The 536,445-nt window shown below is 42.2% G+C and overlaps 25 protein-coding genes and 2 long non-coding RNA genes across 66 annotated transcripts; 13 read left to right on the forward strand and 14 right to left on the reverse strand.

Annotated features, from left to right (window-relative positions):
• Positions 1–1,511: 1,511 nt before the first annotated feature.
• On the reverse strand, positions 1,512–7,428 carry LOC144902027 (uncharacterized). The gene is made up of 3 exons (XR_013630259.1): positions 6,974–7,428; positions 2,225–2,351; positions 1,512–1,780 (listed from the first exon to the last, which is right to left on the reverse strand). It is a non-coding gene; the product is annotated as an uncharacterized LOC144902027 (long non-coding RNA).
• On the forward strand, positions 2,265–16,981 carry lrig3 (leucine-rich repeats and immunoglobulin-like domains 3). Its single transcript, XM_058078447.2, has 19 exons — positions 2,265–2,699; positions 6,679–6,750; positions 6,865–6,939; positions 11,249–11,383; positions 11,470–11,613; positions 11,695–11,838; positions 11,927–12,070; positions 12,672–12,815; positions 13,577–13,657; positions 13,737–13,808; positions 13,924–13,995; positions 14,158–14,321; positions 14,579–14,914; positions 14,998–15,279; positions 15,356–15,832; positions 15,917–16,075; positions 16,160–16,297; positions 16,377–16,631; positions 16,708–16,981. Exons 1-19 carry the CDS (start codon positions 2,485–2,487, stop codon positions 16,944–16,946), a joined length of 3,348 nt encoding a protein of 1,115 aa, XP_057934430.2. The 5' UTR covers positions 2,265–2,484; the 3' UTR covers positions 16,947–16,981.
• A 15,002-nt stretch (positions 16,982–31,983) lies between these two features.
• atp23 (ATP23 metallopeptidase and ATP synthase assembly factor homolog) lies at positions 31,984–34,071 on the reverse strand. Of its 2 annotated transcripts, none has more exons than XM_058078738.2 (6): positions 33,819–34,071; positions 33,567–33,612; positions 33,210–33,291; positions 32,999–33,136; positions 32,476–32,559; positions 31,984–32,398 (listed from the first exon to the last, which is right to left on the reverse strand). In XM_058078738.2, the coding sequence occupies exons 1-6, from the start codon at positions 33,961–33,963 to the stop codon at positions 32,195–32,197; spliced, it is 699 nt and encodes a 232-aa protein (XP_057934721.2). In that variant the 5' UTR covers positions 33,964–34,071; the 3' UTR covers positions 31,984–32,194. The 2 variants fall into 2 exon arrangements, with proteins under 2 accessions (XP_057934721.2, XP_057934722.2); XM_058078739.2 differs by having other exon boundaries at positions 33,810–33,955.
• Positions 34,072–34,295: 224 nt separating this feature from the next.
• On the forward strand, positions 34,296–39,031 carry rpap3 (RNA polymerase II associated protein 3). Its single transcript, XM_058078734.2, has 17 exons — positions 34,296–34,450; positions 34,605–34,766; positions 34,843–35,004; positions 35,078–35,188; positions 35,254–35,381; positions 35,531–35,652; positions 35,712–35,782; positions 35,848–35,970; positions 36,045–36,172; positions 36,242–36,363; positions 36,459–36,529; positions 37,362–37,448; positions 37,523–37,686; positions 37,754–37,913; positions 37,993–38,090; positions 38,151–38,251; positions 38,817–39,031. The coding sequence occupies exons 2-17, from the start codon at positions 34,614–34,616 to the stop codon at positions 38,900–38,902; spliced, it is 1,887 nt and encodes a 628-aa protein (XP_057934717.2). The 5' UTR covers positions 34,296–34,450; positions 34,605–34,613; the 3' UTR covers positions 38,903–39,031.
• Positions 39,032–39,129: 98 nt separating this feature from the next.
• mapk12b (mitogen-activated protein kinase 12b) lies at positions 39,130–43,907 on the reverse strand. The gene is made up of 12 exons (XM_058078737.2): positions 43,389–43,907; positions 42,651–42,780; positions 42,516–42,574; positions 42,328–42,439; positions 42,217–42,246; positions 41,899–41,946; positions 41,712–41,826; positions 41,561–41,632; positions 41,365–41,444; positions 39,592–39,670; positions 39,352–39,525; positions 39,130–39,278 (listed from the first exon to the last, which is right to left on the reverse strand). The coding sequence occupies exons 1-12, from the start codon at positions 43,505–43,507 to the stop codon at positions 39,214–39,216; spliced, it is 1,083 nt and encodes a 360-aa protein (XP_057934720.1). The 5' UTR covers positions 43,508–43,907; the 3' UTR covers positions 39,130–39,213.
• An 879-nt stretch (positions 43,908–44,786) lies between these two features.
• mapk11 (mitogen-activated protein kinase 11) lies at positions 44,787–54,560 on the reverse strand. The gene is made up of 12 exons (XM_058078736.2): positions 54,371–54,560; positions 52,394–52,523; positions 52,259–52,317; positions 52,049–52,160; positions 50,699–50,728; positions 50,504–50,551; positions 49,310–49,424; positions 49,168–49,239; positions 48,850–48,929; positions 48,698–48,776; positions 48,442–48,615; positions 44,787–45,728 (listed from the first exon to the last, which is right to left on the reverse strand). Exons 1-12 carry the CDS (start codon positions 54,481–54,483, stop codon positions 45,655–45,657), a joined length of 1,086 nt encoding a protein of 361 aa, XP_057934719.1. The 5' UTR covers positions 54,484–54,560; the 3' UTR covers positions 44,787–45,654.
• Positions 54,561–55,644: 1,084 nt separating this feature from the next.
• On the forward strand, positions 55,645–62,574 carry LOC131132785 (FYVE, RhoGEF and PH domain-containing protein 4-like). 6 transcript variants are annotated; one of them, XM_058078731.2, is made up of 16 exons: positions 55,645–55,880; positions 57,039–57,131; positions 57,189–57,699; positions 57,765–58,110; positions 58,173–58,318; positions 59,166–59,322; positions 59,391–59,529; positions 59,593–59,651; positions 59,728–59,871; positions 60,467–60,639; positions 60,704–60,734; positions 60,806–60,889; positions 60,954–61,079; positions 61,156–61,296; positions 62,031–62,156; positions 62,228–62,574. In XM_058078731.2, the coding sequence occupies exons 1-16, from the start codon at positions 55,763–55,765 to the stop codon at positions 62,474–62,476; spliced, it is 2,643 nt and encodes an 880-aa protein (XP_057934714.2). In that variant the 5' UTR covers positions 55,645–55,762; the 3' UTR covers positions 62,477–62,574. The 6 variants fall into 6 exon arrangements, 4 of the variants coding, with proteins under 4 accessions (XP_057934714.2, XP_078654599.1, XP_057934715.2 ...); XM_058078732.2 differs by having other exon boundaries at positions 55,646–55,880; positions 61,156–61,290; positions 62,228–62,573; XM_058078733.2 differs by lacking the exon at positions 55,645–55,880 and adding an exon at positions 56,436–56,571.
• Positions 62,487–68,026, reverse strand: LOC131132788 (DENN domain-containing protein 11-like). The gene is made up of 9 exons (XM_058078735.2): positions 67,331–68,026; positions 66,695–66,794; positions 65,539–65,697; positions 64,798–64,954; positions 64,590–64,728; positions 64,384–64,515; positions 64,159–64,309; positions 64,020–64,088; positions 62,487–63,436 (listed from the first exon to the last, which is right to left on the reverse strand). Exons 1-9 carry the CDS (start codon positions 67,689–67,691, stop codon positions 63,241–63,243), a joined length of 1,464 nt encoding a protein of 487 aa, XP_057934718.2. The 5' UTR covers positions 67,692–68,026; the 3' UTR covers positions 62,487–63,240.
• A 165-nt stretch (positions 68,027–68,191) lies between these two features.
• On the forward strand, positions 68,192–70,552 carry arl1 (ADP-ribosylation factor-like 1). The gene is made up of 6 exons (XM_058078740.2): positions 68,192–68,354; positions 68,822–68,959; positions 69,045–69,126; positions 69,325–69,436; positions 69,516–69,694; positions 69,770–70,552. Exons 1-6 carry the CDS (start codon positions 68,351–68,353, stop codon positions 69,798–69,800), a joined length of 546 nt encoding a protein of 181 aa, XP_057934723.2. The 5' UTR covers positions 68,192–68,350; the 3' UTR covers positions 69,801–70,552.
• utp20 (UTP20 small subunit processome component) lies at positions 70,411–88,246 on the reverse strand. Its single transcript, XM_058078730.2, has 59 exons — positions 88,028–88,246; positions 87,730–87,810; positions 87,579–87,645; positions 87,366–87,498; positions 87,048–87,236; positions 86,503–86,584; positions 86,287–86,424; positions 86,050–86,205; positions 85,757–85,909; positions 85,545–85,679; positions 85,388–85,465; positions 85,143–85,321; positions 84,918–85,073; positions 84,675–84,763; positions 83,964–84,069; positions 83,718–83,868; positions 83,581–83,643; positions 83,329–83,496; positions 83,187–83,263; positions 83,022–83,101; positions 82,692–82,956; positions 82,446–82,613; positions 81,779–81,869; positions 81,614–81,699; positions 81,262–81,387; positions 81,018–81,184; positions 80,083–80,291; positions 79,829–79,972; positions 79,682–79,761; positions 79,371–79,603; positions 79,081–79,225; positions 78,902–78,989; positions 78,685–78,828; positions 78,562–78,615; positions 78,329–78,481; positions 78,077–78,232; positions 77,768–77,908; positions 77,553–77,690; positions 77,346–77,485; positions 77,191–77,273; positions 76,654–77,119; positions 76,428–76,584; positions 76,268–76,366; positions 76,022–76,189; positions 75,781–75,947; positions 75,566–75,713; positions 75,376–75,492; positions 75,139–75,309; positions 74,899–75,030; positions 73,376–73,486; positions 73,149–73,298; positions 72,895–73,077; positions 72,690–72,821; positions 72,479–72,611; positions 72,218–72,402; positions 71,824–72,150; positions 71,615–71,741; positions 70,948–71,093; positions 70,411–70,871 (listed from the first exon to the last, which is right to left on the reverse strand). The coding sequence occupies exons 1-59, from the start codon at positions 88,076–88,078 to the stop codon at positions 70,716–70,718; spliced, it is 8,418 nt and encodes a 2,805-aa protein (XP_057934713.2). The 5' UTR covers positions 88,079–88,246; the 3' UTR covers positions 70,411–70,715.
• Positions 88,247–88,648: 402 nt separating this feature from the next.
• Positions 88,649–92,936, forward strand: slc5a8 (solute carrier family 5 member 8). 2 transcript variants are annotated; one of them, XM_058077356.2, is made up of 17 exons: positions 88,649–89,081; positions 89,134–89,253; positions 89,328–89,393; positions 89,467–89,518; positions 90,156–90,223; positions 90,285–90,323; positions 90,391–90,506; positions 90,942–91,082; positions 91,157–91,286; positions 91,346–91,434; positions 91,514–91,623; positions 91,685–91,752; positions 91,813–91,899; positions 91,959–92,176; positions 92,258–92,358; positions 92,432–92,505; positions 92,575–92,936. In XM_058077356.2, the coding sequence occupies exons 1-17, from the start codon at positions 88,854–88,856 to the stop codon at positions 92,698–92,700; spliced, it is 1,833 nt and encodes a 610-aa protein (XP_057933339.2). In that variant the 5' UTR covers positions 88,649–88,853; the 3' UTR covers positions 92,701–92,936. The 2 variants fall into 2 exon arrangements, with proteins under 2 accessions (XP_057933339.2, XP_078654624.1); XM_078798498.1 differs by lacking the exon at positions 90,942–91,082.
• lyrm5a (LYR motif containing 5a) lies at positions 92,817–93,880 on the reverse strand. Of its 2 annotated transcripts, XM_058077359.2 has the most exons (4): positions 93,727–93,880; positions 93,458–93,523; positions 93,160–93,368; positions 92,817–93,090 (listed from the first exon to the last, which is right to left on the reverse strand). In XM_058077359.2, exons 2-4 carry the CDS (start codon positions 93,500–93,502, stop codon positions 93,066–93,068), a joined length of 279 nt encoding a protein of 92 aa, XP_057933342.2. In that variant the 5' UTR covers positions 93,503–93,523; positions 93,727–93,880; the 3' UTR covers positions 92,817–93,065. The 2 variants fall into 2 exon arrangements, with proteins under 2 accessions (XP_057933342.2, XP_078654628.1); XM_078798502.1 differs by having other exon boundaries at positions 92,822–93,368.
• A 337-nt stretch (positions 93,881–94,217) lies between these two features.
• Positions 94,218–100,561, forward strand: dnai7 (dynein axonemal intermediate chain 7). The gene is made up of 17 exons (XM_058077354.2): positions 94,218–94,526; positions 94,664–94,678; positions 94,845–94,917; positions 94,987–95,075; positions 95,151–95,255; positions 96,363–96,500; positions 96,566–96,700; positions 97,336–97,439; positions 97,512–97,664; positions 97,738–97,885; positions 97,951–98,038; positions 98,102–98,265; positions 98,323–98,482; positions 98,933–99,147; positions 99,214–99,372; positions 99,967–100,080; positions 100,273–100,561. The coding sequence occupies exons 1-17, from the start codon at positions 94,458–94,460 to the stop codon at positions 100,546–100,548; spliced, it is 2,205 nt and encodes a 734-aa protein (XP_057933337.2). The 5' UTR covers positions 94,218–94,457; the 3' UTR covers positions 100,549–100,561.
• Positions 100,562–100,574: 13 nt separating this feature from the next.
• On the reverse strand, positions 100,575–121,389 carry lrmp (lymphoid-restricted membrane protein). 2 transcript variants are annotated; one of them, XM_078798494.1, is made up of 40 exons: positions 120,961–121,389; positions 118,437–119,122; positions 117,904–118,008; positions 117,515–117,695; positions 117,378–117,436; positions 117,226–117,301; positions 116,330–116,488; positions 116,141–116,258; positions 115,983–116,033; positions 115,832–115,909; positions 115,668–115,724; positions 115,498–115,557; positions 114,684–114,748; positions 114,507–114,600; positions 114,293–114,439; positions 114,105–114,206; positions 113,492–113,643; positions 112,612–112,723; positions 111,952–112,210; positions 111,171–111,223; positions 110,330–110,429; positions 109,981–110,122; positions 109,617–109,677; positions 108,501–108,547; positions 108,330–108,418; positions 108,072–108,229; positions 107,544–107,628; positions 107,413–107,467; positions 107,064–107,091; positions 106,835–106,975; positions 105,002–105,136; positions 104,780–104,927; positions 104,671–104,714; positions 104,521–104,586; positions 103,309–103,367; positions 103,028–103,126; positions 102,052–102,177; positions 101,732–101,758; positions 101,356–101,510; positions 100,575–101,285 (listed from the first exon to the last, which is right to left on the reverse strand). In XM_078798494.1, the coding sequence occupies exons 2-40, from the start codon at positions 119,089–119,091 to the stop codon at positions 101,143–101,145; spliced, it is 4,491 nt and encodes a 1,496-aa protein (XP_078654620.1). In that variant the 5' UTR covers positions 119,092–119,122; positions 120,961–121,389; the 3' UTR covers positions 100,575–101,142. The 2 variants fall into 2 exon arrangements, with proteins under 2 accessions (XP_078654620.1, XP_057933328.2); XM_058077345.2 differs by having other exon boundaries at positions 104,521–104,589; positions 120,961–121,388.
• Positions 121,206–128,692, forward strand: bcat1 (branched chain amino-acid transaminase 1, cytosolic). The gene is made up of 10 exons (XM_058077358.2): positions 121,206–121,216; positions 122,482–122,746; positions 122,815–122,925; positions 123,500–123,619; positions 123,687–123,847; positions 123,911–124,053; positions 124,128–124,213; positions 124,645–124,785; positions 124,917–124,991; positions 127,447–128,692. Exons 1-10 carry the CDS (start codon positions 121,206–121,208, stop codon positions 127,483–127,485), a joined length of 1,152 nt encoding a protein of 383 aa, XP_057933341.2. The 3' UTR covers positions 127,486–128,692.
• Positions 128,693–132,712: 4,020 nt separating this feature from the next.
• Positions 132,713–309,931, forward strand: sox5 (SRY-box transcription factor 5). Of its 13 annotated transcripts, none has more exons than XM_078798527.1 (18): positions 132,713–132,868; positions 133,998–134,170; positions 139,822–140,035; positions 161,408–161,466; positions 245,647–245,845; positions 251,000–251,222; positions 270,832–270,918; positions 275,495–275,667; positions 276,470–276,538; positions 285,654–285,780; positions 287,848–287,933; positions 292,527–292,691; positions 297,463–297,664; positions 301,724–301,899; positions 304,159–304,261; positions 304,584–304,757; positions 306,106–306,322; positions 307,352–309,931. In XM_078798527.1, exons 5-18 carry the CDS (start codon positions 245,648–245,650, stop codon positions 307,650–307,652), a joined length of 2,301 nt encoding a protein of 766 aa, XP_078654653.1. In that variant the 5' UTR covers positions 132,713–132,868; positions 133,998–134,170; positions 139,822–140,035; positions 161,408–161,466; position 245,647; the 3' UTR covers positions 307,653–309,931. The 13 variants fall into 13 exon arrangements, with proteins under 13 accessions (XP_078654653.1, XP_078654647.1, XP_078654652.1 ...); XM_078798521.1 differs by having other exon boundaries at positions 161,408–161,462; XM_078798526.1 differs by having other exon boundaries at positions 139,827–140,035; positions 161,408–161,462.
• Positions 309,932–341,820: 31,889 nt separating this feature from the next.
• On the reverse strand, positions 341,821–349,704 carry etnk1 (ethanolamine kinase 1). The gene is made up of 8 exons (XM_058078295.2): positions 349,422–349,704; positions 348,079–348,338; positions 347,858–347,998; positions 347,287–347,429; positions 344,785–344,868; positions 344,551–344,711; positions 343,584–343,657; positions 341,821–343,503 (listed from the first exon to the last, which is right to left on the reverse strand). The coding sequence occupies exons 1-8, from the start codon at positions 349,566–349,568 to the stop codon at positions 343,431–343,433; spliced, it is 1,083 nt and encodes a 360-aa protein (XP_057934278.2). The 5' UTR covers positions 349,569–349,704; the 3' UTR covers positions 341,821–343,430.
• A 760-nt stretch (positions 349,705–350,464) lies between these two features.
• On the reverse strand, positions 350,465–354,279 carry pyroxd1 (pyridine nucleotide-disulphide oxidoreductase domain 1). Its single transcript, XM_058077713.2, has 13 exons — positions 353,996–354,279; positions 353,826–353,906; positions 353,592–353,711; positions 353,246–353,374; positions 352,844–352,917; positions 352,564–352,760; positions 352,393–352,490; positions 352,197–352,299; positions 352,022–352,131; positions 351,711–351,833; positions 351,464–351,601; positions 351,263–351,352; positions 350,465–351,186 (listed from the first exon to the last, which is right to left on the reverse strand). Exons 1-13 carry the CDS (start codon positions 354,071–354,073, stop codon positions 351,028–351,030), a joined length of 1,500 nt encoding a protein of 499 aa, XP_057933696.2. The 5' UTR covers positions 354,074–354,279; the 3' UTR covers positions 350,465–351,027.
• A 1,264-nt stretch (positions 354,280–355,543) lies between these two features.
• Positions 355,544–357,092, reverse strand: iapp (islet amyloid polypeptide). Its single transcript, XM_058077974.2, has 4 exons — positions 357,048–357,092; positions 356,216–356,311; positions 355,785–355,928; positions 355,544–355,721 (listed from the first exon to the last, which is right to left on the reverse strand). Exons 2-4 carry the CDS (start codon positions 356,293–356,295, stop codon positions 355,544–355,546), a joined length of 402 nt encoding a protein of 133 aa, XP_057933957.2. The 5' UTR covers positions 356,296–356,311; positions 357,048–357,092.
• Positions 357,093–358,837: 1,745 nt separating this feature from the next.
• Positions 358,838–366,645, reverse strand: slco1e1 (solute carrier organic anion transporter family, member 1E1). Its single transcript, XM_058078459.2, has 15 exons — positions 366,476–366,645; positions 366,037–366,188; positions 365,825–365,966; positions 365,583–365,715; positions 365,285–365,403; positions 364,291–364,437; positions 364,119–364,217; positions 363,827–364,057; positions 362,395–362,559; positions 361,872–362,067; positions 361,634–361,799; positions 361,249–361,433; positions 360,875–360,939; positions 360,689–360,806; positions 358,838–359,581 (listed from the first exon to the last, which is right to left on the reverse strand). The coding sequence occupies exons 2-15, from the start codon at positions 366,139–366,141 to the stop codon at positions 359,185–359,187; spliced, it is 2,268 nt and encodes a 755-aa protein (XP_057934442.2). The 5' UTR covers positions 366,142–366,188; positions 366,476–366,645; the 3' UTR covers positions 358,838–359,184.
• Positions 366,646–369,202: 2,557 nt separating this feature from the next.
• slco1d1 (solute carrier organic anion transporter family, member 1D1) lies at positions 369,203–378,654 on the reverse strand. Its single transcript, XM_058078421.2, has 15 exons — positions 378,492–378,654; positions 378,287–378,360; positions 377,492–377,633; positions 377,273–377,405; positions 377,070–377,191; positions 376,859–377,005; positions 375,231–375,329; positions 374,765–375,016; positions 374,115–374,279; positions 372,922–373,117; positions 372,673–372,838; positions 371,809–371,993; positions 371,662–371,726; positions 371,480–371,597; positions 369,203–369,537 (listed from the first exon to the last, which is right to left on the reverse strand). Exons 2-15 carry the CDS (start codon positions 378,335–378,337, stop codon positions 369,327–369,329), a joined length of 2,052 nt encoding a protein of 683 aa, XP_057934404.2. The 5' UTR covers positions 378,338–378,360; positions 378,492–378,654; the 3' UTR covers positions 369,203–369,326.
• Positions 378,655–379,567: 913 nt separating this feature from the next.
• On the forward strand, positions 379,568–380,307 carry LOC144898140 (uncharacterized). Its single transcript, XR_013627041.1, has 3 exons — positions 379,568–379,599; positions 379,720–379,783; positions 379,848–380,307. It is a non-coding gene; the product is annotated as an uncharacterized LOC144898140 (long non-coding RNA).
• An 869-nt stretch (positions 380,308–381,176) lies between these two features.
• Positions 381,177–414,590, forward strand: LOC131132006 (proton myo-inositol cotransporter-like). 5 transcript variants are annotated; one of them, XM_058077134.2, is made up of 12 exons: positions 381,177–381,219; positions 383,489–383,566; positions 383,642–384,194; positions 389,866–390,025; positions 391,970–392,178; positions 404,910–405,018; positions 410,626–410,789; positions 410,876–410,996; positions 411,451–411,576; positions 411,663–411,781; positions 412,022–412,174; positions 412,953–414,590. In XM_058077134.2, exons 3-12 carry the CDS (start codon positions 383,669–383,671, stop codon positions 413,177–413,179), a joined length of 1,914 nt encoding a protein of 637 aa, XP_057933117.1. In that variant the 5' UTR covers positions 381,177–381,219; positions 383,489–383,566; positions 383,642–383,668; the 3' UTR covers positions 413,180–414,590. The 5 variants fall into 5 exon arrangements, with proteins under 5 accessions (XP_057933117.1, XP_057933118.1, XP_078654709.1 ...); XM_058077135.2 differs by having other exon boundaries at positions 381,180–381,219; positions 383,639–384,194; XM_078798575.1 differs by having other exon boundaries at positions 381,188–381,219; positions 383,489–383,540.
• Positions 414,591–414,601: 11 nt separating this feature from the next.
• redic1 (regulator of DNA class I crossover intermediates 1) lies at positions 414,602–418,721 on the reverse strand. Of its 2 annotated transcripts, XM_078798586.1 has the most exons (16): positions 418,170–418,721; positions 417,619–417,677; positions 417,502–417,541; positions 417,284–417,428; positions 416,970–417,099; positions 416,726–416,780; positions 416,538–416,652; positions 416,392–416,477; positions 416,229–416,320; positions 416,004–416,149; positions 415,878–415,947; positions 415,779–415,812; positions 415,560–415,587; positions 415,409–415,488; positions 414,885–415,344; positions 414,602–414,810 (listed from the first exon to the last, which is right to left on the reverse strand). In XM_078798586.1, exons 2-16 carry the CDS (start codon positions 417,639–417,641, stop codon positions 414,689–414,691), a joined length of 1,626 nt encoding a protein of 541 aa, XP_078654712.1. In that variant the 5' UTR covers positions 417,642–417,677; positions 418,170–418,721; the 3' UTR covers positions 414,602–414,688. The 2 variants fall into 2 exon arrangements, with proteins under 2 accessions (XP_078654712.1, XP_057933122.2); XM_058077139.2 differs by having other exon boundaries at positions 416,392–416,652.
• abcd2 (ATP-binding cassette, sub-family D (ALD), member 2) lies at positions 418,106–427,345 on the forward strand. The gene is made up of 10 exons (XM_058077129.2): positions 418,106–419,184; positions 419,295–419,475; positions 419,546–419,667; positions 421,199–421,361; positions 421,544–421,638; positions 422,595–422,740; positions 423,405–423,550; positions 423,782–423,866; positions 425,208–425,333; positions 425,400–427,345. Exons 1-10 carry the CDS (start codon positions 418,267–418,269, stop codon positions 425,602–425,604), a joined length of 2,187 nt encoding a protein of 728 aa, XP_057933112.2. The 5' UTR covers positions 418,106–418,266; the 3' UTR covers positions 425,605–427,345.
• A 2,568-nt stretch (positions 427,346–429,913) lies between these two features.
• Positions 429,914–455,289, forward strand: LOC131132004 (kinesin-like protein KIF21A). 11 transcript variants are annotated; one of them, XM_078798555.1, is made up of 37 exons: positions 429,915–430,263; positions 437,677–437,899; positions 438,071–438,253; positions 438,425–438,574; positions 438,680–438,811; positions 438,885–439,049; positions 440,535–440,650; positions 440,725–440,920; positions 440,984–441,173; positions 441,347–441,410; positions 441,490–441,693; positions 442,055–442,093; positions 443,399–443,438; positions 445,126–445,237; positions 445,308–445,496; positions 445,560–445,759; positions 445,904–446,011; positions 448,489–448,557; positions 448,671–448,816; positions 448,909–449,053; positions 449,123–449,317; positions 449,382–449,483; positions 449,564–449,729; positions 449,956–449,976; positions 450,203–450,260; positions 450,353–450,407; positions 450,488–450,681; positions 450,750–450,875; positions 450,995–451,027; positions 452,131–452,267; positions 452,332–452,416; positions 452,496–452,585; positions 452,659–452,817; positions 452,886–453,003; positions 453,071–453,241; positions 453,306–453,505; positions 453,570–455,289. In XM_078798555.1, the coding sequence occupies exons 1-37, from the start codon at positions 430,220–430,222 to the stop codon at positions 453,625–453,627; spliced, it is 4,683 nt and encodes a 1,560-aa protein (XP_078654681.1). In that variant the 5' UTR covers positions 429,915–430,219; the 3' UTR covers positions 453,628–455,289. The 11 variants fall into 11 exon arrangements, with proteins under 11 accessions (XP_078654670.1, XP_078654681.1, XP_057933109.2 ...); XM_058077127.2 differs by having other exon boundaries at positions 429,916–430,263; positions 450,744–450,875; XM_078798558.1 differs by having other exon boundaries at positions 429,916–430,263; positions 453,309–453,505.
• A 5,303-nt stretch (positions 455,290–460,592) lies between these two features.
• Positions 460,593–526,082, forward strand: LOC131131891 (copine-8). Of its 4 annotated transcripts, XM_058076900.2 has the most exons (20): positions 460,593–460,798; positions 480,551–480,591; positions 482,033–482,079; positions 482,549–482,652; positions 486,308–486,347; positions 490,017–490,093; positions 502,180–502,243; positions 502,320–502,423; positions 502,665–502,769; positions 504,800–504,841; positions 507,027–507,102; positions 508,189–508,242; positions 508,319–508,380; positions 516,232–516,278; positions 517,639–517,820; positions 517,892–518,019; positions 519,952–520,054; positions 520,846–520,903; positions 521,005–521,078; positions 524,047–526,082. In XM_058076900.2, exons 1-20 carry the CDS (start codon positions 460,701–460,703, stop codon positions 524,233–524,235), a joined length of 1,695 nt encoding a protein of 564 aa, XP_057932883.1. In that variant the 5' UTR covers positions 460,593–460,700; the 3' UTR covers positions 524,236–526,082. The 4 variants fall into 4 exon arrangements, with proteins under 4 accessions (XP_057932883.1, XP_057932885.2, XP_057932887.1 ...); XM_058076901.2 differs by lacking the exons at positions 460,593–460,798; positions 480,551–480,591; positions 482,033–482,079; positions 490,017–490,093 and having other exon boundaries at positions 482,623–482,652; XM_058076902.2 differs by lacking the exons at positions 516,232–516,278; positions 517,639–517,820; positions 517,892–518,019; ... (2 more) ...; positions 521,005–521,078; positions 524,047–526,082 and adding an exon at positions 509,915–510,192.
• The last annotated feature ends 10,363 nt before the right edge of the window (positions 526,083–536,445 follow it).

Raw genomic sequence — 536,445 nt, forward strand, 5'->3', positions numbered from 1 at the left:
CCAACAACCATACATGTTTGACAGCCCATTTTCTTTCTGGCACAATCAATGCATTGATACGTTCTGTTAAAATAAGTTCTGATAGTAACTGGAGCATGGTAATGTGTTTGTTTCTGCATACACTTCCCATTTGCCCACAGTCTCACACATCCAAGCAGCTGTTAGAAAGGCAATAAACCATTCACAAGACCCAGCCCCCCCACCCATCCATGACACAATAGAGCTGCTTATCACCCATCACTTATATTGTCACATCAAAAAAAAGGCAACATCACACGTAAACAGGTCAGTCTGTCGAGGTGTAAGAATGATATGGATTGCAACTAATGTATATTGTAAAGTCGTATAAAGCCATTATGGACGTGGAAACAAGATGGGGGAAGCACTTTTTTTCCACATTCAGGGCAGCATTCAAAACAAGTGAAGGAAGCAGGAGAAGGGGCTTTGATCCATTACGTGCATTAAAGATGCTAGAACTAATTGAATATAGGTCAGTGTATGGTAAGCTATCAGAACAAAAAATCAATATCACATAGCTTAGACCAAGCAAATTAGTGTCATATCTTATTCATAGTGAATTGGTTTCATTTTTTATAATATAATATAAGTGGCAATAAAAAAGAGCGGTGGGATGAAGTTGGTCCCCGGGGTCACACTTTTAACACCTCCGTGCTAAGAGGTTTAATATATTTCAATAATGTTAGCGTGATATCTTGTTCAAACAGCCGATATTTACATGTTTTCCTAATTGTAATTCCTAATCCTCCTCTATAATATTCCCTGGGGTGCCAATAAAAATTGAGCTGTTTGCATTTTAAGCACCTCTTAGCTATACGGCGCCGTATATTGACTTTGGTGTCACCGAGATAAGATAGAAATATCACAGTGCTGATGTTCCCTTAGCCCGTTTACAAGTTTTAGTATTCATCGGAAGCCTTGAAGACTCCATGTTGGAATTAATACTGACCTCCTCCTCTGCGACACCCGGTGTGACTCAATTCAAGTTTTAATCAGTTACCATCATGGTTTGTCACACTTGCATCTGCATGTCAACAGAGTAATGAGGTTGTGTCCTCCCTGTGAAGAGGAAGTGCCCGCAACTGAGTGAATATTTGACCTTGCCTTAACAGGAAACTGTTGGACGCCTGGCCTGAGGGGGACTTCATTTCTACCCAGGCATGAATATCCTATGAAGGGGCCTTTTAATGTGGAAATGAAACACAGCAAACAGCTTTTTAAATGGTAAATGATTCCTAGTCAATTCTTTCAACTTCTGAATATCAATTAAGGCTTCTGTTATGGACTGTACCTTTAAGGTGTAAAAGGTTGGCATTCAGCAATGAACAATGTGGCCCTAAAAGTACAATTCACATGCAGTAATGAACATATTTAAATGTTCCTTATCGGATGTCTTTCAATGTTGGAATGGAGTGGTTATTCATGATGATAACAAAGTCATGCAGAAGTCCAATTTAACTCAATTTGTTTTATATTTCAACTGCTTCCCAAGATTCCACGTCACCATCAGAAGGTATAATAGCATTGATCGATCTATAACATTTTATTGAATTATTTTTCCTTTTTAGTTCTTAAAAAATTTACTAACTTTTTTTATTTACTGAATTCCAATGTGGGCTGCACGGCGATCTAGTGGTTAGCACGCAGACCTCACAGCTAGGAGACCAGGGTTCAATTCCACCCTCTGCCATCTCTTTGTGGAGTTTGCATGTTCTCCCCGTGCATGCGTGGGTTTTCTCCAGGTACTCCGGTTTCCTCCCACCTTCCAAAAAAACATGCTAGGTTAATTGGCGCCTCCAAATTGTCCATAGGTATGAATGTGAGTGTGAATGATTGTTTGTCTATATGTGCCCTGTGAGTGGCTGGTAACCAGTCCAGGGTCTACCTATCTATTATTTTTATACGCCATACATAGTCAATCCACCATGGTAATGGTTTAATTTCATTTGAACATCACATAATCAATTCATAGCTCCACATGTCCAAAAAGGAGTAGGAAGAAGCTATGATAGAATTTTTTTTTGTATTTTGGTTTTTGATGCCATGTGATAATGTGATAATCTATTGAAATTAAATATTACAAAATACAAGCTATTACATACTAATAACACATGTAGTAGAACGGCCCTGCGCATTGCTAGACGAACAGGTATGAACTTCATCACCCATAAACCACTGCGGCTGCTTGGCCCCGCCCCCTGCATACCTCTGGTGAGCTTTCATGCGACTTTGTCGGACTCCTCCACAGTCCTACATCAGCCGAGTGGGTAGCTCACAAAAACTTTCCCCGTAGGAATGGCCACCGCTTTTCTTTCACTTTTTACGACTGTGACCTACAAAACAACACGGAAGTGGATTTAAAAGAAGCAACGTGGTCTACTTATATTTACATTTTTGGACTTTTCTCACTTTTTCGGGGTTGCTTTGTCGAAACCCCCCCCAAAACTTCAGGGGTTCTCTCTCGTGATGGGGGTGGAAAGGAAAATGTATTCCCCCACGCAGCCCCGCACTTTTGTGAACTTTGTTGTGTTTTTTCTTGTGTTTTTGAGATTAATTTGTGGGGTTTGGTCGAACACAAGGACGTGTCCGGCTCCGTGCGTTTGTTTGGGGGATCTAGTGGACTGTAGTCGACTGAAAAAGGGACAAATTCCCAACTCTTTCCCGGAATGGGTTGTTCAGCTGTAAGTACACCATCTATTACAACAATCCACTTCTCTACTTGATATCTTTCATTCTTTTAACAATTTAACAACAGTAGTGGATGTTGAGTTTGGCGCTGAGATGAGCCACATTCCACTTGCAAACCACATGAGGAGCATACTATTGCAACGCCTCCAAAAGCTTCCGAACCTCTCATTAATCTATTTCAATGTTTAACAGGGATTTATTTATGCCTCTCAAAGCAGTGGGGAACCTGATACATTTTTACAGAGCAAAAGATTAAACCGATATTGATGTTAATAACAAGGCATTACCCCTCTCTTCAATGCATGCATGCGTATGCTTTCACTGTGTATATGTCAACCATTGGAATATAAATCAGAATTGTCATGTTTATCATTAGACCACTTGGAAGTATGTTGCAGCCACAATAGCAACTGTTAAAAATGTATAATTGGGTTTATAATTTTTGGAATTGGGTTACATTTAATTCAGCCTTTTCATTTTCCTAAGTTGAAAATAGTTTGCCAGAGAAAACAATGACCTCCCAAAGAAAATGGGGGGGGGGGAGTTAGTGGGGGTAGGAGCATTCTACAAGGGGGTAAAAATTCTTTTCACTCCAGCATGCTAATTTATGAGTGGCTCTCCAGCACATCTTAAACCCCTTAAACCGGCGAGGCCCTTTGTTTTCCAGCACCCCATTATTTCTGCTGAATTAGCAACACCAGAGCCAGCCATGGCACTGATTAAGGAAGAGCATGTAGGATTAGTTCCAAGGGAATGGGGGGGGGGGTGTGGGAACACAGTCAAGATGCTTTATTCCCTTTATAGGGTTTAATACAGTATTAAACAGCGAGTGGTGACATGCACCATCATCCTTTTATCTGCTTGTGTGTTTCTTACCCTCATTCAGAGTAGTGGCACACTGGCACTCATCACGTACGTGCTACTTCTCATATCATTTTTCTCAAACCGTATGAATATATCTCATTTCAAGGCAGGAAGATAAAACACAACTCGTGTTGTTAAATTATATGTGGCTAAAATAATAATTTACTTCTTGATCTACCAAGGAGAAAATTGATGGAGTAATTGCTATTTATTTTAGGGGAAAATATATAACATTCTATACAAAGTGTGTTTTTGATTATATTTTTACATGATTAAATGATTCAACCCTTTGGAGTGACGGTGTTGGCTTACCCTCCCTTCTTTGATTGATGCTAAGCTTTTTTTTCCACTAACAGGAAGGTCATGTTGTTTTGCTCTCAAGTGAATATTATTCATTCATTTTCTACCGCTTATGCTCACGCTGGAGCCTATCCCAGCTGTCTTCGGGCGAGAGGCGGGATACACCCTGAACTGGTCGCCAGCCAATCACAGGGCACATATAGACAAACAACCATTCACACTCACATTCATACCTATGGACAATTTGGAGTCACCAGTTAACCTAGCATGTTTTTGGAATGTGGGAGGAAACCGGAGTAGCCAAAGAAAACCCACACATGCAGAGGAAGAACATGCAAACTCCACACAGAGATGGCCGAGGATGGAATTGAACTCGGGTCTTCTAGCTGTGAGGCCTGTGCGCTAACCAGGTCAAAATGGCAAAGCGTTTCAGCCTTTCGTTCACACGAATCCTCGAAACTGTTTACAGAGTGGGGAAATTTGAAAACGCTGGCTTGTTGTTACAGTGTAGACAAGCCAAACCGCTGTTTAATGAAAACGATGACGTCTCCGACCCGTCATCGTAACATGACCGGAAGTGAGCTTCACAACAAACTTGTACTTCCCTTTGTCGTGGACAGGGCCTAAAACTACTGATTTAGGTTTTATTCTGCCTCTTAGAATAAGGTTTTCAATTTTTGTACAACCCGCCCCGTTTCATTCCAAAAACATTAATGACAGCGCTTTCAACAGAGACGTAACTCCTTCATTCACCTGTCAGCTCCTGGTGAACACTGTCACCATCATGCATGCCGTGGTCTGTATACACAGCCTTGTGTTATCTTGCTGCACCCCCGGCCTGCTTTTTGAAGGAAGTGGACGTGTTGGGAGCGACTCAGGGTTTATCTAGGTGCGATGATAATGCGCCTTTCCCATATAGCCTCCAGCGCTGGACCTAAAACAACAACGATGCACAGCTGCATGCTTGGAAAAAGTACAGGGAGGAGGGGTTGTTCAATAAAAGACAAAACCAGGCCGCCAGAAGTTTCAACAAGGGTGTTACGTATGTTTGAAAGTCTAGCCTTGCCTTTCCCAGCTTTGAGTACATTACCAGGCTCTTCCCCTCCTCCATGAGCCGCTTGATGTATTCCAGATGAGGGAGGTAGCAGAGGGGAGGAGGGGTTAGGTGTAAAAAAAAAAAAGGGGGGGGGGGTGAGGTGAGGGGGCTGGCACCAGGGCATTGATCATGCGCAGCAGTGTCAATAACGCCACGGCTTTACAGTGCATGAGGCCCCACTTGGTAGACGCCGGTTTTCAGGCGCCTCTTCAAAACAAGGCCACAAAAAAACAAGACTCCCTCTGAGTTAGGCTTCAGACCGGTTGCAACAAAATCAAAATCTAACGAAGAATTAAAGGAGTCTGATTTTTTTTCACATGAATACTTAATACGTAATGACACGACTCGCCTAGAAGAGGTTTCCTTACAGATACAATACTTCTACATCTAGATTTGATTGTGTCGACCTATTTTATCCGGCCAGAACCTGGCTGTAACCCGAAACATGAGACTTGAGTGCCGGGCCAGCCAGTACTAAAACCTTCAGCTCACGGTTCCAAAATCCATCGCCAAGTTTGGGCTTCCTTTCAGCACCAGAAAGAAAAGTCGTCCCTGAGTAACGTATCAGTTTGTTGGTTTTGGCTTCAATGTGCCAGCGCAGGCCTGGAGATGAGGCGAGCTGGAGTGTGCTTTCTCTCTTGTGTCAGGAAGACAGACGGAAAAGCTTGAGCAGGATTTGGATTTTTCACTGCTTTTAGGCTTTAATGTTGGAACAGTTGATTTCTGGCTGCTTTTAGGAATAAGTTCTCTGATAACTTATTTAAATGCATGTGAATGCTAAAACAAATACCCACCAAACTATATGGGGGCAAAATATTTTAAAAGGACCTCCTATTCTTCTTGCTAATAATTATTTTGCTTTTTCTTATGTTCATGAAGTCCTTTATGAACCGTGGTGATACCACGGTACAGGTATCAACAACTGTTGATACCTGTAGGTATCAACAGTTGTTTTAGGGTCTTTCTTTACAGAGCTCACAGTGTTTCTGCCATCAACTGCTGATGTTTCCCTTGGTGGAGCTGTTGGATGTTGCAACTTAGTACATCTGTGTTTTCTTTTTTTCCAAGCCATTCCAAATGGTTGTACTGGCTATGACCAATGTTTCTGCAACGGTTATGATAGATTTTCCATCTTCTGTCAGATTCACAATTGCTTGCTTTTCATTCACAGATAGATCTCAGGTTTTCATGTTGTTTTCACCTCTGAATGCTACCCCACCCCAACTCAGCGTAGACTATGGTGTCCAAACTATGGGTGGGGTTCTGAAAAATCAAAGCATGCCACCCAAGTAGACATAATGACATTTTTTTTATATTTAAAGGGAAAAAAACAGCCCGCACCTGCACCTTGTTTGCTCATACTTTTTGAATGTGCTTTAAATGGCCCTCGTGCCGCACTTTGGACACCCCTAGTCTACACATTCAGTGCTATTTTTTAATACTTGTGTTCCAATACTTTTGCTCACATGAAAAAGTTGATGTTTCAAACAAAAGGTGATGTAAATACCTGGAAATATGAGATGAAATGCTGTTTTCTTGTCTCATATTAATCTTTTGATGCCAAACCCATAGTTTTTCAGTTTGCAGTAAATATAAAGGAATTGGAGGGCTGTATCTCCACTGTGTGCACAGCTAATGTACAACATCTATGGAATATAACCCCTAGTGTATACTTTCCCTTATTTTTTTTTCCTTCTCTTCCCCCTTCCCAGGGATCTGAGCCATAACAAATTGCAGGTGCTCGACAGCACTTTGTTTTCTAAACTACAACATCTAAAAGAAATGTAAGTATGCCTGCTGCTCAGAGCTTCCTAGAATAAACAGAAAAACTTCTGTCACTGTCTTAGTGATGCATGCCAAATTGTATTTTTAACTGTCTCCTTTTTTTCCCCTCAAAGAAAACTGAACCACAATGAACTGGAAGCCATACCTGATTTGGGAGCGTACGCGTCAAACATCACAACATTGATTTTGTAAGTACAGCAATGAGTGAATGTAATCTGGTACCTGAGTTGTCATTGTCGCTTACTGTGGAGTTTCCCTTTTGGCGGAGGTTGGTTCCCAGACTGGGCAGTCACAGACATGGCAGTCAGCCCCAGACAGGTCACATGGTCAGAGACAAATGGCAATGGACCGGTTTTCCTGCATGCTGGCGTATTTTTAACGCGCAGAGAGAGACGATCTGAGTTGTGCCACATGACAGAAATACAGATTTGGTAGTCTTTCATAGGAATCAGCAATGGTGGAATCTTTTTCCACTCAGTAATATCACAAAGCCGTACGTGCTTTCTCGACAACAACAACAGTGGATATTATTGTGTGAAACCAAAACAAGCTTAGCTGCTTTATTTGGCACGATGCACCAAACCGATCGACGTGAAGTTATTTGGGAAGAATGTATCTGTCTCTTGGCTTTGCTCGATGGGGCGTATTCCTCATCAAGTCCCGACACGAAGCTCCCAAGGCGGCCGTGGGGTGTTCACTTGTCAATTTGTTGTTACATTTATGACACACCAGTCACCTCCAGCTATGAGTTTTTACTCAATGCAAAAGACGGACAGCATGGACTGAATGTCAGACATTTTTGAGGTGAAGCACGAGCAGATGTGCTTTGTGAGACTGTCTTTTTTGTTTTGAAGCAAAGGAAACGTTTCCTAAGAGCATTTGATGACAAATTACCAGATAAAACTATAAACAGTGGTTTGAAAAATGTGTTTGCCTTATGTCACCCTTGAGATCATCAAACAAATGTAAATATTAGTCGATGATAACACAGTTTTTAAATGAAACGTTTAATTATTATTACAAAAAAACAACCTCTATGGACCTGACTAAAAAAGCGATTGACTCCCTGTTAAAACATAACTGAGATTAATTGAGATCCATTTGACTGGAAAAAGTTATAAAGCCATTTCTAAAGCATTGGGACCCGAGCAAACCACAATGAGATTGATTATCCTCAACATGGAACAGTTGTGAACTTGTGAAATTACCCGAAGAGCACAGCGAAGACTGATCCAAGAGGTCACAAAAGACCCCACGACAATATCCAACGAACCGGGGGCACAAAATGTGACTGCCTGAAGTGGCAGTGCCACTTCAAATCTTTGGTGGTTCAGTTTTCAAGATTGCCTGCACAACCTGCGGTATATTATTTGATGTTTTTGGTGAAATGAAAATAGAAAGGAGTCCTGTTTATCAGCTGTGTGTGTTTGAAAACAACACTCTTGACCTTGAAAGTTGCTTATTCCGCATGCAAATGAGCTCGCATTGTGAATCCAGAGTGTCAGCATCTGGTGGAGGCAGGGCTATACAGTAATTCATTTCAAATGTGTTGAAAGCAAAATGAAGTGCAAGAGCAGCCATGAAGCAAAAAAAAAATCACTGCCGTTCTCACTGCCTGTGTTGCGTGACACCCTCTTCTTCGGATTTTTTTCCTGCCTCTTTCTCCAGTGGAACATTTTTCCAGAATTTCTCTCCCTTCTTCAATTTCTCTGAGCTGGGAGGGTAGTAAAGGGGGGAAAAAGACCTCAGGATATCAAATACCACCTATTCAAACAGCCAGTCAGACATTGCGGCAGCTCTCGTCGACATCCTTGACCTTGCAGCTTCAAGTAAAAACAAACGGCAATAACCCTGCAGCTGGTAGTAATTGAGTCATGATCATCTTAATTAATTGAACAATTTCCTTGGAATTTACGGAGGGGGTCTACCCCAGCGCCACTAAATCCCCAAGCCTGTGTTCCAACAAATGACCTGTAGATTCCAGGTCTGATTAGGAGTTCAGGAAGGTCATGCCTCATCACAGGAAATAGTAGTCACATACAACAGTCCTGTTAAGACATATGTACAGTGGGATTTCACTCACTTGAGGTGTGACTGCTAATCAAAGTTGGATCTAAACCCATCTCCATTACAGTTAAAGTTCTGTTAATGATGGGAAAATCATATATTTTTCAAAGCAAAACTCCAAAAAGCGTAAAAGTGCTCATCCGCTGGAGATACGCAGAGAGACAGCAAACGAAGCCCTGGTTTTCATTACAGGCGCCACAGCAGCGAAAGCAAGTCGTCAGATGACTCCTCAAAACTCAGTTCTCCTTCCAATAGGAAATACCAAACACACACACACTCCACAAGCACCACCACATATTCTGCATGCGCACACACAATCATAGACCTAGCAATAGCAACCTCACGTTTCAAGAGTTCCTGAATACAACTACTAACATGCTTGATGGCGGTCAAAGCGCCATAGTCTATGTGGTAGTAAGATATCGTAACTTTTATTGACATATATTATCACATGTGGCTGTAATGTTAGACCTTGAAAAAAAATCACAAAGAAGTGATGGTGCTGTTACTGGCTTGTACAATTGTAGTATTACAGAAGAACAGGCGCCACGGACTGGCTGTCGTGGTCGTCAATGGGTGAAATCCAAACTGAAACTAACCATCACGAGGTTGACATAAGGACACACTTCTGTATATTTTTATTGTAAGTCTTATGTTTTCATATGATATTGTAGTGACTTTTTCTGAAGCACCTTTTGAAAATAATAATAACACGGAATGTGTTGTTTGACATAGACAGTGGTTCCCAGCTGTGTTTTAACTTTATTGGCCCATCGGGTTCTCTAAGAAGATAAGAACTGACAAAGGAGTTAAATGTTCCATTCCATGTGTCCTGCTTTGGTTTTCTGGGTCAAAAACTCCCCTGTTTGAGTCATGAAGGACGCAGATAACCCCAGGACAAACTGGAAAGACTGGTCCTCCCTAGGCTCCTTCTCTCAGCGGCCAGTCAAGGGAACATGAAAACTGAGAGACAGGTGGTGTGCAGCCCTTTTGTTTAGGAGCCGGGGGCTGTGGTGTGTGCAAAGCCCTTTGCAAATCTCCCAACAAAAGGAGCTGCCTGTGCAATTTTATTGGTGATAATGATCCCTTTTTGAAAAAAAAAAGTGTGCCAGGCTACTCTTAAGGAATCTTAACTGCTCTGTGTTACAGACAAACGCCATTGTATCTTATAGTCAGGTCTTACACAAGCACTCCCACATGTTGCCAAGCTTGTCTTCACTTGGCTCTATGCTCTAGTTCAGAGAGACATGCTCCGGTGGGTTTTATTCCACCGTCGCCCCGCAGTCCAGCCAAACTCTCCGGGCTGCCATCCATCCCAGCTCCTCATTTGCCTGCTCAATCTTCCCCTCTGTGTGTTTATATCATACCATTACCAAAAGGTGTTCCATATGGAGAGGGTTTCTTCAGTTGGAAACACAAACACCACACAAGGAAAATGTGAATATAAAATACAAGATTAAGATCAGATGGCTGATTTGCATGCCAACCTATTGTGGCAGCTGACTGGCTCCTTACATGAGGATAAGCAGATTTTGCAGGGTTGAAAGTTCGTAATATTATGACTTCTTGCTCCCCATTCCTCAACAAAAAATGATATGGAGCCGACTTCGTCTCCTTCCACTGTAGTCCAATGAAAGTGTGCCAAAAAGTGTTTCAGACAGTTTCAATGTACAGGCACAGTATGTGAACTTAAAGTATGTGCAGGATTACGACCTTTCCCAAGTTAATGTAAACACGGCCTGCCCTGTAGGTCATTTGGTTGAAAAATTTCCAACAATTAAATATTAACGACACCTCATCCCAAATTAAATCAACATTATAAAACTGTCCTCACTTCTTTTTTTTGCTTTGGGGAGAAAAAAAACTCTTTTGGTCAGTAAGGTGTATCAAGTGGAAGGGGGCTGCAATGAATACTGAAAACGAGGCCTGTAGTCTGGTGCATCGGAGGGAATTCCTGCCTCCCCCTCGTTTCGCTCGCTGTGCCGCCGAGTGCAATGCACAAAGAGGGCACTGTTGACAGCCTCTGTTTATAACTAAGCAGTCCCTGCACTGCAATTTAGGAGGCGTGCAGCACAGGAAATTGCTGGCCTCTGCCAAGGCATGCTTTCACTGAGGGAATGGTATTCATCAGCCAAGTAATTGGCAGGTTACTTTGTTTTTAAATACCTTGTTGGTAATTACCTTATAAACAAAATAACACATTGCTAAACAGAAAGCTTGTTTGGGGCTGTTGCATTGATCGCATTGGGTAATTGGGCAAAAGTGTCACACTGGGTGGTAAACTTTGCATTACCTGTGACGGCTTGTCATTTTTGCTAATTGAGGAACTCCACTGTTTGCGTACATGGGAATGCGAGACAGGTGCACGGCACCAAGTCAAATACACATTATTTCTGTCATTTGTTGGAGTGGCGGTGTCTGTATTTTCAGAGCAAACAACAAGTTCTCCAGAATCACCATTGAGCAGCTGAGACCGTTCCTCGCCCTGGAAACGCTTGACCTCAGCAACAACAACATTGTGGAAATAAAGGCCAACTCCTTCCCTGCGCTGCCTCTCAAGAACCTGTGAGTCTTTGCGCATAGACATCAAACCTACACCATATAATAGAGGTTCTCTGTATAATCTCTGCAATCAAATTTGCCTCCCTTAGATTCCTTAACAACAATCGCATCTCATCGCTGGAGTCAGGCTGTTTAACAAATCTATCCAGCAGCCTTCAGGTTCTCCGACTCAATCGCAACCGTCTCTCATCACTACCGGCCAAAATCTTCCAACTGTCCAACCTGCAACACCTGTGAGTATCTGTTTTACATGATTACACAAATGTCCCACAGATGACCGTGGCTTTGATGGCATGTTACGGTGTGTGTTTCAGGGAGCTAAGCCGCAATCGAGTGCGCAGGGTGGAAGGCTTGACGTTCCACGGTTTGCATGCTCTTCGCTCTCTGAAGATGCAGAGGAACGGCCTAAGTCGCTTGATGGATGGAGCCTTCTGGGGCCTCAGTAATATGGAAGTCCTGTAAGAGCTTTTTCCTCCAATCTTTTTTTGAGTTGTTCTTTCAATCTGTTCCAAGTGTCAAGAACCAGAGTTTTGTGTGGTCCTGCAGGCAGCTGGATTACAACAACCTGACGGAGGTGAGTAAGGGCTGGCTGTACGGCCTGCTGACTCTGCAGCAGCTCCACCTCGGCCACAATGCCATCAGCAGGATCCGACCCGACGCCTGGGAGTTCTGCCAGAAACTCAGCGAGCTGTGAGTCGGGCCCCCTCATTTTCCCTCCCTCCTCCTGTTGTTCCCTCCTCACTTTCCATTCACTCTCTGAACTCCCAACACTTCTCCGTGTCGCCCTCTTCTCCTCTCTGGCACCCCAGCCTGCCCTTCCTCACACTGTAGCTCCGCCTGACGCCAAGAATCACACATACACACACGCACAAAAGAATAACAGCACTTTTTGCTCTACCGTCTTGTCACTGTTTTCCAAACTATGAGGAAACACTCTCACATTGGATTGCTCTAGATTACGTTCCCTTTGTTGAGGCTGTTTGGGTTTTTTTTTCTTGTACACCAAGAGGTGGTTGTTTTTATCTTCCTTCCTCTCTTTTCACTCACTGTTATCACAAAGTGGCAAGTAAACAAGCTGCGAGTCGGCTGGGAACATGCCCAGCTATCTGATTTACTCTATTTTTGTCGCTGTTGCCAACTTTGATGAAAGCAAATTGCATTCATTTAAGGCACTGTTGGTGTATTACGCCCTAATTGGCCAACCACATGTAAAGAGCTATTAAGGGCTCATTTGGAACTGTGTGGACACATCCACTGTCCTCATGTTATTGTCCTATTTTTCCCCCTGCAGCAACCTCTCCTCCAACCATTTGTCCCGACTAGAAGAATCCAGTTTTGTTGGACTCAGCCTGCTGGATGAGCTTCACATCGGGAATAACCGTGTTAGCTTCATTGCTGACGGAGCATTTCGAGGTCTTTCCAGCCTGCAGACACTGTGAGTTCAAGTTTAGTATTCAATAAAAATGATATTAGAAACTAAGCAAACAACATTATGCTCAGATGCCCAATGCAGTGAATGTATAAGCAATATCCACAGGACAACAAAGCTCTGAGTAAAGCTCTTACACAACAGATTTATCTCTCCCATGACCACAAAAATGCATGTTTGAAAGTTTAGAAGCTTCATTTGATTGGTGCTCTTGCTAACGTAGCATCCAATGTATGAACAAGTTTTTAAAGTCCCGTCCTCCCCCCACATTGCCTCCCTCCCCCCAACATCAATTCTCCGCCTGAGTGGAAATATCCTGCCTGATTTGTTTTGAGGATGTGAACTAGATTACCGTGTTGAGGTCTCTCCATACACATAAAAAAAGCCTCCAAGAGGCGCAACCCCAACCTCAACACACACCCCTCTGGAGCCCACATGCATCCCCCCATCCCCCCCACTACCGCAGCTTTTCTCACACAAGGACTGCTTAACATTGGCCATTTTAACTGGAACCAAATGTGAGCTGTCGCTGCTGAGGTCGCCATGGGGCAGGTGTGCAGCTAGGTGGACACGCATTGCTGCAGGGCTTCAAAGGCACCACCCCCACCCCCACACACTAACATCCAATCTTGACCACTGAGTGGAAACTCATGCAACTGATGGTTATTGACTGTTCTTTCACAGACAAAAATCTGCCTTCTCTTCATTTACTGACTTCCTTGTGTAGATTTTTTAAATGTTTTTACAATGTGGTCTTTTCCTTAAAGGGATCTTCAAAATAATGAAATATCCTGGACCATAGAGGACATGAATGGGCCCTTTTCAGCGTTGGACAAACTGAAGAAACTGTGAGTTTTGGGATCAATCCACCATGACTGTTCAACTTAATGCGCAAAAAAATCATGACCTTGCTTTTTTTTTACACAGATTTCTACAGGGAAACCAAATTCGCTCCGTTACCAAGAAGTCCTTCACTGGTCTGGATGCACTGCAGCACCTGTGAGTCACTTATAGTTGTCGTTTCCTATGTAATAAGATGCGATCAATGTGCAATTGAGTTTGAGACAGTGTTTATAGTTTTATTGACTGCATCACTTCTTCTTATTCTCCACAGAGATTTGAGCAACAATGCGATCATGTCCATCCAAGCAAACGCTTTCTCCCAGATAAAGAACCTACAAGAGCTGTAAGTGGGATTTCAAGTTAATGGTGCCTTTGTATGCATCTCCATTTAGATCCCACTCCCGCCTTTATTTAGACTTCTTTAAATAAACTAATTAAATCATAGGAAACCAACTATGTTTTTTCTTACTAATGAAATATTTCTGGTTTCTCGCCCCCCTGGCAGGCGTCTGAACACCTCCAGCTTGTTGTGCGACTGCCAGCTCAAGTGGCTTCCAGTCTGGGTGGCAGAACAAACCTTCCTCCCCTCCATCAATGCCAGCTGCGCCCACCCGCAGATGCTGAAGAGCAGGAGCGTGTTCGCCGTTGGCCCTGAGGAGTTTGTGTGTGGTGAGCGATGCGTTTACACTGGAGAACGACTATGCCCACATGCCGTCATGCCTCAAAAACAGCCATTTATGCAGCCCATTTATGAACTGACCCAGAATGCTCAATATTTCCCCCCGATTCCCAAATGAGCCAATGAAGGCAACCTGATGGAAATGTACTAGCTTTACCACAGTCCCCCCCTTGAGCCACATTTAGTTTCATATTCACTCTGAAGTGTTTTAGTGTGGCAAATTAAATCCTTATTGTTTCTCCCACAGATGATTTCCCAAAGCCTCAAATCACCATTCAGCCGGAGACCCAGTCGGCCCTCAAAGGATCTAACGTGACATTTGTGTGCTCGGCGGCGAGCTCTAGCGACTCACCTATGACGTTTGCTTGGAAGAAAGACAATGAGGTGCTTAACGATGCAGAGATCCACAACCAGGCCCACTTGCGGGTACAAGGAGGCGCCGGTGGAGAGACAGAGGTGACGGAGTATACAACCACTCTGCAGCTGCGTAACGTGCAGTTCTCCAGTGAGGGAAAATACCAGTGCGTCATCTCCAACCACTTTGGATCTTCTTACTCCACCAAGGCCAGGCTCACTGTTAACAGTAAGTTTTTGAAAAATCGGTATGCCTGAGCCAATCCAAAGAATGTTCTACACCTATAATCTTATTGTAATGTTTGTTTCCAGTGCTGCCTTCCTTCACCAAGATGCCCACGGACTTGAGTATCCGTGCCGGAGCAACAGCCAGGCTAGAGTGCGCCGCTGTGGGTCACCCGTCTCCACAAATTGCCTGGCAGAAGGACGGCGGGACAGACTTCCCTGCCGCACGTGAACGCCGAATGCATGTGATGCCTGAGGACGACGTGTTCTTCATTGTGGACGTCAAGACAGAGGACATTGGTGTTTACAGCTGCACTGCTCAGAACATCGCCGGGGCCATCTCTGCTAATGCTACGCTCACTGTTCTCGGTGAGAGTGGAAGCACAGACAAGGATGTTGGTGTTTTGAAATGGCAGTACCATCCTCACATCCTTTTTTTTGACAGAAACACCCACATTCCTGCGTCCTCTCATGGACCGCACAGTCGCCAAGGGAGAGACCGCCGTCCTGCAGTGCATAGCCGGTGGCAGCCCGGCTCCAAGGCTGAACTGGACCAAAGACGACAGCCCATTGATGGTGACCGAGCGCCACTTCTTTGCCGCCGCTAATCAGCTGCTCATTATCGTGGATGCGGCAGAGGCAGATGCCGGGAAGTACACCTGCGAGATGTCCAACGCCTTAGGCACCGAAAGGGGAAACATCAGGCTGTCCGTCATACCGAACCCCAACTGCGACTCCGGGTCGCAAGGAGCAGTCGGGGTTGGGATCATTGGTGGAGCTGGCTCAGAGGACGATGGCTGGACCACTGTGGGCATTGTCATTATTGCGGTGGTGTGCTGCGTAGTGGGTACCTCACTAGTGTGGGTGGTGATTATCTACCACACCCGAAGACGCAATGAGGACTGCAGCGTCACCAACACAGGTTAGTAATTGAGAAAGGAGAGTCCATGTAAAGCAATCACACATACTTTACATGTTAGCTAAGCTTGATATTCCTGTTTAACAGATGAGACGAACCTGCCTGCGGACATCCCAAGCTACCTCTCCTCCCAAGGCACACTTGCAGACCGCCAGGATGGCTACATCCCATCTGAGAGCGGAAGCAGCCACCAGTACATGGCGTCATCCATTAGCGGCTTCTACCTGCAGCCGAAAGACATGAATGGTACAAAACACAGTCGCCTTTTTTGTTTGAAGTAGAAGTCGGCTGACGTGTTCCTGACATGAATTTCTTCTGGAATCTGTGTAGGATTTTGTCAGCTGGATACCGGAAGCGAGGGCGAGATGGAGGCATCTCTTGACCCTCTGCTCTGCCATTATCAAGGTCCAATAAGTACACTGCTTCGCCGAGACCTGTACCCCACTGAGCTCTCGGAAGTCTACACAGGTCTGGTTGTGTTTTTTTTTTATTCTCTATCAATTATTTGATTCTTTACTGTGTAACATCTAACATTTCTTGTCAACAGGGTGTTCCATTGACCCAAGACCCGCTTACACAGACACCTACAGTAGTAGCCTGACCAGGTCTAAAAGAAGGGATTATGTCCTCTCAGAGCCTTTTGATCTTTCTTCATCCACCATCCTGATGCAGCTTCCCAATGCCAGTCTCCATCTTGGGCCCTCCCACCAGCAGACTGGCCGCCGCCCATCCATAGAGGAGGCAGAGGCTGCCAATTACGGCCAACCTCATGAGTGTCTCCCTCCTTGTAACAACTTCATGGGTATGTCTTTTAACTCCAAAACAAGACTTGGAGTCGTCCATACTTAGATTTAACCTTTTCACTTTTTTCAACATAGGAACATTTGGGAAGTCCCGCTGGAGGCCTCAGCAAGATTTGTCCCCAGGATACGGCCCTCTTCCAGCGATGCACAATGGAAATGGTCTCCACGAGAACCCTCACACTGCTCCTGATGCAGACTCGGATCACAAGGAGGACAGCTGCAGCAAGGACTCTGAATCAGAGCAAAGCCACAGCATTTACGAACTGCCATTTGACAGCAGCAGGACGGAATCTCAGAGCGGAACGAGCTCTTAGCAACTTTTTGTTGCTGACCAAATCTTTCTTTTTTTTTTTTTTAAAGAATTCTACCTCACTGAGTCGACACTTTTGGAACAAAGGACTCCTGAAATGTGCAACAAGTGAATGTAAAGGATTGGACAAAAAAGTACATCATCTATGTATGAATGGCTGTGTTTTAAGGGAACAGCTTCAGTTAAATAAAATAGATGAATATACACCTTTTTTATATAGAAATATAAATTTTATATTTTGTAAATTGTATATAAACAGAGTATGTTATTTTTGCTTAACTTCTGACATGTATGGGAATTTTCAGCAGCCCTGCCAATTCAGTTATTCAAATGTTTTGTGCTTTGAATGAAGCAATGATTTGCACATAAGTAAACATAATAAAAACACCTGAATGTGTGCTGCTACATTCACTGGAGAGTATTTTATAGTGTTGTTTTATAGTGGCGTTGGCTGCTTTTTTTCAGACCACCAAGAAAATTGGAGGTGTGTCAGATTTGCATATATGGGATTGCATACTTTCTGAGCTGAGTTGCCTCAAAAGCATATAAAAGTAATGCATTTGTAGTTTTTCTTGCTGTAAATGAGAGGAAAGTTAGCTCAACCAATGCCATTTTGATGTTTTTTAATCCTATTAAGTAATTAAAATTAAGTGGTTATGTAGTTGAATTAAATTAAATGCAAAAAATAAAATACTTGATTTCATACAGGAAGCAATACTATGCACTTTGTGGAATAATCACTTTTCTTACTTATAATCATAGTATTATTAGTATATATTATTATAATTATATATTATATAATAATGTATTATATATAATTATATATATTATTATATAATAATAGATAATATATAATAATATAATATATATTAATATATATAATTATATATATAATACTAATTATATATAAACTATATATAATAATTATATAAAACATTATATATAATAATATATCATATATTAATTTTCAACTAAATTCTTAATCAAAATGAATAATAATAATTTTCTGGGTTCTGAGCAAGACTTAAAAGTACTCGTATCTCTTTAGTGTTAAATGCACCAATGAGAACAGTATGGCGCAGTATACCTTAGTATGAGTTCCACTATGTTTGGTTAATGACTCATCTCCTCGCCTGCCTCCCACCCTCATCTACCAGCCACCCTCTCGCTCTGTGGTTTGTTTTTTCAGGCCTCCCTCTTCTTCAGCGGCAGGAAAAAAGGTGTGCTTGTGCACCGCGGGCTGGCTGTTGAAACTTGCAGTTGGAGAAAAAAAAATGGCGGATTGAATGATTGCACCATCCAGCATATATTAAAAGAGCTTTCCAGTCTTGACTTTCTCTCTAAAGAAAAAAAAAATCATAAAATTGAGTTTGAGTCTTCTTGTGTCTGTGTTTGGATTGCCACTGTCACCCAGCCTGAATGGACATGTGTACAAGATCTGCTGTCGCATGCCTCATTAAGCGTCCCTCCTCATAGTTTGTTTAAGTACACCTGGATGTGCTGGCTTGTATGCCTTTACCCCACTGTAAAGGAATGAGGGACTTTTGTTGGAAGTCTTGCCAGTGCTAGGCTACGATTAAGACAAGATGGTGGAGAAGCATGCACCCCAGCACCTGGGAAACATCTGCTGGCGGAGGAACAGTCAAGGAACGACCCACTTTTGGTCAACAAACCAACCAACTGAGCGTAAAGTTGTTTCAGGTTGGAAGAATCCACTTCTACAAATATGAAATAGTGTCCACACCAGATTTTTTACGATTTTATCTGTCGCCTTTTGTATAGTCTGGATGATTTTGACAATACCTCCTCTGAAAGGGAGGTTTTTAAAGGAGACTCTTGCTCTCTCTCTGCGCATTCTAAAGAGAGTAAAACAGCTAAAACAACAGCTGGCATGTGGAAGCTAACAATGACAGGACACAGCTATTTTGAGTATAATATATGAATAAATACGAACTGACAATCAAATTATCTGAAAGATATCACAATCAACATTTCTCGATGCACATGTCTCATCCAGCTGGTCTGGGGCGCCTTTTCCTGTTTAGTTTGAGTAGGTTACAAAAAATGTTTTTAAACGTGACCAAAAATCTGCCAAAGCTTGAATGTGCGGGAATCCACTGTATACACGTACGTGATGGGAAGCAAATGTTGCAGTTTATTGAGAATACATGACTGCCTTTGTTCTGTCACAACTAATGTTACGGTTAGGAGGGTGGATGTTATTCCCCTGCAAACACTCTCTATTTCAAAAAGGCCCTGAAACTGTGTGCCTCCGGAATGGGAGGCAGGGCAGGAAAAACAGGGGAAAATTGCAGAATAAGTCCCCCTCTTTGATTGTGATTGCTAGAGAAATGAGACAGGAAGTTGACCAATGACTGGCAGATGAGTGAGACAAGTCCTGGTCACAGATCAGCGGGCAATTTGCATATTGTGAGTTCACAGTGTCCACCCGATCAGTTCAGTTCTGCTCCTGAGGCGATCCAATGCGCTCATGGCCAGACGCTGAATTGTTTTGCAGCTAATTTGTCTTTATTATTGCCAGATGTGGTGACATACAGACAGATGTTTATTATATCAAATAGCTACAGGCGGCTTACAGAAATGATTAGCTCTCAGTGTAGACGCTCAGGAAATCTGCTTAGGGACTGGTGTCTTGACTTTTATGATCTTTCAGCTTGTTACAACATACTATGCAAAGCTTGCTTGGTCCTAAAAGACGAGGTGGCCCCAAGCTGTCGGAATGCAAGGTCACGCTCACTTGGAGTCTGAAGTGATGACAGATAAATCCACTAAGATTTGTGTTATGTCCACTCATGGTTTTTGCTCATCCCAGTATCATGGTTTAGGTTTTCCGTTGCAAGAGACAAACCATTTGAACTATTCAGAGGTTATCGCTAACCATGTGGGATCACATAAATAGCCTTCAATTGATGGTACAAACACCAGCTGGGTTTCGGTTGGAAGCCTGCACGAGTCCCACGGTCTTAAACTATGTTCATACAAGTTGTCATCGGAGGGACTCCAATGCTCCAGAAAACCCCATTGGACCATCTCTTTTTCAGTCCCCACTCTTTGTATGATTAAAAGCGCATACGAGGATTTTGCATCTTGCAGATGTTGCCATAAATCACCAGCTGGCCTGGCCTCTGCAACTGGCTGCCTGACAAATGTTCCATGATAATTCCAACCCCCACCCCATCCTTCCAGCAGAGAAGAAAAAAAAACAGACGAGAAAGAAAAGAAAAAGGCAGCTTGTAACTCTTTTAGAACTATTGTAAAGTCTCAGCCATGTCAGCACAGGTGGAGAGCTGGAGAACCATAAAACCAGACTTTCTCTTTTCGAATAACGTCTCTGTCTGCCTCCACTGTGACTAATGGCACACAAATCTGAGGGGCTAAATCACTGGATGGTAGTAACCGACACCCCAACGCCAGTAAAAGAAGAAAACATAATGGCCAAAACAGAGTCCAGGCTGTGAATCATACTCTAGAGGGCACTGCTATGGAATGATGCACTATATTTGTTTCAGACATGCTCAACAAGTTTCATGAAGGAACTCTATTCCACTTGCATTAGAGATAAATAAGTTAGAATAAGTGGCGATATTAACTAAGACTAAGTAAATCAAAAACATTGAGGACATACATATACATATACATATACATATACATATACATATACATATACATATACATATACATATACATATACATATACATATACATATACATATACATATACATATACATATACATATACAGTCGAGATGATGTAATCTTCCATATTTCTCCACTTCCTTGACGTCTTATGACAACAAGTGCTTTGGCTTCCTCCAGTGCTCCATTTAACCTAATGTAGATTTTACTGTTGTCCCTCCAAGTGTCTTGAATTTTCCCCTGCATCCTTTATCCACATGCTTTCTTGGCGATGTCAGTGTTGTGTGCCTCAGTGATTGTGGGTGAACTTTATAATGACAGGTGTGGCTTTGTTATTCCTCACAGACATTGGAACGCATGTGTCGATGTTGCTGACATCCACATCCGCCCATTTGATTTCATAAAGTCGGCTATCTGTTGCTCTATTGATCTTCTTCCACTTCTCAGTTAACACCTGTGTGTAATGTGGAGCCCAGGTACAATCACATTGTTCGGAACTTTTGAACCTGATGTTCATTTTTATGCGTTGTGTTATCAAATATATTGTATTTATTCATATATGGCGGCACGAGTGGTTAGCGCACAGGCCTCACACCTAGGAGAACCGATTTCAATCCCACCCTCGGCCATCTCTGTGTGGAGTTTGCATGTTCTCCCCGTGCATGCGTGGGTTTTCTCCGGGTACTCCGGATTCCTCCCACATTCCAAAAACATGCTAGGGTAATTGGCGACTCCAAATTGTCCATAGGTATAAATGTGAGTGTGAATGGTTGTTTGTCTATATGTGCCCTGTGATTGGCTGGCGACCAGTTCAGGGTGTACCCCGCCTCTCGCCCGAAGACAGCTGGGATAGGCTCCAGCACCCCTAAGGCCATCGTGAGGATAAGCGGTAGAAAACAAATGAATGAATATTCATATATTGCTATATCTATGTACAATTACAATTCAAATCTTTTTCTTATAGTATTTTCTTTTGAGGATTTATTTTTACAGGGGCCGGGGGATAGTGTGTATTTTGGTGAGAAGCCTTGAAGTGATGAGATGGTAGATTTATGAGCAAGACACTGACAACAAAAACGCCAGAGACTGTGCAGCTTGCATGCACCTGGTACAATTTCCCAGTCTTTGTTTAACTTCTGCAGCTGTACTCTTCAAGCTTTCCTTCATTTTCTTTCAAATACTTTGAAATACTGGGGAATGGTATTTATGCAATGCTGACATAGTTGAAATGCCAAACCAACAAACCACTTGTTTTCCCAGATGTTGTCCTCCCAGAATATAAATGACTTTAAAGATGATGGGTGCAGAGATATGTACTGAACTCATTCAAATGCTTGGAAGGTCCCATTGGTAGCTTCAACATCTTTGTGAAATAAAAGTAACATGTCCATGTTAAGTTACCAAATATCAGGTAAACGTGTGTGTGTTTTAGCAAACATTTGGCGGAGTTTCGGAGGGGTATAGGCTGGATGGGGGTTTTCTTTGTGTGTTTTTTTATGAGCAACTAAGGGAGACAAATGGGAGGGAAGGTGACTTTGCAGGTTTAGCTTGCACTCCAGGTGGTTTCCGCTCATCCTGTCAACACCGTCTTACACTTGGGGCTCCTTACATTCCATTTGTGTAGTATGCAAAGAGCTCAATGACAAAGTGGATGGTGTTGATGTTGACAGCCTTTAATTATCAACATTCATTTCTTTCACCTTCATTGCACAAATACAGTCATCGCCGAAGATCTTCGATCAGCCATCGATCAGTATCGGCTGATTTCCATGAAATACAACATGATCACCTGTGGTTAGTACTATTGCAGCCTGCAGGGATCTCTGTGTGCATGTAGTGTCTTGCTCTAACTAACGTCTTGGCGTGCCAGGACAAAAACAATCATGTCTGCCGTGTGGAACTTAACTGCCAACACATCCCACGAACCTATCTTGCAGCGGTACCACGATAAAAAGCTTAATACGGCCCTTGGAGAACAAAGACGTGATACAGTATGGTGAGTTTTTAAGGCTGATGGTGCGATCATCAGTCAAACTGACGCCAACACTCGCCTTTATGTATGTGACAATCAAAAGGCTATACAAAATAAATGAATTCATTGGACAAAATGACTCGCCATTCTCTGCGATGGAAGACACCATGTTCGCCGATTGCTCTCTAACTTCTCTGGAAGTCCTGCTAAAGCTCCACCAATTCACTCTCACATCCAAAGTCTCATCCTCTCTCGTTAGATTCATCTGGTCTCTTGCAAACAATAAAAATGTAGAGAAAAATTTATTATTATTGTTATTAATATCATCATAAATGTCACCAATCATTATAACACCAGAGTAACAGCAGTTCCTTGTTAGTCACAATCCCAGCTGTCCAAATAAAGCCATCGGGCCACCCCTCAATCATCAGTCTGCACCTGACCTTTAACCTTTCAAAGACTCAACCTTTGGCTAGTGGGTCAAACACTGGAGTGGAGTGCGTGCTTGACCCCCCAAGACGCACAATTCAGGGCTTCAGACAATGAACACAGTGGCCCCTAATATAAAATTGTGTAGCTAACTAGCTAGCTAGCTAGCGTCTCCAAAGCAACAGAAGAAATGAGTCAGGCAAAATGTGTAAACAAAGATGGCAAATTCGATTGAAACATGAGTACTAGCATTGATAGGCTTAGACTGTGACAAAGTGTTTTTGCCTATTTTTGCCTACATTTTGCCTATTTGACATTTGAATATTTTTAATTCTCACAGGGAATAAGGGACAAAGAGTGTTTCTTGTCACCAGGCGTGCTCAGTATACCCGGTCTCATATGCACAAATCAATTTACTCGCGATGTCACATATTTTCGTCACAAAATGCCACCATTTAGTCGCAGTCTGGAGCCCTGCAATTCTGTTTTTGCATTAAAAATGCCCTTGAATAAATAACAATAACCCCGGTTATTGAGATGCCACACTTTGCAAACTGTAGTAGCACATGTTGACAGATCCTTTTATTTTCTTCCCTCCATCTCCCTTCCACCGCCTACTAAACGGCACTCTCAAAAGGCGTGAGCGATGCCGACGGTGGGAATGATGGGCGCCTTGTGTTGACAACGAGCAAACAAACACTAAAGGTTTTTAATTTCAGGCCAAGTCGCCTGTCGACAGCTCAAACAAATGAAAGCAAAAGAAAGAATGGGGGGTGGGAAAGGAGAGGAGAAAGACTAACATGACACGGTGCTAATCAAGCCTCTTTCTTAAAGCAAAAAAAAAAAGAAAAAGCCTTTTGTTGCTGCTTGAGAGCTCTTTGTCGAGGCTCAAATCTGATAATAGGGTGTGAGTGTTTTCAGAAGTGAGGATACGGACAAAAAATCCACTTGTTTCAACTTTGAATCCAGTTATAGCAACTTAAGCTTGAAATTACCTTTACTATTTCAATCATAAAATAGCTATGTTCCGTTTGTGGGCTTCTCATTTCCACAAGCTAGAGCGCACTACTTGGATACAACCAGCAGAGGCACTCTCAATGAGTTTGCCGTCGAAAGACATCCTCAACATGACATCACCTGTGAAAACTGTGACATTATTCTGCTTGATACGTCACTGACAGAACATTTTCATACACGCCGTTTTGTGCAAATGTAACCACATGATGTTCCTTAATGTAACTTGTGAAGCATGCCCAAAAGAAATACTCCATACTATACCATAGTGGGTCCCATGTTGAGACCAGATGACAACCCCTGTTCTATGTACTATTCCAAAAAAAAAAAACACTTGACTACCACTGCAAATAGATAATATCAGCAAAGCATACTGGATATCAAACCAGAGCATAACGGCTGTCAGTCTAAAACTGCTGAGAAACACAAATCTAATCCCTTTCACATATCTTGTGTTAAATGGGCCCACCCAGAAGAGCAGTGCCAGCCATTTATCCTACTTCCTCAACTTTTATGCCGCTTACTGAAAAAGTACCACACGCTCAGCCAACTCTGCATGAGAAAATGGAACCATCTTCTTGCAAAAAAAAAAAAAAATCCAAAGATTTCTCCCAAGTTTTCCACAAAGGATGCCAGCAGCCGCCTTGTGGTGGCTCCATCAGCGTCTAGTGTAACGTCTTGGTAGAGTTTGTGAAACATAAACAAGTCCGTAGGGCTCCTTTTGGAGACATTTGAATGCTCTTGTTTGTTGAAAATCAATAAATAATGTTTTGAAGCTATGCACTATTTTAAGCCTTGAAGCACAATATATTTTACTGCAACATGTGGGCCTCCGGAGAGAAAATAGGACTGATTTATGGCTCTCATATGGTATGTGTGTGCGGGCTTTGAAGGGGACGCTTCAAGAGTTTAAATGAGCACGAGGCACGAAGTGTGAATACAATTGTTTTAAAGTTAAGGTATAGATGGGAAAGAGCGGAGGAGGGAAGCGGGAAGGAGGAGGAAAAGGCCTGCCGTGGTTGTGTCTATCCCAGCCTGAATTACTATCATTATTGTAATGACTCTGTAATGTTTTCTTTCCTGGCCTAGTAATTGTTACCAAGCCTGCTGTTCAGATGTGCAGGTGGACAAATTGCTGGCGAGTATTACTTTCCACAATAGAAAGAGAAACAATCGTTTCCATCATTTAGGTGGAAAACAAGACTTTACTCGACTACAATGTCGATAGCCTCAGCTAGTAATCACCATATTGACCCAATATACTTATATATAATTATATATATATATATATTATTAAGTACATAAACCAACCAGAAAAATACAGAATACATAAAGTATTCACAGCGCTTCACTTTTCAACATTTTGTTCTATTACAGCTTTATTCCAAAATTGGTATACTTTTTTTAAAACTCAAAATTCTATGAACAAAAACCCATAACGACAAAATGAAAGACATTTTTGAAGGTTTGCAAAGTATTCACAGCCTCTGCTACACCTTTGGCAGCCATTAGAGCCTCAAGCCTTTTTGAATGATGCCACAAGCTTGGAACACCTGTATCTTCAGGGGACTGAATTTATAACAGGTGGACTCCAATGAAGCTATTGAAACAACTTAAGGAAGATCGGTGGAAACAGGACCAACCTGAGCTTCACAGCAAAGGCTGTGAATACTTCTGCACATCTATCCATCCATTTTCTATACTGCTTATACTCACTAGGGTCGCGGGGGTATGCTGGAGCCTATCCCAGCTGACTTTGGGCGAGAGGCGGGGTACACTCTGGATTGGGCGCCAGCCAATCACAGGGCACAAATAGACGAACAACCATTCACACTCACATTCATACCTATGGACAATTTGGAGTCGCCAATTAACCTAGCATGTTTTTGGAATGTGGGAGGAAACCGGAGTACCCAGAGAAAACCCACATATGCACGGGGAGAACATGCAAACTCCACACAGAGATGGGGTGGAATTGAACTCGGGTCTCCTAGCTGTGAGGCCTGCACGCTAACCCCCCTTTATAAAACAGTATCATTAAAACATACAATGACTAATAAATATGGATGAGTGGACATTTGTACCATGAACCTACCGCCTATTACCATATGTGGCAAACTGTCCATGACTCTTAAAACCAACCAGATGTTACTTTTATGTCTGTCAAGTGTGCCCATGACATTTCATAACAACCAGCAGAATGGATGCAAATTTGCATAGTGATTATTATTGGGATATATGCAAGTAAAGTGACACATTTTACACTGAATTAGAAATAAACTTCCTGCATGCTCATCTTTGTCTTTTCATGAGATTCCCACCATGCCCTTCTTTCAAAAAGAAAACGCCCAGAACTTGTTGCTCTCAGCAGTTTTTCAGAAGTAGGAGGAGAAAATGGCAATGGTCCCACAAGACACATCAGTGGGAGAAAACCATACAGTCAAATTTATGGCCACAGCTGCTCACTCAGGACTTGCGTAGAAGGCTGATTTTTTTTTTTACCATTCTTTTAAAGCGCCAAGTCTCTACGTAGTAGACCAGCAAACTGTCTGCTATTTGTTAACGCAGCGGCCAAGGGGTTTAAGTGCATTTTTGCTGCAAACGACATGTGAACATAATCCATGCTCAAATTCAAAGTCAGAGTGAATCAAAACAATACAGTATTTAGTCATGTGTAGTTCCTATGTATAAAACCATTCTACTGAACATGATGCACCATAAGTATACAATTTAAAGAATGTCCCCAAAACTGGTTGTGCTGAGAAGATGCTGCATGATGCATTACATATTTAAAGTGTTTCCAGAGATGACTTCTTTAAGGTCCCTCCAGGCAAATGTACATCAAAAAGAGAATTCCGCTACTTTGAACGTGTGGCAATTACTAGCAGCACAACATATGTGGCACACACCACATCCACCATAAAGCCATGGCTGGGGTGATCATGTGACACCCAGAAAACAGTAAAGGACTGTACTTGACTGTATGCACAACACAACTTCATTTAACACCGTCAATGCGGTCAAAATACACAGCACACACACGGTGTCTATATAAAGTTGACACACTTCTGTCAATTTTATGTGGAAATAACTGGATTAAAATGACAAAAAATGTCTTTATAGACAAATAAAATAATGTATTTTGCACATAAGCCCTACACATTAATGGTTTATAGCAGTTGATTGGCTCCAGACCCGACTGCATTAAATTAATTTCCACTATATAAACGGAATATTTTCAGAGTTAGATCATAGGAAACTTGTTTAGGACTTTCTAAATATGGTTATGATCATTAATAGAGCCATATAAACATGAAATAACACCCCTATAGTCACCTTCTATTATTTATTGTTTACACCACATTGCAACTCTTAGTGAGCCAAACAATCAGCCTTGAATTCACTTCCTCTTAAAACCAAAAACTTACCACTTCCACACGGGATGGGAGAAGAATAGAAGCATGTTCGTTAGTTTGAAGGAAGAGCTGCTGCTTATTTCTTCGCTAATGAAGTACTAGACTTCGCCAATATTGGTATATTGCATATAGATCAAGAAGGTGTAATTATGACATTTTCTAAAGCCTTTCTCTGTATTCACATGGATTTGATTCTAATCGTTGGTTTTCAGGGGCCAGGTTTGGCTTATTATCTCCTGGCCTTCACCCGCCTCATCAAACCATACAGCAGACATTACATTACAAGTACGTGACTCACAGCAAAACCACAGCATTCCCAGTACTTGTGAGGATGCAAAGAGTTTAGCAAGAGTTTACAGTACAGCAAGGCAAGGCTTGAACGTGCCTTGGAAGCTGTTTCCATCCACCACTCTCTCTGTGAGCATACATCGGCATTTTCCACTTGTAGTGGTGCAAAAACGTGATATTCAGCGAGAAAGTAAGAGAAGGAAATCAATTAGTCAGTTAAAGGGATTTTTATTATTATTATTTAGGTCTCAAATGTGTTCAAATCAGATTCACACAGTCAGTCTTTGTGTCGAATTAATTCAAAGGCTGTTTTTTTTTTCAAAAAGCATTACAGTGACCTCTAGTGGCCACTTGTACTCATTGGATTCAAAGTGAAGCAATTTGCATGAGGATTGAATTGGCTAACTACCAGGTTCAAAAGGCATCACTGCTCGGTGCAGACGTCCCTTTGGTTGGTGTTCAGGTAGAGCTCAGTCACACAACCATGACAAATCTGGCAGATTGCTTGGACACTAATCTAGACTAGCAAACACAGGAGACCAGATGAGGGGTTGAACTGAATTGACTCACCCCTTCAGGCAAGCTCTTTCTCCTCCCCCTCGGTGAGCTGGAAGTCCCACAGGCTGCCAGTTTGGGCCACCACATCTCACAAAATGGGGCAAAGGAAAATGAAGTTTGGCGCCCTTGAAATGACAAAGAAAAAAAACAGAGGAAGGTGACTTTACTGTAGGACAGTAGGACCCATATGAAACTATGTCTCGGCCCACTTCACACCTAAAGGACAGGGCATGATTCCATGCACACGCACGCACATATACGACTTTAAACAAACATATGAGTGACAAAGTTAGTTGGCAAACGCTCCTGGGGCTTATTAATGAGCCATGTGTAGCCTCTGCTCTTACCTCTGGACAATACCCAGCAGTTGTTATGCTAATCACATAGTCTTAATTAACACCATGCATATTATTAGCAAGAGGGGAGACTGAAATGCCAAATGTGCAAATGTCAAAAACAATCGACACCAGCATATGTCATTAATAAATCCATAAAATCACAAGATTTCCAGGAAAAATATTGCCAAGCCTGACAGACTGTGCAAGAAGTACAGTGGTTAGCGTCAATATGTTCCAGAAGGCCTGACTCTGACCAAATCTGTTTTTCCCATAAGAAATAACACATTTTATGGTTTTAATATGTGGAAAACAATTCGAAATCCAAACTTGCAACTTTCTTTCGGTTCACTCTGGGTTATTTTGCAATTTTGGAAATACGGACCATTATTTTATAAAAAAAAAAAAAACAATATACATTTAGACGTCCAGCAGTTTTTGAACATTTATGATGTTTCGTTTCACAGTATTACAGCGAGCATCAACGTGTCCCACTTGTTCTACGGTCTACTTGTTCTAGCCGTGTGCTAACTTTCTCCCACGCTGCAGGGATACTACTATACTGTATTTGTACAGTTTTTCTTTCACCTCACATTTTGTCCTACATTCTTACACTGTGAGGGAATGTATAAAGGTTTGGTGACGTTGTTGACTGCGAATGTAAAGGTGCATACACTGTATCGGTCAGGTGCACAACTGGAGTTAATTCATGCTAGCACAATGCCTATAACCACACACATCAAACAGCTAATTTATAATCTTTCTGGAATATATTAAAAAAAAACTTCCATGCGCACACTGGTGGAAGATTTTGTTCTTTTAATTCGATGTTGTTCCAGTCTCAGTTTTACTAAATAAATAATATAAACAACAGCTAAACAATTGCTAATGCTAGCTATTCTGAGTAGCTAACAAAGCACATTCTTAGCCAAACTTTTTATTCCAGCATAACTTAAAGTCATTCGTTTGAACGGCGATAAATATTGTTTTACCGTTTCGTCGTCATTTTAGACAGACATCTGCAGATGGTACACGGACTTCTGACGTCCCGTTCCCTCGTTTTGACAGGAGTCAGTCGCTATTACACTGATTTTACCGCCATCTTGTGACCCTAGGTAGTATTACTTCTTTTTCGTTGTCTTCCTTTCAACGGCTGTTGGCAAAAATCGTGTGTCATTGCTGTGGTGCTCCAGGTCAATGACCTCTTGTAAGGCACATTTTGCAGGTTAACGTTACATAAATAAATGAACATTTTTACATTTTACTTCCTTGTTTCAGTGTGCATTCATCCCCCCCCTAATTCCACACACACATAAGTAATGTTTAAAAGATGGTCTTTGCCAACTTTAAACACCTTCTTAATTAATCCTCAACTGGCACTCATAATTACTTGATTTGCATGCCCAGCCCCCCCACAGCGGCCTCACACAGATCTCCCCTGCTGGGGAAGTTAATTGTCAGCTTAGACGGCTGATTTGGGCATGCAAATCAATCCGCCTCTGGAGAATTAGTGCGGTGAATTATAATGATCTCAACTTTTTTTCCCACCATTAGTGTTGTCTGTTAGCAGTCTAATGAATTATATCACTTTGCCTAATAATTACAGGTCTACAGTAGTTTAAAAAAGCAATGTGTATATACTTAGAGGTCTTAGATTTGAGCCTTGTGGGACACCACATGCTGTCATAGGCATGCATGAAAAGAGATATTATTGAGATATATACGGTACTTATATATTCATCCATGTCACATTCCTAGCTAAATAATTGAACACGTTTCACACGACTACCCCACTGAGACCAGACACCCGTATCCTCACACCGTTAAATGTACTAGTAGCTTAATATGATGAATTCATTAGTGCTCTTGGCTTATACTGTGTCAGTGACTTTCATCAGTGATGCCCGTGCATTCTAATTAGATCACAATGGGTGTTGCCTGCTTAATAGCACTATAAAAATAAGTACCCGGGACAATGAGACTGTGGTTATTTTGATAACATTATTACAATAAATTATATAAGGATGCACGATAATTATCGGCTCGATAGAGGAACCAATAAATCCGAGCCCTGATAAACTATAATATTGGATACGAGACTACCCGTACGGTTGTGTGTTACTGTGCTCAGATGGGCAAATCAAGCGCTCCTTTTATGTGATGTACTGCACACCTCCCCTGAGATCACTTGTAAACAATCAAGACATTGATCGTGTGGGACTTCTTTATCCTATCAGCCGGTGTTTTGAAGGCCTAGAAATACGTCAGTGTTGCTAAAGAAGGGGCCACAAAGCTAGCCACACCGCATGACCAGCTTAGTGGTTCTATCATCGACAAAAGTCAGTTTTTACCAGGGTGTCAGCATTTACTAAACACTTCACAACAGGGGGTGTTCAAAGTGCAGCCTTGCACACTGCTTTAGCAATATACTTATCATTTTTTTTTGTTTTTAGACGGCCACAGCATATAGTATTTATGAAAGGAGCGGGTCTAAATTTTGTTATGTGCACAGTGACCAAGAAAAATACATAGTGTCACATAAGGTACACCAATCCATCAAAATCTCCTTATTAACAAACCAAGAACATCCATGTAAAGCTTTACATGCTAAGTCTTATTTGGATTGTTTTGTTTGCAGATGCACTCATGGCTGAAGAGGTTAACTCGGAGGAATAGTGGTCGTTGACTGGTATGTATCATCATCAGTAAGAGGAACAGCGTTCACAAAAAGAAGAGTGCAAGTCGTGGTGAAAAAGTGCCATCCAGAGGACCACACAGGTACTACAATAATAGGGCTGATTAAGTATTTGTTTAAATGAACATTGTTTGAATACAATAAATAGAATTAAATATAACATGTTAATCCAATTTATTAGCCTGCATTTGATTCCATAGTAATTCTGTTGTTTTGCATGATTTGTTTAGTCAACTTGTGTCAGGCAAATCCAAATAATTTTCCTTTTGTTTTCGGATGTTCTTTTTATTTTCTTGAGCTTGTTGTCATTTTCTCTCATAAGCTTTTAAAACCTATTCATTTTGCATTTTAGATAAGGGGGCCTATTTCTACAGCGCGTGACATTGTGATTAGGATGCAGTGTGTGTTGTCATTGAGATAGTGCTAAGCGGAAGACGATGATCATGGGGGATTATGGAGCTAATTCCTTCATAACTTTCCCCAGCTCATTAGTCTCTGTGAAAGGATACGAGATTCTTTAAACGCTACTGTCCAGTACAGATGTCAGCAATGACATGTTATGGATGTGAACACAGTTGGCGGCCATGTTGACCGACAACTTTTTGCGTTCATTTGCAAACTTCTTTAAAAGGGTCAGCGATGTCTAATGTGCCCTAGAATTGACTTTGAAGAAGTGATACTGTTTAGAGGGATTTAATTCAATGTTTTAATTTAATCAGCGGTATTTACAGGAAATAGAACGGACAAAAAGGACAACTTAAAAAAAAACTCTTCTGGTATTTGACTTTCAAAACAATTACTACTTACGTATGATCCATTTGTACAGAATTAATGTCCAAAATGTGTCCCAAGGACATATCACATCCTGACAGTGGAGGACTTGTGACGCTAAAGGTTTGCATAGTATCGATTTCTGTTGTCATAATCTCTGTTGGCAAACTTAGCGTCCTTCTTGGTGTGTGGGATCCGTCCGAAGGGGGCGTGGTCATTGAAACACGTATGGAAGACCTCGTCAACTATTTTCTCAGCCTCCTCTTGGCTAATTTTCCTCACGGCCAGGATGGAGCGAAGGGCACGGCTTCGGACGCACTCCTGACCGACAACCAAACAGGAAGAGTTAAGGGGAGTAGGCCGAAAGAGGTGGAGTGAAAGCGCTGCAAAAAAGGTACCTGATGATGCTGCTTCATGCCAAAGTGGAATCTCGACATTTCATTGGAGAAGGAGCAATCTCCACTGAGGTTAGCTGCCCGGATCTAGGACAAGGACAACAAATCAATTATGATACTCAAACCACATATAAAGACGGAAGTTTCTTCCAAGCGAAATATCGGAGTCTTTTGTACTTCAGGTATAGACAGAGCTTTTTTTCTTCCTGTCACTCACACACCTATAAAAAAAAGTGTCTCCAAAGTTGGAAATACTGATGTCCTTTGCGATATCGCAGTTCGATTATCGTTTATTCGGTATATTGCATTTTTTTCTGATATTAATTAATTACTATTTCATGGTACACTATTGTCTATTAGTCAAAAGTTCTTGAAATGCAAGTGATAGTCACTAGGCGGCAGTAGTGCCATTCATTCAATTGTTTTAATTTAAAAATAAATTATAGTTTTACGCTAACCAGGACCAGGTGGTTCCACTGAATAATAAATGGATGTGGGCTGCACACGATCATATCATAAATCACACCTCAGAACACGCTAGATGTCTGAAATTGTTGAACCAGTCCACGTGAGCCCGGCAGTGGTCAAAAGCGTGGATGAGCTCGTGCGTGACCACTCGGTTCATGTGGGACTGCTTGTGGATGTTGTTCTGACACAAAACAATCTGGAAAAAAACAAACAAAATGAACTCTCAACAATATTAATATGGTCAACTGATCAGTAGGTTTTCTCCTTACTTGGGACGTCGCCGCATCAAATCCTCCACTGACTGTCCCATCACAGTCCTCGCAGGAAAAATGGCGGTCTGGACGCACTTTACTGTGTCATATAGAGAAGGCAAGGAGAGAAAAGATCACTTTAGCTTTTGGAGTAAAGCAAACGCAATGAATTATATGTGTTAAGAGATATTGGATGTGACCATGATAATATCATGGGGGCATTTGTTCTATGTGTAATGTTCCCCGTGCCGCACTTTGGACACCCCTGCCATACGTCATCGCTTTTCTACCCAAAATCTCACCTGCTATTTTCAAAAGTAAGTAAACAATTGCTTGTTACATGTAGTCAACAAATATAAATATACTCATACATACCATCCAGAATTCTTCATGGCACTGAGGAGGAGTTTGGCATATGGACCTAAGTGAAGCACATCACTGATTAGAGCCTGAGTATCTGGCTATATACAGCTAGCTAGCAAGCTAACGATATATTCTATATGAAAGGCAGGACACAACATTTTAATTGTATTTCTTTGTGTTAAATTGGCAGTGGTTCGTTACTGATGTAAGTAATTCTCGCGTTATACAGCACTTGAAGTAATAAAGAGTGACAACCTTACTTACTGGTTTCCACCGCTAACTTTAACATGAGCTGACACTTATGGTACCAAGTGTAAAAACGTGGTACGGATCTCTTATTTAAATCCCCAGGATTCCTCTCCGGAAATAAGTCATATCCATAATCTTCGTCTTGTTTCGTCTGGCCCATTATTGAAGGGTTGAATGTACGCAAGTATTGGCATGAATGTTATCTCCCCGGCTAGCTAGCATTGGCTAACTGGAGAGGTCATCGTGGTTCCGTACGTCACGTGATAGCGGTGAGATCGAAGGTAAAACAAATAACGGAATAAATAATAATAAACTGTATTTAATGTGTCATTTTCATCAACATTTATGTAATTAATAATATTTATACAACTTATATTCAACAAATTTGCGGTTTTTGCATGACCATTTTTCATTTCAATGACCAGAAGCAACAGAAGGGGCGGTGATGAGATGAGATTCCACTGTTAAAGCGCAAGAAGAAGTAATTTTATGCGCATGTTCAGTAGCGCAAAGCCTACCGGGACACTGCTGTCATGGCTCCGAAACAACAACAACAACAATAACAAGACGAGCACATGAAATAGCTACTATTTACTGTACTGTAAATTAATTACAGCTACATCGTCATCTGGACAAAGACATAAGAGGTAATGTATAAAGTTGTAGTTCATTCTATTAATGTCGTATTTCGCCTTTTTCATGTTAGCGGTTTGGCTGGACGCATGAAGCGTGATTCTCTGGGTGGGGGGGCTTCCATACAAAAGTGTCCATTACTTGCCATCTCCTACCACAAAATCGCAGGGCGAAGTCATGGCTGGAGGAAACAAAGCCGTTGACTTGCAAATCCAGATGCGTCAGAATGCAGAAGACCTGCAAAGCTTCATGAAGGACCTGGAGACGTGGGAGACGGAAATGAAGACCAAAGATGAGCAGCTGAGCACATGGGCGCTGGGGGGTGACCAGGTTCGTTGTTGTTGTAGAGCTGCACATTCAGGTGATCATCCTTTGAACAGCAGGAGCATTTTCTCTTGTTTTGTAGTCCAAACTCCCCCCTGTGCGTAATAAGGACTACAAAGCAAAAATGAGGGTGAAGAAGAAGATGAAGATGGCAAATGGGGACTCTAAGGCAGAAGAGACGACAACCAATGTGGTATCGAGGATAAAATTGCACGATTATAAGTCATGGGACAAGTTTGATGTGGTAATTAATTGATGAGTTAGAAGAGTATTCTTGTGTAGAGGTAGTGATGTAATAGTTGTACCTTGCATGACAGGACAAGGCTCTAGCAGAGGTGGACAAGGAGGAAAGTCCCACAGAGGCAACTGAATCAGACGCAGAAGAAGCTGCAGTTGATCAGGAGAGAGCTTTAGCAGAAAAGGAAAAGGTAATCGTCTAAGATGTCATACAATACAACTGGAATATTAATAAACACAAGGACTTTATTGTTAGGGTAACGCGCTTTTCAAAGAGGGGAAATACGACGACGCCATTGAATGTTACACCAGAGGGATGAGTGCCGATCCTTACAATCCAGTTCTTCCTACAAACCGAGCCACCAGCTTCTTCAGACTCAAAAAGTGAGCAATAAAAGTCCCATGTTATGGTATTTAAAATGTCTTGGTGTACAGTAGCCTTGATTCTACTGTTGGAACATCATTTAAAAAAATCACCTTTGCATCTTAACATTTCCCTGCTTGCTAACCTGTTTTATTCTGGATTTCATCAGGTACGCTGTGGCCGAGTCGGACTGCAACCTGGCCATCGTTTTGGACAGCAACTACTTTAAAGCATACGCACGGAGAGGAGCAGCCCGCTTTGCACTGAAGAACTATGACGGAGCATTAGAAGGTGTGTAGGCAACTACTGTCTTTTGAAAAATGGCTGGGATTGAATGACTTTCTGTACAGATTATGAGATGGTCCTCAAGATAGATCCTGGTAACTTGGAAGCCCAAAACGAAGTGAAGAAAATCAAAAAGGTGAGTGTTTGTGATAAATGTTTTACATGAAATAAAAGCATATCTCACCGGTTTTCCTTTTTCAGAGTCTTGAATGTCAAGAGCCAGTTGCAGAAAATCTTCAAGAAGATCCCACGTTGGACCAGGAGCAGCAACAACTGATGGAGGAGCAGCAGAGACGACAGGAAGCAGTTGTCCAAAAAGACAGAGTAAGATTTCCTCACTGAAACCCTCCACACACCTTGACACGGTGACCTACATGATGCAGTATGGCGTCTCCTAGGGTAATGCTTATTTCAAAGAGGGCAAGTATGACGCAGCTGTCGAGTGCTACAGCAGAGGCATGGAGGTGGACAGCATGAATGTGCTGCTGCCCGCCAACAGAGCCATGGCCTTCCTCAAGTTGGGGAAGTAAGAACAATTGCGCTTGTACTGTTTATTAATGATGTCAAACCACATTAACACTATATCGTATGGCAGGTTTAAGGAGGCTGAAGAAGACTGCACCAAAGCTATCTCTTTAGACGGCACATACTCCAAGGCCTTGGCTCGCCGAGCCACGGCACGAGTGGCGTTAGGGAAGCTGGAGGAGGCCAAGAAAGGTGTGCACAACACTGCCGTCTAACAGCAACACATTACCTTCATTATGTAGGAGTTGAATTAGCAAAATAGTAACGATAGATGCGTGAAAATGCAGATTTTCAGGAGGTGTTGAAGCTGGAACCAGGAAACAAGCAGGCCCTGAATGAGCTTCAGAAACTCCAAATTGTGAGTTTAAAATTCCATCTTTTAATTTATGCGATTTTAGAACAATTGCATGAGTTTGAATGTGTTGTGGCTGCACGGCGGTCGTGTGGTTAGCGCGCAGACCTCACAGCTAGGAGACCTGGGTTCAATTCCAGCCTTGGCCATCTCTGTGTGGAGTTTGCATGTTCTCCCCGTGCATGCGTGGGTTTTCTCCGGGTACTCCTGTTTCCTCCCCACATTCCAAAAACATGCTAGGTTAATTGGCAACTCCAAATTGTCCATAGGTATGAATGTGAGTGTGAATGGTTGTTTGTCTATATGTGTCCTGTGATTGGCTGGCCACCAGTCCAGGGTGTACCCTGCCTCTGGCCCGAAGACAGCCGGGATAGGCTCCAGCACCCCCGCGACCCTTGTGAGGATAAGCGGTTGAAAATGAATGAATGAATGTGTTGTTCCATTTAATTTGTGTAGTCTAGTTTTCAATGTGGGATGGCTTCAGGGAGGCACAGCGGCCCAAAAAAAAAGAACAAAAAAATTTTTTTAGGTTAACTTATGCACCAATGTTGTAGTAACAGGACTGCAAATGTAGCAACAGTTGAGTCGCCACATTTTAAAGTCGATGGATTTTGCATGATACTTCAGACGCAGCTACTGTCATCTTGAGGAGGTAATAAAAACAGAGGTAGCCTACAGCCGCAGCTGTTAATGCCAATGTATTTTTTTTAGCTATTGTAGGGGACTATAGGAGATTCGGCAGCTAACTGAAGGGCGTTAATTGGAGCCATTAAATGTTGTACACACCTCTGCATGATTACTCATGCACTAATATCATTGTTCTTGTGTGTGTTGTCAGGATAGTGTTCCCAGCGGCATCCTTCAAACCGCAGGCCACAGGAGAACAGTGCAACCCATCGACAAAGCGGCCCATCTGCGCTCCACTGTGAGTCACCCATCTTTAAATGTTCTCTTTACGTCTTTTACGCATTTTTACACGTCGGTCACAATTGTGCTCAGAAACCCTTGAGGAGGATGGACATAGAGGAGGTCAGTGGGAAGGTGGAGGTACCAGAACTGCAGTCAAGCGGGCAGCAGGAGGTGGCGAGGGACCCCGTAGGCGGCTCCTCATTGTCCAGTGCAAAGATGATCAAAATCCAGGAGATATCAGACACCCCCAACTCGTTAGTTGAACTATCTTCATGTTATTGTCCTGCTTTAGTTTAATTATGCTCTCTGTTTTATCCTTAGAGTTCCTTCAAGCACACAAATCAAAGAGGAAACCGATCATCCTCCCGAGTTGTTCCAGAAACCGCCTGTCCTGCCTCCCCCACCCAGCCGAAGTTTCCAGTTAGAAGCCGACCTCCGCACAATTGGAAACCACCCGGAAGTGGTTTACAGATACTTAAAGGTGGGAGGAGCTTGTTACTTCACTATAATGTCATTCCAACTGCTAGCTTCTAAGCTATTCTTAACTGTCTTGCATGTAGCAAATCAAGCCAGAGGCGTACGCACACATTTTCCAGAGCTCCCTTGAGCCAAAAATCCTCAGTCAGATCCTACAAACGCTGCGTGATTTCTACATCCTGTGAGTTTCTGCATATTTTACAAGCAATTACTCAACAGTAACATCTTCCATCTTGCACAGGAATGAAGCTGCAGGTGTCACAATGGACATTCTTAAGAATCTATCAAGCGTGAGGCGCTTTGACACGGCTATCATGTTCATGTCTTCTTCAGAGAAGAAAGGTGGGACATATTAAATTCTTTTTACAGTAAATCTGGAATAGCACAAATGGAAAATGTTGTCAATTGACTTATGAGACAGCGCCCTCTGCTGGATTCATAGCCGCAGACTATAAAAGAACTACAGCAGGGGTCCCCAACCTTTTTTGCACCACGGACCGGTGTGATTTGGGTCTTTTTGTCACGGATCAACAATGTGTGGCAGACAAATACAGCATAGATATAATATATATAACATAGATATAAAAAAACTAGATGTACCGCTGCTCCAATGGATTTCTATGATGACATCCTATCCAGTTGTATTATTCTATCTATAGAGAGTAGACAGGGATTTTGGTGTGTCAAGGGACACAGGCCAAAGTTAATTTGGCCAGAATGCGGTCGTTAATCAATTATTTATTATTTCTGTGTGGCCCGTTAGCAAATGCCGGTCCTCGGCCCGGCGGTTGGGGACCCCTGAACTACAGTATACAGTGAATGCCAAACTCAAATTACTCTATTTGTTTTTCGCCATTAGTGTTATTAATGCATGGATTTCGCCCCTCACACACACACACACACACAGTGCTCAAAGAAGTATTCGACTTCCTGCATCAAGCAGACCTGGATGGATCAGCCATTAAAGCCCTGCAGAAGAAGTACAGCATGTGACTTGTGTATTATTCCGATTTGGGTGGGTTCAAGGAAGCCAAGGCAAAGCCATTGTCACCCGAGGGAGATATTGAACACCCCTGGTTGCTGCATTGAATCAATCATTAAATAAAAATGTATTTTATAATGCTTTGCTGACTGTTTTTGCATCATTTTCTTTGCTAATGTCAAAATACACCTCATCATGAGATACACTATTCACTGGAATGATGTCACTCTTCCCATTATTATACAAATAACATTTATTCCAAAATAAGCATTCTACACATTAAAAAAAATTGTAGCATGTGCAAATCTGTGTTCTTGTGTACTTAAAGCGACGTCTCTCTGGAGTCCTTGGGCGGTCTGAAGGTCAATATCTCAGTGACCGTGTGCCCTGTATCAATACAAACATCACGTTTTGGATTCATACATACGTACACACATACATTGTTACTCATATTTCTTACTTTTCCACTGGTCCAGCGTCAGGTCAGTGTTGTCCATAGTTTGGTCGTACGGTTGCGCCTCGGTTTCCTCCTCTGTGTCCCGGAATTCGCTGAAGAAAGGCAGGTCGAGGGCCTCAGAGGCGCTCACCCTCTCCTCCGGGTCCAGGAGGAGCATCTTCTCCAGCACGCACACCGCTGCAAAACAGATATAACAGTGGCTAATGCTGCGGTGACAATGGAGAAACATTGCTATTTACTTACCGTTGGTGCTAGCCTTAGAGAAAATTGAGTGCAAATCTTTTTTGGCCACTTTTGGCAAACCTCTGAGGTAGTTTTTGGCCTATTAAGAGAGACAGTGGACTCAGTACTGTATGATTATTAATGGCTATATAGTGTATATACAGTGAAGAAAATAAGTATTTGAACACCCTGCTATTTTGCTATTTCTCCCACTTAGAAATCATGGAGGGGTCTGAAATTTTCATCGTAGGTGCATGTCCACTGTGAGAGAGATAAACTAAAAAGAAAAATCCAGAAATCACAATGCATGATTTTTTAACAATTTATTTGTGTGATACAGCTGCAAATAAGTATTTGAACACCTGAGAAAATGAATGTTAATATTTGGTACAGTAGCCTTTGTTTGCTATTACAGAGGTCAAACGTTTCCTGTAGTTTTTCACCAGGTTTGCACACACTGCAGGAGGGATCTTGGCCCACTCCTCCACACAGATCTTCTCTAGATCAGTCAGGTTTCTGGGCTGTCGCTGAGAAACACGGAGTTTGAGCTCCCTCCAAAGATTTTCGATTGGGTTCAGGTCTGGAGACTGGCTGGGCCATGCTAGAACCTTGATATGCTTCTTACGGAGCCACTCCTTGGTTTTCCTGGCTGTGTGCTTCGGGTCGTTGTCGTGTTGGAAGACCCAGCCACGACCCATCTTCAATGCTCTGACAGAGGGAAGGAGGTTGTTCCCCAAAATCTCACAATACACGGCCCCAGTCATCCTCTCTTTAATGCAGTGCACTCGTCCTGTCCCATGTGCAGAAAAACACCCCCAAAGCATGATGCTACCACCCCCATGCTTCACAGTAGGGATGGTGTTCTTCGGATTGTACTCTTCATTCTTCTTCCTCCAAACACGCTTATTGGAATTATGACCAAAAAGTTCTATTTTGGTCTCATCTGACCATAAAACTTTCTCCCATGACTCCTCTGTATCATCCAAATGGTCATATGCAAACTTAAGACGGGCCTTGACATGTGCTGGTTTAAGCAGGGGAACCTTTCGTGCCATGCATGATTTCACATCATGACGTCTTAGTGTATTACCTACAGTAACCTTGGAAACGGTGGTCCCAGCTCTTTTCAGGTCATTGACCAAGTCCTGTCGTGTAGTTCTGGGCTGATTCCTCACCTTTCTTAGAATCATTGAGACCCCACGAGGTGATATCTTGCATGGGGCTCCACTCCGATTGAGATTGACCGTCATGTTTAGCTTCTTCCATTTTCTAATGATAGCTCCAACAGTGGACCTTTTTTCACCAAGCTGCTTGGTAATTGCTCCGTAGCCCTTTCCAGCCTTGTGGAGGTGTACAATTTTGTCTCTGGTGTCTTTGGACAGCTCTTTGGTCTTCGCCATGTTACAAGTTAAAGTCTTACTGATTGTATGGGGTGGACAGGTGTCTTTATGCAGCTAACGACCTCAAACAGGTGCATCTGATTCAGGATGATACATGGAGTGCAGGTGGACTTCTAATGGGCAGACTAACAGGTCTTTCAGGGTCAGAATTCTAGATGATACACAGGTGTTCAAATACTTATTTGCAGCTGTATCACACAAATAAATTGTTAAAAAATCATGCATTGTGATTTCTGGATTTTTCTTTTTAGTTTATCTCTCTCACAGTGGACATGCACCTACGATGAAAATTTCAGACCCCTCCATGATTTCTAAGTGGGAGAAATAGCAAAATAGCAGGGTGTTCAAATACTTATTTTCTTCACTGTATGTATTTTCTATTCCTATAACACACATCTTGGCTTTGTAGCTTCACCACAAAGTCAGCAGCAGGCGTTCCTGTGATCTTCATGATTTCTCGTAGCTGGTCCAGGTCTGGCAGCGGCTATATGTCAAGGCTTTTTCATGCAATACACACAGAGAGAGAAACAGCTACTTCCTGTTGAAAAGGAAGATGACTCTTAAGTTTCATGTTGCATGTTGAAGGATACGGTCGTTGCCCTTGAACAGCGGCTTCCCCAGCAGCATCTCTGCCATGATACAGCCAGCAGACCAAATATCCACTAACAAAAGAAACATCATATTAATAAACTAAGCATACAATTGATTCCAACCCATACGAGTGAAGAAAGGGCTACCGACCTGTTTGCGTGTAGTGCATCCAGTTGAGAATGACCTCTGGGGCTCGGTACCAGCGGGTCACAACGTAACCCGTCATCTCTGCATCAGCTTGCCTTGCCAGGCCAAAGTCTAGAATCTGAAGTAGTCACAATCATTTCACACTCAGTCCTTGTTTGGGGAAATTCAAGGTTAAGCTGCCGTGCTGTACCTTTAACTCACAGTCTGGGTTGATGGCGAGATTTCCTGGTTTCAGATCCTGTCATAATGCATACAAGATGTGAGTATGTTATCAATTAGTATAATATAATCAGAGTATAGTATAGTATGGCATAGCATAGTACTTCTTTCGATTAGTAGCCAATTGTAATAAATGATTGCATATGCTTTAGTCTGCTATAGTATAGCATTGTATGAAATACCATCACACACTAATTCCACGGGGTTGGAATTAATGGATTTCAGGAGAAAAAAAGAGTTATAGCCCCACCCCCAAAGCGCCTAATCTGCAAGGTTAAAGGTTACGCACCCTGTGGATGATCCCTGCTGAGTGGATATACTGACGAGAAATGAGAAAAACACATGAAATACATTCAATGACACTTTAAAACAATAACATAATGGATGTTCAGGTGTTCACCTTGAGACCTTTCATCATCTGGTAGACAAGGAACTGAACTCGGTCCTCTGAGAGCCTCTCCAACTTCATGAGCTTGCCCAGGTCGGTACCCATGAAAGGCATGACCAGGTAGCTGCGGGCCAAAGGACGTATCAGTGGGTGCAAAGACTCCTTCTACTACTTCAAGGTAACACCATATTGGAGCTTACAAATCTCTGAGGCGGTCCAGTGAAATTTCGGCCGTGAAAACATCCAGAAGTCCTATCACCTGCTCAGGGGAAAAAAGAAAGAACATCCAAAAAGTGGCTTGATACATGAACGTGATTTTAACGAAGTTCTCTCACATTTTCATGCTTCATGTGTTTGAGGAGTCGCAGCTCTCTGTAGGCTCTTTTGGCAAAAAGTTTAGACTGGAAGGGTCGGTGAAGCTTTTTGATGGCCACCTGTGACCCTGTACGACGATCCCATGCTGAACTGAAATGGACAAAATACAAGAAAACTGTAGACAAATCAAATCATGAGAGGAAATCCCATTATGAATGGAGCTGTGGTTAATGATATTAATTAAACCTTTAGCCACCCTGCTGATGAGTGAAAATGTCAGCTGTGGAAACACAAAAAAGGGCCGGTTGTGTTCACTCAAAGAGTGGATAGAAATTCTTTGACTTTTAACAACAATGAGGCTGGGGGGGGGGGTGGGGGTTCTTTGTTTGCCCTCATTCACGCCACACAGTGCAAAGAGGGGCAACCAGCTGGGCTTGGCAGAATATCTATGAATATTCAAGAAATTTGGTGCAAAACAGGGAAAAAATCATTAATAGGTCAGGTTTTTTATTTTTGCACTGTTAAATCATGTTTTCATTTAGATTGTCAGTCAAAATTAATCAATTATATCCTGAAGAGATGGATAAAATCTGACATGGGTGTCCAAAGTGCCATTATACCAAAAAAATACAGCCAAAATGGGAAAAAATGTAGCAAAAAAATTACAAAACCAATAATAGCACAAAGCTTTGCCTTTTTACACAAGATTAAGATGAACATAAATCATTTCATTCAAGTGTATGTCAGTTTAAACTCACCAAACAGTCCCATAAGCTCCAGTCCCAACCTGCCTCAGGTCTCGGTAGCGTTCCGGAACTTCCCACACGGTCCTGTTTACCTCCTGCCGATAAAATCCAGTCCTGGAGCGCAGAGCCATTCCCTAAAGGTTTGAGGTCAGGATACCCTGGTGCAGTCCGTTCGGGGCGCTCATGAGAAAAAGATCCACACGTTTAAATCCAAAACACCCCAAGAGGCACAGTCTGTCCTGCAGAAGGAAGTTTGAGGAGCCAAATCCCCCAGTGGGTCCAGTAGAGCCCTTGTGTGTCTTGAAGCGGTGCACCCCCAACACACACACGCTCACACACTGGTCTATTGTGGTTCTTGGTCGCCCTGGGCAGTCTATGGGTGTGTCTGTAATGTGGGAGAAGCATCTGCCCACTCAGGTCATTGCCCCACTATTCTCCCCTGCATGTCATGAGTCACTTTTTCCTCATCTAACCACAGCCAACAGCTTCATTCATTCATTCATTCATTCATTTTCTACCGCTTATCCTCATTACTTCTTCTAATAGTAATCTCTAGCGTAGCGCAGTGCAGTACAGTATTAAATAGAATAATGATAGTACAGTGTGGTATAGTCAAGTATGGCACAGCATGGTACATAATAACACAGATTACCGTAGTGTAGTGCAGGGGAATGAAAGAAGCAGGGCATAGTGTACTGTAGAGTAATACAGTGTAAGTATAGCATAGTATCAGTATCAGTGTATTGTAGTGTAATGTAGTGTCAGATAACAGATAACAATACAACAATAGAACAGTCTGACTCACTGTGTCATTTTACAAAGAACACTAAGTCATTACACAGCAACTTAACACTCAAAGTGTAGACCTGAGAAGTATGTAACAATAAGAGTTATTCATTCATTTTCTACCGCTTATCCTCACAAGGGTCATGGGGGTGCTGGAGCCTATCCCAGCTGTCTTCAAGCGAGACACCCTGGACTGGTCGCCAGCCAATCACAGGGCACATATAGACAAACAACCATTCACACTCACATTCATACCTAAGGACAATTTGGAGTCGCCAATTAACCTAGCATGTTTTTGGAATGTGGGAGGAAACCGGAGTACCCGGAGAAAATATATATAATTTTTTTAAGATATTCTGTAATGCATTGTGTCTGAGGAAGACATTCATTTGTGCCTGCCAGGGTGCTGCAATGACATCAGCCTTCCTCTGGTGGAGAGAGGCGGTATTGCCACACATAAATCCATTTTCTATGCCACTTGCCACTCCAATGAAATGTTGTCCTCAGATGAAATGCTATGGAAAACTGTTTTTTTATATATATATAAAACTTGTATTGGTACATGTTTGTATATTATTAGTACTATCATCTTTTTACACGCTTTTTATGATGTGGTGGCAATTGAACACTGCAAAAAAAAGAAGCTTTGAGTCCACCAACATTTTAAAGCAGGTTGGGAGAACAGGTCACATTATGTGGTCAGTAAATGTATCGTATCATGATAATGATGACATGATGATGTAGTACAATTCCAAATGGTCTGAAAACCTGAACAATTTGGTCATAAAGTGTTTATAAGATGAAAAGCCACACTCCACACAATATAAAAGTACATTTCAATGAGAGGTGAACACCATTAATCCAGACAACATAACATACTTTATGTACATTCTATACCTCTACATTCACTGGACTGTTGCAACTCACCCTGAAAGTACAGCATTCATATATGACATCGCATTCATCGGACGTGGCGCCTTTGTGGTACAAAGTGATGCTAAAATCAGTCACTTCATGGGCAGTAAAACATTTCCATCAAGAAATCATAGGACACACTGTAAACACAGGCCTGCAGTATTTTATACATTGGTAATTAAAAGCACACTTGGTGTTGACGACTGTGTAAACTAGAAATGACTTAAATCACTGATTTATGATAATGATTCTTGGCAAATATCCTCTCCCTAACCTGCAGGCTAGTTTCTTAATACGCCGTGTTGATATAATACACTCATGCAGTAGCAGTTAGTAGGAAGCGGGCATTGACACAAGTCTTTAAACACAAACAAAAGTGTTGCAATAACGAGGAAGCAGATGGTGTTTTTTTGTTCTCGCTTTGGAAATCCTAGCGTGCGTGGTGTCTGTAAACCATGTCTGTAAACACTTCAGTGGCTCTTGCTTGCAAAGGGTTTGGGATGTCTGTTGCTCATCTTTCGGGCGAACCGCTTGTCTTGTTAGCGCCTAAGTGCGCTGACTCTTTGAGATGGTAGCCTCACTGCTCCACCTGAAGGCTGTCAGTCTTTCCGACGGATGCTTTGAAGCCGTTTACTTCCGTGAACACCAACTCTGCACAAGTGGAAAAAGCAAGAGTTTTTTTGGGGTTTTTTTTTTGTTTTTTTTTTGTCCCATCCAGCCATTGGGGCAGATAGTATTGTTGATCTAAATGCCCTTACATGCTAAACAGATTTGCTCTGTGTCAGGAAAGGTGTTGGCTACAACTTCCCTGTACCATGAAATTTTATTTGCCGTTATTTGATGCTTTTGTTATGCGCATTTGGAGCAACCGGACCGGAGCAAGAAGAACAGAAAGGTGGGGTGGGGTGGGGGGGGAGGGGGCAGTAGAGAGAGAGACAAAAACAGCAGCAACAAGAATTCCCATAACAACAACAGTGACAAACAGAACAGTTAAATGTCAATGATGGCTAAGGGTCACACTGGAGATGATATCAGTGAAATGAAACAGTCCAACTTACCAGTAGCAATAGTAACAATGAAGACATGAACCGTGATAGTAAACACAATTACAGCCATACAGTTACAGTTATTAAAATCTCACTGCTTGACATCATTATTACTGTAATAATAGCATACCAATATCATATAAACATCAGGGATAAGATGGTAGATTGTGTAGAGAAGCACCCATGTGCTGTGAGTGTCCATATGGAGGTGTGTACTTCTGTGTATATATTCATATATGTGTGCGTAAGCGTGCTTGTGTATGTGAATGCGAGTGTGTGAATGTGTAATTGTCACTGAGAATGACAAAAGGAGAGAGACTGCCTTCTACCACCCAGCAAACCCCGCCCCGCGCAGCCATCTCTGGCCCCCACCGCCAGAGATCCTCCGGCCCCGTGGGTGTGGGCAAAGCCAGGGCCGACTCCTCAAGACCTGCCCCCGAAGCAACTCCCCGAAGAGACCAGCAAGAGGCCATGGAGGAGCAATCCCAACCGGCAACAGGGCGCCAGCAGGCCGGAGGAGAGCCGCACCCCTGAGACCAGCGGGAGACCATACCCCACTAGGGCAGAAGGGCATCGAAGGCCACACACATGTGGGCACAGGGGCGCCCCCGCCAACCGGAAGGGAGCCCGCCCATGGCCGGCTCCCTTCACACACGCGCACACCCCATCCACTCAATACGCACACACGCAAGCACACACTGTGGACGTCCCCGGGTGGGGCGTCCGGGGCATCACAGGGCGGGGAAAAAGCAAGAGTTTTAACACACAGCCCTTATTGACAGTGATGGGTGGTGAGGTTGATGGCTGGTTCATGATTCATGCACTGGAAGGATAATAAGGTTCTAAGTAAAGCTTCAAAATGCAAAAAGAAGAAACAGGAATGTTTCCAAGAGCCTTGTGGGAATGCTGTTCCAGGTGGTGAAGACTTTAGGAACCTCCCTTCCCATCCACCCCCAAATAGATTTAGATCAGGGGACCAAAATTGTGATGTTATTCCTGCATCTGCCAGTCATTACCACACAGACAAGAACCTTCAGCTATGAGGGATGGCTATGCGCAACACCTCCGTATAGCTACCTACCGTTTGACGCCCCTGGACAAACTGAAGCTCCATTGTTCTATTGACGGAAAAAGCACCTAATTTCCCATTTTCTACCGCTTATCCTCATGAGGGTCTTGGGGGTGCGGCGGGATACACCCTGGACTGGTGGAATTTCACTCACATTCATACCTATGGACAATTTGGAGTTGCCAATTAACCTAGCATGTTTTTGGAATGTGGGAGAAAACCAGAGTACTCGGAGAAAACCCACGCATGCACGGGGAGAACATTCATTACTTCTTCTAATAGTAATCTCTAGCGTAGCGCAGTGGAGTGCAGTACAGTATTAAATACAATAATTAAAATGAATGAATTACAGTACAGTGTAGTATAGTCAAGTATGGCACAGCATGGTACATAATAACACAGATTACCATAGTGTAGTGCAGGGGAATGAATGAAGCAGGGCATAGTGTACTGTAAAGTAATACAGTGTAAGTATAGCATAGTATCAGTATCAGTGTATTGTAGTGTCATGTAGTGTCAGATAACCAATAACAATACAACAATAGAACAGTCTGACTCACTGTGTCATTTTACAAAGAACACTAAAGTCATCACACAGCAACTTAACACTCAAAGTGTAGACCTGAGAAGTATGTAACAATAAGACTCATTCATTCATTTTCTACCAGTTATCGCTTAATATGCAAACTCCACACAGAGATGGCGGAGGGTGGAATTGAACTTGGGTCTCCTAGCTGTGAGGCCTGTGTGCTAACCACTTGTTCACCATGCAGCCTTCTTTGAGATCTGACCTTCCCCCACCCTCCCCCCTTTGAAGGAGTTTCAAATTACTGTCTTACCAACTGTTCAAATTCAGTAGCAATGGTGTTTCAAGGAGAGAAAGCTTTTTTGCCTTTGCCATCAAGAAATCATGACAGAAAACCACATTTTAGCCAACATTTTGTCTTTTAACGACTGTGGTCAGTTGTGATCAGCTGATGAACAACCTATTTCCCTGTGCAATAAATTGCTTAAAAGCTCCACTTCAAAACTCAAAGATGTAACTTCTTGCATTTTTTCAACCGATCTTAAAATTGTGATCATTCATGTTTCTCTCAATGAACCGCATCTCTCCTCAGTGTCTGCAGCACTCGTGTTTCCCTGGACCATGACGCTTCTACCGCCACCATGCTTGGTTTAGTGGCAAGACCCAAATATCTTCCCAGCTATCACTACACAGACGTTTCAGTAGATGCTGTATTGTACTCACCTTTCCATTCTTCTAGAGTGCGGTCTTTACTCTCAAGTGTCTGATCATAAGGCGGCGCCTCCGGTTCATCGTCCGGGTCATGGTACTGGGAGAAATAAGGGTGGGAGAGAGCCTCCTTGGCTGAGATTCTCCCATCACAGTCCAGAACCAGCATACGCTTAAGCAGATCTACAGCTATTAAAGAGCAGCAGATGGGACATAAGTGATAATGCACATGGGAAAAAGGTGAAAAAGGCTCCTGTGAAGGAGCACTGACCTAGTGGATTGGCTCCCCTGAAGATCTTCTCCAGATCTTGCTGGGGCATAAAAGGCAGAGACTGGATGTACTTCTGTGCCTGCAGCATAAGGTGACGTTCAGGAACATGTTTTAAAAAAACACACACAATGCTTCCACAAGTGCTTCCTCACATGCTCGGAGCAGATCTTCTTCAAGAGGTCAGGCGTCGGCGTTCCCACCATCTCCATGATTCTCTTCAGCTGGTCTATATCTTTGAAAAGGCGGATTCATGGAAAAAAAGACTACTGAGGGAGCAGTTCATCAAATTGCCTTTGATACCTGACACCAAAAACAACAAGCAGGTTCATTCAAGCCTTTTGTGGTGGCCTATCATTCATTCCCTAACTTGTCTCTGCTTGGAAGGCTCCAGATTGTCATGCAAATCCAAAACTTGAAGAGATAATGGTGGGTGGATAAAAGAAAGATTGCCAAGGGCTGATAAAGGATACAGTCAGTGCCGGGAAAAAGGACTTTTCCCTTCAGCAGCTCTCCCATAATGCATCCCACCGACCAAATATCAACTGTAAGATCAAGCCTGGACATGAATCACTCATTCATGATAATAATACCCTTTCTAAAATGCTCTCTCACCATTCTGATTGTAATGCATCCAGTTTAGCATGATTTCCGGCGCTCGATACCAGCGAGTCGCCACGTACCCTGTCATCTCGTCGTCTGTTTGCCTCGCCAAGCCAAAGTCAAGGATCTGTTGGAGGAAGCAGACGTACTGGAAGTGCTAACACAGCAAGTGGTGGTTTTGAGTCAGGGGTGTTCCTTGTTTAATTGGCCACAAATGGCCCTCTGGGCTACACTTTTTTCCTCAATATTTTGATTTTATTCTTTGAATTTCATAACTTTTTCCCAACCTAAATATTAACTTTATTCTTTTGGGTTTTTTGTCATAATATTAACATTTTTAAATAAATTATTTCTTGAATATTTTCTCTAATATTTCAACTTCTCATCATATTATTCATTTTTAAAGTCTTATTTTTTTCATATTTCAACTTTGTTTGTGGGCGGCACGGCGGTCTAGTGGTTAGCGTGCAGACCTCACAGCTAGGAGACCAGGGTTCAATTCCACCCTCAGGCATCTCTGTGTGGAGTTTGCATGTTCTCCCCGTGCATGCGTGGGTTTTCTCCGGGTACTCCGGTTTCCTCCCACATTCCAAAAACATGCTAGGTTAATTGGCCACTCCAAATTGTCCATAGGTATGAATGTGAGTGTGAATGGTTGTTTGTCTATATGTGCCCTGTGATTGGCTGGCGACCAGTCCAGGGTGTACCCCGCCTCTCGCCCGAAGACAGCTGGGATAAGCTCCAGCACCCCCGCGACCCTCGTGAGGAAAAAGCGGTAGAAAATGAATGAATGAATGAACTTTGTTTGTCTCCTCATAACATCACAACTCGTTTTTCCTGATCACATTCTGACTTTATTGTCGTAATATTTAAATGTTATTATCTGAAAATTTATTTTGTTTTGAATATTTAAAAAAACAGCATGCTCCCCAGGCTACACTTTTTTCTATTTTATTATATATTATATTTTGGCTTCATTCTTTAATTTTTCTTTCATATTTTCACATTATACTTGAAAAAATTAAATGTTTTTCTCCTCATAATATTACAACTTTTTTCTCTTTCTGCTAACACTTTATATTCTCTGAAAATTACATCTTTTTTACCTTATTTTTTCCCATTTTCTTCTTGTTGAATTCTATTTTTCGAATGTGGCAATGGACCCCTACCCACACGACGGACACCCCTTTAAGTGTTTGGACTTACCCTCAGCTCACAATCTTCATTAACAGCCACATTGCTCGGTTTAAGGTCCTGGAAAGGACGATAAATATCAACCATGTGACAGCGTACTGATGCATTATGGCTACTTGTACTGTACTGTATATGTTGAATTACACACATGATATGGGGAAAAATTGATAGACAACGTGACAGGAAGTGCAAAGTTGATACACTCACTCTGTGAATCAATCCAGCTGAATGGATGTACTGTTGCACCGCCAGCCAATAGCCATGCAGGAGGGGCGAGTGGTGGGGAGGGTAGGAGATAAATAAGGAGACAGGGGTCATTAGTGCAGCTCTTCGTGCAAGCCACCGCCACTAGGGAGGCTGCTTTTTTAGTTTCCGTGGTAACAGGCGAGACTGAACAGCTGGTCCTCCACACTTTGTTAGCATGCAATCCCGGACACGAATCCATTGAACAAGAATATGACTGCAATGCTAGCACAGATATTTGAGTAAATTAAATGATAGCAATCGAGGTCAGAAGTTTTACAAGTGGGAGGGGCTGGAATGCTTCTAGGTAGACGAGGCAGCTTGAGAAAAATCAAGAAAAACATTGTTTTTGTTCCAAACTTGTTAGAAATTAATTAATTTCTAGTCCCATATTAGAAACAAAGAACAGAACGAGCCATACAATGATCCACCCATCTCTGGGTGAACCACTGTATCACACGTTAAAATCCCCCTGTTCAAAACTGAATCCTCCATCCTCAATAAAGTACTATTTTAATTTGTCATAATAATAACATTCAATTAATAATTAAATTTGTGATCATGAAAGAAAAATAAAATAAATGTCTAAAATAGTTCTTAATAATCCTTGATTTCTTCAGAAAACAAACATCATAATGACATTATAATGACTAATTTACTAATATGAATAATTATTTATTTTGTCAAAAACAGAAATGATGCATGAAAAAAGTATCCAAATTTATATTCATGCTAATTTGTGACGCTAATTAAATAAATTTAAAATAAAAAAATAACATGGAATTTGTAAATAAGCAATAATTAATTATAAATAATCCATGATTTAATTTACAGACACTCTTTTATATTATTTTGACTAAATTTGAATAAAAAAGATGATTAATCTTTTTTATTATATTAAAATAATATATAATAATATATAATAATATGAATAAAAAATGTTTATATAATAATAATATAATGTAATAACAGGTATGATATAAACTAAGTCCAAAATAGTTTTCAAATGTATTCAGTAAATTACTATTAATAAAATAATTTATGATAGCAGTATTATTATCACATTATTCTTTAATACCAACTAAACGATCATTTTTTTAAAATTGTTATTTAGTCAAAATGATTGGTGTGCATCTGATAATTAGCCTGAAGGCTGTTTTTACACTCCTTGGCCACGCTGCATTAAAATACAGTATGAGATGAACCCTCTATCGTGTATGTGAGGTGTTCTATATACTGTATCTATTTATTTTTCCAATCCAAACTGAGCAGTGTGTCTTTTAGCATCCAGTATCTCAGCATATAGAAACCCACCTTGAGGCCACGGAGTAGCTGATAAATTAAAAACTGAACATGTTCGTCTGACAGCCTTTGGAATTTGACAATGTTATTGAGGTCTGCACCCATCAGGTTGGTCACCAGGTAGCTGGGTCAAAACAAAAAAGCAACAGGTATAACCCACACCATAAACTCATACATGCTGTATATACTGTAATGATGCGCAATGGACATGTGAGGATTTACAGTTCATTGAATTCTTCAAGTGCCGCAGCAGGTGTGAAGACATCCAGCAGCCCTATTACCTAAGGAGACAGAGCACTTGAATCAATAAAAAGAGATGCTGAGCTCATCCTATCATTTCTCATTAGATGCACTCACGTTCTCGTGTTTCATGTGCTTGAGGAGCCTGAGTTCCCGGTACGAACGCCGACTGTGGATGAGCGACTGAAAAGGCCTGGAGAGCTTCTTCACGGCCACCTTCTGTCGCAAGACCACGTCGTAGGCCGAACTGGAGAGAGAGAGAGAGCGGCAGAAATACAGTAAATGATGCGGACCTTATGTGATCTGGCATGCTCCAGTAAAGCCTCGCATGGATGACTGCATCTTCCCTAGCCTCCCGTCACCTGCTGCCACTCCAGATGCCCCCAGTCAGATTTCAGCCAATCTCAGACACGAAGCAGACCTCACACATGCCATGCTGGCATTTTTCCTTCCTGATTTATTATTATTTTTGCATGTTTGTCACACTCAAATGTTTCAGATAATTAAACTAATTTAAATATTAGTCAATGACAACTTTTTATTATTAAGGGAGAAACCAAAACCAAACCGATATGACCCAGTGTGATAAAGTGATTCATTGAGATCTACCAGCCAGGAAAACGTTATAAAGCCATTTCTAAAGCTTTGGGACTCCGGCAAACCACCGTGAGAGTCATTATCCACCAATGAGGAATGTATGAAACAGTGGTGAAATTGAATGAATAACTGAAATTACCCAAGAGGTCACAAAAGACCCCACAACAACATTGAAAGAACTGCAGGCCTCACTTGCCTCGGTTGAGGTCAGTGTTCATGACTCCACCATAACAAAGACCGTGGGCCAAGATGAAAACAACCTTAAAGCCTGTCTCGATTTTACCAGAAAAGTCATCGGGGTAGAATATGGTGGTAGTAGTGTGACGGTCTGAGTTTGTTTTGCCGCTTCAGGACCTGGCAGAGTTCTAAGACCAGTTGTGTTGTCATTGACTTATATTTCAATTAGTTTGCTGAGCTGAAACGTTTAAATGTGACAAAAATTTCCCTCCACTGTATGTTGCATTTACACACCATTGGTTGCAGGTATGGTGTACTAAGGGTCAATACACAGTGCATCTGGAAAGTATTCAGCGGAATCCATGCATCGCTACCATGTAGGATAATATGAGCCGAGTCTGCAGTCTCAGGAGGGTTTCCCATTCAGCAAAATGATCCACACACACACATGTCATTCTCTGACACCCCATCCCCCTATCGCATTAGAAATTCAAAGCAGCTTTGTGTTGGAATGTCTTTTGTGGATTTATATAATTTAAGACCGGTGACTTGGGACGGGAGGACCCGTTTAAACCCCCAAATGATGTTGTGATTGCAAACAAAGCATGAGGTGCACCTGCATGGTCTTGTTTGCACTGGGCTGTATGGAAGACCACACTTTGGTGACAAACACAAAACTCACCAAAACAACATATTAAACTAATAACTATCACAGAGATACACTGTTAATACTCCAAACTATTGTGTTTCACAATAGTTTGCCAGAAAGTGTGATTCAGAGCCGTTTCACCACAAAGAGGAAGTGAAGCAATAACTATCACTTCCCTGCTCAGGATTTGGATATAAATACGCTTGCTTTGCACAAGCTAATCTATTGTCAGCATTTAGGAAAAGGCACCAAAGCCACCAGCAGTTGCAATATCATCATAATAAATAATAATATCTGTTTATAGAATCCTACAGAGATCAACCACAGAACCCATTCTGTCTTTGCTATGATAGCTTAATTGATGTTGTCGGGGATGGGTATCGCCATAGCAACCGTTAGATCTCCACTGGCACTCAAGGGTTTTTGATGCAAAAAAACCCAAAAAGGAAATGTTGTGAGACATTTGCATGGTGAGTAATGTGTAGGCTAACTTTGAGGGATTTCGATGAAATGATTTCATTCCAATGAATTGACTTGTGTCATTTGATTCATTCTGATGACACAATTAACCAACCAACATGCATGCAAGCAGCTATGGGATGCAGCCTCGCCCCATCACACACACACACACACACAGACAGACACACACACACACGAACAAACACACTCACCACACCGAACCGTAGGCTCCGGACCCCACCGGCGTAAGGTTCTGGTATCGTTCCGGAACCTCCCACACCGTCTTATTTAGCTCCTGGCGGTAAAAACCAGGTCTGGCTGACATATCTGATGGATGACAAGGAGGGGGGAATGGAGAGTAGTAATGGGAAGATGGGACCGGGAGTGCCGGGTACTGCCTCCGCCGAGCTGCTGTGCTGCTACACCGGCAACTGACAGCCTGTCTCCCCGCCTCCTCCTCCCTTTGTGTGTCAGACCGACTGCATCACAAACACGCCATCTTCTGGTGGAAACAGCCCAAAGTGGATATGGGAAACTCCTACATATTACATAGAACACTTTTAAAGATAATAATTAATAAAAACACACAAGGTCATACTATTAAAAATGTTGTAAAGATTGTTGTCGACATATTTTAAAACTACAATTAATTCTATTTTAGAGCTATGTTATTAATATGAAATTAATTAATCAGTCATGATGTGCTATACATATCACTATATTGACAGTTGCTATGGTACCCATTATGTAATTGTATGGTCATATCACCTCGTACTTCGGTACGTGGATTTTTTTTTTCCTATATTAGGAAAGCAGGAGGTGAACAAATGTAACAGTTGCTGATTGTAAAAGTACCAGATGGAGGGGTAGGATTTAATAAGCTTTGCTTCTTCCTACTCCTTTTGGACATGTGGAACTGTGAACTGATTATGTGATCCGCTCAATTGTAATCTGATGCATGTTCAAATGAAATTAAACCATTACCATTACCATTATTAATTAGATTAATAATTTACTTTGTTGCCTTCAACACAAACCTTAAAATGTGGGTGATTCATTAAGAAACCTAATATCATAATATTCACATATAAGATACAGACATTATACAAAAATATGAAATAATAATAAATACATAAATAAAATTATAAAAAATAAATTGTGTGATTTTCTATATTTTTATATTTTTTAAAAACTTATTTACGTTACTTTTTAGTTTTTTATGGCTTATTTTTAGTTTCTAAAATGACATTACATTACAATAACAATAGTTATCGAATTCATTTTTGTGTTCTGGCTGTAGTTTTAAGGGGTGCAAACATTCACTTTGACTTTAATGTCATCAAGGTTAAAAAGGTCCATTCAAAGCAACTATTCCGTACGCCACCTTGTGGCGTATTGTAAGAACAGCAGGTAATCAACGAAAGCAAATTGAGCCCCACGACTCCCCGTAATTAACTTCAGCAGCTCCGACACTCACGTGAGCACACAAACTCACTCACTTCTCCTCCTCCTCCTCCTCCTGTTGTTACTGCTGCTGAAACGTTGGACTCTCACCCTTCATTTTATCGACATACTTCGAGGTAAAAAAGTGACTTTTGTTCACCATGTTCGACTTGAAGAAGAGGAATAGTTTGACGCTGAACAGCGGTCGTGACGCGGAGGAGTTCAGGCGTGTGGCGGTCAGGCGGAAAGTGAAAGGCGATGCACCGGATTGTCACACGGGTGAGTTTGCACCTGATATGATAACAACACGGCATTTTGAAGCCGAACTAACAAATAATGTGAATATAAACCCAAAAAAACAAGCGGAAGTTTGTTATTTTGGGTTAATTTGAGGCCAATTAACCACACGAGGCAGGGATTTTTAATGATGTGTTATTAAATCACGAGCTGTTTCCCATCAATGACATAATGGCGCGAATGTATTGGAACTGTGCCAACTAATGTTTGGATTACTCAATTCAAATCCCTTTCGCCTGATTCAGCCTGGACTTTGCTTTTGCTACTTGTTTGGCAATCACACACACACACACGCACATACAAAGGCGCACTGTTCTTCTGTTGAAGGGATGTTTTTAAGCCGTCACTAAAGTATAACTCTTGCTCCAGTAGCACTGATAGAATGGAGTCAACAGTGCCAAGCATCACTTGGAACTATACTTTCTCATGAATGTCATGAGTACTTTTGCAGGAAAAAGCAATTTGAATGTACAAACGGCAACATCAATGTCAGACATGCACTATGATGTCCAACCCCCAAACGTTGGTGGCCCTTACATGTTAAACAACGTATGCAAGCCACACAGAAGTGAGAAAGCAGAAGTGTGACACACTGCCAGAGTGATAAAGACTTTAGCCTGCTCCTCCACATGACCCACAGATCAACTTTAGGTTTTGTCAAGTTAGCGAAAAGGTAAGAAATTAAGCTGTTGCATAATTGGGAAGGATTTGAGGTAGGTCGCCAACTCATATTGTTGGCTGCAATAAGATGAGATGGTTTCCTCAGGGTTAGAATTATTTACAAAATGGCACATTTGCAAATTAGTAATGTATTCCTATCACATAAAAAAATTCTGAGGCCTATTGTGTATAAATTATTTATTTATTTTTTGCAATTGTTTTTAATTTCTTATGTTTTAATATTTATATTTTAGTATTTTTCAAATATGAAAAATAATTTTACTGCATTTAAATGGCATTTCAAGGGATCAAAGTTCACCATGTACCGATTTCAAAGCAACTGCCTTTTATTCAGATTTTTTTAAAATGCAATTTTCTAGCATTTTGCTGACTTTATGCACTTCTCGATCAACTCCAATGATCAATATATTGTTAAATGACTGCTTCCTTGTGATATGAAATACATAATATATATTTCAGTGGTGAGCGGTGGCGTTTACAGCTGTGGGGGTTCAACCTCCAAACATGAAGACCAACAAAGTCCAACGAAGAGAACCCCCTCCAAGCCCCAAGGTGAGCTCAAGTGTCTGTTTGTGTTTGTTGTTGTGACATGCAATGGTTGCCTTGCAGTACCCCCCAAGCCGGCTCACCTCCAGAGTCCAATGAGGAGCACACCACCCTCTTCTTCCAAGCAATCGCCTCAGCATTTTAATGACAAGAGTCCAGTCCCAGCTTGCTGCCACACATCCCCGAGTCCAAACAAAACAGGGGCAGGCTGTTTCCTCTCTGGATCACATTTAAGCCCCATCAGGCTCTCCCCTTCCCAGAAGATCCCCAAGTTTGTCAGCAGCCCTTCATTGGGGTCCCCAAGTCCTGGTAAGAGGGGCATCCAGAACTGTAGCCCCTTGAGGGAGGGCGGTCACAGCCCCGCTAAGTTGTCCCCAAGAAAACGTAGCCCTCTATCGGGAATATTACGGACTCCCAGCCCTGTTCAGAGCAAGGTGGGGAGCTACAGCCCTGCTCGGAACTCTAAATCCTGGCTGGGTTTACACAGGATTCCAAGCGGGAAGATGGAGTGTCAGGAGAAGAGGGCGGGGAAGTCTTTGAGCGTGCCAGACCTCATTGTGTACATGGACGAAAGGTTAGCGCGTTACTTCACTTTGATGTGGCTTTGCGTGAAAATGACTCGGCACTTGCTTTTTGCAGAACTCCATTGAAAAAAGGGGAATGTTCTCCTCAGCCCGCTATCACCATCGAAGCTCCAGAAGACTGCAGACTCAATCGCACCATGGAGGATGTCACTTCTAATCGCTCAATCAGCAGCAACGAGCACCAAGGGAATTGTGTCCTACTTGGGGACGAAAAAGCCTCCAAGATCCGTGTCGGATCCAAGTATAAATGTGGATGGACTGAGGGTGAAAAACGTGGGGAGGAGAAGAAGAAAAAGGCACCAAAGGAGGAGGAGAAGATGGAGCAAAAGTTGTTCAAGATAGCCAGTGAGCTCCTGCACACAGAGAGGGCCTACGTGGCTCGGCTACACCTGCTGGACCAGGTTAGTGTGTCTGGGGGAGGGGGGGTTGATTTGGTAGAAGATCTAATGGACTCCTCCTGCAGGTGTTCTGTCTGCGCCTCACAGAAGAGGCCGGGCGTGGCTCCTTTCCGGCGGATGTTGTCCGGAATATCTTCTCCAACATTTCATCCATCTACTCCTTCCACAGCCAGTTTCTGCTGCCTGACCTGGAAGACTGCATCGGTCACTGGTGGGTCATCATACCTAGACCCAGGGTGTCCACGTACTGAACAACAAAGGGCTACTTTGCAAGAAAAAAATGCATTTCAGCTTTGTAATGCGAATAAAATGTTATTTTTAGAGATTATTTAAACGTTACTTTTACAAGTTACTTGTAGTTGTGACTTTATTCCCAGAATATTTTGACTTTGTCTGAATATTTATACTTTTTACTTTTTCTAACTTTATTCTTTGTTTTAATTTGTATTTTTCAATAACGCCTTGACTTTAATATTTTATTTATCTATGCTACTAAAATGACAATTCATCGTAATTATTAGTTTATTCTCCTAAAATTGCGACCTTTTGCCATTTTTTTTCTCTTAATATTTTGATATTCTTGAAAAATTCTCCTGCATTTGCTTATTTTTTGTTTTATTTTTTAATCCACCCCTGACCTAGCCAGAGAACTGGACTTAAAGACCAGATTTACATGACGCAGGCTTTTTACATTCGAAAAAATCTGAAAAACACAGGCTGTTTGCCTTTTGTCTCCTCAAGCGAGCTTTTCTTCCTGTCACTCTCTCACCCCAGTGACTTGGACCAGCTTGATTGTGTCTCAAAGGCATTACTATCAGATTTGACAGAAAAAAATGGCACCAGCACCAGACTGGACACTGTGCTCCTTCAGCAGTTCCAGAGTGGATTTTTTTAAATGAAAGTTAAACTACGGGAAAATATGCAATAGAAACAGTTAAAAGGTTGGCAGCGTCTGTTTTTTTTTGTACTTTTGTCTTGGAAAAATCTTTTTTGAGGTTGTCTTGTATGCCTTTTTTACCTCATCTTTCCTGGTTGGGGTCGTCCTCTTAACCATACAGGTGTGAGCGGCCAGGTTTGGGAAATGTTCTCCTGCAGCACGCCCCCTTCCTGAGGATGTACGCCGACTACGTCCGGAACTTCGACCAAGCAATGGAGCTGATAAGAACATGGATGGAGCGCTCCTCAGCCTTCAGGAACATCATCCATGACATCCAGGTAGGCTCCACAAGTGTCACTCTTCTGTCAGGACCGAGGGAGAGAGTGATTTATGTGTGTTCTTTTAGAGTCTGGAGGCCTGTGGCAGCTTGACTCTCCAGCATCACATGCTAGAACCGGTCCAGAGGATTCCTCGCTATGAGATGCTGCTCAGGGATTATGTCAAGAAAGTGCCCACCACAAACCCAGACTACGAATTTGCACAAAGTAAGACTTTCTCAAGATCTTCCTCATAAATAACATTTTAACGTCGCTTTTTTCCCTCCACAGAATCCTTGGAGACAATCTCCATGGCTGCCAACCACTCCAACAGCGCTATCCACAAAGCTGTACGTCACGTCAATGTGCATCTGTTACCACACTTTAGTTCTGATGAAAAAACCTACAGTATTCCTATGAAAACAGGAGAACATCAAGCGGCTACTGGAGATCTACGAGATGCTTGGAGAGGAGGAAGTGGTGAACCCGACCAACGAGTTTCTAAGGGAAGGTCGCCTGCTCAAACTCGCCGCCAGGAACACGTCCGCCATGGAGCGCCACCTCTTTCTGGTCGGATGACAATGATCGAAGCTGACAAATATTTATTTAAATTCCTATACAAATTCCTTGTACTCATTCTAACAGAATAGAATTCAACTACATTTCCATATAGTGGCGCTTCTTCATGTCACATTTAATTCACTTCAACCATAACATTCATTTTATTTAATAGAATTTAAATATTTTTTGAATAATTTCTAAATTAATTATATTAGAAAATGTAAGAATTTTTTAAATGTTAGAATTTAATTAACTATCCACAATTAAAATTATTGACTAATTCACATTTTTATTAACTGTATTTATCATGTTAAACAGAATGAAATGAAATATTTTTCTGTTCACTCAAAATTGTCACAGTTAACATTTCATTGCTAGTTTATTTTCCTATATTTTATGATTCTAACAAAATACAATTATATGAATACCTATAAATATGAATACCTATAAATATAAGAAATTATACAAATACAATTTAATAAATCATTTTCCCATAATATTTTTGTTATTAATTATCCAATCATATCATTGAATAAAATGTAATTAAATGAGTTGTCATTAGATTTCCAGTCATTCATGGATGTTTTTTTTTCTTTCTGCACAGTTCAACAACTTTCTGCTGTGCTGCACGCCAAGGTTCAGCCTCGTCGGGCAGCGTTTTACGGTGCGGTGCAGAGTAGGAGTGGACGGCCTGCAGGTGCAGCAAACCACCAATGAGGACCACCTTTACACCTTCCAAGTGTCGGGAAAGGAGAAGACACTGGAGCTGCAGGCCAGGTGTAGTGTGTTGAATCTGGAGTGGTTTTTGTGTTCATGTGTATGATGTGTTTGTTGTCTGTAGCTCCGAACAAGACCGAGATGAGTGGATAAAGGTACTTTGTGGCATTTTTGTGTCATGTTACCTGAAAAGATGTATGTGTATCACGCGACTCGTCTCCTCCAGGTGATTCAGGATGCCATTGATGTGTTCCAGAAGAAATATGAGACCTTCAAGTTGGCCTCGAAGGAGCTCCAGGCGGAGGACCCGGTAAGTTGGACCGTACCAGTGAGAGATGACAGGCGGGCAGCATCCCTGACTCTTCTCATTCTAGACGGAAGAGCTTGGCCACCGTGCACCCCGCTGGATCCGCGACAACGAGGTGACAGTGTGCATGAAGTGCCAGGAACCCTTCAATGCTCTCACCCGGCGACGACATCACTGCCGGGCGTGCGGCTGTGTGAGCGTTTAAATGTTAAAAACAAAATCCCCCAAAAAACAGACCCCTGTCGACTCACCAGAGCGTCTGTCTCCAGGTGGTGTGCTGGAAGTGTTCTGACAACAAGGCGGCGCTGGCGTACGACGGTAATAAGCTGAACAAGGTGTGTAAATCCTGCTACTCCATCTTGACTGGACAAAGAGGAGAGAGCATCAAGAAACAACCAGCAGAGGTAAATGTACAGTACTGCTTCACTTAATGCTCCAATTGCTGCTTCTCTTGCTGCCAAGTTGTGGAATGACCAGGTGGCCAAAGAGCCACTTTCCACTTTCTCATGCACTTTGTTGCAAATTGTTAAATTGTTATATACAGTCTAGCACAAGTGTTTGTCCCCTTTTTGTCAAACTTCACTGTTTCAGATATCAAACAAATTTGAAATATTAGTAAATGGCAACACAACTTTTTATTAAGGGAGAAAGAAAATCCCTCAAATTATGAAGCCATTTCTAAAGCTTTGGGTCTCCAGCAAACCACAGTGAGAGCCATTATCTACAAATGGCTAAAACATGGAACAATGGTGACGGCCAACCAAAATTGCCCACAAGAGCGCAGCAACGACTAACCCAAGAGGTCGCAAAAGACCCCACAACAACATCCAAAGAACTGCAGGCCTCATTTGCTGCATGCTGGAAAAGCCTCTAATGTGGCTGAATGACAACAATTCTGCAAAGATGAGTGGGCCAGAAGAGACTCATTGCAAGTTAACAGAAACGATTGATTGCAGTTGTTGCTGCTAAGTGTGGCCCAACCACGTACTACTTGAAGTGTGACAAACATGCAAAAAAAATAACACTATTGCAGTGTCGTCTGTAATTAACACCCCTTCCTCATTATGAATGCTAATTATGGCATTAAGTGTATTCCACACTGCAGTACCTGAGAGTCCAGTAGGGTACATTGTGTCCTTCTCAGTTCCCCAGCAACTGCTTGATGAGCGGCTTCCTGCAATACGGAGACAATCCCAAAACGTGGCAGCGGGTGTGGTGTGCCATCACCAACACTGAACACCCCCTCCTCTCTTTGTGTGCTGCTTCACAGGTAACATCAACAACACCGCTTTCGAATGTCCACCCTGTCACGACTTCCATTACCACTCATCTTTTCTCCAGGATGGGAAGCCCCTCTTCAGTATTCCTCTGCTGGGCTGCACTGTGGAAGATCCCCCTCAGGACCTCCAGGGACACTTTTGTGTAAGACAATCCAAAAGCAGCCACATGTTCACCTGCGAGGATGTGGATTTTAAACAGCGATGGATCGCCGCTCTCAAAGCAGCCACCGCCGGCAGTTACGGCTTCGACGACTGCACCAGCGAATCCAGCGGGGAGGAATTTGTTCTTAATGGCAGTAAGGAAAGCTAAGCATTTACAAGTAGGCATTCAAATTGACTTTATTTCTGAAATGGTTTACAGCAAAATAAATAAAAGTGTTTTAACATGAGTCTACTACGACTAGAGCCCTGTACAGTTGATTGAAGGTGGAGAATAGGCTTTAGGGGATCAGAATTGCCTTAGAAAACACATTCATTTGATCCCACGTCATCACTGATATAAACGTACAGCCATTGAGTATCTACACACGGTTAAAGCTGAAAGAAAAATGGATAGGCATGGTTCATGTTGGGCAACACATCTCTCAGCTGACTCCCTGCAGGCATGTTCTTGTCTTGCTACCATACTGATAGAGGTCAAACGTACTCGTACTCTGAAGTAGCGGCTCAGCTGGCAGCGTGCAAATAAGCCTGTTGAGAATATTTCAATTTGGTCTCAGCTCCGGCTAAAAAAATATTTAAAATACAAATGAGGTTAAAAAGAACAGTGGTTCACCTGCCATGATTCACATTTCCCACATAAAAAAGACATGAATTTGTACATAAATGCTTAAATAGGACATTGCACTTGAAGGATATGAACAAGGCAAAGACCAGGACGCTACTGTTACTGGTTTGTGTTACAATGCAGCCTCCGGTCTCCATGGTGGGGCGTATTTCCCGGAACAGTCACACGATGCTCGGCTTGGCTTGAAGATCAGATCAAAGGCAGCACAAAGAACAAAAATCTGATGCCACAGATGATCCATAGGGCTTGAGATAGTCAATGGGAAATCAATATGGGGAATCGATATCTCAGCTGCAGCAGAGCTGATCGGACACCAGCAAGTTGTCAAAGCTGTAGATCTCCAGCAGGTGGAGCAGGAAGAGCCTGTCACCGTGAGGGTCCAGGCCCATGGCTCTCACATTCTCCTGGGTCAGCGTGGGGTCGGGACTCCCCGCCACCTCGCTCAGGGTTTGGAAAATCCTGTTGTTCTGCTCCAAGAAAAACCTAAACATATATAAGCATTAGGTCGGTCATAGAAGTCCTTTAAACATCCCAACAATATTTCTGACATTTTAACCCTTTAAAAAGGTATATTTATAGGATGCATGTTTGCTTATATGCTCATTAGGCCTGAAGATGGTTCAATTCTTCAAAATTCAAGATTCTTTAATTTAGTTGGATTTCAACCCATCAAATCCAGTGTTTTTCTTAGTTTCCATAATATAATAAATGTGTATATAATAGGCAGCACGGCGGTCGAGTGGTTAGCCATTTAATGAACGTTTTTTTCCAAACTGTCCTTTCATCGACATTTATATTATAGCCGAACATATCGCTAAAAGATAAAGAGTTAAGATAACCTTTTGTTTGTTCGATTTTCCTGTTTATGGTGCTTTTATGGTACTTTTTTTAAATCCCCCCCCCCCCCCAAGCGGCAGTGTAGATTTGAATTGCTGTACAAAATGTAGCATTATTTTTTTAGCACGATAGTATAATTGTATATGATTGTATAGTATACAATAATATAAAGCCAATTCAACCAAAACGTCTCTAACATCTCAAAAGGGTTAAATGGTTGTGTACTTACAGAATAAACAAATCCTCTTCACTGGACACACAGTCGCCATTCTCCTCCTGAGAGTACAGCAGCAGCTTCCTGCATGCATGCAAATAATACAACTGTTGAGTCCGTTTTTCCTTAAATTCCTTGGTGTATCTGAACGCACCTCTGCTCGGTAAGCTTGCGATATTTCTCCCTGTCGGCACTGCTGATGCGGAGCAAAGGCTTCAGGCCATCTCTGTGGGTCTTGACGTTCTGATTGTCCACATAGACGTCGTACAGATCCCTCTTTTCCTCAAAGATCTTCTCTGTTGTACCTAAACGTAACACACGCATGTTATATCCTGTCTTTACCAAGAGGATAGAGGATATCGTCTGGCGCATCCCTCACATGCAACATAGGAGAGTTCGTTCTCCAGCGCGCTGATGTCAGCGACGTTGACGTAGAAGAAAGGCCTGAACTCTGGCACGGCCACGCCCACCCCTGGGATGGAGATGTTTGCCAGGCAGCAGCAGCAGTACACTAAAATAGGACAGAAGGAATAAAACGTGAGTATCTTTGTTTGGTTAGTTTCACCTACAACCTTCTCACCCCACCTCTGTAGCAGACCACACCCACGGGCGGAGGCGAGAAGATGAGGATTCGCCTCCGGAGGAGAGCTAGCTTCCAGAGCACCATGATCTGCTCTCCGAAGAAGCGGATGAACTGGGACATGCAGCCTGCCGGGTGTGTGATCTGGTACAGAAACAACAAGCTGTACACCGACTACTCTATTTTGAGGTGACATCCCAATAATGTTTTTACCTTCATTTCTGGGTGCATGCTATGGTTGATGGCAGCCCCCCAAGCGTTGACAGGGCAGGTAGTAACAGCTTCATCACCGCTAGAGGGCAGCAGCGCCCTCTTGTCCTCGTAGAAGGCCTCCAGTGGGGAGTAATGTCCCGGGGACTGAAGCTGCAGTCTGGGTCAGAGCAGCACAGCACAACCAGCAAAAAAAATGACACATTTGACATGGGGTAAAGTTGACCTTTCACCTTCAGCATCATCCTGTAGACTGCATGCATGAATTAGCATTAAATCTGCTGACCTCACTCACGCATACGAACATAAAATATACACTAAGGCAGTTTTCAAGCTAATAAAGAGTGTGGAAGTTGAGGGTCAATAGCAGCTTGGGTTTCAATGACATGCACGTTTTAAGCTGATCGGGTCGTTTAAGCGCTGGCACACACTGCAGGCGTTTGTCAGGCAAAATAAAAAGCAAGAAAGGAGGAAGGTTGACCTCGGCAATGCAACCCAACCACGAGATGCCAAATATCTTGTGACTACACAGCCAGCTCTTTGTGCAAGAAGCAGGAGGGGAGCTACATGATGAGTAACGAGCTGGAGAATGGGAGCATTTGGGATGGCATCATCATTCAAAACGTAGCACATCTTATGGGAAAACTGACGTATAGTGGTGTCCAAGCTGCGGCCTGGGGGCCATTTGTGGCCCGTGCCACATTCCAAAAATACACTTTAACAAGGATATGTGCACCTCCTTACCTGACCTGGTGCTCCAGGAAGCTCATGTAGCGGTAAAGCAACGTGTACGAAGGAGACAAGATCCCCACCGACTTCATCCTGGCGCCGCGCTCCGCCATGCTCTCCACGGCCATGTTGGCGAAGCAGGCCAGGCCAAAGTAGCAGCCTTTGCGGAAGTAGCTGGGGTCGGGATTGGAAGGGGTGGGGAGGGACAAGAGGGAGGCGGATAAAGCCATGAATCATGGAAGCGACGGCATGGACAGATGGCTGAGCTCTTTATTTATTTATTTATTTATCTTCTTTATTTATTTCAATACAAGCCACACATTCTGTCAGGGGGAATACGGATGGTATTTTCCTGTTCAATTCCAATCATGTGCAATTCATCTAAAAGTCAAATTCATATCAGAAACTCCATTCATTTGTCAAGTTCATCACCCTCGTTTTAAATAATAAGATGCAGATATTCCTCCCTTAGAAAATGAAATAAAACATAAAATAAAGCAAAATTAAATAGGTTTAATTTAAAGTAATATAAAGTTAATCACCCACTTAGTTATGTAGAAGAAATATGGAGTGACTCATTCTGATTAATTTAATTTAATTTAATTTAATTTAATTTAATTTAATTTAATTTAATTTAATTTAATTTAATTTAATTTAATTTACTTATATGAAGTTTATGGTGGAAGGACAATGCAGATATTCTTTTGCTTAAAATATGAAACTGAAATGCAAAAATATAAAATAAATTTTAAATATATTGAAAAAATAATATATAAAAATATAGAAATAATAGAACTTTTTCTAAAATAAAATAAAAATAAAATTCACCCACCACTTAGATGTAGTTTGTGGTAGAACATATATGCAGATATTCATTTGCTCATAAAATAAAATAATAAATAAAATTCTGAAACCCCTTATTTTTATAAAATAAAATACAAATAAAATATAAAAAATACAATAAAATGCTGAATCTCCTCTTTATGCAATAAATCAAATTACATCAAATAAGAAAAAAATAAAATAAAATATGAACTCCCCCCAGCTCTATTAAATCTGTAGTAAATGGACAAATATGGAGATATTTCTCACATTATTAAAACATACAATAATAATAAAAACTCAACTTAATGGTAATAGAAATCACATCAAGTCAATCACATCCACTTACATGAAGTCTGTAGTGACTCTATGGGACCCGCTGGCGATAGCTTTGAATTCCACCCCTTCCAGATCCATATCTTTGGGGAGGCACCACTCCAGCATGTTGCCTGTCACCACACACACATAAGAGAGATCATATTAACAGAAAAGCATGGAAACACATTCTAGTAAATGAATGAAGGCTGGCTCTCTCCCTTAAATGTTATGTTGTGCAGCAGCTGAGCAAATATGGTCTGATAAGGGCAGGAATTCAAGGGAGGTGTTGGGAGTTTCAAGAGCAGCAAAAATGCAGAAATGGTGGCATCAAATGTCAGTGCAATGTGACACTTTTGCTTAAGATGTCCAATAATGGACATCCCCCCTAGTTGAGCTCATCTTCATATTCCTAAATAAGTGAAGCAACCTCATATAACGCTCCTTGCTACGCCCAATGCGCGTGTGCACAACCATAAAGTGTCCCTGCGGTCCTTTTGCAGAAGCTTCTGTTTTATTCATCACTGAGCTCACTGGCACATTTAACAAACCTTACAATATAGCACATAGCACAAAAATTGAAGTTATGTCGATTTATTTTATCAGCTAAAGACCACACCTGTTCATTCTGATTTCGTCACGATTTATAGTTTCATATTTGATGTCCCACCTGTTCTGGTGTTGAATGTAACCACGAAGACTGATACAATTTGGTCCTTCTCCTCCCATGTCACCATCCTGTCCTCCAGCGGGATGTCCCTCGGTCCTGAATCCGAGTGATGCACCACCTTGTCCGGATGCGGCGTTTCATCCGTGCCCGCCTGGGTGATGGAGGTCACGGGTGGGGCGCCGCAGCCGTCTGCGTTGAAGGCAGACCTGTTTGAAGAGAGACCCCCCGCACCGCTGCTCCACCCATGCCCCGGTGTTGACGGGCTCGATAGTCGCTCGTGTTCTTCCGCACTACCGGCTTTCTCAGCGGACGGAACCTCCTCCCAGTCCAGCAAAGGTGCTCGGTCCGACCGCTCCACCATCCCGTCTGCGGTCCCGCCTCGACAGTCTCACCGCGGATTGTAACCGATGTCTCAGCTGATAGGGACCAGACCCATCCGCGGATGATCGCGCCTCAAGGCAGCTCCAGCATTGTGAAGTTGCTCCGAATCGTTTAAAAAGGTTTCATCTTGTTGCAAAACTGCAGCCGTAGCTCAAGGATGCGTGGAATATTCCGTCCAGGGAGATCATAAATTTGATGCTGTTGCGAGGAGGCAACTCCTTCGTCCAACGTGAGCTGCATTCACAACAATTTCACATATTCCGTCAAATTTCCCCGCCGACATAAATGCTAGCGAACGTTTGAGAACGTTGTCTTATTGAATGCGCACTGCAAACACACATTCGCAAACCAATTCACCTTCTTCCAATCAGCCGCACATTCCGTACAAATTTGTTATCATTGAGGAGTATTCCCCTGTTGGAAATAAATACACTCGTGATTACATTAAAATTATATGGGATTATTTACCTTTTTAGTTATTTGTATTAATCAGGTACTACTTTAATCAATGTTAATGTGTTGAATGTTGCGAAATAAAATTCACTACTGTTTGTGACGTCATCGAACGACACGTCACCACACGGAAGAAGGATTCGGTCCAACCTCCTCCTGCGATACAAACGCCGTGGTCTGATCAAAATGGGTGAGTACTTTCTAAATCCACAATCTAAGCATATAAATGAACATATAGGCTTAAATTAGTATTAGAAACGCGTAAGTACTTTGTTTTTGCTTGTTATCTGACATATGGCGTAAGCACTGTGGCTCAGCTAGCAAGCAAGCTAACGTCACGTTAGCTATTTGCATAGAGTTTGTTTGTTTTGGTGTGGATAGTCGTGGAAATATTACAACCCATCCAGTCTTGTGACGATTAAATCTGCTCGAGCATTAAGCATAACATTACCAAGCGTGTGACAACATGTGGCTTTTAACTCCATCATGCCTGACTACGGTTGCTAAGCTAACAGCTAACCTGTCGAGGAAGCTAGAATCAAAGCTCTCGTGTGTTTATGAACCCGTATAGTTCTCAAATAATGCTACTTTTGCGTCGGATTCAATTACATAATCTTAGCTGATGAATGCAGCCCAAACGCTTGTGTTTATTTCCAGGTGGTTTCTTCTCCAGTATCTTCTCGGGCTTGTTTGGTACCAGGGAGATGAGAATTTTGATCCTGGGTTTGGACGGCGCAGGGAAAACAACCATTTTGTATCGGCTGCAGGTTGGAGAGGTTGTCACCACAATTCCCAGTAAGTGATTGATTAGATGTAGCCGTCACCTACCACATTGTGAGCTTTGTGGCACTTAACAGATTTTTTCTGGTTGTCTTTGCAGCAATCGGCTTCAACGTCGAAACTGTTACATGTAAGAATCTGAAGTTCCAGGTTTGGGATCTGGGAGGACAGACAAGTATCAGGTACAGATGAAAACCATATTCGGTAAGCGGTGGCGGTTCTAGCTATAGGTCCCCAAGGGAATGCCCAGGTTGGCATTTTCTCCAGAGGAAAAAACAAACCACCAAGCTCCTCACCCTAACTTGATATAGTGGTGCTGCGTTATTCAGGCCAGAGCCACCATTGTAGGTCAAGGCAACGTCTCTTTTGTCTCCTCACAGACCCTACTGGCGGTGTTACTACTCCAACACAGACGCGGTCATCTACGTAGTTGACAGCAGTGACCGCGACCGAATGGGCATCTCAAAGTCTGAGCTTGTGGCCATGTTGGAGGTGAGTGGCAATTATCCATGGAGTATCTCATGGGGGGGGGGCAGTATTCTCATAGTCAACACTTGTTTTTATATCCCAGGAGGAGGAGCTGAAGAAGGCCATCCTGGTGGTGTTCGCAAACAAACAAGACATGGACCAGGCCATGACGCCCGCCGAGGTGGCCAACGCTTTGGGTCTTTCGGCGCTCAAAGACAGGAAGTGGCAGATCTTCAAGACATCCGCCACCAAGGGCACAGGCCTGGATGAAGCAATGGAGTGGTACGCTTTGTACAATACCATATAAAAATAATTCATATGAGCCTGTGTGTTTACATTGCTTTTGTTCCTTCACAGGCTGGTGGATTCGCTCAAGAGTCGGCAGTAAAATATAAAAAAAAGACCCACCTGTTTTGTAAATACTCCTGAACTTTGACCCTTCTGTATGAAGCCTTGTGACTGACCTCTCCTCAGGTCTACTCTGGCCAAACCTTGGACTGAAAAGGCCTCATTTATCATGTCTGTGTGACAAATTCGGAGAACAATGCTAGACAGATTACAAGTGAATCTCTCTACATTTAGTTAAGATTAAATAAATTCATGAACTTGCCTTTTTTCACTTAATCATTCAGAAGGGTCAAGTTAGTTGCGCCTAAAAAAAACCCCCAAAAAATCCAAAACCCCCTGCAAAGTTTGTTGCGGCCCTGAAATGTGCAAGAAATGCCATGAAGTTCCACTAGGAGGCAGTGTTCTACCGTAAATATAATTGTATTCAACACTATAATGTCAGAGGCCATCAAGTGGTTCCCAAACTTTTTCTGCAGCGCTCCACCCCCCCCCCCCCGGACCGAAAGAGTTAATAAAGAAACGTGCTCATGGTATCTCCTCACCCCCCCAGAAAACCACTGTGTTAATGCAACCTGTGCTGTTTTTTCTACAATGAATTTGCATACTTTCCCCACCCACTTTAGTGTTCTTAGTAGTCCAATCTGTTTTTCCATTGAGTGCAGCTTTGTCACAGTAGTGAATGTACAGAACACTAACTGTATGCTCAAAGGTTTTATGGTTGCATATTTATATCTGCTTGTACAGTGATGATTATTCACAGTAAAGACCTGATGTAACATTTGTGTACAGACACTTTTTAGTTGGGATTCGTGATTTTTTAAAAAGTTATACATTATAATACAAAGAAAACATTTACAAAAGGAAAATCTTCATCAGCTGACATAATTAAGCCACAAGTCTTTCATTTAGCAGTGTTGAGAGACTTGGGGTATAAACATGGCCGCCTAATATGGACTCACTGCACCATGGCCAGGTCTTTGAGAGCGTGACTGCGGTGCTTCTTCGCTTTGTATCCAGGCCGAAGGAACTCAATTTTCCTCTTTCTGGCCTCTATTTTATTTTGGTGCTTCTTCAGTTTCTTCTTTGCGGCGATCTCGGGGTTAGCCACGGCCTGAAAGAGAGAACCGATGTTAGATAGCAACGTTGATGGGAAAAAAATGACATGGTCGCTAAACTAATGTTCATACCTGCAGGGCTCGATGTCGCTTACGTGCAGCCCGTCTTAATGAAAACTGCTTCTGGACTGCTGAGAAGGCGAGAGAGAACTTCTCCAGTCCTACTTGTTTCTTTAAGAGCTCGATGAGTTCCTGAGCCAGGTTCTTCAGTGTGGGGTCTAAGGAGGACAAAGGAGGCTTTAATTCATGGAATACGGTAATAAATCCTGCTGTTTCGTGGTTGAATACATCCTATTGTTGCATATTTTATTACAGATATTTGCCCTAAATTGAGCATTTAAGCATAAAAATTGCAAAATGAAGTAAAAAATTCTAAAGACTTTGACCTTTTCTGTGTTGGTAATATTCGGTAAGACACACAAGCACCAGGTTTGAATAATCTCACATAAAAACACAGGCTGCCAAACCCACAGCAGCCACTTTCTCTGCTCCCCAGGGAACACATTTCCATCAATACATACGTCTACTACTTTGGATACCAAGTACAAAGATGACTATAGTGGTTTTAGTTCTAATAATGTTAAAAACCATATTTAGAAGGTCATAAGCAGGTTTTAATTAAGATAATACCATTCATAATTAAGGAAATTTGCATCACGGAAATTCACTTGTGGGTCTTGAACCAATCAACCCATGAGAACCGATGGACTACTGTATGACTGTATGACGTGATGGTTACCTTGGTCTGCATAGGTGCTGTCCAGTTCTCTGTAAAGAGGCGGGATGATTGTTGTCAAGTAGGGGCCGATCCGCTCCTTCCCCAGGTCCATGGATATCGCTCCCAGGAATTTAAACACGCAGGTTCTCTGTGGATGACATCCATCAGGATACCAAGATGATACCTTCTGCACCCTTCCAGAGGTGCTTCTACGTCTAAGCTTTTTGTACCTTGAGGGGAACTTTTGGAGTATTTGCCGCCTCTCTCTTGGTCATCAGCGACAGCTTCTTCATGAGCCAAAGCAGCGATGGAGGTTTGTTGTCTTTGTCGGCTTCGTCTTCTTCCTCCTCCTCATTTTTATCCTCTTGGTCCTCCACATCTTCATCCTCTTTCTCTTCTTCCATTTCCTCCTCAAGGGTAGCTATATTGGACTCCGGGGAAAGGAGGTAGATGACCTTGCCCACGAAAAGGAGGTTCTTGACTACCTGCTCTCCAGACGCCGTGTCCAAGAATTTGGACTGCAACTGATAACAGAACGATAACGCCAACTCTCTCATCTGCGGGACAACATGAAGAAATATTATTTTTTTGGCATAAAAAGGTTGGCTGAGGCTAATCTCACACCTTCTTGTCCAAATTGGTGGTGATGAAAGCGATGGCCACGAGTGAAAGCGAATCCCCGCCCCCGTCTTCTTTCCACAATGCCACCAGTTCGTCCGCTTGCCGGGCTGCGAAGAGCTGCCCGAAGAGCTGCGAGGCGGTCAGCCATACCCAGCAGTGAGGGTGGCGCAGGTGGGCTTCGATGTGACCTAAAAAGACAGCAGTGGAGTCACACGACGAGTGGACGTGTTAGGTGTCGTTTCTGGACAGGAAGTGGCGCTTTACCCCAAATATGGGTGAGTGTGTCACAAGGCTCGGTGAGCTCCAGCAGACCGCAGTGTTTGATGAGTTTGGTGATGAGAGTGAGGTAACTGAACAGCAGCCTGTCTGCTCCTTTCTCGTCCGTCTCCTCCTCAATCTTGACAACAACAAAAAAATCAATCAATGGTTCCTGTTTGAAAAGACAAACAGGAAATAAAATGAAAGGCAGCCTCACATCTTCATATTTGTCAGGGTTGAGCTCCTTCTCCAGGAGAGGCAGGAGTTCTCCAAGGCGCTTCGCAAAATTCTCCCCCTCCACCTCCACAAACAGACCACACAGCTGAGTACCCAGACGCTGCAGATTCACCTGCAAACAAAAAAAACAACCTCAGTTCCCCGTAAACACACTAGGAAGCTCCAAAATAAAAGCATGTATTTACCTTCTCTGCTTTCAGCCAGGTGCATATGAAGGAGAACAGGTAGTTCTGCGTGTCAGCGTCCACCTTAGACAGGAAGGTCTTGATGGCCAGGGCGGCCATTTTTTTACAGCGTGCAGAGTCGTCATTGACAATAACCAGCGCCAGTGGAGCGAAGAAGAGGTCGGTGTACTGCAGTAGTATTTTCTGGGAAGAGAACACAAAGTGTTAGTTAGCGTTTGTTCTCAAGTGTCAGGATGATGGACAAGAGGAGATACCTGAGGGAATGATTGGAAGACGAAGGCGAGCATCTCCAACGCAGACTCCCTGCCCGTGTCATGCTCATAGGTCAGCTGACTCACAATAAAGTCCATGTGTTCCTGCAACCTCTTCCCCAGAGGATAGTCCAGCAGGTACTTGAGATAGATCTAAATACACAAAGACCTGGTTTTAGAGAGCTGGAGAAGAGCTGGTGGCCATCTTACATTATCATTTTCAAACACACCCGTCTGCAATGGACTCGGATCATGGAGTTGCTTCCGTTGACTGACAGCTTGGCCACTTTCTTCATCAACTCCTGCATCTCGGGAACAATGAGCTTCCTGGACAGAATGGCCTGCGACACAAGTGATTTGTATTTATCAAACTGAAAGGGAATTTTTTAACAAGAAAAAAAACACACTGACATTTAACTCCTATGGAACTGTACTACAAGATGGCAGCTTCATCTACCTCTGCATGTGCTATAAAATGTTCGTCGCATTGCTATTGGCTATGACACTTGCTGTACTGTTTACAATGGGGCTCAGCAGTAACAGAGCGGGCTACTCCAACATTGGTTCTGTAACTACTTAGTTCAGGGGTCTCAAACACGCAGCCGATGGGCCAAATGTGGCCCACAGGATACTAGTTTGAGGCCCCCGCCTTGATATGAAAGTTTAATGTCAGTGCGGCCCGCGCAAGTTTGATATGGATGCTGTATGGTATCATGTACCCAGAAAAAATGATTACGTTTGATTAATGTTCATGTTAAAGGTTAAATAACTGTTAATAGTTATCCTCCCTATCCGTGTGGAAGTGGTAAGTTTTGGGCTATTTAAGTTTAAAGGAAATAACTTGAAGGCTACCGTTTAGGTCGCTAGCTCTCTAGTTTGCGAGTTAGCATGTGTCTCAAGACCCTGCAGTTGCGCAATATGTTGTAATTAAAAAGAGTATAAATGTGACTATAGTCGTGTTTTGTCATGTCTACAGGGCTCTAATAATGCTTTGTTCATTTTAATCTGAAAAAAAGAATGTCTACCCACCAACTATATGTGGTTTCTTAAGTTTTTATTTGCTGTTTTATTATTATTATATTTATTTATTACTGATTGATTGATTTTCTTTATTCCTGATTTGTTTATTTATTTTTCATCTTATTTTGTGTAGAAAAATAAAAAGTAAGATATTTGAGAACAGTGGAATGTTTTATCACAGCTTTTATTGTAGAAAATTGGAACCAAAGCGAAGTTTTTAAATTTTTTTTGTTTTTAATAAATGCATTTTTTTTTTTTTGGAAAACCTGATGCGGCCCAGTCTCACCCAGACCGTAGCTCCAGTGGCCCCCAACTAAATTGCGTTTGTGACCCCTGACTTGGTTAATACCAAAACAACCACGTGTTCAAAGACAGCTATGGTTTCCTTTCCGCTTTCTCATGACCTCCAAGTCATTATTAAAGTCAGTCGTTTACATTAGCACCATATTTTCCACCATATGCTAACACAAGGTTATTCAGCTACACAAAAAATAAACATGAACAGAAAATGTGTCTGGTGTTTATGTAACATAAACAGTTTTTTTCATTTCTAAGTCGCTCTGGAGTATAAGTCGCAGGAACAGCCAACCTCTGAAAAAAAGTGCGACTTAGTCTGGAAAATACGGTATTTTGCAAATTTTGTTTCTTTCTAAAAAACATCCTGTCCTTTTTGTGGTTTGGGCTACAATTACAGCATTTATGTTATTATTATTGTTTTGAGTTGTGAGCGTACCAGCAGGAGGCCAAAGGCGGTGGCCTGCCGTGATTGGTCATAGATGTCCTCCTCGGCGTATCCCAGCAGCACCTGCAGCTGGGTCTGTGATATCTTGCTGCTGTTCACATTTTTCACCAATATGGTGATTGTCTGAAAAATGGAAATGGAAATTTAATTGCCTGATTGAAGACTTGTGTGTATGTTGAATTTTCCCAATGAACCCTGCACTCCTTTTACTAGAATTTGGTAAGCTCCTACCTTGAAGCAGTTCTGGACCAGGAGATAGTTCTCCCCACGGGCGGCTCCAGCCTTGGAGTAATCCTTCAGCAAGACAAAAAGCTGCGTGGTCAGCTGGCTGCTATTTTTGTTCACAGCCGGGAGAGGGAACTTCAGCAGCCATGTAAACGCCACCATGGCCTCCGTGATCACCTGACAGGAGGATGACAAAGAGGAGTAAGGACGATGATGCTCGTCCATAATCTGTGACGGTCCCACCTTGACGTGCATGGAGTCGAGGCACTCGAGCAGCAGCGACACAAAAGGGTCCAACATCTGAAGAGCCGACTTCTCAGATGATGTCACTTTGGCTTTCTTCAGGCTCATATGTAGCAGCTGAACAACATCGGAGATATTTGCTTGAAGGTCACATAAATTAACGATTTATGAAGTGATAGTGGATGCCTACCTTAAGACCTGCATCCACCAGGATATGCATGTTGGTCCGTCTGCTAACCGGAGCTTTATTGCCCCCTCTCTTTGGCGTTGGTGCAAGGAGCAGGCAGCTGGGAGGGGGTAGTCGAGGGTCTGGGGGAGGTTGAGCTGATGTTTTCTCCCTACAAACACATATGAAGTGTAACAAAATGGAGGACACCAAGACTTAAATGGCCTGTCAACGCGTACCGGTCCTTCTTAGTGAGCAGAGGCAGGCTCTGGCTGATCAGGCCATGGCTCAGCAGCAGGACATCCTGGGAGGTCATGCCGGTGTTGAGGAGCAGACCCGGAATGATGCGCCGCAGAACAGCGGCAACCCGGTGACACACCTTCAGGCTGGAGGAGTTCTCCAGGATCTGTAGCGAGGAGTTGTGTATGAACAAACACATTTGCTTCCGTCTGGTGAGAGCGCACAGTTAGCTCCACCCACCTCCTTCAGTGGCAGAATAAGTTCGGTGATGCTCTCCTTGCTGCAGAACTGGGCTAGAAGCTGGTAGGAGTCCATGCTCTTGCTGTGCCGTGCTTCCATCAGCTTGGAGACGATGCCTTTCACCTCCTTTTCCTCGGCGATGACGCCAAACAGCTCGTTGTTGAAGATCTACGTAAGAATCAAACAATAAATATAAAATGGGATGGGTCTTCAATGTGGAAGTGGAATGATGAGGCAGGTTCTTACATCAATGAGCATTTTCATACACGGGTCGAGGTCGCCGCTTTTCAGGGTTGGACTGAGCACCGTAAGCAGGTGGTACACAGTAAATGTCAGAACATGGACCTGGAGGACAGAAGATACTTAATGCACCTTGTGTGTGTTGGGGTGATCCACTTTGTTGTACCTGATAGCCTTTGACGAGGATGCCCTGCATCTCTTTAAGAAGATAGTGCAGGTAGCGGCAGCCTAGCGTCTCCATGATCTTTATCAGAGTCCCACGGGCAACATCACGGATCTCCTGGAATCGGTTCCTCAGAAGCACACACACCTTGATCAAGATCCTGGAGAGCACACATGAAAAGAACTGATCCGACACTAGAGGATGCATTTCAAGCTAACAAGTTGCGTACCCGGGAAGGTTAGCCTCCATGATGTGTGGCGGCAGAGTCTGCATCACTTTGACCATGGCGAAGGCTATCGGTATGCGCACCACTTCCTCCTCTTTCACATCCTTCGACTTCACTGCTTTGTGTTCATCGTCACGCTTGACCTTCGCTGTGAGACATTTATGAAGGCGGGGCAATACGCTGCCATTGACGCTCTCGTAGATGGTGCTGATGAGCACCTCCAGGTCCTCTTTGCTCTGCGGCAGCCCGTAGGAAACCGGCGCATGCTTGGAAGCTGATGAACGCTTTTTTTTTGCAGTTTCTTTAGAGATGACCTGCTCTCCTCCGTCAATGGTTTCCATGCCGACTGCAGAGGAAGCTTTCGGAGGGAGCTCACTGTCGATGTCCATGGCTTCCTCGTTATCGCTTGGCGCCGATTCGTCGGCTGCAGCTTCCTCTTCCTTCTCGACATCCAGTGCATTGCTTGTGGCTTCACCAACACAAGCATTGTGAACATTTAGTGTCTTTTGTACTCCTTAGGCATAAAATGATGAATCTCACCATCTCTGGCTTTGGCAGCCTCCATCTCTTTGCTGAGGGTCTCGTGGTCAAAGTGGAACGCGTCAAGGACGGTGACCAGCAAACTGGAGGTGACGATTAAAAAAAAAAATGAGTACATGAAAGAAACGATAGGAGTTAGTTGGGCCTTCTCCTACCTGACAGCCAGCTTCTGCTCAACCTGCGACGTCTGCAGGATGTGAATGAAATTCTTCAGACAGCTGAGGTACTTGGACCAAGTCAGCCGGCGACACACAGCGCCCACCACCTCCACTGACGCCGACGTCATGTTCTCGTGCTGCCAAACAGGAAACCGTCATATAGGAAGTGCGATGAATACATAATGAGGTGAAACCTCAAGGCACCTTCAGCATCTTCTCATCCAGCAGAGCCGTCATGGCGAACGGCATGATGTAAAACTGGAGTGACCGTGGCGAGATCCCCACCGTGCCCTCGTTTAGCTGCTTGGCCAACTTCCTTAGAGCGCGACCTCGACGATGGATCTGACAGACAAATATATATATATTTTTACTTTTAACCTGACGATGGAGGTGGCGATATGAAAAAGGAGTCACTCTACCTGGATGTGCTTCATGTGCTCAAAGAAGTCCGACTCTGGGTCGTTGTAGTCGGTGAGCTGCACCAGGTCTCGGAACTCCTTCTTTGAGGGGAAGTTCTTCACCAGGCAGGCGAGTACGCTGGTGTATTCATGCTGTATGCTCTGACGCAGAGAAGGGCACATAATTCGACATTTGCGACTAGTTTAGTGTATTTTATTAAAATGAACTGTAATACAAATAAGCATGTCAGCAGGTGAAAGTAGTATTAATACTAGTATTACCATTGTTATATTTATCATTGACTTCCTGATGTATCTGGCTATTATTACCTCCGTCTTGCTACGTAGCCCCTTGTGTACGGCGTCCAAGATGGTGTGCTGGACAACGTCCCTGAAGATCTGCTCTCCGGCGTCAACTTCTGCCAGCTGTCTTATTATTGCTGACAGACACAAGGTGGCGTTGTCTCCCAGAGACATATCACCAATCTGGAAGAATATAAAAACACGTAGTTTTACATTTCATAAAAAGGAAGTGGGGGAAAAAAAACAACAACCAACAATTCAGTGCTCATCTGTCTAGACCTCATAAGTGTGGAAGCAGTTGTGTATGACTGTGCCGATGTAGTCCAGGTCCAGCGTCTTCATTTCTCTCACGTGCTTGATGGCATCCTGGAAAGCTGTCAGGCGCACGTCGAAGTAAACCTCGTCCAAGTGGCGACTGTCGAAGGCGTTGAGCTGTAGAGTCGCAGTTACAATGTTAAATATGAGAGAAATAAATCCTACATTTTTTATGTATAGTAAGTGTCTAGTCTTACTTTTGTGGCCATGTCAGTGATGTATTTAAGCGAAGGGTCCAGGTCTGACAGAGTCTGAAAGTCAGATGGAGGATTATGACTAAAACATCAGCAACAGACGTTCCAGTGTCCCTGTGTGCGTACCTGGAAGACGCTGGTGAGCGCCTGCCTGGGCAGCTTGTTGTGAATGACGGAGAAGAGTTTGCTGAGCTGCTGCAGGAAGGCGGAGGGCTGCACACACTGCTGCAGCAGGTTCTGAACGGTGGCCAGGATGTCGAGTTCTGTCTCCTGAAATCAACAAAGTAAAGTCATTAAGGGCATATTAAACAAAAAGTACCGTATGTAATGCTGAATCCCTTACTTGAGGGTTGTTGCCTTTCTGCAGATGAGGCAGTAAGAGCCTGATGAGGGTTGAACTCTGCTCCTTATCACTAACAAACCGGCTGACCCTGGTAGATATTTACCAGATATTTACCAAAAAACCAATCAGACTTTGATTGCATAAAAAAAACGGTGATGGACAAAGCAATATGAACTCACTTGGAGAGGATGTTGAGTTCCTTCGACACCTGCGGGCGGAACTTTTTCTTCTTGAGCCTGTCGCTGTTGCGGACCACTCCACTGAGGTACTGCAACAGGGTGGAGATGTGAGGCAGAAGCAGTCTGGAGCCTTGAGTGAATGAGTCTGAAAGAGATGTTTGTGCGTGTTAAAAGGTGCCGTAATAGTACAATAATATATTCACAGAGACTGCAAGATTCCTGTTAAATATAAGACAACTGACCATAGAATGAAGCTTCTTTTACAAGACACACTTTTAGGACACACACACCTGCTGCAAGGCCGCCCTCTGCAGGCTGTGGGAACACACAGCCGTTGATGCTAATCTTTGTTACCATGTCCGTTGCGACAAAGTCCTCTGTGGTTGCGAGGGACTCTGCTATGTCCATAACCACGGCAATGGTGGCTGGGGAAACGTTCTTGGCAGAGAGGAGGCCAAAGACGTTCAGGAGGACGTCACATTCAGGGTGGTCTGGGCGCTGCTTGGCCAAAAGAGGGAAGTACCTAAGACACATGGACAAAAGAGGAATTAGTTAGTATATTTAGGCTATACTGAACAATAGGAAGGTGACGGAAAGAGACCTGGCATTTTTGCACCACACATGGATGAGCTTCAGCAGTGGAGTGGGCGAGTAGGTGCTCTCTGTTCTGAGGCGACTCAACTGTAGAAATAAAACTCATGAGTAACCAAGACCATCAACCTTGAAACATGAGCAATTAGACATGCACCTGAGGCCAGACAACGGCCATGAAGATGCCATCCAGCTGATCGGGGACAAATTTGAAGGTGTCAAAGTTGTCAAAAAAATCCTGGATCTTCAGGATGCCGAGTTGCCTCAGGTTTTTCAGAGGACTGATGCAACCGGGCCGCACCTATGGGACAAAACTCAGGAACTCAGCACTCATTTCACGGCTTGGAACTAGCGGGTCACAACAATCAAAACAAAGAAACCAAAAACATAACATCATCGTCCATCTTGTACCTGTTCCCTCCTCTCCAGGATGGTGGACACGGAGGCAGTGACACACAGTAGGATTTGGAGCAATTTGGGCAGGTAGGTTTCGATGAGGTGGCCCAGTTTCTGGATGACGACGTCGATGATGTTCATCAGGCTGTGCTGACGGCCCAGCGGCAGCACAGCACTTATGTCAGTCACGTCCACCGCTCTCTCTACTGCAGACGAACAGGAACCTGAAGAAGAAACAAGCGGACGGGAATTATATTCAATTTATACACAAACTTCACGATGACATTTCTATAGTTATTCAACAAATACGGATTCTTTTTCTTATCATTAGTCACCATATTTCAATAGGACATATTATTGTATCATTGCTATCCTTTATGGAAGCAATGAGCTTCATTTCTTGTCCCCAATTCATTGTTAGAATTTAGCTCCATTTTATGTTAGAGATGATTATATACAATTACCAGCTTAACTATTACTATTATCCTAACTTAAAATTAGCATTCATTCATTTCTACCACTTATTCTCACGAGGGTTACGGGGGTGCTGGAGCCACATATAGACAACCATTCACACTCACATTCATACCTATGGACAATTTAATTGGAATTGCCAATTAACCAAGCATGTTTTTGGAATGTTGGAGGAAACCGGAGTACCCGGCGAAAACCCACACATGCACAGGGAGAACATGCAAACTCCACACAGAGATGGCCGAGGGTGGAATTGGACTGGGGTCTCCTGGCTGGGAGGTCTGCGCGCTAACCACATCATCCGCCGTGCAGCCCTAAAATTAGCATTTTAGGCGAAATTGCCCAAAGTTTGAGGCTCTTTGAGCGGACTGCTGTGAGTGACAGGAAGAAAAGATCTGACCTACTTGATTTACATGTGCGTTTTGCATGTACAAAATCTAAATATACCACAACTTGTCAGTTGCCAGTTTCCCTACCCTGGCCATGATGGCAGACGGGCTCCAGAAGCAGGTTGATAAACATTCCCAGCTCCTCCGTCTGGCAACTGGCCAGGAAGCGCAGGATGATGGAGGAGCGTGTGGCGGCGCTGGCCTTCCCCTGGAAGCGACTCCCGCCTTTGCTGCGCAGACGACCAAAGAGGATCCTGCGGGAAGAAACAAAAAGGATGATGAAAAGGCGGGCTAACACACACCCATACATGTAACACACACACAATAATACCTCATGAGTAACGGAATGAGTCCATCTCTGTGTGAAGCATCAACAACTCCAGTTTCCTCTGAGATGTTAAAATGGACAATTTCTTCTTTGAAGTGCTTGTCGTCGAGCAGCCTCTGCAGATTCTCTCTGAAAACACACAACGACATTATCAAACTATACTAGACGTAGTTTTACAGGATGCTCCAACTGAACAATTTGAAAGACAAACCTCCTGGGACATTTAAAGATTTGGTAAAGTGATAGCTAAATAACCACTGGAACCCCGGGCCAGCATTCCTTGAGCTTCCCATCCAAGATGCTTACAAAGGGCCCATTGATAAGAAAAAAAAAACAAACGAGATTGATAACTTACTTGTATGGGACTATGCTTGGGTCTTTGTACGTGAGAACACACTCTAGAGCCACTCGCTGAATTTGCTGATCCTGATGGCAGAGAAGCTGAGAGCAGAAACAGGCAAGACGACCTTAGTTAGAAACATTCAAACATGATAGACACATGATCATTTTTGGACATTACTTGGTTATAGAGTTCTCGCAGGCTGCTCTCCATGTAGAGTGAGCAAGGGTTGGTGAATTTGGAAAAAACAGTGAGGTGGGCGATCAGCTGTCTGGAAGTGGAAAGGTAACACCATTACAATTGACCAACACTTTTTGGTAACATGACATATCTCCTGTGATGGGATGAAAACAAATAAATAAATCTGATACAGATATCAACTGATAATTATCAATACCGATAATCGGACCGATAAACCGGACACCCCCCAATTACTATTATTACTACTTTTACTTCCACCAATGGGGTTATGTTTTGCCGGTGTATCTGTTTGTTTGTGTTCAAAATAACTTTTTTTGAATGGGTTTAGAAGAAATGTCCAGGAATTGTATGAATTTTTAGGATTCTTTAATATTGTGAGAGAGGACCATTTTGACCATTGTGTGTTTAACTCCAAAAAAATGGTCAGAGCACTTGAAAAAAAAATACAGGACAAATTTCCAATGGTTCTACAAAAATATCTAAGGCTGATCCAGATGATGGAATAATTCAGAACACCATGATCCATAATATGTCCGATTTGTTTTATCGTTAAAAGCTACGGTAGATGCAGATGAAAATGTGATTTTTTTTTTAATATAGATAATATATAGCCATTTATTCATCATAATTGTCTTCCAAGTCTTACTTTGCGGCCGCTCTCCGTGGTGGCGCTTTCCTCTGCTGTTTGCCCTCTTCCTCTTTATTTTCTTCCCCTTCTTCCGCCTGCTGTTCCTCTTCCTCCAAGGCAGGGTCCCTCTTTTTTCTCAGGTCTTGAGTGGGTGCCACCAGCAGGTCGGCAGGGTAAAACTCATTCCTGGAAACACCACCACCTCAGAGTCAAGAGTCATGGTCTTGTGCTTAATAAAAAAAAAGTGTCATCATAAAAGCTTACCGGATGAACCTAAGCAGCAGAGGGCTCAGCTCCCGGCTGCGGGGTTCCACCCTGTCCGGGAACTGGGCCATGGCGCGCCACATCAAGCTCCGGAAGTTGGGGAAGTCCGTCCTGTCATTGGCATTCGAGGCCAACTTGAGCTGCTCCAGGAACAGCACCCCCACATCACCGCTTTCGATGACGTCACAACCCGGCTCACCCTGGATGTCCATGGCTTCATCGTTGCTTTCATCGTCATCATCACTACTCCCCTGTAGTTCTTTTTCTACAACACAGAAAGGAGGGGTGTTGGTTTCCTCATGGAGTCCATGTGGAATCCATAATCCATACCGGCTAATCCTGCCACATTCACCAGATGTTCATGGTACACCATCCAGAAGTCTTTGTTGTCCATGCTTCTCGCGTGGCTCCTGCACAAACCATCATCATCAACCTTCTACGCTACTTTTTAAAGATAAACCCCTAATTTTAAAACATATAGATAGTCATGCTAACCCAAGAAGTTCAATGACAGGATCCCATAGTGGCCTGAAGTTGATGAAGAGCATTGCTAGGAGGTAACGCAGCGGCACCTGGAAGGGGCAAAGAGAAGATCAACACTTGCTGCACATTGGTGGATATAATCCATCATTCCTACCTGCTGGAAGGTTCCGCGTGGTCCCTGCGGCAGGCTGCTCTGCACCAGGTCGTGCCGCAGCTTCCGCAAGTGCAGCAGCTTCTCTCGGTAGTCCTGAACCGAGGCTGGCACCAGCTCCGCTTGCAGGCACGAGGCGAACACCAGCTGCACATTCATATTCTCATCAGGCTGACAGAGAAGGACGAAAAAAAGCAGAGGAATCTGTAAATCTGTCAAAACTCTTGCTAAAAACTGTAAGCGTGAGTGTGGCACCTCTTCCAGAGCAGGAAGCTGTGGCTCGAATTGTGAAAAGAGCCTCAGGGTTAGCAGGCGTATCTGAAAGAGACAACCATATTCATCAAATAGAGGATTTTTAAAAATCACACAGTCATTCTGGTAAGCTACAGCACCTTTGATATGTTGGAGGACAGGTTGCCGTGCAGGATCTGGTAAATATCCAGCAGTGCATCATGGGAAAGGTGCTGCGAAGCACCACTGAGGGAGAGGCGGGTGTAATACAGGTCTCCTAGCAGCAAGGATGACAGCTCTGATGGGAACTTCCTGCACACACAAACAACAATATGGAGTTTATGCTGGTTATTGAAGGACTGAAATGTTGTATAATTAATTGCAATATTGTAATGCAATATTCTAACCGTAGGATGCAGGTGATTTTGTTGACAGGGACCAGAGATAGCAGCTGGTCGGAGCTATCCAAAGTGAGGAGGCAGCTGAGAGCTTGTGTGGCCACAAACAGACCAGCTAGAATCACAGAAACAGTAAACGTTTAGAGCAGGGGAAGGGAACCTAGGGCTGGGGAGCCAGATGTGGCACATTTCTTAACATTTGCTGACATTTTAAAGTAAAACCCGGGTGATTGAGAGGTCAAGAAGTAAAAATTTCCTCCTTTTAATCAAACTGTCAGCTAGCTAATTCTGCAGAGCAAACCCTTATGCTGAAGAAGATGCCAAAAATAAAGAAAAATAGAGTACATTGTCAGATTTTATTTAGTTTTGGATAGCTTAAATGTAATTAAAAATCATTCATTCAGAGAATTATCATAAGATTGTTGGTTTTGCTTATAAAAATTACAAAAATGGTAATTGTTAAAAAAAAAGATACATGGAAATACATTTTCAAATATGTGGCTTTTATGGCTCCTTAGCCAAAAAGGTTCCCGGACCCTGGTTTAGAGAAACAGATGTAAACAGTCTTGTAGAAAGTAGATATCGTAACTGATAGGAATACTGTAATAAACAACCAAAACTAACTAGGCTTTCTATGCTATCTGTCGTCTCCTCCTGTTTGCCCAAACATTACACATTCCAACTGTTAAACTTTAGACAAAAGAACTATAAAACAAATACCTTTTTCCAATTTTTCCTGCTCGATTTCACACAAGAGGTGGTTTAAAAAGGAAGTGACGGCCGGGAAGACATTAGCTGCAACAAGAGGCCTGCAAAACAAAAAAAACATGGAGTAATCAAATCAAAACAGAGAGGGGTATCTAAAAGGATTAACTCATGTGTGATGACAACCACACAACACTTATTGCTAAACAGACAAGCGATGTGAGTCCTCACATCAAGAGCAACACATGTATATGTTACCTGAGGTGCGGCAGCAGCACCAGTGCACTCCACGGTAGCGATAGATCCGTGATAGGCCCGTTCCGCTCCTCGGGAAGCGCAATGAGCGACAGAACCATCTCTGGCACTGCAGGCTGCTCGAGCACGCCTTTGCCCGCCTCCTTGTGAATGAACACGCTGCCACAGTGTGAGAAATACCAAATTAATTGATTATGCTCACTTCTGCAGAGGATTTGTGACACTTACCCGGTGGTCTGTCCTGTGAAGAGAAGCGGGTATGTCTCAAAGGCCATTGAGCCATCTGTAGGGGGCGGGGCTTTGGCCAGGATGAGGCTGACTAGGACCTCCAGGGCACGATGGCGTGACAGGGGGTCGCCGCAGGCAAACAAGCCAGTGGTGAAGTGCAGGAGAGTGGGCAAGAACAGCTGGAGGTGCAGAGAACGGGGAATGTTAGGGGGTGACAACAGAGACAAAGGGTGTTGATGACTCACCTGCTCAAACTCTTTCATAGTGAACATCTCCTTGGTGAACTCCAGGATCAGATCCTCTCCCAATGTGCTTCCAAACACCTCAAGAATCGAGACATCAGGACATAAGATGGAAACACACCACATCATTATGTCTAAAATCTAATGTGATTCAATGTACTTTGTGGATTATCTCCTGGATGAGAGCCCTGGGGAGGATGATGTTCTCCCCAAGGAGCAAGGACGAGACAATTTGGAGAAGCAGCCGTGAACAGGGAGCTTGGAGTGCCGTACTCTGAATCAGATGCAACACGGTCTAAAAGACAGAAGAAAACACTGGCTGACAATGTGGACTTTGAAATATGTTTTTTGGACACCGTGTTCTCCTTGTACCTGGCAGACGTCCTCCGGCTTAGTGATCTTTGCTCCATCTTTGTGAGACACTAAGGTGTGGAGGATAAACAGCAGCCTTTGGAGCTGCTCTCCTGCCGATCCAGCTTCTTCTCCCTTGGCCTCCATGACAGCATGGACCTCTGCCACACTGGCCTGTGGATTAAAAGACATTTTTAGACAATTCTCTTCTGGAATGGTGACGTCATACAACAATAGGGCTAAAAATAACCATCAATGAAACATTAACCTGTCCTAGATTAATCTGAAGATAACATTAAACTTGCTTGTCATACCTGTAGCGACTCCCAAAAAACCAAGAAGTGCTCTTTCTCTACATAACCGGCTGCAGCCTGGGCTGTTTGATCCAAAGCATCTCGCGCCAGGTCCCACGGCAAAGGCACTCCCGTGCTGGTTGTGGGTCCGAGCTTCCGCAAAGCAGTGGGTAGAGCCTTGGAGGGTAAACGTGTGTCAGTATGACAGGATAGAACAGGAGGAGGACAGGATATATCATCAACACGGTAGGATCTCACAGTTGCAGCACAGGAGTGAAACATGTGCCGGACTCCTTTGCACATCTCAAACAACAGCTGGCCGGCTCCCTCGGCCTTGTCGGGGTGCTGCCACAGGTCGGAGAAGACGTGAGTGAGGAGGGCATCGAGATTTGGAACCTACAGGACACAAGGAAACTTAATACTTAATAAAAGATTAGGAATGTTTGGAGGCTAGCTGGATTGCATGTCACCCACCTTTCTCATCAGATATGTGAAGCTCTCTGCTGCAAACTTGCGGATATGCTCCTTCTTGTGCTCCAATAGTGTGCTGTACAAGCTGAAAGGGGGGAACAACGTGGCCACTTAATAATGAATTTACACTTTTTGCTCTTACATAAATGTACAATTTATAAAATAGAGGTATATAAAAAATTTATATTAAAATATAATTAAAAATAGAGGTAATAAAGTATAATTACTTATATTTATCTCCACTTCCAAAAAAGCAATTTAAAATATTTTTTTGGTTGTTATGTCCTTTGAGCCATGATTACCTTTTTAAAAAATTCCTTTTGCTTTTTGAAAATAGCTCAATAATTCATAACAACATTGCCGTTGATTATGACGACTATTGTTTTGGCAGCAATGAGCCTTTATTTATTAAAATGCTCATTATTTTTTAAATCCAGGTCAAAAGTAATATTGTCGCAATAAAAAGAAATCAAATGAACTGAATGTATACCTGACAATTATGAACAGTGAATAGATTCGGCAAACTATATGCAATCAAGTGGTTTCACCTGTATATGTTGACCATGTCTTTCACCATGAGCCGCCACAGGTACTTGTACAGGTAGGAGAGGCAAGTGAAAGCCCACTCCAGCACCTCTGTGTCCTTAGTGTCCAGCATTGATGTAATCAATGTGAAGAAGTCCGGGAAGTGAGGGTAGAAGTCGGTCTGCAGGTCTCTGGCCAGCTGCACCACAAGGCTGGAAATGAAGTATAAAAAGGGAGTGAGATTTGCCTCAGTTATGTAAGTAAAAACAAAACACAAACGCAAATTTAATATGCTGCAATCACATGCAGCATACACACAAATGTAAATAAAGGACACTTACTCGAGCAGAGGTTCATAGGCAAGACTGCACTTGACAGCCAAGTGTGTTTGCAGACTTTCCACTATAAACTTCTGGTGGAAAACCAATAAGTTGAATGACTGGCTCATGTTGGAGACCTCCTTCAAAAACGTAGCTGGAGAACAAACACATTATCCATGATGACTACTGACAAAAACAATCATACCAAGAGCAGAGTTACAGGTTTATACATACTGAAATTTTCCGTCAAGTTGAGGTCTCTCCATTTTTTCAGCCCTTCAAAGAAATAGGTTTCTACTTCCTGTGTGTGTAGAAAAGAAATACACTAATTAGACTGGGGGAAATCCGATTTAACTGTGTGTAATGTGGTTTTGTCGGGACTTGCCTCTGCGTATGATCCGGTTCTGTCGATGCGGTGGATGACATCGATGTTGACATTGGAGAGTCTTTCAGCAAAAGTGAGAAACTGCAAGAAATCCAGTGGTTTGGAATGTTAGCATACACATACCGAAGCTAGTTGTGTTGTGCTAGCTTGCGGCAATGCACGTGACACTTTAAACAGACAACATTAGCCTGAATAGTATTATATAATGTAAAAAGACACTTTAAAATGTGTTTAGCTACACTTTAAGAGAGTGTTATACTTTAGCTTAACAATGCTCAATGTGCTCTCGGACTCTTACCCTGTAAGTGTTCTCAGATTTGTGATAGGAAGACTTGGATTTGATCTTCATCTTTGCCTCGCTGCGTGTATCCAATAAAATTATATTCCAAAGTCACCCACGATTAAAAAATATTCATTCAGCCCTTAAATTAGTTTGTAAAACTCAAAACGTGTGTATTCACATGCCTGCAGCACGGGGCAGCCATGAAGGACAAAGCATCATGGGAAAAAACATCCGCGTGGTCCTGTGCTGCATTTACCGAGCAAGATGATTCCCTCGAATTTACTTCCGTCTTTGTTTGAGCGTAACCTGACTTTGCTTCCGGTTTCGTTTCGGCAGACGCTTTGTAGAATTCGAGTTCTCGTTTGACACATGATAGTCAAAAGTCACTCATTATACTTTAATAACTTATACAAAATGTGTATAATATGAAATAGTTCTATATATTTCTAACAATTTGAAGCAGAATAGGACTGTGAGCAAGAAAAGTGTGTTTTAGCTTGCACTGTTACTAATGAATCTGTTTTAATAAAGGTGCTACAGTAAAAATCTTTGAAGGGGGGGAAGTACAACATTTGAAGGACATGCAGGCCTAATCAAGAAACAAACATTTTCAGCACATTTGATTCATACTTGAACCACAGTTCAGTGATCTGTGTGGACTGATGATAGCTTGACCATTCATCATGTACCTGCCTGGAATGTCCACCTCCCCCTTCCTTTATCACAACACATAAAAGGTTTCAGTCCTGGTTTTGCACAGTGTTCCAGGACAAAACACATGGGGCAGTTTGCTTAAACGTCTGACTAACTTTTCCGTTTTTGATTTGACCTTTCTGTGAGAATGACCCCTGTGGTTGTTGGCTCTTTTGCAGCTGCAGACTATGTGGTGTTCGCTTGCATGCTGGCTGTGTCCGCTGCCATCGGAGTCTATTACGCGTGGACAGACAGGGGCACAAGGAGCTCAGAAGATTTCTTGACAGGAGGACGGAGGCTCACCGCTCTTCCCGTCTCCCTGTCACTGACCGCCAGCTTCATGTCAGCCATCACAGTGCTCTCCAATCCGACAGAGGTATGAAACATATTAAAACTATTATTACAATGCATAATTCATTTTTCTATAGGTGTACCGCTATGGAGGCAGTATTGCACTTTACTGTCTCTCTTATGTCATAACTATGGTGGTGACATCTGAGGTGTTCCTTCCAGTCTTCTACAGGTTGGCGGTCACCAGCACTTATGAAGTAAGCATTTTCAATGATGTTGTGATATAGTTTAAAATGTAGAAGCTCACGTAGTTGTGTATGCGTCTGTCAAGTATTTGGAACTACGTTTTAACAGAGCGACCCGCCTACTCGGAACATTTCTCTTCATTGTGCAGACTGTAAGAAACCATACAAACACATAAAGTAAATGTATGTACATGAAATACATACGATTCTTTGTCTTTGTTGTAGATTCTGTACACTGGAATAGTCATCTACACACCAGCCCTTGCTTTAAACCAAGGTAAGGTGTCGTCACCCCTACTTGAAGGTTCTCGAATGCTTTGCTCAGTGAAGCATCCACTCTCTGCCTCTGTGATGGAAAATTTTATATTTCACAGGTATAACATAGGTTACACATTGTGTGAATTACTTTACGGCCTTTTGTAGAGCTTCAACGTTTGCATCCGAGCACATCCTGCTGTTCCTTCAAGGATGGTGGCACAGCAGGAGGCTATCTGTAACCTGGGGTTAGGGGCAGTGTCGGAGGAGGTCATTCTTTGATCAAAGCTCTACCTTCACGGGACAGGGGACATCAAGAGGTCCCACCAAATGGTTGACCCTAGGAGGTTATCTCACATGGGTGTGACAAACCGTGCCAGAGGAATGGGTGTGTAGGCTAACCCCCCTACATGAGGGCGGCATCGGGGGAGTGACATGAATGTCTCTTTTCTCTTGTAATGTAATTCATTTGCATGCTATGGAGTATAAAAGTTCCCACCAAGAGGCCACTCTTTGTCAGACACCTACAGACTGCCACGCATGATGTATGTTTCTGTCTGACCTCTTTTGCAAAAGAAATAAACTGCGCAACTCTGTCTTTATTTCAGGCATTCTCTTTTAGTAAGGTAAATTTTTTCCACAACAGCCTCCCATTACAGTGACTGGTATGGACCTTTGGAGTGCGGTGATTTCCACTGGCGTTGTCTGCACCTTTTACTGTACAATGGTATGGAAAATATCAGCTTCTTCAAAATGACAGCAGATAAACCGTACCTTACTTGTTACAGGGTGGTCTCAAAGCAGTTGTTTGGACAGATGTGTTCCAGGTGTGTAACTACTCATACAACATAATAATATTTGTGGGCTGAAATCCAAATGAAGTGTACCCCTCAGGTTGGCGTCATGCTTGCAGGCTTCCTGTCAGTCATCATCAGGTCTGTCATCCTCCAAGGTGGAGTTGGCCCCATCCTTTCAGACTCTCAACATGGAGGGAGGCTCAACTTTTGGGAGTGAGTGCATTAACACAATATCATGCAGTAAAGGCATGAAGAACCTTTCAGTCATTGTCATGAGAAAGAGCTATTTTGCCTTAAAAATAAAAAATACATTATTTTAAATAATGATATTTCTTCTAAAACTGAGCAAATGTTGATTTTTTAATACAGCTATAGTTTTAGAGCTCAACCTAAAGGCCTCAACAGAATAGCCTTGTCATTACCAATTATGGCCACTAGATGCCACTAAACAACCCGACAGCCTGATGCGTTAACATATACACTCTTTTTGTCATTACATTTTAAAATCTTGTTTATTTTTCTCTACTTTAATCAATACATTGTAAATGAAAACCAAGCTAATGCTAACCTAATATACTTGTAAGTATAACATCTAAGATCCAGATGACTACCTGTTATGTCTGTTATGTGATGTGTATGTTTCAGCAGCTTTGACCCAAACCCACTAAGACGACACACTTTCTGGACAATAACCTTTGGCGGTACATTTGTCTGGGTCAGCCTCTACAGTATAAACCAGGCTCAGGTTCAGCGGTACATCTCCTGCAAGAGCATCGTTCATGCTAGACTGTCAGTTTCATTTTTACTGAGCTGACTGGCCATATTTGGAGGTTATTTAATGGTTTATGTCTCCTACTTAACAGATCTTTGTTCATCAACCTGATAGGCATGTGGTGCATCTTGCTGTCGTCCGTATTGGCAGGAATGTGCCTCTATTCAGTGTACAAGAACTGCGACCCATGGACGTCCGGGATGGTGTCTGCCCCAGATCAGGTTCAGTCAAGTTGGAAATGTGTAAAATCTGTTCATACCTAATATCAGTCTCTTTCTAGTTGATGCCATATTTGGTGATGGACATCTTGGGAGACTATCCGGGCCTTCCTGGATTGTTTGTTGCAGCAGCTTACAGCGGATCACTAAGGTCCATCACTTTGTGTGAAAAACAAATATTTAAGTAGCATGAATGGTTTTATAACCTGTAAACATTATGTCCAATGCAGCACAGTGTCTTCCAGCATCAATGCATTAGCTGCAGTGACTGTCGAGGACCTGATTATACCACACATGCAGATGTCTGAGAGGCACCTGTCCTGGACCTCCAAAGTCCTGAGTACGTTTTGAATGTATGCATGTGCAAAATGATTATGCTTCTGACAATGTTTTTTTTGCAGGCTTTTTGTATGGTGCTGTATGCATTGGAATGGCAGGGGTGGCTTCGCTCATGGGTGGAATATTGCAGGTAGTGCTTTACAGTATAATGTGTTCTACTTCAATATTGAGTGACTGTCTCCATCTATAGGCCACCATCAGCATATTTGGCATCATTGGAGGTCCTTTACTTGGACTCTTCTCTTTGGGCATCCTCTGTCCGTTTGCCAACTCTAAAGTGAGTAATAACTTATTGAAGTTTTTCCCCCTATTTTATAGTATTCATATGTCTTTCAGGGAGCTTTGTTTGGTCTGGTGGCAGGCCTTGTTGTGTCTCTGTGGGTGGGCATCGGCGCCCAGATATACCCTCCATCTTCTGAAATGAGCCGACCACTGTCGCTCACCACTGAGGGCTGTAACGTCAGCACTCTGGAGAGCTTCAACTGGACCTCCACTGCTCTGCTGACAAACACCAGCCCCATCACGGCCTCTCCAGTGCAGCTCAGTGATGACAAGTTAATGAATCCCACCACAGAACAGCCTTGAATTGAAGTCAATTTTAACGGCATATTGTATTTTCTTCCCCTTTTTGCAAGGAATCTGCTGGATAGCTGGTACTCTCTGTCCTACCTTTACTTCAGCACCATTGGAACCATAACAACCATCATTTTGGGCCTACTTGTCAGCCTTTTCACTGGTACGACTACTTGTTTTTTTGTTGATATTTTCATCTTAAAAAATAACATCAAGTTAATGCTATTTCATCCCAGGAGGTTGGAAGCACAAAGTGGAACCAAGGCTGATCTTCATGAAGAGAGACACTGCTCTCTTCTTTATACTGAAGGTATTCAAGACAGAATCTTGCTATAACGCCCTGGTCATAATTTCTCACGATACGCTTTTTCCGCTTAAGCATGTGGCAAGAAGTGGCAATCTTGACCTGATACAAGACAAAGAGAAGAACCATGGCACCATAAATCCCACATTCTGTGACGCTGAGCTGGACTTAACGAAATGCAACATGCCTGCATCTGTTTGATGTTTTATGTTTTGTGGCACTGTTGCTATCCTCTGTGGTTGTGAAGGGTGACCCATTGCACAACCACATTACAGATAATGAGGACAAAGTTACAGTTGCTGGATTAATCAGACGATTATGACCATAACATCCACTGTTTACAACTATTTAATCAACATTTCTGTAGTTTTATTTTTCTTGTACAATTATACATACTAGAACATACTTACAAATGTACAGACTAAACTTACATACATTAACATGTCACACACCCTATTCACACAAAAGGGGTGGAAACAATTCCCTTGTACATTATATAACATTACCTCTGTGGCAAATCAAGATTCTCATGGAGAACCTATGGTTGGATGGCTGTTTTGTTCTTACTAGAAATTACAATGTGCAATTACACTGAAAAAAACACTGTTGAATGAACGTGAAATATGAATAATTATTGCAACTGTGTTGTGTGTGAATTACTTCTCCGGTTCATAGTACCTCTTCTTCATGGCTCTGTATTTCTTGAGGAAGTAGAGAGCCTCCAGTTCCTTGATAACAAACTCCCCGCGCCCCACAAGTTTTCTGATCTGTTCCGGGTCCGTCACATCTTTATTCTTCATGAAGGCTGATTTTAGGCGCTGTCGGAAAAAGGCTGATCCTTCAGGGTAGTCCCGACCGAGATACAGCAACTTTTGACACATAAAATGCAACGTAAACACCACTTCCGGTGCATAAACACAGAAGTAAACACAGAATGACGCTAATAGTTAGCACTTACGTTTTTGTATAGCCTAATAACTTCACTTTTTAGTGGGTTGGCCATGTGAGAGAAGTTGTGATAACCCTGAAACGAAAAGAAAGCGTAAGCGAGAGGACATTGATGTATAAGCACTTCTAGTAAAGAGAAGAATGCGTGTGGGCAAGACAAAAGAGCACAGAGGTTTAGCCGTAGCTAAACAGTAGCGTCATATTAAAAAGCGGTTTTACAACACGTGCATCTAAACTGGTCAAATAAAGTGTTGCAAACAATGTTGAAAATAAACATACCGACGTCAATGTGTCGGTCTTAAAAGTGGATATATATTGAAATATATATAACAATCAAGGTGAGATATCAACTTCACATATGCCCTTAGTGGTAGTGTCTGTCCAAGCAGCTTGCCGTACATCCTTTCTTGTGTCGTAAACGAACAAACGCTGACGTAAACTTCTTCTTGCGTTTGTGGTTACAAACGCGGTAAAACATGGGATGGCTTATTTATTTTAAAACAATACGTGAAGTTAACAGGAGGTGATATTAAAATGCAGATGATACTGAAAATCAGAATATTTGAAATTTTGTTTTGTCGCAAAATTTAATCATACGGTGCCTTTTAAACACCCAAACTCAAATTAAAATAATATTATTAAGGTATCTTATATGTCTCTTTGTTTATGTTATTAATTAAATATTATAGTCCAAATATGAAGCACATTTTGGTATATATTTTACTGCGTTGTTATACTTAGCATTACGGTAACCATTTCCGCGTGGTGGTAACCATGGAGATCAGCCACTGTATGCCGGAGTGTCGAGTTTGGTAGGCGGTATTTCTTATTATCAGGACGCTAACGAAGACGAATAACTCATTTTTGTTTGAATTTAAGCATATTGTGACTAAAGAAGGTAAATAATTAAAAGGTGGGCGGGGTTTGAATGAAAAGCAAAAACAGACTTAACTAGCAAAGCATGGCTAACTAGCAAAAACTAAGTAATCTGTCTTTTAAAAACATGTCTCATGTTTGACTATTCTACATTGTGCACCCAATGCATACAGTTCATAGAGAAGTTTTCCCAGCTCATCATGGTGAGTTTAATTATTCATGCATGTTTGCTGTTTAAATTAGGACAACTCATATTCTAATACTGTCTTTTTCTATCTGGGATTGCATGTTTTTGATTCCCTCTATAAATCTTCTGTTATCTTCTGTGACTGAATGAAAGGGTCCAAAGAAAAAGGTATGAGCAAATTGACAACTTTCTATTTTCATTGTTAGTGTTGTGTCTATTTTCATTTATCTTCATTTCTTCATCTTCTGCAGTATGAGGAAAAAGGCAGTGAACGCATCCTCTCAGTGTTATTCTCTTTAGGGATACACACTAAACCTATTATTTTTATTTTAAGAAACCCAAGTTGACCAAAGCGGAAAAGGCGAAGTTGAAACAACTGGAGGAGGAGAGAAGGCTCAGAGAGGAAGGTAATAGAATTGTAGCAATAGAATCAAATGAAAATGTCATCCTTATTCTCACTTACTTCTGCTTCACAGAGGAGGCCCGTATTCAAGCAGAGAGGGAAGAACAGGAACGATTAGAAAGACAAAGAAAGCAGGAGATCTTAGATAGGCTTGAGGCCATGGTACCCAAATTATGTCAATATATGCCATCCTAAATCATTTCAATATTTGATAATTGTGTGTTGTTTTGCTGGCAGGACTTAGAACGCAGAGCTGGTGAGCTGGAAGAACTTCGCTCCGTACTGGAAAAGAACCACACAGCTGTGATTCAACATAAAAATGACGTTGCAGCCAAGTCTAAGGTGTGTGTTTCAGATCATCAAACACATTTAGTCAATAGCAACACACCTGAACACACAATGTTATAATTGATGGATGAAAAAAGTGATTTCCACCTCAAACTAATACCTGGTTGGGCCACCTTTATCAGCAACAACTGCAATCAAGAGTTTCAGTTTGAGTCTCTGACCTACTCATCTTTGCAGAATTGTTGTAATTCAGTCACATTGGGGGGGGTTTTCCAGCATGAAGTGCCTTTTTAAGGTCATGCCTCAGCATTTTGATTCAGGTCAGGACTTTGACTAGGCCACTCCAAAGTCTTCCTGTTGTATTTCTTCAAGCATTCAGAGGTGGACTTGCTGGTGTGTTTTGGATCATTGAACCCAAGTTCAGCTTGAGTTCACCAACAGATGGCCGGACAGTCTCCTTCAGGAGAATTCTTGCTTCCATTTATCACAGCAAGTCGTCCAGGTCGTGAAGAACGACAACATCACACTACCACCACCATATTTTATTGTTGGTGTGATGGTCTTTTTCTGAAATGTGGCTTAATTTTACACCAGGTGTAAAATTGGTATACAGGTGTGCTTTTGTCTCGTCAGAAAAATTGAGACAAGCCTCAATGTTCTTTTGACTTGCTGCTTGTCCTGCTGCAGAACCCAAGTTGGTTTCAGCTTGAAGTCACAAACAGATGGCCCGGACATTCTTCTTCAGGATTGTTTAGTAGAATTCATGGAATTTTTCAGGTCCTGAAGCAGCAAAACAGCCCGAGACCATCACACTACCACCACCATATTCTACTGTTGGTATGAGATTATTTTTCTGGAATATAATAGTTCAGCAGTCGTTTTCGCCTTGGAACTCCAAGGCAGGTCGTTTTTGCCCAGCGTCTTTCTTATGGTGGAGTCATGAACACTGACCTTAAATGAGGCAAGTGAGCCTGCAGTTCTTTGGATGCTGTTGTGGAATCTTTTGTGACCTCTTAGATGGGTTGTTGCTGGACTCCTTTGTGTTTAGCTGTGTTGTTATTGACTCATACTTAAATTTATTTGATAATATGAAACATTTAAATGTGACAAACATGCAAAACCCCACGTGGATTCCAGTGTGTGTCTTTTGTGTCTCTCCAGTGGGAGAAATACATGCAATGTAGCGACATACCAGACCCGGCAGTGCAGCAGGATATCAACACTTTTATCAGCTTGTGGAGAGACAACCCAAACTGCAACATCCCCTCTGTGCTGCAACAATGTAATGTCGCCCTACAGGTCTGTCCATCTGCACCTCAATGTTTATTTAGGAGGTTAGCCTTACTGACTCCTATCCCTGCCAGTTGATCGAGGAGCTGGAGGAGCTGCTCAGAAAGGCTGTAAGCCTCAAAGAATTTCTGATGTACCAGGAGTCACTCCTGCATCTGCAGGAAATGGTCTACAGCAAAATTGTCGACATGACCGCAGAGATCCTGAAGGTGCACTCATACAGTATACTGTACTGATGCAGTCAACTTCTTTAGTTGAATGCATCTTTAGTTGAATGCATCATATCACCTCGTACTTCGGTACAAGGTACATTATTAAAAAACAAAACAAAAAAAACCTTGAACTGTATTATGGAAAGCAGGAAGTGAACAAATGAAACAGTTGAATGCATCTTTAGTTGAATGCATCATATCACCTCATACTTTGGTGCAAGGTACATTATTAAAAAAAAACAAAAAAACAACTTAAATTGTATTATGGAAAGCAGGAAGTGAACAAATGAAAGAGTTACTGATTGTAAAAGTAAACTGTATTATGGAAAGCAGGAAGTGAACAAATCTAACAGTTACCGATTGTAAAAGTACCAGATGGAGGAGTAGGATTTAATAAGCTTTGCTTCTTCCTACTCCTTTTGGACATGTGGAACTGGGAACTGATTATGTGATGCATTCAATTGTAATCTGATGCATGTTCAAATGAAATAAAACCATTACCGTTACCATTTAGGTAGACAGAATGTAATTACCCATATATATGTTTATTTAATAAATGATACATACCATTAATAATAAAACTGAATGTCTGATAGTGCATGTGTTATGTGCGTCTCCTCTGTCATCCAAAGGGGGCCAGTGCCAACATCGACACAGAAACAGGCAACATGCAAGCTGTGATAAAAGATGGCAACCTGACAATGTGTCTCTGGGCTAACCTCATGAGGAATCACAGGTAATACAATATCTTTTCATAATAATCCATAGGTGCAAATTGCTTTTTGGGGGTTCTCTCGTGGTCTTTCAGGTTTAAATGTTTGAACTTTGAGGAGGTTGGAATGGGATTTGAGCTGACCAAGCAGCTGGCGGCTAGCAACATCACCGTGCGGATACTTCACACACGCTACGATCACTTGTCCACCCTGTCCAGGATGACCCACATGACCCTACCCTCTTTTAAGTCTGTCCAGTCTCCATTTAGCGCACTGAGAGGTGTTTATGATATTTAATACAGACTTCATTGTGGTACGCAGGTCTCCTACCACAGTCCAGGAGGTTCCACCCGAGCAGGAGGAGGCCATGGAGGACCAGGAGGAGGTGCTGGAGGAGGATGCGGATGCTCAACAGCAGGAAACTGTGGAGGATGAGGAGACACCGGCCCAGGAGTCTGAAACAGCTAAGGTAAGAAAACAAAGATTCCTTCCTGAGCTTTCCTGGTCCATCGTCTGTATGTGCCTCTACTGCAGAATTCCGAAAGCTACATGTCAAGAAGCAGCAACCCACATCCAGACGATGGAGATAGTATGATCCAAACACAAATAGAGAAACTTGCAGGTAAGATTGACACATTTCTCATCCAAGAACCGTCACTTCTCCTCACCATCTTCTACTTTCCAGCTGACCCGATTCCTTCTCCCCTGGATGAAAGCACCGAGGACGCCAATGGAGATCGTCATGTGGTGGACTTAATCCAGTACACACCTCTGGGTGGAGTCTTCTACTATGAATTGTTCCAACTGCCACCGCAGGCTCATCTGGTCAAGGGCTGGGAGATCCAAATGGTGAATTCATACACATTTGTTTCATGTAGCAATACCACATCACATGTGTTTTATTAGCATTCAGACACGGGCCTGGAAACGTTTGAATACACGATTGAAAAGCCCAGTCCTACAGAAGAAGAAGATGCTACCTCACCTCTTGTCGGACTGTCTGTGACGCTCCCGGATACTGTTATCTTCTTGGAAACCCCTCAAGTGGGGCGCTGGGCTGCAGCAGGTAGCAAATGACACATTTTCAAATAATTTGGTGCAATTAACCCTGAAGAGAGCCTTTAAGGTTGTCTCTAATGACACAAAATGGCCCCCAAAACCGCTTTTAAAATATTATGTATTAATATATTTTTCCAGTAGCCAACACCAGCAGCGACACACACACATATCACCTCAGACCCTTGCAGAAAACAGTCTAACAGTCATGTGACATTTTGCTGCATGCTTTGAATGGGAAAACACATCACCATCTGGTGGACAAATATAGAAATAACAATAATGTGAAGCTATCTTAATCTAAAAGATTAGTTTTAGCATTAGTTGATGGCATTTTCAGTGTTTTTTTTATTAAGAACAAATGTGTTGGTTTTTGTGTAGCTTTGTCATTTTGGGCAAAGTTTTAAAGTAAAATCATCTGCCACAAAAGTCCAAATAATACTGAGCCTTTCTCCCTCAGAGAAGCAATGGAGGACAGACGGTATCAGCGACTTCTCTCACAATGAGGAGGAGGCAAAGATCTCCTTCAAGATGGAGTCCTTCTACCCTTTTGTGCTGATGCAGCAAACCTACGCTAACTTTCCCTTCCAGAGCTGGGAGCTGCGGCCACTGGGTCAAGACACGGCTCTCTTCACCATCAACGGGGCGCTCATGGACGTCAACATCACCATCAAGGTGGGAGGGGAGTGGAGAAGATAAAATGGAAGGTCAGTCGTAGCTATTCATGTGTGTGATGTCCAGGGGAATCAATGCATGCTGCAGTCCGAGCGAGTGGTCGGCCTCGCCAGCCTCTTTGAGCAGTGGATGAGTGGACCTGACCTGCAACAGGCCATGCTCAAGGCGGGGATTAACGTGTTTGTGAACGAGCACACAGACAAGTTTGTTAATACGTGCGATAAGGTTTGCATCTCCAACACTGCAGTGCTAAGGTTTATCCCCGAACAAAAACATCAACAGTCCACAATTTTATGGGAGGTTTACTTGAAAACAGGGAGACAGAATAGGAAGGAAAAAACATAAAAACATGACATAAAGTAAATAAATTTATTTGATTGAGTTAAATAAGTGACAAGATTCCCGAAATGTCTAAAGGGCTTTCCAACAAGACTATGGCTTGGGGGCCATTTGCAGCCCGTGGCTTGTTTATTATTGGCCCATGGAATAAAATGAAACACTAAAAAACAGGAGGCAGCACGATGTTGAGTGGTTAGCGCATAGGCCACACAGCTAGGAGACCCGAGTTCGATTGTTTTTTATATAGTTTTCTTGGCTCATTCATTTAATAAAAAACAAACGTCTATAAATGGCCCCCGGGCCACACTTTGATCACCCCCGCCTTAATCAAATATCAATTAATTGACTGCATCCTTTATCTAATGGATTTACTAAAGCTGACACTAATTCTGGACTTGTGTCTTTTGTAAAGGGATAAACTTGTAAAATGAGCAGAGGATGAACTATTTATTTCATGACTATATCAAATACGCCCTGCAGGATCCGCGTACAGAGCACATAGCCTATGAACAGATGTCCCTATTTGCCTCCGTCTGCGCCTTCTCGTGGAGCAAGTGGAATGCCCAATGTGGTGCCGAGCACGTCATCATGAAGGTGCTTTTAACACTTTCCTCTCATCTCCATTGTGGTGCGATAAGGGCTTTCATTAGATGTTATCAGTTACAAGAGGGGTTGATGTTTGTGCTGTAAACACAGTAAGCAACTTTGACATTTACACAGAGGCCACACAAAAACGAGGAAGGAAATTATATCACGTAACACTGAAGTAACCTACTTCAATCTCAGGGGTGTGAGTACCAGGGTCCGGACCGGGTCCCTGATGACTTGTGGAGCCTCTACCTCCTGGGCACGCAGAGATTTCAGAAGCTGGAGATAACAGAGGCCAGCGAAGTGTTTTCCACCGACCACCATCCCGACAGCGAGTTTCACTCCACTTTCATCCACATGCTGAAAGACAACGTGAGCACTGAAGGGTTAAGTCGAAGCAGAGAGTCCAGCTTTCTCTTTGTGGACACCGTGCAGAGTATGCTTTGTGCCACCAGACCGCTCACATTTTGTTAAAGCCAAATAAAGTACACCCTTTATCATAGAATCAACTCCTTTATTTATGCAACGCATATTATTGGCAACATATAAAAGTGTATGAAGTTGTGACAACCACAGCAAAAAACAAAAAAAAATAACAACCTTTGGTGCTAAGACAATAATAAAATCAAATTCACATATCACCCACTCCAAAAGTAAGTTATAAATACACATTTAAAAACATAAAATATTTTATTACCAGTGTTTATCTGCTTAAAAAGTTATAAAAAGGACATAGGTTAAGAAGCCGTTGTGTGGCACATAAGGTTGAGTGGATGCACTAAAATCCGACAATGCTCTGAAGTCGTTTTAAGGACGGTGGTTCTAAGAAGCGGGTAAATACTGAGTGAAAACTGCATTATATTGTGAAGGATGCCGAGCAACCATCAAATGTCCTCCACAAACGTGATGGACAAAATCCTCCATTTGGGTCAACCAGGCCCAGAAGCCCGACTGATACCATTTAGATATCTTCAGGCACCACCAACAGTCTTTTCTCCGTGTGGCACGGACAAATCTACGCAGAAGGCTGACAGTCATAGCACCATCCACTCCCCGATCCAAAAGGGGTTAGACTGGGGGCTGTCCGTTATGCTGCAGGCCAGTGTAAGGCCACAGAAGCTGCTGGATGGTCATCCAGGAGTCCCCGGTGGCCACAGGGGCTGCATCTACTGCTGGCTGCATCACCAGACTGGCCAACAACGCCAGGAGACCTAGTGATGAGGAAATGATGATGCAGTACCATCAACTGGCGAGCCTTACAACTATCAAAAAGGAGCTAACCTGCGAGCACCAGCACCATCGCCAACCAAAGCCAGAGCCCCCTGCCGCCCCGCGCCACTGCGGCCGCTGTCGCCACCCGGGAGGAAGTCAAAGTATGAGACAGGGACTGGGACAGGCCTGGGTCAGAAGATGCCGGGCTGGAGGAACAGCTTGGACTGTATGGAAACAAAGTCAAGCAGAGAAATAAATACACGGCACAGTTCCGTGCTAATTGGGATGATGGATTGAGACAGTGAGCGCTTGCTTGAATGACAAACAATTAGACATAAAGACACATGGAGTCATCAGCATAACCAACAGGCAGCAGAATGAAGCCTTCTTGGAAATGCCACACAGATGTTTGCATGCATTGCAGTCCACTTCCCTATGCACTTACAGCATGACAAAGAGCTCATCCTGACTCCTGAAGGATGTGGAAGGAAAGGGAACATTCAGAAAATATTAATTTGCAAGGGACAGAAAATCATCAGATGTTAGTGAATGTCAGAAAACCCATACAAAGAAATCCATGCATAAGCTGAAGATGGCGTCGTATGATCAACTCCAACAAAGTAAGCAGAAAAAGCTCAGTGAAGCCCTGAACGCATCACAGACGTTGCATCACGTTGAAAGAAGTCATGTCTTACGCCATTTCTATCTGACAAACTCAATGATAAACTGGTGCGGCCAGAGATGTGCGTATGGAGATGGACTAACGTCTTGAGCGGCAGAATGAGGGAGGTGAGTTTGCTGCCCAGCTCACTGAGACTGGACCTCCTCCTCTCTGCCACCGGCTCCTCCTGTTCGTCCACCGACTGGGCGTCAGAGTTGTTGCGCGTCGTCCTGTGGGCACGTGTGGGGGTCAGGGCATTGACACAAACGACACGGATTGATGTACAAAGCATTGCTAGATTGCAAATTAATGCGGACAAATTAGTGTGGACACATGCATGTACGTTTACCAAGCAGACACGTTTTATGTCCCTCACGATCGCAAACATTTTCTCATTCTATCATTGCAGTATAGTATATAGTGTTTCTTATGACAAAAACATGCAACACAGGACTTCTGGTCACGCTTACTGTGCGGCTGAATGCATGAAAGATAGCTGCATCACTATTTTACAGTCTAAGCTCATGCCTAAAGGTCCCATATTATATTATACATATACATAAGTTTCTGTTATAGTCCTTGCAATTGTTGTTGCTGCTGTTTGGATCTTTATACCCCTTTAGTCCCTGCACTCCCCTGTTTTTTCTTCTTTTCCATCCCCTCCTGCTCCGGCCGCTCCAAATTTGTAGAACAACAAAACATCAAATAATACTCTGTATAACAGGGAAGATGTAGCTTACACTTTTTCCTGGCAGAGCAAATCTGTTTAGCATGTAAGGGCATTTATATCACTAATACTATCTGACCCAATGGCTGGACAGGACCAAAAAAAAAAAAAAAAAAAAAAATGTGTAGCAAAGAATACTATTTTACAAAGCGAAGGACGATTTAACACCCGAAGGAAGTAGATGCCATTTGCCATGAAAACATAACTCTTCTCTCTAAAGTAAAGAGCGAGTTAAATGATTTTTATGATGCCATGATGATGTCGCATAAAAGGAGACCTTTTCAATCCTAATTTATGCAGCCATCTTTTTCATAACAGCCCACGGTGCAACGCTCTCCCCTGGCATTTCTTACCCCTTCATCATGACAGAGGGCTCTTCAGTGTCAACCCAGGCGGCAGAGCTAACAAAGCGTTTAAGTGGGGGGCGTGCCATGTTCTTTCCTGCCACATTCCTGAAAACCACCATTGTCAACAGGGGGGGGGCACAATTAAAAAAACAACCCTTGTTATGGTAGGTAGCAAACCTCTCAAAAGCTACAATAATGGTGCGTTCGACAGAAGCAATTTACAGTGTTCCCTTCACTTGGGAGACATAATGACAGTTCAAGGACCACACGCACACTTGGACACTTACCATGGAGATCTCCTTGTCAGTCTTTCTGCCTCACTGTCTGCACCATCCTGTTGTTTGGTCTATAGAGAGGGAAAGTACATTTTCAGGAGATGGAAGCATTAAACCACCCATTGCACCCATGAGACACATTAAGCCGAAAGAAACAAGTGCTAGTCAGTGAAGGTTCCCTATGATGCAAAATTGACTTTTTACGTCAATTACATTATAGTCACATGGGTCACTGAACATGACAAATTGTATCGTCTTCGTAAGAGGCACTGAGATGGTTGGTTTTGAGGAGGACGTCATTAATAAACGCAGCTCATCAGACTTAAAGCTGCTTTTGGGGCAAGACGCTACCAATACACGATTGTGAAGACTAAATTGTTGAGTCAGGAAATTGTTGAAATACTCCTGCACACTTCTTTACTATCATCTTCACTATCTTTAAAACAGCGGGTTTCAGAATCATTGGTGAATTTATTTATATGATGAATGATTATGATCATGAATTATATATTACACGTGACAAGCTGTGGTAAGATAGGGTGCACTGTGATCTTTATGCTCTCTTGCTGTGCTTTGTGTGCAACAACATGGTATGTCATAATGTGAACACAGAATTATGCACCGAGCAGAAATGCAGCAGCACAGAGCGAACATTATCAACATTATCTGTCCATTTACACACAGCATTAACATTTGTGAACACGGATGAGATGAAATGAAGAATAGAAAATACATGTCTGGCTGTGCAGCGTCGGAGAAAGTCATACACATGGCGTGTTCAAGGACCGCTGAACAAAGCGGCCACAACACCCGAAGAAGACACATACGTGAAAGCATAGCTTTACTTTCACATACAAAATTTGTAAGTCACCGCATCCAAAGCACCCTAATTAGTCACAGCAACACATACAAAGACCAACCCAATTTAGCACATAATATCCTAACAACTGTGAATGCACCACATCATCATCAAACTTATTTGTTCATGTAAAGCACACAGAACAATGAACAACTTCATGCTGTAACCTTTCTTCTGCACTGTACTTAGCTACTACCTGCGCTCTGGCTGTTCACATGAGGTGTTCGAGCACATTATGTAAATCTCAGTGTTTGACGGTAATTTAGTCAAGCAGTTTTAAATGTTTTCAATCTGTGTACCCCACTTTGGGAACAGAGGCTGTATGGGATCTTTAGTAGTAAGCAAAGCAATGCCAGCATCCTCACCATATCATAGTGCATGTTGACTCCACCAGAGCGAGGTATTGCTGCTATGCTAACCCGCCGGGTTGACTGCTGGGATCCAAAAATACAGACAATGTCACAATCACATCCAGAACATACTTTCAAACAATGAGACCATGTGTGATACCTGACCTTGTAGTATTGTGACGTTGACGGCTTCTTGCCACGGAACTCATCTGCAAGGACGCCCTGTCAGCTCACAGCCTTTTTCCATTTTCAAAACGCATGCGGATAAGCCCACCTCTTTCTGTGTGCGAGCCAAACGACCTCTCGTTCTGCATGAGTGTTTCTCGGAGCTCCAACAGCTCTGCGTGCTCCTTGGTGTACACCCTCCTCAGGTTCTCTACGTGCTGAATCATCACCTCCACAGCCTTGCCAATGCGATTCTCCTGGCGATGACAATACACAGATTTGAAAAACAAAACAAAAAAAACCCAGAAACCTTTTAGCAGTTTCCCCATACCTGATGAATGGCTCCAAGCATCTCAGAGCGACTGGACACGCGAGTCATAGACTGGATGAGGATATCCAGGTTCTTCTGGAGCCTGTGGATGATCTCCATTGACTGATTATCATCCTCACATAAAGGAATAAGAGCCTGCAAGAATTAGGGAATGACTGTAATAGCTCCATGTGGCGCTCCCTATGGGGACATTCCCAACATTTTATAACCGTCACACAAATGGCCAATGATTGCTTAAAACGTTTTGGTTGATGGCGGCCATGTTTTTCAACCAATGTTACTCACATTTTACAAACATGTGCTTGTCCGCCCCTCAAAGTATATACCAAGATTCAGCTTAACACCCGTAAGAAATGATTCTCAAGTGGTGGCTCACTTTATAAAGTAATTCATCACCCAATGTCTTTGAATGCACCTGTCCATCTCTACCGCCCGGTCCTCCATGGGGCAGTGTGCCCGGGCCTCTTCTGTCCTGGCCTGGGCGGTCCTATGTCGGTGGTCAGGCCTGGGGTTGCCTGGGGCGGGCCTGGTTCTGCTTCCTGGGGGTGTGTGGGGGGCGGGAGGCGGTGCCTCCGGCCGTGGACGGGCTCCCTTCCGGCCGGCGGGGGCGCCCCTGTGCCCACGGGTGTGTGGCCTTCGATGCCCTTCTGCCCTAGTGGGGTATGGTCTCCCGCTGGTCTCGGGGGTGCGGCTCTCCTCCGGCCTGCTGGCGCCCTGTTGCCGGTTGGGATTGCTCCTCCATGGCCTCTTGCTGGTCTCTTCGGGGAGTTGCTTTGGGGGCGGGTCTTGGGGAGTCGGCCCTGGCTTTGCCCGCACCCACGGGGCCGGAGGATCTCTGGCGGTGGGGGCTTGACCTGGCTGCGCGGGGCGGGGTTTGCTGGGTGGTAGAAGGCAGTCTCTCTCCTTTTGTCATTCTCAGTGACAATTACACATTCACACACTCGCATTCACATACACAACACACCTCCATATGGGCACTCACAGCACATGGGTGCTTCTCTATACAATCTACTATCTTATCCCTGATGTTTATATAGTATTTGTATGCTATTATTACAGTAATAATGTTGTCAAGCAGTGAGATTTTAATTACTGTAACCGTATGGTTCCAATTGTGTTTACTATCATGGGTCATGTCTTCACCGTTACTATTGCTACTGGTAAGTTGGACTGTTTCATTTCACTGATATCATCTCCAGTGTGACCCTTAGCCATCATTGACATTTAACTGTTCTGTTTGTCACTGTTGTTGTTTTGGGAATTCTTGTTGCTGCTGTTTTTGTCTCTCCCTCTACTGCCCCCCCCCGACCCCACCTTTCTCTTCTCTCCTCTTCTTTTCTGTTCTTCTTCTTGCTCCGGTCCAGTCGCTCCAAATGGCATAACAAAAACATCAAATAACGGCAAATAAAATTTCATGGTACAGGGAAGTTGTAGCCAACACCTTTCCTGACACAGAGCAAATCTGTCTAGCATGTAAGGGCATTTAGATCAACAATACTATCTGCCCCAATGGCTGGACGGGACAAAATTAAAAAAAAAAAAAAAAAAAAAAAAAAAAAAATGAATGCACCTGGCATTCTTGTCTGCCAAGGGGTGTGTGGAATGTTCATGGTCGACTGTCAACCAAGGACATCAAATGGGGACTTAACGTTCAGTCCATCCGACACACAGCTGCAGATATCCGCTGGAGAAGAGCACGCCATAGCGACAGCGTCTCACTACTGCGGCTCAAGTTTGAGTTTAAAAATGTGCGCTAATTGGGGTGATGGTGGGCCCCCCAGGAAAACCAGTTGAGAACCACTGCCCTTAAATGAGCTTACACAAACAACACACCTGCAGCAAGCCCTGGCAGCTGGACACCTCCCTGCGAACATTCTCCTCAGCCAGGTCACGTGACCTCTCTTCCAGGCGCAGCCTCTTTTCAAGGGTAAACATGTCACACTTGAAACCCAAAGCTAGACGCTGGAACTTGGTCTGAAAAGAGGACACAGAAATGGTATGATTGCCCATGATACTGTATCACATTACGAAAATATTAAATATTAAAAATGTCAAAACACACCTCAATCTCTTTGTCATTGGGAGAAAGGCTGCAGAGAAGGACAATATTAGTACATGCTACACACGTTTACATGAACAGACATGGATGCGCTTGTCTGGGTTATAGGGCTTACCTAACCCCAAACTTCAATAAGTACATTCTGTAGTTCCAGAGTATGCAAATTTTGACCCAAACCCCTCCCCTCCCACGATGTAAAAAGATGGTGTCCACAGAGGCTGGCAAATGGCATTTTCCCAGTTTTGAGTTCTAACAATGCACTGCATTGGGCTGTCCTCCTCAGTGCAAATGCACACATGCATTCACAAGACTAAGTGCAGGTAAGTGCGTTAATGGAAAGCATTGGTCTCACCTGTTGTTGTCCTCTCTGTATGGGCCACCGTGGTCAGAGATTGTTGAAGCCTCAGCTACACAGTAAAGAGATCATTTCCTGACCAAACATTTTTATCTTGAATGTACAACAACACTTAATATGACACATACATTCCTTTTCAGAGGCTGCAGGTGTCCCGGTTTTGCTCTCCCCCACCTTTTGGGCTTCCTTATTGTCCATGCCACATGACGGCTCCTGCAGGTATGAGTTAAACATCAGTGCCTTCTGATGTGCCTCTCTTTTTGATGTTGTTCCTTCCTCCAAATTGTTCTCCATTGTGTTATATCCTTATTTATTCCCTCTCATGTCCTTCACTGCATTTTTTTTTCATGATGGACTAGTACGGTGTGGATTGAAATCCGCTGGAGTCTAACCTGAAAATGATCTTTCTCTCTTCCACTCAGCATCATCCACACCCATCCACCCACAAAGCTGGAAAGACAGGCTCTCTATTCAAGTTGCAATGTCATGTTGAATGATGAAATCCACCTTGCTCCATCCATCACAATAACCATGCCATGTCAGTATAAAGTTCTTCAAGGTGATGCCGAATTAACTCATTTAGGTCACATTATCTTTTTGTCAACATCAATAAAAAAATTAAAATAAAAAAAAAAGCTAACCAGGGCAGGTCTTACCAGTTGCTTCTTATTCTTCCCATTAGGGGAGAGGGAGTCCTTTTTGCCTTCCAATTGATCAGAGGTCATGCTGACCACGCTGCTCTCCGATTGGCTGGTCTGTGTCAAGCTTGCGTCAGTTAGGGTGGTTGCGCCGACACTGGCGGGCTGCTCTGTCCCTTGACGAAGAGGGGTGTGTGTGTGCGGGGGTGTTAAAACTTGCATGCATGTGTGAAAATCTGTAAACAAACGTCTCTTTTGAGACTTTCTGCATCCTACCTGCCGTGCTGGCCACTTCACTTGGAGCTACCGTGGTACTCTCCTGCATGCTCTCCTCTTCTTCAACCACCACAGGAAGCAGGCTCGTTCTGAAAAACAGTGTTACAGCGTTATCTCTCATATCAGTAATAAGATGCAGAATATCGGGACTGCTCATGGTAAGTTACTTACATGTCCTCCGCTGCTGTCCTCTGTGTCGACTGGTCCAGGATCAGGCTCTAGAAAAGTTACAAAGGCTAAGCAAAAGGACGGATCTCTTGCAACCGACCGTTTACATACCTGTCCCATGACAGAGAAACGCTTTCTGAGCTGCACAGTGTGTGAAAAAGACAGATTTGGAGGATTTCTTATATAAGGTGCAGTTTCATAAAGCGCCCTGCAGCTGTGCGTGTGTGAGGGTGCTAAAAGAGCTCTCTTACACTGGCACAGTGCTAAGTGGTGGAGGTGGACTTCCTGCATACACACTTGTGTGAACATTCGCACGATGGAGCAAGGTGAGTGTGTAGCAATAGGATGTTGTGTAATGGCATACACACAGTACTGTAAATGTCCAAAATAACAAGGTAAGTGGCGAAGGAGCACAGCTTCATTTTTTTTTCAATAACGATACCAGCTAAGGGCTGCACAGTGTAGAGTGGTTAGCATGCAGGCCACACAACTAGAACACACAGGTTCGATTCCCCTCTCTGGAGCGGAGTTTGCATGTTCTCCCTGTGCATGCGTGGGTTTTCTCCAGGTACTCCGGTTTCCTCCCACATTCCAAAAACATGCTAGGTTAATTGGCGACCCCAAATTGTCCATGTGAGTGTGAATGGTTGTTTGTCTATATGTGCCCTGTGATTGGCTGGAGACCAGTCCTGGGTGTACCCCGCCTCTCACCTACAGACAGCTGGGATAGGCTCCCGCATGCCCACGACCCTCGCGAGGATAGATGGATATCGATGGACAGCAAATAATTACCGGCAGCCCTTTGACATCAGCACTGACACCTTGTCCTAGTTATTACCTACAAAAAGAAGTGCTGTGAGGCATGCAAGCGTATTCAAGAGTCTGCCTCACTATTTGAGAAGCACTGACCTAACAATGTAAACCGAGCACTCATTGTACAGGTGTCAGGCATCAGTCAAATGACATCGGTCAACTCAACCCCCCCCCCGTAACACAGCAAGCACACATCCAAACCTGTAGAGTAGGAGAGAGCAATCAGAATAGAGGAAGTGGTGTGCTGTGGAGAATAGACGAAGATGTACCCTTTCAAATTCAAACATTTCCTTTAGTGCCACTGACCTTTGCACAGCTCATGTCCTCTTTCTCCTCCCCCGTGTGGTCCTCTCCAGTCAGCTGGATGCTGCAGACAAGAGGAACGTTAGGAATTTTCAGTTTTTACTCTCCCCTCTTATTTTCTATCCACATTCTGATGAGGAACAGCTTTTGTTTCATTGTCGTTGGACGGACTGATGCTTTGCAAAAGCACTGTTTAGCCTGTGCTTGCCTCCCACACACAGGAAAACAACCTTTGACTAGCAAATGTGGAGCACGTCATAGGGAAATGATGGTATAAACATGATGACTGGTGCTTGAGTGGCAGTGATGAGATTCAATTCAACAATCTTAACTTTAGGAATGATTTTTATTTGATTTTTTACTTCACCTAGCACTGTGTGGAGTAACCTCATCTGGTACATGTGATGCGCCGTTGGCAGGTAGAACAGCTGGATCCTGATCAGGTGAGGTGCTCACATGCTGGGCTGCGTCTTCAGACTGAGACAATGCAGGCTCTTGTGTTTCTGCATCTGGGCACACAATACTGGACTCAAAGACCTTGATTTTTTTATTTTCTACAGAAACGGGGAGAGTACCAAGTGAGTCAGGAAATGACTCATTCTTTGGTTAACTTGTAAAGATGCACGGTGGACTATAAGCACATACAGTAGATGATGATCTGCATAGAGATTGAATAGAGAGCGCAAGAAAGAGAGAGTAGGAGGTGGCGGTCTTACTACAGTTCTCTGAGTGGGATGGATCGGGCAGGGCATCCGCCTCTCGTTGCTTGGGGCTGACAGCTTGTGAGTGGGCGTCTGACGGTGCTGCTGCCTCGTCCTGAAAAACCACAGAAATGCTACATGTTTAGAAAAAAAGGGGGCGGGGGGGTGAAAAGTTGAAATATGCAATGTGCATTAGTCATATAGGAACCTACAAGCTCACTCCAGAATAGGAAACGCTTGAATGAAGCTAGCAGACAGCTTGCTGGGTGAATAACTGCTGTGATGAGCGTCAAGTCACTGTCGCACTGTATGCAAGTGTGTTTCGTACACAAGACTTTCATCAATTTGCATAATTATGATTTGAAAAGATTGTGGCATCTTATTTAGACACTATTAGTAATTTGGGACCAAACCATTTGTTATGCATTGTCTGTGGTATTCCATTTCAGTATCAAAATTTTATATAATATAAATCAGATATGCTTAGTTTCACAATCAATCAATTGGTTATTGTGTGCCCCTACAAAGACATTTTGATTGATGGCGGCAACGTTTTTAAACAATATTTAAACCATATTTCCAGTCCCCTAAAGCTGTGTACCAAATTTGGTGGTAATTCAGCCAAGTGGACGCTTTGTAGAGTGTGAGAAATTTCAAGGTCAAACTTTCAGGGTTTAATAACAGCACCGTTTGTCTGGAAAAATAATAGCACAGGCAACACAGTAGGGTTGCATTTTTTTCCCCAGTGTTCAGCCTTTTGTTTGCACTACTTCAAGAGTAGAAGAGTTAGCTTACGCAGACACAAAGTGTGAAGTATAAGTTTTGTTGCTGAAAATGATATCAGAATGAATTTTACCTGCAAACAATGATGTTTCACCTCTGGCTCTGACTGAGTGCAGGCTGAATCTCCTATGTAACACAGAGAGGGGAAGAAAATAAAATGACAGCATATAAGTAATTGAACATTTGTAGAAGTTCTCCGGCCCTCCAATAAAGCAACCCCGCCTTGTGCCATAAAAGGTCAAACTGTGTATAGTAAACAGAAGTGTCCTGCAGGAGGGGCAGAGGGGTTAAAATCAGACAGCCAAAGTGGCATTAGTGGCCGCATTCGTGCACTTTTTTTTTTTTTTGTCTCCCTGCCTGCCAGCCACTCATGCAGGCGAGGAATGGGGGATTACTGCTCGCTCCATGGCCTCAGATCACTCTTACACCTGGCCATAGAAGGGCCTTGAGGAAGGAAGTCTGACACACACGTTCTCCCCCAAACACACAGCTTTTAGAATCGAACCACCATAGAAGGTAGGGGTCTTCTTGTGTGCGTGGATGGGAACGTAGCGGTGCTTCAAGGCTGGCTGCGTGTCCTTTGACTGTCATGGATTACAGGGGAATAACCCAAGCCCTACACTCACACACACAAAGACACAAAGTTAACTATAGTCACTGGCTGGGGTTTTCAGCCCAATTTCTTACTTACTAGTTGGTTGCATTACAGATAGGATGCTCTAGTAGACATTATGGGTTAAATATAAAACACTTGAAAATATTTCTGAATTTTCTCAAACTCCATATTTTTATGATAAAAAAAAAAAGAGCATTTTTGCTTTGCCACGGTTGACATCTTCTGTGTCCTCCCTCACCTTGAGTTGCGTCCAATGGACACGGAATGGCAGACACAGGAGTGGACGTGTCCCTCACTTCTCCGTCACCCGTGCGGTCCACCACCATCCACTTCTCCTCTCCGTCCTCCTCTTTGCCTCGCTCTGCCACCTTGCCCACTGGCTCATCAGCTTTGCTCTCCTTCGGTTCGTCCTGAGCTTGACAGTTGCTTCCTGCCATTTCGCTTTTCAGGAAATCTTGAAGGGCGTATTCCTCATCCCATTCCAGGTCTTCTCCAGGCTTATTAAGGACATACAAGACAAGATACAGCCCATTACAATGACACATTTTACCAAACATGATCGAAGTAAAATAAAAATAAGCTCATAAATGATGATAAAACCCAAACTAAATGAAATAATGTAGTGTACTGGTTGGTGCAAACACCAGTGCAATTTGAGAGACGAGTGTGTGGGTGTATGGCTGCATCTGAAGTTGTGCACACTTCAGACGCCAACTCATAAGCCATGCCACTGTTCTTTAGTGGAAAATGAACACTACATCAGTAGATAGCAATGATAATATTCTGAACGTGATGCTATCAAGTATTAAAGCAGCCAACAAAATGTGATACGATCCTACACATACACAACAAATTAAAACCTGCTCTCGACATGAATTCAGGTCCATCGCAAACCGACCTCTTCCTCTGGTGCAGGTGTTTGACATGAGGCCTCTCTGCTATCTTGGGTGGTCTTGAGTTGATCTAGCTCCTCACAAAGCTGTCGCTTCTGGTTCTCCTGCTCCTGCACCCTGCATGAATAAAACCACAGGATTATAATGAAGAGACAACACCAGAACCATGTCCAACTGTTCTAAAGTGTCCAAACAAAGTGATAGAAGTCCTAGAAAGCAGTACAGTGGACATACTGTACCCAATCCGCAGGCCCATGCAGTGTCCCATTTTGTTTCCCAGGGTGACCAGCGCCAGTTCTCCAACCGGCCCAGTGTAGCTTGTTACAGCTTTTGATTTCAGATGGCACACTGCGTATTAATCTTGTCACCCAATCTAAACTTCATAGCATACCTCAAATGTACAATCAAGCATTGAGGGATGAGGAATAAGCCCTTCCTAATATAGCACCACCCTGACCCTCTCCCTCTCTCTCTGGGCTGCTACAGAGCCACTGTGACTGTTATATAGCCACGCACACACACACACACACACACACACACCACTTCTGACTTACCGTGTAAAGGTCTTACATCTATATTAAGGACTTTCACTTTTTTGTCTCAAATTGGAAATGTACGTCTCCAGTACATGAGGCATAAGCAAACACACACACACACACACACACACACACAAAGATAACTTATCCAAACACAGTATTACTGTAGTCCAGGATTGGCCTTGGCCCAAACCTATTGAGGCAGGCTCTTAGAGCCGCTTACAGTTAGGAGCACTGACAAGTCCTTCCCCTGTTTAGCGGTGGTCAGTGACGACACAAGAGGCACGACATTTAAGAAAGGCACCGAAGTAACGCTACAATGATCTCTACTTGGAAAGCAAAAAGTTACCTGATGGAAAGGTGCAGGATCTCAGTGCGGGACCTCCTCATATTACTGGCCATTTTGATCAGCTCCTTCTCTATTGAGTCAGTGTACTGAGCAAGCTGGTCCAGGCTGAGGGCCCAGTCTTCCCGTCTTGCGTCCAGCTCGGCCTGCACTGCCTGTATGAAGTCAAGGCCAAAAGGGGGTCAAGTCTCTCACTCAGGTGGAATGCTAAATGCTAACTGTTAGAGAATTTCCATGGTAGTCAGCTGATGAGCAAGCACTGAACTAATGATGTCCATCTCATTTGTGTGTTTACTGCCTTACGTGCCTAATGAATGCAACAAAGCTGGAGGAGGGACGGAAGGGGCGAGCGATAGGATAGTCAGAGTGAGCGAGAAGGGGAGTGCGTTGTGTTCACGCTACGACACACCGAATAAACAGCACAGAGAGTTATATAAGCGATAGTGTGTGGGAAAGAGAGAAATATGAGCGAAAAACATGCAACAGGTGGACAAAAATGCCGAATTTCCATGACAAATTACGCGAAAAGGTGGCCGACACGAGCACACACACACAAGCGGCAAGGTTGCAATAAATAGTCATTATGATAACGCATTGATTGTTGATGATTTCACACCTCAAGACTGGCGTCTGTGTCGCCCTCTGGCTGTGAGTGGCCATCCAGTTGGGCTTTCAGTGAGGACAGAACAGTGCTGCCGTCTTTCCTGAAATCTGTCTTCTGGAAGGGCACAGAAAAGGCAACATGTTGCATGTGTTTATATGGACGTGCCCTGAAGCTCCACACGCTTCATTTCACTTCATTACCAGTCTGCCAAGTAGTTTCTTGAACTCCAATGCCATGTGCTCAGGGCTGGGTCCATTCATCATCAGTAGCACCTCCCTGTCCAGCGTCTCATCCAGTGGCGAGGCAAAGCTCACACTTGTGGATAAATGATCAACCCCATGGACAAACTAGAGGGGAAAAAAACGTGCATTTATAGTGCCCATGTCAAAATGCAAGCACAAGTGAAGTGCTGACCTCCAGTGGCGACTGAGCAAGGGCCAGTTCCGTCTGCAGGGACCCGGAAGAGCTCTGGTTCAACCTGTAGGCTACCGAAAGAGACACTCCTGCACTGCGATGGGAGTCATGCACACAAATGGAAAATGTGAAGATGTTCATAAAACTTCTAAACCACACGATTCTTTGTTCACCTACCCAGCAAGGTCTGGATGAATCATCTGCATCTGGTTCTCCAGTTTGCTCTTGTCCGCCCTCAGCATCTACATTAAAACAAGAAGCAACACAAGAATCCATGGCATGACATTATTCTAGAACAATGACCCACACGCTGGATGTAGACCATTGTAGAACATTTGGGGAACCTGAGCTGAGCATGAGACATTTTCACCGTCAGCCAGCAAAGGCCACCTTGCCAAATACAGATAACTCAACATTAAACTCGCGACAACTACCTATAATTACATTTACATTAGACTGGGTGTATCGTGGCTACTTTTAGCATTCAGCTTTTAACTGATGGCCATTTTTATAAACTTCCCTTGCCATCCATCCCCAAATGTTCTCTATGGGATTTAAATCAGGGGAACACACTGGATGGTCCAAAAAGAGTAATGCTATTCTCCATGAAGAAGTCCTTGGTCAAGCCAGCATCGTCCTGCTGAAGAACCCAGCTACTCAGGATCTACTCAGGATTTTTCCAAAAATGTAGAATGACTGTCTTACTGCATCCAACCTCGGCAACAATGGCACGCTGCGAGATGCCTTGCTTATGCAGCTCCACCATCCCAGCACGTTCAAAAAGAGAAAGCGCCTTAGATATAAGATTATATAAAATAAAAGATCAAGTAGCATTGTGCTTTTAGCTGTTGCCGCATGTTTCACCACTGCTTCAAATGTATGGAAGTACGGTTGTCTTACATTGTACGCATATTTTGTATTAATTTGGTTGGTTGAGCCTTAAAAAAAAGCATTGCGTTTTATTTTATAGATTGTAAGTATGAAGACTGACCTCTGTGAGGGAGGAATATTCTTCCACTGCTGCCTTAAGCTCAGCTATCTGGCTGCTCTTCTGGAAAAGGCAAAAAAAACATGGATGAAAATGAAATGGACAATATTTGGCAGTTCTATTAAAAAAAAAAAACAGCAAAAGTAAGATGTAAATACATGAATGACAATGACCTCTTGTATTCGAACTTCCTTTTCACAGATGACCGCATCAAAAGAGTGAATCTGCACCTGAAGACAAGAATGTCACACCCCATATTACAAATCACTATAATAAAAAAAGAAAAGCAACGGAAATGTACCACAGACAGAAAAATCTGGATGGTCAGTAAAGCTACCTGAAGGTCAGCGTTAATGTCACACAGCTCTGCTATTCTCTTCTGAAGCTCGTCCATCTCCATGGTGACCTTAAAGTTCTAGGGAAGCATCAGAGGGCAGCTGTTTTTAATCATGCCTATGCTCTCATCTGGAGAAGACCGGGATATTTACCTCCTCTTGCAGCGATGCGATATTGGCTATCAGACCCTGGTTTTCTTTCTCCTGTGAAGAACAAACGGTTCACCTCATTTTTATTATCCGTCTCTTTGTTATCGCCTAGTTTCACTGGACAGTATTTGCAAGCGGTGTTGTGGATGAGTCTGTCTGACCACGTGTTTGCTGTGTGCGGAGGCGCGAGCTCTGTCTTCCTCGGTGCAGCTCAGAGTGGCCTTCATTTCTTCCACTTCTTCTTTTAGCATCTTCTCTTCGCTGACCAGCTGCTGGTGACTGTAAAATAAATCCATGGAACAGCAGAAACCTCCCATGCGCTCTTGGACTTGAATGCGAGCGTAGCTTACCCTCTGGCCTGGTCGCGGAGCTCCACATTCTCATCTGCCAGCTTTTGGTTGCTCTCCTCCATGCCCTCCACCACCTGTTTTAGCTTCTTTACCTCCTCCTGGAGCTTTTGGTTGCTCATCTGGAGGTCGGCAACACAGTATACAAGCTCTGATGTTTCACTGTAAAGGCAAACAAATGGTGGAGGGGGAGCTTGTGTGTTTGCGCGCGTGTATGTGTTGAAGCTCTTCACACAAAAATAAACAAGAAAAGCACTTGGAGAGCGTAGGCGTCCACTCAGCCCCCCCATCTTGTGATTTACATCTTAAATATTAGTTTTATCTATGATTTAGATTTCCGGGCCATGAAACCAGTATTCTGTATGTTTTCCCCCCAAATGTGCTGACCATTTTTTGTTGAGTTATATGCAAAAATGTGTATATTGAAGAATTCTTTCAATAAAAAAAAAAAAAAATCCTGGATGCACACGGTGATCCAAATCACCCCCCAAATTAAACTATTCAATTATAGAACAGATTCTATAGTGTGAATTATCTAAAGTGTGTCCATTGTGTCCCGCTGCGGTTCATTCAGGAAAAATATGAATTCCATTAAATTCCTTTAGGAAACTGGCCCACATGGCAGTTTTCCAACAAACACAAATCCAAAATGACAAATGTCTTTCTGAGTATACTGAAATGGGACACAATTTGGACATGTTCACTGTGAGGTGAATGCACTTGTGTTGCCAGCTATTTAGAAAATAATGGCCGTGGGTTGAATTATTTTTAGAGGACCGTAAAATATATACTCATTACCAAATTGTACACCGACTACTCTAATGTATACAGGAGTTTCATTTCTATTGTACTGTCCCTTGAGAGGATATGAGAACATGCTGGTTTCTGAGAGAACTTACAATTCAACTCTTGAGGCATCCCCTCCATAGCCCTCCAAACTTCCAGAGGTCATGTTAAGCAGCATTGACTTCTTGGCTACAATACAAAGAACAGAAAATACACCAATGAGAAATGACATCGTATATACTGGGAGTAGAGCTTAAGCACCCACCAGATAGAGTGTCCTTCAGTTTCATGGAGTCCTGGGTTACACCTTCTGCTGGTTCTTCCCTAGGGTACAACAGAGGAATCAAACAAAAACATACAACCATAACAAGGCAAATGAGCATGATGTTTTTATATCAATGCCTGTTGCTGCGGCATTCTTCAATCCACTCCCTCATTACAGCGTGGTAAGTGTCCAGGTCGATGGAGATATCCTTGCGTTCTGGGTCCAGCATGTTGCAGAGCTCCTCCAGCCCGCTGTCCTCCGAGCTGCGACTGGTGGTGTACCGCAAGTAGTCCACAATGTGAGACACATACACCTTACCTAAACAATAAAGGTGTTTATGTATTATTACAGTATATGGTGGGGAAAAAAAACAAGTCATCACTCTTGGAGTTTGCCCCATTTCCATTTCAAAAGCTGTTTTCTCCACCCAATCCACTATACCATATACCACTACCTTACTCCTCATCAGTGCTGAAGCTTGAGTGACTTGCTCGATTGTTGATGTGCGAGTTTGCGTTGGCGTTACCTCGACGCTGCGTGTCGCACGCATGGAAGATGGTGTCGAGCAGATTCTCCTCACAGATGAGGCTGATTTCTGCCATGTTCTTGCTGTCGGAGACCAGTGTGTTGCCTAGGTGGAAGAGCAGACAGTGAAAGCACATGATGCATATTCCTCCTCCAGGCACAGAAGTACTGTAAACGGTATTGACCTAATAAACACAGACTTGTGAAAGCTGAAAAAAGTCAACCACTTACTTTGAGATTCCAATGTTGTTTATTTTAACAACTTATCAGGGAAAGTCAAATGAAATCAATATAGTTTCATGCTCTACTGAATGAATGAATGAATGAATGAATGAATTAGAAAGCCAAGATGTATTAGATGGATTATATGCACAAACTCATCAGGATGTGATCAGACTTTAAGTATCAGAACTCCTGGAGAAGGAAGGTAAGAAGGCCGTACTTTAGGTCTAAGCTAGCTACTAAATCATCATAAGAATATGTTGACTGCAAGGATCCATCTACAACATCCTTCATGCTTCAGTTTGGGCCTACCTCCATCTTCCAGTGACAGTCTTTTCACAACCAGAGCTGCATAGGGCAGCTCAAACTCTGTCGAGTTCCCCTTGTCTGTGGAGCTGAAGTTGAGGTTGTAGGACACGGTGCTGTTACTTGGGGTGAAGGTACGAGAGAGCAGAGGACTCTTGCTTGACTGCGCGGATTGGGGTTCACCATGTGTGAATGTCAAGTACGGAGAGTCTTTGGACTGGCCTGTGGGAGTGGAGCAGTACCTCTGCCAGGTTTTAAATGGTTTTACATCACTGCCGTCAGCACTTCTCCTCTCGCCAAATGTGCTGGTGATGGTGTATGTGACGTTAGCTGGCGTGGGGGGATTGGATGCTGGGGTGGAAAACGTGGAAGGTGGGATCGAGGGACCCATGTTGCTCTTCTGTGGAGGAGCGGAGCGCGGCATCCCCTCCTCCTCCCGCCGCTCACCCTCGTCTTTGCGGCGGGCGCCCTTCTTTAAGATAGCCTCCAGGTTGTGCCTGAGGCCACACTGGGGGCTGTCGTAGCTGCTGGAGGAGAGCTTTGGAATCTGGAAGGGGGAATATGGCTCTCGCTCACCACGCCACTGAATGGTCTGCAACTTGCGGCAGATGCTGTCCACCGGGTTGTGGCGTCGCGTTGGCTGGGGCGTGTAATAATCCATGCTGGTGATGGCAAGGCTTCCTAGCTGGAGTCTGAGAATGGATGAAGAGGATAAATGTATAAAAATAGTATATGGACACTTTAATATGATGTCAAATCATCTTACATCTACACTTTCATGTCGAATATTAGCCAAATGTGGAAGAACATCAGCATTTGAAGTATCTAATTCATTAATTCGTTGGAGAAAAACAGCTTATTACATACACCATATCCACTTTTTATATGTAAAAGAGCAAAAACACATCAGCATTAGAAAGTAGCCACACCAAGCTAAAAATTGTCATTAGTTCCCGTTATGATAAGAATGCAACGATATGACTAACTGAAGTTTAAAAGTGGCTAAATACCACTCAAAGTGACGTCCATTTTGGTGAGCAGGTGTGCAAATGAGCTAATTAATTCAGCTGACACACTAACGTGAATTAAGTTGCCACTGGATAATAATATAATAACAATAATCATACAATACAACCTCCGACTATAAGTCATCATAAACGCAACTGTCATCTAAAAAGGACATTCGAGGTTAGGAGGCCAAAAAGTAACTTTTTGTTCCTGTTTCACAAAACTCACGACACCAGACCAAATACGTAAACAAGTCTTACTTTTTCCTATGTTAAAAAAATGACATGGCATCCGACTTAGTTGTTAATTTTCGTTACCTTCGCGAGCGTGATTGGAAAATCTAATCGAAGTGTCCACCACACGAGCATGCGCAGTAGGTAGTGAGTGAAGAATGTTAAAACCACGGTAGGCGTCACTAAGAGGCGAGCCAATAGCACCACTCTGCGGTCAAATGCTGGTACTACAACAACTGACAAATACTACTGCAAACTTGAATGATATTTACTTTCGAACGTCCGGCTCTCTTCTCCTTTTGAAGGTTTACTTCTAAACGAATAACTTATTATTGCTTATAAACTAATAAGTTGTTTATTCATTCATTCATTTTCTACCGTTTATCATTCATTCATTTTCTACCTATCCCAGCTGTCTTCGAGCGAGAGGCGGGGTACACCCTGGACTGGTCGCCAGCCAATCACAGGGCACATATAGACAAACAACCATTCACACTCACACCTATGGACAATTTGGAGTCGCCAATTAACCTAGCATGTTTTTGGAATATGGGAGAAACCGGAAGAACATGCAAACTACACAGAGATGGCAGAGGGTGGAATTGAACTCAGGTCTCCCAGCTGTGAGGCCTGCGCGCTAACCACTCAACGGCCATGCAGCCTACTAATAAGTTGTTCATTCATTCATTTTCTACCGCTTATCCTCATGAGGGTCGTGGGGCCTATCCCAACTGTGTTTGGGCGAGAGGCGGGGTACACCCTGGACTGGTCGCCAGCCAATCACAGGGCACATATAGACAAACAACCATTCACACTCACATGTTGCCAATTAACCTAGCATGTTTTTGGAATGTGGGAGGAAACTGGAGTACACGGAGAAAACCCACGCATGCACGGGGAAAACTTGCAAACTCCGCACAGAGATGGCCGAGGGAGGAATTGAACCCTGGTCTCCTAGCTGTGAGGTCTGTGCACTAACCACTCGACCGCCGTGCAGCCCCCTAATAAGTTGTTAAAAGTTGTAAATAGTTGTTATATTTATTTGCATCAATATGCAGAAATATGGTTTCAGGTAGCCCTGAAGTACGAGTAACAGCAACGTGACTCATGAAAACAAGTTTGACGGCAAACAAATACAATATATATTTGCATGACAGTATGTACCTAGTGTGTCCTCACAAATAGTCATTTCTTCTATCTTTCTGACTCTACAGTGTGTCATTATGGAAGCCTCCTCCTCCTCCTCCAAAGCTGAATGCAGTATTCCAAGCTTCAAGGTATTGACCTACCCTCCTTTGATGATCCAGGTGCAGCATTTTCACACCTTGCCTCCGGTTGCTCCACAGAGAAGATATTCCTTTTATTATAATGTCTTTTACATGTCTATGGAGCACAGCAAAAGGCATCGTTCAGTCGTGTTTTACTAGAAAAAGCGTCTCCATTGTGTTCGTCTCCTCTTCCCTTTGCAGTCTACTCAGCAGAATCCACTTTCCCAGCCCACGATAAGTAGCTGGAGCTTTGTTTTCTGACCGGAATGGCTGACCGGTAGACAGCAGGCTCAGGTAGAGAGATTATAAACCGCTCACAAACTCACTCTATGGACTTTTAGCATGTGTCAAGAGCGTATTTTTTTTATTTTCTGTATTTTGCGGTGTACTTTGGTATCTTTGATCCAAATCCCCGACTAGTACACAAGCTGAGTGGTTCTTATCTACTTTCACTGCTCACTCCCACACACTGGAAGACAGACATGTGCGTGCTAGAGTATTTATAGCACCTTAAGCCCAGCCAAACACTGACAGCATCGTCTATGTAAGCGGAAGGATGCAGGTAACAGTGAGGAGGGATTATGGCGCATGTTAAAACACTAGTCTAGCACTGGGCAAATAGACAAGAAAAAATCTTACAAACCACCAGCAGCTGATGTATTCGACCTCATTGGAGGTCATGTACCTATTAAGGTGGCCACACTGTGGTGGTCAATCACCGTTTCCTAATCTGGTATTAAGGTTGGAGGAGACTAGATCAGGTTCCTGGCTAATCTGTGCCTGTTGGAAGGAGTTGTGTGATCCTAAATGAGGTTGTTCTCAACCTTTCTGAGAAATTTGACACATAAGCTGCTGTTGAGAAATTCATTTCTAAAGAAACCATTGAGAGGACCCAATGGACGGATATGATGGTATTTGTTCCAGTCATATATTCAGGTCTAGTGATTGAAACATGTAAAGAATGAGGTGGTGCCAAACCTCCACTCTGAGTGAGTCAGAGCTTTTCTTTCCGCCACTCACTCACACACTCACACACACACACACACACACACACACACACACACACACACACACACAGACACACACACATACACACACAGAGTATACACTGGTTCAAGACTCTTCATCCTTGTATTTAGCAAACATCAACTGCTTGTATTGTTTCTTGAATTGGCTCATCGTTGTGCATTGTTTGAGGTCCTTACTCAATCCATTCCATAGTTTGATTCCACATACTGAAATGCTATGGCTTTTTAACATAGTCCTAGCATATAAGTATTTCAAATTTAGTTCTTCCCTGAGATCATATAAATGATTGAAAATGAATCACAGTTGCATTCAAAGACAACACGCAAGATATACATGTATTTTCTGGAATTTCCTACTCTAAATACATTTTTGACAACCCTTGTTAAAATAAAAAAAAAACATGTCAGGTAATATGGTATTTTATTTCATGTATGGGAAAAACACTTAATGTAAACATGATCACAATAGAACAAGAAATGTGGTGGTTCCCATAATTGTGGGATGTGCTTTTAGATTATTCATACAACAAAAAGTATACAAGAAAACAGGTTTAATCAGTAAATTGATCCTGTGTGTGCACCAGGCAGCAGACCTTATCCTCCAGCTCTCCTCCGCTCCCATAAATGAACAGGACGTTTCCGCATTTGGGACGGTCTTCACCAACCACATGCTGACTATAGAGTGGGACGCCACCCACGGCTGGCGGGCTCCGCTCATCAGGCCTTTTGGCAACCTGTCGCTTCACCCGGGCTGCTCATCGCTGCACTACAGCATTCAGGTAGCCACACGATAAACGATTAACATATGAATGAACTTCACATCTCAATCTGAGCTGGTTCTCCACAGTTGTTTGAGGGTCTGAAGGCTTACCGTGGGGATGACGGTCAAGTGCGTCTCTTTCGGCCGATGCTCAACATGGAGCGGATGATTTATTCGGCAAAGAAAACTTGTCTGCCTGTAAGATGGAAAAGAAAATGGTTGTTCATGTGTGAACGGTCATGGATTGCATTACTGTACACAATAGTACACAAGTACAGGTGGTCTTCAGGTTGCGGATGAGTTCCTAGACTTTAATCTAAGCTGAGTTTTAGTCCTAAATCACACATAATATACAGAGAACATACAAAGGGCATATAAAATATAGCAATAAAAATACTACATACAAATATTAAACACTTAACCCTCCCCTTCTCCTCTCAGACCTCCTGGTAACAGTGCACGGAATCCATGACCCCTTTAGCATTGAACAATCTTCATGATGGTCGGGACAGTTGAGCAGTTTGGACCAAATGAGTGATCGGTTTATGATTCGTTTTCACTTCTGTTTTGATTATCTTTCGTTGGGAGACATAATAACCTCCAATGCAAACCGGGGACCACCGACAACTGTGTCCAAATACCTCCAGTCATTCCTTTGCTTTGCGCCCTGCAGCTCAGTCAGAAAAAGCTTCTCCAAACTGGTCCAAGAAAAATAACTGCTCCTGCCCCAAATTAATATCGTACATAAAGTCTATTTTTTTCCATCTTCGAGGCCTTTGAACCCTCAGAATTACTGGAGTGCATCAGGAAACTTGTGGAAGTGGACCAGGACTGGCTTCCTCAATCAAACTCCATCACTCTATACATCAGACCAACTTATATCAGTACTGAGGTAACGACAATGCATGTTGCCAGTTGTTGTCTTTGCTTAAAACGAATAAAATACCTTTGTTTTACAGCCAACACTGGCCTTAACAAAGCCTACTCGTGCCTTGCTGTATGTGATCTTGTCCAAAGTGCGTTCTTACGCTATGATGGGGTTAGAGGATATGTGCTTGTGGGCAAACACAAAATACGAGCGAACCACAAAAGGAGGGACTGGAGATTGCAAGATGGGATGGTGAGCAGGTACCCTTGACTATTCATTGCCATCGTATTAAAGTCGTGAGTTTTGTTCCTGCAGCAATTATAGCTGGACCCTGTATGCATTGAGCGAGGCGAAAGATTATGGGTGTAATGAAGTGCTGTGGCTTCATGGAGACAACCATCAAATCACTGAGGTCGGAAAGATGAACATCTTCCTCCACTGGATTAATGAGGATGGCGGTAAATCAGGCACAATCCACTTCTTTATGCTACATTCATAGGTTTAAATGTAACATTGTTGTATAAACTTGCAGAGGAGGAGCTTGCCACTCCACCTCTTGATGGTATGATCCTACCTGGAGTCACTCGACAGAGCATCCTGGATCTAACAAGACAATGGGTGACACTTACCTCTATTCAATTCATTGCGAGGTGCAAGCAGATGTGGCTGTAGTCAACCTCTTGATGTTGTTTTGTAACACCATAAGGTGTGTGCAGCGGCATTTGAAGTACTACATTAGCAGACAGTAGTATAAATAAAACTGAATCATGTACTTGTATGTACTTATCGTGATGATTAACCATGATAAACGAGGGCTGACTGTAGCGTGAGTGATCAGCATCCGGTAGTTTTACTTACCTCTACGTGCACTTTAGCTGTTTTGTTGTAAAACTCACACCTGTTCCACTTGCAGTACTGTTGTTTACAATGAAGTCATCAGTCGTATCAATGTTGACCGAGCAGTTTGACACTTCTGGATGTCAAATTCAATTTATTAACAGTCTCTTTCTTTGCTGCTCTTTGCTCTCCTTCCCTTTCCACCCCTAAAGGGTGAGTTTAAAGTGACAGAACGCTGTCTGAACATGCACCAGCTTTGTAGCGCTCTTGAGCAGAAGAGGGTCAAACAGATGTTTGGCTGTGGAACAGCCTGCACGGTATCGCCTGTAGGAAGCATCTACTACCAGGGAGAGGTATAGTGGAACATACACAGTCACCAATTCATCTGCAATATTGGTTGATTTGACAAATGATGTGCAAATGGGTTCACCTATTCTGTATGACAATATAGTATAAATATGTACATTTGTGTATTGTTTTGTAGCACTGGTACTTTCCCAGTCAAGAGAAGAGCTCCCAGCTAACTACTCGTATTACAAAGGAACTCAGAGATATTCAGGTTGGTGTGTGCACACACATACGTATAAACACTCAATAATTGCGTTTTCCCCTCTCAATTAACTTAATGAGATACATTTGTCTTTATTCCTTGTACCCATTGCATGACTTAAAATGCCTTTACAAGCAAATTAATTATCTCCTAACGAATGCTTCTCATGTGGTAACAAAAGCAGTCGGCAAATAAGTCTTTCAACCAGTTTGGTTGCCTTGCTAATTAACAAATACAAATACAGTTGTCCCTCCTTTATTGTGGTCAGTGGATTCCTTATTTAAAAATCAAATATTTTTACAGTTAGAGCACAGGAAACCTGTTTATGACTTTCTAAATACAGTTTATTATTATTATTAGAACACTCCTATCATTCTGTCTTTCCAACACTTTGCGCAACACTAATGTGCAGGCCATGGGATTAGTGCAAGGATGTATATTATATAACAAGCTACTGAATTAACTAGTTAGACTGCAATTTATTTTGCTCCAAACAGTGGGGAAAAAATTACAAAGCAAGAAGACTAAAATGTACCACTTCCACATGGAATGGGAGGATACTTTTTTACCCACTTGCTTATGATAGACGTGTATGACATATCTCGGATTCAGAAAGAATAATGTGGTACACTTTCAGCGGGGTCGTTGAGAGGGCATGGAAGTTTGCCCAACCAGTTCACATGTTTTTGTGGACCTGGGGAAGGCATTCGGCTGTGTTCCTCGAGGAATCCTGGGGTACTGGGCCAAACTGGATCAAACCTTGCATGACCGGTGTCAGATCTTGGTGTTAATCATTGCTGTTAATAAGTTGGACTTGTTTCCAGTTAATGTCAGACCAATTCTGTTCATTACTTGTATGGACAGAATTTGTGGGCCCAGCCAGGGCATTGATGTGATCAGGCTTGGCGGCTTCAGGATTGGATCTCAGTTCCTGCTGGCTTCATTGTGCCGTGATCTTCGGCCCTCGTTTTACATCTGAGTGTGAAGTGGCTGGCATGATAACCAGCACCTCCAAGTCGGACTCTATGGTTCTTGCCACGGAAAGGGTGGAGTACCATCTCCGTGTTGGGGATCAGATCCTAAGTACCTTACACAGATGGGGTTCACAAATGAGGCAAGGATGAAAGACGAGATCGACAAGCGATTTGGTGCAGCAGTCTGTAGCAATGAGGACTCTGCATCGGTCCGTTGTGGTGAAGAGAAAGCTGAGCCAGAGGCAATGCTCTTAATTTAAAGCTCAATCTACAGTCCTACCCTCGCTTATAGTCATGAGCTTTGGTTAGTGACCGAAAAGAGGAACTCGGAGTAGATCTGGCATCTGGTCAGGATGGCTCTCGAGCATCTCCTTGCATGGGGAGGTGATTGGAAAGGAGGCCTTGGGAAAAACCGAGGTTACGTTGGAGAGACTATGTCTATGAACTGGCCCTGGTCAACTGGTCTGGGCTTCCATGCTTAGGCTGCTGCCCCTGCGACCCAACCTCAGATAAGTGAAAGAAGATTATTTTTTGGTTTTGGTTAGAGTCCATTTTCGTTTTGTTAGTATGCACTCTAAGATAGTGGATGTCAAAGTCACATTTCTATAGTATTGTCCCTCTTTGGAAGATATACTGTAATAAAATGTGAGGGTTACGCTAACTTTTGTTATATACTGTATGTAAAATCTCTTCAAGGAGTTAACTAAATCTGTGTTTATTGCAATTATTCTAATCACTGTGAGGCAGGAGATGAGTGCTCCATCCATCATGTGGCAAGTGCATTCTGCTTGTGGCTTCATAGAGAGATAGAGGCCATCCTGTAGTGTGGCTAACTCCTGCATTCTCTCATTAAGCCCGCTGTAATTGCACAAACTCAATTATTGCCTCAGCGTTTTGTGATCTTCAAAGCCGAGATGCTGCAAACAAGTGTTGAGGAAGCTTAATGAACAATAAAATCGACAAGAAACGCACACGCCTTCCCGCAAAGCCTTTAAATCTGTTGACATTTCATTTGGAGGGAAGCGGCAACATTGTGCAACAAACAAACGAGTGGTCCGAGGCTGCGGATGAAAGATGGGTTTACTTAGTCGCCCTTCCTCTTTCAAGTTAATTAGAAATCACATCCTTTTGTTTCCCCTTCGCGTGCGTTTATTTACTTTCTCACTTGGACCATTAGAACACATTTGCAGAATGAGACGCAAATAATTGGATTTGTCTCTGCGGCTGTCATGGATTGGGGAACATTTTTGTCTTTTGATTGTTATTATTCCTTCTCTCTGTTGTGTTGGCTCGGGGGGCTGACTTGGCACATTTGCTCAAGGATGTTTAATTTCATTTTTTCTAATTTGTGTTTTGTTCACAATTAGGAGGCACTGGGTGAAAAGAAGTTTATTGCTTTGTGACAGGAGTTTTTTGTTGTTTTTTTTGTACCCCGCAGGAAGGGAAAACATAACCTTTCAAACCTTTCATGGACTTTTGCTCTCTTGCAGTATGGCCGCACACCCAGTGACTGGACATATCTGGTCTAATGGACGTGAGGAAGATGGAGCAGACACACAATGGCCAGTGTGTGTTACACCTCTTATGCAATCTTTTCAGTTCAAATGCAATGTACTGTACTCGTCAAACAAAGACAAACACACATTCGTCCAGAGTAATTAACAAAAGCAGGCTTCAGTCTCAAGCAATACTGCGTAATAAGTTACAGAACTTCATACTTAAAGGCTGCGTTCACACTTATCAGGTTTAGTTCAGTTAAATCGAACTTCTGTCAATTGGGAAAGCGAGTTGCATGCGGCTATTGAGTCTGCTTTTGTGGCTCTTTCGGTCAATTACACCTTTGGTGCTGAAGCACCAGTGTGAACGCAGCCTTATACTTCAAAGTCATGTTTACGATAAATAACCATACTTCATATACAGTTTTCTGTCATTTATCTTTGCACCTTTATGTATTTTACCCCAAAACAACAGGAACCCTCCCTACCATGAACCCCCCTACACTCTGATGATGTTTTGTCACTTCTCATTAGGACGGCCGTGACATTCACGCAAGGGCACGAGGGAGGTGTAATGAGAGGCAAAGGAGAGAGAGAGAGAGAGAGAAAGATGGCACCCATTCAGCTCCAAAGAGCCATGTTTGGCTCTGAGCAGTACATGTGCCCACCCTTCCTTCCCTCCCTCCCGCTCCTCTCTCCTCCCTGCCGCCGCTGGGGGCTTGATGTGATTTGACAAGCACAACGCTGTCATCTTGAGTTAGTCCAATTTAAAAGTCTAATTAATGAACACGGCACCACTTTGTGTGCTTGTTGTTGTTGCCTTTCTTCCTCTTCTCGGGCCTGTTTGTCTCCTATTTGCCTTCTCTTTTTACCCTCCTCTCCTCACTCTTGCAAGTCTCATTCCGAGGCGGTGTGACTGCAGAGGCCGCCAGTCGCCCTGAGGTGAGATTGGAGTCTCACACCATAGCAGATGATATCAACGGCATTGGGGCCCCCAAATACAATCAAACTGTCTCTTTCCCCAAACTTCACTGCATGCACTATTTTGCTTAACCGGAAACATCAGAGGTTATTTGGAGGTTTTTAGCAGATATTTCTCTTATTGGGCTATGAGGCGATGTTATTGATTATAGTGTAACTATACCATTCATGGGAAAGCAACTAAACCCTAACTAGGGAGGTCAACTGTTGTTGACACTGTACAATAAGGATAATAAAATCTGCCTGTTTAATAAATATTGGGAAAAAACACCATGACGATGTGTGCTGTCTGTATATTATTAAAAACACACATATTCCAAATATTGCTTGTATATGCATAGTTAAAGGACAAACGGTCACCAGTAACCCACATTAACATTACGATCCTAGCATAGTATCTTGAATCCATCCATTTTCTATGCCGCTTATCCTCACTGGGTTTTTTTTTTAACTGGCTCAATGCACATTCCAAAAAAAGAAAAAAACTAAATAATAAACTAGACAAAACAAAAAATTGAAAAAAAAGAAAAATCAGTAAAAATCACCAAGAATAAAGTCAGAGGAAATCGATGTAATTCGATGACAACATTATAGTTTTGTGTTTTTTTGTTAAATGTTGCCATTTTATGAGAACCAAACAAAACTACAAATAAAGTTGATTTTTTTACCAGAATTAAGTCAAAATATTTACAGAAAAAACTCATGTTCAAAGTTGTATTCTAACAAAAAAGAGTTGACAATATGAGGCAAAATATAATATAATTATAATTTTAGTAGCATAGTGCTGAAATATTAAAGAAAAATGTTATTTATTTAAAACTATAACAAAATAAATAAAGTTGTAAGTTCTGGAAATTGGGTCGGGGAAAACGTAATACGTATGAGTTAAGAAGAAAATTTTAAATATTTGAAAAAAAACAGCAAAAATGGGGAAAAAACAAAGAGCAAAGCTCATACGCGTTTTCATCGATATCACAAATCAATGTGGCCGTTGCATCATTTTATTTTTCATAATATTTATTCCAAATGCTGGAAGATTCTGCATGTTCAACAGGCAATGACCAGAGGAGGGCGCTAGTTGCTAACAAACCACAGACCTAAACAGCCTTAAAAAAAAAAAAGAGAGCGGGAACGTGTGTTTAGCTTTGGAGATCTGCCAGTCATGATGGAAACCCAATGCAGAACTAATCTATTTCCATGCATCCATCTTAATCCACCAACACATTGATGGCATCATTTAATCACAAAAATCATCATCCCCACTATCAGCATCATCTTCCTGCTCCCGCCCTTTTCGGCTGCATTAATAAAAAATTAGATTTTTTTTTGTAAATAAGTGCTGGTGATTAAGAAGAGATTAACGCATGCCTTCACACAGACACACAGACAGTGAGACAGACTGTGTGTGATGGGTTTTGTTAACACAAGAGTAACACCGGGCGGCGGTTGTATGCGGCTGACATGACATCAACGTTATCCTCCTGCCGCTCATGTTATCTCTCTTGGCTTTACAGTTTTAGGAGACTTTTTAACAGCGCTGCTGCTTAAGAGCTTAGCGTAAATGGATGGATGGTTAGATGGATGGATGAAGATCAGAGACAGAGACACACACACGCACACACACACACAAACGGGGAGAGATCAGTGTCACTCACACAGCTTCAGCACCAAAGCCTGATTTGCTTTGTGGTAAAAGCTGTTTTATTTCTCATCAATGTTGTAATGGAGAAGCTCTGCTGTCACACAGTCTCATTTGACACACAAGAAGAGCTTTTTATCCTCCACTCACCTCATTTTACACCACCAAGTGCAGTGATGACCATGGTTTCTTTGCAAAAATCATCTTGTCTACTTTGGTTTTTGCATGTCACCACTGTCACGTCAAACCAATAATACATAACAACGCAATTTGGGAAAAAAACATTATTACTCAAACAACAAATCCAGTTAACCCTTCATCTTTGAATATATAGTCCCTCAATACACTGCAACATCACCTGGAGCAGTTCTGTATCAATATTTACTAAATAACATGACAGAAACATACAAAAAGGACAACGTCCAGTGGAAGACCAAACTCTTTCCCATAAAATATACAAATTAACTCATGTATTTGTTCATATAAAGCGCACTCAACGCTGCTCATGTGATGATGCGGTCAAGTGCACTGTGTAACTCTGAACGTCTGCACAGGCTTTCAGACCTCGCCTGGCGAATCAAATATCTCATTAGTTCATTAAACAGCCTGATTGCTAATAGTGTTTAAGTGACATGGGCCAGCACGCTTGATTCTGAAGGCCCTGGGCGGATTAGACTGTTGGGAATAAATTAATACAATTTTATGGAACAAATACTAGAATTGTAGAATCAGTGCTTCGGATAGTGTCTCGGCCTGCAGAGAAGAGTTTGCTAGCCTTGACTGCACACCACTGATGGAGGGCTTGCCATAAAGTTGAAGATGCCTACGATAATAAGTCTAATATTACAATAAAATGTCTGAATGCCCTTTATTTTCGATGTTTGTAAGCATATACGGTGATCTCAGGTGGGTACATGCTGTTATGTACTAATTATTCAGTGATATGTTGAACATTTGTGTACATGTGTATCAAAAAAGAGGAGATGTGAGTTCTGACTAATGCTCTGCAGGCCTGGCAGCTGGCACCGCTCTGTCTCCCTGCAGGTGGGAGTGAGTCACGTACACACACACACACACACACACACACACACATGCGCACACATAGAGTAACCCATTACATGCATGGCAGCACATTGGCTTCTTTTCCCTTCAAACCTCTTCACCACCACGGGCAAGACCAAAGAGCCTTTGTGTATATCTATGGATGGTTAAAACAGTGTCAATAGGTAACACACACATGCTCAAAGATGCTGCTACACAGGAGTCATCCTTTGTTTACAAAAACTTTTCTCACTTTGTGTACTTGTGCAATCAAACTTCGACAAAACATCAACATTACATAACATCCGGCATCAGAATGTTTCCTAACTATTTTATCAACTTTTTTTGAAAACATAAACAACCAGTGAATTGGCGCATACAAGAGAGTTGTATGTGTGTGTGTGTGTGTTTCCTGATGTATAACTTGAAAGTGCATAATTCTTCCCGTGCTCACTGAAACAACATCGCCGTCAGCCGCCTGCCAAGTATGAATGTGGGGTGCAGAGAGGGACATAAATGACCCGATTGTGACAGTGTGCGTATGTTTGCCTTTGCCTCCTCTGTCGTATGAATGTTCATTTATGTGTTCATTGTATGCGCCTGTGTGTGTTGTTACATTTGTGTGAATACTGCATTTATTTATACATATGTACTGTGACTTTGTTGCTCTTTATTCCCCATATAGGAATAAAGACATTTTTTCCTCCTGGCAAAAAAGAACAGTGCACAAAGGGTCCTTTGACAAGCTAGTGTCTATGTGTGTGTGTGCTTCAATTGTGGGGGTGCAGCTCTTGGACCCTCTGAACTCCCTTCTGGTATGACCTGCTGCGAGCGAAACTTGACAATACGTTATGTTTGTAGGTAAAGACAACATTACTTATTACCAGAGTTAAACACTCAATCACCAAATGTTATTTGGATGTAGAAACGGGACCATTTTGTATACATTGGTACTAAATAATGAGATTATTTAGGTTTCTTTTACATTTTATGCATTTTCAAATATGTTATTTCACTCCATTTTGGTACTTTCTAACTTGACGTTGGACTGATATGACAATCCATTGTTATAGCTAAGACTCATTATTTTACATTTATTCTTAAATTTAATCGTATGTTATTGTGTGTGTGTTGATTTTTAAGGTTGTTTAAATGTTTTGATTGTATGAATTGGCTAGTTTGATGCATCTCCTTGAGTCTTATATCATCAATTGTGATTTCAAACTATAATATAGTACAAATATATTTTTTAAAAACAGTAATAAAACCACATTAAATGTATTAACTGACTTCTACCTGTTTTTCCTCTTCTGGTGTAACAGTCAAAAGTTTCCCAGGTACACTTGAGTACAATTTGTTAGTTCCTGACGGGTCCTCGCCATATGACGGGCGTCTTTTGTGTGAGTATTAAAAGTAAATACCTATTTTATCGTATATTTGTGTAGAATCACTGCATTATGTGATGATTTCTGTTTAAAAATAGTAGTTTTTATCAGTTAATATTATGTTCGTCGTAGGTTGGTTGAGATATACTACATTGTACTTCGTATCATCCCCCCTCTTTATAAGTGGTACGGTCCAATTAGTCTTTACCTGTTTTCCAATCGCACTTGACTCCACTCATCAGTTGCTGCGTTGTCAACGTGTTCTTATTACTAATTGGAAAATGAAAGGAAGCGATTTTATATTCATTTGACGTCTTCAACTCTGTACTTCAGTGAGATAGTGGTGTCAAGAACAGATCTTCCCATTAATGTAAGTCGCGTTACATGTGCTATTTTTTATGAAAAAAAATAACCTGAAACTTTTCCCCCAATACTGTGTATTAAAAACTGCTAAATCTGTCAATGTTTGTAACTTTGTTAGCGGCTGTTGTCATGCTAGTCACCTCAAAATTGTAGATGCATGACAGTTTTAGTGCACACAATGTGGGGAGAATGGGAATTTGGTTGCACTTTAAGGTCTCAATACATATGAATGATTAAAAAAAAAAAAGAATCTTAGCATTGTGTTTTATTGTTTCTCTGCCTCCCTTTCTCACGTCACTGTCAACGGTTATTGCCAGGTTGCACTTGTCAGCTGCCATTTTTATTCATCTGCATCAGCACCCATCAAAAGGTGAAGGCGGCACTTTGGTAAATACAATGATTAGGCATGAAAGCGAGCACACAAAGTGACGGGAAGACAAATAATAGGTGGACATTTTCACCGGGGCTCTGAGAGCAACCCTGCACTAACAGTTGCACAAGGGGATTATTTGGGGAAAATTCAAGGGCATTTGTTTCGCAGGGGTGCTGCTGGCCTGTGACTATTCAAGCTAATGTCAGTGTGAAAGCATTAATCTGTCAACAAAACCCTTCTTGTTGGGTCAAAAGGCTTTCAGCATTGCAGCAAAAGACAAAAAAAAAAGCCTTCCATATTTCCTAAATGAGTAAGAAGGCTTTTGAGTGAGACTGAAAAGAGAAAATTGTCCACCCGGCCTTTGGAGAAGCAAGGAAAGTACAGTATAATCTAAAATTGAGGGTGGGCGTAATTTTGCATGAGGGTCTCTGGGCAAACAACACCCTTTTTTGTTGGCATGTCCAACACAGAGTTGCATAGTGGAGCTATTAAGATAAGATAAGATATGACATTTCAGATTTAAAGCAGTGAAAGTACGCTTTATTGGTTTATCTACGACATGGTTTATTCTATAGGATTTTTGTGCAGCATTAGTTCCTCTTTTTAGTTTTGTGCAAAGCTCCTCCAAATTTTCACCCTTCTATATGCAGCACTTCAGGAGTAGAAGAGTTATCTTACACAAACAAACACATACACAGTATCCACTTTTTTTTTTAACAAGACTATAGGTTTCATGTACAAACATACTCTGTTGTGCCCTCAGGAGTCATACTATCAGCACCAGGAAGCCCCGTGTTGGACACTTCCTGTCGGCGCCAGGAACAATGACTTGTCGCGGGCCGTGGTCGCTCACACATGCCATGACCTCACCTCCGCGTCTGAACTGGCAATAAATCATCCACCTTTAAATGCCGCAAGTGATGACAGAATTACAAGGTAATGGCGCCATGGCTTTCAATGGTCACATGCATGATTTTTTTTTTGTTGCTAATATAAGAGCGGTTCATATTATTTACAAAATATTATAAAACACACCGCCATTTTGGCGGACTCAAAGTGAAGAAAGAGAAACAGTCCCACCAATAACATTGTGATGATTATGCATTGTTCCTACGTACATGTATGCATTACTTTCTCACCATGCACAGAATAAGCACGTCGTCTTACACTATATCAGTTCCGGAAGCCAGAATTGCCTCCGCTTGTTCATTGAGCATCTGATATTGGCCACTACAGTAGTTGAACTGGCAGTGATTGGCGCTGACAGATCTATGTATGCAGAGGTTGCCAGATACAAGATGAGCGAGCAACTTCCCTGTTTAGTTTGCCTTGGAATTGGTTATGGAAACCCATCCATCCATCCATCTTATGTGCCGCTTATCTTCACGAGGGTCGCAGGGTATGCTGGAGCCTATCCCAACTAACTTAGAGGCAGAGGCAGGGTAAACCCTGGTCTGGTTGCTAGCCAATTGCAGGGCACTCACATTCATACCTATAAACAATTTGCATGTTTTTGGAATGTGGGAGGAAACCACACGATGCCTGCCCATGCACGCACGTGGAGAACATGCAAGTCAGGTCTTCTTAAAAAAAAAAATTGCACGCCCAAACCAATTTTTTGAGGTGGTTAACAAGAATAGTGCAGTCACTCATTACTTGTTTTGTTTCTACTTTAGTGGGTTTTCAGGGCTTTTTGAGCTATGGTCTTTTAAACTTTTCATCAATGATGAACAGCCTATTTCAGTTTAATGACTGTTTGCAATAAATAGCTTTTTTGACTCACTCCTGTTTCTTCTTTTTGCAATTTGAAGCTCAATTTAGGACCTTGCTATGATCCAACAGTGCACAATGTAATTCGGAGTGTATGTAACAGAAAATCAACAAAAATGAAGGTCATAAATGAAATTACAATTTAAATATTTTTATTTGAGGGGTTTTATATATATATAGTATACTGTGTAATATATACCAGGCTTGAGGGGTGGTGGAATTTTATACTACTGTCAAAGGAAATGTGTCATATTTGCTCCCCTTTGTTGCATGTGCATGTCACTGTATTTGTGTGTGTGTGTGTGTGTGTTTCCGCCATCCCTGTCGGTTTTAGTTATTAGTCACTAGCTCTGTTGAGGCGGCCTCTTTTTTTTTTATTTTGAACAAAATAGTTTTTTTTTTAAGTCATAAATCCATAAGCAGACAGATGTAAGCTGGTGACCAAATACAGACGTATATTAGGCATTCCCCTGGATCCAGCAAGCGGCTTGATGGGACATCAATGCAATCATATCCTATCTCCCAAATCCCTCGGAGCTTTTTGCATTGCACCCCCACCCCCCACCACCACCCTTCCCCACACCCCCCTCCCTTCACCACAGCTGATAGACTGTTAAAATACAGATGCTATTGCTAAGTCGGCCAAGATCATTCTCATGTTCACCATATGCCTTCCCTTTCAATTTGGTTGCACTGCATCTTCTTCAAAGTGCTGATGTTGAGACTTCTTCAGGAAGAATTGTGTGGGAAGCAGTTCTGAATTGGAAAAAGACAAACTGAGTGTGCAAATTTTTTTTTTAATACATCCACATCAAAATACCATTCTTTTGTGCTTAATCTGCCGTGTGTGGGAATGGGAGATTGCTTACATCCTGTCTGTTACCCAAAATGTAAACCTTTTAAAATCATTATAGTCCTATTACTGTAATTGACTTTGACAATAATGCTGCAATAATACCAGATTATAAATTCATCATGATATTCTAAAATAATGCTGGCCAGATGCTGCATAGGAATCTAATCCAAAGCGGACATGTGACAATAGAGGGGGCTTTCATAACTGCTAAATGACATTGAGCAGAGGGATCGGCAAGACTGCAACAATAACTGAAATGGGAATCTCTATGAATCAAAAACAGGAAGTACAAAAATGCGAATCTTTTTTGTGAGAAACAATACTTTTATATCTTTTTCTTGAAATCAAGCAAAACCTCTCCATAGTAGCCACTGAAGGAATATCAACAATAGGAATTTGGCTTGCCTACAAGCACACAAGCGTTGGCTTTCAACAGGAAGCACCGCCTTGACCCCTGCTTCCTTCATTGCTCCTTGTTTATACTCCAACGACTTCCTGCGCACCCCTCTTGTTCCTCAGTCTGGGAATAGCAAGCCAATTCATGGCAATGAAGGTATCATGGCAATGAAAAGTGATGAAAAGTCAAATGAGAGACACGCAGATTATCATGAGATGTAATGTGAAGTTTAGGCCACTAGAGGGACTTTAAGACTGGGCTATGTGATCACCGACTGCCTGGTGAGATTATTGACATGTACTATAGCTAAATCACATATATAAAGTACACTTTAACTCATTTTTAACTAATACATGAAATTAATGTGTTGTACTGACTTTTTCCACTACAGACACATTTACATGGCAATAGTACGGACCTCATTGGCAGTGACACTAATAAAGTAGTTTTTTTTTTATAAGTAGTGTGTTGCTGTAAAAGTTATAAGGTACATTTTGGTATATCGTGCAAAAATTGATGACGCTAAATACAACATCAGCCTTTCGTAATTGCTTTTATTTTTTTATTACTGTAGATATTTGTTTTTCATTATTTCTTCATGATTATATTCTTATACAGATCATAATTTTTCATTTTTCAAAACATTTTGTTTATATTTCACTAAAAAAAAAGTAATACAAGGAAGTAATTGAGGCCTCATTTCTTCATATAAATGGATATTTTGGCCAGGCTCTCAAGCCTCAGGCAGCAGGGGTCTGGGGCACGCTGCCAAATTTGATGAAACTAGCATGACCACAAGGAATACCTGCTGGTTTTGTGTGTTTGTACATGCGCCTTTGCTTTAATTCATTAATGTCGCTGATTGACGGCACTGTCATTCTTTGTACATACATGCCAGAGAAATAAGGGCGAGGTATGCGCCAATGGGTTGGTAAGAAACAGAAAATCGGGGTTGTATTGTGTTTAAAAAAAAATGATCAAATCAAAGAGGAAGTCCTCCACTGATGAACATACAGATAATAACAATAGGACCTTTTCAAGTCATGCTCATTTTATTCCCTAATCTCATCCATAAACCAAACCCACCCAAATCAAGACTTTTGCATGATTCTAATTTGATGCAACTTTCAACAAATGAAGACTTTTAGATGCCCTGTTCTGATGCATTAAAAACCAAATGGAAAAACAAAGATTGGAGCCCGGATAGTTAGAACAAACACCGTGTTGTAGCAGTCCGAAGGAATGTGGAACTTATTTTGGACTGTTACACAAGTTCTACAAGTATGAACAAAGTGTGGAAGTTGGATTTTTCAGATGTGGGGTGATTATTTAATCAGGAATAATGTGTTTTTGTTTTTGTGCCCAAGAGAAATAGTTGTAATTAACACTCCACCAAAGGGATGGCTGTGTGTGTCTGCTGACTTCAATGCGGCCGTGAATGAATAAAACTGTGTGTCAAACTCATGTGATCAGACGCGTCGTTGTTTTACCCCCCCCCACACACACACGCCCCAAACAGACTCTTGTGTGAGCTAACTTTAGAATGAAGACGACGCCAATGACTCCCTTTTGTTTTCCGCCACTTTAACTGAAGGCTAACCGTTGAACTGTGAAAGTGAATTGGACAGGGATCAAGCATATTATATAGTTTTGTCAGCCTTTGAAGCACATCCAGTCTGCCCCCGCACATTCGCTGATTGCCCCTGAGCCCTTTTCCTCCTCTGCTCAGGCACATTGTGGCATTTACAAGGTACAGTGGGCAGCAAAATGCACATTAGAATAAGGAGGAAGCGTACACAGAGAAGAGGGGAGGGACAGTGAGGCAAGGGATGAATCATTTGATTTAGCTGGAGTGAAATTGCTTATGCTCTAAATAAGGTAGTCCACATATACAATGCATTTTGAAATATGGATGTATATACAAGCAGAAGACCTGGAAAACAAAGGGTTTCACCAATTAGAACTATTGCATCACCACATAGCATGGATAAAAGGGCATTCATCACATTCACAGACGCATCTTCTTGTGCCATCTCTTAACACTGCATGACTGTAACTTTGCTGACTTTATGGATTATATTGAGTGGTTTTGTTTAGCCATGCATTTTCTATGCCGCTTATCCTCACTAGGGTACGCTTGAGCCTATCCCAGCTGTCTTTGGGTACACCCTGGACTGGTGGCCAGCCAATCACAGGGCACATATAACAACCATTCACACTCACATTCATACCTATGGACTATTTGAAGTCGCCAATTAACCTAGCATGTTTTTGGAATGTGGGAGGAAACCGGAGTACCTGGAAAACCCACGCATGCACGGGGAGAACATGCACACAGATGCCCAAACGGAGAATCAAACCCAGGTCTTCCGATCTCCTGACTTTGTGGCCAACATGCGAACATTTATTTTTATTGTTCAAGGTTGTGGTTATTATTGAAGGCATGACTTTTTTTTTATAATGTTCACTATTTCAAGTCCATCCATTGTCTATATCACTTGTTCTCATTAGAGTTGCAGGTGAGCTGGAACCTATCCCAGCCAGTTTGCCCAAGACTGGTCGCCATTCAATCATAGAGAACATTCATTAATTTTCTACAGCTTATCCTCACGGGAGTCGTGGGGGTGCTGGAGCCTATCCCAGCTGTCTTCGGGCGAGAGGCGGGGTACACCCTGGACTGGTGGCCAGCCAATCACAGGGCACATATAGACAAACAACCATTCACACTCACATTCATACCTATGGACAATTTGGAGTCTCCAATTAAGCTAGCATGTTTTTGGAATGTGGGAGGAAACCGGAGTACCCGGAGAAAACTAACACGTGGGGAGAACATGCAAACTCCACACAGAGATTCATAGTGAATATATACTGTACTAAATTGTTACTTGTCTGAATGGCTTCCACCTCATTCCCATCCCATATGCAGCCCAGTGTTGCCAATTTGGCCGTTTTCTCACTAAGTCTGGTGACTTTCCAAAACCTCTTGGTGACTTATTATATATCCCAAAAGCGACAAATATGGGGGCTGGTAGTTGGAGACTTAGTGACTGTACTGGTTTTAGGTAGACTAAGTGAGGCACATATTGCTCTGCGGTTGCTTCCGAGAGGTCCGCCCTGCTTTACAGCAGTCACTATCTGCCTGTCCCTGCAACACCACCTCACCTCCAGTAGCTCCAGGCCCTTCTTTTTTTATAAAACATATTGCTACACATATTGTTATTTAATTGTGCAGTAACATGCTTCAGACTTTCTTTTCAGTGAGACTCACTGTGACCCGTGGGTTGCCGACCCACATGCTGTGTTTCTTTAGAAAGGGACATTGCCGTCTTCTGGCTTGGCATGCATATTACACCCTTTCCCTTTGCAAACTTGTATTGTTGTAAACTGTACAGCAACATAAAAAGGATGTTAGGATTCCTGTGGAAAATCCAGATATGCTTACATTAGACGGTGTGCATATTGTTATTGAATAATCTATTTGACGTGATCTCCCTGTGGTGTGTCTACATTGTGTGATTTCTGTCTCATTGTTTTGTGCATGCATGTGTGTGTTATGTGAAGTGAAGGCGAGGGGAGAGAGTGCAGGAAAGCGGTGAAGAGAGAGAGAGGGACCGAGAAGTGACACGAATCAATGCGACCACTCAAAGCACCTTCAACGGTAGAAACGGCCGCCTCGCTCGACCCCTCCCCCACTTCTCGCCCTGATCCCATCCCTGCCTTTGCCTTGGGACACACCTCACAGGAACAAGCATCTCCGCTACCTGCGCAACATCCAGTAAGTCAATACCTCCCATCTTGCATAAAAAGGATGTCTCTAAGGTAGAGTTCAGTAGAGTGCACAGCTGGGCACGGCTCTGTAGCTTTACAGACTACCAGCTCTTCCTGATCCATTCACATTTAAAGGACTGCTGGGGGGATTGGATTGAGGGGTGAGCTGTTTCCACCAATCACCACTCTGCCCACAGGAAAAGGCAACGTGGTGGAGTAGGAAGAGCCGGTCCAATAGAAAGATTTGATTTGTAGTTTCTTCCAACTATCCCTGTAGCCTTCAGCCTATGAACACTTGTACCATGTTTTGATACACTTTATTCTGTTGTGTATGTCTTCTCAATGAAAAATGGAAATAATGTACATTTAATCCTCAGATTCAATAAGACTCATAATATTTCTGACAGGGGTTATCCAAAGCTAAACTGATATTTCGGCTTGTCAAAATATTTAAATCCCATAATTAAAATAGTCAACAGGGAACGGATTCTATTGGTGCTATTGCCTGACTGCAACCAATTGAACCAGACTGGGTCAGTGTTTAAATCATCTTTTTTGCCATTGATTTACAACGGTCACCTCATGTTCGTTCATTCATTCATTTTCTACCGCTTATCCTCACGAGGGTCGTGGGGGTGCTGGAGCCTATCCCGCTGTCTTCGGGCGAGAGGCAGGGTACACCCTGGACTGGTGGCCAGCCAATCACAGGGCACATATAGACAAACAACCATTCACACTCACATTCATACCTATGGACAATTTGGAGTCGCCAATTAACCTAGCATGTTTTTGGAATGTGGGAGGAAACCGGAGTACCCGGAGAAAACCCACGCATGCGCGGGAGAACATGCAAACTCCACACTATAAGGGTGAGGGTGGAATTGAACTCGGGTCTCCTAGCTTGTTGTAGCACGATAATTTATGTTGCAAGCATCTGTACACAATTCCTGAAAATGTCGCTGTTCCGTATTTGAGCCAAATGGTGGTGACACCGGATTCCGACACCTACTATGACTAATAATAATAAGTTTATTTAGTGCTTCCCAAGTTACCCAAAGCACATCACAGTGACATGAACCCATTATTCGCTCTCCAGTCACACACTGGTGGCGGCATTCTACATCTGTAGCCACAGCTGCCCTGGGGAATGCTGACAGATATGTGGCTGCCAATTTGCGCCTCTGGCCTCCCTGACAACCACCAAACATTCATTCACATTCATACACCGGTGTGGGCAACACTGGAGGCAAAGTGGGTGAAGTGTCTTGCCCAGGGACACAACAGTGAAGGGAGCACCAACATTATGGTTTCTGGGTGACCTGTTCTACCTTGTGAACCACTGCCGCCTGAACAGAACTGTCAGCGTGGCTGATATGTTGGTGGTGACCACCATTCGTTGCCCGACGCACATGGACATGGACATTAACGTAAAGGAAGGCGGCTTGTGGATGTTTAATATGTTGAACTGTTGTGGATGATGGCTGAAACTGGGAAGCGTGTGTCATTATCCACAGTTATAGTGGGTTTTTTGACACACTATAAACCTTACATTCCTACATCCACTCCATGATGACATGAGCCACTTTTTTTTAGCAGACTTCAACATCTGCATTGGTAGTAATTCTATATGTGATTAAATTTACTTAAGATTTGTCAGATCAAAACATGGTTCCTGCAAACAAAACAGCAAAAATGGTTAAAAATATAGCAAAAGACACAAAAATGAGAAAATCTAATGAGAAAAACGCAATCTACAAATGTAACAAGATGAACATCCGTAGATGCGCACTCGCTTAAGGGAGTGTGGCACAAAAACCAATAAAGTAACACTAAAAACGCCACAGAAAATGTAGCAGATGTAGTAATACTGAAGTAAATACTGATGAAGTGGAGTGAAATGCAAACTATGTACCTAGCTTGCACTTGGGCCATCTTGAAACACGAGACCTTCACATCAAATATTGTGCTTAAAATAAATATCTATTTAAAAAAATATCTATGTATTGACCAGCCCTAGTTTGCAGTATACATTTACAACTATAACTATAATTTATTGTTCATTTAGGATACAATTTGTAGCGTGACCAAATACTCAGAAGTGCACATAAAGCCACACATGACTTGCTGTGTGCAAGTGTGTGTCCCCAGGTCCGATACACATTTTTAGAGACAGGTAAGAGACAGAAAGTGACACCTGTCAGTCTCTCAAAGATATCCCCCCTCAATTCAACACATATACACATGCCAGGCTCAGCTGACAAATCTAAGTGTCAGAGCTTTAATGGGGTGTTGATCTCGTACAAAGCAACAAAACGGTAAATAAAGTCCCAAACATGTGCTGGAGAATATCCCAGTCTTCTTCTCCTGCCATCTGAAGTTGTAGATGTACTACTACTACTACTACTATTATTCAAAGCATACTGTATATCTTAATTGCAAAAAGAACGTCTTCCCCTTGGAAACAAATAGTTCTCTCCATCATACTCGCTATCTGTTCATCTGTACTGCGTGTGAGCATGGCTGCCAGAAGTAGTGGCGTGTGAATAGGCTTAAGTGATGTCTCTTTTCATGATCTCTCTGCAACACTTTTCATTGAATTACTTTCCAAGGCAGGAATGTTCTGGTTGTTATCTTTACTATCAAAAGGTCAGACGCAAAGCGAGCTGTTTTATCACCACTGATCTATAATATACAGTATAATACGACTGGCTGAGCAATACCTCTGTTGTTCTTCCACACCTGTAACATATAAGTCATTACAGCCCAAAAGTGTGTACAGCTTCAGGGCCATACATAGCTGACTGCCACATTCACTGCTCTAAAAATATAGCTATTGTTGAGTGATTCACTAGAGCCCATTGTTTACTTGACACGAGTTACACAAGGCTTGTAAAAACAGCATGTATACTGGCCTTAACCTTTCCTATGGCATTGAAAACATGTGAATGTACTCATCTTGCAGTACGGCTATCGCGGTGTGACTGTACTGTTCCAAATGTAAAAATGTTGTTTTTAATTTAATACATTTAGTGTTTGGCAAATCATACTTTGACTTGAATGTAAGGCAAGAAGACAAAGACAAGGTTATTCCTTTGGGGAACTTTTTTCCCAGAGGGTCTGAGCGCTGTGGCTGCATTTATTTCCAGGTCAGTTGTGTGTGAGTGACTGGAAAAGACTTTTGGTGCCACCAACTGGTCCTGTAGAAATCTCAAGATGACTTCTTTTTCATACTTATTTCTCATTTGGGTCTATACAGTATTGAGTCATTCAATGCAACACATCTTTCAAAAGTAGTCACTCTCTGTACCAAGTATTTTTGATGATTTTGATTGCTTTTTCAAGAAGGTTGTTGTGGTCTTGGGCTATGTAGACATAGTATACCAAAATATAGATAATGTTTGTTTCTACCTATTTTTGTACTTTGGTAATCAGCAGTAGAACATAGGTAAGTTTCATCAAAATAGCAGTTCTCAACAAAAAGAGAAAAACAGCTTTTTGTGAAAAAGATCAATTTCACTGTCGTACATTTAGCCAACATGTCTAAACAATGATGCCTCAACACAAAAAAGGTTGTTCATTCATTCATTCATTCATTCATTTTCTACCGCTTATCCTCACGAGGGTCGCATGTGTGCTGGGGCCTATCCCAGCTGTCTTCAGGCGAGAGGCGGGGTACACCCTGGACTGGTCGCCAGCCAATCACATGGCACATATAGACAAACAACCATTCACACTCACATTCATACCTATGGACAATTTGGAGTCACCAATTAACCTAGGATGTTTTTGGAATGTGGGTGGAAACCGGAGTCCCTGTAGAAAACCCACGCATGCACGGGGAGAACATGCAAACTCCACACAGAGATGGCCGAGGGTGGAATCAAACTTGCGTCTCCTTGCTGTGTGGCCTGCGTGCTAACCATTCTTTCTCCGTGCAGCACAAAAGGTTGTTTTTGTTTTTATTTGGAAATGAACTATTTACAATTTTCACATTTAGAAATGAACTGTGTGTGCACACGTGCGCATGTGTTAAAATTTCCCTCTTGCACAACACTGAGAGATGTCCTTTCACTTCATGGTTGCCGTGCAGCCTGTAATATTTCAATGGGAGAAATTCACTTCTGTCAGCTTGTGGTCATTTTGTTTTCGGCTTAAACCTTCATCAAACAAGCTCTCGTATATTGTGGAGTTGCATCATCTTCTCTATGTGCCTCTTGTGCAAAAAGATGTGTATATATATATCTTTCGGAGTGAGCGGTCGGGTTGAAAAAAGTACATCTTTGGTAGCGAATTAGTAATATCAATGTTGATAATACTGCGACAAACTGGAGATCTCTTTCAAACTGATGAAATAACAAGGAACGTGGTCGGGGAAGCTGCCAACAAGCCGAAAGCAACAACAAAGTAATTTTTTAAGATTTTTTTATTTATTTTTTGGCAAGTGCCGGTTGCGCAGGACATGTGACGAAATGAAGCCTTTCATTTCAGAAATAAAACATCCAAGCTTGGATGAATTTGGCAAAAACATGCATAATGTCCCCTCAGAAACATATTAAAATGGATTTTGGCTAAATTTCTAAAAGGTATATTTAGCACAAAGACCATCACCAAAAACACTTGAAGCCAGTGATGATGAAATGATGGTGACGGCGACATCAAACTTGTGTAGTTTTTCATAGAAGGAACATATAAACAACACCAAACCCTCACTTATCCACTGACGTCTTCTCTTTAGCAAACACCTTTGTTATATTTGTTGATTATACAGTATCGGCTTCACTAGTTGAAGTAGAACAGTACACTAGTCATCCCTAATGAATAAAATAAGTGGGTATCAGTTTCCAAACTTTCCCCCCCCAGTTCTTTTCTAACAAGCTTCATTCATGGATCAAACGGCAGTGATGATCTTCATTGTGCCAATATGATGAGTTACCTTATTATTGTTATCAAAGTAAAGCCAGCTTCTCTGCTGGCGCTCTCTTGGGACCTCTCCCTGCTCATAGACACGGGGGAAATCTAAACAACGCCCCCTTACTGTATGTACACACTACCCCCTTTTCCTAAGAACACACACACACACACGTCTTGTGCACGTCGTTTCGTTTGTGAAATTAGTCCATTCACTCTGACCCCGTCTTTTCATCAGTACCGGTGATGCATATTTTAGTCCCCTTTTTCCTGCGCTTGTTTTACTAATTGGTGGCTATACTTTGCCCAACACTGATCGTCTTTGATCATTACAGATCATTACGTTTACCTCATTAATCTGATCCTCAATTTCATTTTATTTTTAGCTTCCTTCCTGAAGGGTCCATGCAAAATCGGATTATTAATACATCATATGAGCTAAGAAACAATACAATCCTATTGCGTTGTGTTATTAATATGTCTTGTGGCAAGGCGGACAGCTTTCCAGGATTAATTTGCTATGGATGGTGATCCTTTCCGAGTGGGATTATACACACACAGTATATATGTAGCATCTTTCTTTTGGTAATACAGAGCTGGAATCATGATGGATGATGACTATAGGGGTGCTATAACAAATTGCCTAAAAATTGCAATTAGAAGGCTGTAAACAGGGTTTCTATGCTCCAACTACAAAACTATTCCATTCATGAAGAAGGGATCCTACTTTGCGGAAATTCTCTCATCTCGGTCAGGTCTGGAACTAGCAGATGTAGTAATACTGAAGTAAATACTGATGAAGTGGATTGAAATGCTAAAACTGCAGTTATGGGGATGCGGGTGGGAACAGTTGGCCTCATAAAAGGCCCGCTAAAGGCGGTGTTATAAAACAAGCTGTGGTTGGTTTAGAGTGCAGCCTCCCTTTTGTGAAAACAAGGCATTATGTTTTAATTACGCTCATTTGCAAAAGCTCCCTTCTTTTCTCTGCGCCGTCGCGTTCTTTCAAACATGCACTAAAGATTTTCTAGCAACCTTGTAATTCATCCACATTAAGCTCCACTTTCACTCACTTTGCGCATCACATTGTTTCCTTGTGTTTCAGCCGCTCTTTTCAGTGAACACATCTCCTACAAAGATATCCTCCCTCACAATAGCTTGTTGTCTTTGCTTTGTTGCTGACAGCTTCAACTCCAAATTACGTCTCGTATAGAAAAGATGCCATCCTTCTTTCTTCCTCCTCGCCCTCTTATTCTCTTCGGAACAGATTATATCTCACGTCACTCTGTCTGCAGGCGCCACTCGGCATTGTGAAGCATGCTTCTCTTGTTGTCACGACGAGCTCAGCGCCCTCCTATTATCAAAAAGATAAGTGAACGTTTGTGTTGTGGCAAGACAAGGAAGCTGGGCTGTGATGTAGTGTTATATGTACGCTGTAAAATTGGCCTGTCTGTCACTCAACGAGCCTGTTCTCCAATTGTAAACACAAGCGAGCAACACTGAGTTTATTTGGACCTATTGTGTCAGAAAGCACATGTTTTTTTTCTTTTTAGCTTGTTTTCTCATGTATTTTTTCAGGATTGCTTTTTTTTGGGTTTGTTTTTATGTAAAGATACGATTGAGGGTTGGAAAAAATAACAGTTAACATTTTTTGTATTTTTTCTCCCACTCACCCATCACTACAGTGGTTGAAGTGCATAATATATCCTGCTATGGCTGCTTAACCCCAGTTGACTCCAATTTAGCCAGTACTCACAATTGACATTGTCAAATTTTTGAAGTGTGTACTAATTTTGAGGAACAAGGTGCAATGACTGACTGGCTGGCTGAAGCCGACAATCTGTTCAAGTCTGTCACCAGCTGTCATGCACATTTTATCCCAGCCTGAACCACCACAGCGGTGCATTAAATTTGTATGTTCCATGTATGTATGTAGGATACCTACTTATCTATTTGTCAGTGCCAATGTGGCCGTCCTAGCTAGTATTTTTTCAGCCTGGATTATTCGGGCATGTAAACATCAAAAGTCTGCTTGAGTTTGACACCCCTGGTCCAGCAATTGCACACTTCCTCTTCAAGTGTGTATAAAGCATGTTAACTGCCCTCTGAATGGGAAAATGTGTGATTTACTTAAAACTGACATGATAATGTGCTGTTGAAAGAGGAAATAATGGCACAATTGGGTGCCGTTTAACTCGTCTCTGCCATGTTTTTGTGATTGTGGTCCCTTGTGTGTCGTCTCCTACCTGTATTGAATGTTGGTGGGTATTCCTAGTAGCTGCAGCAGCGTGTGATTGTTGGAAACATGCACGCTTCCCTCTGATCCAAACACCATCGTCACCTATCACGCACTTCCTCCCTCCTCCGTGCGTTCTTCCACTTTTAACATCCTTCTCTTTCTTATGGAAAAGAGCCAATTAGACTTGAGACTGTTTGTTTTAAACAAAATGGCTTTTAATTAGCGCGATCAAAAAGGCTCCTTTCTGCAAGCCCCGGGATCCACTTTGTAGTTCCCCCTCCAGATCGAACGCGGTTTTGATGCCACCTGATAGGACGCCAAGACAGTCGGGGCACTTTTATAATGCACACACACACACACACACACACACACATGCAGAGAGCACCACTTTGTGTCTAACCATCGTCTCTTTTTGTTGTATTGTTATCATGACCCTTCCCTTCTGTTCCACACATCCTCTTAATTCTTCTGGTGTCGCTCCTTTCTTCTCTTTTGTCTCTTCTCTGTCTGATGTGCAGGGTTTTGATGATGCGGGCCCAGCATGTCTCACTGTTGGATCTGAACTAGTGTCTTCCACCTGCTTGTTGCAACTACAGTATATAAGCTTTCAACAAAATCACTGCAAATCTTGCAGAAATTCTTCTGAGCGTGGAAGCTCATATTCATTCAATTTCTGGAGCTTTCTGTCCATAATAGTTGACTCTTTTGTCTGTTTGACTGGACATATTTGTTGTATTATTGGTGTCTTTCTGACAGGGGCTGCAGGGTATAAACATGTGATCCCATCCGCTCAGTGCTGCTCGTCTCACCACCACTCCTAATTGACGTGTGTGTGTGTGATGTTCTGTAGCTGAAATGGACTGACAGCTATCACAGGAGTCAAACAGGACAGGAGGCAAAATGGGTTGATTTTCTTGGACTCACGCCATGGAGGGGCCTTGGTTTTATCGGCTGTGGAAGCCTGATTTATTGCACAAGTTGACCCCCGACACGATTTCACACATGCACAGGACACAAGCCTGCATATGTCTCTGATAAATGGACATGGGCACACGAGGAACAAATAACAGCACAGTATAGTTGATATGTAGCCTTGTGATTCATGTCTTACTGATGCTATGAAGAGATTTCTTGGCTATAACTGCGGCATGATTTCTCAGTGTGTGCACTTTGCGTCAACTTCCATGTAATTAGATTGCATTGATCAAGTGTGAGAGGAGGCAAGTATGTCTGACAATGTATAGTTATGTTACAATAACTATATGGAGCTCCTACTTTTATGGTCGCATGGTTCTAGCAGTGGAATCATGTCATATCAAGTCTACATTCAGCTTGCTGTCTTCCTGTTTTTGTTGCATAGAATAGATGGCAACAGTAATATGTTTAGTTGAATCTGGAAGTCATTAGTGTTTTGTTTTTTTTGTTTGTTTTTTAGTCATACGTATATGTACAGGTGTGTACTGTATGTGTATCCAATCTACTTTGAGTTTACATATACTCACACACACTTCTGGAGGACCACTTTTATTGACAGAAACTTGGAAAGTCAGACACCATAGAGCAGGGGTCTCAAACTCAATTTACCTGGGGGCCACTGGAGCTAGGGTCTGGGCAAGGCTGGGCCACGTCAGGTTTTCCAAAAAAAAAAAAAAGCATTTATTAAAAACAGAAAAATATACTTTTTCAGTGCTTTGGTTACGATTTTCTACAATAAAAGCTCTGATAAAACATTCCACTGTTCTCAAATATTTTAATTTTTATTTTTCTGCACAAAATAAGATGAAAAATAAATGAACAAATAAAGAAAATCAATCAATCAGTAATAAATAAATATAATAATAATAATAAAACGGCAAATAATAAAAACTTAAGAAACCACATATAGTTGGTGGGTAGACAAATTATTTTTTTCAGATTAAAATTAAAGCATTATTAGAGCCCTGTAGACATGACAAAACACGACTATAGTCACATTTATACTTTGAGACACATGCTAACTCGCAAACTAGAGAGCTAGCGACCTAAACGGTAGTTATTTCCTTTAAACTTAAATAGCCCAAAACTTACCACTTCCACATGGATAGAGAGGATAACTATTAACAGTTAGTTAACAGTTGTTTTTCTGGGTACATGATACCATACAGCATCCATATCAAACTTGCGCCAGCCGCACTAACATTAAACTTTCATATCAAGGCGGGGGCCTCAAACTAGTGTCTTGCGGGCCACATTTGGCCCGCGGGCCACATTTGGCCCGCGGGCCGTGTGTTTGAGACACCTGCCATAGAAGGTGGGGGATCGCCTTATCTCACCACCATGACCGGCAAAATAAACCAGTCAAGTTTGCAGTGTTTTTTTTTAGGCCAATCATTTTGGGATTATGGCCATAAACTTATGAAAATGCCAGTCTTTCCTCCTTCCACACATCCTGGATCTTTGGGGACTGTGGAATGTCTGGTATCTATCTATCTATTCCTTGGGAGAGGGTACTGTCTCACTCCACAGGAGCGGAATCATTACTTCCTGTTGTGGGTTCTTATTGTGGTGTACTTCTTTCTCGGTGTAAGGTGTAGTCATAGACACCAGTGTGGCATTGTGTCACAGCCGGTGACATGGCTTCATTAGGCCAGCGGCGTCAATCTGACTTTGATGGCTGTCGATTCAGAGATCAACTTGTAAAAAAAAAAAAAGGCAGGCTTCTCTACACGTCTCAAAATGCATCTTTTTTTAGTCTTGAATTTAACAAGGCAGACATATGTATTTTATGTGATGGGAGTCTTGAGTTTTGATAACACACACAACTGTATACCTGCTCTGTGCTAATTAGCGGAACAAAGCATCTGTTGTTCTTCTAAACACATGCCATCTCTAGCTCTGCACCACGATGATGCAAGGTGACATAATACGTACACACACACCTGTAGTTGTAAGTAAATGCATGCCAAATAGAACTAGACGGCCCCACTCCCATGTGAGCTGACAGCTGCATCAGCGTAACGCTCCTTATTAAAGCGAACAGGACCTTTACTGTGAACACTGTTCGCCTTTAGAGAGAGCGCTCTCAGCAGAGAGGATGGAGATTTCCACTGGGATAGACAGAGCCAGTAGTTATGTGCTTATTACCCCGCCTCCTTTGACACATCAACTTTGTTCTCCCACTGTCTGAGGTGAGGACAGGGGGGGACTAAATAGCAAAAAGAAGGGGACAATAATGTATTTGATGTGAATATTATTGCACAGCGCTCTTGTCTGATGGAAAAATTAGAGGCATTTTGCTCTTGATGGTGTTATTGCGTGCGCATGTTTTTTTTTCTGCTTCAAATGTTCTGTCACTTTCAGTCAAGCTGCTTTACAATACAAGTAACCAGTGTGTGCACACACATGCACAGATAAATCGAGAATTGTGCAGTTTGTGTGTCTAAATAGGGGACAGATCTGATTTTGTTGTCCTGAGAATGGTCGCAATGGGAGGAAAGACGTCTTCCCCTCGGCTAATTATTGAGACGAGCTTTGATTGCCTGTTTGGAAACACTTTTTCCCCAACAGCTGTAATGACAATGATTAGCTGCACCACATGCGCACACACATCTTGTGGTTACAGAAAGGTGTGTTTGCTTTGTACTTGTCATAGTTTTTTAATCACGGTGATGCATTTTTGCTTTTTTCTGATGCACTCAGGTGCTTGAACGCCACCTTTGGACGCAGTAGATGTGGTAAAATATCATTTAAGGCTAATACAATTACAGTTTCTATTTTCTACTGAAACCCACTGGAAAAATAATCCGAAATAAAAGACAACTCTTTTAATCATATCTTTAACATCAATGAAATTGTAAATTGTAATGGGGAAAAAAGATGCATTTCTCTACTACAATAGTTTGATGATCCGATGGGGTCCAGCATTCAACAGCTCCTAACACTTGCGTCAGTCAGGTGTACAGTTGCCCAACTTTTATCTCAGTTGATTAGTTCCAAACCCCATCGTGAAGTGACTTTCCGCAAAGCAGGATTCCTTATTTACTATATAAAACAAATATTTTAGTATTTGGAGTGGGGAAAACCTCTTTATGACCTTCTAATTATGTTTGTTGTACATCAGAGCCCTCTAGACATGACATAACAGCCCTATAGTCACCTTTAAACCCATATTACCAAATATAGACATAAGATTTATAAGGCTGGTAAATTTCCTTGCCTTCATTTTGGGTTATTGAGAAAATTAGAATCAAAAAATAAGTCATGGCAAAACAAGAAGGTGATGCTGAAGAGGATGTCAAGAATCACATTCAATTAAGTTAAAAGTAACCAGAACTGTTCATTTATCCCATTAATTCATTGTTTGCATGCATTTATGTATATTTGAATAATTTTCTGCATTCAAAACTATGATTATAAAACTGTAAAAACATGGTCTGTATTAAATTTTTTGGTTTCCTGGAATGGATGAATTGGATTTACAGTATTTCTAATAGTAATAATATCTTTGGTTAGCGTCCGTTTCGGTTAGAGTGGGACCTTCTTGGAAAACCGTGAGAGTCGAAGTACAACTTGGCGAGGAATGGCTGTAGTACAGAAACTGATGCATTGCGAATTAGCTGTGAATGATACAAATAAAAAAAGGACAAATAACCTGGTTAAATAGAAGTAGAGGCTACATTCATTAAGCTTTTGTAATTGGGAGTTGTAGGTGGTTGTGATTCATTAATGATTCATTGTAAGCCCTCCTCCATCAGGGTTGTTTAAATGTATTGAGTGTCTCTGTCTAATTGTTTGGTCAGTTTGTAAGACTGAATGGAGTTTTTTTTTTTTTTTTTTTTTTAATGGACATGAACCTGGAAGAACTCGATGCTTATTTGTATTGAATGAATATATGAACAATATCAGGAGGTGCAGAAGGCTAGATTCCCCATTAGAGCGAGTGACAGACACACAGAAACAATAAAAGAGATGGCGAGAACAAAGCTGCTTATTCCATACTCCCAGTGAATCACATTTTGGAGCATCCCTATACGTTATCTATTATTGTAAGTCTGAAAAAGATGGGTTGTCTTATATTCGATAAGATTAAAACAAGCAAACCAAGCAGGTGGTGTTAGCAAGTGCTTTTCTTCTTTGCACTCACGCACATCAGTGACCTTGAGAGATGCAGCTGTGACACAGAGACCCACTGGGGGGAAAAAAGCTGGGTAAGTTAACACACAATTGATGCCAATTTAAAAAAAAAGAATAATAAAAAGAGGGATCTACAAAGGATATTCAGGATTTTATCTCTTACATTTGGGTTGATATAATATTTATTTTACAACGTAGTCTTGTAGAGCCACACCACCTGCCATCTGTTACACTTACACTGCATGTTAGACTTTGTAGGGCTAAGAATTGCATTTCATTGCGAGCCTTTAGATCATTCATTCTAACTGTATATACAAGTACACACACACACACAGTCTTTTGAACACCAGCACGTGTTCCACCTGGGATTATAGAGATGTTTGTGAGATCAAATGTTGTCCACCACCCACTGAACCCATCCTCCCTTCCTATTATGTGTACTGCGGGGAATAATCCTCTTGTGGAATTAATCTCCTTTAAATAGCATTTGTTACCATGCTGAGATAGAATTATTGCTCTTGTTCCACTTTGGAATATGATAATGTACTAAATCTACTTGCGTGTGTGTGAATGCCCGTGAGAAAGCTGATTAGAAAAATACAGTATATGCTCTGTTCGACTCCAGACAAAATGCATGGGGTGAAGGTCATTTTATATGGGGCAGATTTTTCCTTTTTGTTGACCACAATAAATGAGACACTATTTTTTATCAAGTAATGCAGAAAAACAACTTTCAAATCAGATTGGACTTTTATTTAAAATGATTCCACAACATTAGCCACGTATACATGGACCCAAATATTTGGTTTATTTGCTCGAACGGAAAGAATTGAACCTTTGTATACACCTCATTCCGAAAAAAAAGTGGCAATCCGAATGAGCATATATTTGGATTCACCGGGGTGGAATATTCCTTTCCCCAATCCGATTGAGGTATCTTGCACCCGCGGAAAGTTGTCAGGGTGCGTTCTTCTTCTATACTTTATTCACAAGTCCAGTTTTTCTTTAAAAAGAAAGTATATATCTATGTAAAACATGTCCAGAGTTTAATTATAAAACATTAGTTCTTTCAGCGCGTGCTCAGATATGATGTAACACGCAGCTTTTAAAAATGGAGGCGATCAATCGGCACTGAACTGCTGCGGAAAGTTTGTTTTTGATCCAAACTAAATTTCAAGACTGGACGAACGGAAAACTCGCAATATGGAGTTATTCCAACAAGTGAAAGAAAGAAGTATAGAACAATGCTTAAATCAATCTTTGCTTAAGGATTTCAATACCAAAAAAGAACACGGCGAACGGCTGCTTCCAGTCAACTTTATTTTTCACACTTCCACCACCAGAGCACAGCACACACACCGATTCCCACACTTCCTGGTTCACAGGTCATGCTCAACCCTCCCCACATAGCTGGCCAAACACATGCCTGCAACAGAAGAACCAACCAGTGATTATTGCAAGCGATAAAAAGATATCTGAATACAACACAATTAAATACATGTATTTGTACGCTTGTGTCTTCGTTGGAATAGGTGTGTATGCTATGTCAGTTGGTTCTTCTGTTGCAGGCATGTGTTTGGCCAGCTATGTGGGGCGGGTTGAGCATGACCTGTGAACCAGGAAGTGCGGGAATCGGTGTGTGTGCTGCGCTCTGGTGGTGGAAGTGTGAAAAATAAAGTTGACTGGAAGCAGCCGTTCGCAGTGTTCTTTTTTGGTATTGAAATCCTTTAGCAAAGATTGAGTTAAGCTGCTTTTGTATCGATTTAAGCAGACCAAATTGGCTGGTAGGAGATGAAAAGGGCATCGTAGTAACCGGATTATCATAATAACCGGGTATCGTACTAACGGAACTAATTATATCATAAAAGACTAGAAATTTGCCGGGAAATGAAAATAGTATCGTAATAAGCAGTAATTCGTTATAACCGATATCGATATAACGAGACTTTACTGTGTCAGATGGACAGATTAAGACTGAATCCCAGTTGTACCCCTAGTTTCTAGGGCTGAAGACCCCTTACTCCTTACCTCTTACCCCTTTAAATAAGGAGAGCACAGAACATGCAAAACCTAGACATAAGGGATAAGATGAGGAGTAAGGGGTATATTTGGGATTCAGCCTTAGTATTGATCATTTGATTGGTTTATCTCCTGTATTGTACATTGTCCAGCCATAACATTTTGACTATTGGGGTCCATGCATGTATGTCCTCCCGAACATCTTCAGACAGTTTACATTTTGAAGAAAGAGTGACAATTTGCCAAATAGGTGCCTCAGAGTGGGAGCGACGAGGAAAAGGAGAGCTATAATTTGTCTGACTGTCAGAGGAAGTAAGGTCTCTCCAGGGTGTGTGACAGTTTAAGTGAATAGAGACATCAGCCATCGTGTGTTTTGTTCTTTTTTTTTTTTCTCTAGACATCGTTTGCTGAGATATCGTTTTCTTTGCTCAGACCTGTCAAAGCCAAGACAGCCCCAAGTGTTTTTATTTTTTATTTTTTACAACCCTCTATGCAGCTTTCTGTGGATGTGACTGCTAAAAGGGAGCTGTGCAACAGGTACAATGGAGCGTTGGTAGTGAATCGCTACACTACAATTTGCCTGTGTTGCAAATAGTAACATTAAGCCACTTTGTTCCTTCCCAGACAGGGCCTTAATAAATATTTTTCTCTTGAATGCATTCAGTACTCCGTAAATGTCTCGTGTTGCGCCCCCTTGGGGTTCTTGTCAGAATGCTTTGGAAGACATACATGTAGTACAGGTACAGAAGTGCTTGTCAGTCTCCTAAAGGTAATTAAACTAAACACTCACTTACAGAGGGTGTTTAGTGGAGTGCATTCAACTGTGGGAGAAATTTCATCTGGTTTGGGTTTTATGGTGTATTTGGCAAATTTTCCCCGCTTTGTGTGCACTGTCTCAGGAGTCCAAGATTTGGCTTCCATAAACAAATACATACAGTCATATGACTCTATGTATTAGCGTTGCACACTGAGGCTTTAACAAAGCAATTTCCTCTAGTTTTCAAATGTTCCCATTGTGACAATAGCCCCTGTTTTACTTCCCTTCTTCCTCCGAATTGTGTTTTGCAATTGTGCTGTTCCCACCAAGTGATCACAGATTAGAAAACCAGGTTGAAAAATAACAAAAGACGTCAGTGTTTGACCCAGCTACCAGCTTGGCTCCTGATCTGACAAGGGGAGTGAAATGTTGAAGATTGGAGTGTCCTAATTTTTTCTCACGACTGTAACTCACGTTTGAGGCGGCCAAAGGATTGTGGTCAAAATACGTTTCGTAGACATGCTAGCATACATGATTTACACTGTATTTTCCGGACGCTTAAATTGTTGTGGAGTAGGAAATGAAGAGGGAAAAAAACATATACATATAAGGACTGTAAACCAATAAAAGTAATTTTAATAAATGATCCTAATAAATGATCCATGTTTTGTGGTCTACTATGGCTTATTATTATTATTATTATTATTATTATTATTATTATTATTATTATTATTATTTTCTTCATCATTTGTAGCATTATGGTCACTGGGCGTCAGTAAAGATCCATTGATGAGACATGACATTACATGACCTTTACACTGCAGCCATGGCATGTCCAGGAAAAAAGTTATCCTCCCAATCCATGTGGAAGTGGTAAGTTTTTACTGGAAAATACAGTAATTATTGGACGAATGGACAGGGTTTTATGGAGAATTGGTTGGTAAGTCCTTGCCCGGCGCCTTAGTTAATCCGATTCACGGGGGTAAAACTTTGGGGTTTAATAATGGCGCCACCATGTGGTGTTTTTCCCAGAAAAACAGTAGCCCAGTCAATGCAATGGGGTTGCATGTTTTACCAAATTTTCACCGTTTTGCTTTCAAGGATTCAGGAGTAGAAGAGTTGGCAAACAAATGCATGCAGTCATGTAAAAAAAGACCCCCAAAGGGGGCAGTACCTGTGCTGTGCAGTAGAGTTTAAAAAAAAAACCATCTGTATCCCACCAGTTAATCTATCCAGTGTGTCCTCATTAGCCTGTCTGTGACTCAGACCACTGGGATGAATCAGCTGTAGAACACAAGGATCCGATCTCAGACGAGTGATCAACCATCCTCCTGAAGCGTTTACCATGAGTAGGCTGATCCCAGATCTGCGCCTGGAGAGGTGCTGGAGGGGTGCGGGGTTGCAAACAGGAAGTGGAAGAGATCAAATGCGCCAATCAGAGTGTGGTGAGGGGAGACTAAACATCATCACTCGACAGGAAGGAAGTAGCTAGAATGACACACTCGTGTGTGTGATTTTTACCGTTTATATCCAACACCCAAATATTTACTTCTGTGCAACTGCCACCCTCTACCACAAAGCTGTTATTCTGCATAAGCATTGTGTATATATTTGAGCCAGTGCGTGTGTACTGTATGCTTTGTGTACATCGAGGGCTTGGGCTGGAGGTCCTGTTGGGACCACCTTGGTGAACAATGACTCTTTTATTCCACGGCCAGCGTTTTACTGGACTCTTTGTCTCACAGCCGACACACAACCAGACAGGAAACACACATAACGCCGCACACGTATAACCTCATGCTAACTGCAGTGGGGGGTTCACTTTTCCCAAAGACTAGACATGTGTGTGCCTATGAATTGTCGGCCTGTTGGGCTCCAACTTTAGGAATGTTTTGGTTACAATCTTTCTTTCGGGAAAGAAAGCAAACTCCTTCAGTGCATCTTCACATGATTGACTTTGTTGTTCGGATAGATGGCGGGATTCACACAACAAAAGTGGTAGATCATTAACTCATTCGCTACCGAAGACATATTAATGGGATTTATTTTATTGGGATGGCTCAAAATGCTTGGTTTCAAAAACTGCTCTTTTGTGATGTCACAAAGGGGCGGACTTCCTTATATGGTTCATAGTTAAGAAGCACTTTGGGCTTGTGACCAATCACAGCATGCCCGGAGGCGGGCCATGGGTAGAATAAATTAAAACAGACCATTTTGACAGGAATCACCAATCAAATGAAATACAACTGGAATAGGCGCAGATTCTGTATGCGGGTTATTGTGTGTAGCTGCAGTTTGAGTACAGACATTGTAGTGATGAATTAGTTGATGTGTGACTGGATCAACATACTATAGCATCATTGTATGCACACACAGTGTTTCAGGTGTCTTCCTTATACTTTGTAAACATCAAATGGTTAAACAGCTTTGGTCCCAGTATTGACCCCTGGGGTACGCCACACGATACATTCAAGCTCATAGATGTATATCCTCCGAGTTTCGCATATTGCCTCCTGTGTGCTAAATATCCTTTAACCCAGTTCAAAGCTAATCCTCTGACTCCATACCTCACTAATTTGTAATTAGGATATTGTGATGAATTGTATTGAAATTGGAAATTATGGTCTTATATTTGTAAATACATTATTTTCATGTAAAATGCTTTTTTATGTTGTTTATGTTATGGCATAGTTGTGCTAATGTGTGCCAAAGTGAAAATTATGCTTGAAATATCTTCCTTTTTTGTTGAGAACTGGTATTTTGCTGAAACTTCTACTTCTACTCAATATTGTTTTCTGGAACCAGTTAGAACGCTTTATTCGACCTTCTTAACACAAAACGTCTGCAATCAGGTCTCGGCAAGTAAACAAAACATAAACGTTTGAACTTGAAGGCCACAGTTATTGTGAACTTCTGTTCCCAGAAACAGATAATGACTATAGGTTTGGCCATCTGCATGTGTCCCAATCTCTCTTCTTCATTAACATTGAGCCCTGAACCACCAGATGTTTCATCACTATCGCAGCATTAGAAGTCAGCTTAATAGGCAGATGTGTGCGTCTCTCTCTCTCACTGATTGTTGTCATGATAGAGAATAGTCTGATTACTGCCTCTGATTAGGCCAATGGGCTGCTAATCCTCGCACGGGGAGACTTCACAAACCAGCGTGCTGACAACAACGTGGGAAAAAACAAGTTATGCAACTCATAGAAATATGTTTATTTTTTAAAAAATGCAGTCGCACAATTGGAAAGGCAGGCACTATTCTAATATGTGCAAGTATAGTAGGTGATGTAGGGAGGTTTACCTGATGCACAGAGTCACAGAGGTCTGATGTCAGGCTTTATAATGAGAGTTTGGTCACTCATCCCAAATGTCATGTTTATCCGATCCCTTTTAAAAACCCTGTGACAATGGAACAGATGGGACTGCCTTTTGTCCTATACACACACACACACACACACACACACACGCACACAATGTCGACTCTCACTGGGAGATGTGAGTTGGGTTTAAGGTTGTGTGATTGTGTTTAGCCAAGCAGAGTGATTGTGCTCTACAGGGGAGCCAGCCTGCTCTCACCACGCCAGACGGACAACACACACACACACACACACACACACACACACACACACACACACAGCCCACTGCCACTCTTGCACAATATTTATTTCTTTTTTTTTAGCTATCCCTTGCTGGTTTTGTTGTTCTAAAAGATTAACTCAGGATAAATGTCTTCATTCTGTTTCAGGAGTCAATATTTTGATATTTGGCTACCTAATAGGAACGCTCAGCTCTGAGTAATTAGTGTGCAGGATTATTGATCACATACACACTTTTTTTTTGTTGCGCTTAGTGTAACTTTTCCTTTTCAATTAGATGATATTCCTCAGCATCACCCCCAGCCAATACTTAAAAAAAACCTGCTACATCATTTTCTGTGTTCTGTATTTCCTGAATGTTATTTACACAACAGCCAACTCCTGCAGTGATTATCCATCATATCATTATTTCATCTATACCAAATTGGATAGCTAAGTAAAAACTTTTTACAAAGATTGTTAGAGACCTGTAGACAAGAAATAATGCCCCATAGTCATCTTTACATCCCTATTATTCATTCTTAACACCACATTGCAACTCTTATGCTGAAGGGACTTCTTTTAGACTTCAATGTATTTATTTATTATTTTATTATAACAAGACAGGGCAAAACGGGCTGCACGGCTGATGAGTGGATTGTGCGCAGGCCTCACAGCCTGGAGACCAGATTTCGATTCCACTCTCGGGCATCTCTGCATGTTCTCTCCGTGCGTTTTGTCCGGGTACTCCGGTTTCCTCCCACATTCCAAAAACATGCTAGGTTAATTGGCGACTCCAAATTGTCCATAGGTATGAATGTGAGTGTGAATGGTTGTTTGTCTATATGTGCCCTGTGATTGGCTGGCGACCAGTATAGGGTGTAAAGACAGCTGGGATAGGCTCCAGCACCCCCGTGACCCTTGTGAGAATAAGCGGTAGAAAATGAATGAAAACAGGGCAAAACCTCCTGAAAGTCAAACACTGAACATGAACATGAACTTGAACTTCATACTGAAATTTTTATCCCATTCTCTTTTCACTGCTCACATGAAAGCACACCATTTTGATTTTGATTTTAGCCTTAGCTCCATTACAAGCTGTTAGTCGGACAGAACAAAAGCAGACAGGCGCCAAACACTAAAAGCTTTTCTTCCTGTGACTCACCCACACACCAGTGACCAGGAGAGACAATGCCACAACCCTTAGACCTGCTTGAAAAATGTGCCTAAAAAGAATTTCTTACCTTATAATCAGGTTATGTTACTTAACGCTAATCCAGAGAAACCACAGTAATTGTGACCTCATGCTCTTGTATTTTGTTATGTACGATGAAATAAAAATCCATCCATTTCTAGTGCAAATCATGAAAATCTGCCTGTGTTCAAGTGCCCTGGACTGATGAAGTTATTTATCTCTTTATGTTGTACTGAAGTGGCCATTGTGTACACACACATTGTGGAGAAGAGGGGCAACCAGCGAGCAGCATAAATCCACCAGTCCACGCTCAATGGCTCCACCAGCAGCGTGCCAACCTCGGCTCAGCATGCACCTGGCGTCCCCTCACACACCACCACCATTATTAATTGCTGATCCATATTTATGTGGCACAAATTTACCATTTACTTATGCATAAAATTGCGGATGGGGCCGGGGCGCTTAGCCAGAGACAACAGCAACCTTTTTAAAGAGTGATAAATGGGATTGTATTTGTGTGTATTTTTATAGACGGAGGTTTTAACAGTTGGTCGTGGCAGGAAGGCAACATCGAGCTGCCAACGAGATCCTATGATGTGGATATGTCCGCTCATTTGTTGTTCTACAATGATGGTCATTAGCTGAACCACCAGAAGATAGAAGAGATATATGACACAAAAAAGTTAAGGCTATTCGGTGACATTTCAGAACGAATTTAAAATGTAGTATAACCTTTACAGTTGAACTTACCAGTGATTGCAGTACTTTTTGCACAACTTGCTGTTCTCTAACAAGGACCTGAACAGTAACATTTACAACAGGTGTATCCATGAATCAAATGCATCCATAAATCACGTTTCGACCATGACACCAAGGCTTCTGTTTTGCTCTGGGTTCACCTGTAAAATTTATATTGCATTTCATCAGAGATGGGCGAAAGTCAGTGTGTTGCAGTTACAAGTCTCAAGGAAGTCAAGTCTTCAACTCCAAGTTTCAAGTCAAGTCTCTTCTATGTGCAAGTGCAAATCTAAGTCAAATCTCAAGTCAATACAAAACAGGTCATGTCAAGTCCGGAGTCATAATCTTGAAAGTTGTTACAGATCACAAGCACATTTGACTCTGTCTAGTATTAAGTCTTTAATATTGTCAAGTCAAATCCAAAGGCATGCTGCAATTTCACCCAACAGCCGATTATCGCTAACGTTTGGTGAGTAGTGCATGTTAAATCAATAGCCTTTCATTTGGATGATGTGTTGGCATACAATCAGGACAATGGTGTGTGTTTCTGTTGCCATGGTGACCGTGAGTCACCTTCTGGACCAGTCAGTCCACCTTCGATGCTAAAACATCACCACACACTGTCTTGTATCTCTTCATTGAGTATACCTGTACCCACTTTTTACCGACTATTTTTCTCCTCTTTCTATCCACCAATTGATTTTACTCCATCATCTGCCTTTCCATTGTATGTTTTGTGTGTTTGCGTATAGGTCACCTTGTTATTGTCAAGCAGGCTTGCTTTCCCGGAGTGTGAAATACAACTGAATTTCTCTCTTGTTTTTCTTTAACAGGATTGTCTCTGATGGGTATCAACAGCACGGCAGAGGCATTTCTCAAGGGACCCTTGTAGGTCAGCTGCTATTTTGGTGCCACAAATACACAAATACGTAATTACACACACACACACACACACACACACAGAGGCTACATGTGTTAAGGTTCATTGCAAATAGTTTTTATGGGATATTGTGGCCCGTTACTCTTTGTCACCCATGTTTCACAAGGTCAAACATAGAGTCCAAATCAGTTGCCATGACTACATAGTCACAATTTAAGCTGTTTACACTATAAGCTTTGTGCCAGTGGGCAGCCAGACAGTGTAATCAGTCCTTATTACCACCCAAAAGTCAAATTACCATAGATAGACTGAAGAAAAAAATTGTCATACATACTGATGTTAAATCAAATCTTAATTAAAACTTCCCATAAACACATCAATGATGTCGTAGTTGCACCCAGGGCCGATATATTATGTAATAGTTTGCTATGCATTTTCTTTTATATGCTGTGTTTGTCATACTTTTGCATTTTAAGGACTGTGAATTTGTACTGTAACTTACTGGGACACAAGGGGCTAGAGGGTACACAGGCTAAACGGTCAGACAGGAAAATGACATATGGCGGTCTGGGAGAGTGGAATTGTTTACTTGGGGGGAAAAAGCCGTCGGCGAGAGAAACCGACAGCTGAGACAAAAGACATGTCTTCAGAAAATAATACATACAAATAAATACAAAATAATATATACAAAATAAATTAATAAAACTAACAAAAAATAAAAAACTATATAGTGAAAATAAATAATTAAATATTTACAGGTTAATAACTACATTATTTTAAATGTAATATTCCGCAGAGAAAAGCTTTCTAGATCTTCCAGAATCTGCACCTATTTCAGCTATATTTTCTTGGATTTCTGTTAATTTATTCCACCCGGGCACGCCCACATAAGGAAGTCACAGGCTGGATGGAGTGGTGACTTTGCACTGTGAAGTCACAGAGAGCCGGTGTTAGGGGAAAAAAAAAATAACTGAAACCAAACTTCTTTCAGGGCTCACTTCCAAATCTGCAAACCTCATTATCTGAAACTTTGACATAGTTTAACACGAGAATACAGCAGTCTAACTGCATTTATAGGTCAGAAAAGTGGAAAAAGGCATAATAGGTCTCCTTTAAACATTGCAATTTGTCAAGTCGGGTGAGAGAGGCCGACAAGCACAGCGACAGTAAACACGAGGTGTGAGTTATGGATGTGTAGTGGGAACATATGGCTCCTGCCAGGCCGGATTTCTGTGGTGAGGGACCTTGAGGACAGAACAGGAGAGGAAAGACCCACATACCATCTGGACAAGGGACAAAGTGGAGGATGGAATTAGTCATGTGAGGGCAAGTACAGCTACGGAACAATGCCACGCCAGTTGAGAATAGTGACCTCACGGAGGAACTCAGACAGGCACATTCTGTAGTGTATAAATTTAGATCAGACAGATAGCCCATCCTGTCCTCATTTCTTAAAAACCATGACATTGGTATGCTTACATTGGCATTGCATTGTCGGACACATGGGTTTCACTCCTCGTCACTGTCCAGGAAACAAGGCCAAAGCCTCAGAATGGAGCCCCTGAGTTTTAATGTCCACTTGATGCGTCAAAAATGAGTGAAACTGGGCTACTTTCATAATGGGGTCATCCTCTCAAGAGCTGGAGTGGTCTGTCCGACTTCTAGGTCAGCATGCAAACTTTGATTGTGTTAGTCACAGTGTAAAAACTACCTGGGGTCCTGAACTTTCAGACCAGTACCACGTCTTATCTGATCAGCCAACACGCTTTGTGTCCATTCACAGCGAGTCTGTCAACGCAGGTTATTCTCAGCTTGTAACAATTCAGACAACCTGGGGGATGTCTAACAAATATGTATGCTGGAACTCGGGCAGGGATCCTATATACATCATATTTGGTGAATAGCTAAGGTTATCTACTTCCTGCACAGAGCCAGCGCAGTCACCATAATAGCATGTCGCCACACGACTACATACAGTATTATGTGTTTCACACGATCACCTTTACATAGGTGTTGAAACTCGCCAACAAAAGCCACCATTTGACCGCAAACTCAACATATTCCGATGATTTCAAAGTATCAAAAACTTGGTCAGAGTGTGCCACCTGCTTGCTTCCCACAATGTGTACTGTGACACAGTGGGTGGCTTGTTTACAGACGCGTGGGCACTGAGGAGCTGATGGCTTAAATAGATACGCCACGCTGATGTAGGATGTGCGCTCTTTTGTTTGTGTTTAAAGAGACAAATGGCCCAAATACACACATGCATTTATAAACATCTGTGTACAGCACCAGTCAGCTCCTAAGTGCTTGGTAACAAAGTTCATCCAAAGGATCCGTTATAAATACAGTGTGAGTAATATGCAGCCAGTAAGCAGTAACAGTAGTGATAGTAAATAGATATTAAGATGATCTGTCTTCCAATATATGCAGTAATAATTGCTTATTCGGTTATAAAGAATCAATAAGCAAATGAAAACATTACTTTACTTACATAAATAATAACATAAGTTCAAACCGACACATTGTATGTACACAAGTAGATATTCATTCATTCATTCATTCATTTTCTACCGCTTTTTCCTTATTATTGATAAAACTAACAAACATTAGAATTCATTGATAAATATATAAGATTACATTTCCATTATTTTTTTACTTCTAAAATACATGATTTCAGTAGAAATGATTAATACATATGGCTGCACAGTGCGTGAGTGATTAGCGTGCAGGCCTCACAGCAAGGAGACCAGAATTCGATTCCACCCTCTGGCATCTCTGCATGTTCTTCCTGTGCATGCGTGGGTTTTCTTCGGGTACTGCGGTTTCCTCCCACATTCCAAAAACATGCTAGGTTAATTGGCGACTCCAAATTGTCCATAGGTATGAATGTGAGTGTGAATGGTTGTTTGTCTATATGTGCCCTGTGATTGGCTGGCCACCAGTCCAGGGTGTACCCCACCTCTCGCCTGAAGACAGCTGGGATAGAAAATGAATGAATGATTAATACATCATAAATGCAGCAAAATAAATCCAAAAATTACAGTATCGTATCTCACCTCTGTCAGAAACACTTTTCTCACATTATTAAAGAAACATAAAAGGGATGCCAGTCTTTCCATTGGTAATCTGACTCCCTTGCAGGAAAAGAGCTATTGTGTGTGGCAAGCAGTCCCGCCCCCTAAACACACACTGTATATACAGTATAGTATCCACATTCATGTTGCACTGCAGTGGGAGCATCATCTGTCACCAAGGGACGACAGATTGTCCTCACGGTGTTCCTTCAGGTCCCTTTGGCGACACTCAATATGCCCACTGACACACATATACAACTCCATGTCGTCAAATGGACCATAATCGCTGTACTGTAGTGTCTGGTCTGTATCTTCTACAGTAAGCACACTGAGCTGTGATATGATTGGAAAATGAACTACATGCACAGATGAAATAGGAAAAAAACACTACCAATCATAAATAACACATCAGTGTGGCTATATGCACGACGTGGTGAGATCAGAACAGCATTGTAGTGGATTTAAGCAGCACATCAATTAAACATCAAGCGCATGCATCCTATGGTAATAATCAAGGGTCTTTTTAGTATCAAAGTGCTGCCCGGGCCTTTAAAGACCATCATCCATTATCAAGCATACAGAGCAAACTGTGTGAACTTCCATCTCTCACTTCTTCAGCACCTTCCTCTTGTTTGCATGTGTAAAAACCTGCAGGCATCCTAACTTGTCTGCTGCTGTTTTTAATTCTGTCCCTCTGTGGAATTGTCTCTCTGAAGAGTAAGACAGCGGAAAAGGAGAAGGAAATAGAACGCAGGTAGTTTCATTCCCCTCCTCCTCTTTCTCCCGGTGCCTGGGTTACGGCCAATTAGGCCTATTAGGAACAACAAAACACAACAAAACCCGGTCGGCGAGCAGGCAGGCAGGTAGTTAACGGTGGGAGGAATTGTTATCTCTCCCACCAACAGGAACAAAGAAGATGCTCTCCAGAGTGCCGGAGCAAGAATTTATACCTCCCGGTGTTCTCATTTCTACAATTAAACTCTTTACTGCAATTTCCAGGTGGTTGGCGGCCCCTGGGGGGGGCTCGCGAAGCACAGCCGAGAACATAATACCTGCAAAACGGCGTGTTATGTAATTAACCAAGTTTGAGACAATTGCTTAGGAGTGCATGCACTTTGCTACACTTAAACAAGACTACTCAGCTGGCGTATTGATTTAATTAATCGCATCCAACAGGGAGGTTATCTTTCTTTCTATATCCGACGTCACTAGATTATAATAATAATAATAATACATTTTATTTAAAAGCGCCTTTCAGGACACCCAAGGTCGCTGTACAGGAGATAAAAACACCAATATAAAATACAAGATAAAAGCCAACAAACAATAAATAAGAGCATACAATAAATCGGGAGAGGGGGGACCATGTGAAGCTGTTAAAGGGAATAGGCAAGTTTAAACAGATGGGTTTTGAGTTTAGATTTGAAAATGGGAAGGGTGGCAGAGTTTCGGAGGTCTGGTGGCAGAGCGTTCCAGAGTTGGGGAGCAGAGCGGCTGATTAAGAGTAGGCGATTAATGGAGCGCAGATGAAAGTAAGCTGACCTGGTGACGTTATTGATGTGGGATTGGAAAGATAGAGTGCTGTCGAGGATGACACCCAGACTCTTGACCTGCGGGGAGGGGGAGACTAAGGAGCTGTCGATGGAGAGAGAGAAGGAGTCAACTTTAGATAGGGTGGATTTGGTGCCAATGAGTAAGAATTCAGTTTTATTGCTGTTAAGTTTCAGAAAGTTGGAGGTGAACCATGATTTTATTTCAGAGAGACAGGAGGTGAGGGAGGGGGGTGGAAGTGTAGAGTTGGGTTTGGAAGAGAGGTAGAGCTGGGTGTCATCTGCGAAGCAGTGAAAATGAATGTCAAATTTACGGAAGATATGGCTGAGGGGGAGAAGGTAGGTTATGAAAAGAAGGGGCCCCAGGACAGAGCCCTGGGGCACACCTGTGGTGACTGGGGAGGGGTCAGAGGAGAAAGATTTAAGCTGAATGAACTGAGTGCGGTCTGTGAGATAAGAATGGAACCAGTGGAGGGGGGTGTGGGTGATGCCAATTTCGGAGAGTCTACTGAGGAGGATGGGGTGTGAGATGGTGTCATTGGCCCAAATGACACCATCCTCAGGTCAAGGAGGATGAGAATGGAAAGTGAACCGGTGTCAGCTGCAATGAGGAGATCATTGGTGATTTTGATTAGTGCAGTTTCGGTGCTGTGACGGGGACGGAAGCCGGACTGGAAGGGTTCATACAGATTGTTAAGGGTGAGATGTGCGTGAAGTTGGGAGGAGACTATTTTTTCAAGAATTTTGGAAATGAAAGGTAAGTTGGAGATAGGGCGGAGGTTATTGAAGTTGTTGGGATCTGAACCAGGTTTTTTCAGCATTGGGGTGACGGCAGCGGTTTTGAAAGCTGGGGGGACAGTACCGGTAGACAGTGAAGAGTGAATAATGGCAGAAATGAGAGGAAGCAGAGAGGAGAGGCAGGATTTGACCAGGATTGTGGGGATGGGGTCCAGCTGGCATGTGGAGGGCTTGGAATTGTGGATGATGTCAGATATTTCAGAGACAGTGGGGAGTTGAAAAGAGGAAAAAGGCTGGCTGTAGAGAAAGGGTTCGGATGTGGGGAGAGGAGGCGGTTGTGAACAGAGGTGCTGGTGAATGGAGTTAATTTTGTCATTGAAGAAAACCATCAGTGAGTTACAGGTTAACGTTTTATTAATTCCTTGTCCGTCGGTCTACCTGTTGGTGGTAACTACATCTGTATCCACAGCTGCCCTGACGTAGTCTGGCGGACACCTGGCTGCCGAATCACGCCTACGGCCTCCATGACCTCCACCAAACTCAGTCAGTAGCCAAATGGACCCAAATATTCCAATTGCGTTCGGTTTATTTGCTCAAACTGAAAGAATTGAACCTTTGTATACACCTCATTCCGAAAGAAAAGTGCCAATCCGAATGAACATATAATCAGATTCACAAGGGTGGAATATTCCTTTCCCCAATCCGATCGAGGTATCTTGTACCTGCTCAAACGGAAACTCGTCAGGGTGCGTTCTTCTTTGTCGTGTTTTTCTTCTTTAGTTGTTTATTGGCAGTTCTCAAGCAGCTTTCGGAATCTAAACCCTTCTATACTTTTACAAGTCCACTTTTTCTTTAAAAAGAAAATATATATCTATATAAAACATGTCCCGAGTTTAATTGTAAAATATTAGCAAGATTGAATTTGATCTTTTCCTGTTTAAATTTATCCTGGGTGCGTTCTTTCAGCGCATGCTCAGATATGACATAACACGCAACTCGAGACCTTCTTCAGTTTTAAAAATGGAGGCGATCAATTGGCACTGGACTGCTGCGGAAAGTTGGTTTTTGATCCAAACTAAATTTCAAGACTGGACGAATGAAAAACTCGCAATACAGAGTTATTCCAACAAGTGAAAGACAAACCCGGGGAAGTCTATCACGTGATGTTGATGTTTACGCTTTACTGAGCATGCACCATTGACTATTCTGTTTGATGATAGTGGCGCATGTAGACCAGACATTGGAATATTCCTTTCCACGTATAATATGTTTTTGGAAAGATTCCATTCGGAAAGAGGAAAAACTCCTCATGTAAACATGGCTAGTGTCAATCTATGTAATCCAGAAGGTCCTACAACTAAAATGTACTCTCAGCGGATCAAAAATTGCATATCCAATTAATTTCTTCTAGACACCCCAAAATATGAACACATAAGTTTTATAGTTTGAGTGTCATCAACAGGGTGCAACAGAGATACTGAAAGACTAGATAAGTAAAACGTATTGGTCAATGCACACACACACACACACACACACACACACACACCTCCTAAGTGACAGCATTAAAAGTAATCTTTGCCACTGGACTCAATTGGTCTCTTGTAGACAGTGTAATAACCTAGCGCAATTTAGCAAGAAGCAATTGTTGAAACAAGTGGTCTGACATGGCCTTGCAGTGTATGCATCCTCTACCTTCTCGTATCTCCAACACATACTCTACTCTACAATCCAGACGGTATAGTGACTTTGCGAGCATCATTGGGTGGCATCATCAAATAAAGACGTCCAGAGCGTGCTGGGGGAAGAGGACAGGGGGGTGGTAAATGAGATGTGACGTCTCATATTAGACTCCTCACTTCCCATTGAGCTGACACGTTCAACAGAGGATCACTTTGTGGTACTTTAATATCTGACGGGACGTGGTTAAATTCATACAATATCAATGCGCCATTTTGTGTCACTGATATGTGAAGTTGGAACACTTATCTCCTTTCTCATCAAAACGTAACATCCTTCTTTTTGTCATTTATTTTCTTTTACTTTTCGAGTATGCGACCTATTTTTTTTTAATTGGAAACAAATGTCTTTCAATTGAGGCTGCTTTTTTCCCCCCAAATTGCGTGCTCAATATCGAAGCTTTGAGGAAAAATTAAGGCTGAGGTGTGAATGTTTCTGTGGAATCCAAATTACACACACATTCATGACATAATACCTGCAAAAACTGTTTACTGTTATCACATAGGTCCTTAAAAATAACATTATGCAGAGTTTCTTGTTAAATTAAAGCGACACAGTTGTAGAATATATTTTTCCTCAAAGACTAGTGTTATTGTTCACGTGAATCATCTCCAAGTGTGTGTTTACCAAAACAAGGGTTTTCTTCACTTTCAATTACACACAGGGAACACCTTTGCCGCTGTGTGTGTTGCATGGGTACGTGCACAGCCACACATTTGTGTAACCTTTGTGTGTGTGAGATTGTATTTATGTACATAGTATGTGTGTCTGTATGCTCCGCAAGGCCCTGGGGTCACAGGCAGCTTGGTGACAGTGCAGATGGGATAACATATGACATGTGAGTGACTGAGTTTGTGTGTGTGTGTGTGTGTGTGTGTGTAGGTCTCGGTCCATCTGGGCTCCCCTCTGATGGGCCAGGACTCCCTCTGCTCTCCGCTTTCTATCAGTGGCCCACAGGGGAGCCAACAGGATGAGGAAGAGAGAGCTTTGCTTACCTTCATCACTTCCACCAACTCTATGACTCTTTCGGGACATGTTCGATTCAATTCTGGTGTATTTCATTCAACATATGCTCAAGGAGGACATTCACTCCAATTCCACATTCTAATTCTAATAGGATCATCAGTGAAAAGTATCCCAGAGAGCTCAGACCTCTGCCAAGGCTTGCCTACTTCCGAATCAATTAGCGAATGGCGTAGTATCTTTGTTGTTAAAATACGATACATTAAAAGTGAGTTTATGAAGAATTTGTTTTGCACTTGGAGAAACCAAATGAAACCAATTTTTTTTAATGTATTTTTGGCACTGACTTAAAGTTTTACTTTTGTAATTATTGGTCATAACAAAAGTAAGACTATTTGTTTTTGTTAGCACTCTAAACAGGCGACAAAAATATACATTCCCATAATGTAAGTATACATAGATATATTTGTTATATTTCAATAAATAGCAATTGATCCTTTGGTTGAATTAAATGACAATGCACACTGTAGCGTAGAATAAACGGGCTTCCTGCCATGTCTTAATTAGCTTGGGCTGTAGCATGTATTTGTGCCAATCTGGGATAGACAATGAAATATATATTTGTGAAGCTAATGTGCTTAGATGCCAGCGTGTTTGACCTATTTTCCCTCCAGCTTGGCAACTAAAGCATAATTAATTTTCACGTGTAGACAATTCATCGTACTCGGTTAAGGTGTTCCGGCAAGGTGATATTGATATTTTAAAAAGCTGCAATTAAAGTACAGAAAAGCCACTCTTTGCTGCCCCCTCCTTGCTTTACCTGCAGTAGGATATCCATGTCATTGGTGTGGTTTTGACTAGAGAAAGTTCATGTATGATTACATGCTGTGTGTACTGTATCCTTTCTGAAGTTTAATTGGGTCATTTTTTGTGTTGAATCCAATTTTTTTTCCCTGGCATCAGCCTCTTGTTGCCGAGCCAAGAGTTTTTTGGATTTTGCCACAGAGGCCAGACACAGAATGTACAGGACACACTGTGCATCTCTGACATTGTGCATTGTGTCCCCCATGAGACGTGCCGCACGCTCTCATTCAGGGGATCCAGCTCCACTGCGATCTCATGTGGCTGGCGAGGGCCGAGTGGCGTTAAGGGGCGGGGGGAAAGGCTGCGGGATTTGGACTCCGAAATGTGGAGGGGTTGGAGTGTGTGTATGTAGTTGGGATGAGAGGCAGACAGCAGGGAGCTGGGCAGTCAGTTTGTTCCTGTTCCATCCGTGGGATTGGCGCCAGAGCTTGGACAGGACTGATGGAGAGGGAGGGAGCAAAGGAGCAGGAGTCCGAGGATTGTGGATTTAGAAGTCAGCCGAAAAAATGGGAATCACAAGTAAAAAGGTCAAAAAGCTTCCAGATGACTTGATGAGGCCTGGATAATGTAACTTAATTAGTAAATTAATTAGTAACTTCAGATCGCACAACTCCGCCAAAGATGAACAAGAGTCTGTATTTGTGTTTGTGTATTGAGGACTGTTACAAAAGTTTTCCTTTCGATTCCTAGTTTGGATGCCAACTTTGCCGACTAAATCGCCTTCCATACCAACAAAAACGAAGCCAGTGAGCACCAGCAAAGAAGAAGTGGCTAAAAAATATGGCTTAATTTCATAAGAGAGCGAACCATCATCATGATTACCGAGTACCTCATCTTTGATGCGCTACATCTGACTTTTTCTAAGCCCGAGGTTCCCAAAGTGGGGAACACATACTCCCACGGGTATGCCAATTGTCATGGGGGTACCTGATTTTAATTATGTAACAGTTAAAATTAAGAAAGATGATATGAAGATATGTTTTATATCTTGGCTGCACTGAGTGGTTAGCGTGCAGGCCAGCTAGGAGACCCGAGTTCAATTCCCACCTTCGGCCAACATGCTCTCACTGTGCATGCGTGGGTTTTCTCCGGGTACTCCGGTTTCCTCCCACATTCCAAAAACATGCTAGGTTAATTGGCGACTCCAAATTGTCCATAGTATGTATGAAGGTGAGTGTGAATGGTTGTTTGTCTTTATGTGCCCTGTGATTGGTTGGCGACCAGTCCAGGGTGTACCCCTCCTCTCGCCCGAAGACAGCTGGGATAGTCTTCAGCACCCCCTGCGACCCTCATGAGGATAAGCGATATGAATGAATGAAAACTTATTTCTACTTATATAAACTTATATTTATAAAACTTACTTAAACTGCAGACAGTTTGTCCTTGGGGGCAAAATGTCTCCTTTAAAGGTTGCCAATCACTGGCCGAAGAGATCCCAAATGCTGGACAGTGCCATTTTTATTCTAGGTTGCACTCTCCCATTGACATTACAGCGAATAGCAAAAATATTTCTATTGATTTATTCTTCTTGGACCATGTGCCACCCCTTTACAAATACTTTTTAGACATGATTGTGTAATCCTGCTAAATAACTAACCAAGGCACAGCAATCAACATGTCATCCTGTACGATTCATGCTTGGCTTGGCAATCTTCTTCCCCTTATCTGCTCTTTCCCAGTCTTTCTATCTACAGTAGCTTTCTCCACTTCCCTTAAGCATAATGTGACTCCCTGTCAGGTATTGCTTGACCTGCCTGGTGATAATGGATGACATTATTTGGAAACGTTTGTGAAAGAGGAAGTGAGGGGTGTACAGGAGGAGGTGATGAATGTGTGTGTGTGTGTACTGGCTAGGGATGGGGGGTGTTGGAGGGAGGGGTTTACAGGGGTGTACATTACCATATCAAAGGCATACTCTGCTTTTCTGTCCTAATGGTAATTACACTGCCCACAATTGGCGCTCACTGCTCCGATCACAACAAGGGGGAGAAAAAAAATCTCAAAATGGAAGGAGGGGTATTGTAGGGAGGTGTGTGCCCGTGTGTATGTGTGTGTGTGTGTGTGTGTGCGGTGCATACTATTGGCTGGGGCTTTCAGGTTATGTTAATATTGCTCATCTATTTAATTAGGTGCTGGCTTTGTTTACATCTTTTGGCCCCCTTCTAGGAAAGACAGACAGTGGGAGAGAGAGAGAGAGAGAGAGAGAGAGAGGAAGAGAGGAGGGAGCGATTGAACGAGTATCAGAAGAGCGCACCAGAGAGAGTGTGGAGGGAAAATAGGAAAGTGATTCCCGGCGCTGGGTGCTGGGATGGCTGCAGTGAGGTGCGACTGCACCTTTTTAAAGCCTTAATGAGGTCCGCTGTGGATGGGCCTTTGATGGGCCTCCTAGCGCCGCCCATCTTGTGCGGCCTGGCCTTTGAGAAGGAGCTGCAGCCAGATTTAACACTGATTGCCACTCGTCTACCTTGGCACGCTGCTACAGATTGACGGTGTCGGCTTTTACAGTACAGTGGACAGGATCACTTTCAGGTGGCTGTTTTATTTCACCCAGTCAGACATACGTAATACTGTTCAGGTAATGTTTTAAGAGACGGGCGAGCTGGACCTCAGCTGACCTTGGACTGGTCACCACCATTCATACTTATAGACAATTTCGGTGTTCCAATTAATGTTATTTGTAAATGCCCAGCGGAGAATCAAATCATCCATCCCCTAATTAAATTTTTAAATCAGATTAATCAGTTTTCACTGTATTTTATGAACAGTAATATAAATGACAGGACTGGCTACACAGTGGTTTATTGGTTAGCGAGCAGGCCTCACAGCAAGGAGACCAGAGTTCAATTCCACCCTCGGCCATCTCTGTGTGTGGAGTTGTGTGAGTGGAGTTATGTGTCCGGTTTCCTCCCACATTCCAAAAACATGCTAGGTTAATTGGCGACTCCAAATTGTCCATAGGTATGAATGTGAGTGTGAATGGTTGTTTGTCTATATGTGCCCTGTGATTGGCTGGCGACAGTCCAGCGTGTACCCCGCCGCTCGCCCAAAGACAGCTGGGATAGGCTCCAGCACCCTCGTGAGGATAAGCAGTAGAAAATGAATGAATATGTGACTGGACATGATTGCCTACATTGAATGTAGAGTATGTTTTAACAGCTCCAAATGACCTGAAAGTTTAAGTCACGCTAAAACATCCTACACACCATAATATCATTTGTCTCTTTGCAACATCCCTTGCATGTGTCTTCCTCTGAAGTCAGCTTTTGGCTGGAATTAGCGGTACCTCTTTTCGCTCACACAATCAGATAATATACTGTACCTCCTCCTCGCTCAGTCCGGGTGCGCAGAGAAATTAGCCTCCCACTTCATCTACTACTTTAGTCTGCCGTGGTATGATTGAATTCTTCCTTCGACAGCGTCCAGTGTGTTCAGACCTCTCCCCGATAATGAACCAGATCTCTTGATCAGCCTGTTCAACCGACTGATGTCCCTTGCTGTCTTTTAGTGTGCTGAATAGAAGATTACTTGAATGAACTTTGGCGTCCAGTGGGCTGAAGTGTCAGTGAATGCACCTCGCAGTATAGCGTGGTGGATAGTGAGGAAGTGGTATTCTGAGGACATGTTTGAAAGTTGGCTGTACTTAATGTATACAGTGTTGGACTTGATGTAAGCAAGGAATAAAGTTCAAAGTTCATCTGTGGGATTACTATACTTGCCTCGGCCCCTGATAACAGGGAGATGAAGCTTGTCATGATGCTAATGTGTTAATTGCACAATATATTGGGCTTTTCCTTGGTGTTTAAGGTCAAATTCTAAGTTGCTGAACTGTCCAACCATGTTTGAAAAATACAGGACTAAAAGACATGAGAAGCAAAAGTTGACGTCATTTCTGAACTCTGTAACTCCTGGTTAATTGTTGCAAAGAGGTGCTTCCATTACAGGTTAGTCATATATTTGTTGTCAGCATGTTTGTAAATATCCATAAAGACGAGATTGCATTTATGCATGCAGTTATCCTTCTTTAAAAAATGCCAAGAGAGCTTTTCAAACAAGCTAGAAAGTACACTTGCCTTGCTATTCAGGTGTGGATGAAGGGCGAGTAGGTCAGTCAAAGTAGACTGAAAGAAGCAAGGATGTGATTTCTTCTCAGGTTGAGGTTAATAAATGATGGAAAATTGACAGAAAAGGTATAGTGGGAGGTAGAGGACTTTGTGTTGCACTGAAAAGTGACTTTCAGGAGTGCGATCGTAGCAGAAGAGCTGTGGATTCATTTCAAGCGGAAAAAGGAGTGAGAAGAAACAGGGTGAAGAGAGGGAACAGCCCACATGCTATCACGCTGTTTTTAATAACGGTGTAGCGGCGACCCGAGGCCTCCACGTCCACGCAACGGCTGTGCAATGTCTGCCCGGCGTCTGTGCCTGCACACAAAAGGGCTCCCGTCCAAAAGTCAAGGCATTCTGCTCTGTCTGTCACCTACAGCGCTGCACAAGACCTGCGCCTGATGAAATGACGCATTTACCACCTGAACTGTACGATACAGCTAGCCATTGGGGTTCATAGAGTACAGCGCCACACCATGCCGTCCTCATTGACCAGACTGACGGTAAACATCATTTTCAGGTGATTGCTTAACGGTGCTGCAACTAGTTGCTGTCCGTGTCTCCTGCCTGATCATCTTGTAATTAAAAACTGATAGAATGAAAGATCTTAAAAAGTGGAAAAAAAATCTTTATTACACCGGGTGGGGAGTTATAAATCAATATAAATACAATTTAGTATTTACAGTAAGCCCTTGTTTATCTGGGTTTATTGGCTCCGGACCCAATCGTAATAAGTGAATTTCTACAAAGTAGGATTCCTTATTTATGAATGAACTTGTTTTACCCAATGTAATTGACATAATTAGCTAAAATAAGCTCATAATAATGTGTGCATATTTGTTGCTATAAATGTGTACTGGAGAGCAATGGTGGGTGGACAGGAAGTGGCGTTCGGGGGTTCAGATTTGAGTTTTATCTTACGCTCGCACAAATAGCCCGTGTTTTTAACGAAATAACGAAAGCATTTAGTGTAGTCGTGCCTCACTACATTGCGGTTCAAATATTGCTCCCTTTCTCGATTACGGTTTTGCAAAAAAATGAATGAATGAATAAATGACTAGTCAAAATGATTGGAAAAACAAATCATATGTCCAGTGACCAGAATACTACGTCTGTCAAGATGAGACATAGATTACATTACCTAAACACTGCATGATGTTAGCTATGCCACCATACGACATGATCGTCAAAGGAAAGTTTTTCTCCTATTGCGTGTGGAAGTGGTAGGTTTTGGGCATCTTACTTTGTTCTTCCTCACTCACTTTAACATTCGTAACATATCGTAAGTTTAGAATACATAAATTGGAGACTAACTAGTTAGCTGAGTAACTGGCGGCGGATGGCCCATGTTCCTACAGTGATCTGTAGCCTGCACAATGTGGTGTAAACAAAGAAAAATAGGATAGGTCATTCATTCATTTTCTACCGCTTATCCTCAAGGATAGGGGGGTGCTGGAGCCTATCCCAGCTGTCTTCGGGCGAGTGGTGGGGTACACCCTGGACTGGTCGCCAGCCAATCACAGGGCACATATAGACAAACAACCATTCACACTCACATTCATACCTATGGACAATTTTGGAGTCGCCAATTAGCCTGTAATGTTTTTGGAATGTGGGATGAAACCGGAGTACCTGGGGAAAAACCACACATGGCAATTGAAGTTGGGACTCCTAGCTGTGAAGCCTGTGCGCTAACCACTTGTCCACCGTGCAGCAATATGATAGGTCGTAATGTAAATATTTAATTTATTAATATTGAATGCTATTTTGCGGAAATTCACATGATGTTCTTTTCCTATTTATGCAAATACAATTAAACAAACTGTTTTTTAAAAAAAGGGTTTTGTGCTTTTTTTTTAGATTAGAATGGAATAAAATAAAGCGCATTAAAAATGTGTACTTAATATACTCAATATTTCATATTAATATATGGATATGAGCACTTCCGCTCGGCTGCATGGTGTGTGTACAGAATGGACATGGACCGAATGTAATATGAGCAAACATTAAAACTATGATGCTTTTTAAATGTCAACTTATAATGTAATTAAACCAAAAGGCTCCATGCATCTGATGAAGAACACGAGAGCCCTGACCTAAAACCCAGTTAAGCATCTTTGAAACTACCAACAGTAGATCCTCACAAATAAGCAGCAATTCACACAGGGACATACACTAAAAAATGTATACATATACATGCATTTACGGGGAATCATAGTACCTTCAGTACAGATACAGTTACAGCGTCACTCTTCATCATATTTGTATCATTGACAGTCCAGTTAATTCAGTGTGGGCTATGCCGATAAATCAAATTTTTACAGTGGTGCATTTTGTGATGTTATTCAGTTTGTTTTCATTCAGTCATTTATTGGGGTATTTTTATGAACAGCAAATAAGGTCCAGTAGGAGGCGTAGTCAGCACAAACTGCTGTCCAATGGCCTGTCACACACACACACACACACACACACACACACTCTTGTCTTCCTCCTCTCTTCACAGTATATCAAGTGCATCATCCTCTCGCACCTCACTTTGCCCTCGAGAACAGCGGCCTGCTCACACTCAACACACACACGCACACACACACACACAGTGCTTAAGCACGACAGCACCCTCATAAGCGAGATAAGGAACTTGTGACACTGAAGTGTCCGGGTCCTGTCACACTGCTACCTCGCCTGGAGCACATGTCCTCGGTCGTGGAGCCTAGCGAGGGAATGGAGGGAGGAGGTAGTGGGAACGACGAGTGGGAGGGGAGAAAAAGGCGACTATAGGAAGGGGGAAAACAAGAAATGTGATAAAGATGCAGAAGATGAAGGCAGGGAGAAGTGGCGCAGATGGAGCCGGAGAGAGAGAGAGAGAGGGGGAAAAAAAAAGGAACGAGAAAGTCATAGAAAGGCAGGCATCCGTGCCAGCCAGTGACTGTTGTTTTTCGGTACATGTTGTCGGCTGGCGCGCCACCAGTAAGCACGAGGCGGATGCAACTGGGAGCGCTTGGTAATTATCGCAATGAACCTCCCTCTGCGCACATGTGCTTTCCACTTAGTAATCTTCACATAAATCCAATGTGGTTAGTTTAGTTGGAACACAGGAAGAGTTAGAATAATAGTGTGCAACCTGTCTCTTCCTCAGCTTCAACTCCTGCCAGCGTGTTTCCTAAACATTCCACTCCGCTGTGTCTTATCGGGGCCTGCTCAGTATCTCCCACTTTTACAACAGGTGTTTGCGGACCTCCTGTAGGGAGGGATGGACTCCTGCAAATCTATGATAACATACTGTTGTCATGTCTCGGCTTGCTCCTGCAATCCAGTAAAGTGACAAAAGTTGCACTAATGATATCTCCACCAGCTAAAATGCACTAAAAATGAATGAACCATTGAATTATGTTGAATATTTCAACATGTATAATAAAGTTTATGGTTTTAAGTGTGCAGTGTGCATGGCTTCAGATCAAATATCTCAAGGGGGGGACGTGACTAAAATGTTTGAGAACCGCTGCTGTACGCCAATTGCACATGGCAGGATATAAGGCCGACATACAATCGGCAAGAAAAAGCCAGAGGGCAAATGTAATGCAATTTTTTATGGTCAAGGCCGCCCGAAGACATATGACACAGCAAGTTTCTCCATCACATGTCTATTTCACCGCCATGCTGAAAGTGACGTTTGTCAACATATTTTATGTAAAATTCGCACCAGCACTTGAAAGAGCATTCAAGATTCTCATTTTCTATTATAGCCCGACCGTATTTGAATATCAAAGTACAGCAGGCCGTGTGCTGCACCCTGAGGTCACTCTGATCGACAAGGTGCCCTCTTGCCCTCTTTAAACGAGGACATTGTTTTCTTGTCTCCTTTGATTGAAACGCTACATCTAAAATGGTTTCTATTTGATGGCTGTTAGACCATTTGATTCGGAGGAGTCTGATTTGATTATCAATCTCATGTCATGTGATCGAGATTGTACCATTCTGACCACATGATAATCACAGCTTTTGCATACATACACTTAACATACATTTTTAAAAGAATACCTTTGTTTTTGTCAAGGAATTGCTCATTTTGATACAAAAGAATTGAGTCTGCGGCCCATCTCTTCCAAATTTACAGTTCTGTAGTCGTCAACATCTTACACTTGACAAGAGCTTTTATATATATTGGATTTTGCAGGACCATCGACTTGTCCCTGAGCTCACCAGAGTATACACACACCATGCAGCCGGGCGGAAGTGCTCGCAAGCGGCGGCGGGAATGTAAACAAAGGCGAAGAAAAAAAAAAAAGCCCAATATTTGACAAGCTGACTATGGACAAAAGCTGACATATTAGATTTGACTATGACTTAGTCAAAGACAGCCCTAGTTTGAATATCATGTTTAGTGTCGTGATGAAACCAATACCTTAGGGCGAGGAACCTCAACATTTTATTCATCCCTACAAGCTCCATGTGGGTTTGTACACTTTGAGACCATATATTTCAGCATCATACATATACAGTAAGGCTGCACGGAAGTCGAGTGATTAGCGCGCAGACCAGGGTTCAATGCCACCCTCAGCCATCTCTGTGTGGAGTTTGCATGTTCTCTCCGTGCATGCGTGGGTTTTCTCCGGGTACTCCGGTTTCCTTCCACATTCCAAAAACATGCTAGGTTAATTGGCGACTCCAAATTGTCCATAGTTATGAATGTGAGTGTGAATGGTTGTTTGTCTATATGTGCCCTGTGATTGGCTGGCGACCAGTCCAGGGTGTACCCTGCCTCTCTCCCGAAGACAGCTGGGATAGGCTCCAGCACCCCCGTGACCCTCATTCATTCATAATGAATGAATGAACATATACAGTATTCATTCATTCATTCATTCATTTTCTACCGCTTATCCTCATGAGGGTCAATGAGGATGGACAATTTGGAGTCTCCAATTAACCTAGCATGTTTTTGGAATATGGGAGGAAACCAGAGTACCCGGAGAAAACATGCCAACCACGTGTGCACCGTGCTGCCCCATGTACACTATTTGTATATACAGTGCATCCGGAAAGTGTTCACAGCGCTTCACTTTTTTTTACATTTTGTCATGTTACAGCCTCATTCCAAACTGAATTAAATTAATCTCTTACCTCAAAATTCTACACAAAATACTTCATTATGACAATGTGAAAAAAGTTTTTTTTGACATGTTTTGAATTTATTAAAAATAGAAAACAAAAAAATCACATTTACATAAGTATTCACAGCCTTTGCCATGAAGCTCAAAATTGAGCTCAGGTGCATCTTTTTTCCACTGATCATCCTTGAGATCTTTCTACAGCTTAATTGGAGTCCACCTGCAGTAAATTCAGTTGATTGGACATGATTTGGAAATATAATAACTGTCTATATAAGGTCCCACAGTTGACTGTGCATGTCAGAGCACAAACACCAAGCATGAAGTCAAAAGAACTGTCTGTAGACCTGCGAGACAGGATTGTCTTGAGGCACAAATCTGGGGAAGGATACAGAAAAATTTCTGCTGCTTTGAAGGTCCCAATGAGCACAGTGGCCTCCATTATTTGTAAATGGAAGACGTTTGGAACCACCAGGACTCCAGCGTTCCTCTGTGGAGAGAGGAGAGCCTTCCAGAAGGACAACCATCTCTGCAGCAATCCACCAATCAGGCCTGTATGGTAGAGTGGCCAGGTGAAAGCCACTCCTTAGTAAAAGGAACATGGCAGCCCATCTGGAATTTGCCAAAAAGCACCTGAATGACTCTCAGACCATGAGAAACAAAATTCTCTGGTCTGATGAGACAAAGATTGAACTCTTTGGTGTGAATGCCAGGCACCATGTTTGGAGGAAACCAGGCACTGCTCATCACCAGGCCAATACCATCCCTACAGTGAAGCATGGTGGTGGCAGCATCATGCTGTGGGGATGTTTTTCAGCAGCAGGAACTGGCAGACTAGTCAGGATAGAAGGAAAAATGAATGCAGCAATATATAGAGATATCCTGGATGAAAACCTGCTCCAGAGCGCTCTTGTCCTGCTGAAAAATGAACCTTCGCCCCAGCCTGAGGTCAACGACCCGAAGCACACAGCCAAGATCTCAAAAGATTGGCTTCAGAACCACTCCGTGAATGTCCTGGAGTGGCCCAGCCAGAGTCCAGACTTGAATCCGATCGAACATCTCTGGAGAGATCTGAAAATGGCTGTGCACAGACGTCTCCCATCCAACCTGATGGAGCTTGAGACTTATTGCAAAGAAGAATGGGCAAAACTGCCTAAAGGTAGGTGTGCTAAACTTGTGGGATCATATTCAAAAAGACTTGAGGCCGTAATTGCTGCCAAAGGTGGATCAACAAAGTATTAAGCAAAGGCTGTGAATACTTATGTAAATGTGATTTTTTTGTTTTCTATTTTTAATAAATTGAAAACATGTCAAAAAAAAGTTTTTTCACATTGTCATAATGGAGTATTTTGTGTAGAATTTTGAGGTAAGAGATTAATTTAATTCAGTTTGGAATGAGGCTGTAACATGACAAAATGTAGAAAAAGTGAGGCGCTGTGAATACTTTCCGGATGCACTGTATATAGCTATATATATGTGTGTATATATAATATCTCTCACTGTAGCTCAAACCAGCCAGTGTCCGGAGACGTCGTTCTTGTGATAAACATGACATGATGCCATGCTGGCCTTTATTGGGGCCTTTATATACACCTCCAAAACCAATCCTTAATTCATGCAGACACCCACCGAGTCTTGCGCAATTTGGTCCACTTTGCACAGAGTCCAACCCATGTGCAATGAACCCTGACAACATGACAACTCCTCATCTTATCTTAACTGCCCTAACACTCTACACAGGTAGAAAAAGTTTCTATTGACTGTCAATATATAGTATATTGAGATAACATAATCTTGCCAAATCCGAAAAATGTCTCTTGTTTGTTCCCGGGCAGCTGCTGGTGAAATTTGACATGTCATGATGATATCTCTCAGTGAACATGCACTATTTTCTCCCATAATTGTGTCCACTCACCCTTTTGTAAGGGCTTGACTTTTTGTAAGTAGCATGTAATCCTTCCGTTGGACTAATACTGTGGTGTGTCACGATGCAGGTCACTGCTGGCTTTCCATCTTGAACATGTCTTCTGAGACAGGCCCTTGTAACCCCCCGCCCCGCCACACCACCACCATCTTCTGTCCGCCCTCCTTCCTTCACCTCCTTAAAGTTGAGCACACAGAGTCTTGTTGTACTTAAAACAAATCACTGCACTCGGTGTGGCTTAATAATGTCATGAATCTTTTAAGCCGCATCGGACAAGTTGATCCATCCTAGTACAAATATGGGAAACTGTTTCTCATTACATGACCAAACTCAAACTGTTGTCTCTAAAGCACATAACTGGGTCAGATATAAAGTACAATATTAAACATTCACAAGCATGTGGGGATTTTTATAACAGTTATTCTGAGTTTTTAGATGCATAAAACGATCTTGTGGAGTCCATATGTCGTAGGTTTCCTCTGACAACGCAAAAGACATGCAATGATGAAGTGTTTTGTGACATTTCTGTGTAAGCTCTGTAAATCAGTTATTCTCAACTCCGACACACAGCTGCGGATACCCGCTGGAGATAGTTAAAGCTACAGAATAAAGTTTTCCTCAAAATTGGGATATACTGTATCAGCCGCTCTCCAGTTATTGCCTGCTCCCAATTAACCCTGTCCTCTTGGAACTGGGAGCAAAGTAAATCTTATTTTTCTCTCTGGATCTCAATCGGCTAATTCATGGAAATCTGTATTTTGTGTATGTGGCATTCAACATCCACATCGATACATCGTTTCCTTACCCTTTTTTATATTGGAGCTCTTCTGTAATATTTGCCACCGCATCCGTTTCGGTCATGGCTGTGGACTTGTATGCTTTAAAAGCTGAAAAGCATTCTGAGGGGTTGAATAGAAGAGATCAGGAGTTCATTGCTTTTGTATTCTAGTGCATAAAGAGCTATTGTAAGAGATACAGCATTGTCTGTTGTGCAGCATCCAGCAGGGGTCAATCTCAATCAGTCTCTTTTGTGAGCAGTCCCTGCACTGATATCCATTTTTCTCCATCCTTTCTGAATTCCAGTAATGTTTCATAAGGCATGACCTCCCTCCGAGTGCTGTGATTTGCCACCTGAACAATGCCAGTTTGGTTAGCGTGAAATGGAGACACCTTTGACTGTAGCAACCTACCAGTAATTGAGGTCCTTTGCCAGTCATGTGTGGGGTCACATTCCCTGCAGTCGGGTGCCGGGAGGCAGGAGCGCCTTGCCATTGAAATCCGGAGAGCCGAATCCTTTGTGGGGGTGCTCTGTTTGGTCGAGGTTGGCACAAAAAGCATACAAGGCCTCTGAGGTTGATAAAAAAGGAAGAGGAGCTCAGTCATTATCTTCCCAAGGACGCCAGAGAAGAGCTTTGGACGGCAAACGTTCCCTTTGCTCAAGTTTTGAACACATGGGAAGTCAGGCAGAAACTTGTGTTGCCCTGAGGCATAAAACCTGAACATATTTATTTTTGTGGATGCTGTCCTTTCAGCTTGTATATTTTTGGTCACAATCCATGCAAAAATAATGCTGTTTTAATTCGATGAGTGCCAAAGCAACAAGTAGCCATATAACTGTAAAAGGAAATGTAAGAGAATAGCAATAGAGCAGAGAAATCTAGTTCAGTTTGTTCGTTTGATTGACAAACTAGACCATTTTTACCTCTCAATGTGCAAAAATCGAAATAAAAGTAATCCAAAAACCTGGGAAAAAAATCCCACTAGATTTTGATAGATAGTTGAAGTAACAGCGTTTGCATGTACCATCACTTCCTAATACGACACTGCAGTATTTCCCCAACATTATGAATTGCCTCAGCCAACAGAATAGTATTTCTTTCCCCACAAAAAGTCTTCTCTTCAAACATTGCTTTGTCACATAAAAAAACAATTAATTAGTAAATGGCTGCTGTTTTGTGGCCTCTCGCCTGAAGACAGCTGGGATAGGCTCCAGCACCCCCGCGACCCTCGTGAGGAAAAGCGGTAGAAAATGAATGAATGAATGAGTCCAAAAATATTGAAAAACAAGTTACATGGAGTCCATACACACTGCATGGAGACATGACAGTGACAAAAAGCATATTATACAGTATAGCAACTGTATTTGTATTGCTTATATGCTTAAAATGCTTAATTTAGGCATTGTATATTACAAATGCAACATTTGCTTTAATGTACATTTTTTTTGAGAGTGAGGGAGTGATGTTGGACCGAGTGAGAGAGAAGGACGACTGTAAATAAGTAAATAAGAGTACTGTATGGGGCCCAACAAAGCAGATGTAAGGTACAGATAAAATGTATGATTGTAAAAACGTGCGGACATGCCCTCTAATCGTGATCTTCTCTTCTTCCTTCTTTTTGCTTCTCGCCGCCTTGTTCAATAATGATCCTCGCTTTCTACAACGACTGGAATCCTTTTGTGCTGTCTGACACGTTTTACGTTTGAAAAGGAACAGAGGGCGTTTTTACAATGGCCTTTTATGCCCTGTGAGAAATATACGAGTCTTTCGGCTCGGCTAATGAAGGCGCTTTCATGTCGCTCCATCACCCTCTCGCCCCACCCCATCCTATGCCACCAGTAGAGATGGACTGTCTGGGGCCCACACAAGGCCCCAGTGTAGCCTGCAACGCCCTGCGCCACCCCAGTATTGATTGAACTGGAATTGGGAAAGAAATATGACCTTTTATAAGTTTCTCCTCACAGTGACAGGGGTGAGGTTTCCTCGGGCTAGACCCTTGCACCCATCATCATTATCAAGGTGACCATTACTCCCCCCACTTGTTTCAAAGCTACTCATTATGGCTACTAAGAGCAGCAGGGTGAGGGCTGAGGAGAGAGAATGATAAGCAGACTTAAACAGGAGAAGAGGAAGCGGCAGATGAGGAATTCTGATGAGGAATTGGATTGGTGAAGGGTGAGGAGAAATAATTATGAAGGCCACTCCACCAAGGGCACATTGTATTGTGTAGGATGTTACTTCAAGTGCACACACACACACACACACACACACACACACATACACACACATGCATGGAGTAAGGACGTGTCAGCTCCTGTCAGCTTTCGGCTGAGGGCAGCAGAAACAAGCGAATGGCTGGCCCCGCTGCCGGGGGTCATGAGATATGAAGTCTTGTGGTGGATTTAATTGTCTCTTTATAATCAGATTAATTAGCAGGCGTATGCTTGCCACACACAACACCTCATGCTTGTTTTTGTTTTAGTCGCCCTTGGTGTGCTCAAGTGTGGCGTATCCATGCACAATACATATTGTGTTACAAGTATGCATACTTTACACCGGGGCTTATGAGTGTGCAGACGGGGCGAGGACAAATATCTCCGCCGACAGCTGAGAAGCAAATTATTCCGAGCGTTTAACATCTAAGGCTGCAGAACACTGTGTAATACAAGAGCCGTGAAAAACAAGAATATGTTTTTTTTTTCTCCCCTCTTTTCTTCAAGAGTACAAGTGGGAGCGGGGTAAATAATTCATTTCCTTGGCTCAGGGCACGTCCTATTGTCACTGCTTAACAAGCACAAGGACAGGCAGCCGGCAGGCCTCTTATTGCTTGTGAGCTGCAGAGGAAGAGGGAGTGAGATGAAGAAGGGGAAGCATGGTAATGTTCCCTTTTGATCCTCCCTTGTTAGCCTGTGGTGAGCTTCCTTCGTGCACAGCTGCCCGAAGAGATGGTCAAATCGTGCCCCGGGCTCTGTCAGATGTGCGTGTGCATGTATTTGTGAGTCAGTAAAAGGAGAGTAAAGACACTTCCTGTCGGTTCATATAATGCAGGCCAGGTGGAGGTGTCTCCTTCGTCCTCTTCATAACATTTTTCGGGGGGTATTTGTGAGTATTTAGAGGGGTGGACTCCAAGGGGACAAGGTCCAGGCTAATGGCAGGAAGTCTTTTAAAGTTTGTAGCTGCCACGTTTCATCTCGGCACAGTGGGGGCCCCTGGCCATAGACCCTTGCTTTTGATCCTCTCTCTCCGCTCTAGTCTTTCTGTTGGCCTCTCACACAGTCTGTCACCACGGCACCGGGTCAGAGGTGCATGTTAACTATCGCATCTCATATTACATACATGGAGAACAATGCAGGTAACACACATTTGCATACTAATGCATGCAGTCACAACATGGTCTTGCTGGAATCAGCAGGAACTCAAATGCAAAATGCAAAACACCAGACACAATGGATTCTCAGCTGGTTCCCTCAAATATACTGCTTACGGTGTTATTGAGATGCCTGCACTGTACCGTGCTCATTATAATTACAATTAATCAGCAGTCACTGTAATTAGTATTTCTCAATTAATCATTCAATGTTGCAGCCCGTTTCAGCCAATAAACTGCAACATTTGATCGATGAGCACACACTGGTGATGACCGGCATGTGTTTGTCCCTGTGTGTGTGTACTCACGGAGCGGTATTAGCCTAATGGTAGTTGCATTCAAACACTTTTATGAGCTTTTCATGTGCCCCTGATGGTCTCCAGCCACTGTTTCCGAGCCGCTCACTTTAGCACCACACGCACGCACACACACACACACACACACACATGCACAGCAGCTTGGTCTCAGTCAAGCACTCACCACCACCACCACCACCACCACCAACACACACACACACACACACACACACAGCCACAGGTCTCTAAGTGAGACAGGGCCCAGGGTAATTTGCTGTAGTGGAGCGGAGTGGCACTAAAAGCCTGCTGGGTAATTGAGAGGCTAGGGGACCGAGTGAAGCCGACTGCCCTCTGTGTTCATGTGTGCGCGTGGAAGTTGCGCTTGTGTGTGTATGTGTGCGCCAGTGAAGGCCCCTGCTCTCTCTCATTATGCCGTGGCTCCTGCCTGCCTGTCATTGTCCGGACGCGGCGCTCGCAGAAAGCCAACGGTAATGCGCAGTGACACGCGGCGTGTGTGTTTGTCTTACTGTGCGTGCATGTGTGTGTAATTGCAATGTGTGACACATCATGTCCTCTGAAAAATAACAATATCCTCACCCTGCCCTCCACCCGCTTTGCAACACATGTGAGCACACACATCATTCCACTAGTGGTTTCATGCTTGAAGTCAGATGGCAAACAGTGACCCAATCTACTCCAACAACTGTACAACGTCCCACATGAAAGGTAGAGCTGACCATGTAAAGTATCATCTGAACTCAATGCTATGTTTAGGGACACCCTTAAAGGTAAAACATAAAAACAGTTACCTTGGAGTAGGGTTTTCAATGCAATATGAATAAAATATAGTAAATAAAATAAGTAAAATACAATAAAAAAATAAAATTATTACAAAATAAAATATAGTAAATAAACATAGAAAACAATATTTGCATATTTATAGTTTGTAGAAATATGGTAAATACAAGTAACTGTACGTTTTATACAAAGGAGGGCACATATATACATATATAGATTATCTTTTACAGACAGGTGAGGTATTGTTTAAGTCACGAAGCCTTGACTGTGTGAATGGAACTGCAGGCGTTTGTTAGAGAATGAGCTCAGATGTCTGATTGGGGTTGTCAATGATGAAGATGGTTTGTCCATCCGATTCATGTCCTTTTTGCTGGTGCAGCACCGCCTAACAAACCACAGCAAAGTACAGGGCGCTGGAAACTACAGTCTGATAGAAGATCTCCAGCAGCTTGCTGCACACATTGAAGGACCTAAGGAAGTAGAATCTGTTCATGCCCTTTTTGTATTGACACATTTGCGCCTCATGTCAACCACCAGCATGGTCCAGTGGTGGTCGAGAAAGCAGCGCAAACAACAAAAACCAAGAGAGCGCAAATGAGCGTGCCTGAAGGTGGAGAAGCGGGGACTATATACCAAAAAAATTGTTGCTGTAGTACAGACATGGGAAACGACTACAGTACATGTCATGTATGAACGTGCAAGTATGTTAAAATACATGACCCATATCAGAACCATGAAGTGTACTACCGTTCCAGTCCAAAGCTAGTTTGTTGTTATTCTTAAGGATTGGTAGTCTGGGACAACCAAAAATAATGACAAAAAGGTGATTTCATCCTGCATGCTGTGCGGCAGAAGAAATACCAGAGCATTCAAGATAAATTCTTGTATCCCTCAGAATAGATCATTTCCGCATTGTCTGCAAGGTTATTCGGCTAACACACTTAAAAAAAAACAGTCTATACTGAGTCCACTGTGTAGAGATGTGGTGTCACTACATCTACATCACAGCTTATTTACTCAGCCATACCCATATGTCCCTTCCACTCCTTTCCTCTCTCTCCTGGTGACAGTGGAGGAGGAGATCAATACAGCGCCTCCATTCCTCAATATCTGTCACTCACAATTTGCTCAGGTAGACCTTTTATAATGCATGCATGAAGAGGCTGCTCAGCCCGGTTGAGGTGCAAGTGCCTGTGACAGCTAACACGTGGCATGCTGTAGTGCACGAGAGCAACCAAAACAATCGTACAGGTATATTGTACTCTTGGAATGCATAAGGTTTGAATTCTGACAATTGGAAATGAATATGAATTATTTCACCCAACCGATGAGACCTCAGTGAACCATGGGGTGGACTTGGGGTAAGCTCTAATCGTGAAGCGAAAATGATGTTTTGCTTACCCACAAAAAGAAGATAATAAATTCATCACAAGATATCCAACTTGTACATCAATGTGTTGTTATATCAGTGAAGTATGTTCTTTCCCTTCCCATTAGCTTTACACCAACGTCTCTTTTAGTCTTTTTCAGGCTCTACCTCTCGCTGTGCTGCTTCTTCCCTCTAATTGATGCTGGCACCAAATCAATAATTTCACTTTTTTTGTCCCTTTGTCTGCTTGCGGTTTTTCGGTCTGACCGCAATGGTGGTGGGAGAAAGAGAAAACGATGAAAATGGACAGTGTGTGCGATGGTCTCTGGATTTTCTGAGGTGTGGCAAATAAGACTGAACTTGAACTGAATTTAAACACGGTAATAGGGTGTATAGATATGCCACCATCTGCTGTAATTGCAACGGAAATGTTAAGGAACATTCTGCCATGTTGGGGTAGACATGTAGACAACTCTTTTCACATCAAATGCAGTTTTAAACCTCTACAAGGCATGTGCAGGAACTACTTGTCTTTATAGTCCTGCCACCCTCAATGAAGGTCTGAAGTGTCTCTATTATCAATACACTGAATGTACATTCTGAAGGTTATTGACATTTACCTCTTGTGTATAAAGTGTCAACTTTGTTCATCAACACCACCTTCATGTTTTGCCATGAGTTTATTTATTGAATTGAATAGTGTTTCCAACCTCAAGTCTCTGCTTTTCTTTCAACCACACCATTAAACAACTCGCCATTGTAAGAACCGAACTCGTACGTAGATTTGCTGTGATAAGATGGAAACAACCCAAAGGATCATTGGATCGATTCAGTGCAATGATGTGTTTGTAGCTTGTAAAACTATAGTGCAACGTACTGAGAAGAGTCTAATAGCATAGTATTATAAATGGAGATATAGTTGTGATAATCCATTGTGTTCCATGGAAAATCTCAAAAGTCATTACTAATACTGCGAGGCATGTGTGCTGAACACAACAAAAGTTAACACCCATAATAATAATAAATAAGGTCAACAAGGCAGGCACAATGGCTCCTGATTAAGATCTAATGTGATTTCACACTACTTGAACTGGGATTTAATTTAGTGCCGCCGGACTTCGAGAAACATCCGCACTGACTTGAAGGCAGAAAAGTGGGGGCAGGAGGAGCAGATGGGGGGGTGCGTGTTGTGATGAAGAGGTCAGACTGGAAGAAGTGGAGGGGTGGGGGGGTTTCGAGAGAGAGTTCTGTCAAGAATTGTATCTGCAAGAGTGGCCGGGCTTGTGTTTATGCTGTTGTACCGTCTGGAAGAATTAGTCATGTCACACTGTGGCGATGAGGAGGCGATGAGAAAGAAAGAGGAAATTGTATTTGTGCGTGTGTGTGTGTGTGTGTGTGTGTGTGTGTGTGTGTGTGTGCTTGTAGACTAAAGCAAATGTAGATGAAGAGAATGAATTGCCCAGCCTTTTTATGTGCCATCAAGTTCATGGCATTGACCTGCACCACACACGCAGACACTCACTTATGTATATACGTACTTGCTAGCCTATACAGTACTCCTCACATAAGACAGATGACAAGCATTGGGAATTCTTTCTTTTATTCCTAGCAAATCAGTAGAAATGTCCTCCCTTGCCACTTCATGTTGTGTAAAAATAGATACATAAATTATGCTGTTTCCTGGTTGAAAGCGGCCTAGCATTTTTGAGCAAAAATGGCTAAATGAAAAAAAATACAAATATAAGGCATTCAGAAGATGCATTCAAAGACTATGTGAATGGTATGTAGTATTCTACATTGGTCCCTAGGTGTCGGTAATGTTACTATAATGTTCAGTGAGACACACAGCTACTGTTAGAGCCTTAATTCACATCTGGCTAAAACACAACTCTGAACCCCAACATCACTTCCTGTCTGTCTGCCCGGCACTCTGCTCCCACATTTTTATCAACATAGTAACATAGTCTTATTCATGTCCTATATGAACTATTCTAGAGTTGGGCAATATGGATTGTGATTGAGGAAGATGTAGTCACCCATGCAATTCCAACTGCATATGGAAGATATTTTGCATGACACTCTTATTTTGAAGGACGGTTATGGCAATGCCTACTATATTGAGTCATACGAGTGCAAAGGTGACGTGATTATTTCATGTTTAACAATGTTAAAGCCCGGATTTGGAAGGTCATAAACAGTTTTTCTATGTTGACTATGAAAATATTCATTGTTTAAATAGGCAATCCTACGTTCGTGGAAGTTATCTTATTACAGTCGGGTCTGGAACCAATTAACAACACACAGAGTATATAGCATGCTACATGTGTCTGCACATTGATTGATCCTGGAGAAAATGGCTTTTGTTTTGTCCCCTGTGCTATGCAACATTACAGAGTAATTACAGAATGTGTGCTTTGTTTAGGGGATGTCTAATTATGTTGTTTGGGTTGCGCAGGACCCTGGGGTGTCACCCTGTGTGTGTGTCAGTAGCTGGCGGGAAGACACTAATTGTTGGGGCTGTGTTAATGGTACAATAGAGGAGGAAGATGCCATGGTTGAGGATAGAGTAGAAAGCAGTGATTCTCGATAATAAATATCTGCTGATATTAGCCAACATCCAAGCCAATCCATCCAATGCATGACACAATTACGTGCACATAATATAACAAAGTTATCTAAAGATAAGAAAGTTTCATGGCTGGGACAATTTGATGATTCTCTTTATACAGTGCATCCGGAAAGTATTCACAGCGCTTCACTTTTTCTACATTTTGTCATGTTACAGCCTCATTCCAAACTGAATTAAATTAATCTCTTACCTCAAAATTCTACACAAAATCCTCCATTATGACAATGTGAAAAAAGGTTTTTTTGACATGTTTTGAATTTATTAAAAATAGAAACCAAAAAAATCACATTTACATAAGTATTCACAGCCTTTGCTTAATACTTTGTTGATCCACCTTTGGCAGCAATTACATCCCACAAGTTTAGCACACCTATCTTTAGGCAGTTTTGCCCATTCTTCTTTGCAATAAGTCTCAAGCTCCATCAGGTTGGATGGGAGACGTCTGTGCACAGCCATTTTCAGATCTCTCCAGAGATGTTCGATCGGATTCAAGTCTGGACTCTGGCTGGGCCACTCCAGGACATTCACGGAGTGGTTCTGAAGCCAATCTTTTGAGATCTTGGCTGTGTGCTAATGTCTACTGTCTATATGGTCAAGGTACATGACCAGTCTACTGAGGTCAAGAGCGCTCTGGAGCAGGTTTTCATCCAGGATATCTCTATATATTGCTGCATTCATTTTTCCTTCTATCCTGACTAGTCTGCCAGTTCCTGCTGCTGAAAAACATCCCCACAGCATGATGCTGCCACCACCATGCTTCACTGTAGGGATGGTATTGGCCTGGTGATGAGCAGTGCCTGGTTTCCTCCAAACATGGCGCCTGGCATTCACACCAAAGAGTTCAATCTTTGTCTCATCAGACCAGAGAATTTTGTTTCTCATGGTCTGAGAGTCATTCAGGTGCTTTTTGGCAAATTCCAGACGGGCTGCCATGTTCCTTTTACTAAGGAGTGGCTTTCATCTGGCCACTCTACCATACAGGCCTGATTGGTGGATTGCTGCAGAGATGGTTGTCCTTCTGGAAGGCTCTCCTCTCTCCACAGAGGAACGCTGGAGCTCTGACAGAGTGACCATCGGGGCCTTGGTCACCTCCCTGACTAAGGCCCTTCTTCCCCGATCGCTCAGTTTAGAAGGCCGGCCAGCTCTAGGAAGAGTCCTGGTGGTTCCAAACGTCTTCCATTTACGAATAATGGAGGCCACTGTGCTCATTGGGACCTTCAAAGCAGCAGACATTTTTCTGTATCCTTCCCCAGATTTGTGCCTCAAGACAATCTTGTCTCGCAGGTCTACAGACAGTTCTTTTGACTTCATGCTTGGTGTTTGTGCTCTGACATGCACAGTCAACTGTGGGACCTTATATAGACAGTTATTATATTTCCAAATCATGTCCAATCAACTGAATTTACTGCAGGTGGACTCCAGTTAAGCTGTAGAAAGATCTCAAGGAGGATCAGTGGAAAAAAGATGCACCTGAGCTCAATTTTGAGCTTCATAGCAAAGGCTGTGAATACTTATGTAAATGTGATTTTTTTGTTTTCTATTTTTAATAAATTCAAAACATGTCAAAAAAAACTTTTTTCACATTGTCATAATGGAGTATTTTGTGTAGAATTTTGAGGTAAGAGATTAAATTAATACAATTTGGAATGAGGCTGTAACATGACAAAATGTAGAAAAAGTGAAGCGCTGTGAATACTTTCCGGATGCACTGTATATCGTGTTATGAAAAAAACAATTCTGGTGTTCTGGACGTTCCTCTATATCAGTGGTCTCAAACACGCGGCCCCCTAGTTTGAGGCCCCCGCCTTGATTTGAAAGTTTAATGTTAGTGCGGCCCGCACAAGTTTGATATGGATGCTGTATGGTATCATGTACCCAGAAAAAAATATTACGTTTGATTAATGTTCATGTTAAAGGTTAAATAACTGTTAATAGTTATCCTCCCTATGCGTGTGGAAGTGGTATTTAAGTGGCTATTTAAGTTTAAAGGAAATAACTTGAAGGCTACCGTTTAGGTCGCTAGCTCACTAGTTTGCGAGTTAGCATGTGTCTCAAGACCCTGCAGTTGCGCAATATGTTGTAAATAAAAAAAGTATACATGTGATTATAGTCGTGTATTGTCATGTCTACAGGGCTCTAATAATGCTTTGTTAATTTTAATCTGAAAAAAAATATTTGTCTACCCACCAACTATATGTGGTTTATGAAGTTTTTATTATTTGCCATTTTATTACTATTATTATATTTATTTATTACTGATTGATTGATTTTCTTTATTCTTGATTTGTTTATTTATTTTTCATCTTATTTTGTGCGGAAAAATAAAAATGAAGATATTTGAAAACAGTGGAATGTTTTATCAGAGCTTTTATTGTAGAAAATCGGAACCAAAGCACTGAAAAAGTTTGTATATTTTTCTGTTTTTAATAAATGCGTTTTGTTTTTTTTTGAAAAACCTGATGCGGCCCAGCCTTGCCCAGACCCTAGCTCCAGTGACCCCCAGGTAAATTGTGTTTGAGACCCCTGCTCTATATAGTCTGATAATATTTAGTGCAAGGTCGCTGATGCAGTACCCAATACCCTTTTTTATGCAGAGCCTTCGAAAACTAGATAATGACAACATGATTTTTATCAAGTGAGTCTGCTTCTGTTTGTCACATGTTGTGCGTGTCTGTTTCAAGGTCTACACAAGGTCTTGTAGCTGCATATCTGGATGTTCTTATTGACATCTATTAGAAATGAGAGCTGCCCATTCTGCCTCACAAAGACTCCATAGAAAAAGGTTTCATTCTTCTTTGTTTATATAATTCTAATTACCGGGTTGATTTAGACTTGGCTAAAAAAAAAAAAAGTAGCGACGGCATAATTCAAAAGGAGCTCTCTGCTTGAATAGCGACTGGCCAGCATTGAGGAAGGGTCAAGGTACTGGGACGTGTCCTTGTCCGTGTAACAAACATTACAGTACCCTGATATCACATATTGGACAATTGCTGAGCACATTTGTTCCAATATGCTGCTGTTCATTATGACATCTGTGGACCCAATGGTGCATTGTCTGTCCAGCATTTATTTAATAGAGTATGTACCAGGGCACTCATATTGTTGTTAACAATATCTGTTATTGAATCCAGCTTCACCCAACACTGTCTAATTAAATAAATGACTGAATACATGCGGCATTATCACTCGCATTGAATAGTGCTTTTTGCCCACAGGAGGTAATTTGAAAGTGTTTATAATGGGGAGTTTTGGACTATACATCATCTTTGTGATACAACACAAAGGTACCGCAATTATATGTGGTACACAATCAGTAATGTAACTGTTGGGGAGTATATACTGCATAATATTTACCATGTTGAAATTAATATATTTTGAAGACCCAAGACAATAATTGATTTATTTTGTACTGCTTATCCTCACGAGGGTCGCGGGGGTGCTGGAGCCTATCCCAGCTGTCTTCGGGCGAGAGGCAGGGTACACCCTGGACTGGTCGCCAGCCAATCACAGGGCACATATAGACAAACAACCATTCACACTCACATTCATACCTATGGACAATTTGGAGTCGCCAATTAACCTAACATGTTTTTGGAATGTGGGAGGAAACCGGAGTACCCGGAGAAAACCCACGCATGCACGGGAAGAACATGCAAACTCCACACAGAGATGGCCGAGGGTGGAATTGAACTCGGGTCTCCTAGCCAAGGCAATAATTCATAAAAATAAATAAAACTTTGTTCGTGGGTTGTGACTGTTTCAACTCATGGTATTTTGTGTAACCCAATGCAATTGACTCGCGACTCATTTAGTTTATCGTGTATATTATGGAAGGGTATTGCAAATGATCCCAAGAGTAATGTCCTTCCATGTATGTTCCCCTCCACTCTTGCCAAACACTTCATTAAGTACCCCTTTACAGTCACAGAATGAAATGTTTAGGGTTATTATTGAGGTCATATGTTGTAATGCATGCATTTAAATTGCCATGTGTTAATAATCTGCCACACGTATGTGTGACCTCAATAATAAGAGTGTTTATTGGTAACCGTAAAGTCAACAGAGTTGGTTAGCTAATGTATTCAAGATGTTTAATTCATTAATTCATGTTCAATGGAAAGAAATCTAGATGGGAATACAAAACGTGTATTTTCAGTGACAAATTGCAGCCAAGGGCTTTGTAGGACTTCAGGAGGTTTGCCACCAGCTGCTTATAATGATCCGCCTTGTTGTTTCCAAGAAAGTCTGATGCAAAAGTCAATTTCTGCTACCATTGGCTTTCAGATAGAAATGGTTGCTTGTAGACATAGTGTACTTTCTGATAAGTCTTATTTTGCATACATTTCCTATTCTGACCCAATAATGTATCTTGGAAACCACAGCCACTCTGCACTTCTGACATACTTTCTCTTTATTAGTGACCTAAACCAAAAAAAATGTCACAAATGTTGTTCCTGAAGCATTTTGCTAGTAGCAGTGTTATTTAATGATGGTATACACATGAAAGAGGTTTTATTTGAATGTTTAAACAATAAAGTAAATTATAGTTAGATATTATTTATATATATATTGGGCTGGTTAACAATAATAATAATAATCCAAATACGCAACCTCTAATTTTACTAAACTAGCAATAAAACAAAAAAAGCAAGGCTTTACTCCCAAAAGAGACTCCAAAACTTAACATTCGCTATTATGAGTGAACAAAGTGCAAATGAATGGCATGACCAGTGCACAAAAGCAGCACTGTGTGTTAGCATCAGAAGCAGACGTGGCAGAACACGATGTGGTGTTTGATCACAAAAGTCTGTTGCGTCGTGCGAGGGAACCGCATTGATTTTGTTATCATGAAGCGCAGAGTGAGCGTCTGTGTGTGTGTTTGTGTGTGTTTTGGAACATGACACTAAAGGTCCATTGAAAACTCTTCTTCAATGAAAAGACATGGGGACATTGAGCGGTGGCAACATAAACACATTTTCTGAGGGAGAAAGCCATTGTGATGATGGGGCTTAATGGAGGCTCAGCTTGGAGCGTTATTCACTGTACTCTGATGGCGAGAAACAAATAAACTTATCCACACACACACACACACACACACACACACCAGTGCAAACTTCCTATAAACAAAACACTCCCTACTCGTTCCATTCACACTTATGTTCGAAGTAGTGGCAGGAGAGTTTGAAAGCTTGAAAACACGTCTCTCTTGTTAAATTCTACAATTCTCTTTTGTTCACGTGCACTTTGAGTCAAGGTAGCAGTTATTACCAACAGTTTTTATCAACAATGGAGTGACCTCAGTCATCTCGCTAAGAGAAAAATACACTTTTTTTTTTACTTTTAAGTGTCCACTTATATCAACTTATACCAACTATTCATTGGAACGTCCAACTTTACTTTGTGTGAACTCATCAAACACAGTTGAAATGCTCCACCTTTATACTTGCTGGGAGCATGGTCTACAAAGAGTGTTGACAGCTATGGCTGTAGACAACCCCCTGATGGTGTTTACATTAACTCCACAAGATGGCAGCAGCTGCATCCAGGAGCATCGTACCGTCTATTATTACATACTACAGTATTAATTGGCCCTGTACCCTAGAAACCCCCCATGAATGATACGGGAAAAGGCCGAAATGATACTGTGTCAAAGCCCAGGGCAGTGATACTGATAAAATATAGAGTTTAACCATGTCCAGTATCAGCCCCCGTAGCTGTCCGCTCTGGTATCGTGCCTGTGAAACAACCAATCAGAGAACAGCACACGAGCGTGAACACACAGTTTACACTGTTTAGATATAATAAACTGAAAATTTTCTGGAAACAAAATGGTCTTTTGATTAAATAGTACATGATAATAAGCTCATGATTAAATAGTATGTGATAATAAGATCATCACATGGTTTGTCTGGTATCAGGCCCAGTATCATGCCCCCGCATGCCAGATACTGACACTTGGGGGCATGATACCGAGCCTGATATCAGACAAACCATGTGATATCCTATAAGTATCGATGAATTGTGTTGTATTGATTGGACCACCGGGAAAGGTCTTCTAAGCATATCCCAAAGGTTAGCATCGGGCTTCAGGTGTGGACTCTGTGGTGTGAAAATGATGTCCCCTGCTCCCTGAACCACTCTGTCACAATTTGAGCCCGATGAATCCTGGCAGTGTCGTCTGGGATTATGCCCGTGCCTTCAGGGAGGAAAACATCCATTGATTGTATAACCATTGATTGTATTCTGAGGTAGTCAGCTGACCTCATAAAGAATGAGGTTTTACTTAAATCCAGGTGGTGACCAATTTTCGTCCAGGTTGTGTAGATAACAGGCTGCTTGCATGTCCTGAATGAGCTGATGTTGGAATGGTTTGGATGGGTTAAGAAACGTAGAACTAATGGCCGACCATCAAAGACATTTTGTGGCACAATTAGTGAATTTTAAAGCCTGTTTCCCCTCTGCCTCTTGGATTCTATTTGCTCCCTTCTGTAGTCCCATGTAAACGAGGGATGAGTGAACAGGCCTCCCTTGGATTAACCGCCGACTGACTCCAAAAGTTGCAGTCAGACTGTGTAAAATCGTAACACATGCTTGCTGCGCACAGTCCTCAACATTTAGCTCTGGAAAGGGAGAGAGCACTGTTGTCCCCAAATTACATCTCCCGATGGCGGCTGCTCCCAAAATCTGATTGGTGTTATTTGTAAATCAGCCTAAATCTCAAGAGAAGCTTCACACAAATGGAACAGGGTTTACTAATCCATTTGTAAGGCAAAATGCAGACAAACAGACAGGGCAAAGCTTGCCAAGTGTTGCAATCACAACTAAAGATGATGAGCCCACTCCCTTCCTCTACACTCTACATCCCTGTGTGTGTGTATGTGTGTGTGTGTGTGTTTGTCCTACATTGCCTTCTTTACAAAACACTGACAACTGAGGGAGAAAATGAATTGGTATCAAGTGGATAATCTACAAAAGTACACCAGGAGCTTTTCCACCTTATGCAAGTCATTCATGCACGGATACCACGCAATCATCTCCTGCGCGAGCCGCCAATAGGAGTTTTGAAAAGGCAGTAATTGTAAGCACGTTGGGGGGGAATAAATTAGAATGATGACAAAATACAGAGATAAATCCAGCTTAAGAGAGAAGGCAAGGTGCGCCGCCTGTTTATTTGATTTCAGCTTTGCTTTGCTCTCCATTCCTGATCCTGATTTTATTTTGTTCTTAGCCAAGTGGAAAAACGGATTTTTGTCAGTGATTTGGCCCTGAAATAGCTTATTGTCTGAGGCAGCCACTGTGCAGGAGCTACGTCAACATCACATGTGTGTGAGAACACGCTCCACTGTTTCCATGGGGAGTAATGGGCGTGGAAGCGTGTTTGAGCTCTGATGGTACAATACGCCACTGTGCATGCTGCTTTTGACTGCTGTTTGTGTGTTGGTCTATTGACTTGTGTCATTTTTCCTCTTGGTATTTATAGATGGATGAGGGAGGGGTATGGAGAATGCAGGGTGGAGCAAGCCACAAAGCCGGTGACTTTTACAAATGTCCTCTTACTTTGGACATTCTTACTATGAATGTGAGTGTGAATGGTTGTTTGTCTAATCCGGTGAATTTTACATATATACTCACTCACCTCAATCCTTAATACCTGTTGGTAATAAGGATCTACAGTATGCTACCTTGACAAATGCCGCCAGTGATTGCGAATGACTCTTTGCAAGTTGACATAACATTGAATTGTTAAAAACTAGCAGAAAGTCCACAGTTCAAACCACTTTACTTTTGGGGGAATTTTGCCCATCATCCACAATCATTATGTTGTACATGTCTATCTTTTTGTATGTTCTAAAGATATAAAAAGAGACACACACCTATTCAACTAACAAAACCCACTTTAAAAACACCTGTTGTGTCAATACAGCCGTACTTGGTCGTGACAGGATGAAGTGAAAAAGTTATCCTCCCATTCTGTGTGGAAGTGGTACATTTTTGCCTTCTAATTTATCCTTCTTCTCCATTCTGTTTGAACCCTAAGTTTAGAACAAATAACTTGGAGGCTAACTAGTTAGCTCGGTAGCCTTTACCACTTTACCCCTCTAAAGTAGGTCCAACAAAAACAAGTTGCGTGCTGTAAAAGGCCAGTGGACAGCACTTTGGACACCACTATTTACACCGTTCTATTAATGCCCTGTTTGAGGATCATTAGTAATGTAGTCAGTGTTGATTGCAGTTGGGTAATGTGGTTTAAGTCTATACTTTAACACCACGGGCAGAAGAATGTTGAAGTTCAATTTAATAGTTAAAAAGTAGGATGTATAAAAATGCACCAAACTAGATAGACAATTAAATGATTGCAATTGCTGTAATTGGGGATGTTAACGAAAAAAAGAAATACAGAAAAATACAAATAAAATAAGTTAATTGGTGCTGGTGACTTTGTGTGTGTGTGTGTGTGTGTGTGTGTGTGGTTTGACAGACCTTTGTCTGAGAATGGCATGAAGAGTGTGTGTGTTGTGTGCTGCAGGCAGGGAAAGTCCCCGTGGAAGGGGGCGCCCCCGATGATGTGTGTTTATTTCATTGTGTGGGGGTTCCCCATTGGCTACTGTGTCATGTAAGGTACCTCACTTGCATCACGTTTTTATGACACCGCTCCACTTGCCATTAAGGTATACTGCCAACATGCGATTGTTCAACTCCCACTGAGTGGATATGATGGGGGGGTGTAAAAATTAGATTGCAGGAACTGATTTGGATGAGAGAGATTAAAAATAGGACGGTAAAAAAATCAATTAAGACAATGAATGAAATGTTCATTGCCGGCTGCTGGGATGCGAACATGCTCATGCATTGATGCGTATCAATAGCACCACATCAAAATGTTATGACGGCCATTACCTACATCTGGCCACGCTATCTGGAACATATGCTGCTCCACCCACGACCCCCCCTTTAAACTCCTATTTATACATCACCATGTGAAATTTTCGAAATTGTTTTTCGGGGGCGCCTCTAGAGAATGGCGAAGCTTATAATAATGACATGGTAATTTTTTACACGTCTTTATGAGGAATGAGAAGATTAATTCTTTCTGACAAGCTGTAATTATTAGTCTTGGTTTCGGCCCAACTGTTTGGGCTAAGATGGCCTGGCGCTAAGCTACACGAACGAGAGAGTGAAACAATCATGAAGAGGCAAACTAAACTGTACACACTCGGCCATAATTGCAAGTATCCTATTGATTTATAATCCTTTTTAGCAACTCTATCCCTCATCTTTAGAATTTCTATTGCCGTACAACCAGAACAAGACATCAGTTCATTCTTTGTCCAATGGTAAGCGGTCTGCTATAGTTAGGAGCTGGTTTTGGCTGCAGGAGCAAGGTGGGTCTGCGAGGACGAGACGAGCCATTAGAAAAGTACAAGGAAAATATATATTAACAATACATGACAATATATTACAACTGCTGTTTAATTCCACTCCATTACCTTGCATTGCTCCTCACTCTACACTGCTACACTGCTCTGCACTATGTGTATGCTACCGACCCCGCTGTCACCCACTGAAGCAAAGAGACTGTATAACAACAATAGGGCTCACTCTGTTCATGCCGTTGTTTGATGAAACAAATACGGCAATAATTGACAGAACGCCTCTTCCTATCTGTGTGGATGTGAGAGATGAGGAAAACAGACATGCGTGACAATATACAGATGCCTGCAAAATTGCATCATTTTTACAATAAAAAAAACACGAGTGAAATTGAGTGATTACTTAATTACTTAATTTCATAGTCGGTCATGAACGAATGGGTCAAAAGAACTAGTTCTTTTTTGTGAACGGAATGAACAAGGTCACCGGCCCTAAAATACCCGTTCAGTCCGTTCAGTTGCAAATGCTTTTTTTTTGATTGGGTGGAAAGTCGGTTCAGCGTTCCTTTTGCAGGGCGGGACTATCTGCATGCTGTCTTATCCTATCGTCACGCTTCGCTCTGTGGGTGGGTGGGGTTACCTGACTGAAAGGCCACAGAGCGTTCACAAAAAAGAGCAAGTTCTTTTGACCCGTTCGTTCATGACCGACACATCACTAGTCATCATGTGTTGTTGGGCTGTTGAGTCGGAACGAACGGGCACATGAGTGAATGGACTAACTCCCTGGACATGGCTGAGCGGGTCTATGCAGGGGAGGGGGGGGGGGGGGTCACAGGCTAACAACCAATTGAATGAAATGAACGGACCTTTTTACTGAATGAACCGAATGAACGTTTTTGCCCACCACTATTATGGTGATCTATTATTATTACTATTATTATTAAGCGACCTGTTTTCTGTCACGCCTCCCCCAGTTAAGTTTTTCAGTCTTCAGGCAAGAACAAGAAACCGGTTGATTTTGAATCATGTCAGGCACAAATAGTAGATATTGTGTATGTTGTAAGGTTAAATGTAAAATTGTAACACATCACCCTACATTTTACAATCTTCAAAAAATCTTGGATTTCTTGATGCTAAAGAAGCCTATTGATTTTGCGTCACGCTATACACAAGACACTTGAGGGGGTTGAGGTCAGATAATCGATAGGGTACATGCTCATGGACTCAGCTCATGATGAAATGTTCCTATCAGTGACTACTTCCCTGCATTATGTTTTAAAAGCCTTTTTGACGGAATGCCATCATTATGAGGACAAGTCCTTTGAAACATTCATTACACGACATGGCAGAGAGCAAGGCGGACTGCAAGCTTGTTGAGCCAATCACTTTGCATCAGAAATGGCAGAAAGACATCTCGGAAGGCTTCCAAAGACTCCATGAAGACAACAAGGTAGATATCTTTTATTTCAAATCAATTCATCGGCTATGATTACGTAGTCTTGGTTCACGTCACTACAAGAGTCTTCTTTTATGTTTTCAGTGGTTGTCCAGCAGGAGGCACTGTGACTTGCGTTTGACTGGCATTAAAGATGTTTTTTTTTATATGTAAAGACCATACCTCTGACCTTTTTTTCACCTATTTTACATAAAAAATTCCAGAAAGCCAATAAAATGAATACAAGTTTGCCAATTATAGTTTTACATGCAGAAAACAATTCGAAATTCATATAAATTCATTTGAATGATTAATGAAGGATAAATGAACATTTAAGGTTGCTTTTACCTACCTTTAGGACGTGATTGTTGATGTGCCTGAAAACAGGAAGGTGGTGGTTGATCTCGCAGTCTTGTACAATATTTTTGACTTGTTGCGTGTGCCTTTAAGAAGGGTGGCCTGGGAATGTGTGATGTCAGCTCGCTGAGTGCAGCAGGTTAGCAGTGTAGAGAGAGTGGCCGACAGCAGCTCCTGTGTGAATGTTCACTCTGCTTGCAGTATTCTATATCGGTCTCTAGGTGTCAGTTATGATACCAGGAAGTACACTGTCACTGCTAACGTGTGAGTTTGTCTTATATCTAAGATGGCTTATTTTTTATTATAATAAGGGTGTTGGTTCATGTCAACAGGGCTCTAATAGTGATTAAAAAGACATATTTAGAATGCCATAAACAGGTTTTTGATGCGCAAACTACTAAAATATTCCACTTATTGCGCTCGGTTCTGGAACTAATTAAACACATTTATATAATCTCGTACTTTGGTTGAAATAAATAAATAAATAAAATAAGTAAATACATAAATAAAAAAAAACTTAAACTATATTAGGAAAGCAGGAAGTGAACAAATGTAACTGATTGATTGTAAAATACTGATACTGATTGTAAAAGTACCAGATGGGGGGTAGGATTTAATAAGCTTACTCCTTTTGGACATGTGGAACTGTGAACTGATTATGTGATGCACTCAATTGTAATCTGATGCATGTTCAAATGAAATGAAACCATTACCATTACCATTACCATAAACTAAGTAACTATGTTAACTAGACCAATACTACCAATACACTTCCTGCTATCAACACTGCGATTCATGGAAGATGCGGCGCCTTACTGCCACCTACAGGATGCTCAGTTTTGCTATTTAGAATAAATTAGCGTGAGTTGATTGTATGCATAGATCAAGTATTACTGCTATACAATACTGTGTTGTAGAAGAAGTGATACGGGTATGATGTGGCTGTATTGTCCCTGCGCTTTCCTTGTTCACTCATGTCATTACAGTTGTTGGCTGACTCATTTAACGACCCACTTCTGATGTGCAAGCAAGTGACCATTTGTTTTTCAACCAAGTGTCACAGCTTGACAGGGAGAGATATTTGCCTCTTTTTGTGCAAAGTACACATTGATCTGCATATGTGCAAATATTGTAACGTCAAGCAACTATTCATGCAGTGCTATTGTGTGGGTTTCTCCCATGAAAGCCTTTTTGTTTATTTGTTGAGCATGTTCATTTTTGTCTTGTGCTGTTAAATGTTTCATCCTTGCAAAGGCATGATGGGACCCCCCGGGGAAGAGGCATCTGCCCGCCACGGCCACACGCTGAATTATACATGACAGCACAGGACAATGTGTGTGTGTGGTGGGGGTATTTGTAGGTGTCACTGAGTGAAGTGTCCACTTTGTTGCGTGACTCCATTTCAGATCTGCGCTCAGCTGTCTTCACTGGTTGGCTGTCTGTTGTGGCCTCGTTATGTTCGCTTGGCTTTCAGCGACGGCTACATACGCCCAAAATATGTCTATTGGAATCATTTTGCACGTTTTCGACAAAGTCTTGATGAGCAGCAGACTGTTGCTTTTGGAGATTTTATGGTTGGTTTAATTCTGCTGTTGCAAGTCGGTAATAAATATGAATATACATGGCAGGCCTGCATGTTTCTGGGTTTGTGTGCGTTTAGTCACATTGACAGCCTTAGTAATATAAAGTTTTGGCCACTTATACTGTATTTAGTTTTAGTTTTTATATGTTATTTGTGTTCCTTTATGAATCATACTTTTGAAAATGCATGATTCTTGACAGGGCCACTTCCTGTATTTTGTATTTACCCCCGCCCCCATTACAAAAATGACTATGATGAGCAGGGGCTCCATCACATCCGGCCCCCTTGTGGGCAGCTGTTGTTACAACATATTTATACACAGTTTGACTGGAACATTGTTGATTGTAGGTAGGTTCACGTGATGTCACAGCAGCAGCTGTACCATTACACCAGTGGGTGAATTCTGCCGTTTTTCTGCTGCTGTCAATCATTGCAGCAACAAGTGCAATGTCAGATTACTCGTCTCCGTTTTTTCTCTCCTGCCTTGGGTTGGCTTGGTGCTCTAGCGATGCACCCCATTGCTCATAGTCATCATTGTTATCTCCAATGCTGTCCTTTCCCTCAGCTTTTGAAGACTTACTTTTATTTTGCGCCCCAAAATACCCCCCGCCCCCAATATATTGAGGGAAGACCCTGTCTGGGTGGCCTTGGAGCCCCAATTTTTACATCTGGACTTTGCCAAAATATGACAAATCAACTGGAGCCAACATTTCCCAACTTCCTAAAGTCATTATTTTGTATGTGTAGCTCATCAAACATCATGGTTTTATGATTTTATTACATTTTGGGAGTTTAGAAAACTTAATTGAGTTTGACCAGGATACCACACAGCTGGAAATACAAATAAATCATCAAAAATACACAAACAAAAAAGTTAAGTTTATAATGACTTAAATTATTGACCTAATGAACTGTGTTATAATTAATAAAACTGCACATACATTCACAACATATACTGTATACATAATTAATACAGTATATAAGTAAGTTATAATTAAAATAAATAAACTTCCAAATACAGTATCTACCTTTTTGGAATTTTAATCATCATAGCAATAATTGGCAGATCAAAATAAACCAAATCTTATATATAGGAAAACAAAGAATATAAAGCATATATTTCACAAGCACTTTCACTAATGCTAACATGATACTCAAAACATAAACACATGTTTTTCTAAAGGTTAAAGAATTTGCCCTCTGAGTGTGCGTTAGTACGTGTGCAGTGTACCTGAGGCCTTGCTACTCTAGCTAATGAAAGCCCCATCTCTTCATGCAAATGAGGCTGCTGTTAACCCCAATCAGAAAGGTCGCTCTGTGCACATCTATCCCACATTCCCCTGAGTGCTGTGCAGACAGGACACAATGGTCCCACACCCACTGGAAGGCCCACATGTAATTACAGGGAGACAGAAAAGAAGAGGGGGAGTCAGGGTCTCAGGTAGGTTTGCTTTTTTTCGTGTAATTGATGTGAAACACAGGGTTGGTTGCATGTTAGGTCAAGTGCAAGTGTTGTCTCCACCAGTAGACACATGCTCACAGGGGTGACAGGTAATTACAAGATGAGAGCAGCTCTGCTGTATGTACAATTGAATGGTCAGGCTTGATGTGCTGTCAAAAGAGCACCAGCCCCCTTGACGACAGCTATCATTAGTACCTATAACCCTTTGGAATTGATGTGTGCCTGTTTACGGTCGCTGTAATGTGGCTACAAGATAGCCATGCAAATACAGCTGGAATAGGTGCAGATTCTGGAAGATCTGGAAAGTTTTCTGTGCAGGTTATTGAGTCCACAACTAAAAAGCTGAAAGGCAGTTTTTATATTTGTTTATCTTTATAGGATAGACACTTGAGAAGAACAATTATTGACACTTGCAATAAAAGTGTTGTACTCATTTTTGTGATATACAATACAGTACATTGAAGTAGTTGGTAACCTCTTTTGCAGCTTCAACTTAGACCTGGAGTCCAAGAATGTGTGTTAGTTTTCATATTTGTTCTTCGCAAAGGTCTTTGTCAAGAATTTAGGTCGGGACCTAGCGGTCCTTGCTTTGTACACTGGTGCACAGTCATGCTGACAGGGCCTTCGTCAGTCTGCTCCCACAAAGCTGGAGGCATAGAATTGTCAACAGAAACATAATTTAAGAAGCCTCAGGGGCAGCCTATCAAATTAGGAATGACAAAAGCTGCTTACTTTATTACCGATGGTACATTTTGTGGTTTTATGGTAAGGAAAACATTTTCCTGCATGTCATATACCTTGTGACTTTAGTTGGAGTTGGACTTTAGTTTCCAGTTCCAGTTCAAGCTCATTCACAGACTGTACTACATTGTAGCGATTCACGTAAAACCAAACCGGTACCGTGTTTTGGTACATGAACGCATCCTTGTGATTTGCTGTTTACATCAACAAGGAAACATATTCAAGAAACAGAAGATGAATCACGTCAATGTTTATTTATATGTTTAAGTATATGAATACAAGTGGTCCCTCTGTTGGCAGCTGAATAAATCTTTGCATGGCCCTGGCAGCCAAATGCTTGGCTGGGAAGAAATGCATGATGAGAAACCGATAAAATAATTTCTTTATTGTAAACTTGTATTGGTAATTTTATTGTAAATGTCATGCCCACCTTTTGAGTGTTAAGTTGCTGTGTGAAGATTTTAGCATTGAGTCAGACGGTTGTATTGAGTGATGACTTCCTGCGATTTTCGATGGGTTGATGAGCTCTTTGTGAGATTTCTCATATCTAATGTTTGGCTGCTGTTTGTTAAAGAGCTACCTGGTCCTGACTCATACTCGCCACAATATGACATTTTATGATTTTATGGTGATCTATTTTTCTTTTTAAATTCAGTGGGTGTTGCTTAAACACCGGTGAAATTATGGTATTTTTCTTAAAATCGATGGTAAAATCTTGCTCTCGTGGACCCAATCGTGTGCATCGTCTGGTCCTGTGAGTTTCGTGTTGTGTGACACCCCTACTAAACGACAATAATCAAAGCTGAACCCTCCGGTGGGAGCATGCTTTAGTTAGCAGTGACCATCAACAAGCAAGACGGAAAACAAACTTAAAATATTGTTGGAACTCGAAAATGCAGCTTGAAGTCATTTGTTTTATTTTAGGTTTTTGAATTTCTTTTTTTATTACAAATTAACTTCCAAGGCATCATCTTTAAAATTGTATTTTCTTCATACCGGGCAAGGTTTATGGTGTCATTATTTCAACTCCTCTGTACTTATGATTGTTTTGCTTGTTAGCAACAATGCAACTGAAGACTGTACATGAATGTCTGTGAAGACTTCTAAGCCACTCATCTTAGACAAGAAATGGAAGCACAATATTTGCTTGCCATCTAAATATATGACCATTTGCAAAGCATTACTGGACAACAGCATATATTCATCCATAAACACACGCAAATGTACCTAATATTGGTACTGTTGAGTACCCATATGGATTCCCAGGTACCATATTGCTTGACATGTGAAGGGCACCCATCCTACAATGCAATACTATACTGTACAATACTACAATAAAAGGCAATGCAGGATTTTCTGTTGACACTATATTTTGATAACAAATTATTATTATTTGAGGCTTCATCATGAAGTATCCATGCTAGAAATCATGGAACTTTTTATCCCAGGTATAACTGTTCCAGGTAACACCGCTCCCCATTGGACCCCAGGCGTAACTTGTGAGTGAGGACGTGCATATCAGCATATTCCCTTTGACAAGCTTGTTAAGCATGTTTTGTGGTTTGTCGAGCTTTAACTTTGTGCATCATTGTATGTGTGTGCAATTAAATATTGAAAAGCACTTGACCATCAAAAGACTACTGCAATCTTTTCCAGAGAGGGAAAAATTATTACCTTAAAATCATCATGTGCTCAAGCCTGTGGGCAATTGAGGTCCCGATCTACTCAGCTGCAAATGTAAGACAATTTTTCTGTTGTTGTGTATAACAATGCCAATCCCTGTTTGCCCCTTGTCTGGCGATAAATCGGTTAAAGCCCCACCAGTAGGGTCTAGTCGATCAATTTTCAAAGATTAGTTTTGCCAAGCCAAATTAGGTTTGCAGATCGGCCAGCCTTTGTGGCACTGATAGCCTCAAGGTGCTTCTGCCCTCTTCACTTGAATGTTTTGAATGTCCTGAAGCATTCTCAGATATTTCTATGTCATTCTGTGAATTCCACAGATCTGCCCATTGTTCATGTTTTCCTCACAAGCAGCGAGCCCATAAGAGACTTGCTAAATGAGACATCTGTTGTGAAACAAAGCCAAGCCTTTATCATAATGGGTGCCCTTTCCCCATAACAGCCGAACACAGAAAAGTATTAAAATGATAATACAATATAGTGTATAAAGCAATCTGGTGTAGCTACAGTGCCCTCCAGAAATATTGAAACAAAGAGGCCGCTTCCTTTATTTTTGCTATACTGTGATCCCTCTTTTATCGTGCTTAATTGGTTCCAGACCCAACCGTGATGAGTCATATCCTTGAAGTAGGATTTCTTATTTATAAATGGAATATTTTCACACTTATAGCATAGAAAACCTGTTTACAACCTTCTGTATATGGTTTTTAACATTATTAGAGTCCTCCATGCATGGACTAACACCCCTATAGTCACCTTTACAATTACAAGAGCATATAAACAGAGTTTTAGTTTTTAATAGTTCTGCCTGTTGTGAAATAATTCAAACATGCAATAAAAGCCTCTTGTTGTCTAGTGACCCCTAGTGACCAGTGTTGAAGACGTTTAATTTCATCATTAGTGTAGAATACTACATTGCATGCATCTAGTTTTAGTTGATTTTGAGCTTAAATATTGATATTTTTTGGACTAAAAACAGGCTGTATTCAATCAGGAAATAGCCTAATTAATTGATTAATATATCTTTGAAAAACTGTGAGAATGAAACTGTGAAATTTGAGCTGCAAAAACTGAAAATCAGACCTGAGAACAATATTTCAACTTTTGCACAATACCCATTTTTCAAGTGAGCAGTCACAGATGTGCCCATTTTTGCCCAGGTGTGTTCTACTGCATTGCTTATTCAATCAGCATCGTGTATTATTGAATATCTATGTGTAGTTTCATGAAGGGTAAAGTGCGTTTTGCTTGTGTAGACTGCATTTAGAGGTGAAAACAACATGAAAATGAAGATTACACACACAGTGGTCATCGCTAGTATGACCATTTGGAATGTTCTGAAGAAGAAAGAAACCACTGATGGACTAAGTCATAGACATCAAACACATAGATGAAAGAAAACATCAGCAGTTGATGTCAGAAACATTGTGAGACCTGTGAAGAAAGCCCCTGAAATAAGTGCAGTGATATCAGCAACAAGTCTTTTTGTTTCCGTGGGTGGAGGCAGGGCCATTAGCATACACACGTGTAACATTATAAATACATTGTAATTTTTTTTCATCATTGTACATTTTTTAAAAGTAATGTTAAAATAGGACGGCCATACTGGAATTTGTTCAAAATAAGTAAGAGATGAGACGTTTCATGGACTGATTCTCTGTACTTTTTGGCACATTATAGCCATTAAAAAAAACCTATACAATGTACCTGCACATGCCCACCATAATAGACACATATGGACATGCAATATCACATAACTTATAAGGGACATCTGATTCCGTGTACTGAATTGATGGTTCTGGCTATGATATGTATAACAAAGATCAAAGCACTTTTGTGTGTGTGCAAGTGTGATAGTGTGTTGATGAGTTCTTCCAGTTAAGCCAACAACAATCCCTGTTTTTGAAAAAGGACAGGGGGAAAAAAAAAACTAGGACACTCTGTTCAACCTAACAGCAAAACAAAACATTTTGCAAATCCCATTAAACCTTGAATAAAGGAGTCATTTTCACTGTTTTGATGTTGTTTTGCAAGACAAGAAATGGGTGCATGGAGACATTAATGGCGCAAGAATTAAAGACAATTCTTACTGTATATGAGTCATATCATAATTGAAAGGCTGAAAACGTACACGGCCATGAGTGTGATCCCAAAATGTTATTGCGCCCCTTGTCTGAATTCAACATCAGGAACAGGATGGCGAGCGGTAAACTACTTCCTGTTGAGCCCAGTACAACAACAGCATTGGGGGGGCATGTTGTGAAGGTGGCCATTGAGAGGGTGGAACCAGGCCCCAGAGCAGCCTGGGTGAGCCAACGTTTCATTATCCCCCTCTCCGTCCCTCTGTGATGGGGAGAAGAAAGCAGACGTGAGAGGAGAAAGAAAGAGAAAGAAGGGACAGAGAAGAGGGAGAGGAGAAGAAAAGAAAGAGGCGTTTGATAGAGCTGTGTGTGGAGACTGAATGAGCCAGTGAAGGGCAGCCATTGTCTTGCCACGACCTCAATTTGGTACTGTACGCTCCTCTTTTTACTGCACTGTCTCCAGCCACAATGCTTCCTTTCTCCTCCGATCTGCTCCCTCTCTCTCTTAAAGAAATAGGGGGATTAGGGCCCACTGAGGGTCTCTGCGTGTCCAGATTGCCAACTAAGTTTCCGTCTTCAGCGAATGACCGCAAGACTCATTCGCTTTACTTGTGCTAAACTAAGCATTTAACAGAGCAAGGCTTTTGAGAGGTGAGAGAGACTCACACGGACAGCTGGACTTCCTGTTTACTCAGGGCATGTTTAAGGAACAGGGGCTGTATTCATGTCTTTTTCTACCTCCACTGCCCTCTTAACTCCTCCCATCCTGGTCTTGCATGTTCTTATTTTCTCTTTCATTACAGCTCACTTTGCCCTTTGCAGACTGAACTTGCTATTTGATAGCTGACTTATTAGGAAGTTAGCTTAAACATCAGTAGGCAACATAGAAGTTTGCTTTTTCTTTCATGCTCGGTTAACAACAAAGCAACTGTGCTCCAAAGCGGACCTCGAAGCCTCACTGAGAGCAAATATACCCCGTCCGTCTCAAGCCCTCCCTGTAGTTTTCTTTGTGCAGTGGGACACCGGGGCACACGTGGCGAAAGATGTGCTAGATTAAAAGAACGGCTTCTGTCGCCGTCGTAGTGGTGCCCATTGTGCAGAGGGACAGATGTACATAGACGAGGCAACACCCACACATGGACACAGTCAGGCTGCATGGATACAAAGTCAAAATGTGTTTTGCATTGCAATGACACTCTTATCTTGTTAGTCATTAGCCGACCGTTGTAAAGTGCTGCTGGAATATATCTCTATAACAGATATAGTGGCCTTAAAAAGTTATAGTGTCTAGGCCAAAATATTAGAGGACACTCATTATGAGATAAACCATTTTGTTCAAGACCCATATTTGGAAAATGAATAACAAATTACATATCACTGAAATAACGGTTCCAATCATAACGGATATCACATTTTGCTGCAGTTGTTTAATTATTCTACCCTAATGATCGCTATTGTCCAGATGTAGAAAGGCTCCTAAGAAATATTGTGCTCGAGTACACATTTGTCCTCATTAGTGCAGTTAAAACGGACTCTAGTCTGTGCACAATCCGGGCCATTCAACCACCGATTCACTTAAGCGGCACTCGTTGATGAGCGGTCAACTCATAGACCCTCCCTTTAAGGTTTGCTCGTGTACTTTCAGTAACTTTCAGTTACACGGGTTTGGTCAAGTGGGAATGCAATCCACCGACCCCATGACGGACCACACAGGCCGACCAAAACCGCCCGAGACATTGGTCTCTGTCCGCCTCCAAGTGTACTCTCGTCCTGAGTGAGGCAATTGTGAACGCCGACAGTACCAAAACACCACAACACCGGATAAAACCGAAAACTGAGTGAAAATCATCAAAAACCAAGAGTTAAATGTACGTCCAGAATAGCATTCAACAAAAGGATTCATTCATTTTCTACCGCTTATCCTCACAAGGGTTGTGGGGGTGCTGGAGCCTATCCCAGCTGTTTTTGGGTGAGAGGCGGGGTACACCCTGGACTGGTCGCCAGCCAATCACAGGGCACATATAGACAAACAACCATTCACACTCACATTCATACCTATGGACAATTTGGAGTGGCTAATTAACCTAGCATGTTTTTGGAATGTGGGAGGAAACCGGAATACTTGGAGAAAAAACAACGCATGCACGGGGAGAACATGCAAACTCCACACAGAGATGGCCGAGGGTGGGATTGAACTCGGGTCTCCTAGCTGTGAGGCCTGCGCGTTAACCACTCGTCCACCGTCTCGCCCAACAAAAATTACATTTTGGTGAGATTTAAGGAGGTTCATTGACATATATGATTTGTTAGATTTTGTCTATAGTAGACAACTTGGGTTACACGATTGGCTGGCGACCAGTCCAGGGTGTACCCGGACTCTCGACCAAAGTGAGCTGGGATAGGCTCCAACATACTCCCTAGTGATGATACGTGGTATAGAAAATGGATGGATAGGTTGAATATGTACGTTTCTTTTGTATTAGCTCAGACTCCGCCAAAAGCAGCTGAAATAAACTTTTAAAGAACACCATTTTCCATTTTATATTTGTTTGAATGCTGTATTTTCTCATGTTATTGTCTTTAGCCTGGGCTTTTATTCATCTGAATACATTCTCCCAATGACAAGTGCTTATTCTCTTCAAATTACAATACCCACCCACAGCTCAGGTATGACTCTCTTAGAATTGAATGTAGATAATTTTGTTGAAATTCACCACGAGGACCTTGGACTAAAACTGAAACGCACAGTGGAATGCAACACTCAAGCATCGCTGTGCTGTGACCCTGTACTGAATACAATGCATAGGGAGCAACCGGCTAATTCAGAATTCATTACAATATATAAGGATGCCATGTTTGTATGGTACACTCCTCACACTCCAGCCTCTCAAGGGAATATACTATAGAAATGGAACCTGGATACGATCCAGTGCACAGACTGTATAGCAGTATAGATTTACTGTCCTCCATGAACAGGTCAACACAAGGGAGTCCACCTCATATGTCCAAATTGTGTCCAAAGTGTCAGTATTTAGTGTGAGCACCATTGTTATCCAGCACCACCTTCATCTCTTGGGCATGGGATTCACCGAGGCTGCAGTGGTTGTTTCTGTAGTCATCTTCCATGATGAAATCGCCGGTGACGGGTATTAGACGCCCGCCTGGTTTGGGGATGACACACTTTTGGTTTGTTGTGTTTTGTATGTATTACATCCCAATCATCATAAATGAATTGGTATGAATGTCAAATCCCGAAACGTATGTTTTTGCATCCCTCTTTTCTATTGCAGTTCATGGCGAATAAACATGTAAATACAGCATCCTTGATGGGGTCCTTTTGTTTGCACGACCTTCCTTTGGCTACATTCTCTGGAATCTAATGAAGATGGAAGATTAAACACCAGCAATGAGCTGTTACTTTTTTTGTCGGGAATTATCAAGTATCATCCATCTCACTTAATCACCATGTTAATATCTCCTCAGACGCCGACAGAGAGCTAGCTGTTTGCCAGCTCAAGGTTAGCATGTTTTTATTTCTATTGACGAGATGAAAGAGGATGGTGCAATCAAGCTGTCGTCCGAATGGGAACAGGCGTGGACAAACCATTATGTTAATTCCATACTTTGAGTTCTTCCATCAAATATGAGGGTTATACAAATATCAAGAAATAATATGCTAAAATAGCAACTTGAAGAGGGAAGCTTTGCATCAAATTGTCTAATAAAGCCTTTTATTAACACAGACCGGCTTTTCTTTTTTGCTTATCAGTTCTTTAGCGTTTTATTTAGTGCTTTCTCTCTTGTTGTTAGTTGTCTTTTTCTCCAATATCTGGCTTAATTATTGCCTTATCTTTAGCCACTGTTGCTATCGTCTCTGTGTCCTGTGGAGATTTTTCCCATTGTCCTTTCCATATGAATTACCAAAGAGTGCCAATACCATAGTGATGACTCTGCATTCGGAGCAGGGAGTTAGCACTACCCAAACACATTTGGTAGATTACACTATTCTCTGCCTATACACTACACAGTTTATATTTAATACAGATTGTGAAATTGCTGGGTATGAATATGCCCAGAGAGTCTGATTCTAACTGAAACCTACACTAACTGAATACTTTTTTCCTATAACAAATCATTTCAATCCAATGAATCAGGCCAAACATTTTAACATAAAACATTTTATAATGATAGTTTCACATGAAGAAAACATGTCAAAATGCATTTAAATATACAGTAAAGTCTCGTTATATCGATATTCTCGGGAGTCGGAAAAAATACCGATATAACCGGACTATCCATATATCCGATCCTGCGCCGAACTGCATTAAAAGTGGGCAATAATGCACTCGACATTGTTCTATAGCAGGGGTGCTCATTAAGTCGATCGCGATCTACCGGTCGATCGCGGAGGTGGTACTGGTCGATCGCGGCGTGACATTAAAAAAATATCATCCTAGCATCAATGCCGTCACTTGATTGATATACAGGGCAGCCATTCAGATGACAACTGAATGTTGCCCTTCGGGGGACCAATCGAATCAAACAACGTCTCTAAGTGCAGCAGAACTTACGATGTCAGCCTATCACCCATCCCCGTTACTTGATTGACATACAGGACAACCAGTCAGATGACAACTGAATTTTGACCTTTAGGTCACCGCTCATGCGTAAACAACAATGCAAAGTGCTAAGCTAGTCGGCGAATTGCGTCAGATTTTAAGCCCTCGCTAAAGTTTATGGTCACTAAAATGAGTGAAGTAGCTGGACCAAGTAAAAAGGCAAAAACATATCACTTCCATACGGAATGGGAGGTGGACTTTTTTTTTCACAATGTCTTTTTCGAAGTGCGTTTGCCTGGCTAACCTGGCTATGAGCAGCTACTGTCCGGACTATGCATCCCTGGCTGATTCAATTCAGTGCAAGTCATCCAAGTAAACTCAGGTAATTACAAAAAATGTTAATAGTTAATTATGTGTGTTTTGCAATATTGGCTCATTTGGTTATGTAAGGTACATCAACATACATTGTACGTACAAATAATCCTCAATACATTTGAAAATAAACAGATGTTTTGCATTTTTGTAGTGGGTAGATCATTTTGACTCGGCCATTTTAAAAGTAGCTCGCATGCTGAAAAAGTGTGAGCACCCCTGTTCTATAGTATAGAACAATGTCGAGCAGCTTAAATCAATCTTTGCTTAAGGATTTCAATACCAAAAAAGAACACGGCGAACGGCTGCTTCCAGTCAACTTTATTTTTCACACTTCCACCACCAGAGCACAGCACACACACCGATTCCCGCATTTCCTGGTTCACAGGTCATGCTCAAGCCGCCCCACATAGCTGGCCAAACACATGCCTGCAACAGAAGAACCAACTGCGTTCGTGGTTTCCCTCGTGTGTATGGATTCTATACAGGCATATGTTTGGCCGGGTATCGTACTAACGGAACTAATTATATCATAAAAGACTAGAAATTTGCCGGGAAATGAAAATAGTATCGTAATAAGTAGTAATTCGTTATAACCGATATCGATATAACGAGACTTTACTGTACATATACATGATGAATGAAAGGGATAAATGAATTTAAGGTTACTTTTACCTTCACTGAAGACATTACTTAATGTGACTGTTTTTAAAGACACAATGTGAGATCAACACGGACACCACTTTTGGATGTGCCATGAGTTATTTCGTGAATTTAATCATGTTTTTCACCTCATTAACCCCAAATTCTGACCTTAGAATATTGTATACTCGTGTTAAAGGATGGCAATGTTTCAGATAATGAGGATTGCTTATTTGGAAGTGAGCCCTCAAAGAAGTTTGGGATGGCTCGAAAGCTCGGTTTCAGTGGGCGCTGCAAAACTGGTCCTTTGTGATGTCACAGTGGACGTCACCCCTTAGGGGCGTGGCTGTCGGCCTAGCTCTACAAGCTCAGGCAGAAGTTATTGGAGCAAGAGAAAAATATTTTCATCTGTCAAAGTCATTTCACACCAGACTGTTTTTGTGAACATGAATGTGAAATATTGCCCAAACTGTCGCAAAAGCCAAAAGCAGCGCGTGGTTGAAAGGTGCATTAATATCGGACATGCTGTGCGTCCATGGAAGTGGAGAGAACCACAATGCTCACTGTCTGGAACACGGTAGTCCCGCAAAAAACATGTAATGACCACATTTCCATGACCGATGTTGTGCCAAATTGTCTGCAGTTAGTAAACGTGGCGCTTCTGACAAAGTGTGTGCGTCATTGAGTGCTCCTTCTTGAGCAGGCGAGGTTAGAGGAGTCATGAGCTTCCAAAAACAATTCATATATCAACTCCTATACCCACTATTCTAGAAAGTGGGGTTCGTTTGTAGTTAGGAAGCACTTTGTGCATGTGACCAATCAGAGTGGAATGAGCGTGCCCAGAGGCGGGTTGTGGGTGTAATAAATTAAAACAGACCGTTTTGGCGGGAAACACAAATCCAAGGATATACAGCTGGAATAGGTGCATATTCTGGAAGATTTAGATCAGGGGTCTCAAACACGCAAATGTGGCCCGCAGGACACTAGTTTGAGGCCCCCGCCTTGATATGAAAGTTTAATGTTAGTGCGGCCCGTGCAAGTTTGATATGGATGCTGTATGGTATCATGTACCCAGAAATAATTATTTCGTTTGATTAATGTTCATGTTAAAGGTTAAATAACTGTTAATAGTTATCCTCCCTATCTGTGTGGAAGTGGTAAGTTTTTGGCTTTTTAAGTTTAAAGGAAATAACTTGGAGGCTACCGTTTAGGTCGCTAGCTCTCTAGTTTGCGAGTTAGAATGTGTCTCAAGACCCTGCAGTTGCGCAATATGTTGTAAATAAAAAGAGTATAAATGTGACTATAGTCGTGTTTTGTCATGTCCACAGGGCTCTAATAATGCTTTAATTTTAATCTGAAAAAAATAATTTGTCTACCCACCAACTATATGTGGTTTCTTAAGTTTTTATTATTTGCCGTTTTATTATTATTATTATATTTATTTATTACTGATTGATTTTCTTTAGTCTTGATTTGTTTATTTATTTTTCATCTTATTTTGTGCGGAAAAATAAAAATTAAGATATTTGAGAACAGTGGAAAGTTTTATCAGAGCTTTTATTGTAGAAAATCAGAACCAAAGCACTGAAAAAGTTTTTTTCTGTTTTTAATAAATGCGTTTTTTTGGAGGGGAAAACCTGATGCCCAGACCCTAGCTCCGGTGGCCCCCAAGTAAAATGAGTTTGAGACGAGACCCCTGATCCAGATGGTTGTCCGAGTGGGTTATCGTGTGTAGACTCAACTCAATACAAAGGGTCGAAAAATGAGCACAGGTCCTTTTTTTAAATGGTATAAAATTTTAAAATGGGGCTTGGATTAAATGAGTTAAGAACACACGCAATATTGTACGCTAACCAGAAAATGTATCCGGAGCAGAATGTTGGCCTGGGTCCCACTGTATTTGATTGGGCTGTAACGGGATTGCACTTCTCGGGTACAACCATCAGAGGCACTGTTGCCGTCTTAAGTAGTTTGTGACCTCCGCAACATGGCTTCACAATAATGTACTCAATACAACACTGCCCGCTTACATGATATCCAAAGCAATTTGACCACAACCCATAGGTGACCCCAAGAAAGAAGAAACGACCCAGCACATGTCAATACATGATTGCTTTCTGACAAAACTAACTGAACACACAAATAGTCAAGTAACATGTCGATAGCCATCTCTTTCGCTCTCTCTGGGAGTCCGGAGAGGCCTGTCCTAATTGAGCTGGCCTCAGGAAGCCCATCATTAGCCCTGCTGCTCTGGTCACACATGGTCACCAGATGTGAGTCCAGCCACAATGGAATGCAGTGCCACTCGCTCTTGTGTCTGTCTGCCTCTCTCTCTGCTAATAAACTGCCTTTTGTTTCTGTGCGGCCATTGTCCTTTTTAGCCCAACCGCCGTCTGACATAAGAGAAGTCATCGGGCTCTGAATGGGAGGCTTTGTAGCAGCACAAAAATAAATGAAAAATAAAGATGGACGCGGGGCTTCTTGAGGATTGCAGTGCACCCTTAGGAATTTTTATGGCTTGTTTTTGCAGTTTCACAAGCCAATATGTAAATGCGGCTTTGTCACCTTCCTATACCTGCATGTATTTTCCCTTGGAAAACAAATCTATTCATATTTTTAAATTGGCTAATTTAATGTGCCCTCGAACCAATTCCAAATATTACATGATTTGTCCTGAGGTAGGATGCCAAATTGATATTTTAAAGTACAGAAAGGTCTTTATCTTGTGTGTGTGTGTGTGTGCGTGTGTGTGCGTGTGTGTGTCGTTTAAACTACAGACACATGGCAAAGCACGATACATTTCGACGGCTGCCCTCATTTGAGACAAATGTAATTATCTCGCCTGGCTGACTTTTTTCTTATTATTGAAAAGTTAAGTCGCTAATCTGTGAAGTTGTTTCTCAGCTGAATTAATTCAATTATCTGGCGGCATGAGTGGATATCAAGGGCTGACGTCTCTGTCTGTGCATTTTATTCAGTGGCTGCACTTGCATAATATTATTCATCGTGTGTGTGTGTGTGCGTGTGTGCTGATATTAGCGTGGATTAATGTGTTTGTGACACTCGCCGCACATATTTGCGTTGTATTTTAGATGCCTGTGCATGTGTGTGTGTGTGTGTGTGTGTGAAAATAAGTGGGAATGGAGGCCATGTTTTTCAACTCCCACTGGATCAAGGCCTTTTTATAATCCACTGAGCCGACATAATTCCACCTCACTTACAATGGATTTGTCTCCGCTTTGTCTCCTCATTATTGTTCTCATTCACATGATAAGCTGCTTCATGATTCCATTAGTGTTCTATCTGCTTCCATAAGCAGCCATATTTCAACTTCCAACTTTGTAACGCCCCGTAATGTTTTATTTTGCTACACTGAAGGACAGTGGACAAGGAGAACTACTCTCTTATTGTTCTACGAACTAAAAAGACGTTTCATTGAATATACAGTAAAACCTTGGTTTTTGTATGCCTCAGTTTTCATATATCTTACCTCCGCTTTGGTTTTCATACAATATTGCACTCGACAAACTAGCCCCCGTACTGTACCTTTCTGTGAAATGATGTGTCCAAACAAAGCACCCAAGGTTGCTCGCTCACTGTCTGCCCTTTAAAAAATAAAAAATAAAAATTTGTGCGCTGCTAAATAACCCGTCATGGGGCCAACAACTTGACAAAGGAGGACACTACTGAATTCTATCTCACCAGGATGTATGGAAGGCCTGCATCAACAATAAGTTCCATGTAGTCCATCCGTCCATCTGTTTTCTATCTCCCTTATCCTCATTAGGGTCATGGAGGGATGCTGGAGCCTATCCTAGCTGACTACGAGCTAAACGCGGGAGTCAACGGTCCTTTTTCAAATCACCTGGCTCTTGTTGGCACATTAATATCACAGCATCAACTCCCCTTTCAAATGAGATGGCCACACAGTAAGGAAATTGGGAAGACCTGGGTTTGATTCCCCGCTTGGCCATCTCTGGTTTTCTCCGGGTACTCCGGTTTCCTCCCACATTCCAAAAACATGCTAGGTTAATTGGCGACTCCAAATTGTCCATAGGTATGAATGTGAGTGTGAATGGTTGTTTGTCTATATGTGCCCTGTGATTGGCTGGTGACCAGTCCAGGGTGTACCCCACCTCTCGCCCAAAGACAGCTGGAATAGGCTCCAGCATACCCCCATGACTCCCCATGATAAGCGGCATAGAAAATGGATGGATAGGTGAAATGAAATGAGAATTCAATAGTATAATCCAATTGCTGGCACTGGCAACTTTCTTTGACCCCATGGCAGGTTATTTAGCAGTTGATGGATCTTTGAGAATGTATAGTGGGAGCTGTAGTATTAGGAGTCCTGTAATAGTCCCATAACAGCAATAAACAGGATTACTAGTAGTAGTTACTGGTAGTAGTACTCAAAATGTATCCCCCCTCCCCACACACACAGACAATATACTTCTTTTTTAGCTGCAGGAGACTTTGTTTCTCCTCTCTCATTTAACCTTATTGATCCATACTGAAGATAGGACACAGCCGTGTATACATGGGAAGACAATGCTTGAAGCTGTTCATAGATTTCTCCCTGCTGCTCTAAGAGGTGTGTAGCAGGCTCCCGGGGTTTTCTCTGTCTATTGTTTAATGGATTATATCGACATGCTTCTCTTGAGTGAAGCCCTACACTCATTCCATCCAAGAGGGGAGCTTATTGTTGTTTACAAGCTCAATGCATTTGTGAGATGACTCAGATTAGATTTGTTCCTCCGCTTTAAATGAACATTTTGGGGGACGTTGCAATGAAAAGTGTATTATTTATTGATCAAATCTCCAACAACGATGTAATGCACTCGCCAAGGTTGGAAGACAGGGTTCCCTGCATGAAAAAGTATGCAAAACTCAAGTATTGTGGTGGCTATTGATCAAGAATGGAACCATGTCACTCTGTACTGGAGCCTAATGCAATTTCGACCCGATTTTGAAGGAGAAGGCTGAAAACAAGATGATCAGCCACAATGAAGCACGATGGTGGAGAATGAAAAGAGACGAGCTGCACGTGTAAAGTGCATTATGTTGTCAAACACAGACAGTGCGAGCCTGTTAAGTTAAACACGGTGAGCCCTGTCAGGTAATTACATCTTCACGCTAATGTCTAATTAGACAGCACCGATGGGAGTCATATGCACTGCTTTAATTAATGCACCCGGTTTCTTGTTCACACGTGTAAACACTGACAAACCCAGCACTTGTTTAGCGTTATCTTCTTCGGTTTTTATGATTTTATGGGTTAAAGATGCTAGAGTGTACCGAGTTCTAACCATTTTAAATGTGCAATAGTGTATAGAAAGGCTGTTGGCCACAATCTAGCCTCCATTCTAGAATTGACACAGTTTAATAGTGCTTTTAGTCAGCAATACTGGGAACACAGGACAAGCAGCATAAAACTGTACTTTTGTCTGTAGCTTTAATGCTAATGAGCTGTCTCATGTCTGTCTAATACTAAAAAATGCTATTTGAAGAAATATACAAATATAAGGCATTCAGAAGTATGTAGAATTCTACACTGGTCAGTAGGTGTCAGTAATGTTACATTGTTGACAATAGCCGTAGGAAGTGTTCAGACAACAATAACAAGGATCTCTCCCAACGTTTGACTCTCCATTATCTTCATTAATTCATTAATTCATTCATTTTCTACCGCTTATGCTGGAGCCTATCCCAGCTGTCGTCGGACGAGAGGCGGGGTACAATCACAGGGCACATATAGACAAACAACCATTCACACTCACATTCATACATATGGATAATTTGGAGTGGCCAATTAACCTAGCATGTTTTTGGAGTGTGGGAGGAAACCGGAGTACCCGGAGAAAACCCACGCATGCACGGGGAGAACTTGCAAACTCCACACAGAGATGCCCGAAGGTGGAATTGAACTCAGGTCGTCTAGCTGTGAGGCCTGTACGCTAACCGCTCGTCCACCATGCAGCCCTCCATTATGATATTTATTTTTTTCCAATATATCTTATATTCGGTTAATCTGTCCACTCTATTGGGTAATACATGTATATAAGTGACTATGGGGGTGCTATTTCATGTCTAGAGGGCTCTAATAATGCCATAAGGTTTTTGATGTTGTCACTATGAAAGTATTCAATTTATAAAGTCACATCTGGAACCAATTAACCGAGATAAACGAAGCATGCCTGTACCCTGTAACGCTGCACTTGCCCAACCTCATTAATGCAATAACATAAGGAGGACACTCAAATTAGCAAATCTAGCATAGCTATATGAGCTCCACTACATTTTAACAGCAACATCATGCCTGACAGATGCTTGGAAGGTAGGGTCCTTTATTTTAAGATGTGTAGCAAAGCCTGAGTTTTGTAACAAACTGTAAAGTATAACAAACTATAAATGGTCATTTATACAAGGGGCGCGCCAGAAGTGGTATCGTTTCCTTGAGGTAGGGGATGAATTTCTCTTAACGGTGGCCACATTTAGAACCCACATTTCAGGGTAAAGTAACACCTCAGCTGTGATGCATACCTTGATATAAATGGTTAAAGACCCACATAGAGATCTGCTTACCCATTGCACAAGTTCCACTAATAGTTGGCCACAGGTCAACATTGTCAGCAGCCTATTCTCTTTGGTGTATTTACAGGAAGCAAACAAAAATATCTGTCATTCTCTGCTGTCTGCTTGTAATGACCCGAACTCAACATAAAGATGTCTGGTACAGTTCCCTTAAATATAAAACTGTGTGCAATCATTGTGTCCTAACCGTACATCAATGGCATGATGAGAACCCAAAACCTCTTCCCTTGGAAGACAGCGTTGGTATGCTTTGTGGTTAACTAGTTAATTATGATATCACTCTATCATCACTGACCATCACTGGGTGGGGGCGGGTCTTCCTGTCAATCATACTCAGCAGAACCAGTTTAATTTGATAGGATGTACACCTAACTGCAGTACCTGTACCTCATGTGACAGCGGAAACTGTTAATGTCACCTGACGTCACCCTCCATTGTGTTTGTGTTTGTCATTTTACACACCGCACTAGTTCACTGTCTTACTGTGAACGTCTGCTGTAATTAAGGCCAACTCGTGCCTTTCAGCAATACAATCTCTGGCCACAAGATTAGGTACACCTGCAGTGCACACACACACGCCAAGCTCATATTGTTAAATGAATAGTAATCATAGAAATTTGAACAATTTTCTTGGTATGGACACGCAGCGTCAGGGAATCTCCTCCATTACACCACAGTGCAAAATCCGTTTGCTAATTAAAGCCATATAAATCAGCACTTGTAATTATGCTAATTAGCCCGATAACTTCCTCTCAGAAGCCTACACAAACAAAGGCGACGGTATCAGATGATGCGGCGCGTTAACGAGCTTGTCAACTTATCTGACACACACTAATTAATCCACGGAATTTGGGAAGGCGGGGTGTTTTTCAAGTTGGTTTGAAAGGTTGCGTGAGGTCCCTTTTAAAGGGTTTTTTTTTCAGTGAGACCATACGGGTGTAGGCTTGGCCCTGTTACCAGTCTCAAGGTATAAAAAGCTTTCATTATTTCGTCCCTGTAGGATGCGAGAAAGTGTAACTAAATAAATAAATAAATACTGTGTTATTTCTTGCTGGGCTTCGATGAAACCCTGCATCCATTTTCCAAACCGCTTATCTTTACTCGGGTCATGGGGGTATGCTGGAGCCTATCCCAGCTGACTATGGGCAAGAGGCGGGGTACACCCTGGACTGGTCGCAAGTCCACTTCCGTCATGTTCTATTATTAATTAGTTCATTCATTCATTCATTCATTCATTTTCTACCGCTTATCCTCACGAGGGTCGCAGGGGTATACCGGAGCCTATCCCAGCTGACTTTGGGCGAAAGGCGGGGTACACCCTGGACTGGTTGCCAGTCCACTTCAGTTATTTTCAATTATTCATTCATTTGTTTTCTCCTGCTTATCCTCACGAGGGTCGTGGGGGTGTGCCAGAGCCTATCCCAGCTGACTTAGGGCAAAAGGCGGGATACACCCTGGACTGGTTGCCAGTCCACTTCCGTCATGTTTTAGTTTCCATCCATTTTCTATACCACTTATCCTCACTAGGGTCACAGAGGTATGTTGGAGCCTATCCCAGCTGACTTTGGGCAAGAGGCGGGGTACACTTTGGACTGGTTGCCAGTCCACTTCCGTCATGTTCTATTATCCATCCATCCATTTTCTATACCACTTATCCTCAGTAGAGTTGTGGAGGTATGCTGGAGACTATCCCAGCTGACTTTGGGCGAGAGGCGGGATACACCCTGGACTGGTTGCCAGTCCACTTCCATCATGTTCTAATATATTATTTAAAAATGACTCCTTTTTTCAATAAAGGTATTTCAAATAACAAATTTTGAAGCTGTAATTATAATGCTGTGGAATATGTACATTATATATATAAATACATGTATATATACAGTCAGAATGTCCTACTGGCCCATGCCTATATGGATGTAATTATTTTTTTTGCAACTCTGCAGAAGACTTTTATCATTGCAATAATAAACTGACCTTCTGAAGGTCATGTTGGGCTATGGCATGTCTTGTTGCTTCTGCAGTAAAAGTGACGGGTGGTGCATTTTCCACTCTTTCCCAGACATCAGCATTATTCCTGAAGGGGAACGTTTTGGGAACCTTCTAGTACCTCTTTGTCCCTGAAGGTCCAATACTTCATCCAACTGTGGATCAAATGAATGTGTGAAAAGACAAACCAATGTTGTGGTCAGCGCATGCATGAGTTCTCATAGTCGTATCCAGTGCCAGTCGACGTACCATCAGAACAAACTTTTGACTGGTACTATATTTATTTCCTACACTTTTGCAACCTGATGTGTGATTGACTAGCGACATTACACAATTAGGCAGCCTCAAAAGAAGAAAGCGACAGGTAGAACGTTTCACCAATCACAGCTAACAGCTAAAAGTGTCGCTCTGTGCATGACTACCACCTGCTGTTTACCTCCATCCCCTCCCTCCTTGTCTTTCTTTCCCTTTAATTTGATCTCAGAAGATGTGGAATCCTCAACTTTTTCCCCAAAGTATACTTTTTTTGGCGAGCACGTCACATGACACCGTGTCTGTTCAGTATGCGGCGCTGAGAGAGCATCATTACAGAGCTTGTATTTGAGTCATTTTGATTTAAGCAGCCAGACAATGGCCTGTTGATTGAAGCAACCAGAAGGCAGACAATAGGGTTCTATGGGACATAATGCGCCACCATTTTTTCTGAGCTCCCCGCTTTCAGAAAAGGGCTCCGGCTCTCCATTGTGCCTCTCATGAAGGGAGGAAAAAAATAAAACGGTGCTTGGGGAGGAGGAATATTTTCCCGTGGTATGTCATTATTTTGCAAATTTCTATTATCTCATCATGTTGTCTTCATTGTAATTGCAGCTAATTAGGAGGCTAGTTAGGAGCCGGGGCTTTGAGGCTGCCTCTGCTGCTGAAAGGAGTCCACCGATTATGGCCCCCGACAAGAGAGGAAGCAGGAGAAAAGGGGAGATTAATGCTGTTACCCAGGAGACACTGGCTTCCATCTGCGGGGAACAATGCAGTTTTGTTTTCTCGGGGATCCTGCTCAGATCAACAGAATGGGCTATAGCTCTGCTCGGCGACAATGCCCGATTCTGTCTTTCCGAGGTTTTGGGCAAAGCCCGCCTGCCTCTCTTAACTCGTCCGTCCCCGCCTCACCTACCCTCAGTTCCTCCCCTCTGTCATTTTTGCCACCTTTCCCTCTGTTCAGCGGGCCCCGACTAAAAAGCTTAGCGGCTGAGTGACTGAGAGCTCCCCTCACACCCCCCCATATTCCGGGTATCGGATGAAAGCGGCAAGATGTATAGCTGGAGTTCCCAGGTTGTGGGAGGTCGTGCCCTTGTCACACACAGAGCTGCAAGGTTTTAGACGGCAATCCCTTGGTGAGCTCCAAAAGCACTTAATGAAATAATATACTCTGTCGCTTTTGGTCTTTCTTCTACCCCCACCACACTGACGAAGGCCCCTTTTTCTAAGTACAGGGCCCCGTGGCCCCCAGACACCTTTTTTTTTTATAGCAATGAGGAGGCAATACAATGAGAGCCGGAGCCCCGTTCGGTACAGTACAAACACACAGAGCTCAAGCCGGGCTCGGAGAAATGAAAGGCCTTTGTCCGCCTTTGTCAGGATACTGAGAAAGCAGGAGAGAGCGAGCGCTTATGGATCAAAAGAGACAAAGGGGAAACAGATAGAGAGGAGGAAGGAGACAGGCGAGCTCGGATCACATGACTCAGAGCATTGTGATCCTGAGTGAGGAGCATCTCTCCATCTGGCCAAAGCCAGAAACGGAGAGAGAGAGAAGAACAGACATGAGAGGAAGTATTGAGTGAGTGCCAGCGACATCTGCTCCCGTGGGCACGGCAACATAACTCCCTCTCCGTCAGCCTCACTCAGTCTCAAAGGTACCGATAGATGCTCTGGACTTCACCTTTTTCACTTTACGGTCATTTGTCGTGGTCGTGGTACGGATATTTTATATTTACGGTTATTTTTTTGTAGGATCGGGTTTCCAAAAAAAATATTTTTTTGCCCATCTATTGTTCCGTGGAATTAAGTGCCTAGACAACTACGTTAACAACTACCATTTCTGTGGTATGCCATGGGTGGGTTGGCCGCCATGTTGGTAAGCGGGTGTGTGTCCTCAGAAATTAATTACTTTCTACATTTATAACACCTGGTAGTTGTAAAGAAACGGGACAGTGGCCAAGACTTGGCATCCATTGTCTTAGGTTATGTTTGTATCGTTGTGAGTTCCCTCCCCCTTTTTCCATTTTATTGATGCTCCTTTCAGTTATTGACACTTTACCCGATAGCTTACTTGAGCATCTTGTTCAGACCTAATTGCCGGAGGAGCCATCTTGTTGACGTAACCCCTGCTACATGCATACCCTGATTAAAAGGAAATAACGGTTGATTTGTGGTGTAGAGTTAGAAAAACATATGGCTGTGATACGGTGCCATACGAGGAAGACTTGATACAGGGTCAGAACACATCCGAACACACCGCACATCTTGTGATAAGGAGCCAAGACAAAGAGTCCGCGTTTAAATAGTAAATATGGAAAAGAAGTCATAGATAAACACCCCATCCCGGTATTACTGTTGTATCTTACAAATGATTTGTGCATCTACTTCTTGGCAAAGGATGGAATAGAATAGAATAAGGCCTTGTGTTCCAGTTGGCAGTTGGAAAAGTTGGAACGGAATAGTTGGGAAGTACCTGCATCTGAAAAACAACAACCAAACTTTAATCAAACAACCTGAGATCCTAACAGATTCTGAGCGAGAGCAGACAAGGTAATCTGTGTTGTTGAGGGACTGCACCTTGCCCCCCCTCACCCCCCCGTCCCCCTGGCGGCATTTATCTTTGTCGCGTTTAATGCGCAGTCAAAGTGGAGAGGGTGAAAATCTTCTCTCTTAATTTCGCATGTCATCTCCCGCCAAAATGCTTCAAAGACGAGGCCCTTGCCAAAGATTTGCCTTCTTTCTTTTCGTCTCCGCCTTTTCTCCATCCCCATGTTGCCATCGCCAGCAAAGGAGCGCGCATTGTCGGCTTGAGAGTTTTACTTTCAGATGTCACTCCAGTTGCATGCATCTGCGACGTGCCTGTGCGTCTGCTCGGAGTGAGTGAGGCGTTCTGATTGAACTGAGGACAGAAAACATCCTTTTGCGGACAATAAGCGAGATAATAAGCGACTTGCAAAAAATACCTGAAAATATGATTTTTGAGACCATATTTTGACTAGAGCAGGGGTGGGCAAACTGCGGCCCAAGAAGCATTTGAATCCGGCCCGTCAGTTGCTTTCTAAGTATTTGAAGTTTTAACATACAAACTGGCAACATGACTTGCAAGTTGGGTGTCTTATTTAGTAAAAAAAACAACAATACTGTAAAATGAAATGACATAGTTTGATGTGGTCTGATGTTTAAAGTGCTGATAGTATAACACTTTTACAGATAGAATTAGACAAATAAGTCAAGGAAAATTATAAGCATAAAATAGTGTGTGTTAAAGATTTGTTCTGGTCCCGTATTTAAGGTGGTCAAAACATGCACCTAGCATTTTGTGAAAATGATTTCATAGTAGACCGAAACGTGGAACAGTGGTCATCCTGCACACGATGGGTTCCATTTCTTGAGACGTCGGGTCGTGAGGTTCAACCAACACAGTATGACCCTACTACCGTAATTTCTGGACTAAAGAGCACACCAGTATGTAAGCAGAACCCACAAAATTTAAAGACAAAAGCAATTTGTGTATCTATGAGCCACAGGTGTAGTGAGCCAGTATTAACACAGTGGGTGTACTTTGGCTAGTTAAATAATACTCTACCAGAAAAGTCATTTCTCCTTCTTCTCCTGAGAACTAAAACCACCAACCACCACCAAGTCGTCTTGACAAGCATCACGATTGAACAGCCTCATAATTTCTTCATCACACATTTTGTCAGCCTCTCTCATTCTCTTTCCTTGTTGATTTTTATTGCCTTGAGGCGAGTTAGCCATTTAGCTTGAAATATCCTCTTCATTCAGCCCAACCAAACCTGTTGGTAATAGTAGACGGTTGACAGTCTGGTTGACAGTCCAATATTCCAAACAAAATAACAGAATTCTACACTTGATCAAACTTATTTAAGCTGTGTCAGAGATTGCTGCGTGAGACTTTAATATGTGATATTAGCTTTCCTTCACTCATCTACGTCCTAACTTCTTGAAGCTGCGCTCCAAGCATCTTGGGAAATGTAGTTTTTAGCCATAAATTAGCCTAATTACTTAAAACACTTAAATACTCCTAAAACTTAAACACGCTCCTTAAACACTGTAAATTACTCTGCTTGACAGTGGTTTAATCAATCTGCTTCATTGATGACCATAATCTCAAAATTGACATGCCACCAAATAGGTTGAATAGGTTATTTTTAGATTCTGCAACCTTGATTTCCCGAAAAGCTAAACATACTTTTAAAAGACACTCCAAAGGGAGAGAGGGGAGCAAAGAGGTAGCGCTTTCTCTTGTATACATTTTTCGAAAATAAGATGATCTTTTTGAGATTTTTCTTTAGGTAAAATATCCACCAAGACAGTATTAGAACTGCTCTTTTTCTACGGTGGAATCATTCTCTGTCTTTTTAAAAACAGAATTTTTTGCACAAGTTTGACTTTGTTTTTGCACAGGCTCCATTGCATCCACACATCCACCTCCACGCCTTTGAGTGAGTGGTACTGAAGGTTTGAGAATGTCTTTTAACTTGACAAGACCAAGCCCTGTTATCTTCTCTTTAGTGACGGTGATTGACTGCAGCTGATAGTTTCTCTTCGGCTGCAGAAAAGAATGTGCCTGACAGCGCTCATTGGATTGAAAAACTGGACAGTACAAAGAACTTTGTGAAGATCCAAGGAGGAGGATTGGAGATTTATACAAGTTGGGAAAGTATTTTGTACATATGTGTTTCCCTCCACTTTCTATCATGAACTTTACAAGGGTGGCCTGGTAAAGACGTGTCATTTGGCTTTATATAGCATGATAACACAAAATGCCATTTTATCTTCTTTACCAGATTTTCGTAAACAGTTTGCTCGCTCTTATCTCCACTCGTCCAATATAGCTGACCGGAGCCTTGGCTTCTCACCCTGACTGACTGATGCACTGGTGATAAGCGGTCACTGTGGAAACGGTCGCGAGCCTCCCACACCAAACAAAACCTTTTCACGTCCATCACTAATAGTCGCACCTTCTGACTGGGCGCCACTATTCAACGCATGAGCGGCCAAAGATACTTTATTGTCAGCACAGGAACAGGAAAATACCAATCTTAAGTAACTTTGGAAATACTGTATTAACTTCACCTTTATTCTAATGACCCATTTTTCCACTTGAGGCTTTTGTATGACTTTCATTATATCAACAGGCAGAGACTGGTATGACTGGATTATAATAAAGAGGGAGGTGTGCCATCCCAGCCAGCTGAGCTTGAGTGTGTTTTTACGCTATTAGCAGGCAGGGGTCAGCAGGGGTGAGGCTGTTCAGCATGTTTAATAGCCCTCGAATGGACTGTGGACGTAGTAATAGACTGATAACAAACACGGGCAGGGTCATGGGTGGAGAGGAAGTCATGGTTAGGATTCAGGGGGAAAACAAAGTAATGATGGATGTTTTGGTGGGTTTTGTGATTTAGATCCCCCCCCATTACTTTGTGAGGTTGGTGACTGAATAACTTATGCATACAAGGCAAACAGTGCTTTGAGCAAATTAAGCATCACCTTATTGCCTTTAAGAACAGAATTCATACATTTTTTTAATGATACATTCAAATGTTTTTATGGAAATATTGTTCTAATTACATGACAAGTGAGGGAAAGTGAGTCCCCCGGTAGGCACACAACATTAGGTAAAAAAAAAAAGGGGAGGGGGGATCAGAACTTCTGGATGTGTTAAATGATGAGATTGTGTGTGTGCGTGTCAGTGGTCTAATGACTGAGCTGTCTGCAGAGAGCGGAACACAGGAGGGAATTAGTCATCATTGCATATCAAAGGTTCAGCCATTAGAGACTCGGGGTAGGGTCTTCCTAATGAGGGTGGGGGGTAACGGTGTGTGTGTGTGTGTGTTTTGTTTGCCTAGGTCACATTCTAATCACAGTTGGACACACATTCACTATGACCTGCTTTTCTATGTGGTGTCACAAAAAAGGTGAGTAGCGTAGATATATTGGTAATACATATATATACAGTATATATATATATTATATATATATATATATATATATATATATATATATATATATATATATATATATATATATATATAAAATCCATGTTAAGAAGCTAGATGGAATTAGATGCTCCGTGTTGCCAGGACCCTCTGGCAGGCCTCGCCATGCCTCTCAGTGTGGCACGGCGTGGGCAGAGGTGCCAGCGAGATCCCGGGGCTTTGTGTGACACACAAGATTAACGCCAGAGTCGGTGCACGCACACGGCGCACAATGCACCTCACACATCTCCTGTCTCCTTCTCCAATTAGAACTCTGTATATGTGCTTTTGCCAGTATTAATGTGTATGTGTGTGTGTCGACCCATTGGCGATGCCCTCTGTGCCATCTGCACCGCCACGCCCCCACCCTCTCTCCAACCTCCCACCCGTCCCACTCATCACAAGGGTGGGCTTAACCATCTGTGTGCCAATGTGTTCCCACAGGGAGGGGAAAGGGGGCGGGCGTAACAACATGCACACGCACAAATACACCTAGAAGTGCACTTCATCTTCCTAAAATAGATGCAAAGATATAAATTTCATCAGAGCCACTGTCATCTCAATATTGACTTCCAGTGATTGTGTTTTTTGTGTACAGACCATAATAATCACATGATAAATATCCGATCTGAAAGGTCGACAACACACCTGTAATGTGGAAGTATAAGCAGACTGTAGTCTGTTAATGGTCTGAGTCCACAAACAAGATTCAAAGGAAAGCCCAGGACTTAAATGGGATGAAAAGTATATGTAAATGTTAACACTAAGGTGGCTTGTGGTCTGGTAATGATGGTGAGTGGGTGTAGGCATCATGCTGCGTAATGTAGGCCGCTGGCTTCTATTATGTTTGGATATTGAGGAAGGTAAGCCTCGACTTACTTGAGATGATCATGTTTTGAAACTTCCTTTTAATCGTCTTTCATTCTGCATTCTTTCTCGTCTAAGATAGTCGGCGTGTATTGTTCCTTATCAGGTCTCCATGATGAAGGAATAAGGTACTCTTGCACCCAGTGTTGGAGATGAGATTAGATTTCTGCGACATAGAAAATGGAAGTGGATTATTTAGTAAGGGAAAAAAAAGACAGAATTGAATTAAAACTAGTGGGTGTTATTGTTAAACGTGGAACAGTGGGAGCTTAAACATATAGGCTCAGTATAGCCCCCAGGCAGTGGATAGCGCCATCTCCTCTTTCTTGTTCTCACCAATAGTCTTAAAAACATATAAACAGTCTTCAAGGACCACAAAGCCTGTGTAGAAAATCAGAAAAAAGAGAATTTTGTCCTCACTCTTTTCCCCATCCTCAGTCCTCGCCCTTCTCCCTCGGAGCAAGTATACAAGGCGTGCAATGGTGGTGGGGGGTGGGGTGCATCAGGGTGCATCAATCCAGAGTTGAGCTTGTGCCTTGACGTGGTGAAACACAAAATGCAAAGATTTTGGTGCATAAATGTGTGCTCTTAAATGCTGCCAAATCTCCCCATTCAGCCTGATGCTGAAAGAGGCAACATCTTGACAGCTTTGAGGTGTGTATGTGTGTGTGTGTGTGTGTGTGTGTGTGTGCGGTAGTGGTGGTGGATAGAAAAACTGAAGTAGAAAAAAATGGCTAAACAAAGCTTGGTAAGTAATGCGCCTCTGTGGTGTAACATTAGGAAGTGTGGTAAATTAGACCATATCGTCTAATGTCTAATGTTCTAATGTTTGGCGTTCCCAGTGACATCACCATGTTACCGCACCATTTGTCGAGAAAAGTGGTCGACCATGTACAGGATGTCGATGACAACACAATAATAAAAATGTAAAATGTAAAAAAAAAAATAGCGAGAGAAAAAAGCTTAGCTAGCTTCACAGCGGACGCGTGGTTAACACGCAGGCCTCACAGCTAGGAGACCCGAGTTCAATTCCACCCTCAGCCATCTCTGTGTGGAGTTTGCATGTTCTCTCCATGCATGCGTGGGTATTCTCCCACATTCCAAAAACATGCTAGGTTAATTGGTGACTCCAAATTGTCCATAGGTATGAATGTGAGTGTGAATGGTTGTTTGTCTATATGTGCCCTGTGATTGGCTGGCCACCAGTCCAGGGTGTACCCCACCTCTCGCCCGAAGACAGCTGGGGTAGGCTCCAGCACCCCCGTGACCCTCATGAAGATAAGCGGTAGAAAATGAATGAATGAACTCTTTACCTTTATAACTGTTGTTATCTTGCACACTAGGGGGACGTTGCAAAGGAGGGAGAGACAAGCTAAAGCTACGTTCGCACTGCACGATTGCACAATTCAGATTTTTTTGTGCTTATTTTTTCATGTCTTCATGTTTCTTCATGAACAGTATTATTCAGATTTTGTTCAAGTGCCTCATTCGTACGTAAATCTAAATCCAACGTGTCTGACTGACTTCAGTCTGAATGGTTAGGTCTCACCATCAATAGGGCTCATTTGTTCATGTCCATTTGTTCATGTCAAGGTGCTGAACTCCCTTCCTGACTGTTTGGAGGCGAGAAACGAGAAAAACAGACGTGCATGCCCTATGGCAATATATTAAGGCTGAGCTATCAACTTCATTTTTATTTATTGTGTGATTAATTAATCGTGACGTTTTGGAGGTTTGGACAGTACTTGAAGCCGATGATTTTTTTACTTTTCACTTTCACTTTTCTTGTGCTTTACAGTTTGTCTCAGAGCGTCTGGAGCCCCCACCTACCTGTATAAACTGAGTCCTGGCATCAAGAGATAGTCACTCTATATCTTAATAACGTTGCTTGACCGCCACTTGGCCTTCAGAGGGGGCACTCGTGTCCCCCCACGATAAAACCACTTCACACAGAACTTGCGCCTCCCTGCGCTATGCCCCGTCCGCTTGCTCTTCCTCTCCTAGGAGGGAAGATATGTGAGCTCATGCTGGGATGGAGATAAGTCCCTGGCACCACAGGCAGTTATGCATATTTCTGGAAGATTGTTGACTGAAGCGAGTTTAAGCTGACTTTCTATTGTGCTGGTGTATAACTGTCAGGTAATGTTCCAGTTGTTCAACTGGTTGGAGCGGCACATAAAAGCGTTCCAGGATAATACTCCCGTAATTAACTTCTAGCAGGCAAAAGAACTGGGACATAACTGTCAGAATCGGTTAAAAGACACCCCATTCTTTGTACTAACTGAAGATAAGTGGACATTTAGCCATGTCAACTCATGTATTCAAGGTCAACCTGGTGTAAACACGCTACGCACCAGCTTTTAGCTACGACCAGTGCTCTCTTATCATGTTGATTTAAGGGAAATAATAGGATCTGGACATGCATGCATCCCATTTGGTGGACTAGTGTGACTTGTGTGTCTTCATGGGTCTTTAAGGTTTGTTTACAGCCAGTCTCCCCATGCCCCTGCTCACAGTCAGCCCCTAATGCACTACAGCTGTTTGGGTCCCCGACACAAGGGCCTCCTATCAACGGTTTCATTGTAATGAACCCAGTGTGTGCATGCTTCTATTTTTTTTCTTTTCCTTTTGTGTGTGTGTGTGTGTGTGTGTCCTTCTGGGTGCCGTTGCGAAGCATCTCTACCTTAACACAAGCAGCTTTGTGGCACCTTTTTGTCTTTATCGCGTCGCCTCCCTCCTTTATTTCCAAGAGGCAACTGATGAACCTTTGAAACACCTAACAAGCTCTCTTTTGTTTCAGTCCAGGTGAAGCAATCGCTTTTGTTGTCAATATTCTCTCATCATAGACACCCCAGCTGCCTGGTTCACATTAAGCAACACATGACTTGTTATGCTCATAATTGCACTGTTTTAACAGATATCTGGGGCAATCTCTATATATATGAAAAAAACTCTGTCATAAGTGCTTGCCGAAAGGCCTTTTTTAGGCCAATCGGATGCATTAGTATGTATAAAATATATTTAAAATATATATACTGACACAAATATAATACATAAATATTTTTATATTCTGTTATTTACCAGCTCAGCTTTAATTAAACAGCGCCGTTGCCACCTGCCAGTGTGCACGTCCACGAAGCACGCAGCCTTGTATGAAATACGGCAGTGTAAAAATTCTGCAAAAAACATCCAGAAATTACAAATATTTAACAGTAATTGTAAAATGTCCGATTTCCAAATGGATTAAAGGCCAAAATGTAAAAAAAAACAATAACTTAATTACCCAAATTACAATAGAAGGAGTCAAATGACCCAAATATGGACACAATAGTGCCCATCCCTCTGCTCAGGTAAACAACCTTTTTGTGTAATGCATAAATTAGTTGATCATTTGTTCCCCAGCTGTCCTACAGAGCCAAGAAGAGATGGCGTTCCCAATCAATCCCATGTTTAGAGTTGGAATTTGATTAAATTATTTGGCGTATTCCTCCCATTGGACCATGAATTAGATTAATGGAATAGAAAACTAATGCCGCTGATTGTTGTTGACACTGTCATGTGGAGTCAAGTGTGGAGTTTATCTGTGCTTGTAATCTAATATTTACGGAATCCCTCCGCTTATTGTATAAGGTGATCATTTGCTGTTGTCTTTTTAGTCACTTAATGGATGTTACATCATGTGCAGTTCCGAGTTATTTTTATAGTCTTTGGTTCTGCCAAACACTTTGAATGCTATTCGCCTACACAATTTGGATTTCTAATGGCTTCTTAATGGTATTATCAATAGGCTATTGGCTGACTTGCTTGTTTCAGATAAAGGATTGTCACCTCGTAATCTGCACCAGCAATCTTAGCTCCAAATAATGTTGTTCCTGAAAGTTTTCAGACACATTCATCACTTTAACCGTATTTGTCATGTGTGTGCAGTTCAGTGACAGGGCTGGTTTTAGATGCCCCCCCTCCCTCATTTCAGTGTGTGTGTGTGTTTAAGTATTACAGAAGTGGCAGTTTGTCAACTCCGCTTTCCTCTCTCTTCAGCGGAACAATGGCTAGATTGGCCGTATGTGTGACACGCAGACCACACACCGCTAATAGTGACTGACAGCACAAAGGGCCCCAAAGCAGCGTGCACTCCCGACACACAACATGTACAGTATGCACACCTGAAGACACAATAGGTGTGACTGCCGAAGGTTGCATTTTGTGTGTTCGGTGTGTGTGTGTTCATGCATGAGAGGGCCGGCATATGTTCTGTTGAAAGTGTTCAGCTGTCTGCTTGTAACCAAATCAAATCCACGTCGCAGAATCAAATGGCTCATTCTGGCTGCATCAAACCAAAGGAAGTAAGGAAGGACTCCAACGCTTTTATTTAGAAGTCATGTTCCTCTGCAGCTATTCATACTATTCATAAACATGGCCATGAAAATGGATGGAGGACGTTGTGTTCAGAATCATGCAGCCACACAATGGCTGGCTAATGGCCACACAATAAGTACATTGAGACGTTGGGAATGATGGAAGGGAAGCGGGGATATTATGGTGCAAAGTGTTTTCAGAAAAACCTGGAAAATGAATGAGTGCATAATACATTTATCCTTGTCTAGTGACTGTGGTGTGGCTTTATGGAGAAGCTACTGCCACCAAGGAGGTTTAAGGTTTAAACCCTGGTGTTAGAAAACTGGTGCAAAATAGGTACTTTGGCTGTAGAAGTATTATCGATGTAACGTACGTGTAGGAGTATGTTGGTAAACCTCACCCCCTGACGCCTTAAGAGTCTCGACTCGAGTGTGGCTGTGCCAAAATACATTGGTAAACCTCACTCCCTGGTGCCTTAACAGTTGCTTTTCCCTCAATGGCGAGCACTTGCTGCGAAACCTGTGGCTGGCTGAACCAGGCAGCTTACAAATAACTGAAAAGTGATTCAGGAGCTAATTAAGATTAAGATATGCCTTTATTCGTCCCTCAGTGGGGAAATTTGTATTTTTTATTTTTTTTTAAATCACTACATTATATATTTTCAAGGGACAATGCTATAGAAATTAAACTTGGATGTACTTTAGAGCTTTAGAGTCAGTCAGTGTAGGGCTTGTGTAGCAGGATGGATATCCCATCAAGCGATGATTGTCATTGGCAACGCGAGTAAGTAGCAAGATAATCAAGCATAGCAGCATGGTCTGGAGCTGCATGAGTGCTGCCAGCACTGGGGAGCCGCGGTTAACCAGGTCATTACCCCCTTCCTTGGGAAACATTCAGAGGTGTTTTGCCATTAATAATAACAATAATACACTCCTGCCCTCAGCGGGAATGACACAAAATAATTAAGAACCACTGTAAAGGAACGCGCACGAGTGACTTTATTTATATTTTAGTCCTTTGTCAGGTGGAAGTTATAAAAGTCAGGGCCTTCGGTTTTGAGAGATGTCCCCTGCAACATCGACACAGATAGCTAATCTTCCGTTTGACGCCCCTGCACAACCCGAAGTTCCATTGAAAATGCACCCCAGATCATGATGGCGCCGCCTCATGTCCCGTTTCTTGATGGACAGTCAGTGGGATCCTCCAGCTCAATTTTTGGGGGTCTACCACTTGACTTTTTTTTTTCTTCCATAACCCTCACAATCTTTGAAGAACTTTTAAATGACAGTCCACTTGCGTCCAACATCAGCAGCTTTGGCACGCTGTGAGAGATCTTGGTTGGGGATCGCAACCATCTGAGTTCAAAGAGAGAAAGCTTTATCGTCTTTGCCATCAAGAGCCTTTTTTCATTTAACCAATTTTATTTTATTAAACTGAAAATATATTTGTATATTTCCCCTCTCTAAGCAACGTGCCACTTTTCAACAAAGCAGCTTGGCTTTCAGACTCGTCATCTGTGGTTGTATCATTTCCTTTCATTTGCACCCTCTAATAGTAGCTTACTCAGCAGAAGATCGAAATCGTTCGGAGAAAGAGACAGGAAGTGAAAGCGTTATTGACCCCACAGATGAACATGCTAAAGGTTTTCTGGGTCAAACAAAGGCTGAACACACATGTAGGTGACGTGACGAGCTAATACATTAAATAGGACTGATCTCCCTGTGATAGCTGCCTGTACGTTGCGTAACATAGAGCTTCGTATCATCCAAGTGTGTCTACATGATTTGTGGCTGTTGGCTTGAGTGCGTGAAAAACCGTGTGTGTGTGAGCGAAAAGTGTGAGAGTCAGTCTTGAGGAAGGGGGCAGCACTGATGCGCCTTTGAGCTCGGCCAGTGATGAGCCCTCTGGTCAAACGGTCCCTCCCTTCTCGCACACACACACACGAGATGAGAACAAGGCTTCTGCTGCTGGCCCTTTAAGAGCTGGATCTCACAGCTTCCAGCCAGGGGAGGAGAATAGGAGGGACAGAGGCAGAGAGAGAGAGAGAGAGAGAGAGAGAGAGAGAGAGAGAGAGAGAGAGAGAGAGCGAGAACGAGAGAGGGTGGGTGTCAGTCTGAAAGTGTGTGAGTAGAGAGAGAGAGGAACACACACATACAGTCATACAGAGAAAGAGAGAGAGAGCGGTGTGTGTATGCGTGTGTGTGTGTGTGTGAGAGAAAGGTTGAAGGATCACTCTTATCCCGTCTTGTTGTGAGGGGGAGACTTCACCTTGTTCAACAGAGCATAGTGGGACTGTTTTATGTTGTTGTTGTCGAGAGAGACGGACCCTTACTCCAGCATGCTCACTGAGCCTGAGCTACCTCAGGAGTGTAACAGGTACGTGCGGACCCCCCCCCCTCACCCCTACCCCCCATACACATACGCACACACACGGATGAGTTAGTTAGCGGACGACGATTGTTGTGACATTGTTTGTGATGGTTGTCAATGCATGTGAAAGGAGTGCTGATATTAGATGAATGTGGGAAGAGATAAGTGTGTTGAAGAACTTGCGTGTGTGAGTGTGTGAGACAGATAAACAGTGTGTGTGTGTGTGTGCGGCAATGCTCATCATCCACTTTCATCACTTTATTAACACCTCGCTCATAAAAAGCTGCACTTTTTTATTTGGAATAAGTAGCCACATTTGAGATTTCCAATCCAACTCGAAGTACTTGAAGCCATCCTTGTAGCTTAGGTTCCTCTTTTACAAAATATCACCGCTTTACTTTTCTTAATCCCGCTTCGTAATCCCATTGTCCAATCTGTATGCTGTTATTTTTTGCGCTCTTCTTTAATATGCTAATGTTTCTCCTCTGATGTCGGCTTCATTTAAAGGTGTGAAACCTGTAACCTGGCATCAGTCGTGTTGTGAGAAGCAGATTATGTTCTCATAGCTGACATAACCCAGCCTTTTCACACACACACACACACATGTTGACTTCCATTGCATTAATAAGTAGCGCTCTGTTTGCCTCATGAAACTAATCTTTTGTTTGGAGATAAACTGGGGAGGAGTTGGAAGGGAGGAGGGGGCGATTTCAGGGGCCCTTGATTAAAAACACATTCAAATATGTGTTTTTCATAATAATCAAATCCGGCAAAGTGATTGAGAGGCAGGAGGAGAGGAGTAGAGGAGTACAACAACAGTAAGGGACGAATTAGGAATGTAAAGGATTACACAGGAAAGCAGAATGTATAGAGATAAATGTGGGGATTACAATGATTTAAGTGGCGAGCACTTAAAACTCTTTGCTTTCCAGTAATGCACTCCATCATTGCAATGCGTGTGTGTGTGTGTGTGTGTGTGTGTGTGTGTGTAAGCAAGGGGGTATCTCTTTCTCTTCTGTGTGTGTGTGTGTGTGTGTGTGTGTGTGGAGCGCCACTCTCTCCTCTGAGTTGTCAGTGCGTGTGCTCTCCATCCTCGTTGGCCGCGATGCTCTCGGTTCCTGCGTCTCTGTAAGTGTCTTCATCTTTTTATCGCACTTCCTCTCCTTTCTCTTATCACCGCTTCTTCTCTTCCTTTTCCACAATCTGATGGAGAGTTCTCTAAGAGGTTCTTAGGTGAGAAAGAACTTATGTAGTATTTTATGTATACGCTCTGTGACTGACTTACCGGTGCCTGAAAACTTTGACTGGAAACCTTCTCCCTTTTTTTTTTATGGCTTTGTGTGTTTGCCTGCCACATTGACAAGGACGTGAGAATTAATGAAGGGGAAAAGGATTCATGTGGCCAAATCGACACTTTCTTCCATGATGGACAGAAGAAAAGATGCGAGGGGAAAGTGACAGAAAAGTGAGAATGGCCTAAATTGTGGAGGGGGAGGACGAGGTGTCACTCTGCTGCTGGTTCAGTGTTCAAGCAGCGGCAGCGGTGATGCTAGGGTTGCTGCAGGGTTTTGTTTTTTTTTTACACCTTTTGCATTTGTCCCCTCTATTTATTGCGGTGTGATTTTTAAGTGGGGATGTCAACACTTTTGAGACTTTTTTTTTTGTGCTATTGTCATGGTTTCTAACCAGTTAAAGTGCCGCTCCCTGTACTTTATTCAGATGAAAGTGATGTGTGTGTGAAGGCCAAAGAGGGAGTAATTGAGTAGCGTGTCCGTGCTCTGCAAACTAATGCACTATTCTGCCCCTTTCTGTCCCGTCCTCCATCACACACACACACACACACATACACACACATACTGGGACTGGAGGCCATTGTCTGGGCCATATTGTGTGTCCCCTGAGAGCCTTGATAACCGTGTCTCCATCCATGGAGGAAAATAGAAAAATACCAGCGGAGGAAACTAAACCCCCACGACCAGCTGAGCGGCTGTGTTTGTTGTGTCTGTATCCAGTCTTGTCACATGACGTGGGGGGTCACATGGTCGGAGTCAAAGGTCATGTGAAGGTATTGCATGGTTAGTGGAGCAGTGCTCACTTTAAATTCATCCATCGGTCCCTTGCAGGATATTTTCCCCAACACACATCATCCACAATAGGAGGCAGTGTTGTTGGGGTTGTGTGGTTCCGCCCAGCTGGCGACAATAAAGTCTCTGTCTGTCCAGGTAGTGCGACAGGGAGGAGGTTGAAAGTTTTGGAGTCGAGCGAGAGCGAGAGAGAAGCTGTGTCATTTGGAGAATGAACTCCCATGCAGGTGTGGTTTACAGCAGGGAACGTAGCAAACGGGTTAGGGGTGGGTGTTTTTTTTTTTTTTTGCGCTGACAACGAGACAAATGTCTCGACTCCTGTATGGATCGCTTCGCAAATAGCCACGGCGGCGCAACAATGGCCCAAAAGTCGCTGCCTCGTTCAATAAACACGGAACGAAAAGGGAACGCACGGGGTAGCCTTCCACCGGATGCACTTTTCCCCTCTTTCTCTCGCTCTCTCTCCGTCTGTCTCCTTTCAAACAAGCGCCCCCTTCCCCTCCTCTCCCCTCACACACACACACACATACACACTCCTCGTCGACACACACACATTGTCTTACTCGCTTCTTCCTCCAGATTTTCCCACGCACCGCCTTCGCTTGTCTAGACTTTAAACTGATGTGACAATGTTGATTTTTCTCTTCATTTTTCTTGTCTTAACATGTGTGTGTGATTAAACAGCAGTGACATTAGGGTGCTGTGTGTGTGTGTGTGTGTGTGTGTGTGTGTGTGTGTTTGTGTATTGCCGCCTTTTGTGGCCACGCTGGACAGGAAACAGCGTTTGGGCTAACAGCGGCCAATTTGGTACCTCTCACAGAGAACCCTTTGTGTGTGTGTGTGTGTGTGTGTGTTGGGTGTGTGAGCATTCTGTGGCCGTTACACACGTTCTTTAAGTGTTCATCGGGGGAAAATCCAGCGTGCATTGCTAAGAGCAGAAAAATGTCACAGTCACAGTTATAAATAGTCAAGACAGATCATATAAGGCACAATCTTTACAATATTTACAAAATTGGTCCATGTTGCCGCCGCCTATAAATAGATATTAGGCAATTTCCCTACAGGGAAAGGAGGATGGAGTGACCGTCTTACAAACAGCTGATTGTGTAAAGAGTGGGCAGTACGGGAAACAACACCATGCCAAGAGAGAAAAGGCGTTACGATACTATGTATTAAAAATTCCCCCCTTGAGGATGTACAGTAAATGTTGCGCTCGGAGGCAAAACGCCCCGGGCTCAAGTATTCCAGAGACCAATTTCAAAGACACACTCAGTATTATATCATTCCCGTTGCACACGCACTTCCTTTAATGGATGTGACGGCATGCTCAAGTCCTAAAGCGAAGCAGTACGTGCATATTGGCTCTACGGCGGAATTCTCCGGAGGAGGCTCCCACGCTCCTTGAAAGGAGTTAACAAGAGCAGTTAGCGCCATCGTTATGTTAGCAGCCAGTGTGCATGGGTAGAGTGTGAGCTTCCTACCTTTCATATTATGTGTGTGTGTCACAGCGCAACTTTTTTTTGTCATGTTTGGAAAGAAGTAAGGAATGACTTTCCCATAACAAATACTAACACAAAAAGTGACCAAATGTAGCCACCATAAGCTGGCGGCGTGTATTTAAACATGCTTGCGTAAGCCTCGCCGCTGCATGCCGTGCCAGCATGAAGCCGGATGAGTTGATTACAGCAAAGCGACCAACCAGGAGGCGGTTAACCGGCGTCCATCGCCATGATTCGTCCGGTTAATGGACGCGCATCCCCGTTCCGATTAGTGACTTAGCAGCGGTGGACATATGTGATATGAGAGCGACTTAGCCGAGGAGCCGCTAATCATCAAAAAGCCAAGGGGGAAGTGGCGCTCTAATCTCAGCTTAACGCTGTCACCGTGTGTGTGTGTGTGTGTGTGTGTGTGTGTGGTTTCTGCATCAGTTTGTGTAACACGGGACAAACAACAGCTTAAGAGTTTTGCATCTTTAGATTTAGTCCACAAATACACACAGCAATGAGGTGTCATTTCAAAATCTTTACAGATGTGCAACAAAGCTCGGTTGTGTGTAAAGTTGTGTAGTTTGTGTAATAGAAGAGACACAGCAGATTACCTGTCACTTAAAAATCTTTATAGACATGCAAGATAGATCACAAGCGTGTGCAAAGTTGTGTAGTTTGCAGTGGTTATAGTTTTTCGTCTATTTGTGGGAAATACAAAGAGGAGTGGGGAGTCTTTACTGATGCCCCCTAAAAGGCCATGAGTGTGTGCACAGTGGTGTGCATTTATGTCATTTCTGCATGAGTTTGTGCTCCAGAACAAATGATGGTTTATAGAGTATGGTAGGATGTGTGTATGTGTGTCTATTTTCTGTATGATGTGTGTATGATACAAATATTTTGCTTTATAATTGGATTTTTGGACATTCGGAGTGTCCAGTATGTGTGTCATTTCTGCATGAGTGTGTGTTTTGCTTTTATTTTAACATTTTCTTAACAGAAGTAACATCAAGACAGCTTTTTAAAGTCCCGAGTGAGTGTGTGTTGAGTTTGTGTAATAAATCAATTTGATTTTTTTCATTGCATCTCTCAAGAGAGGGAAGATAAGGGGTCTCTAATAGGAGTGGGATGTCGTATAAAACCTTCCAGCTATGTGGAGAAGCTTGTGTGTGTTTTTCCTCACACAGGAAACAAGTGACAGATTTTTTCCAATTCAAAAATACACATAAGAGTGAGACGTCATTACAGCTTTGTCCTATGAGGAGTTGTGTGCTTGATTTGACAAGTTCAGCTTTTAGCTTTGCAGAAATGAAGCAAATATTCTCTAATTATGACCTGGACCCAGCTGCCAACTTATCATCTTAAGTAACAAGGAAAAAAAGGTGATAATCCTGGCATCACTCTTGGCTTCCAAGCGTCTTCCTCCAGGTCTCCGGCAGCGTGACAGCCCCTGCCAAAGTTTAAATGAAGTAACCTGCGCACACGCCGTGCCCAATTGTGTAGTAATTCCACTTCAAAGGCGAAAAAGGCGGAGGGAGGGGATTTTATTGCCAGAGAGGAGCTGCAAATGGCCTCCCCTCTGAGGAAGTAGTAGTAAGTTAGGAAGACGAGGAGGGGGGGAGAAGAAGGAGAAAAGGGCCAGAAACAGCACACTCTTGTCTAAAATATCATCACCGTTGCTATTTTTTTTTTTACTGATTCAAAGGTGACCCCGGGTGTGTGTGTATAGAAGGTTATGATTAGGCTGAGGTGTGCACGGGACACAAGGGGACGTGTGTGTGTCCATGTGTGAAACAAAAGACCTCAGTGTGAGCGAGTGAAAGGAGGTAAAGTAAACAGGGAGTGATGAAGACAGACCTGCAGTGTTAGGGCCTGTGTTGTATGTATGCATGCATGTATGCAAGTGTGTGTGTGTGTGTGTGTGTGTGTTAGTTTGCACAGCTGGGCCAGCCACTCCACATTGGCTCTTGTGTGAATGGAAGAACTATGATTTATGTACTCACTCTCTGCTTTGTCACCACAAGTGACATGCACTCTGTCATCACCGTTATCTCCAGTCGATTACACTTTTAATGTCAATCCAGCCTAATGATAGCGGCTTTATCTGCAGCCTTTTGTCATAGACACAACTTGTTGTCGATCATTTATGGCGTGTCTTCTTGCTGAGTAAGGCGAAGCAGATAAAGAAAGCCATTGCGGTGCACAATCCATCGTAATGACTTGCATGGATATGCGCTTTATTGTTGCACAAAAAATCAACAAAGTCGCATTTGCGGGATGAATTACAAAGCAACAGGCGGTGATGCTGTAACACCTGGGCTGTTTCATCCAATCAGGAGACTGAGGAAAGCAGAATGGATGAAGTAAAAGAACACAAAAAAACAAAATAAAAATTGTTTTTGTTGCATTAATTCAAGTTTGCTCGGGCATGACCTCAAGCTGCATTTTTGCACGACTTAATCTCAAGCTCCTTTCTGCCTTAATCTTGTTTTAGTAATGGTTTGATTTAATTTCCAATAAAGAAATGCATGAGTCACCCATTAGACTGTAATGCGGTTACAAGAATTCACTGATTTGAATGAAAAGGTGCACAGCACACATATGATTACTATTACATCCCTCAGACTTGCCGACATGCATCTATTTTTCATACGCGATATGCATTTTGACCCTTAATTACGCTTGTATGCTGTTCTGCAGGTACCTAATTCACCTGTTTGCCTTAATACTGAGCCTGAGTTACGTAGTGTGCTTGAACACCGGAACACAACATTGCATGGGCAGCATGCGGACCACAGTTCGGGGGTGAAGAATTAAAATAAACTCATGATATATTTCAATATTGGTCACCTAAGCTAACTTAGCTTAGCATATATTGATGTATACTGGGTTGGGTTTAGCATCAAAGAGGCCCCTGCATTGTTTACAGTTTTCCTGTATGTGACATACTGCATCATATCTATGGATCTTGCTGGCTAAATAAGTTGTTACCGCAGCGTTGGATTTTGGCCGCAGGTTCCCCTGCAATGTGGTAGCGCCACATGTTTCCTTTTGCAGATTGTTTGACTTTGGCTGTCATAAGGTAAATAAGCAATGAATTAGTAGCAGGGCTGCTCCTCGGAGCAACGCCAGCCGACAGAAATCCAATAGAGGGTAATCAGTTTAGTCGAGGCAAGCAGAGAGAAAGAGAGAGAGGAGGGCTGCGGAAGCCCGAGATATAATGACTAAAATCTCCAAAATGTCCCATACCTGTTGCTGTGTTGAGTGACTTTCTTGCACACTCACCATTGCTCTCCCCTCCATCACCGGGAGATGTTAGCAGCCTATTACCCAGGGTCATAGTCGCAGTGGCTTCAAGGCTGACAAGTGCATCTGAAAGCACTCAGCCGATGCTGAGAACCACATTAAATTCTATTATTGCTGCGTAGTCACTGCATCCCTATTCAGCTGGAGTACAGGGAGGCAAATTTACCTTGTGAGAGACAGAGTTCACCTAATAGATGTGGCTTTATGTCCTTTGCTTCTTTTCAAGGGAACAAAGCCACGGTAACAAATTGACACAGCGGGGGCCCTTGTGTTGCTAGCCATTTTCCTACAGTCCCCCCCCACTATTGTCCAGAGGTTTTCATAAACACACATTATTGTCAGTGTGCATACTGTTCTCTCTTTGCCTCTCTCTATTATTTCCCTCTCTTTCCCTCTCTCTGTGCGTCTATGAAAGCCCATTGTCGAGGCATGGTCATTTCCTCCACAATGCCAGTGCAAGCGGGCTTCATTTGCAGTAATGGCCTCAGTTTTTGGAAATGTGAACGTTGAATGGCCCCTGTCGTAAACACACTGGAAGGACCTGAGAGCATGTTTGAAGAGCTGCGTGCTCACCAACACACTGAAGGGTGTATTGTTCTGCCGCTTGAATGTGCGCAGTCGGCCACAAAGTACCTTAAAGATGCTGTAGTTGTCCGTACTTTACGGGGAGTACAGAGTGGATTTTTCCGTGTATTTTTGGATTCTTTGCTATCTTATGTTATGTTAATTACATATGTGTATCGATCGGCTACAGAGACCTCACTGTGAGGAGTTACAGCACCACCTGTCGCTTTATACTCTGCAAATCTGTGTTCAAAAGTACCTAAATATCATCTAAACATGCGAAGGAATATGGAGGACAATCAACAACAACAATCTGGCATATTTTCTTCATTAAGCTAACTCCTCTTCGCCTGAATCGGTGCACACAAGAGGGTGAACATGTGGCCAAACATCCATCCTTCCTGTGTTGCCTGTGCTGTGATTTCACTGACAAATACGTCACATGTTGGATTGACTTGAAATTTCTCACAACAGCCACCATAACTTCAGTATGTTTAGCCTAATCGCCATGAAATTTGGTATTTGGTTCCCAAATATGGCCGCCGCACACCAAAACGTCCTGGTAGGGTAGCATGTAATTGCCTATTTTGAGCGCAGCCAATAGGGGGCACCACAAATGTAATTTTTTTTTAAAAAAGGAAGTGAAATCGAATTTTTCAAGACAACTGTATATATGATTCAAATCCTAACTCCTCCTTTCTGTCCTTATGTCCCTACCCTCCTTCTCCTTGATTTTTTTTGGTTTCCAGGATGTCTTCCAAGCGACCAGCCTCTCCATATGGGGGGACAGATGGAGATGTAACCATAGCAACCAGCAGACAGCGAGTGGAGGATGAGGAGAACGAGGGGTTGGGTGGCGTGATCCATCTCCCCCTAGCCTCGTACTGCAACAAGGTGTCCCCTCGCTCGCCCCCTTTCCGGAGCTTGGACAGCCCCCCCAGCAACACGGTAAGAAGTTCAGCCTCATCTCCTGCGTAACGGGGGTTCCTAATTGGGGAACATGTTGCCAGTACAGTTTACACAATGTGATTGGGTTTGGAATCTGCAGCTGTCATCATCATGGGCCTCATCTTCTTGCCTTGCCTTCCGCTGGCTCTCAGCCCATTCCCATAAGTGTGTGTGTGTGTGTGTGTGTGTGTGTGTGTGTGAGGGGTGCAAACACAAACACCATAGATCAGCTTATGCTCCCTGTAATCCTGACCTCCAGCTGTAAGAGAAGTAGGTGCTTAGGGCAGTTAATTGATACGTGAGGAACATTGTGTGTCTGAAAAGTATTTTGGACCTCCTGGAGGTTCCCTACACACACACACACTTAGGCCCACCGGCACCCCTAGCCTAGAGCCCATCTGATGCACGATTGCGTGACTCCAAAATTGTGACTCACTTCCAAGTGTGACATTGCGTGGCGCCGCGGAATGTATAGCATGTCTGCAAGTGTCGGCGCTATACCAGTTTAGTGTGTCCCTGAACACAGCACGACCTTTCCCACTCATACTACTCATACTTGTACGCCGTAAAACAATGAAAAGGCACTTAGCAGCTGTAATGGAGAGCTAATTTTGTAATTAGGCAGCTGATTAGCCCTTCCCACTTTGTGGACGTGTGTGATTGCAGGTGCCAACCATAAACCAAAGTCCTAACGTAAACATACATAGTGTTTACAAAACGGAAAAGATGGAAGTGCTCGTGTAACGTTTTCTTTTTTAATATTTCATCTTGAAGAGGCTTTATAGCATAGCGGCAATCCCTTCGCCGCTGACTGTCAGCAACTTTACAGTGAGTGTTGTGCATGTGTGTGGTCGGGCGGGCGGGGGGGGGGGTTCAGTCATTTTCAGGACAATAGCAGTAAAGCGATTGGGGCAAGCGAATGGCGGACGGTTTGACTTGGAAGTGAGGCGACAGGGGGTCCGTAGAGGATGGTAGGGAGGGTGTCTGGGGGCGAGGGAGGGGGGGGGGGTGAGATTACAGCTTTATCTTGTCATTGTAAATTAACACGGCGGCAGGGAAGCGCTTGACTAAACACTGACCCCTCCTGCAGCCTTACCTTGCTGCTGCACACACACACACTTTCACATTGAAACCTCTCCTGTTTATGTATGATAGTTTCTGAATGACTGCAATCTCACTAAGAGGTTTTTTTTTTATTGCTGCGTAAAGTTTCCCCCGCCCGTGTGTGCGGTTGGATGTCTGATAGCAGTTAAGTCAGGAAGGTGCGGCAACACCAAATCACTATTATAGAATAGCTTTTTTATGTTATTCATATTTCTGCTGCAAAGAAATAAATAATTCTTGCAAATGAGGCAAACGTGCTAATGGGCGAGCACTAATTGTTTCGCTAACACAACATAAATCTATAAACATATTTTATCATGCCTGGTTTTCATGTTGATTTTTTTTTTATTATTTATTCATTTTATATGCAGCTGTGTGTGAGCGTTACGTGCATGTGAATTGGACAGATTTAACACTAATTTTTCATGCCAGGCGGCACACTAATGAATCAAAACACGCTCGCCTGTCAACAATCGGCGGTGTTGTTGAAATATACTGGCATGCATTAGCTCCTATTTAACATATAATAAGCATTTTTGTTTAAATACCACCAAAAACAAGCATTTGGACACCTCTGCCTTGGCTTTTTGGTCTTTTCCCATTGAGGGATGTTTACAGATAAATGGAAGAACAAATGTAAAAATCAATTCAAGAAATGCTGCTCATGTTCGCATGTCATTTGTCATTTCCAGTTTTTTGCGTGATTGCCAATTTCCATTTTGGGCCTATACAAAACAAGCTGCGATACACATGTAGCCCCCAGGCTGGACTTTGGACACCCCAAGTCCAAGTGAAGCGCATTAAACAGGATCCTACATAAGTCCAACCAGACGTGACGGAATTTGTTTCTTTTTTCGTTAATATTGACATTAAAGCAAGTTTTCCACAGTATATGCTACTTGAACTTGAGGACCTTCAAGTCAAAAGTGACAGTGTCTGTGTTCAGCCGTGACATGTAAAGGGATTTGCTGCATGTGTGTGTGTGTTTGGCTGCAAGTGTATGCCGTGTAGATTGGCAGCTCTGGCGTGGAGCTAAGTCTTTACCCCCCCCTCCCCGCAGGAGCGATCAGTGACATTCCCGTGTGTGTTTGGATGTATTTTCGTCTAGCAGCTGTTTCCAGCTCTTTCCACTGTCACATTGTCCGTGTCTTGATCCACGACGACGCGCCAAGCATCAAATATTGTTTTTTTTTTCTCCCCCACACTTACACCTTGCAAAGCCCAGGACATGCCAGGCACAGCGAGGGAGAGAGAGAGTGCGTGTTAGGCCAAGGATTCTTCTTTCTTCTTTTGGCAAGAGTTTTGAAACCAAGCAGATGAGCTTAAGACAAAAGTTGTTTAATTCGGTTCCATTGCAGAGGCTGTAAAAGGATAAAGCGAGTGAGGCGCGATTTTTACTTTGTTCCACTCATTTGGAAGAGAATTGACATCTGCAAACTAAAGGCAGAACCGCCCACACTGCCAGGCTGCCACATCCGTAAATGCATGTATGCAGTCTCACACACACACATGTACACACACACACACAGACACACACACACATGCACCTACAGGCTATCTGGGTGTCAAACAAAATGGCACAACTCTGAGGAGAGGGCAGGAATAAATGCATGTTGATGAGGAAACTTTTACAAATCGTGTTAGTGGAGGGGCACAGATGCATCACACCTGACTGACGCCACTTTGTAATAATCCTTAAATGCAAATCAGTGCATGGATTATGATATATGGATTATATACTATAGGGATTGATTGAAAGGACCCTAATTGAAGGAGGCCATACTGCCTGCTAATTCGCTTTGATCGGGAAATGACCTCCATTGTTGGACAAGATGACATCTCCACACTCCACAGACACCCCCCCCCCAAAAAAGGAAAAAAACCTTCATCTTCTACACACCATTTCCCCTCGCTTCTCTCATTCTTGTTTGTTTTCTCTGCGCGACATCTTTCTCGAAAGAAAGCGCGTTTTAAGTAGGCGCTGGATTAGATAAATGGGATGTGACAGGTGTGACCGCTGCCTTCAAGATGCCTCCTTTCCTCCCTCCCGCTCCCTTGCTCTGTCAACTCGCTCCCTCCTCATTTCCTTTAATAACATCAGCTCTCTCTCTCTCTCTCTCCCTCTCTTTTTTTACCCACCTCTTTTTTCCCTCTCCAAGTCGCTTCCCTCCCGCCTCGTTTCATTTGCATGGCGTGCTTGCGATGATGCAACTCGTAATCACGGAGACGCTCATTTTGAAGTGTGAATTACCCTAATCTGACGAACAGGAGGCAAGGAGGCAAGGAGGGGATGCAACAAAGGCAAACAGGGAGGAAGATACTTATATTTTTTAATCTACCGCTAAAAGTTTCTCCATCGGTGACCTTAAATTACTAGAAAATCAAAAGCAGCCATTTGAGTGCCTGCCAAAGTAACAGGCACAGAACATAAAGCCATCAGCCAATCAGGAGCATGGAGTCGTTTCCAGAAAAGCAGCAATAATGGGCCAATTATATGTGTGCACTGCTGAATATCACATATATCTTAGCAATAATAATTAATGGAAATAATATAATTTCAATGCCAATACTGCACTTTTACCCCCTTTTGTTCAATAAAACTGTGGACAAAAAGTTCTAAAAATCCAAATATTGCAATAATTAACGACTTCTACTTGAACAACATCCAGCAGCAACTGACCTGAGCCCGCACTGCCCCCGCAGTCGTGTCATTATACGGTTCCAGCCATGTCATGCTCAGTGCACAATGCATGTGCAGGAATGCTGGCAGAATTAGTGAATTATTGAGCGTGCTGACTTATTCAGAGTGTGAAAACACAAGCGAGCCAGTGAAGTGGAGGAAATGCCAAGTGATAATGGCCGGCTGTACCTCTCATACAGCACCTCCAAGATTGAAAGAAAAAATGTTTCCATTTGATTTGAATAGTTATCTTCCATCCCAATGACTTGGACTATGAGCTCAGTGTCAGGTTCCACTTCCAGGCTGCGGGTTAAACATTGGCCAACGATCCCCACCCAAATACACATTAATGACATCAATAGGGTTGAATTGCCCTCTTGGTTATGTATAACACGTGAATACACACCCACACACACACACACACATAAAAACAGATGTATATGTGCTACAGTTTGTCGCCCTGTGGTGAGATTAGCCAAAGATTAACTCAGTGGACCATTGACCCTTCGTATGCAAAGAGCTAACAGACTGAAAGTTGGATTGACTGGCCTTTAAAGTCAAAGAAAGACATTTCGGAACTGTACAATTTGTACGTTCATTATATATATATATGTGCATATAATGCTGATCCAACTAAGGGCCTTGGTGGAGGTACTGGGATGGAAACTGTCCCTATGCTAGTGTCATTGTTAATTGGGCTGAGACGGCATTAAGTCTATCATCCAAACAAATGCCACCTCGATCGGATTGCCTTTACTCGCCATTCAAGCTGTTTTCCTCGACCTCGCTTTGCCAATTGCGCGTTTGGAAACTTTTTTTTCCCCCCATCTTTATAAATTAATCCAGGCTTCAGTTGAGTGTGTTCGAGGCTGAGTAAACTTGTGCCACAAGCAGTGGGATAATTATTCACGATGACAGCTTGGCATAAAGAACACAGCTTTACCGTTGGCTCCATATATGATATTTTGTAGCTGTCATGCCAGTTGTTCTGTCTTTTGTAATTTTTACATCCATGCCTTGACAAACGTCCAAATCCTGCAGTCTTACAAGACAAAAGTACTGACTGGAACTCGTGCTTGCGAGTTGTGTGTACAGTAGCGTTGGACGTCCCTCAAAGCCGAGCAGTGGAACGCTTTGTAATGTAGTGACGCCGAGAGTTTTTTTTTTTTTTTGGTATGGTGAGCTCGTTCTGTCAAGTACCTCCAAGTCTAGAATTTAGAATAAGCATAAGTGTGCTCTAACTTAAGAAAGCTGGCAGGGGATGAAAGTCATGGCATTGGGCTCAGAGAAAAGGAGAGAATAAAGATAAGCTCCTCCCGACATTCCTTATTTAGGTAAATCTAATGACTCTTTTCCTCCTCTACCTCCAGGAGCTAGATGGCTCTAAGGGCAACTCCCTGAGCCCGTACACCCAGCACAATGCTACCTCACCAGGCAAAGAGGAAGGTGGCGGTGGGGGTCGACCCTGCAGCGAGGGAGGCTCAACTACGGGGACCCTGGGAACGCCGGAGAGACGCAAGGGTAGCCTGGCGGACGTGGTGGACACACTGAAGCAACGCAAGATGGAGGAGCTGATTAAGAATGAGCCTGAAGGTCAGTCATCTTTCTTTTTCTTTCTTTGAGGCTTTCCTCTTTTTTTTCTTCCATCCCACAACCACACCAGGATTTGAATATTTAATACAAGCTGACTTCAGGCTGGGTTGTGTTCATGCGTCAAGGTGATGCCATACGTGACACCCGTCGGCGTAGCATGCCAAAGAGCACAGATGAAGCTGCACTTGCTGCATACGGCTTGTTGTAGTTCCAGCTCTCCATCTTCCTTTAATTGGCATTGTTCACGAGCCACAAAGGAAGCTAACATGCTAAATAGTTGAACCCGGATGTTGCATTCAGCCTAACCACCCTCAATCATCTTGGCGACATCACAGAAAGGGGAGGGACTAACTCCATTGGGTGCAAATAAACATTGCACTGCACTGTCAAAATGTGTGTCCTCAGGAAGTGAATACAGTGGAACCCGGATTCTCCTACGCCACAATTTTTGGAGAGTTTGGTTTTCTATGATAATAATTGCCAAAAATATGTCTTGGTTTACATACACTGTTATTGTGAAGCGTTTAGAGTTAGGACACTATAGACAGATTCCAGCCGGCCTGGGAATCACTTTGTCCTCTTTATGTTTGTAGTTTTTCATACATTTCGGTTGTTCATTCATTTTCTACTGCTTATCCTCACAAGGGTAGCGGGGGGTGCTGGAGCCTATCCCAGCTGCCTTTGGGCGAGAGGCGGGGTACACCCTGGACTGGTCGCCAGTCAATCACAGGGCACATATAGACAAACAACCATTCACACTCACATTCATACCTATGGACAATTTGGAGTCGCCAATTAACCTAGCATGTTTTTGGAATGTGGGAGGAAACTGGAGTACCCGGAGAAAAGCCACGCATGCACGGGGAGAACAATCAAACTCCACACAGAGATGGGCAAGGGTGGAATTGAACCAGGGTCTCCTAGCTGTGAGGTCTGCATGCTAACCACACGACCGCCGTGCAGCCCTCAGTTGTTAATGACAAATAAATGACTAAAACCGAGGTTCCACTGTACGCAGTGTATGTAGTCTATGTAATGAAACCAAAAACACCGCCCCCTTTTGGGCGGAGAACTGCACCAGCCTTGGTAAGAACACATTCCGCTTTGTTTTTGGTCAGCGCATCACACCAAATCAGACTTTACATAGCCTTGCATTGAAATGAAGTCTTGCTTCTGACAGCTGGAATGGCGCAAAGAGTTAAAATTAGCTTTTGGCCAACTCTAATTACCCATTGGCAGATAAACAGGAGTTTAAGTCCACTATGGCGTGCATGTAATAGCGCTAATGTGACAAGAAGATCAACAACAGGTGTCCATCTCCCCGTGATATAAATAAGTTTTATATTGCACTTGTTTTCGAAAACAACTTTGTATACAGCCGAAAGGTTATGGCACAGTAAGAGAGGCTCTACAAGTGTTTACCTCCCATTGTACTCGCTTCTATGTGCCTATAGTTCTCCCGGTGCATCAACAAGCTTTCACTTCAAGCTGCGAAGCGCAAACCGTATTTTTCTCAGCTTTTCAATGCGGTCAAGACTGCTGGTCCTCTCTCGCTGTCTGCTTGTTTTTTTTACACCAGTCGATAATAGAGGCCTGCGAAAGAAAAGAAAAGAGGAAAAGCTGCTGTTTGTCGAGCTGCGCTTGTAATTGAGGTGTGTTTTGGGCTGCTTCGGTGGACCTTGTGAACTGGCAGGGAAAAAAAAAACCCAAAACAAGAATGGATCTTTATGAGTCAGCCAAGGCAGAGAAGGAGAGAGAGATTGAAGGAGAGAGTTAAGAAGAGAGATAAAGCCGTGGTGTCTTCTTAGACCCCATTAGTGGTGCGTTCCAACCCGGAGCATTATCAGCTCTGGGTTCAAATGAAACGTGCCAACAAAAGGGCCCCAGCGCCTCCAGACCTTGCACACATACAAAAAACCGAGCCGGGCAAGAGAGAAAGACAAGGAAAAAGGGAATGAGAGAGAGAGAGAGAGAGAGAGAGAGAGAGAGGCAGTATTGAAGGCGAGATAAAATCCCTCTTCTGTGCCCGACTAGCTATTGTTTGGCTGTGTGGCTCACAAAGACCATTAGCAGCAAACAGCAGGTTGGGATGAAATTTTAATGAAGGCTTTAATCATTATGAAAGGCCTGGAATATTACTGCTCTCTCTCTCTCATACACACACACACACACACACACACACACACTTACTATCGCTTCCAGCTGGATCAATGACACACACACACACATTTAGAGTAGGAGCATTAACACCGAGAGGACACAAAATGGGTCAAAAAACAATAAACATCTTGAAACAGAAAAGGCTGGACTGATAAGGGAGGCTGGCCTGCAGCGAGACATCTCACACACACACAAAGAAAGTTGGAAAGATATAGTTTTGTGTCCGGTGGTGTTCTACTTAAGGTAGATGAATGGAGCTAGTGTGTATACTAGGTCAAAGTGAGTGTACTGTTTAAACCTCTGAGAACATTTAATGCAGCTTCATATGTGTGCATATGACAAGAGCTTGTTTGTGTTTGTGTGTGTTGCGGCTAATAAATGACTAGCCATGTTGTCCCCCATGGCCTGGCCTGATCATGCTCCACTGCTCTCCTGCTCTCGCCATTCATCTTGTGTCTTACTCTACCGACCACCTGCTACCCCTGGAGATAACACACACACACACACACACACACAAACGCCACACAAGAATCCAGGTGCATATACAAGTAGATTCCCAAAGAGCAACAGGATGGAATAATCTAAGGATGCCAGCCGATGTATGCAGTGTACATCTGCTGCTGCTGCTGTATTCATCCGGAGAAGTGAGGGGATGGAAGATGAGCGGCTCGTGCTGGAGTGTGTGCATGCGTCATTATGTGGAATAATGAGGCATCGCAAGAGGTGCAGGGTCGAGAGGAGTGTTGGTGTTAAGACCCATGAGAGATGGCTGCACATAAACAGGCATGGTTTCATTTGGGTCTGACTTCAACCTCTTGTTAGCCCGGGATGGGTGGATGGAGGATGGAGCGCTTCTCATATAGTGGGGTGGGCCCTCCTGGGCCCTCCCCCTCGGGGAGACAGAGGACACTGACTTTCAATATGAGTGCAGACCTGCCAACATGTAGGAATTTGTCGTACTCGGCAAGCAATTACACTCTAGGCTTTACTGCTCTACATTTTGGTGCATTGCGCTGGTTTCACTTTTGGGTTCAGCCTGTACAGTACAGATAAATGAACAGTCCCCCATTGGGGCCATGACAGAAAATAATTGAGAACCACTGGATGAAGGTCGGGCTGGTTTACACACAGGCCTCACAGCTAGGAGACCCGAGTTCAATTCCACCCTCAGCCATTCCAAAGACATGCTAGGTTAATTGGTGAATCCAAATTGTCCATAGGTATGAATGTGAGTGTGAATGGTTGTTTGTCTGTATGTGCCCTGTGATTGGCTGGCAACCAGTCCAGAGTGTACAGCTGGGATAGGCTCCAGCACCCCCTGCGACCCTTGTGAATTAATGAATGAATGGATTAAGGTATGATGTTTTTTTAGACAAAATCCGCTCCAGAAAATGAGCTTGGAGGGTGGCTGGATGGTCATGTAGATGGAAATGTGGGTGAATAAGGATGGGCGGGTTTAGGGGCGGTGTCTTTTATCATGTAGAGGGTCCCTAGGAGGTACCAGAAGACTTCAAGGGAGTCTCATCAGCCTGATATCCCAGCCAAACCCTACCCTGAGATGCTTAGATGAATGGAAGGTCGGCTAACGTGGTTGATAGACAGATTGATGGCAAGCTTGTTATATTGAGGGAGGGTTACGGCCTTCACCTTCCACCAGAGACCCCACATCCACACACTGTATGCTCCACAGCAGGTTTACAGGCATACTGGCAACCTGGAGGTCAAGCACAATGGTGTTTTTATGGCTCAGCGTCGACGCTGCTTCCCACTGCTCCGAGGCACCAGTCTCCATACTGAAAATGCCAAGTCAATGACAGATGTCACACAACACACACACACACACACCACTTCATCTACTTCCAAGGCAGTGCGGGGATCCAAGGGTTTGCTTTTAGAGCGCACTGAGGCATTTTATAGGACAGCACTTAGGCGAGGCCATTGTGCCAGACAAGCACACAGTGGCCGCTGCTCCCTCACGCCTCCGTTCACTCCAGTGGGTGACAATGGGAAGGGCGGATACATTCTGCCAAGAAGAAGCAGAGGGCGAAAGAAAGGGAGGCAAAAAAGGAAAGGAGCTTGATAAGTGGCTGGATAGAGGGAGTCTTTCCTTCATCCGTCCATCAGTCCCCCCGCCCGCTTTTACTTTTCTTAATCCTACATGCTAAACATCAACAATAGGACATACAAGACCCTTTTCTTTTAAGTATAGCTGCCTCTGGGCCAATGGTGGCCTTAAACGCACCTAAAGGACAACAAATGCATACAGTAGCAGGTTAGCAAGCCAAGTGTGAAAGCATCTTCATGTGTAATTAGTCTGAGAGCTCGGTGATCGATGCTTTTATTTGTCATTCCATCCAAGCGACATTGTATCAAAGAGTGCCATTCACATCCATTTTGTCTTATATCCAGTTTAGTTTTCCCTCTCTCTCTTCTTGTGGCATGAGAAACGGGCAACATCAACCTGAAGCCTATTGTGAAGGCGGCTCATTGTTGGAAGCCATGAAAGCCGCATTCAAGTCACTTTTTCTTATTGAATTGTTTGCTTCGCTGTGGCGTTCTCTTCCCCCAGCCTCGCTCCAGACAATTGGTGGGGATGAAACTCCATTCTGCCTTTCTTCCCGGTCCAGATGAGCGATATCGAGGAGATGAATAGTGTGCCAGTGTGTGTGTGTGTGTTGGGAAAAGCAGTGCCCCAGCTTTTGTCCGATACAGGAGCATAAAGGGGCTTAGAGAGAGGAGAGAGGGTCCTGTGGTTTTCCTGATGGTCTGTGTGTGTGTGTGTGTGTGTGTTATCGGCCTCCCGGCGTGGCATTAAGTTAAGGACAAAGGCTTGGGGTTCATGAATCAGCCAAGGCTTCCAAGCTTGGCTATTGTGTCCGAGTCACAGTGTGAGTGTCCTGCTGCATGCTGAGTGTGTGCATGCATGGATTTCTGTGTATGTGTGGCCATATCTGCTGGCCACTCAATATGGCTAACATGCAATTAATGCAAGCCGCCTGTCAAACACATCCCAAAATAATCGACAGGCCCCTATGCCTCCCCCCCATCTCCATTCACTTGCATTCAACTCTTCCAATCAAATCAAAGGAATCCACAATTTACATCTTCTCATAAACTCTCCTCATTTGCACGGCCTGTTGTTGTTTTCCTTCGCCTTTCTCTTACCCCCCCACATTACCATGGGGAGACAGAGGAATGTTTTTCTTCTTTCTTTTTTTTTGGCTGCATAATAGCTTAATGGGTTAAGGTTAATGAGTTTTCTGCACCAACTTTATCCATCACTTGAGCTGCAGAGCTGAAATAATAATTAAAATGTGGACGCATCACACGTATTTAAACTGATTTTAAACATGTTTAACGTGTCCAAGGAATCTGTTTATGAGCACCGCATGTGAGAAAAACTTTTACACCACTTTTGAGTAACAAAAAGACGCTCAAATAATTATTTTGGTCCGAATTTCCATGACATCATGAAAGAAAAACGTCCTTTCTCATGGACATGATACATGTCATGATGGACGTGATGACAAGGCTTCACTACACATCTTAAATTAAAGCTCATCAGTTAGCTATAGACATGGGAGTTATAAGTTTGATGATTTAGATTTTCTTCAGTGACTAGGCTAACCTAGCATGATGTTGTTGTTCTAGTAGGATTTAGTGCCCAGCATACCTGTTTACCGCCTTCCTAAAAAGTTGTTTTAACCTTATTAGACGTGAAACACCCTGTAGTCACCTATAAGACATAAATAAGACTCCTGTTTGTGTTTGTTACTATAAATCTATTCCCTAGTGAAGTGAAGTGGTGGGTGGACAGGAAGTGACGACAATTTGTATGAGGAATTATTGTCCTTGTTATGAGAGAATTCCTGTTGTCATGGTGATCAAGTCTGGTGTTTGTCAGGAACACGCCGTGACCAGTGTAGAATTCTACATAACATTCATAGCGTCTTTGAATGTGTTTGTATTATACAGGGTCAGGCAAAATGATGACCTGACACATTTGTAGGTTAAATAAAGGCAAATAAAGTAAAGAAACAAAAAAGTGTTTTTATTTCCCAAAAGTACATATAATGCCATTTTGTTTCATTACGTTTTAAAAATTAAATCAGTTCTGGCGGTGCGAGGTTGACCGGGTGATTTTTGTTTCAATGCGGATCCAGTAGCTTTGAAGTTGGTAACCCATAACAAGATGGTGTTTGGAGCTGGTACGGGATCATGTCTACCAAGGCTGAAGTGCAAACGTAACGCTCGTTGTGTTGCAGTTACAGATTTGTTTGTTTTGATAAACGTTTCCATAATGAAAGAGCAATGCTCACCAGTCCAATTCATGGCAGCAACTGAAAAAGAAACTAAAAACAATGCATTATTTGTATGTACTTTTCGAGAATAAAAAACACTTGTTTTTACTTTACTTTATTTGCCTTTTATTCAACCTACAAATGTGTCAGATCATTTTTCCTGACCCTGTAGTTCATTTATATGATTGGAAATGCTTAATTTAGGCCAAAAATGTGGATGATTCACTTCAATAGCAATTTTTTGATGTGGATGTTGTGTTGAGAGAGCTTACAGGATACTGACCAACAATAGCGTTTTTATTGCACGCCTCCTTTTTTCTGCATGCAGCCCTCCCTGGCTAAAAGGAATAGTCACGTCCCAATACTTTTGTCGTGTAGCAGTGCAAGTCAGTCATGTACTCCATCTTGGGGTCAGACGTGTCTTCATGCAGTCACTCAGCAGCCCAGTCAGCCGGGCTCGCTGTGTCAGTCTTTGAAGCCACAGGGTCCAGCATGAATTAACCCCTGGCTGGCTGGTCAAGAGGGCGGGGCCTGCAAATGAAGTGCTATGAAGTCCATGTTGTCAGCCTCAAGGGGTCGTGACCCGACCCCAACCCCCCTATCCCACCGCCCCTCCTCTCCCTGAGCCCACAGCGCGGCCCCAGCCTTATTTGAGCCAGATGTTGGGAGACAAGGATCTAAATCTCCCCATCCTCTTCCTCCTCACTTCCTACTGCAGCAGCCACTCATGATGCTCGTTTGGATTGATTGCTGTACTCCTCTTCGCCTTCGCTCCCCTCCTCCCTTCTATGTATACATGCAAATATATATGTCTGTGTTCCCCTCTTTCATCGTCTCCACTCTCTGCCTCCATTCATGCTTCCTCCTCCTCCCTGGCTGGGCTCAGGAGTAGTGAACAGGTGTTGTCTCCTTTTGATTTGGGTGCGTTCGGATTAATGTTGTCAGCTCAGCTGTTAAAACAACTGCCACCGCCAGATGCCAGTCAGTTTGGGGCTGGAGCTGTCACCTACACACACACACACCCACACACACACACACATAGATACCCTACCTCCAACACACACACACACTTGGCACGTTGTAGCACCGGCGGAGCAAATCAGCTGCTGTACGCCAGTCTCGCTTGTAACCCAGGTGTGTTATTGTGTTGCCTTTCCAAAACGTCACAGTCATAGGGTGTGACACCATACCACACCGATCATTAATGTACACTTGAGTTGCTTCTATCACAAAAAAAAAAAACTGAAGGAAAAAGCTTCTTGGCTCCGCTAGCGTGTTTACCTCCATCCTTTGCCCGTTAAACTTTGACACAGCTATGATTCATGCTTGTCTCGCTTTATGCGTGTATGGTTGTCGCAGTTTCTTTGGCGTCCGGACAGTAACCTACACAGCCTTTATTTGTTTATTTGATGATTACGTTTAGAAAACTGCAGGAAATTTAGGAGTAAAACTATGATTAAGAGTAAATCATCAGCCGTTTTGGAAGGGCACACGCTTCCTTACAATGTGTCAATAGTGGAAGTGCTAGAATTTGGAAGGGTGGGGTTTTTCCTCTTATATGTATGTTTTTCATCTATTTGTAAGGATGAACGCTGTTATCCAGAAGCATTAAAATAAATAATAATGAATAAATACTTAAAATTAAGTTAAATCCCCTTTTGTTGTATATAAATATATATGTGTATATGTATATGAAAATTTTAAATAAAAACAAATAATGAATAAAGTATTTAAATGAAACTTAAAAACAAATAATACATGAAGAAAACCAAACTGATAAATACATTAAAAATGTAAACAAATTAAATTAAATATATATATATAATTTTAAAGTAAAAAATCATTTGTAATATAATAATTTACTGTAGTAATATTCAAATTATTTTTCAATTAAACAACAAATTTCTCTATATTTTTTAATAACTTTAAATAAAAACCCATAGCTGAATATGTGGTTTTGTGGCAAACTACTGTTCAGTTTTTGCACCCATTTAAATGAAACTTATAAACAAATAATACATGAAGAAAAACAAAATGATAAATACATAAAAAATGCAAACAAATTAAATTAAATATATATATAATTATAAAGTAAAAAATAATTTTTAATATAATAATTTACTGTAGTAATAGTTACATTATTTTTTAATTAAACAACAAATTTCTCTATATTTTTTAATAACTTTAAACAAAAACCCATGGCTGAATATGTGGTTTTGTGGCAAGCTACTGTTCAGTTTTCACACCCCAAGTCTCTTAAAAAATAAATAAATAAATACATTCATGTTAGATCAATGTTCTCTCTCTCTTCAAATGACCCACCACATTTGTGTGCAAAGCCATCACACGACACAGTCTTGTGATACCGTTTCAAGCAGCCATAGACTCTCACACAGTGGACACTTGTTTGTCAGCTCGCGTCGGTTTGCCTGACACTCTTACACCCTGCGGCACACACAGTCGTTCTTTTTCCACTTTCCCTGAACCACTTTTTTTTTTTTTTTGGTACCTTCGCCCTCCATCCTCCCTTTGGATCACGCCCTCCTTGTCCGTTCTGTTGGTTCGCTTAATTACACTAACAAGGTTATGGCTGAGGTTATCATAGGCCAATGAAGTCTTTGGTATCTGCAGACAGCCAAACGTTGTTAAGACAATTAGCTGCACTCAGAGAGTCATGGCTGTCTTGTCAGGGTTACGGCAGAGATGGAAGAGAAAAGGGGGGTGAAACTCCAGAAGAGCATCAAAGTAGATAAAAATATATTTTAAAAAGGAAAATTCCCAGGGAAAAACTATGGGTCAATGCCGAGCATTCCAACAAGTGCTGTTTGGACTCTTGTTGCCATCAGTCTAATGGTTCTCACATGCCTGTCGCCCTTATCTTGAAGCGGGACAATGTGGGCTTTTTTTCCCCCTCCTAAGACTTTACAAAGCATTCTGTCTCGGGCCGATCGTGGCGCAGATGGGACAAACATTGGCACATTGAAGTGGGGGCGGGAGGTGGAAACAAAAAGATACAGAGAGGGATAGCACAGACATCCAAACAGAGGGAGAAGAGTGTGCTCATACGTCTGTTTACGCTTGTCAACAGCGTCTGCGCAGACAGGAAGAAAGAGGAAAGAGCCTGCCAGTCAAGTAAGAATAGTCTTGAGTCATCACTTTTTACCTGCACGCAGTCCAACGTGCGAGGCAGCATGGCTGCGTCAAGAGCTTCTTACGGTTCTGTCGGCCTCCCATGCCATTGCTTTGACAGGCAGACGAAAAATGTCAGGACTCACTACAGAAAACGCCTGTGTGTGTGTGTGTGTGTGTGTGTGTGTGTGTGCGTGTGTGTGTTAGCGCTGTCGGTCTCTTGTATTGCTAATGCGTGGGTCCGTCCGCGGCTCATACACGGCAGGCCCCCACACACAATGTCTTCTTTTGTTGTCACGTTAAAGTGATGCAATAAAGCTGTGCAGTGACAAGGACGGCCCGCGGGCCACTGACTGCACTGTGACAGGGACGTGTGTGTGTGTGTGTGTGTGTGTGCAGACAAGAGCACTGAAGAGGGGTTATTGCCACAAGACAGATTGCAAGTGTCATTTTCCATTACAGCAGCCTGAGCCACTGTGTACACACACACACACCCACACACACACAAATACACATGCCTCGGCCTACTTTAACAAGATGCTTTTGACAGGAAGAGATGTGCGTGCATTAAAAGTGAGTGCCCTGACGATTAAATTGTCTCCTCGCCCTGACACCAGGTAGAGAAAACACAACTTTCATGTGATTGGTCGCTGAGAAGAATAAGATTTCTGACATTTAAAGCAACAGTATGCAATTTCACCTTTAAGAAAGTCATTTTGATGATACTCTGACTTGAAATTGTTGAATGGGTCACTGATAACAATGAGCTTTATTACATTTAAAGGAACATTATGTAACAATTTTATCATAAAACAACTTAATTTTGATGGTACCCTGGATTGAAAAGTTGTGGAAAAAACACAATTTATACTTGGTCATATGACTAGAATTACAAAATAGCTGAATTAAATATTATATTGAAATATTTTATTGATTGGTCATCGAACCATGAAATGACAGATTCTAAGTCATTTTGATGGGAGATTGAAATGATGGCACACTTTCATATGATTGGCCAATACTACAAAAATAGATGCTTTGCACTTAAAGCAACAATATGTAACAAAAATCTAATAAAGTAACAGATTCAAGCTCATGTTGATGGTGCACTGGCATGAAATGATGGACAAAACACTTTTTAGCATACTATCATGTGATTGATCACTGACAAATATCGCAGTTGTTATATTTAAAGCTACACTATGTAACAATGTTATCATTAAATATTAGCCTCAAGCTCATGTTGATGGTACGCTGGCTTGAAATGATGGACAGAACACTTTTTTTGCATACTTTCATGTGATTGATCACTGACAAATATGGCAGTTGTTACATTTAAAGCTGCACTATGTAACAATTTTGCCATTAAATATCAGCTTCAGTGTACCATTTACATGGTACACTGGCTTGTAATATTAAGAGTCGCATCACTGTCATCACCATGACAACCCTGCATCACATACTTGAGCCAACTGAAACCCGTGCGGACCAGCCAGGACAGCGAGCGTCAATTCCAACACTACATTTTTTTTAAACTTTTTTTTTTTTTCGAGTTGATGCTTTTGCAAACTTCCACACACTCTTTTTGGACATTGGATATTGATTTAATTAAAATGTTTAGCTGTTGACATTGTATTAGCTAGCTAGTGCACTTAATAGCATTTGATAGTGAGGATCTGGCAGTTATTGGTACCCTATTTGACTCTATCTTCATGCAAACCCACAGATTGGTTCCCTTCATAAGGTGCAGCAGCGATTCAGTTCTACTGTGAAAGAGTCCAGAGCCGATTCAAATGTCTTATCGAGGAACCGTTAACGATACAAGAGGTCACAGAGGTCATTGGGAAAATGGAGTGTGTCTGCAAGTGTGTGTGAAAGGAACATTCTCCCTCTTGTTGGAAAAACATACGGCTGAGATAACCATCGCTAAATTCTCCAGCTTGGCTCGAGAAACAAACAAAAAGATAAATAAATAAAATCATGAAGAGAAAATGTTTGCAAAGTTTGTCGCCGACTTTCTCCCGATTGTCGCTCCAGAATTTTTGTGCCCTTCATCGTTCTTTCGCAATGTCGCGCCCTCGTCGCCGCTCCTATTTCTGACTGCCAGTGTGTGTTTGTATGTGTGTGTGCGTGTGTGTGTGTAGATTTCATGCCAGTATGAAAATTGGCTGTGGGTTTGGTTCAAATCAAATTGGACATAAGCACCCACAACACCATCTGTTAGGCAAAGGCAAGCGGAGTGAAGGGCAGAACTCTCTGCATTCGGATAAATGGATTTTTCAATTTATTAAATTGTTGACTGACACCCTCTGAAATGTTCCCCTTATGTGTTCGGCTGCCTATTCTTGGAAGATCACATTCAAGGTATACGTCCGCATTCATCTCGCTCGCTAGAAATAGAGTGCGGTTGTTTTGTCTTGCAGCACCACAATTAGCTTTTGCTATTAAGTAGCTAAATGGGCCCTATTATGCTCATTTTCTGAGTTGTTGTGGACTCCTACAGAGCAGATACACACAATAACCTGCACAGAAAGCTTTCTGGACTCCCTGCGTCCGACCCAAACAGTCGCCCACTCTGCTACTGAGGACTTCCAGATATGTTAGGAGTCCACTGGGCCAGCGCCAGCTGGTGCCAGTTCGCGGGAAAGATTAAATGTGATTGTTGCGTAGTGGCTCGCTGTGGCGGCAAATTAATGTTCACTCGGCATGTTGCCATGTTGCCGTTATTCGGCGCCACTCCATGCCAATCACATAATCTTTGGCATGAACTGGCACCAACCGACGCCGGCCCAGTGGACTCCTAGCATCATTGCCGCAACTTGGCTCGCGCCATTACATTCCAGTGTATTCCAATAGGCGGATTGTTTGTGAAATTCGGTTCCACTTGGTGGACACGTTGTGCCAATTGCTCGATGCAAGGGGTGCGACGAAGATTTTAAACATTTTGACATTTTCTTGCAGGCAAACTCAATTTTTGCCGCCATTACGGGCCACCACGAGCCAGTTGGGAGGCAGTTTGAGCCACTGCACACCACTAGGCACCTTATTGGCAACACTAGGCGCCACAGCAAATTGTATTGGTGCGAACTGGCACCAAATAGCGCCAGCCCAATGGACTCTCAGCACCCCGTTTACTGAGTACTACTTTTTTTCAGTGACTGGATTTGTGGCGCCCTCTAATGGTTGTGCTCAAAATCCATTCATTTTCTGTACCACCTGTCCTCAAACGATGAATGACTTTTGGGCAATTTCTACAACCCATAAACATTTTAGTTGATGGCGGCCATATTTTTCAACCAATCTTTTTTCCAGAATTTTGTGTACCAAGTTTTGTGGTGATTCGGCCAAGCAACCTAAAGTTATTTTGTAGAGCGCATTGAGAAAAGCCATCAGCAGCGCCCCCTTGTGGTGTATTTGTTAGACAAATAATAGCAGAAATGTTACACTTTTATTTTGGTATTTCAGTGTTTCACATGAGTTTCTATGGAGGTCGGATGAGTGCGATTTTCTGCAACTTGGTAATTAAAAATACACATATGATTGTCATGTGCACTGCAGGGCAGGACCATTAATAATGTGTCCTCTGCCAATACACGCTCAAAACTTGATGCTGATCGGGTGCCAAACGCTCACTTTCAGTGTTTGTGCCCCCCCCCCCATGCCTGCCAAGTGGTCTTTATTAATAACTCCAATTGGAGTAGCTTGAATGACAAGTATGGATGATGGGGGGACAGCATGGGACGTTGTGTCTCTCACCAGTGGGAGAGCCTGGGAAGTGAGGTGGAATGTAGGAGACATTTTTAGTGTTTACACAGAGGCCGCTGCCATCTCGGCAACTGTTGCCAAGCGCTCCTTCTCCCCAACAACAAGGCTGGGTAATTGGTGCTGTGAGTCGCTCACCTCGCAAAGGTGAACAAAAAGTGTTTTGATATGTCTTATAGTGGCCTCTCTTTCTTTCTTTCGTTTTTTTTTTTCTTCTCATGCTCCCTCATCCTGGCAAAGCCATTTGGAGCGCCATTAGAGGGAATCAATGAAAACTGTGTCCAGACACATGGAGCAGCTCAACCAAAGATAAATTGATCATCTAAATAACAACATTATTATTAACGCGTTCAAGCCAGACTGGAACGCTCCAGTATAATTGAGATGATGTTTTTTTTAAATACATCTACATAACGTGGAAGATCATGTCTGATTTTTTTTTTTTTCATGAGGCCCAGAATTCCTAGCAAACCTGACAAACGCGGATACTGGAATTTTAAAAGTTGTTTAAAATGGTTAAAAACATAGAACGGGACCTCTAAAGTGACCTTCTTGCCCACTTGGTCCCATCATCATTGAACATTTCATAAATTGTCCTATTTTCATGCAAATGAAAATATGAAAGCACTATCAGATCCGATTTGGACTCAGCAGTGCGGAAGAAAAAGTGGGCCGTGTAGCATTAAACAATCGAGAGAAGGACCTTTGCTAACTCAGTTAAAGGAAAACTACGCTTTGCCCATCTTCCACAATCCTGATGTGAGACATCAACACATACAGTCTTTCTCTTTTTTGTGCGTTCCAAAGATATACAAACAGATAAAAAGCGAACCCTCGTCATTAGTCCCACAAGGGGAAGTTCCAGATTGAGTACAAAAGCACACAAGAGCAGATAAAGCGCATGAAAATGTCTTTCACTTCTATAGCGCTTTTCCACTCACAGCGCTTTGTTTACATTTACTGACTGATGACGCAGCACCAGGAGCAACTGGGGATTCAGTATCTTTCCCAAGGATACGTACACATGATCACGGCAGGACAGAGGATCAAACCCACAACCTTCAGGTTGGGAGACGACCAGTCTACCACCTGACCCAAACCGCCCCCACTATTATCGTTCACTCATTTATTTTGCGTGCGAGGCACAAAGATATGATGATGCAACTCCACAATAGAAGAGAGCATGTTTGGTGCCGTTTGCTTTTAAGGTGAATTAGTGCATTTTACAGAAAACACACAGAAAAGAGAAAGACGTGCGTTCATGTCTCACGCAAGGATTGTGGATGATGGGCCAAATTCTGAGAAAAGGTGCAGTTGTTCTTTAAGATAACCCACTTAAAAAGTTATGTCAGTTAAGATTTAGATCTAATCTAATCGTGACATCGTATGTAAACATAGTCCGTCACATCGGTGCTCAATACTTCAGTGTTCATGGAGGGTGGCGGGCCTAGACAAACGCCGCCACTGCTTGTATAATTGCTTATTCAACGCTGACCTCTGCTCTGTTCGGGAAGGCGGTGAGGGAGGATGAAGAAGGAAGTGGTGGGAGGAACGCGGGGGAAGGAGTATAGCCAGAGCCTCATCTCGGCTGCCAAGGCAAGTCAATGTGGAGCCTGTTTTTTTTTGGGAGGGGGGGTTAGGTTAGGAGGGAGGGAGGGAAGGAGGGAGGGAGGATGGGGTCCAAAGCCAGGGCCCTTTCCTGTGGACCCTCCTCCTCACTTCTTCATCCTCCTCAGAGCCCGGCTGGGTCTGGCGCTGGCACAGAGGCCCCTTTGTTGTGCCCCCGAGAGCCCGGACTCTCTCGTACTCTGCTCCCTTCTTTTTCACTGGCTTTCCTTCCCTCCATCCTTTCCTCCAAATATGAGATAATAGGAAAAATGGAGCTGGCCACTCGTGGTGACTCAGGGCAAAGAAACATCTGAGTGAACAATGGAACGTGTGAAAGAAAAAGCTCACTGCGCCATCCAAAAAAACAGACGGGGGCTCGCACTCGCTAACACACACACACACACACACACACATATAGAGTATGTAGTGTACATTCACAAACTGTCTGGCCGCCTGTATCCGCAGGTTGTTTTGGCTCGGCGGCAGGGCAGCTGCTTGACTCGGTTTGAGCCAGTGAGCCAAAATAAAAGAGTTCCAATTCCAAAGTTACTCGCCCCCTCCCTGCACTGTTCCCAGATTGCAGTCGATATACAGTATCGCCTTCTGATGATGCAACAGGATTCACAGCCACCATTTGATGCCATGCTGGATGTTGAAAGGGGAAGACAGGTATCCTCCCTCAACTCCACCCTGAAAATATGTGGCCCACACCCCTGCGTGGGCACAAAACTCTCCACATGCTTACCTCACCCACTATTTCAACGTCACGTAGAAGAAAAAGGGAGTCATTCCCCGGATTTTCATGGAAAGTGTTGTGTGCCGTCCTTTTGCATGATGTGGTTTCTGGCAACTGTCCTTCATAGTTGCTATGTTTTCATGCAACTGTCAAACTCATTTAATGCAGAAAGTCAAGGAAAAATCATAAAATTCGACTTGAAAAAATTATTAAAATTGAAATAAATTGAACATGGTAACTGTCAAGCTCTTTGACAAAAACAAAATAGAAAAATACATTTTAAAAATGAATAAAATACAATGAAATGAATTGAAGGCAGAAATACATTAAAATTAATAAAATATCAGAAACAGAAATATTGTTGGTAAATGTGGATGATTGTCTTCATGCCCATTTTACAACTACATTTTTTGTTTGAAATCAATGAATTTCTAAAAAAAAGTCTATAATATAATATAATATAATTTTAATAAGAAGGAAACTTGATCAAATTAATATTTATGTTAGCATAAAAAATGGTAACTGTTTTCTATATTTCAATGCTAAAAATAATTATATTAAGGATGAAAAAAGTGAATTAAGTAAAATTAAGTTAAATAAAATAAAATAAATTAAATAAATAAGTTAAATAAAATTAATTTAAATATATGATGTGGTTGCAGTGGTCCTGTCAAGCTCTTACAGTCCAAAGTACATAAATATAAACAAATTGTATCAAATATATCACTGAAAAAGCAAGAAACTAATTCCAACAACAGTTTTTTGCTCTTGATGGTAGCTAAGGTATGTTTTTATGCCCAATTTACACCGAAATGCAATTAATTAAAAAAAAAAAACTAAAAAAATGTAGGAAGTCAAATAATAAAATAAATAGAAGAAAACTGCCAACTCTTTCTGTTGATGGTTGTTATGTTTCCAAGCTCATTTGAATGAATGATTAAATAAAAGTAAATAAAGTAAAAATAATGGAAAATAAAAATGACATTAGTTTGCTTTCTGCCAACAGCTCATTTAATGAGTTGATGATGTCCAGAAAGGAGAAAAATAAATGCACTGGGGAGTTAGCTGTAATATCGAAGCTACGAGTAGAACCTAAACAAGCAAGCGGAGGGGACAAGGAGGTCACAGTTTAAGAGTTGTGGGCACGCCCTCCCTCCAAACACCGCCACCACACATACTGTACATGTACAGTGTGTTTATCGAGGGGGTCAGTGTGGGTTCATTCCCCGCTAGAGTCCACATCATCAATCAACATCTGAGAAGGCTACAGTGTGCCTCCTCTCCTCCTGTCTTCCTGTCGTCTTCCCATTTTGCCATCGTCTGCACAATGAAAGAGCCTCTTGGCTTTTATTAATAGTTAAAGTGGTCCCGGCCTGTCACTTGGGACAATGGCTGCAGCCCTGTTAATAAATAAAAATACTAACTAGAGATGGAGACAAGAGAGGAAGAGCAGCGAGGAGGAGGGGGGGGAGGGAGGCAGATCGGCGATGCTGCCATTTGTTGTTCCCGCTCACTTGTCAAAGCTCTTTGGCTTAAAAGCCTCTGTCATTGTTGAAGGAGGAGAGTGGGAGAGAGAAAGGGAGGAAGAGGGAGCACCGGGGGCTAATAGCACCTGTTGGGGTGATGGTGAGACAGCTGTCAGAGAGGGAGGGAAACCCACTCTTTCTACTCGCCAGCGCTTCTCTTGCTTACCTTCACGCCGCGGCGCTCACGTTTGCCGACTGTAGCGGCAGTGAAAAACCTCAAGGACAGAGCCGCCGTACGGCAAGGCTGCTGGCATTGACATGTAGAATGGAAAAACGCACACAAAAAAAAGTGACGTTTAAGAATTGATCTTTCATTACTGTATGTGCGTGTGCGTGAAAGCGGGTCTATTGAGATCAGCCGAGCGCGAATACTTGACAAAGTTAGAGGGAAGGAGCTGAATCAGGTCTCTGGAGAGAAGTACAGTACAGTATGTAGGACACGCTACATTGCATCTGTGTGTCTCAGCAGAGCTTGTACCGTCATGTGTTTGTGTCAGACTCATGCGAGTTATCTTCCTAAACGGGTCGACGACAAGACGTACATATGTTTGGAAAATTGCAGTTTATGACGTGCATGCGTGGGTTTTCTCCAGGTACTCAAATTCCAAAACATTCATTCATTTTCTACCGCTTATCCTCACGAGGATCACGGGGGTGCTGAAGCCTATCCCAACTGTCTTCGGGCGAGAGGCGGGGTACACCCTGGACTGGTCGACAGCCAATCACAGGGCACATATAGACAAACAACCATTCACACTCACATTCATACCTATGGACAATTTGGAGTCGCTAATTAACCTGGCATGTTTTTGGAATGTGGGAGGAAACCGGAGTACCCGGAGAAAACCCACGCATGCACGGGGAGAACATGCAAACTTCACACAGAGATGGCCGAGGGTGAAACTGAACTCTGGTCTCCTAGCTGTGAGGCCTGCGTGCTAACCACTCGCTCACCGTGCAGCCCCATTCCAAAAACATGCTCGGTTAATTGTCCATAGGTATGAATGTGAGTGTGAATGGTTGTTTGTCTATATGTGCCCTGTGATTGGCTGGCCACCAGTCCAGGGTGTACCCTGCCTCTTACCCAAAGACAGCTGGGATAGGCTCCAGCACCCCCGCATGAATGACTGCTTGATGCAACATACGTATGTATGTCATCTTGGTAACACTTTACAATAAGCTACACGAAATTACAGTAGTTAACTGTAAACACTACTCATCAGTTGTTGAGGTGTCCGTGCAGATGCCTGATTTAAAAAAAACACACAATATTTTTATCTTAACCAGTATTTTCTATTTATTCAAAAGTTTGGACACATGGTACTGTAATGTTTTTGTGGCGACTCGCTCCCCTTTAAAAGTAGTTTTGAAGTGTGTTCGCCGGACATCTCTTCCTCTGCGGACGGCATTAGCGTGTTCATATGTGTGTTAGTGCAGGCAAGCTGTCGCTCACTGGCGAGATTAAGATGTTTTTCCACCTAAATCTGTCTTGTCATTCCAGTTATGAGGTTGGGAGTGGAAAATAATCCAAGCACAAACAAACTTTTTCTCCCAGCGCATCAGCGTGCCGACATCTGTGCAATATATATCTGTATAGGGCACAGGAGTGTGCACGTGTGTTGTGCATTCAAGTGTTTGCATTGGGTTAATCTGGGTGTAAAAAACCTCCTCTCCGTGCTAAGACCTGCCACATCCCGAGTGCAGATGGCACCTGGTAAATAACATCTCTCTACGTCTGACTATATTTAAGATTTGGAAGTGATTTCCAAGTACTCCGCATCACGCTGCAAGACACGCTGCTAGAATTCTATGTGCAGGTGTGCCTAATGAAGTGGACGTGCGTGAGGATGTTTCGGCAAACATGCATGTTTCAATGTGTGTGTGCGTGAAGGCGCTCATGTGAGCAAGGCTCTGTGGAGTGTGTGTTGAAAACAAAGCGGCGGCTGATAATGTGTCCATTGTGGCGGGTGCATTAAGGCCCTCTTTGTCTCAGGGCCCACAGGGCTAATGATTCTCTAGCAGCAGGTGAGAGGCAAAAAGCCTCTCGCACTTCCTCTCCCTCTACGCTCCACTTGTCTCTCGCTTTGTCTTGCGCCGGCTCGCTAACTCTCACCCCCCCCCCCACACACACACTTCTCCTTTTTTTTTGTTCCTCAGATTTCCTCTTGTTCGATTATGAGCATCCCTTGCTACCTTTCTGTGGTCCTCTGTTTCTCGCTCCTGCTGATGCAGCCATTAGCCTGAGCCGCTGCTGCCTTTATTACAGCAAATGGACTTTAAAGCTGCTTTATTGTGATATTGGCCAGCCAACTGAGCCTCTCTCTCTCTCTCTCTCTCTCTGTCTCTCGCTCTCTCTCTCTCCATGTGTCCTTCATCGCCCTGAACAGAAGCTCCCACCATTGAGAGGCTGCTGTCAAAGGACTGGAAGGACAAACTTTTGGCCATGGGCTCAGGGCACATCGGCGAAATTAAAGGTACGTTTATGTCTGCGTAATAACACTGAACATATCGCTACAAAATTCAGAATGAGTCACCAAAGACTGACTTGTTTTGTCCCTGACCTGTTGACATCGCTGATGAGGGCCCTGAGAAGAGCCCATAATGAATAGACAAGGCAAAAGTCCTTTGTTTCAACTTCCTTTTTGATTCAAGAAGAGAATAAAAAGTAACAGCACTACAAAATAGTAATTTGGATCAATAAAATAAAATAAAAAAGTCACCACTTTCCTGATTCATCCATGCATCCATTTTCCAGACTGCTCATCCTCATTAGAGTCGTATGCTGGAGCCTATCCCAGCTGAATTTGAGCAAGAGGCGGGCTACACCCTGTACTGGTCGCCAGCCAATCACAGGGCACATAAATCTAATATACCTAAGGCTTATTTATGTCTTAAATGGCTTACTTTAACTGATTATGTCTACTATATTGGGTAACATGAGTGTAAAGATGACTATAGGTCTGCTATTTCACATCTAGAGTGCTTTAATGATGGTAAAAAAATTGTAGTTAGAAACTATGCTAAAATATTTTGGTTATTAATATTGAATCCTACTTCGAGGGACACAAGGTGCATGGCTCCCTTTATATAAGACATTTCCACCCTTTAAAGGTGTGGAATGGAGGCTGCAGCTACATCATATGTTAATATGTCTTCTTCTATGGATACCTTTTGGAGACATGGCCGAATGAGGACAGGAAACTCACCTTTATGTCCATATGAGGACATAATAAACCTTCCTGTGACCTTATAAAGATAATCAACACCCTCAAATTGCCCATAGAAGACATAAAAGCCCCTCCTGTGCTGACACAAGGGCATAAGATATTTCACCAGTGCCCAAAATATTTCACCAGTGCCCATATAAGGACATACACATTCTTTCCATGGCTATATCAGGTCCAGAAACACCATCTTTTTCACCATATTATTCACCATATAGGACACGAAACACACCCCCTGTGCCCATATAAGGACATAGAAATTCTTCCTTTGACCATATTAGGTCAAGAACTGCTCTGCCGTTGCCTATATTGAAATGAAAGACCGTTCTGAACCCATTTAAGGACACGAAACACCACCTGGGTTTGAAAACAAACGCTTCCATAACAACCGTTTACTCAGGCCCATTGTTAATAACTTATTTCCACCTATCCAACTTTGTTTTCACAACCACAAGAGCAACAGACCATCTCGACCAAAGGGCAGGAAGGGAACAGGAGGATACGCAGGAACTCGAGAAAAAGCTGAAAAACGGAATATTCTCCAGCAGCGGTGCTTCGTTATGAAACCAGACACATAATCAAACGAGCCTTGCCGAGCGCTACGGCCGTTTGCAAGGGGAGGCTTCATTGATCAAACCTCCCTCTTTTTTTTTTTCTTTTTCTCCAGCGTCCTGCTGCGCTGACATTTCTGTCTAGGGGCGTCCTGCTTGGCACCCCACGCACCAGCAGCTGGGGGGCAATATCAGTAGTGCATGTGTCTTTGACAGCGCTGAGAGTGTCTGTACCGAATCTGTGCATGTTTTGTGACTGGACACTTCATTAGGTACCCAACCTGATGAAAACTAAGATAATTGTAGCTTTACTTAGACAATAATGCTCCGTTTAATAGCGGTGCATGGAATAGAAACCAGGTTTTCTACTTAGACTCTATGAATGAAGCGTCATATGATGCTTTGTGAAATAATTTTTGTGGGCTACCCAACTTGTCGGCAAGCAGATTACATCTAGCTTAGCCAATGAGAAAATCAAGTTATACTCAACCACATAGTAAACACTTTAATCTACTTATTGGCAGTAATTGGGTTGTTTCATTCATGTAAATATACATGCTAATAATCCTCCAGACTTCATGTACCTTTCTGCTCCTTCAACTGAATCCATCCTTCCTTCTTCTCAGGCCATCTTGTCCCCGCTCCTTTCTCGTTAACTAACGGAGGGGTGGGGGTGAAGGGGGTCTGCCATTAATTAGCCCCTGAAACACAGTGACAAGTATTGCATTGTTGCAAATTGCTTAATTATGTTGAGACTTTTAGGCAAGCACAGGTTGTAATAATTATTCTGAGGAGCTCTCCGCTCCCTGATCGATTCTTCCATACAGCAGCTGAAGAAACACGTTTGTACAACGATGTGTGTGTGTGTGTATTGCAGTGTGTGGGGTGGCGGACTTTCATAGGAGTTGTAGGAAAAAGTGGGGGGTGGTCTCCATCTCTCCGTCTGCTCTGGTTTACTGATTAAAGCCGAGCATCTGACGACGAGCAGAGAAGAAAGAAAGAGAAGCGTTGTCTTCATCTTCACACACCTTTCCGTGCTGAAAGGAATGCTCTTGCACCTTCGCCGCACACATCCGCAGTGTTTGTGCACAAAAGCGGACGATTTAACTGTGTTTGCATTTGGGCATGTGTGTGTGTGTGTGTGTGATTGACCCCCAAGACAAGAAAGCCTCCTTTGATCCATCGTTTCACCTTTACACCCCCCCCCTTTCCTTTAACTTATCCCCTCTCACTTCACCCCCTTTACCATTTAACACTAGACTCTTTCTTGTCTTGGTCAGCTTGGGCAACACACACACACACACACGCACACACACACACACACACACACACACATGGTTCTCTCTTTCTGACTTGACAAAGGTGGGTCTGTGTGTTAGGACAGCGGCGTGTTTATTTTTCCAGCAGCCAGCGCTCCCAACAGTTGCCCTTATTGTTCATTGTTGGCGGATGGATGGAGTGAGGGAGAAGGTGGCTGAATTGGGGGGGGTTGAGTCTAGGAAATGGGGAGGGGCGGTGGTTGAAGCGCTGGCTACCAACCGGGAGGACAAATGGATGACTCTCACCTTCCCGTTGTGGTCAAAGGCCAGGTCAAGCTCCTTACGCCACGTTCTTCTTGTCAGTGTACCCCATTTTCTCTCCCCATGAGTCCCCGCTTTGCGCGTTTCTCCCGCCTTTTCCTCTCATCCTCATCTGGTTTGACTGGTGCAGGAATGTGGCCCTCATGAAGGTAGCAGCTGAAGAACAATGGAGGATTGTAGTCGCACACACACACACACACACACACACACACGCAATAAAGTCATGTCGACTGGTGGAGCAGACATTAGGACCCACAGTGATTGTGCTTCTCCTTAACTACATCCTGTTGAATGATTTAGGCCTTGTGTGTTTGGTAATTGTGTGTGTGTGTGTGTGTGTGTGTGTGTGTGTGTGTGTGTAATGGAGCTGGTATGTCAGGATCTGAAGGGTCAAGGGTCAGGCCATGCTAAATGTGAGCAGAAGGTTGGTTGACTGCAGGGTAAACACAGACCAGACACACTTTCCTTCTCTCTCTCTCTCTCTCACGCACACACACACACACACACACACACACACACACGGCGTAACAGCCGCTGTTGTTAGCAAGAAATGATTTATTTTCTTTCTTGATTTCTCATTTGCTTAACCTGTTGACTAATGTTTCCTCTTTTGGATATGAATGTAGGAATAAAGACAATGATGAATGTGGTCTAAGCAATCACGCCCGGCCCTTGGAAAATGAGTCCACATCTGGTTTTGCACGCCTTCCGATAAAAAGACCCCAAAAGGGTCATATATTAGACTGACCAACAAGGCATGGATAGTTTTACTCTGCTTTGTTGTTGACCTTTATGATCCTTTTCTGGCCTCCAGTTGAGATGCCATCCATGCATTATATTTGTACTCTCGCAGACTTGTCATGTCCTAGATGCCATAATCCTGCATTTGCACTTGGAAATCCACTTTCAAGAAAACCAACCAATCAAACTAAGTTCTGAAATGTGTCTCCCTTAAACTGTTCCCCCAGTGTTAACTAAGAACCTTTACATTACAATCCTATGGGAGCAGATGCTGATGGAAAGATGCACTTCACTACTGCAGCAGTAGTTCATTAAAACACAGAAATACGCAGTGTGCTTGAATGCCTCATCAGCACGGAGCGCACACTGCTTATTAGGAAGAAGGAAGGAGACGGTTGGGAGATGTTTATGGTTCTGTGTATGTTTTGTGAATAAATAAACCACCCCCGCACACTAATAGTAGTATAATGATTCTCTGGCTGGAATCTGTTTATAGTGTCCCGTTCTTCACAGAGAAAGACTGAGTCACCAACATGTGGATGCTTTGTTTGGGCACGCGGCTAGTTTGTTAGGTGCATGCAGGATTTGTGGCAATAATTACAGTTGGAAACCAAATCCTATGAAAACCAACTGTGCAAAACTGATTACATAATTCAAATATTGCAAACCAATATAGATTTTACAGAAAGCATTCAAATATTTGTAATTTCTGCATGTTTTTTCTTCTGTCTTTGTAACGCTGGTCTGTGTCATTGGTCCGTGCAGTATTGACATTTGAGCTGAAGTGAACCGAACCACACCAGTGTCCACTTGGAAGTAGACCAAGACCCATTTCTGTTTGGTTTACACTTGACCAAACACCGGAGATCATTTTAACCAAACCAAACACGACATTCAACCAAGACCTGCAGTTTTCTTCAAAAAGCATCACCTTTGCGCTTTCTGTGCCTGTAGGTACACCGGACAGCCTGGCGGAGAAAGAGCGCCAACTCATGGGCATGATCGGCCAGCTGAGCAGCCTGAGGGAGCAGCTCCTGGCGGCCCACGAGGAGCAGAAGAAGCTGGCTGCCTCGCAGATGGAGAAGCAGAGGCAGCAGATGGAGCTGGCCAAGCAGCAACAGGATCAGGTACATCCACTCTATATGACACAAACAGGACACGTGAGACCCAATGTCATGCCCCGTGCATTTATTTTGAACGTGCGGTTGTCAAAAACAACACACGTCTCATTAAGTGTGCATACAACCACCGACATGCGCCTTTGGCAGCATCAGCGCAGGGACACAGTGCAGGAATGAGCTTAGGTGGATGTAAGCGGGACACACGCACACTCCTACCCAGCTTCCAGGCGAGACTCTGCCAGGTATTTGCATAGAAAGGGGCTTTCCTGTCTTTGTTGTGGTTTTAGCTCCTGGAAAGCCTGCTCTGCATGCAGTAAATGAGGTACACAAATCACCTGTGAACAACACGATGCCTTGCGGTGCCCTTTGCCGCGTCCCTCAACACACAGCTTGCTCCACCGTGTTCGCCACTAGTGAAGCTACTTCATCATATATTGCAAAGAATGACTATCATGATGTCAAAACTACAAAAAATACAAATGTTACCATCGGAGCCTGTAAATCTAAAATAGCCAATAGTTAGGTTAAAAAAAACCTCATCAAGTCACCTAATTGCGCACTTCCTACTGTGATGTTTCACTTAATGTGTGTCAGTGCCACAGCGCTGACCCTTTGGCTACGAGCTGCGACCAGATGCTCTTTAATATTTTATACCACGGCATCGACCCTCTGTCGTGCAACTGGGGCCTGGGAGACCTGCAGATGTGTTGCATTTCCCACAGGCCCCAAACGTCCGTACGACATAACTCACACACATACTGTATATTATCTAATAGTATTGTGTTGTTTATTTTTGTTTTGTCCTCAGATTGCCCGGCAACAGCAGCAGCTCCTGCAGCAGCAGCACAAAATCAACCTCCTGCAGCAACAAATCCAGGTGAGGCGGCTTTGTGTGCGTGTGTGCATATATGGTCACTGATGTATCTTTCGTGACCTGTTAGTCAGCACAATTGTTTGTGTGTGCAAGCAATTTTCATCTGGATTTTTTTTCTCGGCTTTAAGTCACATTCGTTTTACTTATTTCAACTTTTAGTTGGGGTACCGACTTTTTGTTGACGCGGGATACTCATCAATCATTTTTGTCAAACAAAGCTTGTCTTCTTGTAATAACAGCCACAAGATGATGAAATACCCGACGTCCTCCATTGTTATCTCTTTGTTTACTTTTGTCTTCTGTGTTGGATTCATTGGCCGGGTTACATTGTGTCGGGCTGGTATTGTGACAAAGCAAACATAGCTTTGCACGGTGGAACAATGGTGCGCAGGCCATTGTGGTTTGATAGTGAAGGTCTTCCCGCAGACTATGTACATGGAGATTTTTGTCGTCTGCAATCATTAAAAGTCAGTTTGGGTAGAAACGCGGACTTAAAAATGGAAGTATTGTCCTTTATAGTGCTACACTGGAGCCTCTATGTTGGTCCAGGTGGCTCGGAACTAATAGCCCGGGCCTTTGTAAAAGCAGATGACACTGAATTTTGAGCTGAGAAAGACCCGCTTTGTATCATCGAGACACCCTGTCCAAGACGGAACGCACACACATGCATACACATCCCCTTTTAACCCCCCCGTGAGTTGGCCATACACAGTGTGTGTGATAAGGGAGTGTGTGTATCCAAACAGCTGTGTTTATTTGCATTGTGTGGGTTCAATTATAAATTGTTCCCTTTTTCTTGTGTCTTGCAAGTGCGTTGTTTGTGAAGACGTCTCTGTGTGTTCTGGATTGTCCTGGTTGGTTGTGTATGTGTGCCGCAGCTGTGTATGTGGAGCTATAAACACGTCCGCTCATGATTCACTCCCTCACGACCCCGCCGAGACAAAGCACTCTTTTCCCATGACTTTGCAACCTTTTCCCAAACAAGCGTTACTCCATTGAACGGGGCCCCCGCAACAATAGCCTCTCACAAGCCGGGGGCAGCTGTAGGCATTCGCAGTGAGAGGAGAGGAACCGCGATCAACACGACTCCAATGTCGAACGGGGCGAGCAAAAACGATGCCCCATGATCAAACGCACGCTCGGCATCAAAGAGTTGGTCGAGTAACGCGCTGCTTAATCATTCATGAAGAGATTGTCCGCACAATCCCACAATACAATGGCCTGCCAGAGCGGAGGCCACCAGGTTCACGATGTTGGCGTGTGTGTGTGTGCGTATGATAAGCCCCTTGTGATTGCGTTTCCCTCTAACGAGGCCGAGTTCAGCTGTCCCTTCTTGTGTCTCTCTCTGTTTGTAGTCTGCATGCATCCTTGGCTTTGTTCACCCCTAAACCCCCAAAGGCCCGCAAAGAATGCTTTCAAGCGTCCACTTGGAAGAGGTGATGAAATGAAATGAATGATCAAGCTCATGAAAAAGAGAGCAGAGTGACACACATCTTTGTGAAAGGAGTACAAATTATTCATTGTCCTTGCATTATTTTTCAGAATTAAGCGTACTGCATGCATGTCACCTATGTAGGCCATCGGATATCTGTGTGTAAACACTCATTAGTGTCCTCAAGTCACTGATGGAGTCATTTGTTGCTTTGACTAATTGATTTCACCCAAAATTAGCATCGCTAATGAGCCATTAGACATAGACCGTCAGACAGAGGGTTACAGGAAGTGTCAGTCACTGTCTTTCGAGGCAAAATCAACACTGTACCACCTCGCCGTTCACAGACTTAGGAACGACGCCCAGCTTTGGATAGCGAATGGCGGGTCTCATTTTTAGCATTACTCGAGTGGACTCTTGCTGCTTTACAGACTGTTATGGCTGATGCTACCCCTCAGCAGGACCTCAACGTGTAGTATTACTCCAGAGTAATAGTATTCCAAGATATAAACAATGGTACAACATAGCGCTTTTGTCAGTAGCAGTTTGTACCTTTTTGGCTCTAGTATGCTCCCAAGCTGTAAAAAAGCTGCTAGTGGAAGTTGATGGTCCCTTATATGACTACAATACAATCGACCCCCCCCCCCCCCCCCCATCGTAAGTGAATATAAGAGGAAAGTGATCCTTTGTGCAACACAAAGTCCAAAACGTGCTTCTTTCCGCACCCCCTGCTAGGAGCATCCTTGTTAAGTTCAAATGGGTGAGCGTGCCGCCTTTGCTCTCCCGCTCGTCTCCTCTCGTTAATTAGGCGACTTCTCTCTGAGACTCCCCCCGGTGTCGCCTTGGACAACGGTAGCCGCCGTGCTGGGAAGCGCGACAGGGATGAAAGGAGCTCACCTTCAGAGCATCTAGGGTTTATACGCAGAGGCCAAAGAATAGAAGCCAACAGTATATTGAAACACTGGGATGAGCCGGACACAGAATGTCTCCTGGCCTAATGAATCAAAACCCACTCGACCAAAACACACACTGATGGTTTAGAGCGTCTCTACCTGCTTCGCGCCGTCTTTCATCTCATCAAGGAGCCGCTTTAGAGGCAAGAGCGCAGACGTGGGGGGGAAGAAAAGAGGAAAAATTGGAAAATGAGTAAAGCCACCTGATGCTTTGACTGGTTTAAGAGAGGCCAGACGCGCCGGCGACAGCGGCTAACAAGCTGTCCATTAAGGCTAACCCTGCGTTGCTAACTCAATCACTGGAGCTCACCGTGTAATACCTGGTCTGGTCACAAGCTTTCATTCATTTTCACACATCCCACACACACCAGTGCGCTTGTACTAAAACAGCTAACTTAATCGCCTGGATAATGAGTTCATCTCTCCCATTAAGCTGCTACTGGTGCAATTTGGGTTTTCCCTGTTCAGTGTACCCTCTCCTCATTAGTACATCGCTGGGCACCGTTACCTTAGAGTCCACTAATTACTGTACGGTCCCTCGCCACTTTGCCTTTTGCTGCTTCATTCGATCAGTTTTTCAAAAATATATCCATTAATCGATTATGCTGTTTTGTGGTTGAATATTATTTGTCAATTTTTTTGCTAAATTGAAGCATTTTCAAACATAAAAATTGCTACATTAGCTAAATTGCAAATATATAATCCATTGGTTGATAATATTCATTGGTCATAACAACACGCTACCGCTGCGGCCGTAATCCCCTCAATTCTGAACCCCCGATGTTACTTCCTGTCCCCCACACGTGCAGAACACATTTATTGCAATACATGACCGTAAGACTTATTTGTTTTAAATGGTTTGTTTGATCTAATAATGTTACAATCTGTATTTTGTATTTGTATTTTGATTTATAAATAAGGAGCTTACTTCCTCACTCCTTTCTTAAGATTAGAATAAATAAACTGGAAGCTAACTAGTTAGCGCCCTAGCATGCTATGCCTAAAGCCGCGACCGTCTCTCATGTCCCTGCAGTGATCCCGTAGCCTGCGCATCAGCAATGTGGCATCAAGCTTAACTAATATGTAAAGGGTTGTTATTTCAGGTCTACAGGTCTGTAATATTTTTTTTTTTAATTCACTTATCACGGTCTAATCTGGAACCAATGAGCCACGATAAACGAGGGACGATTGTACATTGGTATTTTTGTCATGAGACCAAAGGCTGCACAGTCAAGAACCGAAGTAAGAACTTGATTAGGCAGTTCTAATGACGTTACATGAGGTGTGTTTGTGTTGAATCTGTAAGTTTTTTTTATTTCAGTCGAAAAGCTTCTAAAATGGACTTTTAAAGAGAGCACTTCCAATGCAGTTTGTCGTATAGGATAGTATAGTCGTCTGGTTCGTGTCTCAACGTGTTTTAACCAAACCGAACATGACGAGACAGGAGACTGGTGACCGTCTGTGGCTCTTGAATATGATTCATGAATTTATACCTTTGTCGCCTGAATTTAGTCAAAACAATGCAGTGTAAAATCCCCGTTTCTCATGGCTCTCGTTCATAGAAAGTTAATACACTGATAGCGGAAGCTCTTTCTCGTTTCAAATTAATTATTGGTTCTCTCCCCTCTTCAGCAAAAGGTCACCCGGGTCTTGCATTAATTGCCGAAACATATGGTCGCCAACAGATTTTAGCTGTGGGACTGGCACTTTAGCGGGGGCTATTTTTTCGCGCACTCAGATGCGGGCCATATTGTGCGGCGCTGCCAGCTATTGTTCAGCGCATTAACTTCACAGAGCTAATTACTCCCCAATAATAACTTTACCTTGGAGTTTTTTTTTGTTTTTTTTTTTTTGCAAAAGCTCGCCGTGTGCCAACCAACCTGTTTCACACCCCATATGTTAATTAGCGGCCACATCTTCATTATGCCGCAGCGGCGCTTTAAGTTCAAGCTGTGCCGCCTGGCGCGTGGTGAACGCAGTCTCGACTCGCTGCCAATTATTCTCAACTCTTTGCTCCCCGCGCCGTGTCGCCTTCTCCCTCTCTTGTTCATTCTGTTCACTCTATCTGCTGCAGAGAACTTCTCCGCCAGGATGATTCTTCTTGTCCTCTGTGGCCCTGTGAAACTTCGCACTTTTTCCTCCATATATTCTTTCTTTTGCAAACATTTAGCACTGATTAGAGATGTTTCTTGCTCTCTCTCTTTCTCGCTCGCTTTCTTTACGGAGTCTGTATCCATCTATTGCAGTTTTGTTTGTTTCAGGGCTTTGGATGTGGAGGAGGGCTTGGCAAGATTAAAAGCTCTTCATTCTCAATGCCGCCCAGAGCCTACAGAAGCGGCGGTGTGATGTTTTGTCTGTGCTGTTGTAAGGTTTTCATGTTCACTTTGGGACTGATGTGAAAGAGAAGCTGAGGAGAGTGTTATTCCCCAAAGTGCCTGCCGTTTTTCAGATGTGCCTACTCTCTTTAGACGTGAGATGTGGAGATTGTCTGATGGATCTGGCCTCGCTTTCTCAACACAAGTGTCTCTTTCCTTCTGTCAACTCTTCTTTCTCGCTTTTTCCAGAGAGTCCTGTCCCTCTCAGCAGCATAAGTCTGAATCCACTTGAAGGTATCGCATTGTGGACATTTGCAGGAATAGTGACTTAAGTGTGAAGAGTTGTAAGAGATGAGACATGAGATTGCGTCTACAAGAACGAGACGAGATTTGAACATTACTTTTTACAAGTACAATGAAAAAATATATGACACTATATCGCAATCTACTAATTTAATTTCCACTGCGTTACACTCTTCAGCACTCTCTGTGTGTATCCTACAGGCCCCGCCTCCACACATTGAGACAATGAGACTCAGTTCATGCTGTTGTTCTATGGAACAAACAGCCATGCGCATGACAATGTATTGAAGCCAGCAAAATTATCATGTTGACTTTCATTTACTGTGTGATTAATTAATTATTGTCCCAGGCCTTTTTAAACGAGAAATTTTGTCATGTTTTAATCTTGTGAAATTCTTATGACCCCCCTTTTATTTATAGTATTTACAGTCATGGAAGCAATTTTCAGACCACCCTTTTTTCTTCAGTTTATTGATCATTTTAATGAGTGATACAATCATTGCGTCATTAAATGCGTCCAGGTAAAGGTACCTTTAGTTCTGCCAGGCATTAAAATGAACAAGAAACTGAAGAAACACGGGTGGTCTAATCATTCCTGATTGCGCTGTTATTAAACCGCAAAGTTGGACCCCCGAAAGTCAGACTGGCTTGAAACTTCTCACATCGCTCAATACTCTCTTATAATTACCCTGCTGTAACTTTCGTCTGTTTAGCCAAATCAATATGAAATTTGGTATACACCTTTTGGAGATTTATTAAATCTGAGCAAAATTGGTTGGAAAACATAGACGCCATCAACTAAAATGGACTGGTGTTAACTAATTGAAAAAGCCACTGACCGTTTGTACAATGATTTTCAAACTTTGACTGATATCTGTATTACACGTATCCGAGCATGTCTTTCAAAGCATTTCACCCCAGTCATGTAAAAAAATTAGGACGCTCCATGAATTTAGTGTGAGAACACAGGAACTTTGACCTCAAACCCATTTTCTGGGCAATTTCCCACAACTTCTCAAAAATATTGCATAAAGTCTCAGTGGATGAGTGTAAGCTGCCATATTGTCTTCCATTTACTTCCTATAGGTGGAAATGAGCATGTGTCCCAATACTTTAGTACATACAGTAGCTAAGTTTAGGGTTTCTCACCTCACCATGACCCATTGCCTTGCATGTGGTGCCACCGAGCAGCCCAGCAGCTGCTCTGTCGACTATTATTACAGCAACATATGGGTTGGAATTATTCTCCTCTCCACTGTTGCTTGATCCTTTTCTCCCATTGTAGAGAATCACATTCATTGTACTCCATCTCTGTAAGGCGATTCATGTCTGCCTATTGTACACAGTCCTTTTTTGAGCACTATTAAAGGATCTTATGTGATATTTTCATTTGCAATGAAAGGAAGTCACACAGATGTCAGTGTGTCTCCTTGTCTCCTATCTCCTATCTCCTCCTCCCTACGGCGCATTACAGTATCCCTAGCCAGCTCCACTCCAGCATATGTCCAATTAGGCCTGAAAGGCAAAGCGGAACTGTTCTGCCTGTGATTCGTCCCCGCGGGGGTCCTGTCCGAGCGCCGCGCTGGAACGCCTCTCGCTTTCTGATCGTGCAAGGCGAGCATGGTTTATGGTTAACCAAAATGCTGCTGTAATTATTGTTTGGTTTTTTTGGGGGGGGGTTTTGAAGGCAACACAAGTCCCCTGAGCCGGGGATAGTTTGATTACAGTGTTGTTGGCATGCCGACACACGGGAGCATACAAGGGGATACACACACACACACACGCAGCATTTACTGTACACACACACACATGCAGGTAAAACTGAGCATTTTACTACTAAACAACCACTTCAAGTGCCCGTATCACTCAAATGTGACTTGATGATACCATGCCGCTCGCCGCATCTTTATGATTGCGCCATTTCAGCATCAATTTTCCACATCAGACAGCTTTTACCTGCCTATTATCCTATTCGGGGGGTGTCACAGGAGGGGAGAGATGGAGGAGAGGAGGGTGAAAGGTCCAATCGCCTCAAAGTGAAATGTGCACTTATGACTTGTTTTTATACAACTTAACAGTCCGTAAGGTTGCAGGATGGGATCTCGCAGAAACATGTAAGCTGCTTAGAAAGTAAAATATGACACGGTGTGTGTGAGTGACGGGGAGAAAAGCTCCGACCTGGGGAGAGGATGTTTCGTGCCACCTGTTGGCTTGCATACATAAATATAATTTTTTCACCGTATATTCTTATATTTTATATATTTTTATGATATTGATTTTGTCTTTTCTTGTCTTGGTGCTTGGGAGACGTAATGGTGTGCAAAAGGTTACCTAATAAGCTGTGTAGGCAAACTGCATTCTTAACTAGTTCTCGAGCGAGTCTTCTGTATGATACTTATAGGTTATCACATGGTTTGTCTGGTATCAGGCCAGGTATCATGCCCCCAAGTGTCAGTATCAGCCCGAGAGCGAAGGTCTGATACTGGGCCTGATACCAGACAAACCATGTGATGATCTTATTATCACATACTATTTAATCAAAAGACCATTTTGTTTCCAGAAAATGTTCAGTTTATTACATTCATTCATTCATTTTCTACCGCTTTTTCCTCACAAGGGTCGCGGGGGTGCTGGAGCCTATCCCAGCTGTCTTCGGGCGAGAGGCGGGGTACACCTGGTCGCCAGCCAATCACAGGGCACATATAGACAAACAACCATTCACACTCACATTCATACCTATGGACAATTTGGAGTCACCAATTAACCTAGCATGTTTTTGGAATGTGGGAGGAAACCGGAGTACCCGGAGAAAACCCACGCATGCACAGGGAGAACACACAGAGACGGCCGAGGGTGGGAATTGAACCCTGGTCTCCTAGCTGTGAGGTCTGCGCGCTAACCACTAGACCGCCGTGCCGCCCAGTTTATTACATGTATTATGTATATCTAAACAGTGTAAACACAACAATTGCTTTTCAACAATAATATTTTATCAACAGTCTTATCTTATCAATGTCTGACAATTAAAGTTCCATTAATCAGGTTTGGGGTTTTTGGTGACTGGAGAAGCACTAGGCGCTAAGCACTAGTGCGCTGTTCTCTGATTGGTTGTTTCACGGGCACGATACCAGACCAGCGCGCTCTGAGTGGACAGCTACGGGGGTTGATACTGGACATGGTTAAACTCTATATTTTATCAGTATCACTGCCCTGGGCTTTGACACAGTATCATTTCGGCCTTTTCCCGTATCATTCATGGGCGGTTTCTAGGGTACAGGGCCAATTAATACTGTAGTATGTGATAAGGTCCAGTATATTCTGCATACAGCTTTGAAATGTGGTGTATATATCCATTCATAACATGCCGCACTACCCGACATCATGAAGTGTCTAATCAGATTGCTCTCCAATTATTATTTGCTATAATGTGCTGTGTTTTATTCATCGCACAACCTTTAAACAAATAACAAAATGGGAAGTAAACATTTTAATCTTATTAATTCCTATTCCGTCTCTATCTGTAAGCAGCTTGTGTCTTTTTTTGTCCTCCCTCTATCACCTTTCTTCCATCTCTCAAACTGTACGTCCGTCCATCATACACGCACAAGCTTTCTTTGTGCGTTGTTTTTGGCAGCGCTCTGTTTTGTGCAACCATCTGTCTCCTATACTTGCTATGCTTTCTCTCTCTCTCTCTCTCTCCTTTTCTGACTCCCCCTCTCTTTTTCGCTCTCTTCCTCTCTTGGCTTCACTGCCAAAGACGCCTGATCGGATCGGAGGAGTTTTTTTTTTTCTTCTTCTCCTTTTAAAATCCTCCGAAACCTTGTGAAGTCATATGGCTCTGTGCCGAAGAGTGCGCCGATATGGTTATGTCTGAATGTGTGTGAGACTGGCTTCAATGGAAGAGCATCGTCTTTTAAATAAAAAGGAGAAGGCCAGCTGCTGAGAACTGTCCACACTCCAGAAAGTGTGTGTGTGGAATATGTGTGCTCCATATGCCACATGATCTATATGAGCCTGAATGCATGCAGAACATGAGAAAGGATGATATTGCATTCTAACATTTATCTCCATTTCTCTCCCCTTTTCCTTCCTCCTCCTCCTCCCTCCGTCATCAGCAGGTCCAGGGCCAACTCCCGCCACTGATGATTCCCGTCTTTCCTCCCGACCAGAGGACCCTGGCGGCCGCGGCGGCCCAGCAGGGCTTCCTCATGCCCCCTGGCTTCAACTACAAACCTGGCTGTAGTGAGTTCCCATCATATACATTTTTCAAGTTAGAAATCCAAATAAATAGTACAAAAAATATAGATATTTATGTATATTTTATTACATATTATGATGACGTCAAATTAAATTAAAACTGAATCAATACATAAATAAATACAGAGAGTTTTCCCACGCATGCCCATATAAAACAGTCTCAATGCACCCCTGTTGTTTACTTATCTGCCTTCTCCTGTTGGCTCCTTCCATTTGTCTTCTATTTTTTGATTTTTAAAAGCAACAGGACTTTTTTTCCTTTTTTTTTTTTGGCTATCACGCTCCGGCTGTGTAGCAATGTGTTGTTTACCACGATAAAGAGAGAGCGATAGAAAGAAGAGAGAGATGGGCACTTGCCAGGGGAATGCTGGGAATAAATGCTCCATGGGGGGTTATAGCAAAGTAGGGAGGGGGGTGGTAATGTGACCTGCCCCAGGTTCTCCTCACATTAACACGGGACGCAGCCAGAATGGGGTTCCAACACAGCCCACACACATAAGCGTGGCAGCCAGGGATGCTTTTTGCCATATAGCAAACACAAAAAAATAAATAGTGACACAAATCGAAGCTTTAGACTTCCCCAGCCTCTTCTAGAATTTCACAGCTTGCCAAACAAGTCAGTTTCATTTTAATTAGCGCCACCCACACCCCTTAGAGCCCACCTAAACACACGGTCAAGTGGTGGGTTTTGTCTTTTTGCAGCCTTGGCCAGTCCCGAGACCCAAACCCAGTAGATGAAAACAGCATGCACTAAGGATTTCTAATAAAAATGTACATTTAGCAATATTTTTGGACTAGAATTCATCATTATCAAGCCCAGTGTTGGAGGGTGCAAGAGCAAGAACATTTACGTGAAGGGATGTCTCGTGTGCGCTAGGTCTGGGACGATAAAAAAAATAAATAAGGATTTAATCACACAATAAATGAAAATGAACTTGCCCATTTTGCTTGCCTCAATACATTGTCATGTGCATACGCGTCTGTTTTCCTTGTCTCCCCCCGCCTCCAAACAGGCACAAAGAGAGTTCACCGTGTCAGCTATACGGTCTCTTCGTCTCTGCGGGTGGAGGCGGGGCCGCTAGCACACAGAGTGCAGAAGAATCTAACATAGTAGAAGTTCAATTAGATATTTTTGTATTTTTACTAAAAGTAATGTGTAAAATTGAGTCTTGTCTGGTGAAATTGTCTTGTGACACCTCTCCAGTGCAGTGAGTGGGCACTTTTTTAGTGTTACTTAATTCCACACACATTCACATGTACTTTGCATTACAATTAAGTACATTAAAGTGGCCCCTACACCCCTCTCCTGCAGAGTAATTACAGCAAAGCCTATCTGCACCTTTTCCACAATCACTATCAAGCCACACTTTTCTCCTACCTTCTCCTATTATTTGCCCTTCTTTGTCCATATCTAGATTAATCGGGGGGGGGGGGGGGCATGTGCACGGGCCACAACATTAGGTACATCCGCACGATGTAATCCATGCAAGTTTTGATTAAACGCTGCCAAGCTCTCAATGTGAGGCAGTGCCGTTTTACATCACTGCAAACTGTAATTCTAATCATAAAATATGAATATGAATACAAATAAAGTACATGAGAAGAGGAAAGATGATGACAATACAGCAGGAGAACAGAAAGGATAAAAAAAAACTAGGAGGCGGGTGCTACAATCGGCAATGGCGGCTCTTAATTACAACACTGGGTGCCTTGCTTTATCAGAATCCCCTCACCTCGTGCTCTTTGTCAGAGGGTATTAGGGAGGAAGACACACAATCAGGCTTTTCATTAAGGCCCCTCCACACAAAGGGCAGCTTTAACAGCTGCGCAGAGCGACTCTTCTTGATGGGAGGGACGTTTAGTGAGGGGGAAAAAAAAGCGGAAAAACAAGATTTTACAGTTGCTTCATGTTCCTGTTAAAATGACATCAAAAGACGCAGATTGTAATGAATACTAAGAGGCTACATTATGTACTTTTGTCATTTTGTTACTGTCATCTTGTATTAGATCATGTTAGGTTGCATTGCACACTAAATGGCCTCGTGTCTACAGGTGACCCATACCCCCTCCAGCTCATCCCCACAACAATGGCTGCCGCTGCAGCTGCCACACCAGGCCTAGGACCCCTTCAGCTCCAGGTAAGAGTTCTAGTGGGACTATTTCAGTACCCTGTGGTACCCCTGTTCAATAGTATACGATACTATGCACTCACAGCTGCCCTGTCACATACACATCACATAAGGCGACATATCTTCACACGCCTCTCACTCTTCACACGCTTGCTGTCGTGAGAGAATATAGGTCAAAGTTCAAGCAGAGTGCGTGTAATACATGTGCACCTGTTAGCCCAAACACGCCCGCCCTTACATATGTTCGGCACTACAGGGAGGAATCGGAAAGCTGTGTGAAATTCTATCAGTGAGAATGTTTCCCAGCGCCATCGCTGATTTCATTATGACTTGAGTGTGTGTGTGTGTGTGTGTGTGTAATGTCCTCAGATCACGGCTTCAATCTCGTCGTCCATATGTTCCACTGTGTTCCGCCGCCGCACTTAAAATCTCAGCTTTGTCCACCAAGCGCTAAAAAACATCTTCCGTCCATTCACACACACACACACACACACACACACATTTTGAGATTAAGGCTTTGTCCGAGATTTGTCCTGCAGGCCGACACACAAGTACTAAAACTCTAAATATGGGAGGATTTCTTTCGGGATCATCCCATGTGATAAGGTGCTTCTTTTGCTTCTGTGGCCTTTAGGTCGCCATAGCAACACTAGTTTGGTTTGATCTATTAGTGCCATGCTCCACCCCTATAAAGTGCAACCACAATAATACATAATGCACCTCATTAGATTGTCTATGGATACATCTACATCGAAAACCCTATAATAGGCCATTATATATTCATTGTAATGTATTTATTATCAGAAGATAATAGCTTCATAACAGCTATACTGCACATCACCATATTGCTGCGATGCATACAATGGACTTTTTAGCACTAATTTAGAAGAATAAAGTTGACTTTGACCGAAGCAGCCATTTTCTCCTTATATAAAACAGTATCTTTGGATATGGTTGTATAGGTGAATAGAAATAACGGCCTTGTTCTCGTCCTCAATTCATGGAAAGCCACAATACCACCGAGAGAAAAGCATCCCTTTGAGTGGTGCGCCGTTCTTAGAAACATGTATTAATCGCCTAATGATTTAAAGCTCTTTCTACGTTGATAGAAGTCACACTCAATGGAGCTTAAGTGCCGAATCCTGCAATGTTTTTCAAGGCAATGGCGTGGACAAGGTTGGTATTTAGCATCTAAATCTGGGGGGGGGGGGGGGGGGGGGGGGGAGTGTGACATTGTGCATTAGACAGTATTAATCTGGCTCCCTGATTGACCTTTGATATTATTGATATTATCCACACAAATGGACATTAGAAGGAAATACAAATGCACTTAGGCAGGGAAGAGAGAGGCACGGATGGAGGGGGGAAAGGTAGAGTTATTTAGCCATCAAAACAGAGAGCAAGAAGAGGAGAATTGTGTGTGTGTGTGTGTGTGTGTGTGTGTGTGGCTTAAAGAGGGTCAATGGCGTGGGTCAGGCATCATATGGAGAGGCAGATGTTGGAACATATTGTCCTGGATTACCGCACTGTACACCGGAGAAATGGACGACAGGCGAACAACAGACAGACAGGCGGGCGGGCAGGCGGGCGGGCAGGCGGGCGGGAGAGGAGATAGTAAAAAAAAAACATCATAGAAAGTCAGGAAATCAATGTATTTGGGAAAAATAGGTTCAGAAATCGACACATGCTCACGGGGCACTTTATTAGGTTACACGGAGAAACCTAATAAGAGATATATTACATATAGATCAGATTATCACATTGCTAATTCTATATTATTATTATTACTGCCAAGCACGGTATGAAAAAAATGGCCGTCTCTCATCAAAAATGAGCATTATGGCGCGTCCGAGTCTTAATTTCTGACCTTATTAAGTCATTCATGGTTGTAAAATGTTTAAAATAGATCCCAGCTTATTTTCTGTTCTGGTCTCAGAGTCCCAACAATCCCACAAGTGGGCAGACAGACAGGAAGTCAGATAGACCGAGCAGCAGACAGTGAGGAATCCATTAAGTTCCATACAATAGTCTCCAGTGTCCATGTCAACAATGGCTGCCTCATTTGAAGCGCCGCTAACAACAAAGGGTGAATGACCTGGTAATCTGACTAAAGAGACTGCAGATTATTGATTGGGGAGCATCACTCTCTCTCTCTCTCTCTCTCTCTCTCTCTCTCTCTCTCTCTCCCTCACTCTCTCTCTCTCACACACACAAGATGATTAGATGTGATGAAAATGTGCACAATACACACATAATAGCACACAGCCTATTCTCACAAGTCACCTTTTGGCCTCCTGTCAATAGACAGGCTTGCCTGCACACACACACACACACACACACACACACACAAACAGATATGTATGCAGATTGGCATTGCATTAGGGGATTAGAGTTCAAACGCGCGACTTAGGAGTGACATTTCAAATTCCTTATTCTCATCCAACAACTATGATTGCATTCCCCCTTATGTGTTGATTTGTGTGTGTGTGTGTGACTGGGCTTGTGCTCCTCCAGTCACCCCAGGGGGCTATGTGCTGTCACTTCCTGTTTGTTGACATGCATGCCGTTGTGGCGACGCTCTGGGCGCACTCCGCGATGTCTCTGCCCTCTGTGGCGAGCATGTGTGTGTTTGTGCACATATGTGTGTGTGTGTGTGATTGCTTCGCCGGCCCATTGAGCAAGCTTTGAGTGACGGGAGCTGGCCTTGTAATGGAACTCAATTCAGCCCACAAATAAAGAGGCCTTTGAAGCACTGGTCCGAATATGGCAGCACACACACACACACACACACACACACACTGCCTGTGGTCCGCTCGCTAGGGGGGGGGCTGGCTGGTGGGAGGAGGGGTGAAGGGTGGGGAGGCTTCACTGAGCCACAGCGCAGCTAATTGAAGCTGATCTGATCTCAGCGAGCTGGACCACCAGAACCCACTCGAATCCCCGCTGGTATGCACATCCGCGGCGGCACTTCCTGTCTGCTGCTTGTTCCTCAATTATACTTCCTCCCCTCTGAGTGTGGCAGATGTTCTAAAGTCCAACGGCATGAATATGGACTGAATATATAAAACATTACAGCCACATTCTTGGAGTGCAGTAGTCCGGTTACTATTTAGGTTCTCTCTTATTTTGGAATGGTTGCAACTTCCTGTCTTTGTTTTTTCTTATAGGATGCACATTGTTTGGTCATGGGAACTTAACCTTAAGTTAGTCAATAGTTCCAAATGGTAGTATATGAACAGAAAATAATTTTACTGTGAGCAATTATAGTTTTATGTGCATAAAACAATGTGAAATAATTATAAAAGACAAACTTCATGTTGATGTGGTTTTTCGGTACATTCTGGCGAGTCGTGTTTCTCACATTCATTATCAAGTTGTTGGCACTGCCAACCTTCTTTGGCCCCATGGCGGCTTATTTAGCAGTCGCACATAATAACTAGTTGGACGAAAATTGAAGCATACGAAAAATGGAACCATATGAATGCCATGATTGATTGGATTTCAGTAGGGGGGAGACGGCAAAATAATGAAGATTCCCGAGAAAAGGGCTGACAGGTATTCCACGCCCAATTACATTTGATACTCATATATCTTTGTCTTCCAAGTGCTCTTATTCTGAAATAAAGTGGAGCGTGTGTTGCGACACATTCAAATATGAGCTGCTGACGTTTATGCATGTGCAGCTGGATTGTCTCATTTCTCTTGTTTGTCAATGAGGAGTGTATTAAGACAGCAGAGGGATCGGGACTTACAGCGGCTGTCAAGGCTGATAGAGAGAGGTGCAAACAGACAGGAAGAAGAGAAGGAGAGAGAGCAGCTCTTCCTTGGCCATTTGCATAAACCAGCCTTTGTTTGACGCCAGTGGACGGCAGCCAAGCCTCGACAGAAGGACGGAAGTTAAACTATAAAAAAGAAGGAAAAAAAACAGCACGGTTGCCTTCCAGACAAAAAGAAACTCCATCAGAAATAAATAATAACAATCATAACTATTAAAAAAAACACTTCAGAAGCGGCACGGCGGTTCTAGCAAGCGGCATCTAGGAGATTTGTATTAGCGGACATGAAAGAGTGTTTAGGAATATTGAAGCGCCTTCCAAGTTGTTGGATTGGCCAAACACTTTTTGGTGTTATTGCAACAACATCGTGCTGGAATTAATTAATGCGCAGAGAATGGCGTGAATCTGTTTTGTTCTCCTCTTAAAGCAACTGTAATTAAGAGTGAAAAATGGCCCGATGGACAGTTTTTTTTATTTTTATTTTCACCTTGAGCAAGACACACGCTCTCTACGGCATGACCTCAATATCCTGAATGTTTTTGCTTTCTCCCACGATGCACCTGGAGGGGACATCGCCATCTCTGGGCCTGCCAGAGTGGCTGTTAGCGCTTCTCCCATGGGGGAGTGAGAGAAGGAGGGGGTGTACAGTAGTGATGTCCCTTTCTAGCTCGCCGTGTCGCACAAACACAAGCTCGGCCACTAATGGCATCTTCTTCTTCTTTCTCCAGCTTTTTAGTTTTTGTTTGTGTGCTCTCCAGTATTCATTTATTCATGTTGCCCCTTCTCCTCCTTTTTCTACCCTCCACGCCCCTCTCTGACACTGCAGCAATTGTATGCAGCTCAGCTGGCTGCCATGCAGGTCTCCCCCGGGGCCAAGCAGCATGGAAGCAGCCTGGCATCCCAAGCCAACCTGGGCACACACTCCCCACCCAGCAACACACACTCGCAGAGCGACAAGGGACGCAACTCCCCGCTACCAAACAAGACCAAGGTAAAAATGAGTCCTTTGTATCGTGTGTACTTGTGTGGGAATACTAGAAAAGCCAGTGGATTTTCTCTAGAAATTACGATACTATTATCAGAGTTGTCCTGTAGGTGGAGATAATGTCCACCAACTTCCATGAATCACGCTTATTAAAAACATTTCAAAAAACTTTTTTTAAAATTGTATATAATTTTTAATCATTTTGAAATTTAGCCATTTCATATTTTTAAAATATTTACTATTTTTGTGATTTTTTTCCCTTTTTTAAATTTAAATTTAATTTCACAATATAATGTAATTGAGTAAAAACTATATAGAGAAGGTGTTATATTGATGTATATGCTAGTTAGTGGACATACCATAATATGATATTAATGTAAGACTCTTAGACAGTCAGTTCTATTCGTGGTAATAGAAGACACCTACGGAAATGTGTAACAATAAATGAACAAGAAGGGCACAGTGTGGAGCACATTCCTCCTCCAAATTTAATTTATAAAAAAAAATCCCACTGGGATTTTTTTGTTGTTTTTGGTGAATGGAACAGCCCCAAAATTCAATTAGTTCTTTTTTTGGCTCGTGCCGCACCCCCACCACCCCCTCAGTTCAGTGAAAATTGGCCAAGTTGCATCCTTGGCTGAGTTGAAGCTGTACAAGAGGATGGTGATTGTATTACAACAAGCACTTGCTGTAAATCATATCAAGAATTACAGACTCAATTATAAGCACAGTTTTGTAATCATTGACAAGGTGGAGGAAATCTGCTGGCTTTGTGTGTGTGTGTGTGTGTGTGTGTGTGACAACACAAAACAGTGCAAATGTTTGTCTAAATGTGCATGGTCTGAGAATGTGTGTCCATTTTTGTTTGGAGTTTGCCTCTCCCCTCCCTTCTTCCCTTATCAAATACCCCCCTCCCCTGATAAAACCTCTGCAAATCAAACAGTGTGGACGTGTATTGCTGTTTGTGCCATTTTCTCGGCTGGCTGGCCAATAGTGGCAGAGGGAATCCGAGTGGAATTCAATGAATATGTGGTCAGCCTTTGGGACCTTGACCAGCCATCCATACACACACACACACACACACACACACACACACACCTGACTACCTAACTGTATCGGACCACTGTGTGTGCTATGACAATTCAGTAGAAAGCACTATATTATGGAAACATCTTCACGTGACAAACCCGCATATGAGAAACTTCCCAAAAAAGTGCAACGGAACAACCCTGCAAGTTGGCACACTGGTGACAAGTGAGATGCCGTAAAAGACCATTAAACCTTGATTTCTATATGCGGTGGTTAAAAAGGAGACTACAGAATCACTCTGATAGCACCATCCCCCCCCCATATTGTGATGTTTTGGATCAGCCTTGGAGCCTGTAAGTCATTCAGTCCCAGCCATTTTGACTGATTTTTCAAGGCACACAGAATATTGTGTTCTTGGGCTGTATACAAGAAAAAGAAAGATTAGACTCTCATCTTTCATCAGGAAAAAAAGTTTGTTTCTACCTTGTTCTGTTCTCTAGTAATCAGCAGTGGAACATAGGTAAATATTAGCAAAATATTAGTTGTCAATAAAAAGAGGCGTTTTGTGAAAAGATACTTTTTAAGCCTAACTTTCATTTTGACCCAAATTTAGCCATATAAATTTTGCTAAAATGTCTAAACAACAATGCCACAACATAAACTACACAAAAATGTGTTGTTTATATGACAATATATATATATTTTTACAAATATAACACCAAATTTGCACTCGTGTGCAAGTTTGCCTTCATTGCACAACATAGGGGATGCCTCCTCACTTCCTAGTTGCTTGTATTTCAATGAGAAAGGTACATGCAGAGCTCTTATAAAATGCACTTCTTCCACCTTGTGGCCGCTTAAAACTATACTAAACACGGCCTCTTCTGTTGTGGTGTTGCATCATCACCTCTTTGCGCCTCTCGTGCAAGAAAACGTAACAAATACGTCTCAGTTTTTTAAACAAATCCTGGATCCAGGCAGTGATCTGGATCACCCCCAAAATTTCATTGGTTCTTCCACATCCTGCAAATTTCATCCAAATCTATTCAGAACTTATAGCGATATCAAGTTAAACAGATAAAAAAACAGATAAAAACATAAAATTTGTGCTGCACTTGGCGGAGGTAATTAAAAACCGAAAATGTTTTGCATCTAATTTCCAGGACCGCCATATTTTTTGTTCAAGTTCACCTGTAGCGCTTTGAGATGACTCCGATTTCCGACTAGCCAGCAGTCTTTGAATGCAGCATAAGAATGGATTTATTGGACTGTTCCTTTGGCCCCCGTGTTGACAAGCAGGGTCACATTCTGACTGTGTGCACATCATCACCAACACAAACATGCTTTTCCATTGCCCCACATGACTTATTACCATATATATGGACTTGGGCTGACCCCAAAGTGCTGTGGCCTGTGGTGGAGGAGCCATAATAACCTCCCCTGCCCAGCAAGAGTGACTGGCTGACGTGCACGGACCCCAGCAGGCCCCATGGAGTCCAAATGGCCAAGTGGCCGCTGTGCTCCCTTCTGTCATCCTCTCTTTTACCGCTCTTCCTCTCTCTCTTTCTCTCTGGGTGAGTGACATGTATATTTCAGAGGTGTGTTTCCCCCTGTGGGCTCTGTCTCAGGTCTCAAGTCATTTAGAGACCCGCTGCCTGCCTGTGCTCACAGCTGTTTGGACTCAGGCGCACATCACTTAAGTGCTTTACCCTCGGGTGAGACAGTGGCGTGCACACGCGCACACACACACACACACACACATATAGGAGTACATATGTTGAAAAGCATCACGCACGAGAACATAAAATCACTGCAGCACACATGCATTGCAAGCCTGGAATTTGGGATGCACAATATGACGTTTCTCTTTTGAACTGAAATTAGTGTAAAATGTAAGGTGATGTCTTAAACAGCCATTTAAAGCAGTGTACCGTAATAGAATTAGATATGATTCATATCCAGTCAACAGGGAGAGAAATTGGCATTAACGCACACACACACATCTTTACAACAGTAATTCCTGTGAAAAGATGCACAACTCGGATGTCATTTTTCTCATCTGCAGCAGGGAACTCGAGCCCACACACACACACACACACACACTGTGTGTCCCTCTGGCTCTCGCTGTCACACTGCATGTTTTCGGTCTTGAAGCTTGCGACTGTTTCATCAGCCAAGAGAGACACAAAAGCAATTGTATTAATTCAACATTCCAAGCCTTTCAGAAGCTTTAGAGGCCTCTCAAACACACACACACACACACACACACACACACAGAAGATTTAGAGCTTGTTGAACAACGTCTTGCTCACACACACACACACACACACACATACACACACACATATGAACAAGTCCAAGCCTCTCAGCTTGACTGTCTAAACTAATTCCTCCACACTGGCATAATACAGGTTGGCCACCTTCCCACCATAGGATTTGTCTTGGCTCAGGGAGGAAATTCCCTCATCCACTGTACAAGAGGCATTATCTATTTATAATAAATATTCAAACGCATTCCCAACCAAAGCCCACCATAATATGGGTCAGGATTGAGAAGATCCCCCTGTTCAGTGTTTTTTCCTCCTCCTCTCTATTCTCTCCTCTTCCTCCTATTGGGGCCATTGTCTCACTGAAGGCATCTTTGGGGGTCTCTGAGACCCCCCTAATGAAGGACAATCCGGTTAGGCCTCAGCGCACGCACACACACACACACACACACACACACACACACACACATTTCCAGAGTGGTGCTCACACACAGGCACATACCCATGCAGGGCTTAATTGGAAAGGCTTAATTGAGCTGTGAGGGGGCTCATAAGGCTTAGTACGACTCAAGGAGTGGGAATCAGTGAAAGTCGTCCTTAATGAGTGGAGATATAGTACACAGACACACACACATCCAGTTGAATCCCACAGTATGGTACATTCGGCCTAAGCAGCAATTACACTAATTACAAGAAAATAAAGAAACGTAATGTCTCCATTCCACGCAGCTATGCCATGTCCACGAGTGTGATGGATTATTTAAAAGCCACATTACAGCAGTCAGTCGTCTGTCCCATTGGGTAGGGGTGTCGTTGCCATGGCAGTAAAAGGGGTTTCGGTGTCTTGTGGTGGTCTACATGCCCAGTCACACAGGGCCTTGTTTACATGTGTAGAGGTTATTGTCGTGTGAAGGAAAGCATTCATTAAGATTGATGAGCGCATTTAAAATATAAAATATATGGCCACCTTTGTAACGTACTGATGGTGTGGGTGACATCGGCCTATGAATACAAGCATGTTAAATGTGATGGATTGGTTGCAGGGGGGAGGTGTGTGATCCTTATTTACACTCTCCCATGGCTTTCATTAGAACAGCAGCACATTGTTGGAGCAGACATCCAATTTCTTGCTCCTCTTGAGTGGAAAATTTGGAGGAAGAGCATTTTTAAGTGCATGTTGTCCGAGACCTGCATGTGCATGTCCACCCGGTTTGAAGGATGGTCTTGTATGTTGCATGTAAATGTCATTGGTTTGCAATATTTCCACGCATTATGAGCTGTTTGGGCAGTGGCATGCACCCAATCATCTGTCTAGCCAGGCTTGCCTTAGATTGCTGTGCATGGGCTCCGTTTTTTTATTCATTTATTTTAGCACGCCTACAATTTTGAGCGGTGTCGCAGCGAGGAGATTTGTCTCCCGCGTCCAAATTCCAACGGTAAAAGTCACAGCGGGCGAAACTGTGCTGTTTTGGTTTTTGCAGGACAGTGAGGGTGCACAGCCACTGAACCTGTCGGCCAAGCCTAAGGCATCCGAGAGCAAGTCACCCAACTCCCCCCCAACTTCCCCACAGGTCCCTGCTGCTGCTGCTGCTGGTGCTGCCAAGATGGGTCCCGTGGGCGCCATGAAGCACAGTGTCGCCCCCTCCAGCATTGGAGGACCTCCGGCCAGAGTCAGCTCAATAGGTAGGTGAACATAAGCCCTCGCTGCACACTTCACTGCATTCATCATATTATAGTCATTAAAAAAATAGGACACTGTGTTGGTGTAAAACGGACAATTTGGCAAAACACATGCCTGTGCTAAACAAATTGTGCTTTTGGGTCTGTTATCAGATCCAAAAGTTCTCACACACCTCAAAGCACACTACGAAAAACCCAAAAAACTTGTTGTTTCGTCGAATCAACGCTAAATGTGGTGCCCGCCTTAAGGAGACTGACAATGTCTGTAAAATCAGAGCAAAATTGTTTAAAAAATGTAACCATCAACCAAAACGTCTTTGCAGAGTGGGGGACTAATTGCAACTAATTGACCATTTGTCTAACTAATATAAAACTGTAGGGTAAAGGTTTTAAAGTCATGTCTGAAGCTTTGGGACTCCAGCAAACCAAATTGAGAGCCATTATCTACAAATGGCAAAAACATGGAACAGTGGTGAAACTTCCTAGGAGTGGTTGGCCAACCAAAATTACCCCAAGAGCGTAGCAATGACTCATCCAAGAGGTCCCCAAGAGGTCATCCAAAAGACCCCACAACAACATCCAAAGAACTGTAGGCCTCACCTGCCTCACTTAAGGTCAGTATTCATGACAAAATGGTGTACATGTTAAGAGTTCCAAAATAAAAACCACTACCGAACAAAAAGAACATGAAGGCTTATCCCAATTTTGCCGGAAAACATCTTGATCATCCCCAAAACCTTTGGGGAAATAATCTGATGAGAAAAAGATGGACACTTTGGAAGGTGTTACCCCCATTACATCTGGTGTAAAAGTAATTCGGCATTTCAGAATCATACCAACAGTAAAATATGGCGGTGGTAGTGTGATGTTTTGCTGCTTCAGGACCCGAAAGACTTGCTGTGATAAATGGAAGCATGAATTCTGCCGTCTCTGTTTTATAGATGCCTTTCTAACAAATGTTCAATTTAAAATAGAAAGCCATCTTAATGTCGGTGTTTTAATAATAGCAACCAAGGCAAAAGTGTGTTAATTATATAAATTAAAGTAGAATTGCTCACTTTCTGACAATATCCATGTTTAAATGGAGCATTCCTAGATGCGCTCTTGGCAATACCAACAAAAATAGCACTTTGCCATTGTTGCGAGTGCCAGTCCCATAATCATCCCCGACCATATGCACACACACATGAAATATGACATAAATGAATCACCATTTTCTGCTCTTAATCCATTTTTCACGCAACACTGATAGTTCAAATATTTCACATATGTAACAAGCTATAATTAGTGTGTTTGTGTTTTTTTCCCCCCCTCCTCCGTGGCATTATTTGCCTGCAGGGCCTGCTTCATTGTTATGTGTTTATTAGTAACTGAAAGAGACAGAGAGAAATGAAGTGGTGCGGAGAGGGGGAGGGTAGAAAGATGGGGATTAACACCCTTCCTTTTTTTTTTTAAGCGATGAAGCAAGGGAATAATAAAGAGAGGAGCGTTATGACAGACAGGAGGTATCACCAATGAGATTAGACAAGGCTCTTACATGAGCCAGGACAGCGCAAACACCCAGCGTTAATGACACAATGACAGCACACACACACACAAAGGCTCGCACACAACACAATCCCTCCTCCCATGCAATAGGCCGTCATTTTTTTCCTCCCTCTGACTTCTTGGCTAATCTCACTGTTTTTCAACAAATCTGAGGATTTAATATCAGATTAGTGGATTTGCGGTCCCAGATGTTTTTTGTTCGGAAAAATGGATTACAGTGTTTAAAGTTTGTGTGTGATCCCCCCACCGCCACCACGCATTTGTATGTGGAGACCGAGCATGCTTTGTGTCCCATCTGTTGCCACTGACGGTCACCAGCGCATTTGTTATTGCGGCTCATGGTCGTATTAGGATTCTTCTTTCAGGTTCAGAGGGGATTGACGGGCCAGACAAATTGGAAAAGAGTTTAGACCAGTTCGTTTTGATGTGCACGTACGCGAGAGGAATGTTTTTTTTTTGGTGCACAAAAGAAAAGTGACAAGATCAGACCTTTCTTCTTAGAATTTAGCAGGATTTTTATGAAAAAGTAGTGCACTCTAGTTAGTAGGAAAACATAACCCTAAACCATAACTGGCAACATTTCCATTATGAAATAAGGGAAATATTCTGGAAAAATTTGGGAAATTCTTCCACTGGAATCTAAAACTGGAGGGTGCCTGGAAATATAAGCAAAATAAGCAAGTTTCACGGTGAAAAAGTGACAGGTGCACCTTAACCTTGGATTATTTTACACACCTAAAGCACCCTAATGCTAACTCCAAACTTAATCTAAGGTTAAGGTCTAATACGGTGGTTTAAGAGCAGCTTGGCTCTGTGGTGCGTTCAAGGACCTCCGAACAGAGTGAGAAATCTCAACGAGTGAGGACAAAAGTGTTAAAAATCTGTGCTGTACATTTTGCTGGTACTCATGTATTTATAAAAGATTATCAACTTAAGGTGAATGGAGTGCATTTTCGAAAAAAGGATGTTTTTTTTCCTTTGATCAAAAATCTGCAAATTTGTGGGGGCACGAATGTGCGGGGAGCTACTGTATCTGAGTTCAACGTACCTTTTGCACGCTCGGTTTCGGAGGACATTGTGAAGCTGTTCTTTTGTGATGTCACGGAGGAACGGGTTTCTTTATAGACGTGGCTGTAGGGCTGTGACATTCGCTCGCTTCTCTGTTTACGAGACAAGCTCAGGCAGAAGTTATTGTAGTTGGTAATTCCCAGCTAGAGAAAAATATTTTCATCTGCCAACGTACTTTGGGAATGGCCGTGCCTGGAGGCGGAATAAATAAAAGCAGAGCGTTTATGTGGGACGCACACAAACAAGGAAATACAGCTGGAATAGGTGTAGATTCTGGAAGATCTAGATTGTTTTTTGTGCGGGTTTATTGTGTGTAACTGCTCTATAGGTCCCCTTTAACAAGAAATCTTGTAATCTTGTAAGATCTTTTGACACCCCTACTGCTTACTATGGTTTTAAATCCTGCTTGAACGTGATTCCAAATAAGGAATCCCAGGTGATGAAGCGATGATGGTGTCAGCATCCTTCCATCCGTCATCTTCCGTCCTAACAGACCCACAGGCATGTGTCTCTCGCCGTCCATCTATCTTCCCCTCTGAAGCCAAATTGAAGGCCTGTCACTGCCTTCATTCTCAAACACTTCTTTGTGTTTGTCACTGTCACGAAACTATCAAGTTGTCGGAGTGCTTTTGTGGTCAAAAATGTTCTGCGCCTGTCGGGAGAGATTTGGAGGGGGAAAAAAAGAAAGAGAGAGAGAGAGAGACGCAGAAGCCTCCACCACTCCCTCTCTATTTGGGTCACATACACTTGTCTGGATGGTCAGCATCACTGTCATTTCACCGTGCGCACACATTGAAGCGCGTAAGAATATCCATCAGACCCTCCCTCTTCGCTCCTCAGATTAAAACTGACTGCCACAGGATTCCATCACCTTCTCCTCCCACCGCCAACCCCCTTTTTTTGGCCCCTCTCACGTCCAGATTTGCCGACTTCAGAGAGAGTTCACGGCTCTGTCATTACCAATCTGAAGCTGGTAATCTGGCCTGAGATGGCATTAGCGGGGCGGCTTAGCACAGATAAAGGCCCCATAAGCCAGCAGTGGCTCTTTGTTAAGAGCTAACGGAAGTGATAGAGCGAGGTGATGGCAGAACACATACATTAGACAACTTTAGTTTCGTGTAAGGGGGGGGGGGGTGACCCGGCAGCTAAAATATTGCGGACAGGTACGAAGGCAGCAGCTAGCTCGCAGCGATGCCGGTTTCAGTCGAGTTCTGACTCACATTTGTGTGTTAGAACGTGCGCACAAAAGTCCCCTCCTCAAGTGTATGCTAATGTGTTTACCTTCCGGTTCAGGGGAAGATTTGAAAAACCAAGCATAACCACACAAATGCCAATGGAATTCCGTTCGCTGAAGAGACACAACGCAGAAAAATGTCATCCTGAACTATATTTTGCTGGTAAATCACTCATATTAATGGCCGGCCTCACTCCCTGTGCACGTCTCAGCAGACTTGCTGTCGTCGTTGTCGTCGGGGGCCTACCTGAACGACCACGAGGCTGTGACCAAAGCTTTCGCCGAGGCCCGCCAGATGAAGGAGCAGCTGAAGAGGGAGCAGCAGGTGCTTGACGCCAAGGTGGCCGCCGTCAGCAACCTCGGGCTCAACAACGGACGCTCAGACAAGGTAAAGAAACAAGATGAGTTGCTGGATAGAATTTACGTAGGACTGGTAGGATATCATACGGTTTCATTGATCACCAATATCTTATCGTTTGAATACTTGCCCATCCCAAGATACAGTGGTATTAATTTGTCCTGAAAAGTCCGAATTAACTGATCAGATGAAAACGTAACATCATTTTAAACTTTACTGAAGACTTTTTGGCAAGCGTGTCGTGGAGCAGAATGGTGAAGGAAAAAAGGAACGCCATCTTCATACAGTTCTCACTTTTTTTTTAATTAAAATTGATTCACATTAAGCTTTCTTTGGCCCCATGGTGGGTTATTTAGCATTCATGCTCAATTTAAAAAAAATTAAAAAGCAATGCATAAGCCTAACGGACAAGTTTGTTACTCGAGAACCTGCACACAATTTTGGCAAAAACCTGAATCATACCAAAACTTTGTTGTTTAAAAACGTATTTTTATTTTTTTTATTTTTTGGGGGGTAGGAGGGGGGTTAATATATACATTTAAAATCTATATTTGAAAACTGTCATTATTAACATTAATTAAAAATATCACATATCAATATTTCAATATTATTAATACTTTAAAATGTAAATAACAAAATAAAATGTAAATTAAAAAAAAACAGGAACAACAAAACAGTAGTCATTTTTTTTTACTTTTGCACAGTAGTTTCACTGGTGTGTGTGTGAGTGCCAGGAAGAAAAGCTCTGACTTGCTTAGAAAGAAGTATTTTTCAAACTTATTTTTTCCCTGAGGAAAAAAAAATACCGTCTTATATTCGGGTCAGTACGGACCACCGGTGTTGCAACATGTTCTCTGAAGCTAAATTGGGCCAGATAAAGTTAAAACATCTCAGAGGTAATGAGTGTGTCTGTGAGGTGCACTGCAGGGCTCTGTGTGCCTGTGTGTGCGTGTGTGTGTGTGTTTGTATGGCGGAGAGGAGCATTCAGGAGATGCTAATGCGGACTGACGGCGTCGGCTCCTCGGCAGCGTGGCTAAATCGTGGTTATTTGTTAAACACATTGGGAGTCGCATGGCTGGTGCAGGAGAACACACACACACACACACACACACACACATATGGAGGCAGAGCAATGGTGCACGAGAAGCTGGATTCTGCATCCTTAACCTTCACTTATTTCTATATGCTAGCTAATGGTGGACGTGCAGGCAATTCCGCATCAAATGCAAATGGATACGATGATCTTTGTAGAAGTTCCTCCGGCCTTTTTGGCTTTCTGCAGCGCGAGTGTGAAGCCGCCCCTGCCTCAACTCAGCACTCGGCGGCTACAACAGAGTCATCTCTGACACTCGGGGAGGATTAGTTTTGTCGCTACTTTGTGTCTCGGCTCCCGTGTCAGCCTGTTCAATCCACTTTTCTCGTGTACGGCGCTGGGGCTTAATGTCAGACTAGGCTGTCATCCACTCTGTCTCACCCCCACCGCCACCATCGCTCTTGCACAAAAGCTGCGTGGCAACATATTTAATCTTAATATCTGAGTGTGTGGAAGACATGATGTGCTTTTCTCTTTCCTGGAATGAGCTGCGATCACTTGTTTGAAATCAAGATAATTCCGCGCCTCTGCTTCTCATTTATTCATAGCGAAAATACGAGCCATCAGTCTCCCTCTCGCTGGCTGTATTTATCTCAAAAATGATGCAGGGGGGATCTGTCAAACAATTAAAGGGTGTTGAGCTAAAAACAGAAAAAGCATGTGATTATCATCCTGCCCTCTCTCCATCCACAGCTTGTCAAGGTCACATGTAAATGGGGGTACTTTTTGGATGCTTGTTTGAGAAGACGGCTCTGTTTTGCTTTCTAATCGTATAATTAAAGTAAAAAAAAAAAACGGTGTGTGTGTGCAGTCAAGTTCCAGCACACATTAGGCATGTAAATGCTCAGTAAATCAGCATTTTATTGGTTGTAATAAACACCCAGGGGGCCGTGCGGCGTGGCCTCGCTCTCCCTCTAATGCGTCGACCCACGGCCTCGGTGAGAACTGCCGCACTCCGCTCTCGCAGGTGGCTGCCGAGTTGGTCCAAAACATGCACGCAGATGCTTTTTGCAGCACTTAATTAGCTTGATTCCAGCCCCACATCATGGCTATGCATCTTTCATAGTGTTTTTATCAAACGGGGGGGCTAAAAATGGATGCATTTGTAAGTGTGCGGCGTGGAGGAAGGTTTCATTCATGCACACACACACACACACACACACACACACTCGCTGACTCAAGCCGTGTTTGTGCAGGACAAGGCTGCCTTGGAGAGTCTGAGTCAACAGCTGAAGCAGCAGGCCGAGGACAAGTTCAGCCACGCCATGCTGGACTTCACCATGAGCGGAGACTCTGACGGTAAACACGCAAACACACACACACATACAAACACACACACAGGATGATGACAAGTGTGTGGTCTGCATATTGTTAAACATACACAGAATACAAATTAATAGACAAGCATTTGTCGCACACTGATTTTTTGTGTGTATTTTTTTCATTTTAGATGTATTTGTATTTATGCTATTGTTAATTCGTTTTTCATTCCCTTCTACTACTCATTTGCGGACGTCCTCACACTTCAATCAATCGCATGTTGCTGCGGCATGTGCGTGACAGCCTGCAAGCGTCCTCGAATGCGAGAAATAAACGTGCCCCTTTTTTTCCTTTTTTTCAGGCTCTCCGAGCGTGTCCGACTCCAGGATATTCCGAGAGTCGCGGGGTCGCGGCAGCAACGAGCCGCACATCAAGAGGCCGATGAACGCCTTCATGGTGTGGGCCAAGGATGAGAGGAGGAAGATTCTCCAGGCTTTCCCCGACATGCACAACTCCAACATCAGCAAGATCCTCGGTAAATACACACAAAGCGTTTGAAATCACTTCTGCCAAACACACACTCCCCTTCCAAGCGGCGGCGTGTAAAGCGGCTGTTAATGAACGGTTGGGGAGAGTGCGCCTCAGACAAATGATGATATAATTCATTATGCATTAAACAAGCAACACGCGGCCGCCTGACATTTCCCCCGGACCGCCGGGATCGGCCCTGACATTTTAAAGAGCTCCTAAGCGTTTTATAACACAGGGAAATCTGGTTTTAATAAGCCACCGCCTCCTCTCTCTCTCTCGTTCTCATTCTGTATCTCTCTCGCCCTCAATTGCTAACAGATCGCAGAACAGACGACGAGAACAGCCAAGTGCTGACAGCTTTTAGCCATTAAACATACAGTAGCCGAGTGCAAATTCAGACCAGATATGAGGCTGCACTGGGGAAAACAAGATTACACCCACTCACACACACACACACACTTGGTTGCAATAGCACAAGCGCATCGACGTGAAACCCTCATTAGTGTGGATGAGTACCTGTCGCCCCCTCATTAACCCCACTTCCCTGAGTGGATCAGACCGACTGACACACATGCTCAATTGAAACCTGCTTGTCACATCTTTATCCCTGCCTGCCATCACTTCCAGCAGTTGTGTTGATAATGATGAATCATTAGCAGCAATGATTAGTGGCTCGTTAATAGACACATCGGGCCTCTAGAAGAGATGGAGATAAATGCTGGCACCTTGCAGGAAGTTTTGTATGAAACGTGCAATCAATAAACATGGCTGACATGCCGCAAACATATGGCACTGTATTGTAGGAAAAGTACTATCTACAGCAAGGGTTTCAAATGCAATTTACCTGGGGGCCACTGGAACTAGGGTCTGGGCGAGGCTGGGCCGCATCAGGTTTTCCAAAAAAAAAAAAAATGCATTTATTAAAAACAGAAAAATGAATAAACTTTGCTTTGGTTCCGATTTTCACATTCTAACTCGCAAACTAGAGAGCTGGCGACCTAAACGGTAGCCTCCAAGTTATTTCTTTTAAACTTAAAAAGCCAAAAACTTACCACTTCCACACGGATAGGGAGGATAACTATTAACAGTTATTTAACCTTTAACATGAACATTAATCAAACGTCATAATTTTTTCTGGGTACATGATACCATACAGCATCCATATCAAGCTTGCGCGGGCCGCACTAACATTAAACTTTCATATCAAGGAGGTGGCCTCAAACTAGTGTCGGGCTGCGTGTTTGAGACCCCTGATCTACAGCGTACGCTTGCAACAATGAACAGCCACCACTTCTCAGGGGATTCACAGATAGCTTTGCTGACATTTTGTCGCTTCTTCTTCCTTCCCAAAGGTTCACGCTGGAAAGCCATGACCAACCTGGAGAAGCAACCGTACTACGAGGAGCAGGCTCGCCTGAGCAAGCAGCACTTGGAAAAGTACCCGGACTACAAGTACAAACCGCGGCCCAAACGCACCTGTCTGGTGGACGGCAAGAAGCTGCGCATCGGAGAGTACAAGGCCATCATGCGGTCTCGGCGCCAGGAAATGAGGCAATACTTCAGTGTGGGGTGAGTCGATGGCAGAAAAATATCATGGAATAATATTACAATATTACAATATTGTTATATTGTAATATAACAATATAAGATTGTTAGTATCTGTTTGGTACACTGTGACTAAATTACTTTTTATATTTTTACGTTTACATTTTTTCATTTTTAATAAATTTTTTATGTTGTCATTTATTTGTATTAGTAATTATATTGTCTTGTAAACTGTAATTCACCAACTTCACCTGTAGGTAGAGCAGTTACACTCCAGACAATGCCCACCAGGATACATTGTGGTTGACTACAACCTTGCATGGTGCATAATTGCATAGTATGATATATTTCACAAAAACTGCGTCTCAGTGTTGTGATGTGTGTGAAAAAGCCTATTTTTAGTCTCAATTTTTCCCCCATTTTTGCTTTTTTTTTTTAATCAACTTTTTCCTTGAATAATCTTTGCAAATTTTCTTTTCATTGTATTATAACTTTATTCCCATACCATAAATGTCCTATTTTCCATTTCTGATGTTTTTTTTATTTTGCAACTGCCTTCTTCTTTTTCTCTCTTTGTAATTATACGGCTTTTGTTCCCATATTTGAACTTTATTTTCATAACATAATATACTTTTTCCTCAACCTAATTTTCCAAAAACTTTATTCTCATAACATCACAACTTTGAAACAAATAACATCTTTTTTCTTTAGTATTACATGAAGCTACTAAAATGATGTTATGTTTTGTCACAATAATACGTCATTATTCCTTTAAAATATATAATAAATATTATGAATATATAATTTTGAGAATATTACTCCTGATTTTTTTTTTTTTATTTAGATTTCTTGTTGAATTAGCGCCCTCTTGTGGCTATCAGTGTGGGGGGGAGATACACTGTATAAGTCGCAGGACCAGCCAAACCATGTCAAAAAGTGTGTACGGTAATGTGTGGCGGGCTGCAAATGGACCCCAGGCCGCACTTTGGACACCCCTGTTCTGGCGTGTGTCCTTCCACAACTAAAGTATTTTTAACCCCCTGTGTGTGACAGGCAGCAGAGTCAGCTCCCCCTGTCGTCGGCGGGCGTCGTCTACCCGGGTGCCCTCTCCATGGCGGGCATGCCGTCGCCCCAGATGCCTTCGGAGCACTCCAGCATGTCGAGCAGTCCCGAGCCCAACGCCAACCATCACCAAACCTCCTCCCACATGGGCGTCCTCAAGGGGGATGAGCCGCGCATCAAGGAGGAGGAGCTACGGCTAGACGACAGCAACGGTGACGTCTACGACGACTTCGACTACGAGGACGAGGAGGCCGACTACGCCAGCGACAACGAGAATCACATCACCCAATAGAGTCAATCACGCTCCCTTTTTATTATCCACGCCCCCCCCCCCTTCCCCCCCTGTGCCGTGGACTCCTAACAGAGCCGCAACCCCTCCTACCAGAGTCCTGATACCAGCATCCCGGCCAATCAGCTGAAGCGTAGGACGGACTGTCACTCACACTGACTGTTACACAATCCGGGAGGAAGACAAGCCAGCCCTGACGCTTGCTGACGAGCATCCAAGTACTACTGCAAGACTTTCACCAATGCGAGTATCTTGTTGCAAAGACTTATATATATATATATTAAAAAAAAGAAACCTTTTAAACCATTTGTAAGCAAAGGAGACGCAACAGTGGACCTGTCAGAGGCCAACAGATGACACTTTAAAGATGGCGGACCTTTTTTCTTAACAAGAGACACTTTTTAAAAGAAAAAAAACAGCTTTTTTTCGTTCTCAATTCTATAATATTCTCACTCAGGTACACGGTGCCAATAAGTGGCTTGTGAATGTGATTTGTTGATTTTTTTTTGTGCTACAAGTTTGAATAATAATAATAATAGGAAAATCATCTTTTTTTTCTTTTTACCCCCCCTTTCACCCCAGTTTGTTGCGAAGCACCTGAATGACGTCACATTTTTTTAAATCAGCAACAACAAAAAATAGATTCTCCCTTGCATGGAGATTTTTTTAAGGGTTTTGAAACAAGTATTTTTCATTTAGTGGAATAACAAAAAGCACTGTGTTGCGAGACAATCCACCTACTTTCATCTCGCTCCGTCCCGCCATGCTGCTCTCATTCCGAGAGCTCAACAGCAGTGCAACATCGCGAGAACCACAACGTGTGTGTGTGTGTGTGTGTGTGTTTGTGTGTGAGGACAAGAAACTAACTGCTGTTTTATCTACTATAGCACACACACACACACACACACACACAGTCCCTTCAGTCACTCCCTGCTGACCTCAGTGGGCCGCCAGTCAGTGTTTCTGTTTGTATTTGAATACTATTTTATTGTTTCTCTAAACTGCCTCTATTCTAATATTATTAACAATAATGATAAGGATGGTCAGCTCGTAAGTTATGTACAGTATAATTTATTTTTCTTCTCTATATCGGCTTTCTATGACCATATGACATTATTTTAGCGTGTAGGTATTAGATCTAAACTTTGTTCCCTTTTTATTTTTTGTCGTTTTGTATTAATCCTGCGGCGAGTGGGGGTGGGTGGAGCTTAACCCTTTTTACGTCCGAAACCCATTTCTAAAAAGCACTCAGACTCTAGTCAGAGAAAAGAAGAACATGCTATTTTTTATTATTATTGTTATTATTATTATTATGAAGTTTATTTGTTATTCTAAATGTATAATGTGAAGATTCCTCTCCTTTTTTTTATGACTTACGGAAGCCCACATGTTTACTAGTGCGGTTGCAGTGGAACATCATTGGCACACACACGCACACACACACACACACACACGCATGCGCACACACACACACCTCAATGAAGAGATTATTCATGACAACCAAACAAGTCCTATGCTGTCTTTTTCTTTCTGTTTTATGACATTTAGATCAATCCTGTACATATAGTTTGTTTTGTGATAGCAGTGATTTTTTTTTTCCAATCATAGGAAAGCAGTGTTTACTCCACCAATGGTGTTCCACCGCATCTTAACTCCATTTTGGAGCCTTTTCTTTTTGCTTTGTTTCAAGCTCCACGGAGCCATGACTTCTCTCCTGACTTGACTTTGCTGTACAGCCAGCTCTGTTATCACACACCATGATGCTGGACAAGAGGGGGCTGTATGTGGGTGTATAGCCCTGCTGGCAAGGTCTGCCCCCCCTTCCCATATCACGACAATGAAGATAATATTATTTAAGACAATCAAAGTCATGAGTGGAGGTCAAAGCAAAGTCTGAATTATTATGACAGCAACAACAAAAAATATCTTACCATCTCAACTTGAAAAATCAAGAAAGATAATTATGTAAATATAACATAGAGCTATAGATTTATATTTTGTTCATAACACAGTGTAATATAAGTTGTATATTTGTTTTTCTCTCTCTTCCTCTGTCTCTTTTATTGATGTTATCCATGCCACAGGAGTCGCAGTACTCTCTCACACACACACACACACACACACAAATGAAGAAAATTATGAAAGAAACAATGAAAAATTGCGGGAAAAAAAGCAAAAAAAAAAAAAACGTGGGCTACCACCACCATCTGTTCTAAGTTCACTTTTTTTCAGTATTACTGCCAGACGAGGCTCTAATAAAGACAGCAATGTGTTCGGTAACACTTGTCTTGGTCCTGCTTGCTTCTTTTCTGCACTCACTTTCCCTTATTGTTATTATTATTATTTATTTTGGAAATATAGCACGGAAACCTACATTCATGTTTGCAGCACTGACGCTTCCAGTCATATTGAAGACAGTTAAGCAGATAGCGTGTCATAATTTGACCTTAAAATGACAGCTTCAGTGTTATTTGGATGGACTACAACAGGGAGGGCATGTCTGCCGTTACCATGCCAATCATGGATCACTGATTTTACACAGTCCTTCACATCGGTGGACCAGCCAAGGCAATGCTAATGTTAGCCCGAGGACCTGTGCCGGTTATACTGTTAATAACATGCACTCAATTGATATTATGTTTTTAGTATTTATATATTGAGTAAAATATATGACAATTTGAAATTGGAGCTGGACTTGTCCTTATTGGTTCTTTAAGAAAACTCACTATAATTATATAAGTGGAAGTCTTGTTGACTTTCAAGTTGTAATTTCAAATAAAATGGTCCTGAAGGAGATTGTTACCACCCCAAGGGGAAACACCAGCAGGGACATAAACAGGAAAACTCCACAAGAGTCCAGTTGTGTCGTTTTAAACATATATATAATTACTCACCTGTAGTGGAGAAGTGTCCAGTTCTATGGTTATCGTCACACTTCTCAATAATACCGGCACCTTTCTCTGGTGGCAAGAAGTCAAAGAAAAAGCAAAACTATCATCATCTTCTAGATGCTCAGTGAGCTGAGGTGTCTTCAGATACTCTGTTTGAAATCAAAGCAGGAAAATCTCAGTTCAAGTTCAAATTGTACCACTTTTGGGAAGTTTGTAGCATCCATGTGGAATGTGTGTGTGTTTAAAAAGCATTTCTTTCCCAAAACGGACACAATGCGAGCAATGAAGGCCCTCGACGGCCAACACTTCAATCATCTACATAACAACATGTTCATAATTAGGCCAGGTCTCCCAATCAGAGGACCAGCTGGGAAGGCGTGCATCCCAATCAAGACCGGTTAGCAACCTGATAACCTCATTAAACACAACAAGGAGGTGCGGTACAGGAGGGAGAGTGCCAGTCATAAAAATGTGTATGATAATACACACTTTGCACTCAGCAAGCACCCTAGGTGAACATGTATGTCATGAATGTAAAGGCCAATATTTAATTGATGCTCACTTTTCAAGGGTTAAAAACACAAAAGCCCACTCATGAAAGTGATGTCCTCATCTGCGTCCATATGCTCGCCAATCAAATCCCACCAGCCGCTCTAACACTGTGCATAAAACACAGTTGAAAGCACTCGGAGGAGATGATTTTGCTAATTACCATAGCTTCACACACACACATACACACACACAAAATGGCCTTTTGATGCAATAAAGAGGCGCGGTGGCTCCTCCAGTAAGTGAAGGACTTAGTTGTTCTCTGGGCGTGATGAATTTTTCAGTGGCAGCCTGGAGGTAAAAACCTGAGAAAAAGGTTTATGTGTGAATAGTTGAGGAGCAAGCGAGCGGATTCAGATTTTCTTTATTGTCGCCGGAGTGCTGGAGGAAGCAGCTCTCACAGATTAAATCTCACACACACACACACTCACACACCCCAAGGTGCACTGTAGGAGTTAGCTCTGTTTAAACCCCAATCATCCACTTGGCGGTTTCCATCACAATAGTTGAAACAAAGCAGAAAACTATCACATTTGCATTTGAATAATCATCATTTAACTTTTTCCCTGTGTATATAGGTCTTGTATAAAAACAATTCCAGGGATGCAATCCAAACTTTGCAACCGGCGCAGTTGAGCGATAACTGTGGGTGTTTGGAGTGAAAACGTTGTCACATTAATGATTTAAAGTCGGTAATAGGATGTGCTGTGACGCTGAGCCGCCAGCTAAGCTGAGTTTAAGGCTGCAGTGATAATGTATTCATGGGGAGGAGGGATTACTACACAGGCAAACGCAGCTCCAGAGCTGAGTGCAGTAGAGCAACCTGGGCCAAAAGGCCTCACATTAGATGGTGTGCACAACCACAGTTCAATGGAGAGCCGTGGTAAAAAGATGCAAAATCACAGTAGTAAAATAAAATACCACTGTGCAGTAATACCAGGGTACATTATTTTTGTTTTTTTACTTTTAAGGTGGTTTCACACATGGGTTGATTTCTCTGGAAACAGTTCCTGTTTTTTTTTTTATATATTTCTGGTGACGGTCCTGGTGGTTAAAATTCCAAGTGTATTTTAATGAGTCACGGATACCATGTGACATTCCTCTCTTCTCTTATTGGTCAACGGTAGGCAGTAAACCGGAAAAAGGTCAGAATGGTGAGTCAAACTTACTAATTAACACCAATTAGCAGTTAATTTGTCTTTAATGATTATTTAAACGATTATACAGAAATATACAGCAGCAAATGGACAAATTACATCCTCCTTCACACAGTGACAAGATGAATGAAGACATGTTAATTGCGTACCGGTAAGTAATCATTTTTCATATATTTACAATCATAACCATCATGCCATTACCTTGTTTTGTTCATTTGTCAGTCAATACCGAGACCACTTCTTCGCCGAGACGCAGAGTGCTTTCATTTTGGCGCAAGAAATCGTTTTTTAATGTCCAAACCGACCATCGTTAAAGTAGCTGTAGCTGTTACTACAATTCCCAAAATGCAGTGGTGCGTTGTCGCTGACCTCTTCTGTGCGCAGACGCTCATCAGCGCCCACGTAGAAAGTTGTAAATTGATGCTTTTATGAAATATGAAGTGATGAAACATTTAGATTTGAAATACTTTGCTATGTATATTTCTAAAAGGAGGTTGAAAAAACACTTCATAAGAGGTATTAGCTGAGTCGTTGTGCCTCAACCCGGAAGTATGGTGGCATTTATGGGCCAAAGGCATGTAGCATTCCATTCCATACGCAATAAGTCTTCGCTTTAATGCTTGCAGTCATAGTATGACATTTGTCAGTAGTGTGCTGTCTTATCAGCTGAGGCGATATGTTTTTTAAAAAAATCATATTTTTACACAGATAATTATTTTGAATTGTACCATACTTCTATTGAGGTAGGGAATCATACAGCATAGGAAGTACAATAATGTGATATGACGTGCGCATTGCAGCGTCATTAAAAGCGGTGACGCATTCATAAAAGTCTCGTAAAAAAAATAATTTCGGCAAAGCTGCAAAAACATCAGTCAAAGCTCATCTCAGATGTGAATCAAGTGAGAAGAGGCCATTAATATTAGGAGGATGGTGCATTAAGGGTCCATAAAATCATCCCGTATCAGAAAATGCCTGCACTCAAACCATAAAACTAAAGTAACGTGACACCAAGACGCGGAATAAAGTAGAAATATGCAAGCATATGCTATCTGTAGGAGATATACAGTAGTTTATTATTTTGGCAGATGGCCAGCCTGTTACTTTATTTTTCATGTTAGTAGTTAAACACAGAGGATTAATGTTTGCATGTCATATTATCACATGACAGATGATGTTCCCTAAGCGGTTAAAGGTCAACCGCCTCAAGATAATAAAGCTGTTTTGTATTAATCGCAGGAAAAGAGGGGGAGAAAAAAAATGACCAAGCAGATATGAGGCGTCAGTAAAGTAATCATCATGACGTGAGACGCCGCGTCACAAAGCGCCATCAGTGTTTGAGCGACAGCCTAATGTGACACACACACACACCACACACGCGGGAGAGCAGGGGTGTGTGAGGGACAGGCGTGGCACACGGCGCAGCAGCGAGGAACCCGCGGGGCTGATCCCAGATCAAGAACGCGGAAGCTGGCTCGACGCCTCTGACACGTCGCCCCGTTCTCGCTGGCGTCGGCTGGCCTACTTTTGCCCCGCTTTGCCTGTCCATCAAATGACATTTTGTTTGGCTCATTTAAGTACACGTTTGTGTATTTCTCTTTCATTCATGAGCCTTTCTCACTGTTCAATAACATTCATCCCAGTGGCTTGGTTTCACCTTTGACCTTTCCCATAATACGTATGGTGAAATTCATATTAATCCCATTAAAATACTTAGAAATTAAATATTTTTACTAGTGTGACCTTTTCTAAATGTGTTTGTTTAATTGGAATATAATTTGAGTCATATAATTGGAAGATATTACTATGGCATCATTATATTTCATTCAAAGTGTCATCACGAACAGTGCAGTCAAATTCAAACTCCCACTTAAGTCACCAAATATGTCTGATAATGCGCTATTTTTGCCAGTTGGAAAAATGATCTCATTATGCATTAATTATGAGTATTAATAGGAAACCAACACTTCTCATACAGTGCTACTACAGCCACAATAATACATCCATTGTTAGTTCAGTATCTCAAAAGTGAGCATTTTAAGTGTATGATGTCGTACGAGTGTGCAGGTGTACTTGGTGGACTAATTTGCTTGACAGAAGCGGTGATGTAACAAGATAAGAGGATGTGATATGATGGCTCGTCAGCTGTCTGTGTGTAGGTGGGCCCATCAACACAACTTTTCACAGCAAACTTGAAAACATGTTGTTGTGCTGTGTGGGCGCTTTAACGTCATACTCTATGAAATCTATATCATTTTTTGGAGAGAGGGAGAGAAAAACCTGTAAAACTGTTCTCCTCTCTCCCCATCAACACCCTAATGCACACATGCAAATATTATGCTAATGCTATGTTAATTGGCGGCGTAGCTGCAAAGCAGCCCTGCTGTTCAAATGACTGGTGAGAAAATAGGTGGGGTCAGTCGCAAGCTGTAAAAGCGGCTCGAACACAAATAAACAAAACCCTCGGGGATTAGCGGAACAAGGGCCAGTGATAAACGGATGAGGAGAGAGACTGGGAATACAACGGGCTCCCAGCGAAAAAGGGGGGAGACAAGGGAATCGGCTCAGGGATATGGAAACATGAAGAGGCAGAGAGGGAGCTGGGCGAGGAGGCTTTAGGAGGCAAGGATTAAAAGGGGACACGGGACGACACACTAAGAAACAGGCCAGAGGTAAAACAAATAGATGACTTTATGAGGAAGAGCAAGGGTAAATAAAAGGATAGAGGAATAACATGCAAATGGCATTAGGATTAGAATAAACAGTAAGGGGACAGAAAGGGGAGGGGCATAAGAATCAATCATTCGTGTGTTCTCACCTTAACCTTACTAAACTGTATCATTTACTGTATTGCCATGGCATTACCTATATGTGTATACAGTGTATGTACTGTGCATAAACTGATAATAAGGACATAGATCTACGGCAACAAGCTCTTCACCAAAAGAAAATGTGCCAGCTAAATGATCGATGAAATAGCTTTTATTTTACAGCACACCGATAAAATGTAGGCAGTAATTGCTCAGGAGAATTTATTAGGAAATTATACAAAATGTCAAGTACTATACTAAGTTCACAGCTTGAGTTTTTTTCTAGCAACCGTTTAGCATGTAGGCCACACAATCAAGACATCCTGAAATCTGGGTTCAATTCCCCGCTTGGGCATCTCTGAGTGAAGCAAGCATTTCCTCCCACATTCCAAAAACATGCTAGGTTAATTGGTGACTCCAAATTCTCCATAGGTATGAATGTGAGTGTGAATGGTTGTTTGTCTATATCTGCCCTGTGATTGGCTGGCGACCAGTCCACGGTGTACCCCGTCTTTCGCACAAAGACGGCTGGGATACGCTCCAGCGTACCCTTATGAGGATAAACGGCATCAAAAATGGATGGATGTATAGATTACTAATTGGTTGCAACAGGACTGTTCAGGTTGTCTTAGAAGATGTTTCACCTCTCATCCAATCAGTTCATTCTCAAAGACTAGCTAGGACAGCTCCAGTTTGAGGGCATGATGCAGGATCCAAGTAATTAGCCGTTATACGTACATACATTTGTTAATCATATGTGACTCGTATCAGATTTTTTTTTCATGTCAGTGTCAACTGTTTTTTTTGTCAAATGTGACTACTTTTTATGTAGATATAAATCTGATATGTATTACATCTTCTGCAATCTGAACAGTCGGGTCACACACATTCGACCCCCACGTCATCGGAGGGCGTGAAACTTAAAAGTTAAAAATACTCACGGATGTGGTCATTTTTATTATTTAAAATTATTTTTCAAAAGTGTTAGGAAAGCAGCTTGCGTCAATGTCTCACCACACCTGGCTCCGACATCCACCCACGTGCTTCTCAGAACGGACATCTCGGCTAGTTCTCCATGAACTGACATAGCCAAAATTCTTGCCCTCTGTCTCCTAAATCTCATACTTGGAATCATTTGAGTGAAAAAAAAATGGACTCCCATTGCACAAAATGCTCCAAATGCACCAAGGATGGTCCCCACATGGCCATTCATGCAACGTTGTGCTTTTGTGCATACACCTTGCGTTTTCTTGGTAATGTGAACAAGTGGACATTATACCGTGCAGTGTGAACGTGGCCTAAGGTAGACGCATTCTGCCCCCCCCCCCCCCCACCCCCGCCCCCCCCCCCCCCAAACAAATCCACACTTTTGGGATGCAAAACGACAGTCATTAAGAAACTTATGCCAACCAACAACAGTCGTGGTTGATATCACCCTTGTTCGTATTCCATTCAGCCTCGTCATGTGTCGACGCCACAGCTACTTGTGGTTTCAGGTGCTTCAATTAGAGCTGTCCTATAGTCTTGAACATGAACCAATAGGATGAGAGGTGAAAGACAAGTTGAATTGTGGTTGATTAAATGCACAGAGAATAAGGGATATCTAATTCTCTGGGCACTTCAGATACGATTCCAGTTTTGCAACCACACTTTTATAACTTGTTTTGTCGTGTGGAATGTTACATAAGGCTTGATAAAATGATGTTACTCAAACAAATAATCATGGACAGCAGGTAGTATGTGGAAAAACGGATGTACTTCATGCATGTGTGGTTATCCACAATGAAGTGTCATAGCACTTCACATAACATAGCAAGGTTTGAGAAGTTAAATTAGGCATTTAAACTGGCCACACACAGGGGATGGCTCATTTTTGTTCTGTCCTGTGCGTTTTTCCCGTGTGATGATACTTCAAATGCCCGATGGGGTTGGTCATATTAAACTTTCGAGGCTCTGTGCCAACACGGGAAACTCGTGCTTGGCAAGTTTTGCACTCACCTGCAACTTTAATGAAAACAATAATGCAACATGCCTAATATCACTCCTATTCCTTGCTACTTAGGACTCCTTATACTTAAAAATGTAATCATGCGTTTGAATGTTTTGGACTTCAGCGCTTCCTGGTTTGTTGCCACAAAAATGTGACTTGGTGTCCTTCAACATGATGTTTGGTCAGGTCAAAATTCCAATGCAAAAGCACTTGATCAGCTTTTTTTTGGTCACAAAGATGAAATTTCACCTTTTCTATGAGGAATTAGATCAAGTGTGTCCAAAATGCGAGCCATTTGTCACTGAAAACACAAAGCTGAGATACAAGCTGTATTTTATTCTTTAAATATAAAAACATATTTTCCTATCTACAGGGATTGGTTTTATGGATTGGTTGCATCCTTTGATTTGTCAGTATGCCGGCCTCGCTGGAAAAAGTTTATCTGTCATAGGTGTATTATGACTCATGGCGGTGTACAAATACAAATGTAAGAGCCTTGAGTGTTGTGAGTTGCATAAATACTTCACTTTGTGATACTTCACGTTCAAAGGATTATAAAGGATACAAATACTGTATGAGCGCAAACCACATACAGTACGAGCTGGTAAAGTCATCTCAAGAGACTCTTGAAGTGTGTTTTCCACTCTCTGGACGGCCCGTGTTGCAAGACATAATTGTTTGGAGTATTGAGAGTTGTGAAACATTAGCGTACCCTAAATAAATAAGGAACCCAGTGGGTTTTCTTGTGAATCTGTCAGGGGTTTTGCAAGCTCCAGGCCTCGAGCGCTTTCTGCTTGGGTTTTGTGCGTGTGGTGTAATGTGTGAGCGCTCAGTGGGCCCTGGCAGGAGCTTTTTTGGAAGCCGTCAGTGTCCGCTCCATGCCAAGCAGCCACAAGATCCACCCCCTCCCCCTCGTCAAAAACGGCCCCCGCTGGAGCCCCGGCGGGTGCCAGCTTCTTAGACAGCCCACTGCTGACCCCTTCAGGCCGGGAAGCTGTCATCCAGCCAAGAAACCGACAAGTCCGGGGGACCTTTTTCCCTTCCCCCACTAAGTCTCAAAGATTGGCCTCGCACTCTGGCCCCCAGACGAAGGGCTTGTAATTTTAATTCCATTGCCTCATCGCTTCTTTTTGCTCCCAAGATTTAAAAGCCCATTTATTTGTCTCTCTTTGCTTTGGACGCTCCTTCGACGCCACAAAGAATTTTCCTGCATGTGCGACACAGGCGCCAAAAGCCACAGCTGACAGCCATGTGTCCTGACAGTTGACTTTGAATCCCACAACTTGCTTTTTGTTTTCTGCTTTATTTTCATTTTCCAGCACCAAAAACTTGCCTGTGGTTGTCAGCACGTGTTTGTCCTCTCATTGCGACCAAATAAGCACCAGCTGGCTCCGTTGTCCTCCTACCCCCAGGCTGGAATTGTTAGGACTTTTGCATTTGGGACACAACTAGGACAATCCAGCTGTCTGTGTATGTATGTACGTTGTATGTATATACATGTATATAAAAAACGGCCAGCCAACGAAAAAGACAGGAAGAGGCATGATAGCCCAGGGATTGTCGATTTAAACTTCCAACAGCTGCTGCATCGCGAGGGTAAGAAGGATTTCCTGGATGGAGGTGTCCTAATGGCGTTAATGTGAATTCATAGACAACCATTAGCGCCCTGCACGAACTCGCAACTCCACTCCTCCTCCTTGCCAGGCCCCATCATAATGGCCTTGGCTGGCTCTGGCCGCTAGTCTGCATGTAGCGGATCTAGCATGGATTTAGCCCGATGTTCCCAGGGATTACACCCTCGGTGAGCTGTGTATTATGAGTAGATTTAGGCCCATAACTCCTGAAGATAAGGAGGGGATTGGAGTGATTGTTTAAACGGCATATGTGTTTATCGTCATGGCCTCAACACGCGTGTGTATATGAGAGCAATTCAGGACAATGCAATCCTCAATGTATTATTTCTTGATGAGATTATACAGAAAAACTTGCTTTTAATGAATTTAAATGGATAGGACTTATGCCAACTCCCCAAAAATCATTTATTAAATGTACAGATAATATTACAAGTGTAAAAATTGTACGTATATTCCCACAGACATTCTGACTTCTAATGTAGAGCTGAGGCAGCCTGGATAGTAATGTGTTCACTTTAGTTTCTAGTTCTGTGGTTGTCATCACATTTTTTTGCTCTTACCACGATTGGTCTTATCGTAATATCTCACTAAATATACCTCAGAGAAAGATTTTTACAGTTAAAAATTATGAGTCTGAACCCACTGTTATGGAGCGAGACGTCGACTGTCCCTCCGTATCCCGGACATAAATGTACAGCTTTTACTGTATGACTTCTGCAGTTGTAGTCAGAGTGCTGCGGGGCTAAGCCGCCCTCTGTTCTTTACATGAGGTTCTTTACAAGGCCCCAGAGAGCCCACTCTGACCGCAAATGAACATGGCCTCATAAACACACGCAGAGCTTGACTTTGACACACAACCCCGGCCAAAAAATGTCAACTTCTGTGGGATAGCTTGACCTCAAATATTGAACTGTGTCCCAGGGATATTGACGCTTGGCCCTTGTTGAAATGCTACTTGAAAAAATACTTGGAAACTAAGGAGAAATCAGATTATTGGCTGAATTGTTGCTAGTTGGATGTGTGTGGATGTCAACGATATTGGGCAGCAACAAATGTAGATAAAAAGAAGTGGCTTTTACTTTACAGGCGTGTGGGCTGGACTATTTAACTAAATGGTTCCAAGGCTAAGGACCTTCTTCTTTCACTATTATTCTTATTTCGTTTACTAGTAGTCATGAATAAAATAAATTAAGTATGACAAAAGCATTGTACTGTTTATAAGTCCAGGCTCTTAATGGTGGATGGTGGGCCAGTACCCATTTTGTGCTTTTAATTTGTAGGAACAGAAGCTGGTCTGTGGGTCCAAAGATGTCGGGGACCACTACTCTATATGACTGAACGTTGCTATATGTTATTTTTAGATATCTGATGGAAAAATGTCAATTGCCCCCAAGGTTTGCACTAAACTGGTTCATATAGGCACAGAATTTTGTGCTTGCTATGATGTGTTGTGATGTATAAGACAATGTTACAGTCATTAATTCAGCTATTTTAGTCCACTTTTGAAGGGAACTGCACTTTGTAGCTCGTGTGTGCTTTACAACATGAAGTCGACATTTTATTAAAAGGCAGATTATGTGTTGACAGAGCACAGCAACACTTCTTAATAGCGGGATATTTCGCTTCCTCCTTTTCTTGCCAATCAATCAGTCTCGCCGTGGAGCCTTTTCCCTTTACTGCACCGTGCCAACTGTCACTTAACAGACAGACAGAAGTACACCGTCTCCAAACTGTTCCGATAAATAAACATCACTGTGCCGGAGGACAGCTTTTTTCTCTCTGTGAGCATGTGAGAAAGTGTCACATTTGTGCAGACAGTGACAGACAGACGTGATGTACCTGTGTCACACATACCTAGGGAGGACACTTATGGATTATGTTTTTTTTACACAAACTTTTCAACTATCATCTTCATCTTAGAAATGTGTGGAATTCAAAAGCTAATGTGCCGTGTGTCCGTTTGATTTCGCTCAGCATGCATACAAATTTTGACCTTAATTGTCAAGTATTATGTTCATATCCAAGCCATGTGTCTCTTTAATGTGACCTGTGAGGTCGTCCAATGTAATTGCATGTGTTCCCTCCACACACAGCTGTAGGGGAGAGACCGAAGACCACACAGGAATAAACAAACCTCAGAAGGGAGGGAAGGAAAGGAAGAAAGGAGGAAGAGACGGATGCGTGTTGACAGTTGCTATGTCCGCAAATCTTTGGGTCATTAGGAAAGCGATACCCCTTCTACCCGTAGCCCTCAGTTGGGATTTAGGGGAGGTTGGAGCAGCACCAGGACGCATCAGGTTGTCAACTTGAACCCCTTTGGGAATGGCAAGAGACGGAAAAAGTAGCCTGGAGTTCCACTGAGATGATTAAACATTACATTCTTGGCACATACATCCTAAAGTGTCTTTTAGAAACAAACTTGGTAATACAATCTGGGGGACAAGCTGTAAGTGTTGTGTGTTAGGACAACTGCTCGTCTTGTGCGAATGTCGGCTGTCGCTGCTCAAGTGGCATTTTTAGTTGTGTGTGTGTAACACGAGCAGTATATCATAACCATTTCAGCAAGCGTTTTTATTGCAGTATGCCTTCTAAAGGGGACAGCACTATAGAAAGTAAGCTTGGATATACGGTAACTAAGTACTGTCAGTACTGTCCCATGAAAAGAAGTCAACAAATACCTGGCAACACAAGTGCCAAGTTTGCCAAGCAAGATCATTGAGTCTTGTGTCATGATCTCGGGCTCCATGAGTGCTGCCAGCACAAAGGAGCTGTGCTTCATTGAGGGAAAACATGAATCCCAACGTGTATGATTCCCTATGGTTAGCATGTTGGCAACACAGTTAGGAGATCGGGAAGGTCTGCGTTCTGGTCATATCTGTGTGGAGTTTGTATGTATGTGTGCCCAGCCTCTCGCCCAAAGTCAGCTGGGATAGGCTCCAGCATAACCCAGTGACCTTGTGAGGATAATCAACCTAGAAGATGGTTGGATGGTAAGTTTGAGCACCATTGTTATCAACTATTGCCTTAATCCTCTTGGGCATGGAAAAGTTTGTTTCTGGAATGTTCTTCCTGTCCTCTATGATGACATCACAGGCAGAGCTGGTGGTTGTTCGATACCTTGCTCCCCTCCAGCTTCCTTCCTTCCACTTCTGGAGGAAACTTGGCCGTGCCATCACCTTCCTCAGCAGGTCACATTTTTAGGATGTGTGTTTGGGCTCTTTGTCATGAGGGAAAACTGCCCAGATCAGGCTCTGCTTCAGTATACCACTGCACATTTTCATTTCCAGAAATGAACCGCCGCTTCCTTGTGCTGGCAGCACTCGTGCAACCCCATACCATTAGAACACTACCACCAAATATTTAGGCACTTATGTTTTGAGTAATTTTGAGTGGATAGTAAATCTATGCTGCTCTACACTGACAATATTTCTTGTAGTATTGCCTTGTGAAGAAAACAAAAATGTTTGCTGCAATGCGAGGGGTGTACTCGTACTGTATAGTAGGATGCAAGGTGTGTGAGCCGCCAGTTTTTGTCTATGAAAGGAAAGAAAACATAAAAAGAATGTGTGTTGGATGTGTCCCTGTTTTTAAACGCTGCTTGTTTCCTACCCTCTGCAAATCTCGGCGGCGCTGGTGCTGACATTTGGGAGCAATTTTGAAGTGCGCCCGCAAAGGTTGTCAAGGGATTAATCTCATCTCACGCTGGGGCGAAGGAAGCAAAAAAAAAAAAGGCTTCCTCCAAGAATTAAACACAATTTACCCATCAAGACAAGTCTTTCAGGATGGGAGACAAGCATAAATAATATCTCCTCGGTCCAGATTTGCTAATTTACAAGCTTAGCATCTCCAAATGTTATTAACGGGAATGACGAGGTTAGCAGAAGGCGCTGTAGGGAATGATTTGTTATCCAGGCGAGCAGCAGCCGGGAAAGAAAGAGCACATGTTGGAGCGCTCAGATAGAAAGAGCGACATACCTGACACCCACTGCCTCACCCCCCCCTCACTCCCCATTCCCGTCTATTCCCACAATGCAACACCCGGGACCGTGCTCACCTCGGGCTGGCAGATCCCGAACTTGGCATCACCCTCGCTAATGTTCTTTTCCCTTCCGTCTCATTCTCATTTTTTTCCCCTCCCCTCCGCTTCTTTCCGCACTCTCCCACTTGCTCTCGAGGCTTCAAACATCAAATGGAACATTTGGGAATCTTGGCAAAGTCAGCTTGTTCAGATATTCAGTCAAAGTGAATGGAGACGTCTATGGCTCTTCCAAAAATGTGTTTGTCACTTCTAAAGATCCATATCGCCGTCTTTGCTCGGTCACTGTCCATGGCGAGACGCCTTCAATCTCCCGCCAAGTCACTCGGAATGTTTTTTTTCCTCTTTTTCCGTGATTAAAACTTTTGTAAATAACAAGTTGCCTCCTGAATTTGGAATGCTGCACCTTTTTTTCTTAGCTGACAAGGCGCTAACACCCTCAATGTGACGCCTTTGTGCATACGTGTGTGTGTGGGCGTGCGTGCATGAATGTGTGTGTTCCCAGGGAGAATATTTTTGATCTGCGCTGGCTGTTTATCTTGCCGGAACAGGAGTCTCCCGTCACTGCAGCCCTTTTCTGATCCTGACAGATGAGTTCAACCTGCAGCCTGCAGCCACCGAGAGGCGAGGGAAGAGATGCAAGGGGGGAGGCGGTTGCTTGGTTGGCGTGCGTTTGTGTGTAAGAGAATGAAACAGATGGATACAGGAAACAGAAATAGTGGGGGGAAAGTAAACCAAAGAAAGACAGAATTGAGAAGAGTGGAGGAGAACAGAGAGGCTGCTTAGCCTCACCTGCCAGTCTGTGTTAGCGGGGATGAGCCAGTTTTCCTGATTCTGGAAGCTTAGTGTCAAAGGTGGGACTGCAGGGCTCTGTCTGACACGTGTGTGTGTGTGTGGGTGTGTGGGTGTCTCTGTGCCCAGTAGGGGTTCCCCTGCATGTTCCCACTCCTGTTCACCTCCTTCTGTTGCCACTCCATGGTGACATGACTTGTATCTCCTCAACAAACTGACGGAAAAGACATCGGAATTATCTGATGATAAAGTACATTTATTATTCATTCATTTTCTACCGCTTATCCTCACAAGGGTCACAGGCGGGGTACACCCTGAATGGTTGCTAGCCAATCACAGGGCACATACAGACAAACAACCATTCACACTCACATTCATACCTATGGACAATTTGGAGTGGCCAATGAAGCTAACATTTTTTGTAGTGTGGGAGGAAACCGGAGTACCCGGAGAAAACCCACGCATGCACGGGCCGAATGTGTAAACTCCACACAGAGATGGCCGAGGGTGGAATTGAACGCTGGTCTCCAAGCTGTGTGGCCTGCGCGCTAACCGTGCATCCAATACATTTATTACGTTTTTGTTCTTTTTTTACATTTTTTTAATACAAATAGTTCTAGATTTTTTTTTCAATTGTTCTTGAGTGTTTAACATTTTTTATGTATTATGTGCTGAGTACACAGGTTCTTCAATATTCAGAGGTTCATGCTGTGTGGAAATGTCACAGGAAAAAAGATGCATCGAAGCAGGGTGTCCAAAGTGTAAACCGGGAGTCATTCTGGGCTGCAGCTGTTTATGTCGGCCCTCGGCACATTATAAAACTACAATACGTATACCAAGAAAACAGATGCATGAGAATATAAGGAGACTAAAGTCATAATATTAAGAGAAAAAAGTTTTAATGATGGAAACAAATCTGGTTTTAGAAGCATGAAGTTGAAATATTACTGAAAAAAGATTTTTCAATATACAGTAGTAATGCAATTTGTTGAAAATTAGCTTGCGGAAAACATTACAATGCTATGGCAATGAAAAATATTATGGAAATAATATATGTAGACCAACATCTACTTGAACAAAATAAACCTCATATTTTAGTTTTTTAATTATAAAAATGTCACGTATTTAAATCATTTGTACTTGTTTGGCACGGTTTTTGAATGCAACCATTGTCAATAAATGGCCTTTCACTTTGTATATACGTAGCTCTTTTCCACCTCCAAGACATCCAAAGTGCTTTGATACTGTTAGCACATTTACTGTTAGCACGTAGGATCAAACCCGCAACCTTCAGGTTTGGCGACGGTCACTCCCAGTCAACAATAAATCGTACAAAAATCCTCTGTTGACAAATTCATGTGGATTACATATCAATTGTTAGCTAAGTATTTTTAATTCAGCAAGAAATAAAAATGTATTACATGTACGATATGTATGCTTGTGTCAGCGTAGGATGTTTTAGCAACATGCGTGTGCGTCTGCAGTAGTGGGGAGGACAAACACTGGGGGGTGGGGTCACCAGGATTTCCACAGGTCTATTGAACTGGCGTAATTGGGAGCGCGACCAACACGACGCACTGTATGTCAAACCAACTGCTATCGGCGCTATCTCCTGTCCACCTAAACATGCACTCTTTCATCTCGCTCCCGCATCCGTTTACATTAGTCATCCTCACCTCCTGAACCTTCCATTCACATGTTGCCTCTGAATGGGATGGAAACTCATTCTTTTCACCGCCAGATATCTTTGCTAAGACTCATCTGAGAATGTGCAAAGGTCGCACCTTTCGCCCCAACTCGCCCTGCAACCAAAATGTGAAAAAAACAGCAGGTCTTTATACAAACTGGATGGGAAATTTCTCCCACACAGCGAGGTAAATGAAAACCTTGACTCAGGCACCTTGCTGTTGTATCCGCGAGACGGTAAATGCGGAATAATTTTATTTTCAAATGGCCCAAATTGTCTGAAAAGCACCCACCACAAGGAGTTTGTTTGCTTATCCGCATGCTGTTATTTGATTACAGCGTCTTAAAAAGTGGTGATACTGCTTTAAGGTCCGTGCAGACTCGACCTTTCATTGAGGTTGTGACGCTTCCTACTGCCTATACTCAGAAATCTCCAAAGCCTCTTTCCTTTATATTTTCACTCAACTATTTACTTTCACTTCATCTGTTGCAAAAACACCATCTTTGTTGTTGTGATGTTTTTCTGCATTTTCTTCTCTTTCTGTTTTTATTTAGGATAAGGCAAAGGGTACTTCATATCCAGTACATGGAGAAATATACAATATTTCATACTATGTAGTCATTCAGTATACATCAATAATGCCTCATGACCTTTTTAAATGCTAGTTGTTGGGAGTCATTTCCTTAATATGTGCCTTTGTCTGCCAGATCTCCTTGTCCCGTCTTGAATATGCGAGTCAGCCAAAACATTGTAAATACATTTTTTAAACATTATAAGAGCCCTCTAGATATATTACACCCTTAGGTTCACCTTTCACTAATGTTGATAATCAACATTATTGACAACTTTTTTTGAGACATACCGCTACCAGATCCCAAGGACGTATTTTTGCGTGTTTTAAAGTTTTTGCATCTTTTAAAGACAGGCACAGGGAGTTGATGATGCAACTGCACAATAGAAGAGATCATGTTTGATGCAGTTTTAGGATGAAAGAACGATGGCAGAAATGCATTTACAAAAGCTTAGCATGCATCACCAAGCAACAACCAGGAAGTGAAGACATTTCTCTGTGTAGCGCATAGGAGATTACTCATTGAGGGGGAATTTTAATGCGTTAATTCATTTTCATGTTAAAAAAATTGTTGTGGCATAAATTTTTTGGGCATTTTGGCAATATATATTTGGCTAATTTAGTGTCAAAATGAAATTTATGCTTTCCACAAAAAGACACACATCGGCCATATGGACGATGCACAAAAATGTATGAAGTTTGTCTTGCAACCAGAAAAAAACATAAGCACTTGTAGAGTTTGTCTGATATGATTATGATTAAGAACCTCTTCAGCCGGTCTACACGTAGTTGCGCAGGCTTAAGATAGTTAAACTAGTTAGGATTAAATCAAGAGTGCTTCTAAATGTACTCTACTATTGATTCTTCGATCATGATCCTGAATAAGAACCCTACCATGAGCCATCATATGGAACCAATGGAACACATGCATTGAAAGCCTCACAGCACTTTAGAAAGGACTTTTAATGAGATGCATAAACTGACTTGAAACTTGCAGGAAAAAATATGGGGAGTGTTTGCAAAGCGAAAGTGGGGGACGAGGATGGAAGCAGCGCAGCTCACCACCAAGCTGACAGCGAGCAGGCTTGACATTTGGCCTCCCGTAATTAGGGAAGTGCCAGATTCCGTCCTGCTAAATCTCCGCTCGGAATCATTATTCTCCACGATGTTGACTCCGCTGCGTCCCACCCGCTTAAGCCCTTCTCAGTGAGCACCCACCCTCTTCCCTCCATCCCACCACCATGACCAGCAACCCCCCCTCCTCTTGTCCGTAAATATTGCAGCCAAAATTACATTACAGTTTTGAGCTTGCCTCCCCCTTAATTGCTTGCCCTCCAAACACAATCTGCTTTGGCAATACATAAGATGCTATGGGAGTTTGCAGCGACAGTGAGTTGGCAGCAAGGGAGCTGTGCGGCGGCGGTCTGGGAGAAAAGGGAAAAAAAAGAGTATGTGTGTGGGGGGGCGGTGGTGTGCGCTAAGATGAGGAGATAAAGTGTGGAGAGGAGGTGATCACACGCAGACAAGCTGGGGAGCAGCAGACAGATGCCACCAGTGCATGGTTGTCATCCATGGAGGGGGGGGGGGGTGACGGAAGCCGGGGAACTCATTTCGAATTAATAACTCAAAATGTACGCACGCATGCATACATGCACACAGAATGGTTTAATTCGAGAGAGCGGTAACCTTTGACCTTACAGCTGATGTTGCAGAGCACACTGATGAACCCAGAAAAAACGTTCTTGTTGCAAATTCCACTTTCTGTCAGTGTATTGGCCAGGTGTCCCAATACTTATGGTTGTATACATTAAGCAACTCATCATCTAAATGCATGATCGTCCACACCTGCCATCCACAAGACGCATTTACATTCTAGCTGAACACAAGGTCACCATGTAATATACATTATGTATACAGTGGAACCCCCACCACGGTTACCGTCTTGGACAATTTCCACCACATATTTTTGGGTTTGCGTGCATTCTCCAGTTAGCATAAAATATTGCATGCATCTTGCCGTGTTATTGATACACTGCGTGAGTCCGACTGTGTTCTTAATGTAAATTTTACCACAAAACGTCCTTCCTTGTTAGGGTCCTATTAGGTAGCTAACAAAATGGCAACTGGAAGCCAAAGTCGGCTATGTTATGTCATCCACGTATGATGTGACTTAAAAATGTTAACACAAAACACACTTTTATAGTTCATTCATTCATTCATTTTCTACCGCTTATCCTCACGAGGGTCACGGGGGTGCTGGAGCCTATCCCAGCTGTCTTTTTACGAGAGGCGGTGGTACACCCTGGACTGGTCGCCGGCCAATCACAGGGCACATAAAGACAAACAACCATTCACACCACACACAGCTTTTATAGTTTTAGAATTATTTTACATGCGAAAACCGATTCTAAATGCATGTAAATGATGAATGGGGTAAATGAAGGTTACTTTTACTTTCTGTGACTTTGTTCCCAAAGACACGATGTGGCAGCAAGATCAACTGCCACCAACTTCCTGTTTTGTCATGAGTCGGAAGGCTAAACAAATAAACTGAATATTTGAATTCATTGGATGAGATGACTAGCCTTTGTCGGCGGTGGAAGACATGGCACCCCTGGCCAATAGCACTCATCATAAATATATACAAATATTTACAGTTACTCCATGTAATTGGTATTGGTATCAGTCAATTTTTACTTGTGGATAATCGGGATCAAAACAAACATTTTGGGTTTCTGGAAAAGATTAGTGGATTTACATTATTTCTTAGAGTCCGTTTCGGTTAGAGTCCAATTAATGATGCTAACCAAGGTTCTACTGTATTGAGTGAACATAGCATTGTACTTGCGTGCTAATGTTGTGCCTCTTTCTTTATGTGTGCAGAATATGTATATTTGTAATGTATATTTGTAATGACTTTTTTTTGACTGATTTGTCCTAAAAAACATGGATATTCAAATGTGTCAGCTGCATAGCCACTCGCTCTGTCAGTGCCAGGTGCTGTGAATCTCTAATGTGAGAGTTAACACGTTGGTAATGTACACTGCAGTAACAGGAAAAAATGCTTCCAGTGTGCTTTGAGTAAGTTTATGCATCTATAGTTTAACGCTACATACAGTATATGCATAAACAAACCTTGACTCATGTAATATAAGTTTTAGCCAATTTTAATATGACATAAGTATAATAATTATATTCCCTCTGGACATGTTGGATGAGTATTGTCTAATATGTACGTTGATGAAAGCACAATTTCATTATATTTGGCCAATATTAGTGTTTGTTTATGCAATAAAAACTGAGCATTATTATGTTTGTCAAGGCAGATACAGTTTTTGTTGTTTTTGTATGCACGTTCTAACAGTCAATTAAACCAAAACAATGGAAATTAATGAACTTTTTACTGCAGTAGCGCAGTCATATTGTCTATATTGTGTATAATGTGCCGTTTGCATGTATTATGGAGCAGCCGTCATCATCCCTTCAAGTGATGCTGTCAACGTCTTGCAGAAAACAGTTTTAAGCCGTTGCAGTCAATCATTCGGGATCAGAATAGAAGAAGAAACTAAAACCCACCCAGCATGCACCATCAACTTGTTCTTGACAAAAAAAAGAGCGTTCCCACAAGCTCCTTGTAGAGTGTGCTGGAGACAAAGTTGTGTCTCTTGCCGAGCAAGCCCATCACAAAGCGTCAGTTAATCTGGGAGATGGTGACGAGAGGGGAACGCGGCTCTGACAGGGGCTCGCTTTCCGCCGTAAGCCTGCCATTAACGCTAATCCGTATGGGTGACGAGCAGGGGAGGGGCAGCAGTGGCAAGACGAGGTTGCCTGTAAATATCAATAACAAATAGGAAATGTGGCATGGGACCCTCATCCAGCCCATTCTGGCCCCCGTATTTTTTATCCTTTATCTTGCGGGGGGGACTGGACTCATGGAAGTTAATCTCTGTAGCCGTTATGACAGTCAATTAGCAGAGAAGAATGTAGTTGAACTGCTTAAAAGTAAACGTGCAGGGTTTCATGTGTGAGTGGTGATGAGGGAGAGAGGGAGGGGGTTGTGTATACAGTGTGTATGTGTGTGTGTGTGTGTGTGTGAGAGGAGATGTTCTATAATGACAACTATCTCTCTGTCGGCTCCCCTGGAGAGCAGATGGGACATGAGCCTGCCAATGAGACAAGAAGAAAGAGTGGTGTGTGTGTGCGTCAGTCATGCATATGCACACACACATGCATAAGTGAGTGTGTGTGTGTGTGTGTGTGTGTGTGTGTGTACGTGCCTCTTTTCCGTGCATGCAGCAGCTTCCACATTTGGACAGTCTGATGAGTTGACAGCAGTACATTTTGTATGTGACGCCTATATGGACATGAGTCATGATGCTTATTAACTTTTAGATGCCACAGCACAATGCGGTTTGCCGTATGTACGGTTTATTCAAAAGTTCCCACCAAATTTTTGGCCATCTTTTCCTCGATTTGGTTTCAAGTGAACTTTTTTTCTCACTTTTCCTGTGATCAATAAGTGCCAGAGTGAATGATCAAAAAGCAACAGATAGATTATTTTGGTGTATGGTGCTCTCACTACTTAGCAGGGGAAAGGAAATAACAGTGCCAATTCAAAGGAAAGTTTTTCTTCAATTCATCAACTACTTGTATGGACTTAATATTTCATAAACTAGAAAATGGAAAGCAAGCTGTGGAAAAAAGGTAAAAATTTGACTTCTCTTTAAGCCACGTGTTGCCACAAATACTCAATTCTTATAATACCATATTTTTAAAACCCAAACTCAAACCTTGGGTGTGGGAGGATTTGCTGATGCCGTGGAGCACAATTTTTGGTTTGGCTCAAAGAGGTTCAGCAAATCACCGACGACTCCGAAAAGGGAAGCAGAAGGCCTGCTGACGGAAACTGAGGATATAGTCCAGTGCCCCCCTCGGCCATCTCTGTGTGAAGTTTGCATGTTCTCCCCGTGCATGCGTGGGTTTTCTCCTGGTACTCCGGTTTCCTCCCACATTCCAAAAACATGCTAGGTTAATTGGCGACTCCAAATTGTCCATAGGTATGAATGTGAGTGTGAATGGTTGTTTGTCTATATGTGCCCCGTGATTGGCTGGTCACCAATTAATTTGTAGGCGCAGCCAAGGCATTGAAGATGTCCAGTTTTGGGCCTTTAGGAGATATGTGTTATTTGCAGATGATGTGGTCATTGAGCTGTGACCATCAGGGTTGAGACTCAGTGCCTCCAAATCTGAGGCCGCGATTCTCAGCTGGAAAAGGGTGGTTTGTATCCTTGGAGTTGGGAGTGAGTTACTGTAGGCATTAACCTGTTACCTGAGTATAAGTAGAACCCCTTAAACTTCCATGTAGGGTTTAATAGGACAGAGAAAATGAGACGTATTAGAAATATAATACGTCATCTTCAAACGTTCCAAAATTACTTGGGAACAAATATTTCCAAGCTTGTTTATGCTGAAAAAAGGCCCAAGCCTCCGGGGAGAGGTCAGGGCAGCCACCCAGGTGCCCTGATCCAGAATGAGAGGCTAAACTGGGCCACAGGACATCCTCTCAGCCCCTTGAATGCCTTTCCCAGTGCCGAGAGGATCCGGGGGCCAGTCCATCAAAAGTGATCCCAAGTCAGCCCAGGGGGAGTGGGACAATAGCCAAGTATGTGTTCATGTGGTAATGCAATCACATCTAACTAGAACAGATTTTTTTGGGGGTGAAGTTATGAAGGCACACTCATGCCTGTAAACCTCGCTGAACTGTGTGCAAACATCCCTGTATGGAGAAAACACACAGTGGTTGAGTCTTCGGCTGCATCCACATCTGTCTAGAGCAGAAGTTCAAATTGTGACTTATCACACAGGGAATATATTGCAGAATTTATGCTCTTTCTGTCAATATTTGTCCTAATCTCTCATGTGAACTCTGCATCTTAAATCAACTACACATCCATCATCATACAGAGAGGCTAGACAGAAGGTCGAGGCCACAAAACTAATGTATTACTTCTTCTATTATCACTGCAGTGGAGGAATGATGTGGTTGTACGATTGATTTGAACTCTGGTTTTATAAGCACTGAGTGACAAATAACAGCATGTAATAGTAGAATAACACTATCTGATATTGACCCTCCAATCTTGGCTCTCACTGTGTTGATTGGTATTATTACCCAGAAGTCAGCTGTGAATGTGTGTTTGTCTAGAGAGGGTGTAGGGGTGTCATCACTGGGAAATCATATTGCGAGGAAATCAATATACTCTGTGTGTATGTATACTAATATTTGACAACAAGATGCTGCTAACGTCCAAAGTTCCACAATTCAACCTTAATTAACATGATGATGGTCGTCTATGAAGGGCCGCCCCTTCCCAGACCCCACCGCATTGATTCTTTGAAATTCTTTGGTTAGGGATGCGCCGATCGATCAGCCACCGATCAGTATTGGTCGATTTCCGTGATCGGCATATCCCGATAAATGCCAGGTACTCCGACTTCCTCACTCATTACAAAAATATTCATTTTAATTGGAGCCTCTAAATTGTACTGTATGAGTGTGAATGGATGGGGTGTAGCCTGCCTCTGATCCAAAGTCAGTTGGGATAGGCTCCAGCATACCCTTGCGACCCTAATGAGGACAAGTGGCATAGAAAATTAATCAAATGATGCATGATCTTGGAGGCTGCAGGCTGACCGAGTGGTTAACCTAAATTAACCTAAATATCAGCGCTACGACAGTTTATGTTTCTATTCCTTTTCTGGATACACTACTAATCATACACATATGTATTTCCATCCTTATGAAGAACCTCATCTTATATTCTAGAGATTCTTGGTCGAGAGATTCAGAGGTCAGAGCTTTTCTTCTTGACCCTCCCACACACCTGAAGGGATGTAGACGTGACACCTAGAGGCCTAAAAGGAAGTCGCCTTATATCGGAGTCAGAGCTTATGAATTCGGGTTGCTTTTGTGTCATAAATTATGAAAGAAATTTAAATTAGTAAAACTATATACCCTAACCATTTTGAAAGAATGGCATATATAGGATATATACAGAAAATGACTTTTATATTAAATACATAAAAAAGGTATTGCACAGGCCACACAGCTAGGAGACCCGAGTTCAATTCCACCCTCGGCCATCTCTGTGTGTGGAGTTGTGTGGGTGGAGTTGTGTGTCCGGTTTCCTCCCACATTCCAAAAACATGCTAAGTTAATTGGCGACTCCAAATTGTCCATAGGTATGAATGTGAGTGTGAATGGTTGTTTGTCTATATGTGCCCTGTGATTGGCTGGCCACCAGTCCAGGGTGTACCCCGCCTCTCGCCCGAAGACAGCTGGGATAGGCTCCAGCACCCCCCGTGACCCTCGTGAGGATAATCGGTAGAATGAATGCATGGTTTTGGACATATTTCATCAAATAATTGTATACTTTGTGAATAAATATGCATAACCTGATAATGGTAGTTCTTAAATGTGTGGCTTTTTCCCAGTGAAATGAAAGTTCTTAAATGTGTCACCACCACGCCAGTGGTGCTTTTGTGTGTTAATCACCTGTAGGCTGCTGGTCGTAGGGGCTTGTCAAGTGAGCTTGAGTGAGCAGTAGAGCACACACACACCCACGTTGCCGCCAAGTCCACGCCACAGCTGAGCCAAGACTGTGTGTTTAGAACAAGAAACACACTTTGTTTACGCTTTAGGGCCCTTCAGTGCCTAACCAGCGAAAGGGGGAAGTCAATGTCGTCAACACATGAAGTCAGCATCTCGTAGGATCCCGTAGCATCTCGTAGCATCTTTCTAACCTTTTTACAGGTTAGAAAGATGACATTGTTTGGGCTTGAATGTCAAATCTGGCGGGGGTTAAAAAAATAAAGTAATATATCATTTGTCGTTCAAAGGGAAGTGTCTTTACTTGGAAGTAATCCCGCAGGGCTTCAGTGGGAGTACATCTGCGGATAGGGATGCTTAATATCAGATGCTATTTTTTAATTTATTTATTTGCTTTGCTAAGATAAGGACACGCCCACCCAAAACCCCCTCAATCTGATGAACAAACGCATCTATTTATTTTTTTTTTATCATTTATCCCTTAAGTCGCCTGTTTTTTTATTTTTATTTTTATTTGTCCGTATAATTCCTTTATTCTTCACACCCAAATCAAGTGCCTCTGTGCGGCGGCAGATAAATAGGAATTCCAAACTCCAATGGTTCATTTGTCATGGTGTGAATTCCAAGAGTGGAATCTCGAAATAGCTCGAGTGTTCGAGCGCAGTTGTTGCCTGGGGCTCGGTGGCATGTAGGAGGCTTTGGTGATATTTGCTTTTTGCATATTTTCTACTAGGGGGCTTTTTTTGGAAGGAAGATATGCACTTTTCCCATTGCAAACATTGCGGAAAAATAAAAAACCCCACACAGAATAGATTTTTATGTGTGTTCTAAGCTGCTCGTCGTAGGAGGCTATGCCCATTATTTTCCTATGACATTACAGTTTTAATTGAATTGAATGCAATTTATTCTTAAGAAAACTTTTAATTAAGTGCCATATGGACAGATTGTAGAGTAGTGGCCTCTGTGATATTCCCTCGGGGACATTTGCTGCATAATTAACAATATGAACTGTAATGACACACCGAGATTTAATGGAAACTTGCAGTCTAAATAAGCCACACAGGGTAGCCATTATTAGCCAGACATCGAGGGTTTCGGAGGGTTCTCTTGGGACCGCTGGGATCCCCAGAGTGGGAAGCAGAGAGAACAGCACATCGAGGATGTAAGGAAAGCAGGGAACGCTCTAGACCAAATGATTTGGACAGCAGGCTGTTGAAAATAGAGAGAACATTTTTTTTGAGTTTTCAGCCCTAAAACAGGATTTTCAAGGCCTTCTCTTTCATCCAAAATGTGTGACCTTTGCATGAATGTTAGATATTGGAGATGGCATGGCTCACCATCTCTCTGCCAGTTAATCCCAAAGGTGCTGCAAGCATACATTTATACATTTGCTGTGTGCCCTGAAACACAGGGAGGGGTGTTCCCCAAACTGTCCCCATTAAGTCAATAACAAAACAGTGATAGGTAGTGTAAAGTCTGTACTTTAAAGGGATGGTTTAGATTTTTTGATATGAAGTTGTATGACATCCTCATCAGCAGTGTAGTACATCACCTGTGCCAACCCCCCCAATCCGCCCCCAAACTGTAAAGTTGGATTTTTTTTTGAGGAGGCATTTTTGTAATTCTGCACTTTTGAACGCATATTGTTTTGAGAAGCCACATAACTAACCGAAATACTGGGCTCATGGGACAAAGTGGGGGGGTTAAGTCACCGTTGATGGGGATGTCGGTCGTACAACTACATGTCAAAAAATCCGAACTATCCCTTCAAATGTGGATTGAAAGGCAGCGTCTGTGTGGCTACGAGGGTTGTCACGAGACACTCAATTCATGATACGAAATGATATACGAGATTGGTTCTACGAGACGAGATTTTTTTAAAGAAAAGTTACCTTGCGTCGCTCCTCACAGAGGCTCCACTCTTCTGCACTCTGTGTGTGTATGCTAGCGAGCGGCCCTGCCGTATGACTGAGAAGAGGGCTCACTCCGTTCATGCTGTTGTACCATGCAGCAAGGTGCTGAAAGTGATGCACAGAGTGAACTCGGAGAGCGAACCAGAGTGATAACAGACACGCATGTATGCAATATATCGAGGCCAGAGTTGTTTCTTTCCCCTGAATGAAATGGATATATAAACTCACTAATACATATTTTTCATACTTTTATGGACCAAATATGCAAGATACCTTTTTATTATACCGTATATAACACAGTGGACTGTGAGGACGCAAGGAGGCGACTGATGTCAAGGAAAGTGAGCAAACAAGGATCACAGGTAGAAGAATCCAGATGCAAAGAGCGTTAATAGAAAAGAGTGTGTGTGTGTGTGAGAGAGAGAGAGAGAGACAGAGAGAGATGAGGTCAGATCGTGTATGAAGAAAACAAAGGCAGAGATAAACACAGAGAGGAGTGAAAGGAAGGAAGGAAGGACGAGCCCAGCTAATCGGCCCCGCGGAACACGAACAAACTCATTTACAGAGCAGTGGCAGACTTGAAAACAATTATCAGCCATCTCCATCGCCCGCGTGTGTGTGTGTAGAAGAGTAGCCTGTTTTGTAGGGGCTCTTTGTTTTTCTCAAGGACATATTCATTATTTCAGATGAGACACATTTGAGAGCAAATAAAGACTTTCTCGGCGCTGTCACACTCGCTGCGACTGTGATGTTGCATCTGAGGGGATGTGAAAACATGTTTGAAAAGGAGTCTGATGAAAGAACTTCTAGGCCACTAATGCATGTTCATTAAGTTCAAATTCCCTTTTATTTCCACATCCTTTTCACATTTGAGCCTAGGTGCTAATATATATCTTTCTTTGTGGAAGATTTGTTGCCGTCAATGACATCGGTTCTTTGCCTGTTTGGACTGGACTTTGAAAGTCTTTTCTCATGCATGCACGGCTTGTATTGATCTCAAAGACACAAAACCCGCTTTTGTGATTTTTGTACTGAAAAAAAATAGCAGGGGGTCATCAGATGAAACACAAATGGAAAGAAACAGATAGGAAAAGGCCTGTTTTACCTGAGTGGGTCACAATGAATGACCTCTGTGTGTGCAATTGAAAGCATGCAAACACAACACACTTCAAATGGCCTTCCCGAGTGCTGCATTCCACATTTAATTGGGAGCGGGGGGGGGAGAAAAAACCAAAATGCAACACCCTCCAAAGTAAACTTACAAGTCAGCCAATCACACAGCAAGGAACGGGAGGCCCCGCCCTCTCGGAATTGGAACAGATAACCTCTTGTTGGACCTGCACGCATTCGGTTACTCCTCAAAGTGACTGTAAACATGTTTTGTCTATGTACAAAAAAAAACCCCAAAAAACACATTTGCTCCCAGGCTGTATCAATCTGTGCACTCTAATTTACTTTTTTCCACATGGGAAATTCATTCTAAGCTTGTATGAGGACAAAGGGCACACACATAAAGTGTATTTACATACTCGGTGTTATGAATTTTGACACTATCTGGGCAAATGGACAAGTAACTAATACTATTTGAGTAATAATCTAGGACATTTGTTTCTCTTCCGACATTTAATTTGGCAATCCATGATTTAAACTCTGGAATAAATAAATGTGTCTGAATGCAATCTGGATTAAAACATTATAATTGTGAGCATTTATCCATGAAAATCCACAGCTGAAATGTTTTTAAGAGGATGTGAGTTTTTATTTAACACACACACACACACACACAGAGGGGGGACATCTGCGCTTGAATGCTGACCAACAAAAAAAAACAACAAAAAAAAAAACCCCACAACAACTCCACAGCGACTTCACTCACAATACAATTTTGTTGGAAGTGTGAGAATTAGTTTCAAGTTGATGGCACAGTCTCCATTTTGAGTTGACTTTGATATCACTCTGCGAACAGTGAAATGTCTGGATAAGTGTTGCGTTCAGGCCTGCCATCTGTACCATCTCCAACTCCAAAGCACTTGAGAGTCCTCACAACCAAAATAGATGCTGAGAATCAGGCAGGGAGGCTTTTAAACGCTTCATTGCTGACATCTACTGGTCACTTGCGAAATGACAGGCGAAAATCGCTGTAAAAAAAGCTTTTTAAATCACTTTTAGTCAACATTAAACTCTTGTATAAATGGAATAAACTAATGTATTAAAATTATTTTGTGCTCAAATACAAATTTGAAGCATTGGTAAATGCAGTAGGTACACCAAAAAATGATATGGTCCACATTATATGCCAATATTGAAATACTTTGAAATTCAACATTTATTATATTCAACAAAAATTTGATTTGTTTATGTTTATGTTTATTTATATTATTTTAAGATTACTATTTTTTTGTTTTTTGCCGAAAAAATAAAAAAAACTGGGCCCTGAATCCTTTGAATTTCCAGTGGAAAAAGTTTGGACACCCCTGAAATCAGGTAACCATAGTATAAGAAATCATCTTGTGTATGATCAGTAATTTGCACCATCCAAAAGCACCTGATAATACACAATAACATTATATAACATCATTTTAAAAAAATCTTTATCAGGTTTTCTTGTCAAATTTTCAAGGTACAGCAAATTGGAAAGTGATGCGTTGAGTCCAGGGGGTCAATAGTATATTTAATTCATGGTAAGAGGTAATATTTCCAAGCTTTCCCCCCTCATTTTACTATCTTAACATAAGGAATCCGATTCAGGTCATGAGCTAATGACATAAACCATACAAAGAGATGAAACGTTAGATTTGTGCTTCTTTTTCATTAAAAAAGCATCTCATCCATATATATTATTATTTTACCATCCACACTGATGATTTCTCTTGGGGTGGGGGAAACGGGCAATATGCGTTAACGTGTCTGCACATGGGATTTACTTGGCCGTGTATGCATTAGTGTGCATTTTCATGTTTACTGACCATAGCATCAGTGACCAACCTAAATCCCTCTCTGTCTCAACTTGGAAGGAAGCTTATGATGTGCATGCCGGCAGAATGGGTGTTAAAAAAAAAAACATGAAAAGAGCGCTAATGTGTCCATAGAAACTGTCAACTCGTCAAGTGCTCTCATGCGATGTGCATGTCTGGTGAGGAATTGTTAGAAATCAAGTCATAAGGCATAATTTATGGCCATAAAAGTGGTTAATACGAGTGGCCATTACTCAGAATGAATATAGCTTCATTTTACAACATTTATACCAACTATATTCTCTATTAGATAAGTTATTTGGAGCTTTTCGGCTTGTTGATTGATGTTTGTTGTGTACTTTATCATTAGCTTTTATTTATATGTCAATATTAAGGCAGTAGTTCATATATTTTTCAAAATGAAATCCAAAAATGAACAAAACAAAACAGAAAATTTGATTTATTTGCTCCTGTTTGGTTATATGCTTAATGCTGACACAGTGCGGGATGGTTTATTCACTTGATTGATGCAGAAAACTGTAAAGGACTACTTGAAAAATATTAAAATGTAATAATCAAAATAGTGCAGTGCTTATGATATGAGATACTGGAGAAACTGACCTATTTATCTGTATGGTGATGCCTGAACTTGAAACTGAACCCAGCATACAAGCATATCCAAGAGTCAAATTGCATTTGAAGTACTATAAATGTGTACATGTTGGCAGGTCTCCATTAAAACGAACAGTCCCTAACATAACATAACTGAAATAAATATTGTATTATTTCCATTGCTGCATGTACGTAACTACGGCTACCTTTCCGCATCTGCAGCTGTGCCACTGACTTCCTGCTTCCAATCCGCTAATGGCTCATAGTGGGGCTGTGCGATTTGGGAGCAGCGCACCGTTTTGGCTCTGCAGGTGCACCAATCACATATTAAATGTAAAAGTTTGACAAGGTGTCTGAGGGCAATGCATAACTTCATACGTTTCTATAGAGGCAGGTGCGTGAATGTGATTTTTTCCCTGAATTTGCATCATTGCATGAGTGCACCTGCGGTGATGAAATGTTGTCGTCGGTTGTATGGTTTCCGATAAAAAGCTCCTTGGGTGACGGATGACTTCATTGCGTCCAATTCTCGTCTAATTCTTGTAATTGTTGCCTCATAATGTGCCGCCTGTCCTGTCAGCTGAGAGCTGACAATGAACAACAAAGCGCCTGCTCTGTGTCTGTGATGAGTATAAGAATGGCGGCAAACAATGCATAGCTGGGAGATACATTACATTATGGACTCATGTGTTGCTGATCAATTTGAATTAAAGGAGGCCGGAGAGGAACTCCTGACAAAAGGGATTGTCTTGTTGTGTTATGATGGCTTAGAGGATAGGGAGTGAAAGACAAAGCCAAAAAAAAAAAAAAGAGGGGGCGAGAAGAACGACTGTTGACGCCGCCACGATAAACGTCAGCCTGTTTGATCCTGAGGGATGTGAGAGCGCTTGAAGCCGACAATCCCCTTTGTGATGATAACACATGTTTTTGGAGGGCTCAAACCCCCCCCCCCCCCCCCCGCTCTCCGTGCCTCCACGTCACTATTGTATTATAGGCAGCTGCCTGGTATTGTAGCACCCGCCGCTAATCTGGAATCTTTAGTCCCCGGCCATGGTTATGAGCAGCTGTCTGCGTTTGTGGGAAGCGCCGCTAATCTGCCTCAGTATCTTTTTAGGCCCTTGTTTAGCTCTCTGATCCTCTCCCATTATGCCGTCCCTCCTCATGGAAATGTGCAAGTGAGCTTGGCAAGCTGTGCTGGAATGTTGGAGGGATAAAGGAAGGAAACAGATACTCCATATAAGGCCTCTAAAGCTGCAGTATGTTGCAATTTGACCTTAAATAGCTTATTAGCCTCCATAATGGATGGGAGGCTGGTTTCTAATATGAATAACATACTTTGGATCGCGACAGTAATCCCTCCTTTATCATGGTTAATTGCTTCCAGACCCAACCGTGATAAGTGAATTTCTACACAATAGGATTCATGATTTTTGACCAAATATTTTTGTAGTTAACGGGTAGAAAACCTGTTTATGACCTTCTGTTTATGTGCTCCTGCCAGGAGCACACTATCAGTGCTAACATGTCAGTCTTATTACTTATTATTATGTATACTATATTGCATAATACAAGTATAAAGTAGACTGTGGGGGTGCTATTTTATGTCTACAGGGCTCTAACTACACAGAAATTCACTTATCGCCAACGGGTCAGCAACCAATGAACTGCAATAAACAAGGAATGACTGTATACCGGTACATATTGAAGTGTCAATACCGAAGTGCAAAAATGGAAACACTATCCATTTTATTATAGGCTTCCAATGGTCTTTTCTTTTGTCTCAAATTATATTTTCACCGATATTATAATAACGTCTTAAAATTCGGGGTCAATCTAGCAATTAAATGAACTGAAACTGATGGATTCATTGTTTTATTATGTTTTTTATTATTGAATTGTTCTGACCTCCCATTCCCATGCCAGTGTGTTATACTGAACAGTTTCCACAGCAGAGGTCTGAATGCCCACTATTTGAACTTGGGCCAACAGCGCCTCTGGTGGCTGCGGCTACGTACTGCATCTCATGTTTACTTTAGTTGTTCCAAGCCTTGTTTTTTTGGCGTTACAATGCCCAGGCTACATGATTGTTGTTCATTTTGAGTCAAGCACCAATTAATGTAGTTTTTTTAACCTATACATTAGAGGAGAGCTAGTTGCGAGTTAAGAAAATGCAAATAAAACAGACAGGAAAACATTGCCCATATCATGTGTCTGGGCTTGTGCCAGTTTAGTGTACAGGAGGTGCTAATGCTCATTTATGATGTTTTCATGTTGTTTAGGGAATATACCAGGAGATGCAGCTATCCTTAAGGGACACTGCAGTAGTCATTTATTGTATGTACTTGTTGAAGGGGGAAGAGAGTTACACTACAGTGTGGGTGCAAAGCAGCAAATATTGGATTGTGTTGGTAATTAATGTCTGTATTGTGTGCGTGGAGGAGGGAGATAACTGAATTACAGTCAGTTGCTGTAATTGTTGGAAGATAGAAGTGCACAGACAAAAAGTAGGTCTTGTTTCTGGAGAATGAGACTTTTGGGTGGGAGGCATGAATGGGGTTTTAATTTAACCGACATGACGGCAAAATGTAAGTCAATTCTCAATGCACTACTTATTGACTACTTTTACTATATACAATAAAATGTTGTACAATGCTCCTTTAAATATGAGTTGTTAATGTAACACTATTTGAAATGCGGTTGGTCTCATTACGGAGCAATATCAGGAGAAAAAATAATACACCCCATAATAATCCCAGACTGATGAGTTTCGTGTGCTGAGGTTTTGCCCATTTTGTGAATGTTTCTTAAGGCTCTGCTGCCATCTCGTGGTAAAAAATGTAGACGTGGCTACTCGTCTCACCAACCAGGAAATGCTGCCTTCTAGCGGACAGATGATGTAAGTACTGTACCAACTTTCTCCTATATTTACAAATAAGAGTTATTATATAACACGAATACCAAAGCGGTAAGAGTAAATACATTTTATTTTCTCAAGCTTGTTTACAGTATTTAAAGTCAGATTTTATTTGCTATTCACTTTATTACAACTTTTTTTTTAAAGAAAAATTCAAACAGCAAAAAGATATTGCATTTGTTTACTGTACATTATAAACATTATACTACAGTGGCCACAGGAAACATTAAAAAAATGACCAAACTAAAAAGCAAAACATGAATGCAGTTGAAAATTAAATGTCGAGAGCCTGGTAGTGACAGCGGAAATGATGTGATTATGAGGCAGTCACATGTGACAAATGCTATGTAAACAGTCAGAGCATCAGTAAGAACCGTTCAACATGTTCCCCCAAACCGCGTACACTTCTGTGCATTACATATGCTGCTTCCAAATGAATTCACTGGCATGAAATATGGAACAACGCTAGAAAATAGTAACATAACCTCAAAATCAGGAGAAGTAGAAAATAAGAGCACACTGGCAAACAAACAGCTCGCCATCTAGTTCTTTGCTATGGAAGATAAACTGTACAATGCGGACATCCAGTCTTCCGGTCTCTAGTCTAAAGTGTGGTTGCATTTTGCACGTTTCAATTGCACAGGAAGCTCTGCTTATTGTTAAAAGCTCAAACTGTTATTGCATCCAGCAAACTCTTAAAATAATAAAAATCTATTTGTGAGTAGCCCTCATTGACTGCTGTCTTGACACTTTGCACGACACGTTGGTGCGCATTATTTACAAGTTTGGTTTGGGTTTGTTAAGTCACCAAATCTTCCAAAGGCCTCTTATTAATTGCTTTGTGTTTATTGGTCCGTCTCAAATAGCAGCCTTTTTTTCCTTTTTAGACGGTTTTCTTCCTGAGCAGCACTTTTGCAGCTGATGTCGCACTTTCTAAACATGCACTTACATTTACAATGTGCACTTTAAAATGACAAATCTACAAGTGTCAGTGACACCGTTTTGGTCTAGTCTAGGATGGCGTCACGGCTTCCGGCTGATGATCCCGATGCTGCCGGCTTTGCCACATGAGCTACCATTTCAAACAAACTAGAAGCAGCATGATGGACATGGAATGCAAAAAAAAAAAACTACAGTGAGACGTTCTGACCCTCACCTGAAACAATGACTGCATGGCTATTCTGGTATGTAAGCCATGCACGGTATATGCTGGCCAAAAATAAGGGCTCAAAACAAAGGCCACCAAGCGCATGTTGAGACTCGTCTTCCTCGTCTTTCTTTGTGTGGCTGTTAGCTTGCTTGCCTCTCAGGGGGTTGCTGTGGGAGTGATTAGTAGCGCCTCCGAGCAATCACATTAGTGTTTGGCTCACCTCTCTGTGCGCTACGCAGATTACTTTTAAATGTATATTTACAATGCTTCACATTAGAGCGGGTCGTTAAGTCAATCAGTACTCACGATGCATTACATGAGCTTCTGGATTAAGTAGTGGTCTGTTGCCATGAGGACAAGCCGAGATGACCTACTGTAGCAGGCACTGACTGAATAACATTTCCCAACATACACCCATAGAGGGCGCTCTATGCTTGTAATAAGAGAGGCACAGAGCAGGGTGGAGGCTAGAAAGAGCAGCAGGAAGAGTGTGTGCGTGTGGGGGGGGGCTTCTATTCTGGTAGGCTCAACATCGTCACCTCTGGCTTCATCTTGAAGTACTGGTTGAAGCGCAGCAACGCATACCTGTAAGAAGTGACACAGAAGAAGGTCAATACTAGTCGCACATTAGCGTGGAGGTACTTTACTCTGAGGTGACGACTTACTCTAAAAAGTCAAAGTCAATGGTGGAGAATTTGGCCTGAATCAGAGCCCAGAGAGCCCAGAAGAAATGTGATGCCTGAGAGAAGACAAAGGAAAGAAGACAAAAGGATTAGGCTTCTCGTGACGCCAAACGCAGCCTATGTGAGCTGGCGCGGGGCCAGCACAGGCCCTATGGCAACAGCAACAAATACCTAACCCAGATACACAAAAACAATACACTAGTCCATCCTCCCACTGTCCCCTTTTACTCTTGACAGTAAACAAATGTCTCCTTGACAGGTTTAGTCAACTGCCCCTCCTCGTGTTTCTAAATGCAACACCTGACCACCATAAATTGCGTGCACAGTAAGAAATACTATTATATCAATGTGTAGTTCTTTCTACAATATCTCACATTTCAGCACCCTTTCTTTTATATAGGAAGAATACATATACTGTACTGTAGGAAGTAAACGTATACTTCAGAGTTGTCTTTGTACACCATGTATAGCAGCATATAGATTATTCACTGAATAATGGGAATGGGATGCATGAGTGCTGCCGGCACTGGGAGCTCATTGAGCTAAAAGTAATTTCCAACATATACTGTGACGTTCTGAAGCAGAGCATGGTCCCCTCCAAGATGTACACAGACTAAGCTATATCCAGGTTACATCATAAATAAAATGTGAAGGGTATACGGGTACTCCATGGAGAATAGTGGAGTCAAAAAGCTGTCCTGTGCCATTCTTAGTACACTATGGGTACACTATGGGCCTGCAGGCAAAATGTGGCTCCAGGAGGTGTTGTGTAAATAACAAGCCTGTATAGGAAACATGTGACTAACACAAGTGTCAAAATGAGATTTCAAGATAAAAGCTACTTCTACCGTTCTCCCTGACATCTAAGGCCGTTTGTGTGGCCTTAATCAAACAAACGTAACTAAGTAACGTCTCCAGAAGAGCAGCAGCACGCAATAAAAGCACTTACCAGGGCAAACCGGTTGACTTGCACGTAAAGGACCTCCACTTCTCTTTCCGTCACCTCAGTGCTCAGGCCTTTGTGCTCCTTGTAGGATTCCAGGTACGAGCGGAGCCACTGCAGCTGAAAGGGCCGCTGTGGGTACCGACTATAATCCACTTTGTTCAGACCTGGGGAGAACAGTAAACGTATGGAAAAGCAGCTCTCTCATATTTCATTCTTCCATCGTGAGACCCAACTTACCAGCAAACTCATTGAAATGATTCCCAATGTCGAAGGCTTGGTAATTGTAGCCAGCGTACTCGTAGTCGATGAACTTTACGTTCCCTGTAAGGAGAAGCGGTGTTGTTTAGGCAGGGACAAGGGAAACTAATGTTCTATGATGATGATGATGCGTGTTGTTTTAATCCCTTTGATAACTCAGTATGTCAGATTAGGGATTGACTTGTTTCCTTAGACTAGGGATTGACTTGTTTCCTTAGACTAGGGATTGACTTGTTTCCTGTCCAACTGGAGCGGCTGGAAAATCCGCCGGCTCTTGCAGAGGGAGTCAAGGAGTAAGAGTTTGCATTTTGAGACCACCAAAAGTCAGAATAGCTAACAAAGAGAGGGCGGGGGGGATTCCAGCATCTGGTTGACAGGGTCTCAAACTGAGTTATCAGCTCACAACAGTGATATGTTTTGCGGGGATGGAAATGTACAAAGTCAGCACTAAAGTTGCACACCGGAGCAGAAAAGAGAAGTATGGGCTGACATTGAGAATGTTTGCTTTGGATACATGCAGAGTACAGTGGCAAACGTGCTAGGACAGGTTTGACGAGAATGTGGAGTCAAGACAATAAAGGCGGTGTAGTAAAAGGAGACAACACGTAAAAAGGCACTTTAGATGATGTAAAACACAAAAAAAGGAAAAAAAATTAAGTCCCACCCACTGAACCAAGTTACATAACTAACTAGATGCACATTTGATCAAGTCAGGAGTTGCAGCAAGAATTCCCTTCAAATCAGAGGGTGGAAGAATGTACAGTGCAGACAGCTGCATGCATTAATGATGAGCATAAAGGGAAGCTTGATCTCAAAATACAAACCCTTGCTTTGACATGTCCAGTTGTGACAGGGTTATTTCAATAGGGATGCCTTCAATCCAAATGAATGGGACTCTTTCTTTAAGGCTAGTTTCATTGCCCTAACACATGGAACATGAGGTTCTTTTTAAGTGGTGCTGGACTACAGAGAAAGACACTTTGAGATGGGTTACCAGGCGGAGTGTGGGTCCTAGCGGGACACAACTGAACACCTCCAGGCAGTGGCTATAGCCCCCCCTGTGCAGCAGATGAAAAGGTTGGGGCAAACATCTTTCACACATGCTCACTCTCTCACTGACAATATTTGCCTTGTCGCCCTCATTACTGCAGTTTCCCCCAGCGTGACCGAACAACCCCCATACTCGCAAATACACCCCTCCAATGCTCCCGTCTCATTGGTCCACTGTGAACCCAATCATGTGACACCTTTGCTGTGAATGATGTAATGTGTGTAGCTTGTTATGTATATTTATTTTTCCCAATTCAAGAAAAGGCTTTGATGATTACTCTGTGATTTAGTTCCTCCATGTGTTTGTCGACTAGACGTAAAGGACAGGATAGAAATCTCTATTTTGCCATGAATGCATCTTAAGCCACATCATACCCAAGCCTGAAACACCATTCTGCAAGTGTGTAACAATTCCATACACAGTCGTGCCATTTCTGCCATGTTCTGTCTTGGCTGTTGACCTGATGCTTGTGACACAGAAAACCATGTTTTAGCAGAAACAATGAACCCTTTTTTGAAACACAAAACCATGGAGAAAGTTCTGGGGTGTGGGATTTAATTCTTCCCAGATGATGTATTTGTTCTTACAGTTCTGCAGAGGCATGTTTCGGCTTGGCAAAATGTGGTTATAAATGGAAACCACCTGAGAGGTGTGATGCGAAGAGAAAAGACAAGAGGTACAAAAAAAATGTGGTACCACCCGCAAGAAGCCTAGCAATAAGAGAGGGGCAACTTGTGGCTGAGTAGCATTGGAGGGTGCAGTGGGTGCCATGATTCATCCTGATAAGGCTGAGCAGAGGGCAGACTACACACAAGGGGCCCCCAGAGGCGACCGTGCGCGGAGTTTGTCGCTCTCCATTGCCTCCCCAGGCCAAGGCGGCGCAGGGCAGCCGCACCCTCGGCTGTTCTTCCTAAGGGAGAGAGGCTAGACACAAGGAGCTGTGAGAAGGGCCTCGCCCCTCGCCGCCACTGGACGAGGGGCCTGACAACGCATATACACCCCGCCCCACATTACACACCCTCCCACATTACATTCTACAGCTCTTTCTCACTCCCTACCATTGCCCCCCTGCAAATGCAAACTAATACATTTGCCAAAAGCCTATATGTGGAACATATGTGGAACATATGATGTCCTTCTCTGTTCGGGCTGAAAATAGTGGCTTTAGCACCACTTATGTAACTTAAACACCCAAGAGGGGAAAAGATGTAAATTAAGAATGCGAGATGAAAGATTTGGAAACATTATATCCAAACCTTTTTTTATCTATGGCCCAGTACAAACACCAGCAATGAGTGACATGTGTGAGGAGTGGAGGAAGTGCCGTTTCAATGCAATCCTACCTGAGTGTATGAGCCAAGGTGTTTCACTCGACACAACACAAACTCAAGCCACACAAAACGGTGCAGATGCACGTAGTGGATACTCACCTGCCTGCTGGTTATAGATGATGTTTTTGCACAGCAGGTCGTTGTGGCACAGGACCACGGGGGAGCCCAGCACTGACAAGCTCTGCTGGAGCCACACGAGTTCTTCTCGAAGACATGGCGGGCTGGGCACCTCCGTGTTCAACCTGGAGGAGATGAGATGTGTAGTTTGTGAAGTAAACATCTGGAAGTCTCCAAAGGTTAGCAAAAAAACGGGAAAACAAAATAATAAGCTAATTATTACTATTAGTTGTACAGGCATGACACTCTTGTATTAGATATCATCAGATTGTGTTCCTAATATTGCAGCCAATGTGTGGGATTATACTTTATGGGCTCATCTGTGATAACACTGGAAGTTGTAACAACCTCCCTTCAACCTTGGAGACTTTCTAAGGTGATAAGACATTTGAGGATGACTCACTGGGAGGGAGTCTGCTACACGCGCAGATAACAGATAAACACATGGAAAATCCCCATGTATTGTTTTAGTAGCAACATGTGGCTACTGTGTACCTTTCACGTACAGTACTTTTCATTCACACTATTGTTACATATGAGTGAGTCATCTCACCTTGTATTCTGCTCAGGGTCCGTGAAGTACTTTGGGATAAGGGAGAAGTACTTGCCCATCTTCAGCCACAGGTCTGACTGGGGCACCCAGCCATTGTGAGCATGGATGGCGTGATACTTGGCGAGCTGTCTGGCAATGAGCCTGGGAAAGCAGACAAAGGGATCCAACCGAATGTCAAATAAATAAGAGGACAGTTGAGCTTTAAAAGAGCTAGTATATACCTGAACATGGGTTGACTGCGAATGTGCTCTGGCTCCAGGGCAGTTCCTTGCAGGAACTCGTAGCACAGGCCGTTGTTGAAAGTGCAATAGAGCCGCGGGGCGCAGCGGTGTGCGTGCAACACCCGAAAACTCTTCACCTCGTTTTCACGGTCGATCAAAAGTTCAGTTTTGTTGCCATAGATACGAACCAAGACCACATCCTGTAGCGCTGTACCCACGTAGCAGCCCAGCAGCTTATTTGTGATGCCGTCTGTGAAGAACTGTAGGAATGCAAGTTGGGAAATGCTTCAGAACGATTTAACAACAAGGAAGCTTGTTGGCTGTCATTCAAGCTAAACTATCTTTGTTTTGATGCCAGGAACCTTTCTGTGAGGTGGGAGGGGGGTGTCAACATACCAGCCGTAATTGTTCCCTGTATGAGGGATAGACTGAGAATGACAGGAATTTTATTTTTCATGTGGTTGCAATGATTGGCATTTGCTGAGTTCCCCCTTTTTTTGCCCTCATTGATGAAGATGGGAAAAGAGGGTCAGGGCGCGTGACCAACTCCCATCCTGACTGTGCCACACCCCCATTCCTTCTCTTTCCACAGCATAGCTCTTTGTCTGAGGGCTAGAATATGTCTGAGAATTCTCTTTGGTGGAATGTATGTAGACATTTGCTTCGATTGAAAAAGTGGTTCTGTTTCTCCAAGGCAAATAAAAACAAAGGAAGGGTGCCAACTTTTCTAAAAATACTATTTTAATCCATCATTACATATTGATCTTCTCCCAAGGTACAGTGACAATGTAAATAAGACGACACACTCCTCAAACTTAATTGCACGTAATTGACAGCGGCTTTGTTGGGATGATTTGTTTCAAACGCACTGTTTTCAGTGTGATTATAAAGACAAATTAGGATATTGTAACATGTATGCCAACTATAAACTAAACTACAGCTGAGCAATGTTATTTTGGGTAGGCTTTAGGCTACACCTTATGCAATGGTTCTTCAATTGTGTATCTAACAAAGTGACTCAAGCTTCATAGAATGCTCGCGGTGCTTTGGTCGTGACTTGGTGACGCATATGATAATAACCCAAGAAAACCGCACTTTGGCGCTTCTCCCATTTTGGCATAACGGCAGCAACAACAAAACCATTAACACAAATAAAACAGTAATTCCACTAGTTATTACATGACTTTAGGTGGTTCTGTTGCCATTTGAAAAACGGAAGCTAGCGAGTGACGTTCTGATCCTCAAAGCTAGCTTGAATGCTGTGCGTGCGTTACTACGTTATTAATACCCCAAAATTCGAAATATTCATCAATATACAAAAAAAATCAAAGAAAAAACTGTACCTTCATTTTGACTTCGGAGGGTTTCCAGTTTGGCCGCAACTCCTTCATTAGCTTCAACGCACCGGTTCTGTAGTCGCTCTCGTCAACTGTCACGTCTATTTTTGGCACGACTGGAGCCTCTTCGGGTACATGGATGTAGTTGGCCATATCTCGTTTTTTATTATTCTTATTGTTATCGTAACTAGGGGGTAGTAACGTCAGCAGCAAAACGAAAGGGTTCAATGTATGATTAATGTGCGACAGACTGCAGCATATAATCCCAGTGAGGACAGTATGCGGCAACGCCTCTCTAGAAGCTCCACCCATCTAGGAAAAAACCCGATGCATGATGGTAGGAGAGTGTCACATGAGAAGCGCTTGAGTAAAAATCGGCGTACACCGTCAATGAACAGTACACGCCTGTCATTACACGAACAGCCTTATAATTAAAACCTCAGTGAGATTTATCCCCCCCAAAAACTAGCCTTTCAAAATGAAACCTGTTCTAATAGTTCTCATGAGACTAGTATTTAAATGAGAATGGTTGGTTTTACGTAACATTAATCGGCACTCCTTGGTGTCTACATACAAGCGTACACGTGTTAAAGCCCTAACGCACTAAAGTATTGACGTCACATCCCTTAGCCACTTTGAAGTAAGCCTGGACGTTTATAAATGTCAATGCTGCGAGCCAAGTAGTCCGACGGAGCTGGCAAATCCACTTTACCTACATTGATCCACTTTAAATGGCGACTGTCCAGTGAAATGAGAGCAGAATGCACACACAAATGGCTAAACCTCATTCACTGCATTATCCATATAGTCTGCCTTTACATCACTGTGCTGTGAAACACCCTAAATGAATAACATTTCAGTTTATATGCAAATTAACCCAATGGTTAACCCATTACCAGGGCAAAACCTGTACAGTTGGACCTGAATCGTCACCCGGATGCACTCGTGACAGTTCCATGTGATTAACCTACTTTGTACCCAAACATTGGCTCTGCTTACACTGTGACGGCTTATCTCTATGCAGAACATGCACAAGTGATGACTCACCAATTAGCACCTTAAAAAGGTGTCCTCATGAATGATTTATTGGAGACTTCCTGACATGTCATAAACATTTCCTCTTGCGCAATCGTTACAGTGTATGCATGTAGAGTATATGTTTTGCATTCTCAGTGAGTCATCAATAAGTTGGACATACAGTATATCAGCCCATGAGAGCAAAACAGGAGATAAACAGATGGGAGCTCCTGTTGATTTATCATTGACTTTGCTATTGTATGTTGCATTTTTCAAACCTAAACATATCCCGGCAGCACTGTGTTATCTTAATAACCTCTATTGTTAAAAAAAAAAAAAAAAAGGCCAGCCGAGACACAGGAGGAATTGTTTGGTTGGAAATGTGAGCTTCTTGGCAACAAAAGGTGTTTCTTTAAAGATCAGTGGAGAGGGGAGGATCGTAGCCTAAATTTGTGCATAAAATAAATGCTGTTCATTTGTGGTGTGTCTACTTTTGAACTTCTATTTCCAGACACTACACATTATATTATTATATTTATATTTATTCCTAAAAAAATGTGCTATAAAATAAAAATGTGTCTTGCAGCTTTAGTAGTCAGTCAAAGTAGTCTTCTATATCAATGTTGGGGTTGAGCAGCTCCTCCCCATATGGGGTGAGATCTATCTGGTTCAAGATTAGATTCTCAAAGGTTTCCTCTAAGTCCGTTTCCCCGATGAGCACTGCTCCAACCATCCTCCCTCCTCTTAGAACCACCTGCAATGATTACAGTTAACATTTTAATCTCAGAATATATGCGTTTACAGACACTTCCTGTTTTGTGTAATGTCACCTTGACATACTCCTGGCCTTTGGTGCATCGCATCAGCAGCTCATGGTCGGCCCCCAGCCCCTGTGCGTTAAACTTTCCAAGCAGGACCACCTGTTGAAAAACCAAAATATGCATGAGAGAAAACAAGGGCCAAATGTGTCATATGACCTTGAAGTAGCCTAGTCGATGATTTACATAATGGTTATTGTTTAACAGATGTACCTTGTAGTTAAAAAATTTAGTAATGTGGGAGAAGAGCTCAAAACAGAAGTCAAGCTCGATGGTTTCAGACAGGACATGTGCTGCCATGCAGCGACCGGCGTACCAGCCCATCTGACGAGCCTGTGTCCACAATCGCATCTGTACACAACACACAGAGCGAGATTTGCTAAATACACCTTATGCAGGCCCCAAATCAGCATACAGAGTTATCACTCCAAGCCAAAATGCTAACACGTGGTATGTGTACCTGCTGCCATAGTGGGCTGTGCTCCCAGCATGCAGTGCACACATCTCCAGCAGCATAGACATCAGGCTCCGATGTCATCATGTGCTCATCCACCTGGAGACCGCCATCATCTGCTAGAGCAAACTGAAAATAAAAGAATGTAGAATGGTATTTTCTGTTTTTGAATGATGACACCTTGTGGCCTCAGTGTCATATTAACTTGCAGCATCAATATATATTATATATATTTTACAATTCTAACTATACAATTGTGTTATATTACACATATTGTTGGTAGGCATATAACTTTAAATGCATATGTGTCTACTTACATTGTTGCCTTGTAAAAACGGCTCAGTGTTTGGCGTGACACCTGTGGCACTGACGACAAAGTCACACCCATAAGTCTTGCCATTGGTAAGCTGGACATAAACCGGCCACGCTGGGGGGAAAGCTTAATGTCAAGTTAAAATGAAGGGGAATTCAAAATCTTGATCTAGTTCTCACCAGTATCAGGTTGGTCTGTTTGTGATGGAAGGGTGAGCATCTCCTCGGAGGTGAAGATCTTTTCCACCTCACACTGATATTCCACTGAAACCCTCCGGGATGCCTGACAACACGGATTTATTTGCAGCGGGTAACATAAATAGACTCCCCATGCTTTAGGATTGTATTCCGTAACAAAGTTAGCAAAAGTCATCACCTGCTCTGCTCCTTTGAGAACTATTCCCTCATGCCAGTCTGGACCGAGTGCACTGCCAGACTCTGTAGGACCAGAGCTGCGTCCTCGTGTGTTTCGATCTGTGAACAACAGCACATATTGTATAAGCATAGTTTTGGGACAGAAATGCTACATTTAGAATGATGTGAAGACCTGCTGTGAACGTCTGGGCGGCTCCGGGTTTTGTATCCTGTGTGGTGTAGCGAGGCCTCTTGCAGGGAGCAGCTCTCTCTGGCTTGTCGGCCTCCAGCAACGGGATGAGGAATTGCGCGGCTCCTGCATCGAAGAAGGTGTTTCCGATGGCATTGTCCTTCACTGCCCATATCACCTCACAGCCTTCCACCTCATAGCTATGGTTGAACATCTCATTAACTCCACAAGATGGCAGTAGCTGCACTATAAATATCATGTAGCATCCAGCAGTACTACTCACACTAACTCCAAGGCAATCCCTCCATTTCCCACAACAACAATTCTCCTGGCTTTAGATAACTGCTTCTGAAACTCCTGAAATGCAAATGGGGGCAATATCATGACTTTTTTTTTGTCTGTATTAAATTGAATCAAAGCTGTCACAAAAGGAAACCAGAGTACCCGGAGAAAACCCACGCATGCACGGGGAGAACGTGCGCACAGAGATGGTCGAGGGTGGAATTTAACTCAAATCTCCTAGCTGTGAGGCCTGTGTGCTAACCACTCATCCGCTGTGCAGCCGTCAACAGGATATTGTGTTTGGTTAAACTGCCTCCAGCCATTGTAAGCTACTCATTGTTTGTCTCTTTCGGAATTTCATACCTGCATGTGAAATACAATTCCAAAGCATTTATGAAAGTACCTGGGCACTGTCTGTGTCCCGTATACCCAGTACATAGTGCTTGTCCTGGGTTAGCAGCTTAGGTCTGGCCCCGCTGCAGATGCACAGCTTCTCGTAGGAAAAAAACTGTCCATCAGTTGTTTCCACCAACTGGGGATTAAAAAAATGTACATTTAAAAGGGACTGTATCAAAAAATTCAAGACCACACCCGCTGGCTAGCATATGCTACCAACAGAACATACACAAAAACAGGTTAAGGCAATTTAGGTTCATCCATTCATTTCACCCGCAAGGCCAATATCCACAACTTTATGTGAGGAGCGTACGCGCATAACTCGCTTTGTCAGTTTATTCTAAAACTCTTACATGTGATTGTGTGTGCAGTGCTTTCACGGCAGAGTGGATGACAGTCAAGTTGGGGAACTTCTCCTCCAGCACACTGGATGGTTGTTCCTCCACATGAAATTCTTCCAGAACTTTGGCCACCTTTCCAAGGAAGACATGTCAGGAGGATGACATTCACGTTATTCAAAAAGATATGTTAATTTCTGATGAAATGCGGTAACATTTAGAAGCTTACAGTAATTCATTATATCTGACCTGTTTGTAGTTGGTCACAGCCTTGATGTGGGGGCCTGCGGTCATCAGAGCCACGTCAGCTGACGGTAAACTGCATGACAACTACACACACACACACACATCATGTGTAGCAATACACTTGTGTACAGTACTAGTATATGTCTGTAGCGTTTGTCTCGCTTTTGTTTCACCTGCTCAACACATGTCACACCCGCGATGCCACCTCCAACGATGATACATTTGAAACGTTTCCGTGTTTTATCTGCCATGATTGCTAACCGAGCTCAGTCGAGGTAACCTCACATGGTGTATTTTATTACGCTTCTGTCTCTTCAATATGATAACACGGAACTAGTAACAGGTAAATGCTGGCTAAAATCTAAATTTAAGTCCCTCGTAGGCAAACTAGAAGTGCGTGGTTATTGCTACATGTGAGTAGCAGGACCGCTGTAAATTCACTTCCGTGTTGACATAAAGTACGGCAGGCGGTAAGGGACGATATTATAAGGTGATGCGATATTAATATGAAGGCAGCATAACCGTACATTTTATGCCGAAAACAATAATTTTTGCATAATATTATGTGCTTATCTGTGGTTTGTTGTCTTTATATTATACATGGGTGTCAACATTTCTATACCCCTTTTCACACTATTTCACACTAATGCTACTCCAGGATATGCCAGTTTTGAATTAGATCACAAAATTGCGCCTGTAAGGTCAGAGATGAATGGGTCCGTGGGGTCATGAATTAGACATATATAATTCAGCCTACATCATTAGCTCAGTGATAAACAACTCCACACCGCATAGCAGCTGAAGTGCAAATGCTATTTGTGATTTTTGCATGAAGTAATGGACAGATCTTGACATGATCCCTCCTATCATGCGTTTGTTGCATAATGGCTGCATCGTTGTTTTTTTTAATTCATCAGCAAAGCTGTCGCTTTTTTTTTTTTAGAAGCCTTTTATGTCCATTTTAACAATAAATGGGAGGATAAATGTCAGTGTCACTGATGATCAGGTCACTGGTAATCCAACACAGGTTCATGTTGTGCGTCATACTTCCCCTCTTGATGCTCATTACGCTACCCTGAATAACCCTAGCAGGAACACATGACTCTATCGATACATTGTGACATAAACTTGTTTTTGCAACGGACATATTTGCATCATTAATAGGTAAATGTGATAACAGTGTTGAAGCGCTTTGAGTGCCTTCGAGGTGCAAAAGGCACTACATAAGTGTAAGACTATTTACCATTTACATATTTGAGCATTTATTTACGGTGGGTTATTTTATGCATCTAAAGATAATTTGTTAAATATACCTCATGCAGGTATATTCATGCAAAACTCAGACAGACAATCACAAATAACATTAATTGGAAACCTTCCAACTCAATCAATTCCTCAATTCCCCCAACTGTTAATTTGTGGACTAATATGACAGGTTGCCTTCCATGCATGATATATCAGGATTATTTCATCCAAATTGTACAATAGTTGAATTAATTTGTTTAGTACACCTTTACATGTATGTTCAAATTTATTGCAACTTGTTTCCACATTTTTTAATTGATTATTTCATTCATTTTAGTTTTTTATTTTATTTAGAGAATGCTACTGAGAAATAGCATCAAAAAAGTCACCAAAACAGAAGAAAAATCACATGAACCTAAACAAAAGGTACAGTAAAGTTGATAGAATAAACACTTCAGGATTGTTATTACAGTTCATTAAAAAGGAAGATAGTAGTCTGGTGGCAGTAATAGGTCCCTCTTGCCATAGGTGGCAGATCCCACATTGGTTGGCGCGTACACCGTGCCGATGGTGTTACTGGACCGGACCAGGAAGTCTGCTAACCTTTGGGTGACACAGGTGGCTGTGTTGCACTTTCTCTTCTCAATGGGATGGCTAAAACGACAAAAAAGAAGTAAAACTACTGACTACCAGTTGTGTCCCATAGAGGTAGTCTACCTGTTCATAGCCGAGAGGCCTTGCTGTGATCGTGTCGCCATGAGTCCAAGGAATGGGTTAGAAAGCGGGAATTTAGGCACTGCCCAGCCGTCGTCCTCTGGTGGAGCACTCTCCTCCTCGCTGAATGAGCTAGGACTTAAGTGTCTGAATCACAAATAGGAAGCTGTATCAGCGAGATGATGACCACTTCTTGGAGCCATGTCCCAAGAGAGAAGGAAAAGTGTCTACTTCAATTCCTCATTTCACTCCACATTTTTCTCCTCAGATGAGCACAATTTTGCGGCACATATTGTATTGCCAGTATATCATTTCAATTGCCATGATATGGTTTCTATGATATCTCAATGTGCTGACATCCGATTCCACCGCTTAAAGTCTGACTCCATAAGAATGTTTTTAAAAAGTAGACTATCTGGAGTGCATTTGCTCACCTGTGGCTTGGGGCAGCAGTGATGCAATGCAGCAGCACAGACAGCATTAAGAAGAGCTCAGGCACTCGCAGGTGATACATAGTGATGGGTGGCTATCTGTCGGGATAGGACAATTATTATATCCAGTACATTAATGTACTTAACAAACAGTACAATAACAAACATACAGTATTTCTTCTTCACACACACACACACATATAGTATGTGTATGTGTCATTCATTTCTAATTTTCACAAAAGTACTTTAAATAAAATTTAAATGAAATGCAAAATATAGAGTAAGATCAACATCAAATAATAAGGACAAAAATATGGTAGAAAGGAGTATTTATTATTCTTATTTATTGCATGGTAACAAACATTATTCCCGCCCTTATAAAATATTACAATTCTATGCAGTATTTGTCTGATTTTTATACGTTTTATATTACCAATTATTTATTCTACATTAGTAAACTGCATGGCAGAATGTGTGAATATAATATTTATATTTATATTATAAGTCATATACATATGTGACATATATGACATATGAATTTTTATGACACAACATTTATGTACTTATTTTTCCTCTGGAAATGATAAATATATATCAACTATTTACTGTTAAATGTATATGTAATATGGCATTTTCACCTTTTCCCATAATAGAAACATTTTTATGACTGCATATTCTGACAACCATCAATACTCCCGTATGCTAATGTATTTGTTACAGTGGCACACTATGATGGAATGGAACAAATTGATAATTGGAAATACAGTATGTAATTATGCTAAATCTGAAGCTATTTAGACAAATAAATCAAAACCAGTGGGAAAAAAGTACTTACATTGTGTAGCTTACTTATGTCAACAGAGCCCAGTCTTTTGTGAAGCAGTCCAGAGGTTTGCCACAGTCTCCCAATGCGCCAACACTTATAGGTGCCGCGCTCAAACCACTTGTGACATCAGCTCTCCAAATATAGCTGTGCGTTTTTTTTTTTTTTTTTAATTCACAATGAATGAGGGAGATCGCAGGGGTCTTCCATGGCATATAATGTATGCATAGCCGTGCTTTAAGGCACTCCCTTCTAGCCTTGCACCCAAACACACTGTAACATCTGTCAAACTTCACCATCCTCATCATGTCATTAGTGCACGCTGTGAGAATGACCCGCCCGGAAACACACACCTGGGAGGTAGACACGGTCAAAGAGTGAAGCCAGGAAGTTTGAGGTCACCTGGCTGAGTTCCTTCCTGCTTCCCTCTGGACTTTCCTTGATGCTAAATAATGTATTGTCATCAATAATGAATGGTGGCTCAATATTTAAATGGACATGTAACAAACAAGTATGAATGAATAATGATTGAGTGATTGAGTTAAAGGATCTAATTTAATTACTTTTATTTATTATGCATTTTATTTGATTATTTAATAAAATGATGTACAGTAATTCCTCTTTTATTGTGGATAATTGCTTCCAGACTCGAATTTACACAAAGTACGATTCCTTATTTATAAATGGAGCATTTTGTAGTTAAAACATACATAACCTGTTTCTAAATGTGTTTTTTAACATTATTAGAGCCCTTTGGACATGAAATAACACCCCTATATTCACCTCTACACTCGTATTACCCAATATAGGAGACAATAAGAGGCAGGCCGCACGGTAGTTGAGTGGTGAGCATGTAAGCCAAACAGTCAGGAGATTGTGAAGACCTATGTGGAGTTTGCATGTTCGCGTGGGTTTTCTCCGGGTACTCCCAGTTTCCTCCCACATTCCAAAAACATGCTAGGTTAATTGGCCACTCCAAATTGTCCATAGGTATGAATGTGAGTGTGAATGGTTGTTTGTGATTGGCTGGCGACCAGTCCAGGGTGTACCCCCGCCTCTCATCCAAAGTCAGCTGAGATAGCATACTAACACCTAGTGTCTTGACACCTACATATCATTCCATATCATAGCAGTCCATTTGTCATAATTCTTTTTACATGTCATCTTTCCTCCCAGTTGTATGTCCATTCCGACAACAGACAAGCCACTGATTCGTCATAGCTAAACTTAACTTTCAGAGGAAGGGGACTGATGCAATACATTGCACATTAATTCTTCTCTTTACAGAAAAATGTGAGTCTTGTGTCTGGAAATAACTTTCCAACTAAAGCTTACCTGATTAACTTCCTGTTACAAACACCTACATGTAAAACAAATGGCTGCATGGAAATGAATGACCTTATTCCCGTGGGCTGGTGATTGGTTTTAGGTTTCGTGTATAATAAATATGCTAAAATATGCCATTTTCACTCCACCTTATATATAAACATATATACATATCTGCATTGATGCATTAATGTATAGGAGGACGTGCTTCTATTATTGCACTAGTCACTGGGTTCAAAACAGTCGGGATCAAAAGAGTGCATGTGAATCTTTTTACACACTTTTTGCAAATGTAAGGTTATTTTAAGACATTTAAGGCAGAATATTATTTACAAAACAATAGGACATGCATCAAACACTTGTTATTGGAGTAAGCGTTTCGTTTTAAGCGAGAAGATTTCATTAATAATAGCATCACAACCTGACAGTATGGAAAAAATACACAGAAATTGTTAAAAAAAATCTACATAAAAATATGCATATCGTTGTATAATATGTAATATTAGTACCTGACTGTTTAGTGCAGACTTGGATTACAGTGCAAAACCAACAATAGAGTGCTGATTCTTGTGGTGGTATTAAATAACATTGCTGTAACTGATGAATTATTATCAAGTCATAAACATTTGGAGCACAACACAACATACTGTAGCATCTTTTGCTTTCATGCTATAAAAAGTACATTACATGGCAGTATATCAACAAGACACACTTCAATATATTGTATTTTACATTTGAATTCAAGTAGGTGAGGGACTAGTGCTAAGCATAAATAAGGCACACAATACTGTTAGCGTACGGGAGACAAGCAAAGACAACGCCTTCAGTGAGAATGGGTTGTTTTTAAATGAGTTATTTTCACAACAGTCACTTTCTTGGCTGGACACTGTTGCTTTTCTTCTTTGGCCACTTTGTATTTTTGATATTCTCCATGCACTGTTACAATGTCACTATGTGACGGGTGCCCCTCCTGTGTGGTTTTCACAGAAGTGAGGCCATTGTCTAGCATGCGATGCCCGGGCACCTCCCCGACCACCTTAAAGGCACTTGCACTTAGCGTGTCCTCCGTCATACTCGATTGGGAGTGAAGCTCAATTTCCTTTGGCTCTTTTGTGGCACCTTCGTCCTTCTGGAACTGTTTTCTGAGGAGGATTATGACAGCGAATGTGAAGAAAAAGGACACGCCGCTGATGGCAGTCACCAGACCCAGGAAGACAACCCTGCAAAAAATGGGAAATTAGTCTGGCGCTTTGTTTTGTCTCCAGCAAAGACGGATAGAAAACCTTTTATTTTGAAAACCTGACAACAGTCTTGTTTCTTTGTGAATGACAGGAAAAAAAGCTCTGACTCGCGAGCAGTAACTAAGTAAAATGTATTTTGTAAGAGCAGAAAAAGTGCTAAATCAAGGTAATACAAATAATACGACGTTATACACAACATTTACAGTTGTGTACATGTTGATCAAGCCTCAGGTTTATTGCACAGTTTATTGCACGACAGGATTTCTGGAGCAGTTTTGGTTTTGGGGTCTGACAGCTGCAGGAAGGAAAGAACTCTCGGTTAGCAGATTAAACAACAACAAAAATGCTAGTTTGAACTAGTGTGTTTTGAGGTGTGCTTTAAAAGATCTGTCACCTCCTGTGCAGGTGCTGCCGGGCGGACCTCAGGCTACGAGCACCGCTGTAGAGCTGGATCAGGGCAGCAATGTACTGTATGCCGGAGCCCGGCCGTGTAAAGCTCGGAAAGTGAGAACGAGGATTTTAAAATGAACGTGCTGCGGGAAAGATAACCAATGGAGGGTTTTGAGGATGGGTGTGAAGTGGGATCTCCTGTCGGCGGGAGTAAAAAGCCTCGCGGCAGCGTTCTGGACTGATTGTCGTTGAGCCAGCTCCCTCTTGTTCAGACATGTAAGAGGCTATTTCAGTAGTCGATCTAGGAAGACACGACGGCACGAAGGTCTTTTTCAAACTTTTTTGAAGGTAACATTACTAATTTACATTCGGGTTAATATGATAATTGCAGGGCTGCACGGCGGTGAAGTGGTTAGCACGTTCAATTCCACCCTCGGCCATCTCTGTGTGGAGTTTGCATGTTCTCCCCGTGCATGCGTGGGTTTTCTCCGGGTACAACGCTTTCCTCCCACATTCCAAAAACATGCTAGGTTAATTGGCGACTCCAAATTGTCCATAGGTATGAATGTGAGTGTGAATGGTTGTTTGTCTATATGTGCCCTGTGATTGGCTGGCCACCAGTGGGCTGGGATAGGCTTCAGCACCCCCGCGACCCTCGTGAGGATAAGTGGTAGAAAATGAATGATAATTGCATACCTGTACATATCAGCATCATAAAGGCGGCATGCTCCTCGGCCTCCACACTTTTTCACTGACCACTTGAGGCACGTTGAATCAATAAATGCGCCAAAATAAATTGGAGCTGGAATTCCACCTAAAAAAAGTTGCAAGACGTCAGTACAGTCTATACAATATAATTGTAGATTTAATACTAACACTTACCAAGAACACGGATGATCATGGTTTGTAAGCCCAAGGCAAGGGATTTAAGCTCTGGGGGAATACACCTGTAATGACAAATAATACACATTTACATTTTACATGTTTTCTGCACAATCTCTTAAATCATAACATGCAATGTCTTTAGAGCTGCAGCTATTTACAATATGTAGTATTTGACAATTATATATTGACATACACCAGCTTTGACTTTGGAAAACAGTGATGACATTTTCTCTCATTTCTTCTACATTGTGGACCAAACCACGAACTCACCAGGGCATATCTGATTACTCGATTAATCACAACAACAAGCTTCAGATAAATCAACTAAGACAATAATCGTTAGTTACACGCCAAAGCAGGAACCAACCAACCTTATAATGACCATATAAGCAGGTGTGATTCCCAGGGAGCTGATGAAGGCACTGAGAACTGACACCGCCATGTAGGAGCTAAAACTGCGACTGCAGCTTTTGGCTTGAGGGCATTGCCCCAGCTTCACTGATGTGCTGCTGCCCGCTGGGTAGGAGGCGGACACACAGGTGCAGTTGTGAAACACCTGGTAACGGGGTACAAATGCCATGTTTATTCAATGAAGCACGAACTCTTGCCAGTCATTTATGGGAACCATATTTGGTGACCTTGGTTAGTATGGTTAAAACTGCCATTTCTCTCATCAACTAAAAACACAGTCATAAGGGCATATCTCCATGGTGTCCAAGAGACTATTTGGTACTCTGCAATGCAATGTAGTCTTACCGTATTTTTGCCGTATCCACTATAGCTGAGGCAGCCAGCCATGCATGGAGAGATGTACGTGATGCCACTGTCTGAGCACACCGGGTCCCAGTCGTCTGCTGAGCATGAGCAGTTGCCGTTACACTCTGCAAAGAGCGTCTGACCACCATATAACACCCCCGGTGTCCTGTTAGTAAATGAGAATTCTATTTTTTACCAGCAAAATACAGAATCAGTTTATTTCTGACTCTGCACTGACCCATTGTATGAGGTTGTCAGTCCGGCCACGGGTGTGTTGTCACACTTGGTGCCAAACTTCAGCAGCATGAGCAGGTACGCCATGAAGGACAGGGCTAAAGAGAACTGGGCCCCTGACACAACACTTAGCTTATATCTTTTCATCACCACGCCTCCTAGGAAGATCCCCAAGGCAACAGCAGGCAGCGTCAGCACCCCTGCCAGAAAAAAACTAATATCAGACTTCCTCATTCCATAGCACTTAACCAATGCCCTGGTCATGGTCTACAATGGTACTTATTGTACAAGTACTTGAAACATAATATTCAATTGCTAGTAAATCCTGCTAAATCCTACATTTTGCATTTTTTAAATCTATAGTACATAACAATACATTAAGGATGTTTGACCTTTCCTAGTAATAGACATACTGGCTGCAAGTAAAGGTTATAACACATAGTTGCGCCTATAAAACTCACTAATTAACATCATAAATAAGTCTCTTGTGTGCAGCGATCAATCAGTTAGACAGTGCTAGTTTTTACCGATGAGGAAGTTGGCTCTGGATGCAGACTGTCCAAATTGTTGCTCTATGTATTTGGCATTAAAGGTATACATGCCAACAATGGAGTTGAACTTCAGGGTGCTTCCACAAATGAGCAGGAAGTAGGTGGGAGTGCACAGCAGGTGCTTCAGCGAGGGAAGAAACCCTAAGGAGGGTGAAGAGATGAAAGAATGAAGTTACAGAGTACCACTAAAGAGGCACTGTATTTCTCATTTCGGGGACTTTTAAAATTATATTGGATCCCAGTGGGGTAGTATTGTAAGCTTTTAATAAAATGGTCTGTAAATCTCAAGATTGTGTTTTGCACAACACTGGTCACAAACCTTTTTGAGCCGAAAATCCCTGATCCCGCCCGTGAACCTACGCAAGATCTGACGTGGTAATGCATTTATTTTTCCCAATATTTTTACGATTGTAGCTGAGAGCTAGCACTGTATGTGATTTAAGCGCTTCATCCACACACAATGGGACCCTGAGCTGCCCTGCAATGTAGTGAACCGTTCATTTCATTCCGGTTCATTTAGTAAAAAGATCAGTTCATTTCGGTCAATTCGTCGCTTGCCTGTGATCTCCCCCCATGCATAGACCCGGTCAGCCGTGTCGAGTCAGTCCGTTCACTCATGTTCACGTTCGTTCCAACTCAACAGCGCAACAACAGGTGATGACTAGTGGTGTGTCAGTCATGAACGAATCCAATCTCTCGGTCTCGGTCTTTCAGTCAGCTAACCCCACCCACCCACAGAGCGAGGCTTCTCTTTGGATGAAAGGATAAGACAGGCAAGCACGCAGATAGTCCCGCCCTGCAAAAGGAATGGTGAACTGACTCTGCAGCCAATCAAAAAAAAAGCATTTGCAACTGAATGGACTGAACGGGACCTAATTTATTCTATTCACAAAAAATAACTTGTTCTTTTGACCCGTTCGTACATGACCGACACACCACTGCTGCAAGGTGTATGGCGGAAAAACATGAAGTCCACCCTGAACAGTACGGTCGATCACGATTGACAGGTTGGCCACACTTGCTGTTCAGGGCTAACGTGGCAAAATACAGCGATTGGCGAAACACATTGCCAACGTGTACCAAAACCCTGCACATTGGAGGTGATGAGCATTTGTGGCCAGCGACACCGGTGAGCGACGCGCTCACATCCAGAGCGAATTACGAGCCTCCCATGGTGTTGGTTGGCTGGTAGTCTTGGGAGGAATTTGGGGGGATCAAATTAGTTCTGAGCAGAAAGGGGTTTGTGATGATTGAGTACTCTTGGAGCCCATTAATCAAAATTATTTTCTTCATGGCCGACACGCTTGGGTTCGGCCATGCCTACCGGCTACCATTTTTGCCCAACCAGTCACAACCACATAGTTGGAAATGTAGCATAGAGCCCCTTCAAAGTCATCCTCCATCATACCTTTGGCGATTTCAGTTAACTTTTTAGCTGGCTTGTTGTTGGATGAATTCGCTCTGACACCCAGGGTCTCTTCCATTGGAGACTTGGCCTCTTCTACCTCTGGTGAGTTCAAGGAGCGAGGGAAGAACCAGAAGGGAAGGCTGGAAAGGAAGAGGAGACCTGCAGATACTAGCATGCCCATCCACCATGCTCCCACCCAGCGTGCATCATTGGGAGAGATAGTCACACTTTCTGGGAGAGAAGAGATGCATTTAATGGGGTTCATATCTACAGTATCACATGACTCGCTCACCTATGTCAACATATCCAATGTCAACATATATATTGGCAAAATAGGACCCCAGGAGGTAGCCAAACACAGGTCCAAGGAGAGCAATGGTCTGGAGACAAGCTGTCAGTGAAAGGAAAGTCAAAATGTTAAAGTTTCTGATCATGCAGACTAAACGGAGAGATGAGGATATTACCGATGTAGAAGGCAGAGTTTTCACTTTTAGCGAAGTCATCGACGTATGAGATGCCCAAAGGTGTGACGGGAGTTTCTCCGATCCCCCGCAGTGCATTCCCCAGGAACACATAGATCCACATATTGGAACTAGGCTCTTTTTCACAGGCTGCAAAAACACAGTGTGTGATAGACAAGATTTATTCATTCATTAATTTACCACCGCTTATCCTCACCAGGGTTGCGGAGGTGCTGGAGCCTATCCCAGCTGTCTTCGGGCGAGAGGCAGGGTTGATAGACAAGATGATGTTTTCAAATTGGAAAAGAAACGGCTAAGGAAGCTGACAACGGGGCTAAAATCCAAACATGCTTCTCTCAACTCTAAGGTACCTTCGTCGCGTGGGTCAAAGTTCAGATTGGGACATTGCAACCTTTAGTAGCACAACACTCCGAATGAAAAAAATAAAATCATCCAACAAACCTCTTTTAGAACCAAAACACTGTATGTAGTCATCTGTGAACAGGGTTAATACACTACATTCTGATGTGTTTTGATAGAACAGGACTTAATTAAACACAACACAAGACAGATGTATAGATACTGTATGTTTCCAAACTGCTCTACACATGAAGTCATCTATACTGTACTCCTGTTTGATCTCAGCTTCTCTTCATACTGACAGACCGGCGTAGTACGTCTCTACTCTGTCTCTACCGTTTCACCTGCACAAAGTAGTGGAATAGTGTCCATTTGGAATGATGGTGTAGGGGCATCAGGGCAAATCCGAGTAGTACATTCCAGGAATAGTTGAAAGCGAGCCAGCGTATTGAGTCTCACCGTGTTTCATGTTAAATAAGTCTTCTATTTGGCTTCTTATACTGTTTTCAACTTTGTTAAGTATCTGTAAGAAGCTTAATTTGACACAACTGAGGCTTATGTGGGAATGCTGCTGATCATGTAGGTGTTTGTGGAGCGGGGATAGAGGGAAGTTAATCCCAAGGGACTACAGTAGTACCTTGTGTTGTGTTGCGTTCTGTTACATTCCAGTGGGACACGTCTTTCTCTGGACTGATACACGCAACAGTGCTCAGACTGGCATTCTGGGAAGTCGGGATGACTGTATCATACTTGTAGCTGTAAAGTAAAAACAATATCATTTTGTTTATTTTTAGCCTTTGTTTGCACAGATGAAACCCAATATAGTAGCTGCATTAAAATCTGCTATATATGATTGTTATGATTATTAATGAGATGTACCTAATGAAGTGTCCAGTGAGTGTGTGTACTGTACAGTAGTCTGGTAATTTGCTTACTGTCCCATTATAAAGTGTGACAGTCCGGTGAATAGTGCCCCCACTGCCATGAGAAGCGAGCCCCCAGCGATTAGTCTGGGCCGGTGCATCTTGGCGCCAAAATAGCTGACCACAGCTAGAAACAACAGGTTGCCTTCCTCCGGGAAAACACAAACCAACACAGAGAAAGAGGACAAAAAAGGAGGTTTTACATCTCACCGTCAGGACTAAAATGTCCCATAATGATCGGTATTGATTTGTACCCATCTCAAAACTGCCATCTATGAGTCCAATGTGCGAACTGGACAGGTCAAAACGCCGCTCGAGCTGGGTGATGGAGCTCTTGACGTAGGTTCCTGTTAGGGTCTTACAGAAATAGGCGAAGGATAGCGCTACGATAAACATCTGGAAAACACAGAAGGCAGGGAAATTCAAATGGTGTGCGAGGATATCGAATGTTTCATTACATTTCTACCTTGAGTGTCCAGGTGCTGCTGTGTTTTCCAGCAATATTTCCATCAGAGACACATAGGGCCTGCTGACTGGTCATTTTCTTTCTGTCCTCAAATGATTCCTCCATCTTTAACTTTGCAGTATATCCACCGGCCTTCTGCTTTGCATGCAAATCTGACAAAGGAAGATGTCTTTCATAACATCTTGTCATTATAAAGTAACAATAAAGCATGAGTCGAGTGTCACGGACTGCAAAAAAGAGATACAGAGCTATTTAAAATTTTCAGATGAACAAACATGAATGCAATCATCTCAAAATCAAGCCAAGGTGCTTATAATACGGTGAAACCTGAAAAACCACTGTGTCATATCTATGTAAACACTATGTGGGCTTATAAGGCATAAATAACTGGCTTCCGAAGTGAGAAAAACAACATTCAACAGCAATCCTATTAAGTTACCTTGGTTTTAACTGCTAGAAATCCAGTGGAATGGTGGAATCCGGTACCTAGTGCATCCTCAGGCTCCCATGGGAGTGGGAGGGGGGGGGCTTCCTCTTGCCGGGCTCCTCTTCAAGCAGCCATGTTGAGCCAGAGCTGGTATTCTGCTGTCTGAGCGCTGCTTTGAGCCACCGGGACAAAAGGCCATGCGCATTTTTATTCTGCAGGCATGCAAGCGAGACCAGGAGGGCAGAGCAACAAGTGAGGGGAGGAGGTGGAGCCGTCTGATTACTAAGAACTTATTCCCGTATTAGTCTTAGGAGGAACCAGGGCCTCTGCAATTATTTGTTTATTAATATACCACGTTGTTGGAATTGTTTGGTTTTTTTTTGCTGTATTTCTTGGAAATACTTAGCATTTACAATTATGGGAATACATAGTTTATGCTCCTGTATATTGTTCCATTTTACCAAAAGGACAAGCGCTATTCTCATTCTACAAAAAAATGAAGGAAACATTATCATGCCGGTATTAACAGACAACCCGATTCCTAAAAATCTACACATCAATATTAATAACTTTGATAGTTATTACCGGTATTACGTATGTAACACTTGAAGGCTTTTACTCCCTTATTGTAAAAAAGTGTAATATCCATTTTTACAAGCTTTTTTAATGAGAAAGTCTGTCTCCAAACTATTCCTTTAGTAAAAACTGCGGGACCTGTGTCCATGTTTCTGTGGGGATGAATGCAGTCAACAGTGGGGGATTGAAGTAACCACAAAATCTGCTTTAGCCTGCAAAGAAAAAAATCCCAGGATTATTATTATGAATCGCATTCCTGAGCTGTACTTGAACCTGAATTTTGCTTTGTTTTTGTGTGTGTGTTTTTTTTGTTTGACTAGAAAAGATTTTCATCAAACACTCTTCATTCTCTAGGTAGTCATCTTTGTTTATTTACAGTGGATTTATTTTTGCTGTGGACTGGAAACATTTGGGTTTGACAATCAGACCTGATTGTAACAATGCAGCTTTGATTTCTAGGTAATTAAGTCTGGATTGGATGCACAACTGTCATGCAACTGTATTTTGTTGCCCAGGTGTTTTAGATTTTACCTGTGTAGACTGCATTTAGAGGTGAATACAACTTGAAAAGAAGTAAAGTAATAGGACACAGTCAGTCAGTCGCATATTCCAATACTTTGCTAAATGTTGTAAATAAAAAAACAGTAATATGTAATGAATGGCTGCACGGCGGATGAGTGGTTAGCACGCAGGCCTCACAGCTAGAAGACCCAAGTTCAATTCCACCCTTGGCCATCTCTGTGTGGAGTTTGCATGTTCTTCCCATGCATGCGTGGGTTTTCTCTGGGTACTCCGGTTTCCTCCCACATTCCAAAAACATGCTAGGTTAATTGGCGACTCCAAATTGTCCATAGGTATGAATGTGAGTGTGAATGGTTGTTTGTCTATATGTGCCCTGTGATTGGCTGGCGACCAGTCCAGGGTGTACCCCGCCTCTCACCCGAAGACAGCTGGGATAGGCTCCAGCACCCCCGCAACCCTCGTGAGGATAAGCGGTAGAAAATGAATTGATAAAAAACTGAAATGCATTCGTTAAAGCTGCAGTTTATAGTTAATGGTAGAGCACAGCCTGCTGGTCAAAAGAGACACTGCACCTTTTAAAACCCATTCATCCATTTTCTGTCATTATCCTCGCTAGGGTCGCGGGGGTATGCTGGAACCTACCCCAGCTGACTTCAGGCGAAAGGCGGGGTACACCCTGGACTGGTGGCCAGCCAATCACAGGGCACATATAGACAAACAACCATTCACACTCACATTCATACCTATGGACAATTTAGAGTTGCCAGTTAACCTAGCATGTTTTTGGAATGTGATAGGAGCATGCAAACTCCACACAGAGATACCCAAGCAGAGATTTTAACCCTAGTTTTCCAGATCTCCTGACTGTGTGGCCAAAATGCTAACCACTCCTCCACCGTGCAGCCCCTTTTAAAATCTTATCTACTAAATAAACAATAAAACATAATGTGTGTGATCATGGCAATAAAGAAATCAAATATAATTGCCGCTGTAAAACAGTACGATGGCAAACAAACTTTGGTGTGTGAGGTGTGTTGTGACGTATAAAAACACATAAAAACCAGAATATGTACTTTTTCAGAAATTTCAAGCAAATGCTAAAAAATGAAAAATGATCAGAATATGACAACAGCTTTCGGATAAAATGGCAGGAATGCATACTGAATTAAATTTATTGTAAATGTTATCATCGATAAAATGGTCTAAACGAGTGAAGTCATGAGAAGAAGTATTGTTCATAGTGTATTTTAATGCAAACACAACTGCTTTACGGACGATCATTACAATTGTAAATAAAAAAGCTCACTATATAAAGACATCTAAGACGATATATTCTGTATATGCATTATTATTAACACTAATTACATACTTGTATCAATCAATCGATAGAGTGTATATCAAACACGAAACAGTCCCATTGTTGGGTTGTTGTTTTTTTTCCAGACAGTGAGGGGTGGATGACCTTTTAGGGTTTGAGTATAAATGTGATGTAACAATGTGCACAATGATGAACACGATGTCAACAGTGGAAATGCCGTAACAAAGCTGCTACATGTAACTTAATGGTATGCAGTGAGTCAATGTTGTATTCTTTTTGCGCTTATTTACAATACAATTCATTGTGCAGACACCTGTAAAAGCACCTGTACACAGGAAATATACAAGAAATCCCCATTCCGTGATTTTTTTTGTGTGTAATACTACTTGAAGTCGAGATGGTGTACCATTACCACAGTATAACTCTTACGGTAGGTGGTGTTCTTCTTTAAATGGTGCTCTCCTTGTCTGTGTCGTCCTTATTATGGGCTATGTTGATATTAGCATGTCCATTTACTCCATTGGTCTCCAGTCCATTATCTTTGGCTTGTTCCTTCAATGCTAGCTTCTTCTGTCTCTGGACAATTTTGTGGTAGAGGCCTCCCCACATCATGTTGGACAGGAGGTATAACCCGGTGATCAACCCCATGAAGGTCCATCTGCAGTACATAGATTATTATATTGTTATAATACTGTTACAACGTATATTATTAATGCACATTTCATAAGAATCGCTTTAACTATCAATATTTGTCCAATTTACATTATAAACCTTCACATAAAGTGATGAATCATACGCAAATGCTAGTGGACTCAAACCTCCTGGCACTCCCCTGTAAGACCAAGCTCCGAACCTGGGGAGACAGAGCCTTCTCCATCGCTGCCCCCACCCTCTGGAACTCTTTGCCCCATTTGCTCCGTGCTTTCCCTGATCTTCCCACCTTTAAAAAACAACTCAAAACCCACCTCTTTAAATCTGTTTTTAATGTCTAACCTTTTATATCTGACTGCTGTGCCCCGCCCCGCTTTTACTCATGTTTTAACTGTACTCATGTTTTTACTCATGTATTAACCAATGAATGTTGTATTTTGGTGTGTCTTTTATTCTGTTTACTTTACTTATTCAACTTCATTCTTTTATAAAGTGTCTTTGAGTATCTTGAAAAGCGCTATACAAATAAAATGTATTATTATTATTACTACAGGGCTACTTGATACTTTTGAGTTAGTATATTGACTCGATATAAGATGGTGTTTTTTCTCCAGAAATAATGTATGGAAATGATGGGTCACCTTACATTCGGAGTCTCGAGATCTATACATGCAAACCAACAAACAACTTCTGCCATGCGAGCCAGAGCTTTTCTTCTTGCCACTTCCGTGTCAACAAACAACTTTAGGGCAGCTATTTTTTTTTAGCTGTTACCGAAAACATGATTTACAACACAAATATGTCTTATTTGTATACAGTATTTATAACATATTTCCCCCCAAAAATATCTGTGTCAAAGCAGTATTCTCACATCAAAGCCCACTAGGGGGCAGTGGGGTACCGTCAGGGCCAGCTTGGCCTTCTCTGCTGGCTTTAACACTCAGAATCAGAAGCTCTGACCGCTATTTACAACTTAAACTCTAATATTTGTTGCATGAAATTGTATAGTTTCTTGACTGTGTTAGAATTTTTTTTTGTCCATTCAGATTTGAGCTTCAATGTGTTGCTATGTCAATGTAATCTGCTCTGGGCCTTCAGAATCACCAGTGCTGGCAGATGACGCTAAAATTTCAATTTGCAAACAGTTTGCAATGGGGCTGTTTCATTAACTAATCTCTGCAAGATGGCTCACAATAATGTCAGCATTGTTCTCTGGTCTGTAAATCATCAGTAAATAATCTCTGGTGATGTATTTCATTTCTGGTAGTTACATGGTTAAACATTTTTCACTAAATTAATCTCATTTTCAAATTAATTAATCACAATGAATCCCCATTGTGGTTATGTGTGAAATATGCCATTTTTTACTGTTTTTGTGCTATTTTACATACAAAAAGATAAATAACATTTGTGTATATTCTCAGCTAGAAATGAACCAAAACTACAACTCAAGCTAAAAGACGAACACATTAGCATTTATGAATATAGCAAATTGTACTTCTGGACTACGAGTTACATTGAGAGCGTCAGCCTCTGTGTGGATACCTTATTTTTCTTCCGTCTGCCATCATAACAGAGAGGTGTGGCTTGACATGATGCACACAAGCGTTAATTACACTAAAAATGTAAACGTAATTCATGAAATTAATTAGTTAACATGCTATTTTTAACAGCCCAGCCGTCTGATGCTTTTTACAATGCAGGCTCGAAGTTACGAGTATAAATGTAATACTTTTCATAAAGGTGAGGATGTATTTGAAGAGGAAGGGTTAACTGGGTTTTCTGCTTAATCATGGTATTCATCCCCAATACACAAAATGCCCCTCTCTCCTACCTTGTATTACTGTATCTTTGTATATTATTAGGGGATATTGCTAGGGGACATATTTGCATTGTGATATTATCAGCAATAGTTCTATTAAGAATGTAAGAGACAAGCTCTTCTGTACCTAAATGCATCAGCATCATAGAGTCTGCATGCGCCGCGGCCTCCACACTGCTTGGTACCCCACTTCAAACATGTCCGGTCAATCAGGGCTCCAAAATATATAGGAGGAGGGATCCCACCTGTAAACAATCACATGCTGGATGAGATACTCGCAAAATACATCAGTACTGTGTGATTACTCACCTAGTGTTCTGACGATTAGCGTCTGCATCCCTAAAGCTAGGGCCTTCAAGTCTTTTTGTATGGACCTGTGACGTGTAAAGAAAACCCATTTTCTCAATCGGTGGTAGAAAGTCCGAATCATAAAGTGTATGATTAAAGATGGCCGACCTGAGCAGCACAATGTACCCTGGGGTGCCCCCACAGGCGGATATGAAGGAGCCCACCACGGACAGTGCCATGTAGATTTTAAATATGCGGTCGCAGTTGCTTTTCCTGGGGCACTGACCCAGTACGGTTGACATGTTTAGGCCTGGACTCATGTTGGCGCTAACACAGGAACAGTTATGGAACACCTGAGGAAGAAGAGAAAAGGGCTGAAGTTTCATGCAAACACTCATACAAGACTAACTAGTGATGTGATGTGAGAAATATATGTGTGCAACATGCATCTGTGTTCATAAACATATTAAGGACCATTGTTTTTATGAGAGGTAGTCAGATTAAATTAATGCTCATTTATCAATTTAAGTGTGTTTAAGGTGTTATTAAAGTAGTTGAGTCAGCATTTCAATTTTAAATGTTTATTATCATTTAAATTTGGTCAAATGTTTTTTTTCCATGACTGTGTATAGCAGGGGTGGGCAAATATTTTGACTCGTGGGCCGTGTTGAGTTAAGAAAATTGTCCCGGGGGGCCAAAACATATATTTAACACACACATGCTATTTTATGCTTATAATATTCCTTGAATTATTTGTCTAATTCTATATGTAAACGTGTTTTACTCTCAGCTGTATGTTCTCATGTCCATTTTTTTTTTTTTTTTACTAAATAAGACATCTGACTTGCAAGTCATGTTGCTAGTTTGTATGTTAAAAGTTGTAATACTTAGAAACCAACTGGCGGGCCGGATTCAAACGCTCGATGGGCCACATGTGGTCCCCAGGCCGTAGTTTGCCCACCGCTGGTGTGTAGTGTAGTCTAGTCTAGTATAAGATAGGATAGTATAAAATAGTATAGTATAGTATAGTACCATCTCCTTGCCAGTGCCAGTGGAGGTCTGACATCCAGCCAGGCAGGGCGAGGCATACGTCATCCCGTTGTAGGAGCACACAGGGTCCCACTGCTTCATTGAACAGGAACAGCCAGTGTTGCATTGTGACAGCAACGTTTGCGCATTGTAGGACACTTCAGGCATTCTGGTGCAAGGGCATGAAGAGATACATACAAGATACAAAATTGTATGCTCGACAAGAATTCCCAATCGGATCCCCTTACTCACCCTTGATATGTCACCGTGAGGCCAGCCACCTCCGTGTTCTCACAATGAAGGAAGACCTGGACTACTAACAGGCAAAATGATCCAATAGATGCCCCCATGGACACCTTGGCTGCTCCTACCACGCCTAACTTGAAACGCTTGAGCACAAAACCTCCAGTGATGATGCCCAAAGCGACTGCTGGGAGATTGAGTATACCTGTGAAAATGAACGGCAGATTTAGTTTAATTTACTGTATGCGTTTTAATTCAGATGACAAGATCATTTTTTCTTACAATGCATTTTCTATGTAAGACCAATTAGCTTGTCATAAGTATTTAGTACTTCAGCGCTGAGTTACTTTTCTCCAAGGCTTTTGGTGTGGCAAGTTAGCAAACAACGGCGGAGGAATTTTTACATAACGGTGATCAATTAAGCAAAGTCCTCATACAAAAAGATTGTGCGTATGCTGGAGCCTATCCCAGCTGACTTCACTGTTCCACTGTTTGCCAGCCAACCACAGGGCACATATAGACAAACAACCATTCACACTCACATTCATACCTATGGACAATTTGGAGTCACCAATTAACAATTGGTACCTATGGACATTTTTTTATTTTAATGCATGGAGAACATGGAGAACATGCAAACTCCACATATAGATGCCCAAGCGGGGAGTCGAACCCAGATCTGTGTGTGGTCGTCTTGTATTCAGGGTCGTCTTATATATGTGTCAATACAGTCAATACAATATGTCAATATGAAATATGTGTTAAAATAAGCAGCAAAACAGGAACATTTTCACTTGTTGACACGGTTTTGCTGATATGGCTCAGATTTTAGTACATCATAAGTTAAACAAAATGGGTTAATATTCTAAAAAACAATAATTTGGTCAAAAATAAATAAGTGATTTAATTACTCTGGATTTTGTAGTGCTGCATGGATTTCTTACAGGGTTAATTGATGGTTCAGCTCCAGCTAGCATTGTACTCTACCATATTGTCACCATAATAAGCATGGTAAGCATGTTGGAACAATAGCGACTGTATGTTAGAATAATCCAAAACACAATTTTAGTGCATAGCCGTCCACTTCAAGTCCACATTATCTCTCACAATCACACTTCCTTTCAATAACATCATTGTTCCAGCTGCATTCGGTGGCAAAGTGTTCAAGCATCCTGAGCACCACTGTGTATTTTGTACAGTACCTATGAGGAAAATGGCCCTGGAGGCGGACTGGCCGTAGATTTGCTCCAAGTACTTTGGCTTGAAGGTGATCATGCCCATGAAGCCATTGACTGCCACCAGGTAGGTGAGGATCATCAGTGTGTAGATGCTGTTCCTGAAGAGTCTCTTCAGAGATGGTATAAAATCTGTGTGGCAAAAACACTCACTTAATATGCGGTTCAGACCTTTTTTAGTGTATTACCTGCCATCATGGTTGTTTAATGCATATTTACATTTAGTAGTATACGTGTGATAGTGCTTGCGTACTACCGGTTTGAGAATCCATGACCTATTGAATACTATCGTGTTATGTCAGTGCTCTCCTGTTTCAAATGTACTTAAACCCATTGATCTTTAGCATCTGATGTAATCTGGTCAAGGCTTCCTTTTTGACATTTATCAGGATATCCATTGGATCATTTTGGAGTTATCGAACATTGAGTGCTATTATATGACTACCCTCCCTAGTTGAAGTAAGTGTTGCACATGTTTGTGTGTCATTCAACTTTTGTCCAGATTGCATGGTGCCTTGTTACTTAAGTCCACGGATTAACCAGTTAATAATTAAACGTACAAATACCCAAACTCATACATAAAATAAAAAAAACTATCTTCTCTCATATCAGGCTACCTTTTGCCAGCTCTTGGAATGTTACTGGAGTCTCTTTCTCTTGCTGATCCTCCGGCAGGAAATTATCCTGCTCCACTGCTGTTGCGAGCTCTGTGCGTTTATTCTGGCTCTTCTCTTTGCCCTGCTTGGGAAGAGACTTAGGCAGGAACCAGAAGGGGATACTGGAGAGCAAGATAATAGTCCCGGTCACAATGAAACCCAGCCACCAGGCCCCGACCCAGCGGGAGTCCTTGTAGTTAATGGTCACACTCTCTGGAGAAGGGATACAGGTGAAGAAGACAAAGTTAGACCCTCATTTGTAGGTCACTTTATGGACCATGACACAAGATAATGGAGGTATTTTGCACTGGTAATCTCCCAAGTCCATGCAGTAAATAGTGAACTCAATCCTATCAGAAGCACATAGGAAAAAAAAACCTGACACTGTTACTATTTAGTGAAAATTAGGCCATTAGGATTCACGCACCTAAATCCACAAATCCAACGTCCACATAGATCTTGGCCAGAAAGGATCCCATCATGTAGCCAAACATCGGTCCCAAGATTCCCACTGTATGGATGCAGGCTTGATGCAGAAGAGACAAAAACATGGATGAAATATTAACCTAAATATCAGCGTTACGACAGTTATGTTAGTTTTTCTGGATATTCTAGAGCACGGGTCTCAAACTTGCGGCCTGCGGGCCAAATGCGGCACACAGGATGCTAGTTTGAGGCCCCCGCCTTGATATGAAAGTTTAATGTATCAAACATTAAACTTTAGATGCTGTATGCTGTGGATGCTGTATGGTATCATGTACCCAGAAACGACAGCTTAAAGCTGTGTCATTGTATTAGCAGTGAAGCTACAGGCTTATGACGCTGGGTTCAAATAAATGTAGGAAATTATTTGGAATAAAAGTGTAAATACAAGTCATAAGATAAAGCAACTCATCAAACATGTTGTTAAAGTTACGACGCTGCTCCCAGATGGAACCGAGTACGATGCTAACTTGCTAATTGGGTAAAATTATGAAGTTTCATTAATGTTAAATAACTGTTAATACTGTTTGTTTGAATCTGAAAAATAATATTATCTCTACCCACCAACTATATGTGGTTTCTAACATTTTTCTTATTTTCTGTTTTATTATTATTTTATGCATTTATTACTGATTTATTTATTTATTTTCTTTATCCTTGATTTGTTTATTTTTTTTTTTTTACTTATTTGGTATACAAAAAATAAAAATGAAGATATTAGAGAACAGTGGAATGTTTTATCAGAGCTTTTATCAAACCCGGAACCAAAACACTGAAAAAGTGTAGGCTATAGCAGAAGCAAAAGCATTGAAGACAGTTTATTTATTTTATTTTTCTGTTTTTAATTAAAAAAAATGTTTAAACCTGATGCGGCCCAGCCTCACCCAGGCCCTTGCTCCAGTGGCCCCCAGATTAATTGAGTGTGAGACCCCTGTTCTAGAGATTCTAGGTCGAGAGATTCAGAGATCAGAGCTTTTCTTCTTGACCCTCCCACACACCTGAAGGGATGTAGACATGACACCTAGAGGCCTAAAAGGGGGTCGTCTTATATTGGAGTCAGAGCTTATGAATTAGGGTTGCTTGTGTGTCGTAATTTATGAAGGAAATTTAAATTAGTAAAATTATATACCCTGACAATTTTGAAAGGATGGCATATATAGGATATATACAGAAAATGACTTTTATATGAAATACATATAAAAGTCATTGCGCAGGCCCCACAACTAGGAGACCCGAGTTCAATTCCACCCTCAGCCATCTCTGTGTGGAGTTTGCATGTTCTCCCCGTGCATGCGTGGTTTTCTCCGGGTAGTCCGGTTTCATCCCACATTCCAAAAACATGCTAGGTTAATTGGCAACTCCAAATTGTCCATAGGTATGAATGTGAGTGTGAATGGTTGTTTGTCTATATGTGCCCTGTGATTGGCTGGCGAGCAGTCCAGGGTGTACCCCTGGATAAGCGGTAGAAAATGAATGAATGAATGTATAATCGCCCATTAATTCCCTTCCTGCTCACCTACAATTCCGACTGATGACAGTGAATAGTAACACTGATAGTGAATAGTAACAAACCCAAATAGAAAGGAGTGTTCTCTTCTCTGGAGAAGTCATCCAGGTAGGACACTCCCAGAGGCATAATGGGGGTCTCTCCAATCCCACGCAGCATGTTTCCCAGGAACACATATACCCACATGGAAGAACCGGCTGCTTTTTCGCAATCTATGAGTGGAAGAAACTTGTTTAGAAACCCTGTCATTACACCGTACTGATAGTGGTAGTGCACCTGCTATGGCTGCTAAATCAGGTGTGTCCACATCGTGCACTGTGTGGTTGGACAAACAGGGCAGGATGCTCTCAGTGCTGTTCACATCTTTACTGTGAGTCACACTGGTCTCGTATTTATACCTAAAACAGACCAATAATGAGCTCGTTATTATGTTTCTATTGTTAAAGGTGAACTTGGTAGTATTGTGAAGGTACACTGACAGGCCCTGCAAAAAGTGAGGCAGCGTAATGAGGAAACAGCCAGCAGCCATGACCAAACAGCCAATACCGATCAATCTGGGACGATGGAGCTTTGCGCCGAAGTAGCTCACAAATGCTATTACCAGCAGGTTACCTGAAAAAGGAGACATATTCAGCTTTATGGACCGAGTACCTGAATAGGCTAGGTTTTCTATTTGGGAACAACATGACTGAGCAAACCCATTTCAAAGCTGCCATCTATGACCCCAATGAGGGAGCTGGGAATGTCGAAGCGTCTCTCAATCTGGGTGATGGAGCTCTTCATGTAGGCTCCACCGAAAGCTTTGGCAAAGTATACGAATGCCATAGAGGCCAGAAAAAGCTTGAAAAGGAAAAACAATTGTATTTAGAAATTTATTTACTGAATAACATAGGCCAGGTTGAAGTAGGTTTTGTTGAAGTTATGATATTTTTTGTTATAGATTGTTTAACAATGTGTGTTTGCCTTGTTTTTGGGACCCGATTGACTATGGTTGTCTACCCCCATTCAGTTAAAGGAAGGTTTAAGAAAGGGGTTGTTTTCCAAGTTAAAGATGCAAGTGTTTTTTTTTTGTAAAGATTTTTTTGTCATACATAAACGTCTTCAATGTGCTAGAAAAAAAACGTAAGACCTGCGACTATACAGTCCACAAAAATGGGAGTGTTCATATTTATGTTTTCCCTTGAATTGTAAGGGAATCATATGCTGTGTTATTTAAAATGTAAATACAGCTGACATGAAATCAGTTCATGTCCCATCAGGCATTTGCAACAAAATTTACGTGCATACGTTTTGCATCATGCGACTCACATTACAAATGTGATAAATATGAACATCTTTATCCGGAAGACAAGGTTAGAAAAATAGTGCAAAATTATTTTTAATTTCCACTGTCCGTAATTCCCTTTTGATTCTGCTGTGAATTTAAGCAAGAATACTGAGCCAAGAATTGTGCAACAGTGACGTTTTTGTTATTCAGCTCTGTTTGTACTGACCTTGAGCTTGGAGCAGCAAGAATCACGCTGCTTGGTGGACTCTACACTCATGATGCTGCTGTTGTTCAAGAACTCTGTAGAAAACACAATGAGCATCTGGGTTTGTTTTGTAAATAAAAGCATAAATAAACACCATGCATGTACCTGTGTGGTGCAATAAACCAGGAGCTTTAAAGTGTCAGAAATCCAAAGAAAAAGTCTTTACCTGAGAAGCAGCAGTGGTCCTACGAGGGATGGGAGGGATGTGAGCAAGTAGCGCAAGGGCTTGTTGTACCTGGCAGGACTTTGTGCTGAAAGCCGGGCCTTATCACAAACAAACTATAACATCACTTGTAATCAGTAACCACTCATGTGCACTTGTTGATCATGTTGATAAAAAAGCTCCCGGGCCCGCTCCTTCACACAAACCAAAAAACGTGACGGCTCCATACCTGGTTAAGGTCCAGCCCAGTCAGGAAGAGCAAGCTCACAACTCGCTCACCAGGCATCCTCCCCTCTGTGAACATCACACGCCTTGCATGTACACAACACAACAAACAGCAGCAGCGTGAATCTTATTTACAGGCTTGAGAAAATACCTTCTTCACTCGGAGCAAGGCAGCTTTTCTAAGGCAGGGTGTTTCCCCCCCATGCCTGATCAAAGTCTTCCTGTCCTATTGATACTCGAGGTCCTAACAATGGCTTTCTTTTAGTGTCCTAATGGCTGAATAATCCCTCGTTGCTTAATGTGATCACTGGTGATTTGATCCCAACGCAAAGAACACATTATTTGCGTTATTGCTGCTGTAAGTAACAAAGACTTTGAAAGGTTTAGTGCATTAATAGGAGAAATAAATACTTTGCTGAGTGAATTATTGACTTGATCTAATTTATGTTTAATAGCAATATAAGACATATCATCCATACTAAAAATGTACAAGAAGTTTGGTTTGTGTGTTTTTTTTTAGGCTGTGCAACCGCAATGGGTGATATGCTTGTAGGTGAAATGTCTACTCGTCAGGTCCAAACATTCCAGGGTCACTGATCTCCACTCTGAGCTCAGCTCCTGGCAGTATCTCCAGATCTGCTTGACTTGCAGGACCCCATCTAGCACCACCCTGTTGTCAAACACAGAGGTATATTATTACCACTCATTGTCATTGAAATAGTGTTCTGTTATAATATGTTCTGAATATGTTATTATATTATTAGTTACCTTGACTGAGAGACGCATTGGCCTTGACAAATGGGAATCTGCATCGTCGCAGTGCAGTTATCCATGCTGATGTTTAAACTGGACATCATCGGAGCGCATTCCTGGTTCCCTTTAATTGGTACAGAAAAAAATATTAATTTTACAGACAAAACACAAGTAGCGTATGAAATATATATATATATTTTCACTGTACTGCTGTATGCTGCCATTTTTAAATACACAATTTTTCCTCTGAAAGTGTTTTCCTCTAAAATCCAATGGAAGCAAGCACAGTGAACAACAGTGACCTCTCTGGAGAAAAGGTGTATTACAACAAAAGTAGTACGCTAACGTCCATATTTATTAACGTCAACATTTATTCAACAGGTGGGCCGCGGGCAAAACAAGGCCAGTGAATGACATCACATCGGCCTGTGAGTTCAGTTCAAAAATTTGAGCCAAATTCCTCTCGAAAAAAACAAAAAAGCAGCAGAGCACTCCTGCTATGCAGTGTTGGACGGTGGTGTCCAAAGTGCAGCCCGGAGGCCATTTTTATCCTTTCAGCTTATTTTTATTGGCTCACTGTGGTTATTTTCACACATTTTAATCTTACATGTAAAACGGCAATGTTGAGCATCCCATTTTTTGTCCACCTTAGGAACAGACACATAGAAAAACAAACATTTAGCTATTGGCCTTGTGCGTCATTAGTTCATGACAATACAAGAAAAAAAACATATACCTCAGGACACTTTTCAAAAGACTTTTTTCTACATTTCAACCCTGTCTGTTGTGCAACTAAATGAAATACACAGCTCAACAGTATCTTACCATTTGTCTCCCACCTAAAAATGAACACATAACGACATTAAATGGAATGTAAATGTTCTCTAATTAGTATTTCAGGTTTACACGGACATACTGTGTACGTGGTGCCGTTATGACTGCATGTCTTCTCAACTGGAAAATAATTGAAATACATTAAGTAGAACATCCAAAATTAATTCAAAGTAGAAGCAATTGAGTGAGCTCACCACTAGTCTGATCACCCCAACATTTGGTGACTATTACATCATTGGGGCCACAGACGGCTTTCTTAATGGGTTTGGGGTGGCACTCCTCTGTTCGTGTTTGATTGTTGCAAGTACACAGGAAGCAGTTAGACTGCCACTCTTCCCCAGGCTGGAATTCCATTTTCAATCATATTAATAGTCTAATCTAAAGTCTGATGTCTGATTAGCATGACCCTTACCAGCCCAGGCTCACCCAGTGGTCCTTTACAAACTGCAAAGACAAGACAATAAGATGTGTAACGGTGACAATGGTATGATGTGATGCCTGTGGTTGCATTGTCACTTTCACGTACATAAACAGTCCATCACACAGATATCCGAGTGATTTCCTGCTCTAAACTGGTCCTTGGGACAGAAACAATGCAAAATGCATTGTACAAATATAACTTTACCATACGTATTTGGCTATCACACATGAAAAATAAACTCTTCAAACCCTCCATAGCATAAGTCATCCAGCTTGTTATGGCATTCACTGTGGACCAATCCGTTTGGACATTTTATTTCTGTTAACAAAAGAAAATAAATAGGACTTTATAGTAGCCTTTCTACATGTAATACATACATTTGGCTGCTAGATGCCACGAGGGTTCAGGTCTATTTCGGTAGGAACCCTTGTCGTTGAACAGGTTTTTCAGGGGGGAGGAGCTACGCCGGTGCACAACTAAGTACAGTTGTTTGTATGAGTAAGTATACAAACTGGAGTTGTTGGCTTTTTTCTAAACAACGAAACAAAGCAAACATGTCCGTTTGTTAGCTTCCGTAGAATTTGACACATACCACACGATCCATTCGTGAGCATTCGTCTGGGCATTGCCTGGCAGCTTGCCCCAGAGAGGAACAGGCAAAGTGTGTGTGCCTGCATGAATCAAACTCACAGTTCTTCTTAATAAGTTGTAAATCTACGAGCTGGCGGCAGCTGGTAAACACTCTAAAAAAACACAACAGTTAAAAAATGGTTAGACTATAGTGTATGGCTGCTTAGTTGATTAATCTGAGGCTTGTTGTTTTTGATTAATCGAGTACAGTCGTCCCTCGCCACATTGTGGTCCGAACATCTCCGTCATTCTGTCAAGGTTTTTCTCCAAAAATAATTCTATTTAATAAATGATTGCTGTTTTGGGAATGACTTCGGCCAAATTCTACACATTCTTGGCCTAAATAAAGCATTCATCCATTTTCTACCTCACAAGGGTTGCAGGGGACTGGAGCCTATCCCAGCTGTCTTCGGGCGAGAGGTGGGGTACACCCGGGACTGGTCGCCAGCCAATCACAGGGCACATGTAGACAAACAACCATTCACACTCACATTCATACCTATGGACAATTTGGAGTAAATTCGGAATGTGGGAGGAAACCCACACATGCACGGAAAGAACATGCAACCTCCACACAGACATGGCCGAGGGTGGAATTGAACTCGGGTAACTGATTAAAATGTAGCATTGCATTTCTATCTGTCACAATTAACATTTACTCAGTGATGTTTTAATTAGATTTCATTTTATTATTAATGGTCAGACTGTGTGTGTGTTTTTGAAGTACAAAGCTGTGTTTTTGTTGTTTTATTACAGTAACAGTATATGTGTAACTGTAAGTAAGTCCCCTGCTTGCATCTTGTGCATCCTCCTGTGCAGAAACCCTTCTCATTATAGCCTTGCCCCCTCCTTTACGGGCCCAATCAGGGACCATTATCAGGCCATTCTCCATTTTGCAGTCTACAAGCTGGTCGCCTTCGCCCCTGAGTGCATTTGTGTCATTTGTCTGGGTTGAAGCCACGCGGCATGTCCACAGAGATTGCTTGTACTGTGTGTGTGTGTGTGCGTGTGCGTGTGCATGTGTGTGTGTGTCAGGACCAATCAATAGGAGAGCAGGCAGACATTAATGATGGTTAAGTATGTGCGGCTAGAGCATGAAGGACAAGGCTTTTTTTCCTGGAATCATGAAGACCATTTATAATAATTGAAGGAAAAAAGTGGATTTGTGTATACTACTGCTAAAACGTTGTTTTATTTGTAAATAAATGGTCTGACTTTAGATGTCATTATAGAGCACGAGTGGCCTCATACATGTCTTTTACGGCAGTGATTCCTTGTGGTACATAAGTGTAATCATTAGGTGTGCAACTGAAAATAAAATCCAGTTGCACTTCATTGGTTTAAGAGGATATATATACTACAAAAATGTATCTCTGTTCATTTATCAATGCCAGTAATGTATAGTGACAGGCAGAACAATGAAATGCTCATCCACTAAATGGCAGAAAGTGCATACTTAACCTGTGTAACCTGTTGCCATTCATACACCATAATCAGTCATGGCACCCTTGGTGGCCATCATCCAGCCATCCATCCATCAATCTATTTTCTATACCGCTTATCCTCACTCGGGTCACAGGGGTATGCTGGAGCCTATCCCAGCTGACTTCGGGCGGGAGGCGGGGTTTACCCTGGACTGGTCGCCAGGCAATCACAGGGCACATATAGACAAACAACCATTCACACTTACATTCATGCCTATGGACAATTTGGAGTCGCCAATTAACCTAACATGCATTGATTTTTGAATGCACCTGTAATACTGGTCTTCATCCTGAGGGGGGCAGCATTCTCATGCCTGTGTAATCCACAATTTGGTAAACATAAAAAACATTTACCATTTTTAACATTTACATTTTTATTGTTATATTTGTGTCTTAGTGTCTTTATGTAAGGAACGTGTAAACATGTTCTAAAAGTTTATTTAGAAGAAAATATTAAAAGTCACCATTATTAGAGTTTGCCATGTTCTTTCTATTTTAGCATTGACTGAGTGAATTCGGTCACGGTGAGCCCCCACGGATCCCTCTCCTCGTGCATGACTCTTTCAAAATAAAACATCCTTGCGTCACGTCGACGCTGCTGGTGACGAAGTCGTCCACTCCACTCCTCCTATCTTCTCCAACTCTCTCATCAGGACCACAGGGATGAGACGGACTGATGCACGCCGCGCAACTTTGCTCAACACGGTGCAATTCTCTTCTCAGGCTGCTCAGTGAGTGCAAAGTACACAAAAAGGGTTGATAGTGACGTGTCGGAGTCGGATTTTTCCCCTATGTCGCGAAAGCAGGCGGACCATGACTACAACCTCCGGAGTATGAGCAACCTGATGGGCGAACGCTGGAGGAAAGTGAATGATGGAGGAGAGCGGAGTCTCATCAAGGCTCCATCCAGCGCCAGCATCAGCAGCCTGCAGGTGGCCTCTTCCTCCACCGCCTCCAGCGCCCCGGCAGCCTCGTCCACCTCCACCGGGGACCTGGAGAGGGCTGCGCGGAAGCAGTTCCAGCAGGATGTCACACCCGGCTTCGTCTACGTCCTCTCCGCCTTCTCCGCCCTGGGAGGGTTCTTGTTCGGCTACGACACCGGGGTGGTCTCCGGGGCGATGCTGTTGCTCAAGAGGCAGCTGAAGCTGAGCGCCCTGTGGCAGGAAGTGCTCATATCAAGTACTGTGGCCGCGGCCGCCTTGGCCGCCCTCCTGGGAGCCTTCCTCAACGGGCTCTTCGGGCGCAGGGTGTGCATCCTCCTGGCTAGCTTCTTCTGCACCGTCGGAGGGATCGTGCTGTGCACCGCCCCCGGGAAGGAGGTGCTGCTGGCGGGGAGGCTCGTAGTAGGAGTCGGACTCGGTAAGATCATTAACTGCATTTTCGAGCACAAATTACTGTTGTAGTTTTTTGTAAAAGTGACAAAAAGTTGTTAAACTACTAAAACATAATAATAATATGAATTCACAATATAGTACACTACACAAAAGGAGTAATTATTTAGCTGGTACTGATAAAGCTAATAGTATATCGGCATACTGTGTACTCAAAATGATGGTTATATATCCTTTGTATTTTATTTTTGTGGTCTTTTGCTCCATTTCCCCCACTTTTTACTGTTTTTGTGTATTTTTCCTTAGCCTTAGACAAACTTTATCGGGAAATCGCAAGGTTACAGAAGCTCAATTTCACAAGAAAAAGTCCAATGCAGTGCCATATGAATAAATAATAAATATACACATTATACAAAGGGGGGCAGACAGTACAGCGCAGTACAGCGCAGTAGAACCATCTTTCAGCCAACTGGATGACATGTGGAATAAATGACGTCCTGTAGCATTCACTGTGGGAACAGAACTGGAGGAGTCTGTTGGAAAATAAGCATCGCCGCCCCTCTATTGTTTAATTTGTTTTGAACAAAGTGAAGCGGACCACAAATGGCCCCTGAGCTGCACTTTGGAAACTCCTGTCCTTAATGTGCAATGTACTACTTTTGGGTTTTAGTGCGTCTGAACTTCTGTATATTCATTCTTCCTCTCTATTCCCCCTCACATACTCAACACTGAGCATTCTCTCCATCCAAGATAATTGCAATTAGCTAAGATGCTAATTACACAGTTTGGTCCTCATGCCTATCACGCTGCATGCCTCTGGCTGTTCGACAACTTGCTGTCTTTGCCATTATCATCATTAGGATCTTTATTAGATTTGTTCGGGTACCATTGCATGATGAATGGAGAAGCAAAAGTGTGTGTGTGTGTGTGTGTGTGGTCCTAGCACGCCTAATGGAAACAACACTGAACACTTTTAGTGCTGATTGTTTCCTAAAGCTTGTCCTAACAGTTTGTCCTCTCCTTCCTGCATCCTTTCCACACAGCTTGCTTTTTGATCACATTTCAACATATGTCCCCGAAATTATTTTTGGTGTTGCTCATGAGTCACATCCCCCCAAGGAAAGGGTTGTTAAAACCAGCTTCCCGTGCAGTGTGCCGCTCTGATGGCTGTTGTCGGTCGCCTCCTTTGAGAGGAAGAAGTGCTCCTCTGAGGAATATAGGAAATGCAGACTGTTTTGAAGAATTAGTCTTTATCCCCTTCCTCAACATAATGCCCATTTCACCAATTACCTAATGTGTAACTGAGTCAGGAAATTGTCATTTCATTTGGGAATCGCAACACATATTGCTGTTGTAAAAATAATAATGCTCAGATTAGTAGATCCCTGCCAATTTATATTTTTGGCACTGGGCTACACTGCTGTGAGATGGTTCCCAAATAACGGCCAATACCACAAATAAAAACAATGATGCAAATATGCAATCCTAGTTAATTGACACAGTCATAGCATATTTATTCATCATGTGTTTATTAATATGGCTGGTGCATCATATACAGTGGCTGGTACACATTCATGTTTTAACAAGCACACAAAGCATCAAACCAACATTGACATCATTAATGAGTATTGCTTCCTATTCTGCTAATGAGCACAACCGAAATATTGAAATCAAGCTCTGTATGCACAACTAATCACCGGGGCCTTCATTAGTTCATTTCGCTTGTTAATTTAAAATCTCCTCCCCCTTAGCCATCAATGTGTTTCCCCATACAGATGTATCCATGACACAATCATGCATGAACCAGAGCCTTGATGGAACAGGAAATGCATTCCGGCACCACAATTAGTCGTCAGAGATGTTATTTTTCATTCCGCTGTATTACTTCAGCTGCTTAGCTCACATTTACATCACAAACAGTTCTGGAAGATGCCAGCAGCTTAGGATTTCTGGAACGAATCTAACCAAAAGGTCATGGAAACTGTTTATCCAACCAGGAAATGCCACCCACCACCACAGCCCCGGTTGTCTCTATTGCTTCTTCTCATTTAAGGCTTCTGGTGTGTCATCTCCTGGCTGGTTATTGTTGAGCTGACCTTTTACACTAGCCCAGACTGTTGTTGTTGTTGTTGTTGTTGTATTATGCCATGCAAGTGCAGGTTGTCATGACTGACACAGATTTATTACAGCGATGTTTAACTGGCGCCCGTGAGCTGAATCTGGCCCATGAGTGATGTCAGACATCGGTTCATAACTTGGGAGGAACATATAATTGTAGACAGGTGGTTTATACATGAAAAGTAACGGATGAAGTCTAGTTTGTATTTTTGAGTGACTACTCGGGGAGCCCTGAAGCACAAAGAAATCCTTACTGAGGCTTTGAATGCACCACCAGATTTGTGAAAAGATTGAACATTGTATCAAGCTATTTTGTCGTAACTATCAATACTGTATCTCTGTGATGCGCATTGTTTTAAGTCAAACAAAACAGATCTTGCTGAATCTGATTAGGAGTGGACATAATATCCTATTTCTCTCCACTGAATTAAATCCCCACTCATGGGGCTTTTTGCCATTGGAAAGTCAATGACTTGTTCTTTATCCAGGATACTTTTCCCTGGAATCCTAATTAGCTTCCTCCATGCTCGGCGGCGGTGGCGGCTAACATCCTCACTGTCAGTGATGGGGGGGTTCGAGTGAAGTATCTGCCTGTGATCAAGTGTGTCAGTTGCAAGCCTGTGTGCCTAGAGGCTCCGCAGGCTAGTTTAAGCAGACAATGAAAGCAAGTATCATTAAAAAAGGACGTGAACAGCCATATTTGTTTGATAGACAATGGCTGCAGTGTTGTGGACATTTTGTCTATACTACTTGATGCAATATTGTTGCATTCACTGCCAAAAATAAAGAGACAGGCCTCACTCTAGCACCTAGTCGATAATGTCAAGTGTTTTGACTTTTGACCTTTTTTGCTGGTTGCAGCAGTGAAACGGGCATGATCATTATTCACTTGAGTCTAGAGCCTCGCTTGTATGGGCGGTCTGTAGCCTCGGCCGGTGCCGAGGAATGTGTATACAGCTCCAAATAGGATGAAACAAGGGCAGCCGGGAGGTGAAAAGTGGCAGTGAAGACAGGAAATTGGTTTAATGAGGAGAATACAGATAGAGGCATTACAGCAGATGAGGGTATGGAAGCATTGCGGGGGTTTTTGTTGAACTTGTGCGAGTATTTGCATGTCTGCATGCACCGCAAACACATTTGGGTCACTTTCTGATGCTGCCTGAGTGCTCGACAATCATCAGCCACAACATTAGGTACACCTGCATTCACATGACTGTATATTCAATGACTTATGGGCAGTTAAGTGCTCCTTCGATGATGTTTTTCAACTAATTTCTAACTAACTGCTTGTCAATCCTGTCAGGGTATGTACCAAATTTCCAAAGGATAATGGCAAAAGCAACACAGTAGGGGTGCATATTTTGACAATTTTTCATTCTTGTATGTGTAGCAGATCGGGACTGGAAGGGTATTACACACTACTCCAATGTAAACTGGCTTACAGTACCGTGTAGTACGTAGTTTGTGTCCGGGGTGCGAGGGGTCTGCAGTAATGTTCCCTGCCCGCTTTCTGGCCCTGCACCGATACAGGTCACAAATGGAGGGAAGGTCGGCTCCAATTATTTTTTTTCTGCGGATTCGATAGCCCTTCGTAGTCTGATCCTGTCCTGTTTGGTTGCAGAGCCAAACCAGACAGTGGTGGAAGTGCACAGAACAGACTGAATGATTGCAGTATAGAACTGGAGCAGCAGCTCCTGGGGCAGATTGGTCTTCCTGAAGTATTCATTTTTCCTCTGTTAATATTTTGCAGCCAAAATATTGGTTGATGGTTCAAGGCTGGAGACATTTTTGTTTCCATGCCAACAGCAGCAGAGAAACACTATGCATATTATTGCACCAGTCCCCCCCACCCCCCGATAAAGTTTGTATAACTATGCTTCTGCCCCGTTCTTCAGCGATACACTTGGATCAAAAGGCTGCGTGATCGTCTCCTTCATCAGAATAAATTCCACAAAAGACAAGGTTGTCCTCGAACAACTTATTTCTTCTCTCCATTGGTGTTGAAAAGAAATGTTGGTGTCAGTAGTGGGATCTCTTTTGGGTCTGTGGCTTTTTCAATTAGGAAAGTTTCAGCAGGATCCCTCAAGTTGCTCACTGTGGCATCAGCAGGGATTGCTTTAACTTTATCGATGTCTGATAAAAGAGTCCTGCAAAGGTTTCGGGTCCACAGATTAGTTTGTATGAACCTCCGTGAAGCTTTGAACTTGCGTGAGTTTGGGCCATGTAGCTTCACATCGATGTTAAATCATCAAGACGATTAAAGTGGAAGGGTGTTTTTTTTCTGATGCAAGACCGACAGCAACAGAGCATTCAAATCACCCAAATCACCATCTTTTCTGAGCATCCAATCTGTGTGTTATTGGATTTGTCTTCCCAAAAGCTGCCACCGCATGGTGCCCGACTGGCTGATTTCCTGAGATGAGGTTGCCATAGCAACAGGTAGCCACGTAAGGCATGGTGACCAGTCAGGGCAGGGTGGATGTAAGTAACAAGAAGAAGAAGAAGGGGAAGAGATGGGAGGAGAGGGCATGATGATGATGGTGGTGGCTGTGGAGGGTGGGGGTGCATAGCAAGCAGGCTATTAATAGAGCTTATCACGAGCCAGCTGCAGAACACCGTGGTCTTGTGTTATACCTCCACGTGGAGCAAAATACACTTTAGATTGTTGGGTAGTGTCCCTAGGATGCACATGAAGCTATTTTTTTGCATTCATTCATCAGTGGCCAAGATGAATATTTTGTCACAATTACTGTCATATAAAGTCATCCCATTCCAAAGCCTAGCCTTTCTCCATAGTAGCCTGACCTTATGGTATGTACTTCTATTTTCAGGTATATGTGTGAGTGCTGGAAGGGTGGGGGATGGCGCAAGATGGAGAGAAGCATGGATTCTAACTTGCAAATTGTACTTTATTTATGTGCTGCTATTGCCACTACACTGTCTTGTATACTGCATACTGTGTTGCTGCTACTGGAACCTTCATTTCCCTGAGGCCACGCAACCGAGGGGTCGATAAAATTCTATCTAATCTAATCAAACATTGGCCATTTTCCCCACTGAGGTAATTGGAGAAGTACCCCACCCCTCAGGCAGATGTACAGCGGAGATGTATAACTTTATTGGTCTTAATGATTCTATTGTGAAATTAATATGTGCCAGTTCTTCCTGTCCTTTCACTTCAATTTAAAAGTTATTACATGAAACCCCACATGAGAAATCACTCCCTGTGGGAAAGAAACCACCTTGAACAAAACCCTGGCTTTGTGGGGTGGCCGTCTGTCTCGAGCGGTTGGGTTGAGAGGGAAAAATAGAGTACATATCGTAGTAGCAAATAAAGTATTGTTACTGGGTTGATAAGGCACGAGAAACTCTTTTCATGGTTCTAAAGTAAGGACATTATTTATGTGTTTTTGTGATGGTTTTGCACACACAATCTATTGACAGTACTATTTGGTTTTTATCAAAGCATAGACGAGCACATCTTTCATTCATCTCGTATCCTTTCTATGCTGTCAAAATAATTCTCACTTTATTCAAGTGTCAACTTGTTGATCTCTTGCTTTCTCACCCCCACGGTGCAGGCATCGCCTCCATGACGGTGCCTGTATACATTGCTGAGGCCTCTCCGCCACACCTCCGTGGCCAGCTGGTGACCGTTAACACCCTCTTCATCACCGGCGGACAGTTCACCGCCAGCCTCATCGATGGCGCCTTCAGCTATGTGCAGCGCGACGGTTGGAGGTCAGATATGCACACAGAAAATCCATGATGCTTTTATTGGAAACACATATGATTAGCCATGATGTTTGTATGTAATGCAGGATATTATCACCCATCATATAAAATGTCAGAGGAGTTCAAGCTGGCTCAACCCCAAAGGGCTCTAGTTTCGTGGGGCAGCGCAGGGTGGTGGAGTGTGGCGCACCCGGTGCAGTGGTAATTTTGCGCAGCCAATTTGGTAACGTGGTAGTGAGGTGTCCACAGTTTCAGTTTTGTGAAAAAAACAGTACGCCGAAGGTGCGCTCAGAGCTCCAACCTCGTCTATTCTCGGCGCAGGCGAAGCACACACTGCTCAGTGGTAAATTGTCTGAGAGGGGCACAGTGCACACCCAGCCATTTTCTATGCCGCTTATCCTCACTAGGGTCACGGGTATGCTGGAGCCTATCCCAGCTCTCTTTGGTCGAGAGGTAGGGTAGACCCTGGACTGGTGGCCAGCCAATCACAGGGCACATATAGACAAACAACCATTCATTCATTCATTCATTCATTTTCTACCGCTTTTTCCTCAAGAGGGTCGCGGGGGGTGCTGGAGCCTATCCCAGCTGTCTTTGGGCGAGAGGCGGGGTACACCCTGGACTGGTCACACTGCACATATAGACAAACAACCATTCACACTCATATTCATACCTATGGACAATTTAGAGTCGCCAATTAACCTAGCATGCATGTTTTTGTGATATGGAAGCAAACCAGAGTACCGGAGAAAACCCATGCACATGCAGGGAATCAAACCCGATCTCCTGACTGTGTGGCCTATATGCTAACCCCTCAACTACTGTGCGACCAACAGGGCACACACATGTAGAGTGTCAGGCACATTTTAATGCAATAAACAATCACAGCAACCACTATTTAATGTAACCGTCTGAACCAGCATGTACATTTTTGTATTACTTGTCCCATCACAGCTGATGTCAGATCAATGACGTCACACATAATGGAACTCAATGAAACTCAATCTGACAGCAGCTGAAAGTACAAAAGTCCCCCTAAATAAATGGCTTGCCTCCTCAAATCGACATTTTAGAAGTGAAATTTCACTCCACTCATCTCTGCAAGTTTCTTCAGAGTCCAGATCGGCCCTCCCTCCCCCTCCTTTCAGTAAACATCCAATCACTGTTATATGCAAATGAGCACAAATCTGCACATTTCAACCATACAGTGCAATCTCTTATCTTCCTTTTCCTTCCTCTCCTTGTGTCAGAATAAAAGCCTATTTACAGTGTTTGCATGCTGAGTTGTGAAATGTCAGAGTAGATAAAGGCTGTCCTTTCTGCATGAGGCAGCGCTCTGATGTCGCAGATTAGTTATCCCGACATCACAAATTGGTGGGTTTCATGCAGGATTGTGAAGGTGAGGCTCTGAGCAAAAGAACGTTTTTGTACGCACTTACTGTGCGTGCTTCCTTTTATTATATATTTGTACATACAGTACTTGCACTTAGTACTCCATCCTTCTCCACAATTTTTGGACTTCCAGGAAGCCCATTTCTCGGAACATATTGCACTTTGATTGTGTGCTTAAGTGGAGGCGGGGGCCAATTTTCCTCTTTGTATAATAATTCAGTGTTTCAGACGTTTGTGTGTGTGATTGAGTCTTTTCTGTCTAGACACTGCAAATTGTCACTTTGTAGTTTGGGTTTGCTGTCAAACGTGCGAAACCGTGTTCATAATGTTCTGCTGTTGTCTTGAGATGTATTTTGAGGTGTGTGATTCTATTTGTCAGAGGAAAATCTGCTGCTGGCTCCAAAATAGATGCAATGCGAGACTAATTATTTGTGAATAAGGACAGATACTATTCAATCAAAGTTGACAATACAACCTGAACAGACAAAAGCTTCCTGTCACGAAGACATTACAGTCGAGTAGATATGAACGCTGTGTTTCCCCTTCTCGCTTCTGCAGGTACATGCTGGGCCTGTCGGTGGCGCCCGCTGTTCTCCAGTTTGTAGGATTCCTCTTCCTGCCCGAGAGCCCCCGCTGGCTGATCCAGCGAGGGCTGACTCAGAAGGCCCGCAGGGTGCTCAGCCAGATACGGGGCAACCAGAACATCGACGAGGAGTACGACAGCATCAAGAACAGCATCGAGGAAGAGGAGAAGGACGGCGGAGGAGGTAAGAGGAGGGCTGGGGGAGGAAGTAGATGCTCGAGTGGATGTTGTTGTATCGTATGTATGCACACAACACATGTTCCTACCAAGCATTCCATGCTGTTCCCCCTCACTGACAGCTCAACTGTGCCAACAAACAAATCCACTAGTCACGGCAGTGAAGCCTGCAGGCTAATCGACACTAATTTGCACAATATTGTTGTGTCTAAATGGAATCGTCTCTTTAATTGCAAAAAAGTGCAGCAATTTATTTCCATCCCCTGATTCCTAATGTACAGAGACAAATACAAAAGTACAGTCCAAGGTAACTGTGTTCACTTTATTCAGGGACACAGATATAGATTTTTAAGGTACTAAAGTTAGAGGGATAGTTTGGATTGTTTTTTTTTTTTTACATGTAGCAGAGTAGTGCATCAATGGTGGATTTCGGTGATGAGGAAAGTAGTTCTGGTTAGTTGGTGGGGCCACTTAAGTAAAGACTTTGGGTTTTCAAAATATGCGCTCAAAAGAGTAATACATTTGCATTGCAACAGAGTAAGTGTAGTCAGGGGGAAAAGTCTCACAAATCTGAGAGTTTCAGACAGGCAGACTTACCCCATTACCCTGACTTACAAATAGCGCCTCAGTGAACGTATGTCATTTGTCATTTTCAGATGCTACCTTGTGTTCTTGCGTATTATTAATTCACAACATGTGTATTATTGTTGTTCTAGCTTGCAGTGGTATATATAGCTAGCTACTCACATGACAGAGAGTGAATGAATTCATGGTGACCAGTAATGAGCCCATTTGAACTTTCACTAAGTGTGTCGTTGAGGGCCATGAACACAGCTCTTGGCGCTGTGACCAGTCGCCCGAAAGAAGCGAGGGGGATCACTTTCATCCAGTATCTAATCAACCTTGACAACTGAGAACACCATGTGTCTGGCAGGAGTGCCATCCAAACATCCCCTTGGGGCCCGTGTGGCCTGCAGTGAAGAGGAACCTTCACCACACTCGTGAACACGAAGGCAGCAGACTCACTGTGTGCTCAGCTGTGTCATCTCAGCATCTCTTCTGCAGTCTGCATCCTCTCATTCAGCCGATACTTTTGGGGGATTCTGCCCATCATCCACAATCTTGGTCTTTTCTGCATGTTATAAAGATATAAAAACAGATAAAAGAGACAGCTCATCAATGCACGTAATGGGACACATGGGGTGTCTAGAAAGCACTATTAAAACACCTCCAAAATGTTTTATCATTTTACATCCATGATATAAGCATGTAGTAACATATACATTCATAATAACATGGAATATTTACAGCATTTTGCCGTGCTTTTAAGGATTCCCGGAACTTCAAACATAGAAACAAACACTACACGTAGCGTTAACTTTTCCAAATTCAGCTCAGTGGCCGCAGCTCCAATATGTAGCGTATGTAGCTCTAGCCGGCTAGCAGCTAGCCGCTGTGGTGTAGCGAGGTGTCACTCTGCCATGTTGGTTAATATGCAGGAATGTCTTTATATGTGGAATATTTACACCCCATTACGTGCATTCTTAACAGTCTCTTTTTAGCTGTTTTTATATCTTTTTATATCAATTAATTCATTGTGTATGACGGTCAAAAGTCCCCAAAAAAGTGCAATTTTTTCATGACATATGCTAAGTGTCCCTACTGTTTGGTTTTTGCCTAATAGCTTAGCATAAGTGTCCACTAAAGTAAAGCAAAGCAATTAAGTACATTGATTCTGGCAGTGCTGTTTTTTCCAGTGCGCTAATTAATGGTTTTAAATTGATCCTACTTTAATTGTATGGTTGAGCTTCAACCTTTAGGAAGGGCCCTTACCTTAATCCCACAATTAGTTTGGAATAAAGATGAAATATTGAGTTTTCATAGTAAAAAAAAAAAAATAATAATACATGTGGTGTTTACATGTTTTGCATGCTCTACTAAATTCCTGCATAAATGCTCAACATGGTGCAGGATTAATTTATATTGGTGCTTCGACTAACAATTGTATCACCTCCTAATGGTGTGATGAGCCATGCGGCTGGTGTTCTAAGTGTGTGCTTCCAGAACTAAACAATAGCTTTTTTTGTCTTTTCCTTTTCCTGATCTTTTTATACTATTTTTTAAACAATTTAAATATGTGTCAGAGCTCCCAGTATTGGAAGTGTGTTGCCCAAGATCTAGACCCTTGATGCCTCGATTTTGTGTGTATGGCTTTAATGCAAATCAGCTGTGTTTGTCCACGCCTGGACACAGAAATAGCTCCAGGTTTTTTTTTTAAGGTGTATAGTGAAGCTTTTTTTTTTTCTACAAAGCTGTACCATGTGAAGTGGTGGGCGTATATACAAGGGGCGGGCAACTTCCAAGCAACTGTTTATCTTCTCTAGATAGTGAAGTGAGGATACCTTTCACATTTGATGCTCATAAACAGGCTGAAGGAACACATATTACTATTATATATATGATCATTGTTTTCCCTAATAGGGCACCTTTAAGGCTGCATTGTGCGTCACTATTGTTAAGATGTTAAAGCTTTCCCTCTGAGACATTCTGTTTAAAATCCAATGGGATTTGCCCGCTGAACCCTCTATTCATGAATATCGTGCGTGTGTTCTCACCATGGCCCCATTGCCGGCATGTCGGTTACCATGGAAACAACACTTTCCCCATCCCTTTTCTCTCCCTCTAACCTCAGACATAACAATGATTAAAGCGTGTGTCAACCTTTCTATCCTTCCAACAAACACACACACGTAAACACGCTGGAGGTGTAAAAGCCGCTCAGGTCAAGAATGTGATGATGGAAGTATTATTATAGAAATAGCTGCAGTCATAACAGAGGAGAGGATTCAATGTGAGCGTTGTTGCATTAGCTTGTTACACAAAAATAAACGACCTTAGTGGCCACTTCATTTCCTTGAAAAGTGGATAGATTGTTGGAACGGTTAGCGGAGGGGAAGTAAATGCTGGTATTTGGCCTACAATTACGACCGTGAAGCAATAATGTGGCAAATATTGGTCGGTCCTCGGCGCCATTATATTGTCATTCTTCTTGTGAAACTTGATATTTCATTGATTTGTGAGGCGCAGGCTTGTTGCTTCCAAACAACACTGAGATGAGTCAGATGAAGAAAAAATAACAAAAAGGACACGTCTGGACGTTGATTGATGGGAACAGTCGTTGGTTCATTTGTGTTGTGGAGTAATGCGTCATTGCACTTTCTATATTGGGTATCGTGTCTTGGATGACCCTTGGTGACATGCTCAAGGATGTCACAACAATATCCCTATTGATTTTTTTTAAAGCAATACCTGACCCGAGGTGTTTCACGTGAACGCTCTGTTGGGTGTCATTTACAATCCATCTTCTTCATTGGCTTTCCCTGGTGGATGACCTTTGCAAAGGCATGAAACCGATTGATTCTGGCATCTGACACACAATATTTGAGGTACTGGATGGACTGGGGTGTCTCAAAAGAGATGTGAGGAATTAAGGCCTTTCAAATTCATCATGTAAAAATGTCAGTCCAAGTTTGGACGTTTGTGGCGCCCTCTACCGTGTACACAAAATATTACACTATATGAAGCCCATTTCAGACACAAAGAAAACAAACGGGAAGCCACAATTAAGTCATAATTATTAGATAGGAATTAAAAGATTTAAAAAACAAAATTACGGGATTAAAAATTCATAACTGTGAGATAGGAATTATGTGATTAAAAATTTTTAATTATGAGATAAAAAGTCAAAATTAGGAGATCGGAATGTCATAATTATTGGGTACGAATTATGAGATTGAAAAATCAAAATTCCAAGATAAAAAGTAATAATTATGAGGTAGGAATTATGAGATTAAAATATTGAAATTATGTGGCAAAAAAGTCATAATTATGAGATTGGAATTAAAAAAATTAAATTTCATAATTAAAAGGTCATCACTATGAGATAGGAAAAATAAACTTGAAATTTTGAGGAATTATGTAATTTAAACATTTTGAAATTATGAGAAATCAATAAAAAAAATAAAAAAATAAAAAATATTAATCAAAGAGTCAGAATTATGAAGCAGGATTTATGAGATGTAAAATTGGAATTCTGAGGTAGGATTTATGAGATAAAAAAATTTAGTCCTAAAAGTCCTAATTATGAAGTAGGAATTATGAGATAAAAACTCATAACTATGAGGTAGTTGAGTTGTGTGAGAAGTTTCAAGTCAACAGTGTCACCATTTGGTGTATTTGTTGGAAGAATAACAGCACAGGTAACGAAGCGGTTGTACTGTACATGTTTTGACACATTTTCACTCTCCAGGAATCGAAGAATAAGTTTACACAAACAAATACGTACACTGTTGTTTGTAATAGTTGCAAAGAGCAGTGAGTCTGTGTCAGTTTTTATCCACCTGCTTCCGGTTATTTGAGCAATTTCTTTAAAAAAACATTGCCGCCATCATACTTTTAAATCTTCCCATTTGCAATTCAAATGGACACGCCGTTGCTAACACACTTCCACACATTCAGTCTCACCATAGTCTCCCTCCACTGGAGCCTCCACTTCTCCCAGTGACTATTAATAATTGACAGTGTTTGAACATTTTCATGAAACTGCACCATGGCCCCAGAGCCTGTTCAAATCCACACTGAAATCCTCATGGAGCAAGGGTTGCTTACGTTCCACGATGACAAAACATGGCCGTAATTAAATATGTTAGGGAGTTTGTTTGTTAAAGGGATAAACTATGCTTTTTCTACTTTTCTGATGTATAAATGTAGTCGTATGTGTAAATGTTGTAGTCTCGTATTAAATGATAATGAAGTTTGCGCATTTGGAAGTGAAAGACATTTGGGATGGCTCAAAACACTCAGTTTCAGAGGGCGTTGCAAAACTCTTCTTTTGTGATGTCACAGAGGAGTGGGCTTCCTTATGGGCGTGGCTGTAGGCACGATACACTCTCTCACCTTCCCCGAGCTTTGCTTCCCCCGCCCTCACCCCAAGCTCTGCTTCTCTGTTTACGAGGAAAGCTCAGGCAGACGTTATAGGAACAAGAGAAAAATATTTTATATTATATTTGTCAATGCCATTTCACACGGGACTGTTTTTGTAAGCATGAATGTGAACTATGCGCCAAACTATCGTGGGGAAAGGCGGCAATGTCGGGCACGCTGTGCGTCCACAGAGTCCCTCAAAAAAACTTGTAATGCAAAGATTGTCTGCAGTTTGTAAACGTGGCGCCCTCACATCTGGCTTCTAAACTCCACTTCTGACAAAGTGTCTGCGACAATGAGTGCTCCTTCTCGGGCAGGCGAGTTTGGAGGAGCACCAGCGGTGCCTACTCTTTGAGTTCATACACGGTTCATAAGTCAGGGGTCTCCAGCCAGTAGATCATGAGCTGCTAGTAGCTCCTAAACACTTTTCAATTAGCTCTCCAAAGACATTCATTTATTATCAACTCCTATACCCACTATATTAGAAAGTGGGGCTGTGGGTGGAATAAATTAAACCAGATAGTTTTGGCAGGAAGCAAAAATCCAAGGAAACACTGCTGGAATGGGTACAGATTCTGGAAGATCTAGAAAGTTTTCTGCGTGGGTTATTGTGTGTAGCTGCTCTATAGGGATCCACAACTCAATACAAAGGGTAAAAAAATTAGCACAATACGTCCCCTTTAATGTAGAAAATGAGGCCGTTGTCATGAGAATTCAGTTGGGAACTGAAAGAACATTATTTAGGCCCCCAAAATAATAAGTTATACGTGCCCCTTAAGCATGTTTATCACAAATAAACGTGAAAAAAAAATCCTTTTTGATGGACATGATACGGCCACCTACCGGTCCCGAGTTCGAGGCTACGTTCAATAAGTGTATGTGTAAAAAGGTCACACACACTCTGTCCGAGACAGGGGTTGACAAACACAACTCATTCATATTAAACCTACAGACACACAAAACGCTGTTTTTACAGTAGGGCTTACTAATAGCACTGTTAAACTAAATTCTAGCATCAAGGATAGATTTTTTTAAGGTAAAAACAAGCACAGCACAGCTCGTTGGCCTTGTTTGTGAAGTACATGCTATTTGTTTTAAAGGGCACAACTGCACCAAACTAATGCTCAAAATTGTCTTGTTTTTGTATGATTTGCGTGTTCATTCACCACTCTGGTCTCGGAATGTGAGCACGCTAGGGGCAGCGTCCTCTAATCTCCTTTGTCGTTCCCTCTCTGTGCTGAAGCACTAACAAACCCGAATGAGATTTTAGAGGTGTGCTTCTTTAATAAGAACCGACAGCCTGATTTACTAAAACGACTCCAGTGAAAACAACAGTAGTTGGGCTACAAAGGTGGAGGAACGCCGGAACATGGAATCCCACCTGGGAAATTATTACAGAGGCTGCGTTAGAAGGAGGATGTACAACCAGGCAGAATGCAGAGAGAGGAGATGAGGGAATTATCTGCATCTTTACTCCAGTAATTGGTTTATATGTATAGAATAGCAGCCAAACTTGAAGGCTCCGGGTGCGCCTTTTGTGCAGCGCACCATTGCTGCCACCAAATGTCAATTGCTTATTCATTCTTGTTGAAAGGAGTCATTGATCTTCTGCATATTAGCAGGCAATTCATTGTCTTATTGATGAATATCAGAGGAGCGTGGTTGTGTTGTAGGTAAAAAAAAAAAAAAAGATAACTCAGTTACATTACAAGTATGGCTTTTTGCCCTTTATGTGCAATCCCCAAAACAGCTATTCCAAGCAGGAGGACTTGTAGGGATTTTAGCTTGGGTTTGCTTTTTTATTGGCCCATGGCATATTTGAATTAAACACTACCTGCATTCGATCAAGTAGGAAGAAGAGGGCCACACAGACGAGTAAAACTAAATCGCAATGGAAATATAGAAAACAAAATTCAACGAATTAAACACACACAATGACTAGTGACTCACCATTGGTACAATGAATAATTAATGAGGAACTAATGAGTAGAGTAGTTACTGAGGAAATAGTGAATAATTAATGAGGAGCTAATCAGTACAGTAGTTACCGGGGAACTAAGGCACATACATTTAGAGTAGTTACAGAGGAATTAGCAAATAATTAATGAGGAACTAATAAATAAAGTAGTTACTGGGGAACTGAGGCACATGCATTTAGAGGAATTATCGAGGAAATTGTGAATAATTAATGACGAGCTAATCAGTAGAGTAGTTACCGAGGAACCAAGGCACCTACATTTAGAGTAGTTACAGAAGAACTAACAAATAATTAATGAGGAACTAATGAGCAGAGTAGTTACTGAGGCACATGCATTTAGAGTAGTTACCAATTACAGTAAAGTCTCGTTATATCGATATTCTCGGGAGTCGGAAAAAATACCGATATAACCGGACTATCCATATATCCGATCCTGCGCCGAACTGCATTAAAAGTGGGCAATAATGCACTCGACATTGTTCTATACTATAGAACAATGTCGAGCAGCTTAAATCAATCTTTGCTTAAGGATTTCAATACCAAAAAGGAACACGGCGAACGGCTGCTTCCAGTCAACTTTATTTTTCACACTTCCACCACCAGAGTGCAGCACACACACGATTCCCACACTTCCTGGTTCACAGGTCATGCTCAACCCGCGTCTCTTCTCAACAGAAGAACCAACTGCGTTCGTGGTTTCTCTTGTGTGTATGGATTCTATACAGGCATGTGAATCGGTGTGTGTGCTGTGCTCTGGTGGTGGAAGTGTGAAAAATAAAGTTGACTGGAAGCAGCTGTTCGCCGTGTTCTTTTTTGGTATTGAAATCCTTAAGCAAAGATTGATTTAAGCTGCTTTTGTATCGATATAAGCAGACCAAATTGGCTGGCGGGAGATGAAAAGAGCATCATAGTAACCGGATTATCATAATAACCGGGTATCGTACTAACGGAACTAATTATATCATAAAAGACTAGAAATTTGCCGGGAAATGAAAATAGTATCGTAATAAGTAGTAATTCGTTATAACCGATATCGATATAACAAGACTTTACTGTAAATAGTGAATAGTTGATGATGAGCTAATCAGTAGAGTGGTTACCACGGAACAAAGGCACATACATTTAAAGTAGTTACAGAGGAACTAACAAATAATTATTGAGGAACTAATGAGTAGAATGGTTACTGAGGAACTGGGGCACATGCATTTAGAGTAGTTACTGAGGAAATAGTGAAGAATTAACAAGGAGCTAACCAGTAGAGTAGTTACTGAGGAACTGGGACACATGCATTTCGAGTAGTTACCAAGGAACTAATGAAGAACTACTGAGGAACATTCCACATTAACAACTGCAATTTTGTGTATCTTATTATACATAAAGTGTTGCTGATTTTGTGTCTTTGCATGCTGGCAAGTGCCAAACATTTTAAAATAGATGCTGTAAAAACTGGTTGGATTTTACGTTCTTGTCACCAGGCCCTCTTTGGAAAACATTTGGATACCAATAGCCTAAACAATGAAAAGCTATTGACTTAAAGGGCGGTCTAAGGGAGGTATTCCATGTGATGACAGACGGTCCCAGACCTTTGCAGAGTCCTTATACTTCCTTTGTCTCGTTCCTGTCCTTGATAAATAAAACGGGTGGCCAGCTTCAACAGGTCATCCAATTTGATTCCTGCCTGGAGGAGCTTTAGGTGTCTTGATCCGCTGCCTCCAAGAAGGGCAGCAGAACATGGAAGGAACGATGCACGCATGTGGATCATCAAGACCCCTTTCAGGTTTTCTTGAAGGTCATCTTTTGCCTTTTTTTTTTTTTTTTTAGAAATCCAGATCCCACTTGTATCACCCTCTGCAGTCTGTGATGCTCTTTAAAAAACAGATGTTCTCAAATGTTTTTTGAGGCAATCTGTGGGGAAAAAAAAGGATGAGCGATAAACAGATTGTTGCCAATCGGAAACGTGGGCCATTTGCTTCGGGATTGAAGGCATTTGTCAGCGTGTTTGTCACCTGTCGTATTAGATAGGCTTGAGTCAACATTCTGCTTTATTTAAATATTAGCACATCATATTAACTGCAGATTTTTGAGTTTTATAATGATAAGATGACACATATTTACTTCAAATTGATGCATCCCAATGGTGCTTGTCAGCCACCACATTTTGAATGATTTTCCCCCATTGTTAAGCCCCCTTAAAACCAATGTGAGTCCTCACAATAAGAACAAAATAGCTGACTTTTTCCTCAGCTCCTCCCTTTAAGCAGTTTGTTAATAATTGAGCAAGCCAGATTTATCATGATTCCCCAGATGTAGCATGTCAGAGAGCCTGCATGGATGGATGAGGATGAATATTGAGCCAGCTAACCACACCACTTCTAACACAAGTATTTCTGGCTGCCGGCAGTGTCAGCTCTTTTTTTTTTTGTAACGTATACTGTAATAATAAATTCCTGCCAGAAAAAGCTGTGATGGAAAAAATGTGATGGAACATAAGCTTGTGTAAAAAAAAAACAAAAAAAAACCTTTGCATCCATTTTTGACGTCCTTGCGATGTTTAATTCCAGTTGGACAAATTATTAGAAACATCTCTACCTCATTTCGATTCAGCGTGAGTTTTTACCCTCTGTTCTTCAATATGTGAGAGTGTGATGCCGCTCTGATGAAGCAGCGAGGGAGGGGTGAGACACAGAGAAGAGTACGAGAAATAATTAGAGTGGAGACGGGCGGAGCGACAGGTTGCCTGCTAAGATTTCCGTCTTGTGATTGCAACCGAAGTGAAGTGTAACTCTTATCTCTGCAAGCATTCCTCTTCTGTGATTGGTCATTGTTAAGCATCACTTATCATCCCTTATTTAAAATGTATTTGACCGTACATTTCAACATTTCTATAAAGGAATGAGCCATCTATCTTACCCCCGACAGGCCTAATGATGCTGAACAGGTACTTTAATTGGTCGTACGGGTTGTTAGACGGAGATGGGTGTTTCCTGAAAGCAGTTTGGCGAGGAAATGGACTAATTGGAAACATTCTGTGTGGTGAATATTAAAGCTGATTGAAAAGAAGACTGTGATGGAGTGTTGACGAGCTATTGAACAAACACACTGCATTACCTGCTACAGAGAGTATGGTCTGATTTTCACATGCATCCAGACGTTCGACTGAAGGGGGACTTGGGCGAAAGGCGGGGTACACCCTGGACTGGTCGCCAGCCAATCACAGGGCACATATAGACAAACAACCATTCACACTCACATTCATACCTATGGACAATTTGGAGTCGCCAATTAACCTAGCATGTTTTTGGAATGTGGGAGGCAACCGGAGAACCCGGAGAAAACCCACACGTGCACAGGGAGAACATGCAAATTCCACACAGAGATGGCTGAGGGTGGAATTGGACTCGAGTCTCCTAGCTGTGAGGCCTGCGTGCTAACCACTTTGTGCGCCATGCAGCCCCTGTGCATTTTTAAATAAACTAAAATACAAAGACACTTTAGACTTTAGACACACATGCACAATAATAACATAATAATGATAATCATCATAATGTAGTGTACTTGAGCTAACACTCAACACACTCTGAATCCCCAACGTCACTTCCTGTTCACATGTATGGAAAACATTTATTGAGTATGAGTCTTATTTATGTCTTAAATTGCTTATTTTCTCTGATTATATTACCTATATTGGGTGTAAAGGTGACTATAGGCTATAGGGGTGTTATTTCATGACTAGAGGGCTCTAATCATGGTAAAAAAATTTATTTAGAAAGTCTTGACCAGGTTTTCTATGCTCTGCAATCCTGAATCCTACTTCACAGAAATTCACTTATTGCAGGCAAATCATGGCAGTCAAAGTAAACTTAACCAGATTGCATCAACACAACCTTATTATTTATTCATAGTAAAAGAATATAAGTATATCCAAAACCTCCATCTCACGACTGTGAGGCCAACATGCTAACCACTCGGCCATGGTGCAGCTCCAAGATGGTTCAATGACATGCAGTTTTTGTCAACACCGTGAGACTTAATCACGATGCTTTGTTGTTTTTTTTCTTTTCCCCTCACCGCCATCTAGTCGCTTTCAATATCTCATCTGATTGAATTACAGCGGGGTGGTGCTCCACTGAGGAAATGAAGCTGTATGTGTGCGTGCACGTGTCTTTTGCTCTGCTTGAATGTGAATCACATTTACTTTTATGCTTCTTTGTTGAAACCAAAAAAACAGACCAAGTATACTGGATGATCGATAAAGTTGTGTGTCGGTGGAGTAAGTGAACCTCTTCTTCTTGAGAGGGAGGGTGACGCCTCTCTCTGGATAGTTGATCTTGGTCCATAAATCCTGATATCCCTCACGGCTAATCCGATAACGGCCTCGTGCTCCGGTTCTTTGGGAATCAACTGATCAAACTCCACCAGGTTAGTGCCATAGGAAATGACTCGGACCATAAACTCACCGCTTCCTCCTGCACTGTCTGCGGCCATAGCACTTCTTCTTCATATCATGGCTCAGCTTTAAGACTACTGAAGCGTGCTCAAGGGAAATATTTACAGAAAAACATTTTTAGGGTAGAAGTCTGTATTGCACATATTTCTACAACAACCGTGATTTATGAGTTTAATGTTTTTCTCCTTCATTAATTGAACAATAACGGAAATCCCCTGCTGCTGTGAAAGGTATAGGATTTAAACTGGTATGGAAAAACATCACAATGGTGTTTTTATCTGTTATTGCCTTAAAAGAAGCGCTAAATATCAAATGTTGAGGAAGTTATGATTATGCATTTGTGAGAGGGGGTGAATGGGTTCTATCACAGCATCATTTCATTCAAGAGACACTGAATGGCTCCCACCATGGGTGGGCCAACGCCTATAAAAAGCCACTCCCAGCATTTCTGAATCAACCACACATGATGATATTTCCCTAAAAAGCATTTACAAGTGTATCTGGCCTGTCCTTTTCAGAGTCCCTCCCACACGCATCTGCTCCCCAATTAAAGCGAGCTGGTGTGTAGATACACATGCATTCCTTGTCACAACTTTATTCTTCTAAGCCGTGCACACTGTGCATACTTACCTCCGCACCGCTCTCACCTCGCTAAGTCTTCTCCATCCAAAGGCATGCTGGAGATCAAGTGGAGATATCAATGCATAAGATAGACTAAAGGCAGCTAATGTTGTTAGGTTGTGTGTAAATCAGCACCCCGGACAGCGCAGTGAACACGCTATTTTACACCTATTATACACTGTACTCAATGAACCTTGGAGGTTTAATTGGTCTGTGTTTGCCTTCTTAGTCATGCTGCGACATCTTAAGAATCCTACATGTGCACAACACAATACACACCAGATGCCTAAGTACTTTTAATACTATATTGAGGATCACCTCATCTCGACGACAAGGAAATAAGAGATCCAGCTCACAAAGACTTGATGTAGCTTGAGGTTGTCATCAATTGAACAATATTAATTGAACGTACTTAATATATACCCAGAAATCACTTACAACTTTATCACTCCTGTATTTAAGCATGTCTGAAACAAAGAAACCATACCATATTGTATCATTTGTCATGGTGATAAAGCACAATGTAGTACAAAAAGTGACACTTTTTGTGCACAAATCCTGGGTGTTTTGGTGTGTGTCACTGCAGGTTGCTGCCCTAAATAGACTTGTCTTCCACAGGTGCACGGACGGGTCATTGAAAGCCAATGAAAGCATGCGGAGTATTTGTTTTTCCAAATAAATTCAATTCTTCTGGTCTTTATGTCTCCAGATGGCCCCGTAATCTGGCGCATGCTGACCTACCCCCCCACGCGGCGGGCTCTTCTGGTAGGTTGCGGCCTCCAGATGTTCCAGCAGCTTTCTGGAATCAACACCGTCATGTGAGTGTCGGCGTCAGCGCCATGCTTTTTAGCTCAGTGGAGCATCTGCGGAAGCAGCAGCTTCACCCTTGAGGTCAGTGAGTGTTTTTTCTGCGACATTCGGAGTATCAGTGATGAGAGTACGAGTGCACTCAGCTCTCTCCCTAAGGACGCAATGCCGTCTCTGTTAAAACTTCAATCCATATACATTGTATACATAAATACAAATGCATACACGTGAACCCAATCCCCCTTTTAATGCATCATGCACGGGCCTTGTATCACGTTTTTCTATACAAATGAATCATTTTGAGCACTTAAATAACTGGTCCTTCTGTTCCCCTCCTGTTTTAATTGCAATTCATTCGCCTAACTGAGTAGGCAGTAATATGTAGGATCACTTTTTACACTTTTTGCCTCATAAACACCACATCAAACGGACACTGACTCACATAGCTTAGTAGTGCTCTATTAAATCACAAAGTATTTCAGGGGTGGCTGAGAAGAAAACGAGCGCCTTTTTTTTTTTTGCTGTTTTGTTCTTGTTATCTTTCCATCTGTCTCCATCTCACCGCCCCTTTGAGATGAACTATATTACCAGGCTCTGTAAACAATCTGGGGATGTGTGCTGTTGCCTGGTAACCGTCGGAGCAAAGGCAATAGGCTAAGTGTGTGCTCGTACATTCGGGCACTTTACACACACACGTGTGGTTGTTCGAGATGTGACACCTGACTGATGCAGGTGTGTGTGACTGTATGCATGCTTTACAGTGCTTGCTAAATGAGATCCCCTTGACAGGTTATCATAGGAGGATGTGGACGATGTGACACATTGGATCTGTCACATATCTTATTTGTGTCATACTGAATGGCCGTCAGATTTTACTGTACATTTGTCTTCATTTTAACCAGCAGTGTGAACGGCAGCGGTCACAACTCGGGGCCTATGCTCTCCTAGCATTACACCAATGCATCTGGCATTAATACGTGCAGGCTCCAGTCTGCTGTTATGATTCTAATTACCGCCACAAACAAACACAAGGGACAGTTCTGTAGAAATGAAACTTGGATTTAATTTGGAGGCATCAGTGTACAGCTTGGACAGCACATTTGAGATGGCAATACAAGTGAATGCACCTCACAGTGTACATGTCCAATTGTGAGAATCATTATCTACAATAGCTTTAATAGGTGTGGAATTCACCAGAGCTAGTTGTGCTAGAGTGCAAGTTGTGACTGGAACCCTCTTCCACTCCCTCATGATGACATCACTGATGAAGCTGGTGAATGTAAGACACCTTGCACTTCTCCATCTTCACCTCCACCAGCTTTGGGACTCCAGCAAACTACAGTGAGAGCCATTATCTACAAATAGCGATTCCCAGGAGTGGCCGGCTAACTAAAATTACCCCAAGAGTGCAATGATCACTCATCCAAGAGGTCACAAAAGACCCCACAACAAGATCCAAAGAACTACAGGCCTTATTTGCCTCAGTTATGGTGGGTATTCATGACTCCACCATAAGTAGGTCACTGGGAAAAACAGCCTGCATGGCAGAGTTCCAGGACCAAAACCAATGCTCAACAAAAAGAAGATTAAGGCTCATCTTGGTTTTGACATAAACCATCTTGATGATCCCCAATATATTTGGGAAAATAGGTCCAATGTGGTCTGTGGTCCAATGAGACTAAAGTTAAACTTTTTGGAAGGTGTGTGTCCCATTACATCTGGTGTAAAAGTAATTCTAGTAGTAGTAACTCTAGATACAGTAGTATCATAGCAAACAGCAAAATATGGTGGTGGTAGTGTGATGGTCTGGGGCTGTTTTGCTGCTTCAGGACCTGGATGACTTGCTGTGATTAATGGAACCATGAAGGAGAATGTCCAAAGGAGAATCCGTTAGTGACCTCACGCGGAAACCATCTGGGGTTCTGCAGCAGGACAATTACTGAAAAGACACCAGCAAGCCCACCACTGATTGGCTGAAGGAAAAACAGAAGACTTTGGAGTGGTCTAGTCAAAGTCTTGACCTGAATCCTAGTGAGATGCTGTGGTATGACCCCAATGTGGCTGAAGGACAACAGTTTGGCAAAGTAGTTATTAGGTTTAGGTGGAAATAATTTAGGTTTGGATTTTTTTTTATTGACTAATATTTGTTTGATGAAACAAAAACTTTTTCACACCACCATATACTGTATCATCACAGCCAGTGTCCTATCATCCCTATCAGCCATTTTCCCCAGGTGGACTCTATTATTCATGCATATTTGAATTATTCACCAACTTCTGTCTAGCCACACACGTGTGCTAATAATCTCTTCCAGCAGCATGACCGTAATACTTCTTGACAGTGATTCATTTGACTTTGATCCACATACTAAGAGTGTATGTATCTTTTTTATGCCAGCACCATGGCAACCACAGTCCTCTACATTTCAGTAGATCCTTGGGTCTCAAACTTGACTCAACTCCCAGAGCGGGGCTCGTGTTTCTTCCTTAATTGGGTGGCTCAGGTGCACCGATTCGAGGGGAGGTATCAAGAGAGAGTCACATGCTGAGAAATTTGTGACAGAGACGTTGTAAAGTAGCCAACCCATGCGAACCCCTTCTTCCCCGTCATTACTAAGCTTCCCCACTGAGGTCTTACTAATATAGCGTCACGGCTATGACCATTGATTGTTTGCTGATTCCTAAAGGCAAACATAATTGTCAGTCTGGTGCAGTGCATTGCAGGCAGATACAGATACAGATACAGATACATTACACAGATGAATGAATGTGTATTCTCCTCTATGATGGTTTTACCCTCCTGTTTATCCAACCTTTTCTCTCCTTCTAATTCACTTGTAAATGTGGAACAATGTGCAACAGCAGTGAGTGGAATTAGACATCATTCCTCTCTATTGAGCTGCTAACTCGGATGAAAGGTCAGTGTAGAGAGATAGAGAGATAGTGGAAAGAAGTAGGCATAGTAAAAGATGATGTTGTGTCTGGGCAATTGAATGTGTGTGTGTGTGTGTTTGTGTTTGTGTGTTGCTCTGGTGGTGAGAATGTAAAGGTTTTGTTTTATAGAAGCTTCACTTTGACAGAAAAAAAAGACCCATATCAAACCCAGAGGAACACCTTTTAGAACAGTGTGAGGAAACAAGTCACCACTGTGCCCAGCATTACATAGTACTGTAAAAATGATACTAATAGTTTTTTTAATATAAGATACAATTTTTAATTGCGTTTTCAATGCCAGTGTGAATGGTTGTTTGTCTATAGCCTCACAGCTAGGAGACCCGAGTTCAATTCCACCCTCGGCCATCTCTATGTGGAGTTTGCATGTTCTCCACGTGCATGCGTGGGTTTTCTCCGGGTACTCCGGTTTCCTCCCACATTCCAAAAACATGCTAGGTTAATTGGCGACTCCAAATTGTCCATAGGTATGAATGTGAGTGTGAATGGTTGTTTGTCTATATGTGCCCTGTGATTGGCTGGCGAGCAGTCCAAGGTGTATCCGCCATTCGCCCGAATACAGCTGGGATAGGCTCCAGCATACCCCCTCGAAGATGGATGAACTTGTCCTCAGTTTCAGTAGTTTTGGTGTGAAACAGTGTGTCTGCACTCTGACGTGTGTTTCAGTGGGCCTTTGACACAATTCCACCTCACAGATGGTCACACGGGCAAATGTCATGCGGGAAATGTCACAAAACACCAGTATTACATGTCCGCCCTACAGTATGTTGGCGTGCTCGTTCCCTCACTGTGCTCCAAATGAAGTTGGCATCTTCTGAATATGAGCACTCTAAAAATAACACGTTAACATTGGTACATAATTTATTTATTATAATAAGAAAATCACAATAATGTCTTAATTCTTGGAAATTCCATGAAATGAACATCAAACATAGATGTTGATTTTGGAGCTGTTATGCATACAAATATATATCAATCAATCAAATAAAAATGTTGATTCATTTAAGTCATAAATCTGATTGTGACAGCTGATATTTGTTTATTTGTATTTTCTTTACAAGAGCATCCTAATCATGGCCTACCTCCTCCCTCCTTTCCGACAGCGCCTTTTTTAATCTAATCACACACACACTTGAGCACATACTGTATGTACTTGAATACTAGGCACAAACATCATATTTGCAAAGAAGGAACAGATGGCACTAATGAAGCTGCATGTTTAGGATCACAATATCATAAAAGATAAGCAATGTTTTTACGCTAGGATAACAGTAGAGTCCTGCTGCTTTTAGGACCTTCATTCATTCATTCATTTTCTATTTTCATTTTCTTATCCTCCCAAGGATTGCGGGGGTGGCTGGAGCCTATACCAGCTGTCTTCGGTCGAGTGGTGGGGTACACACCCTGGACTGGTCGCCAGCCAATCACAGGGCACATATAGACAAACAACCATTCACACTCACATTCGTACCGATGGACAATTTGGAGTCGCCAATTAAGCTAGCATGTTTTTGGAATGTGGGAGGAATCTGGAGTACCCGGAGAAAACCCACGCATGCACGAGGAGAATTGAACTCGGATCTCCAAGCTGTGAGGCCTGCCCGCTAACCACTCGACTGCTTTTAGGACCTATTGCAAAAAAAAACTACTACAAAATCCCACATCAAAGATCCCCTCTACATAATGTGAACAGGCTGCTATTTTTCAGGGTCTACTGGAAAAATCCTCATCAAAGATCCTCTATGTGACAGGAGCACTTTTTCACAATTTTCGCTATTTTGAAGGACCTACTATAAAAAGGCAAGTCAAAAATCCCCCATATGAGAGCATAGTAGTGTCACTTTTAAAGACTGGAGCATTTTATTTGTTATGCTGCTATATTTACCGACTACAAAAACGCTACTCAAAGATCTTCTATATAACGGGAGTACACTGACATTTTTAAGGGAAAAACATACAAATAAATACAAGTAAATACTTCAATAAAAGTGTTGAAATGTCTAAAAATAAAAATGACCTAAAGGATAAAATATAATTAAATGACTTTTAAAAATGTGTAAAAAAATAATACATATAAAAAGGGCTGCACGGTGGGGAGTGGTTGGCTCGCAGGCGTCACAGCTAGGAGACACAAGTTCAATTCCACTCTCGGCCATCTCTGTGTGGAGTTTACATGTTCTCCCCGTGCATGTGTGGGTTTTCTCCAGGTACTCCGGTTTCCTCCTACATTCCAAAAACATGCTAGGTTAATTGGCGACTCCAAATTGTTCATAGGTATCAATGTGAGTGTGAATGGTTGTTTGTCTATATGTGCCCTGTGATTGGATGGCCACCAGTCCAGGGTGTACCCCGCCTCTCGCCCGAAGACAGCTGGGATAGGCTCCAGCACCCCTTGTGAGGGTAAGCCATAGAAAATGAATGAATAAATAAAAAAGACATATAAAAGTTGGTGTGTTCAAGGTTGAGAACATTTAAGAACCCCTGCTCTAAATGACTCTCCTAACAAGGTCATCCGACATTTTTATTCCTCTCTCTCCATCTCAATATTATTTCTCCGAGCCGCTGTCATGGTCATCTGTCTCCATCCCGCCCGCCGCCACCTTGTCTACTGTTGTCACTCTGTTATCAGGCTATATAAACGTTCCGCCTCTCCGTGCCATTTGCAGGTACTACAGCGCCACCATCCTGCAGATGTCCGGCGTGCGGGATGACCGCCTTGCAATTTGGCTGGCCTGTCTCACCACCCTCACTAACTTCCTCTTCACGCTGCTGGGAGTGTGGCTGGTGGAAAGAGTGGGCCGACGGAAGCTCACGCTTGGAAGCATCGTAGGTGAGACATGAGAAAAAGACCTACCGTTTGGAAACATTGAAGCATCTTTATGGATTGATTTTTGTTTTTTTTGGGGGGGGGGGCAGGTACATGTCTCAGCTTGTGTGTGCTTGCTGTGGGCTTCCTGTTGTCAGCGCAGCACAGTCCTCCTGTCACCTTCCATCCTTTAGAGCCTTCGATGGCCAACACCACCTGCTTCAAGTATCAGTGAGTACACACACACCAAGTTAACAAAAGAATTATAATGGTAAGATATTGGTTGTAATAGCGACCATTTACCAATGCTCACCCCCACGGTAAAATGTCAGTAAGTGGTGAGTAATGGAGGCCTGGCGCGGCTCCTTTCTTCTGATAGGTAATGGTCAGTGTGTGGGCTTTACTCTGTTTGTGGTGAAGTGAACTCAGCGAAGCCACAGGCACTCCATCTCCTTCATCTTTGAACTGTGCTGCGTCCATTAGATGTTGTCACCATGAAAGAGCACTCTTGTACGGGGCCAAAGTGGGAGTAAATTGTCACAAAAAGGCAATTTACTCTATGTGTGTATGCCTTTTGACTATGAATTTTATTTATATTTATATTTATATTACCTATTATATTAATTATATTATTAATTAGATGGGTCCTGTTAATGGAAATGGCTTCTCTGTGTGTTGAATTCAGGCTGTGTGAGCCATGCATGCTGGACCCGGCTTGCGGCTTCTGTTATCGTGAGAATGGCTCGCTGCTGCTCACCTCCTCCTGCGTTCCAGTCAATAGGGCCTCCACTGAGCAGGCGGCATGGGGCAGGTGAGTCACAGGATGCACGGGGGGAGGGTTACCATTTACCATTGAAAGATGAAACATAATTGGCCATTCATGGTCCCCATTCGTAGGTGTTCCAATTCCAGTCAGATGAAGGAACACACGTACTGGGCCTACAACTACTGTCCCACCTCCTTCTCGTGGCTGGTCTTATTAGGATTGATGCTCTACTTGGCCGCTTTCGCTCCTGGTAGGAGACGGCTTTTGTTGTGTGTATAGCTGCAATAGAAAAGAAAGAATAGAGTGACGTGGGATCACCATTGTGGAATCAATTGAGCCTAATGCAAAAGCTGAATAGAATCATCCATTAGAGTCAATCCATTAGTGAGTCATTGTTATCATGGAAGAAAAGACTCAAAAAATTTGAGTCATATTTTTTGGTTTTGTACGCAGCAATTATAGAAGAGGTGTTGATTGACTCTCTCATCAGGTATGGGTCCCATGCCCTGGACCATCAACTCAGAGATCTACCCTCTATGGGCAAGAAGTACTGGCAACGCATGTGCAGCCGGAGTCAACTGGACCTTCAATGTCCTGGTATCACTCACCTTCCTCCACTTGGCCCAGTACTTCACCTACTATGGTGAGCTCCGACAAACACTACCACTACTTTGGCCGTGCTATGTGTATCTTCACCAAACCAAAACACTCTCAAAATAATACTCCTGTAGGCGAAATATTGGGTACACACAAATATTCTGTCGACTTCCAGCCTTAGTATTCTCATTTGAGTGAGTGGAAAGCTTCTTTGAAAGTTTCAAGTCTAAGAATGTTGTCCTCTCTGTGACATGCTTCCTTCCTGAGCAGCTAACACCTTCTTCCTCAAGCTGTCCTCGCCGCCTCCTCAGTCAACAGCAGGCTTCTTCTCCTCCTCCTCCTCCTCCTCCTCCTTTTCCTGAGACAGGAAGGATTTTGACCTTTCATGAAGCAGCCTATGGATCTATTATTATAATGACTGGGGCGATAATACGTCTCATGAGATGTGCATCCATCTCAACATGCAGAAAAAACATTATATTGCTATGAATAAAAGGTATTTGGACAACATTAGGTACATACAAATCTAATGATAACCATGTTTTTCCTTACTTATCATTTGATGGTGCTGTGGGTGCGTAGATGTGTGTAATAATTTCCGATGTGTATGTTTAATTACACATGGAAATGCCATTCTGATTTGACAGCAAGGAAACAAATCTTATGAAACATGTGTCAGTCAGTTGGTGTTTCCAACACGACGCCCCGATGGGGGGAAAAAAAACCCCAAAGGTGCTTTTAGTTAAAAGACAGACCGCGTGTTCCTCCGCTGCTATGACTTTCTGTTCTTTTCATTTTTCTTTTTTTGTTATATCTTCCCACAGGAGCATTCTTCCTCTACTCCAGCATGGCCCTGCTGGGCTTCATCTTCATCTACGGCTGCCTGCCTGAGACCAAAGGCCGGCGTCTGGAGGAGATCGAAGCTCTGTTCGAGAACCAGCTGTGCTCATGCGGCGCGTCCGATTCGGACGAGGGGCGCCAGGTGGAGTACATTCGGGTTAAAGGGTCAAACTACCATCTATCAGACAACGACGCGTCTGACGTAGACTAGAGATGCTCTCACGTGTTAAAGAACACACACAGGGTGCTCTTGGTTTTAATGGTGAGCTGAGAGCCTCTGGTTGACCTTGTGAATGTTTGTGTTCTCAGTTCCTCCTCTGAATTGAAATTTGGTGGACGAAAAACTCAAACCGTGCACCACACTATATCAGCAACGTGTAGAGGTTGTGTGTCTTCCTTGTGGACACTTGAACAAACAACGGCAACCATAAACGAGACAATAACACTCTTTTAAAGCCTCTATTGAAGGATAATAGTCCATCATTTTGCTCAAGTTGTCCATTTCATTATTTCTTTTCGAATGTAAGCTTGTAGCACGGTCTTATTATTTAGAGTAGCTCCCGGCTTCTATTTTTACGAAACGCATAGTGACAGTGGGTGGCTGCAAACACCAAACAAGTAGCACTAAAGGACTGCTGCTGAGATCTCTTCTTCTTTCATTTGCTTCATTACATGTGCAGCAGGTTCGATGCCATGTTTCCAAATCCAGTATTTAAGATTATAATAATTGTGCCTGGTGTTTTGTGACGGGTGCCCTCTCAGCCCAAAAAGTGCACAAGGATGTTGAATATGTTATAATTTATTTATTTTTTACTTTTACATGTCGATGATTATTTTTTTTTACTTTTTGTTGGTGTTGTCTTCCACTGCAGCCTTTTGTACAAAACCCATCATATTTATGTCATGTGTGACTCATGATGACGACTAGGTAGACTAGACTACGTTTAAAGTACTAGTAGATGGTTTGCTGCTCGATAAAAACTGGTTTTAATGTTAAATGTCAGAGCAGATGTCCCTTCATTAACTGGCATTAAGTGTCAACTTCTGCAGAATACTGTAAGTCTCGGAATTCATAATAACCCAATATAATGAGCTCCAATACAAAAGCTATAGCAACAAAATAGGTTATTGGCATTGACAACAATAATAAACATATTGGCCAATGAACTCCAGTGTCCAGTGAGTGTATATTAATGAAGCATAACGCTTCATGTTATGATAGGATTCAATAGTTTATGCAACATTTGTCCAATTTGAAGTAGTCATTCATAAAAATGTGTCATGGATTGGTTTGAAAAAATAATTTTGCACTTTTATCAGACAGTTCCATTCCCAGACTGTGCAACTTGTGACCAAATATTGCCGTGATTGTTCCGGACTGCACTTTTGTCACAATGTGCTGTGTTTTCGCGGTTGTGTTAAAGCTGTCTACTTGTGGACAGTTATTGTGTACTTCTGGTGACATCATGTGTGTTTCTACAGTTTTCAATGAAGTAGAAAAAAAGACTAATAGAGTGATGTATAGTATATTTATTCATTATTGTCTGAGCTGTACATGTTTTGCGAGAGTTTATATTCTATAAAAAAAATATCTTGAGTGTACGAGGGGAATTAAATAAACTGCTGAATCAAGAACGCTTTGGAGTTTTTATTTCACCAACAGGAGGATAATACCATTCAGTCAGGACAACATGGAACAGGTATGTCCTCTTTATCGTCATCATTCCTCCTCCTTTCTCTGCTTGAGCAGGAGCAAAATGTTGGCTATTTCCTCAAGCGTTTCAGCCTCCTCTGAGAGTCTACTGGTGTCTTGTTGCCCTTTGACCTCATTCTGCTGCACTTCTAGAAAAAGAGCACACATTCAGCGGCATTGTACCTTACAGAAAAGTGAGGTTAGCAGGGGTTAACTCATGTACCTTTGCGGTTGATTCGCTTCATCATGTCTTGGAAAAGCCTTAATTTGTTGCTACTTCTGTTTGTAGGAGAGTTCCTGGTCTTGGTTCCTCCATTGATAGCTATTGGAGCATCTATTATGGAGCCAGTCTGCCCCCTAGTGGACGCCTGCTGTCGTGACACATCAACAGGTGACAGGTGTAAGGCCTCTGAAGATAGACTGCACTGAGTCGCAGCATCACACATCTCATGGGTGGTTTGGGTTTCTGCTTCTCGCATTTCCCTGTGTGTTTTCTTCAATGTGCACATTTCTGAGCTCTCAGTTGGAGCTTGCACGTGAGGAGACGCATATGGAGATGTGTTGACATTTCTTATGCTGTCATTCTTCGTCATAGTTTGACAATCCCAGTTCTGTTGTTGATTTATGCGCGGAGTAGTGTCTGAACAACAGGCTTGATCCAATGGCTGCTGGCATTCTTCACACTAATAGACACGGAGAAAAAGTCTGATCACTTTAAATCAAAACGTTGGAGGAATGCTAACTTACATCACTGGAGTCTGAACTCAGGCAACCCCTTCTACAAGAGGAGCTTGGTGAATAGCCATTCATTGGGTAGTCGGGACATGCTGTTGAGAGAAAAAACGTTGCTTTGCATACATAATGAATGGATCAATGTGTTGAACTTAGGGGGACCTACCAAAGTGCATGTTGCTGCAGTTGGGCAGCTGCAAGTGAATCATAATCATTATATTGAAAAGTAGTAGTGTATTATTCAATATATTGTTACTAGGGCTGTCAAGAGACGATACACGAGATTGGGTGTATGAGATAAGATGAAATTTTAACATGACTTGTCAAGTTCCGGTAGTTTTTATTTACTCTGTGACAAATTATTATTGATGATTGCATATCTTACCTGCACACCAATGACCTGTGGTTCAGGGACAGTTCTAACACAACAAAAGTCAACAAATTAATTTAAAAATCACATATTTAATTGCTTAAATACACCTACTGTGGTGTTGAAGCTTGACCTGCTGGTTCGCCTTTGAGATGTGTCTTTGTTTTTTCACTCCCAAAAAAAGCTGTAATGCAAATGCATGTGAACAAAGTGTGGCTTTACCACGTCATCTTAAAATACCATCATATTCTTCATGGCTGAAGCCCATAAAGACGTCCTCTTCAAAGTGCTGCTCCTTTCTCGTCTGGTTCAGAGTGAAGTCCAGCACGGGTTCCTGTTCTTGGTGCAAAGACATGACTTCATTTCTTGAGTGTCTACTGGCCACGCTGTAAAAATAAAACATGGGTTTTAATTTCAGATTATGCACCGTTAGATTCCAAGTACATACTGTAAATATGCCCTCACAATCGTTTTGCAGTTGGGGGTGTGGCCAGGTTAGAAGCAGAAGGCCAGGTGGTGCCCTCTATCATCGGCCTGGGTTGAAAGTAAGGCTGAAACTAGAACATAAATAGGTGTTACACTAATTCATGCCCCCGTGTGGGAAGTGGTCATGTTCTTTTTAGGCTACCGTGTTGTGATCCTGCCCCGATGTGTCCCAAGGCGAAGATGGCCACTGAGACGGTGGCTGTGCTTGCAACTGCAGGGAGAATCTTCCTAAAAGTATCCATAAATTCACAAAGCATTCCATTTTCTCTATTTTATAAGATACACCACCTTGGCCTCCTGAGGAGGAGGATGAGGACGAGAAGGGGCTGACGGGATCCACTATTGGCGGCAGGTATGCTGACGCACTGTTGTCTGAGTTGGCTGACTCCAGAACAGGTGACAACTTTAATTGATAAGCACATTTATTTAGTACACACCAAACAAATGTTCATTTTCGGCTAATTTTTGTGACTTACCTGCCGTATCTTAAAAGCTTGTGGAACAATATGTCTTCTCTTTTGTCCTTGAATGCTGCAACAGAACAGAATACTGACTTTACTTACCCAAAATACGTACACCATTAAACACTTTCTTGACGCTTTTTACAGTCACTGAGGTTCTACTCTAAAAAACATCTAATCCCTTTGTGCATTGTGTATATTGTACCTGGAGGAGCATAAATGAACCCCTGTAGCTTTGACTATGAAGGGTCCCCTCTACCTGTATAAAGGTTGGCTGTCAACAAGACTCAGCTGTGATGGAGAACAGGGGCTCATAGGTAGCACTAAGGGTTCCATTCCCCGCTTCTTCCCTCTTCCTTTGGCGCTCAGCACTGATACTGGAGGAGGATCTGAAAGGGAGGAGATAATTTGATGGTCCAGAACCAAAATGCCTGCCTTTAAAGGTGTTTTTTTTAAAGCCACTTTTTGCTACAAGGGAAGTCCTATATAAACCGAAATCTTAATGTACCCAATTTACAAATTACAAATGGTGCTATAAAGCGTGGGATTTATACAGTATATGTATATTTTTACCTGTATGTTCTTTTTTTGCAGAAATCTGGTTGACAACAAACATTGTCAACAGGTCCATACTGCCAAAAGTGACACTTTGGGTGGATGATGACGTACACTTTTCACGTTTCACTTTATTTTGCATTTTCCTCTTTTCAAAGAACTCCTGTGAAGATTAAGGAGACAAATTGGCTACACTAGGGAGATGCGGGTGGCAAAAATGCTTCCAAATGCCTTACACGCTGCTTTTTTGTATCGTTCTTCATAATAAGCCGGCTCCTGCACAGAAAGTACGATTAGCATGCTAAGCTAATACTTCATAAGAACAACGGTAATAAAGTGTTTAATAACCTTACCTTGACCCGCCAACCCAGTTCATTTTAGACAGCAAACAAGGCAGACTATAGTCGAGAAACTAAATAGAGAAAAACTAATTAATAAATAAAAGTTGTCAGAAGAAGTAATGGCTGTGGAGGTTAAAAGCGTATATTATTGCTAATGTGCACGACACACATTAGTCTCAATTGTTCAAATGTATATCATTAATGAATTAATATGCCAAAGATAATGTACGAATCACAATTAACCAATGTAACTTCAAATATAAACAGCAAATAAAGTAATATGTTTATATTATATTTCCATCCTGTATTGTATACTGTCCATACAGTATAATGTAAGTGGTCCAATAGAAACCGGCGGAAATGAATAGTCAAGATGGCGGAAGCTATCGCACAAAGTCAAGTAGATGGGTTAATAAAATAAAAGCATTGATCAAATGACATCGTTAAATTGGGTCACAGTGGATTTATTTTGAAATCCAAACTCGGAAGTTTTAGCTTTCTACTAACAACCGCGTCATTAAAAGCTTCAGATAGAAGACGGAGGATGTAGGACCGTTACACACCAACACGGCCGTTCAAGGTCCGTCTGTCTTCTCATGTCGACGCAGTGAGTCAGGTTTAGGGGATGGGTGTTGGCGGGGACAGAGTAACGTCTTAAAAATGTCGACCATCCTTGATGCGGCGTCCAAAGTGAAATGGGACCGCAGGGCTGTAGCCAAGCGAGCCGTGTTTCTGGCGGCTGCTGCCTACGGCGTCAAAGCGCTGTACCCTGTCCTCTGCAGGCAAGTGTGCAAAAATAAACCGGCTCAAAACGGCTCTACGTGTTCGTTAAAATCGCGCAGAGATGTTCCGGATCCTACCAAGACGTCCCCTGGGGTCAACGCCGAATTTTTCAAGCAGATGCTCGAACTTGCTAAGATCCTCTTCCCCAAACTAGTGTCCAAAGAGCTCGCTTTGCTATCCTTGCATTCTGTGGCTCTCGTCTCCAGGACGTTTTTGTCGATATACGTCGCTAGCTTGGATGGGAAGATAGTCAAGACCATCGTGGAGAAGCAACCCAAGAGCTTCATCATCCAGCTGATCAAATGGCTCCTCATCGCCATCCCAGCCACCTTCGTCAACAGCGCCATCCGCTTCTTGGAGTGCAAGCTGGCTCTGGCTTTTCGCACCCGGCTGGTGCACCATGCCTACAAGACCTACTTCACAGACCAGACCTACTACAAAGTCAGCAACATGGACGGGAGGCTCACCAACCCGGACCAGTCCCTCACGGAGGATGTGCTCATGTTCTCCCAATCTGTGGCCCATCTTTACTCCAACCTCACTAAACCCATCCTTGATGTGATGCTCACTTCCTACACACTCATCCAGACCGCTCGGAGCAGGGGGGCCAACGCCAGTGGACCTACGCTGCTGGCCGGCCTCGTGGTCTTTGCCACCGCTAAAGTGCTACGGGCTTGCTCGCCCAAATTTGGAAAGCTGGTGGCCGAGGAAGCACACAGGAAGGGCTACCTGCGCTATGTGCACTCCAGGATCATTGCCAACGCCGAGGAAATAGCCTTCTATAGGGGACATAAGGTATGTACAACGCTAATAATTCCATGCTGGCTCACTTGTGTTGCCTTTGGCCTATGTGATCCCACCCCTTCAATACGACATATTTGCATGGATTACGATATCCCTGGCAGGTGGAGATGCGTCAGCTCCAAAAGTGCTATCGCGCCCTGGCGGACCAGATGAACTTGATCCTCTCCAAGCGTCTGTGGTACATCATGATCGAGCAGTTCCTCATGAAGTACGTGTGGAGTGGCAGCGGCCTCGTCATGGTGGCCGTGCCCATCATCACCGCCACCGGATTCGCAGACAACGGTAGAACAGACAAAATGACTAGAAATGGTTGCTACGGTGATTGCGATGCTTGTGTTTTTGGCTTCTACAGAAACAGCTGACGGTCGCACACACATGATGGTGAGCGAGAGGACGGAGGCTTTCACCACCGCCCGCAACCTTCTGGCCTCGGGAGCTGACGCTATCGAGAGGATCATGTCGTCCTACAAAGAGGTCACCACCCTCATCTCAGCTAACCAAACAACATAATATAGCAGGCTACAAATGGAAATTATTTGGCCTCTTGATGTACTCCACAAGATGGCAGCTTGTCTACCTCTGCATGCGCTTTAAAATGTTGCTCAGCTGTCAGTATAAATGTGTGTCACGCATGCCGTGTTGCACTCATTATGGCTATAAATACTGACTTACCAGTTTCCTCCTTACCGCTATTACAACATTGGTTCTATTGCTGCTGCGTTGCAAAATATACTTGACCATTTTTTCACATTTTCATGCACTTCAAATCATTATTAAAGTTAACGGAAAAAGTTATCTAGAGTCACATAAATATATAATGACGCAACATATCAGACTTCCACCAAATGTAAGCTCTTAGCAAGCAGCTCGCCCACTTCTTGACATTTTTGTGTGCTCTGATTGTGTGTTGTGTGCACTCACACAGCAAGCCTCTGCTTGTATTGCCAAGATGGCATTCCTTCGACGTGCACTCATGAAGGTGCGTGTTTGGATGAGTAGCCAAGATTCTGATTGGTCCCCATCTCTTAAACTCTTTTGTGTCTCTTCTTTTCTTTTCTGAACTCAACTTATTCAGTTGTAACAACACTTACAGTAAGTGGTCATGACAAAGGAGAATAGCGGTTTTGTCGTTGCCTTGGTAACTCCAGATGCTGGCGACAGATCCTGCACTTGTTAATGGTGGCTGTGGAGTTTGCACGCACGACATCTGTGTGGGCGGTTTCCGCCCACATTCCAAAAACAGGCATTAATTGGCGACTCAATTGTCCATAGGTATGAATGTGAGCGTGAATGGTTGTTTTTCTATATGTGCCCTGTGATTGGCTGGCGACCAGTCCAGGGTGTACCCCGCCTCTTGCCCAAAGTCAGCTGGGATAGGCTCCAGCATACCCCCGCAACCCTCGTAAGGATAAGCGGAATAGATGGATGGATTTTAATCCCAATGTGTTTGCAGCATGGAAATTCCCATATGTTTATGTGTGTTATCTGTATACATTTTCAGAAATTTCAGCCATCAAATATAACGAGAAGGACGGAAGAGTGAAATTGTTTGCTTTAGCCTGATGACTGGCCATGGCTCCTTCTCTGAAGGCTTAACCTCGCCGTGAATAATCCTCCATCTGTTGATCTTTTAACTTGCATCGCTCTCTCTCTCTCCGTTTCACCATTAACATATGTATGTTGTCGAAGATCAGGCTTCATATTTTACTTTGTGTTCTACTTGAGTCAGTGCAGGCTCACATGGCATCTGTGTAGAGTCAGGATGCGTGTGTTAGTTGAGAATCAAGCTGAGTCCACAGCCTGTCTCGTCTCTGCGGGGTTTGGCGCAACATTGATACAGCTGATTTTCTACTTGAAAGTGTTTGCTCTCAAGAGAATGCTGTATGAAAAGTAACGTTTGTGTACAAACTTGGCAAATATGACTTATTTTTAGTATTCTAACATATAATCATCATGCTAAGATTGACTTAAAAATGACCTTTGACCCACTGGCATGTGTGTTCAGGTCACAGAGCTAGCGGGCTACACAGCACGGGTCCACAACATGTTTGTGGTGTTCGAGGACGTCCAGCGGGGCATCTACAAGCGCTACTCTCTCACGGCCGCGACCGGAGTGGAGAAGAAGAACAAGCCAGGGATGCACATTGACGGACCGCTGGAGATCAAGGGTATGCACCGCTGCACCTGTGAAAGCGTTTGAATGCAACACAATACAAACCACATGGAAAGGGAAGGGCAAAGGTCAACATATCTAGAACAAATCGCCTCTTAGAGCAGCATTAAGTTGAGAGGGTTTAATCCTGTACTGCCTGTTTTCTTGATCCTTTTTTTACATGTCCTCTCGTCTCAGGGGAAGTCATCGACGTGGATAACGGCATTGTGTGCGAAAACGTCCCGATTATCACGCCAAACGGGGACGTTGTCGTGTCAAGCCTCAATGTCAAGGTGATCATTCATACATTTATATATAATATATATATAAGACCGGGGATTTTTTTAAGAGAAAAAAATCTGAAAAAGATAGGGCGACAGTGTTGCTCTCAAGACTGTATTCATGTATTTATGGCATAACGGGCCATAACTGGGCTTTATGGATGCTGTTGGAAACTTGAAAAGTGTGCAAAAACATGAAAAACAATACAAATATGCTGAGAAGTACTTTGTCATTTTTTACATGTGAATGTTGACACATTTGGATGGGGGAGAAGTAGGAGCTGTCGCCAAAATTATGCAATAAGACAAAGCCGCTAAATTTGTCAACATTTGTCCTGAGTGTCTGGAGGATTCTGATTCTTTGCTAAACACGGTCTTACAGGTTGGCAAAAAGCACTGCAGGTTACCCAGCATGCCTTGCGGTGTGTAGACGGGGGGGTGCTTTTGCTTTTGTTTGTGCGTGCGTGCCGTGACTGACGCGAGTGTTTGGGCGAGTTCCTTTCCGCCGTATCAGTGCGTGTATGCTAAGCTGATCACTGCAAATAAATGCTACTTCCTTAAACTACATTCGCAGACAGTCCCATTTGAACGTGTTTAAGAGCGACAATGAAATGTACGGCCAAATCTATTTGTGGCTGTTCTAATGTATTTGTGCCGGGCAGCCACAAATAAATACCTATATGGGAAACACTGCTGTACCATATCACTGCCTGCAAAACAGCAGTTGACTTTTCCCCAAGAGTCAGAGCTTTTCTTCCTGTCCCTCACACACACACCTCATGTACCAAATTGTTTGGTTCTTTTTTTCTATTATAATGAAAAACATGCGTCTTTTTATGTTTTGGATTTTGAGATTTTTATAAAACATGTAACACATGTCTACAATAGCAGGCCTTTTACACACTGCACATTGGACTGTTTGTTTTGCTGTCCATGGCTATTCATGAATGCTGTCCTGTGCCTTTAAGGTGGAAGAGGGCATGCACCTATTGATCACGGGGCCCAACGGCTGCGGTAAAAGCTCCCTTTTCCGTATCCTCAGCGGTTTGTGGCCTGTCTACGGCGGTCGCCTCCATAAACCGTCTCCTCAGCATATGTTCTACATCCCTCAGAGGTACACACACGTACAGTACATGTTGTGCAAACATTCCTATGTACTACATCACATACTATTATCGCTGTATTGTTTGAGCACCGTGCTGGTAAACCCTGTCTGTAATGGAATCTATTGTAACAGGAGCTGTGTGCGTGTGTACAGTACTACTAATGTTACGTTTACACCTTTGTGCGTGTGTGTCATACATTTTTTTGCCCCGTTCAGTGTATTTTTCACATGCATAAAAGGTTTCCACCTCACTATTGTGCGAATGAGGCAACATTAAAAAAGATGAATGTTGCACTATGACACTAAAATGCATAGATTTACCTGTGAAATTAATTTAATTTATCATTCATTTTAATCATAGCTTAATGTGGACACCTCACACACCTCACAGTAGTAAATATTTAATACACGGGTGAGCCGGCTGCCCAGTAGATGTGAGCGTATTATTTACATCAGCAACACTTGAGGCACAATGGAGGCTTTTCTTTGGAAGTAGTCGTCCCTTTAAGTGTTCATTCGATCCCACTTCAAGACGAATGGTAGCGCATGTCACCATTCGGTTGCTTTCAATACATTATATAAAAGTTGACAACAAAGTACAGTAGATGTTGTATCTGTATCTGTTTTTTGTGTGAAATGCCATTAACTTGATGTGACTTGTGTCTGTGTTAAGGCCCTACATGTCCATGGGCTCTCTACGGGACCAGGTCATCTATCCAGATTCCGTGGAAGACATGGCCGCCAGAGGCCTCAATGACAAAGACCTGGAGGCCATCTTGGACATCGTCAACCTCAACCACATTGTCACCAGGGAGGGAGGTGTGTGGTCTCCAGGGTATTAACCTGAGCTGAAATGGACTGCCAATCTTTTCTGACCAGCCAACAAACAAAGGTTGATTGTTATTGGAATAAATTGCCGTGGGCAGCTTAGCGATGGTTTAACGTGTGAAAAGCGCCACTGGTGCAAAGTCCTTCATCAAATATGCAATAATAACAATCAGAATGTTACATTGATGTTGTCATGATAACTGAATTGCTGTTTGCCTTCAGGTTGGGATGCAGAACTAGACTGGAAGGACGTTCTGTCTGGAGGAGAGAAGCAAAGGATGGGCATGGCTCGCATGTTCTATCACAAGTAAGGACATGCATAAATAATCACAGCCCAGGACGTGAGGTACAACCGAGAATGTATCGTCGGAGATCTATTACAAACAATTCTAAAACACAAAGCCAGCTGGGTAGTTTGCTTTTAGTATAAATAAACACAAACTATACGCATGCAAACATGTTTTCATGTCATAACTCCATTTTGCCATTTCATTTATAATATACCACATCACTTTTTGTCCACTACTGAAATACGTAGTATGAAGTAACCTCAAGATAAGAGGCTTAAAATTCTAGAAAAATGACCGTAAATGCTCCAGTTAATGCCTCTATTCGCTTAATCTCCGCTAGTTGCTGGGTGTGTGGTGTACAATTCATTAGTACCTGGTCAAAAAACATTATCTGCTGTGGCTCGAGGAAACCCCCCCCAATTGATTCCCCCCGTAAGCAGACAGTAGCTGCATTTTGGAGTACAGTGATATCTCATTTATCGCAGTAGGTTGGTTCCAGACCCGACTGTGATAAGTGAATTCCCACAAAGTAGGATCCCTGATTTTAAATGTAATATGTTTGTAGTTAGAGCATAGAAAACCTATTTACAACTTTCTAAATATGTTTGTTTAACATTATTAGAGCTCTCTAGATATGAAATAACACCCCTACAGTCACCTTTACACACGTATGACTCATAATAATCATATAATAATAATAATCATTAATAATAATAATAATAACGTATCACATAATAACAAAACAAAGACATACAGTCATGGTATTTTTATGGTAATGGTTTAATTTCATTTGAACATGCATCAGATTACAATTGAATGCATCACATAATCAGTTCACAGTTCCACATGTCCAAAAGGAGTAGGAAGAAGCAAAGCTTATTAAATCCTACCCCTCCATCTGGTACTTTTACAATCAGTAACTGTTACATTTGTTCACTTCCTGCTTTCCTCATGTAGTTTTAAGTTTTTTTATTTTTTTTTTTTAATTAATTAATTTTTATTTTATTTTTGTCACGTACCGAAGTACGAGGTGATATGACCATACAATGACATAATGGGTACCATTATAGGCCATATTCAGCAACAATGATTTATTAATGAATATTTTCAAAACAAACTGTGATAGTGAAGCTGCTAAATTTGAAGCACAAAGTGGCTAGGGGTTACGGTGTCATGAGTGGTCAGCATCCAGCAGTTTTATGTACCTCATCATGCGCTGTAAAATGTTGCTGAGTTGTGAGTGTACTGTTGTTGAAAATGATCTGGCCTGCGCTATTCATGCTGGCTGAGCATGTAGCATGAGTCATCAGTAAGCCAAGATGACTGTTATTAATTGGATGGACTGGCTGTGTGTGTAGGCCGAAATACGCCCTGTTGGATGAGTGCACCAGCGCCGTGAGCATCGACGTCGAGGGCAAAATTTTCCAGGCGGCCAAGGACGCTGGCATCTCTCTGCTGTCCATCACGCACAGACCATCACTGTGGTGAGAGTCGCCTCTAAAACCTCCTCTCCGATCCGCCGCATGCGTCACCTCCTCCTCTCCTGGCAGGAAGTACCACACGCACTTGCTGCAGTTTGACGGCGAGGGCTGCTGGCGCTTCGAGCAGCTGGACACGGCCACGCGCCTCTCGCTCACCGAAGAGAAGCAGCGCCTGGAGAGCCAGCTGGCCGGCATCCCCGAGATGCAGCAGCGCCTCAATGAGCTCTGCAAGATCCTGGGGGACGACTCGGTGCTCAGAACAGCTGACCAGTGAGGGTAGGTGGAGGGGAGGGGGAAAGGGGAGGAGCTTCCCTTTGCCCTGCACACACATTTGAAATGATTTTCCATGTCTCACGCATGTACGATCAAACATCCTCAATTTTAAGCAGCAAAAATTTTATTTTGAAATGACAGAGAGCACATTTTCATGGCAAGAGGAATGTGGTTATGAACTGATGTTTCATGGATTTGTCTTCAATATTAATTTATTTTAAGTAAGACTTAACTTCTACAGTTTTTTAACTATCTGTGGTGTTTGAAGATATTTTAATATAACTACTAAATTAATTTCAAAGCAGTATTCTGCTTGATTTAGATTTTATGATGCTAAATTTGACCCGTTGGTGTTTTTTAATGTCACTACATGCCTTTTTTTTGTGTAGTTACTCCATTTCTTTCTCCAACAACTGCCTGTCTTTCTTCCCAACTTTTGCCTCTGGCTTCAAGCCCACATGGACTAAAAAAAAGGAGCGATTAGTGATGCAGGTCCGGCCCCGAATACTGAGGGCTTTTTGGTTTACTGAACAAACACAATGAGCGAAAGAGGCCCCCTCTGCCGAGCAAGCAACTGACCCTGGAGGTCCAGCTCGGTAAATGTCATGTGACCACACAATTAGGTAGTCTTTTGCATAACAGACGTTATTTGCGTAATTTAGTTTTGCTTCTTCCTCTTGCTACAGTGAAATTTCATTATCTCATGCATATTTTAGTAATAAGATGCCTTGTTTGTATATTTGACGGGGGGTCATGAACTAGAATGACAGCAAATCCTGCACCTTTCACATTAGGACTCGTGCTTTTGCGAGAAAAAATGTAATTGTTGATGCTGTTTCGCCTCCTAGTTTGTTGCGAGCAACTTAGCTGAAGTTGCAGTATTGTGATGATGACCTATGATGTGTTTGAGGGCTGCGGTAAATCTAGGGCACATACAATAGGTGCTCAGGGCACAGCTGGGACACTGAAACAATGTCATGTTGCTGCTTTTTGATTTTGCCTGTCATGCTTACACTAAAATGAGTGGAGCAAACAGGAAGTGTGAATCATATGCTGCCCTGCTCAGGATAATGGCTGCGACTCAACTTCACATGAGTTTGTCCCACAAAATATGACTTTTACTTGCATTTTCATTCAATTGTAATCCGGTTATTTCACACTCTATCTGTATGACGGTTTCCTTTGCTCTGGACAGAGTATCACACAGGCTCTGGGGTTGCCGTGGCAACAGCATTCACATCTTGTGAGTCAGACTCCATTGACAGGAGGCATGAATGAGCCTCTGAATGACGTGGAGTCTTCATCTAACGCCTCAAAAATCAGAACAAAGTGAATGAAATTTCACACAAAATGTCCAATGCTGGCCTAATTGAGCTTGTGACAGGACGGGAGGTTTTGTTGCATGGACGGAACTTTTTTGTTCTATATTTAGGGGACAAGTCAGGATCCTTTTCCAGAGACAATTATAATTCCCGGCATCCCATTTGTAAAATGAACATTCAATGTATCTGCCGTGTGCAAATACTTGGACAATTTTACCATTTTTGTGTTCACCATGCATGTAGAACCAAATTGCATTGTGTAGAAATGTCCCAATAACCTTACTTTACCTGATCCTGTTGCAGTAACCATGACCTTCATTGGGGTGTTAATGTGCATGTGTTGGCGCATGTGTGTTTCCATCCTATCAACAGAAGTGAAGATGTATTTTCTTGGAAATAAAAGCATTACGGTGCCGATAACTAATGTTTTAATGTATTAATGTAACAATGTTGCATGCTCACTTCTCCTGAAAAATGAAATATTATTTATTGATATTTTTATCATTATTACTTTTATTTGGTTTTCATTTTTAATTTCAATGCAATTACTCAATTACATTCTATACAGAATCCTGTGTATGGATACTGTAGGTGTAATAATCACAATTGTCCACACGGCGGCATCATACTCTTGGTAACGTGGCTCACCTGAGACTTTACATAAGACACAACAGTTAGATATTGAGGTAATTGCTGACGATACTGCTTAAAATATGTTAATTACATTACTATTGTTTTTATTAGTATTGTATTCTCCAATTGTTGACAATGTAACAAAAACCTTTTCAACGGGAGCTGATGAAGCTGTAATATACCATTCCCTCCACAAGGAAGAGCCACTTGACCACTATTGTGTAGTCACTCCTTTTTTTATTTAATTTTATTCACATTGTGAAACATGAAAATCCAATTATTTTGTTTTACTGTTTTTTTTATTTAATTTTTTCAATTATGTCGTAGTTTTATAATTATAACGTGCATTGGGTTGAACCAGGGGTGTCAAACTCATTTCACATCGTGGGCCACATACGGCCTAGGGAGATGTCAAGTGGGCCGGACCATTAAAATTATACCATACTCTGCTATAAATAACCAAAATATCATGTCTTTCCTTTGTTTTGGTGTAAAGAAGCACAAGAACATTAGGAAAATATTGAAATTTAATGAACTATCCTTTTACAAAACATTTCATGAAACACCTCATATTTCCTTAGACAAATGTGCAATTTACTTTTATCATTCACAAATATGCATTGCAACTGATCCCACTGATTGTACAAAGGCACAAAACTTTAATTGGTACTGAAAAATATAGTAATGCACTTTAGGATTAAATGAGACTTTTAAAGGAAGGGATTTTTAAACCACTTACACATACGCATCTAAAATCTAAATGTAATCCCTGCGTACACCTTACAAACTAAGAAGAGCAGCATTTTAAAGGTGTTAGTCTAGTCTGGACTTGTATTTGTTCCTGAAACTTGGCATCTTTTGGCCTGTACAAGTGCATCAACACCAGGTGTCATGTCCTGACTAGCTGTCACTTTCAGAATGTCATTTAAGTGCTTGTTTGTGAGCCTTGAACGCATTTTTGTTTTATTGATATTCATCACTGAGAAAATTTGTTCACAAAGGTAGGTTGTCCCAAACATGCACAAAATTTTAGCAGCCAGGGCTGTTAATTTGGGGTACCCTGGTGGTAGATACTGATAAAATCTGTCCAGACCTACAGAAGCAAATTTGCCCTTCACATCTGCATCACACTGCAAATCAATTATCTCTAGCTGAATTTCGACCGGCAGATCAGAAGCTTTAACTGTGAAAGGTGAGCGAAAAACTGAAAATTCTGTCTCAAGTTCACCAAATACCTGAAAACGTTTCTCAAACTCCCGCAGGCTAATATTGGCAAAAGCTTGTCGCTTCTCGGGACATACAAGTTCAGCCGCCTTCATCATGCATCGTTTAACAAAGTCACCTTCGGAATACGGCTTCGATGCTAATGCTATTTCGCTAGCAATTAGGTAGCTGGCTTTTACCGCTGTTTCACTGACTTCTCGGCTCTTGATGAAAGTTGACTGCTGTTTCCTCAGACCCGCCAGCAATTCGTTAATCTTTTCTCTTCTCAGTTGTCCTTGCAAGCCGTCATATTTTTCGCTGTGATGAGTCTCGTAGTGGCGTCGAATATTATATTCCTTCAGTACCGAAACTTGTTGCAAACACACCACAAAGGTTTTCCGTGCATCTCTGTAAATAAATAGGACGTGGTCCATTTTTCTTTGAAAATTCTACACTCCTTATCTACTTTTCTCCGTTTGGATAACGACATTTTGGCTAATGAGGGTGTAGCGGAGAGGTAGAGACCAAGGTATTAACAACGTCCTAACAAGCAACAGATGGCGCATTGAAACCGTCTGCTGTTTTCAGTCTGTTTCAGTGATGCGGCTTGTCTTCTACTCTGATGGAAAGAGTGTGCCCCTTAGCGGATAATCCATGAATTGCAGCGAATTAAAAATATTAATTCCATGTCTTTTATGCATTTTTTCCACTTTCAAATTATCCTGCGGGCCTGATCGAACCTCCTTGGGGGCCGGTTCCGGCCCGCGGGCCGTATGTTTGACACTTTTCTGTGCATTTTAACAGGAGGAAAACAGTTAATCCCCTGGGTTGAACCGTAGATTAAACTGTAATTGACAGTCTTTCCCACTAGAGAGAGCTACTCCACTTAAAACGAAGCGCACATTTATTTACTGAATGGAATAGTGGTCATCAGGAAAATAATTTGATTTTTTAAAGTCCAACAAGATGTAAGGCTTTCTACTGTGTTATTTTTGCGTTTTTTGCATTTATTTGTAGATGTTTTTTCTTGTGGCTGTTACGAACTTCCGACGTCTGCGCTTTCCTTTCAGATTGTCGGGTGTCGGCAATGATACGTCTCAGACGAGGTGAGGGAGGAGTTTGGTGACGTCACAGCCCTCACACGGTCTGCACACACGCGGACTAAAAGAAAGAGGCTCGTACGTCTTTTTGCACGACGAGCTGGCCGAGATGAAGCACCACAAAGGGGAGGCTTTCTGCCGCTTGCATGCATTGTAAAAGGAAAGGCATGATGATTGGGAAACACATGCTTTGTGTTTGCAAGCAGGCTGGTGGTGCTGCTGGGGCTTCTCAGTGATGTGAGGAGGAGGAGGAGGAGGAGGAGGTAGGAAGACGCTCCCTCGTCTTCTAAGAGGATAAAGAGAAAGGGGAAAGGAGCTATTTTTAACCTTGTGGACTGGACTGTCTTCCCGGGGCACAATGAGCAGTGGACCGGATGAGAGCTCGGTGCGAGTGGCACTGAGGTAAGGATGCTTCTTCTTCTTTTTCTGGCTCCCACCTGCACCACAAACACTCCTTCCAATGCTCATGCAACTCCACAAGCTCATGTTGTTAATACACACAGTGGGTTTATGATTGCAGGATTAAATCTATTTACTGTTTATGGCTCACTTGGCCTTTCCCCCCCTCAGCTGTCACTCACACAATAAAGTACTAGTATTAGTACTACTAGTCGGAGTAGAAGTAATGATAGTGATCTCTGTCTATCATGTGGTGTGTGGGGTGTGAGAAACACACAGGAAAAGGCCAAAAATATCAATACTGTCAATACATGTATCAATCCAGCTGCATGATTAGGGTGGCGGCCATGTTTAGTTGTCATGTGATCATGAGCTCCTTCTTGTCAGACTTTGACCCACAACTTTGTTTGCTCCATTTTATATGTGTCACAGGTGTACCTAATGTTACGGCCAGCCTGTCTGAAGGGGGTCAGGTTTCCACCTGCTTTCTATCTATTCTTCTCCTTTTGAATAGAGCAGGAAAACTAGAAGGGTGGAGGTTATAGTGTTCATGAAATCAATAGTTTTTGTATAAAACATGGAAGAAAGCATCATCATCATCATCATCATGCGTCATGGCTTGATGAGTTGTTCATGTTGGGTCAGGGCGTGGTCCAAAGTCAGCTGACTTAGCTACTTTGTTATATCCTAAGTGTTTATTATGATTTGAATGTATATTTCCATACAGAATAGTTTATATGTACATACAGTATATAGTGCATATGCATTATGCAATATAATATTTTGGGGAGATCTTGTGAGATTAAAACGTGAATCTCATTCAGAAAAATGTCTTGTGGGCACTACACCCCAGACAATAGTAAATAAAGCCATGAATCATTTATTAAATGAATACTAAGGATGCCTGATGTTGGCTTTTTTTTTTTGCTGAAAACCGATATGCCGATATTTTCCAACTCTCAATACCGGGTTTCATGATCAGGAAAATCATCAAGATCAACCAATATCACATTTTTATACCCTACTGACATCCTTAATGACTAATAACTTGATCATTTTGCCGCATGTGCGCCTGTTTACCTCATCTCGCGCTTCCAAACAAACAGACAGAAAGGGAGCAATGACTCTGCATTGTTGTCAGCACCTTGGCATGTGTTCCATAGAACAACAGCATGAAGGGAGTGAGCCCCTTTGTCAGTCATGCAGTCTCTTTGTCTCTATGGGTGGAGAGGCGGGGCAGTTAGCATACACACAGGGTGCGGAAGAGTGTAACGTAGTGGGAATTAATTTAGGCAAATACCCTACAAATCTGATTAAATGAGAAATACACTTCATATATGAAGTGATTAATTTATTTAGGCTTTAAAAAAAAAGGAACAGCAATCTTAGGTCTGCTTGTCAACTAGTGTCTGACCTTGTATGCCGCTGCTCCATGTCATGATAACATTGTAACAATGATCTTTTGTTTGTTTTTTCTAGCAAATAGCCAACCGTGCTTTCTGTTCACATTAAAAAGATAACAATCCATGAACATCATTCTGCCATAATGTAAAAACTAATAGATTAGTTGCTGTTAGTCTTTGTGTTTAATATCATAAATCACCACGGTAACACCCCTAACAATGCTTCAACATGCAAAAGCATCTCAAAGGTCCCATGTAAAGGTTTAGATTAGATGTATTTTCAACCAGCACTCGCCTCAGCCTGCAAGCTGTCTGTTCGCACAGTCCTAATCCGCTGCGATTATCTATTTTTATACAGCATAATACAGGGAAATAACACGAGCCTATTGGCTGTTTTATCTGACCATCAAGAGGTGTTTTCTCCTCTTTGAAGCACACACACACGTGTAAATGTGTCACCGTTATTATGCAACAGCCTCCGTCGTCCATGCTAAAGCAACAGGGGACGTTAACAATCTACCCGACTAGTGAGTCATGCTGGAGTTGCACCTCTGTGTCCTTCAGGTGAACTTTCAATTATTGATGGCGTGGCTTCAAATATCGAGTCATTAGATATGTGATGCTTATTTGTGATACTTACTTCACTTTAAAGGATTCTTCACAATCATTTGAATGGGAACCGCTGAATGTCTCTGAACCGGTGGTCATAATTATTCACCGATAATAGCCATTTATATTGGAATTCCAAAAAATAATAATAATAAATGAAAGTATTCACAATATCCATCCAATACAAGCCCCTCCTCAGATTCCATTGTGGACTCTGACATTGTGGTTGAGGGCAAAGGCTGAAAACCTGCTGCCCTGACACACAACAGTGAGTGTGTGTGTTGTGTGCACATGCATAATGGCCGTGTCCAGCCGGCCTTATTCGTGATGAATATTCATGAAGCAACTCAAGTGAACTGAAGCAAAGCAGGCTGCTCATCTGCCAGCTGCTGTCCTGTGATGATCCTGCAGAAATTGTCATTATTTGTCCTTATTTGTCCATAATTCAGGACGGGGGTCAGTCAGGCAAAACCATGAGTCAGCGCAATACTCCTGTAAGTCTGTGATAGCAGATTGAGGCTACTACCCTGATTTTAAGACTAGTCTAGACCAGTCTAATAAGACTATTGCATTGTTTTTTTTAGGCTGGGTCGCATCAGGTTTCCAAAAAAAAAAAAAACGCATTTATTAAAAACAGAAAAATGAATAAACTTTGCTTTGGTTCCGATTTTCTACAAGAAAAGCTCTGATAAAACATTCCACTGTTCTCAAATATCTTAATTTTTATTTTTCTACACAAAATAAGATCAAGAATAAAGAAAATCAATCATCAGTAATAAATAAATATAATAATAATAAAACGGCAAATAATTAAAAATTAAGAAACCACATATAGTTGGTGGGTAGACAAATAATTTTTTTCAGATTAAAATTAACAAAGCATTATTAGAGCCCTGTAGACATGACAAAACACGACTATAGTCACATGTATACTCTTTTTATTTACAACATATTGCGCAACTGCAGGGTCTTGAGACACATGCTAACTCGCAAACTAGAGAGCTAGCGACCTAAACGGTAGCCTCCAAGTTATTTCCTTTAAACTTAAAAAGTCAAAAACTTACCACTTCCACACGGATAGGGAGGATAACTATTAACAGTTATTTAACCTTTAACATGAACATTAATCAAACGTAATATTTTTTTCTGGGTACATGATACCATACAGCATCCATATCAAACTTGCACGGACCGCACTATCATTAAACTTAATATCAAGACTTGGGCCTCAAACTAGTGCCACGTGTTTAAGACCCCTGTTCCAATCAAATGGCGCTGATGTCATCTCTATATTGCCCATGGCCACTAGTGGGTGTATTTGCGTACTCTCTGCTGACTTCTATATGGCAGGATATAAGTGCGGACCACGGCTTGTTTTTTATTGGCCTGCAGCACATTGGGGGGAAAAAAAAAAAAAGCAAATGTCGCTGTTATCGTTGTCCCTCTTTTATAGCAGTTAATTGGTTCCAGACCCGACCACATTAAATTTACAACATTTTAATAAATGTAATATTTTTAGAGAAAACTTTCTAAATACATAGACCTTGTTGACCTCAAATAACACCCTTATAGTCACTGTACACGCCTATGTGACTGTATGTGTTGTTTTATGTTGTATTGTTGGGTACATGAACTGCACACGCTTTGAGGCTCTGCACGAATGAAGTTCCTAATGGATGAATAAAGTACTTTTTAGTCAGTATTATTCTTTGTTTACACCACATTCCAGTTCTTATGCTGCAGGGATTCAAGATGGATGCTAGTCAGCAAGCTAGTGAGCAAACCAGTTAGCCTCAAATTTACTTTCTTCAAAGCCTAAACGTACCACTTCCACACAGATAGGGAGCATAACGTTTTTTTCACTCGATCATATCATACATGCCATGGCTGAATTGATGCAGAGTTAAGGTCATGTAAAGTCAGGTAATGTCATCAATGTTTTGTCCCATTACTGCCACCTAGAGACCAGAATACTACATATAAATTGTATACCAATTTACAACAGACCACAGTCTGACACAAAACAGCGATCAGTTATTAATTTGTTACTGAAAAGCCGCGATATGGTGAAGGAACAATAATGAAACCTTGATATTAAAACCTATATAGTCCTTAATGCATTTCATTATTTGCCATTTCCACCCAGCAACAGTATCTGCTCCCCGTACAGGTAGAAGCTGCTACCTAGCTTCCATACATCATAGCTCTAAGATAATGTTGCTTTGGCAACCTGGATGTTAGCGCAATCAAACGCTCCTTGATGTCAGCACCAAATGTCTTTTTCTACAAAAGAGTCTCATTGTAGCCTAGTCACCAGAACCCTTATAGAACGCAACATAAGAAGACCTGCTGACATGAGCCCGGATGTGGACTTTTTTATGCATGGTGACATAACACAAACATCATGGCCGACCTGAAGGCATTTTTTGGTGATGCACTTAGTGGTAGGGTTGTGTCATCATGTCAGAAGTTCTCCAAAAGCCTGCAGCTCGTACTGAAAATAGTTACCCATTTACCTCCCCTGGCCTGTCACCGACGAGATACAAACAAACTACATCTTATATTTGCATTATTTCCTGTTTTGTTTGCTGTTTGCATGCCTGCCTTGCATCTCTTCACTACTTTTCTGTACTTTTTATAGTTTTCTTTGACTGTAAATGGTCTGTGTGACAGGCATTTCTCGCAATGTGTGTGTGTGTTTGTGTGTGTGTGTGTGTGTGTAATCCGCTGTCACTGTAATCGCGGTAATGAGGGAGGCAGACAAAAGCCTGTGTGTGTGTTCTCAATATGAACAACTATTAGTCATTGCATAAGAGCACCTGTCTACTTGTGCTAATATTTTCTCATAGAAAACAAATACTTTGTTTTGTTTGGGCTGCTATTGTGGTGTATCAAAGGAATGCAATACTGTGTCAACTTATTGCAGATTTCTAGGCTAGGTTTATAGTTGTTTTCCTGTATGTATGGACTGCTCACAGCCTGTTGTGCACATCGTATTTGCACACCGTCATGGGAATGCTATGATATGCTGTGATGTGTATTCGCCACTGTATAAACCTTTAGTTTGTTTTTAAAAGTGTCTTCTCCCACCTGTGTGGTGTTTCGTGTTCCTGGTGAGAAACATGGAGGAATTCACAGCAGGCAGTAAATGTATCCTTTTAATCTCCTCCCTCGTGAGGATTTAAGCTTTTTTTTTTTTTTTTTACTTCATTTTTTTTACAGTTGACCGAAACTGTCTAAGTCATGTGCGGATGCCTTTTTCCTTGTGTTTTCCCGGCTTGAATGGATGTGAAAGTCGTATTTTATCATTACGTATAGTAAATAAAGAATCAAATGTAGAGTCATTTACCTGGCAGTGTGTGATGAGGACCAGAGTGTGCAGTAAGGTAGCGGCCGTGTTACATTTCCAAGGAAAAACATACAACAAGGAGCCTATGTGTGTGTGTCTTGTGACGATTACTTTACTTTTTTCCCTCAGCTACAGAGGGGGGAAAAAGGTGTTTTGGGTTGAAACATGAAGTCGCTTGGACGTGGAGCTGTCCAGAAAGCATTTCTGTTTTTAGTTTAAATATTACAATAATCTGTCAGTACAATATGCACAGTGCGCCACTCTAAGCACAATGTGTTGTCAAAATCAGTAGGACATACTGTACTTCATCGTTTACAGTCAAACTTTTCATCTATTATTTCATCTAACATCTATTATTATTAGTATCATATAATTATTGTATGATTATGCTCTGCTATGTCACTGCAGCAGTGACAGACAGTTTTTTCTATTTCAAGCAAATACACCATCATAATGACTTTTGAAGTTATTACCACCGCAAAGTCATAACTAGACATATGTATACGCTCTTATTATCTTACATGCTTCATTAGCATAATGGCATTTTTGACCATTTTCATAGGTAGACACTTATATAAAGACATAACACCACCATGCTAGGTGCTAGCATGCTAACATTAGCATAGTAGCATTTTTGCCATTTTCATGGCTAGACATTTCCACGCCACTATTTTACTAGGTGTTACCATGCCAACATTATCATGTTAGCACTGCGAGCATGCTAACAATAGCATAGTAGCATTTATAGATAGACACTTATATAAAGACATAACACTACCATGCTATGTGCTACCATGCTAACATTAGCATTGTAGCATTTTGCGCCATTTTCATAGATAGACACTTATATAAAGACATAACACTACCATGGTAGGTGCGACCATGCTAACATTAGCGTAGTAGCATTTTGCACCATTTTCATAGATAGACGCTTATATAAAGACATAACACTACCATGCTAGATGCTAGCATGCTAACATTAGCGTAGTAGCATTTTGCACCATTTTCATAGATAGACATTTCCACACCACTATTTTACTAGGTGTTAGCATGCCAACATTATCATGTCAGCCCTGCTAGCAGGCAAATAAACGTATAACTAATATTTGAGTGTACTTTTCTAGTTTATCAGACAAATTTCCAAATGTAATGAGAAATAATCACTACACACAAGATTTGAAAACATGATGACATCATGAAATCAACAACAGAATGACATCTTAATTCCCTGCCTCCTTTGCCAAGCTGATAGCGTAATGCTTCAGGTTTTGGGAAGGTGGCCAAAGGGGTTTATCCAACTTTAATAGACAAAGCCTGACCATGTCCTTAAATCACTTTCTGCTCAGACTTCATCTTAATCCACTGTGCTCTGTTACAGTGTTATATACTGTCAAAAGTACTAATGCACAGTTGTACAAAGTGCAACACAAACACGGCGGCCATTCACGCTGCTGCATGAATGAATGGGAGAGTCTTTTCAATGTGCGTGTTGTCAGGGACACAGCATGCAAGGTCGCCACTTGCATGCACACAAACACACATTATGTCGCGTGCAAAGCTATGGGAGGACACGGGAAAACACACACATCCCCGACCAACAACTTTGGTATAAATATACTCCATTGAAGGTGGACAGTGACCTCAAATGAGAGCGGCCTTTCTGGTAGGAAATGATGTCATCATTTATTGAAGGAAGAGCCAAGTCTTAATGAAATCCAGGGCGGGTTGTGTTTACTCGTGTGAACAGCAAGTGTACTGTGAGGTGTGTGCAAGAAGTGAACTACAGTACACACACACACACACACACACACAAGGCATGTAGAACCACCACTAATTCTACGTGTGACTATTTGGTCTATGTGGATGTTTTTGGAGCTGGAATGAAGGCAGACTGGATGTTTCCCTCCCTAAAAGGACACGTACTAGTACACTTTATTAGGTACACCTGCTCAGTGGAATTAGAACAACATATTGCATTTCGGACATGCGTGTAAATGTGTACTTCAGTGTAACTTTGTTATATTTAAATCATATCATATGTTTTCCCCCCATCAGGATTCGTCCTCAGTTGGCCAGAGAGAAGATCGAGGGTTGCCATATTTGCACATACGTGATGCCCGGGGAGCCGCAGGTGTTTCTGGGCAAGGACAAGGCCTTCACTTACGACTATGTCTTCGACATGGACACCCAACAGGACGCCATCTACACTAACTGCACCGAGAGGCTGATTGATGGCTGCTTCGAGGGCTACAACGCTACCATATTTGCATACGGGCAGGTCAGGAAGACGACTTTTCTTAATCATTGCCGACATTAATTCTCGTATCTGACAACAATGCTGCATTCCATTTAAATCACCACGGCGACCACCCCAGCCTCTATTTCTATAGCGAGCCTGTAACTCCTTTTATTTACGTCGACTTATTGTGTACACGTATGTCCTCTCCAGACCGGCTCGGGAAAGACATACACCATGGGAACCGGCTTTGACGTCAACATCGGCGAGGACGAGCTAGGTATCATTCCCAGGGCCGTCAACCACCTGTTTCGGGGAATCCAGGAGCGAAGGCAGGCCGCCACGGAGCAGGGAAAGCCCGTCCCGGAGTTTAAAATCAACGCTCAGTTCTTGGAGGTGCAAAAACACAAAAATCCTAATGAGATATCCCTTTATGATATATAACAGCCCCACATATAGAGGTCAAAGGTAGCCATTAGCTCTAATGGCTTCATTTATGATGGCTGTAACAGCTGCTGAAGGTCCAAGATGACAAGGAGGATGTTTTTCTTCCTCTTCCTCCTTCAGTTGTACAACGAGGAAGTGCTGGACCTGTTCGACACGACACGAGACATTGAGACCAGGAGGCAGAAATCCAATGTCCGCATCCATGAGGATGCCAGCGGAGGCATCTACACGGTTGGCGTCACCACACGCAGCGTCACTTCTGCCGCCGAGGTTAGCATAGCATCACAATCCTCAATGTCATTCATGCTTTTGGCGATTTCGCCCTGGTCACAACCACCATTGTTATTATGTGTGTTATACTCTACAACGCGACAGATGATCCAGTGTTTGAAGCTGGGCGCTCTCTCCAGAACCACGGCCAGCACTCAGATGAACGTCCAGAGTTCGCGCTCCCACGCCATCTTCACGATCCACCTGTGCCAAGTTCGAATGTGCTCACCAGACAACGTACGTGTTACATAACCATTGAACTACCGTGAGCACATCACCTACGGTGTACACACGGTCCTGTCTCTTCCAGGAAAACACCGCAGACAACCGCATAGCGAATGATTCGGAAATCGACGAGTTTGAGACGCTGACGGCTAAGTTCCACTTTGTGGACCTGGCAGGTTCTGAGAGGCTGAAGAGAACTGGAGCAACAGGTGACAGAGCCAAGGAAGGCATCTCCATCAACTGTGGACTGGTAAGAAAGACGAGCACAAGTCATTTAATTTGACTTTATATATATTTTTTTAGGTTAACAGGGTTTTTTTTCAACATGGTTGGCCATCATCATAATCATACTCATTATTAGTATTATTAATATTTCTTTACTTTAGTACTTTTGCTTTTTTTTCCATTTTATAATGATTATTTTATTTATTTTCAAATGTAAATTGAAGTGGAACATTTCATAAATTAACTAGCCATCGCCTTTTATTTTATGATTACTAATTAATTAGACTGAAAAATGTTTCAATTTATTGTATTTTTGCTTTTTTTATTTTATAATGATTATTTTATTGATATTTTTAAATGTAAACTATATTTTAGAAATTTAATACAACTACACTTTGCCTTTTATTTTATGATTACTAATTAATTAGATTGAAAAATGTTTCAATTTATTGTATTTTTGCTTTTTTTATTTTATAATGATTATTTTATTGATATTTTTAAATGTAAACTATATTTTAGAAATTTAATACAACTACACTTTGCCTTTTATTTTATGATTAAAATAGATTCTAAAATGTTTACAGTTTTTATATTATTATTATATTTAGTGCTTCTGTGCTATTCTTGTGTTTATTGTTTTGCAATTCATTCACTTGAACTTTTGTTTGTTGCCAAAGGCGCCTCCTTGTGGCAAGAATACAAATTAATTCCCCCATTGTGTATACTGTGTAGTGTTTTTTTCACTTAGTTACAGGTTTTTATACCTTGTAATTCATATGATTAAATTATGATATAAATACTGACACTAAAAAACCACTGTATAAAATTATTTTATTTATAAAAAAAACATTGTTTTTTTCCATTTTATAGTGATTATTTTATTTGTATTTTAAAATGTAAATTGAAGTGGAACATTTCATAAATTATCTAGACATCGCCTTTCATTTTATGATTACTAATTAATTAGATTTAAAAAAATGTTTACATTTTTGTATTTTTGCTTTTTTATTTTATAATGATTATTTTATTGATATTTTTAAATGTAAACTATATTTTAGAAATTTAAAACAACTACACTTTGCCTTTTATTTTATGATTAAAATAGGTTCTAAAATGTTTACAGTTTTTATATTATTATTATATTTAGTGCTTCTGTGCTATTCTTGTGTATATTGTTTTGCAATTCATTCCCTTGAACTTGAACAAAGGCGCCCTCTTGTGGCAAGAATACAAATTAATTCCCCCATTGTGTATACTGTGTAGTGTTTTTGTTCACTTAGTTAGTGGTTTTTGTACCATGTAATTCATACGATTAAATTATGATATAAATACTGACACAAAAAAACACTGTATAAAATTGTTTTATTTATAAAAAGACCCATGTATTTATTTTATTATTTTGTAAACAGGGAAATATGATAAATGTAAAAAAATGCATTTCAAATCGATATCTCTTTATATATCTATTTTTCTCTCTATATATTTTTTTCCTTTATTTTTTATGTGCAAGCTGGCCCTGGGCAATGTCATCAGCGCTTTAGGTGACCGAAGTAAGCGCTCCACTCATGTGCCTTACAGAGACTCCAAACTCACCCGCCTCTTGCAGGACTCCCTTGGTGGCAACAGGTGTGTCACTAAGCAGACCATAACAAGCTCTTGTTGTCATGCTAAGTAGGTTATATGTTGTATGTCCCCTCCAGTCAAACAGTGATGATCGCCTGCATCAGCCCGTCTGACCGCGACTTCATGGAGACTTTAAACACCCTCAAGTACGCCAACCGAGCGCGTAACATCAAAAACAAAGTGGTGGTGAACCAGGACCGAGCCAGCCAGCAGATCAGCGCCCTGAGGACTGAGATAGCACGTCTCCAGATGGAGCTGATGGAGTACAAGACGGTGAGGGGAGCTTGTGAATATGACAGGAGACGTTTCTTTACCTATTCTTTATCTTTCGTTCAGGGTAAGCGAACAGTAGGCGAAGACGGCATGGAGGGGATCAACGACTTGGTCCATGAGAACTCCATGTTGCAGACGGAGAATAACAACCTGAGGGTCAGGGTGAAAGCCATGCAGGAGACCATTGACGCCCAACGAGCCAGACTCACTCAGATGCTCAGTGATGGAGCCAACCATGCCCTGGCCAAAGCAGGTAGGACCTATCCTGCATCATCACCTCTTTTTGCCACATAAATGTATAAATACATTGTTAGGATCGGGCGTTTGGGTTTATAAAAACATATAACTACGTCTTGTGTGTGTGCTCATTACATGTACTGTATGTTTACAATATAAATATACAGTAAGTGAGATTTCTGTTTCCAGGTGAAGGCAACGAGGAAATCGGGAACATGGTCCATAACTACATCAAGGAAATCGAGGAGCTCAGGTGCGTTATTAGCTCCGCCCCCTCACAAGCAACTAAAAAGACATATCTTACTATAGCAACAACATTTCTTCTTCTTTAGAACCAAACTTCTGGAAAGTGAGGCTCTAAACGAGAACCTCAGGAAGATCCTTTCCCGGGCTTCCACTCGCTCCTCCTTGTACGCCGGTCCCGCCTCCTTCTCCCCTGCCCTGCTGGGGCCTGAGAAGGAGGCCAGTGATGTCATAGAGATGGCCAAGAGAGATCTGGAGAAGCTCAAGAAGAAGGAAAAGAAGAAGAAAAAGAGGTAGACATGAGTAGGCATACTGTTACCATAGCAACAGATGATGTGGGGAAATCTCCTCCTAAACAACCATATTATTATTATTATTATTATTATTATTATTATTATTATTATTATTATTATTATTATTATTATTATTATTATTATTATTATTATTATTATTATTATTATTATTATTATTATTTGTGGTAATATTTGGTCACCTGCATCTTTTTTTTTGCTCACTTGGTCATCCACTCTCTTTCTTCCACCCTGCTAAACTTCCCCCACTTGCCTCGAATTCCGCCACTTCTGCCTCCTCCTCCTCCTCCTCCTCCTCACCATCCACACACACCCATCTACCACCCCCCACCTTTCTATGAAGACTGAGGCAGTGCCAGGAGAGTCACCACGAGGATGCCAGGTTTGCTCCATCCCCTTCAGGGTCGGGACAAATACCTGAAGCTCATTCAATCACATGGCTGTGTCATTCAAAACACACTACATAGATTGCATCCAATCTAATCAACTCTGCCTTCATCAAGATAATAATGCTCAGTTTTGATTGACACTTGATTGTCCTTTGGGCTCAAATTCATTAATTCTCATATTTACATTTTTTAAATATTAATTCTAATTACAGTGAAAAAATATGCATATTTTTTTCACTTTTTTCATTTTAATTTCCTTTTATTTTAAACAATTAACATCAAATGCTCTGCCCCGCTGGATCAACAGCGCCACTACTGTCCGAGGCAAGTAGTACACCCTATTTTGCCTCAATTGCTTCAGTACATTCAATTCCTGGCAACTCAATTCTTCAAGGGGACCTATGATGCTCATATATTTGGCCCTTTGTATTGCGTTGTGGACTACACACAGCTACACACGATAACCAGCCCAGAAAGCTTTCTAGATCTTCCAGAATCTGTGCCCATTCAGCTGTATTTCTTTGGATTTTGTGGTTCCCGCGAAAATGGTGTGTTTTAATTTAATCCTCCACTCCTCCCACAGAGGAGCAGAGCTTACAGCCACGTCCATATTAGGAAGTCTGCACCTCTGTGACATCACAAAGGAGCAGTTTTACCACACTTTCTGAAACCGAGCGTTTTGAGCCGTCCCAAAGTTCTTTTAGGGCTCACTTCCAAATGCCCAAACCTCATTATCTGAAACTTTGGGATAGTTTAACACCAGAACACAACATTCGAACTACATTTGTAGGTCAGAAAAGTGGAAAAAGAGTAAAAGGTCCCCTTTAAAATCACATCATTCTTATTAAATCAATAAAAAGCATGATTATTTTTGTCAAGGCAGACGGCTCGTCTATTGAATCACAGTACCACAATAGATCATGCTTGTAGTGTTGACTAAAATGCACCGAGTCATTGAATGAAATGCTGTCAGGTGATGTTCCCCCCCCCTCCCCACGAACCTACTAATCTCCAACTTTTCCTTGCACCTACAGGTGGTTTTACATTCCTGCAGGGAAAAGATCTATGATGAATCTCTTCCTTTTGATCCCTCTTTTATCACTGTAGTGTGTGTAAGTTAGATTGCGATGGTGCTCATGTAAAATCACAGCCAAATCAAGACAAGTCTAATCGTAATTCCTCATCTGCTCTTGACCGTATGGGTGTAGTTGCATGCCTCCGTTACCTGGCTTATATCCTGGAGGTATTCAATTAAATCATGTCAACTCTGATTTGTTTTGTTTTTTTTTTTTTTGCAGCGTTGTTAAGGAAGAAATCCCAGACAATGATGTCGAGGTGGTACGTTTAAAATCAAATCAACATCTTAAATCAGGGGTGTCCAAAGAGCGGCCTGAGGGCCATTTGCGGCCCACAACAACTATAGCAAAAATGGGGGAAAAAAATCAGCATTAATTCAGTCAATCCCAGCCAACCCTTTCCGACCAACGTGGAACCTACTTAAAGAAAGATCCTTTGTCAGAAAAAACATTTTTGTTTTTACCTTTTTCTGTTCTTTAGTCATCAGCAGTAGAACATAGGTAAGTTTCAGGAAAATATCAGCTCCCAACAAAAAAGGGAGGAAAAACAGCTTTTTATGAAACTTTCACTTTGACACAAATATTCTTGACTTTTGTGTCAGCTTAAATATCTAAATTAATATACCATAACCCCACATGTATTTTGTTTGTTTTTATATCAAAATGACAATTTATTTACAAATATAACACCATGAACTATTTACAATTTTCATATTTGGAACTATACTATATGTGTGTGCATGTGCACGTGTGTGTGCATGTAATAAGGTGTCCCCCCAATGCACACTCCGCGCTCTCTCACTTCCAGTAGAGTTGCTGGGGGTGATGTGTTGGGATGAGTGGGTTCTGGTAATGATCCGGGCAGCAGAGTTCTGAACCGGTTGTAGTTTATGGAGGGATTTTTGAGGGAGACCATGGACGAGGATGGCGTTGGTGTGATGGGTGAGGGAGGGGCGAAGACGATTAATGGAGTGCAGATGGAAGTAAGCTGACCTGGTGAAGTTATTGATGTGGGATTGGAAAGATAGAGTGCTGTCAAGGATGACACCCAGACTCTTGACCTGAGGGGAGGGGGAGACTAAGGAGCTGTCGATGGAGAGAGAGAAGGAGTCAACTTTAGATAAGGTGGATTTGGTGCCAATGAGTAAAAATTCAGTTTTATTGCTATTAAGTTTCAGAAATGCATTCGACCCACAAAAAATCCAGATGGCAACTCAGGTCAGAGTTCCAAACAGTTGAGGTGGCTGTAGTGTGCCAGGCGAAGCCACGAGACAAATAAGGAGAACATAAAGTGAGCTTAGCAATGCTTAGCAGTCTCAAACCGAGGAAGCTGCATGCAGACAGGAAAAATCAGGGAGGTGTGATTCGGCTCAAACAGAGGAACAAACAAACAACAGACGCACAACCGAAGAGCTGAGGTAATTAGCTCAAATTAGGAAATGACTGCAGGTGTGTCCCATGGCTTTGGCCAGGACCAAGGACAGAGGTGTTTGACAGGAGAGAACAGCAGAGGTCAATGGAATGGAATGGCCTTTATTGTCATTATACAAGATGTACAACGAGATTGGAGAGCTTCTCATTTCAGTGCAGTAGTCAAGTTAAAAAAAAAAAGTATACAAAAGTAGAGTAAAAAAAGACAATTTAACAACCTTTTAACACCCTTTTTTGCCTCTCCTGCCAAAAATATTGATTTAAAATCCCCCAAAAGCCGTACTTTTTTCCATATAGGCTTTTTCACCCTTTTCACAAAGCTGAGATGCAGTGTTTTCTTCAAATATATATATAACTTCTTAGCATATCTACATGTGTTGCTGTACAAACATATCATAGTGGCCCTTGCATCCTTCCATTTCACACTATGTGGCCCCGCTCTTAAAAAAAATTGGACATCCCTGATATACTGTAAGTATCAAAGTATTAAATGATGCATTTTTGGTGCGTGTAAAAAGGAGGCCAGTGACCATGAGGAAGGCGAGGACTGTGATGGAGAGGAAGAGGACGAGGACACAGCAGGAGAGGAGACGTCTGAGGGGTCCGAGTCTGAGGAGCTGGATGAAAAAGGTGAAGAACCAATGTGAGAATTCACAAGAGTCTTATTGACTCTTATTACACGTGTGTGTGTTTTTAACAGAAAATGTCCAGGCGGACCTGGCCAACATCACGTGCGAGATCGCCATCAAGCAGAAGCTCATAGATGAGCTGGAGAACAGCCAGCGGCGCCTTCACACGCTCAAACAGCAGTACGAGCAGAAGCTGGTGATGCTGCAGAATAAGATCAGGGACACGCAGCTGGAGAGAGACAAAGTTCTCCATAATATGGGTAAGAGAGGCAGCAAAATTGTACCTTTTAGATATCGTAGGCATCATTTACCTTCATCCGTAGGTTCTGTGGAGACGTGCACAGAGGAAAAGGCAAAAAAGATCAAGGCGGAGTACGAGAAGAAGCTGAACTCCATGAACAAGGAGCTGCAGAAGCTCCAGTCGGCTCAGAAGGAGCATGCCCGGCTGTTGAAGAGCCAGTCCCAGTACGAGAAGCAGCTCAAGAAACTGCAGCAGGACGTCACCGAGATGAAGAAGACTAAGGTTAGGATAGAAAAATGCAACAACAACACCCTTGAAACCTTGTTTATTATTATATGCTACAATGTCACATTGTAGCCAAAATCCATAAATAGAAAAGTAGAAAAGTTGTGTACTTGTGTCTTAAAATATGTGTTTTCCCACTAGGTGGCACTGATGCGTCAAATGAAGGAGCAACAGGAGCGTAATCGAGCTACAGAGTGCAAAAGGAACAGGGAGATAGCTTCTCTGAAGAAAGACCAGCGGAGAGCTGAGGTTAGCCCAACTTATTATTATATTGTGGGAACTCTGGAAAGGCCCAGAAGAAATTGGTTTGACACGAAATGTTAGCGGAGATAGATTAAATCTCACGGAGCACTTTGGAACATTTTTTTCCTTTTTTTCACCATTCATGCACAATTTATATACATTAATTCGTTCATTTTCTACCGCTTTTCCTAATAATAATAATAATAGTAATATAATATAATATATAACATTATAATAATATTATATTATATTCATTCATTCATTTTCTACCGCTTTTTCCTCACGAGGGTCGCGGGGGTGCTGGAGCCAATCCCAGCTGTCTTTGGGCGAGAGGCGTGGTCAATTTATATACATTTTAAGTGAATTTGAGTGAGTTTTTAATTTCATACTTGCTATAATAAAAAAGTATTATTCTTCCCAAAATATATATATTTAATAATATAATATAATGTAATGTAATGTAATATGATATAGTATGATATACAGTGCATCCGGAAAGTATTCACAGCGCTTCACTTTATCTACATTTTGTCATGTTACAGCCTCATTCCAAACTGAATTAAATTAATCTCTTACCTCAAAATTCTACACAAAATACTCCATTATGACAATGTGAAAAAAGTTTTTTTTGACATGTTTTGAATTTATTAAAAATAGAAAACGAAAAAATGACATTTACATAAGTATTCACAGCCTTTGCCATGAAGCTCAAAATTGAGCTCAGGTGCATCTTTTTTCCACTGATCATCCTTGAGATCTTTCTACAGCTTAATTGGAGTCCACCTGCAGTAAATTCAGTTGATTGGACATGATTTGGAAATATAATAACTGTCTATATAAGGTCCCACAGTTGACTGTGCATGTCAGAGCACAAACACCAAGCATGAAGTCAAAAGAACTGTCTGTAGACCTGCGAGACAGGATTGTCTTGAGGCACAAATCTGGGGAAGGATACAGAAAGATTTCTGCTGCTTTGAAGGTCCCAATGAGCACAGTGGCCTCCATTATTCGTAAATGGAAGACGTTTGGAACCACCAGGACTCTTCCTAGAGCTGGCCAGCCTTCTAAACTGAGCGATCGGGGAAGAAGGGCCTTAGTCAGGGAGGTGACCAAGGCCCCGATGGTCACTCTGTCAGAGCTCCAGCGTTCCTCTGTGGAGAGAGGAGAGCCTTCCAGAAGGACAACCATCTCTGCAGCAATCCACCAATCAGGCCTGTATGGTAGAGTGGCCAGACGAAAGCCACTCCTTAGTAAAAGGAACATGGCAGCCCGTCTGGAATTGGCCAAAAAGCACCTGAATGACTCTCAGACCATGAGAAACAAAATTCTCTGGTCTGATGAGACAAAGATTGAACTCTTTGGTGTGAATGCCAGGCGCCATGTTTGGAGGAAACCAGGCACTGCTCATCACCAGGCCAATACCATCCCTACAGTGAAGCATGGTGGTGGCAGCATCATGCTGTGGGGATGTTTTTCAGCAGCAGGAACTGGCAGACTAGTCAGGATAGAAGGAAAAATGAATGCAGCAATATATAGAGATATCCTGGATGAAAACCTGCTCCAGAGCGCTCTTGTCCTGCTGAAAAATGAACCTTCGCCCCAGCCAGAGGTCAACGACCCGAAGCACACAGCCAAGATCTCAAAAGATTGGCTTCAGAACCACTCCGTGAATGTCCTGGAGTGGCCCAGCCAGAGTCCAGACTTGAATCCGATCGAACATCTCTGGAGAGATCTGAAAATGGCTGTGCACAGACGTCTCCCATCCAACCTGATGGAGCTTGAGACTTATTGCAAAGAAGAATGGGCAAAACTGCCTAAAGATAGGTGTGCTAAACTTGTGGGATCATATTCAAAAAGACTTGAGGCTGTAATTGCTGCCAAAGGTGGATCAACAAAGTATTAAGCAAAGGCTGTGAATACTTATGTAAATGTGATTTTTTTGTTTTCTATTTTTAATAAATTCAAAACATGTCAAAAAAAACTTTTTTCACATTGTCATAATGGAGGATTTTGTGTAGAATTTTGAGGCAAGAGATTAATTTAATTCAGTTTGGAATGAGGCTGTAACATGACAAAATGTAGAAAAAGTGAAGCGCTGTGAATACTTTCTGGATGCACTGTATAATATTATATAGATTATAATATTCATCCATATTCTACCGCTTATCCTCACGAGGGTCGAAGGGGTGCTGGAGCCTATCCCAGCTGTCTTTGGGCGATAGTCAATTTATATACATTTTAATTTCATACTTGCTATAATAAAAAAAAAGTATTATTCTTCCCAAAAAATATATATTATATTTAATATAAAAATTATATAATATAATATATATCATTATAATAATATATAATAATGATATATTATATTTATTATATTTTATTATATTTTATATATTTAAAATTTTCAGGCAATAAACTAAATTAAAAAATGAAGTTTAAGGCCATTCTGATGCCAAATTGATTGTTTATTCTGTTCCTGGCAGCATCAAGTGAAGCAGCTGGAGGCTCAGAGGAGACAACAAGAGTTAATCTTACGCAGGAAGAACGAAGAGGTGAGATCAAAATAGCGACTTGAGAGGATATCATTTTATTGATTTACAACATATTTTATTTAATGTTGCATTTATTTTGAAGTCGTTTTCGTTTGTGTAATTACTTTCCGTAGGTGACTGCTCTGAGGAGGCAGGTGAGGCCAGTGTCTGGGAAGGTGACCAGGAAAGTCACCACACCTGAAACACTCCCAGAAGCATCCCATCGGAGCGCTCCAGGAAGGCCGCATTCCTCCGGAACGTCAGCATCCAACGGCTCCAGGTACAAAATGACACTTGAGAATGATGCATTTAGAAATATGTCTGGGATTGAATGAGTTAAAAAGAGTTAAATAAAGTTCTCTTGTCCTTTAGAAGCTCTCCTGTGTGGACAAGAAGCGTCTACCTCACCCGCACAGCCAGGGCCAAATGGCAGTCTCTGGAGAGATGCGTCACTGACATCATAATGCAGAGGATGACCATCTCCAACATGGAGACGGACATGAATCGACTCCTGAAGGTCAGACTTGGCACTAATAATAACCAAGCAAAGCAAGAAGAGAAGCTCACTTGACTTGTCTCATGCCAGCAAAGGGAGGAGCTTACCAAGCGGAGGGAGCGAGTATCCAGAAAGAAGACAAAGATGGTAGCCGAGGGTGCGGATGCAGAGCGCCCGCTGACCTCCTTGAACGAGGAGCTGGAGTCTTTGAGTGCCAACATTGACTACATCAACGACAGCATTGCAGACTGCCAGGCCAACATCATGCAGATGGAGGAGGCCAAGGTGACCGGAGAAGATATCTATTGTATACAAATGTCTTTCCATGCTCTGTTGTTTTGTGTGACAGGAGGAAGGAGACACGGTAGATGTTACAGCAGTGATCAGCTCGTGTAATCTCTCAGAGGCACGCTTCCTTTTGGACCATTTCATGACCATGTCCATCAATAAGGTACCCGCTTCAGTATTAGACCCTCACCCTCACAGGAAACGTCCTGCAGTGATAACGTTTACTGCCAATCTCCACTCCAGGGTCTTCAGGCGGCTCAGAAAGACTCCCAGCTGAAGGTGATGGAGGGCCGGCTGAAGCAGACGGAGATCAACAGCGCCACCCAGAACCAGCTCCTGTTCCACATGCTGAAGGAGAAAGCCGAAATCAACCCAGAGCTGGACGCCCTCCTGGGCAGCGCCCTTCAAGGTCGGTAACAGCGGATAATACACTATCATAAACGTTGAGTCATCATTTTCATGGTTGCATTTGATTTTACAGACACCATTTGTGGCATTATCATACTACTCATGGCCACAAGGGGGCATATTTGCCAATAGCCTGTAGGATTAAATGCAAGCCGTTCTCATTTTGGGGGTTTGAACTTGATTTGTGTTTGTTTTCTCTGGTGTGTTTGTTTGATGCTTGAACTCAGAGTTAGGTTACCTGTCACCAGGTGAGTCTGAGATACATTCAATGTGGGTATCGTGTGTAAGACCCTTTTAAAAACTAACCCAGTAGCCAGAACTGTTTGGTATAATCCTGTGTTTAGTTCCCTATATGTGTCTTCACCTGTTTTTGTTTTTTTTTACATTACAATAACTGCTGTTGCTTTAATAAATAAGATTGATGCATTCATGTTTGCATGCATGGTGATGTGGATATATTTCACCCCTTTGTAGAAAATGGAGACGAAGACAGCAGCGATGAGTCCACCCCCAGCCCGGCTGCAGAGGGGAGGTAATAAATAATACAACAAAAGAAGAAAAAAACAGTTTGTGATGACGGCCATCAGGTATTTCACTGTAACATCTTCCTTTATGTTGTTTCAGCACACTGACGTCAGATCTAATGAAGTTATGTGGTGAAACCAGGCTGAGAAGTAAGGTACTATACCACGCATTATTATTTTTTTCTATGCAAGTATTTTTACCTTAATGAATATTTGGATTTGGAATCAATTTAAGGCTCGCAGGAGGACCACGACCCAGATGGAGCTGCTTTACGCCAGCTCTGGGGATCACTCCTCCGACTCCCCCACAGGGGACTTCTCTGGCCCTTTGCTTTCCATCATGGAGCATCAGGACGGGCTTCCAGACACTCACAGAACTCCTGACCGTGAACAGACTGTCTCTCCGTCTCTCACCCGTCCAGTCGGGGGGTAAGTAAACAGCACCGTCTTTTAAAAGCAAAGTTGGAATACTCTTTTGGTACACTTTGTAGTTTCAGATCCAGGTCACCGACGAGCACCCCTGAGAGGAGGCAGCTTGAGCGCTCGCCTCTCAGCCGCAGGAAGCTGCAGGAGAAAGGGGGAGCAGCCACTTCGGTTTGCATAGCAAATGACTACAAAACACTGTAAGAAGTACAATCAGTACTGTAACTCCTTAACCTCATTAAGAGCCTCGTGTAGGTTAATGGATTCATATATTGGGTGGAAATTGAGGTTTATAGACGTTATTTGATTTTTTTTCCAGATTGGATGAGTCTCCTGTATTTGAAGGCAATAGGTAATCTTCTTCTTTATTCTACATTTTTGAAAATCATCATGGGGGAGTGGTTAGTGTGCATACCACGCAGTTCGATTCCACCCTTGGCCATCTCTGTGTGGAGTTCTCCCCGTGCATGCGTGGGTTTTCTCCGGGTACTCCGGTTTCCGCCCACATTCCAAAAACATGCTAGGTTAATTGGTGACTCCAAATTGTCCATAGGTATGAATGTGAGTGTGAATGGTTGTTTGTCTATATGTGCCCTGTGATTGGCTGGCGACCAGACCCCGCCTCTCTTGCCTGAAGACAGCTGGGATAGGCTCCAGCAGCCCCGCGACCCTCGTGAGGATAAGCGGTAGAAAAGGAATGAATGAATGATTTTTGAGCTACAGTTGAACCTCTGAAAATAAAAACATATACAGTCGTCCCTCGCAATATTGCACTTTGATTATCGCTTCCTTGCTATTTTATCATTTTGTTTATCATTTGATTCATAAATGATTATGTGTTTTGTGGTAGAGTTATGTCGTATTTTGGTCAAAAGGTGGCAGTAATGACACAAATGATTGAGACATCCACGGCATGTCAGACTTGATAGAGTGGAAAAAAGTTATCCTCCCATTTTGTGTGGAAGTGGTAAGGCTATGGCTCCTTAAATTTAGAAGAAATGCATTTGAAGTTAACTTGTTGCTTGCTACTGTAGCTAGCGGCCATCTAGAGTCCCATTAACACATTAAGAGTTGTGCAATGTGTTGTGAATAATAATAAGAATAGGAGTGCTAAGGTGACGACATGTTATATCATATCTAAAAATGTATGTAGAAAGTCATGAACAGGTTTTCTATGCTCTAACTACAAAAATATAAAATTTATCAACAAAAATCTTGTATGACAGAAGTTCATAAATCGCAGCCGGGTCTAGGAACTAATGAACCGCTGGAAACAAGGGGCGAATGTAATGGGTGCGCATACAAGAGTCTTGATTGAACTTGAATGATGAGTTACAATGGCGTAATGCAAACAATCAATTCACGGTCAAATCCCAAATTGGACAGCCTCAACGCCGGCGTTTAATTTATGAGACACGATCCATTGTGTGTTTTTGTTGTCTTGACATATTCCAGAGGCGTAATCCACACCGTGCCGCCTCCCAAGACCACCAAGGCGGCCAAACTCCAATGTGTGCACATCGCCGAAGGACACACCAAGCCCGTCCTCTGTGTGGACGCCACAGAGGATCTACTCTTCACTGGATCGAAAGGTAAGCGACAATACCATCCTGATGATGCCACATCGCCGCTGAATGGTGTCCTGTTTGCCCTCAGATCGAACGTGTAAGGTGTGGAACCTGGTGACGGGTCAGGAGATCATGTCTTTAGCGGAGCATCCCAGCAGTGTTGTCTCAGTCAGGTACCGATATCTGTGACGCTAAGCAGTAGAAGTACGTAGTACGTCTGTATTGATGTTTGCTTGGGGTGTCGTCATGCAGGTACACTTCCAGCCTTGTCTTTACGGTCTCTACTGCTTACATCAAAGTGTGGGACATACGGGATTGTGCAAAATGTATCCGCACTCTAACGTGAGTACATGGACGCCCACCTCTGTAAACATCTACCTATTGTACTAATATTGGACCTTCTCGGCTGTGTTAGGGCTTCAGGACAGGTGGGTACAGGTGATACGTGCTCCTCAGCCGCAAGTTTTACAATACCTCCAGGAGAGAGTCAGATCAACCACATCGCCATCAATTCTTCTGGATCTTTCCTGTACGCTGCCGCTGGCAATGCCGTACGCATGTGGGATCTCCGCAAGTAAGCATAATATTAGAAACAGTTGCCCTGTCGTCTACAACCATGCACTAAACTCAAAATATAATCAGGTTTGCATCCACGGGGAAGCTGACCGGCCATTTGGGAGCCGTCACTTGTCTGACAGTTGATAAGTTGGCCAATGGACAAGATCTTGTCCTCTCAGGCTCCAAGGACCACCACATCAAAGTAGGAGACTGACGCCGAAAATGGTCTTTCAATGAGATGAAGCATCCAGCATTTGGTGTCTTTTTAGATGTTTGAGGTAGCAGAAGCCACCCAGGGTAGCGTCAGCTCCTGCCACACGTTTGATCCCGCTCCCCAGGACAGCGTTGAGTCCCTCAGCGTGCACGGTGACTTCTTCTACAGCGGCTCCAGAGACTGCTGCATCAAAAAGTGGGATTTGGCGAGTAAGAAGCTTCTGCAGGTAAGACGACATCATTGAAAGGACGCTAAGTTAAAAAGCGGAACCAAATATGGCTCGGTCTCAGCAGACGGCAAGCGCGCAGACAAACTGGGTCAGCGCTCTGGCCGTGGTACCTGGTTCTTCGGCCCTGCTCAGTGGATGCAGAGGAGGGCTGCTACGCCTCTGGCACGCTGACTCGCTCGCAGCCCTCGGCGAGGTTCAAGGCCATGATAGTCCGATTAATGGCCTGACCTCCAACAGCAGCCAACTGTTCACAGCATCCGAGTAAGTCACAGTCATCTCTTAATGTCCTGCATTCAGCGACTCAGCACTTTGTTTTGTACCCTAGCGACCGCACAGTGAAGATTTGGGAAGCCAAAGGATCCCTGGAGGATGGCGTCCACTGACGGCTATACGGTTGTCAGACAGTTTGAATACTCTGCTGCTGGTGCGACACTTGCACTCCTTTTCTTTTTCTACAAGACATTTCTATATTTAACTGTAGCTTTACCAGCAATAATTGACATTTTTCTGTGTGTTTTCCACTTTTGAATAGTGTGATTGATCCCTGTAAGGACCAAACTACGTTGTGCTCTTATTCTTACTGCCAAACCAGACACTCAATGCCCGGATCGCAAATCCCACAGGGAACCAGAATCATGTCCAAAAATTGTGCATATGGCATCCGTCCAACCATTTTCTATGCCGCTTTTCCTCAGTAGGGTCACGGGTATGCTGGAGCCTATCCCAGCTGTCTTTGGTACACCCTGGACTGGTCGGCAGCCAATCACAGGGCACATATAGACAAACAACCATTCACTTTTTGTAATCAGGCCCGGAATAAATTAACCACAATAAACAAGTGCTGCAGTACCTTGCTGCACACACACACACACACACACAGCTGTAACAAATTTTATTTATCACAGATGTTTGTGCATACCAGCAGTGGTACTCGTTCTACAGTTTGAGAATCACTGATGAATTATAAGTACATGGAATGGCTTGGAACGGAAAGTCTTGCATTTATTTGGTTTACACAAAAAATATCATGTTGCATTTTCATTTTTCTACACTTTGTTGGGTTGAGGTCTTTTTCAAATATCCACGCACTGGCCATTTCATTAGGTACACCTGCACAGTCTTCATGCACTCCAGAACAAAACAAATCTGCTTTTGATTAAAGGTAATACAGTACAGATGTTTGTTTGTGGTTGCACGGTGGTCGAGTGGTTAGCACGCAGGCCTCACACCAAGGAGGTGGGGTTTTCTCTAGTGTCCTCCCACATTCCAAAAACATGTTAGGTTAATTGGCGACTCCAAATTGTCCATAGGTATAAATGTGAGTGTGAATGGTTGTTTGTCTATATGTGCCCTGTGATTGGCTGGCAACCAGTCTAGGGTGTACCCCACCTCTCGCCCAAAGACAGCTGGGATAGGCTCCAGCATGCCCACGACCGTCGTGAGGATAAGTGATAGAAAATGAATGAATGAATGTTTGTTTGTGACAGTCGGAAAGGTGTAAAGTGAATATGACTGTAGGTGTATTATTGTAGTGTCAGGACTGTGCGGGTGTGCCTGGTGTTTGTTTTCAAATTTGACTTGGACATTTCAGTGAAGAATAATGTCATTCCCAGATCATGACATACAGATTTCATATTTAAACTTCAATTTTTTCTCAGCCAGTTGGGCATTTATTTATGTTTCTCATGTCCTGAAAATGTGAGTGTACATTGCCGTTATTTGGGTGTAGTGTATTGCTGCTTGTTTTATGTTGCGGTTTTATCATAACAGTCCGCTTCACAGCACAAAAACGATGGAGTGGATGTCTCTGTGATTATTTTTGTTGAAGAACCGTCTGCATTCATTTGCACTGGACTGACGATGAAGAAACCCTTCCTTCCAGAGCATGTACATCTGACTTTTTACCCCCAGGTGAATCATGTGACCTTATTATGTTTTATACAATATGAGTGTATGTTTGTTTTTGTGTAAATGTGTTTTCCTGCTGGTTATCTTGTACGAAAGTAATCTAGGCTGCAGTGTGACAATAAATTTACAACCAAGTACTGGAGTTGAAACTTTTTCAAGCGGTGTATTAACGCATTTTGGCCACGTGGTGGTAGCAAAGCGCCACTCACCTGGGATATTTACAGAGCTTGCAAATTGAATAGCATTATTGGCACATTACAAATACAACCAAAAATATATAAATGTCCTGAAAAAATGCATATTCAAGCAAATGTTACTTATGTTTAGTCTAAATTAAGAATTTTCAAGCATAAACTATAAATGTAGCCTTCTCTGACCACTAGGTGTCAGTGGTAACGCACCAGATTTGGTAATTGTAATAACAGTCATCATCATCATAATAATAATACAAACTACTGCTGCTAACTGCTCCAGCTAACACTCAAGACACTCTGAATTCCCCGACATCACTTCCTGTCCACACACCTCGAAGACATTTGTTGTTATATTGGGTAACATGAGTGAAAATTGGACTATAGGGGTGTTATTTCATGTCTACAGGGCTCTAACAATGATAACATTAGACAGGATTAGCTGTTATTATTAACATTAGAAAGTCATAAACAGCGTCGAAACAAGGCTACAAAAATATTCTGTTGATATTCCGTCACCTATACACACACACACACAAACACACAACTCCATATTAATTTATTATTAATTTAGTAATTTGGAGGCCCTTATCATTTGCCGATGTTGACTAGTGGTATAGCAAAATAATTTTAAAAAAGCTATCAGCAATGAATCCAATTCCTATTCAGAACTGTGTTGAAATATGGATGCTCAGTCAAGAGTATTGCCTGTTTTCCGATCTTACATGGCTTTTTATCCACTTTATAGATTATGCATGCCCTGAAAATCACAGTTGGGCCTCCCCTTTTAATTCTGATACGTTCCCAGGTGATTTATATTCCCCAGTAGAAGACAGAGCGCATGTGAAAAAGTGAAAATAACTCCCACCCCCGAAGGCAGACATGAGTGTCAAGGCATGATCAATTTTTAATGTTCATATATCAGCAAAGTGTTAATTGGTCTCTGGGGAACAGATCGTATATGTCACTGGCGCTAACAATGCATTTTGTTTGGCAGTGACATTATTATATCCAATTTAAAACAATGACATTATTATATCCAATTTAAGCTTTCAAGTCAGCTCATTTTCAAACAGGTGCGGAATTGTGCATTCAAACAAACATGATGTTATGTAAAATATGCATACACAGATACTGTAAACGCTGCAGTATATCAGTTACTGGAGACCAATACTTGGCCCTATGGGGTGCATTAGTGTAAATAACAAAAGTAATCTGTACCTGTAAACATATTTTTCAACTCCTGCCACCCTGAATGGATATGATGAGTTACTGCTATTTAGTGTGTATTATTAGAAGCTAGTTTCTTCTACTTGTGAAGCAAGAACCTGTAGATGCAAAATGGCCAAAGAGGCATGCAATTAGGCACCAGTTAAAGATTCAAGCAGGAGGTGGACGGGGTCAATATCCACCTCGCTTGGTCTTCTATCTCCCGACTGAGTGAATCCTGCGGCTAAAAATACCCACGCTGCTGCTTTATGGCCAGAACTGATGAGGCATGATAGTGCGGCTTGCTCACTTAATGCGCTCACAGCTAACCATGTTCCCCCCTTTGGCGGATCATCACACAGATTATTGGAGGAGAAATGTTTTTGATATGCCTGTAGAAGTCTTTAAGTGTGAAATGACAGGGTACTTCCCTGTGGCTCATTGGCAAAATTGATATATTAGGAACATAAGATGGAGTATGAGTTGTAAATGTACGACAGAAAAGTGGGAATACTACGAGAATGAAGTTTAAGACAAAGATGAAAATTTATAAGGAAAAATTCATTCATTTACGAGAAAAAAGATGTAACATAAGAATAAAGTCGGAAATTTGTGAGAAAAAAAAGTTGGAATATTACAAGAATGAAATCTTACATTTACACGAAAAAAAGGTTGTAAATTTGCTAGAATAACATAACTTTACAACAAAGAAATCGTAATATTATGAAAATAAAGTACTAAATATATGTAATATGAGAATAGAGAATAGCAGTTAATAGAATTAGTATGCAAATTTATGAGAAAAAAGTCTGAATATTACAAGAACAAAATTGTAAATTAACTAGAAAAAGTTGTACATTCACGAGAAAAAAGTTGTAAGTTTGCTAGAAAAAAGTTTCACGAGAATGAAGTTATAAATTTAAAAGAATAAGTTAGTTAAAAAGTGGTAAATTTACAAGAAAAAAAGTCGTACATTTACGAAAAGAAAAGACAGAATATTACCAGAATTAAGTTGTAAATTTACTAGATAAAATCATGAATTTACAGGAAATAAAGTTGTAATATAAAAAGAACAAAGTTGTAAATTGACTAGAAAAAAGTTGTAAATTCATTAGAATAAAGTGGTGGATTTAAGAAAATGAAGCTAAATTTTAAAAAAAATTCTGAGAAAAAAATCTGAATATTACAAGAATGAAGTTGTAAATTCACTAAATAAACTAGTGAATGTCCAAGAAATAAGTCATAATATTATGAGAATAAAATTGTGTAATATATGTGAAAAAAGTCGTAAATTTATGAGGAAAAAATTTGGAAAATTATAAAAATAAAATTGTACATTTACAAGAAAAAAGTTGTAAATTTACTGGAATAAAGCAGTAAATTTACAAGAAAAAAATTGTATATTTATGAGAATAAAGTGGTAAATGTATGAGATATTAGATTTTACTTTTTGCCGATATTTACTAGCATTATGGCCTTCATGCTAAGGGTCTAATAATTAGACCCCTAGCAACCCGCTTGCTAATTGTGTGTTTGTTTTCTGCCTGCCATGATCTGGATTCTGCATTCATTGTGTGGACTGTCGTATGAATGCACGACAAATATAAATGGCAGGCGATGTCCATATTTATGAAAATGCACTTTTGCATGTAAAAGGAAGAAATATGCTGCATTGTTGGGTATGCTGAAAGGCATTATGAATCAATATGTGTACAGTACGTCCCTCTGGCGAAAGAGAGATGAATGGAATTCCTCGTATGGTCGTGTGTAATAATTGTGCCATTTATTCCAAACTAATGACCTCATGTATTATGCATGTCCGTGGAAGCAACTGCTGAATTATTATTCAGCGGTTTGATCATCGCTACGGCATTGTTAAATATGTTTTCCATTGTTTGCCTTTGGGCGTCTGCTGATGTGTGTGTTTACAAGCCCGCAACCGTAACAGGCGTTATTTGCGTTTTATAGCAGTTAACTTCTCACACTTAAACGTTTGTCAGCTACTTTACCGTTGACACAATTTGTTTGCTGTCTTTTTTGACATTGTAGACATAGTGTCTCTTTTTACCTTTGTCAAGTATTTGATTTTGTGTTCATTTAGCCATTTAATGATAAAAAACAATATGAATACATATTCATAGGTAAATTTATCAGTATTTATAAGTGTGATAGCATCACATTATGGGCGTACTTCTTGCTAGCTGTTCGCATATTAGCTAATAGCATTGTTAGCATTGACATTGTTGGAAGTGTTCTCATAAAATTAAAATAGGCGGCAGTTAGGACTTTACATACATAGTATTAGTACTGGGAGATATGGACCAAAAACGATACATTAAGGTTGAATATTTATTTTTTTTCCCACAAAGTGAGTTTAGACAAAATCAAAGCTAGGACTTGTGCTAAGTAATTGTCACTGGACATCCTTTTCAGACGTTTTTTCCAGTGTTGCATCTGGTACCATATAGCAGCAATGTTTTCCTTTCATGACGAATGCAACGGCCGCCACCACACACATTCCTCAGATTGGTGTTTGTGTCAAGTTTTAAGCTGGTGAAAATGATTTTTTAATGCTCTGGATTCGAAGTTGCGCCATATTAGAAAGTTACTGCTTATTCCCTTCCGCGGTAGCCTGTTTGTTAGCCTCCGGGCTTCTGCTCCGCCCCTCCTTCCTCCTGCACGAGGACATGATGAGGGCGATACAGCGCAAATAAAGTCTATTCGATATCAATTATATGGTTGATTTTGATACCGTGCTTAAAGTACATATCGATATATAGTCCAATAAGTTAATAACCAAAAGCATTGATTATTTTGGGAATTACATTGAGGTTCGGCACTTTAGCAGCTACCTGTTGAAGCAAGAGAAGTTCTCATCATTCAGAATCCCATAAGCAAAGTCGGTCTCAAACGCACCATGAAAAATCTACACTGCAATTTTTCAAGTTTCCTTTTATTACATGTTAATAATAATATTACATTATAATACACAATTGAAGTAAAAATCCACAGTGTAACAAATACAGATATTTCTGAAAATAAACAGACGATAACTTATATATACAGTAAAGTCTTATATCGATATTCTCGGGAGTCGGAAAAAATATCGATATAACCGGACTATCCATATATCCGATCCTGCGCCGAACTGCATTAAAAGTGGGCAGATCTTTGATATGGCATGTAATTTTCTCCTCGAGTTCATTCGCTGTGTGTGCTGCACTCTGGTGGTGGAAGTGTGAAAAATAAAGTTGACTGGAAGCAGCAGTTCGCCGTGTTCTTTTTTGGTATTGAAATCCTTAAGCAAAGATTGATTTAAGATGCTTTTGTATCGATATAAGCAGACCAAATTGGCTGGCGGGAGATGAAAAGGGCATCCTAGTACCGGATTATTATAATAACCGTGTATCGTACTAACGGAGCTAGTTATATCATAAAAGACTAGAAATTTGCCGGGAAATGAAAATAGTATCGTAATAAGTAGTAATTCGTTTTAACCGATATCGATATAACGAGACTTTACTGTACTTACTATATATAAAATATCAGTCTCATCACGCTCGTATCAATCCAGTACTACTGTGATCATCAGTCCACCTTTCACATACGGGGCAGGTGATACGGAAAATATTGGTATCGATTCCGATACCACTTGTATACAGGACCGGTTTTGCTTCTTTTGAAGGGCCTTGAATGAATTTGTATTTCATTTGTAAAATGAAAAAAATGTAAAAAAATGTAACAATATCATCAAAAAGACAGGGTTGGATGGAGGCGATTGATTGGGCTGTAGCGACCCCTGAAATAAGAACAATATCATCAAAATAATTGGACTAGCCAAATAAACTCAAAAACAAAAAAAGCAAAAACTACTGGTTTACTATAGGGATACCAATCACTATCCAACATGAACAAAAAACAAAATGACACAGACACTGAAGAGAAGTGGTTCCAATCTTATACTGCCATGATTATTGGTATCTCTATGATTGACATCGGGATCGGTCCGCCCACTTTAGCTGCACTTCATGCAGAGAACGCTCACATTCCACTCGATCATTCTCCGCCGTCCCTTTCAGAGGGAAAAGGGGGCTGGGCAAGAGTCGACAGGAGGGGAAGTGTCAAAGAAACCTTTTTTTTTTGACAACATGAACAACAGTTTCTTGAACATGGCGTCGATCGGCGACCTCGACCCGCTGAACGCGTCAATCCCTGCCACCAAAGTTGAAATCACAGTGTCCTGCAGGTAGGAAAATGTTACTTTTTCCAACGACTTTCGATGGAAACCATTAAGTTTCGGTTGTCTCGTGATCTGATCGGCTATGCCAAAATGTCACCTCGGCATGCCATTTATGTCAGCTTTCGTTGTTGGATGTTTTTGTTAACACTTTTACACCAAGAGGTTGTATTGTACATTTTGAAAGTTGTATCACTTTAACGACGAATACACGACTAGTAATAAAATGGTCGAGCTGTAGCAAACACTGTTGACAGACAACTGTTTCCATGCTAAAATGAAAGCATAAACTCATTGCGTGATGTCAACAAGCTGTGTTTGATAACTTTAAGCGGGTACGTGATATTTGTCATTTAAAGAAGCACTGCCTGACTTGAAGATGTCAGGTTATTTTCCACAACACAACACATTGGCATATGTTTGGCATAGTAAATGTCCTCCCAAGCAGATATAGACATGTGAGTGGGTGTGTTGTCTGACATGATGAAAAAAGACAGCCTGGCTGCTGTGTAGTTTACCTCCTTTTAAAACATGTCTGCATGTCTACTTCTACTCAGGGAAGGATCTCCTTTGCAAAATCAGGCATGATGAAAGCGCTAGAATGGTCACATAGTTGAAATGTAAAATTATCATTCTTTCTACTACAATGACAGTTGCTTAACATTGGTTTTTGACTTACTTCCATAGAAAGTCTGACTCAAACCAAAACATACTCATCATGTAAACTCAATTAATCTGTTCTACAAATGGGAACACAAAACATAATAGTTTTAAGTACAGAAAACAATTGGAAATTTTTATACAGTAATTCCTTGTTTATCATGGTTACCTGTTATGTGACATTTAAATATAAATTGAATATTTTCATGCCTATGGCATGATAAAACATGGTAAACCCTGGGCCCAACCCGCTGTACTTGTAAGTGTGGCCAAAATGTGGGGACGAGTACCGCCTCGGTATGGATTTGGGAGCATGCAGGCACTATGTAGCACTTTTAGTGCAGGAGGAACTTTTGTTGTGTGCGGGGCTGCGTCAGACTCCGAATGTTGTGTCACGTGTCAGTGTTTGCACTGTGCTTGAAACCGGCATTGTGCACACTGATATCACACAATCTCCTCTCCGGGCAGAGAAGGGACCCAGCAGAGGTGAATAAACCTGCTTTTCATTCAGGTTTTTAGTTGATAATGTGAGAAGACTAGAAATAAAAGCATTGCCTTTTGTTCATGTTCTGGTAAAACAAGCATATTGGCTTTGTTTGGCTTAAAGTAAGATATGAAAATAAATGTTACAAAAATAAGTAGCTTTCACAAGAAAAAAAACCTTGGTGACCCCTACTATAGCCTGTAGTACATTTAAACATTTACACTGCATGTGGTATTGGTATTGGCCGATTTCACTCATGGATTATCGGTATCGTCATCACAGAATCTTGATCGGAACATCCCTAGTATTACCCAATATAGTCGATCCAATCAGAGTGTGAGTTTAAGTCCCTTTCGGGCTATGGCCGCAACAGTAGCTGTTATTATTATTATTATGTTATTATCATTGTGCCTGTTATGTGATCATTTGATCAATAGAAACAGTTTTTTGTTTGATGCTTGTGCTTGTTTGGCGGTCTCCTGGAACAATTACTGACACCTAGTGGCTATTTAGAATGCTCTAGAATACTCATGTTGTGGTTTCAATGGCTTGTACTGTTTTTCTATTTTAGTGCATTTAGCCATTTTTATGTTGGAAAGTGATTAATTTTGGGGAAAAAATTGCTTAAGTATACATAATTTTTGATTAGCGCCGTCATCTACCATGAAACAGCAATCATTTATTTATTAATTAAGTCAATTAAGTAAATCCCAGCAATTTTTCAAAAGATATCTCTTCCTGTACCGGCCATATTTCAAGGGACATAGAATATTCTTTTCTCAGGCTCCACAAACATGGAACTTTAGTCTTTCGTCAGGAAAAAAAAAAAGTTTTGTGTCTACCTTTTTCCGTTCTTTAGTAGCAGTCGAACATAGGTAGGTTTCAGGAAAAAAATCGGTACCCAACTACAAGAGTGGGAAAACCAGTTATTTGTGAAAAGCTACATTTCAAGCATAACTTTCACACACGGAAACATTTTCAGGTCAAAACGGCAAAGTATTTTATTGTTTCAGCCTTTCATCCACATGGACGCGTGGCTGTCATATGACCAGAAATGAGCCAACATAATATCTAAATATTTCAACTGACATGACTTTTCTCACTCGACATTTTCCTCATATTTTGTTGTTTTTTTACTCCAAAATAACTGAGAGAAGTAATTCCACTTTGTTGTAAGTCTAGAAAGCAGAAGAGGATAGACTTAGTGTATGCGTTCTTTCTTCTATATTTTGGTGTGTCACATGGTTTCATGTGTGTGTCTGTTTACGCATAGGTGTGCCATGTGAATTACATCGTTTTCACCCAGTGGGACTTAATATTTACTAATCCGACACAGTGTGGAGGCAACAACATTTACGTGTGGACAGGGCTTAAGTGAATTAGGATACGTTTTCAAGGCACATGCACATTGGTTAGGAATCACTGGTTTACTGAGTGTATCTTCCCAAGATGTAAAAGTGCCAAGGGTACAAAAGAAGTATTTTGTGAAAACCCTCATGATAGAACATAAGAGGAAAGGGACATTCATACATTTTCTACTGCTTATTCTCACGAGGGTCACAGGGGTGCTGGAGCCTATCCCGTCTGTCTTCAGGCGAGAGGCGGGGTACACTCTGGACTGGTCGCCAATGGACAATTTGGAGTCGCCAATTAACCTAGCATGTTTTTGGAATGTGGGAGGAACCCGGAGTACCCAGAGAAAACCCACGCATGCACGGGGATAACATATAAACTCCACACAGAGATGCCCGAGGGTGGAATTGAACTCGGGTCTCCTAGCTGTGTGGCCTGCATGCTAACCACTTGGTCGCTGTGCAGCCAAGGGACATTCAAACAAACCAAAAATGAAAGTAAACGCGTTCAACTCACATTCTCTCACAGTTTTATTTACATTTTCATTAGTTTCTTCTGATACCTGATCATCAGGACTTGGGTTTCGTCAACGTGAGGATGAATCTATTCCAGTACTTCCTGTACAGTCCTAAACAGAGATGCATGTCAAGATAGATGCAACATAACACAGTGTTTACAAATTAAGTATAATGACCGGCGCATTTTTCAAACTCAATCAACAGAAATAAACCAAAAATAATCAAGAAAGTCAAAACATATGGGATGCTTGCTCAAATAGAGACATGTCATATAATTGATAGGGTGTCCTGATCAGTTCATATGACATGAAGTAATGTTGGAATGGATAATTTGTTGGCCTATTCGTAAGAATCATAGTATTATACACAGATGTAAGCCGAGTTTCAGTCTAATAAATCGAGTCTGTTGGACTAATGAAATGAAAGGTCACCTTTTACTCATCATTAAGATCTTACTTTGTGTCTCATATGAGAAACTCCTCTGTTGGAAGGTTTGCACTGTCATGGGTGATTGCAAAGCATTGTGTCATTTTCTACAGGTCCCATTGTAACGTCTTAAAATAAGCATTGTTGTACCCAAGTGCATTTTTGCATTTTGTAGTAGAGAGATGAGATCATGTTGTGTTCCACCAGACTATATGAACATGTTTTGGCAGAGTTTGCTCATGTCTGAGTCACCTGGTTCCTCAGTCCTATCCAGGGGGGTTGGGGAGAGGGGGACATCATCCACCCACCTCCAACCTGAGGCAGAGCTGAAATGCCAGCACTTGTGAACGCTCATGTCTATACAATATACTGTATGATGCATGTGGTGCGATACAATATCTCCATGGTTACTGTTTTTTTTGTTGTTAAGTTTACGCATGTGGGCAGAAGAAGGGAGGAAGTGAGGAATCTTGGAAGTGAAGTATAAATGTGATCTGAAATGTAGTGTGTCACAAATGAGAGAGGAATTATTAATGTGTTAATATGTGCTGATCATGCCATCACATATTTAAGCCTGTGATAATTAGTGTGATCTCATGGAAAATAGTGCAAAAAAAATGTGCTACTGAGGAATGCAAATCAAGTTCCCTGAAATGCTGCTCCCCAAAATGCCGTCACCTGTTTTGGGAAAACGTAATATAGTTTGCCAACACATGATGTGATCATGTCTGACATCCATACGCTGATTTGATATTCATAATTAATGGACTGAATGGCTGGGCAATTGTGGATAGAGTGAGGGAGCATGAGCATGCTGCTTCAGACCTATTGACAAACCTCCTGGGGTACATCTCCAGCTCATGGCGATATTGTTACACAATCTCTAGTCATATAAGAGCTTGGCTTCCGCGGCAATGAGATGGAGACAGTTTTGCTGATCGATGGCCGAGACGCTAGATCAATGCACTTTGTGTTACACTACGGATTGGCTTGCAGTTGTTTTGTTTGTACAGTTATGTGGAAAAACATAGGACGCTTCTTGTATTTGTCGGTGTGAGATACCTCTTCTGATGATAATAATGGCATACATAATGTATTCATAATGGCATATATATTCAGAATCATGAAAATATGATGAACACAACCAGTAAGTTTTTGGGTTTGGTAAAAATGATAACATAGCTGTCAATTAGTAATGTTAATGGTCATGGTTTTATTTCATTTGAACATGCATCAGATTACAATTGAGTGAATCACATAGTCAGTTCACAGTTCCACATGTCCAAAAGGAGTAGGAAGAAGCAAAGCTTATTAAATCCTACCCCTCCACCTGGTACTTTTACAATCAGTAACTGTTACATTGTTACATTTGTTCACTTCCTGCTTTCCATAATACAGTTTAAGTTTTTTTTTTTAATAATGTACCTCGACCATGTGACCATACAATGACATAATGTGTACCATAGTAACTGTCAATATAGTGATATATATATAGCACATCATGACTGGTTCAAGACTCTTCATCCTTGTATTTAGCAAACATCAACTGCTTGTATTGTTTCTTGAATTGGCTCATCGTTGTGCATTGTTTGAGGTCCTTACTCAATCCATTCCATAGTTTGATTCCACATACTGAAATGATATGGCTTTTTAACGTAGTCCTAGCATATAAGTGTTTCAAATTTAGTCATTCTCTGAGATCATATTTGGATGACATTTTTAGGTAATTAGTTATTTATAGCCTTATGCATTATTTTTGCTTATTTTAGCTTCATGGTACGCCACAATCACGGACGTCAAAGTGTTTCAAATGTAGTTCTTCCCTGAGATCATATTTCTCCTCTCTTGTAGAGAAGTACTGGCTGACATTTTTAGGTAATTGGTTGTTTTTAGCTTTATGCATTATTTTAATTGTTTGAAGATGAACTATATCAGCAAGTTGAAGTATTTGTGATTTTAGAAATAAGGAGTTAGTATGTTCTCTGTAGGCGGCATTATGAATTATCCTTACTGACCTTTTTTGCAGTACACTAGACGAGTGAAGATTGCTTTTGTAGTTATTACCCCATATTTCCACACAATAAGTATGAACAAGGTAGAACAAGAGGGCAATAAAGAGTGTGGAATGATTTCTGATTGAGAACAAATTTTGCTTTGTTCAATACTGAAATATTTCTGGCCACCTTATGTTGTATATTTGTAATATGAGGTTTCCAGCTCATATTTTCATCTATTGTGATCCCCAGAAATGTATTTTTGATCACCCTTTCAATGTCCACACCGTCTATTTGTATTTGCTGGTGCGTGTCCTTTCTGCTGTTACCAAACAGCATGATTTTAGTTTTACTTAGGTTCAAGGACCAATTAATTGGATAGTGGATTCATCATCAATTACTCAATTAATTGTTGCAGCTCTAACGATACCCATCTATGAAATGAGTCAGGAAAAAGTATGGAATTTTGGTGGTGTTTTCTCTGGTGGTCCCTGACGGTAACCCCTGTAAATAGGCTTTACTGTAATTCACCAAAGAACTAAAGCATCAGTGGAAGACAACAAGCGTTTTGTGTTCTCCTGTTGTGGCAAGGGGCTGTTTATTTCATAGAAGGAGCTTTGTCAGAGGAAAAAAAGGAGCCTTTTGTTCTCTTCCATGGCAGTCACATTGGCACGGAGAGCTCTCGGACTGTAATGTGTCCAGATCCACCCTTTGCAGATGATTGAAGGGTATGTTGCAGATATTATCATTACAATGGAGTTGATGTAATTTGCATTACGAGAATAAATAAAAGGAAAGAACATCCATCCATTTTCTCTACTGCTTGTCCAAGTCGTGGGTATCGGGTTCCGGTGAAAGGTGGGATCCACCCTGGACTTGTAATAATTTTTCCAATTTAAGATATTAATATTACTGTGGTATTTCCGATTGTGGGCAATATCAGAAGCTATTCTTCACTCACAAAGCAAAGAATAAATTACTCCTTGCCTGTGTGCCGGGGGAGTTTGGTAAATAACCTCAAGTACAAATATTCCATCACAGTCATTGATTAGGCCCCCCAGACACGAGCTGTACGTGGACATACACACACACACACACACACACACACTCGTACACACAAAAACAGCGCTTCTCATAAATCAAATGGGTGACTCACCTGCAAGGCTCAAAGTTAATTTTGAAGCTTGCGTGCATTCATGCTTTAATTAAATGGCTTTATGGGTATCTATCTTATTATATAAATGTTGCAGACTCTCCCATTGTCCTTATCGGATATGAAAATTAATACCTGCTCCAATAGGATAAACAGTATGCATGGAACGGAAGGGCATTTGTTTCCTCTAATATCACAGTTTCCATCTTCTGGATAAAACAAATAAGCAATCGTAAAATATGTTGCCTTACCCCAAAATATATACTTTTTAACCTAAAAAAAATTATTTACTATGTTAGCAATTTGAAAATATTCATGCATGTAAAACCAGCATCTGCATTTTGCAGCACCTTTTATAAAAAGAGAAATACTAGACTTTCTTTGAAGTGCATCTTGAGAGCATTTTTTCTTTCACACCACTCCTGACATGTTTTTGTGTCAGCCCCTACTCTCCTCTCTGACTTTCGCGCCACGGTCTTAGCAGTGTCAGCAAACTTTGAAGCTGTTGACAATAATAACACGATGGTTCTCAGATATTCTCTCTGGCGCTGTGGAAAATGAAGAATGATGTGGTAAAAAAAAGCCAGCGCTCCACAATATCAATCCATGCATCCATTTTCGATACCACTTATCTTCACAATATATTGTTTTTAAGGATGTTCCCATCAGGGTTTTATGCTGCCAATACCGATCCCAATAATCTATGAGTGAAATCGGCCGATACGGATCACATACCTGCAGTGTAAATATTTATGTTTTTTTGTGAGAGCGACTTTTACAAAATGAAAATGTCCAAGAGCTACTCATATGCTTGTTTTACCAGAACATGAATAAAATTCTGGTGTCCATAACTCACATTTTGCTTTTCACAATGCATTTATTTCAAGTTTTCTCACATTATTAAGTAAAAAATGAATGAAAAGCAGGTTTGTCCGCCTCTGCTGGGGCCTGTCTAGCCGCATCCGCTGCCTTCTAAACCACAGATGCAGCCGACTCCCCTTTCTGTGCCCGGAGAGAAGACAAAATGCCGGCTGAAATCAATGTGCACAACAACAATCATTCACAACACTATCAGTGGAAAAAGGACGGTATCGACCCATACTGATCGGTGGCCTAATTGTTTTATATCACATTGTTAGTTTACATGATTAAAGTAGAGATGAATGCAAGGTTGAGGGCTAATCTCCCGGGAATATCCAGTATAATTTACTCATTTACTGTTTAACATGAAGCCTGTATGCTTTTAAACAATCTGTCATTCATTATTTTTAAGTGAATTTTGTAAAGCCTACTTGTGAATTTTAAAGAGAGGCCAAATCTTAAAACGAGGTCACAATTGTTACTGGCCTGAAGGCTGCAGCAACTGTGTTCCTAATGGATTTTCTATAAAACTGTGCCAGCATATTATCTTCAGCCATTTTATCTTGCTCCTGCACTTGTCTTTTAATGCCAGCTATTACTAAAAACAACAATTACGTCAAAATTGATTTCCGAGGACAAGTGTGGTCTCACAGCAATGAATCCATTATTCGATTGCTTATCTCCACACCATGAAGACGGAGTCGGTGTTTCATATTTTGCTATGATTTCATGTAGCGTTACCCCAGGATGCAAGGACATGGTGGCAGGTTGGTTCAATAAAGCCTTTAATCAACAAAAGATAAGCTCACACGGAGCGGTGCGACACACAACAAAGTACATAAAAGTACCAAAACAACAGACGATTCGACACGGGTCTTCCCGGGGCCAACATGCTAACCACTCACATCCTCTAAATGTTAAAAACAATCAATATTTATCTTTTTTTGCAAACTGTACTCCTATCACTGTCGTCTGCTTCTACAGACTTTATTCCATTTATTGTTTTGACTTGTCAACAAAATGTCACGTGAAACCCAAAGGAAATGTTTCACCCACTTAATACTGATTGACGTTTGATGAAGGGATAGGCAGTACTTTCATCTCTGCAAACACTGCTTGTGCAAACACTGAACAACATACACCCTGCTGCATTTAAGCAGGGAATTTTCCATAATACAAGCCTCAAGCTTACCATGCTAATATGTGTTCCCTGAAACTGTAGACCAGGGGTCTCAAACTCAATTTACTTGGGGGCCACTGGAGCTAGGGTCTGGGCGAGGCTGGGCCGCATCAGGTTTTCAAAAAAAAAACAAACAAAAAACGCATTTATTAAAAACAGAAAAATGAATAAACTTTGCTTTTGTTCCAATTTTCTACAAGAAAAGCTCTGATAAAACATTTTTCTACACAAAATAAGATGAAAAATAAATAAACAAATCAAGAATAAAGAAAATCAATCAATCAGTAATAAATAAATATAATAATAATACTAAAACACCAAATAATAAAAACTTAAGAAACCACATATAGTTGGTGGGTAGACAAATTATTTTTTTCAGATTAAAATTAACAAACATTATTAGAGCCCTGTAGACATGACAAAACACGACTATAGTCACATTTATTCTCTTTTTATTTACAACATATTGCGCAACTGCAGGGTCTTGAGACACACGCTAACTCGCAAACTAGAGAGCTAGCGACTTAAACGGTAGCCTTCAAGTTATTTCCTTTAAACTTAAATAGCCAAAAACTTACCACTTCCACACGGATAGGGAGGATAACTATTAACAGTTATTTAACCTTTAACATGAACATTAATCAAACGTAATAATTTTTTCTGGGTACATGATACCATACAGCATCCATATCAAACTTGCACGGACCGCACTAACATTAAACTTAATATCAAGGCTTGGGCCTCAAACTAGTGTCCTGTGGGCCACATTTGGCCCACGGGCTGCGTGTTTGAGACCGCTGCTGTAGACCAAACCTGTCAACCCTCCATTTTTTTCCTGTAGTCCTCCCATTGATATAGTTTCCTATTTGCCCATATTGCCCATATAACCTTCATTAAATAATGTTATTTAAAATGATGGTTTTGCATCCACACACTGCAAATGTAAATCTCTGTCACATATCGATCTGACATACTATATAGCTGCATATTAACTGGCCTAAACGAAGCATGTACCAAGCATGGGCCGCAGGTTGAAGACAGGACAGTGCTTCACAATTTTTAGCTATCACGTCGCCTTACTTATTACTAACATCATTTACACACATTCTTAAGGTTGTGCAATGACATAATTGGTACTTTATAACTGCTATAACCTACAATGTCCAAGGACAAACTCCTGTTGACTGAATTGATAAAGAAAGGATTGCATAACGGTCAAACAACTACAATCTAATCTTCTTTAGATTGAGTGTTTTCTGTCAGATTCCCTTTAACTATCTTGTGGCCCCACTGGACTTCATAGCATTGATTTCACATCTTCTCTCGCTGTTTCGGCTACATAACAACGACAGAAAATATGTATCTAGTTGGTGCGTAATTTGCATAAAGAGTGGAAAAGGAACGACTGTACTTCCTGGTCTCAAGCTGACCGATCCGCTCTCTATTATCTATTAAAGGCAGCTCACTCCTCCTCCAATCTATGGGATGGGATTGCATTGACCTTATTCGCCCGCAAAGAGCTCACTTAATAGCCCTCTTTTTGAAGACAAGACTGACAACTATCACTCCGAGCAACGTTGGGGGGCGCCCACTGAGCACTGTTCATCCACAGCTAAAAGCACAAAAGGATTTGTGGAAGTGTGTGTGACAACACCATGGTCGACTATTCCTGTCTGTTTATATGTGGTTCCTAGCAGCAGGGAGCTCGCTTGGTTTTGATTGAGAACACCGAGGTGGCAGCAATCAGCAAGACAAAGCTATATCGAAGGAACCTTTTCAAGCTGCCTTGAATGGATGTCTTCATTCGGTGCACCGGACTTGTCTTACATTTGGAGTGTGTTCATGTGAGTTTTGTAAGTCTTGCAGGCTAAAATAGTGGTGTGTAATCTGGTTGAGTCAAGGCAGTAAAGATTTATGCACTGTGAGGAAATTGCAATCGACCTCCATGCTTCTGTTGTTCTTTTGCTTCTGCTGGTTGAGTACACATGTCGTCATGCAGGTGCTGTGCCACATGGGACAAATTGCATTGTGTGTGTTTTAAGAGCGCTCACAAAACCTACCTTGGTCATACATCAAACTGTTGAGTTGTGGTGAGAAAACGGTTTGATAAAATCAGATGGAAAGACAAAGTCATAGCTCGGGGTCAAGGGCCACACATGGACACGCACACATGGACACACACACATGGACCCACACATGGTCACCCACATGGAGACACACACATGAAACACCCTGCTTGTGCACAGCACTTTAAGGGAAGTGGTGGTAGGTGTGTGCAGTTGTCTTACTCTCAAGGTCACACAGATGTGCTTTATTTTAAAATGCATGAAGAGCTATGCAAGGACATGCTTTTTACATTAGCAGCTAAAACGTTGACTCCCCTGACTCATATAGCATGTTTTACAAATTACTGTAGCATGACTGTGCTTGTATCCCAGGTAAAACAAAATCAATATTATATTCTGGGTATTCTATGCACTTTTTTTTCCATTTCAGGATGAGTGGCACAATTTGAGGCCTGTTGCCGTTATGGGCGTGATAGCGCTACACAATGAGTTGGTCAGAGAACACGCTTAAAAGTCAAATTAAAATAAATGGGGAAAAAAGCTAATTTTATTTTAATTAAAATTGCCTATCCCAGCTGATTAATCTAATGGTAATGGTTTAATTTCATTTGAACATGCATCAGGTTACAATTGAGTGCATCACATAATCAGTTCACAGTTCCACATGGTTGGTTGATTTTTAAAATGAAACATAAAAAAAGTCTCCAATAAACAACAATACTAAAAAAATGTTGACAAAATCAGAAATAATATATATAATAAAACAGGTCAACACAATTTGATTAAGTTCCAGAAACAAGAATGAAAAGCATGCTTTTTAGCTCATTTGAGGCTGCTGATTAAAAAAAATGACACTGGCTTTGAATTTTTTTCATGCATAAATTAATGTAAAACTGTGAAGATTCAGTGATGGATGAGGTATAAAAAATGAAGCCCAGAAGAGGAAATAAATGATTTGGAACACAATTTTATGATAACACCTTCCTTCTTTTAGATGAGACGGAAGTGTTCAGCACCTGAAGATCAAACTCTAGCAGTAGTCTGCTATCATAAGGACATTCCATCTTCCCTGATACCTTTTTTCCATCACTTGGAGAAATCTTGTCTTTTGACAACTGCGCTAAGACTGCCAAAGAAGTGAAACTCACCCAGATTTAATATCACTCCTGCTTCTTGTGAAATGAACCGGTGAACCAATGCAAATTGAGGAGTTCCAGCAACAATCTGGTTTTCACAGTTGCAAATCTAGCCTGCAGAAGGCAGATTAGAAACTGATTTGCTTTGCTTTTTGTGTATGCTATATGGCATTTTTAATCTTTTTAGAGGTAGTGAGCATAAGATGACCAAAAATGAAGGTCTGTATTAAAAAAAAAGAACACCAGATTCAAAATCAGCACCCCAAAATGAACCAAGGAAAGTTTCAAAAATAGTGTAGAGCAGTGTAAACATTTTGATGCAACAATTCACTATTCATAATTGACTTTTGCTATTACACACCATTACCTCATTGCCATGAACATGACATGAATCATATTCCACATGATTGACCATACATGCCAATCCCTATCTGTATGCATGTAAACGCCTCCAAGCATACAGACAAGCATTAGGAATGTTGCACGTCAAACCGCTGGTGACATTTCAGCATGTGGAAACTTCGATCACATTGAGAAGCTCTGACATTTTTCACTGATGTAGATTAGCTCCCATAGGATGGAAAGGCATTAGAAAAGACATCAAACCATAATTTTTCATGACATTTCGGTGGTGAAACAGGTCCTTTGCCCCTTTTTAAATCACAAATGAATGATTCCGTGCCTGTCAAAAGAGCTTTTCCGATCAAAAGCCTGACTCTTGATTTGGCCGGTTTGACATGTGTGATGACTTCATGGACACGAAATCGGGCTTGCACCTTTTTTTTTTCTTTACAGTGAGCAGCAGAATGGAGAGAGAGAAAGTGGCCTCATGAAGTCATCTTCATCCCCCTCACATAAATGTCTGAATTCCTCCACGGATGCTGTCTAAGTCTTTCTGTCTTTCATGGGGAACCACTCCTGGCCTCAGACTGCATAGCCAAGCATGCAGTCATTTGGATTCCTCTTAAATTACCTGACATCCTTATGAACAAAAAGCAACACTCATAATAATCATAACAAATGATATTATTTATAATAACATGTAAAACACCTGAGGTATTTGGCCAGTGATGTGCTGATGACCCAAGGCCAGTTGAACTAAACTGCATTGAAAGCTGTGACAAAGGCAGTTAAGGTGAAATGCCATTGGTGCAGATGTACATGACGGATGTGTAGTTTGTTGCACATGTGAACTCCTGTGTGTGTGCCGAGATGTTCTCTTGGCTCTCCCAGCCCTTGTCAGGAAGAATTAGGGCAGCCCTCTTGGAGAAGCAGAGAGAAAACACAAGCTGCTGATGCTCCCCTGCAGTGTGTGTACGTGTGGTTGTGCAAGCGTGTGTTTTTCTTTACGCTCTGTAGCCGATGAGTTGGTCATCAAATAGGGGAGGTCGATGGAAAAAAAAAAAAGCGAACACGATGATTGTGAAATAAAAAAAAAAAAAGTCGGTACTTTTTAGAGCATCTGAGCATGCCCAGTTTGGGCTCTGCATCTCCAAGAATTCCTTCTTTGTTGCTAAGCACGGTGATGATGCAGCAAAGACTAACTGAAGTGTACCCGCCTGTGACATGGAACTGTATCACACATGCCAGTAGAGTACAGAGTTTGGAACATTGTGTAAGATGTGCTGTGATAACAGTGTGTACTTTGAAATGATCATCCATGTAAGTGCACTATTTTTAAACAAGGGACACAATTGGATGTGTGTATGATTATTTTCTGCTCTGGTTCCTTGAGTGGCAGCCAAGAAATTAGAGGACGAAAGTCCCATGTCACATATAAGGACATTTTTTTCATTGTTGTGAGAGCTGTGTTAATTAATGTCATACTTGATGGTGAATATGCTATTATCACTTTGCTTGATCTGGGATTGTGATAATGTGCTTTCCACCTCTGATAAAAGATATATTGTCATGTATCATGCTGTAGGCCAGGCCATTTATCCATATTTGTTCATCAGAAGGTTGAAAAAAAATAAGCCATCCCATTCTGATACTGAATTTGGATATCTCCCAATTCAATGAATGAGTGTGAAATAAAGGTTTGTTCCACTGGATAGTCATCAAATTGTGTTACTGAACTGGTTCAGTAACACGCTGTATGTGTGTAACTGTTTTTAGTTCAGTGAGGTGCCACCGTCTCCGTGGACTTATTCTTTTCAGGTCACGGTCAAAGTAACGGAGAGGGAGACAGACAAGGAAATAGAGAGAGAAAATCAGTGAATATGAAGTATAAAGATAGAAAAATGGAGGCCGTTCTACCGTCTCTGAGAAAATCCCTTTTTCCCGTGAGGTAGGGAGCAGGAGAGGAAGAGGCAAGAGGTTTGGTGCTGTCGCGTCGTCAAGGTAACACGCCTTCAGTGGCACGACCCCTCAAGCCTTGTCCAGAAGGCAATCTGAATGTGTTTATTCATTTAAACATCGGAGGCTTCCTCATCTGGGGTGGAATGCTGGACAGAGAAACTAAACAAGAGATATGAAAAAGGTTGCTGAAAGATCATAGTAGAAATGTGAAATGCCGCCACATGATAACTGCCAGTCACATCAGTCAAGTCAGTAAGTTGCCATGGTAACTGTCCTGCTGTTATCGTGTGGCGTTGCAGTTGGGAGACACACTCAATTTATTATCCACCAATTATTTCTCATAATTAATGAGTTGTCATATGATTTTGAAGACCCTCCCTTAGCACGCCACTGTCTTGTCTGTCATTTATGTAACACCGTTTTTCTTTTTTTTTTTCTTTTTTTTAATTCTCTGGGCCCTTTCACACGGGGGAAGGAAGTGTCTGTCAGAGTTATGGCGGAAATGTGCCGAGGGGATTACGCCGGGGTAATTTGTTCTACAGAATACATCACTGTGTTCATAAGACATTCAAAAGTAGTTAATGACATACAGTAGATTAGGAATATGCACCTTGATGGATTGCCTATGTTATACGCATGAGGACAGTTACTTGGAGATTTTGATTGCTTGAATGTTCATAATCAACACCATGCAACCAGCTTTAATTTAGGTTGCTTCCTGAATGGACCGTCAATAATAACACAACACTCCAGCTGTTGACCTGTTAAGTTTATTGTTTGCATGAATTATTGCGTTAATAATTCCCATCATCTCCTCTTCAAGCACCCAACATTTGAATTTACTTTGAGTTTTGTTCATTTGAAACACCTACAGTGTCTATCATAGCATAGTTTGATGCATTTGTGTTTTCCTAAACCTGCAAACCACCCAACAATGCTTATTTGACTGGGTTTCATAGCTCATTAGCAAGTGGTTGTTTTAATATCCATAATTTCCCTTGCAAATTGAATTGATGTACAATAGCACAGATCTGCATATAGATTGGGCAGTGTTAGAGAATGTTTGTTCTATTTTGCTAATTTCGTGAGCGACTAATCACCGAGAGATGCTCATAGTTTTGCTCTTTCTCGATCTGGAAACTGTATAAATGAGTGGTTGAAAAGGGCAATTGCATGTATTTGTGCAGAATATTTAGCATCTGACATTTGGACATGATTGTACACTGGTCTGGTGTTTGCTGTTTTTGGAGTTTAAAGCCAAAAAGTAGTTCCCTTTATCAGTAATAGTATGCTTTCTTTCCGCACAGTAAATACACACAACAAACAAGCCGGGATGAAACTGGAACTATACTTAGAATGACAGCGTATTTTGGGTGGAAAAAAAATCGGTAACTATTTGAGTAGGGAACCTTTTATCCCTGCAGACCCGTCTGAATCGGATGGCAGCTTTTAACTTTCCGCTAGCTGCCTGGAGATAAAAAAAAAAAAACAGGTAAGGAATGAGAGGAAAAGCAGAGTGAGAGGGCAATGAATCATTCACGTTATGCTCTGAGGTGGAAATCCTGAATATGTGACTTACACACACACACACACACACACACACTGACAGGGGTAGCCCAGGAGCCCATTTGGAGTGCCACCATGTGTGATGCACTTTGAGCAGCAGACACTCGCACACCGTGGAGCCTCAAATACCCTCTCCGGGGGGAAAAGCGTACTTTAACTTGTGGCCCTAAACCTTTTCCCGCTAAGGCGAGAGGCCAAATGGTTATCAGTTTTGCTGAATAATTTGGCTTTCCTGTCACCAAAAGCCACATTTCTGCCAAGCGACGCAGTTTATCTGAGCTTGCCACAGTATGGTTTGGAGCAGTAATCTCTGAAAGAGGTTGAATGGTGATAGCTATTTTATTAGCGATTATTCAAACTCTAACAGCTGTATTTGTAGTTCAGCTTTTTGGCGTATGGCTGTTTAAACCATTTGTTAGTCTAAATCACCAAATGATTAGTATCATTTACCAGTACAAATAAATACACACAATTTGGTATTTAAATGGTATTTTTTTTCTCAATCCACAATCTTTATGTGAGACATGAACAGACCAATATTGTCCCATTTACCAAATATGACCTGCATATTAACCGAGCTACAGTGACATTGTTATTGAAGGCGCTAAAACCGAATAACTACTTTTCTGGCGTAGTGACATAGTGACTTCCGAGAGGTAATAACGGGGACACTCCAAAACAATGCCGCAGGTCATCCGGTCTGTACTGACTGGGAAACAAGAGCAACAACTACAAATAGACAACCAAATTCATTTATTTATTCATTCATTTTCTACCGCTTATCCTCACGAGGGTCGCGGGGTGCTGGAGCCTATCCCAGCTGTTGTCAGGCGAGAGGCGGGGTACACCCTGGACTGGTCGCCAGCCAATCACAGGGCACATATTGTCAAACAACCATTCACACTCACATTCATACCTATGGACAATTTGGAGTCACCAATTAACCTAGCATGTTTTTGGAATGCCCTGAGAAAACCCACGCATGCACAGGGAGAACATGCAAACCCCACACAGAGATGGCCAAGAGTGGGATATACAGTGCATCCGGAAAGTATTCACAGCGCTTCACTTTTTCTACATTTTGTCATGTTACAGCCTCATTCCAAATTGTATTAAATTAATCTCTTACCTCAAAATTCTACACAAAATACTCCATTATGACAATGTGAAAAAAAATTTTTTTGGACTTTTTTTGAATTTATTAAAAATAGAAAACAAAAAAAATCACATTTACATAAGTATTCACAGCCTTTGCCATGAAGCTCAAAATTGAGCTCAGGTGCATCTTTTTTCCACTGATCATCCTTGAGATCTTTCTACAGCTTAATTGGAGTCCACCTGCAGTAAATTCAGTTGATTGGACATGATTTGGAAATATAATAACCGTCTATATAAGGTCCCACAGTTGACTGTGCATGTCAGAGCACAAACACCAAGCATGAAGTCAAAAGAACTGTCTGTAGACCTGCGAGACAGGATTGTCTTGAGGCACAAATCTGGGGAAGGATACAGAAAAATTTCTGCTGCTTTGAAGGTCCCAATGAGCACAGTGGCCTCCATTATTCGTAAATGGAAGACGTTTGGAACCACCAGGACTCTTCCTAGAGCTGGCCGGCCTTCTAAACTGAGCGATCTGGGAAGAAGGGCCTTAGTCAGGGAGGTGACCAAGGCCCTGATGGTCACTCTGTCAGAGCTACAGCGTTCCTCTGTGGAGAGAGGAGAGCCTTCCAGAAGGACAACCATCTCTGCAGCCATCCACCAATCAGACCTGTATGGTAGAGTGGCCAGACGAAAGCCACTCCTTAGTAAAAGGAACATGGCAGCTCGTCTGGAATTTGCCAAAAAGCACCTGAATGACTCTCAGACCATGAGAAACAAAATTCTCTGGTCTGATGGCTTTCGTCTGGCCACTCTACCATACAGGCCTGATTGGTGGATTGCTGCAGAGATGGTTGTCCTTTTGGAAGGCTCTCCTCTCTCCACAGAGGAACGCTGTAGCTCTGACAGAGTGACCATCGGGGCCTTGGTCACCTCCCTGACTAAGGCCCTTCTTCCCCGATCGCTCAGTTTAGAAGGCCGGCCAGCTCTAGGAAGAGTCCTGGTGGTTCCAAACGTCTTCCATTTACGAATAATGGAGGCCACTGTGCTCATTGGGACCTTCAAAGCAGCAGACATTTTTCTGTATCCTTCCCCAGATTTGTGCCTCAAGACAATCCTGTCTCGCAGGTCTACAGACAGTTCTTTTGACTTCATGCTTGGTGTTTGTGCTCTGACATGCACAGTCAACTGTGGGACCTTATATAGACAGTTATTATATTTCCAAATCATGTCCAATCAACTGAATTTACTGCAGGTGGACTCCAATTAAGCTGTAGAAAGATCTCAAGGATGATCAGTGGAAAAAAGATGCACCTGAGCTCAATTTTGAGCTTCATGGCAAAGGCTGTGAATACTTATGTAAATGTGATTTTTTTGTTTTCTATTTTTAATAAATTCAAAACAACAAAAAAAACTTTTTTCACATTGTCATAATGGAGTATTTTGTGTAGAATTTTGAGGTAAGAGATTAATTTAATTCAGTTTGGAATGAGGCTGTAACATGACAAAATGTAGAAAAAGTGAAGCGCTGTGAATACTTTCCAGATGCACTGTAACTTGGGTTTCCTAGCTGTGAGGTCTGCTCGTTAACCACTCGACTGCCGTGCAGCCCCGACAACCAAATTATCTGTAAAATTGTTTTTTTCTTTTTTTCTGTAAAATATTTAACCCGGGGCTGCACGGCGGATGAGTGGTTAGCGTGCAGGCCACACAGCTAGGAGACCTGAGTTCGATTCCCCCCTCTGCCATCTCTGTGTGGAGTTTGCATGTTCTCCCCGTGCATGCGTGGGTTTGTCTATATGTGCCCTGTAATTGGCTGACGACCAGTCCAGGGTGTACCCCGCCTCTCGCCAGCTGGGATAGGCTCCAGCACCCCGCGACCCTAGTGAGGATAAGCGGTACAAAATTAAGACGATGAGGATCAATATTTAACCTGCATTCCGTATTTTGTTGTACACAGCTGGATGGACTGTGTACTGCATGCAGCGGTGATTTGAAACTCCATGTATCGCAATCAATATCATGGTGACCGACTCGAGGGATCGTTGTTCACGTGGCTAACGATTCTTTGCTTGTTGTGATGCTGTCTCTTGGAGCAATGTTCTCCTCGCCATATCCACCAAGCCTTTCCATCGGTGGTTAAACTGTGTGCCACTCAGTGCAACAGAATCACTCAATATCGGTCGACATAGTTCGACCAAGCCATACCGGTCCTGATTCTCTTGACCCACTGTCTGCTCCAACGTTTCACTCTCTCTACTTGCCCGCTCAGCTTCGAAAACCAGTAACAGGCATTTCTCCCCATAATAGAGACACAATCAGGACAGAAAAAGGTGGAATGCGGCAGCGTCAGATATAGATATTGGTCCTCATCAAAGCCTGTTATGCTCTGCATTGATTCAACCTCGTTGAAGATCCCCCGCTTATAGCATGCTATTCGAGAGTCTTGAGTTCCTTCTTCATGATGATCATTATTCATCATTCATCATTATTCATCTCCTTTCTCAAATTGGAGATAATCATTAGAACTCACATCCGTGTACTTATCAGGCCAGTTGATTTTACAATTCCTCTTTTTGCCCTTCCAGTTCCAAGTTGTTTACCTTCATCTGGGATGGTCAGACGCCTCCGGCTCAAAATGTTCCATTGACTAACAAGATAATTGGATACATTCATTATAAAAACAATGTTTGCTTTTTTCCCAAAGCAAAATAAATATTGTATTTATTGGGTCTTTTTGTGTCTGTGACTAACAAATATATGTTCTCCAATCAAGCATAAACAAATATGGATTATACGGTATTTCTCACACCTTGCAGTGGCGTTTCACAGGCGTACTGTAAACAGAGGGTGATGGTAATGGTGCATGGCGTATGGAATACACAAGTGTAGTGTTAAAATTCACTCACTGCCAAAAGCAAATGATAAATAGCTAAACTGGGAATTCTGTCTTCTTCCTCCACAGAAACCTGCTGGACAGAGACACCTTCTCCAAATCAGACCCAAGTAAGACCGGGGACATGTTCAAAATGTAATATAGTGGTGGGATGCAATACATAAAACATCACACAATCGGTACAAAACATGTCAGCACATTTGCAGCAACACGGAACATAAATGACAAGGTGATGACGTGGGGGGCCAAGGATGACAGTCATTAACGCAATGATGACGAGTGGGAGGAACATACATTAAGCTCTTACAATGAGGTGCACATGTGGAAAAAGAACATCGAGAAAATTGAGGGACACTTGCTGCTTTCAAGGAAAAAAAAAACCAACATCTCCAAAACTACAAACAATTCACATATTCCTGTATCTGTAACGAGGGGAAAATAACCATTTCAGCCTCTGCTGATTTTGAAAGGGCTCAAGGCCATGTAGAGCGAGGTGAGGAGGTCGGCTGCATTGAGACTTCTATCTTCGCCTATAATCTTTTGGTGCTGATATTCTCCTACAGTAGGCTGACATCATAAAAGCGCATACGTGGTTCATAAATCAAATATAGAGGAAATTTCCGATACGTAGATGATGCTGGTATTGGAATCAGATATCCATCGGCCCCATCCGTACCCTGGAGTGGCCCAGCCCAGTACATTCGAACTTTCATTCATTCATTCATTCATTCATTTTCGCATATCCTCACGAGGGTCGCGGGGAGTGCTGGAGCCTATCCCAGCTGCCTTTGGGCAAGAGGTTGGGTACACCCTGGACTGGTCGGCACATATAGACAAACAACCATTCACACTCACATTCATACCTATGGACAATTTGGAGTCGCCAATTAACCTAGCATGTTTTTGGAATGTGGGAGGAAACCGGAGTACCCGGAGAAAACCCACGCATGCACGGGGAGAACATGCAAACTCCACACAGAGATGGCCGAGGTTGCGCGCTAACCACTCGACCACTGTGCAGCCATATTCAAACTTACTACAAGAAATATATATTTCTGCTTTTGAGTATGCAGTTATGTTTGTTGTCAGGTAGCAATTTGGCCATGTTTAGCTACTACTTCACTATCATTGAGTGTATAGCCATATCTCAACAGGCATCTGAAACTTTTTTGCTTCAGTATTGGAGGGTATTGGATCAAATAATCATTTCCCTCTATCAAGTATGAATTAATTTGTAAACTTTAAGTCCGGAATGTTCATGTTTTTTTGGGGGTGTAAACTTACAAAGCCGTGTTTGCTTAATGACAAATACACAAGTTCAGTCCTTCCATTTATCTGAAAGAACATGAAAGAATGAGCTCTATTAGTTTACCTTTGAAATAATAAAACTGAAAATGGCATAATGTCATGAGAAGGTTTTGATTGAGGCTTTGTTTTTTAATTTTACTCGGACTTTGATGTTTTCGTAGTGATGGTGTAGTCGGATGTAACTGGGGTCTTTGATGATGATGATGATAATATAATAACGTGTGCCTCTAATGTGTTTTTCAGTTTGCGTTCTCTACACACAAGGCATGGGCAACAAGGAGTGGAGAGAGGTGAGTGCGCTTCCGTTTCCGAGCGCGTTTCTTCATACTCATCACAGACACTTCATTAGGTACACCTGCGCTGCTTCTTTCGACCAGGGGCGCCCAAACTTTTTTCCGTCTGAGAAAGCGCACAGCAGAAAGTACTGGATTCATAAATGCAAATGAGGTGGTAAATATCACAGCCCGATCATTTGCAGTTATTCATCGCTCTGAAGAGTCCATCGCCTGCACGTATGGTTAATAGGCCAAGCTAAATGCCAAACCAGAACCTACCTGACCCTCATTGACATGATGTGTCAGCTGCTGTGCATTCATTATTTTAAGTCTTCATATCATAGTCCAGCCATTCTCTTTCCTCCTGTCACAGTCACTCCATTAATACCATGTCAAAACACGTACTTTTAGTCTTCTTTATTTCAATGAAGCTGGGTTTGTGATATTCATTGTGTTATTTGTGTGTGTCTGGGTTTATTTGCAGTTTGGGAGAACAGAGGTGATTGACAACACACTTAATCCGGACTTTGTGCGCAAATTCATTTTGGACTACTTCTTTGAAGAGCGGCAGAACCTTCGATTTGACTTGTAAGTAAGGTCTATTGTGTGTTTCTTCCCAGAGGTGCACCCAATTCATTTACCGCCACTAAAATCTCAAGGCTTAGCTCTTGAATCCAGTTATTTCCCCAGGTATCAGCTCAAAGAAGCGTGCATCCACGTTAAAAGTATTGAAGATTGATTTCTCTTTTCACCAACACCATCATTGTCTTTTTTTTTGTCTCATGCCCCTCAGATGCTCTACTGCTGACGTTACGTATCCACATCCCACTGTGTGTGAATATGGACAAAGCTCCATGGTTACGTCTTAACCATTGTCATATGCACTTCATTGCATGAGTCATACACTGCTATCTGTGAGACAGTTAGACTTTGGACAAATTAATTCAGCAGACTTGCTTGTAGGTGATCCTCCCTCTCATATTGCATACTTCATTGAATTAGGAGAGCATTTCGGCGGGTTTATTATATTAGACAGAGACTAATTATATTCTAATCTATGAGCCGAGGAGCCATGCAGATAAACCCGCTGGGATACATTACACTTTGCAAGGATAGCTTTGGTGTATCTGTAATTATCTTGCATGGAAGGCAAGAAACATTTTGGCAAAATCAGCTAAATTGGTGAGGTGCATCACTGACAATGGTGAAAGTAATTGCAGTAAATAATAATATTTGTAGTTGCTGCTGTTGAGGATTGTTTTGGCCCGTGTCTCTGATTACTCAGTAACCACCATACCACATTGCCTGCAATAATAGAGGAGAGAAGCATTTCGGATCAAATCTTATTGTTCAATTTGTATTGATTGGACCAGTCTCTTGTTGCTCTATTTCTCCCCTCTATCCTCCAGTAATAGCGCTGAACATGGGAGAGGCAATAAAAAGTATTAGAAAAAAGATTAAAGTTTCTCTGCGTAAGGTGTCCCAGTGGCTGTACTTGGGTTTGTTTATATATAGTTGATATATGCGTATCCGTTTCTACATGTGTTTACCTCGGTGGTCACATGAGCCATTTGTGTTTTTATCCAGCCTCATGGGAGGCCGAGAAGCAACTTGATGTCTTTTTTGTTGTACTGTATATTCCCATATACCCACTTTTATGGCGATATGTGCCATGTAACACCGGTTACCATAACAACAATGGTTCCATGAACAGTAGGTGACATATAGAGGCAGACAGGTTTTCTCTGGGGACGGAGAAGCATTTAACCCTTTTGTAGACGGCCTCAAACATACATACTTATTTGCTAAAAACAAATGTTTTATACTGTTCGAAAATTCAAAATGCATATACCGTTAATGCTCTTTTATATACGTATACCTAAACGCAAAGAAGACGAGGCATTGGGGGGCTGTTTGACTTACAGTAGATGCCTTGCTCATTAACGAGCATGCACAGACCCAATATTTTGCGTATAAAAATGTTGTTGCCCTCTCTAAACAGGCAGTTTTTTTTCTCACACACATCTCATTCAGTAGAAGTCTGTAATTTTATAGATACAGTGCGTGATGATACAGGCAAAACATGTACCACTGTTAATTAGCTAATGATGTTTTTTCCTCAAGTATTGAAAGTATTGTTGAATGATCCTTGAAAGATGATCCTTGAAAGCACCATAGTTGGGACATAAAGGTTAGTTTGGCAGCCGAAGCAGCAAATGTTGATCAGAAATCAGAGGATAATGTCAATAAATGATAGCAGGAGTTGTTGGTGTAGCTATTTCCCGCAGTTTTTGGCCAGTCGCTGGTGGTTTTTGCATAAACCCCACAAAAATGAGACTCTACTGTGTTAATTGGAAAACTCATCTTTTTAACTTTAATGAGAAAAGTGAAGGTATATTGCCGATATACTGTACTTTTATTTCGCCCTTTGTATGTGTTGAGAGGGTGCCATTGTCTTCATCATTCTTCATTTTTCTTCTTATTGGAGGTTTCAAATGAAACACACAGTAGCTGAAGGGATGTGCAATTAGATTGATGGGAACGAATCACATAAACGGCTACAAAATGTACTGTGTTATACACTGACTCAACATGCTGTGTAAACATGCAAAGTTTGCGGCGTTTTGCTATAATTGTCAAGTGGTTAGGTGAAGGTGAGAGCATACAGTATTTCATTCAGGATTTATCTAAAATCCTAATTGCAGCACGCATCATCCTGAACGTTCTTGTAAAGCGACCTGCTACAAAATATGACTGTACAAATGGCATCCTCCTCGGTGATGGCTGAGAAATGATCTCAGATTGCTGAGTGAATGGCCTCTTTGATTGCCACCAATTCTTGAGAGTAGCCGCTGTACTTTCTGGGGGGCTATTGCGGAGGACAATTTTCTCTCGACTGGTATTGTGCAAGTAAGTGTGGTGGTGAACAGCTAAAACAAAGGCCAAATAAATACACTACTGATCCAAATTTTAAGGCATGTTGAAAAATGCAAGAAATTACATGAATCTTACGGAGGTTCTTAGTATCTTAGTGGAGCCAGTGATGCCAGTGTTTCCAGGAGGCTTGTGGGAATGTTGCGTTATGTGGTGAATATGGCTCCACTGTCTGGAACTGATGTCCATTTTTATAAACTTCCCTTGACATCCATTTCCAAATGTTCTCAACTGGATTTAGACCAGGGGAAGATGTAAGATGGACCAAAACAGTGACGTTATTCCTCTGGAAGAAGTCCTTTTGTGTCCATTGGGAACTGCTGCATTGTCCTGTTGAAAAGCCAGTCAATACCACAGAAACGAGAGCCTTCAGTTATGAGAGATGTCCCCTGCAACATCTCTATATAGATAGCTGCCGTTTGACGCCCCTGCACAACCTTGAGCTCATTCTATTGAAGGAAAAAGCACCCCAGATCATGATGGCACCCCGTCCACTGTGTAGTGTGGAAAACATCTCAGATGGGATCGCCTTATCATGCCAGTAACATTGGACACCATCAGGACCAGCAAGGTTACATCAGAGAATAAAAGTTTGTGTGTGCTTTCCAAATGGGAAATTCTGTGGCATTGAAGGAGATGAGGCTTTGAAAATGTTTTTTGATACCCTTCTTTCTTAGATACCATCTGATGGTTATTGGACGGCACCTGGCACCAGTAACAACCTTCAATTGGTCCCTTCTTTTGACAGACAGCCAATCAGATCCTCCGGCTCTGGGCCATTGACATTTTTGGGGGTCTACCACTTGACATTTTTGTTCCATAACCCTCAGGATGTTTGAAGAAGTTTGAAATGACTGTCTTACTGCCTCCAAACTCAGCAGCAATGATTCGCTGCGAGAGGCCTTGCTCATGCAGCTCAACTATCTGACCACATTCAAAGAGAGAAAGCTTTTACCTGACCTGATGAAAAAAATGACACTGAATCCACATTTCAAAGGCTTCAAAGCTTTCAAAGGCTATGGTTTTGAACATTATTGAGACTGCTCTAAAGCTGTACCTCTAACATAGATCCCCTCCCAATCATCATCTAATTAGTCCGTTTAGTGTCACTTTAACGTGGGAATGCCTGTGATGCAGCTGAGTGAAATACCCACAGCTTCAGGTGCGATTGCTGGTGACAAGCTGCTTGGCCCGGTTACTCCTGTTGCAATCCCCTGTTGTGTTCCCAGCCAAGCTCTTGTCACCCCCCATCACATTGTTATTCACTGACTCACACGCTCTGTCTTCCTCCTCATCCTCCTCTCCATAGGTACGATGTAGACTCCAAGAGTGCCAACCTGTCAAAACATGTGAGTACCCCAACTTGGCCTGTCTGTTTTCACTCTGTTTCCGATCTCACTATGCAGGCAAGAAGTATTTTTGCATTTGGCCTCCATTGCTATTAACTCCCATTATTGTCAGCCACACAACACTAATCTGGTCATTACACAGTGTTTATTTTAGCATCTGCCCTAGCAAAACACTCTTTGGACCAGTCCCTGTTTGACTTTAGAATATCTGCTCTAGTAAACATACTGAATTGTGCGAATTTAAACATGTGATGCTCCTCAATTTAAGTTGTTTATGTCCAAAACAAATAAAACAATGACCTTATTAGTATGGCTCTAATACCGCTTCTCCATACTTGCACAACTAGCCTTTTTTATGGCATTTCTTTGTACATACTCCTGCTGCCTCAATTTTTATTCTGACGTTTGTCGTATTTATCTGTTATAATACACAGGTAATGATCGAAAATCTAATTCCAAACTATTCAAATCTTCTTCTTACTGTGTCACGTCTGTCTCTTCTAGAAATTCCCTCTATCTCTACCTTTTGTATTTTTCTTTTTCCTATTTCAGTCATCCAATCCATCACCCCCGCCCATCACATCATCTCCACATCAATAATCTCATACAAGAAGAGACTTGACACGACGGCTCGAAGGCAGTGTAGTATCTAAGCAGTGTCAGATGATGCTGGTCTCCAAGGGTTGGGAAGGGGATGAAGCCACAGAGCCAATCCATTAGAAGTGTTTTAACATGAAAGGTGTAGGCTGCAGGCGCACCTGGGAGCCGGGTAAGAACGAGTGTGAAATATGGGCTGCGATAACGCACTCTCACAATCTGTACACTAAAATGTGATAACAGATGGAAACATCTTTACAACGTATTAAAATGCATGTAAAAATCTGCTTTCAAGCCTTCAAATGTTGCATTTCCAATACACAAATACACAATGTATTGAAGAAAAAGCCACGTAAAGGAAAGCTGCACTTGTGTGGAATTTTGCTCAATGTCCCCAATCCTTACTGTATGTGAGACTTGAACACACATCTTTCCCTTTTCTGTGCGTTCTAAAGAGAGAAAAAGAGCTAGCATGGGACAGCTAAGAGATAATGAGATAATGCACGTAATGTGAAGAACCTATTCCCGCTGATAAAGCCCTTAAAAAAACCCATAACAATGTTGCATTTACATAACGGGACCTGCATATTAACCAAGCCACAGCGATGTTGTTATTGTCGGCGGTAACACCAAAGAACTACTTTTCTGACTGAGTGACACATGGCCTTGTTCACAGCGCCTCATGTCACTACCGAGAGGTAACGTAAGCTAATGGAGTTGCTGCATCGCCTGCTGTGAGTTTGGATTAAATTTACTAGCTCAACAGGGAGCACGAGTCTTGTGGGGATATAGCCATCCCATCAGTCGTCAGTTTTATTATGGTTTTATTTTGTCAGTGTAACTAAATGAAACTAGCACTACATGCTAATGCAATGAGAAGGGACGAGTGTTTCACTATATAGCTGGATCCACCTAGCACACGGCAACATTATTATCTGTCTGGGAGGTGTAAAAGTAAAAAGTAGTCGCTGGTGATGGCTCTCAAGAGGTCTGCCATGATTAGAAGTAGCAAACAGCTCTCTATGCTGCTGCGTATTCATTCACATCAATGTGGCCAGGAAGGAAGTTCCGCTAATGCTTGAAATGACTAAAATACAGCATAGTACATGGTCATGGTACGTACAATACATAAAACAACAAAGTGCTGAAGAGTTTTTTGAGGTGTTTATAGAGGGCTTTATAGGCTGAATAGGTGAATCCCATTACATTGCATTATTAGCTGCCTTGTGCTAGTAGTTTTCCAATATGTAGAACAAACAGAAAGGAGAAATCCGTGTCACATATGGCTTTTGGATGATGGCAAAATAAAACAAATTGTGCAGTTTTTCTTTTTTTAACAGCTCTGAGGTTTCTTAACTATGAATCATATAAGGAAGTCCGGCCCTCTGTGACATCACAAAGGGGCAGTTTTACCACACCTTTTCAAACCGAGCGTTTTGAGCCATCCCAAACTTCGTTCAGGGCTCACTTCCAAATGCAACTTTGGCATCATTTAACAGAAGAATACAACATTGTAACTACATTTACAGGTCAGAAAAGTGGAAAAAGCACAACAGGTCCTCTTTAAAGCTTCGCAAAATGGACTTTTTAATGACATTGGAACAGTAATATGTGTCCCTAGAACCTGTTTATGAGCACCAAACATGAGCATAATCTATCATCTCCTTCACTTTTGAAAGAGGCACTCATACAGTCGGTCGCTTTTGAATCTCCATGTTTTAATGACGTCATGAAGGAAAAATTTAACGAGCATAATACAGCCTCTAATCCACCCTGAGCTAGAAGAGTCAGAATGACAGCTTTGTTTAAAAAAAAAAACATGCTTCATTTTTACACATTTTTAAAATAAAGCCAGGAGCTCTGCCAACTATCAGTCCGATATGGGAACTGTAAGTTCCCAGGTCTTTTTTTGACGGAATAGGCTAACCTTGCATGGTGCTGTAGTTTAAATGTGGGTGTATTATATTGGACAAATGCAGAGTTACAGTGCTCTTTAAAGAAAGACAGATTGAAGATATTTCGTCCCTACTTGATTTGATCACAAGCTCAACTTTAAATGTGATGATGTGTCATTTGTTCCAGTAAATGTTAAACGATAAACTCCCACTGAACTACTCCTCTGCTGTCTGTTAAATAAATCCATCACATTTCATTTTTTTATGCAACAATACTGAATGAAGCGGCACCCACGCAAATTCTTAGTCACAATTTTTTTTTCTCCAGTCCATGCTGTTAAATGTTGCATTGAGCTTTTAGTTACACACGCTCATTTTCAAAGGACCTCACACTGACAGCAGCTGTTGTAGTGGAGAAGAAAATGAAATTATTATTGTTTTTTTCAGCACAAAATGAATTAAATAAGAGCGAATTAAAGGAAGGTGACATCCCATTTATGCCATAATGTCTCAATGACAACAATGTTAGCAGCCTCTAATATAAAAACCTCACACATGACTGCCCGCCAAAGATAAATCAGTAAAAATGGATTACTGCCTCTCTATGAAGGGTCCTCTGGTGTCATAAAACTGAGCCCGATCACGCTGTAGCTGCTCGTGAATGACGCAAAAGAGAATTCATCATGTTATTGCCTCTGTGGTGAGATATCAGAGACGCTGGCTGATCCTGACAAATGTTCTCATGTGTGCTCCCTGCTAAGAAGCGTGAAGATGCCATGTGTCTGCAGTAGCCTCCATACATTGAGAAATGCAGTCGTACACTTCACTAATTTAATGACGTACAGCTTAAATGGGTTTTCTGTATTGGGTGTACACTTTCACCTGCTGCTTTTCTGTCACCTTCAATGCAAAGTCTCATTGTGTGGTCTGTAAAAATGGAATTTAATTTAGCCAGGAAGTGGCAGAGGGGCAGCTGTGAGAGCTAGAAGGAGGAAGCCTCAATTTTCTTGCCAATACTCTGAATGGGCAATGGGCATGCTGTTGAAAAGATTTAGAGTCTGTCTGGCTGCACCCTTTAGCTGCTGTGAAAAATTCGCATTCCCCTTGCTTATTGGCTGTGACTAATGAGATAAATCCTTTTTAAATGGCCTCTTCTCATCTGTTATTAACTCTGCAGGACTTTTTGGGCCAGGCCCACTGTACTCTGGGAGAGGTGGTCGGATCTTTGGGCAGCCGCTTAGAAAAGCCTCTGGGGTGAGTCAACATCAGACCTGTTAATTTGCCAATCAATATTAATCGGTCAATAATGGTTCAACTTAGAATGATTCATGGTGACTATAATACACAATCCAATGTTGTGCTGGACGATAATGATGCTGAAAATCATTGCTGCTAAACAATATTATTTTGACACATTTTTTTTCATTAAGGTCATATAAATGACAATGCAAGTACTACACTAATTTCTCTGGCGTTAACATTGTGATTGGACTATCAAAGAGCTTTTAAATACAATCAATTAAACAAACAATAATAAATGAATAAAAACACACTCAACAATAGAAATGAGAAATAAAATGGATTTTCAAGTCACTGTAAACAAAAAATACGAAAAATTAAAAGTAAAAAACCAAACAACATTGTGTGTGGAATACGCTGTTTACGTTTATGGTCTGTTTACATTTTGTGGGAGTTTAGTCAAAGTACGTGTTTTGGATGCAGCAAAATTAGTCTGATGCACATTGAGGTGGTACTTTTGGAATCACTGCAGCTAAAACCTAAGCTCCACCGTTTTGTATTATTTATTTAATTGTATTTACAAACCAGAGAAATAGTAAATAACAAAGTGACTGCATAATAACCAGGATAAAATTCTATACAATAAATGTGCATGCAAAATAATTACCCCAGTCAAATAAGCTCCAGTCACAGTTCAGTGGATAAGAATGTCCGTTTTTGTCCTTTTGGGGCTGTAGAGATATATGAAGGAATTAACAGTTGGAGCAATATTACGGTCTGGTTATTGCAAGCGGTGCGTTAAGGGTACATCCCCCCGACTTAAGTAGATTTATTCTGCAGGCTTGTTTGGGATTCTGTTATCGTGCAGCTGCACATGTACATGTTTAAATGTGCATATCTCGCTGGGTGTGTGTATAAATTGTTGGAGTGCTAGCATGAAATTTAATGTACCATAAATCCCAGACTATTGAGCACACTGAATATAAGCCGCGCCCACAAAATTTAGAGAACAAACATGTTGTAACGTGGGATATTTACACAGAAAGACGCACTTCAAACGTTGCCATGCTACGTCAGTGTTCCCAGCATCATTCTTGATCTCCGGTGAGACTTTGAGACGAGGAATTCTCCGATCAACGTTTTCTGCTGCCGATACAATAGGCAATAATAGATTTGATAAGTGAGCTGGCATTCCTTGGCGTCATCTGTCACACTCTGCCGCCCCCCGCCAATAATTTTTTGTTGATTGGATATGCAAGACATTCATCAGCATATGCTGATAATGTGTTTTTTATGGAACTCATTCGATATTAATCAGTCCTTGGTGGGCTTTTTTTTATTGGAGGTCAAAACTGTCGCAGGCCAAACAGAAACTGTAGTAATTCTGCACTTGATCAAACTTACTGAAGATTTGTCAGATCAAAACTCAATCGCTGCATAAGACATCAATATTTATACAGCTGTTTCTAAGCATCATGGGAACATGATAAATTAATTAGCTGCATCATTGTTCAGAGCATGTAGAAAAACATATCTGCTTACAGTCTGGAAATGATGGTATTTCACTTTCAGTCCATATCTCAATTTTTCTCAAACTGTTGCTTTGCCTTACTCTGCTACACTATATCAAAACAACACACATGCACACACACACAGCTCAAGGATAGTGATGCTTGTTTTTGTGTATTTAGGACCATGCATGATGATTTTGTGTACATCTCCTTCCCTGTTTATTTCCCTCATGTCTTCCTTCCAGCAATGTCTTTTTTTAATCCAATTTGCTTGTTCATTTAAAGCCTTGACAAGCCCACAGATGTAAAATGTGGAGGGGCTGGCATTCCCTCAGTGAATGTTGTCAAGAACCTGGCAACCTGTGTTGATGTATCTTGTGTGTGTTTGTGTTTCCATCTCTTAGCCACTGTGTGTCCATTTCTATGTTCTGTGCAGCAGACCCAACCTCTTCAGATTGGTGAACCCTGTCTGCCTCTGTCTCTATATCTTCTCTAGAATAGGCTAGAGCCCAGTATGTGCATTGCAGATGCTACAACCAATCCAGTGTAGGTCAATATATTGTAACACTCCTCGATCGGCCAAACACCAGACCAGACAGGCGGAACAACAGCCGGTTTTTATTTAAGGCTCACAGGAGACAATTCTTAACAAGGGCTACTGTTGCGGCCATAACCCACGCCTCCAACTCCCTGACATGTGGTCTCCCTCCTCACTTCCTGTCCGCCACCCCTATTCCTTCCCAACCCGGAACATATCTCTCCATGGCAACACATGTGCAAACACAACATACAACACGCAACACACAATACCCCTAAGGGTCATTACACTGCCCCCCTCAACAGTAAGTTCCTCGTCCTCGATGGAACAACACAGTCTCTGAGGCGGGGAGGCAATCTACGGCACCTCCGTGGCCGAGTAGGCCTCCCCGGTGATGTCCGAGCTTCTTGGGGCTGCGAATCAGGGATGCGGGAATAGGGCAACGGCCCCTGTTGTGAACCATAGTCTGTTGGTTGAGGCACAGATGCAGGGGAGGGGCAGGGCGGGGTAGTGACACGCTCCTCTGAGAAGGGCGGAAGGTTGTTCAACCTATCTCTACCCTACCTTCCGCCCCCTAGGTGGCAGCTGGACTCGGTAGACCACCTCACCCACCCTCTCGAGCACCCTGCAGGGCCCCACCCAGCTACTGTCCAGCTTGGGACACCGTCCTTTTTTTCTCTTCGGGCTATAGACCCCCTACCATCTCCCCAGCTTGGAAATGTCTTCCTCTTGTGGTGGCGTCATAGTTACGCTTCTGATGCAACCCGGCCTTTGCCAGCTGGTCTCGGGCGAAGGTGTGTGCGGACTCCATCCGGTCCTGCAGTTTCTTGGCATACTCCAGACCCGGCAGAGCAGCTGGCACATCTGGTGGTCTGCCAAAGGCCATCTCTGCAGGTGTCCGCAGCTCCCGTCCTAGCATTAGCAGAGCAGGTGTGCACCGGGTGGAGTCCTGCACAGCCGACCTGTAGGCCATGAGGACAAGCGGAAGGTGGGTGTCCCAATCCTTCTGGTGCTCCGCGGTCAAGATGGCTAGTTGTTGGGCCAGCGTCCGGTTGAACCTTTCTACCAGGCCGTCACTCTGTGGATGGAGGGGGGTTGTGCGGGTCTTCTGCATGTTTAGTCCGTCGCACAGGGCCGCGAACACCCTTGATTCAAAATTACGGCCCTGGTCACTGTGCAGAGTGGTGGCCGTTCCAAACCTGCTAAACATCCCCTCCACTAAGGCGTCTGCTACAGTCTCAGCCTCTTGGTCAGGAACAGCATATGCCTCTGGCCATCTTGTGAAATAGTCCATGGCCACTAAGACATACCTGTTACCACTCTCTGTGCGGGGGAAGGGCCCCATGACGTCTATGGCCACCCTCTCCATCGGTGCCCCCGCCAGTTGCTGCTGAAGTGGTGCGTGAGATTGGTCCAGCGGCCCCTTGTGAGCGGAGCAAGCGTCACAGCTGCGGCAGAAGTCCTCTATATCTCTGTGCTGCTGTCCCCAGTAGTAGCTCTGCCTCAGGCGCCGGAGGGACTTGGCAACGCCGAAGTGGCCCGAGCCAGTGCCCCCATGGCAGGCTTCCATCACAGCTGTCCTCAAGGGCTTGGGCAGCACAATCTGCCACCTGTCCTCTCCTGTAGCCGGGTCTCGCCATGCTCGCTGCAGCACGTTGTCTTTCAGCCGAAGAGTCTGAAACTTGGCCCACAGTCCTTTAGTGAAGATGGAGAGCCCGGTGACCTGGTCCCAGGGCGGTCTCTGCTCCTGCTGCAGCCAATGTAACACCGATGTTAGCTCCAGGTCTTGCTCTTGTCCTGCTCTCCAGTCCACCGTGTCCACGGCCTGGAGTGTTCTGCAGGGGAGTTGCGTTCCTTCGTCCATTTGCGTGAGCTCTTTCTCTTGCTCCTCTCTCTTCTCGCAAAAGCGGCAGCCAACTGCAGCACATGGACGGCGGGAGAGCGCGTCCGCATTGCTGTGGTGTGCACCAGCTCTGTGCTCCACAGTGAAATTGAAAGACTGGAGCTCCTCCAGCCAACGTGCCACTTGGCCCTCTGGCTCCTTGAACGACATCAGCCACTGCAGTGCCGCGTGGTCTGTCCGGATGATGAAGGGTGTACCACACAGGTAGTACCTAAAGTGTCTTATTGCCACGACCACTGCCAGGAGTTCTGGCCTCGTGACACAATAGCGCCGTTCACTCCTACTCAGGACGTGGCTGAAGTACGTAGCCACTCTCTCTCCCTCTGGCCCTCTCTGCGACAGCACAGCTCCCAGCCCAACGTTGCTGGCATCTGTGTCCAGTATAAAAGGGAGGGAAGGGTCGGGTGGGGCGAGAACTGGTGACTCAGTCAGAGCTCTCCTGAGGGTGTCAAATGCCTGTTGGCATTCCGCAGACCAGCTGAAGTCACAGTTTTTCCGCAACAGGTTGAAGAGGGGTGCGGCGATGGACGAAAATCCCCTCACAAACCTCCTGTAATAGGAAGCCAGGCCCAGGAAACTTTTGAGCTGAGTCTGGTCTGTGGGGGTGGGCCAGTTTTTGATGGAATTTATCTTTTCGTCCAGTGTACAGATGCCTTCCCGTCCCAATTTGTGGCCGAGAAACTCCACCTCCCTCCTCATGAAGTGGCACTTGTTCGGATGCAATTTCAAACCTGCAGCTGCTATCCTCTCCAACATCTTCCGTAGAGAGTCTATGCTTGCCTCAAATGAGCTCCCATGCACCAACAGGTCATCAAGGTACACCAAGCACCTCCAACGTGGGACGCCTGCAAGTACTCTGTCCATTAACCTCTCGAAGGTTGCAGGGGCGTTACACAGGCCGAAGCTCATAACTTTGAACTGCCACAGACCTCCAGATGTGCAAAAAGCAGTCTTTGGTTTGGACTACTGGGCCAGCGGAACTTGCCAGTACCCACTTCGCAGGTCCAGGGTGGAGAACCACAAGGACCCAGCCACCAAGTCCAGGGACTCATCAATTCTGGGGAGGGGGTAAGAGTCTTTTCTGGTGACCTTGTTCAGGGGCCTGTAATCAACGCAAAAGCGCATCCTTGAGCTGTTCTTCTTGGGCACCATCACAACAGCGGAGGCCCATGGCTGTCGGAGGGCTCTATTATGCCGGCTTTAAGCATTTCGGCCAGCTCTCTGTCTGCCGCCTCCTGACGGGCTAATGGCATGCGGCGAGGGCGCACTTTGATGGGCTGAGCATCACCGGTGTCAATGGTGTGCTCCACCAGGTGAGTTATGCCCACGTCGTTCTCCTCCAGTGCGAAAATGTCCTTATAGTCCAGCAGCAACTGCCATAGCCTCTGCTGTTGCTGAGGGTTTAGGCCCTCGCAATTCTTGGCCCAGATGTCTTTTACTGCAGTGGTCTGCTTGTCCCCCCCTTGCTGTAGTTCCTGTGGTGGTGCTACTGCTGTCTTTATGGTGCTGGCTGTCACAGCGGGGGTGGTCGAGCGTGCTGTGGATGCTGTCAGCTTTACCACACCTCCCCCAGGAAGCAACAGGGCGCTGGTGCCCAAGTCCAGCACTGCGCCAGTGGTTCTCAGGAAGTCCAGCCCCAGGATGCAAGCCTCCTGCAACTCCGCCACCCATGCAGCAAAAGGCACTGAGCGGTCGCCCACTTCGAACTGGAATACTCCGCGTCCTCTCATCAGAGCCAGCGCACCAGTCACCGTCCTCAGCTGGACCACAGTAGGTTCCAGGGCAGCCCCTGTAGGGACAGTGTCAGGCCGTACCAGCGTTGCGTTGGACCCCGTGTCCAGGAGAGCTGTGCACCTCTTGCCTGATATTGTCACTGGGATGTGGCAAAAGTCCCCAACATGGGTCCAGCCCACCGTTACCACTTGGCTCGGTGTAGGCAGCAATGGGGTGTGGTTGCTTATCCCTCGGGCCCGTGTATCCCTCTTTACAAGGGCCCCCGCTGGTTTCCCTGCAGCGCTGCCAGCTTGGGGCATTCTCTCAGGAGGTGTCCTTCAACTCCACAGCCCCAACATGTCTGTGGTTGACGACGTCTGTGGCCAACTGGGGCAGCCGACTGCAGGACAGCTGCTTGCACCACAGCTTGCGGTCCTTCTGGCTGCTCCAGCCACTCGCTGGTCGTTGTGACTCGAGCTACTGACAACTCCTTGCTCCTCCCCCCGTCCACACTTAGCATCTCTCTTTTTGATGCCAGCTCCAGAGCCTCACTCAGTGTGCCGGGTTGCTCCAGCTGGGTCTGGATACGCAGCTCTTTTGGGCTGAGAGCTTGCAGAAACTGGTCCCTAGCAAGCTCTGCGCGCACAAATGGCGGCATATTGTCATACGCTCGCTTGCAAAGACACTCTATATCGTGTGCCAGGACACGCAAGGACTCTCCAGGCCGTCTGTGTCTATTGTGGAACTCTGAGCGTAGCAACACAGGCTGGTTGTACCGTCCGTACCGCCTCTGTAGCGCCCCCGGCAGTGACGTGTAGTCCCCCCTCTCCTCGTGACTTAACAGGAGCAGGCATTCAGCAGCCTCATCCGACAGGCAAAGAGCTAACTGCAGGGCTCTCTGTTTATAGGACCACCCGGCTGCTTCAGCCAAAAGTTCAAATTGGGCTTGGAATACCTCCCATGCCGATTTGCCGTTAAATTTTGGCGGCTTTATATCCGCCGGAACGCCGCAGACATGGGCGCCGCCATCTTTGTTCACATCACGTGCCGCTCCAACTTCGTCCATGCTGCCGTCATGGTGTCCAAAGTTCGCCCGCCGCGCAAAAGATGGCGCGAATCCTGCCTCAGCGGCCAGTTGTCTTGCCTCCTCCCTGCCCCGCCGTCTGGACGAACGAAGATCCATTTCTTCCCCTTCCTCCTCCTTCACCTTGGCCGTCGACATAGTGTGCGTGACGAGTCCTCACCCAGCAACACTAGTTCTCGGCGTGGTCCGTAAAAACCCTTCTGACACCAGTGTAACACTCCTCAATCGGCCAAACACCAGACCAGACAGGCGGAACAACAGCCGGTTTTTATTTAAGGCTCACAGGAGACAATTCTTACCAAGGGCTACTGTTGCGGCCATAACCCTGCGGCCATAACCCACGCCTCCAACTCCCTGACATGCGGTCTCCCTCCTCACTTCCTGTCCGCCACCCCTATTCCTTCCCAACCCGGAACATATCTCTCCATGGCAACACATGTGCAAACACAACATACAACACGCAACACACAATACCCCTAAGGGTCATTGCACTATGCTAAGATATCTGAACAGGTGAAAAAGCAAATTAGTGTAACATCTTATACTGTATCAAATTAATAATGAATTAATTTTATTGATAGAATGAATAAGCCGAACCTTAAAATTAGAGTAATCTTATGCCACACAGATGACATACAGTCTATTTGCAGTAAGTGCTCTATTTTTTATGCCATGTTGATTTGGTGGTAGCATGACAAACACTGTCAACCTGTATTAAAACCTAAAGATCCTAAGCTGTTTGTGTATGTGTGCGCACATGTGTATGTAAGTATGTTCATGTGTGTCCATGCCTTGTCATGTGCACACCTGCTGCTCCACACATCAGGAGGATCTTCAACAATTTTAATGAGCAATAATTTTGGTTAATTATATTGTTCAATCAAACTCGAGTGGGCGTTCAAGAGTGCGTGTGTGTGTGCCATTGTGACATGATGTGATCCCGTAATGTAACTAGTAAGACATTTGGCAGGTGTTAATATGCTCAACTGGAATATAAATGCTTCGTTCCCATTTCTATGAGTTGAAGTCAAAAGATCTCAAACTTTTTCTCTTTACACAAAAAGCCTAATTATCTCAAATATTGTTTACAAACATGCCTAAATCTGTGTTTGTGAACATTCATAATTCATTCTGGTGGCAGTAATGTTATGTGCAGGCATGTGTTATGGACAATAAACACAACTATTTCATGCTATTAACCCACAATCACCACCTCTGTTGTAGTATGATAATGAAGTCTCATGATGCAAGAATCAATACATAATTCCTGTAAGATGCAAACATCTGAGTCACCTATTGAACATGTTTAGGATGCTCTGAATTGCTGTATATAGTATTTGAGGGGTAACCCTTTATTGTGGCAACCCAAAGGCACACCTCAATAATAATCCTGCTGTCTAATCAGCATCTTGGTATGCCACACAAAGTGAAGTGGATGGACTATAATGCTCATTAACACAGTGTAGTCAGATTATTTGAGACATTGGGACGTACTATATTTATACTATGTCTTTTATGTTTTTTTTCGAAAGTGGCACAAAGAGGTGATGATGCAACTCCACAATAGAATAGAGCACAGCAGTACTCCGGAGTTTCAGTTTTAAGCCATTTTTACATCATGTTTCTGCATGCATTTAATTGATTTCATTCCAATTAAATAATCTTGTTAAATACTCTTGATAAGGTTGAGGTTTATTGGTTTTGATGGGAATGGGAATGGGAATGGCCTTTATTGTCATTATACAAGATGTACAACGAGATTGGAGAGCTTCTCCTTTGAGTGCAGTAGTCAAGTTAAAAAAAAAAGTATATAAAAGTAGAGGAGATATATACAAGATACTGATACTGTGTACATTAATATGCCATATATTCTCATTACATTAATTTTAATCTGCAATCATTTTTGGGACAATTGTCAGACCCAGGTTCGATTCCAACCTCGGCCAGCTCTGTGTGAAGTTTGCATGTTCTCCCCGTGCATGCGTGGGTTTTCTCCGGATACTCCGGTTTCCTCCCACATTCCAAAAACATGCTAGGTTAATTGGCGACTCCAAATTCGCCATAGGTATGAATGTGAGTGTGAATGGTTGAATGGTCTATATGTGCCCTGTGATTGGCTGGCGACCAGTCCAGGGTGTACCCCGCCTCTCGCCCGAAGACAGCACCCCCTCGTGAGGATAAGCGGTAGAAAGTGAGTGATGGAATGAATTGTCATCGAGCAAAATGACAGGCGTATTGCTTTGTTGTTATTGTTACACGCAGGCTTGTGTAACGGGTCAATGCGATAGATAGCCTTTTTTGACTGTTAAAGCCTGATAAACCTGAACTTGTCATCCTGACTCATTGTTTGGTTACATTTGCATGAGAGCACTCAGGTTTTTGTAAATGCCTCCTGAGACGCAGTGCAGGAAATTTGCATTTTCACGACCGATAACATTTTCCACTCTATACTCTTGATTATTCACATTGTGAAGTGGGGCTCTCTCTTCATGAGGATGCCTCCCCACCTTCCCTATTTTCTTGCTTCCTATTTTAGCTTTAAGCAACTATTTTTGCGTCAGAGCCAAGAGTGCTAAGCAAATCTTCAGGTTATAAACGAGCACATTCATATCATAAATATAATGAATACTCCCATTCGCGAATTGCGAGATACATGTAGTGTTTGTGTGTGTAGTGTATATAGGCATTTGAGCCCAAGTTGGTGTGTGTTAGAATAAAGCTCAGAAAAGACCTATAGACTTAATTACCTGTTTCTTGTCAGACCCTGATTGCAAATCCATGTCTCTTGATGAGGGGATTCATTGCTTTTCCACCCTCTCTCACACTAACACACATGCACATTCAGAACATATTCTTGAGGCTTTTTTTTTTAAACATAAGAGTGCTTTTCTGTGTCACGTCTTAACGAACGCAGCATTTTGAAACACACACACGGAAAACAAACACTCAATTTTTTAGTGGCTGAGTAATTCAGTAAGTGATTGAATTGAGGTAGAAGTTGACATGTTTTTTTTGTACGATATGGTGCTTCCATTTTGACATTATTGTTGTGTTTGTAGATATGTGACACGTGTCTCTGCCAGACTCCAAATAGTCTCAGTAATATGTTGTCACAAAAAGCGCCATAGCTTCTCATGAATGCATAGCACTCCCATCACACACGTATCTTCTTGACCCAACGACAAAAACACAATGCCTCAAATGTGTTATACAAGAAGCATTTTCCCTCCTGCTTCCTTTACTGAAGTAAAAACACTCAAGTTACATTCAGACTGTGGTGGTCTTTGACCCCAATTCCAGGCTGTTTAAATGACTTGCCTGACTCGATCTTTGTCAGGTGGTTTTCCGAAAGTGGAGCTCATCAGTCAGCGGACCTCTTTTGTCAGATTGCCAGACCTCTTTAGAAGTTATGTCGAACCCTTTTCTCTCACAAAGAAGGCTTCCATTAGCCTCATCGTTCGAGTCTCACATATGATACGTGATAGTTGCAACACAGATATTGTGATATTTTCTTTTTGTGACTTAAATATTGTAAATTTTCCAATAAACTGCTGTAGTCAATTAACTGCAGTTTTTAATACCCAAAATATGAAATAATAATACAAAATACCTGGAAATAAAAGCTTAAATGTTGCTCTCTGGTACTTTTTCGATGTCAAACCCCAATATTTTCATTCTACAGTAAAAATAAATGGACTTAATCATTCCAATACTTCTGGTAAGCACTTCTGAAAAAACAACAACTTCTCTGTAATTATTGCCTTCTTTCAATTAACACTCCGTCCTCTTTGTGGTTTATTTAAATAAATGCCACATCTATAATTACAGCATTTATGCTAAGCGAAGAGCTGCTGGATGACATTGTCGCTTCAGGGTATGTGGTTCTGTTACACAGCTCACAAAGGTGCTGAATACAAAATAGGTCAAAACAAACACATCGTTGACAACTAACTGCTGTTCTTAGTTGTCATCTCTGAATTAAAGCAACTTCCTGCATTTCATATGAACAAACAGCACCAGCAAGTGTACATGTATGAGTCTATTAAAGCTCCTGAATGACCAATGACAAACTAGACTTCTTCTAGATGTTTATTTGGGGGCGGGGTGGGGAATGAAACCACACACACACACACACTTGCCCACACACCGAAATGCATCACCTCCTTCCACCTTGGCCAGCGCTGCAGTAAAGTGAAGCACAATGCATTCATACACCAACAAGGCCAACCGCCATCTGTAGTTTTCCACTCAGGTATTTGCCTCTCAACCTCCCCAGTCTACTCACACTTTCTCCCATTAACAGACACTGTGTAAACACCTCGCTCCCTACAGAGTGCTTTTTGTATCATGGACAGTTAATCACACCAGATGTTTCTAACCTGACTCGAGATAAGTCTTTATTTACAGTTTTATTTACACTGTTTGTTTATTATTGCATAAAATGCAAATATTATTATTATTATTTTGGGGTCCAGTGGTTTATATAAGGGCTGCATGGTGAACGAGTGGTTAGCGCGCAGGCCACACAGCTAGGAGACCTGATTTCGATTCCACCGTCGGTGGAGTTTGCATGTTCTCCCCGTGCGTGGGTTTTCTCCGGGTACTCCGGTTTCCTCCCACATTCCAAAAACATGCTAGGTTAATTGGCGACTCCAAATTGTCCATAGGTATGAATGTGAGTGTGAATGGTTGTTTGTCTATATGTGCCCTCTGATTGGCTGGCGGCCAGTCCAGGGTGTACCCTGAAGACAGCTGGGATAGGCTCCAACACCCCCGTGACCCTCGTCACGAATGGTTTATATAAAAAGAGTCTCGCTGCTCCTTTCTCTCTCGATCCTATGTACTTAAAAAGTATATTTTACAATTTTCTTGTGAAATCTGAGCCCGTGTACAATGCAGACTATAAAACAACCAACATATTCAACCCAGCAGACGGCATTTTGGTTGGAATATTTGAGTTACATTACACAATATGTCAACTCTCCAATTATTTTATTCTAACTTAATGCCATACTCTTTAACTTCACACCCTTTGGTCTGGTGGCAAAAATAGCACTGTGAGCCAGAGTATGGAAATGCTAAATTAAAAGTTGAGCAAGTTGGAAAATAACAGAGGTGGAGTTTTTATCCAAATTTTAACATAGTGATCAATTAAGTCACCAGGCCTTGAGTAGGAGGGGTCATCTTACTACATAGTATTCAAGTAGTCTTGTACTGTATTCAGGTCAGTTCTGTATTCATTATGCTTGGTGAAGTGCTGAATGACTGATGATAGGCAAGTCAAGCAGAGAAAAATAAATGCAGTTAAGATCTCCTGTCCAGTTCTAACCTTGTTTTGTGTTCTGTTTACAGAGGCATTTCCGGAAAAAAATGCGGCACTATTATTGTGAAAGCCGAGGAACTGAACAACTGCAGGGTGAGTGTCTGCTTGTGCATTCATTCACTGTAATTAAATTCATTTGCTTACTCAGTCTTCCTTGTGTGTTCATTAGGAATCAGTCATGATGCAGTTTTGTGGCAACAAGTTGGACAAGAAGGATTTTTTTGGCAAGTCCGACCCCTTCCTGGTCTTCTATAGGAGCAATGAGGACGGCACGTGAGTGGCTCTTCCCTTCTATTCACACTTTGTGGTTTGCTTTAATCCTCCTCTGCATCCAGAGGAAATTGGTTTCATTGATTTTCTTCCAGATCAAACCCTGTGGGGTCTTTTTTAGTGTGTGTACACAATGGGGGGGATGTTTGGGGAGTGAGCATGGAGACAGGAGGCTTGGGAGAAGCAGCGCATGTAGAAAAAGTTAGCACTCCACTAATGGTTTATTACCTATCTCTCTATGCAGGTTCACCATCTGCCACAAGACCGAAGTAGTGAAGAACACATTGAACCCAGTGTGGCAGGCTTTTAAAATCCCTGTTCGGGCTCTTTGTAATGGTGATTATGACAGGTAGGCCATATGCTTCTGGCTGTGGAATGAAGGAAAGCGATTGTCTTTGTCAAAATGTCAAACAAAAAGCAGCTTGTCTCTTTCATGTTTTAAAAACAATGCATTGTTAGGCTATGTAACACATAATAATGCCGTGTCTTATTAGCCTCTCAAGTGTGCTGTCGTACACAGCACAGCACAATATTTGCATACCATCTATTGGAAAATAACAATAAGCTCCACATCGCTTAATTAGGCAAATGTCAAGTGATTAAATGGCCTTATTTGCCTGATCCACGCTGATATCAGATGACATTTACAATGTAAAAATCTTCATCTTTTACTCATGAATTTGTCATTGGCCTGCATTTGTTAACCTTGAGTATAATAACAATGTCATCCTTAAAAAGAAGGAACCGTGGGACGACTGTAGTGGAATTGTGAGGTTTCACAGCTTAGCAACCAAGAAATACAGACCATTAGGTGGAAAGGAACCAATTTTATTCACTCACTAATTAGGTATTGTTACTGTATGTGTATTTATACATTTTTTAAGTCTTTAAGATAGAAATAAACAGTCAGATGTCCGTCTCTCTCACTGATGCTGGCACTGGTAACACAGAGGCAGGTTGGATTGCAAGGTTTATAGTGTGAATAAAGCATTAACTGTATGGTTCCAGGAATATCTTGCACACTGCCACTTCCTTATTAGGTGTATTATCATTTATAGTAGCGATCCCATAGTTTGATCAACATGTTTTAATCTTACCTAATGACACCCCTAATATTTAGACAATTGCTTCACTCTTGGGCGACACAAGTCATGAATGGAGAAACATCTTAAAAGGACTGTGGCGTTACTGTAGCCACTGTGAGCCCTCTTATTGTAACGCTAATTGAAGTTTTCACTAAAAGATAACACAAATGTTGGTTGCACACAATAGTTGTTATACAGAAAGATTATTTGGGAAGTGGAGTCAAGCTAGGTCTTATTAATATTGTGTTTCTTGAGAAACCAAAAGTAAAATGCACAGTGGTCACTCACACCCACACATGCACTCTGTGTCATCTGTGACAAGAGATAAGACTCGGCTTTAAAATGAGCATTTCTATTAGACGGCATTGCATTGACTTGAGAATACGCAATGGCAAACATTACCCCAACCTTACAACAGCGTAATGTTTCAAGCAGGGTGTATGCAAATGATACTGAGGCAAGTTGATGCAATGTAACTTTTAATATGAAGACCCTACTGTGATATTTTACTGCAGTTTAATTCAACAGTAACTTAGCTCACTGAAGGATGGAGTGATGCCATGAACACAACTTGGTCCATTGGTATCTATTGCGACGCCAGGGTTGCCACACCAGTCATCCATCCCTAGAGGCAGGTCTCATCTGTGTCAACTTAGAAGAAGCCTGCTCCTTAACTTTATTACCTCTTTGTCTGTAATGATGCGCATCCTGCCGGCTGCCAACACTGAGCTCCGAGGACCATTACCGCTGCTTTGGATTTACACTTCTTTTCCTGTTATTGAAAAATGACGACACAAAAGTAGACTTGTGCTTTGGGTTTTTAAATGCTGTGTAATGTGTTTTAAGAAAGCACCATTATAGTAAGTAATGAAATGACAGTTATTTGAAATACTTTTAATATACAGCAGGATATCCGCCTCATGCAGGGTATTCTTTAGCTTCTCCATATACTGTATCTTTATAAGCTATAATAGCACACAAAAATAAATGTATGAGGAGAGCATATTACCCGGAGGCAGCTGCAGACAGGCACTGTTTAGGGATAAAGATAAGCTGCCGAATGGCTCTCCATGCGGCACTGTGCCATGACAACATGGACAAAAGAAATTAGCATTTTTTGCGATCAAATTGAGTCACGTAATGCACGATGATACGCCATTCCCATTTTAATGTGCAAGAGGCATTGTCTTTTTGGTGTGTTTTAATGATTCTGGCTTTTGCGACAATTGGTGTTGATGCTGTAGAATGCAATTTCATTACGCCAATTATGACTATCTTAAACTTCTTCTAACAGAACAATCAAGGTCGAAGTGTACGACTGGGACAGAGATGGCAGGTAAATCTTTGATTTCGTCACCAATGTTTATCTCTTACAAAGACCACGGCAATCAAAGCGTTAATCAGGAATTTGCTTGGATATTTAATCACAGATGGATCATAGAGGTTGGAATAGAGAGGTGTCTGGATACAAGGATGTAAGGGGCTATATCAGTCCAGAGTTGAATCTGCACAAATAAAAATTGGAGCCCTTTTATGCTTAAAGGGAAATGTTAATGACTAAATATGTTTTGGATGCTAATGCACACATAAGCTATCTCAAAACTTGATTAACTTTATTATGACATCGTCTCATCCTGTTCCCCCCCCCAATAAGAAAATAGTACATCCCACATTCCAAAAACATGCTAGGTAAATTGGTGACTCCAAATTGTCCATAGGTATGAATGTGAGTGTGAATGGTTGTTTGTCTATACAGTAAAGTCTCGTTATATCGATATTCTCGGGAGTCTGAAAAAATATCGATATAACCGGACTATCGATATATCCGATCCTGCGCCGGACTGCATTAAAAGTGGGCGGATCTTTGATATGGCATGTAATTTTCTCCTTGAGTTCATGGATTTCGTATCTAGCATGCTTTTGTACTGTAGTGAAGTGAAAAATAAACTTATGCATTAAATAAAAACTTTTCACTTTACACTTTTTTAATGACTATTTCTTTTCTAAAATTCAACCAATGCAAAATCCTCACGCTTCAACAGACAAAACCATAAACATTGTTGCAAAAAATGATTGCATTCATATACATAACACAATTCGGTTAAAGTCAGATGGGTCACATTTTTTTTCAACATTTATTATTTTCATAACGCACTCTTGCAATAGTGACTCTGAGTAAATATTCAATAATGCACTCGACATTGTTCTATACACACGAGAGAAACCACGAACGCCAGCATGTACATATGAAAAACAGTGATTATTGCAAGCGATAAAAAGATATCTGAATACAACACAATTAAATACATGTATGGAAAACAAAAACTGCAACGTTTACATTACTTATTCTGCAATACTTTAAAAAAATCTTCCATCTTCTGCTTCCCCTTTTCACCTTTTAACACAAAAGATTCAATATTGTTTAACATTTCATACTAATCTTTAAGATACAAGTGTATTGATTTATTTCAAACAACAAGAGGTTGCTTCTTTGATCAAGCAATACCGTAAGTTTACTTTCATAATTTATCAGTAAAGCTAGTGCCAAGAATATTGAACACATCTGAAAACACTAAGTCTATTCACTGAATCTTCCCTCTAAATTATACAAATATTTACTCCTTTACTTCAAAAGATTGTTTAATACTTACCTCATATTAATTACCTGCAATCCTCTAATTACCGTCCGTCGGTGGAAAAGCCGAAATGGTGTTAGCCGAAAATCAAACAATACGCCGTTTACAGATTTTGCTAATGGTGGTATTGAAATCCTTAAGCAAATATTGATTCAGCTTTAAGCTGCTTTTGTATCGATATAAGCAGACCAAATTGGCTGGCGGGAGATGAAAAGGCCATCGTAGTAACCGGATTATCGTAATAACTGGGTATCGTACTAACCGTAACTAATTATATCATAAAAGACTAGAAATTTGCCGGGAAATGAAAATAGTATCGTAATAAGCAGTACTATCGATATAACCGATATCGATATAACAAGACTTTACTGTATGTGCCCTGTGATTGGCTGGCGACCAGTCCAGGGTGTACCATGCCTCTCTCTCGGCCGAAGACAGCTGGGGTAGGCTCCAGCACCCCCCGCAACCCTCGTGAGGGTAAGCGGTAGAAAATGAATGAATGAATATTTAAACACGGAACATGTTGACATTTGTGAAGGTTCAATAGAAATAGGAGTGCTCCAGAAAGTCATGATAATGCTTTGAGTGAAAATTTATGCTTTCGGGGGGAAAATGATCATGTTAAGACCAGTTGAAGAATTGCAAGAAATTACATTTTGCACTGTTGGAGGTTCTAAGTAGAGGTTTTAAATGCAAAAAGAAGTAATGAGAGTGGCTGTGGTCTTCGCTTTAATGCTCCTGAAGCTCAACTATCCAACGGTGCAAATTATAAATGGAAATTTTGATCAGGATCGATCACCGCTTTTAAATTTTGCATGGACCCTGTGTGAAAGAGTTGTCAGATGGTGTCTCTCGATATTTAATCTTGTTTGTTGTTGCCTGCAGTCACGACTTCATTGGAGAGTTCAGCACCAGCTACAGAGAATTATCCCGAGGGCAGAGCCAGTTTAATGTCTATGAGGTGAGTGCACTTAGCCATTCATTCAGTACAAACTTTGAATATCATTTCTTGTATTCTGCTCTTGCAAATTAAGAAAACAAGTTTGACTGCTGAAATGCAAAGCTGGCCAGTTTGTCCGTGTCTTTGATCCATTTAGGATTCACATTTGAGCTCAAGTGAACCAAATTGCTTCAGAGGTCACTCTTTACATTAGCAGAGCAAATGCACCCAGTTTCTTTTTTAACCGAACCAAACCTGACAAGTGTGAACACACCCTTAGTGCACCCCGAAGGCAGGGTACTAAGGTACCTAAAGCAACTCTTTAAGATTAGCTAGGAATTTTGAATTTGACAATTTGAAAACTGTATGTCGGAACCCAGAATACACACACACACACACACACACACACTGACAGCTATGATGGATCACTGGCTTATCTTCTCTCAGGAAGAGGCCAGCTTTTGTGGTGAGCTAAGTATCACGTTGAGAGGAGAGCACACAGGGGGACGTCATTTTGGAGCAGCTGTTGTTTGCCTAATGTCTCTCAGACGGGTACACCCGCAAAGGTGTGTGTGTGTGTGTGAATACACTTTTGAATTTGTATTGAAAGTTTTTCCTCTTCAAGTCGACTCTGCCTTGTAATCATTGCACCCTCTACCTCCACTGGTAAATTGCCTTTGCGTTTGTCAATGTGAAGCAAGGAGAGAAGCATAAATCCTCAACTTTACAAATGTTGTTTCCCTGAGGCCCCCTCTCTCATTTTAACCTTGCCATCATATTAATCAGACCGTAAAACACTTTAAAAGCAGCATTTGGAACTGAAGCGGACTTCTGGTCTATTTCTAGTTATGTTAAAGGTAGGATATGCTGGCCTTGCTTGTGTAATAACCTTTTGCTCCTCAAGAGGTGGACTATTTTCTGGACTATAAGTCACACTTTTTTCATAGTTTGGCAATATAAAATTTTGTCTTTGACTTGATCTTGAAAAAGAGGAGTTTTCTTAGATATGGGTCGATACCAAACATGAATTCACATAGGTAGGTGTACCAAATGCTGTGGCTGTTCAGTGTAACAAAGCAGAATAATTTGTCACTTTGTTTTTTTCAGGTGATAAATCCAAAGAAGAAAGAAAAAAAGAAAAAATATCTCAACTCTGGAACGGTAATTCAGCTAAACACTTGAAAGTCATTTTCACCGACCCACATCTAATCATTCCCCCTTTCTCTGTCTCCCTAAGGTAACACTGTTGTCGTTTCTGGTGGACATTGAAGTCACCTTCCTGGACTACATTAAAGGAGGGTATGTCAATGACCACGTTTATTTAAGGCACACTGTGAAATGGGGGTTGTTGCCCTTTTTTAATGAGACATGCTGCTGGGTGTCCCGGTCCTTGTGTTACGGTGGCCGACAGAGCTCGGCAAGATTCAAAATGCAGACACGAGAGCACCGTCGCAAAAAGCGGAAGCACAGTTGCAAATATTCATCGTGCGAATACAAATACACAATCCACCTATGCGACTACAGAGTATTATCAGCATGGTTACACTTGAGCGACTGAAAGTGTGAAGATGGTTGAATTTAGGAAGGTAAGTGAAATATTTTTGCTCGTGTTCACATACTGTAGTATATGTGCATGCAACCTCAATATAGCATCGTTTTTATGAAGCTAGCTTTGCAGTAGCATTCATTATTTGTCAGTAAAGTAAGATTAACTTGGATGTTCTCTAACTTTTATCGAAATGCATTCATAAATTTTTGCAAGCAATGTACAGTCTTGACTCGCCATATTGCGGGTCCAGTTTTGCAGCTTCACTTTATCAGTGTATCTAAAACATATAAATGAATAAATCATGCTTTTTTTGGTAGAATATGGCCTGTTATTAGTCAACAAATAGGCATGATTAAGCTCATTTTTTGGCCTAAATTAAGCATTCATTCATTCGTTCATTCATTCATTCATTCATTTTCTACCGCTTATCCTCACGAGAGGCGGGGTACACTCTGAACTGGTCGCCAGCCAATCACAGGGCACATATAGACAAACAACCATTCACACTCACATTCATACCTATGGGCAATTTGGAGTGGCCAATTAACCTAGCATGTTTTTGGAATGTGGGAGGAAATTGGAGTACCCGGAGAAAACCCACGCATGCACGGGGAGAACGTGCAAACTTCACACAGAGATGCCCGAGAGTGGAATCGAACTCGGGTTTCCCAGCTGCGTTCAAGCATAATAATGACAACATGAACTGAAATATAGAGTAAATATTCTACACTGGTAACTCGGTGTCAGGGAAGTTGCTGTAATGACCTGTTGGTATGGAATTGTTGATTTAATGTCAATTCCAACGTTCATGAACTCACCACTAGTTTTATTGGTGGATAATGAGGAAGTATTGTTGTGGGAGGGGAGGTAAGAGGAGACAAGTGTTTTGTATTGGAATTGAGCACTCCAATCTCTCAGATTTTCCCTGATTTATTTTGAGGGCTGTCCCAAGATCTTGTGAGATTAAAACGTGACAAAATTTCTTGTTCAGTAAAAATTATGTCCAATGTCCAGACTGATGATAAAGTGATCTATATATATTGCCAGCTGCATGCTTACTGGTTTTCTTTGTCTCCTAAATGGGTTGGTTTCATGAACGGCATAAGCCTTTTTGTCAGCACATGGTCTGAAAATGATCATTTGACAATTTAATTTGTCACGGTTGAGTCTGAAATTACCCGCGATAAACAAGGGTTCACTATAAATACGGTATATACACCTTACAAATACACGCATACTGTGCTTCAACTTCTGTGGATATCTCATTGCCTTTTTAATTTCCAGTACAAGACATGGAACGGGATGTGCTCGAAGAACATATATCCATTACAGTGAAGATTGTTTTCTTCATAGAACCTGGAATGGTAGAATTCACAATAGCATCATTGCTCATACTGCCACCATATACACTGCAACGCTTCATTCTCTGCTCTGTATTAACTATAATGGCTTTTTCTTTTGGTGGCTGGATTCTTTTTCGGTGATGGTTGGAGTTCTGGTATGTTACCGCTTTTTGTACTGCCCATAAAATATGATATCTCAGTCCATGTGGGCACTTTCTTATAACAGCACAGTCCCAAGAAAGCCTGATCCAGTTGAGCAATCTCAAGACATCAGAAGCAGCATTTGGTACAAATGAACGCTGATGAACAGACAAGGTGGAAGAAGATGGAAGTCCAATAATAGGATGACATCCAAGTTACATGTATAGTCGTCAGCATAGTGATGTTTTGTACTTTTTGCTGTTGACGCTTAATTTATATGTTATTGTTATTATTGTTGTTTTGTGTCATTATTATTGTTGTGAATTTTTCTGAATAAAACTGTATGTAGATTGCTTTAATTGAGCTTGCATTCACCAGATGTTACAAACTGCTACACAAATAACTAATGCATCGAAGCTCACGTCAGCCACCATACTGTCTGCTTAACAACCCGTATTGTGACGTGGAAAACTTGGCTGTGAGACAACCAAAGACAGAATGACCGAGCCAACACAGAGCTCTTACTCCAAAGTGCATTCCCATGTGTGCACTCATGCATTGTGTTTCAACACTCGCTTGTGTGACCTTGTGTGTCTCTGTGCACATGTTCCACTTGTACGTACGGGGAAGACTGTGCAACTAGACGAAGTATAGAATGTCAATGTGGGAAGAAAAACACAATTTTAGCCCCTTTGTTCCAATTTACAGCTTACTTTACAATCTGAAACACGGTGTCAGATTACAAAGTACAGCGTCTAAAGGGGAGATGCATGTATATGTTTAAAATGCTGTTCTTCTGGCCCTGCGATTGGCTGCCGACCATGGCCACTAGGGGAAAGGGGGGTTTCAGCAAGCAGTGACGTTCAGTGGCCAACACAGAAATACCCTTTTATTTAACCCTTTTATTTATTTTATTTAACTTTTTAAATTTATTTATTTAACCATCCCCCTGAACCCTGCTCTTTAAACCAGGGGTGTCCAAAGTTTGGCACAGGGGAAATTTGCTGCCTTCATGTTGTTTTTTATTGGTCCACAGCATCCACAGCCCACATTAGAATTTATAAAAGAAGAACAGAGTTATAAAGGGCAAAATGTCATCATTTTAATAATGATTTGCTTGACCTCCATGGGTTTGGTTTTAGCATATTTAATCATCATAACGGTGAAGTATATACAGTGCATCAGGAAAGTATTCACAGCGCTTCACTTTTTGTACATTTTGTCATGTTACAGCCTCATTCCAAATTGTATTAAATTAATATCTTACCTCAAAATTCTACACAAAATACTCCATTATGACAATGTAAAAAAGTTTTTTTTTTTACTTTTTTTGAATTTATTAAAAATAGAAAACAAAAAAATCACATTTACATAAGTATTCACAGCCTTTGCCATGAAGCTCAAAATTGAGCTCAGGTGCATCTTTTTTCCACTGATCATCCTTGAGATCTTTCTACAGCTTAATTGGAGTCCACCTGCAGTAAATTCAGTTGATTGGACATGATTTGGAAATATAATAACTGTCTATATAAGGTCCCACAGTTGACTGTGCATGTCAGAGCACAAACACCAAGCATGAAGTCAAAAGAACTGTCTGTAGACCTGCGAGACAGGATTGTCTTGAGGCACAAATCTGGGGAAGGATACAGAAAAATTTCTGCTGCTTTGAAGGTCCCAATGAGCACAGTGGCCTCCATTATTCGTAAATGGAAGACGTTTGGAACCACCAGGACTCTTCCTAGAGCTGGCCGGCCTTCTAAACTGAGCGATCGAGGAAGAAGGGCCTTAGTCAGGGAGGTGACCAAGGCCCCGATGGTCACTCTGTCAGAGCTCCAGCGTTCCTCTGTGGAGAGAGGAGAGCCTTCCAGAAGGACAACCATCTCTGCAGCAATCCACCAATCAGGCCTGTATGGTAGAGTGGCCAGACGAAAGCCACTCCTTAGTAAAAGGAACATGGCAGCCCGTCTGGAATTTGCCAAAAAGCACCTGAATGATTCTCAGACCATGAGAAACAAAATTCTCTGGTCTGATGGCTTTCGTCTGGCCACTCTACCATACAGGCCTGATTGGTGGATTGCTGCAGAGATGGTTGTCCTTCTCGAAGGCTCTCCTCTCTCCACAGAGGAACGCTGTAGCTCTGACAGAGTGACCATCGGGGCCTTGGTCACCTCCCTGACTAAGGCCCTTCTTCCCCGATCGCTCAGTTTAGAAGGCCGGCCAGCTCTAGGAAGAGTCCTGGTGGTTCCAAACGTCTTCCATTTACAAATAATGGAGGCCACTGTGCTCATTGGGACCTTCAAAGCAGCAGAAATTTTTCTGTATCCTTCCCCAGATTTGTGCCTCAAGACAATCCTGTCTCGCAGGTCTACAGACAGTTCTTTTGACTTCATGCTTGGTGTTTGTGCTCTGACATGCACAGTCAACTGTGGGACCTTATATAGACAGTTATTATATTTCCAAATCATGTCCAATCAACTGAATTTACTGCAGGTGGACTCCAATTAAGCTGTAGAAAGATCTCAAGGATGATCAGTGGAAAAAAGATGCACTGAGCTCAATTTTGAGCTTCATGGCAAAGGCTGTGAATACTTATGCAAATGTGATTTTTTTGTTTTCTATTTTTAATAAATTCAAAACATGTCAAAAAAACCTTTTTTCACATTGTCATAATGGAGGATTTTGTGTAGAATTTTGAGGTAAGAGATTAATTTAATTCAGTTTGGAATGAGGCTGTAACATGACAAAATGTAGAAAAAGTGAAGCACTGTGAATACTTTCCGGATGCACTGTAAAAAGTTTCCCCGGCATCTTTTTTTTTTTCTTTTCTGTATAAACTTTAGACAGTCCTGCTTTGGCCTAACAAAAAGATAAAAACTGGAGGAAACACACTGTTCTAAAGTAAGAAATTCTACAGGTAGGTATACGGCTTATAAAACCATTCGGTCCAGAACACCATCCAATTGGCTGCACGGCAGCTGAGTAGTTAGGGCGCAGGCCTCCAGCTTGGAGAACCGAGTTCAATTCCACCCTCGGCCATCTCTGTGTGGAGTTTGCATGTTCTCCCCGTGCATGCGTGGGTTTTCTCCGGGTACTCCGGTTTCCTCCCACATTCCAAAAACATGCTAGGTTAATTGGCGACTCCAAATTGTCCATAGGTATGAATGTGAGTGTGAATGGTTGTTTGTCTATATGTGCCCTGTGATTGGCTGGTGACCAGTCCAGGGTGTACCCCGCCTCTCGTGCAAAGACAGCTGGGATAGGCTCCAGCATACCTGCGACCCTATAGTGAGGATAAGCGGCATAGAAAATTGGGTACACCATGGACTGGTTGCCAGCCACTCACATTCATATCTACGGACAATTGCCAATTAACCTAACATGAATGCTTTTTGGAATGTGGGAGGAAACCGGAGTACCTGTCAGATGAGAACCATGAAAGATATACTGTTAAAGTGTAAAATGTACCTGTAAAAATGTACATGTAAAAGATACCATCCACAAAAAATGCTTTTTAGCTCATAATTTAGCTAGGAAATGAATAATTTGGAGCTTAGCAGTAATTCTTTAACCCAGTGTCCCAGTACTTGTGTCTATATAGTGTGTTTTGCATTGCCCATTTTTCCAGTGTGGCTTTTGGATTGCTACACTTGAGGTTCTCATTAGGGGTGCTGTGAAAAGAAAACAGCAGATCAATATGCCATTGATTGACATGGCAGGCTGTGAAATAGTTCAGGTGAAAGACTGATGGGTTGTTCATTTTGCATGCACACAGCCCACTCCTGTAGTACACGTGTTCACCATGTGCCCTTCGCTCATGTCTCCTAATGGAGAAACATGGTCTCGTGCATCGTTCCAAACAATATTTCATTTTCCGCAGCACTGGCGGGGCCGTCGTTGCCACTGTGAGCTGCATGCTTATGCGGGCAAATAAAGTGCCAAGCGGTGTATCACTGCTTGAGATCTAAATGGACTGTAATGGTCCAGTTGCAGTCGTAAGCGCATAATGGGCGCCCAAACACGCCCGTGCTTGCATACACAAATACTCCTAAATCACTCGAGCCATGCCCTGAAATCCCTTGTATGTGTGTCTATTTTCATATTTCCTTCTGTCTCCTCGTACGCTTCTTTCCTCCCGACTGCGCTCTCATCCCCTGATTGGCAGCTCTTTTCGGCGCCTCAACCCAATCAGCTAATTGTCCATTTGGACGTAATTAGGTGCATGATCGGCTGACTGCATTAGCATAAACGACTGATTCGGGAAGGCTCCATCTCAATCCAGAGCATCACTGCTCTCATTCTTTTCATTGCGCCTGATAAAGTGAGGGCACCACCCATGGTTCCATAGAAAGGAGCCTCCTTTCACGAGGTCGCGGATAAAAATGAGCAGTTGTTGGCCATATCTTTCATTTGGAGCCACGTCTTTGATGGCTGCTCTGTCACTCATGGTGACAGATATTGTCTCCTCTTATTTTGGTTGGTGAATTGACTATTGAAACCAGAATAGAAGCAGGAGGAAACCATGCTTGTATTGAAACCATTGTGAGGAGATGTCATTTCAGAGCCAGAACAAAGATTTGAAAAGCATGCATCCAATGAAAATGATGAGATTTTTATGCCACTGCTGCTGTCAAAATTGTATATGAGACATTTACCTTCTCCCATCCCCATGTGATTGGACACTTCCCAAGCTGCAACATCTGTGTGCATATTATCAGAATTGGTCACATGGCACATTTGTAGGCCACTGTGGAAAATGGTGTGAAATGAGTTGTTAGGGTGGGGTGCAGTACTGTTTGCAACCAATAGAGACGTCCCGACTAGAAGAAGAACAAACACACACCAGTGACCTACAGAGATGCTCAGAAAATAGTGTCTCAAAGGTTGGAAAAGTTCACAAACAACAGAGGGGTTCTGATGTTAATCTTAAGCTAAAGGTGATCCACCCCTGATGCTGTTTTTAGGCCGCCTTGTGCCTTCATGCGGGAACCTAAGACGAGAGTGGACGCACTGCACACCGTCTTAAAGGATTTTTCTCATTTCGACGACAAACACTGCCTATTGTGAATTCTGATCCGCAATTAAAGACAACATTTCTTCACAACCGAGGTAAAAGCTACTTATTAGAGGTATGCTTGAACAGATGAAAATAGGCACTTTTGTCGAGTGCTGTTGCCAAGCAACCAAATTAGGGAGCCTGTCCGTCCAGGAGCACCGCAGGTGTTCCAAGCATGCAAACCTTTTTCTTTTTTTTTTTCCAAGTGAAATGACTTTCATGGGTGCCTAATTATGGCAACTTCTACATAATCTGGAAAATGAACTGCTTCATGTGGATGTTACAACCCAAAAACTGGGATATCCTTCATCTTACATGCCAGACTATTTTTCTAACCTTAAAGGTTCATCATTGTCATTCAGCCATATAGCTCTGCTGATTATTTGCTCTCTGTCTGTGCACGTAAAAACTATTTGTTATAGTTAGGTAAATATCAAGGTGGGGTTTGTGAAATATCCAAGTACCTTTATTTTGTTTTGTCAGCCTTATGTAGTTCATCATATTTCATGTTTTTCTGATTCGCGCTACTGTGTGAAGGTTAGCAAGGTACTAATAATAAATAGTGCATCTTCAAATGTTATGGAATTTTCCACTGAAACTTCCACTCTTACAGATTTTGCAACACATAGCAAGATGCACCGGATTATAAGGCAAATTGTTAATTTTTGAGAAAATTATAGTGCAGAAAATACGGCACTTATATATTACCATGAGATGATATTATTCCCATACTACTATTCTATTCTGATCTGTGTCCATCTCATCCTGTCCCCCTGAGTGTCCAATGACAGTGGCTGATATCTTGTAGAGCCTCAACTTCACAAGCCTTGTGATGTGACAAATGGGATGACGCTGATGGCTGCCTCAAATGGCGACATTACATGAGCTTGAGTGGCATAAAAAAAATTGACTATGCAATATTTTTATGGCACGTTCCTAAAAGCAGGCACAGGAAGAACCATCAGACAAATCGCATTCAATACTGCTGTTTGCACGGGGACAGAAGGGGATTGAGACCATGTTTGATTAATGAATCATTTCCCTGCCTTTTTTTTTCTTCCAAGGACCCAGATTAACTTCACAGTGGCCATTGACTTCACAGCTTCCAATGGTGAGTCTCTTTGTAAACACGCACACATTTGGAGGACCTGCATGAGGACATGAAAGTGGACTGATGTATTAAAATATGAGCTGCAGGGGGTACTTGAGTGTTTTCTGATGCCTCTCTACATCAAGTGACAAGTGACTGCTAAAAGCTCAGTGCTCCAACATAATATTATTGAGTTTTCCGTTCCGGTCCAATATCCTGTACAACGACACAATACAATTTGACCCCAAAAGGCTAAACCACTTAAATGCACATTTTGTAATGTAATTCTTTGCATCCCTCTTTTGCAAATGGTTGATAATAACTTCAAGAGCAAAATAGTTGAAATTGATTCAGTCTCAACTAGAAGAACAATGAGCATGACAACACCTCAAGCAACATTATTTTATTCAATCACTCAAGGAATGTTGTGACATTTAGGAGGAAATAGTACCAAAAAATGTAACCTATTTTATGTATAACCAGGGTTTTTGTGGGCTCTTTTTGAAAATAGACCATGCACATTTCATTTATCATATTGACCTAAATGTAACATAATTTTTCCCTAAAACCGAAAAATCGGTTTTACAGAGCTTCTCTTCTGTCACTCACACACACCATTTCCAGTCTCACACAAAATGTATTTACAAATATAACACCAACGGCTGCATGGCGGACAAGTGGTTAGTGCACAGGCCACACATCTAGGAGACTAGGAGTTTGATTCCACCATCGGCCATCTCTGTGTGGAGTTTGCATGTTCTCCCCGTGCTTGCGTGGGTTTTCTCCTGGTACCCCGGTTTTCTCCCACATTCCAAAAACATGCTAGGTTAATTGGCGACTCCAAATTGTCCATAGGTATGAATGTGAGTGTGAATGGTTGTTTGTCTATATGTGCCCTGTGATTGGCTGGCGACCAGTCCAGGGTGTACCCCGCCTCTCACCTGAAGACAGCTGGGATAGGCTCCAGTACCCCCGCGACCCTTGTGAGGATAAGTGGTAGAAAATGAATGAATGAACTATTTTCAATTGTCACATTTGAAACTTTACTATGTGTATGCACACGTGTTACAATTGACCTTCTGCCTGCTACACTACTTTTCCACTTCCTCCTTCCTGTGGAGCGTATTAATTCATGAGAAAGATGCATGGCGAGCTAATACACTTAAATACACTTCTGCACTGAACATGATGTCTTCTATTGTGCACTTGCATCATCGCCACTTTTGGACGAGACGTATAAATACGTCTTTGGGATTGGCCGTTTGGTAGCGACTGAGTTAATAACAACTGTTATGGGCCAGCTTAAGCATCATAGACTTCTTGTTTCAGTAATTGTGTGTGTAAACACTGGGTTAATGTTTGTTCCGTGTCCCACCAACAGGTAACCCAGCCCAGCCCACCTCTCTCCACTACATGAGCCCCTACCAGCTTAACGCTTACGGCATGGCCCTGAAGGCAGTTGGGGAGATCATACAGGACTACGATAGCGACAAAATGTTCCCGGCACTCGGCTTCGGAGCCAAGCTGCCTCCTGATGGACGTATCTCGCATGAGTTTGCTCTGGTGAGAATAAATGGAAGAAAGAATTTTCAAGAAAGTACTTTAATGCATCTTTGTCCTCCTTGCTGATATAGAATGGGAACCCTCAGAATCCATACTGTGCTGGAATCGAGGGCGTGATGGAGGCCTACTATCAGAGTTTGAAGTCAGTTCAGCTGTACGGACCCACCAATTTCTCCCCGGTGGTCAATCATGTAGCCAGGTACTGCACAAAAGTTAACTCACATGCTTTAAACTCTCGCTCTTTCTTGGCAAATCATTTGTGTGGGAAAAGGAACACCAAGTACATTTCACGCTCAATGTGTTTTCTGTAATAAGCACTTTGTAAGACAGTGTTGCCAGGTAGCTGGGAAAAGTGAGAAATGAGAAAAGGCACACGAAGGGAACTTTTGAGTGCGTGTTTGTTTGTATTGGAGGGCGTTGTTGCTGCTGCAGGTAATCACCCGGATAAGAAAAAAAATGTCATTAGTAATGTGTTTATTTTGCATTTTGAAGCTACATAGGCGGACACTGGAAACCAGCTCCTAGGTTGGGTTCATTAAAAGATACTCGGTGGGCACTTTGATACAATTTTCTCAGCATTCACATTGATATTTTTGTCATGGGCAGTCACTTGTTTTGTGCGCACAAGGGTCTACTCTAGATGTTTGAATCCCCACTTGACCAAATGGACAATAAACCAAACATAACAAATGTGAGCACACCCTAAGAACTGTTTGTCGGGTTTGTCGGCCCCTTTTCTCCACCGTGTCAAACCTACAACATTGTTGCATCCTTATTTGCTCCCAGTACCAGTGTGCAACACTAAGTTGGGGGTAAAGCCACACACTGTCTTGGCTTCCACGTTCACAAAACTGAAGTGTTGCAGAGATGGCTTACAGTGCATCCGGAAAGTATTCACAGCGCTTCACTTTTTCTACATTTTGTCATGTTACAGCCTCATTCCAAACTGAATTAAATTAATCTCTTACCTCAAAATTCTACACAAAATACTCCATTATGACAATTTGAAAAAGTTTTTTTTTGACTTTTTTTTAATTTATTAAAAATAGAAAACAAAAAAATCACATTTACATAAGTATTCACAGCCTTTGCCATGAAGCTCAAAATTGAGCTCAGGTGCATCTTTTTTCCACTGATCATCCTTGAGATCTTTCGTAAATGGAAGGAACGAATAATGGAGGCCACTGTGCTCATTGGGACCTTCAAAGCAGCAGAAATTTTTCTGTATCCTTCCCCAGATTTGTGCCTCAAGACAATCCTGTCTCGCAGGTCTACAGACAGTTCTTTTGACTTCATGCTTGGTGTTTGTGCTCTGACATGCACAGTCAACTGTGGAACCTTATATAGACAGTTATTATATTTCCAAATCATGTCCAATCAACTGAATTTACTGCAGGTGGACTCCAATTAAGCTGTAGAAAGATCTCAAGGATGATCAGTGGAAAAAAGATGCACCTGAGCTCAATTTTGAGCTTCATGGCAAAGGCTGTGAATACTTATGTAAATGTGATTTTTTTGTTTTCTATTTTTAATAAATTAAAAAAAAGTAAAAAAAAAAAACTTTTTCACATTGTCATAATGTGTCGTTCGCGGGGCGGGGAGGTGAAAGGTCATATTAACTTAAGTCTTATTGAACTGTGGATGTGCACAATGGACACAGAGTTAGTCGTCCTGAAACAGGCGATTGACAGATTAACTGTGGAGGATGAAGAGGAGAGGGAATCATGATATTTACTTAGTGGCTATTGAAAAAAAAAAACAACATGTCTCTTTCCCGGTCTTTAATAACTCCAGAATAGCTGCTGTGTTGAAGTTTCATAGCAAAAGCTTCCTCCTGTATAACCGATGTGTGTGAAAAATATAATGAGAGGTTCAGTATAACAATAAAGCCATAATAAAAAATAGTTTTTATATTTTGTGATGTAATTTAAGGGCTTAAAATAATACTATACTAACTAACACCCTGCTTCTTGCCCCAAAAAATCAGCTGGGATAGGCTCCAGCTTGCCCTCGCCACCTGAATGAGGACTTGTGGCATAGAAAATATATGAAAGTGAATGACTGTATGGGAAACATTAAAATTCCGTGATGGGAGGACACATCCAAATCTGTCCTTTTTTGTATTTAACAGGTATGCCGCATCAGTTAAGGATGGATCGCAGTACTTTGTGCTCCTCATCATCACAGATGGCGTCATCTCAGATATGGCCCAGACCAAGGAGTCTATTGTCAACGTAAGGGCCACTTTGATATTTTGTAAACTATGCAAAAAAAGTTGTATATGGTGCTGGTACTATGCTATACTCTATTGTAATGGTACTTTGTAAACATACTATTAATCCAATGGAAGCTCTGTTTCACAGGCAAATCAGATAAATTCATAGATATAATGCCATGCAAGATGTTATCATGAAAAACTTTTGCTTGCATGCAGATGGCTCAAGCATGACAAAATGTGCAACACTACAAGGGAGTAGTAGGAGTATTTCCATAACTCACACAGTGTTGCTTTCACATATAAATCATATTAGTCAACCTTCAAGAGTTTTCTTTGCTATTCCAACACAGGAATGATTTAACTGGAGAGCCTATGCTGTTATTTCGTTGTATTTGGAGCCGTGCTCTTGCTCTTGACAGCATGTTATTCGCCCTCTGTCCGTCCCCTCCATCAATGTCAAGTCAAAAGTGTGTTCCTGAGGGAAGCCAGAGTGCGTGTGGAATACAGAAAAAAATACTTTTTAGAAATAAAAAAAAGGCAGTGATCCTTTTCGGCGGGGAGAAAGTGAGGAAAAACTGCATAGGACAAGCAGAGGGCAGCACAGACTGAGAGATGACCTTTGTAGAGGAGCAACAGAAAATATAAGCTCATCTATCGCTCAGCAGCCTGAGGTCAACCCATTGCTCAAAACACACTCCTCTGGTCATTTGCAAGCTGAGCTCAGGCAAGAGCATTGCCGGTATTATTATTCATCCCCGTTTTTATTCACCGGTGAGATTTATGGATATTTCCCCCCTCCACATGCAGGCTTCCTGTCTACCCATGTCCATCATCATCGTGGGGGTGGGCCCTGCGGAATTTGACGGTGGGCAAACAAGAGCATTTACACTTATGAGTAATGGTTGCCCTTCTGGTGAATGACAGGTCTCTGACTCTTTTTATTCTCTTTCTGCTTATTGTCATCAGCCATGATTGAATTGGACGGCGATGAGGTCAGAATTTCATCCAGAGGAAGGTACGCGGAGAGGGATATTGTTCAGGTACGTATTAGCTCCTTGATTACAATGGTCTACACATTTTTGGCTAAGTCTCATTTATTTTGATAAGATGAACTGAAAATCAATTGATAGCTGTGCTGGTTGGATCATGTATTCAAGATTTTGGCATTTTTGCTTAAAAATATTAATAAAAATTTGAAAATATTTAAGTTGAACTTCCTTATCAGCCAAGAAATAAACAATCAATATCTTAAGACATCAGCTGATTGATTATTCATTCATTTATTTTCTACCGCTTATCATCACGAGGGTCTCAGCTGTCTTCGGGCGAGAGGCGGGGTACACCCTGGACTGGTCGCCAGCCAATCACAGGGCACATATAGACAAACAACCATTCACACTCACATTCATACCTATGGACAATTTGGAGTGGCCAATTAACCTAGCATGTTTTTGGAATGTGGGAGGAAACTGGAGTACCTGGAGAAAACCCACGCATGCACGGGGAGAACGTGCAAACTCCACAGAGAAGGCAGAGGGTGGAATTGAACCCCGGTCTCCTAGCTGTGAGGCCTGTGCGCTAACCACTCAATCGCCATGCAGGCTCTGATTGATTATGATAGATAAAACAAGCTAAAGTATGACTTAAAACAACAATTCCTTTATTCAGTATGTGAATATCTGTTGGCTTGTCAGTAGCATATATGGACTCCATCTTTTCTCCCTAGCTACAATGTCCTGGTGGAATCCTTCCCCGTGCTCATCACTTCACAAAGAAATCTAGAGGGGAATGCAAAAAAAAAGTGTATTTTCAGTGGGCTTTGTAGGACTTCAGGAGGTTTGCCACCAGCTGCTTATAATGTTCTGCCTTGTCATTTCCAAGAAACTCTGATGCAAAAGTCCATTTCCGCTACGTTCATTAAATATCTCTACATGCATCTATAGTTCCAAGAGAGATATTTTTCAAATGAAAACAAACCAATTTATGTAAAAACTCTAGATATATTAAAATGAATGTATTGGAATGTGAAGACAGTCTTTCAGATAGAACTGCTTGCTTGTAGACGCTACATTCTAATAAACCACCAAGTTTTGTGATAGCTCTACACCGAATATGTTATCACTGACTGTATTTGTTTGTGTTGACTAACACTCCACGCAAAAAGATGAATATTTGTCAAAACATGCACCCCATGTTGCTTGTGCAATTATTTTCGGAAAAATACACCACAGTATTAGTGACAACTCTTTCCGTGGAGCTATTGGTGACGGCGCAAACCGCCCCCTCTGTTTGAAAATGGACTTTGCAGATCTGGTCTTAGCATCTTGGAAACGTTAGAGGTTATGTTTTTTCCCCACTGGATGCACTCTGAAATGGCCCTGGTCTACATAGGTGGGAAAAAGAGGCATGCTTGTTAGTTGTAACAAGCTAAAGATCCACACACACACGCACACGCATATACATACACAGGCAGGGCATCTATACAGAAAACCAACACAGAAATAAAGTTTTTTTTTGTATATTAGCAGTCAGTTCTGTCTGCGGCTTCTCATTATCAGCAAACTAATAAGGCCCGGTGACACGACGAGGTTTGAATCTCACAGCAAGGGGCTTCCAGCATAAATTGGCCTCCTGTATGATCTTGTGATTGTAGGTGCCAGCAGCTCATTAAGTGAATTAAACAGTCTCCATCTTCATTTCACATAGCTATAACATCCAGTCTTGTACTGTACTGTACTGTACTGTACTGTAAGACACACACCAACCATTGCAAGAATGTTACTTTACATGCTGTCACGTTATTTTCAGACAATAAACCAAATTAAATAAATGGAATAAAATATACAGTCAATACAAGGCATAATCATTCTCATTGTGAATGTAGTACTGTATTCTACATTGGCCACTAGGTGTCAGTAATTGTTCAGTGAGCACTGGAAACACCAGAAAAAGGCATTTATACGGGTACAATAATAATAACATAATAATAATACTGTTGGTGCCACAACCAACAACAAGCTAAAACTCAATTTAAACCTCAGACGTCACTTCGTGTCCTTCACATATCTGTCCGCCCACCACTAAGGTCCCCTAGGAAACACATTTATTGTGACACATACGAGCAGGAGTTGTATTTACAACTTAAATGACTTATTTACTCTTATGTCTACTGTATTGGGTAATACTCCCTCTAAAGCCCACATTACAATACATAGCAACCACAAGAAGTACGTTGTTCAGAAAAATAACAACAAGGAACTGCTAACGTTTAAGTCTGTTATCTTATTTATATTTAATATCTACTTTTTTTGATTATATCTACTAAATTGAGTAATATGTTATATTAGTTCTGTTTAATATCTACTTTCTTTGATTATATCTACTAAGTTGGGTAATACAAGTGTAAAGGTGACTATAGGGGTGTTATTTCATGTCTAGAGAGCTCTAGTAAAGTTAAAATTATATTAAGAAGATCGTAAACAGGTTTTCTATGAAAATAGTGCTTTTATTAATATCGAATCCTACTTGGGCGAAATTAATTTAACTCCACTTAACCATGACGAACAAGGGACGACTAAATATTTTTTCAAAAAAATAAAATAATTATTGGTCCATAATCAGCATAAAAATGCGATATTGGTTAATATCGGCATCTGATTTTTTCCCAATCATGAAAAACGATATTTAAAAAGTGTATACAAGGCAGTACAGGAGATATGTTACACATGTTACACATATCGGTATCGATATTGGCTGTTATGGGTATCAAAAAATTTAAATTTAGATAATATTTATTTAGACAATAAAAAAGCTATTATCAGACATTTTTCCTTTTCATTTTTGCTGTTTTTCCATTATTGTTATTATATTTTGAACATAAAATATGTTCACTATTTGGCCTCTTTTTTTCAAAGAACTAAATATGCATTTTGCCTCAGTGTGAACCCGATCAGCTTTTCATGAGTTGCTGTGCTCGATGAAATAGTTTTCTCTTTCCTTTCCTTCCAGTTCGTCCCGTTTCGAGATTACATCGACCGGACGGGGAACCACATCCTAAGCATGGCCCGGTTAGCCAAAGACGTCTTGGCCGAGATCCCGGACCAGTTCCTGTCTTACATGAGGACCCGTGGGATCAAGCCGGCGCCGGCGCCACCTCCCTACACGCCTCCAGGACAGCCCATCCAAACGCAAATATGAAGGGAAAAATTAGTCTCTGAGTGATATTTGAAGCCACTCTCCATGCCTTATGTGTCGTGGATCTCAGTGGTCGTTCTCGTGTTCTGGAGCAGCTGCATGCCGGGGCCAGGAGAGTGGACGGGGAGGGAAAACCCAATCTGTTTACTTCCGCTGTCGAGCATTCCTATCACTGTCTGGAATTTTTGATTTTTTATCTTATAGCCTGGTGGCGTTGGAGGGAAAAACGGAGAAGCAGGTTTTATTTTTAACTTACAAAAAGAATGTCCCCAGACAACACAAAGGAATGAACACTAACCTGTAAATAATCTTTGTCTCTCACTGTTTACAGTAAGAATTTTTACTGTTCGTACTTTTATACTTCAAGCTTGTGATATTCTCTCTCTCTCTCTCTCTTTCTCGTTTTTATCCTGACGTGCGTCAGGTAGCAGCAGTGCAGGTCCCGGTAGCCCGTCTGTACCGTACCGTGCCGTACCGTACTTGACTGTATTCCTGGTGTTTATCGACCTTTTTGCATGAGTGTAGCCTGGAGCACGTGCATGAATATAGCGGCCCTGCACTACCTCTTCCAACCATCCGTCTGTCTTGAGGTGGGTGGAGTGTGTATGAGTGTGTGCGGTGATGGAGTGGTTCAATTGTTTCTCTCAGTCTGTCAGTCTTCCTTCTTAAAAATCTCCCCCGTCTCACTTTTCCCCTCTGCTGTGTTTCCATCCATTCTGATTTTCACCTTTGGTAAACAATGTAAGTATATTAAACATATTTATTTTGCCTTTTAAACAAGTTACCTAGAAACATGTCACATACTGGACATATAATAATCCCATAAAATGTGCTTTATTATTATTTAGTCTGTTTATGTGGAGTATAGCTCATTGAATATTTTTTATTCTGTATATGGTGATATGCCTCTGTCAAAGAAGCAAAAAATGTGGTCTGTTTTTAAAACAATGCCTACTTACATCCTATTTCAGAGCCTATTGCCTCAAATTAATACTGTTGTAAAACACACGTTGTACCCAAAAAAACAAAGGTAGAAAAACTGCTTTACTGCAAATTAGTACTGTAACTAATGCTATTTTTTTCTGTTACAGTTGATATATTTTATTCTGTATAATTTTCTTATATCTTATATATTTAATCTAACATTCTTATAATTTTACAATTTCTACCAAGGTAGTATTTCTACCTTAAAAAAGTCACTTATTTTTTACTGTATATTCCTATAACTAGTGACCCATGTATATTACATATGTTGTTTATGTTGCCTTGAAAACACTAGCATACATCTTTACTGCTTATCACTATGTATCTGCACTTTAACACAAGTTTCCAGGGGGAAAAAATATGTAGGCGATATTTTTTGTTTTTATTTCAGTTACCAGTATATATCATTGTGTGCAATCTTTGGTAACACAGTTTCCAATGATTAGCATTGTAACCAGTATAATATTACACATATCATATTGAGTTTTTATTCTTTGTCAACACTACAAAATTGCTTTAGTGAATCTGCACTTTCACACAAGTTACTTTGAACATGTATTACTGTATAATAACCAATATAGCTCTACAAAACTATATTATGTTGCGTTTCCTTGCAAAAAGCCACCTTGTGCATATTTACTATTTGTGATTAAATCTCAAGGACACCATTTATTTTTTCATGAGTTAATTTATTAAATAGATTTCGGCGGCCTTACTTCCACAATGAATGGAAACACAGTTACTCTCGGTCTCTTGTCTCTTCTCGGCCTTGGCAGTGATGCCCACATGCTCGGGGGTTTGTTTGTATGACTGTATGTGTGTGAATACGTGTTCTTAACATCATGTTAAAAAAAAAAAAAAACGCTCTCAAACCATGTTTGAAAGCGCGTAAAGAGCCCAGTGGTCAAAAACGCAAAGAAAATACACATTTAGTCCTTTCATGGCTTTCCGTTTGAAGTTAACTATTTTATTTTTTTTGGACTGAGCGATGTATGAGTGAAATATCGATCATCAGAAAAAAACATTTAGACTGTGCTTTCTGTATATGTGAAGGGGGGAAAAACATTTATTTTGTAGTATTATGTACCTAACCTAATGTGACAAGGTTAACGTGACTATTCTCCAGTGGACTGATTTTAAAACTGGTATTAGGACTGAAGCTCCGATTTCTAACCCGTGGGACCAATACAAAACCAGGCCACAATCACACACTGCCCCTTAATGTTGATTTGACTTTTTCATCATTTATTAGATGTGTGATAAATCTGATTGATGATCTAAGGGGCCATCCATAATATAATTTTCAACATTTTCAGAAGAGTACTCTGGCTGTATTTTGGGACTCTGGTCAATCAGTCACTGCCCATCAACATTGTATTGAACATGAACAAGATAAAAAATTATATTAAATGCCTCTTTTTTTGTACAGTAAACCTCGGATATATCGGACTCGGAAATTCGCTCACAACGGACAGATAAAAAAAGAACCAATTTTTCTGTAATGCATTTCCAATAAAAATTCATTGCACATATCGGATTTTTTATAACGGATTTTGCCTATTTCGGACAAAATCTCCAGTCCCGTTCCAATTTCCCTCGCATATATCGGATGGCCGCATCGTGGCCTTTGATCCATCTTTGATCCATGTTCACAGCCAAAGCTGAAGATTATAACATCTTTGTATGAATTACAAACATGTACATGAGCATGTACAACGAAAAAAAAAAAAATTGTGAAATCTGTAGAAATGCCTTCTTGTTGCTATTAGCGAGGTTTAGACGTCTATTAGAGGTTTATGACGTCACAGGCTATTGAAATGTATGGGAACTTGCCGACTTGTCAATAGCCTGTGACGTCATTGTCGTTTGCGTTTACGTTTATCGTTTGGTTTCTAAACCTCGCTAATAGCAACAAGAAGGCATTTCTACAGATTTGACAATTTATTTTTTTTTCGTTGTACATGCTCATGTACATGTCTGTAATTCATACAAAGATGTTATAATCTTCAGCTTTGGCTGTGAACATGGATCAAAGAAAGTTCCCCCATGGCATTGCGCGTCCGTGTAATGAATGTGGCGGACATTTTCCGGTATACGCATATAACGGATTTCGCTTATATCGGACAAAACCAGTGGGAACAATTAAATCCGATATATCCGAGGTTTACTGTATTTTTCTTTCAAGAAAATACAAATGTATTACAAATTTGGTCTTTTTGTATTGTTCTTTCTATCAAATGATACATGTAGAAAAGTCCTGATGCAACAACTGTTTTCCACAGGATTTTTTAATCAAGGGAATACTTCTTGTATACACACATGATTACTCACGGAGCAGAAGAGTTGCCCCTGGTTTCCAAAAGCCGGAGGAGATAAAATCTTCTTTGAAATGATGGACACAACCCTTGAACTCAACTCAATGCGAAGTATGCAATAAAGATGCCACAACTGTTTTGAAAAGGCTTAACAATCACACCAATAGTCTAGTCAGTGTATCACAGGAAGTGAAAATCACATTGATTGTTACTGCACTGTCCACAAAGTCAAATTCACCACCACAGAGTAATTCAGAAAATGGCAATCACAGCCAGGTCCATGCCCAAGTATAGAAAATAAACACAGAGCTGGCGAATAGATTCAGGATGGTCAGTTTAGTTTTGATCTTCTCCATTTTCGCAACGGCACTTCGGAACAAATCCGCCCTGCTCGATTCCTTCGATTTGGAACCTTTCCAAGTCGCCTGGCCAGCCGCTACAGCGTCCTTCCGCTTTCTTTCCGAACGCACAAAGCAGTAAACATTGATGTATTGTTCATATGCATTGCTCGGTGAGCGATGAATGGCAGTAATTCTCTTTTTGATGAACGAAAATAGGTAATCGAAATCACCGGGGTCGGCCATTGTCTGATTGTTGTGTTGGAATGCGAAGCACGCAGAGCTACGTGGAGTATAGCGTGGACTGGTACGCTCTTGCGCTAGCATACGACGACAGGGGACCAGTCTATTCACGCTAAAATTTGACTGCGTCCCGCGGTTCGAACATACAGACATCGACATTTTCTGGTTTTCAAAAAAGCATACGTTGATGTCTTAACCCCCACCCCCCTTTGTACGGTTTGTACGCTCGTGAAAATGTTGAAAATTATGGATGGCCCCTAAGAGTGTGTGAATTTGTAGCAAATAGTGTGGAATGAAGAATCTTGGCATGCGTTTCTATTGTAGCAGAGCGACTGGACATAAAAGTGTGTGTGTGTGTGTGTGTGTGTGTGTGTGTGAGTGTGTGTGACTTTGCAGTCACCCACTGTGTTCAAGGCATAGCTGGACACATCATTAGGACGGCAGGTCAAAATAAGAGCGCTCATTACTGACTCAAGTCACCCTGTTTTTTGAGGGTTGGGGTGGGGGTGTCATAGTGGGAAGGCCACATAGGCCCCTATCTGGTTCGGTCCAGTCTCATCCTGACGACTTGCTCAATACAAGCAGACAGAGGGAGCATCTATTATTTCTAAAGCACTCGCCAAAGCAAATAAGCAGCAGTATTGGATCGTCAGGAAGCCACAAAAATGTAGTTACACATACATCAACACTTCATGTCATACCTTTTGAATTCTTTCCTGTTAGTTTTGGTGTACTTTCACAAGAATTTAGTAGGATATCATACAAGAAAAATGCACAAACAGCGTCTTACAGCAACTAAATGATAACGTCATTTATTGCCATTGTCTTAAAATGAGCATCGTAACTCTTCTTCCGTTGTTGGCTAACTTGCTAACCATATTAGAGACACTGTCACAGGTGAGTGACGCGAAGAAAATCTCTGACTCGCTTGAGGAGAATTGTTTTGACGCCACTTGTAAATTTACATGCAAATTTCTAGAATATAAGACGACTCACGACTCTAAAACTTGCACAATTTTCTACAAAATTCTTACAAGTCCAACCAATTTCTTGTGTCACGAGTGTGTATGTTACTTTAAATGATTAATTTGCATAAATATATTCCTGTTTGATTGTGTGAGACATTCCACGAGTGTTTTAATGGACAATGTGACCATTTGTTTACTTCAAAAAAAACTATCCAAATACTCTATCGTATGCTCGTCATATCTTCAAAATGTGCACTATGTTTGCATGTACAGTTTTACAAAGGATGCACCACTTCCTTTTTGTTCTACATACAAATAAAATGGTGTTTTGAAGTACTATATGAATCTATATGAAAATTAACTGTACAAAAAATGGCCTTAACTCACTGATTATCTTGGAATTGTGCGATGCCTTCTTTAGAGGAACTAATGGTTTCCAGGAATATGTTTGTGTCAGTGTTTCTATTGCGTTCTTGTGTATTTTTGTTTGTTTTTTGGAGGGGTAGGTGTACCTTTTTTTTTTCGAACCAGTGATTAATCAGAACGCATGGCTGAATACGGATTGTCTTATATTACATATAATAGATGACTATTTCCATATTGAACTATGAATTTTTCAATAAATCTTCGTATGAAATCAACCTTCCAGAGGATTTTCTTTGTCTGTAAAAACAACTGACACCTGTTCCAAAGGGCAATTAGCAGGAGTCTTAATGACACAAAAGTGCCAAAATACTCAGTTGGTGGTTGATTGGCACACAATAACTCGACATGATGCTCATTATTCAAAGTTGTTCTCGTTTCAAAAACTTTCTCCACAGACTTAGTTTATATTTTGGTGTATTTTCCCTCGAGCTTGTCATGTTTTGTTTTGTTCTTTTTGCACATTTACTCTACACGCTAACCTCATTAAAATTCACAGTGAGTGAATGTCACAACCAGTGTTGATCCCGCTTCTGTCGCCGTCTTGGTAACAAATATCTTGCATGTTGATTGGTCGTCACTCTGTTTTATATAATTGGTACATTAACACGTAGAAGAGAGCGAGCCACATATGGATGGGGATGCTAATTATCACCTTGTGTGCTTTGACAAAGAAGTCGTCTTTTACAGATGATAAGTTATGTCGAGGCTGCACGTTGCACAAGTGGTTAGCATGCATGCCTCACAACTAGGAGACCTAGCAGTTCCACCCTCGGTTTCCTCCCACATTCCAAAAACATGCTAGGTTAATTGGCGACTCCAAATTGTCCATAGGTATGAATGTGAGTGTGAATGGTTGTGTGTGTATATGTGCCCTGTGATTGGCCGGCGACCAGTTCAGGGTGTACCTTGCCTCTTGCCCAAAAGACAGCTGGGATAGGCTCTAGCACCCTCTAGCGAGCCTGGTCAAGATAAGTGGTAGAAAATGAATGAATGAAGTTATCCCGACTTTGAGCGGAAGGCCCATTGCTGTGAAGCCTCCTACTGGAAATATGAAGTAGTATATTTTAATATTAATTGAGTGAAGCAGTCCAATCCATCAGCACTTGTGGATATTAAGATGGATGTTTGTGGCCCCCTGCTGAATGACCTCATAAATTTGGAGAGCACATGAATTTTCCGTGTTACCCATTGACTTGCAAAACAAATTTCCACAGCTGGCTTCACATTTGGCTGGTTAATAATCGAAACCCAAATCAGGGCCTGTCAAATTGAGATGTGGCTAAGCGTCATGCATATCTAACACGCAAGAGGACAAATGGCAAATTGGTATCAGTCTGATACACGTACCATATATTGATGGGCTCCGTACTTATGTCTGGTATAAAGTGGACACCAACATGTGGTAATGGTCTGGTGCATGTCATAGTATACGTTTGTGTCGCGGGTTTAATTCTCAGCCTGAGTTGCATCAGGAAGCGCATCCAATAACAAAGACTACTGATCCCAGATCGGATTTCAAAATTCATTATGCGATATCAGGCCGATATAGTGTCAGTATCAAGCATGCTTGTACAGTAAATACATTATTGTTTTAATTATCGGAGCTGATATTGGCCTGATACCCCATCTGATAACTGGTATCAGTGTGACAATCATATCTGATATCAGTCGATATCAGATATCACACTAAGATCAGTCTAGTCCATCCAATTTTATGGCCTATTTAATTTTATGTATGCAGATGCTGATGTTCTATATTAGTGTAATACTGTATTTAATTGTCATGGCTGATATCAGACAATTATGATACTGTCTATATTGGATGCTATATCTGATAATGGCCAGCTATACCATATCAGTCTGATCATGGTCAGATGGTGTTATGAATATAGTATCAGATATCCAATATTCATATCTGAAATTGGTCAACACTCGTGTCTTATATTGATCCAATGCTGATATCTGGTAAACACTCTTAATTTGATATCACGCCGATATATTTGTCAAATATTTGTGCACTTAATCTGGTTGATATCAGACACTAAATATCAATTCAAAGCTCATATCTGAAATTGGTCCAATACTCATGTAATTAAACACACTTAATTGATATCACTCTGATACTGATATCAGTATTACTACACATCATTGTTGATATCAGCTGTATCAGGGGATAGCTTATAATGGTCCAATACTGATATCTGGTGTCAGCCTGATAATCCTATCTGATATCTGTGTAATTCTGATACTGATGCAATACTGATCCCAATCATCACTTCATGGCTTCATTTGGACTTTTTTCCAGTACTGACATTTGGTATCAGCCTTATACAGTAATTCTATCTGACATCTAGTGGTTAGCGTGCAGACCTCACAGCTAGGAGACCAGGGTTCAATTCCCACCCTCGGCCATCTCTGTGTGGAGTTTGCATGTTCTCCCCGTGCACGCGTGGGTTTTCTCCGGGTACTCCAGTTTCCTCCCACATTCCAAAAACATGCTAGGTTAATTGGCCACTCCAAATTGTCCATAGGTATGAATGTGAGTGTGAATGGTTGTTTGTCTATATGTGCCCTGTGATTGGCTGGCGACCAGTCTAGGGTGTACCTGTCTTCGCCCGAAGACAGCTGGGATAGGCTCCAGCACCCCCCGCGACCCCCGTGAGGAAAAAGCGGTAGAAAATGAATGAATGAATCTATGCGATGCCATATTACCAAATGCACAATTCTGACATTTAAATCAGGATTCTGTATCAAGTTGACATGCGGCTGTTTTTTTTCCCCTCGCTTCCATCATACCTCAGGATGCCATAAATAGCTTTATTTTCCCGGTATCGCTCGAGAGGAAATAGCTGGATTGATGGAGGGGCGAAGAGACGCGCGGTGAGAGAACAGTGCTGATATCACTGTCAATCAACATGTGACGCAATGCCTGCAGAGGCAGAATGTGCACATAAAGGCAACATGAGCATGCAAAGGTCAGCCGGATAAGAGGGCTCATTACAGTTTTTCTCCATTGAGACACTAAATTCCATTCACTGCACACAGCCACCAACTGGCTACAGGCGTTCAAACTGTGAACACTATTCATGGTTTGCATACAGGCTCCAAAAGTCTTGCATTCTTTTTGCAAAAGACTTTTTCGTTCACTTGAACACACTTTCTGAGGGCATTCAATCCATTTTAACTGGACTGCTCAGGTTGCTTTAGAAGGCATTTAGTACCTCATCTCAGCAGGCTTCATCAGTTCATAGTCAAAGACTAGGTAGGACACACACCAGTCAGACTAGATAGGACAGGTCTAATCTAGTTCATGCTCAAAGACTAGATGGGAAACACACCAGTCAGACTAGATAGGACAGCTCTAGTCTGGACTGTAGTCACCAATCAGACTGGATAGGACAGCTCTAGTCTGGTTCATGCTCAAAGACTAAGTGAGACACACACCAGTCAGACTAGCAAGGACAACTCTAGTCTAGACTGTAGTCACCAATCAGACTGGATAGGACCGATCTAGTGTAGTTCATGCTCAAAGACTAGGCAGGAAACACGCCAGTCAGACTAGCTAGGACAGCCCTAGTCTAGACTTTAGACACAATCAAACTAGATAGGACAAGTCTAGTCTAGTTCATGCTGAAAGAGTAGATGGGAAACACACCAGTCAGACTAGATAGGACAGCTCTAGTCTGGACTGTAGTCCCCAATCAGACTGGATAGGACAGCTCTAGTCTGGTTCATGCTCAAAGACTAAGTGAGAAACACAACAGTCAGACTAGATAGGACGACTCTAGTCTGGACTCTAGTCACCAATCAGACTGGATAGGACAGCTTTAGTCTGGTTCATACTCAAAGACTAAGTGGGACACACACCAGTCAGACTAGATAGGACAGCTCTAGTCCAGACTGTAGTCACCAATCAGACTGGATAGGACCGATCTAGTGTAGTTCAGGCTCAAAGACTAGGCAGGAAACACACCAGCCAGACTAGATAGGACAGCTCTAGTCTGGACTGTAGTCACCAATCAGACTGGATAGGACAGCTCTAGTCTGGTTCATGCCCAAAGACGAGGCGGGAAAACACACCAGTCAGACTAGATAGGACAGCCCTAGTCTAGACTTTAGACACAATCAAACAAGATAGGACAGCTCTAGTCTGGTTAATGCTCAAAGACTAAGTGGGATACACACCAGTCAGACTAGACAGACTAGATAGGTCAGCTCTAGTCTGGACTGTAGTCACCAATCAGACCGGATAGGACAGCTCTAGTCTGGTTCATGCTCAAAGACTAAGTGGGACACACACCAGTCAGACTAGATAGGTCAGCTCTAGTCTAGACTGTAGTCATCAATCAGACTGGATAGGACCAATCGAACCTAGTTCATGCTCAAAGACGAGGTGGGACACACACCAGTCAGACTAGATAGGACAGCTCTAGTCTAGACTGTAGTCATCAATCAGACTGGATAGGACCAATCGAACCTAGTTCATGCTCAAAGACGAGGTGGGACACACACCAGTCAGACTAGATAGGACAGTGGTAGACACCAGTCAGACTAGATAGGACAGCCCGAGTCCACACAAAGCTATTGTGCTGATGCTTGGCATGTCAATGAACGGAGCAGGCCAGAGTGAGCAACTCGTTCCACACATACTTCACAGGATAGTTGGTTTAATGTACTTTTAGTTTTTGTAGAGTTGTCAGACTGTGTTGTACCAGGATGACCATCTTTATTTAACACCAACCGCCTTGTTTGTCCGAATGGTGGTGCAATACTGCAATAAAACTGTGTGAAACCCAGCAACAGATAATCCAAAACATCAATTTCCGAGGAATCAACAATGTAAGCCTCTCCACCATTGATTGTGTGCTGAAGAAAAATAGAATCAGCATGAAGCAAGTCTACAAAGTTGCCATTGAAATAAACTCCCAATTTGTGCAAGAAGTCAGTATCTGAATACTTTGCTGTATCATTATGGCGCACTTCACGCAGGCATGCGTCAGATGCAATATGTAGCATGTACAAACACACAACACGTCAACACACAATGTAAGCCTGCAACTGCACTATGTGGGCATACAAATTAACGTCTATAAACAACACCCATGACAAACTAACACCCATATATTCCCGCCGCAAGGCATGCTGGGTAACTTGTAGTACTTTCTGTGCCGACGTCACCGGTTTCGCTTGATTGCAAAACATATTCAGGGAAGCAAGGAGTGACTTTCATGCTACTGATAGCTAATGTTTTATTTATAGTTCATATTGTTGTAGCTGCTGGACTCCCCAGCATGCCTTGCGGGCACTTCTAAATAACTGTTGTTTTTTATCCATGTAGTCATAGTTATAGATTTATGTGATGTGTTAACTTGCTGTGGATGTGTTATTTTGTTGCACCGTGAGTCAGTATGTTGTTCTTGTTGATGCCCACGTATATACAGACAGATGTTATAACCACTCACAAAGTTTGCCCACCCCTGATTTGTGGGATGCTTTAGTTGTCATTTTTGAAGACTGTATATCTTTTTTTTATGCTTCATGTCAAAAACGACGTTTCTCGTAGTCTTCTCATCGTGAAGTGACGCAGCAATGCAAACATTCAAAGCATTGTAATGAATTGAAGTGAAGATAACAGCCAGTTACACTGACTTTACAAGGAGCAACTTCTTTGCTCCTTAGTTGTTTTAACACTTGATTTGAAGGATTACATGGTGATTAGTGGTGACAAAAGGTCACACAACATTTTTTTTTGTACTTAGGAAAAAAAATGACATGTCTTGACTGAGTCTAATGAACAATGCGGTTCGTGTCTGTCAACCAGGGGCGCAATTATGTTCGCTTGTCACTTCCTGACACCGCCTGTCGCTAAGCAACCCCATCTTCGAGATGCTGCTAAAGTTGGAATCGCATTTGACTATTTGCTTGGTAATTTTAAAAGGTATTTTAAAAAGAAAGAGGATTTGGGTGTGACTGTATAAGAATGCCAGTGAAAGGAATTTGAACTCATACAGACTGAAACGACTGTAGGCAGCTTTTATAATTGCTGTGCCATTAAGTAATCAAAACACATCATTTGGCTTCTCAGCCCCCTCAGCTCACACTGTTCCTAAATACACGCCTTCCTCGCCACATTGTGAATTTCCCAGCTTCACTTGAGCATTTTTTCAAAAATATATTCATAAATTAGGCTCATTTGTGGTTGAATATGGCCTGTTGTTAGTCAAAAAATATGCAATTAAATTGTAATTAGACATCAAAATAGCTAAATGAACTAAAATGCATGGAGTATATAAGGCATTCAGAAGATGCATTCACATTGTGATATGTAGTATTCGACACTGGTCACTATGTGTCAGTAATGTTACTATAATGTTCAATGAAACACAAGTGCTACACTTGATGGTCATAACAACAAGCGCAGCAATAATAATCATAACCCACGCCGAGCTAGTTAGCTAACTTAACTCTGAGCCCCACATAAGCTTTGTTTATGTCTTAAATTGATTAATTTCTCTGATTATATCTACTATATTGGGTAATACAAGTGTAAAGGCCACTATAATGGAGTTATATTATGTCCAGGGGGGTTAATAATTTCAAAAAAATTATTAAGAACGTTGTAAACAGGTTTCTTATGTGCCAACTGTAATTGTTTCATTGCCAGTTGGTCATAGTACCGTTATGTACCATACAAATGTGCCCCCTAGTGGCTGTCAGCAGCATAAGTAGCCTTAATGTAGACTGAAGGTCTTTTTTTGCTTGATTTTGGCTCGTGATTGGTAATTCATTGACTGATGATCTCTTCCGGTTTCATAGTCAGTCCCGCCCACTTTATTCGGTGTCTTTAAACCGGTTCCTAGCTGCCTGCTTGCCCTTTTTTCTTTTTGTCACTTTTAGCTTCACTTCCTGCCCAATATTTTGTTTCTGAAAAGTCGAAAT

Source organism: Doryrhamphus excisus, linkage group LG2, assembly GCF_037039965.1.
Source record: "Doryrhamphus excisus strain RoL-2023G ecotype Guam linkage group LG2, RoL_Dexc_Guam_v1.1, whole genome shotgun sequence".
Lineage (NCBI taxonomy): Eukaryota > Metazoa > Chordata > Actinopteri > Syngnathiformes > Syngnathidae > Doryrhamphus > Doryrhamphus excisus.

Coding starts and splice junctions, on each gene's coding strand:
- redic1 (XM_058077139.2), bottom strand. CDS start 417,641: ATGAACTGGGTTGGCGGGTCAAG. Junction 417,100..417,283: donor TGCAAAAAAAGAACATACAG/GTAAAAATATAC, acceptor CCTCCCTTTCAG/ATCCTCCTCCAGTATCAGTG. Junction 415,489..415,559: donor CTGCAGCAACATGCACTTTG/GTAGGTCCCCCT, acceptor TTCTCTCAACAG/CATGTCCCGACTACCCAATG.
- slco1e1 (XM_058078459.2), bottom strand. CDS start 366,141: ATGGAGGAATCATTTGAGGACAGAAAGAAAATGACCAGTCAGCAGGCC. Junction 365,404..365,582: donor TCACACTTTATAATGGGACA/GTAAGCAAATTA, acceptor TTTACTTTACAG/CTACAAGTATGATACAGTCA. Junction 359,582..360,688: donor TATGATGCTGATATGTACAG/GTATGCAATTAT, acceptor CATTTTTTGCAG/GGTTGTCTTCCTGGGTCTGG.
- mapk11 (XM_058078736.2), bottom strand. CDS start 54,483: ATGTCAGCCAGACCTGGTTTTTACCGCCAGGAGCTAAATAAGACGGTG. Junction 49,425..50,503: donor ATGAAGATTGTGAGCTGAGG/GTAAGTCCAAAC, acceptor TTCCTCCAACAG/ATCCTTGACTTTGGCTTGGC. Junction 48,616..48,697: donor CAGGGGAGCCAATCCACTAG/GTCAGTGCTCCT, acceptor GCTCTTTAATAG/CTGTAGATCTGCTTAAGCGT.
- dnai7 (XM_058077354.2), top strand. CDS start 94,458: ATGTTTGACTATTCTACATTGTGCACCCAATGCATACAGTTCATAGAG. Junction 95,256..96,362: donor ACGTTGCAGCCAAGTCTAAG/GTGTGTGTTTCA, acceptor GTGTCTCTCCAG/TGGGAGAAATACATGCAATG. Junction 99,148..99,213: donor ACGTCAACATCACCATCAAG/GTGGGAGGGGAG, acceptor TGTGATGTCCAG/GGGAATCAATGCATGCTGCA.
- slc5a8 (XM_058077356.2), top strand. CDS start 88,854: ATGACCCCTGTGGTTGTTGGCTCTTTTGCAGCTGCAGACTATGTGGTG. Junction 89,254..89,327: donor CGGTCACCAGCACTTATGAA/GTAAGCATTTTC, acceptor GCGTCTGTCAAG/TATTTGGAACTACGTTTTAA. Junction 89,394..89,466: donor TTCTCTTCATTGTGCAGACT/GTAAGAAACCAT, acceptor TCTTTGTTGTAG/ATTCTGTACACTGGAATAGT.
- LOC131131891 (XM_058076900.2), top strand. CDS start 460,701: ATGAACAACAGTTTCTTGAACATGGCGTCGATCGGCGACCTCGACCCG. Junction 502,424..502,664: donor AGGAGCAATGAGGACGGCAC/GTGAGTGGCTCT, acceptor CTCTCTATGCAG/GTTCACCATCTGCCACAAGA. Junction 502,770..504,799: donor TGTAATGGTGATTATGACAG/GTAGGCCATATG, acceptor TTCTTCTAACAG/AACAATCAAGGTCGAAGTGT.
- etnk1 (XM_058078295.2), bottom strand. CDS start 349,568: ATGGCCAACTACATCCATGTACCCGAAGAGGCTCCAGTCGTGCCAAAA. Junction 348,339..349,421: donor CCTCCGAAGTCAAAATGAAG/GTACAGTTTTTT, acceptor GCATTCCTACAG/TTCTTCACAGACGGCATCAC. Junction 343,504..343,583: donor ATTGACTTTGACTTTTTAGA/GTAAGTCGTCAC, acceptor CACTTCTTACAG/GTATGCGTTGCTGCGCTTCA.
- abcd2 (XM_058077129.2), top strand. CDS start 418,267: ATGTCGACCATCCTTGATGCGGCGTCCAAAGTGAAATGGGACCGCAGG. Junction 419,185..419,294: donor CCTTCTATAGGGGACATAAG/GTATGTACAACG, acceptor TATCCCTGGCAG/GTGGAGATGCGTCAGCTCCA. Junction 425,334..425,399: donor ACGCACAGACCATCACTGTG/GTGAGAGTCGCC, acceptor CTCTCCTGGCAG/GAAGTACCACACGCACTTGC.
- arl1 (XM_058078740.2), top strand. Junction 69,437..69,515: donor AGCTTGTGGCCATGTTGGAG/GTGAGTGGCAAT, acceptor TTTATATCCCAG/GAGGAGGAGCTGAAGAAGGC. Junction 69,695..69,769: donor CTGGATGAAGCAATGGAGTG/GTACGCTTTGTA, acceptor GTTCCTTCACAG/GCTGGTGGATTCGCTCAAGA.
- bcat1 (XM_058077358.2), top strand. Junction 122,926..123,499: donor CAAAGAAAACTTGTCTGCCT/GTAAGATGGAAA, acceptor TCCATCTTCGAG/GCCTTTGAACCCTCAGAATT. Junction 124,054..124,127: donor CTGGATTAATGAGGATGGCG/GTAAATCAGGCA, acceptor ATAAACTTGCAG/AGGAGGAGCTTGCCACTCCA.
- sox5 (XM_078798504.1), top strand. CDS start 238,394: ATGCACTCCATCATTGCAATGCGTGTGTGTGTGTGTGTGTGTGTGTGT. Junction 301,900..304,158: donor ACAACGGACGCTCAGACAAG/GTAAAGAAACAA, acceptor GTGTTTGTGCAG/GACAAGGCTGCCTTGGAGAG. Junction 304,758..306,105: donor CAACATCAGCAAGATCCTCG/GTAAATACACAC, acceptor TCCTTCCCAAAG/GTTCACGCTGGAAAGCCATG.
- lrmp (XM_058077345.2), bottom strand. CDS start 119,091: ATGGATTATTACACGCCCCAGCCAACGCGACGCCACAACCCGGTGGAC. Junction 106,976..107,063: donor CCAATGACAAAGAGATTGAG/GTGTGTTTTGAC, acceptor TCCTCTTTTCAG/ACCAAGTTCCAGCGTCTAGC. Junction 104,928..105,001: donor TGCTTGGAGCCATTCATCAG/GTATGGGGAAAC, acceptor TGTCATCGCCAG/GAGAATCGCATTGGCAAGGC.
- atp23 (XM_058078738.2), bottom strand. CDS start 33,963: ATGGGCCAGACGAAACAAGACGAAGATTATGGATATGACTTATTTCCG. Junction 33,137..33,209: donor TTGATGCGGCGACGTCCCAA/GTAAGGAGAAAA, acceptor GTTTTTTTCCAG/ATTGTTTTGTGTCAGAACAA. Junction 32,560..32,998: donor GACATCTAGCGTGTTCTGAG/GTGTGATTTATG, acceptor TCCTTGTCCTAG/ATCCGGGCAGCTAACCTCAG.
- LOC131132004 (XM_058077126.2), top strand. CDS start 430,220: ATGAGCAGTGGACCGGATGAGAGCTCGGTGCGAGTGGCACTGAG. Junction 448,558..448,670: donor TACGCAGGAAGAACGAAGAG/GTGAGATCAAAA, acceptor TACTTTCCGTAG/GTGACTGCTCTGAGGAGGCA. Junction 448,817..448,908: donor TCAGCATCCAACGGCTCCAG/GTACAAAATGAC, acceptor CTTGTCCTTTAG/AAGCTCTCCTGTGTGGACAA.
- pyroxd1 (XM_058077713.2), bottom strand. CDS start 354,073: ATGGCAGATAAAACACGGAAACGTTTCAAATGTATCATCGTTGGAGGT. Junction 352,132..352,196: donor AACAGACCAACCTGATACTG/GTGAGAACTAGA, acceptor CTTTCCCCCCAG/CGTGGCCGGTTTATGTCCAG. Junction 351,353..351,463: donor CTAAATTTTTTAACTACAAG/GTACATCTGTTA, acceptor GTTTTTCAACAG/GTGGTCCTGCTTGGAAAGTT.
- LOC131132006 (XM_078798575.1), top strand. CDS start 383,499: ATGAGACGGACTGATGCACGCCGCGCAACTTTGCTCAACACG. Junction 411,782..412,021: donor CTTGGCCGCTTTCGCTCCTG/GTAGGAGACGGC, acceptor CTCTCTCATCAG/GTATGGGTCCCATGCCCTGG. Junction 412,175..412,952: donor CCAGTACTTCACCTACTATG/GTGAGCTCCGAC, acceptor ATCTTCCCACAG/GAGCATTCTTCCTCTACTCC.
- LOC131132785 (XM_058078731.2), top strand. CDS start 55,763: ATGTTCGACTTGAAGAAGAGGAATAGTTTGACGCTGAACAGCGGTCGT. Junction 58,319..59,165: donor GAAGACTGCATCGGTCACTG/GTGGGTCATCAT, acceptor TTAACCATACAG/GTGTGAGCGGCCAGGTTTGG. Junction 60,890..60,953: donor AGCTCCAGGCGGAGGACCCG/GTAAGTTGGACC, acceptor TTCTCATTCTAG/ACGGAAGAGCTTGGCCACCG.
- slco1d1 (XM_058078421.2), bottom strand. CDS start 378,337: ATGAGTGTAGAGTCCACCAAGCAGCGTGATTCTTGCTGCTCCAAGCTC. Junction 375,330..376,858: donor GAACACTCCTTTCTATTTGG/GTTTGTTACTAT, acceptor TTCTGCATCAAG/CCTGCATCCATACAGTGGGA. Junction 371,727..371,808: donor GGGTACATTGTGCTGCTCAG/GTCGGCCATCTT, acceptor TACACGTCACAG/GTCCATACAAAAAGACTTGA.
- lrig3 (XM_058078447.2), top strand. CDS start 2,485: ATGGGGGTGGAAAGGAAAATGTATTCCCCCACGCAGCCCCGCACTTTT. Junction 12,816..13,576: donor CTTTCCAGCCTGCAGACACT/GTGAGTTCAAGT, acceptor TTTTCCTTAAAG/GGATCTTCAAAATAATGAAA. Junction 16,076..16,159: donor GCAGCCGAAAGACATGAATG/GTACAAAACACA, acceptor GAATCTGTGTAG/GATTTTGTCAGCTGGATACC.
- mapk12b (XM_058078737.2), bottom strand. CDS start 43,507: ATGGCTCTGCGCTCCAGGACTGGATTTTATCGGCAGGAGGTAAACAGG. Junction 41,827..41,898: donor ACCCAGACTGTGAGTTAAAG/GTACAGCACGGC, acceptor TGACTACTTCAG/ATTCTAGACTTTGGCCTGGC. Junction 41,445..41,560: donor GCTGTTCAAGGGCAACGACC/GTATCCTTCAAC, acceptor AGCCGCTGCCAG/ACCTGGACCAGCTACGAGAA.
- utp20 (XM_058078730.2), bottom strand. CDS start 88,078: ATGAAGATCAAATCCAAGTCTTCCTATCACAAATCTGAGAACACTTAC. Junction 83,264..83,328: donor CACGCGGAACCTTCCAGCAG/GTAGGAATGATG, acceptor TGCCCCTTCCAG/GTGCCGCTGCGTTACCTCCT. Junction 78,990..79,080: donor GAACTCAACATCCTCTCCAA/GTGAGTTCATAT, acceptor AATATCTACCAG/GGTCAGCCGGTTTGTTAGTG.
- LOC131132788 (XM_058078735.2), bottom strand. CDS start 67,691: ATGGTGGAGCGGTCGGACCGAGCACCTTTGCTGGACTGGGAGGAGGTT. Junction 64,955..65,538: donor TTCCTGGAGCACCAGGTCAG/GTAAGGAGGTGC, acceptor GCTCTGACCCAG/ACTGCAGCTTCAGTCCCCGG. Junction 64,310..64,383: donor CGAACTCTCCTATGTTGCAT/GTGAGGGATGCG, acceptor TGTTACGTTTAG/GTACAACAGAGAAGATCTTT.
- rpap3 (XM_058078734.2), top strand. CDS start 34,614: ATGGCTGGAGGAAACAAAGCCGTTGACTTGCAAATCCAGATGCGTCAG. Junction 35,005..35,077: donor CATGGGACAAGTTTGATGTG/GTAATTAATTGA, acceptor CTTGCATGACAG/GACAAGGCTCTAGCAGAGGT. Junction 35,783..35,847: donor AAGTGAAGAAAATCAAAAAG/GTGAGTGTTTGT, acceptor TTCCTTTTTCAG/AGTCTTGAATGTCAAGAGCC.
- iapp (XM_058077974.2), bottom strand. CDS start 356,295: ATGTATCACCTGCGAGTGCCTGAGCTCTTCTTAATGCTGTCTGTGCTG. Junction 355,929..356,215: donor ACTGCTGCCCCAAGCCACAG/GTGAGCAAATGC, acceptor TTTGTGATTCAG/ACACTTAAGTCCTAGCTCAT. Junction 355,722..355,784: donor GGCCTCTCGGCTATGAACAG/GTAGACTACCTC, acceptor TTGTCGTTTTAG/CCATCCCATTGAGAAGAGAA.
- lyrm5a (XM_058077359.2), bottom strand. CDS start 93,502: ATGGCCAACCCACTAAAAAGTGAAGTTATTAGGCTATACAAAAAC. Junction 93,369..93,457: donor TTATTAGGCTATACAAAAAC/GTAAGTGCTAAC, acceptor ATGTGTCAAAAG/TTGCTGTATCTCGGTCGGGA. Junction 93,091..93,159: donor AGGTACTATGAACCGGAGAA/GTAATTCACACA, acceptor TGTTTTTTTCAG/TGTAATTGCACATTGTAATT.